Source organism: Macaca nemestrina, chromosome Y (genome assembly GCF_043159975.1).
Source record: "Macaca nemestrina isolate mMacNem1 chromosome Y, mMacNem.hap1, whole genome shotgun sequence".
NCBI classification, from domain to species: Eukaryota; Metazoa; Chordata; class Mammalia; order Primates; family Cercopithecidae; genus Macaca; species Macaca nemestrina.
In genome coordinates this window covers 2690873-3138790 of record NC_092146.1, presented here as the reverse complement: position 1 = coordinate 3138790, position 447918 = coordinate 2690873, and the positions used below count along the sequence as shown (strand labels likewise).

At 39.9% G+C, this 447918-nt stretch overlaps 1 protein-coding gene, 1 long non-coding RNA gene and 2 pseudogenes across 3 annotated transcripts; 2 read left to right on the top strand and 2 right to left on the bottom strand.

Moving 5' to 3' along the window:
* Nucleotides 1-11715: 11715 nt before the first annotated feature.
* LOC139360908 (ATP synthase-coupling factor 6, mitochondrial-like) lies at nt 11716-13192 on the bottom strand (annotated as a pseudogene).
* Nucleotides 13193-58346: 45154 nt separating this feature from the next.
* On the bottom strand, nt 58347-324939 carry LOC139360955 (uncharacterized). The gene is made up of 7 exons (XR_011618515.1): nt 324509-324939; nt 241943-242089; nt 151645-151735; nt 136750-136798; nt 122425-122543; nt 78817-78968; nt 58347-58818 (listed from the first exon to the last, which is right to left on the bottom strand). It is a non-coding gene; the product is annotated as an uncharacterized lncRNA (long non-coding RNA).
* Nucleotides 248617-257315, top strand: LOC139360925 (amelogenin, X isoform-like). 2 transcript variants are annotated; one of them, XM_071089418.1, is made up of 7 exons: nt 248663-248716; nt 250151-250216; nt 253197-253244; nt 254329-254370; nt 254462-254506; nt 254767-255192; nt 257157-257315. In XM_071089418.1, the coding sequence occupies exons 2-7, from the start codon at nt 250163-250165 to the stop codon at nt 257160-257162; spliced, it is 621 nt and encodes a 206-aa protein (XP_070945519.1). In that variant the 5' UTR covers nt 248663-248716; nt 250151-250162; the 3' UTR covers nt 257163-257315. The 2 variants fall into 2 exon arrangements, with proteins under 2 accessions (XP_070945520.1, XP_070945519.1); XM_071089419.1 differs by lacking the exon at nt 254329-254370 and having other exon boundaries at nt 248617-248716.
* LOC105495842 (cytochrome c pseudogene) lies at nt 308524-309532 on the top strand (annotated as a pseudogene).
* Nucleotides 324940-447918: the final 122979 nt, after the last annotated feature.

Here is a 447918-nt window from a genome sequence, read left to right as displayed (position 1 = left end):
CGTGCACTCAAGTCTCCAGCGCTCCTTCTTCCCCTCGCGGCCTTAATTCAGTTAAACAGATTTCCACTCCTCCTCCCCACCACCTCTGGGGCCTGCTGTGTTGAATATTTTTGAACAAGTTTTCCCCTCCCTTTAATATATAATGAGCTTCGTGCTGAGATCCCAGTACACTCAGCAATTTATAACCTCACTGTCTTCTCGCGCACTAGACTATCTGTTGCTCAAGCTGTGGGGGAACGGGAACCCGAGATGACTTTTTAAGGTTCGATCCTCCAACCAAAAAAGCAGACCTAAAAACTACCCTGCGAAATAGTGCTGTAAAACCTCAATGATATAAAACCACGGTTGCTACACCATCGTTAGAGCACATCGGTAAGAAAATACATACACAGTCTCCATAATTGTGAATCAGCAGAATAGTGCCTTATTATGTCTTATTATCAGCTGCCATTCAGAGGTCTCCAGAAAGACTTGGGGCCTTCCATTGAGCCTGCCCTTCGTTGCTCCCAGGCTACTTGGGCTTGTGTAGACTGATGCTGAGGTATTGCATGCAATGGAAAAACTAAGGGTGCAATAGAAAACCCAACGGAGCTCATGATGCAACCCTACCCTGGGTACACGTGTTTCCCTTCCCCCACCGCCTTCTGGTGGAAGCACTGTGTTTTTTCCGCCTGTAGGGTCACTTTGCGTTTAATTGAATCTTCTTTCGCCTTGCTCATTCAGTTTCAGAAAGTAAAGGAGGAGTGTTCATCTTTAATGCTCTGGACTGACAGAGACTCAGCCCTCGGCTACCGCACGCCCTCAAGTAGCTGCGCAGCCAAACCGTCCTCCTAGCCTGCCACCCCGGCTTAGCACTTGGAAATTCCACACTGAACTTGATTAAAAGGCCTCTTTATATGTTCTAATTACTTGGCAGATGTCAATCTTTTAAAGTAGGAGAAAGTGATGGAAATCCTCACGCTCAGACGGGAGCACAGGGTAGCCAAGTTTTACAGCTGATCTTCTGTAGCTAGCTGCAAGACAGCTCAGAATCCATCCTGCCTGTATTGTAATATCCCAATCATCCAACCGGGTTTATTGCCCGTGAATAGTCAATAGCTTTTATCATAGGCTTATAGAACACCAAAGGACACTGTAACAACTAAGTTAGGAGAGAGACCTCCTCTTTTTGTCATGCAATCACCAAAATTCCTCTTTCTGAAGTGCTAGATGGGCGGTAGATAAGTGATAGACTGTGTTATTTTGTTTCGAATTTTTCAAATGTGCAGTCCTATCAGGTGGGAAAAAACAAGAAAACAAGGTTGGAAGGAGCTAGTGCATTCTGACAAAGCTAGCCACAATAATTTCCACAGATAACTACTGCACTAGAGATGTGTGTGTGTGTGTTCCAGTTATTTTCAGTCACTAATTGGAGGCAGGGGAAAAACTAATCTGTTTGCAAGAAATGTCACCAACGGTAGCTGGAATTTTCTTTTTTTTTTTTTTTTTTTTTTTTTTTTTTTTTTGGAAACCAACTCTTCTTTTGTCTCCCAGGCAGCAGTGCAGTGGCACTATCTCAGCTCACTACAACCTCCATCTCCCTGGTTCAAGTGATTCTCCTGCCTCAGCCTCCCGGGTAGCTGAGGTTACAGGCATGCAGCACCACACCTGGCTAATTTTTGTATTTTTAGTAGAGATGGGGTTTCACCATGTTGGCCAGGCTAGTCTCCAACTACGGACCTCAAGTGACCCGCCCTCCTTGGCCTTCTAAAGTGCTGGGATTACAGGCATGAACAACCATGCAGGCCAAGTATCCAAAATTAAAATTAAAAGCCAGTAGGGGCTGGGTGCAGTGGCTCATGCTTGTAATCCCAGCATTTTGGGAGGCCAACGTGGGTGGATCACCTGAGGTCAGGAGTTGGAAACCAGCCTAATCAATATGGTGAAACCCCGTCCCTACTTAAAATACAAAAATTAGTCGGGTGTGGTGGCTTGCACCTGTAATCCCAGCTAGCTACTCAGGGGGCTGAGACAGAAGAATAGCTTGAACCCAGGAGGCGGAGATTGCAGTGAGCAGAGATCCGTTCACAAGCCTGGGCTACAGAGCAAGACAACATCTTAAAAAAAACAAAAACAAAAAAAAAAAAGGCAGTAGGAACCCACGCAAAGGCTGGAATGCAGTGGTGTGGTCTTGGCTCACTAGAGCCTCCGACCTCAGTCTCCCAGGTAGCTGGGTCTACAGGCGAGCACCACCATGCCTAATTGTTTTGCATTTTTTGTAGAGTCGAGATCTCACCATGTTACCCCAGACTGGTGTCAAACTGTCTGCCTCACATTCCCAAATTGCTGCAATTAGAGCGTGAGCCATAGCATTCCACCTCAACTAATCTTTGAGCAAGGAGCAAAGGCAGTTCATTCTTTTTAACTCACAGTGCTGGAACAACTGGACATCATATGCAAAAAAAAAAAAAACAAAACAAAAAACTCCAGACATAGACTTTATACCTTTCACAAAAAAGTAAAATAGACAATAGCCCTAAATGTAAAAGGCAAAACTATGAAAACTCCCAGTAGATAACATAGGAGAAAACCTAGACAACCTTGGGTTTGGCAATTACTTTTTTTTTTCTTTTCTTTCTTTTTTTTTTTTTTTTTTTTTTGAGACCGAGTCTCTCACTTTGTTGCCCAGGCTGGAGTGCAGCGGTGCCATCTCGGCTAACTGCAACCTCTGCTGATTCAAGCAATTCTGCCTTAGCCTCCCAGGTAGCTGGGATTACAGGCACCTGCCACCACAGCCAGCTAATTGTTTTTGTTTGTTTTATTTTCTTTTTTTAGTAGAGATGGGGTTTCAACATGTTGGTCACGCTGGTTTTGAACTCCTGACCCTAACTGATCGGCCCACCTCAGCCTCCCAAACTGGTAGAGTTATAGACGTGAGCCACCACATGCAGCCTGCGATGACTTATTAGATAGAATAGCAAAAACATGCATGAAAGAAAAAATAAACGATGTTGGCCAGGTTCAGCCTCCCACCACTTTGAGAGCTTGAAGCAGGCGGATCATGAGGTCAGGAGTTCAAGATGAGGCAACATGGTGAAACCCTATGTCTACTAAAAATACAAAAATGAATTTAGCAGGCGTGATGGTGCATGCCTGTAATCCCAGCTACTGGGGAAGCTGAGGGAGGAGAATTGCTTGAACCCCAGAGGTGGAGATTGCAGTGAGTCCATACAGCACCACTACACTCTAGCCTGGGCGACAGAACAAGACTCTATCTGGGACAGAAAAAAAAGAAATGATGTTACACATCACTAAAACTTTAGAAGTATACAAAAGACATTTAATACAGTGAAAGAACACATCACATAGTGGAAGCAAATATTTGTGAAATCCATATCAGATGAAGGCTTTTACTTAAAATGTGTAGGCCAGCATGGTGTCTCACACGATAATCCCAGTGCTTTGGGAAGCTGTTTAGGTAGGACTGCTTGGGCCAAGGAGTTTGAGGCTGCAGAGAGCTGTGATAAGAACCACTGCCCTGGCCGGGCGTGGTGGCTCAAGCCTGTAATCCCAGCACTTTGGGAGGCCGAGACGGGCGGATCACGAGGTCAGGAGATCGAGACCATCCTGGCTAACACAGTGAAACCCCGTCTCTACTAAAAAATACAAAAAACTAGCCGGGCGAGGTGGTGGGCGCCTGTAGTCCCAGCTACTCGGGAGGCTGAGGCAGGAGAATGGCGTAGACCCGGGAGGCGGAGCTTGCAGTGAGCTGAGATCTGGCCACTGCACTCCAGCCTGGGCAACAGAGCGAGACTCCGTCTCCAAAAAAAAAAAAAAGAACCACTGCCCTCCTGCCTAGGCAACAGCTAGGTCCTGTCTAAATTTTTAAGTATATATGTGTGTATGTATTATGTATATATGTATGTGTATGAATATATTTATATGTGTATTATGTGTGTATATGTATGTATTTATATATTTCTATGTGTATGTATGTGCATATGTGTATGTGTATCACATGGATGTACATACACCTATTGTATGTGCATACAGTATATATAAAGATTATTCTATATATATGCACATTGTATTAGTCCATTTTGACACTACTGATAAAGACATACCCAAGACTGGGCAATTTACGAAAGAAAGAGGTTTAATTGGACTTAACAGTTCCATGAGGCTGGGGAAGCCTAACAGTCATGATGGAAAGTAAGGAGGAGCAACTCATCTCTTACATTAATGGCGGCAGGCAAAAAGAGAGAGCTTGTGTAGGGAAACTCCCATTTTTGAAAACCATCAGATCTCGTGAAACTCATTCACTATCATAAGAACAGCGCAGGAAAGACGTGCCCCTATAATTCAGTCACCTTCCAGTAGACTCCTCCCACAACATGTGGGAATTGTGGGAGTTCCAATTCAAGATGACATTTGGGTGCAAACCATATCACATATAAACATGAATACAGGCCAGGCCCAGTGGCTCACGCCTATAATCCCAGCACTTTGGGAGACCAAGGCGGGTGGATCACGAGGTCCAGAGATTGAGGCCATCCTGGTTAACACAGTGAAATCCCGTCTCTACTAAAAATACAAAAAATTAGCTGGGCATGGTGGGGGCGCCTGTAGTCCCAGCTACTCGGGAGGCTGAGGCAGGAGAATGGGCTGAACCCGGCAGGCACAGCTTGCAGCAAGCTGAGATCCGGCCACTGCACTCCAGCCTGGGTGACAGAGCAAGACTCCATCTCAAAATTTAAAAAAAAAAAAAAAATTTCACCATGACAATGTAAATTGATAGTTTATCTTAGTTTATCTTTACTGGTGTAGTCACAGCCAGCCCACAAGAGACAAATGCATATCAGGTTTTTCCTCTGCCCAATTTTGTCAATGTTATCTTATATTTAAAAAGTGCAGATTCAGCCAGCATGGTGGCTCAGGCCTGTAATGCCAGCACTTTGGGAAGTTTAGGTGGGTGGATCACCTGAAGTCAGGCGTTAGATACCAGGCTGGCCAACATGGTGAAAGCCTGTCTCTACAAGAAGTATCAAAATTAGCCAGGCGTAGGGGTGCATACCTGTAATCCCAGCTACTCAGGAGGCTGAGTCAGGAGAATCACTTGAACCCAGGAGGCAGAAGTTGCAGTGAGCTGAGATCATGCTATTGAACTCCAGCCTGGGCAACAAGAGCGAAACTCCATCTTAAAATAAAAATAAAACAGTTTCACTGAGGTAGACAAAGACGTGAATGACTATTTTTTTCCTACGCACCTCTTACATGAAAACTATGTGCTTCTCAATATCCCACCCTTTGCCCCGTTAAATTTGGAGACTTCAAAATTATCCTCAGCGAAATGCATATACCAATGTGGTGGTTAATACTGAGCGTCAACTTGATTGGCTTAAAGAATACAAGTATTTATCATGGGTATGTCTGTGAGGGTGTTGCCAAAGGAGATTAACATTTAAGTCAGTGGGCTTGGAAAGGCAGACCCATCCTCAGTCTGGGTGAGTACAATCTAATTAGGCAAGAAAATGTTGATTCTCCTCAGGAGGCACCGCCAACACCCCTATTTGTTTCTAGACCAACAACTAGTGAATTTTCTAATTTATATTAACAGAAAATTGGAAAACAGGCATGGGAATGGATATTAAGGGCGTGATACCAGTGGAAGGAATGTATAGTTGGATCAGGGTGAATTTATTGATTTGGGCCCGTTATTAGAGACTCTGCATTTAATACTGCACCTCGTGGAGTTAAAAAAGGTTCTGACCGTTTATTTGCTTAGTTAGTTGAAATATGGATTAAAAGATGGCCCACTGTGAGCAAGTGGGAAATGCCTGATCTCCCTTGGTTTAATATAGAGGACGGGATCCAAAGACTTAGGGAGATTGGGATGGTGGGGTGGATTAGTCACTTTAGACCTACTCATCCTAGCTGGGAAGGCCCAGAAGATATACCCCTGACCAATGCCAGGGCAGCACCTGCATCTTTGAAGAGGCTTGTTACTGCTTTTCTCTGTATGTCAGATCTAACAGTGGAAACCACAGTCACTCAACTACAAAATTTAAATACGATGGGAACAATTGGATTCCAAGGTGGTGGGGGCCAAGTGGTGGCACTCGACCATCAAAGGCAAAGTAGGCATAGCTACCATAATGGACAGCATAGGCAAACAGGCAATCAGAATAATCTGACTCATGTAGAGCCCTGGCATTGGCTAATCAATCACAGTATTCCTAGAAGAGAAATTGATAGGAGCCCTACTGCATTCCTATTCGATTTATACAAGCTGAAAACCTAGGTTGAATGGACAAAAGACTAGCTTGAATTATAAAAACTGAGAATCACAGCCCCTCAATCAATTACCAGATCTGAGCCAGTTTACAGACCCAGAACTGTTGAATGAAGGGGAGGCTGGGTCCCTTTGAGGAAGGACCCCACTACACTACCGACAATTTATGCAGTGAATCTTTCTCCCATCTTTCCTTCCCCAAGAAGATTTCTGGCCTTTTACCAGGGTAACTGTGCACTGGGGAAAGGAAATTATCAGATATTTTGGGGAGTACTGGACACTGGCTCTGAGCTGATGTTGATTCCAGGGGATCCAAAATGTCACTGTGGTTCTCCAGTTAAAGTAGCATCTTATGGAGGTCAGGTAATTAATGGAGTTTTAGTTTGTTTTAGTTCCAATTTACAGTGGGTCCTGTGGGTCCCTGGACTCATCCTGTGGTCATTTCCCTGGTGCCAGAATGCATAACTGGCATAGACATACTTAGCAACTGAAAGAACCCCACACTGGCTCCCTGATTAGTAGGGTGAGGGCTATTATAGTGAGAAAGGCCCAATGGAAGCCATTAGAGCTGCTTCTACCTAGAAAAATAGTAAATCAAAAACAATATTGCATCTCTGGAGGGACTGTGGAGATTATAGCCACCATTCAAGGATTTGAAATACACAGGGTTGACGATTCCCACCACTTCACCATTCAACTCTTCCATTTGACCTTTGCAGAAGACAGGTGGATCTTGTATAATTACAGTGGGTTATCCAATTGTAGCTGCTGCACTGGATGTAGTTGAATTGCTTGAACAAATTAACACATTTCCTGGTACCTGGTATGCAGCCATTGACTTGGCAAATGACTTTTTCTCTATTCCTGTACATAAGGCCCACCAAAGGCAATTTGCCTTCAACTGGCAAGGCCAGCAATATACCTTTACTGTCTTACCTCAGGGGTATATCAATTCTCCAACCTTGTGTCATAATCTTATTTGGAAAGACCTTGATTACTTTCACTTCTGCAAGATATAATGCTGGTCCATTCCATTGTTGACATTATGCTGATTGGGTCCAGTGAGCAAGAAGTAGCACATGAGGCTGGGCGCAGTGGCTCACACCTATAATTCCAGCACTCTGGGAGGCCAAGGTGGGCAGATCACAAGGTCAGGAGATTGAGACCATCCTGGTTAACATGGTGAAACCCCATCTCTACTGAAAAATACAAAAAATTAGCCAGGCGTGGTGGTGAGCGCCTATAGTCCCAGCTACACAGGAGGCTGAGACAGGAGAATGGCATGAACCCAGGAGGTGGAGCTTGCGGTGAGCCGAGATCACGCCACTGCACTCCAGCCTGGGCGACAGAGCAAGACTCCATCTCGAAAAGAAACAAGAAAAAGTAGCAAATGCATTGGACTTATTAGTGAGACATTTGTATCCCAGAGCATGGGAAATAAATCTGACTAAAATTCAGGGACTTTCTACCTCAGTAAAATTCGTAGGGGTCCAATGGTGTGGGACCTGTCAATATATTCCTTTTAAGGTGAAAGATAAGTTGCTGCATTTGGCCCCTACTACAGACAAGAAAGAGGTACAATGCATAGTGGACCTATTTGGATTTTGGAGGCAACACATTCCTCATTTGGGTGTGTTACTCCAGCCCATTAATCAAGTGACCCAAAAGGCTGCCAGTTTTGAATGGGGTCCACAAATGGAGAAGGCTCTGCAATAGGTCCAGACTGCTGTGCAACCTCGTCTGCCATTTGGGCCATATGACCCAGTAGACCCAATGGTGCTTAAGGTGTCAGTGGCAGATAGAGACGCTGTTTGGAGGCTTTGCAGGCCTCCATAGGTGAATCAGAGCGGAGGCCTCTAGGATTTTTGAGCAAGTCCCTACCATCTTCTGTACGTAACTACTGTCCATTTGAGAGATAGCTCTTGGCTTGTTACTGGGCTTTGTTGGAAACTGAGCATTCGACTACGGATCATCAAGTCACCATGCAACCTGAACTGCCTGTCATGAAGTGGATGCTTTCTGACCCATCTAGACATAACGTGGGTCATGGACAGCAGCATTCCATCATCAAATGGAGGTGGTACATATGTGATCAGGCTGTAGTAGGTCATGAAGGTACAAGTAAGTTACATGAGGAGGTGGCTTAAATGCCCAAAGGCTCCACCTCTGCCACCCTGCCTTCTCACCCCCAGCCTGCACTGATATCCTTATGGGGCATTCCCTAAGATCAGTTGACAGAGGAAGAGAAGAGTATGGCCTGGTTTGCAGATGATTCTGCACAATATACAGGCAACACCCAAAAGTGGATAGCTGCAGCACTACGGTCCCTTTCCTAGAACTTTGAGCCTGGTTGTGCACCTCGTTGTGCACTGTGCATAAAACAACAAATGGCCAGATGTGCCATTATTTGCTGATTCATGAGCTGTAGCAAATGGTTTAGCTATATGGTCAGAGACTTGGAAGAAGCATGATTGGGATATTGGTTAAAAAAAAAAAATTGGGCAAGAGGTACATGGATGGACCTCTCTGAGTGGTCAAAAACTGTGAAGATATTTGTATCCTATGCGAGTGCCCACCAAAGGGTAAGCTCAACAGAGGAGGATTTTAATAATCAATGGGATGGAATGAACCGTTCTGTGGACACCACTCAACCTCTTTCCCTAACCACCTCTGTCATCACCCAATGGGCCCATGAACAAAGTGGCCATGGTGGCAGGGATAGAAGTTATGCAGAGGCTCAGCAACGTGGACTTCCACTCACCAATGCTGACCTGGCTACAGCCACTGCTGAGTGCCCAATTTGCCAGCAGCAGAGACCTTCACTGAGCCCTTAATATGGAACCATTGCTGCCTTGAGGTAATCAGCCAACTACAGATGGGAGTTTGATTATATTAGACCTCTTCCATCATGAAAAGAGCAGAGGTTTGTCCTCACTGGAATAGACACTTACTCTGGATATGGGTTTGCCTGTCCTGCATGCAGTGCTTCTGCCAAGACTACCATCTGTGGACTCACAGAATGCCTTTTTCACCGTCATGGTATTCCACACAGTATTGTCTCTGACTCACTTTATGGCTAAAGAAGTGTGGCATCGGGCTCATGCTCATGGAATTCACTGGTCTTACCATGTTCCCTGTCATCCTGAAACATCTGGATTGATAGAACAGTGGCATGGCCTTTTGAAGTCACAATTACAATACCAACTAGGTGACAATACTTTGCAGGGCTGGGGCAAAGTTCTCCAGAAGGCCATGTATTCTCTGAATCAGCACCTAATATATGGTACTGTTTCTCCCATAGCCAGGATTCATGGGTCCAGGAATTAAGGGATGAAAATGGAAGTGGCACCACTCATCATCACCGCTAGTGACCCACTACCAAAATATTTGCTTCCTATTCCCACAACATTACATTCTGCTGGCCTAAAGGTTTTAGTTCCAGAGGGAGGAATGCTGCCATGTAGTTCCAGAGGGAGGAATGCTGCCATGAGTAGACACAACAATGATTCCATTAAACTGGAAGTTAAGACTACCACCTGGACACTTTGGGCTCCTCCTCCCTTTAAGTCAACAGACTAAAATGGGAGTTACAGTGTTGTCTGGGGTTGGCTGACCCAGATTATCAAGATGAAATGAGTCTACTATTCCACAACAGAGGTAAGGAAGGGTAGGTATGGAATACTGGAGATCCACCTGAGGTCAGGAGTTTAAGACCAGCCTAGACAACATGACAAAACTCTGTCTCCACTAAAAGTATGAAAGTTAGCTAGGCACACAGCCGGGCACAGTGGCTCATGCCTGTAATCCCAGCACTTTGGGAGGCTCATGCCTGTAATCCCAGCACTTTGGGAGGCCAAGGCAGGCAGATCACCTGAGAACAGGAGTTCAAGACCAGCCTGGCCAACATGGTGAAACCCCATCTCTACTAAAAATACAAAAACTGGCCAGGTATGGTGGCAGGCACCTGTAATCTCAGCTACTCAGGAAGCTGATGCGGGAGAATCGCTTGAACCTGGGAGGCAGAGGTTGCACTGAGCTGAGATTGCACCATTTGTACTCCAGCCTGGGGCACAAGAGCAAGATTTCGTCTCAAAAAAAAAAAAAAAAAAAAAAAAATTAGCCAGGCACAGTGGCATGTTCCTGTAATCCCAGCTTGTAGGAATGTTGAGGCAGGAGAATCGCTTGAACCCAGGAGGCAGAGGTTGAAATGAGCCAAGATCGTGTCACTGCACTCCAGCCTGGGCAACAGATTGAGACTCTGTTTAAAAAAAAAAAAAAAAAAAAAGGAATACAGGAGATCTATTAATCTCTTCATAAAACTGTGCCCTATGATTAAGGTCAATAGAAAACTACAACAGCCCAATCCAAGCAGGACTACAAATGACCCAGACCCTTCAGGAATGAAGGTTTGGGTCACTCCACCAGGAAAAAATCCACAACCTGCTAAAGTGCTTGCTGAAGGCAAAGGGAATATGGAATGGGAAGTAGAAGGTAGTCATCAACACCAGCCACAACCACGCGACCAGCTGCAGAAACAACCATGGTAATTGTCACGAGTACTTTCTCCTTCTTTTGTTAAAAACATGTTAGTGCATGTATACACCTGCACTAAGAAAATATCTTCATTTTATTTTCTTTCTCCTTTATCATGTGACATAAGATATATTGACTTCATGTCAGCATTTAAGTATTATTAACCGTATGTATTAGTATTTGTGTTAGGGATTGGTGCATTTCCTGTCATATAAAGGATAATTGTATTATGTTAGGCATAATTATGGCCTAACGTAATCTCAGGAGATGTGTATGGGTTCACGGTGACAAGGTGTGGACTTGTGATGGTTAATACTGAGTGTCAACTTGATTGGATTGAGGGATATAAATTATTGATCCTGGGTGTGTCTGTGAGGATGTTGCCAAAGGAGATTAACATTGAGGGAAAGGCACTAGTAATCAGCGGCCAGCGCAGTTATAATATAAGCAGGCAGAAAGGAGAGACTGGCCTAGCCTGTGACCCTACATCTTTCTCCCATGATGGATGTTTCCTGCCCTCAAACTTGGGACTCCAAGTTCTTTAGGTTTGGAACTTGGACTGGCCGTCCTTGCTCCTCATCCTGCAAATGGCTTCTTGTGGGACCTTGTGATCATGAGAGTTAATACTTAATAAACTCCCCTTTGTATATGCATATATATATATATATATTCCATTAGTTCTATCAGTGTAGAGAGATCCCTGACTAATACAACCCATCTCCCAGGTGTGTGTCCTTAACTTTGGCAGGTAAATATAAGGTGGGACACTAGGGTGAAACAAGTTTAAGGGGGTGCCAAAAATGCAGTCATCAAGATACATAATATTATAATGCCATATTTTATTTATTTTTAACAGTTATGAAATATATGTTTATTCTGAAACTTCTAACCAGTTGTACAACTAACCCATGACAAATTACCAGATTAATTTTACTTTATTTCTTCAAGCCTGGGGTTTTTCAATGACTTCAAATTTGGGATCTTCAAATTTGAAGTTGGAGAACCTATTCATGTCTACTTTACCGTGCATTTGCTTGAACTTAAAAGCTCCCTCTCCAGCTCTTGCTGATACTGTGGAGCAGTATCAACAGGTCCTCCAGATATCTGTCACTTAGATTTGTATTCTCTAATCTTGTCCATAAAGAGTTTCTGTACAGGATCAAGTTCCTTATTAAATGCCACTGCAGTTAACACCAATGTTCCTCTGCAAGTAGACTGAGACTGCTGACTGAATGACAAAGGAGAACCTGAAGAGCCTCTGAAGAATCATGCTGATTTTTTTTTTTTTTTTTTTTTTTTTTTTTTTTGAAAGAGAGTGTTGCTCTGTGGCCCCGGCTGGAATGCAGGGGCATGATCTTGGCTCACTGCAACCTCTGCCTCCCATTGAGGCAGCACTGCTTTCACCAGGGCACTAGCTGCGGGGAGTCTGTCCCTTACAGACCCCTGACCCAGCAACAGATGGATAAAATACACTGACACATAGATATTCTGCTTTGCCAATCCAGCTGAGGGTCCAAGGCCACTGACAGACTCCAAGCAGAGTCTTGTAAAGAATGGCAGCAGTGGCCCTGAGCAGTTTGCATTCCAGGCATTTATTTAGTATAGAATTAACAACAGGAGCTTTGAGTAAACACACTTGTGGGTAATTAACAAGGTTAAGAGAGTATTCTACGAATGATTAAAGCTCAGATACCAAGGTCTAAAGCAAATACCATTAGTGGCAATTTTCCTGGTCGAGGTCCCTGCCCCCCTGCCCGCAGCAGGTCATCTGGCTCAACGGTTAGTTAATGGAAGTAGGGTAAACAGACTTAACTGTGGAAGCCTCTGTTGACCCTAGTATTCCCTATAACCTAATGCTCTAAGGTAAGAAATGGCCACCTTCAGCCTGTTCAGTTGTTACAAGCTATATAACCTTTCAGCCTTCCAAAAAGGTTTGTGACTATTCCCTATAACTTTCCCTAGTATTTCCCTTTAACATTTCTGCCACAATCCTGAGTGATTACCCTAATATTTCCCTTTAATGTTTCTGCCACCATCCTGAGAGAATCCCAACACCCGGGTTCAAGCGATTCTCCTGCCTCGGCCTCCCAAGTGGCTGGGATAACAGGTGAGCAGTATCATGCCCAGCTAATTTTTTGTATTTTAGTAAAGACAGGGTTTCAGCATATTGGCCAGGCTGATCTTGAACTCCTGACTACAGGAGATCTGCCTGCCTTGGCCTCCCAAATTGCTGAGATTACAGGCATGAGCCACCGTGCCAGGTGGAATCATGCTGATTTTATGTTAGGTGGACTCAGTACTCGGCTACCAAAGCTGTGGCATTGGCCACACCATTCTACTTCCGGCCCTGGCTCCGTCCCTCACATGCCTACTGCCATTGCAGTGCATTCTGGGCAGCTGTTATAGTCACTCAAGGCTCGCTGGACAGGAAACTCTCTTCCTGTTGCTTGGATGGTCCTTTAATGCCATATTTTAAAAGGCAAAAATGATGCAAATATTCCATTGTGAACAAAATACCAAAATATTAAATAAAGCTTATTGTATTTGGTGATGATGATAGATTCTAAAAAGCAGAAATGGCCAGTGTCTCAGGCCCAGCCACCCATTCAGAAAAGGTGAAGGTCACTGGAAAGACTTGGCCAAATCAAATGTACCCTGAGAGGAGCAGAAACTGGTCAGCAAAGGAAGAACTGAGTAGGTAGGAAAAGTACTGGATCAAAAGGGGCAGCAGATTTTGTTTTGGATCTGGCAAGGCTTTTATCGTTTCAAAATATATTCAAACATTCTGTCACTGATTGTCATAGTAACATATGAAGTGGTTGGGGAAATATCATGATCATATTCCTTTTACAAGGGAGAAAAGTTGACTTTCAGGTTAGTGACTGGGTTAGTTTCCTGTCACTGCTGTAACGAATTACCACAAACTTAGTGCACATGTATTATCTGATGGTTCTGGAGGTCAAAAATCCCAAATGGGTGTCACTGGGGGTGATGCTTAATTCTACATGTCAACTTGGCTGGGCCTCAGGATGTCCACATAACTGCTTCAACATTTTTTCTGGATGTCTCTTTCAAGGTGTTTCCAGATGAGAGTTAGCATTTAAATCGCTAAATTGGCCAAAGTAGATCACCTTCCTTGATGTTGTGGGCACCCTCCAACCCACTGAGGGCCTGAGCAAAGCACATAGGATGAGGATAGCTGGATTTGCCCTTCCTCTGACTGACTGCTTGAGCTGGGACATTGATATGTTCTCTGGGCTCGGGGTGCTCAGGCCTTCAGACCTAATTTGGAGTCTACACCATTGACTCTCTAGCTCTCAGGTTTTGAACTATTCCACTAGCCTTGCAGCTTGCAGACAGCAGATCATGGGCTTCTCAGCCTCCACAATCTCATGAGTCAATACCTTAAAATTGAATGCCTTTATATGTATCATATTGGTTCTGTGTTTTTCTGAAGAACCCTAACACATTGGGTAATATCAAGGTGTCAGCAAAATTGTGCTCCATGGCCAGGTGCCATGGCTCTTGCCTGCAAGCCCAGCACTTTGGTAGGCTGATGCAGGAGGATCACCTGAGTGATCACATGGTTGACATAGAGAGACCCCATTGCTTAAAAAATGAAAAATAGGGCTGGGCACAGTGGCTCATACCTGTTAATCCCAGCACTTTGGGAGGCCGAGGTGGGCAGATCACCTGAGGTCAGGAGCTCAAGACCAGCCTGACCAACATGGAGAAGCCCCCTCTCTACTAAAAATACAAAAATTAGCTGGACTTGGTGGCTCATGCCTATAATCCCAATTACTCAGGAGACTGAGGCGGGAGAATTGCTTGAACCAGGGAGGCGGAGGTTGTAGTGAGCCGAGATCACAGCACTGCACTGCTGCCTTGGTAACAGAGTGAGACTTCATCTTAGAAAGAAAAACAAAAAAAAAAATGAAAAAATATTAGCCAGGTGGCATGTACTCCCAGCTACTTGGGAGGCTGAGGTGAAAGAGGATTGCTTGAGCCCCAAGAGTGAAGGCTGCTGTGAGTTATGATCATGACACTGCACTCTAGCCTGAGTAACAGAGAGAGACCCTATCTTTAAAAAAAGAAAAGGGCCAGTGTGGTGACTCATGCCTGTAATTCCAGCACTTTAGGAAGCTGAGGCAGGCTTCTTGAGTCACTTGAGGTCAGGAGTTTGATGGCCATCAAGGACACTGAGAGTCTGTAGTCTCACTGAGAAGCCATGCAGCTCTGCACACAGGTGGGTCACTAAAAGTGGTCACCATTTCCACAGTTGAGAACAATCTGGCTGAAGCTAATGCATACTTTAGTCTGTTTATAGAAACAGGCAGCATATAGGGTATGTTTTGAGGCACACACTTTAGTCCCTGGGAGCCCCAAAGAGCTAAGTGTTCCCCAACGAAATGTAACAAGTGTCCTGAATCATGCCTAGCAGCAGGCCATCATTCTTCTGTGCGTCATGTTGCTGTCTTCTTTTCCTCTGTAGAAGGCGTGAGACTGCCTTAGAGGCTTTCGGCTATATCTGTGGACTGTCAGTGATGATCTGGCCCAGATCATACACTTGACCCAACAAGGAAACTCCGTCTCCATTACTGAATTTCCAACTTTTGTCAGATAGATAACCTTCTCCCAGTTTCCGAGACTTTAGCCTTGAAACTTTCTGTGCCTGCTTCTCCTCTATACCAATCAACAAATCCCCACAAGCTGCCCATCCAGCCCCTTTTGCCTTTGCCACCCATCATCACTTGCCCTTTTCTTCCAGCCCCACTGCCCCTACTTGGGACCTCTTTCCCCACAACTGGACTGTTCCAGCATTCTCCGAATTATCTCTGCCTTTACACAGCTTTAACCGTAATGTGTCTCTGTTCTCTTGGGTTGCTCTGGCATCTGTAACGACTTCCTGCTCCTCCCCACCTACTTCAATCCTCCTACCTCAGGCTCCTAAGTAGCTGGAACTACGTGTGCCACAATGCCCTGCTAATTTTTAAATTTTTTGTAGAGATGGGGGTCTCACTATGTTGCTCAGGCTGATCTTGAACTCCTGGGCTCAAGCAATCCTCCCACCTTGGCCTCCTAAAGTTCTGAGATGAAAGGTGTGAGCCACCATGCCCAGACCAGTTTGCATATCTTTGTCTAACACTGAAGGATGGAATTAGAAAACACTAAGAGGAAAACATGAATAGCCTTATATTAATTTTATATTAAGCACTTGAAATACTACATCTTTCTGCCAACGCTGGTTGGCAGAAAAAAAACAATAGAGTAACATGCAGCAGAAATAACTCATGGAAGACAAAGGTATGGTGGGGTGTGGAAGAAAAGGAAGAAAAGAATATTCCCCCTGATGGGTCTACTTAATGGTTCTTTTCCACTTTCAGTCACTCATTTCATATTCGGTTGCAGTGTCTACTGCACCAGCTTTGGGCTAGATTACATTTTGGTCTGTAATACCAATGCAGAAATAATCAGTCTGTCTTACCTATGAATATACCTGCTTATCACCCACATCAAGACATGGAACATTCTGCATGGTTCCCTCATCCCCCTTTTTGGTTGATATTCCCACAGAAGTATGCTAAGATTTCTGATTTCTCTCACTGTACATTAGCCCTACTTGTTCTAGTTCTGATTTTAGTGAGGGCTTTTAGTTTCATGTGACTACGTTGTGTCTGGGGTCAAATGTTTATCCTAGCTATGTCTGGAAGAATTACAAATGTATTTTCTGATCGTCTTATAGAATCATTTTGCTCTCTTCCAAACACATCTTTTTAATTTTTATTTATTTATTTATTTATTTTTTTGAGACACAGTTCACTCTGCTGCCCCAGGCTGCAGTGCAGTGGTGCCATCTCAGCTCACTGCAAGCTCTGCCTCCCGGGTTTACGCCATTCTCCTGCCTCAGCCTCCCGAGTAGTGGGGACTACAGGCGACCACCACCACACCCGGCTAATTTTTTGTATTTTTAGTAGAAACGGGGTTTCACCGTGGTCTTGATTTCCTGACCTCACGATCCGCCCGACTCAGCCTCCCAAAGTGCTGGGATTATAGGCCTGAGCCACCATGCCCAGCCCTTTCTCATTAAACCACTTGAAAATTCATGCTTAGTGTTTGTAAAATAAACAGATGCAAAAAGAACTTGTAGCTTGAAAAGTATAAAGCAGGAGTAGTGAACAGAATCTATGGGCACATTTTCCCTACAGTGAATTCTTTTGTCTTCACCCTCCTGCATTCCCTGCTTCAACAGCTCCAGATCAGTAGAAAAAAATCCAACTGATATGTGCCCTTTATTCCTCTCTCAATAACTTTATGTAAATGTAAAAACATCAACTCTGAAAAACATAATGCATTCATTCCCACCAAAAAATAGTGCAGAGAGGTTTGTTAATGTTTGAGAACTTCAAGTAATGGAAAAATTGAGCCATATAAGAAGAGATGCATAATAAGTCGCTCTGCGTTTAGCTCCATTTTATTATTAAGAATCTAGCACTACCAGTGACAAGTCAGTCAGGCATGTTGATTTTGCTTAACTTTCTTCTAAAAGTTCAGGTGAAAACAAAAGTTCCCTAAGCAGATGTTAACAGCTGCAAAAGGAAATACAATATGTTGCTATGAATTACTTCAGAGGCTTTTGAAGATATTAAATGTTTTAAACAGAAGAATAGTTAAAAACGAAGAGCAAGTGTAAATAATCTGGGATTTTTTTTCCTTCAAAGTTATTTTGGGGCTGAAAATTGCAAGTGGAAGAAAATGACTAAGTGATACTTAAACCAGTCTTTCTCTTGATCTTGTTTCATGGTCTTCACCTAAAGCTCTAGAGAAACAGTGAGTGCTCCAGGTTGTTGAGATGAAAGGTCTAGAAAGATGGCTTTGAGAATTGGTGAGTGAATGTGGGCCAACTTGTGAAGGAGCAAAATTTCCCCCATGCTGCTGACTTTTCAACTATTCCTTCTCTCATTTCTCCCAACTCCAAGGTATATGGAACAGGCTTTGTGGATTGGGCAGAGGTCTTCATGATCCTTGTCCTTTTGTGGGATTCTAGCCTCTTAATTGTGTGTAGGTCCTATGTTTTGCTTCTCACCGGGAGAATATGGCAGAGTAGATGGGATACCACTCCTGTGATGAGGTTCCTTTAGACATGCTCTTGAAGAAGCAAGCAGCTATGTGGCAAGGAACCAAAGGCAGCCCCACGAACCCCTCAACCAGCAGTTAGCAAGACACCAGGGCCCTGAGTCCTGCAGCCAACAGGAAAGGAACTCTTCTACAACTGAGGGATTTTTTTTTTTTTTTTTTTTTTTTGAGTCAGGTAGTGCTCTGTTGCCCAGGCCAGCGTGCAATTGTGCTATTAAAGTTCACTGCAGCCTCAATCTCCCATGCTCAGGGCATGTTCCCACCTCAGTGTACTGTGCAGCTGGGACTATAGGCATGTACCACCATTCCCCGATCACCATGACTCACTCATTTGGCCAAATGATAACTCCAAAAAAAATTTTTTTTTTTTGAGACGGAGTCTCTGTTGCCCAGGCTGGAGTGCAGTGGCATGATCTTGGCTCACTGCAACCTCCACCTCCCAGGTTCAAGTAATTCTCCTGCCTCAGCCTCCTGAGTGGCTGGGATTACAGGTGCATGCCACCACACCCAGTTAATTTTTGTATTTTTAGTAGAAATGGGGTTTCACCATGTTGGGCAGTCATGATCTGCCTGCCTCAGCCTCCCAAAGTACTGGGATAACAGGCATGAGCCACTGCACCCAGCCCCCAAATTTTTTTAAACAGAAAAATCTTTACTCTGATAAAGGACTTAACTTTCCAAACAACAATACCCAATGAAGATAGCATGAGGCCAACTGATTCTCTTTCTTTTCTCTCCTCCTTTTTTTCCCTGCCATTTACCCAAAGGGACAAACACCTTTTATTATGTTTCAGTATTACATAAAAATCTTTTTCAAAAGAGAAAACTAAATTTCATGTTTTTGTTAGTGTATCTTTGATGTTAAAGTTAGTTTTTTAAAATAGAATTTTATTTTATTTATTTTATTTTTGAGACAGAGTCTTGCTCTGTCACCCAGGCTGGAGTGCAGTGGTGCAATCTCAGTTCGCTGCAACCTCCACCTCCTGGATTCAAGCGATTCTCTTGCCTCAGCCTCCTGAATATCTGGGATTATAGGTGCCCACCACCATGCCCAGCTAACTTTTGCATTTTTAGTAGAGACAGGGTTTCGCCATGTTGGCCAGGCTGGTGTCAAACCTCTGACCTCATGATCCACCCATCTCAGCCTCCCAAAGTGCTGGGATTACAGATGTGAGCCACTGTCGTCCAGGTCCTTTTTTTTTTTTTTAATTTTTTTTAATTTTTTTTTTGAGACAGCCGCACTCTGTCACCCAGAGTGGAATGCAGGGGCACTAGCTCAGCTCACTGCAAACTTCACCTCGTGGGTTCAAATGATTCTCCTGCCCCAGCCTCTGGAGTAGCTGGGACTATAGGTGCATACCAGCTAATTTTTGTATTTTGTAGAGACAGGTTTTCACCATGTTACCCAGGCTAGTCTTGAACTGACCTCAGGCGTTCCACCTACCTCAGTCTCCCAAAGTGCTAGGATTACAGGCATGAGCCACTGCACTTGGCCTTAAAATAAAATTTTAGATTTCTATCGAGTTTTAATTAGTTTGACCATAAGGTAAGATTTTCATAAATTTTTGAGAACCCTTTGCAATTTTCCATCCAACAGCAGATCAATTTCCTAAGAAAACCCTGTTATTCAGACATAGGGGTCCAGATTCTGGCCCCACATTAGTATGATTTTAATGTTTTAACCTACAGAAAAAGGCTAAATAATTTCTTTCAAATCTTAGCCAACTTGTTTGTACCCACAGAATTTCATTTATAAGGCCAACCTTTCACAAATCCCTTTTCATTTTGCTTAAACCTTGTTTGTTCTGTTGCTGTTTTGGATTAGGACAATCTTTAAAACCCTCTGAACTACACAAAATTACTTTCCCTTGAACAAAATCTATATTTCCATGCCTTCTTATAATCCTTTACCAAAAAGCATGTTAAGACCTTGTATGTAAAACTGTTTCTCCAGTAATCTCAATTACACATGACAATGTTAACACTTAGCAACTTTTTGTTTTGTTTTGTTTTGAGACAGAGTCTTGCTCCATACCCCAGGCTTTCTACCCTTAACTGGGTAGAAAGAAGTCTTCCTGATCATAAGGCAGATTTTTAGAAACCAGCAACATTTGGACATTTTTAAGAATCTCCTGGATGGATGTCACTTTCCCTCTCAGTGCATCATCCCCTGACCTTCCTGTGGGGGGGCAAAGACAACATACAGACAGAAAGCAAAAATTTCTCTTGGTCCTTAGAACACTTGCAATTATCTAGTGAGACAAAAGGCTAAGCTTTGAACATCTCAGGAGGGCCTTGACAGCATGTGGCTATAATTTAACCCATAGAGTAAAGTGCAGGGTGAGGGAAATGAGTGTAAACTTTGTTAGTTTTTATGTATGAAATGGTTTCCCTCCCCCTACCCAATTTCTGAGATGAGGTGATGGGGATGCTTTTCCTTTTGCAGTTTCCATGAGCAGGTGACCACATGCTTTTGCAACTTTTGAAACCCTGAATGCTTTCTGGAGTCAGGCAGCAATGTTGATGTTTGAGGAAGCTCTATTAATAGTGATAAAGAAAAGGAATGTGGGCCCTGTTGGGAACAAGTAAGTGTAGGAGCAAATGACACTTGCGGGGTCTAGAGCAAAACGAAAGAATGGAGCCCCACTTTTCAAAAATTAGGAATTTAAAGATGGCCAGAGCAGAGCATTGAACTGAGTAAGGAACATGTCTGTTTTTGGTATTTTCTAAAATGTCAGATAAGTCAAAGTATACATCATGGGGCTTTTCTGTCTGGTTTCTTTCATTTAACATAATGCATTTGAGTTGCCTGTGTCAGTCATTTCTTCCTTGCCATCCCTTCGGAGTAGAATTGTTTGGTCATAGGGTTAGTGTGTGTTTAACTTTATAAGGACTATTTTGCATTCCCACCAGGAGTATATGTGAATTTCACTTGCTCTGTATTTTCATCAATACTTGTTATTGTCAGTCTTTTCAACTTTATCAATTCTATTAAAGGCATTTTACTTTGGATTTTCCTGATAACTAATAGTTTTCAGCATCTTTTTAAAGTATATTGGTTATTGATGTCTTCTCTTTTGAGGTGATTGTTCTGATCTTTTACTCATTTGAAAAAAGTTGGGATGGAATACTTAAGTCCAGGAGTCCTAGATCAGCCAGGCCAACATAGTTAGACCCGATCTCTATAAAAAATAAAATAAAAATTAGGCCGGGCGCAGTGGCTCACACCTGTAATCCCAGCAGTTTGGGAGGCCAAGGAGAGTGAATCATCTGAGGTTAGGAATTTGAGACCAATCTGGCCAACATGGTGAAACCCCATTTCTGCTAAAAATACAAAAATAAAATAATAATAATTACCCAAGCATAGTGGTGCTCGCCTATAATCCTAGCTACTTGGGAGGCTGAGGCAGGAGAATTATTGGAATATGGGAGGCGGATGTTGTAGTGAACCATTGCACTCCAGCCTGGGCAACAAGAGTGAAACTCCATCATAACAACAACAACAACAACAAATTAGCTGACTGTAGTGGTATATGCTTGTAGTCCTAGCTACTTGGGAGGCTGAAGCAGGAGAATCACTTGAACCTAGAAGTTCAAGGCTGCAGGGAGCTATGATTGTGTCACTGTGCTCTACTGTGTGTGTGACAGGCATATTATTAGGAGAGGGCCCAGGAATGGGATGACCCATGCTAAGAACTGGTCTCTAAAATAAAAAATAAAAAATAAACAAAGTTATTTTTTTTTCTTATTATTATTGAGTATAAGACTTACCTATGTATTCTGGATACATGCCTTCTGTCAGATATGTTTTGTAAAATTTCCCCACACTGTGGATTTCCTCAAATTTTTCGTTTATTTGTCAGACAGCAAAGGTTTTTAATTTTAATAATTTCTATTTTGTCTATTTAAAAAAATATTTGTGCCTTTTGTGTCCTGACATAGAAATCCTTTATCTGATTTCTCATAGATTTTTCTCCTAGATTCACCGATAGTAATTTAAGAGCTTTAGCTCTTTTATATTTGATGCATTTTGAGTTAGCCTGGGGGTTTGGTGTGAAGTAAGGATCGAGATTCATTTACTTTCCTGGTGCAAATATCTATTTTGTTCTGGCACCAGCTATTTGCAAAGTTTGAATTTTAATTTGGAAAAATCCAGAGTTAGTGCCATGCTGATTTGATACTTTTGCCATCATGTTATGCTCTTTATACACAGTTTTTGATTTCTCCTTGATTTGAATCACTTGAGCTTACAGTAGACTCAGGTTTGCTCCACTTGAATTAGGGACTGTAATTCACCAATGCCATGAGCAAAGAGAAGCTAACTGTAAGAGTTAAAGAAACGGGAAAGAAACCCAAAAAGCAGCTTAACAGTCAGACAGGGTTTCTGGCTGCTTTGGGTCTGAAGCATTCTCTCTTATAGACTAAGAGTATTTAAGGGTTCAGGATGAGAGAGCTTATCACAAGCTTGGAATGTTTCTGTGTAAGAGAGAAGTTTATGGCAGGGTTGGAATTTTGGGGCGGACACCTCTGTAACCAGGGGCTGGAGGTAGGAGGTTATCTCAGGGCTGGCATGTCTCTGGTTGGGGATGGGTTTATCTTATGGTTGGAATGTTTCTGGTCAGAGATGTCATTTGTGGTTTATAGTCATGCTGACCTTTGGACATTATGCTGAAGCCCTTTGGATTTAGGTGGTTTTTGATCAAGGGGGAGTTTAAAATGCTCATGCTTGTCCAAGATGGGGATGCTACTGCTGTTACTAAGAACTCTCTAAAAGTGCATAAGAAAAGTTCCATGTGATACACTATTTTTGTGTGTGGTCTCCCTCAGTGACTTTGGATAAGTAATCTGAAGAGTTTAGCAACCAGTCTCCTGATTAATGCAGGCTATTTTCCATGTTTGTTGTGGACAGATAATACGCCTGCTCTCTGCTCCAAGGTGTCCATGCTCTAACTCCTGAGTCCTGGAAGGAGCCAGTTCTGTCCACATGTTGATTGTAGGAATTCTGAGTTCCACAAGTGTAAAATAATACATTTGTGTTGTTTTAAGCCTCTAAATTTGTGTTAATTTGTTGCAGAGGCAACAGGAAACACACAAAGTATTGCGTTAGATTTATATTTTAGTTTCAGAGTATTTGTAGGTAGATACCTTTGCCCCTACACTTTACACTACTGAAATGGGAAGGAAACATGCTACTTAAATTCAAGCATAGACTTGCACAAATTAGCATAAACTAGCCTAGGGGCTGACAGCATTGTAGCTAAAAATAAACAAAGGAATTATAGGTCAACTTCCATCCCCAGTTCCAACATCTTCCACTGAGGGACTATATAAAGTGTTTATGAGGAAGGGTGCTGTGAGACCTCTGCCTTTAATGGAAAATTTCATCTTGTAATTTGATGCAAAGGGGGGGTAATTACAGGAATTGTATAGGTTCATTGTGGTTTTGCTGTTATTGTTAGCATTTTTCTTCAGATCAGTGAAAATTTACAATCCACCCTATCTAAAATGAGGAATATCAGGAATTTTCTGCTCAGTCTCCCACTCCTTACACTTTTTTTCAGGTGAGCTAGCCTTCCCAAATATTTTAGTATTTTCTATTTGGGGAAAAAGATCAATCATGCAACTAAAATGTGTCCTTTAAAAAAATCACACGGAATTATTTCCCCAGCATGGATTATAGTCGGCTTGCTACAAAGGGTTGTAAAAATAGATAACGTGTTCAAATGAATAGAAATATATATTTTTAAAAATTTATATATTTTAAAATATATTTATATATATCCTACATATACTTACATAGCTAATTCCAGGTTGATATATAAATTAACATAAATACTTATATGTAAATGTATATATAACCTATTAATACTTATACATAAATATGAATACATGATATATATTGAAATTATAACGTAAGATAGGTGACATTTACATATGTATATGATGTGATTAATATATATTATGTAGTATATGTTATTTTAAATAATTACATAAGTAATTATGTAGTTACTTAATGTTATATTTTCATAACATTATATGATATATAATTAATGCTTATATAATTATTTACCATTACAAATAAATAAAAACAATTACATAAATGTAATAATTACATAAACATATTTTTATGTTGATATTTAAATGTTACATATTTATACTTTATAAGTTTATATGTATAAAATTGTACATATCAATAAATATATGTGTGTGCATATTTATGTGTGTGTGTGTAGTCAAAACAAATCAAAATCAGGTTCCCTCTGGGATGTAAGAGGGAGGTGAATCACCTTAGGCCTGGGTAGGCTCTAGGTGTGAGTGGCAACTGCTGTCTGAAGAGGCAGGCTGATGCTTGTGCTGGCTGGGGATGGAAGCAGGGTGGGTGAGCAGCACCTCTCCTGGGCCCAGGCTGCTCATGGTAGCTCTGTGCAAGTTGGGTGTTGGCCCCTGCCCCTTGGTTCCTGGGTAGGGAAGGGCCCCAGGGCTGCCAGGCACATTAGGATTTCTTTGTTACAACTGAATTCATAGGTGAACCCAGCCCTAGGACCCCTGAGTCAGTCTTTCCAGATTCCTCTTCCTCACTTGCTCATTGATGTGGAAAGTTCTGGAAGCTCTGCCTTTCCCCTTTGACACAGGATTGTGATCATTTTCGGTGTTGACATAGGAGAGATAGCACAGTTTTCCAGAGGAGTTTTGTGGGTTTTTTAAAGTATGAATTTGTTTTTTCTTTTTGGTAAGATGGAGTCTCCCTCTTTAGTCCAGGCTGGAGTGCAGTGGCACAATCTCAGTTCACTGCAACTTCTTCCTCCTGGGTTCAAGCATTCCTCCTGCCTCACCTCCCAAGTAGCTGGGATTACAAGTGTATGCCAACACACTCAGCTAATTTTTATATCTTTATTAGCGATGAGTTTTGCCATGTTGGCCAGGCTGGTCTCGAGCTCCTGACCTCAAGTGATCTGCCTGCCTCAGCCTCTGAAAGTTCTGGGATTACAGGTGTAAGCCACTGTGCCTGGCCTAAAGGTATGATTTCTAGTATATTTCCTTCTACAATGGAAAGAACTTTAGACAAATATTTAGGAACAGTAAATATTTAGACATGTTTGGCACACCTTTTCCTAATTGATGTAATCCCAGCATGGATTATAGTCGGCTTGCTACAAAGGGTCGTACAAATAGATAATGTGTTGAAACGAATAGAAATATATATATTTTAAAATTTATATATTTTAAAATATATTTATATATATCCCACATATATAGCTAATTTCCAAGTTGACATATAAATTAATATAAATACTTACATGTAAATGTATATATAACCTATAAATACTTATACAGAAACATGAATACATGATCTGTATTGAAATTATAACATAAGATAGGTGACATTTACACATGTATATGATGTGATTAATAATATAATTATGTAGTATATAACTGTTATTTTAAATAATTATGTAAGTAATTATGTAGTTACTTAATGTTATATTTTCATAACATAGTATGATACATAATTAGAGTTTATATAAGTATTTACTATTACAAATAAATAAAAACAATTAATTATTACATAAATGTAAATAAAACTCAGTGTATTCCTTTGTATTTGACTCCTAAGTACATTTTATATAATGTAGCCGTGTAGCCAATGTAGGCATGTTGGGTGGTCCAATTTCACGTAATTCATAGAGAGTAAGGAATTAAAGGAAAGAAAGTGTCCCAGTGTTTGCTTCCTTTTGAATGTGCTTTCAGGGCAAGGGTCTTAGGCTTGGACCTGTGTTGACTGCGTAAATTGGCTCTTTCCGTTCTCCCCAAGCCCTGGTCCAGTGTGGGCAGGCATGCTCTGCACATCAGAGCCCAGTTCCATTTTCAGCTTAACTGCTATTTCTAAAAATGCATAATGCTTGGTCATGAGACAATAGTCTTTCAGGCTATAGACTTTGAAATGTTTCAAACTCATGCCATAAAGGTGAACATCTAAATGGATTTATAGCCTCCAGACCCTGAGAGTAGGAGGAGCAGCCAAGAAACTACCCAACCAAACAGGGAGAAGTGGATCAACTCAGTTAGGTTAGTCAGCACACACCAATATTTCAAGGTATTTTTACACCAAGTTGGTCAAGGATTTTACAGTTATAACAATTTGGGGTGGCCCAATTGCTGATAGTTCAGAAACTGAGAAAGAAGAAAGCACTCCAGTCATTTTATTCTTTGATCAAGCTGTGATCAACACACCAAGAATGAGTGGGAGGGACATAAACTTGTGCCTTGATACTTTTCAAAGGAAGCTCCCTCTGATCATTTATCCCTAGAAGTGAAATTTGAATTCTGAATTCTCTATTCTCTCTGCTTGGTATGCTTATATTCCTCCAATGACTCCCTTTTCTAGGTGTGGTCCAGTGTAGCTTGTGGACAGCAGAGAGGGCAGCCTGTTGGAACTCACAGACAATGCAGACCTGCAGAGGGAGAATGTGCATTTTTAGGGATACTGCCCCATGCCCCACCACCAGGGATTGGTGAGGGCATGAAGATACGGTCTTGTTCTGCTGAGCACAATAGGGCATCTGTGAGAGAGTATTGCTAACACTTAGGACAGATTATTGTGTCCAGCATGGATTTGGTTATTGTTTTTTACCTAAAATAGTGTTCCCTGCTTTATTTTTGGTTGTCTATAAAACACTGGAGTAGGCCAGTTTTCATACAATGTGGTTTTCGACTCCTCTTAGGACATGAGGAAGGGAGACAAATCTGTCCCCTCATCCCAGGAGGACATTTGGCAATTTCTAGAGTCATTGTTGGTTGTTGTACCTGGTAGTGCTAGTGACATCTAGCAAGCAGAGGCCAGGGATGCTGCTAAACATCCTATAGTGCATGGAGTAGCTTTCTCATGCCCCTAAAGGATTATCTAGAAACACATGACAATAGTGCCAAGGTTAAGAAATCTTGTCTTACACAATGTTTTCCATTCTGGATCTTTCTGATTGCTTATAATTCAAAATCAACATTCCTTGGTAAGAATACCTGCAAGGTGAAAAGTATTTCTTAATAAATCATACATATGGAGGCCCCTGGTATAAGTAGTCCAACTGTTGACAATGTTACATTTGATCATTGATTAAAGGCTGAATGCCAGATGCTTGACTTCTAGAATGGCAACACATGTCCACCCTATCATAGTGGATAAACTTTGTAGTCAGAATCTTAGCTTATTCTGGTATGCATATGCATACATACAAACCCTGGAAAAATATATATATATACACACACACACTGTGAATATACAACCATCTTTGCAGTGGTTTTATCTTTGCAGTGGTTGTATATTCAAGACAGTTAAGTTGCTTCCAATAAGAATTGTGGTTCTTGTTTTTTGAAAAGATATTGGAGGATAATCATTGCTAACATTTCTCTATAGCTAATATGCACTTTCTGCTACACAGGGGATCCTATTTTAATTGAAAGATGGCATTTTGAAGCTGAATTGAGCCCGAATACTACCCGTAGCAATTCAGTGAGAGCAAGTCTTTCAAAAGCATTAAAGATAGCAAATGCTTTCCACAAAGCTCACATGCCATCTTGTTTATACTCTTTCCCTGTTCAGTCTCTGGACAAAAGGGATACGATGACTTCACTGCCACCCAAACGATCAGATTCGTGTTTGTGCATTTCTTAACCCTTTGAAGCTCAGTGTTTTAGATATATTTATCCTTCCTAGCAAATGTGGGTTATAAGAAATATTACTCTTTTTTTTATTAAATTTTTTAAAATTTCGATAGATTTTTGGGGGAACAAGTGGTGTTTGCTTATATGAATACATTCTTTAGTGGTGATTTCTGGGATTTTGGTGCACCCATCACCTGAAGAGTGTACACTGTACCCAATGTGTGGTCTTTTATCCCTCATCACCACCCCCCCTTTCCCCCGAAGTCCAAGTTATCATTTTTATGCCTTTTCATCCTGATAGGTTAGCTTCCACTTAGTAATGAGAACATACAATGTTTTTCATTCCTGAGTTACTTCACTTAGAATAATAGTCTCCAATTCCATCCAGGTTGCTGTGAATGCCATTATTTTCTTACTTTTTATGACTGAATAGTATTCCTTTGATATATAGGTACCACATCTTATTTATCCACCCATTGATTGATGGGCATTTGGGCTAGTTCCTTGTTTTTGCAATTGCAAATTGTGCTGTGAATGCATGTGCAGGTAGTTTTTTCCTATAATGACTTCTTTTCCTCTCTATAGATGCCTAGCAGTGGAAATGCTGGATCAAATGGTAGATCTATTTTTCGTTCCTCAAGGTACCACATTGTTTTTGATGGTGGTTGTACTGGTTACACTCCCACCAACAGTATAAAAGTGGTCCCTTTTCAGTGCATCAATGCCAATATCTATTATTTTTTATTTTTTGATCATAGTCATTCTTGAAGGAGTGAAGTGGTATTACATTGTGATTTCAATTTTCATTTCCCTGATCACTGTTGATGTTGAGCATTTTCCCACACACACTTGTTGGCCATTTGTATATCCTGTTTTGAGAATTGTCTATTCATGTCCTCAGCCCACTTTTTGACAGGATTTTTTTTTTTTTCTTATTGATTTGTTTGAATTCTTTATAGATTCTGGTTATTAGTTTCTTGACAGATGTATACATAGTGAAGATTTTCTCTCACTCTGTGGTTTGTCTGTTAGTTCTGCTGATTATTTAGTTTGCTGTGCAGAAGCTTTTTAGTTTAATTAAGTACCATCTATTTATCTTTGTTTTTGTTGTATTTGCTTTTGTGTTCTTGGTCATGAAGTCTTTGCCTAAGCCAATGTCTAGAAGGGCTTTTCTGATGTTTTCTTCTAGAATCTTTATGGTTTTATGTCTTAGAATTAAGTCTTCGACTCGAGTTGATCTTTTTTAATAAGATGAGAGATGAGGAACCAGTTTTATTCTCCTGCATGTGGTTTGCCAATTGTCCCAGCACCATTTTTTAAAAATACGGTGTCTTTTCATCACTTTATGTTTTTGTTTTGTCAAAGATCAATTGGCTGTAAGTATTTGGGTTTATTTCTGGGTTTTCTATTCTGTTCCACTAGTATATGTGCCTATTTTTATACCAGTACCATGTTGTTTTGGTGACTATTGCCTTATAGTATAATTTGAAATCAGGTAATGTGATGCCTCCAGATTTTTTGTTGTTGGTTAGTCTTGCTCTGGCTATATGGGTTCTTTTTGGTTCTATATGAATTTTAGGATTGTTTTTTCTAGTTATGTGAAGAATGTTGGTGGTATTTTGATGGGTGTATAGTTCCAAGAGCTTTTTGAATGAGTCTTTAGGGTTTTCTAGGGGTACAATTATGTCATCAGCAAAGAGTGACAGTTTGACTTCCTCTTTACTGATTTGAATGCCATTTCTTTCTTTCTCTTGTCTCATTGCTCTGGCTAGGACCTCCATTACTATATTAAATAGACATGAAAATGGGTATCCTTGTCTTGTTCCACTTCTCACTAGAAATACCTCAATTTTTCCTTGTTCAGTATAATATTTGCTGTGCATTTGTCATAGATAGTTTTTATTACTACCTTAAGGTATGTGTCTTCTATGATGATATTGCTGAGGGTTTTAATCATAATGGGATGCTGGATTTGGTCAGGTGCTTTTTTAGCATCTATTGAGATGATCATGTGATTTTTGTTTTTAATTCTGTTTGTGTGGTATACCACATTTATTGACTTGTGTATGTTAAACCATCCCTGCATCCCTGGTATAAACCCACTTGATAATGATGGATTATCTTTTTGATATGCTGTTGGATTCAGCTACCTAGTATTTTGTTAAGGATTTTTGCACTTATGTTCATTAGGGATATTGGTCTGTAGTTTTCTTTTTTGTTATGTCCTTCCCTGGTTTTGATATTAGGGTGATACTGGCTTCATAGAATGATTTGGGTAGGATCCTTGCTTTACCTTTTGGAATAATGTCGATAGGATTCGTACCAATTCTTCTTTGAATGCGTGATAGAACTCGGCTGTGAATCCATCTAGTCCTGGACTTTTTTTTGGTTGGCAATTTTTAAAATTACCGTTTCAATCTTGTTGCTTGGTATTGGTCTGTTCACAGATTCTGTATCTTTCTAGCTTAAACTAGGAGGGTTGTACATTTCCAGGAATTTATCCACCTCCTTTTCTAGTTTATGTGCATAAAGGTGTTCATAGCAACTTTGAGTATTCTTTTCCTTTTCTGAGGTATTAGTTAAGTTGTAATAGCTCCTGTTTCATTTATAATTAAATTTATTGGGATCTTCTCTCCTCTTTTCTTGGTTAATCTTGCCAATGGTCTATCAATTTTCTTTGTCTTTTCACAGAAACAGTTATTTATTTCATTTATTTATTGTATTTTTTTTTGTTTCAATTTCATTTAGTTCTCTGATCTCCATTGTTTCTTTTCTTCTGCTGGGTTTGGGTTTGGATTGTTTTTATTTCTCCAGTTCCACAAGATATGGCCTTAGATTGTCTGTTTGTGCTCTTTCAGAGTTTTTGATGTAGGCATTTATTGCTATGAACTTAGCTCTTAGCACCACCTTTGCTGTGTCCCAGAGGTTTTGATAGATTGTGTCACTATTATAGTTCAGTTCAAAGAATTTTAAAATTTCTTTATTGATTTCAGTGTTGACCCGTCAATCATTCAGGGGCAGGTTATTTAATTTCCATGTATTTGCATAGGTTTAGAGGTTTCTTCTGAAGTTGATTTCCAATTTTGTTCCACTGTGGTCTGAGAGAGTCCTTAAGATAATTTTGAGTCTCTTAAATTTACTGAGACTTGTTTTGTGACCTATCACATGATCTGTCCTGGAGAATGTTCCATGTACTAATAAATAGAATGTATATTCTGCAGTTTTTGGGTAGGGTAGAATGTTCTGTAAATATCTGTTAACTCCACTAGTTCTAAGATGTAGTTTAAGTTCATTGTTTCTTTGTTGACTTTCTGTCTTGATGACCTGTCTAGTGCTATCAGTGGAGTACTGAAATCCCCCACTGTTACTGTGTTGCCATCTATCTCATTTCTTAGGTCTGGTAGTAATTGTTTTATGAATTTTGCAGCTCCACTGTTAGATGAGTATATATCTAGAATTCTGATATTTTCCTGTCGCGATAGTCCTTTTATCATTCTATAATGTCTTGCTTTGTCTTTTTTAGCTGCTGTTTCTTTAGAGTTTGTTTTGTCAGATATAAGAATAGCTACTCCTGCTTGCTTTTGGTGTCCATTTACATGGAATATCTTTTTCCGTCCCTTTATTTTAAGTTTATCTGAGTCCTTATGTGTTAGGTGAATCTTCTGAAGACAACAGAAAGTTGATTGGGGAATTCTTATCCATTCTGCCATTCTGTGTCAGTGGAGCATTTATGTCATTTACATTCAATGTTAGTATTGATGTGTGAGGTACTATGATATTCATCATACTATTTTCTGACCAAATACCTTTTTTTCATTGTGGTTATTGTTATATAGGTCCTGTGAGATTTATGCTCTAAGGAGGCTCTATTTTAGTATATTTCAAGGCTTTTAATCAAGATTTAGGGCTCCTTTTAGTAGTTCTTATAGTGCTGGACTCATAGTGACAAATTCTCTCAGCATTTGTTTGTTTGGAAAAGGCCATATCTTTCCTTCATTTGTGAAGCTTAGTTTCACTGAATACAAAATTCTTGGCTGTTTATCGTTTTGCTTAAGGAGGCTAAACATGGGACTCCAAATTCTTCAAGCTGATAGGGTTTCTGCTGATAAATCTATTGTTAATCTGATAAGTTTTGCCTTATAGGTTACCTTATACTTTTGTCCCACAGCTCTTAAGATGCTTTCCTTTGTCTTGACTATAGATAAATTGATGACTATATGCCCAGGTGATGATCTTTCTGCAATTAATTTTCCAGGTTTTCTTTGAGCTTCTTGCATTTTAGTATCCAGATCTCTAGCAAGACCAGGGAAGTTTTCCTCTATTATTCCCTCAAATATATTTTCCAAACTTTTAGATTTCTCTTCTTCTTCAGAATACCAATTATTCTTAGGTTTGGGCATTTAACATAGTCTCAAGCATCTTGGAGAAGTTGTTCATTCTTTGACTTTGATGGATTGAGTTAATTTGAAAGCCTTGTCTTCAAGCTTTGAAATACTTTCTTCTGCTTGTTTGATTCTATTGCTAAGATTTTCCAGTGCATTTTGCATTTCTCTAAGTGTGTCCTTGACTTCCAGAAGTTGTGATGATTTTTAATTTTGCTATCTATTTTACTGAAAAGTTTTTCTTTTATATCTTGTATCGTGTTTTTTATTTCTTTAAGTTGGACTTCACCTTTTCTGATGCCTCTATGATTAGCTTAATAAGAGACCTTCTGAATTCTTTTTCTGGCAATTCAGAAATTTCATCTTGATTCAGATTGTTCTTGAGCTGGTATGCTCTTTTGTGGTCACTAAATAACAGTTTTAAAAAATATATTACCAGAATTGTTTTTCTGGTTCCTTCTCATTTAGATAGACTATGTCAGAGAGAAGATCTGGGGTTCAAGGGCTGCTGTTTAGGTCCTTTTGTCCCACAGGGTCTCTCTTAATGTGGTGCTCCCCTCCTTTCCCTAGAGATGAGTATTTATGAGAACCAAACTGCAGTGATTGTAATTGCTCTTCTGGGTCTAACCACCCAGAGTAGCCACTGGGTTCCTGGCTGGTACTGGGGAGTCTGCAAAGAGTTCTGTTATGTGATCATCTTCAGGTCTGTCAGCCATAAATACTAGCACCTGCTCTGGTGGAGGTAGCAGGAAAATAAAGTGGACTCTGAGGGTCCTTGGTTGTGTTTTTGTTTAGTGTGCTGGTTGGCCTCCAGCCAGGAGGTGATGCTTTCAAAAGTGCATCAGGTGCAGTCCTTTAGGGAGGATGCAAACTTTCCCTAGGGACACATGGTTAACTATTCAGGTTTCTCAGGTAGTGGACAAGTTTATAGAGCTCCCAAGAGATTGCGACCTTTGTCTTCAGCTACCGGGGTTGGTAGAGAAAGACCACCAGGGGGTGGGCAGGGATAGGCCTGTCTGAACTCAGCCTCTTTCTGGGTAGGGCATGCTATGGCTGTTTTTGGGGAGGGGTTGGGGGTAGAGTGGGGTGTGGTTCCCAGTCCAGTGGAGTTATGTTTCCAAGAGATATTGGCTGCCTCTGCTGAGTCATACAGGTTGCTAGGAAAGTTGGGGAAACCCAGCAATCACATGCCTACTCATGCAGCAAACAGCCTCAAAGGCTGGTCTCACTTCTGCTATGTTCCTCTAATAGCACTGAGTTTACTTCCAGGCAGCTGGTGACCAAAGCTGAGAACTTGCCCCAGACCATTCACCTCCCCATTGATAAACTAATCAGACTACAGTTTTTTAGTGTCTCAGGGAGCCTGCAGTGGTCATTCAGTTTCTTCAAAGGGTCTGTGGATTCTTTTGGCTTTCCTTGTATGTTCCTGTGGTTGTTCTTGGACCAAAAGTTTATGATATAAATCTCCATATGATGGTCTATCTGTACAAGCAGGAGCTGCAAGCTGGTCCTGCCTCCTAACCGTCATCTTAATCCAGGAATATTACTCTTATTAGACAATTTGGAAAACTGATACAAAAGCCGTTGGGCCAGGTGCACAATAGTGGCAGACTTATCTACACAGGATTCAGCAATCAGCTCAGAAGGCTCGTTACAGTGTACCATATTGCTGATGGGACTAATAAGAAGTGAAAGAAAGCCTTTATTTTGATAGTATTGTACTCTACTTGTGAAGGGTGATACTGAAATATCTGCCTTAAAGAAAATGTTTAATCAAAGACCATTGATGGACATGGATTTTACAATGCCTAAAAGAATTTTGAAAAGAAGCCTGATGATTGGCATTGTGGGATCTTAAAACGATTATAAACAAACACAACTCTCTCTTTTCCATGCACTCATGTTCTAACTCACCACTGGTTGAGTTTCTAGTGTTTTACTAGTGCGCATTGTAGGGAAGGCAGCGATCTTGAAAGAAAGTCAGGATTCATATTTCCAAGGAGATGACCACGGCATCCATCTGAGGCTTGTGTGGTGGCCTGAGGTTTGGGTGACTGCAGACTTGATTGTGCCAACACCCAGCTTAGATGGTTCATGGTCCCTGTTTCCACATGATGGTAAATGCAGGCATCAAGTGTTATCTGTTTGTGTAGTTAGTTACATTATTAATAAGCTTTGCATTGTGAAACAGATTTCAGATTTACAACAAATGTGTAGAAGCACATTTTTCACAGCTAAGAAACCAACAAGGGTCCAGTACTATGAACTAAACTCCAGACTTTATTTGAATTTAATTAGTTTTCCCACTAACGTGCCTTCCTGTCTCCATCTACTACCCCATGTCACATTTAGTCATCATGTTTCCTCAGTTTCCTTTTGGCTGAGACTGTTTTTCAGGCTTTCCTTGTTTTTGATGACCTTGACAGTTTTGAGCAGGACTGCTGATGTGTGTTATATAATGTAATTAGATTTGTGTTTTTCTGAGATATTTCTCATGGTCAGCCTGGATTTAAGGGTTTGGGAAGAAGAAGGTGCCCTTCTTCTCACATGACTTCAAGGGCATGTGTTATTCATATGACTTATCACTACTGGTCTTCATCTTGATTGCTTACTTAGAGTGGTATTTGCTAGGTTTCTCCACTGTGACATTATTTGTTGTTTTCTCTTTCCATATCCATTCTTTGGACTTGTTTCACTGAGTGACCATTGATTTTAAGTACCTTTTTTTTTTTTTTTTTTTTTTGCTGCCAAAGGCAGTCCAGATTTGCCCTGATATATTATAATGCAGTTACAAAGTCCTTGAATTTACACCTACTACTTTTAACTATGAAACAGGGTTCATAAAAGCAAAGAGGCATTTAAGATAGTAAAACAGAGGTTTCTGTAACAGTTTCAGATAGTATTGAGATTTGCTTTGAGCTGGAATTAAATTCATGTATATGTTCTGTAAGTTGTTAAACAACAAGGAAAAATGTGACTGTGTACATATGTTGAGCTTGTGAGGCAGGTCCCTATGATTATGGCTTAATCCATATTATAAGTTATTGTGCCATTTTGCAGATGAGAAAACCAAGGTTCCTAAAAGCTAAGTAATTTGTATCACACTGCTGGTGAACAAAGCAAGAGGGCTCTTTAACTAGGGCACTCAGCTCTAAAGCCTCAATTTTTTTCCATTTTACAATGCAATCTTCATGGATTGGAGAAGGGTAAATAGGAGAGGTTTTAAAATAAATTTTATTTCCTTTAAATGCTTTTAACATCTGAGTTAATGCGTGGTATTCAAGGCAAATCAAGTTTGAAAGGATTCCTCTATTCCTGCCCTCCAGCTTTTGCACATACTGGTTCCCCAGGGACCTTTTATTTATTTGCCGGGATAACTCTTTTTCTTCTGCAAAACACTACTCAAGAATCCTCTGTAATCTAATGTTCTTAGACAAGCCCTATCTGACCCCAAACCCAGGCCAGTCTCTCTCACAACTGCCAAAGCTGTATTGGGTCTATGGAGCTGGGCACTTGCCACACATAGACATGTGCCCACATCAGCAAGTCTGTACAATATGGCAGCTGGCAGTTGCAGAAAGCATGCAGTAGAAAAATGGTGGTAATACAGTTGGGGCCACATGAATTTCACCCAAATGAATGCAATTTTATTCTGCAGGTAATGAGTGTCCATTGCTGGTTCCTGAGAAGAATTCTGAGGTGCATTTTAAAAGGCCTCCTTGGTAGTGATGTGATATAATGAATGAAAAGGATGGAGAGGAAGTAGAATGTCGTTTTGTGGTGCATGTTTTTATGTATTTTATTTGTACTTCTTTTCCTCCATTTTATGATGCAATTCCTGAGGTCAGGCATTGTGCTTCCCTTTCGTCTGCCCGCAGCACCCACTGCTACTGTTCAGAGGACATTTTCTGCTGCCCCTGTAGAGAATGAACATTCAGTACCTATTGTGGGTCTAATAGTTGTCAGAGACTAGGACCACAAAGCTTCATAAGTTGTACAGACAACCTAAAACGACTCCATGAACCATCCAAAGTGCCACAGAATAGTTTTGCCAGGTGGCTTTCTTGGCTTGCATGCTGAGTACCACATTGTAATGACACCCATCCCTTTCCCCGTCAAATGATTGTCTTCAGGTTGTCTCTGGCAGTGTTAGTCTTTGGGGCAGGACAACTCCATACACACCACCCACAGCTCCAGGAACACCTGAAACAGCTTTTTTTTTTTTTTTTTTTCAGACGAGTTTTGCTCTTGTTGCCCAGGCTGAAGTGCAATGGCGCCATCTCGGCTCATCACAACCTCTGCCTCCTGGCTTCAAGCAATTCTCCTGCCTCAGCTTCCCAAGTAGCTGGGATTATAGGCATACGTTACCAGGCCCAGCTAATTTTTTGTAGTTTTAGTAGAGATGGGGTTTCTCCATGTTGGTCAGGCTGATCTTGAACTCCCAACCTCATGTGATCTGCCTGCCTTGTCCTCCCAGCGTGCTGGGATTACAGGCATGAGCCACCACGCCTGGCCCAAAATAGCTTTTTAAACTCCACTGGTATTATATCTATGAAAAGGTTTCATTTCAACCTGACCTTCTAACACCTAAGAGAGAGAAAGAAACCTACCTCCTCTACAGACCTGACTAATTCCATCTCTGCAACATGGAAATCAATGATATATTAAGAAGTAAAGCAGCATTCATGTAGCTGAACAAGTGTATCCTCAGCTTCCGTAGAAGTTGCCACAGCAACACAAGTCAGAGAGCTTCACCTACTTCCTAGCCTTCCTTAAAATCTGCTTCAACAAATTGCCCTAGAAAAAGACTGAGTAGAAAAATGGTATCTTTCACCAGCTGAAAATGTCATATTCAGTGTTAAGTGTAGTCCCCATAAGATATGCAAAAAGAATTGTTTTTAAGAAATCATGTAGGAAGAATAAAAAATGATCAAAATGGAGTTTTTATCCAGCCGAACAGGACTCTGAATCCCAAAATAAAGCCTCTTACATGGAAATGAAGCTGAGCCCTGGCTGACCCTGAGAATGTATTCACTAGAGGCCAAGCCAAGTGTTGTTGAGCACCATGCTTGTTTCCTCTACATTTGGCTCTGACATAAAACAAAGTGAGAACATTGATCTTTTGGTGCTATTTATGCAGAACGTGTGCATCTCACTAAGCGAAGCTATTTCCAAGGAAGTTAAAAGAAGTTATGTGGGATGCTTGACTGCACACAAAGATGAATATCCAAGGAACAGTCAAGGAGTCACCCTATTACATTGGGATGCACTGATGAATGGAAAGTGTCAGAATTCCAGTATTGGAAAACCACTTGAGAAGTTTGAAGCTACGTCTCTATTCCAAGAAAGATGCGCTCAACACAATGTTGAGTGAATTGAATTGAATTTTATGTTCACCTTTTGTGGGGTGAATTTTGAGTATTCAGTAAGTAGAACTGAATTGAGTTGGATTTTGGATCCAATCTTACCTACTCTTTCCCATTCAGATGGAAATATAGGCTATGTGGTAAAGACTTAGAATCTCAGAATTGGAGAGGACCATAAAATTTGTAATGTCTGAGTCCTTCGTTTTACTGATAACAAAATGAACCCAAGAGAAATTGACCATTTGGCAATGTCAGTGAATGTAGTAGATGCAAAAAAATATGTATGTTCTGGCCTTTGGCAGGTTTATTCACGTCTTGGTTTTGATATTGTACCCTAGTTATTTAAAATGACATCACTGGCAACAAGTGGCTGAACTCCCAACCTCAGGCGATCTGCCTGCCTTATACACAAGATGTAAACAAGACTCTATGAACTATTTCACAACTACTTGTGATTATATGATTATGTCAAAATACAAAGTTAAAAAAAGCATGAGCCAACTAGTACTTGAGACTGATCTAGAATGATATTGAAAGCCATGGCAGAAACAAAGGGTAAGCATATAGGTAAAATGGGAAAAATTATCCATAATGACAGCCCCTGCTTTGGGGACTATTAGAAAGACACAACACAGAGAAGAGTAAAGGTCTTTGCATTTGGCAGGTAGGGGACAAGTGTCTCAGAGAGTAATAGTTAAATGATTTTTTCCAGTGTTATCAGTCAGCTAGTGCTACAGTAATGCTGTGCAACAAGTTTTGTCAAAACTGTGGTGCTTAGAACAATGGGCTTTTATTCTCACACTTATGAGTCTAAGGCCAGCTGCAATCTTGCGGACTAAACTGGATCACAAACTCTGGGGTCAAGCTTCTAGGCCACAAATTGGGTTAAGCTGTGTCACACATGTCTTATTTGGGGCCCAGACAAGAGGAAAATATTTTTCTCCTCATAGAAGTTCATAGTTTCCAAAAGGGCCATATGATACCCTGTAAGTCCAACGCTCAGAATTATTTGTACACTGTTATCTCTGTCCTTTCGCGTTGCTCAAAGAAAAGTCACATAGCTATGCGCTGGGGAAGTATACTTCACCATAAAGGTTTGAGTGGTGGGCTATAGTGAGGGAGGTAGGAAGGAGAATAAATATTTTTGAATAATGATAGAATCAACTACTCTTGATTAATACACTTGTGGTATAGGAGACTTTTCAGTTAAAATAACATTTAAGAATTGTTACAAATTTTTTAAGTTTATTTTAAGCCAGGTATCATGTTATGTAATTTGGAAACACAATCTTATTTAGTTTTCCTAGTCATTCAACCTGATGACGTTATCATCACTCCACTTTCAAAGTCCAAAACCCTGAAGCTCAGAGAAATCTTGACCAAAGTCATAGAGTAAGCTAGTAAGTGGTAGAGTCCTGGTTTAGATCAAGACTGGGGCTTATTTTCAACCAGCAACACAAAACAACAAAACCTTTCATATTTATTAAATTACTTGGTACCAGGATTTTTATTTTCTTTTTTTTTAGTATCTTACATGTGTAAATTACCTGAATGCTTATACCAGGGAGTACAGTTTTGAACTTACGTCTACTTAGACTTCATCAAAATATCTATTGAAAGAAATGTTTTTAGGGAAAATTGGATAAAGGGCATGCCGTCTCTCTGTTCTTTCAAATATTCTGAAATCAGTGAGGCCAAACCAGACAGAAAGAGCTAGGCAGAAGATTTGATTTTCCTGGCTCTTCCAAGAATTGCTCATGTCATAGTGAACTTTAACGGATGCCACTGGTTTACACTGAGGTTTGTTCTAGCAAGTGGTCTGCAGAAATTCATTGTAGTGTTTACTGTGAAGCTGTTCTGGAAGATGCTGTTGCTTCCATTACCAATGCGCTGCCAGGGAGAATTTCCTATAAAGTCCTAGTAGTAAAAACAGTGCTTTTCCATACTGTTTTCTTCTATTGCACTAACAGTACAATTGAATTTGTTGTTAGCCTACTGACATTGTGAACTTTGCTGTGGAGTAAGTACTGTTGAATAACCTCCCTAAGGTTATATAGGCTTAAAAGAGGCAGAGCTTGTATTTAAACTCAGGCAGGCTAGCTCTGGAGTCTATATTCTTTGATGCTGGGCCATGAAAGTAAATATGTAGGTTATTTTATATGCTCAAACCATGGTGGACAGAGTTCTAAGATGGTCCTCAGTGATTCCCACCTCCTGATAATATTTATGCCCTTTTATCAACCTTCAATATGGGTTGACTTAGTGACTTGTTTCTTCCTAATAGAATATAGAAATGGTAAGATGTCACTTTGGTGATTAGGTTACAAAATATTATAACATTTATCTTGCTAGCACACTCTGTCATTATGTGCCTTTTGAGACTCAGTCTTACTGGCTTGAGTCCTGTTGACTCAGAAGCAGGTCATTACTCAGTCAAGAGATGAGATCACAGATTCTGGGCTGACACTTAGATTATCAGTATGTGTTGTTTTAAGTTGCTAACTTTTGGGGTAATTTGTTATACAGCAACAGTAACACACCCAACTTTAGTCTCAGTTCTACTTTCACTTGTTGGTCCTAATGGTGTTTTTCTCACTAACTTTTGTTTCAGTCCTCACTCAGTCACCACTTTTGGGAATGTGGTAACTTTAAATAAGCAAACAAGAAACAGATCTTGTTTTAGGATTCAGGACTCTCTGACTACCAAGTCCATGTTAGTTTTATAGAAACTAGTTGTGAAAAAAATGACTAATTCTTGAAACCATTTCTGCACTACATTGCATCATGTAGAGATGGTAAGAATTAACGGTAGCCTCCAAATTATAAAAAATAAATATAAGTTTGGACTAACTTTATTAGAATTCTGGGAATGTGGTTAAGTGTAAATAAGCAAACAAGAAATGAATCTTGAATTAGGATTCAGGACTCCTTTACCTTTAAGTCCATGTTAGTTTTATAGAGGTTAGTTGTGAAAAAAAGTGACTAATTCTTGAAATCATATCAATACTGCATGGCAGTATGCATACATGGTGAGAATTAAGGTAGGCTCTAAGTTATAAAAAATGAATAAAAGTTTGGACTTAATGTATTAGATTTCTGGGAATGTGGTAAGTATAAATAGAAAAACAAGAAATAGGCCTTGAATTAGGATTCAGGATTTTCTGACTCGCAAATCCATGTTAGTTTTGTAGAGGCTGGTTGAGAAAAAAATGACTGACTCTTGAAACTATATCTGTGCTACATTGTAGCATGTACAGATGGTGACAATTAAGGTAGGCTCCAGATTATAAAAAATGAATGGAAGTTTAGACTTTTTGTTTTAGAACACCGAGATTTCTGATGAGTTTTAATGCAGTGGGTAAGAGACACATTTCAGGAAGATCCTAATGAGAGTGAAGAGAACACTTCTATTAGTTGTGTGCTACTGTGCAAAAAATCATCCCAAAGCTAGTGGTTTAATGCTACAAATTTCTCAAGATTTCTGTTGGTTTTGAATTCAGTAGCAGGTCAGTGTGACAATTCTGGCTTGGGCTTGCTCATAAGATGTCATCTGGAGATGCAGTCATGTGGAGGCTTCACTGGGGCTGAAGAATTCATTACTAAGATGGCACCCTCACAACTTAGTGTTGTCAACTTGGTTCCTTTCTATGTGGGCTCTTCTCATGAATGCTTGTGTTTCCTTATGACTTGGTTGCTGGTTACCATCACAGCAAGCTTTGGAACCCCTTAGAGCAAGCTTCAGAATCTCTGTAAGAGATTTTTATGACTCCTATTAGATGAATACATGTGTTAAATTGGCCATATTTATCGAGAATATAAATTCTAGTTTAAAATTTTTATTTTATTTTTTTGAGATGGAATCTCACTCTGTCACCCAGGCTGAAGTGCAGTGGCGTGATCTCGTCTGACTGCAACATGTGCTTCCCAGGTTCAAGCAATTGTCCTACCTCAGCCTCTTAAGTAAGTGGGATGACAGGTATGTACCATTATGTCATGGCTAATTTTTAAATTATTTTTAGTAGAGGTAGGGTTTTGCCATAATGGCCAGGCTGGTCTCGAACTCCTGACCTCAAGTGATCTTCCCACCTTGGCCTTCCAAAGTGTTGGGATTACAGGTCTGAACCACGATGCCTGGCCTAAAATTTAGATTTTAAAAATCTCAGATTGAGTCCACACAGTAGAGACATTTTATTTAATCACTGAAGAAATTTGTTGAAACACATTATATTATTGGTGCAAGGTAGATAACATAATTTAAAATGTGGTTTTTCATTGTATATCTATTATCTGCTAGAGATATTCAATATACTTTTAACAATTAAATACATTTTTTAATTGCTAGCTAGAGGAACTAGGGATGCCACAACTGAAAAAAATGATTTAAAAAGCATTTTCAAAATTCAGTAATTTTTGACCTCAGGAAATAAATATCTGCAACATGACAACCCATGGCCTAGTGATTTCATTGGAAAAAAAAATTGAAGTGATTTCCCACTTATTATACTGGAACTTTTGGCTGGACACCTATTTAACCATGCATTGGGAAGGCTTAAGCTTCTTGGAACAGTGGGCTAAATAAAAGAGAAATCTTTCTGTTTAAAGCAGATCTCACCAGGGTCTGGATTTCCACCGACTGAGACTGGAACAGAATCAAGCATTTCCCCTAGAGCTTTCAAGCAGTGTTCTTCCTGCATGGACTTCTACAATGTGAGACTTTCAGAGAGCAACAGAAAGGAAGTGATTTATATTATTCCAGAAAATTAGCGATTATGTTATTCCAGAAAATTGGAACCTAATTTTAGAGTGGCTTTCTTGTTTTTGAAACCTGCACTGGTTTTGTCCAAAGCATTGAAATTATCAGTGGCTTTGAAATGGACAGCAAAACACAACTACCTCCCATTTGAGACTCTCTCTTGAGTGGCTGTATTTCAGCTGGATTGCAGTAGTGGGAGCAGCACCATGTGCGTAATGGGATATCTGGATTCCACTTCTGCCCTGGCCTCAGTCTGCTTTCCTGTAAAGGTAAGTGTAGCAGGAACTATTCAGCTTCATTCTCTGTGATTTTCTGGGGAAAAAACATTCAGCATTGAAAAAATGGAGACCATATGACTCATGAACACTGACAAATCACTACCTTTTCTCCATAATAGTGGTTGCTCTTGCCTTGCAAAGGTCAGCAAAGTGTTTCTCTAAGGGGCAGGTACTAAATATTTTAGGCTCTGTGGGCCACATCAGCAGTCCCCAATCTTTTTGGAACCAGGTTTGGTGGAAGAGTTTTTCCACAACTGAGATGGGGGTTGGAAAGATGGTTTGGGGATGATTAAAGCACATTACATGTGTTGTGCACTTTATTTTTACTGTTGCATTGTAATATATAATGAAATAATTATATGACTGGGAGACATTAGATATCGGTTTCTCATAAGAAGCACACAACCTAGATCCCTTGTATGTACAATAGGATTCACCATCCTATGAGAATCTAATGCTGACCCTGATCTGACAGGAGGTGGAGCAGGTAGTAGTGCGAGTGATGGGGAGTGGCTATAAATACAGATAAAGCTTTGCTCACTCACTTACTACTCACATACTGCTGTGCATCATGGTTACTGACAGATCATATGGATGACTAATAGGTCACCGGTCCATGGCTCAGGTGATAGGAACCTCTGGGTTACATGTTCTCTGTTGTGGTGACTTAACTGTAAAAGCAGTAAATGAAGGGGTGGTTTTAAATACAACTTTCTTTCCTTTTTTTTTTTTTAAAACAAAAGTAGCTGACGGCAGATTGGCCTACGAGTTTGACTTCATTGTCCCCTGCTACATTGGTTCCTTTCAGAGGACCTGGGATTATATAAAATTAAGGAACATAGACCTAAAGAGATAGTCTGGCACTCTTTGAAGTGTGATGTGACAAATGGTGAGCTGTATTAATAGGTGCTATTGTTTCTTCATGTGTGACCTTGGGTCATTTGTGTGTATCACTGATGTTAATCCCTCAAAACAGCACAAAGAAAAGTGACTTTTCCAGAGAACTTGCCATTGGAAGTCTTTACCACTTAACTTAGTACTACTATAATGCCACAAGAAAGCCATGGAGCTATTTTGCTGCCCACAAGAATCCTCTGGGGAGATTAACTTCCCAGTATCCTGGCCACATCACCTTTCTGATTCTATTGCGTCAGAATTCCCATCCTGATGCATGATTATGGAAGGATGACTTTCCAAGCTCCCTCGGGTTATGGGTAGAATGTACTTCCTTGAAGCTGTAATCCTCATAGCAGCTGGCTTCCACAAGGCCAGCAAGAGACTACCACTGTAGTGACACATCCGCACTTTTAGGAAAGCTGTGACCTACTTCAGACGGCTTACCTGGTTAGGTCAGGTTCACTCACAATTACCTCCCTCCCTACCTTTTTAAAGAAATAGAGATTTTTCACATGTCCCTTACCCCTATATAGATGCAGACTTCCCCACTATCTACATTTTGCACCTGTATTACAGTCTGAATGTTATGTTTTTCCAAAATTCATGTCTAATCTTAACTCCCAATGTGATGGTATTAGGAGGTGAGGCCTTGGAGAAGTGATTAGATTATGAGGGCTCTGCCCTGATGAATAGCATTAGTGCCCCTAGGAAGAGCTTGAAGGGAGTGATCTAGTTTCTTTCTTCTGGGTGAGGATGCACCAGAAAGATACCCTGAGTGGAGCAGAGAACAGTGTGGCCCATGATACTAAAAATATTTACTATGTCTTCCTTTACAGAAAAAGTTTGCTGACCCATTGTGTATGTTATAAATAAAGTTTTGGTGCCACAAAAGAAATAGCACTTGAATGTAAAATTTTCTTTTTAATTCTCAGCAAGGCAAGTTCCTTCTATAGAAGGATGTGCCCTTACAGATGGAGCAATGGTGAGTGCACACTTGGACAAGGGAGAGGAAGTGGTTCTTATCCCTGATGCACCGTGGCCCTTGCTGCTGTGTCCTTCCCCTATTGGCTAGGGTTAGACCACACAGGCTAAACTAATTCTGATTGGCTAATTTAAAGAGAATGACGGGTGAGTGGTTTGGCAGGAAAAATGGTTATGGCAGAGCAGGTAATCGGAATGAGTCAGGTTGGAGCAGGTAATCAAAAAAGATTGCTTTATGATGAAGTTAACTTTAAAAGTAGAAGGCAAAGAATTGAACATACTGACATTAAATCTTTGAAGAGAAACTTAAAACTCATATCTAATAATTCCTTCCTCTTGCATTTTTCTTAGAGTTCTTTGTCTTCAGACTTCTTTAACATGTCTTGGCTTAGTTGTTCTGCTTGATTTTCCAAAAGAAGAAGCATCTCTGGATAAGGTGGAGGATAGTTAAGGGAGGTTTTAGTAAGTGCTGTTTGTATGAGCCTCTGCACCAATCCATGGATGCATGGTATGACACAAGACCTGGCAAGAATAAGTACACCCATTATGGCTGCCAGGGAAGTAAGAATTGAGGCTATTACTCCTTTCCATTTACTGAACCACTTTTCTAGTCATTCCATAAAGGAGTCCTTTACCCCTGAGTTGCCGGCTAACTTATGGGACAGAGCAGTCAGACTTTGTAATGCCTTTGTCATACTTCCATCAGGGTGATGTTGTTTGGGATGAAGATACAACATTGAGTTTTAATTATGAAGCAAACTCCTCTCTTTTTGCTAATGTCATGTCTAAGGCTATTCTATTTTCCCAAGTCATCTGGATAGTAGCCCCTAATTGCTCAACTATTCTTTAATAGCATCTCTAGTTTAGTTAATAAATTGCTGTTGGTTTTAATAGATGTAGTTTATCCAATCTACATTTTTATTAATTGTCACTCACCAAAATATTGACTGAAATCCTGCAGCTATTTGATTTTGGGTTTTAAATTGAAAACAGCTACCATGAAGCCCACACCCAGTTGACTGGAGGACCACCCTAGTGGAAAGGGGACAATCTGGGCCTCTGGCCTGCCGCACACACAAGCATAACATTTCCTTTTTTTAATGTGCAAATGGAATATTTGATCCATTCCAACCAGGCATTTGCATCTTGGTATCCTGTCTCAATTGCCAAAGTTTGTTTCAAGTCTTTAACTTCAACGACAGCTATCTTGGTCTTGTGGTTAAATGGAGGAGGAACAATTGTTCCATTGTGAGAGATCTGGAAGAAGGCTTAGACAAAGATAGAGGTGGTGGGGGATCAAAGAGACAGGAGAATGGCGTGAACCCGGGAGGCGGAGCTTGCAGTGAGCTGAGATCTGGCCACTGCACTCCAGCCTGGGCGACAGAGCGAGACTCCATCTCAAAAACAAACAAAAAAAAAGAAACACATTTCAAATAATCCAATAGGGTTTGTCCTTGAAACCTCAGCCCCCATACCATAAAACCAGCTTAAAGAAGAGAACTGGCTTAGAAAAGAGGAAGAACTTTGAGCGTTTGAGATAAAAATCTGTATAGAATTAAACTGGTTTAGCTGACAGTTAGCAGGGAGGGCTGTCCCTCTAGTAAAATGAATGTATGGTTTTTAGGAAATTTCAAAAACCTGTTGGGGTGGTCCATTCTTGCTATTGGTCCACAGAACACGGGACCAGTTACAGCATACAAGCTCTATACTGGGGAGCAAGACTTCTGGTTTAACACTGGAGTCTTTATCGAAATCTCCCTGGATTAAATGGCCCCAATTCTCTAATGCCCAGTCTGATGAGAGCTAGGAGGGACAGATACTTTTCTAAAGTGGAGAGCTGTCTTTGACTTGGCAAGTCCCCACAGGGTCTAACAAGGCAAGCATCAAATGCAATAGTTTGAGGCAAAATGGACTTGGTTATGTTAATAACTAAATGGTCAGTAATTGAGCAAGGAAAGAAGAAAGAGTAATAGAATACACGAAAGACAGTTAAATTCTTCTTAGTTATAGTTTGGTAGGGTTTTTCCCTGGGACTATGGCCCACGACTCTGGAGAGGACAGTGCTTTCTTGACTCGGGTGTGGTAAGTCCATCCTCTCTTTGCTGTCCAGGTTGTGTTTTCAGTAGTTAGGAGCACTAAATAAGGATCTTCCAGGTTGGCTCAAGCTTCTCTCCTTCCACCTTTTGATGAGGATGTGATCCTCAGGCTAATGTTGATGCACCGGGAACTCCAAGGGCAGCACCTGTGCTAATAGACCTTTAGTTTTAAGAGAAGATAAAGTAGAAGATAGACCAAGTATAAAGTTTTGAAGAAACTGATCTTTTGTTTGAAAGGTAGGAATATCAGCAGCAGAGCATAAATAAGGTACTCCAAAGAGCATCTCTTGAGGAGAAAGACCAATGAAGGTAATCCATAGAGCATCTCATAAGGAGAAAGACCAGTGTCTTTCTATGGTGCAGTTCAAATTCTCAGCAGGGTGATACGAAGAAATTTGGTCCATGGCAATCAAGTTTCTAAGACTAATTTGGTTAAGTGGTTCTTTAGAGTCCGATTCATTCTTTCTACTCTCCCTGATGAGGGTGGGTGCCAGGGAGCAGGGTGTTCCCATTTAATGTCTATTGTTTGGGATAGCCTTTTAATAATGTGTGTGGTGAAATGAGTTCCATCATCTGAGTCAATATTTTCTATTAGTCCAAACCTGGGTACTATATTTTCAATTAGGGCCTGAACTGCATTATTGGCTGTTATGTTTGGAAAGGGGATAGCTTGAACTCAGTAAGTGAGGTGGTCTACTACCACTAGCAAATATTTTAGACAACCTATTGGAGGCATTTCTGTGTAATCAACTTAGATACTTCAGAATGGCCTTAAGCCTGGACTCCTTCCCCCAAGTGGTAATCTTTTTATAGTTTATTAGTTGTTTTGTTTAATATACTAAGCAACTATCTGTAACCTGTTTGGCCAAGGCATAAACTCCTATGCCCCCATAAACTCTGAGAATTGCATCACACATGACCTGGGGCCACAATGGGTCCCTTGATGTAGGTGTGACAAGATTTCCCTCATATGGGGTTTAGACAACATTTCTCTCTGGTCTAGCAATACCCATTTTCCTTCTGAATTCTCTTTAGGACCTATGTTTATTAATTTTTCTTTTTCAGTGGAAGAGAAAATGGGGATTATGGTAGGAGGTGGAAGATAGGGGTGAATTGGAAAATAGGCATTTTTGAGAAAAGGGCAGCCTGTTTGGCTATCTGATCTGCTAGGTTATTTCCTTGACTTTCAAAAGAAAGGCTTTTCTGGTGTCTAGGAACATGGACAACAGCTATTTCTTCTGCTGACTGAAGGTTATTCAATGCTTGGGTGACTAGCTCCTTGTGAACAAGGTCTTGACATTTACTATCAATAAGACCTCATTCAGGGCAAATTTTTCCAAATGTATGAACCACTCGAAGGCATAATTATAATCCATATAGATGGCTCCTTCCTGGTTCTTAAGTACTTTAAGGCTTGGCTGAGTGCAAACAGCTCACACAATGAGCAGACCTACTGTTGGATAATTTTCCTGATTCTATTTCTACAAGAGTTTCTCTATCAATTATTGAATACTCCTTGTGTCTTTTCCCCTCAATCACCTGGAAGAAACTATCTAGGAATAAGTGTCATCCAGTCCTGAAGGGAGTTTCTCCTAGGTCTGGTTGAACCTTTGTATGATAATCAATTAAATCCAACATGTGTGTTCCCTCCTTAGATTTAGATTCCCTGTTAAAAAACATGCTGGGTTGAATGAATTATCAGTGGTCAGTGTTAAATCATCTTTTCTAACAGAATGACCTCATACTTTAAGATTCTTGGGTCAGTAAGCCATCTTCCTGCTCTCTGGTTTAAGATAGTTCTAACTGGATGAGGCATGCAGTTAGGCATGCAGTTAGGCATACTGCTAATTTATCTCCAAAGGTTAACTTTCGGCTTTTCTCGACTAATATTGCTGTAGCCATGAGGGACTAGATGCATTAAGGCCAGCCACAAGTGACTGGGTCTAAGATCTTTGATGGGAAGGCCACGGACTGCCAGCAGCTTCCTTGTTCTTGAGTCAGTACTCCTAAAGCTACTCCACTGTCCACATTAACAAAAAGGTGGAATGGCTTTTCTAGGGAGGGTAAGGCTAAAACAGGGGCAGTTATGAGCCTTTCCTTTAGCTCCTCAACTTGATTAACTTCCTCAAAAGTCCGCATGAGACGGTGAGGCTTTTCCTGGGCAAGTTTTCAATGTAACAGTTTACTCTGCAGTGCGTATGAGTCAATCTGTAAGTGGCAGTATTCAACTAACCCTAAAAATTTCCTGAGTTTTGGTTTAGTTTGAGGCAAGGGTAGGGACACAATTCCCTCTATTCATTCAGGCCCTATTCTGCACTTGTCTGCACTTACTAAGTGGCCTAAGTATTTAACTTCAGGCTCTATATACTGAAGCTTTCTTTTTGAGACTCATAGCCCCTCAAACTGCAGATGGTTAAGAATATGTGTAGAGAAGTCGGTTACGTTCTCTATATCTTCACCAGATATAAGAAGGTCATCCACATGCTGCAGAAGGCATATTTGTTCTGGGACGACAAGTTATTCTATTACTTGTTCTAAAATTTGGCCAAAAAGATTAGGGGAGTCTGTGAACCCCTGGAGCAAGACTGTCCATCGATATTGTTGTTTCCACCCTGAGTAGGGATCATCCCACTCAAAAGCAAATATATGTGAGCTATATTCAGCCAGGGGACATGCCCAAAAAGCATGCTTCAAATCTATTACAGTAAACCATTGATGACTACATGGAATCTTGCTGAGAATGGTGTAAGGATTGGGGACAACGGGGTGAGTAGTCTGGACTATTTGGCTGAGAGCGCTAAGGTCCTGTACTAGCTGGTATGTCCCATCTGTTTTCTTGGCTGGCAGTATTGGGGGGTTATAAGGGGACATACAGGGCTCGAGAAGCCCATCTGTAATAAGGCCTTTGATTAGAGGCTTCAACCCTATCCTACCTTCTAGGGGAATAGGGTATTGCTTCCTTCTTACTACTTCTCCAGGGGTTTTTAACTTCATGTGGATCACAGGGACTCTGAGTTCCCCTAAGTTCCCTTCTTTGGACCAGACATTAGATTAATATATTTTTCATCTGCAGTGGTGAGTAGGTTTAATGAGGTGAGGGATCCTCTTGGGCTGACTTTTAGACCTATGCCCAGCTTTAACATTAAATTCCTCCCCATTAAATTAGTTACTGCTTCAAGGATTAACAAGAACTGAAAATGGGCTGAGAGATCCTGGTATGTAACTTCTGTGCTTTCTAAAATTTTTGCTCTAAATCCTTCCCCTTTTACCCCGGAGACTAAAAGTTCCTCTGAGGAGGAGACAACGTTAGATGAGGGGGAAACAAACAGAGCAGCAAGCAGCCCCTGAATAGACTAAAAAGGTGATAAGCTCATGTTGAGGTCCCACCTCTAAATTTACGAAGGGTTCCTGGTGGGACTAAAGATAAAAGAGACAGAACCCCTGACTCCCCTATTCTTCCTTGAAAGTCATGAGTGGAAGGACTTCTTTATCCTTTCTTAGTTCAGGACATCCTCTCTTGAAGTGGCCTGTTCTTCCACATCTATAACACCTGTCTTGTCCTTCCTCCTCCTTTGTTCTGGGCATCTTTAACCCTGCTCCCCCATACTCTTTAGGGTGCCTGGTAGATGAGAGCCTTGGTCCTCTGGATGGAGGCTGGGGTCCTTTAAAGGAGAATTCAGACCCTTTATTTCTGGCTCCCTGGGAACTCCGCTAGAAGTATATGGGTTTGGAGTCATCTGTTGGAAGGTGGATAACGTAAGTTTTGTCTTTTGTTCCTGTTTTTCCTTTGTCCCTTCTCCCATATACTTTCTGAGAAGCTCACTTAGAGGACAGTCTTCCCAATTGTCTATCTTTTGTAACTTTTTTGAAATGTCTGGCCAACTTTTAGTGACAAAATGGAGTTTCAACATTCCTTGCCCAAGTGGATCATCCAAATTGAGGCCTGCATATTGCCTCATTTACTCCCTCACTCTGTCCAGGAATCTCATAGGCCCTTCATCCTTTTCCTGTTGTATATCAAATGCTTCAGAAAGATTTTGGGGTACTGATTTCCAAATTCCTTTTATTTTCATCTCCCTTATGTCCTGCATATTTTTATTATCTGCATTGTTATTTTCCCACTGGGGTTCTTGTGCGGAGTCTTTCTTGTCCACTGTGGGAAAGTTTTCACCAGAAGGGTGAGTGGGAGGTCACTCATGATTTGGCTTTCTGTCTGTTCTTGGTGTATAGGAATGCTTGTGATTTTTGTACATTGATTTCGTTTCCTGAGACTTTGCTGAAGTTGCTTATCAGTTTAAGGAGATTTTGGGCTAAGAGGTTGGGGTTCTAAATGTGTTATACAATCATGTCATCTGCAAACAGAAAATTTGACTTCTTCTTTTCCTATTTGAATACCTTTTATTTCTTTTCTTGCCTGATTGCCCTGGCCAGAATTTCCAATGCTATGTTGAATAGGAGTGGTGAGAGAGGGCATCCCTGTCCTCTGCCAGTTTTCAAAGGGAATGCTTCCAGTTTTTGTCCATTCAGTGTGATATTGGCTATGGTTTGTCATAAATTGTTCTTACTATTTTGAGATCCGTTCCATCAATACCTAGTTTATTGAGAGTTTTTATCATGAAAGACTGTTTAATTTTGTCAAAGACCTTTTCTGTGTCTGTTGAGATAATCATGCGGCTTTTCTTGCTGCTTCTGTTTATATGCTGGATTACGTTTATTGATTTGCGTATGTTGAACCAGCCTTGCATCCCAGGGATTAAGCCAACTTCATCATGGTGGATAAGTTTTTTGATGTGCTGCTGGATCCAGTTTGCCAGTATTTTATTGAAGATTTTCACATCGATGTTCGTCAGGGATATTGGTCTAAAATTCTCTTTTTTTATTGAGTCTCCGATGGGCTTTGATGTCAGGATAATGCTGGCCTCATAAAATGAGTTAGAAAGGATTCCCTCTTTTTCTATTGATTGGAATGGTTTCAGAAAGAATGGTCCCAGCTCCTCTTTGTACCTCTGGTAGAATTCGGCTGTGAATCCGTCTGGTCCTGGACTTTTTTTGGTTTGTAGGCTTTTAATTATTGCCTCAATTTCAGAACTTGTTATTGGTCTATTCAGAAATTCAACTTCTTCCCGGTTTAGTTTTGGGAGGGTGTGTGTGTCCAGGAATTTATTCATTTCTTCTAGATTTTCTAGTTTATTTGTATAGAGGTGTTTATGGTATTCTCTGATGGTAGTTTGTATTTCTGTAGGATTGGTGGCGATATCCTTTTTATCATTTTTTATTATGTCAATTTGATTCTTCTCTCTTTTTGTCTTTATTAGTCTTGTTATCAGTCTGTCTACATTGTTGATCTTTTCAAAAAACCAGCTTCTGGATTCATTAGTTTTTTGAAGGGTTTTTTGTGTCTCTATCTCCTTCAGTTCTGCTCTGATCTTTGTTATTTCTTGCCTTCTGCTAGCCTTTGAATTTGTTTGCTCTTGCTTCTCTAGTTCTTTTAATTGTGACATCAGTGTCTTCATTCTCATTGGTTTCAAAGAACATTTTTATTTCTGCCTTCATTTCGTTATGTACCCAGTAGTCATTCAGGAGCAGTTTGTTCAGTTTCCATGTAGTTGTGCAATTTTGAGTGAGTTTCTTAATACTGAGTCCTAATTTGATTGCACTGTGGTCGGAGAGACAGTTTGTTGTGATTTTGTTCTTTTACATTTGCTGAGAAGTGCTTTACTTCCAATTATGTGGTCAATTTTGGAATAAGTGCAATGTGGTACTGAGAAGAATATATATTCAATTGATGTGGGGTGGAGAGTTCTATAGATGTCTATTAGGTCTGCTTGGTCCAGAGCCGAGTTCAAATCCTAAATATCCCTGTCAAATTTCTGTCTCATTGATCTGTCTAATAGTAACAGCGGGGTGTTAAAGTCTCCCATTATTATTGTGTGGGAGTCTAAGTCTCTCTGTAGGTCTCCAAGGGCTGGCTTTATGAATCTGGCTGCTCCTGTATTAGGTGCATATATACTTTGGATAGTTAGTTCTTCTTGTTGAATTGATCCCTTTAACCATTATGTAATGGCCTTCTTTGTCTCTTTTGATCTTTGTTGGTTTAGTCTGTTTCATCAGAGACTAGGATTGCAACCCCTGCTTTTTTTTTTTTGCTTTCCATTTTCTTGGTAGATCTTCCTCCGTCCCTTTATTTTGAGCCTACTTGTGTGTTTGCATGTGAGATGAGTCTCCTGAATACAGCAAACTGATGGGTCTTGACTCTTTATCCAATTTGCCAGTCTGTTTTTTTTAATGGGAGCATTGAGTCCACTTATATTTAAAGTTAATATTGTTATGTGTGAATTTGATTCTGTCATTATGATGCTTACTGATTATTTTGCTCATTAATTGATGCAGTTTCTTCCTAGCATTGATGGTCTTTACATTTTGGCATGTTTTTGCAGTGGCTGGTGCCGGTTGTTCCTTTCCATGTTTAGTGCTTCCTTCAGGAGCTCTTGTAAGACAGGCCTGGTGGTGACAAAATCTCTCAGTATTTGCTGGTCTCTAAAGGATTTTTTTTCTTCTTCACTTATGAAGCTTAGTTTGGCTGGATATGAAATTCTAGGTTGAAAATTCTTTCATTTAAGAATGTTGAATGTTGACCCCCACTGTCTTCTGGCTTGTAGGGTTTCTGCTGAAAGATCTGCTGTTAGTGTGATGGGGTTCCCGTTGTGGGTAACCTGACCTTTCTCTCTGGCTGCCCTTAAGATTTTTTCCTTCACTTCAACCTTGGTGAATCTGACAATTATACGTCTTGGGGTTGCTCTTTTGGTGTTCTCTGTATTTCCTGAATTTGAATGTTGTCCCGCCTTGCTAGTTTGGGAAGGTTCTCTTGGATAATATCCTGAAGAGTGTTTTCCAATTTGTTTTCATTCTCCCAATTACTTTCAGGTACACCAATCAAACGTAGATTTGATCTTTTCATATAGTCCCATATTTCTTAGAGGCTTTGTTTCTTTTCACTCTTTTTTCTCTAATCAAGTCTTCTCACTTTATTTCATTAATTTGATTTTCAATCACTGATATCCTTTCTTCCTCTTAATTGAATTGGCTACTGAAGCTTGTGTATGCTTCACGAATTTCTCTTACTGTGCTTTTCAGCTCCATCAGGTCATTTAAGTTCTTCTCTACACTATTTATTCTAGTGAGCCATTCATCTAACCTTTTTTCAAGGTTTTTAGCTTCCTTGTGATGGATTAGAACATTCCAAGCTCCTTTAGCTTGGAAAAGTTTGTTATTACTGATCTTCTGAATCCTACTTCTGTCAACTCGTCAAACTCATTCTCTGTCCAGTTTTGTTCTTATGCTGGTGAGGAGTTATGTTCCTTTGGAGGAAAAGGGGCTTTCTTGTTTCTGGAATTTTCAGCCTTTCTGCTCTATTTTCTCCCCATCTTTGTGATTTTATCTACCTTTGGTCTTTGATGTTGATGACCTACTGATTGGGTTTTGGTGTGGATGTCCTTTTTGTTGATGTTGATGCTGTTCCTTTCTGTTTGTTAGTTTTCCTTCTAAGAGTCAGGCTTCTCAGCTGCAGGTCTTCTGGAGTTTGCTAGAGGTCCACTGCAGACCCTGTTTGCCTGGGTATCATCAGCAGAGGCTGTAGAACAGCAAATATTGCTGCTGTATCCTTCCTCTGGAACCTTCCTCCTAGAGGTGCATCCACTTGTATGAGGTGTCTGTTGGCCCCTACTGGGAAGTGTCTCCCAGACAGGCTACCTGGGGGTCTGGGACCCACTTGACGAGGTAGTCTGTCTATTATCGGAGCTAAAATGCCATGCTGGGAGAACCACTGCTCTCCTCAGAGCTGTCAGACAGGGATGTTTAAGTCTGCAGAAGCTCTCTGCTGCCTTTTGTTCAGATATGCCCTGCCCCCAGAGGTGTAATCTAGAGAGGCAGTAGGCCTTGCTGAGCTGTGGTGGGCTCCACTCAGTTTGAGCTTCCCTGCCACTATGTTTACACTGTGAGCATAGAACTGCCTACTGAAGCCTCAGCAATGGCGGATGCCCCTCCCCCAGTCAAGCTCCAGCGTCCCAGGTCATCTCAGACTCCTGTGTTAGCAGTGAGCAAGGCTCCATGTCCATGGGACCTGCTGAGCCAGGCACAGGAGATATTCTCCCAGTTTGCTGGTTGCAAAGATAGTGGGAAAAGCTCAGTATTTGTGCAGCAGTGTACCATTCCACCAGGTATAGTCACTCCTGGCTTCCTTTGGCTAGGAGAGGTAAATCCCCCAACCACTTGCACTTCCCAGGAGGGGCCATACTCTGCTCTGTTTTAGTTTGTCCTCTGTGGGCTGCACCCACTGTCAAACCAGTCCCAGTGAGATGAACCAGGTACCTTAGCTGGAAAAGCAGAAATCATCTGTCTTACAGGTCTTATAAAATAATTACACAAATGAAGAAGAGAGGACTCAAATAGCAAAACAACACATCTCCAATGAACCACAAAGACAAATAGACTGAAAAAAAAATGAAGGATTTAGAAAACAATGACATGACAGGGACAAAATATCAAATATCAATATTAACTTTGAATGTAAATGGATTAAATATGTCACTCAAAAAATACAGTTTGGAGAAATAAATTTTTTAATAAAACACTAATACAACTATATATTGCTTAAAAGAAATTTACTTTGCTCTTAAAGACACGTATAGATTATAGATTGAAAATCAAGGGTCAGCAAAATGTATTTCATGCACATAGAAACCAAAAGCAAGCAGAGGTAATTATAGCTATTCAGATAAAATAGATTTTAAGTCAAAACTTGTATGAAGAAAATTAGAAAACAAAGAATGTCACTATATATAACGATGAAGGAATCAATTTAACAAGATGATACAACAGTTCTAAATACATATGAACCTAGCATCAAAGTACTGAGATTCATAGAGCAAATATTACTAGACTCAGGGAAGAGAAAACCATACAACAGTGGAGGGCTTCAACATCCCACTTACAACTAGTCAGATCATTAAGACAGAAAGAAAATGAGTAATGGAAGACTGGATTTTGACTTTGGACCACATAGACCTAACAGACATTTACAGATCATTCTAACCAAGTGCATAATGTAAATGTTTCTCATCAGTACATGAAACATTCTACAAGACAAACAATATATTAGGCTACAATACAAGTCTCAATATATTTTTAATAATTGAAATCATATCAAGTGTTTTCTCAGACCACAGAAAACTAAAACTAGAAATCAATACCAAGAGGAACTCTCAAAACTATGAAAAAGTATATGGAAATTAAACAACTTGCTTCTGAACAACCACTAGGTCAATGATGATAGAAAGGTAGAAATTAAACATTTTTTTCAAACAAAAGAAAATGGAAACATAACATACAAAACCTCTGGGATAAAACAAAATCTGTGCTGAGAGAACATTTGTACAGTTAAATGCCTAAATCAAAAAAATTAGAAAGATCACATGTCATGCATGGTGGCTTACACCTGTAATCCCAACACTTTGGTAGGCCAAAACAGGGGGAACACTTGAGCTTAGATGTTTCAGAGGAACCTGGATAACATAGTGACAGCCTATCTTTACAAAAATTTTAAAAATTAGCCAGGCATAGTGTCACATGGTTGTAGTCTCAGCTACTGAGGAAACTAAGGACTTCTAGAACCTAGGAAGTTGAGGATGCAGTGAGCTATAACCACTCCACTCCACTGAGCAGGATGACAGAATGAGACCGTGTCTGAAAAACAAAAAACAAACAACAAAAAACCCCAACAAATTAACAACTTACTATCACAGTTCAGGGAGCTAGAAAAACAACAAACCAAACCCAATGCTAGCAAATGAAAAGAAATAACAAAGATCAGAGGATAACTAAATAAAATAAACAGCAAGAAATTTATGAATAATCAATAAAATTAAATATCATTTCTTTGAAAAGACAAAATTTGTAAGCTGCTACCTAGACTAACAAAATGAGAGAAGATCCAAATAAACATAATCATAAATGAAAAAGGAAACATTACAACTGACACTACAAAAATTTTTTTAAAAAGATCATTAGAGACAACTATGAGCAACCATATATTCACAAACTAGAAAACCTAGAGAAAATGAACAAATTTCTGGAAACATACAAACTCCCAAGATTGAACCAGGAAGAAATATAAATCCCGAAAAGGGCAATAATGAAAAGTTAGATTGTTTGACTAATAAAAGTGTTTCCAACCAATAAAAACCCAGAACAGATGGATTCAGAGCTGAATTCTACAAAACATGCAAAGAAGAACAGGAACGAATCTTTGTGAAACTGTTCCAAAAATTGACAGGGAGAAAATTCTCCTTAATTCATTCAATGAAAGTCAATATCACTGTGATGCCAAAGCCAGATAAGGATACCAAAAAGAAAGAAAGAAAGACAAAAGAAAACTGCAGACTAATATCCCTGATAAACAAATATATAAAAATCATCAACAAAATATTGGCAAACCAAATCCAACAGCACAGCCATAGTATAATAAACCACAACCAAGTGAATTTTATTCCAGAGATGTAACCATGGTTCAACACACAAAAATTAATAAAAGTGATTCATTATATAAACAGAATAAAGGACAAAAAGCCTATGATCATCTCAGTAGAGGCATGAAAGCATTTGATAATATTCATCTTCCCTTTATAACAACTCTCAACAAACTGGACATAGAAAGAACATACCTCAGAATAGTAAAGGACATGTATGACAAACCCAAAGCCAACATTATACTCAATGGGGAAGAGTTGAAAGCACATTTCCCAAGAAGTGAAACAAGACAAGAATGCTGATTCTCACCACTTGTATTCAACACAGTACCTAAAGTCCTAACTAGAGCAATCAGGTAAGAGAAAGAAATAAAAGGCATTCAAATTTGAAAGCAAAAGTCAAATTATTTCTGTTTACTGATGATAAAACCTTACAGCTAGAAAGTCTCAAATACAACACCAAAAAATTTATATTTGATTTTAAAATTCAGTAAAAGTTTTAGATACACAATCAATATAAAAAATTAAAACATTTCCAGACACTAATTATGACCAAGCTGAGAACCAAACTATGTTTTATATAGTATATATATTATTGGAATAGTATTTAGCAATACCAAAGAATGAAAGCGTATCTTTTTTAACAACATGGATGAAACTGGTGACCACTATCTTAAGTAAAACAACTCAGAAATTGTAAAAAAAAAAAAAAAAAAAAAAAAGGCACTCTCACTTATGTGGAATAAAGTGTGGAATAACAGACACCAGAGACTTCCAAAGGTGAAGGACTAGGAGGTGGTGAGAAATGATAAATTATTTAATGGGTACAATGTATGTTTGGGTGATGGTTATGCTAAAAGCCCAGACTTCATATGCAATATATCTATGTAACAAACTACACTTGTAATCCTCTCTTTTTTTTCAGTCAAGGAAAGGTGGTTTTCTATTAGGAAATCCACCAATATAATCATATTTTAGAAATAACGAGAAAAATATGATTATCCCAAAAACTGAAGAAAAAATTTGAAAAAAAATTCATTCCTGATATAGCCACTTAATAAAACAGGAACTGAGGAGTGTTTCCTTTAACAACATAAACATATGTGCAAGTGTGTGATTCAACCACTCACCCAGGATGTGATTTAATGTAGCATTTTCACCAAAGTCAGAAAATGCTAAAATAGCTTCATGTGTATATGGTATATATGAATTTTACGTTTGTTTCTATATATATAGTATATAAATATGGAAATGCATACACATTTACATGTATCTAAAGATAGACAATAAAATATAAATTTCTTTTTAATAAGGTCTTAATTCTACCTAATATAACAAAGCTATCCTGCCTACAATAAGAACGCACTAACTTCTTATACAGAAGAGGAGGTTAAGTATATTAGTGATGTTCACTCTTCTTGATATCTTGTAATGTAAATACAACAACATAAAATTAATAATATGTACATACTATGATATAAAGTTAATACATCTTACTTGTTATATGACAATGAAATAAGACCGGGAAGAAAACAGAGATATTACATTAACATGTATTTTTAACTTTTATTTGTGTTTCCATGTCATTTTGTTTCATGATGAAAAAATATGTGAAACATAGTGAGGAGGCAGTCCATCTGCAAGTCAGGAAGAAAGGCCTCACTAGAAACAGATCTTGTTTGACCTTTATTTAATATTTTCTCCAAAACTGAGACACAAATTTTCACCATTTCCTGTTTAAGCCACCATAAATGGTATTTTATCATGACAACACAAGACAGCAGAAGACTATGTGATATTTTAACTTAGCTTTTCCTCATTTCTCTTTCCAGTTTTGTGATTGTCTTGTATGCAATGCTAGTAAGAGTTCCTGGTTCCAAAGAGGGTAGAGCACACCTGTTGGCAAGGAGTTATGTTTGCCTATTTTGACATCCCTTCAGCTTCCTGAAAGAAAATAAAAAGGGCTTTGTTTTATTACACAAGATCAATAAAGTCATAAGCTGGTTTCTTAAAAATATCTACAAAATCAACAAATGTTAAACTGACCAAAAATGGAAAGACACCCATATTCATGGATAAAATCATGTTTTAAAGATGGCAATACCCCACAGAAAAACCTAGAATTCAATGTAATCAGTAGCAGTATCCCAATAGCCTTTTTGGTAATAATGGGAAAGCTGATCCAAAAATTGATATGGAACTACAAGAGGCCCTAACATCCAAACACTTTTGAAAAAGAAGAACAGCACTGAACAAGTCACATTTACTGATTTCAAAACTTGCTTACAAAGTTACAATCATTGAAATAGTGGTTCTGGAATAAGAATGGTCACATAGAGTAGCATAGTAGAGCGGAAAGCAAGAAACAAACCCTTAATATACCAACTGGCTTTCAACACGTTTCCAAGATCATTCAAGGGCGAAAAACAAAAAGAATGAAGCCACACTCCTACCACGTTATATGAAGAAACTAACTCAAAGTACTTCAGCATTGAAATAAGTAAACCATGAAACTCACAGAAGAAAACAAAGGGATAAACTTCACGACCCTGCATTTAGAAACTGTATTTTGGATAAGTCACCAAAAGTACAAGGCACAAACAGAAAAACAGATACTTAAGATTTTTTTTTTTTTAAACTGTTCTTTAAAAACAGGTTAAGAGATGTGAAAAGGCAACCAACAGAAGGGGAGAAAATATTTGCATAACTTATATCCAATAAAGGTCTAGTATCTAAAATAATTTTTTTTTTAATTCAACAACATAAAACCTAAATAACACATGGGCAAAAGATGTGAATAGACATTCCTCCAAAAAAGACATACAAATGACCAACATGTTATGGACATAAAAAGATATCCAACATTATTACTCATTAAGGAAATGCAAATCAAAACAACTGGATAGCATATCACATCTACTAGGATTGCTATATTTTTTTGAACTGGTAATAGTGGGGAACTGAAGAAATTGGAACTGTTTCATAGTTTTGGTGGGAATAGAAAATGGTGTAGCCTCTGTAGAAAAGTTTGGTAGATCCTCAATATATTAAATATGAAAAAGGCATAAAACCCATAATTACTTTCATGAATAAACATCAAAGAACTCAAAAGAGGAATTGAAATATATAATCATACATGAATATTTGCAGCAGCATTTTTCAAATAGCCCCAGTGTGGAAACATCCAAACATTCACCTTGATGAATGGATAAACAAAATGTGTTATATCCCTACTATGGAATGGTATCAAATTATAAAAAGCAGTGAAATACTAATAAATGCTATAGCTCTGAAAAAACTATGCCAAATGAACCAGGCATAGTGCATCATGCCTGTAATTCCAGCGACTCAGCAGGCTAAGATGGTAAGAAGGAAGGGCACATTCAATGGGCTCTCTGTGGCTCTCTCTGCCCACATAGCTGGTAGATCTCCTTACAGGCTTTCCTCAGCTCATGATGGTAGTCACTTTTGGTATGTCATGTCTGGAACAACAACGTTGGATCTACAGGGCTGTCTTATTGCCTTTTTTTTTTTCTTTTTTATTATACTTTAAGTTCTAGGGTACATGTGCACAACGTGCTGGTTTGTTACATATGTATACACATGCCATGTTGGTGTGCTGCACCCATTAACTCGTCATTTACATTAGGTGTATCTCCTAATGCTATCCCTCCCCCCTTTCCCACCCCACAACAGGCCCTGGTGTGTGATGTTCCCCTTCCTGTGTCCAAGTGATCTCATTGTTCAATTCCCACCTATGAGTGAGAACATACAGTGTTTGGTTTTCTGCTCTTGCGATAGTTTGCTGAGAATGATGGTTTCCAGTTGCATCCACATCCCTACAAAGGACATGAACTCATCATTTTTTATGGCTGCATAGTATTGCATGGTGTATATGTGCCACATTTTCTTAATCCAGTCTGTCACTGATGGACATTTGGGTTGGTTCCAAATCTCTGTTCTTGCAAATAGTGCTGCAATAAACATACATGTGCATGTGTCTTTATGGCAGCATGATTTATAATCCTTTGGGTACATACCCAGTAATGGGATGGCTGCGTCAAATGGTATTTCTAGTTCTAGATCCTTGAGGAATCGCCACACTGTCTTCCACAATGGTTGAACTAGTTTGCAGTCCCACCAACAGTGTAAAAGTGTTCCTATTTCTCCACATCCTCTCCAGCACCTGTTGTTTCCTGACTTTTTAATGATTGCCATTCTAACTGGTGGGAGATGGTATCTCATTGTGGTTTTGATTTACATTTCTCTGATGGCTAGTGATGATGAGCATTTTTTCATGTGTCTGTTGACTGCATAAATGTCTTCTTTTGAGAAGTGTCTGTTCATATCCTTTGCCCACTTTTTGATGGGGTTGTTTTTTTTCTGGTAAATTTGTTTGAGTTCTTTGTAGGTTCTGGATAGTAGCCCTTTGTCAGATGAGTGGATTGCAAAAATTTGTTTCCCATTCTGTAGGTTGCCTGTTCACTCTGATGGTAGTTTATTTTGCTGTGCAGAAGCTCTTTAGTTTAATTAGAACCCATTTGTCAATTTTGGCTTTTGTTGCCATTGCTTATGGTGTTTTAGACATGAAGTCCTTGCCCATGCCTATGGCCTGAAGGGTATTGCCTAGGTTTTCTTCTAGGGTTTTCATGGTTTTAGGTCTAATATTTAAGTCTTTAATCCATCTTGAATTAATTTTTGTATAAGGTGTAAGGAAGGGATCCAGTTTCAGCTTTCTACATATGATTAGCCAGTTTTCCCAGCACCATTTATTAAATAGGGAATCCTTTCCACATTTCTTGTTTTTGTCAGGTTTGTCAAAGATCAGATGGCTATAGATGTGTAGTATTATTTCTGAGGGCTCTGTTCTGTTCCATTGGTCTATATCTCTGTTTTGGTACCAGTACCATGCTGTTTTGATTACTGTAGCCTTGTAGTATAGTTTGAAGTCAGGTAGCATGATACCTCCAGCTTTGTTCCTTTGGCTTAGGACTGTCTTGGCAATGTGGGCTGAATAGGTTCATGGCCAGCCCTGGAGCCCAGAAGAACCAGTCACAGTCAGTAGGTGATGACCCAGAGGGGAGAAAGGCCTGTGCCAGCCACACTCCCAAGAAATTCTTCCCAGGAGACAGATGCCGGGGTTGTCTGGAGTCAGGCCTGACAACCGGGGACCCAGACTGTTCCCCCCATAAAGTGGGGAGGGCCGACAACATCTCTAGCGCCTGCAGCCTCCCGGTGCAGGTAGGAGTCACAAAGATGCCACCCTCGCAACCCACAGAGGGAGAAGGAGCTCCAAGAGCCCAGCGATGGAGCAGTTGAGTGATCACATCCACATCTAGGAGCCTCCCCTCAGAACCAGAGCTCCCTTCAGAGCCTGGAGCAGGGGGCCGATAAGGCGTGGGCGGGAGCTGGCCACAGGGGAGCCTACCTCCCCCTGGGCCTGGTGCAGCAGGCTGCAGAGCTGCTGGTCCTGAAGCACCCCACTGGGCATCCTCCAACCTCTGCCGCATGTCGCATAGGCACAGGGCACCTCGTTTCAGCTGCCTCTGCCCCATAGGTATTTTCTCTAAGCATGTCCCAAGGATAAAAAACATAGCTGTGGGTAAACAGAAATGTAAATCTCCAGTTCAATATAAGGATTAGGAACAGCAAATTGTTTTTTTCTTTGATTATGACTACACATTTTTGAAGAATGTAGAGTATCTATATGAGACTGGTAGAATTTAAAATATGTATGATGTTTCTGAAGTGTTATTGACAGCATATATTAAATGCGTAAGAATGTACATTTTCTTTGCTTTTGAAATTTAATCTTTAACCTGCATCTGAAAGACACTGTAGTTGTGCAAATAACATAATATAATTAATTCAAACAAGGCCAACCCATAAAATGTAGCCACTGTAAAAACTTGGGAAAAATACATTGACATGGAAACATCGTAATTATTAACTGAACAAAGAAAAAAATGTTAAAACCTTAAATGCCTTTAAAAAAAGTATATACTCATCCTCAGAGTTTCAAAAACTTTGTTCCTGGCCAGCCACAGTGGCTCACACCTATAATGCCAGCATTTTGGGAGGCCAAGGTTGGTGGATAAGTGAGGTCAAGAGTTCTAGACCAACCTGGCCAACTCCATATTTACTAAAAATACAAAAATTAGCCAGATGGGGTGGTACATTCCTGTAATCCCTGCTACTTGGGAGGCTGAGGCAGGAGAATCACTTGAACTAAGGAACTGGAGTTTGCAGTGAGCTGACATTGTGCCACTGCACTTCACCATGAGCCACAGAGTGAGATTAGACCCAGTCTCAAACAAACAAACAAACAAACAAACAAACCAAAAAGTTCTGTAGCAGATTTTTGTATTATAATTATCACTTAGTGGCCACTTTAAGTACAACTATCACATGGAAAAGTAGTGTATTTTCTCCTCCACCAAAAGGAATACTTGCTTAAGAAAGTCAGAAACCACTATCATCATATTCTGTTTTTAAGAATTAGCCTTTCTGCTAAAATTTCTTTACAACCCCAAAATCATTACTGAGGGCACTTTTGTGGTCATTTATGGTTGTATGCAGGGCTGTGAAAAATGTACGTCATCCCAAGGGCATATGTGTTGGAACAAGGCAACACTCTACCTCCTGTTTCAACATTCATAGTGAATGCTATTCATTCAGTACGAATGAACTAATATAAACAAGATAATAAACTGTTATAAACAAGATAACCTTTTACAGTCTATTTAAAACCACATTTTCTTTGCATTTTCGTGAGTTTGTTGTTGCTGTTGGTGGTAGTGATTCTGTTATCTGAGGTGGCCTCCAAGTGTCATGCTTTAGTGTTATCTAGCATTTCTAATCTTTATTTTTTTATTTTATATTTTTAACCTATATTTTATTTTTTTTTAAGAAGGAGGGAACGGAGAGAAATGGAGAGAGAAATTTGTAGGAAGAAAAGCGTTAATATCAGTAAGGCTATGATTTGCTTTATGGATAAAATACATGCGTCAGATAAGTTTCATTCTAAACATAAGTTACAGTGTTGCTGGCTGTGAATTCAATGATAATGAATCAACAATATCTATTGAATAAAATGTCTTTAAACATAAAGTTATATACTAATTGGCTGATGAAAATATTGAGACCAGGGGGCTTGCAGAAACCCAACCCTGTATTTCCCCAAAGAGTAATAATGAAGTATTTGGTAATTCACTGTTTAAAATTAGTTTATAGAACCAAGTACTGTCAATAAAGAGTATGAACTAGAACCAAGTACTATGACTGTATCAACTGTAGTTATATTGGTAACATTATGACATTAGATATGTTTTTCAAAAGTTACATTGAAGTAAACCAGGAGAAAAAAATCTTGCCTTTGAACAAATATTACCTTGAAAATTACTTAAAATACTATCTTTTAAGGTTTGTAGAAATAATTCCCAGAGCAAATGTAGACACTGTATTAGTTTACAGGTCACAGACCTATTTACAGTGAAGTGTTCAAAGTGTTCATCTTTCCGAAGTGTTTCGAATAAAAGGAGACAGGGACAGTGTTGAACTGTTATTGTCACCATGATAAAGCTCCAGGCAAAATGAATGACATTCACAAATACTTTCTGAAAAATTCAGTATTCATTTTGTCTGTGTACTCTGAGTTGAATTATTCTAGAATTATTCTATTTTTCCTCACAATCACTCAAATGCGTAAAACTTTGTGCTTTTTTTTTTTTTTTTTTTTTTTTTTTTTGAGACGGAGTCTCGCTCTGTCGCCCAGGCTGGAGTGCAGTGGCCGGATCTCAGCTCACTGCAAGCTCCACCTCCTGGGTTTACGCCATTCTCCTGCCTCAGCCTCCTGAGTAGCTGGGACTACAGGCGCCCGCCACCGCGCCCGGCTAGTTTTTTGTATTTTTTTAGTAGAGACGGGGTTTCACCGTGGTCTCGATCTCCTGACCTTGTGATCCGCCCTCCTCGGCCTCCCAAAGTGCTGGGATTACAGGCGTGAGCCACCGCGCCCGGCAACTTTGTGCTTTTTAATGTGTCTCTAGGTTTCAGTTAAAACAAAAACTCTATAGGAGTTAATTCAATTTAAAAAAGAAACAGAGAAGAAAAGAAAGGAAGAAAAGAGAAACAAAACAACTATCTTGGCTTTCATGTTCAATCATTTGAAGTTTCTACAATGATAGTGATGATACAATTTCTGTTCCATAAATGTAAACTGTAACCAGCACTCATGAAAACCAGCACAACCCTCAGCATGTTTCACTTTTTATCAGTGATTCTCACATGCTGTGGTTGTGGCTTTGGTAACAGCTGGGGAAAATAGCTTTTCAAATAAGAGACTCACTCCTAGTAGTAGGAAAAACCAATATTGTCAATTCCAGTATCTATATCTATCAGGGGACAACGTCCATTTTTAAACAGGAAAGTAAAGAATGCCTTCTTTATGGGAGCCCAGCCTTTACAGCTTTCATTTGGTGGTGGAGTCTCAACTCAGGATCAGTATGATTCTGTGTGAAATTCAGCATCCCTGCCTGCATGACCTTATTTTCTAAGCCAGTAAACCTACTCAGGAAATGGTGTGACCTGGCAGCACAGATGCATGGCATACATATACACAGAGCAGCCAAGCCTCCAGAAGTATTGCCAGTAAATGCAGCTGTTATGCAGGGCACATAGACCTTTTCTTCTGGGTAGACAAAGTGCTGCCTGCTTGCCCCCTCCCATCCTCAATAAGCAACCCCCAGCCAGCATGTTGGTGGCTGTCATACTTAAAAGCCCATTCTGTGCAAGTCTGTGATAATGCTGCAACTATCAGCAGACCTCCAAAATACTGTCCTATTTTCACTGATCACACCAGCTTGGGTCTCCCCAACTTGGGGTTCTCAACTTTGCATTACATGATTAGAAGGTTTTCCAGAAGTTCTGATGCTCAGGTCTCACCTGTGACCAATGGCAAATCTCTGGGATGAGACTTGGGCACCCGTATCTATTGAATTCCCTGATGTGATCTGACTTCAGGATGCCACTATGACTAAGAATCACTGAGCATCTCCAACGTTCACCTACAGGTTGGAACTTCACATGTGGGTGAGTGAGAACACACTGTCTTTACATGAAGAGACTCCAGGGCTGCCGCCCAGCCTCTGGCCCAGTGACTTGGCTACCCCACAGGGCTCCAAAACACTCAGACACCTTACTTCATCACCTCAACCCATTCAAGAGAGGCCTTGGTTCTACTTGTACCTTAGGCTGAGGTAGAAATGCTTCCTGCCAATGAGTTGGTGCATATGCAACACTGAAAATCTGGGGGAGAAATGAATTAGAATTCCTGAAGAAATCCCAGAATTAAATATGCATGGGAAAATGACCATTGGAGGATGACTGTACAACACTGATGTCATTACCACACACCTATGAAGTTCATGGATTGGTATTATTTGTGAGAGTAGGTGACAAAGGAATTCCAACTCACTCTGCAAACATGCTGGCTTCGTGCACCAGGCAAAAAGGTCTGGGAAGAGGCAATTGTGCTGCTCCGAACAAAAGGTGACTCTTGTGTCCAGTGGCTGGGCCATGTCTGCAGAAGTTTCAATGCTTCTTACTTAGAGTCCAATACAAATATAACTACTCTTTCTAAAAATCTAATCTGATATTGCATTGAAAGCTGCTCCTCTTCCAAATATCTCCACTTTCCATTAGCTCATATGAAAGAAACACATCCTGGAGCCATCCATATCCTTCTTTTCATACCCCATATCTGGTCCAAGAGAAATCCTGGAACCTTGATTTTCAAAATTAGGTGGATTTTTGACCATTTGTCACTTATTCTTCATCTGAGTCACCAGTGTCCTTTGTGCAAAAGCTTTTTCGTTCATCTCCCTGATTTCACATCTACCTTCCTCTTCGATTTGTTCTCAAAAATGTGACCAGGAAGATCCTGATAGAAGTTAAGTCAGATCATTTCACTCCTGGGGTCAAAATCATTCACAAGCTTCTTATGGCTCTCAGTACAAAGTCAGAGTCCTGGGTGTACCGAACATAATCTGGCCTATTTCTTTCTCTTCTCTCTCTCTTCTATTTCTCATTCTCTGATTACAAACCCCCTCCTCCCATCCACACTGGACTCCTTGCTATTCTCTCACCACATCAACTACCCCTCCTTACTTGTTCAGTGCCCCAGCACTTGCTGTTTGCTATGCCTGAATTTTCTTCCCCAGGCATGCTTCCTTTCGTAAGTCCTCTTAGAGTTCACTATCTTAGTAAGACTTTCGAATGTGAAGATCGCTTTTAAAAATCTAAACTCTGTTGACCTACAGTATATTTTCATGTGTCCATTAGTGATCTAATCTTTAAGTAAAAATGAAGATTAAAGTAAGATCAGCAAAACTTAAACAGTGACATATAAAAATATAGACTGGCTTTATTTTCCTATTAAATTAGTACTTCCAAATGAGAGAAACACCTGAAGCCTAGCCAAATTGTTAAGGAGATGAAAATCCAAGCCATTATTTTTACACTTTTTTCAGGGTTTTCTGTTTTTCCACATTGTCATGGTGTTATGAATTTCATAGTTATTCAGGTTTATTTTTCATAAAGAAAAATTGAAAATTTTTGTGTTACTTCAGAATTAGTTGCTGTCTGTTTTTAAAAAGTGAAAGAATCTTTATGTTTCGAGACATAGAATGGACCACAGAGACCTTTGATGACTTCACTCTTCAAGGTGATACATTAGTTTTATGGTGGCAAATGTTTTACAATGTATATCAAAACATCAGATGGTACACCTTAAGTATACTTACTTCTTATTTGTCAATTATGCCTCATAAAGATAGAAAAATTTATTTTTAAATTTACATGCCCTAAAATCTGCTTTTGATGGTACACAATTCTTTGGGTTTGCAAAATTCATAGATTCATGTATCCAACACCACAATAATAACACGGAGAATTTCCAACATCTCCTAAAATTTTCTTCTGCTCCTACTTTTTATTCAACCTCTGTTTTTGTCCCAGTCCTTAGCAACCTCTAGTCTGTTTTCCATTCCTCCAATTCTGCATTTTCCCAGAACCTTTCCCAGAAAGACATGGATCTTTTCCCAGATTCGTATACATGGAATCATGCACTATTGAGATTTCTGAGACTGATTGCTTTCACTTAGCATTATGCCTTTGAGATCCACTCAGTTTGATGTGTGTGTCAATTGTTTGTTCCTTTTTATAGCTGCATAATGTTTGATTGTATGGATGCATAATATGCATTGCATGGATGTTCTGTACTTAAAGAACATTTGGGTTGCTTCTAGCTTTTGGAGACTAAGAGTAAACCTAGTATAAATGTTTATGTACCAGTTTTCGTGTAAATGTAAGTTTTTATTTCTCTTGGATAAATGCCCAGGAGTGGTATTGCTGGTTTACAAGGTATTGGTTAAATCTATGTTTAACTTTATGAGAAACTGCCAAACTATTTTGTAAAGTGGTTGAACAATTTTGCATTTTGTTTACCAGCAATATGTTAGAGTTCTAGTTGCTACATATTCTTTCCAAGTTGATACTGTTAGGTTTTTAAATTAAAGTTTTAGCCATTCTAATAGCTGCACAGTGCTATCTCACTGTGGTTTTAGGAATTGCATACCCCTGCATTTTGTTGTTAATTTTGAGTTTTGAGATTTTAAAAAATATGCTCTGGATCATAAGTCCTTTGTCAGTTATGTGCTTTGCAATTATTTTCTCCCCATCTCTGTCGCTTGTTTTTTCTTAATGGCAGCACTCCCATCTTATCTAAGAATAAATTGATACATGAACAGCTTTTGTTGGCTCTGCTGTAAATTGATTGCATGTGAGATTGGTTAAGTCACTTAATTTATTCTGTGAATCTGTTTCTATTCCATAAAACAAGTGTTTAATGAGAACATTTCTGAGATTCTTTGCAGCTAGAATAATCAATGAGTCCAAAAGACTGGCCAAAGTTCACCCAGTTAATTAATAGCAGAGTTGGGCTGGAACTTAGCCTGCCTCTCACCTTGCTGTTTTGTTTGCAGTAGAATTATTCCCACTTTCTTAAATCTAATTTTTACAATTAGGTATTCCATTTATATGGCTCAAGATTTTAAAAATATCAAAGGATGAGCTGTTAAAAAAACCTCCCTGTGACCTAAACAAGCAGTGTATGTTTTGGAGCTTTTAAAAATATCTATGAACAAATTTTTATATGTGTTGTATATATGTGTGTTTTCTTCCTTTCCTTTTAAAAGTAAATTATACACTTTAAATTGCTGGAGGTTGGAGAGATGTTATAGCTTTCTTTTTATTTTTTATTTTTTGAGAGTCTAGCTCTGTCGCCCAGACCAGTGTGCAGTGGCGCAGTGGCAGGATCTCGGCTCACTTCAAGGTCTGCCTTCGGGGTTCACACCATTCTCCTGACTCAGCCTCCTGAGTAGCTGGGACTACAGGCGCCCACCACCAGGCCTGGCTTATTCTTTGTATTTTTAGTAGAGATGGGGTTTCACCATGTTAGCCAGAATGATCTTAATTTCCTGACCTCGTGATCCACCCGCCTGCACCTCCCAAAATGCTGGGATTACAGGAGTGAGCCACTGTGCCAGGCTGCTTTCTATTTTTAAACTTCTAATAGAAATTCGAAATAAATCTACACAGGGTTCTGTATTTTTCATTATTATGTTTATCACTAAGGATATTTGCATGGGACTAAAAAACATTTGTCTTTTCATTCCTATGAATTCTCTGTGTTGTTTTCAATCCTTTTTTCTCTATTGGATTGCTGACATTATAGCTATGAGTACTTATTTATTAGAAAAATTAACTTTATGATATTTCACAATTTTTTCCCAGTTTGCCATCTGCCTTTTGAGTTTGCTTAACGTGGTTTTGCTTGAAGAGTTCTCACATTTGCATGGTTGAATTCATCAGTCTGTTATCCTGCCTGGCATTTGGGTCACAGTGGAAAGAACTTTCCCTCCCAACTCTTTTTTTTTTTTGGAGACAGACTTTCGCTCCTGTTGCCCAGTTTGGAGTGCAGTTGCAGCAGTCTCAGCTCACTGCTACCTCTGCCTCCCGGGTTCAAGTGATTCTCCTGCCTCATTTCCCAAGTAGCTGGGATTACAGGCACCCACCATCACACCCAGCTAATTTTTTAAAATTTGGTAGAGACAAGGTTTCACCATGTTAGGCTGGCCTTGAACTCCCGACCTCAGTTGGTCCACCCACCTCAGTGTCCCAAAGTGCTGGGATCATAGGCATGCGCTGCCATGCCCAACCCCCTTCCTTCCTACTTTTAACAGAAGACTTATGCCATGGTTTCTTTCATTTATCACTTCATTGTACATATTATGTATTTAAATATCTGATCTATTTGGAAGTTATCTTGGCATAAGGTGTGAGGCATAGAAATGTTGATGGCTGTTGTGATACCTGGATTCTTGTCTTCTTTGTTTAAAATAATGTAAACAAGAGACATACAGCAAAATGCAGCATAGAGTAATTCATTGTAAAATTAAAAGAATATTTGAAAGTTAACTGCAGAATAGACAGTACCTCTGAGAGAGTAGATTCAGGGCGGGCAGCTCATTGGGGTGAGACAGCATTGATTATTGCTGGAGAAACTCCCTGTATAGGAGCCTTCCATGATTATTCATAAGGTGGTGGGAGAGGTGTTGCTAGTAAGTATGTTCTGGGTGGTCCTTTGGGTGTACATGTGCAGTAGCTGTACATGCTTGTTCATATGTCACATGTCTCATTAGCAACTTAAATCTCCACCTATGGGGGGTTATTTTACTGTTAAAGTGAGCAGAGTATCAGTTTGAGGACTTTCAGGATAGGTAATATCAAAATGTGCATGCTCTCTAGGAGGGAACATTCCTATGAAGACAGATCTGCTTAAATGAGCTCTATTGCAATGCAAAAACTAAGGCTTATTGTGTTGGCTGCATGGTCACCACGTTGCTGCATCCTGAGAACATAGCCATTTCCTTGACTATCTATCCTGTCTCAATCTCCATTAGGATATTTGAGGGCTGGTAATCATATGGGAGATTAAGGAGTCAGGTCATTTATTTTGTAGCTGCTACCTGCTGAGTGGGGCCTTTTCCCTGCCTATCTGCCTTAAGTCTCTTTCTGCCTGATCTAATGGGGGTACAAATCATGTTGTTCATGGAACCAGTAGGTTCTGTAAAAGGGGCTTTTCTATTTTTTGGCCTATAAGCAAAAGGTTTTGTGCAGCTAAGTTCACAGCAGTTCTTGAGTCCACTAATAGATGGTAAAATTGGATGATAATGTAAAATTATTTAACTAAAGTCTCTCTTTTAGGGCCCGAACACAAGGTACAGTTATCTTTTGATTGGGTGTGTTGATGGTCCCCAGAGGATGTATTCAGATAAGGTGTATAAAGGTTTCCTGTGTGAGGACAGCCCCTGCAAATGTTAGAGGTTCTAGTTTTGTTGAAAAGAAATAGAGGCTTAGCTGGGCAGGGGGCATGATAGAACAGGCAATTGGCTGCATGGATGAGCTGTCCATTTATTAGCTTACTTCCTGCAGAGGTGTTGACTAAGACAGGAGACCCAGTGACAAAAGTTCAGCTATACTGACTCTCTTGGAGTTCCCCTATAAAATTGATAGAACTGGCATGATTGCTGAAAAGACCGAAGGGGAATCACTCTGGCTAAAACATAATGTATGAGAGTGTTTTTCTATTTGTGACATTTGAATTACTGTTGCTACCTAAGAGAGAGAACTTAAAGACTTATGACATGATCCAATATCATCCTTGTATGGGCTGTTGGGCTTGATACTGCCATCCCGTGTACCAGTGAGTTTGTCCTTGGACATGTGCTGGGATGCTAGGGCTAGTCTTCTAAGGGCTCTGGTCTGGCATACTCCCAACTTTTAGTGGTTATACAAAGCCAACAAGGTTAAGTTTAATAGACTGGCAGTATGGTTAATTACTTTCCTGCCAGAAAGGCCAACATCTGTAAAAGCCATTAGAGGTTGACAGGCAAGTTTCAAGAAAATTAGGATGTTACTTATCTTCCAGAGTGGCTCCATTTAGGGTTGATTTCTAGAATAGAAGCTTTAGATTCTTTGTGTACTTGCAGGTGTAATCAGCAGTTTCCTGTGGTGTTTTCTTTTTGTTGTTGTTGTTGTTGTTGTTTTAGATGGAGTTTCCCTCTGTTACCCAGTCTGGAGTACAGTGGTGTGATCTCAGCTCACTGTAAGCTCTGTCTCCCGGGTTCATGCCATTCTCCCACCTCAGCCTCCCGAGTAGCTGGGACTACAGGTGCCCGCTGCCACACCTGGCTAATTTTTTGTATTTTTAGTAGAGACGGGGTTTCACCGTGTTAGCCAGGATGGTCTCGATCTCCTGACCTCATGATCCGCCCTTCTCGGCCTCCCAAAGTGGTGGGATTACAGGCTTGAGCCACTGCACGCCTGTGGTTTTATAAAGATACATTGCAGTTTAATTCTGGTTATGTGGACCTAACTAGCTGTTACTTGAAGCTTTACATCTGTTGGGCTGGCTAGTAGTGCTTGGTAAGGTCCTACCATTTAGGAAGAAGTTGATCTGCGGGGGTGACTTCCTTCCAAGTTTTTATAGGACCCAGTTTCGAGACAGGATTTTGGGATCACCCTTCATTTACCCATGTGAGAGCAACATTATATTGTCATATTCCTGAATGGCCTGGCTTAGATTTTGAACATATCTTCTAATAGAGTGAGTTTCTGTTTAAATTAACAGGTTAACTAGGTTTTGTCTTCCCTTTGGGTGCTGCTCATATTCTCCTCAAGGCTATAAGCAACAGAGTGTACCAACTCAGAAATTTCCTGACACAATTTTGCCAGAGTCTGTTTTAAAGTTTCACTGGTTCTTTCAACCTTGGTGGAGCATTGCGGCCTGCACGAGGAGTGGAGATGATATTTAATTCCCAAAGCTCAAGCTACCTATTGGGTTATAGTTGCAACAATAGTAGGGCCATCATCACTCTGTAAGAAGTAGGAAGGCCAAAATGATAATACGTGAAAGTCACTTCTGTAGCGTTCTCAGTTCTGGTGGGGAAAGCTTGCACCGTTTCAGTAAAGGTGTCTACAAAAACTAAAAGGTGTTTGAATTCCTAAAAGGAGGACATTTAGGTATGGACAATCTGCTAGTCCTCACCAGGATAGGTTTCTTGCCTCTGGATTGGGGTCAATAAAGGAGGGGTCATCTGTCTGTTTACCCTCAAGGTTATTTGAAGTCACAATAAAAAAACCCACTTTTTACTGTGGTTTCCAGGTCTTTACCTGTAAAAAGATGATCTATCCAGGTGGTCATGGCATCCCATCCCATATTGAAGGAAGTTTTTTGTTGTTGTTGTTTTATGATTTTCCACTGATCAGATTGAGAAAGCAAGAGCTTTTGACCTGTGAGCCACCTCTTCTCAGATATTAAGGTCCCCTGATTTTATTTTGCCCCTGCTTATTCTTCTATTGTATAGGATGGGTTTACATCAAGAGAATGGGCAGAGGGAAACAAAGCAAGTTCACCTGTGGTTTCTGTAGCTGCACTTCTGGCTTCCCTGTCAGCCCTTGCATTTCTCAATGCAACTGGAATGTCCTTTTCAGAAAGGGGTGTCTAAACATCTTTAATAGTGAATTGCTGCCACTTGCTTCTTACACACAGCCTCTAGAAGCTGCAGTACTTCTTTTCCATGTTTAATGAGGGAATTTCTTGCATTTAGGAGGTCCCATTCTTCCAAATAGCTGCATGTGTATGAAGGTCAAGGAAGGTATACAGGGTTTCAGTGTACATGTTAAGTGCCTTTCCCTGACCGAGAGCCAAGGGCCTGGGCAAATAGCTCTGCTTTTGTGCTCAGGTATCAGGTGGCAGTGCCTGGACTTCTGTTGTTTGGTGTAGACTAACCACAGTGTATCCTGCCCTTCTTTTTCCATTTTCCACAAAACTACTTCCATCAGTGACCCATTCAGCAGCAGGATTCTCAAGAGATGTATCTTTGAGATCTATGTGAATAAATCTAGTCTATGGTTTCAATACCGCAATGAGTTAGGGTCTCCAAGGAATTAACTGGCATGGGAGAAGCTGGATTAAGGGTGCTAAAAGTTTTTACAGTAACCTCAAGGGAGTCCAGCAGGAGCACCTGATATTGAAAGGAGTTAGCCAGCTTGCTTTAGAAGAACAGTAAGGGAAGGGTCCTGTGGAGAACCTCCAACCTGCCCCACAAGTGTTTACATCAGGTGTTTAGGGCTCATGTAAACAGTGGAGGGCTATTTTGAAAGCACTGGGGCAACAAATGAAAAATGAAAAAAAAAAGAAAAGAAAAAAGAAAAAGAAAGCCCTGGGGCAGCAGCATTCAGGCATGTATCTAAATGGTTTACATAAAATGGTTTAGACCTTAACCATTGTCAATATCCTGGAATTTGGGTTAACAAGGTATAAGGGTTAGCTGCTAAAGGATGAAGAGGAATTACTGTCTCATTCATGATTCTCAGGTCTTATACAAGTTGATATTCTCCAGTTGGCTTTATAACTGGTAGAATAGGAATATTACAAGATGATTGGCAGGGCACCAGTAAACAATGCTGCAAGAATTTAGAAATCAAGGACTCTAATCCTTTTCTTGCTTGTAATTTTAGGGGATATTGTTTTTTATTGGGTTACTTATTTGGATCCCATACTTTAATGAGCACAGGTTGAGCCTGAAGGGTTCTTCTAGGTACTCTGCCATACAGATGGCAGTAATGATTTGCTCTGAGATTGACTTAGGGAGGTGATCTGTGGGCCCATCAGTGAGCACCATTTGGGAAGGCCTGGTTCCTTTGAGTGATATGATGGCACCCATGATATTTAACAAATCTCTGCCTTAGAGCATGGTAGGACACTCAGGAATATGCAAAAATGAGTGTGACATTAACTGATCTGTATACTGACATGTGTATAAGGGAGTCAAATAGTAACAATGGGGTTGCCTATTGTTCCTATATATAGTACAATCTTTGGAGGCCAGTGATCCAGCATCAGAAAGTAAGAGACCCAGGTAAAGATGAAAAAATTAGTATTCTTGCTGGCCACACAAAAGTCACCTGGAGTTAGAGACTGGTGACTTCGTGATGTCCTTCTTAGTGCGGGGCATCTGGATCCCCAGGCCTTCCTTTTGAGTTAGCACCATCTTGAGGGAGCATGTCTCCTTTTCCCTTTCAGGATTGAGGACAATTCATTCCCCAGTGGCCATCCTATTTACACACTGGGCATGGCCCTGGGGTGGCTGGGTGCACTCTGGTTCCGTGCTATGACCGTTTATAATTTAAAGCAAGCAATAGCTATCATTTTAGCCTGGTCCTTATCTCACCTGTTCTCATGCTGAGCTTGGCTTTTCTTCTTAGCTAGATCACTGTTATTAAATACTTTAAAAGTCACTTCTATTAGTTGAGGCATAGGTGTTTCTTGCCCTAATTGTAATTTCTTAAGTTTTCTCCTGATATCTGAGGAATATTGGATAATGAAGTGTTGTCACAGTAAAACTTGGCCTTCAGCAGATGTAGGGTCTATGTTGGGCCTTTCAGAAGGCCTCCATCTCTGAAAGAGGGCCAGGTTTTAATTTTTACCCTGTGTGACTTCTTTGGCTTTCTCAAAATTAATGGGTTTTAAAATACATTGTCTCATCCCGGCCAGGAGCTATAAAACCATGTAGTACCTACTTTTTATTCTTCCAGACCTGTTATAATCCCATTGTGGGTCCTGGGAGGGACCAGCAATAGCTCTCACTTTGTGAGTGGAAGGGTGGTCAGTTGCCCTGGTACAGCAAGTAAAAGGACAATTTGTATCTCTTTCAAGTTTAAATCAAAGGAGAAGTTAGAGTCTGTGGGCTAAAACCCAGGAAGCCAAAAAGCCCCCAGAAGACCCTCTTTTATTAAGGGGAAAGGAATACAGACCCCATGGCCTAATACCAGGTCCAGATAGGGGTCTCAGGGGCCCACACTGTTCCTAGACCAAACTGAGGGTTGGGCTGCCATTTCTCACATCCCAATAAGGAGATGCAGATGAAGTGAGAAAGAAGAGAGTAAATGCAATGGGGTCCTCTGAGAACCATCTGAGTTTTTGATTGAATTGGATTGATCATTTATTGACAATGGAATATGTGCTCTATGGTCCCCTCTCCATTTGGGACCTGCTGTAAGGGGAGCAATTTTTCTGGCCCTGGATGGTATGAAGTCACACTGTAAGTAACTCCAGCTGGGCTACTCCCTATTGTACCTGGTGTAATGGTTAATAGTGAGTGTCAACCTGATTGGATTGAGGGATACAAAGTATTGGTCCTAGGTGTGTCTGAGAGGGTGTTGCCAAAGGAGATTAACGTTTGAGTCAGTGGGCTGGGAAAGCAGACCCACCCTCAATCTGGGTAGGCACCATCTAATCTGCTGCCAGCATAGTTAGAGTAAAAGTCAGGCAGAAAAAATGTGAAAAAAGAGATGGGCCTAGCCTCCCAACCTACATCTTTCACCTGTGTTGGACACTTCCTGTCCTCAAACATGGGACTCGGTTTACAGTTTTGGAACTCGGATTAGCTGTCCTTGCTCATCAGCCTATAGATGGCCTATTGTGGGATCTTGTGATAATGTGAATTAATAATAAACTCATCTTTATTTTTATATATATATATCTATTCTACTAGTTCTGTCCCTCTAGAGAACCCTGACTAATACAGCTGGTGAAAGAGGGAAGAGAAGAGAATAAGGAGGAGGTAAAACAGAATTAGATTCCACAAAAGACTCTGATAATACAGAGGATGTTGGAAACTCTAAAGGAGGTGTTGTGGCAGGGCAGGTCTCATTAATGCAGGCCTCCATAACAGCTGTTTCATTACTGACCAAGTGGTTAACTTAAACATTAAGAGCAAGTACCCTTATACAAAGTCTGGTTTGTAACAAAAAGCCCAGCAAGAGTTTTGCCTAGGCTTTTCCTGGGCCTTGAAACATGACAAGATAATGAAGGAATTCTTAACAGGACCCTTTTTAGGATTAAACAAGTTTTATTTAGGGTCTGAAGAAACCCCTGAGGCCTCCACAGACAAGTTTATTGGGGTCTAAAGGAACTCCCCAAACCTTTATGATTTAGCAGGAGATAAGATAAGGGTAATTACCCCAGCACTTGGACCCATTTGAATTAAGTAAATTTACTGAAATTCCAGAAGAAGGTCGTGAGGACTTAGATCTTAGTTATACATTTAAAAAGTTAACCACTTATATCCTTAGATGAATGCACACTTAATCTAGATATATAGTTATAAGGTATATAAGCTCTGGAAAAATTTGTTATTTAGAGTTGGCCCGGTGATAATTTCCAGGACTTCTCCCTGTAACTGGTTACAGAAATAAAAACTCTCTTCTTCCCCACTTCATCTGCATCTCCTTATTGGGATGTGAGAAATGGCAGCCCAACCCTCAGTTTGGTCTAGGAACAGTGTGGGCCCCTGAGACACCTATCTGGACCTGGTATTAGGCCATGGGGTCTGTATTCCTTTCCCCTTAATAAAAGAGGATCTTCTTATGGCTCTGGGGGCTTTTTGGCTTACTGGGTTTTAGCCCACAGATGCTGCACAGAGGTAAGTTTTGTTGTAAGGCCATAGAGCTCTGCACGTAGGGTAAGTCAGACCACTTTCCCTATGAAAAAGATCTAGCTGTAGCATAGTTTTGAAATTCATACTCCTATTCTCTGGTCATTGTTCATTGTTTGCTAACTTGTACCTAGACCAAACAGTGATACAAAAGAATTTAAGTTTTTGTTTTTTCTTTCTTTAGCTCATCTAACTGAAAAGTGTTCCTTTATTTATTTATTTATTTATTTATTTATTTTGGAGACAAAGTATCATTCTGTCACTCAGGCTAGAGCGTTGCAACTTCAGCTCACTGAACCTCTGCCTCCTGGGTTCAAGAGATTCTCCTGACTCAATCCTCCAAGTAGCTGGGATTACAGGTGCCTGCCACTATACCTAGCTAATTTTTGTGTTTTTAGTAGAGACAGGGTTTCACCATGTTGGGCAACCTGGTGTCAAACTCCTGACCTCAAGTGATTTGTCCACCTCAGCCTCCCAAAGTTCTGTGATTGCAGGCATGAGCCACCAGGCCTGGCCCCAATTTTTAAATACACATTCTAGGGATGTTTCAGTGAGAGTGGAAGAAGTGGTTTCTAGGGGGCCAGAGAAAATCCTGCAATGACAGAACATATACTGAAGTCTAGGAGGCCATGGCATTCCATGAGTCAAGTTAAGCCATGAACGGGTTCAGGGCATCCAGTTGAGTGCCTATTAAACTGAGTCTGTAGGAGGTCTTGGCCATCTGTGCTGCACTATTTTAGTCTTACCGGTACTGGGCGTCTCCATGCCCAACCAAGATGACTCCTGCTGCTAGATGGGGTTGCCCAGATGTCTTGCCAATGAGCTATTCCCTATCTTACTGACTTGCCATTTGTGATGCCTAATTATAATACCTGCAATGCCTGGATACAATCTCTGCAACTTGCTTTTACATGACTGAAGGCGTGGGTTACTCTTAATGTGCCCCTGAAAACAAAGAAAATTTTATAAACAGAAAACTTAATTGGAAAATAAATCATAACAGCCAGTAGGTGGTGGTTAAGTATTGGGGCAGTCAGGGGAGACAACAAACTAGACAACAAACTTGATTAGCTGAGTTTTAAGTGTGGCCAGAAAGATGTGAAATTAAATAACAAAGTAGCCCAAATATTGACTTGAGAGCAACCTATGTGGTTGGAATAATTGTCAATAGTACAGAAGCAGCAGCCAAAAACAGGGCAGCATATCTACATAAAGAATATAGGAGATTTATAAACTGTTTTCCCAGAACTTCACAATGATAAGAACTTCACAGAGGAAAACAGTGATAGTCAACCAGGTAGTCTGGTACAGTGACAATACTCACCACAGGTAAGGAAAATTGAAGTCAAGGAAGTGGACAAACATCTATCCAAGTAACAGCACCAGAAATGTTGACATCTCAGTTCTTGTCTTCTTAGTTTAAAATAATTTAAACAAGGACTACTCAGTAAAGGAGATGTAGCATGGAGTAACTTACTGCAAAAGAAAAAGAATATGTTAAAATTTAGGTGCAGAATGGACAGGACACCCTAAGAGAGAGGGGTCATGGTGGGCTGGGGGTAAGAATGAGACAGTAAAGACTGGCACTACTAGGGAGACTCCATGTACGGGAGTCTTACATGATTATTCATAAGGTGGTGAGAGAGGTGTTTCTAGTAAGCATGTTCTGGGTGGTCCTCTGGGTGCACTTGTGGTGGTAGCTGTACATGCTTTTTCATATGTCACGTATCTCATTAGCATCTTATGTCTCCACCCAGAATTTGCTTTTTACTATCAAAGTCAGCAAAGGGTAAGTCTGAGAACAGGTAAAATCAAAGGTTGTATTCTCCCTACAGGGGAAGGTCGCAACTTAGGATACGTTCGCTTGAATGAGCTCAATGACAATGTGAATGCTGAGCTGATTGTACAGACTGTACAGTCACCATGGTTGTTGTGTGCAGAGAACATAGTCATTTCCTTGACTACCTGTGCTGCCTCAGAACCAAATACATTCTTCCAGAAGGCAGCTCATTTCTCTCAAAGCTATTAAATAATCCCTTTCTTCTCTTCTAACCTGCATTGACATTGATAAATATATTAAATTGCGATATTTTGGTGGTGTTCTATTTTGGAATTTTCTCCTATGTTCCATTGATCTTTCTTTCTACTTAAGCTAAATATTAGGAGTTCGTTTACATTTCAGAATGCTAAATACAGGGCTAGTAATCCTTCATTACTATTTTAGTTTCTTCAAACTTTCTCCAATATTTTATTATATAAATTGTTAAGCATATAGAAATGTTGAAAGAATTTTACGGTGAACGCCCATTACATGTCACCTAGATTCTACTATTAACAGTTTACTAACCTTCCTTTAACATTCATCTATTTGGCCTTCTATACCCTAATCTATCTTAGTTTCTGATGCATTTCAAAATAAATTGGAGATATCAGTGTCCATCTGGCTAAATACTTCAGCACGCACATCATGAACTAGAGTTTGATATTTTTAGTATTTTTTATTTTCAGCTAAAAAGCTTATTTTTATTTTCAGCTAAAAAGGTTATTTCTGGGTATTTAATCTGTATTATTGCTTTTTTGTTGCTGTCATTTTTAGACAGAATTTCACTCTGTCTCCCAGGCTGGAGTATACTGGCACAATCTTGGCTCAGTGCAATCTCCACCTCCCAGGCTTAAGCAATTATTGTGCCTCAGCCTCTTGAGTAGCGGGGCCTACCAGTGTGCACCACCATGCCAAGCTATTTTTAAAAAATATATTTTTAGTAGAGATGAGGTTTCTTCACTATATTGACCAGGCTGGTCTTGAACTCCTGGCCTGAAGTGATCTGCCTGCCTCAGCCTCTCAAACTGCTGGGATTACAGGCATGAGGTATAGCACCTGGTCTATTATTGCTATTTTAAATGGTGTTTTTCAATGATGTCTTCTAACTTACTTGTTTATGTATAAAAAAAACTATTGGTTTATGTTATTTATATGTGTATATATACATATATAATTTATGTTTTATTTCTAATTTTTTTGTGTGAGGGGAAAAAGGCACAATTGTATACTAAGAGATCTGACTTTTTTCGTTGACTCAGGGTTTTATGTGTAAGTTTATTTAGCTTTAATTTCTGAGCCAACAGAGACTAATTTTTCAAATTTCCTTTTTAATAATGTAAATTTCTCCTTTTCTCAGTGCCATACAAACAGGACAATGCTTGCAAATATAATGTGTCTATGTGAGTCTTCATTTAATTCACTTTTTCTGCTTCTGGAACCTATAGTTAGGTGTAGGAAGTTCTTGCTGCAGCTAGTTCACCATAACCTCTATTCTTGCAAACACAAGATTTATGTTGTGTGCATGTGGCTGTGGCCCCTGTATTTGGGAAGCATGCTTCTGCTGCTCTTTGAGAAATCTCCAGCTGCTATAGGATCCCCGTGGGGTTTGTTTACCTCTGTCTCCTCTACAACACACCGTGATCAATCTCCACTGACATTTTGTCGTTTTGATACTTTGAGGTCTGGGGTTTTAGCTTTCTTCTTGTTTTACTAAAATGAATTAAGGAAAAATTTTTCCTTCTTTTCGTTTATTGCTTCTGAATTTCCATGAAGAAAATGGTAGAAAGTCTGAATTTACCTTTCATGTGAAAACTTGAGTCCTACTTGGAAATGCTGGATTGTCAGAAAGTGACTAACGACACTGAGAAACCAAGTTATATTGTCTGATTATCTGAGATTTTAATCAGTCTTTTTTCCCCAAGAAAAATACACGTCTTACTACGCTCATCATAACTATTAATATATTTGCTGGGAGGGGTGTTCCAAGATGTCCGAATAGGAACATCTCCAGTCTGCAGCTCTCATCATGATCGATGTAGAATGTGGGTGATTTCTGCATTTCCAACTGAGGTTCATCTCACTGGGACTATTTGGACAGTGGGTGCAGTCCATGGAGGGCGAGGTGAAGCAGGGCAGGGCGTCGCCTCAACTGGGAAGTGCAAGGGGTGAGGGGATTTCCCTTTCCTAGCCAAGGGAAGCTGTGATAACCTGGAAAAATGGGGCACTCCCAACCAAATACTGTGCTTTTTCCAAGGTCTTAGCAACCAGCAGACAAGGTGATTCTCTCCTGTGCCAGGCACGGAGCCTTGCTCAGTGCTAGCATGGCAGTCTGAGATCCATCTGTGAGACAGCAGCCTGGCTGGGGGAGGGGTGTCCACCATTGGTGACGCTTGAGTAGGTAAACAAAACAGTAGGAAGCTCGAACTGGGTGGAGCCCACTGCAGCTCAACAAGGCCTACTGCCTCTAGACTTCACCTCTGTGGGCAGGGCACAGCTGAACAAAAAGGCAGCAGACAACTTCTGCAGACTTGTTCCCTGTCTGACAGCTCTGAAGACAGGAATTGTTCTCCCAGCACGATTATGAGCTCTGAGAACAGATAGACGCTTTCTCAAGTAGGTCCCTGACGCTTGTATAGCCTAACTGGGAGACACCTCCCAGTAAGGACCAACAGACACCTCATATAGGTAGCTTCCTCTCTGGGATGAAGCTTCCAGAGAAAAGATCAGGCAGCAATATTTGCTGTTCTGCAATATTTGCTGCTCTGCAGCCTCTGCTAGTGACACCCAGGCAAACAGGGTCTGGTAGTGGACCTCCAGGAAACTCCAACAGACCTGCAGCTGAAGGTCCTGTTAGATGGAAAACTTACAAACAGAAAGGAACAGCATCAACATCAACAAAAAGGTCACCTACACCAAAACCCCATCTGTAGGTCACCAACATTAAAGACCAAAGGTAGATAAAATCACAAAGATGGGGAGAAACTAGAGCAGAAAAGCTGAAAATTCTAAAAATCAGAGCACCTCTTCTCCAAAGGATCGCAGCTCCTCACCAGCAATGGAACAAAGTTGGACAAAGAATGACTTTGATGAGCTGACAGAAGTAGGCTTCAGAAGGTCAGTAATAACAAACTTCTCTCAGCTAAAGGAGGATGTTCAAACTCATTGCAAGGAAACTAAAAACCTTGAAAAAACATTAGATGAATAACTAGAATAAACAGTGTAGACATGACCTTAAATGGCCTGATGGAGCTGAAAACCGTGGCACGAGAACTTCGTGACCCATGCATAAGCTTCAATAGCTGATTCAATCCAGTGGAAGAAAGGGTATCAGTGATTGAAGGTCAAATTAATAAAGAGAAAGTTAGAGGAAAAAAGAGTAAAAATAAATGAACAAAGCCTCCAAGAAACATGGGACTATGTAAAAAGACCAAATCTACATTTGATTGGTGTACCTGAAAGTGATGGGGAGAATTGAACCAAGTTGGAAAACACTCTTCAGGATATCATCCAGGAGAACTTTCCCAAACTAGCAAGGCAGGCCAACATTCAAATTCAGGAAATACAGAGAACACCACAAAGATACTCCTCGAGAAGAGCAATCCCAAGACACAAAATTATCAGATTCACCAAGGTTGAAATGAAGGAAAAAGTGTTAAGGGCAGCCAGAGAAAAAGGTCGAGTTACCCACAAAGGAAAGCCCATCAGATTAACAGCGGATCTCTTGGAATAAGCCACAAGAGAGTGGCGGCCGATATTCAACATTCTTAAAGAAAAGAATTTTCAACCCAGCATTTCATATCCAGCCAAACTAAGCTTCATAAGTGAAAGAGAAATAAAATTCTTTACAAATAAGCAAATACTGAGAGATTTTGTCACCACCAGGCCTGCCTTACAAGAGCTCCTGAAGGAAGCACTAAACATGTAAAGGAAAAACCGGTACCAGCCACTGCAAAAACATGCCAAATTGTAAAGACCATCGATGCTAGGAAGAAACCGCATCAATTAATGGGGAAAATAACCAGTGAACTTCATAAAGACAGGATCAAATTCATACATAACAATATTAACCTTCAATGTAAATGGGCTAAATGCCCCAATTAAAAGACACAGACTGGCAAATTGGATAAAGAGTCAAGACCAATCAGTGTCCTGTATTCAGGAGATCTATCTCACATGCAAAGATGCATATGGCTCAAAATAAAGGGATGGAGGAAGATCTACAAAAAAGACAAAAAATGGAAAGCTAAAAAAAGCAGGGGTTGCAATCCTAGTCTCTGATGAAACAGACTTTAAACCAACAGGAGACAAAGAAGGCCATTACATAATGGTAAAAAGATCAATTCAACAAGAAGAGCTAACTATCCTAAATATATATGCACCCAATACAGGAGCACCCAGATTCATAAAGCAAGTCCTTAGAGACCTACAAAGAGACTTAGACTCCCAAACAATAATCATGGGAGACTTTAACACCCCATTGTCAATATTAGACAGATCAACAAGACAGAAGATAACAAGAGTATTCAGGACTTGAACTCAGCTCTGCAACAAGCGGACCTAATAGACATCTACAGAACTCTCCAACCCAAATCAACAGAATATACATTTTTCTCAGCACCTCATTGCACTTATTCTAATATTGATCACATAATTGGAAGTAAAGCACTCCTCAGCAAATGTAAAAGAATAGAAATTACAACTAACTGTCTCTCAGACCACAGTGCAATCAAATTAGAACTCAGTATGAAGAAACTCACTCAAAAGCACACAACAACATGGAAACTGAACAACTGGCTCCTGAATGACTACTGGGTAAATAACATAAAAAAGGTAGGAATAAAGATGTTCTTTGAAACAAATGAGAACAAAGACACAACGTACCAGCATCTCTGGGACACATTTAAAGCAATGTGTAGAGGGAAATTTATAGCACGAAATGCCCACAAGAGAAAGCCGGAAATATCTAAAATTGACACCCTAACATCACAATTAAAAGAACTAGAGATGCAAGAGCAAACAAAGTCAAAAGCTAGCAGAAGTCAAGAAATAACTAAGATCAGAGCAGAACTGAAAGAGATAGAGACACAAAAACCCTTCAAATAATCAATGAATCCAAGAGCTGGTTTTTTGAAAAGATCAACAAAATTGATAGACTGCTAGAAAAACTAATAAAGAAGAAAAGAGAGAAGAATCAACTAGACACAATAAAAAATGATGAAGGGGATATCACCACCGATACCACAGAAATACAAGCTACCATCAGAGAATACTATAAACAACTCTACATAATAAGCTAGAAAATCTAGAAGAAATGGATAAATTCCTGGACACATACACTCTCCCAAGACTAAACCAGGAAGAAATGGGTCTCTGAATAGATCAATAACAGGCTCTGAAATTGAGGCAATAATTAATAGCTTACTAACCAAAAAAAGTCCAGGACTAGATGAATTCACAGCCGAATTCTACCAAGGTACAAAGAGAAGCTGGTACCATTCCTTCTGAAACTATTCTAATCAACAGATAAAGAGGGAATCCTTCCTAACTCATTTTATGAGGCCAACATCATCCTGATACCAAAGCCTGGCAGAGACACAACAACAAAAAAAAGAATTTTAGACCAATATCCCTGAGGAACATCGATGCAAAAATCCTCAACAAAATACTGGCAAACCGGATCCAGCAGCACATCAAAATCTTATCCACCACGATCAAGTAGGCTTCATCTCTGGGATGCAAGGCTGATTCAATTTACACAAATCTATAAACGTAATCCATCACATAAACAGAACCAATGACAAAAACCACGTGATTATCTTAACAGATGCAGAAACGACCTTTGACAAAATTCAACAGCCCTTCATGCTAAAAACTCTCAATGAATTAGGTATTGATGGAACATATCTCAAAATAATAAGAGCTGTTTATGACAAATCCACAGCCAATATCGTATTGAGTGGGCAAAAACTCGATGCATTCCCTTTGAAAACAAGCACAAGACAAGGATGTCCACTCTCACCACTACTATTCAACATAGTGTTGAATAAAGGCAGTATTCAATTAGGAAAAGAGGAAGTCAAATTTTCCCCCTTCGTAGATGAGATGGTTGTATGTTTAAAAAACCCCATCATCTCAGTCCAAAATCTCCTTAAGCTCATAAGCAACTTTAGCAAAGTCTCAGGATACAAAATCGATCTGCAAAAATCACAAGCATTCCTATACACCAAGAACAGACAAACAGAGAGCCAAATCATGACTGAACTCCCATTCACAATTGCTATAAAGAGAATAAAATACCTAGAAATCCAACTTACAAGGGCTATGAAGGACCTCTTCAAGGAGAACTACAAATCACTACTCAATCAAATAAAAGAAGACACCAACAAATGGAAGAATATTCCATGCTCATTGAGAGGAAAAATCAATATTGTGAAAATGGCCATACTGCCCAAAGTAATTTACAGATTCAGTGCCATTCCCTCAAGCTACCATGACTTTCTTCCCAGAATTTGAAAAAACTACTTTAAATTTTATACAGAATGAGAAAAGTGCCTGCAATTGCCAAGACAATTCTAAGCAAAAAGAACAAAGCTGGAGGTATCATGCTACCTGACTTCAAACTACACTACAAGGCTACAGTAACCAAAACAGCATGGTACTGGTACCAAAACAGAGATATAGACCAATGGAACAGAACAGAGGCCTCACAAGTAACACCACACATCTACAACCATCTGGTCTTTGACACACCTGACAAAAACAAGAAATGGGGAAAGGATTCCCTGTTTAATAAATGGCGCTGGGAAAACTGGCTAGTCATATGTAGAAAGCTGAAACTGGATCCTTTAGTTACACTTGACACAACAATTAACTCAAGATGGATTAAAGACTTAAATGTTAGACCTAAACCATAAACACCCTAGAAGAAAACCTAGGCAATACCATTCAGGACATAGGCATGGGCAAGGACTTCATGATTAAAACATCAAAAGCAATGTCAACAAAAGCCAAAATAGACAAATGGGATCTAATTAAACTAAAGAGCTTCTGCATGGCAAAATAATCTACCATCAGAGTGAACAGGCAACCTGCAGAATGGGAAACAAATTTTTGCAATCTACCCTTCTGACAAAGGGCTAATATCCAGAATCTACAAATAACTCAAACAAATTTACAAGAAAAAAACAAAGAACCCATCAAAAAGTGGGCAAAGGATATGAACAGACACTTTTCAAAAGAAGACATCTATGCAGCCAATACACACATGAAAAAATGCTCATCATCACTGGTCGTCAGAGAAATGCAAATCAAAACTACAATGAGATACTATCTCACACCAGTTAAAAGGGCAATCATTAAAAAGGAAACAACAGATGCTGGAGAGGATGTGGAGAAATAGAAATGCTTTTACACAGTTAGTGGGAGTGTAAATTAGTTCAACCATTGTGGAACACAGTGTGGCGATTCCTCAAGGATCTAGAACTAGAATTACCATTTGACCCAGCGATCCCATTACTGAGTATATACCCAAAGGATTATAAATTATGCTGCTATAAAGACATGTGCACATGTATGTTTATTGCAGCACTATTCACAATAGCAAAAACTTGTAACCAACCCAAATGTCCATCAATGATAGACTGGATTGAGAAACTGTGGCACATATACACCATGGAATACTATGCAGCCATAAAAAATATGAGTTCATGTCCTTTGCAGGGACATGGATGAAGCTGGGAACCATCATTCTTAGCAAACTATTACAAGGACAGAAAACCAAACACTTCATGTTCTCACCTATAGATGGAAATTGAACAATGAGATTACTTGGACACAGGGTGGGGCACATCACACACCAGGGCCTGTCCAGTCGTGTGGGTCTAGGTGGGGGTAGAATTAGGAGAAATGCCTAATGTAAATGATGAGTTGATGGGTGCAGCAAACCACCATGGCACAAGTATAAACCTGCACATGTATCAAACCTGCACATTGTGCACATGTATCCTAGAAGGTAAAGTATGTATATAAAAAAAGAGATGAGGTCTTTGGGAAGTGATTTAAACATGATATTGTTGTCATCCTGAATGGGATTATTGTCCTTAAAAAATGGCCCAAAGGAGCATGTCTGTCTTTCCATCATGTGAGGACACAAGGAGAAGTTATCAATTATGAGGTAGAAAGCCCTCACCAGGCACTTAATTGGCTAATGCCTTGATTTTAAATGTCTCAGCCTTCAGAGCTGGAAAGTCCAAATTCTGAGTAATTTAGAAACAACAGAAATTTATAAATTATCCAGCCTAAGGCATTTTATTATAGTAACCTGCACAGACTAAGATGGAAACCTATAGTCAGGATGAAAACTAAAGTTTAGTCAAGGTGAAGGGACAACAGAATATTTCTGCTCAGTGTTTATGCCCTTGTGTAATCCCTTCTTCTTAAGTATTCATGAAACCTTAGCAACCTGCTTCTAGCAAATAGAATATGACAAAAGTGATGGGATGATACTTCAAGATTAGGGATTACAAGGCTATAATTTTCATTCCTACATTCTCCTTTTTAGTTTGACTCTTTATGCTAATGAAACTGCCTTTACAAAAATTATAGTAGTAAGGGAAATTTAATTAATCCCCTCTTCCATCTGCCAGGCTAAGTTGCCTTCGCTTATTTTTGTGTGGAGGCCATGATGTGCCTTTCTTTAAGCCAATCCCCTTCTTGTTCTGAGTAAAACTGCATTTGTAAAGACAAATACAAGGTTGAAATGTTAGAATTATGGTAGGGGCCTGAACTTTGCTTAAGAATAGGCCTGGTTATACAATAACCATCTATTACCTCCTTAGTTTGTTTTTACTGCTGCAGAGTCAGTCACATAGCAGTTATAAGATTTGTAACTTCCCAAATTCCTCCTACAAATAACATCACTATTGTGATGTATTTTTTCAGATATACCATTTTGCAGGCCAAGGGATGCCACCTGCACCTGTAATCAATACCAAGGAATGGACTCAATTGGTCCTTTGACCTCTGGCTGGGAACTGACTCAGCTGCAGCTTTGATATCCCTGTGATGTCTCTACAGCCAATATTTTTTTTTCAGTTCCTCAGCCCCTGCCTGCCAAAGTACCCTTAAAAACTCTAACTTCTGGGCCGGGCGCGGTGGCTCAAGCCTGTAATCCCAGCACTTTGGGAGGCCAAGACGGGCGGATCACGAGGCCAGGAGATCGAGAGACGATCCCGGCTAACACGGTGAAACCCCGTCTCTACTAAAAAATACAAAAAAACTAGCCTGGCGAGGTGGCGGGCGCCTGTAGTGCCAGCTACTCGGGAGGCTGAGGCAGGAGAATGGCGTAAACCCGGGAGGCGGAGCTTGCAGTGAGCTGAGATCCGGCCACTGCACTCCAGCCTGGGTGACAGAGCAAGACTCCGTCTCAAAACAAACAAACAAACAAACAAACAAACAAACAAAAAAAACTCTAACTTCTGAATTCCTGGGCAGACATATTTGAAAGTTGTCTCCATCCTCCTTGCTTGGCTGGCTCTACGATTGTTAAGTTCTTTCTGTACTGTAACACCTGCTGTTCTCATTGTATTGGCATTCTGAGGGGAGTGGGCAAGAACTCATTGGGCTGTAATACTAGCTTGCTCAGAGGGAGCAAGTTGTCACGTTATGAGCAGACCTGTGGAAAGCCCCAAAAGGCATATACACACAAGAAAAAGATATCCCTAGGATGATAGCTAGTGAGAAGCTGGATCCCGTCAACAACTATGTTAGTGAGCTTAGCTGATTGACTCACCTTCAGTTTATTACAGCCCATGCAGACACTTTTGACTGCATCCTTGTGAGAGATCCACAACTGGGAGATCCAGCTAAGCAATTCCTGATGCAGAGAAACTCTGAGGTAATATTTGCTGCCTTGATAACTAAGTTTCATAGTATTTGTTATGTGTTTAACAGATGATTAACATATATACATGCAATGCATATAGACACATGCATACACATCTACATAGCAAATCATACAAATACCAAATGATATATACATTAAATACTTCATGTTAATCTATGTACATGTGAGAGAGACATATAAGCAAAAAGCTACATTCCCTAGTGGAAGTTGTAATATCTTTTCTTGTTTAGCCTCTATCCTGCCTCCTACCAGCAGGCTCAAATCATGCTCACCTTTTCTTTAGTTTAGAAATGGTGGTTCCTTGCTTTCTTTACACATCTGACTCTTCATTGACTCTGCAACTCTGTCACAGCTGTTTTCTCTGTTGGCATGGATATTTTTTACCCTGAGGCCCAATTCATGTAATTCATCTTTTAGGAGCTGTTCATATGTGAAAATATATTCACTTGTTTATCCCTATTTGCTAATACATTCTTTTATTCAATAATTCAATATTTACTGAAGTAGAGAGAAAAATAAGAAGCAGGTCAATAGGAAGTGTCTTATTACATGGCTTATGTGGAGACTGGATTTGGATAGGGAAGAAGGAGAGAAGAAAGAGTCAGGGAATCATTGAGATCATTCCAAGTAAGAAAGAGAGAGACTTGGAAGAGTGTTGCTGCGGTTACAGTTTGCAGAGAAAAGTGAACGATCTTGTGATATATTTTAGAGGTTGGTTGTATGCAAATTCTAGATGGATTGAACATGAATATGAGAAGATTTACTCTGCTAATAAAGACATACCTGAGACTGGGTAATTTGTAAAGGAAAGAGGTTTAATGGACTCACAGTTCCACATGACTGGGGAGGCCTCACAATCGAAGTGGAAGATGAAGGAAGAGCAAAAGGACATCTTATATGGTGGCAGGCAAGAGGACATGTATAGGGCAACTCCTCTTTATAAAGTCATCAGATCTCATGAGACTTATGCACTTTCATGAAAACAGCATGGGAAAAATCTGCCCCCTGCCACCAGTCCCTCTCCTGACATGTGGGAATTTTGAGAGCTACAATTCAAGATGAGATTTGGGTGGGGACACAGCAAACTATATTATTCCACCCTTGGCCCCTCCCAAATCTCATGTGCTCACATCTGAAAACCAATCATGCCTTTCCAACAGTCTCCCCCAGTCTTAACTCTTTTCAGCATTAACTCAAAAGTCCACAGCCGAAAGTCTCATCTGAGACAAGGCAAATCCCTTCCATCTATGAGCTTATTAAGTCAAAAGCAAACATTAGTTACTTCCTAGATACAATGAGGATACAGACATTGGGTAAATACACCCATTCCAAATAGGACAAATTGGACAAAACAAAGGGACTACAGGCTCCATACAAGTCCAAAATCCAACAGGGCAGTCAAATCTTAAAGCTCCAAAATGATCTCCTTTGACTCCATGTCTCATGTCCAGATCATGCTGATGCAAGAGATGGGTTCTCATGGTCCTAGGCAGCTCCACCCCTGTGGCTTTGCAGGGTATAGCCCCACTGCTGGCTGCTTCCACAGGCTGGCACTGAGTGTCTGTGGTTTTTTCCCAGGTGCGTGGTGCAAGCTGTCAGTGGATCTACCATTCTGGGGAAGATGGTGACCCTCTTCTCACAGCTCCACTAGGCATTGCCCCAGTGGGGCCTCTGAATAGGGGCTCTGACCCCACATTTCCCTTCTCTACTGCTCTAGCAGAGGTTCTCCATAAGGGCTCCACCCCTCTAGCCAATTTTTGCCTGGACATCCAGGCATTTCCATACATCCTCTGAAACCTAGGCAGAGGTTACCAAACCTCTATTCTTGACTTCTGTGCATGTATAGGCTCTACACCACATGGAAGTGGCCAAGGCTTAGGGCTTGCACCCTCCAAAGCCACAGTGTAAACTGTACCTTCGCCCCTTTTAGCCATGGCTGGAGTGGCTGGGATGCAGGGCCCCAAGTCCCTAGACTGCACGCAGCAGGAGGGCCCCAGTCCCAGCATAGGAAACTATTTTTCCCTCCTAGGCCTCTGGGCTTGTGATGGGAGGGGCTGCCACAGAAGACATCTAACATGCCCTGGAAACATTTTCCCCATTGTCTTAGTGATTAACATTGAGCTCCTTGTTACTTATGGAAATTTCTGCAGCAGGCTTGAATTTCTCCCCAGAAAATGGGGTTTTTCTTTTCTATGACATCATCAGGCTGCAAAGTTTCCAAACTTTTAAGATCTGTTTCCTCTTGAATGCTTGCCACTTAGAAATTTCTTCTGCCAGATACCCTAAATTATCTCTCTCAAGTTCAAAGTTGCACAGATCTCCAGGGAAAAGGCAAAATGCCACCAGACTCTTTGCATAGGAAGAGTCACCTTTACTGCAGTTGCCAACAAGGTCCCCCTCTCCATCTGAGACCAACTCATCCTGAACTTTATTGTCCATATCACTACCAGTATTTTGTTCAAAGCCATTCAATAAGTCTATAGGAAGCATTCCAAACATTCCAACATCTTCCTGTTTTCTGAGCCATTCAGGCATCTAAGAAGTTCCAAACTTTCCCACATCTTCCTGTCTTCTGAGCCCTCCAAGTCTCTAGGAGATTCCAAACTTTCCCACATTTTTCTGTCTTCTTCTGAACCCTCTAAATGGTTCCAATTTCTGCCTATTACCCAGTTCCAAAGTCACACCTACATTTTTGGGGATCTTTACACCAGTGACCCACTCCCTTTGCCAATTCACTGTATTAGTGTGTTCTCAAGCCACTAATAAAGACATATCCAACACTGAGTAATTAGTGTTGGGTATGAAAAAATAGTAAAAGAAAATAAAGTGAAGAAACCACCTATGCAACCAGAGGAGTATCAGGAGGATGTAGACTATCCAGAAAAATATGAAAAAAGAACATATAGGAGTGGTTCTTTTATAACTTAAAATCAAGATGTATAGTGAAGTTCTATAATAAATCATTGAATGATGGTCCAGAAGCTGATCTACAAATATATGCCCTTTCATATATTTGACTTCAGTAAAAAAATAGATTTCTATCGCATAGAATAGATGGAGACAGATTAAGACCTGAAGATGAAAGAACTTTGAACATATTTGTATAAAAATGGCTAAGGTTTTATAATTTCAGGGTAAGAAGTAAATTTTTAAAGTTATATAAAAACTCATAAATGTGTCAAAATGTAAATATTTTTATATCACGACTCACCAAAAGTTAAAAAGTTAAAGGTATATAGCAGAGTAGATGAAGATATATGCTATATGCTATCTGTCTATCTACCTATCTATCTACTATTTCTGTCATCTAATCATCATCTCTTTATTAGACCAAGATATTATTGTTTAGAATATGAAAATCTAACAAAATCTAACAAAATTTACCAACTTGTAAATTATTACTAACAATAATTACATGGAATACCAACAATAATTTGAATTTGGAAAAATACATACATGTGGGAAAATGCTAATTGAAATAAAAATAAGATAAAATTTTATATTCATCCCCTGATTGGCAAAATTTCTGAATATGACCATATTGTGTTGGCAAGGACAGTATGTGTGAGCAATTTGCAAATAATTGGATAAAGTGGCAAATGGACCTTCTCTATTTTCCAGCAGTTTGATGCCTAAGATATGCCCTAGAGAAGCTGTCACATGTAAAGATTCATCTAGGAGGGAGTATCTCAGAAGTAGTTGCCATTTCAAAGTAGGTGGAGTCCATAATCTTTGCCCTCATCAAGCCTGGGTTATGCATTCAGTAAAGAATTTGTCACATTCTGCAATTACTTGCTGATATGTGTAACAAGAGGGTCACCTTGATGTTTGTATCAAAATTCATGGGGGACAGATGTCAGACACCAAAGTCAGGAGTGAAACACAAGGGCACATTTTCAAAGTAGATGATCTTTCAAAAATTTTGAAATCCTTCCTTAATATCAAGGTAACATGAAAGTTTTGTGAGTTCAAGTTTTAAAAATCTTTGTTTTTGTAAAATAGCATTTAAAATAAAACTTCTGTAGTAAAAGGACTTCCTCACTAATAAATTATATGGTTATCCCTTAGAAATTAACAACAAACAACACTTGCTAACCTTTACTACTTTCTTTTTGTCAAATACTGTTGCTAAGCAATTAACTCATTTAATCTTTCATAATCTTATTATGAGAACCTTTACAGATTAACAGTGTGAGACTTAGACACATAAAATAACTTGTTCAAAGTCGCAGTTCTATGATGTATGTATGAGGAATACAAGTTTGCTACATGGTAAAGAATATGTACTTCATACTATTTGCCAAGTAACTGTTGTGTCTATTTATTTCAGTTGAGTCATTCCATTCCATCTGAGCCATCTTTTGGCAGTACAGTGCTTGTGCAATCAGATTATGCCCCATAGCCAACACTGTCAGTGCATGGCTCATATCACTGGAACCTTAACCATTTCATTGCGCCAACAGCTTTCAGAACCACTGAAGTCTTATTTGCCTGTGAGCCTGGGGCCCAAAAGTGCTGGGGAACTTTTTTAAACAGTAATTTTTTAAACAGATGCTATTGTTTTCAAGTTTCCTTTAGGATTCCCATAAATATCTCTGAATACAAATATTTTAAATAAATTTGATATATTTATATATTGAAATATGTTAATATATTATTAATAAAATAATACGAATATCCCAAATAAATTTAAATATGCCTAGAAATGCACCATAGTCTTGGATCCCTAGTGAGTACAATATAGACCTATAGCTGGAATCAGAAGACATCTTTAATTACGAAGACATCTTACAAGCATATGCCTGATTTAATTCCCCAGCACTGAATTCAGGAATGTGTACGGACCAGGTTGTGCATGCTGAGATAATCCAAGGGTAATAAATACAGGCTTTGTGCATGCTGGAGAAGCATGTATTCCTATACCCTACCCTGGGATCAGGTTATATATCAGTTAATTCCAGGACTGATAAAGTGTTGTTAGCTGGGTGAGATGCTATAAAATGTCTGTATTCAGACTGGCTGACATGCAGAACTTCTTCAGCTTCATGCACATGAAGAGGGCTCAGGGCATCCTTCCTCACTCAATACCATCATGCACAGCTATGCCCTGGGCAGATCACCCATGCCTTGCCCATCCTTTCCCTCCCTAAGGATTTGGAAGCACATTATCTGTGCTGATCACTCCTGCTGGATATTCTGGCTGCAATGACATCTCTCCTTTCTCTTAAAATAGTAACTCCAGTTGTATTCACTTGAATTTATTTGAGTTGAGATATTCCATTCCGTATGAGCCATCTTTTGTCATCTTTTGTGCAATCAGATTATGCCCCATAGCCAACACTGTCGGTGCATGGCTCATATCACTGGAACATCAACCATTTCATTGCGCCAACAACTTTCAGAACCATTGAAGTCTTATTTGCCTGTAAGCCTGGGGCCTCAAAGTGCTGGGAACTAATACCTGCTGTGCAGAGTTTTCTGTGGTTGAGTGCTGCAGGTTGGTATACAATACCCCAGCTTCCTTGCTACTTCCATGAGATAATTCCAGAACTTGCATCTTGCATCATTCTCTACATTTTTCCTGTCAGATCCGGCACTAGTTACTTCCCATGGCAGCTGGTTTAATAGGACTGCTTTCCTGTCTCAATTTCCCACTTCCCCACCAGAGGGCCTGCACCTGCAAATATACCACTGAGGTTGAATCCTTGCTTCAGGATCTCTTTCTATGAAAGCCCTGCTTAAACAGGTTCATCTCTGAAATTCCCTCCTGAAAATCTGTTTATTTCCCTAGTAATACCTAGCTCCATATGATAGTGTAGTTATTGTATATTTCACATCTATCTTATTTGCCATGTGGTAGGTGCCCTGGATGAAGCACCTTGTGCCCTGTCTAGTTCACATCATGCTTGGCAAATATAGATGCACAATAAATATTTATTGTAAAGATTGATCAATGAATTTAGTGAAAGCCATGCTCACTAAATCCCAGTAGGCACAACTTATTGACTCAAAGACCTAATAGGCTCTGAGAAAGCAAATCATAAACATAAGGTATCAAACCAAGATATTAATATTTTCCATTCTTGGGGGAGGGAGAATATCACCAAAGAAAGTCTCTAGAATAGAGGCTTCAGAAGGAAAGAACAAATGAGAACCATCCAGCTCCCTGATTCTGAGTAGCATTATTGCATCCATTTTGCTGACTCTCACCTGAATATTTCCCCGTGAATCAAAGGAAGAGTGTACCAAAACTCAAAGAAAACCCATAGCTCGAAAAAGTGCTGCAGGGGTGACTATTTTCTGGATACTTGCCTGGTCACTGGGTGAACCATATTTGCTCAGTGGTATCTTCATTTTCTGTGTTTAGGTTGTTTCTAATTTTTGCTATTGTTAGTAATATTCTTAGATGAGTCTCTGTGCGTAATAGTTTTTACTTTTGGATTTTTTCTTAAGTAAAGATACTAAAAAAGAATTGCTCCTTATTAACACGACTTTCACACCAATTCTTATCTAAATGTCAAGACCCAGTCTGACCTTCCAAAGCCATGATCTTCTAGAGAAGCCCCATTGCAATTGGATGATATTCAGGTGAAGATTCCTTCAACAAGCACATTCTGTGCTATTCCCCAGCTTGGAAGGCTTGGGAATCTTCACCTAGTATTTATGCATGCTTTCAAATCCATGCCCTCATTTCACTTTACATTCAGTAAATGGATCCAGGTTCCAACACCTGTCTACCTTTTGCCTTGATTTTAGCTCATGTACAAGGGTTATGTTTTTGAACCAAGCCTTCAGCCTGACCTCCTCTGGTGTCCTTACAGTGTCCTTATTGCAGTTGCATCTCCATATTGACAGCTCAGCTCTACACCTGGATACTGGGCTCAGGTCCAACACCATGACCTTTTCCTTTCCTCAAAGGCCCAAATATGAGGTTATACAAGTATCCTCAAGAGAAGAAAGATTGTTTCCAGAGTACTTAGGAAAATAAATTTTGAGGAAACACTTTTACACCGCTGGTGGGAATGTAAGTTAGTACAACCACTATGGAAAACAGTATGGAGGTCTCTGAAAGAACTAAAAGTACAGCTACCTTTGATCTAGCAATCTATTACTACTAAACCAACTACTGGGTATTTACCAAAAGGAAAAGAAGTTATTACATGAAAAGACATATGCATGTTTATAGTAGCACAATTGCAAAGATGTGGAACCACTCATCAACAATTGAGTGAATGAAGAAAAGCAGTATGTATACACTGTGGAATACTACTCAGTCATAAAAGGGAACAAAATAATATCTTTTGTAGCCACTTGGATAGATCTGGAGGCCATTACTCTAAGTGAAGTAACTCAGTGCTGAAAAACTAAATATTGTATGTTCTCACTTGTAAGTGAGAGCTAAACTATGAGGATGCAAAGGTGTAAGAATATAATGGACTCTGGGGATGCAAAGGTATAAGAATATAATGGACTTTGGGGATCCGGGAGAGAAGGTTGGGAGGGTGTGAGGGATAAAAGACTATATATCAGGGGGCCAGGCATGTTGGCTTGTGCCTGTAATCTCAGCACTTTGGGAGGCGGAGGCAGGTGGATCACAAGATTCGGAGGTCGAGACCATCCTGGGTAGCACGGTGAAACCCTGTCTCTACTAAAAATACAAAAAATTAGCCGGGTGTGTTGGCAGGCATCTGTAGTCCCTACTTGGGAGGCTGAGGCAGGAGAATGGTATGAATCTGGGAGGCAGAGCTTGCAGTGAGCTGAGATAGCGCCATTGCACTCCAGCCTGGGTGACAAAGCAAGACTCTGCCTCAAAAACAAAAACAAAAACAAAAACAAAAGACTACATATCAGGTACAGTGTACACTGCTTGGGTAATGGGCACACTAAAATGTCAGAAATCACCACTAAAGAACTTATCCATGTAACGAAACACCAACTGTACTCCAAAAACTATTGAATTAAAATAAAAATTCAAAACAACAATAAAAATAAATAACAGAAAATAAATTTTTCATAACTGAATTTCAATTTTTTAAAAATTAAAGTGTCTTAGGTTGTTGGTGCTGCTGTACCAAAGCACCTGAGGCTCAATAATTTGTAAAGAAGAAAAATGTATTTCCTTACAGTTCTGGAGGCTGGTCAGTCCAAGATAAAGGCACCAATAGATTCAGTTGTCTGATGATGGATACTCTGTCCTTTCAAGACGGTGCCTTGTCATGGCATCCTGCAGAGGGCATAAATGCTATGTCCTTATGTGGTTGCAGGTGGAGGGGAAAAAGGAACTAATGCTAATTCCCTCCAATCGTTTTATAAAGTTGTCTTATGAGACTCCACCCTCATGGCTGAATCACATCCTAAAGGCCCTGTTCTTAACAATATGACATTAACAGTGAATTTTGAAGGCTACATTCAGGTCATAATAGCTTTCCAGTATTTAAAACATAAATTAAATGTCCCATCTAACTTTATGGGAATGAATTGGGGAACACAGGTTAATAAAGTAGTCAGTGTATATAGTATATGTGGTATTTGAGGGTCCACATGATCAATTCTAATTACATAAGCAAAATAAGCACAGAGTAATAATTTTATACCAGGTCCTAGATATGTGAATTATTTATATTTTCTGGAATTTAAAATAGACATTAGCTTGAACATTATTCTAAGTCTATTTACTCTGACAATAGAGGGTATAAGGTAAACATGTAGCCACAGATTGTATTTCATAAAGTGGTAGTAACATTAATTATCTTTTATATATATGCTCAGAAAATTTGAAATTTGCTTTTGAAGTGAACAGAGAATAAGCATGACAGATCATTGTGAAATCATTTAATAAGCCATGATTATTCTACAACTCTTTGTTGAGGTACTGTGTAAACACAGGCAGTGTGTCATGACAGCTGGTTGCCATGGCTACTTGATTTTTAATATGACTTAAAATGACTTATAGTACAATATTCTTGGAAAGTTAAACAAGGGACACTTTTCAGACTTAATGAATGTCGTGACTAATTACAGTTTGCTGACAGAACTGGGACTAAATGGGCGTATGTCGTGCTTTAAAATAAATGTTTCATGTCTGTGAAAACAAGGCAGTATTTGCTAACGAAGCATTTAGGTGTATAAACACCATGTAGACCAAGACACTTATTCTGTCTTTCTTCACCATCACTTTATGTAGTCAGAGGAACCCTGTAACAATGCTCAACACTTGTCCCAGGGAGAAAAAGGAACACAGGAAATGCTCTGTATTGTTTTTTCGATGTATACCTATCTGTGTCTATATCTATTTCTAGATCTATTTCTAAAACTTTATTTTTCCTTGTCTGTGACTGTGACTATAACTTCTATTATACTTATATTTACACCTAATCTATACTGTCTTAGTTTGTTCATGTTTTTATAACAAAATACTTGTAAACAACACACATTTATTGCTTACAGTTCTTGAGTCCAAGATCAAGACACCAGTAGATTCAGTGTCTGGTGAGGCCCACTTCCTGGTTCATAGATGACACTTTCTCCCTGTGTCCTTATGTGGTGGAAGGGACGAGGGAACTCTCTGGAGTCCCTATTATAAAGATGTTCATTCAATTCATGGGGCAGCACTCTCTCGACCTCATCACCTCCTAAAGGCCACCGCACCTCCTAATACCATAACCTTAGGGGTTAGGACTGCAAGACAATTGTTTTTTGTGGGGGTTCACAAACCTTCAGGCTGTAGCATACACCTATACCTACATTTAACAATATATTTGTAACTATATCTATGTTTACATCTATATCTATACATGCACCGAAACCTAAGGCTATGTCTATGTCCACAGGTACAATTGTAACTATTAATACATCTCCATCTGCAAACCTATTTATAACTATATGTGCACCTTCACCTGAACATACATTGTGTACATCTAAGTTTATATCTCAGAATCCTCATCCATGTTCTAGATGAAATTGTCCTGAGGGAATTATAAACAATGCATATGTCATGTGTCATAAACTAAGGCTCCCCAAATCCATCTGCTCTTCTCTTCTCCCTCCAACTCCCTGACCTGCCACCATTTTCCAGGGTCCCATTTCATGCCACCAGTGGGAATTCAGGATCCTTTTTCCAGTCTACCCTAGAGAGAGCAGAGAATTCTCCCCTCTCTTCTCTCAGCCTCATAGTAGCCTCTCCAGAGCCATACCTTGGCCCACAGTGGCTAAAATTATCCATGTCAATATGCAAAGTTGCTCAACCTCTTGTTATTTTGAATTTCTCCATTTGAAGATAGCATTTATCCTTTCCCTTTACACATCTAAATGGCCCATTCAGATAGTTTGTTTCCATGATATGAAAACTCTATACTTCTTCAAAAATGAGGTTTGCCTCTCCTGATGGAATAAACAAAAATGCCAAACACTGTTTACTTCTAATAATCAAACTTCCAGGAATATTGGGGTCTTGCCTTAGAAAGAAATATGTAATATTTTTCCATTGCTCCAAGTAAAACATGTCATCAAAGTGTTCTCTAATTTAAATGCATTATCGGGATGCATCCTGGATGCAGTCAGGCAGGGCTTTCAGATGTGGAATCATGGGCTTGGCTCAGTGGCTCATGTCTGTAATCCCAGCACTTTGGGAGGCCAAGGTGGGTGGATCTCTTGACACCAGGAGTATGAGACCAGCCTGAGCAATGTAGTGAAACTCTCATCTTTACAAAAATTAGCTAGGTGTGGTGGTGTATGCCTGTATTCCCAGCACTGTGGGAGGCTGAGGCTGGAGGATCGTGGAGCCCAGGAGTCCAAGGCTGCAGTGAGCTAGAATTTCACCACTGCACTCCAGCAGCAGAGCAAGACACCATCACTCTAAAAAAAATGAAATAATGGAGCCAGGATGAATTGGAAAAGACAAAGCACCTGCTGCAACCCTACCCACAGCTTCCTCTGGCTGTATCTGTGGAGCTGATGAGTTGAATCACTGGCCCTGCTGGGGTCAGTGGCCCATCCTCAACCCTTGCCCTCCCAGACCCTCCACCTACTCACTTTCCCTGACCTTGGCTGAACCTCCTGTCATTAATCTTTTGATTTCTTTTCTTGCCTGCTGCTCTGCACTAGTCTCATCCCTGTGGACATGACCTCAGTTTAGGCCCTGGTCCCAATTCTTTTTTTGTTTTTTTTGAGATGGAGTCTCGCTCTGTCACCCAGGCTGGAGTGCAGTGGCGTGATTTTGGCTCACTGCAAGCTCCGCCTGCCGGGTTCAGCCATTCTCCTGCCTCAGCCTGCGGAGTAGCAGGGACTACAGGCACCCGCCACAACGCCCGGCTAATTTTTTGTATTTTTTAGTAGAGATGGGGTTTCACCATGTTAGCCAGGATGGTCGTCTCCATCTCCTGACCTCGTGATCCGCCCACCTCAGCCTCCCAAAGTGCTGGGATTACAGGTGTGAGCCACCGCCACCGGCCTTGGCCCCAATTCTGACTGCTGCCAAAAGCAATGTCTCCATCCCATCTTTTCCTGATTTCATTTCCTGAATGAAGTCTTCCAACCAATTCCTCTTATTCACAAACAGATTCTGAACTCTCATGGGACCAGTTTTTGCTCCCTGTCCTCTTAACATTTAACACACAGCCTGTATAACAGGGATTGTCAGATGAAATTACACAGAATTGATCTGGTGCCCAAGTGAACTAACCAGTTTCCAACTCCCTGGGGCTCCCAGGCTAGGAACCTCCTTCACACACCCTGCAGCCAGCTGACAGGTCTGCAGGCTGTGTCCAAGACAGATCCTGCACACAGCCAGCCTCTGTGTTGTCAAGTATGAACTTTGCTGGAGCTGGAATTGTCTCCTTTCAGAATCTCTTAAGGTTCCTCTGCAATATCGTGATGCCATGATGCCCTGTCACACTTCCAATGTCTCACAATCCCCAGGTGTGAGGGATTCTCCCTGTTCTCCCTGCCTGGAACTGCCTACTTGTACTCTCCAACAGCACTTGAATACATTACATTGTGTTTTTGATCACTGGGCTTGCATTTTGCCTCTCTCATTAGACAAGCAGCACCAATATCTCCGGGGAGCCTCTTGGAAATGGAGATTCTCAGCCACACCTCAGACCTAATGTATTAGTCTGTTTTCACACTGCTGATGAAGACATACCCAAGACTAGGTAATTTATAAAGAAAAAGAGGTTTAGGTTTAGTGGACTCACCGTTCCACATGACTGGGGAGGCCTCACAATCATGGCAGAGGTGAAAGGTCTTACATGGCAGCAGGCAAGATAGAATGAGAACCAAGTGAAAGAGGGTTCCCCTTATAAAATCATTAGCTCTCATGAGACTTACTCACTACCATGAGAACAGTATGAGGCAGATGGCCTCCTTGATTTAATTATATCCTACTGGGTTCCTCACAACACATGGGAATTATGGGAACTAAAAGATGAGATTTGGGTGGGGACACAGCCAAACCATATCACCTATTGAATCCCAAACTCTGGGAGTACAGCCTGATAGATAAACTGTGCCTTTAACAAGCTCTCTCTGTGATTCTGATGCTGAACTCAAATTTTCAAAGTGCTGACCTCAGCTACAAGCTCTTTAAGGACAAAGGCTTTAGTTTACTCCCGACACAGCAATAACATATGGCAGGTGGTAGTTTTGTAAAAGGAACTATACTATAGAAACATTGTATTTTTTTTTCCTCTTTCATTTCGCTTTTCATTTTTGAGCAGTGTTTCCTGTAGCTCCTTCGGGGGATCCTCTGTCTGCATAGGGATAAAGGTGTGGGTGAAGGTTCATTCTCTTATAGAAGAAAGGTAACAAGTGGTATTATGGTAATGTTAAGTTTTAGGGGTTCACAACTAGAAAGTAACTTTGTGACCCAGACAATCAAAACTGCTAGTTTCTTATTTGCATATTTAGCATTTCAAGAGCTGTGTTTGGTGAACCAGATCATAGAACTTTATGCAAGGAAGAAATATCTAAAGAGGAGGAAAAGAAGGAGGAGGCTCGTAGTATTTTAGAAAGTGGCAAAATGAGGGAGATTGAGAAAAACCACTGTCTTGAATTCCTATTGCTGTTATAATGAATTCTCTCATTTGGTGGCTTAAAATAGCACAAATGTATTATCTTACAGTTCTGCAGCTCAGAAGTCTGGAATGGGTCTTATTGGGCTACAGTAAAGGTCTGTGTTCCTTTTGGACATTTAGGGGACATATTCCATTCGCTTGCCTTTTCTCATTTCTAGGGGTTGCCTGCATGCCTTAGTTCTTGACTCTCTTGTTCCATTTTCAAAGTCAGTAGCATGGCGTCTTTCCATTTTTCTGTTTCTCCCTGGTCTGTGCTTTCATCTGCACATCTTCATCTCTCATTCTCACTCTTCTGCCTCCGTCTACAAGGACCTTTGGGATGACATTGGGCTCACCTGCACAACCCAGGGTCATCTTCCCATTGTAAGAGCCTTCACTTAATTACAATTACATCTGCAAAGTCCCTTTGCTCTGTAAGGTAACATAATCATAGGTTTTGAGGATTAGGATATGCATATCTTCATTGGGGAACATTATTCAGCTTACCCTAGCACCCCTGCTGCATTCAGCTGTGAGATGTCTGGTGTAGAAGATGTGACCTTAGAGCAAAGGTGCCTGGGTCCTCAGTGATATGCACTCCTTGAGTTTCAGTAGCATGTCCTCAGATATGCTGCTGATTTTAGAGAGAAAGGACTATGCCTATCTGATAGTTTCCTGCTTTATTATGCATGGCATAACTGCACTATAATTGTCTCTGGATGTTTGTAACACAGTCCTCTCAATTGCTTCTTAATTTTTCAGTTTGAGAAGAAGGCACACCTAGAGCACAGTGTCACTCAAAACTATAATGATAATACAAAACTATGCAGCCATCATTAATCCACATTCGTTCTTCACCAATGTTTCCTAATCAAAGCCCCAGCTATTGATAAAAGAAATTTCTTTCTCAGTTACAGGGAAGACCAGACTACTATGTTACCTTTTGTTGTGGAGGTGTGATATTTGGTAAGGGATGTCATTCCAAATGTACCTGCCTGACGTGGTTGGACAGCTCAGCCCACTCTGCAGCTGTTGGATCTCCCACTGGTGCATGGAAACAGAAGAGTTAAACTGTGCTGCTGCAGAGTGGTAGGCTGATGACTTTTAACTTATCTCCTCTAACCCTGTGAACATTGAAAAGTGGGAGATTGGTAATGGCTCTAGAGGAAATTGCGTCTGAGTATCTTGGGAGCATCCTTCAAAAATGCTAATCTCAAAAATGTCTTTTCCAGCCCAGAGACAATAGATTACATAAACTCCCTTCCACCATGGTGCCAACAAAGCATTTTCAGAAGACATTATGTAGCTGAGTTCACAGGCCAAAATAGAACATTTTAGAATACGTTTTTCAGAATTATCAGACTTTCTTCTGTTCCTAAATTTGCTGTAATTAGCTGGAGGTGTTTGAGGGAGAGACCAATTTCTGGTTGATGTCATGTTGATGAAACTTGTGTAACTGGGGTAGAACTATGAGAGTCTGTAAGCAGCGTGAGCAACTAGGTCTTTCAAGGAGCATGTCAACCAGTAGCAAAAGTCATTTAGAGTCAGATGGAATACAGGCAAATCAGAGAATGCAACAGAACCAGTACAGGAGGCTAGGCCAAGCTGGTCATCCTTACATTTGCATAGCCTGCCAGATGCACCTTCACCCTTCTCCATTCTGTCTGTTTGCTCAGACAGTGACCCCAGTGGACTGTATCTGTGGGCCTTGGCTAGCTGACTTCCTGTTGGCTTCTAGGAGGAGATTGGCAGGAGGCAGAAGGCTGCCTTTGGGACACAGGTGCTGTTTGGCCCTGGTAACCACTTCTATCGATGGCCACTTCACCTCTGGACTTGGAACTGTTTACCACAGGTCCTAGCCCCAGGGAACTTCAACATCCCTCTCCACTATCTTTGCACATAGTCAGTGCATTAGACTCTCCTTGGCATTATTTTCTTCTGATGGATTTTTTTTTACATTATTTTATGTTCTTCTCTTATCTGCTTTATAAAATCTGTAGGAACCATACTATAGTGTGGACTCTATTCTTTTCTACTTACTATTTTCTGAAACAAACCCTTCAGATGAAGGAACTTTCAGATGTGTTGGGGTTCAGTCAGGCTGGTGGGAACATTAAAGATAGTTATACAGATAGACAGAAATCTCCTTGGAAGGCCGAAAAGTTTGCATAACTTGGGTAATAGATCTGTTGAAGGCAGCTGGTCCCTTTACCTTTAGTTAAACAAATGAAAGTGGTAATAAAGGAAGGCAGAGTAATTTATCTAGCTAGCAGTAATCTTACTGCTAATCTTTGATGTACTGTAGGTGCTTAAGTGCTTTTTACTTCTGAAATCCACAATGTCAATTGCAATCTAATGGTGTTGACTCAAGTCTTTGTTAATTAATCTTACTGAATAAATGCAAGTCTCACTAGCTGACTCAGGCTGTTGCAACTGTTTATGGGACTCAGCAGGAGCCTGTAAATGGCTTGGATATACTCAACTGGACTGGCAAAACAGAATATCTGTGTGTCAGTGTACTTTATTCATTTGTTTCTGGGTCAGGGTCTGCAGACAGACCCCCGCAGCTGGTGCCCCCATGTGAGGGGTGCTGCTGCACAGATGAAAGATGACAGCTGTGTTGCTGAAGCAGAGTGATCCTCAGGTACTCCTAGTTAGTAGTCAGGTAAATGGATCCCAAGAATAATGGTCCTGGAGCAAGACATAATTCCTGAGTGAAAACCACCTAACTGCTACCCTCGACACAGGAGTGTGGGTGAAATGTCCCATTTCCTGTGGCAGAAAGAACTGTTTTCAAAACTTTTCCGACTTCCTTGCCTGTGCAAAATTGAGTAAGTATGAGAAGAGAGTTCTTTGTCTATAAAATGGAGATAAAAATTCATACCTCATAGGGCAGTTGTGAAGATCAAAGATTAGAGGTGCCGTAATAGTTCTTCTGCTTCTCTTTCTCACTCTCCTTTCTCCCCTACTTTCCTCTTCCTCTCCTCCTCCTTATCTCCTCTGCCTCTTCTCCTTCTTACTCTTCTTTTCCACCACCACCTCCTCATTCTCCTCCTCCTCTCCTAATACTCTCATAAAACACTTTGCTGATATGCTTGTCATTGGAGAAAAAAATCATATAACCTTATTTTGAATCCTATTTTATATTCCAATCAAAACAATGCCTGTGGAATCAGTGTTATTGCTTGTATTATATACTATAGGATTGTTACCTTAGATTAATACATCTGATTGTTCCTTTGCTTTTTTCCCAGAAAAGTTAACCCTCTGATCTAATACAAGAACATCTACTTTGCCAGGATGGCACCATATTTAACATATTAAAGTGCCTGAAAATGTTTTACAGTATACCTTTTATAAATTGTTGAAGTCATTCCATTTCTGTATGACTCTTGTTAACAAGTTGGGTATGGCCCATATGTAGAAAGCTGAAACTGGATCCTTTCCTTACACTGTATACAAAAATTAACTCAAGATGGATTAAAGACTTAAATGTAAGACCTAAAACCATAAAAACCGTAGAAGAAAACCTAGGCAATACCATTCAAGACATAGGCATTGTCAAAGACTTCATGACTAAAACACCTAAAGCAATGGCAACAAAAGCCCAAATAGACAAATGGGTGCTAATTAAACTAAAGAGGTTTTGCACAGCAAAAGAAACTACCATCAGAGTGAACAGTCAACCTACAGAATGGGAGAAAATCTTTGCAATCTACCCATCTGACAAAGGGCTAATATCTAGAATCTACAAAGAACTTAAACAAATTTGCGAGAAACAACCCATCAAAAAGTGGGCAAAGGATATGAACAGACACTTCTCAAAAGAAGACATTTATGAAGCCAACAGACATATGAAAAAATGCTCATCATCACTGGTCATCAGAGAAATGCAAATCAAAACCACAATGAGATATCGTCTCATGTCAGTTAGAATGGTGGTCATTAAGAAGTCAGGAAACAACAGATGCTGGAGACGATGTGGAGAAATAGGAACACTTTTACACTGTTGGTGGGAATGTAAATTAGTTCAACCGTTGTGGAAGACAGTGTGGTGATTCCTCAAGGATCTAGAACAGGAAATACTATTTGACCCAGCAATCCCATTACTTGGTGTGTGCCCAGAGGATTAAATCATGCTACTACAAAGACACATGCACCCATATGTTTATTGCAGTACTATTCACAATAGCAAAGACTGGGAACCAATCCAAATGTCCATCAATGATAGACCAGATTAAGAAAATGTGTCACATATATACCAGGGAATACTAGGCAGCCATAACAAAAGGATGAGTTCAAGTCCTCTGCAAGGACATGATGAAGCTGGAAACTATCATTCTAAGCAAACTATCACAAGGACAGAAAACTAAACACTCCCTATTCTCACTCATAGGTGCGAGTGGAACAATGAGAACACAAGGACACAAGGAGGGGAGTATCACACACCGGGGCCTGTCAGGGGAGGAATAGCATTAGGAAAAATACCTAATGTAAATGATGAGTTGATGGGTGCAGCAAACCAACATGGCACATGTATACATATGTAACAAGCCTGCATATTGTGCACGTGTACCCTAGAACTTAAGGTATAATAATAATAATAATAATAATAAACACTTTGGGCACGGCCAAATTGTTCTGCTTCTGGAGAGCATCCTGGAAAACACTTTTTATTCTGAGTGCTTCTAGCACCTCAAGCCTATAGTTTTGGTAGAATTTAAAAAGTCTAATAAGCTGAGTAACACTGTCTTGTGCTTGGCTGTTAAGCTTAAAAACTCAGAGTTCAGACTGTGTGTGAAGAGGTGTTCTCAAATGGGGGTAATCGGTTGTGATAATACAAGCACGCCAATCTCTGTGGTGTCCATAGTTAGCAGGCTGACAAACTCCTCCTGGTTTTAAAACCTCAATCAGATGCAAACTGGAGTCGTTGACCATCCTTCCTATTGAAAACACCCTGAGCGCATTTCTGACTTCAAGGTTTATGATGCAACTAAAACAGAAGGCAAGAAAAAGCAAAGTAGTTGAGGTGGTAGTCCTTACTCTACTCCAAGCTTCATCATCTTCAAGGGAGGACATTAGTTTTTAAGCTTCAAGGGAATGGTGTATTTTTGCAACATTTCAAAATAGAGTATATGTCACATCGTTAATTTCATAAGTAAGCTATTTGCATTTCCCAAATTCTCAGTTTGTATCAGGTTGACACGTATGCAAATGGGAAAAAAACAGAAAAACATGTTTTAATTTGTTGGTAAGTCTTCTTAGCATTACACTAGGTAGACTAATGGTAAGTCATGTACAGGAAATAAGTGTCTCTGTGCTGAATGGCAGCCAGTTGAGCAGAATGCTTGCATGTATTTCAGGTGCTGCCGTGTTAGGGATCTTTTGTGATTTAAAAAAGTTTCCATTTCTCTATGAATAGTTTCCTTAGGGTACTCATATTAATAATGAGCTGCACAGCAACATCTAGTGCAGGAACTGGTGAAAAAAAATTACAGAGACAGCACATAGGTTAGTCACCATCTCATGTAATTTCCTAAAGAACGTAATGAATAATACTGAGAAACAACTCTCCCTTTGCTGAACTACCATCCTCTTTCTTTCCTTAATTAGCTCTAATGAACAACCTCATGGATATATGCTCAGTTAGAATATCTAGTCATAGTAGGGGTTGGCCACGGGAGGTGGGGGCAGTGGGGACAGTCTCCATTGATGCTATAAGGTCTAAATCTATCTTGTGGCTGAGGCATTTTCCATCCTGGAGTTCTCTTTTAAAGAAGAAATGTCTGGTGGGGAACAGAGAGGGAAGATTGTCGTATGAACTCACATGTCTATGGTGTTCCTGGTCACCACAGACAGTAGTGATTCACAGTTAAGTGTGTCAGATAGGAGTGTATTAATCTTTGGAGGATGCCTCCATCTTTATATTGCTGGCAGACATGAGAAGCACAGCAGGAAACACAGGAAAATCTTGCAAGGCATGGTGCGCAGGGAAATGGGGAGCAGAAAGCACAGGAGAGGGGTTGCCAACACAAACTTTGTTCACTTCATCATTTTGATCTAGGCCAGTATAACCCAGCCTTGTTTAGCATGAGTCATATCCAGTTGTGGTATTATTTTGGTGCACATAACACACCAAAACCGTGTAATAAGTACCTAACTTACATGCAGCCTTGCAAATGCAAGCTAATATCCTGTTTTTGAGTTACCAAGTTAATGAGCAACAACCTATTTTTTATAGCTCTTCTGTCTGACCTCTGCACTCTGACCCATCACCCCTTATTCTGCTGCTCAGACATAGCAACACATTCCCACCACAGGACCTTTACACTTGCTGCTCCTGTTGCATGGGGTGCTGGCCCTCCTGGGTTTTATGCCTGCACTCAAGTCACCAATCTGGTTTTTGCTCACACTATGCTTCAGAAAAGGCAGCGTGATCAGCACTTGAGGTACAGCACCCATCCCCTTCCCAGGAGCATGCATTGTTTATTTTTAAACATTTTACTGAAATACTCTGTGTCTCCTCACTAAAAATACTATTGATACCATAGTCATTGAAATGCCTCCTTTCTTGCAAAGTGAAAATACTGTTGAAAGTATCTCTTAGTTCATTTCAACTAAGCATGATAAAAGAGTCAACATAGAGAAGAAACCAGACACTTTCTAAGCAGTATTTTACTTATTATTTATTTTTATTTTTTTGAGACAGAGTTTCGCTGTTGTTGTCCAGGCTGGAGTGCAATGGTGCGATCTCGGCTCACCACAACCTCTGCCTCCTGGGTTCAAGCAATTCTCCTACCTTAGCCTCCCAAGTAGCTAAGATTACAGGCATGTGCCACTGTGTCCGGAATTGGTGGGTTATTGGTCTCACTGACTTCAAGAATGAAGCTGCGAACCCTCACAATGAGTGTTAAAATTCTTAAAGATGGTATGTCTGGAGATTGTTCCTTCAGACATTCAGATGTGTCTGGAGCTTCTTCCTTTTGGTGGGTTCGTGGTCTCGCTGTCAGGAGATAAGCTGCAGACCTTTGTGGTGAGTGTTACAGCTCTTAAAGGCAGCACGTCTAGAGTTCCTTCTTCCCGGTGGGTTCGTGGTCTTGCTGGCACCAGGAGTGGAGCTGCAGACAGCTTCAGGAGTGGAGCAGCAGGCCTTTGCCCTATTACAGCTCATCATGGCAGCGTGGACTCAAAGAGCAACAGCAGCATTTATTGCAAAGAGCAAAAAAAAAACACGCCTCCAAAGGCAGAAGGGCACCCCAACAGGTTGTTGTGGGTTGGTGCTGCAGCCTGCTTTTATTCCCTTATCTGGCCCCACCCACATCCTGCTGATTAGTCCATTTTACAGAGAGCTAATTGGTCCATTTTACAGAGAATTGATTGGTTTTGACAGAGTGCTGATGGGTGCATTTACAATCCTTGAACTAGACACAGATTCACAGAGTGCTAGTTAGCTAGATACAGAGTACCAATTGGTGTATTTACAAACCCTGAGCTAGACAGAGTGCTGATTGGTGCATTTACAATCCTTGAGCTAGACACAGAGTCACAGAGTGCTACTCCTCCAAGTCTCCACTAGGTTAGCTAGATACAGAGTGCTGATTGGTGCACATAAGCTCCTCTGGCTAGATATAAAAGTTCTCCAAGTCCCCATCCAGTTCAGGAGCCCAGCTAGCTTCACCCAGTGGATCCTGCACAGGGGCTGCAGGCCTAACTGCCTGCCGGTTCCAAGTTGCGCCTGCACTCCTCACCCTTCCCTATGGGTGCCACAGGGCACCATGGAGCAGGGGGCGCCACCTCTTGGGGAGGCTCAGGCCCTTGGGGAACCCCAGGCCCCGCGGGAGCCCACGGCAGGGGGAGGAGCTCAGACATGGTGGGCTGCAGGTCCCAAGCCCTGCCCCACAGGGAGGCAGCTACAGCCCGGCCAGACTTTCAGTGGGGCGCCTTCCGGCCGGCACTGCTGGGGTAAGTGGCACAACCTCCTCAGCTGCCTGCCCAGGTGCTAAGCCCCTCACTGCCCTGGGCCACTGTTGCCAGCCGGCCACTCCATGTGAGGGGCCCGCCGAGCCCGGACCGGCGGGAACTCACATAGGCCCAGGAGAGCAGCACGCAGCCACGGTTCCCGCTGATGTCTCTCCTTCCACACCTCAGGACAAGCAGAGGGAGGGGAGCTGCGGCCTCAGCCAGCCCAGAGAGGGGCTCCCACGGTGTGGTGGCAGGCTGAAGGGCTCCTCAAGCGCCCCCAGAGTGGAAGCTAAGGCCGGAGGCCGAGGAGGCGCTGAGAGTGAGGGCTGCTAGCACTCTGTCACCTCTCACCACCATGCCCGGCTAATTTTGTATTTTTTTTTTTTTTTTCAATAGAGACAGGTTTCTCCATGTTGGTCAGGCTGATCGCAAACTCCTGACCTCAGGTGATCTACCCGCCTCAGTCTCCCAAAGTGCTGGGATTACAGGCATGAGCCACTGCACCCAGCCTAAGCAGAATTTTAAAAGACAATATAACGACCAGGCTTCAGTGGAAAATAAATCTGTTTTTATCTCCAGTGACATATCTTAAATGTTTGTCCTCCAAACCTCATGTTGAAATTTGATTCCAGTGTTATTGTTATGGCCTGTTGGGAGGAGTTTGGGTCATGGAGTAGATCTGTCCTGAATAGGTTAGTGCCCTCAGGGGTTTGGGGGTGGGTGAGTTCTCACTCTAATAGTTCCCATGAGAGCTGATTCTTAGAAAAAGTCTGACACTTCCCACCTCTCTCTCTTGCTTCCTCTCTTGCTGTGTGATCTCTGCACATGAGTAGAAGCATCCTGAGGCCCTCACCAGATGCCCAAGGATACAGCCAGCAAAATCATGAGCCAAGTAAACCTCTTTTCTTTAGAAATTACCCAGCCCCGGGTATTATTTTATAGCAACACAAAAGAAACTAAGGTGTCCAGCTACTTTGACTACTAATGTAGCAGGATGAGCCTCGGACAAAACCCCTCAGACACCGAGATAGTGAAGGGAGTGGCTTTAATCAGTTGGGAGCATTGGCAGGCAGGCGTCTTAAAATCCGAGCTAGTCAGGTGCTCAGCTTCTGTCCCTTTTAAGGGCTCACAACTCTAAGGGGGTCTGCATGAGAGGGTCGTGATCGATTGAGCAAGCCAGGGGGTACGTGACAGGGGCTGCAAGCACTCACGGTCAGAGTGAAACAGAACAAAATGGGAGGTTTTACAATGTCCTTCCATACAATGTCTGGAATCTATAGATAACATCAGTTACTAGGTCAGAGGTCGAATTTTAACTACCAGGCTTAGGTCAGGCTTAGGTCAGGCAGGCCCAGGCCTGGTTTCAAGTCTGATTCCTAGGCGCTGGGCTACCTGCCTTTAGTTTCATTTATCTTTCCTTTTCTGAGTATAAAACAATATGAGAAGGTCTCTCTCTTCTCTCACGAACAGTTTGTAAAAACAAACAAGGTGGCCTGGCAATAAAAATAAAATCAAGACTGTGTTTCTCTGAAAGTTTGCTAAAATGACTAAAGATTTAATGGGCTGTAGAGTAAATGATGCTTTCTGCTAAAGAAAAGAATTTCTAGAATCTTACAAACATCACTATTAACAATTTTACTCTCACAAACATTTGCAGTTAAGAGTCTTGGTGCACAAACACCAAAGTTCCTTTTTTGGGGTAGGATACCTGGTAGAGGGTGAGGTGGGGCTGGAGTGGAATGTCTGGAATAGCTACACTGCATGCACAAATTCAATTTGCTGGATAATATCAAATCGATTTCCAAATCATTTTCATCCCTACCAACAGAGTATGGGAGTTTCCATGGCTTTACATCCTCACCCATGTATGATGCTGATAGACTTTTTAACTTTTTATAATCTGTTGGATATAAAATGATGTTGCTTTGTGAGTTTAAACTGCATTTTGTTTTTCTGATTACTAATCAAACTCTACACTTTTTCTTTGGTTTATAGGCCATTCAAGTTTTCATTTTGTGAACTACCTTGCCATGCATTCCACTAATTAGGATTTTGCTTATTGATGTCTGTATATGTGTATATGCAAAATTTATGTGTATTTATTATTCTAATCACACTTTGAGCCCTGGCCATGCTGCTCCTGTGAAGAAAAGAAGAAAAAGGAAAAGGAAAATAAGAAGTAAACATCTATATAAGTTTTTAAGCAGTATGTCATGCATGACTTAATGAAAAATGTCAAGATTTTTATTGCAATTACATAGAATCTATAGACCGATCTGGTGAGAATTAACAGATCTATGATACTGAGTTTTCTAATGAAGGACATGTTACTTCATTTTAAAATTTTCTTCAGTGTGTCTATTATTTTCTAGATAAGGAATATATAGGGTTTGTTCATAAATCTGTTAATGGAGTAAATTAGATTAGCTGACATTCTGACTGAAGCAGTCTTGATGTTACCTTTCATTATATATTGCTGATAAGTCTTAAAATGTTGTATTTAGGATTTCTGTTTGTGAGTGATTTTGGATAACACTTTTTAAAGCAGCTTTCTTGATGTATAACCAAAATACCAAATTATACATGCATTTAAAGTGTACAAGGTGGCTGGGTACAGTGGCTTGCACCTTTAATGCTACTGCTTTGGGAGCCAACGTGGTAGGATTCCTTGAGGCCAGGAGTTCAAAGGTACAGTGAGCTATGATCCTAGTATTCCAACCTGGGAAACAAAGCAAGACCCTGTCCCTAAAAAGGAATAATATTAAATAATAAATTTTAAAAACTAAGTGTATAAATGCAACAGTTCTTACAGTATTCACAGCTTTTCAAGCCTTAGTGTGACCAATTTTAGAGCATTTTCATCATCCCTTAAAGAAACCTTATATCCATTAGCAGTTACTCTATCTCCTCTCAAGGCCTGGCAACCAGTATTTTCCTTTTGATTTCTATGAATTTTTCTATTCTGGATATTTCATATAAATAGACTCATAGAGGCTATTTTTAAAATTCTTTCCATATTTTTGTTTGCTTTAGGTACAAAGGTCATCTTAGCCTTATTTAGTTTTTTTGTGGGTTATCCTTATTTTTTACTAAAAGGTATTCTGTAAAATTGAAATATCTGTTCTTTAGATAGGTAAAGTTATCTATATGATTATTGTGCTTACTGTTTCTCTGTGGGAAGATTTTTAACCACAAAGGGTTATGGGATAATACTTATTCAAGTTAAGAATATCCATTTCATCCACTTCATTAATAGACTTATGGAAGAAACCCTATATATATCCATCAGTCAATGGAGAAAAATTAATAATGTTAATCTGTGATCTTAAAAAAGTCCTTTAAGAAACTAGGAATAGAATAGAGTATCCTTAAGCTGACAAATATTTTTTAAAATGCTAAAGCAAAAGTCATGCTTGAAGAAGTTTTCTTCAAATTATGAGGAGAAAAAAAAGAAGCCTGCTACCATATCTACCATACTATGATATCCATCATAATCAGCAGAAAAATAAAGAGAGAAAAGTCTAAAAGAAACAACTGTCACTCAAAGACAGGGATATGTTCTAAGAAATGCATTGCTAGATGGTGATTTGATCACTGTGGGAACATCTAAGGGTGACTTACAGAAACCTAGACAGTATAACCTATGTTAGATGATAGAGCCTATTGCTATTAGGCTACAAACCTGGACAGCATATGACTATACTGAATATTGCTGACAACTGTAACACAATGGTAAGTGTGCATGTAAACATGTCTAAAACATAGATAAGTTATAGCAAATATACAATTTTTAAATCTCATGAAACAATCATTTTCTATGTGGCCCATTGTTGACTGAAATGTCATTATGTACTGCATGACTATATTTGCAAATGATAAATTATATATACAGGAAAAATATTTGCAAATGATAAATTATCTATACAGGAAAATGATATGCAAGAATTTTCCACCCAAACTTTTGTAAGACAAGTAGAGAATTAGAAACACAGGACACTCTTAATTAAAATGTTGGCCTAAACTTTTTAAGGCATTGACAATGATGTGTCTTTAAATCTGAAAGTGTATAAAAAAGAACTTAAGGTTTAAGAATTTTGGGAGACTATTTCCTGCTTTCCCTCACTCCACTAAAGCTAGGTCAGACAAACACACTTATCACCCTCTTCCACGTGTTTTCCTCCCTGAGGTTCCTATCCTTAGAGGCTCAGGTTTTAGACAGAAGTCTCAAAACTGATTTTCCTCCCAGCTTGGTCGCAACTTTGCCATTATATTCTAGGTGCTGAGAACACTGGCTTAAGGCCAGCAGGACATAGCATCTGTTCTCAGTGACCCCAGCTCCAGCCTGACTTATACCTCCCTGGTGATGCTCTCTTGTTCCTGGCCTGCAGTGGTCCCCTTACTTTATTCTCAGTGCAGTATTTATTGTAAGGATATTAAAAATATATTTATCTAGAATACATAGGTGATTTTTTACCAAAAGTGCTCTCTGGAAATAGTAGTACCTTTTTAGGTTTATGTTATACAAATTTGCTTTCTTTATTTGACAAGTGAAAATGTCTTTTTTTTTTTTTTTGACAGAGTCTCAGTCTGTCACTCACTCAAGCTTGAATGACAGGCTGATAGGCAGAGTCACATAGCCTTCTTGCCTTTCCCTGAGGAGTTGACTTCAGTTGTCCTGCACATTCCTTCTCTATGGTATAGAAGCCATAGGTCTCAGTAGTAATGGCCTGGGATCCACCATTTTATCTTGCAGCTGCCTAAAACATGACTTCTGTTCAAAAGACCCTATTAACTGTTTGTTTCAGATAAACTAGATATGTTAGCATCTTTCTTCCATCTCTTAACTCCACCAGATTTGAGGGTAGGTTTTCATGTTCTGCTCACTGTGGCACAAGGACAAAGACATTCAGTCTGCTGCAACCAATAATGATGTCTGGATAGTTATATCACATTAGCCATATGTATACCTTGGCAACATGATATCCATAAAAGCCTGCTTGACTCTAGTTTTAGTGAATAAGGCTCACCTGGGTCAGTGGTCATACTAGAGACTCTTAAGATGGCCCTAGAAATCCCACTCCTGGTGCTCACACTCTGTGGAATTCTTTCCCCAGGAGTGTGGGTGGTACCTGTGACTTGTTTCTAATGAATAGAATAGGGCAAAGTTGTGATAGAGACAGGAGACAGCCAAATGTAGTCTAGGTCATTGGGTACAGGGGGCTTGCATAAACTATGCCCACAATGAAAAATTCTGTTCCTAAACACATGCACAGTAAGGGAAATAAATCAATATGGAATGGCTCAGACTAAGGGCCTGTGCACTGGGAAAATGGGGTGGACATACTGGAAGTTCACTTTTTATGGGGTAGGGAGGAGCCTGGCCTCTTCAACTCCTGTGTGGTGACCTAGTATTCAATCTGTCAGGTGGAAGCCTGCTGGCAGAACCCATGTTTGTTTGTCTGTTTATTTGTTTCTGAGAGCTTTCTTTTAATAAATTCCACTTTGGTCACCTTTCACTGTGTCCAGGTGCCTAATTTTTTTTTTGTTGTGTGATGAGAACCTGGATTTTAGCTGAACTAAAAACTGCCTGCATCATTTGATGGGTGTCATTGCTATGGCATAAGTACACTGAATTGTGACCTCCACTTTGGGAAGAGATTCTCTCACCTACTGCCTTTGATGTAGTGAGTAGCCATGTAGGGAGTTAGTGGGACAAGGAACTACAGGCAGCCTATAGGAGTAGAGAGTGGTTTCTGGCCAACAGCTGATAAGAATTGGAACCCCTGAGTCCTATACCCATAAGGAACTGAATTCTGTCAATCACCATGTGATCTTAAAAGCAGATCCTTCCCCACTCAAACCTCAGATGAAGTTCAAACCACAGGGAACCACAGAGGTAGCTCTGATTGACTCCTTAATTTCTGCCTCCTGAAAAATCCTGAAAAGAGGACCCAGGTAACTGTGCCAGACTTATGACCTACAGAAACTGTGAGGTATGCAGTGTGTTGTTTTAAGCTGCTAAATTTGTGGTTATATAGATATATAGGAAACGAATGGATTACAAAGAGTGTTGAAACAAAATTTTTTACTGAAAGTGAGGATAGTTTGGGGATACTACCAAGACCACCTCGGTCATGGAGACTCCAACCCAGCGGCCCTAGAGGAATTGAAGACACAGACACAGAACTAAAGTGCAAAGTAGGATGACGGGCTAACAGCCTTCAGAGCTGAGAGCCATGAACAGAGTTTGACCCGTATTTTTATTGACAGTAAGCCAGTGGTAAGCATTGTTTTTATAGGCTATGGATTAGCTAAAAGCATTTCTTATGGGAAATAAAGCATTCTTACCTGAGGAGTAGAGAAACAGGCTCTTGCTGATTATCTGCAGCAAAAGCATGTTGTTAAGGCACAGGCTGCTCCTGCTATTGTTTGTGGTTTGAGCAGTTTTCTGCTCCAGGTGGGCCAGGTGTTCCTTGCCCTGCTCCAGTAAACCAACAGCTTCTAACAGTGTGCATCATAGCCATAATGAGCATGTCACATTGCTGCAGAAATCCTGTTTATGGCCAGTTTCTTTAAGGCCTGTTTATGACAGGCTTATGGTTTACTCCCAGCAGCAAACAATGTTTGCATAATTGAACATAGATTGCAGTACTTTTGGGTGACACCTAACACTAGCAGTTCTACATGAGGTAAAGCTCCTGACCAAGGTAACAGCACAGAAACTCCCACCACAGAAATGTTTATTAGCAGTCCATAGAATCATGGGTCTTGAAAGATTTCCCCAAAGTTAATCTGTCTTATATGCAGATTTAAGCCAGATTAACATCTAAGCTATTACTGTTTATCACTCCCTTCATGGCTTATCAGTAATGTCCGATAATGAGTTTCAATCCTTGCAAGGCTAGCAAGGGAAATTAATGGAGGCAATTAGAAAGGGTTGATCAGGAAGGTGAGTTAATCTGGTTAAGACCAAATAGTCAACGTGAAATCAGAAAATCACTCCAGTTTTCTTCCCTTCTGTTCTTCTCTTTTCCCTCCTTCTCTCATATGATAAATGCTTACGGAGGTCCCTCAGTGTGTGAGGCATTCAGCACTGAATTAGAAAAAGACCTAGGTCCTACATGTTTTATTTAATAAATTATACACAGATTTTATTGCTTTATTGACTCATGTCCTGAAAGATCTTATTTCCAAGTCAGGGATGGAGGCAGACACATAATTGTTACAATCAGATAAGTCCCGATAAAATCATGGACAAAGCACTAGAGGTGGCCAGAATTAGACTGAATGTTTCTCCCTGTTTTTCTTCCTTTCTTTCATCTCAAGATACTGTGGAAGACAGTATAGAGGAAATATCCACAAATACTTCAGTTAGAAAATTTTAATGCATGGTGTGGAATTGTATCTCCCAAAAAGCAATAGTCAGGTCCTAACCCCAGTACCTGTGATGTAATCTTATTTAAGAGGGTCTTTGTAGACACAGTCATCCTATTATGGACACAGTCATCCTATTATGAGGTCATTAGAGTGCATGGTAATGCAATGACTGGTGTATGTAACTGATGAGGGATATTTAGCCACAGAAACACAAAGGGAGAATACCATGAGACAGTGGAGGTAGAGTGTGAAGTGAAGCAGCTTCAAGCTAAGGGATGGCAAGGATTGAGGATCATTTCCAGGAACCAGAATAGTCTTCCCTGTGGAGCCTTCAGAGGGAATGTGGTCCCATCACCTTAATTTTGGACTCCTAGCCTCCAGAACTGCAAGACAATACATTTCTGTTGTTTGAAGCCAGCCAATGTATGGTGTTTTGTTATGGTAGCCCTAAGAACCTTATCCACATGGTCAAGTCACACTGACTTGGCCCAGGGTAAAGGACTAACTGAGGACATCTTCTATAAAAAAGCAAAACACTTGGAACACAGGGAATGCAGTTGTGTGCTGTTTTCATTCCAAGGCAACAGAAATTCTAGAGTCTGTTGGGGCATTGCTTACGTTCAGTTGGGAGCATTTGCGAAGCACTGGCTGCTGTCACGGAACACAGTTGGAAGCATATCTTCCACACGGCCTCTATTTTGAACTTGATAATTGTGTAAGCCAAGGGCAGCATAGCTTCTCAGAGAGAGGCACAGGCTAAGTGCTATCAGCAAACTGAACACACTTCCCAAAAGCAGAAAATGAATGATAAAGATTTACTATGTATCTTAATTTGTGTTTGAAACACACACACATGCCTGTGCATGTGTGCACACACACACACCCCTCAAAAGTAAATGAAGCTCTTTCTGTATTTTTGACGCCTTTGTGATTCTGAAAAGATTGCTTTAACTCCACAACAATGAATACTTGACTCACCAGAGCCAGCTTGATTCTGCAACTGTCAGCTTCTGTGAGCACTCATCTCTGCTCTCTTGAGAATGCCAATGGCTCTTCTCACAGTGAGTGGTGCCTCTACATCACAGTTCACACCAGATACCTGGCAGCATCTGTGGTGAACATCTTTCTCATTACTTGCATTCCTTCTCCATGCCCAACCAACATTACCTTCTGAGTATTTCTCACACACTCTTTCATCTGTGCTCTGATCTCTCTAGGACAACATGCAGTTCCTTCCTGCCTGGACAATGGGCAGAAACTATGAAAACGTTTGGTCCTCAAGCCCCCGTACCCACAGAGCTAGAAAGATCAATTTCAAAATCCCAAAAGTCATGTTCCAGGTGAGTCATATTCTTCCTCCACTTCCCCAATCTCTCCTTGATATTCTTACCATTGATTCCTATTGCTCTGGGATACAGACCAGCTCCCTGGCATTAACTCTAAGGTCCAGCTCTAAGCACCTCTGCTGTCTGGCCTTACAAGACTCTCCCCCTTCCTTTCCATCAGACAGATTCCCTCACACTAATGTAGATTTGCTACTATTCTGTGTGGGGACTCTATGTTCCTTCTTTAGATACCACCACAAATGACACTTCCTCCCAGGGTGACACCAGATTACTTGGTCAAATGCCTTTGCAGTGCTGTGGAATTTTTGGGGGGATAACTTGTAAACAGTTCTTTATTTTTGAATTTCCTTGATTGATGTCATTCCTCTGCATGAGATGTCCTCTTGAGAAGGGCAGGATCCATGTTTGTTTTACTTCATTTTTTTATCTTTAATATCAAGAAATGTTTTTGTTGAAAAAAATAAGAGAACAAATACAATTTTAAAATAAATGCCTTTAAAAAGCATTTCTCGTACATATTTTGAAGGTTATTCAAAATACAATTAGGTTCTCGATTCACGGACTTGTTTACTTTCTGGCATGATGGGGTTCTTATTTCCTTTGTGGTTTTGTATTCTGCTTTTTTATCTTTCTCACAGTGAGCCTTAGGATGAAATGATCTTTATTCCTTATTCTAGAGATGCAGTGAATTAAGCAACAGGCAATGCATAGTAAAATCTGAATCTTCAAGTTCCAAGAAGAGAAGGATACTAGAAAACTCAGAGTAAAACACATCAACACAATATCAAAAGTGTGCAATTCATTAAAATAATGTTAAATTATGAAAACCTATACCATGATGTGATCATGTCTCCTATTTGGAATTTCCCTGCAATGACTATTTTGTCAACAAAAGCAAGATTGATTCTAATTACCTCTTGTATTAATCCCTTCTCACATTGCTATAAAGAACTACCTGAGACTGGGTAATTTACAAAGAAAAGAAGTTTAATTGGCTCACAGTTCTGCTGGCTCTACTGGAAGAATTGTTTGTAGGCCTCAGAAAACTTTCATAGGGGGAAGCAAGCATATCCTACATGGCTGCAGCAGTGGGAAGAGAGAACAAAGGGAGAAGTGCTGTAGACTCCCAAACAACCAGATTTCATGAGAACTCTATTACTAGAATAGCAAGAGGGAAGTCCACACCCATGATTCAGTCACCTCCCAAAAGGCCCCTCCTCCAATACTGGGAAATACAATTTGATATAAGACTTGGTTGGTGACACAGAGCTAAACTATATCACCTCTCATATTTTGTCATGCTATTTCATTATCTGTAATAATTTATTTTATTGATCACCATTAATATTTATTGAACTTTTATAATACTTAAAGTTGTATATATGCTTAGGTGATAATACATTACCGCATGTGTAAATTCAGTAAAATGTAATGTACAGAGCATATGAAAGTAAAATAATGTGAAGAGGAGCCTGCACAGGAAAACAGGGCTGTGTTGTCCAATTTGGTAGCCACTCCTGTAGCTGTAGAAATTTAAATATAAATTAATTATTATTAAGATAAATACAAAATGCAATCTCTAAGATGCATCATCCACATTTCAAGTGCTTCATAGCCACATGTTGCTAGTGGCTACCATATTGCACAGTGCAGGTAGATGATTTTCTATTATCACAGAAATTTCTGTTAAGACAATGTGTAAACTGCATCCTCAGTGGAAGTCAACATTATGCTTCATTGTTTAAAAAAGAAAGTTAACCGGCATTACCAGGTTGGTAGGCAGAGAACTCATGATTTCTACTTTAAAGATTAGTTAGAGCCTCCTTACTATAAAGGTTGAAACTGAACTGGAGTAAAGATCTGACAGGTGCTTGTGGAGAAGATTTTAAACCCAACAGAGATGGATGGTAGAATCTCCCAGGTAGACCTTTCTGGTTTCATGACCCCATTAATGACTGTAATAAAAACTGCTTTCCAAGAAGGATGAACTTCTACTGATAGTTTACTGAAGGTGCCTAACAAATTCCTGAACTATGCATCTCAACTCTCACTCCAAGAATCCTTCCAATGTCAAATTCTATGAAATAAAAATATTTTTGATCATCTAACATCCATATCTAAAAAGAATTTGGTACAACTCAATTATTAGTTTATTGTTACAGGGTACAAAATTTTGACACACATATAACTAATGTGCAAATTCCTTGAAACATTGTTTTCTCCTAGGAATGTTAAAACCAAAGATGGCATGGACAGTATTGTATTCTGAAAAAGCTTATTTTCATGGATAGTTTTATGGTAAACTCAAGATAAAATGATAAGTTCCGGAGGCATGAAATATACATGAAATAATGTCCACATTTGTACAGGTGTTTCCTTGCATTGTGGCCTTTACCTGCAGTACTTGTTTAGGGTTATCCTAATGACTGACTTCATAAATCCTTTATGTCCTTTAAATACTTTATCTCTTTCTACTCACATGCTCAAAAGGGTATTATGTTGAATAATAATTTCTTTTTCTTTTATTAAAAAATGGTCTTTCTGTTTTAGACTTATGAAATTCCAAGTCAGATACTAAGAAAATGCACAGATGAAAAATGTCTTAGTACTGTTATGGGTATTTATATCCAAATCATATCAGATAATCAGAAATCATAATAATACCGTTATGTTGAACAATTATATGTTTCAATGGTAACTTATATGTCTACTATAATTATGCCATTTGACTAGTTACAACAATGATGCCAATTAGTTGCTGAATTTTCAGCTTTGAATTCCATTGATTTGGTGGAGTTTCTCCATAATTCTTGTGCCTTGAATTTGGTGAATGTAGAATTAGAATTGTGTGTTTCTAGCTCAAAAAAAATTCCAGTGATGATTTTAAGGTTTGGGGATAAATATGTTTTCACATTTTCTGTTTATCAAAATGTCTAACAGAGGGCAAGTTGCTCTTTTTCTACCGTGGGCCTGGGCTATTAGATATTTATGTTATTTCTATCATGGGCCTGGGCTATTAGATATAGATGGTATTTAGGTTAAACTGTCAACTTGCTGAAAAGAGAAGTTATTTGGTTACATAACAAAAATAATCAGTTATATTTTTCATCCTTGATCTCTTGCTAAATTAAATGGATGAAATAGACAAATTTTCTTTGTTAGCATTGTACAGCTAAGAGTCCACAGGAGGACATTCAACAATCATCAACATATGCTGAATATAGAGGTCTAACTATGAAAATTAGTTCACATATCTTGTATATCAAATGCCTATTTCATGCATGGCACTATATTACCCTCTGAGAAAGGAACAAAACCATTTCAGACATAAGTCTCATATTCACCCAGCATAACGTATCAAATAGTCTCATGTTTGTGAGGCTAGGAAAAGTTTAGCCTTCCAAATAAAAATCACATAAAACACATCTTAAATTTCCTGATCAACTTGAGTGTTATTCTCCATGCTTACCTCTGAGAAGGAAGCTAAGAGACTATTTAGGTGACGTCAGATCTTCAAATCCTTTTATTGGGTAACAGTTTCAGCAGGATGGAGGGAACTGGACGTTGCTAGTGTTCTCATGCTTGAACCTGCAATTTGAAAGCTGTTAGCATTTGGAAAACCCACTGAATGTCTCAATTTTCTTATCTCTAATAAGGGAATTAAAGATAGCTACTCTGTAAGACATTTGTGAAGTTTAAGGGAGAATACTGACACTTTTTTTTTTTTTTTTAGAATTTTTTTTTTTTTTGAGAGGGAGTCTCGCTCTGTCGCCCAGGCTGGAGTGCAGTGGCCGGATCTCAGCTCACTGCAAGCTCCACCTCCCGGGTTCACACCATTCTCCCACCTCAGCCTCCCGAGTAGCTGGGACTACAGGTGCCCGCCACCTCGCCTGGCTATTTTTTTGTATTTTTCAGTAGAGAGGGGGTTTCACCGTGTCAGCCAGGATGGTCTTGATCTCCTGACCTCGTGATCCGCCCGTCTCGGCCTCCCAAAGTGCTGGGATTACAGGCTTGAGCTACCGCGCCCAGCCAACACTTTTTTTTTTTGAGTGAGGGTCTCACTCTGTCGCCTAAGCTGGAGTACAGTGGCGCGATATCGGTTCACTGCAACCTCCACCTCCCGGGTTCAAGTTACTCTGCTGCCTCAGCCTCCCAAGTAGCTGGGATTATAGGTGCGCACCCATGCCCAGCTTGGAGTTTCACCATGTTGGTGAGAATGGTCTCAATCTCTTAATCTGCCCACCTCTGCCTCCCAAAGATTACAGGCATGAGCCACCAAAACCACAACCAACACTTTTTATAAACAGTGTATCCAAATATGCAGAACTTTTACCCTCTGGGTTTCAAGAGGAAATACTTACTTAAGAAGAAATTCACATTCTTCTGGGAATCAAAGACTTTAGATGTGATGCAATTGTTTGCAGGGAAGTGAATATGTACACTTCTAGAGAATTTCCTTGTAGATTAATATATTGGAATCAGCAAAAGCTTTGACATTAATGGCTCTGAATCTTGCTTTGTGCATGTGTAGCCCAAGTTAAACACCAGTTACAGCAGTCAGTTCCTGGAATATATCTTGATACAGGAGGAGGGCAGGAAAATGCTAGGAAGAGATGGGCATGGTCTCTGACTAGGCTTCCACTCCTGGACCTGGGACCATGGACTGAGGTGAGGGCACTCATTTCTGTTTTCCTGCCCAAATGTTTCTTTTACCAAGACCACCCTGACCCACCATTCCCCTATCCTGTGCCCATAAAAACCTTGAGACCCATGTCAAGAGGAATACATGCCAAAATAAGACACAGTAGCTGGATGTTGAGAGAAATGCATCAGCAGAAAAAGACAAGCAGCTGGATGTTGAGAACAATGCATCAGCATAAGAGCACACTGGCAGGTATTGGCAGGTGCCAGGCCATCATCTGGTGAAATGACAAGGAGTTTGGCCAGGGCAATTAGAGGAGCCTGACGACTCAGTGGCCCAACTCCAGGGGAAAATTGCCTTCCCATTCCATCTCACTGGTGGTTCCCCCATCTGCTGAGAGCTATTTCTACTCACTAAAACCTTGAACTCATTCTCCAAGCCCACATGTAATCTGATTCTTCAAGTACACTAAGGCAAGAAACCCCAGGATACAAAAAACCCGCTGTCCTTGTGATAAGGCAGGGAGTCTAACTGAGCCAACTAACAAGCTGCACATGAATGGCAAAACTAAAAGAGCACCCTGGGCTGGGGGTGGTGGCTTACACCTCTAATCCCAGCATTTTGGGAGGCTGAGGTGGGTTGATCATGAGGTCAGGAGATTGAGACCATCCTGGCCAACATGGTGAAACCCCATCTCTACTAAAAATACAAAAAAAAAAAAAAAAAAAAAAAAAAAAAAATTAGCTAAGCGTGGGGCACACAGTTGTAATCCTAGCAATTTAGGAGGCTGAGGCAGGAGAATCACTTGAACCTGGGAGGCACAGGTTTCATTGAGCTGAGATGGCACCACTGCACTCCAGTCTGAGCGACAGAGTGAGATTCCATCTCAAAAAAAAAAAAAAAAAGCACCCTGTAACACATCCACTGGGGCCTCAGGAGCTGTAAACATTCACCGCTAGACACTGCCATGGTGTTGGAGCCTTGCAACCTGCCCATTTGCATGCTCTCTTTAGGAGTCTGAGCAGTGGAACTGAAGAAGTGAGCCACATCCTACAAGGAAGATAAGGGAACATTTCCCATTTCAACTGGGGGCTCATCTAAGATCCTAGAAGATGAGTGTGAGCAAATGCAAAACCAATGGGTCTGCCTCTCTTCCAAAAACCCTACCACCTCTCTGTCTTTCCTACGGGTAAGAGAATCTGTTTCTCTCCAGGGAGTTTTAAAAACTCTGCCCTATCCAGGTCAGTGAAAATCCCCAGACTTTATTTCTTTCTTTCTCTCACACAGTTTGAAATGACTCTTATTTCTTCCTTCATAATGTTAAGAGTTTTGCTACTGGCTGTGGCAATGTTACTAAGTAAAATGAGTGTTTGGCTCAGCTGCCAAAGGTGCAAATCAGACCAGTTGTTCCCAGATGTACCACCTCTGCCTCTATCCTGACAGCTGCAGGCAGGCATGGCTCAGGGCCCCTCTGGTTACCCTTTCCCTTCCAAGCTTGAGTGCCTAGGCATGTCCACAGCAGGCAAAGGCCAAACCCAACAGCCACAAGGCAAGGCGGGGAAAATCAGTGGTAGCTAGGACCTCTCAGAGCACTTCTTTCCCATCATGCCAATGAAACATTTCCCCCATTGACAAGGAATTCATCCCAGTCTGAACTGGGGAAAAGATTAGATGGGTCCACTTGCACCAAGAAAGAGCTTCCCTCAGGATCTCCCTGTTTTTCCCCTTAAACTGTTTTTCTCTTTTTTCCTTTTCTAAGTGAGAGAAACTCCCCCTCCCAAAACTGTTTCTGGTAAGAAAGTTAATGGAGGAATGACCCCTGCTGGCTGATAACTGCAAACTCAGCAGGGCATATTTGAGACACTTTAAATAGATATGAAAAGCCTCCAAAATACCTTTTCAGTCCCAATCCTGATTCCAAGCTTTAGGCTGAGACCTTAGAAAGACCAGGTTGGAGGAATCCAAAGCCAGCAACAGGCACAACGTAAATGGGCAGGATCAGTTCCTGTAGGCTAAACCCTCAATCCATGGAAGCACAACATACTCCATGGCATAAACAGACCGAGGGAGCTCAAAGTTTGCTAACAGCAGTAAGAAAGGCAGGCAGAGGTGAGGGTGATTAATTCCTATTCTCCAGATTTTCCCTGCTTCATGGGAACACACCACATTGGTACCTGTGGCCAGCACCTGCAAAGGTCCCTGAGACTCAGGGATAAAAGGTGGAAGGTAAATGGAGGATGCTAACTTTCTTTCTACATCACACCCTGAGTTTTTGCTGAAAGAAGGAAGGGAAATGAGGGATGCCTCTATTCCCTGTCTTTCAGAATGGGCAGCCAGCAATGTTCACCATCCCCAGATTCTACTCCTCTGGAGTGTATCCTGAACTATTGGGACTGGTTTAACCCTCAGAACCTGGAGGAAAAACACCTCATAACCATCTGCTAAAAGAAGGAAGGGAAATGAGGGATGCCGCTATTCCCTGACTTTCAGAATCAGGAACCAGCTCTCTTCACTGCCTCCAGATTCTACCCCTCTGGAGTGTATCCTGAATCATTGGGACTGCTTTGACCCTCAGAATCTGAAGAAAAAAACACCTCGTAGTCATCTACACAAAGGTTTGGCCAAATTATGATTCACAGCAAGGCATGAGTTGACCTTAGGAAGGAACAGTTGGAACTTTTCTGTAGACATGAGGACAGATGGTCTGAGGCTCCATATGTGCAGGCTTTGTATACCTTGCAAGGCAATCCAAACATTTGCTGACAGTGTAGGAATGATCCAGCCCTCCTGTTTGTCATCTCAGGGAAGGCTACAAGGGGAAAGCCCAGGGAATTAAAGATTCAAGTCACCCCTGGCAGTGGAGCCAGCTCCCTCCAGTCCTGCTTCTCCAGGTCCACCCCAACCACCCTCTCCAGCTTCAGCTTCTCACTTGCCCCCTCCTGGAAATCCTTCCCCTAAACAAGCCCCAGTCTCACTCTTGTCCCTCCAACAGATGACCAGTGAATTTGTCCCCAGTAAGGTCCAGGTCCCTTCTCCCTGCAGGACTTCAAGCAAATTAAGGGGGATCTTGGCAAGTTTTCAGATGATTATAATAAATATATAGAGGATTTCCAGAATTTCACCTAAATATTTGAACTTTCCTGAAGAGATGTTATGTTACTTTTGAATCAGACCCTGATGAACATTGAGAAGCAGTCTGCTCTGCAGGCAGCAGAGATATCTGGGGCAGAGCTTTGTACCACATATAGCATCAGAGAAGGGGGCAAACATTATCTAACAAGAGGAGAAGTAGTATCAGCAAACAACCTTAAATGGAATCCCAATGACGAGTTGGAAGACTGGGAAAGGAGACATGTTCAGATGTGCATAATGGAGGGCTTATGTAGGACTAAGACCAAGCCTCTCAATTTTACTAGGTTGTCCATGATTGACCAGGGATTTGATGAAAATCCCACTGCCTTCCTGAAAAGGCTGAGAGGACTTGGTAAACCACACCTCTCTATCTCCTGATTTAGTTGAGGGACAGCTAATCCTAAATGATAAATTTATTACTAAGAAGGTTCTGACATCAGGATGAAGTTGGAGAAATGGGCACTGGAACCAGATAGCACATTTGAAGACCTCTTGAAAGTGGCCACCTTGGTCTCTTATGATAGGGGCAGGGAGGCTCAGGAAAGAGAGAGGAAATACAGGAAAGAGAAAGACGTTTTAATGGCTAACCAGAAAGCCCACAAATGCCAGAATTTTTAGGGTGCGCTTGTTAACTGTTAAGGACATGGCAAGAACAGTTATTTCTCTTCTAAAGTTTAACTGCTCCCATAAAAACTTTAACTTATTTCGCCAAGGTGAAATAGCTTGGGGTACAACGCTGTTGTTAGTATATTTCACTTCTTTTCCCTGTTGGCACTAGATTATTTCCTTGTATAACACATGTTTAACTGATGCATACTTAACCTTATAAAACTTGTTTTTTTCTCTCTTACTTTGAAGTCGTAATTCCAAAGGGTCAGGCAACCAGAGCCTCAGACAATGACTTCCCTTTGATAGGAACCTCTAGATAGACCTCTGGGAGGAATCTGACCGCTGTTTATCCCAAAACAACACCCTCTGTCAGCAGGAAGCTACTAAGACTGCTCATCATCCATATTCTAATGCAGTTAGATGTATCTCTTCAGAGGTGGGAAATGATACAGGAAGGGAGCAAGAAAGTGCTGGGTAAAGGAGGGTGTGGTTCCTGGCTAGTGCTCTACCTCCAGGTCTGTGTCCTCATGCACCTAGGTGAGGACAGGCGTTTCCATCTTGCAGCCCAATTGTTGCATTTTGCAAGACCACCCTGACCTGCCATGCCCCCATTCTGTGCCTGTAAAAACCCCAAGACCCTAGTGGGCAGGCACACAAGCTACTAGACATCAAGAGGAACACACTGGTAGAAGAAGACACAAACAGCTGGACATTGAGAGGAATGAATTGGTTTAAGAGCACATTGATAGGCATTGGCAGATGCCAGGCCAGAAGGCCATCAACATAAGGAATGATGTGGAGTTTAGCTGGGGTGGTTGCAGCCTGGCTGCTGGGTGGCCAACTCTAGCGGAAAACCACCTTCCCACTCTATCTCCCTTCTGGCTCCCCCATCTGCTGAGAGCTACTTTCAAACAATAAAACCTTGCACTAATTCTCCAAGCCCACATATAATCTGATTCTTCTGGCACACCAAGACCAAAACCCCAGGATACAGACAGCCCTCTGTCCTTGCAGTAAGGCAGGGGGCCTAACTGAGCTGATTAACACAAGCTCCCCACGGACAGCTAAACTAAAAGAGCACATGGTAACATATGCTCACTGGGATTTCAAGAACTGTAAATATTCATCCCTCGACACTTCCATGGGATCAGAGCCCCACAACTTGCACATCTGCATGCTCCCCCCAGGGGTTTGAGCAGCAGGGCACTGAAGAAGTGAGCTATACACCTATCACATGCCCTGTAACTTTTAACAACAGAACTTTCCCTGTTTTAATATCCCCTGCCACTTCCTGGGTGGTTTTCTCCTCTTCAGGTGATCAGCATTTGCCTGCACACTTCCCTTGAACAGTTACCCAAGATGTGTCCAGCTGGTTGCCTTATAAGTGTGAAGATTTAAGAATGTCCTTGAAAATGGCTCCTATGAGACCATCCTGGCCAACATGGTGAAATCCCATCTGTACTAAAAATACAAAAAATTAGCCGGGTGTGTTGGCAGGCACCTGTGGTCCCAGCTGCTCAGGAGGCTGAGGCAGGAGAATGGCTTAAGTAAACCCAGGAGGCGGAGCTTGAAGTGAGCCTGGATTGCACTACGGTACTTTAGCCTGGGCGAGAGCAAGACTCTGTCTCAAAAAAAAAAAAAAAAAAAAAAAGGCTCCTAGACTGGACCTTATTCTAGAAGTGACTTGTCAGGTGTAGAATGCCATTACCTTTCCTTCAAGCAAACAATGCATTCCTGTTAGTAACGCCTGAAAATGCATGGTTTTGCTCACCATGTTATTGTCTTCTAGGGTGTCTGAAATCATCCCTATAATAAAAGGTAGTGGACCTTTTATTGTTTTGCAAAAAGTGACATGTTTGTATACCTACATCACTCATCATTACTTTGCTTAGTACACAATGAGCATCAATCATACTGATTTACAAAGTTGGATTTTTTTTTTCTTTCAGTAAAATTTTTATTGTTTGTTCTTTCATTAGGGGCACGGAATATCAGGTATTAAGTTTAGTCACTCTAGAGTTTGATTTCTGGTTTATTTGTTAAGTAGCTAACTATGGGCAATTTATAGGCTTCCCAGGCTCCCTACATCTTTTTCCTCAAAAAAAAAAAAAATAGTTTATGTTTCAAAGGATTGTTGCAATGAGTAAATTGATGATGAATGTAAAGTACTTACTCCAATACCTAGGGCACAATAGTTACATAATAAAAGCTGTAATTGCTTCTTTTTCAATTATTCTGATGGCTTATAGAGAAAATTAATTTCTTTACACTCAATCTCTGTACCTATCTTGTGTTTCTCATGTACTTTGTTCTTTTTCTTTCAATCCTTAGAGTATCTAATTTTCTATTTAATTGATTCAGCTTTTTCTCTATGCCAGTTTAGATCTTTTGCTATCCAGGGCAGGTTTTAATTCTGGTTCTTGTAATTTTGGTTTCCTTGAAACTGACGTGGTCCACGTCTGAGTTTACGTTTTCATCTCTTGTGGTATCTGTATCTAATTCTGTTATGTTTTCCATTTTTGCTTGCTCTCTCTGCCTCTTGTCCTTGAAGCCTCCCTTCTTGATTCTAGTAGCAGATGCAATTTTTAAACTTTTTGTCTAGTTTCTATAGTAAACACTATTGCTACTAGAAGTTATTTTTTCTTAAGATTTTAAAATATCCATGCTAATTTTCTGACTTCTTATTTTTGAAGAAGCAATCAATCCACCTTTGGTGTTAGTCAACAGAATGAAAGAAGGAAGTCACTTAGGCTTCACTGCCCTGCTATGCAAAGGCCTGCACCAGGAACTGGAAAGCTTTTTCTGTAAAGGGTCGGAGGGGAAATATTTTAGGTTTTGCTGTTGTTGTCGACACTGAGCTGGGTCCGGCTGTGTTTTCTTGCAGCCCAATAATGAGATGCAGACAAACTAGGAAAGAAAAAAATGTATTGCTGTAACCAGATGCAGGGAGAAGGTTGGAGATAATTCCAGTAGACCAAAACAAAGTGTTAAAATTTTTTGGTCCTCATATAGGTTGGAGTTATGTGCCTATAGGAAGTGTAGCATTCACCTAAGTCTATAGGTAAGTAATTTTGTTTCAACTAGGAGTGCAGAGGCCAAAAAGATGCTTTCTAAGTCTGATCAAGCTGTGAGGACCCCAGTACCTTCAAGGCCTGTCTCCTAAATTCTGATTAACGAGGTCTGTCATGCCAGAGTGATTATTTCTGTCTTATCTCATTTACAGCTGGTCCGGAGAGCTGCATTACACTATGTATTCAATAAATCTATCCAATATCTGTCTACCCAATAAATCTGTCACCTTGACTCTTCTCATATTTCATTGACCCAACAGGTCTTGCCTCTAGGAATGCATAGCTGTCTCCATTATTTTGGCTTTCTCCAGCAAGGCAGAATCCCATGCAAGTCTCTTACTGACCATATGTTTCATCTATCTTTGATGTCTGGGCACCCATTTCCCTAGGTTTAATTATTTGCTAAATAGTAACGCAGCTGTGATGGTTAGTACTGGGTGTCAACTTGATTGGATTGAGGGATACAAAGTATTAATCCTGGGTGTGTCTGTAAGGTGTTGCCAAAAGAGATTAACATTTGAGTCAGTGGGCTGGGGAAGGCAGACCCACCCTTAATCTCGTGGGCACAATCTAATCAGCTTCCATTAAATATAAAGCAGGCAGAAAAATGTGAAAAGGAAATACAGACATAGCCTCCCACCCTTCATCTTTCTCCCATGCTGGATGCTTCCTACCTTCAAACATCAGACTCCCAAGTTCTTCAGTTTTGGAACTTGGACTGACTCTCTTTGTTCCTCAGCTTGCAGACACCCTACTGTGGGACACTGTGATCATGTAAGTTAATCTTAATAAACTCCTCTTTATATCTATCTATATCTAATCTATATCTAATCTTTTTATATCTATCTATAGCTAATCTACATCTATCTCTATTATCTCTCTCTCTCTCTCTCTCTCTCTCTATCTAATCTATCTTGGCTCTATCCCTTTAAGAGAACCCTGACTAATACAGCAGCACTGTGAAAATTTGCCTGTATAACTGGAGTATTATGCAGGTCTGTCAGTGTGACTGTCATGCAGGTCTGTCTGTGTAGTTCTCAGGGAGAATTGACCTGCCACATTGTGACTATTGAACTCTACTGATGTAGCAGAAAAAGCAGGTACAGCATGTAAATGAGTGGCCATGGCCCAATCCAGATAAAACTTTATTTGCAAAAACAAGCAGCAAGCCAGACCTGGCCCCTATTTATAGTTCACTGACCCTGGCCTTGGCTGTCAACTCCCTGAAGGCAAGGAGCTTTACTGTTTCATTCACTTCTGTGTCCACAGTACCCAGGACAGTGTCTGGCTTACCTTAGACCTCAGTAAATACTGACTGAGCAGCTAAATTATTTATTTTATGATGAGTAGCTGAAAGAGAGAATGTGCACTTCCCTGGCCCTATTTCCATCATCTGACATTCCATCACCATGTGCACATCTGCTGAAATATCTCAAAATAGGGTCTGTCTTTCCCCTTGTGACTTTAGTTGTATTGCAATGGGTAGTTTCATGTGTCAACTGGGCTTGACTATGATGACCAGCTGTTTGGCCAAACACTGGTCTAGATGTTGCTGTGAAGGTGTTTTTTAGACATTACTTTTAAAGCATTCGACTTTATAAGTGAATCAGATCACCCTCTATTATGTAGGTAGACCTTATTCATTCAGCTGAAGGCCTTAGAGCAAAAACTGAGGTCTCTCAAAGAAGAAAGAATTCTGTGGCAACATGGAAATTCTGCTGAGTTTCTATTCTTCAAACTCAAGAATGCAACATCTGATCTTACTTGAATCTTTAACTGGCAACTTCCCCTAAAGATTTCCCACTTATTTTCCCCTCAAACTGGATGGGTCAATTCTTCAAAATCAGTCATCATATCTGTATCTATCTTTATCTATCATCTAGGTATCTATCATCTATTTGTCATTTATCTATCGATCAATTTGTCCTATCTATTTGTTATCTATCTACCTATCAACTACCTATCTACTTATTATTGGTTCTGTTTCTCTGGATAACTTTTATACATATATTGATATAATACACAACATGACCCCGTCTTACACTATGAAGGGCCTTCTTTTGTCTCTGACACCCCTCTCCTCACTTCCACCACCAAGGCCCACACCAGATGCAGGTCCATACTAGATGTGTATGATCTGTCAGGATTGTCCCTGCCCCACTCATTGCCTTCCTAAAGTTGTAGTTTCCAGTGAATGTAGACACAGAGTGGTGTATGACAGATGGGGCAGGGGAGAGGAAGGGAACCCTACTGCAGAACGGGGCCACATATGCCATGGACAAGGTTACTCTGTTTTATCTTTTCTTCCAATTCTCTTTTTCTTTCTTCATGGTTCCATACAAGAGCCAAGTTTTTCTCTATTCCTTGTTCCCAGAAAGAGGAGCAGAAGGGCCTCCTAGAGAAGTGCCCAGAGCTGGGCTTGGAGGAGCATCCTAGTCAACCCCAGAGCTTCCTCTTCCAGCATCTCCAGTGTGCTTGACTGGGCTCCTCAGGTTAGTGGTGCCTGATGGTCCAACTCTTAATCAACAAAGGAGAATAGGCTGGGGACCACACTTGGGCAATGATCCGAGGCCATGTCTCAAATCCAGCTTTTGCCAGAGAAGCATGAATTCTAGAGATTATTAAGCACTGACTTGGCCACAAAGAAAAAATATACACTTTTAAACTCCTCTTTAAATATCAGTTCTTTTAAGGAATTCTAAAGAGAAGGAGGACCTTCTAACACTTAAGCCTTCTACAATGTTCTCAGACAGGGCAATTTATCTCTGATCTGGAATCTTCTAATTATCCTGCTTGCTTTTCTGTAATAATAATGACCACAACTTTTGCACACATATCCTAACTAGAAGGCTCTGTGTGAGAGAAAAATGTCAAAGCATCCTCTTTTATTTACCATCATCCAATAGGTGCCTATCATAGCCCTTGTACTTACAGTACTTACATACTATCTAAGTAATTTATGAACAAATAGATGGATGTTTGGCTACGTGGATGGCTCTATTAGGATCTTTCTCTCAGGTAGCACAGTAATTAAGGAGATAATGGTAGATTTCCTTTATTTATTTAATATGTAACTAGGAATTAGTGTGATGCAAAAAGGTATGTAATTTATTGAACATAAGTTTCTTCCTCCCATTTTAGAAAACTAGGGTGTTTTCCTGAGTGCAGAGTTTTTACTCCTTTATATCTCTCTCAGGTTTTCTTTCTTTCTTCAGTATTTTCTGTAGTGATGGGGCCCTACCATGTTGGCCAGGCTGGTGTTTAACTCTTGGGCACAAGCGATCCTCTGGCCTCATCCTCCCAAAGTGTTGGGATTACGAACATAACCCACCATGCCTGGGGTTCCTCCAGTTTTGTGAGGGTGTGTCTATGCTCATGTCTTTAAATCTTCCTTATATGCTGCAAAACACTCAGTCTGAGCATGGGCATAATTTCTTTGAAGCTATCTAATAGTCCTTTATGCTCACTCCTAGTGAACTTTAGTTTTCTCTGACTCATATTTTCCTTCAAATCCATTCTGATTATTCACCTACACATTCAACATACAATAACAGAGAACTATAAAGCTTTCTTTATGCTTCATGTAACACTATTTCATCAGCCCCCAGCACTGAATCTATCTCTATCTTTTTGCTCCACTTTTTCTGCTTCAAGTGTAGCTTTCAAAATAGTTTTGCTCATAGGATTTTTACCAAATCTGTCAAATGTTTCCTGGGATTTATCATCCGGTGTATGCTTTGGAATGAGAAGAAGAAAAAAAGACCATTGTAGGAAATACACAATAGGATTACAATTTAGGAGGATAATGCAAAATTTCCATTAGTGTATTCATCATTTCCAGTGAGGCATAATCCCTTTGACAGGTTTATATTTTGGAAAGAAGCACACCATTAGTTATAGAAACAGCAAAAGGAAAGAAAGACCTTGCTCTGTGAAAGTTCTCCCAAAAGCAACTTAAACAGGTGCCATTACTAACTTCAAACAGACTTTACATTGGTGTAATTTGCTAGAAGTATGGTAAGGCAATTTTATCTAGAAACCAGTTACTCTTTAAATCATGGTGAGAAAGGGGAAAATATTTAGAACTTCACATGTGAATAAGATTGGTTTCATTAGCATTTCATAGACATGCCTCCTCTTAGCATGTCTAATGAGGGAGACTTTCCAGATGCACTGGACATTCTGCTCTCTTCATTTACAGTCTTGAGTGAGCAGACCTCTTAATATATTGCCTTCAAATTCCTCTCCTTCTTTGACTCTTGCTCTCAAAATGTCATACTCCAGGGAGTTTGCTGTTGAGGGAGCAAGGTGCCTTTGCTATGGGGGAAATTTATGCTTTTCTCTTGCAGGAAGCTTCAGAGGCAGCGTTGCATTGAGCTCAATACTTCATGCAAGACATGGGTTGTCCAGTTGATTGTGCCCCAGACAGCTAACAAAGGTATGACTTCCTTGTGCCCTTATAGGCTGCTAAATAACCTGAATGTTGGAGATGGCATTTTCATGGTGCAGGTAAATTATATCGTGTCATAAACTATCACTGGTGCCATGCTTCTGGAACAAGTGCATAAACATCTATTGAGCACTTACTAGTTGAAAGGCTATGTGTCAACTATTTTTGGATGAGCTGAATCATATGAGCTTCACAAAGCCCTTCAAGTATTATGACTTTCATTGTATTTGATGCAGAGAGAGTAAACAACTTGCCACAAAAGGTGCAAACAGTAGAGTATACAAGGATAGAAACCAAGTCTTCTCATTCCATACATACAGTGACTTACAAACACACCTTGAGGAGATGGAACCTACACTTCACAAAGGGCAAATGCTTACATGAGGCCATGATTGTGCACAAGGTCCAGTGAGTGACAAAGACCCCCAAGGTCATGGAAATGACAGGATTTGGAAGCCAGCTTGAACAGCAGTAATCTAGAAAGTATGGCATATCTCCTTGCTACCTGAGGTGGCCTAGCATTCCAAGTAAGCAAGGAGGAATTATTGAAGGGGATTGGAAGGGAAAGTTACTTTGAAGGGAAGTATCTCTTCCAAGCACCCATTCTGCTCAGACTACAACTTCTTTTCATTTTAGAAAAGCATTTATCTTGTTCTGTAGAACATGTATGGTTATAAACTATTAATAATATAGTTTAAATTAATTTTGTGCATTGGTGATAGCAAACTGAAGAATTATTTTTGCAAGATGGTGTATTATTTGCAATTGCTGCATGACAAATGACCACCAACTTAGTGGCTTACAGCAACACCAGTTGCTATCTCAGTTTCTATGAGTTAGGCATCTGGAAATGGTTAGCTGGGTTCCCTGTTCAGTTCCCACCAGGTTGAAACCAAGGTTTCAGCTGGGCTGTGTTTTTTTTCATAATCAAGCTCACGGTCTCCTTCTCAGCTCACAAGGTTGTTGGCAGAATACATTTTCCTCTACTTGTGTGTTTGAGGTTTCTGCTTTCCTTCTGGTCACTTCCGAAGACAATGTTCAGCTAGTAGCTGCCTGAAGTTTCTTGCCACATGGTCCCCACAGGGAGTTCACAACATGGCTATTTGCTTTCTTTGTTGAATATAACAGGTTCTGCTGCTACTTGTCCATTTTAATGGCTCTGCTGGCTTCATCAGTCCCATGCAGATGATCTTCCTTTTGGTAAACTCAATGTAAACTGATTAAGGATGGAATCACGGGAGTGGCATCCATCATATTTACTGGTTCTGCCTATCCTCAAGGGGAGGGGAATACATACAGCATATATACCAGGGGCTGGGAATCTTAGGGTGCATCTTAGAATTCTGCCTGCCTCAGGTAACAAAAAGGGAAGAAAACAAGATACAGGTCCAATGGGGAAAGCTGACAGGTTTCATCCTGAAAGCCTGGATATGGCTGCCTGGAGAAGGATCATGAGATTATACGATGAGCTAGAAGGGAAAGAGTAGCAGGGACTGATGGGTGTTATTATCTGGCCCACACTTGTCTGTTTTGGTCAATGGTGTCAACCTATGTAGCATGCCTCTAGAGGTGAGGCAGTTATTGCAAAAGGATTTGCATGCATATAGGCTTTAAAGCAGTGTTTATAGATTGAATAAATAGTAGATTTTACACACTTGCATAATTTCACAGGTATCCCATGGTATATTTGTTTCCTACTGGTGCAGTAGCAAATTACCACATGCTTAGTGGTTCAAAACAATACAAATGTATTAACCTATAATTCTGGAGTAAGAAGTCTGAAATGGGTCTCAGTGAGCTGAAATCAAACTGTTGGCAGGGCTGTTTTTCCTTAAGGCTCCAAGAGAGAATCTGTTTTCATGCCTTTCCACCATGAACACAGCACACTACCTGTATTCTTTGCCTGGTGGCTCCTTCCTCCATCATCAAAGGTGTCAACCTGAAATAATCAAAGGGATCAGAATATAATTTTAAAAAGCTTTTCAACAGCAAAGTTTGAATTTGTCCTCTTTGGAAGTAAAAACTTCAAAGGAATGCAGTCAGAGCTCAGAGGTGAAAAGGTTAAGGCTTCACACTCATTTAAGCAAATAAAGCGTTTACCATGATTATAACACTTTCAAGTAAGAGTGGGTTTTGAGTTGCAGCAATTTGATTTGTTGCAGATTATTCCTTTTAAGGAAAGGTATATTTAACAGCCAATATTAAGACAGCCATGGTGGCTTGTACCTGTCGTTGCATCTCTTCAAGAGGCTGAAGTAGGAGGACTGCTCGAACCCAGGAGTGCAAGGTTGCAATGAGCTATGATCACATCCCTGCACTGGACTACTGAGTGAGGCCCTGTCTCTAGAAAATAATTTTTATTTTATTTGAAGAAATTATTATCTTAAGCAATTTAATAGCCATGGGATCTTTTGCACCATCTGGTCTGAATTGGGTGAAAGCAAAGAAAGAAGGCAGTTAATCTATAATAAAAGGTCAGTAATTAACAGTGAAGGAGTCATCTCTCTGGTGCTATTTAGTTTCTCCGAACATTTTACAAACAAGAAAAAGTTAGAAAGAGGGTTAATTTATCATCGGTGAAGCAAAGGTTATGGCTCCTGGCTGCATGACTCAGATCACAATTACATTTCTCCAAGCCTCAAAATAATTTAACATTCAAACAGCTTCAATTTGATAAATTTATTTTCACAAAGGACATCACTTCAACTACTACCCTCATCATCATATCTTCTCTTTCTGATTCTTTCATTATATCTTCACTTGCCTCCCTTGATGAGGACTCCTGTAATTACACTGGTCCACGTCAATAGTCCTGGATCACCTACCTTACTTAATGTTAGCTGATTACAGACTTTAACCACAGCTACAAAACACCATTTGCTATACCAAAATTTCCAAAATAGCAATACCCAGATTAGTGTTGGATTGGATAACTAACTGGGAACCGAGTTTGTATATCTAAAACTGATAAACACAGATGTGATGAACAAATATATAAACTTATTTCAAGGTATTGCAGGATTTTAAAGAACATTATGTACTTTATCAGCCATGACTCTTGTATCTGTGGCCATGGAGAGGTGGTCCTGAATTCTTCTGATGCTATTCAGTGGTATGCATGCTGTAACAGAATGAATGGGGACACTGATTAATGAGGGAAGAAGAGAATTTCTGGGAAAGGTGGAAGCTCCTGACACCCTTGAATTCACCATCAAAGCAACAAAGACTCATTCACACACTCCTGAATGGGTGAGAGAAAGGGAAAAAGAGAGATGAGAAGGAGTTGAAGACAAACTTCACCCAACTTGCCATTTTGTAAAGGTTTGTTCCCCCTTCTATTGCCTTACCCTACTTTACCTTGAATTTTATTGATTTTGGTCTTAGCTGAAAATGAAACACAAGGCTGTTATCAGAAATTTTGTGCATTAGCATTCAACATTTTCAAACTTTACTGACTGAAAAATCACAGGGAAATTGAAGAGAACAATGACTTTCCCTTCCCTCTAATGAGCAATTAAATGGGATGAATATGTCATACACAATGGTGAATGTTGGAATTCATAAGCTGAAATGTTGATGCATGACTATTTGTATACTTGACATCTCATAATTACATCATTTATCATAAAAAACTTGGCAATCTTAAATAAAGCACATTAATAATTAATTTTCTTCCCCGGGAACGTCCAACTAATTTCACAGTCAAAAAGTCCGTGTTAATTTCTTTTCTATCAGCCACAGGCCACAGATTAATGTATTAAAATCAGAAAATTTACACTAATAGACTAATTGAATTATTTCCTCTGCGGTAGCAGGAAAAGGCATGGTTCTTATGCTAATAATCAGTCACCACAATAAACACCATTTAATTCTCATTGAAAGTCAAGTTCTTTTTAATGGCAATTTTAAACTGTCAAGTGGGTTGAGAAATTCAGTTTATTTGAGTAATACAGAATATACACTTTTGCATATCATTATTGTTAATATTCTTTAAGCAATGCTAATAGGAAACTCATTCAAAGAATATTTGCCAGTAAATGAGTTTCAGTCATCAACAGATGGATAAAACAGGGAAAAAATTATCTCAATCTATACAATAATGAGTGCAGATTTTGAAATGTTTGGGCCGACAGACTTTCTCTGGCAAATATGATTTAGTAAATATGGTACATATTTCAAAATAGAAACACCAGGCATGACAGCTTTCCACTTGAGAGCAAGATCTGGATCACCAGAAGCAAGAGAAGAAATGTTAGGATACTCATTCCGAGTGTTAAAAAATATGGCAAAAGAAAGCACATTGTTTGGAATAGTGTTCTGAAACCATAAGCAAGAAAAAATATGACAAGATGGTCTCTATGGATCAAAGATTTTTAGATGTGTTCTAAAACCATAAGAAAAGAATAAGTGTGTCAAGAGGTGGATTTTGTGCATAACATGACAAGAATGAGAATAACATAATGCCACAAATCTATCTCAGGTCCCCCCAAAGGAAAGAAAATACATATTTAATATTTTATATATTAAATATATATCATTTAAATATATAAATATATATTTAATATTTTAATATATCATATATTACATATATTTTTATATATTTAATATTTTATACATTATATATTATTTAAATATATTAATGTTTTATATATTAATATTTATATATAAATATATTCTCAAATATATTTATTTATAAATATATTTTAAATACATACTTATATATAAATATATATTTAATATTTAATAGTTCTTGCATACTTTGGTGGTTCTGGGTTAAGGTCCAAAAACTTTCAGGATATCTCCTCAATGTCTAATAGAAAGGAGATTGAAGGATAATTTTGAGGCTACACGAAAAACATTTTCTTCATACAAGACATAAAAGGCTTATTAGAGAAGATGGCTTTCTTGATACAGCCAGCACTTAGCAAATTACCTTGCATATAACAAGGGTTCCCTATATACTGGTGGCACAAGTGTAATTCCTTCCATGATTCATTATTAGTCAATTTCATATGGTAAGTCAGCCAATTTTCCATATGATATACCCTTTATTTTGCAACACCTTGGCAATGTTGGCATCATTGTTAAAACGTTACAGATGGAGAGGCTGAGGTTTAGAAATGTTCAGGACGGTCAAACAGGCTGGCACTTGGCAAAGACGGATCTCAATCCAACCACTTTCCTCCACCTCCAGAGTCAACACTTCCCAGTTGCCTGCTATGTGTGACAAATGCAGTCATGCGGGAGATCCTACACTTAAGGAATTTCTCTACAGGCTGCCACGCAGCTAAGTTTCTCTTAAAGGCTATGGAAAATATTTGCATGTATCTACAGTAAAAAGAGGAGGAGAAGGAGCAGTAATAGGAAGAGGCAGAGAAGTTGAAGAGAAAATATTAGAAAAAATTTGAATTACAAGAAGACAGATGATGAAGAAAAATTAGAAAAAAAGAAAAAAGTAGAAAAATTGGAACGAGTACAGAAAAAGGAAACGGAGAAAGAGGGAAGAGAAGGAAGAGAAAGGGGAGACAGAGGAGGGGAAGAGGGTAGAGGAGAAATAACAGTAACTTGTGGCAAGAGAGACACAATTAAAACTAAGAAACTATTTCATTTTGAGTGATAGTAAAAAAGAATGCCTTAAGGCAGGTATACAATTTTTAGTTCCTTTAAAATTTTCAACAAGACAGAGGTATTTCATACTTCCTGCATACTTCTTATATGCTGATAACTTTACTGAAGTATCTAATTTAATCCTCTTATGCTATTTAGGTCAACTATTCTTCTTTGCATCTTACAGATAAAACAATTTTCATTCTTAGAAGGTAAAGCCACCAATTTACCAGTAGACAGAGTAAAGCTTTGAGACAGTGAAGACACAGATAGCAGAACTCCAAAGGAATGGCTAGGGCACCAATTGGGAGTTACTGGAATTGAGGCATTAACTGTGCTGCTGTGTCTCTATACAGTTGCTGGGGTCATGGATGGGGAGCACACCCTATTCCGTTGCAAGGAATGACTGTCAGTAGCAGTCTTTAGAGGACAATGCTAGGTCTCTCACAGGAGCCCTCAATACTCCCCTCTTGCCAGTGTGACTGCTAAAACCTTGTGCCTGGGCTTCTTCCCCAAAAACACTGCGATGCCTTGGGATTCTGTTTCTCTCCACCCCAGGAAGGCCCCTTGACCAGTGACTTATATCTGCAGCAAGTTCAGAGGGATGGATGGAATCTGGATCTTTTGATTTGGGTAAGGTAAACTCTGAAGCCCACCTCACACTCCAAAGCCACTAGCAGAGTCAACCTCTGCAGGACTTTTTCTGAAATCACACCCTTACTTGACTTCCCTCACCTGCCTCACTCATTGCTTTATCTGCATACTTCTTTGGATTCTTTTTTCTTTTATTTTTTGAGATGCAATCTCGCTTTGTTATCCAGGCTGTGCAGTGGCATGATCTCAATTCACTGCAACCTCTGCCTCCCCAGTTCAAGTGCTTCTCCTACCTCAACCTTTTCAGTAGCTAGGATTACAGGTTTGTTTCTGGCTAATTTTTGTATTTTCAATAGAGATGGGGTTTCACTATGTTGGCCAGGTTGGTCTTGAACTCTTGACTGCAAGTGATCCTTCTGCCTCAGCCTCCCAAAGTGCTGGGGTTACAGGTGTGAGCCACCATGCTCAGCCAGCATATTTCTTTATTAAATAACTTACAGACCAATTCTTATCTCAAGGTTAGCTTCTGAGAATCTGAGCTTGGACATATTCACATACTACGTTAATTTTTTTTTTTTTTTTTTTTTGAGATGGAGTCTCGCTCTGCCGCCCAGGCTGGAGTGCAGTGGCCGGATCTCAGCTCACTACAAGCTCCGCCTCCCGGGTTCACGCCATTCTCCTGCCTCAGCCTCCCCAGTAGCTGGGACTACAGGCGCCTGCCACCTCGCCCGGCTAGTTTTTTGTATTTTTTAGTAGAGACGGGGTTTCACTGTGTCAGCCAGGATGGTCTCGATCTCCTGACCTCGTGATCCGCCCGCCTCGGCCTCCCAAAGTGCTGGGATTACAGGCTTGAGCCACCGCGCCTGGCCTAATTTTTTAAAAATAAAATCCACTTGCACAAAGATTATCTTCATCTCAATTTTGAGATTATTATTCATTTTAATTTTATAGTTTCCTTTTTGTATTTTGGAGGCAACACTGTGTTTGTATGTGTTTGAAAATCTTGTATAGACACTGGGCATTTTGCTCATCATAACAGAGAAAACAAGCTTTTCAGGGTTTTCTACAGATAGTTGAAATTCTGGATGTCCAATGTGTGAACTACCACAGTGACCCTGTGGTAATACAACGTACCATTTGTAATCTCCCATTAACTCAGAGCTGCCATTATGGGTGGGCCACACAGATGGTTCTAGGTTAAAATCTGAAACTGTGGTGTCAGAATATTACTGAACTATGACTTTTAGAGATTCCTTTCTTCAGGGATCTTAATCTTAAAGAAGACAGGTAAAAGAGCATATATTGTAATGAGGCTGGTCTCTTAGAGCTAGGACTACCAAGACTGAAAAAAAAGAAGAGATTTTTAAAAGATAGTAGGTCAAACATAAACCACCTAATGTTTCTCTAGGAAGTCTAACTAGACCCATCAGCAGTGAGAGCAAAAACATTCTTAAATTCTACCACTGGCACTGTTCCACACTTTATTACATCACCCAGATTCCACTATTTAATGTAAATGAGGTGGCTTCAGATTGAGCAGACTTCTGAAACCGACAGAAAAGAATATATATCCCTCTTCTCATTTCTTGAAGAAAAAAGAGGTCATATTGAAGCAGCATATGAACTGACATTATTCAGTAGGGGACCTTGAAAATATCTTCTTGAAATCATGTTGCAAAATCTTAAACCCAACTCAGTTAAAACTTTACTGGCAAGAGAGAGTAAAGCCCTTCCCCCATTTTCTTCATATTTTCCACGATGCAACTTTTACAATTTCTTGCAAGGAATACACACTAAACAACTACACACAATGCAACCACACACACTCACATGCACCAGATTAAAATCAATCATTACCAGATTATGGTAAGTGTTGACACTTCAAACTCCAATTATAGAGGGTTTGACTTTGAGGAAAAAATTGTTCCAGTAACTCTTGCTAAAATGACTAGATGAACTGTCTATTTCATTTATATGCTAGAGACAGAACCAATGCATTTGTACAATATCAACTCTTGTGCTAGTCTGACACTATTACAAGTTATAATTTTGAGAATTACTACTAATCAGAAGAGGCCCATTCCTTTTAATAATCTTGAATTCTTTTTTTTTTAATTATTATACTTTAAGTTCTAGGGTACATGTGCATAACGTGCAGGTTTGTTACATATGTATACTTGTGCCATGTTGGTGTGCTGCACCCATCAACTCGTCAGCACCCATCAACTCATCATTTACATCAGGTATAACTCCCAATGCAATCCCTCCCCCCTCCCCCCGCCCCCCTCCCCATGATAGGCCCCAGTGTGTGATGTTCCCCTTCCCGAGTCCAAGTGATCTCATTGTTCAGTTCCCACCTATGAGTGAGAACATGCGGTGTTTGGTTTTCTGTTCTTGTGATAGTTTGCTAAGAATGATAGTTTCCAGCTGCATCCATGTCCCTACAAAGGACATGAACTCATCCTTTTTTATGGCTGCATAGTATTCCATGGTGTATATGTGCCACATTTTCTTAATCCAGTCTGTCACTGATGGACATTTGGGTTGATTCCAAGTCTTTGCTATTGTGAATAGTGCCGCAATAAACATACGTGTGCATGTGTCTTTATAGCAGCATGATTTATAATCCTTTGGGTATATACCCAGCAATGGGATGGCTGGGTCATATGGTACATCTAGTTCTAGATCCTTGAGGAATTGCCATACTGTTTTCCATAATGGCTGAACTAGTTTACAATCCCACCAACAGTGTAAAAGTGTTCCTATTTCTCCACATCCTCTCCAGCACCTGTTGTTTCCTGACTTTTTAATGATCGCCATTCTAACTGGTGTGAGATGGTATCTCACTGTGGTTTTGATTTGCATTTCTCTGATGGCCAGTGATGATGAGCATTTTTTCATGTGTCTGTTGGCTGTATGAATGTCTTCTTTTGAGAAATGTCTGTTCATATCCTTTGCCCACTTTTTGATGGGGCTGTTTGTTTTTTTCTTGTAAATTTGTTTGAGTTCTTTGTAGGTTCTGGATATTAGCCCTTTGTCAGATGAGTAGGTTGCAAAAATTTTCTCCCATTCTGTAGGTTGCCTGTTCACTCTGATGGTAGTTTCTTTTGCTGTGCAGAAGCTCTTTAGTTTAATTAGATCCCATTGTCAATTTTGGCTTTTGCTGCCATTGCTTTTGGTGTTTTAGACATGAAGTCTTTGCCCATGCCTATGTCCTGAATGGTGCTACCTAGCTTTTCCTCTAGGGTTTTTATGGTATTAGGTCTAACATTTAAGTCTCTAATCCATCTTGAATTAATTTTCGTATAAGGAGTAAGGAAAGGATCCAGTTTCAGCTTTCTACTTATGGCTAGCCAATTTTCCCAGCACCATTTATTAAATAGGGAATCCTTTCCCCATTTCTTGTTTCTCTCAGGTTTGTGAAAGATTAGATGGCTGTAGATGTGCGGTATTATTTCTGAGGACTCTGTTCTGTTCCATTGGTCTATATCTCTGTTTTGGTAGCAGTACCATGCTGTTTTGGTTACTGTAGCCTTGTAGTATAGTTTGAAGTCAGGTAGCGTGATGCCTCCAGCTTTGTTCTTTTGACTTAGGATTGTCTTGGAGATGTGGGCTCTTTTTTGGTTCCATATGAACTGTAAAGCAGTTTTTTCCAATTCTGTGAAGAAACTCATTGGTAGCTTGATGGGGATGGCATTGAATCTATAAATAACCTTGGGCAGTATGGCCCTTTTCACGATATTGATTCCTCCTATCCATGAGCATGGTATGTTCTTCCATTTGTTTGTGTCCTCTTTGATTTCACTGAGCAGTGGTTTGTAGTTCTCCTTGAAGAGGTCCTTTACATCCCTTGTAAGTTGGATTCCTAGGTATTTTATTCTCTTTGAAGCAATTGTGAATGGAAGTTCATTCATGATTTGGCTCTCTGTTTGTCTGTTACTGGTGTATACGAATGCTTGTGATTTTTGCACATTAATTTTGTATCCTGAGACTTTGCCGAAGTTGCTTATCAGCTTAAGGAGATTTTGGGCTGAGGCAATGGGATTTTCTAAATAGACAATCATGTCGTCTGCAAAGAGGGACAATTTGACTTCTTCTTTTCCTAACTGAATACCCTTGATTTCTTTCTCTTGCCTGATTGCCCTAGCCAGAACTTCCAACACTATGTTGAATAGGAGTGGTGAGAGAGGGCATCTCTGTCTTGTGCTAGTTTTCAAAGGGAATTTTTCCAGTTTTTGCCCATTCAGTATGATATTGGCTGTGGGTTTGTCATAAATAGCTCTTATTATTTTGAGGTACGTTCCATCAATACCGAATTTATTGAGCGTTTTTAGCATGAAGGGCTGTTGAATTTTGTCAAAAGCCTTTTCTGCATCTATTGAGATAATCATGTGGTTCTTGTCTTTGGTTCTGTTTATATGCTGGATTGTTTATTGATTTGCGAATGTTGAACCAGCCTTGCATCCTAGGGATGAAGCCCACTTGATCATGGTGGATAAGCTTTTTGATGTGCTGCTGAATCCGGTTTGCCAGTATTTTATTGAGGATTTTTGCATCGATGTTCATCAGGGATATTGGTCTAAAATTCTCTTTTATTGTTGTGTCTCTGCCAGGCTTTGGTATCAGGAGATGTTGGCCTCATAAAATGAGTCAGGGAGGATTCCCTCTTTTTCTGTTGATTGGAATAGTTTCAGAAGGAATGGTACCAGCTCCTCCTTGTATCTCTGGTAGAATTCAGCTGTGAATCCATCTGGTCCTGGACTTTTTTTGGTTGGTAGGCTATTAATTATTGCCTCAATTTCAGAGCCTGCTATTGGTCTATTCAGGGATTCAACTTCTTCCTGGTTTAGTCTTGGAAGAGTGTAAGTGTCCAGGAAATTATCCATTTCTTCTAGATTTTCTAGTTTATTTGCATAGAGGTGTTTATAGTATTCTCTGATGGTAGTTTGTATTTCTGTGGGGTCGGTGGTGATATCCCCTTTATCATATTTTATTGCATCTATTTGATTCTTCTCTCTTTTCTTCTTTATTAGTCTTGCTAGTGGTCTGTCAATTTTGTTGATGTTTTCAAAAAACCAACTCCTGGATTCACTGATTTTTTGGAGGATTTTTTGTGTCTCTATCTCCTTCAGTTCTGCTCTGATCTTAGTTATTTCTTGCCTTCTGCTAGCTTTTGAATGCATTTGCTCTTGCTTCTCTAGTTCTTTTAATTGTGATGTTAGAGTGTCAATTTTAGATTTTTCCTGCTTTCTCTTGTGGGCTTTTAGTGCTATAAATTTCCCTCTACACACTGCTTTAAATGTGTCCCAGAGATTCTGGTATGTTGTATCTTTGTTCTCATTGGTTTCAAAGAACATCTTTATTTCTGCCTTCGTTTCTTTATGTACCCAGTAGTCATTCAGGAGCAGGTTGTTCAGTTTCCATGTAGTCGAGCGGTTTTGATTGAGTTTCTTAGTCCTGAGTTCTAGTTTGATTGCACTGTGGTCTGAGAGACAGTTTGTTATAATTTCTGTTCTTGTACATTTGCTGAGGAGTGCTTTACTTCCAATTATGTGGTCAATTTTGGAATAAGTGCGATGTGGTGCTGAGAAGAATGTATATTCTGTTGATTTGGGGTGGAGAGTTCTATAGATGTCTATTAGGTTTGCTTGCTGCAGAGATGAGTTCAATTCCTGGATATCCTTGTTGACTTTCTGTCTCGTTGATCTGTCTAATGTTGACAGTGGAGTGTTGAAGTCTCCCATTATTATTGTATGGGAGTCTAAGTCTCTTTGTAAGTCTCTAAGGATTTGCTTTATGAATCTGGGTGCTCCTGTATTGGGTGCATATATATTTAGGATAGTTAGCTCTTCCTGATGAATTGATCCTTTTACCATTATGTAATGGCCTTCTTTGTCTCTTTTGACCTTTGATGGTTTAAAGTCTGTTTTATCAGAGACTAGTATTGCAACCCCTGCTTTTTTTTGTTCTCCATTTGCTTGGTAAATCTTCCTCCATCCCTTTATTTTGAGCCTATGTATGTCTCTGCGTGTGAGATGGGTCTCCTGAATACAGTAGACTGATGGGTCTTGACTCTTTATCCAGTTTGCCAGTCTGTGTCTTTTAATTGGAGCATTTAGTCCATTTACATTTAAGGTTAATATTGTTATGTGTGAACTTGATCCTGCCATTATGATATTAACCGGTTATTTTGCTCGTTAGTTGATGCAGTTTCTTCCTAGCCTAAATGGTCTTTACATTTTGGCATGTTTTTGCAATGGCTGGTACCGGTTGTTCCTTTCCATGTTTAGTGCTTCCTTCAGGGTATCTTGTAAGGCAGGACTAGTGGTGACAAAATCTCTAAGCATTTGCTTATCTGTAAAGGATTTTATTTCTCCTTCACTTATGAAACTTAGTTTGGCTGGATATGAAATTCTGGGTTTAAAATTCTTTTCTTTAAGAATGTTGAGGCCGGGCGCGGTGGCTCAAGCCTGTAATCCCAGCACTTTGGGAGGCCAAGGCGGGCGGATCACAATGTCAGGAGATCGGGACCACAGTGAAACCCCGTCTCTACTAAAAATACAAAAAATTAGCCGGGCGCGGTGGCGGGCGCCTGTAGTCCCAGCTACTCAGGAGGCTGAGGCAGGAGAATGGCGGGAACCCGGGAGGCGGAGCTTGCAGTGAGCCGAGATGGCGCCACTGCACTCCAGCCTGGGCAACAGCGTGAGACTCCGTCTCAAAAAAAAAAAAAAAAAAAAAAAAAAAGAATGTTGAATATTGGCCCCCACTCTCTTCTGGCCTGTAGAGTTTCTGCTGAGAGATCTGCTGTTAGTCTGATGGGCTTCCCTTTGTGGGTAACCCGACCTTTCTCTCTGGCTGCCCTTAAGATTTTTTCCTTCATTTCAACTTTAGTGAATCTGGCAATTATGTGTCTTGGAGTTGCTCTTCTCTAGGAGTATCTTTGTGGCGTTCTCTGTATTTCCTGGATTTGAATGCTGGCCTGCCCTACTAGGTTGGGGAAGTTCTCCTGGATGATATCCTGAAGAGTGTTTTCCAACTTGGTTCCATTTTCCCCCTCACTTTCAGGCACCCCAATCAGACGTAGATTCGGTCTTTTTACATATTCCCATACTTCTTGCAGGCTTTGTTCATTTCTTTTTCTTCTTTTTTCTTTTGGTTTCTCTTCTCGCTTCATTTCGTTCATTTGATCCTCAATCGCTGATACTCTTTCTTCCAGTTGATCGAGTCGGTTACTGAAGCTTGTGCATTTGTCACGTATTTCTCGTGTCATGGTTTTCCTCTCTTTCATTTTGTTTATGACCTTCTCTGCATTAATTATTCTAGCCATCAATTCTTCCACTTTTTTTTCAAGATTTTTAGTTTCTTTGCGCTGGGTACGTAATTCCTCCTTTAGCTCTGAGAAGTTTGATGGACTGAAGCCTTCTTCTCTCATCTCGTCAAAGTCATTCTCTGTCAAGCTTTGATCCATTGCTGGCGATGAGCTGCGCTCCTTTGCCAGGGGAGATGTGCTCTTATTTTTTGAATTTCCAGCTTTTCTGCCCTGCTTTTTCCCCATCTTTGTGGTTTCATCTGCCTCTGGTCTTTGATGATGATGGTGACGTACTGATGGGGTTTTGGTGTAGGTGTCCTTCCTGTTTGATAGTTTTCCTTCTAACAGTCAGGACCCTCAGCTGTAGGTCTGTTGGAGATTGCTTGAGGTCCACTCCAGACCCTGTTTGCCTGGGTGTCAGCAGCAGAGGCTGCAGAAGATAGAATATTGCTGAACAGCGAGTGTACCTGTCTGATTTTTGCTTTGGAGTCTTCCTCTCAGGGGTGTAGTCCACCCTGTGAGGTGTGGGGTGTCAGACTGCCCCTAGTGGGGGATGTCTCCCAGTTAGGCTACTCAAGTGTCAGGGACCCACTTGAGCAGGGAGTCTGTCCCTTCTCAGATCTCAACCTCCGTGTTGGGAGATCCACTGCTCTCTTCAAAGCTGTCAGACAGAGTCGTTTGCATCTGCAGAAGTTTCTGCTGCTTTTGTTGTTTACTGTGCCCTGTCCCCAGAGGTGAAGTCTATAGAGACAGGCAGGTTTCCTTGAGCTGCTGTGAGCTCCACCGAGTTCGAGCTTCCCAGCAGCTTTGTTTACCTACTTAAGCCTCAGCAATGGCGGGCGCCCCTCCCCCAGCCTCGCTGCTGCCTTGCCGCGAGATCGCAGACTGCTGTGCTAGCAATGAGGGAGGCTCCGTGGGCGTGGGACCCTCCCGGCCAGGTGTGGGATATAATCTCCTGGTGTGCCTGTTTGCTTAAAGCACAGTATTGGGGTGGGAGTTACCCGATTTTCCAGGTGTTTTGTGTCTAGTTCCCCTGGCTAGGAAAAGGGATTCCCTTTCCCCTTGTGCTTCCCAGGTGAGGCAATGCCTCACCCTGCTTCAGCTTTTGCTGGTCCGGCTGAAGCAGCTGACCAGCACGGATTGTCCGGCACTCCCTAGTGAGATGAACCCAGTACCTCAGTTGAAAATATAGAAATCACCAGTCTTCTGTGTCGGTCGCGCTGGGAGTTGGAGACTGGAGCTGTTCCTATTTGGCCATCTTGCTCCGCCCCCCCCTTGAAATTCTTATAATTGTGTTATATGTTTTCAGACACCAGAGTGCTTCCTGGGTGTAAGGAATGTATTAGGGAATGAACCGAGCAGTAATAGGTTTCATTGTGCTTTGAACATTTTTTTATTTTGCCCAAATTCCTGTCTAAGGGGTCTGGAGCATCATGGCCTACAAACCATAAATTCTCATCAGATTGGTTTTATTTAACCCTATATATTGTGACTTACTTTTCAATCTTGGCCCTGCAAAACTGTCATTTGTGGGGGAAAATTTTTCATCTGTAAAGAATCTCTATTAACATAGCTAGATATTTTTCTTCCAGGCCCTTATAATCCTAAAGAGATAAACTAGACCTTTTAAAGGTCTGAATAGGAAATGTTTATCACATGTTACATCTAGGGGCGGCCACTATAAAACTTCATAACAACTTGGTCTCCACAATTTTTTTTTTTTTTTTTTTGAGATGGAGTCTCAATCTGTTGCCAGGCTGGAGTTCAGTGGTGTGATCTCAACTCACTGCAATCTCCACCTCCCAGGTTCAAGTGATTTCCCTGCCTCAGCCTCCTGAGTAGCTGGGACTACAGGCATACACCACTGCAACTGGATAATTTTTTGTTTTTTAGTAGAGATGGGGTTTCACCATGTTGGCCAGGATGGTCTTGATCTCCTGACCTTGTAATCTGCCCGCCTCGGCCTCCCAGACTACTGGGATTACAGGCTTGAGCCACCGTGCCTGGCCCACGGTCTTTTATCTTAACTGGAATAATTTCCTTTCCATTGATCCCAGGTCTTTAGACAAACTCAACTAATTGCCAACTAATGTTTAATTTCACCTATAGCTTAGAAGCCCTTTGCATTGAATTGTCCAGCTTTTCTGGACAAAACCTATGTATTTCCTCCTTCTCCTTTTCCTTCTCCTTCTTCTTCTTCTTCTGGTTCCGGTTCTGAGATACGTGTCCAGAATGTGCAGGTTTGTTACATAGGTATACACGTGACGTGGTGGTTCACTGTACCCATCAGCCAGTCAGCTACATTAGGTATTTATCCTAATGCCCTCCCTCCACTAGCCCCCCACCCTCCAACAGTCCTCAGTGTGTGATGTTCCCCTCCCTGTCCTTATATATAGGTGGCTGCTGTTTTTTCTGACATTTAAGTCGTCCAGTCTTTAGTTCACAGAGCTTTAAGCAAGCACAGCTTAGGCTTCAGTGATTCCCAGTTAGGAATGGGGAAAAAGGAAAAGAAAAAGGAAAAAATTAAAAACATTATTTTGGAGACTTGCAGCCAGAAAGACTAAAATTTAATCCAAACTCAAAAAATAGTAAAAATTGAAAAACATCAGGCAAGACTAGAACTTAACAACAGGTGTACTATAGTTTTTGAAACATATTTTTTCTTCCTCCAGTTTCTCATTTGTGTTAAAAGACAAATCATGGTAGGATTGGTTTGCTTTATTATAGTTGGCCTAATTATTTGTTTACAGTGCAGCAAGACTAATTATTTTTCACATAGGACTTTTAAAGTGGCTTTGATGGAACTTTGTGCTCTAGAAGGAACCTTTTTTTTTTTTTTTTTTTTTTTTTTGAGACATAGTCTTGCTCTGTCACCCAGGCTGGAGTGCAATGGTGTGATCTCAGTTCACTGCAACCTCTGCCTCCTGAGTTCAAGCAATTCTCCCTGCCTCAGCCTCCTGAGTAGCTGGGATTACAGGCACCTGCCACCATGCCCAGCTAATTTTTGTATTTTCAGTAGAGATGGGATTTTGCCACGTTGGCCCAGCTGGTCTCAAACTCCTGACCTCAGGTGATCTGCATTCTTGGCTTCTCAAAGTGCTGGGATTATAGGTGTGAGCCAAAATGCCTGGGCAAGAGAGGACCTTTTTAAAGCCCAGCCCAGTCATGGATTTGTAGCATCAAATATGTATGAGTTGGGATGAATTCCTCCCCTCTTGAGGTTCCAAGATAACCTGGGGTTCTTGGCCTATCAGAAAGTGACATTCTTTACTTACCACAGATTAGAAACCATGTACAGGAACTGTGTACCCAAAATATGAGGCCAGTTTTTTCAAAGACTTTATTGGTTCCATAAGTCCTTTGGTTCTGTAAAAGACAGCATACAATTCCAGTCAAAGCCTTGGTAAAATAACAAGTTTTTCCAATTATGTCCTGTTACAAAAGAAAATGATTCTTATTATACTTATGCAAATAACTATATTGCCATAAATTAAGAATACTCACAAGTAGGTTCCAAATTCTGGAGAAAGCAGGTAGAAAGAAACAAATATGCTCCAAATTTTTTTCATAGGAGTATACTTTACTTAATTGCTAAAAATGGTTAGGAGCTTAATAGAAAAGTTTCCTTGACTCTGAAAAGCAAAATAAAATATTAGCAACATTTGAAGTCAAAAGTCAACAAGATAATGTCAGTCTCCTATTAGTTCACTTCATGCAGTTAATTCCTGTCCTGCTTGATATAAATGAAAATTTTAGCCCTTGAAGAGTCTTGAAGGTTTTTCCTCTATTATGTCACAATCTCCAACGTTATCAGAAATCTGCATTCAAGAGCACCTGTTAGATCTTTTTAGCTGATTATAAACCACCTTCTAAAGAGGACCAAAATAAGACAACAATCATTTATGGATGACACAAAGCTTTAAAAGACACAATTGACAAGGAAATCTGTTATCTCTGTGGCAGACAATAATTGAACATAACAATTATAATTATTAATGATAACATACACTAAGATATATCAGAATTATGGGAACTTCACATGATTTTGGAACACATATGAATAACATACTTAAAATATAGCCCAAAGAAAGCCAAATCCATTTTATATGTGGCAATGCTTCCAGTATGATTTTTGGTACAAAATAAGCCACATTTCCCCTTCACATAATGTAATATTAATGTTAAACCCAATTCTTAACAAAACGATCTAGACATATTTACTCAGTTTTAATGTTTGACCACAGGGTAAGATTTTTATAGACCTTTTATAATCTTTTACAATTTTTATTAAAGAGCAGGTTAGTGCCCTAAGAGAAACCTATTGTGCTTTTATTTTAATGCTCAATTTACAGAAAAATTGGATGATACTCCTTTAACTTAAGCTGGTATGTTTACACACAGAATTTCCTTTACAATTAACCTTCCACACCTTGCTTAAACCTTCATTTTTGTTTTATTCAACTTAAAACAATCATTTAACCTTTTAATCTAGGCAAAAATCCACATTCTCATGTCTTTTTATAATCTTTTTACCAAAAGTACATTTTACTTTCCTTACACACCTCGCAAGTAGACTGTTTCTTCAATAGTTTTAAATACATGTTACACTTTTAACCGTGAGCAACCTTTAATTTTGGTGAAAACCTTGGTAAGTTTGGGATTTTAATTATGTACAGGGCATGGAGTAGGACTTAGACAGAAGTGCAGATAAGGTCTGACTTATTCCAGCATCTAACTCCAGGTTTCCCTTAATCTAGCTGTAAAGCAGGCAAGTTGTATAGCTAAGAGTCACAGTGGCATTTTATAAAGCATTTAGGAGGCCTAATCACCTTTAACTTGTATAACATTTCTTGCACAAATTCCCCTTCCTAAATTCTTTCACAACTTACACAGACAAGGTATGACATGCCTTGACTTTCTGATTTTTCATAAACATCCCTCTTTTTAAACAACCAGTTACTTTACTTTAGGACAAGATTTTAAAACAGAAGATTCTTTCTTATATAAAATCTCTTTCTTTAATGCCTTTTTGCATAGGTAGGGGCAGGCTAATTTCACATGCCCTGAAGCCTTATCTGGAATTTAACACTCCAAAATAAATTGCACAGTTTTTAAGTCAAAAGAAGCAGCTTATGACCTAAAACATTCAGAAAACCTAATATTTGACCTGTATAATTTAGACCAAATGTTTACATTTTGAAGATATTTTTATTTTTGTCAATAATCTTTAAAGCCCTTTTTACTTTTATAACTTTCTTTGTATCTCCCTTATTTCCTGATTTCTTTTGCCTTGTTTTATATATAACCTTTAAATAAGCTCTTAATTAGACAAAGTTAGCTACCTTTTAAAAAGGGCAAAGTTTTAGAGTGTTTTCCTACAATATATTTTTATTGGAAAATACCCAAATAAGAAAATATCTGTTGTTTAATTTAACTTTAGATCCTAAATTATGCCAAGTTTGTATATGAATATTTATCTCATTACATTTATCTATTTATTTTAATCATTTAACTAGATTATTTACAAAAACTGTGATAGACATAATTTAAAGGTGTGAAACTGCCATTGCAAAATTGTAACTGAGACAGTGAAAATGAACTGACCTAACTGACTCCATCTTGCTTCTAAACTCCAAGCTACTTTTGTTCATTAACTTAGTTTATAGTTTAACTTTGAAACAAAGGTGGTAATAGTCCTTTCCCAGAGCAAACTTTCTTCATTTCTGTGGACTAGATCGCCTAAGGTGACAAGATTAGAGGTAAGGGTATTCTGCTAAACAATTCAACATGTAGCTATCTTTACTATACCAATATTAAAGTTTTATTTATTAAAAATCATATAAGCACAGATCATTCTGTTTTGGTCTGAGTTACAGTTTTGTAGCCTCTATGTCAAATGTTGCCACCTTTTAGTATTTGGCAGAGATAAGTATGAAATTGCTTGGTCAACAAATGCAAACAAAAATGTATGCTGTCAATTTAAGACATTTCTAATATTGCTTCACCAATGATTTTGAAGCTAATTTATTTATTAAAGACTGTATTTAAGTCACATACAACTGAAAAAGCATTTGACTAGTCTTTCCTTTTTTTCTGTTGAAGTATTTAAGTGTTTTATTTTTCTTTGAGCTAATTAATTAGAATCTTTTATATATGTTTGGCAGTAAAACAGTAAATACATAGATGTATTACTCATGCCAATAGAAGTACATTTTATATATTTATAAGATGTCCTTTTTTCCTGTCTTAGACTTGCAAACTCTTGATAACCAGGTTTATTACCCTGGCAGTTGTCAGCTAATTAGTCTAAATCAGCTGGGTGTAGTAGCACATGCCTGTAACTCCAGCACTTTGGAAGGCCAAGGCTGGCAGATCGCCTGAGGCCAAGAGTTCAAGGCTTGCCTGGCCAACATGGCAAAATCCTACTTCTATTTAAAATCCAAAAACATTATCTGGGTGTGGTGGCAGGCACCTGTAATCCCAGCTACTTGGAAGGCTGAGGCAGGAGAGCTGCTTGAACCCAGGAGGTGAAGGTAGCAGTGAGCTGAGATCACACTTTTGCACTCCAGCCTGGACAACAGAGTAAGACTCCATCTCAAAAAAACCACAAAAATAAAAAATAAACAAATAGGCCTAAATCTGCATACTGGAGGAAACAACTCTTTGGTGAAAAATCAGATGGCAAGATTTATATGTCAAAGTATGGAGAGAAAAAGTCTGGTGGTGCTAGAGGGAGATTAAAGATGGATGCCAGATCAAACATAAAATCATAGAAATCTATCACAGGTCTGTATAAGGAGACTAAGTTTATTTAGATATTGATTACTGATATTTTAGCTGGACCTTTGAGCTCTGGGCAGAGCCCACACTGAATCCTGGGTTTTCAAAAATGGAGAATTATTATGGGGGTAGACCATGTGATGCTTTTACAGTGTCATTGAAATTTTTTTCCCAAACAAAGACATTTCTAAGTATCTAAATTATACTGTTTCTTAAACAAACAAACAAACAAAAAAAACCAGAATAACTTCTGTTGTAACAGCTATTAATGAAGAAAATAGGGCTTGGCAACACCCAAAACACATGACACATGCCAAGTAGCTGTGACATCTGTCCTGAGAGTGAGAAACAAGAAGAGTTGCATCGTGGAAAGGGGCAGGCTGAAAAGGTGTTCCAGGTAGAAGGAATGGACAGGCAAGCATGCACACAATGTTTTCTGGGAATGGCAGCCATTATGGTGCTTAATAATTGTGGAGTGGAGGTGGAGCAGAACATAATAAGGAGAAAGCTGTAGGGTGGATCCTGAATGACATTGTAGGTCATGTGTAAGAACTAGGTCTTTATCCTTAGAGCAAGGGGAAGTCACTAAAAGGTTTGTTTCAGGCGGAAGAAAAAACATGGTTAAGATCACTATTTAAAGAGAATGCTTGTGCTGCTCTGAGAAGAGGGGATAAAAATGGACAACAAATGGGGAGCATTTCCAGGGATGCCAGGTGGATGGCCTGGATCAGAGTCCTGCAGAACTGGTGATTCAAAATGGTCACAACTTCTGTGCTTTGGGATGTGGGACAGAGAGACACACATGAAGAAGGCTACTGATTTCTGGAAGCAGCTAGGAGATTCTAAACCAGGAGCCAGCAAACTTTTCCTACAAAAGGTCCAATAGAAAATCTTTCAGCCTGTGTGGGCTGTATGGTCTCTGTTACAACTACTGCTGAGCTCTACCGTGGCAGCCCAAAAGCAGCCACAGAAATATTTCAGTGCAAGGGCAGAGGATGGTGGTATTCCGAAAATACTGACTTACAAAAACAGGTGGTGGTCCAGATTTGGCCAATTGGTTGCGGATTGACAAACTCTTTCATAAACCATACCTCAAACACATGGATAGATCTCTGAGGAATATGAGTACTTGCAAACATGCTCCTGAGAGGTCACAGTAAAAGAATCTCCTGGTACATTGCTTTAAATACAGAGATTTGCAGCTCCCACATCTGCTTCAGTGTAGGAGAACACACAGATCAGCTTGAATTTAGGTAACGAACATGAGTAGAAAGGAAAATTGGAGAGGGGCCTTCCTGGAAGCCAGGTTGAAGAGGATCAGCTGTATCTAGCACTGCTAAGCAGTCAAGTACGATATGGATGACACCATGCCCACTGGCTGTAGCAAGAAGAAAGTTTGGGTTGAGTGGTCAGTACAGAGATAGACCTACAGTGGGTTATGCAGCACAGGGGAAACAAAGATGGAAAACGGTGACTATAAACCTCTTTTAAATAAGGGGAAAGGAAAGATGGTTTTTAATTGGAAGAGAAGGAGAGCCAGGAATTTTTGTTTAAGATAGGAGAGACACTGTCATATTTAAATGCTCATGACCAGAATGCAGTAGAAGCTAGTTGCAATGGTGCACACCTGTAATTCCAATGCTTTGGGAAGCTGAAGTGGGAGGATTTCTTAAGGCCAGGAATTTGAGACCAGCCTGGGCAACAGAGCAAGAGCCTGTCTCTACAAAATAAATTTTTTAGCCAGGCCCGCATGGTGCTTCACACCTATAATCCCAGCACTTTAGGAAGCCAAGGTGGGCAGATGACCTGAGATCAGGAGTTTGAGACCAGCCTGGCAACATGGTAAAACCCATCTCTACTAAAAATACAAAAATTAGATGAGTGTGGTGGTGCACACCTGTAGTCCCAGCTACTTGGAACACTGATGCAGGAGAATCACTTGGATCTGGGAGGAAGAAGTTTCACTGAGACAATTGTACCACTGCATTCCAGTCTGATAGAGAGAAAAATAAAATAAAATTACCAGACTAGGTGGTGCACATCTATAGTCCCAACTACATGAGAGGCTGAGGTGGAAGGATGGCTTGAGTTCAGGAGTTTGAGGCTGCCATGAATTGTGATTGTGCAACTGAACACCAGCCTGGCTGACAGAGGGAGACCCTGTCTTTAAAAAAAAAAAAAAAAGTTGGTAGACAGCAGACTTGAGCAATGCAGGACAGACTGATAAGCTCACAGTTTGTGTTTTACAGGAAGAAGCGTATTTATAAAAAGAGAATAAAAGTAAAGTATTCAGATGCTGGTAAATTTAGATGCAAGAAGATAAAGTCTTTCCAACTGATGACTTCTGTTGTTTTCATAAGCAGGACTCCTTTTAATCTGTTGACAGTGAGTGGGGTGGGTCCCGGGCTCACAGCCCCCAAAAGAATGTGGAGGTTTTGCTGCAGACCGTGGGAGAATAGAGCAGGATAGAAAGAGTAAGGGTTTGTGGGCAGGACTCCACCCCCACACTCAAGTCTAAGGCCTCAGATGAGCCTTTTATTAACCTCTCCTGGGTGGTTTTCACTTTCATTCATTCATTGTAAAAATATGTGTGATGTGTGTGATGGATGCTCTTGTAGGAGCTAAAAGCTGCCCTATTTTCATCCGTTCTACTTTAACAGCAGCCTTTTCCCTGCTGGCTGGTAGAAATAGTGCCATGTACTTGCAGCCCTGTGAACCTGAAGATACAGGTTTTTTTCTTATTCTCTTGGATAAGAGGCAGGGATTTCTGATGGGCCTGGTTGGGTTTATATACCACCCCTGAGCTACTGACTGTGGCTAGTGTGATGTGCTCCAGGAATGGCCAGATCCTACAGTGAAATGGGACATACACCCTGTGTGTATGCTACAGTCCTTCCCATGTACAGTTAAGAAGGAATACCAAAAGAATATATATATTCTAATATAATTAGAAGGAAGTGGGCTGAACAAATAATTTAGTGTAAACACAATGAGAAAATTGGAAATTTGTACAGAAAATAAAATTAAAAAGTGGCAAGAATAATATATACAGTCAAGGATTTGCAGCAAAAGCAGATAACACTGAAGGAGAAAATGTAAAATTCGTGGGATGGTGGGGGAATTGTCATTCACTGTCCTCCATGACCATACCCACCACCAGGTAAACGACTAGTGGTGGCCATGAATACAACAGAGAGCAGAGTATCCCTGTTAACTTCCCCACTCCCAAACCTGCTCTTCGTAAGGGCTCTCCCAACCCCTCAGATACACATTAGAATAGGGAAGGCTTTATCTCTCTGCCTCACTGTTATAGCCACCATGCCTAGATCAGTATCCAGCAGGCAACTGGGGTTCCATTCATTATTGTTTTTAATTTTTGTGGGTATATAGTACGTGTATATATTTATGGGGTATGTAACATTCTGATACAAGCATGTAATGCATAATCATCAAATCAGGATAAATAGGGTATCCATCATCTTAAGCATTTATCCTTTCTTTGCACAACATATAATCCAATTATATTCTGAGTTATTTTTAAGTATACAATAAATTACTGTTGACTGTAGTCACCTTTTTGTGCTATTAATAGGGTGACTACAGTCAACAGTAATTTATTTATTGTTTATTCTAACTAGTATGTATTATTTATTCTAACTATTCTTTATGTACTCATTAACTATCCCCACCTCCCCACTCCACTACCTTTCTTAGCCTCTGGTAATCATCCCTCTACTCTCTATCTCCGTCAGTTCAATTGTTTTAATTTTCAGGTACCACAAATTAGTGAGAACATGAGAAGTTTGTCTTTCTATGCTGGCTTATTATTTCACATACTATAATAACCTTCAGTTTCATCCATATTGTTGCAAAGGACAGGATCTCATTGTTCTTAATGGCCGAACACTACTCCATTGTGTTCATGTACTGCGTTTTCTTTATCCATTTAGCTGCTGATAGACACATAGGGTGCTTTCAAATACTGCCTGTTTTCCATGGTGCATGTATTAATTTGCCACTCCAACAGTCTAGGGGGATTTCCTTTTCTCCACATTCTCATCAGCATTCATTATTACACATAAATCTTTATAAATGTTGTTAAGCAATGTGTTAAGAATTCAGACGTCTCACGGCCATGTGCCATTGATTAAGATTTGTTGATTATGGAAAATTTCTTTACTCTCTCTTCTTCTTGGTAATTAAAATTCAGAAAGAAATATCAATTTCTAAACCAAATTTAGCCTTTATTCCTTCTCACCTCTGCAGTCCAGGAGAGTTTGTGATTCTTCTATCTGGCATAACACATTACGGAAGACTTTGCAAACTAAAACTGAGCACATCAGTCGAAATTCCAGCCATGGATGGTCCTTTCTGAAGCCTCCCTCACAGGAAAAACTGGGTGGTGATGTTAGAATGACCTCTTTGGGGTCTTCCTAGCCCTGTGGAGCCACCATGCTTTTAGAAGCCTCAGAATGTCACCTGGAAAGCAGGGCATATTTTAATATCAAGTGCCAAGTGGTTTAAATACAGAATCACGGATTCTCAGAACATCCCTGAACATTGAGGTATCAGCTCCATTTTCAATCAGTGGTCACACCCTAAGTAAATGGTTGTCCTGGATCACCTAGCCAAAGGGAAAGAATACCTATACCAGATAAAGTCAGATTTCACCAATAAGGACACAGTGTGCCATGCAACAATTTGCAGGAAAGACGCTGCCCTGACAATGCAGCCTGAGAGTGCAGTGCCTGTGATAAAGGTGACTTACTTTACCCTAATGGTCTACAGCACACATAGTCACAAAACTATTTTTGTGAATTTTTCTATGTCCCATTTTGATAGTAAAATATTCACATACAAATAGGTCCAATGAAAGAAAACATCAAACACTGAATGCATCCGCAGCTCAACCATCATTATTTTCACGTGGATAGGAGTCTCCTTCCATTATGACTGGTGGCAGCAACATTTAAAAAAATATTATCATGAAGTATTTATAACAGAAAAAAAAATGTGATTTTCAGTGACATTAATAAGATTCACACTTCTGGGCAAATATAACCGCTGTTTCTAAAGCTCTTTCATCATCCCAAACAGGAAACTCTGTACCCATTAAGCAATAATTCCCATCCTCCACTTGCCCAGGCCCTGGTAACCTCTCATCTCCTTTCTATCTCTACGAATAGCAATAGTCATTTTTGATATGGCTTATGTGAGACAAGTGAAGGTTCACATTAACGTCCTTGGATGAAGATGCACAAATAAGAGTCTTTTTGTTCCCTTCTCTGTCACCATAGACATGTTGACAAATAACTGAATTTCTATGTCATGAAACATTAACATTTCCAGAGGAGAACTCAACACATTTTCTCATCTTAAGGGGTTGTATTTATTTCCCCAGTACATTACTCTGTCAATTGATGTATGTGTGCTTGTGAGTTTGTGTGTGTGTGTGTATGTGTGTGGTATACATGGTAGAGTGAATTACCTTCTATCAGAGTGTTTGGTATATAAAGATACATTAATAGCAATATCACTTCTTTGCTAACATCTAACTTTAAAGATATTTATGGATAATAAGACACCCACCAAGTCATCAGTACTAAGCTATATATAAGCAGTGTTCATTCCAGAGCAAGACTGCAGCTGGTAAACCCAATTATCCTCATTTGGTGCAACAACAGGGGCAGGCACCACTTTGTTATCTCCAGCTTTTCCTGTCTTAACAAACTGTAAGACATCTCACAGAAAAGCGGAGATAAGAATCTTTTTAAATATTCACTTCTTGAAAGCCCATAATCCATTTTTAGTATATAAAGGTGCAAAAGTTTAACTTTGTACCTAAAATGGAGTCCTGCTGTCAGATGCAAAAGCTAAAGGTAATAATCTCATGACAAGGGAGGATGGCTTCATCAAAGCCAATCTTGCTCTGCTTTCAAGATTTTATCCTTTGGATAGTTTATGTTGCATATTAATGATGTCATTTTGTATTTCCCGTTTTCCTCTAGTGTCTGACTATATATTTTTATTGCAGATTTTGTAATGGTAGAATTGGATCATGCTGACTTGCCCCAGGCAGCAAGGATATTAATCTATAAAAAAACAGTGAAGTAGGATTGATTCCCTGATATTATCAGAAATTTTCTCCATGATTTCTTCCTCTCATTGCTATCATCATTATTTTTATCTTTTTATTAACATACTCATATAAAAACCACTCTTTTGTGTAAAATAAGCTATCAACATCTTGTAATCAGCCAGTTTAAATAGAAAAATGTCTTATAGAATTCCAAGGCTCTTTTCACACTCTTGTACAGTGGGTACAACTTTATTTGGTTGCAATTGATTGTGATGTTATTCCATCAATTTTCAATAATAACTTTGAATCTAAGTGTTATTGTTTTTCCTCTTCCCCTCAGCCCCCACCTTTTTTCCTAACACTGCCTCAGGGTCATCTGGAATGGGTAACTTAATTTTCTGAGTTTAGTATCTAATCAAGCAAGTTAATGTGAATTGAATTCAGGCCTCTGGAGAGAGTTTATTCACTCTTTCCAAATACCATTTCTTTTTAAGTACAAAAGGAGTATTCAAATATATTTTGTCCTTCCTGGTAGTGTTTCCTATTTGGGATTATATATCCCTATACTCACATTCTACTGTAATTGGGTAGCAGGTGAGTGTGGGGATACATAATCCCCAAATAGGAAACCTTCAATTACAGAAGTGAACGTGTGGCTGTTTTATGGCCTTAAAATGATTATCTTATGGTGTCTATACTCTTTATGCTTTCAGAACATGTGCTGATTTCTAAATATGCCTTAAAATGTTCATGAAGACAGCTGTACCATAATGGGAGGTGTTCTTGGGGAGTACAGTACTTGTACAGTACTGTTGTCCAATAGTGAAGCATTGTTTTGAGGACCAATTCTTTAGTGAAAATGTCTCTTATTAGCACTAACAGCTGGAATTGACCTGGTTTGGAAAAAATAGTATCCCCTGTAATGAAAGTGCTATTTGTCAATTCAGTAAGAAAGGCAAAAAAGGGATGGTTAGAGTCATTGTCAAACAGGGTTTGTGAAACAATGAATATATGACCCTTTCATAAAGGAAAGTGCTTCCCAAAGGGCATCGTCTTTGACAACCTCAAATTTCAGAGCTCAGTGATGTCATAGGCACCATATGGATGAAACTCTTGTTTATGCTCTTCCAATTGACTGATATTGATCTTAAGACCTGATGAGAATTAAAAAGGGGGCTCTGGGTGGGGCATGCCAACTTCTTAGAGACCCCCAGATGTTGGGCACCCTCATTCCAGCTCCATACGATAAAGGAGAAGTTTCCAAGCTCCATTAGAGGCTCAATTGGGCTGCAATCAGTAGAACTAAATGAGTATCCACTTCACAAAACTGGACCCAATATGTACTCACAAATGAAGAGTAAGTTGGAATAGGCTGTCTGTAGTCATTCCAGTTACCCAATAGGCCATTATGCAAACACGGCATAAATAAATGTTAATGACTGTACATATTTATTGACCACTGAGTCATTGGACTGGAAGTTCCTTAAAATGAAGGAATGTGACTTGTTCACCATTGCATCTCAAATATCTTGCATCAGTGCACCCTAATACATTCATTATGGGGCTTTGGGCTGAGTTAATAACATGCTTTTTTAATGTATCAGACACTAAAGCAAACGAATAGATGCTATTCTTAAGGCATTCACACTGTCAGGTATAACTGGCCTCATGAACAGCTTAGCATTATACCTGTGCTTTATAAATTACAAACACAGAAATAGAGAAGAGAAAGCCATGAATTCTACCTTGAGGCTTGAGGCAGTCCATGATGCCAAATCAGGACTGACTTGGAAGGGTGGATATAAGTTCATCAATGCCTGGACACCTGAGTGCGAATGGCTTCATCAGAGAAGAATCAAGTGCCTCTCTTGGCTTAAACCCAAGATTTGAAAATGAAGGTGGCTCTACATGAAATGAAATTAAGGATACAATCCAAATTTAAGTGTTCTTGAGGCTATGCTTTTAGTTTTATTTAATGGGAAGCCATTACATCCTAAGTGAGAAGAGCCCAGGTTTAGCAAACCAAAGAGATTATACACATATAATTCAGAAAAGATACCATTTATGTCTATGTAGTGTATGGCAACAATTTTGAGGACAAACAAATTTCATGGATCAACATTTTGGAAATAAAATTGAGTTGACCATGTAACCCATGACTGATGGTGTAAAATATAGGGAGAGGCTGAAGTTGACAGAAATTTATCTCTTACTCTAGAATATTATTGCTCTTGCCTTGCCTCTGTATCTGTACTACCCCCACCCCCTGAAACTCAGGTTAAGTAAGGTGAATAGCCCAAGAGATTGGGTCAGCAACAACCAATTGTTGCTCAAAGTTTTTCTGAGAATTTCTGCTCAAAGTTTGCTGAGAAAGTACTGTTTATAATCATGCCAAAATCTTAGCCCAATGCAATTATGTTCCATGAATGAATAGAACATTTTTGAAGGAAGTGAAGAAATCTTGCATAAAATGCAGCAATAAATAATTCAAAATTTGAAATTTCTGTAGCTTATATAATCCTTCACATCCAGAACATCTTTTCACCTCACAGATGGATATACTTTTGCTGCAGCTTAGGACACACCATTCAGAATTTCCATAACAATACAGTTTCTTTGAAAAAATATATTAGTACATTTTGATAATGGCCTGCACTTGTTTCTGAATTCTAAGAGTGTGTTTTCTGAATTATGTTATCCTCCAGTGATGAAGGGAAGAGTAGGAATCAAATGAGAGTCAAAATGAGAAGGAATCTCCAGGAATTTGTGGGAATGACACAGACTGCAGTTTGTGTTATGGTGAGAAATTCTGGCAAAGATGTATTAAATGAAAAAATGTCTGTCTAGTTGCACTGTATATGTTCAAACCCACTAGGTACACAATGCCAAAGATTTGTTTAAAGACTAGACAATGGCAAAATCAGGAAAGAATTTTATTTACAGAGAACATTGTTTGATCTGAGACTTGGTATAGGCTCACGCTGGAATCACAGGACTGATATGCCTATAACAGCATCTTTCTCCAAAGAGTACTACCAATAACAAATTAATTCTGTGCTGCTAAAACTGAAATATGCAGCAAGCAGACATTTTCTAAGGCACTGAACAGGAATGTTCCAACTGAAATGGCAGTTTAATGGCACAATTTGGAAGGGAAACAGAGACCCCTGTTATGTAATCTAATATTTGGCAAGGCTTAGACAAATGTTTGGGCAACTTTCAGGTTAATGTTTGACAAGGGCTTTACTCTCTCATTGTATGTAATTTGACACTGTATTGATTTTGATAAAGCCTTTAAATGTACTTAAATAAAGAGAATGTGAAGTGGCCAAGGGAAAATAGCAAAGGTGCCTGAAAGCCACAGAAGTCAAACAGTAAGGTGAAGGAAGTCTGGAGGCGATACCCATTGCCTGCTGTCCAGGGCCAGAGCTTCCTTGGCCCTACTTCCAGAGACCCTAATTCTGGGTCTAGGTTCTCCACTCAACCTTGCAAGCAGTTCTTGAAAGTTCTCAATAGCAGAAGCAGAAGGGACTGGATGGGCCCTCTGGTCTCTGCAGAGCAATCGCAGAACTCAGTCATTCTAGGCTGTGTGTACTCACGAGCATATGCTCTCTATGGGCTCATCCAAAAATTCATACCCTGACTAGGACACCAAATCTATCCTGGGTGCAGGAAACCACAAAACATTACTTAGAATCTATGTCAGGTGAAAAAACCTCAAAACATTACAGTATGCAGCAGCAGAGGGGAGTCATTGACTTTTTATCTGAAATTCCCAACAATACCTGGGAAAAGAAGGGCTGGTATTCCAGGTCATTGATCAGAAGCAGCCCATATGGCTTTATTTTGCTGACTATAGACTCCTGAAAGTCAGCTGAATGGAATAGATTATGATCCTTTGTCCATAATTGCATTTGGGTGACTGCAGCTGGGATTTGGCTTCTGGGAGCTCTCCAGTGAAGAGTCTGTGTTTAATAGAAAATGCCATGTATTCCAAAGGCCAGAGGAGCGGGCTCTGCCTGCTGAAAGCTAGTTTGAGGTTTATATATCTATAGCGCATCACCATGAGAGGCTAGGACATGCATGCTCCTTGGAGTTGGTGTAAGGAATTTGGAAGAAACTTACAAGGGGGGAACAACCTGATATCCTGCCATTGCTGCTGGTGCTGCAGATGGTGGTGGTGATGATGATTAAGGTGATAATGGTGATGTTGATGATAATGATAACCGTGATGGTGATGACAATGATGTTGATGATAATGGTAATAATTATGGTTATGATCATGATGGTGCTGTGGTAATGACAGGATAATGATGGTGGTGGTGGTGGTGATTATACTGGTGCTGGTGATGATAGTCATGAGAAGGGTTCCAAGATGGCTGAATGGGAATAGCTTGTCTACAGCTTCCAGTATGAGTGATGCAGAAGATAGGTGATTTCTGCATTTCCAACTGAAGTACAGGGTTCATCTCAATGGGGCTTGTTGGACAGTGGGTACAGCCCACAAAGTGTGAACCCAAGCAGGGTGGGGCATCGCATCACCTAGGAAGCACAAGGGGTTGGGGAATTCCCTTTCCTAGCCAAGGGATGCCGTGACAGATGGTACTGGAAAATCGGGACACTCCCACCCTAATACTGCACTTTTCCAACAGTCTTAGCAAATGGCACACCAGGAGATAATATCCCACGCCTGGCTGGGAGGGTCCCATGCCCACAGAGCCTCACTCACTGCTAGCAGAGCAGTCTGAGATTGAACTGCAAGGGAGCAGTAAGGCTAGGGGAGGGGATCTGCCATTACTGAGGCTTGAGTAGGTAAACAAAGTGGCCTGGAAGCTTGAACTGGGTGGAACCCACCACAGCTCAAGGAGGCCGGCCTGCCTCTGTAGACTCCCCCACTGGGGGCAGGGCATAGCTGAACAAAAGACAGCAGAAACTTCTGCAGACTTAAACATCCCTGTCTGACAGCTTTAAAGAGAGTAGTGCTTCTCCCAGCACGGAGTTTGAGATCTGAGAAAGGACAGACTGCCTCCTCAAGTGGTCCCTGACCTCCAAGTAGCCTAATTGGGAGACACCTCCCAGAAGGGGCCAACTGAAACCTCATACAGCCTGGTGCCTCTCTCAGACAAAGCTTCCAGAGGAAGGATCAGGCAGGAACATTTGCCATTCTACAATATTTGCTGATCTGCAGCCTCAGCTAGTGATACCCAGGCAAACAGGGTCTGGAGTGGACCTCCAGCAACAGACCTGAAGCTGCGGGTCCTGACTGTTAGAAGGAAAACTAACAAACAGAAAGGACATGCACATGAAAACCCCATCTGTACAGGGGCAGAAAAGCCAAAAATACTAAAAATCAGAGTGCCTCTTCTTCAAATGAACGCAGCTCCTTATTAGTAATGGAACAAAGCTGGATGGAGAATGACTTTGATGAGTTGAAAGAAGAAGGTTTCAGATGATCAGTAATAAAAAACTTCTCAGAGCTAAAGGAGGATGTTTGAACCCAGTGCAAAGAAGCTAAAAACCTTGAAAAAAGCTTAGAAGAACGGCTAACTAGAATAAACAGTTTAGAGAAAACCTTAAATGACCTGATGGAGCTGAAAACCATGGCACGAGAACTACATGACACATTCACAAGCTTCAGTAGCCGATTTGATCAAGTAGAAGAAAGGATATCAGTGATTGAAAATCAGATGAATGAAATGAATCGAGAAGAGAAGTTTAGAGAAAAAAGAGTGAAAGAAAAGAACAAAGCCTCCAAGAAATGTTCGACTATGTGAAAAGACCAAATCTACCTCTGACTGGTGTACCTGAAAGTTATGGGGAGAATGGAACCAACTGGAAAACACTCTTCAGGATATTATCCAGGAGAACTTCCCCAACCTAGCAAGGCAGGCCAACATTCAAATTCAGGTAATACAGCAAACGCCACAAAGATACTCCTCAAAAAGAGCAATTCCAAGATACATAATTGTCAGATTCACCAAACTTGAAATTTAGGAAAAAATATTAAGGGCAGTCAGAGAGAAAGGTCGGGTTACCCAGAAAGGGAAGCCCATCAGATTAACAGCAGATCTTTTGGATCTTTTGGCAGAAACACTACAAGACAAATAAGAAGGGGGAACAATATTCAACATTATTAAAGAAAACAATTTTCACCCAAACTTTCATACCAGCCAAACAAGCTTCATAAGTGAAGGAGAAATAAAATCCTTCACAAACAAATGCTGAGAGATTTTGTCATCACCAGGCCTGCCTTACAAGAGCTCTTGAAGGAAGCACTAAACATGGAAAGAAACAACTGGTACCAGTCACTGCAAAAACATGCCAAATTGTAAAGACCATTGATGGCAGAAAGAAACTGCATTAACTTATGAGCAAAATAACCAGCTAACATCATAATGACAGGATCAAATTCACACATAACAATATTAACCTTAAATGTAAATGGGCTAAATGCTCCAATTAAAAGACACAGACTGGCAAATTGGATAAAGAGTGAAGACCCATCAGTGTACTGTATTTAGGAGACCCAAATCACATGCAGAAACACACATAGGCTCAAAATAAAGAGACGGAGGAAGATCTACCAAGCAAGTAGAAACAAACAAACAAAAAAGCAGGGGTTGCAATCCTAATCTCTGATAAAATAGACTTTAAACTAGTGAAGGTCAGAAGATACAAAGAAGGCCATTACATAATGGTGAAGGGATCAATTCAACAAGAAAAGCTAACTATCCTAAATACAAATGCACCCAATACAGGAGAACCCAGATTTAAAAGCAAGTCCTTAGAGACCTAGGAAGAGACAGATTCCTACACAATAATAATGTGAGACTTTAATAACCCACTGTCAACATTAGACAGATCAACGGGACAGAAAGTTAAAAAGGATATCCAGTAATTGAACTCAGCTATGCACCAAGTGGACCTAATAGACATCTACAGAACTCTACACCCCAAATCAACAGAATATACACTTTTCTCAGCACCACATCGCACTTATTCCAAAATTGACCACATAGTTGGAAGTAAAGCACTCCTCAGCAAATGTAAAAGAATAGAAATTATAACAAATTGTCTCTCAGACCACAGTGCAATCAAACTAGAACTTAGGATTAAGAAACTCACTCAAAACCACTCAACTACATGGAAACTGAACAACCTGCTCCTGAATGACTACTGGGTAAATAATGAAATGAAGGCAGACATACAGATGTTCTTTGAAACCAATGAGAACAAAGACACAACATACCAGAATCTCTGTGAAACATTTAAATCAGTGCATAGAGGGAAACTGATAGCACTAAATGCCCACAAGAGAAAGCAGGAAAGATCTAACATTGACACCATAACATCACAATTAAAAGAACTAGAGAAGCAAGAGCAAACAAATTCAAAAGCTAGCAGAAGGCAAGAAATAACTAAGATCAGAGCAGAACTGAAAGAGATAGAGACACAAAAAACTCTTCAAAAAATCACTGAATCCAGGAGCTGGATTTTGAAAAGATCAACAAAAATGATAGACTGCTAGCAAGACTAATAAAGAAGAAAAGAGAGAAGAATAAAATAGATGCAATAAAAAATGATAAAGAGGATATCACCACTGATCCCAAAGAAATACAAACTACCATCAAAGAATACTATAAACAGCTCTACACAAATAAACTAGGAAATCTAGAAAAAATAGATAAATTCCTGGACACATACACCCTCCCAAGACTAAACCAGGAAGAAGATAAATCTCTGAATAGACCAATAACTGGTTCTGAAATTGAGGCAATAATTAATAGCATACCAACCAAAAAAAAGTCCAGGACCAGACGGATTCTCAGCCGAATTCTACCAGAGGTGCAAAGAGGAGCTGGTACCATTCTTTCTGAAACTATTCCAATCAATAGAAAAAGAGGGAATCCTTCCTAATTCGTTTTATGAGGCCAGCATCATCCTAACACCAAAGCCTGGTAGAGACACCACAAAAAAAGAGAATTTTAGGCCCATGTCCCTGATGAACATCAATGCAAAAATCCTCAACAAAAATACTGGCAAACCAAATCCAGCAGCACATCAAAAAGCTTATCTACCATGACCAAGTCGGCTTAATCCCTGGGATGCAATGCTGGTTCGACATATGTAAATCAATAAATGTAATCCATCATATAAACAGAACCAAAGACAAAAACGATACGATTATCTCAACAGATGCAGAAAAGGCCTTTGACAAAATTCAGCAGCCCTCCATGCGAAAAACTCTCAATAAATTAGGTATTGATGGGACGTATCTCAAAATAATAAGTGCTATTTATGACAAACTCACAGCCAATATCATACTGAATGGGCAAAACTGGAAGCATTCCCTTTGAAAACTGGCACAAGACAGTAATACCCTCTCTCAGCACTCCTATTCAACATACTGTTGTAAGTTCTGTCAAGGGCAATCAGGCAGGAGAAAGAAATAAAGGGTATTCAATTAGGAAAAGAGGAAGTCAAATTGTCCTTGTTGGCAGATGACATGATTGTATATTTAGGAAATCCTATCGTCTCAGCCCAAAATCTCCTTAACCTAATAAGCAACTTCAGCAAAGTCTCAGGATACAAAATCAATGTGCAAAAATCACAAGCATTACTATACACCAATAACAAACAGAGAGCCAAATCATGAGTGAAGTCCCATTCACAATTGCTTCGAAGAGAATAAAATACCTAAGAATCCAACTTACAAGGGACATGAAGGACCTCTTCAAAGAGAACTACAAACCACTGCTCAACAAAATAAAAGAGGACAGAAGTAAATGGAAGAACATTCCATGCTCATGGATAGGAGGAATCAATATTGTGAAAATGGACATACTGCTCAAAGTAATTTATAGATTCAGTGCCATCCCTAGCAAGCTACCAATGACTTTCTTAACAGAATTGGGAAAAACTACTTTAAAGTTAATATGGAACCAAAAAAGAGCCCACATTGCCAAGACAATCCTAAGCCAAAAAAGCAAAGCTGGAGGCATCACACTATCTGACTTCAAACTATACTACAAGGCTACAGTAACCAAAACAGCATGGTACTGGTACCAAAACAAAGATATAGAGCAATGGAACAGAACAGAGCCCTCAGAAATAATACCACGTATCTACAACTATCTGATCTTTGATAAACCTGACAAAAACAAGAAATGGTGAAAGGGTTCCCTGTTTAATAAATGATAACAGGGTTTCCATTTTCCATTATTTCCTACACTAGCCATTTAGGAAAACTGGCTAGTCATATGTAGAAAGCTGAAACTGAACCCCTTCCTTACACCTTATACAAAAATTAATTCAAGATGGATTAAATACTTAAATGTTAGACTTAAAACCATAAAAACCATACAAGAAAACCTAGGCAATATCATTCAGGCCATAGGCATGGGCAAGGACCTCACGACTAAAACACCAAAAGCAATGGAAATAAAAGCCAGAATTGACAAATGGAATCTAATTAAACTAAAGAGCTTCCACACAGCAAAAGAAACTACCATCTGAGTGAACAGGCAACCTACAGAATGGGAGAAAATTTTTACAATCTAGCCATCTGACACAAGGCTAATATCCAGAATCTACGAAGAACTTCAACAAATTTACAAGAAAAAATCAAACAACCCCATCAAAAAGTGGGGGAAGGATATGAACAGATGCTTCTCAAAAGAAGACATTTATGCAGCAACAGACACATGAAAAAATGCTCATCATCACTGGCCATCAGAGAAATGCAAATCAAAACCACAATGAGATACCATCTCCCACCAGTTAGAATGGCAATCATTAAAAAGTCAGAAAACAACAGGTGCTGGAAAGGATATGGAGAAATAGGAACACTTTTACATTGTTGTTGGGACTGTAAAGTAGTTCAACCATTGTGGAAGACAGAGTGGCAATTCCTCAAGGATCTAGAACTAGAAATACCATGTGACCCAGACATTCCATTACTGGGTATATACCCAAAGATTATAAATCATGCTGCTCTAAAGATACATGCACACATATGTTCATTGCGGCACTAGTCACAATAGCAAAGACTTGGAACCAACCCAAATGTCCATCAATGATAGACTGGATTAAAAAAATGTGGCACATATACATCATGGAATACTATGCAGCCATAAAAAAGGATGAGTTCATGTCCTTTGTAGGGACATGGAGGAAGCTGGAAACCAACATTCTGAGCAAATTATCGCAAGGACAGAAAACCAAACACCGCATGTTCTCACTCATAGGTGGGAATTAAACATGAGAACATTTGGACACAGGGTGAGAACATCACACACCAGGGGCCTGTCGTGGTGTGGGGGGAGAGGGGCAGGCTATACCTAATGTAAATGATGAGTTAATGGGTATAGGGGTGCAGCACACCAACATGGCACATGTATATATATGTAACTAACCTGCACATTGTGCACGTGTACACTAGAACTTAAAGCATAATTTAAAAAATTAAAAAAAGAAATAAAACAAAGTACTCAACCATATCAGAGTTCCTTTCTGTGAAAACAGTCAGGCTTAATAATAGTTCAGTTCAAATAAATGAGTTATTATGTGTTTCAAAGAACATCATAATTCCCACGGAGAAATAAATAACAATACACATTTTTGTAAGACTGATAACCACAAGCAGTCAAGAGCTAATAGACTGAATCTGTTCATTTTTATTATAGGTTATACAAACAATAATAAATCCATATGTTCTTACTCATTTAATTGGCAGTAATGTAGTGTGATGTAGAGAATTACAAGTTCTTAATAAGCAAGGAATATGATAAATGGCATAATATTTTGATAAATATGCGTGTTGATATTAGGATAAGGGGAATAGTTAATGAAGGATCATCTACAAAAATTTAGATTTAACTCCCCCCATTCCGTTAGATGTCATGATCTTACTTTTCCTCTTTATTTCATAAAAAGAAAGAACACAAAACTGAAAGTTAATCAGCCAGCAGCCGATGTGTAATTCATGTGCCATTAATAGGAGATATAGCAGTAAATATTTTATAAGTTGACATAATTTTGGATTGACGATGAATTAAGTGTATATAGTATTATCTGTTTTGGTAAAATAGGTCTCCATTGTTACTGAGCACCATGTGAAATTCAAAAGAAGTCCCATTTTTTTTTCTGCAGGTTGTACTCCAAAGTAAGGTGAAGATTTATCAGATTCATACATCATCAGTTGAATTTGATAAAGTCAGGAGTATCAACCCATACTAGTTCAGTGCTTGAAGGTATTTTGTTTTTATTATTATACAACTAACAGGGTTTTTCTTCTCAATAAATGACATCATCGTACTGCATGTTGAGATTCTCTAAAAAGGACTGTTTACATCACAACCTATGGGAGAAATGACTTTTCTCATTTAACATTTTAAAATAATGCTCTTTTTGCTTTGTTACTAGACTCTGGTGATATAGTTGAGGATGACTGAAAAGGTGACATTGAGATTGGTGCAGAAAAATCGCCATCAGGCTCACCACTCATTTTCTGTAGTGTATCTTAATTCAAAAAATGTTTGTTGTGGCTCACGCCTGTAATCCCAGCACTTTAGGAGGCCAAGGCGTGTGGATCACAAGGTCAGGAGATTGAGACCATCCTGGCCAACATGGTGAAACCCCGTCTCTACTAAAAAATACAAAAAAATTAGGCAGGTGCGGTGGTGGGCGCCCATGGTCCCAACTACTTGGGAGGTTGAGGCAGGAGAAATGGTGTGAACCTGGGAGGCAGAGGTTGCAGTGAGCTGAGCTCGTGCCACTGCACTCCAGCCTGGGTGAGAGAGAAAGACTCCGTCTCAAAAAAAAAAAAAAAATTTGGCCAAGGCCAAATTTCCTCACTTTTAACTGTGATTTGTCCTCCCCCAAAACAGGACAAATCCTGTGTAGACAGCCTGGATTTTAATTATATTTACTGTTCAAATTATTTAGTGGTTTTTAATGCACTTCCCAGTTTCCCAAATTTGTGGAAGTTTCCTCTGTTCCTATATTTTTCCCCATTGTGTTTGTAGTGTACAATGCATTAATACATTGATTTAATGTCATTATTGTGAGCTTTCAAAAGGAAGAAGAGATCATATATGAGGTTAGTTCATGACATAAAAAACTTTCTCTTTTTGGCCCTCAAAATTTAGATGTCATTTAACAAGCAAGTTGATTTCGTTCAAACTACTTCCCCTTAACTGCTCTTATAAGAGAGAGCTTAAATTTTATAATCTCACCCACCAACTGAAGTCGTTTCTTTTTTTTTTTTTTTATGCTTTAAGTTCTGGGGTACATGTGCAGAACATGCAGGTTTTACATAGGTATACATGTGCCATAGTGGTTTGCTGCACCCATCAACCTGTCATCTACATTAGGTATTTCTCCTAATGCTATCCTTCCTCTAGCCCCCACACCCTGAACAGGTCCTGGGTGTGATGTTCCCCTCCTTGTGTCCATGTGTTCTCATTGTTCAACTCCTCTTATGAGTGAGAACATGCAGTGTTTGGTTTCATGTTCTTGTGGTAGTTTGCTGAGAATGATGGTTTACAGCATCATCCATGTCCCTGCAAAGGACATGAACTCATCTTTTTTATGGCTGCATAGTATTCCGTGGTGTATATGTGCCACATTTGCTTTATCAAGTCCATCATTGATGGCATTTGGGTTGGTTCCAAGTTTTTGCTATTGTGAACAGTACCACAATAAACATACATGAGCATGTGTCTTTATAGAAGAATGATTTATAATCCTTTGGGAATACGCCCAGTAAAGATTGCTGGGTCAAATGGTATTTCTAGTTCTAGATCCTTGAGGAATCGCCACACTGTCTTCCACAATGGTTGTACTAATTTACACTCCCACCAACAGTGTAAAAGCATTTCTATTTCTCCACATCCTCTCCAGCATCTGTTGTTTCCTCACTTTTTAATGATCACCATTCTAACTGGCATGAGATGGTATCTCATTGTGGTTTTGATTTGCATTTCTCTAATGACCAGTGATGATGAGCTTTCTTTCATGCTTGTTGGCTGCATAAATATCTTCCCTTGAGAAGTGTCTGTTCATATCCTTTGCCCACTTTTTGATAGGGTTGTTTGATTTTTTTCTTTTTAATCCGTTTAATTCTTTGTAGATTCTGGATATTAGCCCTTTGTCAGATGGATAGATTACAAAATTTTTCTCCCATTCTGTAGGTTGCCTCTTCACTCTGATGATAGTTTCTTTTGCTGTGCAGAAGCTCCTTAGTTTAATCAGATCCCATTTGTCAGTTTTGGCTTTTGTTACCACAGCTTTTGGTGTTTTAGTCGTGAACCCTTAGCCCATGCTTATGTCCTGAATGGTATTGCCTAGGTTTTCTTCCAGGGTTTTTGTGGTTTTAGGTCTTACATTTAAGTCTTTAATCCATCTTGAGTTAATTTTTGTATATGGTGTAAGGAAGGGATTCAGTTTCAGCTTTCAGCATACGGCTAGCCAGTTTCCCCAGCACTATTTATTAAATAGGGAATCTTTTTCCCATTACTTGTTTTTGTCAGGTTTGTAAAAGATCAGACAGTTGTAGATGCGTGGTGTGATTTGTGAGGCCTCTATTCTGTTCCATTGATCTATATCTCTGTTTTAGCACCAGCACCATGCTGTTTTTGTTACTGCAGCCTTGTAGCATAGTTTGAAGTCAGGTAGTGTGATGCCTCCACCTTTGTTCGTTTTGCTTAGGATTATCTCGGCTATGCAAACTCATTTTTGATTTTATATAAAATTTAAAGTAGTTTTTTCCAATTTCATAAAAAAGGTCAACAGTATCTTGATCAGGATAACACTGAATCTATAAATTACTTTGGGCAGTATGGCCATTTACACAATATTGATTCTTCCTATCCATGAGCATGGAATATTTTCCCATTTGTTTGTGTCTTCTCTTATTTCTTTGAGCAGTAGTTTTTAGTCCTCCTTGAAGAGGTCCTTCAAATCCTTGTAAGCTGTATTCCCAGGTATTTTATTCTCTGAAGCAATTGTGAATGGGAGTTCACTCATTATTTGGCTCTCTGTCTATTGACGGTGTATAGGAATGCTTGTGATTTTTACACATTGATTTCGTATCCTGAGACTGCTGAAGTTGCTTATCAGCTTAAAGAGATTTTGGGCTGAAATGATGGGGTTTTCTAAATATACAATCATGTCATTTGCAAAAAGGGACAATTTGACTTCCTCATTTCCTAACTGAATATGCTTTATTTCTCTTGCCTGACTGCTCTGGTCAGAACTTCCAATAGTATGTTGAATAGGAGTGGTTAGAGAGGGCTTCCTTGTCTTGTGACAGTTTTCCAAGGAAATGTTTCCAGTTTTTGCCCATTCAGTATGATATTGGCTGTGGGTTTGTCATAAATAGCTCTATTATGCTGAGATATGTTCTATCAATGCCAAGTTTATTGAGAGTTTTTAGCATGAAGTGCTGTTGAATTTTGTTGAAGGCCTTTTCTGCATCTATTGAGATAATCATGTTTTTATTGGTTCTGTTTATGTGATGGGTTATGGTTTTTTTTTTTTTTTTTTTTTTTTTTTTTTTTTGAGATGGAGTCTCACGCTGTTGCCCAGGCTGGAGTGCAGTGGCGCGATCTCGGCTCACTGCAAGCTCCGCCTCCCGGGTTCCCGCCATTCTCCTGCCTTAGCCTCCTGAGTAGCTGGGACTACAGGCGCCCGCCACCGCGCCCGGCTAATTTTTTGTATTTTTAGTAGAGACGGGGTTTCACTGTGGTCTCGATCTCCTGACCTTGTGATCCGCCCGCCTCGGCCTCCCAAAGTGCTGAGATTACAGGCGTGAGCCACCGCGCCCGGCCTGGGTTATGTTTTTTTATTTGCATATGTTGAACCAGCCTTGCATCCCAGGGATGAAGCCAACTTGATTGTGCTGGACAAGATTTTCAATGTGCTGGTGGATTTGGTTTGCCATTATTTTGTTGAAGATTTTTGCATCAATGTTCATCAGGGTTATTGGCCTGAAATTCTCTTTTTTTGTTGTGTCTCTGCCAGGTTTTGATGTCAGGATGATGCTGGCCTCATAATATGAGTTGTGGAGGAGTCCTTCTTTTTCTATTGTTTGGAATAGCTTCAGAAGGAATGGTACAACTTCCTCTTTGTACCTCTGGTAGAATTAGCTTGTGAATCTGTTTGGTCCTGTACAGATTTTTGGTTGGTAGGCTATTAATTATTACCTCAATTTCAGAGCCTGTTATTGGTCTCTTTAGAGATTCAATTTCTTCCTTGTTTAGTCTTGGGAGGGTGTACGTATACAGGAATTTATCCATTTCTTCTAGATTTTCTAGTTTATTTGCATAGAGGTGTTTACAGTATTCTCTGATAGTTTATTTTCTGTGGGAGTGGTGGTGATAACCCCTTTATCATTTTTTATTGAATGTATTTGATTCTTCTCTCTTTTCTTCTTTATTAATCTGGCTAGTGGTCCATTTATTTTGTTGATCTTTTCAAAACACCACCTCCTAGATTCTTTGATTTTTTGAAGGGTTTTCATGTCTCCATCTCCTTCAGTTCTGCGCTGACCTTAGTTATTTCTTGTCTTCTGCTAGCTTTTGAATTTGTTTGCTCTTGCATCTCTAGTTCTTTTAATTGTGATGTTAGGGTGTCAACTTTACATCTTTTCTTCTTCTCTTGTGGGCATTTAGTGCTATAAATTTCCCTCTACACACTGCTTTAAATGTGTCCCAGATATTTCGGTATGTAGCATCTATGTTCTCACTGGTTTCAAAGAACATCTGTATGTCTACCTTCATTTCGTTATTTACCTAGCAGTTAATCAGGAGCAGGTTGTTCACTTTCCATGTAGTGATGCAGTTCTGAGTGAGTTTCTTAATTCTGAGTTCTAGTTTGATTGCGTTGTGGTCTGAGAGACTCTTTGTTATGGTTTGCATTCTTTTGCATTTGTTGAGGAGTGTTTTACTTCCAATTATGTAGTCCACTTTAGAATAAGTGCAATTTGATGCTGAGAAGAATGTATATTCTGTTGATTTGGGGTGGAGAGATCTGTAGAGGTCTATTAGGTCCATTTGGTCCAGAGCTGAGTTCAAGACCTGGATATCCTTTCTGTCTTGCTGATCTGTCTAATATTGACAGTGGGGTGCTCAATTCTCCCACTATTATTGTGTGGGAGTCTAAGTCTCTTTGTAGTTCTCTAAGAAACTGCTTTTTGAATCTGAGTGCTCCTGTACTGGGTGTGTGTATATTTAGAATAGTTAGATCTTCTTGTTGCATTGATCCCTTTATCAGTATATAATGCCCTTCTCTGCCTCTTTTGTTCTTTGTTGGTGTAAAGTCTGTTTTATCAGAGACTAGGATTGCAAACCCTCCTCCCCTTTTTCTCTTTCCATTTGCTTGGTAAATAATCCTTCATCCCATTATTTTGAGTCTATGTGTGTCATTGCACGTGAGATGAGACTACTGAATACAGCACACCGATGGCTCTTGACTCTATCCAATTTGCCAGTCTGTGTCTTTTAATTGGGGCAGTTAGCCTTTTTGCATTTCAGGTTAACATCGTTTTGTGTGAATTTGATCTTGTCATTATGATGCTAGTTGGTTATTTCACCTATTAGTTGATGCAGTTTCTTCATAGCATCGATGATCTTTACAATTTGGTATGTTTTTGCAGTGGCTGGTACCAGTTGTTCCTTTCTATGTTTAGTGTTTCCTTTAGCAACTCTTGTAGGGCAGGCCTGATGGTGACAAAATCTCTCAACATTTTCTTGTCTGTAAAGGATTTTCTCCTTTGCTTAAGAAGCTTAATTTGGCTGGATAAGAAATTCTAGTTCAAAAATTCTTTTCTTTAAGAATATTGAATATTGGCCCTCCCACACTCTTTTCTGGCTTGCAGTTTTCTGCTGAGAGATCCACTGTTAGTCTGATGGGCTTCCCTTTGTGGGTAACCCAACTTTTCTCTCTGGCTGCCCTTAACATTTTTTCCTTCATTTCAACCTTTGGGGAACCTGACAATTATGTGTCTTGGAGTTGCTCTTCTCGAGGAGTTTCTTTGTGATGTTCCCTGTATTTCCTGAATTTGAATGTTGGCTTGCCTTGCTAGGTTGGGGAAGCTGTCCTGGATAATATCCTGAAGAGTGGTTTCCAACTTGGTTCCATTCTCCCCATCACTTTCAGGTACAGCAATCAGACACAGATTTGGTCTTTTCCCATAGTCCCATATTTCTTGGTGGCTTTGTTAATTTTCTTACACTCTTTTTTCTGTAATACTGTTTTCTTACTTTATTTCATTGAGTTGATCTTCAGTATCTAATATCCTTTCTTCTGCTTCATTGATTTGGCTATTGATAGTTGTATATGTTTCATGAAGTTCTCATGCTGTTTTTCAGCTCCAGTTTATTTATATTCTCTAAACTGGTTTTTCTAGTTAGCAATTTGTCTAACCTTTTTTCAATATTCTTAGCTTCCTTGAATTGGGTTAGAACATCCTCCTTTAGCTCAGAGGAGTCTGTTATTATGCACATTCTGTCAATCCATAAAACTCATTCTCCATCCAGTTTTGTTCCCTTCCTGGGGAGGAGTTGTGACCCTCTGGAGGAGAAGAGAACTTCTGGGTTTGGGAATTTTCATTCTTTTTGCTCTGGTTTCTCCCCATATTTGTGGATTTATCTACCTTTGGTGTTTGAAGTTGGTGACTTCAGATGGGTTCTCTGAGTGGACGTCCTTTTTGTTGATGTTGATACTATTACTGTTAGTTTTTCTTCTAACAGTCAGGACCCTCTGCTGCAGGTCTGCTGGAGTTTGCTGGAGGTCTGCTTTGTATTCTGTGTGCCTGGGTATCAGGGTGGAGGCTGCAGACCAGCAAAGATGGCTGCCTGTTTCTTCCTCCGGAAGCTTTGTCCTAGAAGGGCACCTGCTAGATGACAGCCAGAGCTCTCCTGTATGAGATGTCTGTTGGCCCTTACTGGGAGCTGTCGCCCAGTCAGGAGGCACTAGGTCCAGGGACTTACTTGAGGAGGCAGTCTATCCCTTATCAGAGCTCAAATGCTGCACTGGTAGATCTGCTGCTCTCCTCAGAGCTGCCAGGTAGGGTCATTTAAGTCTGCTGAAGCTGTGTCCACAGCTACCTCTTCCCCCAAGTGCTCTGTCCCATGGAGGTGGGGGTATTATCTATAAGTCCCTGACTGGGGCTGCTGCTTTATTTTCAGAGATGCCCTGCTGAGAGAAGAGGCAGTCTGGCTTTAGCGGCCTTGCTGAGCTGGGGTGGGCTCCACCCAGTTTGAACTTCCTGGTGGCTTTGTTTACACTGTGAGGGTGAAACTGCCTACTCAAGCCTCAGCAATGGTGGATGCTCCTCCCCTAACCAAGCTCAAGCATCCCATGTCAAGCTTAGATTGCTATGCTAGCTGGCAGCCAGAATTTCAAGCCAGTGGATCTTCGCTTGCTGCGCTCCATGGAGGTGGAACCCGCCAAGCCAGACTACTTGACTCCCTGGCTTCAGCCCCCTTTCCAGGGGAGTGAATGGTTCTGCCTCACTGATGTTCGAGATGCCACTAGGGTATGATAAAAACTCCTGCGGCTAGCTCAGTATCTGCCCAAATGTCCACCCAGTTTTGTGCTGGAAACCCAGGGCCCTGGTGGTGTTGGCACAGGAAGGAATCTTCTGGTTTTTGGATTGTGAACATCACAGGAAAAGGGCAGTATCTGGGCCACAGTGCAGGGTACAGTCCCTAATCACTTCCCTAGGCTGGGAGAGGGAGTTCCCCAACCCCTTGCTTCCCTGGTGAGGCGATGCCCCACCCTGCTTCAACTTGTCCTCCTTGGGCTGCACCCACTGTCCAACCATTCCCAGTGAGATGAACTGTGTACCTCAGTTGCAAATGCACAAATCTCCTGCCTTCTGCATGGATCTTGCTGTGAGCTGCAGACTAGAGCTGTTCCTATTCAGCCACCTCACCAGTCACCCTAATCACCTCTTAAAAGCATTATCCCTGAAGTCTTTTCAGTTTCCTAGATATTCTATGGCAATAGATTGAGAGTATCTAATAGTTTTTACAATTATTATTTCTTCCTTTGTATGACAGTCTGCAATAACATAGAAAAGATGGTTGCTCTTGGCATAAGTTATGCAATAGGAAGAAGGCAAGGAAATCCTGCACCCATCAAAATACTTGATAATACTTCAATAAATACTTGATAAAACTTTAAAAAACTGATATTTATTCATAGAAATAAAAGAACTCCATTCTCAACATTTTAAAAGTTTTACATTGCAACGTACTAGCATGAACTTCTGTATTTGTAACTTATAGAATGCAAATCGAGAATTTATAATATTTGGCACAAATTAGAGAGGTCACAGACAAATTATAATTTTCTCATTGATTATCAAGATTGCTTCACTTGGCTTCAACTTGCATGCTTATTTTTATAATCCTGCACCACTGTACTACTATGCAAACATGTACCTCCATCTGTGTGTGTGTGTGTGTGTATGTGTGTCTGTGTGTGTCTAGCCTAGCCCACAGGAAATTCTCAGCAAATATTGCCTGGTTTTCTTAGCTACTAAGGGTAAAGTTGCCTAGAGGTCAGTTAGCAGAGAAGTTGACTGAATTTCTGATCACCTGGCAGGAGCTGGTGGACTTTCCTGAATTGTAGCAGTATTTAATACATGAGAATTTCTGTTCACATGAAACTCCTTTGTTTGAAAGAGCTTCAGCATACAAATCACAGACCCTGGGCGTAAGCATATCCAACCATCTTTAGAAAGGCTTCAGAAGTGGCTCATTTAAGGCTCTCAAAATCTATACGCAGTGATGAGGTACTGCTCCCATAAGCCTAAATCTATCCACAGGGCCCTGCTGTGATAAATTACATTTCTGGGTGCATTTCTTCCCATTTACAGTTCTTCTCAGAGGATGGATAGTTATGTTTAGAATACCAAAAATTATAGATGTTTAAACAAATATGATATTCAAAAGTTTATAAGAAGAGTTCACTGAGTGAATGTGTGAACATAATACATAAACTTTCTCAAAAGAGAGTAAAAGTGGGAGGCCAGACTCTGGAAACAGACACATGGTTTCAAATCTACTCCTTTACTGAAAACAAGATCAACCCTGCTATCTCACTGTGCCTCCACTGCCTAATCTGTAAAATAAGGATAATAGCAGTACCTACCTAGTAGGCCTGCGATGAGGGTTTAATGAACTAACTCATTAAATGTGGCTAGTAATCTATATCTTTTTTTCCTCGATAGAATGCAAATTAAAAAATTACCTTCTACTAATTGCATTTTGACTATGCTTTCATGACAATGTGCATTCTTGGTTATCTATTTTGCATCAATTTGAAAGAAAAGGAAGGAAAAGAAAGAAAAAGGGTGTTACAGATTAATCAGGTTCAATTCCTTCCCTCGGCTGGCCTGTCAGACACTGACACAGGTGGAAAGACATCTAAACTTTCATTAGGTTCTCAGTATGGTCTACAACATTGAAGATTACTCTATTTTTATTACATATGCATCTCTATACCAATGCCAACTCCTTCCTTCTCTTATTTAGAGCCTCTCCTCTACACACTCAAACTTTTTTGTTTGACTCAAGTCTTTCAGCCTACAGTCATGCTTAGTCCAAATCTCCTTTATCTATAAAATATTTTCCTTTTAACAAGCACACCACTTTCCCTCTGTTCCTTCTGTCTATCCTTCCACAAAGTGTAAGTACTTTCTGCAAATTGTGGTCTGTTTTTCACTCCAGCAAGTCTTTCATGATGATCAGTGTCTAATGCAGTTAGACACTGCAATTCCCTAACCTGTTAGGAACTGGGCCACATAGCAGGAAACGAACCGTGGCTGACTGAACATTACCACCTGAGCTCATCTCCTGATGGATCAGCAGTAGCAAACCCTATTGTGAAGTGTGCATTGGAGGGATCCAGGTTATGTATTCTTTATGAGAATCTAATGCCTGATAATCTGTCACTGTCTCCCATCACCGGCAGATGGAACCATCTAGTTGTAGAAAAACAAACTTAAGGCTCCTATTTAGTCTACTTTAGGGTGAGTAGTATAATCATTTCATTACATGTTACAATGTAACAATAACATAAAGTGCACAATGATGTAATGTGCTTGAATTATCCTAAAGCCATCCCCCACACTCCAGGTCATCGAAAAATTGTCTTTTGTGAAGCTGGCCATTGGTGCCAGAAAGGTTGGGACTTACCTTCCATTTTTCTACTGGAAATGGATTCCGTCTAAATCTTCCATTTTGTGGCTAAATCCTTCTCACATTTAATTGGTAGAAAATTTCCCTTTGATTTGACATTGCAGTTTTCTCTCACATCTCCACCTCCATAGGCACTGCTATCATTTAGATCTCCACTGTTTCCATGTGTAAGTGAGCGTGGATCTATATGGTCTCATAGCTTCTAGTCTCATCCTGTTTCATCTGACACTCCATGGCAGCTGCAAAAGCACCTTCCTAGAAAGTACCTCTTTACTTCTCTACATACGTAAAGTCTTTCAGTTACTCTTCTTTATCTAGAGCAAGGTTGTTCACTCCAGCACTGTTGACATTTGGGGAAGAGTCTTTGCTGTGGAGAATGTCCTGTACATTTTGTGATGCTTAGCAGCAACCCTGGTCTCCATCTAGCAGATGCCAGTAGCTTGCCCTACTCCATAGTAGTAGCAACCTAAAATATCTCCAGACACTGCCAAATATCCTTGCAAGGCAGCACAAAATTGCCCCCAATTTAAAACCACTGGCTTGTAAAAATAAATCCTATATTCTCTCTTGGCTTTTCAGATAATGTAAGATACTGTTCCCAGATACCTTCAACTTTATCTCCTGAACCTGTAACACAGAGTCTCCAAAATATAGTTTTATGAAACATTAACTGTTTCTAGGTACACTCTAGCTTTTATGACTCCCAGACTACAGTGCCCTACTTTTCTATTTCCCCCCCATTTTCTACTGGAATAACTTTTTGTGCTTATCCTTCTAAGTAATCTCCAATAGTTTCTCCTGTTGTAAAGTCTTCCCTGTCTACACTAGGAATTTGTACTTCTTTCTTATGGATCCTACATCATTTACTATGTATTATAGCACTTGTCATTGCAATTTCTTTCTTTAACAAATGTGTTTTATTATGACCGCTACTACCACATAGTTAACACTTTGAGTTTAGAAAAGAGTTGTTGTATACTTAGTATGTAGCACAATGCCCAAAACACAGTAGGAGTTTTGACAACGATTAGATTGATGAATAAGGGAATGACTGAATGAATAAATGACGTTACATCCTTCTCTCCCAGGCATGAAAATATGTTGCATGTTCTGTACAACGAGTGAGTTGCTGGCTGCATGTCAAGGGGGAATCCCCCTTTAAGAAGAGGATCTGAGCTGCTGTTCCTGAAGCTTTCTGAAATCCCACCTGTTCCTGAAACTTACTCTACTGAGACTGGAGTTTCAAGCTGATGTAAAAGAAAGTTGTTAAAATTTATTTTAGTTAGTATTCATTAATGATTGCATCTGTAATGTTCCATTCAGAAAAATAATTTTGTATTCAATAAATCCCATCTGGAAATAGTTTGCACAGGGCCCTGCTTAGCATCTTGATGTGAAATTTCTATTTTGGCAAACATCAAATTAAACTTGCAAGTATAAAGGAAATGAGTGTCCTTGACCTCCCAAGTCTTACATGATCAGCAATTTTTAAATGATATTCCTTGAAAGCAAACTTTGATTTGTAAGCAGTGGGCATGAGGCTGTAATCAAAGGCACTCATGATATTTAGGTAATTCAGAAGAGCACAAGCTGATCTGCCATCATTCAGCTTGCAGGATACATTTATCTTCCATAAGCAGTATGAAACACCTTTGTTTTTATATTGATTCTATTACTTTAGAAAATCATAGGTTTGTGTCTTGTTATATTACCTACACAGTCAAAAGAAATGATTATGGATATTTACAATTATAGGAAGCACCTCATTAAAGGGGGTTGGGTTGGTTTTATTGAGGTTCTGCTTTATTTACGCTGGAATAATTTTATGCATGCAACTACATATCAAATATGATGCACCAAAGGATGATTTTAGGAACTTAGTTGAAAAGCCCTCACAGGGTTTTGCATACATTTTAAATAATATTCAGGTAAACACATAGTCACATTTCTCATATGTTTTCACAGACCTCATGTGGTTAGAAATGCCTGCCAGATTTCTCTATTTTTATACACAGAAAGACATATTTTAAACAGTGCTGAAAAATGTTTTCTTTCTCCACTTTATACTTAGTTGAGTTAATGAAGTCCTATTTTAGATAATGAAGTGGCACGTTGCCTATCTCTGCTCTGGTTTTCTACCTCAAATTCTCTCCGGAGAGACATCACCTCTGCCAGCTTCTCAAGGATTTAAGAGTATTAAGCTAAAAGGGTAGGTAGTAGCAAGTGTTCTTTGATCTCAGTGGACTGGTTGGTATTGATTTTTAAAAAGGGATTTGTAGGATTGGAAAATGGCAGAAAGGGGGCAGGACTAACTTGCAGCTCCCACTCAGATGGACAGGACAGTGTGTGGAGACTCACATCGTGAACTTCTGCTCCAAGAACTACCACAGGAGCATACCAGGAAATCTGAGAGAATCCACAAACCCTTTGAGGAGGTGGATTGCCACTTCAGGCTCTGTGGACCAACTGAGAAACCAAGTTGTCTTGCTTTCTCAGTAGGGAGGCTTGTAGTCTGGGGCAAGTTCTCAGCCCTGTTCACAGGCTGCCCAAAAATAAACTTTTAAACCTTTTGGAAAAAATAAAACAAAACTTTGTGAAATTTTACCTATAAAATGCAATATTACATTTTAAATGTAATATTTAATTACATTAATAAATTAATAAAATAATAAAATAAATAAATTTTACCTGTAAAATAATATTACATTTTAAATGTAACGATATTTAAAAGCTGAAGAGTGATAATCTCCACAACAATGGTTTCATTTTCAATTTGACCCATCTTCGGTTTGTGGAACTTGTCTGAAATTGCACAGCAGTTTTTATTTATAGTTTGACTGGGGAATTTCACTTGTCAAAGATCCTGTGACAAAAGAAATCCTGTGTCCATTGCATTTGGTGGCATGGTTGACACGTAAGCCAACAAATGTGAAGAAATTCCATTAAAATCCTTTCCGCTGCAATAAGCCTGAATGATTATGGTGTTCAAGTTCTTTCGTTTTGAAAGACTATTATAGAAGTTCACATGCAAAAGAATTCCATTAATTTCTGTACCATGCGTTGGACCTCAATACTAACAGCTTTCAGCAGTAGTAACAGGGGATGAATGTATTACAGTGATGCATGGACTGCAGTAAACTGACAGGCAGTGAAGAGGTATTCTTCAGGAGTGTCACAAAAGTGGTGACCAATTTGCAGAGAACAGAGCCACCTATTTATTTGCCTGCCTCTGCTTAATGCGTATTGCTCATACAGCTTCTATCAAAATACTGCCCCAAACACAAAACTATACTATTGGACTGCCCTTCCTTTATAACTTTCAGAGACAGCCATGGCTACTCACTAATTGCCAAGCTCTCTCACAAAATACATCTTCAATTTATTTTCCTGCATGCCAGTGTGTGATGTACACAGAAATGTTTCCCAGATGGTTTCCCAGAAATGATGACTAAAAGGTACTGATTGAGAGTCTCTTGCCATTTATTTCTTCAAAAAAAAAGTCAACTGACTTCCTTCTAGTCTTTTGCACTTAAGTTGGCCATAGAAATCCCAGAAATGACCCTCAGGTTGCTGAAGGCCTCTCTTCTTGTTGCTGTAAGGTTGACCTGCTGATAATAACAGATATACTCCACTCATGGTAATTTCAGGATCATGTAGATCCATTAGTCATGGAGTGATGGTCTTTTCAGGTAAGGCTCTTTTGAGAGGAAATGAAGTATTCATGTACTTTTATTTTTCCTTTGTGATTCTTTGGTTTAAAACACAATTCATAATTATTTTTGACACGAATAATAATCTTTCACATTACAAATCAAACAAAAATTATCATAAAGATAAGTTAAAAATGGCTATAGGCAGAACAATCTATCTGGCTATTAATTTTCATTGACTTTCAAAATATTTTCCTGCATAACATATTCAGATATTTTGAATTCAGCAATGCAGTCAAATGTTTCATTCTAAAACAAGTAAGTGTTTTTCTGTAGTGATTATCTGAGTTATTTCTTTTTTCTTTTATTCTACCTTGGTATTTTTTGCTTGTTTTAAAGAGTTGCATGTTCATCATAAAGGCTCCCTTTTGTACATAGTTGGTTTTTTCTTCTTACAAAGTACTCAACATTTACAAAAATTCTCCAATCTACACAATCAACATTCTTCCTTTTGATTTAAGCTAAATTATTAACATCTCCCCAACAGTATTATAATGTTTTAGGAGCAGGAAAATGGAACCAAATGATGCTGAATTCTCCCAGCAGTGACATGAGGAAAGATGCATAGATAATTGCCACCCAGGGAGCACCCCCTGGCCTGGCATCCAGAGTGGTTATTGGGGCATGTAGGCATGGCAGACTATCTGCATGACTAAACTTCCAGCTGCCTCCAGAGGTTAAGACTGACATAGGTGACCCAACTATAAATCACATAGCTAGTGTAAACTATCTGGCATGACTCAAAGTTCCACGTAAACAAAATAAAAAAGCAGGATATACAAGGACTTAGAGGTTATCTCTTGGAAATCTATCAAACAATAGACTTTTCTTTGGGAAGTGCAGGGCTTGGATAACACAGACCTGCTGAGCTAACCTATTACTGCACGGTCATTCAGCTCTTATTCTGAGTTCTCTCTCTTGCTTCCTAAAATGTGCAGGTCCTTATGGATGGATGGGAAAATCTGGGAAACAAAGAACTCACTGTAAACATACCATTCCTAGAATTCAGCCCCTCTTCAACCACCCAGGCTTTTAAAATGGGTCAAAGTCACTATGCCAGGATAACGTTTACCTTAGAATGAATTCTTCCCATGTGTCTCCTCCTCCCTATCCAGGTAACAAGGCTTTTGGATGAGGAATGGCATCCACAGGCACATCAGATTCTGAATCACAGTGTATTCTGGGGATTGCCCTTGGCCACATCTTCTCAATTCTAGATATCCTGATACCACAATATTTCTTATCCTTGTGCCTTAATGAGAGCGTAAATGGAAGTAGAGATATTCCTCAACACTCTGCAACAACACATTCTTCTTTCAGTTATTCAGTACTTAATTGGAAATCAAAGCCCTTTTCTAATGTAGTGATAACATCGATAATTGTGTAGTTGTACTTAATCTACACCATGCTAATTCCTAACATGGGCTATGGAGGAAGCTGAGCTGCAGGTGACAACATATGCATTTCTCAACCCCTCTGCTCAAAGCTCTTGGTAACTATCAAATGAACAGAGGAATGTATTAATACTGTACAACCTAATTATTTCCTTACTTTTTTCTTTTTTGAAACAGGATCTTGCTCCATCCCCAGGCTGAAGTGCAGTGGCACCATCCTGGCTCACTACAACCTCTGTCTCCCTGGTTCAAGAGATTTTTCTGCCTCAGCTTCCCGAGTAGCTGGGATTACAGGCACATGCCACCATGTCCAGCTAATTTTTGTAGTTTTAGCGGAGATGGGGTTTCACCACGTTGACCAGGATGGTCTTGATCTCCTGACCTCATGATCTGCCTGCCTCAGCCTCCCAAAGAGCTGGTATTACAGGTGTGAGCCACCACACCTTGCCTATTTCCTTACTTTTTGCATATCTTTGTATATAACCCAAACCTTAGAGTAGACAGAGCAAACCTTAAAGGTGAGGAAGGTTAATAGGTGAAAAGCTAAGCAAAACAAAAGCAGCCCTTTTCTCAAAGATGGGGATTTTTACTTGAATTAAATTTCCTTGGTATATAAATAGCCAGATGCAATTACCCATGATAGAGTCAGTGTAGAAAATATTTCGGCCCAATATATATAATAAAATCTAAAGGGGCTAGTAATTGTTCTGCTCCATTTGTTTCAGTCATTCTGTTGAAATTTCTATTAATTTTTCAACTAATGGTAAGTATATGGAATGACATGAAGTGAGATAACCTATTTACAGCACACCAAGTTTCATGAACAAGTAACAAATAATTTTACCTTCTTAATTTTTTTGGTGTTTTTACTGTTTTTCTCTGCTTTTATGTTAAAGATTTTGTTTTATTTCAATAGTTTTTGGGGGAAATAGTTGATGTTTGGTCACATGAGTAAGTTCTTGAGTAGCGATTTGTGAGATTTTGGTGAATCCATCATTGGAGCAGTGTACACTGCACCCAATGTGCTGTCTTTTATCCCTCACCCTCTCCCACCCTTTCCCTGAGTCCCCAAAGTCCACTGTATCATTGTTATGCCTTTGCATTCGCATATGTTAACTCCCACATATAAGTGAGGACATATGATGTTTGGTTTTCTGTTCCTGAGCTACTTCACTTAGAATAATGTTTTCCAACTCCATCCAGGTTGTTGTGAATGGCATTGTTTCATTCCTTTTTCATGGTTGGGTAGAATCACACATGCACACACACACGCATGCACACACACACACCATGGAAAAAATACACACAGACACACACATGGGATATACCAAGGGGTGTGTGTGTGTGTATATATATAAATACACACCAAATTTTCTTTATCCACTCATTGATTGATGGGCATTTGGGGTGGATCCACAGTTCACAATTGCAAATTGTGCTGCTATAATCGTGTGTGCAAGCATCTTTTTTGCATAATAACATTTTCTTCTGGGTAGATACCTAGTAGTGGGATTGCTGGATCAAATGGTAATTCTACTTTTAGTTCTTCAAAGAATCTCTACACTGTTTTCCATAGTGATTGTACTAGTTTACATTCCCACTAGCAGTGTAGAAGTGCTTCCTTTCACCACATCCATACCAACATCTTTTTTTTAATGACCATTCTTACAGGACTAAAGTTGTCTTGCACTGTGGTTTTGATTTGCATTTCCCTGATCATTAGTTATGTTGAGTATTTTTTCATATATTTGTTGGTCATTTGTACATCTTCTGAGAATTGTCTATTCATGTCTTTAGCCCATTTTTGATGGGATTGTTGTTTTTTTCTTGCTGATTTCTTTGTGTTCCTTGTAGACCCTGGATATTAGTCCTTTGTCAAATGTATAGATTGTGAAGATATTCTCCCACTCTACGGGTTGTCTGTCAACTCTGCTTATTATTTCTTTTGCTGTGTAGAAACTTTTTAGTTTAATTAAGTTCTATCTATTTATTTTTGTTTCTGTTGCATTTGCTTTCAGGTTATTGATAATGAAGTCTTTGCCTAAGCCAATAGTCTAGAAGGAGTTCTTTTTAATGTTATCTTCTAGAGTCTTTATGGTTTCAGGTTTTATTTTATTTTTTTGTTTTTATTTATTTGTTTTTGAGACGGAGTCTTGCTCTGTCGCCCAGGCTGGAGTGCAGTGGCTGGATCTCAGCTCACTACAAGCTCCGCCTCCCGGGTTCACGTCATTCTCCTGCCTCAGCCTCCTGAGTAGCTGGCACTACAGGCGCCCGCCACCTCACCCAGCTAGTTTTTTGTATTTTTTAGTAGAGACGGGGTTTCACCGTGTTAGCCAGGATGGTTTCGATCTCCTGACCTCGTGATCCACCCGTCTCGGCCTCCCAAAGTGCTGGGATTACAGGCTTGAGCCACCACGCCCGGCCGGTTTCAGGTTTTAGATTTAACTTTGATCCATCTTGTGTTGATTTTTATATAGAACAGGAGATGAAGATCCAGTTTCATTCTTCTACATGTGGCAGCCAATTATCCCAGCACCATTTGTTGAATAATGTGTCCTTTCTCCACTTTATGTCTGTTTGCTTTGTCAATGATCAGTTCACTGTAAGTATTTGGCCTTATTTCTGGGTTCCCAATTCTGTTCCATTGGTCTATATGTCTGTTTTTATACCAGCACAATGTTGTTGTGGTGATGATGGCATTATAGTATAGTTTGCAGTCATGTAATATGATGCTTCCAGATTTGTTCTTTTTGCTTAGTTTTGCTTTGGTTATAAAGGCTCTTTTTTGGTTCCATATACATTTTAGGATTTTTTTTTTCTAGTTCTGTGAAGAACAATGGTAGTATTTTTATGAGAATTGCATTGATTTTGTAGATTGCTTTTGACAGTATGGTCACTTTCACAATTTTAATTCTACCCATTCATGAGCATGCTATGTGTTTTCATGTTTGTGTTGTCTACACTTTCTTTCTTCAATCAGTGTCTTGTAGTTTTCCTTGTAGAGCTCTTTCATTTTTTTGGATAGGTATATTCCTAAGTATTTTAATTTAAAAAAATATATTGTAAAAGGGGTTGAGTTCTTGATTTGATTCTCAGCCTGGTCATTGTTTGTTTATAGAACAGTTGTTCATTTGTGTACATTAATTTTGTATTCTGAAACTCCGCTGAATTCATTTGTCAGTTTTAGGAGCTTTCTGGAGGAATCTTTAGGTTTTCTAGGTAAACAATCCTATCATCTGCAAACAGCGACAGTCTGATGAGTTCCTTTTCACTAATTTGGGTGTCCTTTATTTCTTTCTCTTGTCTGATTGTTTTGGCTAGAACTTCCAGTACTAAGTTGAATAGAAGTGGAGAAAGTGGGTATTCTTGTGTTGCATTTCTTATAGGGAATACTTTCACCTTTTCCTGATTCAGTATTTTGTGGTTGTGGGTGTGTCACAGGTGGCTTTTATTGCCTGAAGATATATCTGATCTCTATTGATTTTGCTGGAGGCTTTGATCATAAAGTGATGCTGAATTTTGTCAAATGCTTTTCTGCATCTATTGAGATTATCATGTGATTTTTGGTTTTAATTGTTTATGTCATATATCACATTTATTGACTTGCATGTGTTAAACCACCCTTGCCTTCGCCGTATGAAACCCATTTGATCATGGTGGATTATCTTTTTGATATGCTATTGGATTCAGTTAGCTAGTATTTTGCTGAGGATTTCTGCATCCGTGTTCATCAGAAATATTGGTCTGTAATTTTCTTTTTTGTTATATCCTTTCTTGGTTTTGGCATTAATGTGATACTGGCTTTATAGAATAATTTAGGGATATTCCCTTTTTCTCTGTCTTTTGGAAATACACGATTGGTACCAATTCTTCTTTGAATGTCTGATGAAATTCAGCTGTGAAACCACCTGGTCCTGGACTTTCTTTTTTGCTGGCAATTTTTTAATGACCATTTTGATCTCACTGTTTGTTATTGGTCTGTTCAGAGTTTTTATTTCTTCCTGGTTTAATCTAGGAGGGTTATATATTTACAGAAATTTATCCATATCCTCTAGGTTTTCTAGTTTATGTGTGTAAAGTTGATCTTTTGTATTTTGGCAGTATCAGTTGTGGTATCTCTCATTTTGTTTCTAAGTGAGCTTATTTGGATCTTCTCTCTTCTTTCCTTGATTCATCTCACTAATTGTCTATCAATTTTATTTATCTTTTCAAAGAACCAACTTTTTGTTTCATTTATATTTTGTATTTTTTTGTTTCAATTTAATTTAATTTTGCTCTGAACTTGGTTATTTTGTTTCTTCTGGTATATTTGGGTTTTGTTTGTCCTTATTTCTCTACTTACTTGAGGTGTGATTGTAGACTGTCCGATTGTGCTCTTTCAGACTTTCCAATGTATGCATTTAAGGCTATGAACTTTCTGGTTAGCATCATATTTGCTGTATCCCAGAGGTTTTGATAGGTTGTGTCACTATTATCATTCACTTTGAAGAGTTTTTAAATTTCTATCTTGATTTCATTGTTGGCTCAATGATCTTTCAGGAGTAGGTTATTTAATTTTCATGCATTTGCATGGTTTTTAGGGTTCCTTTTAAAGTTGACTTCCAGTTTTCTTCCACTGTGGTCTGAGAGTACTGGATATAATATCAGTTTTTAAAAATGTATTGACATTTGGCCTATGATATGGTCTATCTTGAAGAAAGAGCAGCTGGGTTGTGGGCCCACTTCTACCTTCAGCCTGGCAGACCCAGAGAGGCCATGGGGGTCAATTGCTTTCTTACTGAGTTTAAGGGTTTTTCATGTGTTCACGATACACTACCTTTATCCAACATGTGAATTTTTAGCTTTTTTCAGTTTGTGCTGTAGTTTTCACCATCTTAACATGGTGACTCAGAGATGTTCTAAAATTTGATCAGTGACACTGACTAGTTTGTTGTTTTTACAGCTGTGCTTTTGGTGTCATATCTAAGAAGTCATTCTGTAATCCAAAGTCACAGAGATTTTCCTTTGCAATTTTTGTTGTTTTACATTTTGGTCTGGAATCTGCTTGAGTAATCCTTCCTGTAGGGTGTGAAGCTCAGATTGAGGTTCACCTTGTTGCATTCAAGTATCCAGCCTCACCTTTGGAAAGCCACTGGATTGCCTAGGAATCTTTTTTGAAAGTGTGCTGTGTGCATGGTCTGTTCCTGAACCTTCTTCTGTTCCTCTGGTGCACAAATCTGTCCATTCCCACTACAGAGTTGACTGCTGTGAGAAGCCTTCAACTTTGGTGTCATGTAAAACTGTCTGGGCTCTTCTGGTTTTTTTGTTGCCTGTGTGAATTTTAGACTCAGACCCTCTGTGCTCTGCATCTTGCAGGAATATGTGTTGGACTGCAGCATGGTTGGTGAGTGCTAGACTCATGACCATGTAGACTCTGTTCCTCATTAGCCTCCCATGGTGCACGCTGGAGCTATGTGGTCACTTTTGTGGTGTCTTGGGCTGAGCTTCTCAATATTTTTTCTGTTCTGCACTATGTTGGATTTTCTGGTTTCTTTTCCTTTGTTTAAAAATAATAAAAATAAGCTTCTTCTGCAAAAAAGTCTACTGAAACTTTGAGTGATATCTCACCGAGTGAAAGGATCCATGTAGTCACAGCTGCTGTCTTCATAGCTGTGGGTGGCCCAGTTCTGTTTATTCCTAGTTTGTGGAGGCTTTGCCATGAATGGGGGGATGAATTTTTCAGTTGCTTTTGTTCAGTGATTCCTCCCTGTTGTCAGTCCATACTGTGAGTTACACTGAGTCACTTTCAACCAGCCTCTCATTCCCAGGATAAACTCTACTGGCTCATGATATGTTATCCTTCTTACATATTATTGGATTCTATTTGCAATGATTATCTGTTGTGTCTTTTTCGTTGAGATACAATTTTGTCCTGTTGCACAGGCTAGAGTGCAGTGGCATGCTCATAGGTCACTGGAGCCTTGAACTCCTGGGTTCAAGCGATGATCCTCTTGCCTCAGCCTCCTGAGCTCCTGGGACTACAGGCATGTGTCACCATTCCCAGTTAGTTTTTGTATTAGTTTGGAAGACACAGTGTTTTGCTATGTTGCCCAAGGTCATCTCAAACCCCAGGGACTCAAGCAATCCACCTGCCGCAAACTCCAAAAGTGCTGGGATTACAGATGTGAAACACTGTGCCCAGTCAGCTTCTTTTCTTCTGATGTCTTGACTTGGCTTTGGTATCTGGGTAATGCTCACAGAACAGATGGGCAATATTGCCTCCCTTTGTTTTCTGTAAGTTTGTATAGAGAACATGTTATTTCTCCCGTAAATATCTGGTAGAATTTACCAGTGATGCTATCTAGGCCTGGTTTTTTACCTACTTTATTGCAGTATAATTAACATAGAGTGAACCACATGTTTCAAGTGTGCTACTTGGTGAGCTTTGACATATATTTATATACACAAAGCCATTTTCACCACCAAGATAATGCACACCTCCATCTCCTCCTACCCTTCTTCCCCTCCCCAGAACTATAGTTAGGTGACATTTTCTTGAATTTCATGTACATATTTGGTGGAATTGGCCAGGGAAGCCATCTGGAACTGGAACTTGCTTTGTGAGAGGTTCACTAAAATTCAGTGACTGTATCAGAAACTGGCTGAGGTGATCTCCTTGTTCTTGAGTGAGCTTTGGTGACTTGTGTCTTTCAGTAATTTGTCTATTTACCTAAGTTATTTAGTTATTGTTCATAAGATTCTGATTATGATTTTAATATCACAATCCATAGTGATGTCACCTTTCACATTACTGGTACTGATTTTTTTTTAATCAGTGAGGCTAGGGGATAATCAATTTTAATGATCTTCTCAAGGAACCACAAGTGTCATTGATTTTTCTCTATTGTATTTTTTCCATTGTTTTCTTTCTCACGTTTTTTGAGTTTCTTCAAGTAGCAGCTTGATTGGAGACCTTTCTTTTCTTCTCAGCCATACTTCTTTGTGAGCACAGCCGAGTAGGTATTCTCATTTTGGTGCATATCAAAATACTTTCTGGTTACCCTTTGGTTCCGGACCCATGGGCTCTGTGAAGGTGCATTTGAACCCCTGTTCCCTTCAACCTCATTCTGGATACTCACTCACACCAACCTCTCTGTCTTATTCCTGAGCAGCATTGGCTCTTTTCTCTAAGAATCAAAGTAAATATCAAACTAAATGTAAGGGAATAAAATAAAACAAGCAAAAAATAGCAAGATATTATAGTTTAATAAAAGTTTTCTCATATCCTTTAAAATTTATCTTCAAGATTATGTAGGTTAATGATGCACTGACTTTAAAGCATACATTGGAAAGAAAATGCTATGTGTGCTTTACTGATAAGAAATCAAGGTCTCCTTTAACTACCTTTTCTCTCCTCTTTCTTATCAGTTTATAATGATAGGGTTAAGTAGCAAGGTGTTATCAGAACTAAAATGAGCTACCAAGCCTCTTAAGGCATTGGATCAGCTGACTTTCATGTGGCAATTCATAAAAACACCCCTCTATCAAATAGACTGCATAACAAAAACAAGCTTTGTTTCTTGAACTGGATTTTACATTTTGATCCTCAGCTTTTCTACAGTCTTATTCTGCATTCTCTACCTGACCATGTCAAGCCAAATGAAAAATAATTAGTTTACTCTGTCCTCTCACATTTTTCAATGTTAGCTTAAATTTCTCTTTTTCCTGTAGTTGTCTCTAACTTTGCTCACCCATCATATTTCTGCAAACTCTGCAGTATTTATGAATTACACCACCTAATTGTGTAATTTGCCTGCATTTTTACCTGCTGTGCTTCTGACTCCTATATGCCATATAATTCCAAAATCAGAAATCAGAAAATCTCTAAACAATAATCATTACTTCAGTGGAAATCAGGTTAGATACTCAGGACACCTTTAAGAACAAAGGACAATTTTAGATAAAAACATTTGTAATGTAAACTGCTGCCTTAATACTACCACTCTTTAAAAATCCTCCCAACTTACTATGTGACTTACTAACTACCCCATCTCTAACCAATGTACATTAGGTATTACACTTGGAATTTATTGCTTAAAAGAATCAACACTTACCCCTCACAGGCATTATGAACAATATCCAATTTCCTTTGAACTTCTTGTATTGTCTTACTTATAGCTTTTACTCCAAGCCTTTACTTGTAGCCAGTACTACTCTAGTGTGTAAGGGCTACTGACCTTTCTATAATTTTTTAATAACCATTTTATGTAAGTAGTGGTTTCCTTATATTCACCTGCTGTTTTAGTATTTGATTATTAGCTTTTCACTTTGATGAGAAATTTAGGTATAGGGTCTTCAGTTTAAACTGTTCTTCATTTGTACAATTTCACTAACAGGATGTTTTCATGTTCCTTAGGTCACTAGTATTCTCAATCACAGTGCATTGTCAGTTTAAGTATTTTTACTTCCAAAATTCTAATTAAAAATGTAGGTTCAGGAAGTTAAATAGATTTGGCCAAGAATACATGACTATTGAGTTTAAAAGCTATCAAGCATTTTCAAGTTCAGTGTGGTTTTGTTCAAATAAGACTGTTTCTGGATATGTGCGGTAACATTTTTGTCAAGCTGGGTGTTGCCACTTCCATCTAGTAGGCTGGGGTGAGGGATGCTGCTACACATCCTACAGTGCTGAGTACAGAACCCGAAATAGAACTATCTTGCCCCACATGTCAGTAGTAACGAGGCTGCAAAACCTGAGCTAGACCTTCGACATATTATTTACACACACACACTATACATAGTGTGTAAGTGTATGTATATACACATATACATATATTCAGACATATGCACACAAACACACGCGCACATAAAGTAATTGTTTCCAAACTTTTTTGAGTTTGAAGAATTATCTAGTTACTGAACCTAGTAACTAGTCAGCACAATGCTGTACACTGGTTAGAGATGGGGGTAGTTAGTAAGTTACATAGTAAGGAGGCTTTTTAAAGAGTGGTAGTATTAAGGCAGCAGTTTATATTACAAAAGTTTTTATATAAAAACACTAGTAGGACTTTTTGTAAATAATTTTGACTACTAGTGTTTCAGTCTCACCAATGCACTACAATGTAGCAATTTCTCATCATGGGGTATCACCCAGAATTCTTGGTCTCATGACCAGAAGTATTAAGAAGCATAGATAGAAAGGTTGAAGTTGAAGCAAAAGTATAATAAGTAAAAGAAGAGAGTTCTCCACATGAAAGAGGGAGTCCAAATGGGTTGCCCACTATGAGGAAGGGAAGAAATGTGCTGACTGGTCTTGGAGAAAGTGTTACGCAGCTTGGCTCAGGACCTTGGCCCAGGACCAATCAGAAGTTGAAGTGAAAGCCCGGCCTAGGACCTTGCTCCCGGACCAATCATGGTCTGAAATGATGATTTATAGAGACTCGGCTCACAGTGCAAAACATGTTCAAAAAGGAGAGAAAAGTGGCCACCAGAACCCACCAAATCCCACCCACATGTCCACAAAATGAGAACAGACTATTTTCTGGAAGTTTGTTCACTTTAAGTTATTTGTTTGCCAAACAATGACTCAAAAATTTGAAAAATGAAAGACCTTCTATTATCCTTTACTATTACATAAAAATCCTGTTCAAAAGAGAGAAAGCCAAATTTCAGCCTTGTATTAGTCTACCATTAATATTAACCCCAATTTATAATGAAACATTGTATACAATTCTGTCCAATCTTAACTAGTTTGATCGTAAGGTAATATTTTTACAAACCTCTTATAATCCTCTATACATTTTGCTAAAGAGCAGTTAGCATCTTGAGAAAATCTTATTGTGCTTTTATTTCAATGCTCGATTTATAAAAAAACATGTAATACACTTTTGGGTTCAGTCAATATGTTCGCACACAGAGTTTCCTTTGCAAGATTAACTTTTACAATCTCCACAACTTGCTTAAACCTTCATCTTTATTTTATCTAATTTAAGCATTCCTTTATCCCTAGGCAAAATTACATTTTCATGTGTTCTTATAATCTTTTACTAAATATATATTTTACTCTTTTTATACACCTTGCATGTAAATCTATTTTAATAGTCTTGATTACATGTATAATGGTAACTAGCAATTTTTAACTTTAATGTAAAAGCTGGCAAGTTGTTTCAAGTACGTACTAGACACAGATAAAATCTGCCATCTTCCAGCATTCTCAGTCTTATGTTTACTTCCAGATGACCCCAGGTCTTACCAGTTGTGAAGCAGAGAAGTCAAACAGTTCTCCAAGGCCAAAGGAGCAGTTTACAACCTTAAAAAATTTAGCAAGCCTAGAATCTGACCTGCATAATTTAAACCAACTATTTATATTGTGAGGACATTTGTATTTTACCAATAATCCCCAAGACTTCTTTTAATTTTTAAATATTAAAGTCACACAAACTAAGAGGTATTACAGCTTTTACTTTTTCTTCAAAACATTTGATCTATGTGCTTATTTTTCTTTAGGCCAATTAGAACTTAAAAAAAAAATCACACACATACCACCTATATGACTACACTAGACAGAAGATCATCCAACAGTTCCAAGATTTCCTGCTTGTCCATTTTATAATTGTTTTATTGGCCTCAGGGTAGAGCCCTTTAAGAACAGGACTAAAAAGGCATGTAGTTTCTAAGGCCTAACAAAAAGGTATAGCTGGAAGACAAAAACACATTTTGAGAGGTATTTACCCACTCTTAATTCCTGGGGCTCTATGAGGGAAAAGGAAAGTTCTCCCAAAGTTGAAACTGAGTTGCCTTGTCTGTTTTTCCCAAGGAGCCTCAGGTCACCATAAGTCATCTGAGGCCCCTTTATGCATGCAGCAAGAGTTTCCAGATAGAGTGGAGGAAAGTAATTCAGTTGACTAAGAAAAAAACTATTCCAGAAAAACAAGATGTAAGAAGAGAAGAACATAAAGACCTTTCAAATATACCTATAGCTTGGATATCCTCTTTAACTAAGCTGAGTACTCTTTAATGAAATACTTTTTAATTAAGCAAAACTTTACAGAGAATATAAACAGTGATCATTATCATTGTACCAGTTTGTATCACTACCTTTCCACAATTATGTTCAGGTTCTCCAGTTTTCTCTGGGAGAAAGTGGCTGTGTTCAGGCAATGGTAGGATTTTAACTGGGCTGCAGGTCCCTCCAACAGCAGAGCGTGATATTTAAGGATGCAATTATGTCAGACTTTCCTTAGAGGACAGTAGTCTTGCCACATTATGTAGACCATATACAATTAAGTTATTCTCCAGGGTTAACCTGGTGTCCACTGGAACCAGCAAAGCCATCACTGCAACTGTTCAGAGGCAGGCTGGCCATCCTTTAGCCACCAACCTACATTCCTTACTTAGGTAACCCATTGGCTGTTGAGCTGGACCTTGAGCCTGAGTCAAAACTCCCAGGATTTTAAACTTTAAACTTCCTTTCTGATACATAGAGATTAAATGCCTTCCACATACAATGAATGAGGGCTAGTGTTTTAAGTAAGGCTTGCTTTAGCTGGTTAAAGGCTTTTGAGCCTCAAGTTCCCAAGTCAGGTAGTGAATTTCAACTCCTTGAGTTTCTTTTATGGGGTGCTATAAAGGGTGAGCTAATTTACCGTATCTGGGTATCCACAACCTGCAAAAACCTGTAAGGTCCCCAAATCCTCTTAGCTTTTAGAGAGTTTTGGGAAGTGGAAAAAAGAAGATGGGCTTAATCCTCTACTCACCTGGTGTTCAAGCCTTTCTAGTAAGACTCAACCTACATACTTCACTGAAGTCTGACAGAGGTGAGTTTTAGATCTTGAGACCCAATATCCCCTTTCAGGTAAGAAATTGAGGAGAGCCACAGTACCTTCCTGAGACTTCCTCAGTTGAGGCACAGAGGAGAGTATTCTTTACATACTGCGAAGTTTCAACTTGAGGGTGAGAAAAATCTAAGAGATCTTTGGACAGCGCTTGTTTCAGCAACTTCCTTCCACTATCAGGGGCTGCCTGAGTAATAAACCTGTTCCTTATTGAACTGGAAGACAAGGAGGTGTGTTTCACAAAAGGTTCTGTCAGTCTTTCCAAAAAGGCTGAGGAATTTTCATCTGATTTTTGATCTATAATGGATAGCTTACAGGAATTAAGAGGTTTGGCCCTGATCCTTCATAAGCCTTCCAGCATGCACATTAGAAAGTATTTTCTTTTCACTCATCTGTGGAATTACTACAACTCCAATTACGGTTTTCAAGGGGCACAGCCTCTCTCCCTATTGGGAATGGAGATTCTATTATTAGTTCACCTTCACTTTCTCTTTAGCCTTCCCTTTTTCTAGATGTGTTCCCTTCCAGACTTTTAGACTGGCTATTATAGATATATTGTTCATTCCCAAATGTTTCTGCTGCTGATAGGGGCACCTGTTTTTCTGCACCACTTTGGTTTAGAAGTAGCATAGCATCACTCCACATTAAATCAAACACTTGGGTTATATTTTGGAAAGCCTCTATGTATCCACTGAGGTCATCAGTTAACTTGCCTAGGTCCCCCTTTATTTGTGTAAGGTCCTACAATGAGAAAAAAAACCCTCAAAAACCACATTTTGGGCATTTCCTGCAGGGGCAATAGCAAAGTTGAGGGTTTCTTGGGTGGCATAGCAAGAAGAGCTGATGATATGGCTATTGGGTAGTGCATTTGAAGGTTCCCCCAAGGGTTTATTTCTCTGACCTTGGAAAGTTACCATTTGTAGTCTTGCCTGACTTCACTGCCAACAGGACAGAGTCAATTTTGTTTTTTTTCTTTTGAGATGGAGTCTCGGTCTGTCGCCCAGGCTGGAAGTGCAGTGGCACGATCTCAGCTTACAGCAAGCTGCATCTCCTGGGTTCATGCCTTTCTCCTGCCTCAGCCTTCTCAGGAGCTGGGACTACAGGTGCTCACCACCATGGCCAGCTAATTTTATTTTATTTTATTTTATTTTATTTTATTTTTTGTGTTTTTAGTAGATAAGGGGTTTTATCGTGTAGCCAGGATAGTCTTGATCTCCTGACCTCATGATCCTCCCACCTCAGTCTCCCAAAGTGCTGGGATTACAGGCATGAGCCACTGCACCTGGCCAGGAGACAGTCAATTTTACAATGCTTACAAGGGTCTGGGTTGTTTCCCAAGGCAAAGAAAGGTTTTACATCAGCAACCTTGGACCAGTTGCCTTCCCATCTGCAGAAAATGTTTAGTTGTTGGACAGTAAAAATTAACACTTCTCTCAGAAGAGCAGGCCTGTCCATCCTAGAGTTGGTAAGATAATCATGGGTTTGTGCAGGAGAATATAAACTGTTTTTTCTTTTTTGTTGTTGTTTTTAGAGTCTCAGGGTTAAAATAGTCCCAATGTTTCAGCATATACTTGAGAAAAGTGCAGGCTGAAGATGGCTTGTTACTCATCTAAAAATGGGGAAGAAAAGACATCCCTTAGTCTCCTTCCTCTTTTAAGAGTGGCCCAGGGCAGACAGAAAGGGAATTTTCCATGTTTTCTTTCCTCCCCCCAACTTTTCAGGGTCTGGTGACCATGACGGGTGCCACCCATGAATCTAAGCATGATTTTGACTCATAGTTCCGAAGGAGATATTTGGCAGAATTAGTAATATTTACTTGAACACAGTGCTAGCTCTTTGCTGGTGATTTTTTTTTTTTTTTTTTTTTTTTTTTTTTTGCTTCCTAAGTCCACTCAACCCAAAAGGCTCCCAAGGTACCACAGGGGCCTGGGAGAGAGTATGTAGTGTTTGGATTTGGGCAAGACCTTTTAATGGAAAAGCGTTAACACTATCCCTGGCTTCCCTTGCCATGGTCCTAGTACAACATTGAAATCCAAGAGAATGAAACAAATTGACTTCCAACCATAAAATCTCACTTTTGTTCAAATGCCAATACAACTGGATGCAGAAGAGGTGCCTCAAAAGAACATAAGGATTAAATTTCTCTTCTTCATTTGATGGACAGTACTGAGGCTAGAATTTGTCAAGAGGAAGCTGCCCTTGACAAAAAAACAGAGGATTGACAAATTCCTCTGCAGTGATTGTCCCCTGAGGCTTGTAAGGCTGGCAGCCATGCTATCTATCCACTTTTAACTGGCTGACAGGGGCCTAGCATTTTGTCTAATCTTGAGTGATAAAAGTAAAACTGAGAACAAGAAGCCTCAAAAATGAAAGTAAGAGTTTGAAGGTCCACTCCCACTCACATTTCTGATGAGTCACTTCTGGCCAATGCACCAAACAATATGTTACAGTCCCCTTGTAAGGTATCACCTGCAGTTGTTTGTCTCACAGCCAAGAAAATTAAAGAATATGGACATAAAGAGTGAGATTGGAGGAAAAATTTAGTAAGTGGAAGAAGAAACCTCTCCACTGCAGGTTGGGGATGTCCAAGTGGGTTGCCCACCGTGAGGCTAATTCCTGAGTTTTTATGGACTGAGAAGGGAAGGACCGTGCTAACTGGTCTTGAGGCAAATGTTACTCAATTTGGTGGGAGACCTTGGTCCAGGACTAATCAGGAACTGAAGTAAAAGCTTGACCCAGGACCTTGGACCTGGACAAATCAGGGACTGAAGTGATGATTCATGGAAGCTCAGCTCAGAGTCCAAAGCACATCCAATAAAGGGGGAAAAAAGTGCCTACCAAAACCCTCCAGAGCCAATTATGAGCAAGACCATAAAAGGAGAGGCATAGATAAAATACAAAGATTTTTGGTTTTTAATACTGGTTATATAAAACACAAAGACATTTCTATGTTGGGTCTTGTTTTCTTATCAATGTAGCTGTGGGCCTTTCTTAGGCACAAAGAGCAAAGGAGTTTTTATGTTGGACCCTGTTCCTTTACCTGATTGGGCTGGAGGTTTGTGCAAATTTCCTTATCTCTGCCAGCAGCCTGAAAAATCAGGCTGTTTAAAGGAGTTTTTCCAAGGACCCACCCTAACTACATAATTTTTCTCTCTAACTTGTCCTAATGGTCCTACTATTAGGACTTTGTGTGAATTTAAACAAGGAGATATTTTATCAAGGCATTTTCTACCATTTGCTAAGATACTGTATTAATAATTATATATCTCAGTGACTATGGGGCATGACATCCCCCATGGTTGTGACATGCACAAATGCACCATTTGCACACCCATAAGTAGAGGCTTTCTGTGGGACATTAAGTAGGTTTCTTAGCCCCTCTGGTCTTCAGTTCCTACTTCTAAAACAGTAGGATGATGATGTCTCTCTTGCTCGTTATAGAGATAAATGGCTAAATCAGGAGAGTTCCATTCTCACACCCATAGCTAGGAGGCTGAGAAGAAATCCAGAATTGGTTTTCTGGATTAGAGTAAAAAAGTTATATACACTGTACTTTTTGGTAAAGAAATTTGACAAGCACTAAACTGAAGCCACAGTGGAGCTGAGTTTCGTTTAACACAGATTTACAAAAAAGCTCCCATGGCTAAAAGTAAGTTTGGAATGCCTCTGGCCCCTTCATGTTGATTTACAGTGCATGTTACTGTATTCAAGTGTCTGAAACCTCCTAAAGAATCCAAGGTCAGGGAGAGGTGTAACTGCATCGTATCAAAGAGAGAAAGTGTTCTCTCACTAGGGTGAATATTAAATAGATCACCATCTAATAAGCCACCTAAAATTAAAGCCAGCATCTCCTTTGTCCAAGGGTGAAACTAAACAATATCTTGAAGATTATGAGTGAAACCAAAAAGAAATAGAGATGAAGACTTTAGATTGGGGGATTTATATTGGCTGGGAAACAGGTCTAACAAGAAGATCCCTAAAGAGTCTGCAAAACCATGTTCAACCTGCTTTCAGCAATTGATGCCATGTTATATCAAGATGCAATGACAATGGTCAGAAGATCAGACCTCTAGTTTCCTCTACACCTGGTTTGGAAGCAGAATTAACCCTCCTTTATACTGGGCAAGTCCATTTTTTGGCAGAAGGGTTTGAGAAGACAAAATGAAACTAGCTCAATTGTCCTATACAACCTACGTTTATGGTTTCTTTTCAATAAACATACAAATTGACCCTCTCACTCTTAAAATTTGGGAAAATTACACTGTCTTGATTGAGTTCCTTTCTCAGGAAACCAACAATCATTTTTTTCCAGGTAGTGGCAAGGAACTGGAGCTAAGCAGATTACTGCCCGTGGACAATAAGATGCCAGACCCCTCATCTATGATAATTACCTAACAAACACCTGTTTCCTGTTGACAAACTCTTCTTTCTTACCCCTCCCAAATCCCTGTTTTCCAACATTTGGTTGTATTTCCTACTTGCTATATAAACCCTTAATTTTATTCAGTTGAGGAGATGGATTTGAGACTGATGCCCCAACTCCTTAGCTGCAGTACCCAAATAAAGAATTATTTCCTGGGAACACTCATTGTCTTGGAGACTGGCTTTCCTAGAGCAGGGACCCAGACTGAAGCCTGGTGTTTTGGTAAAACATCCTCTGTCTTTTATTTAGACAATTTAATCCATTTATATTTGAAGTAAATTTAAGACAATTTTGCTGCCATTTGATGTTTGTTTTTGATAACTTTTATATTTTTTTCTTCCATTTATTCATTATGCTTCTTTCGTAATTCATTGATATTTTTCTACAATATTATATTGATTCCTTTCCTATTTCTCTTCTTGTGTTTTTGTTGTTTTGCTTTGTTTTGAGACAGGATCATACTCTGCCACTCAGACTGGAGTACAGTGGCAAAATCATAACTCACTACAGCCTTGACCTCCCAGGTTTGGTTGATTCTCCTGCCTCAGACCCCACAGTAGCTGGGATTAAAGGCAGATGCCACCACATCATCCATTTGCATTTTTTGTAGAGATGGGGTTTGGCCATGTTGCCCACATGGTCTTGTTTTTGTATTTTTTAAATATTAATTGCCTTAGTTGCTACCTAGGGATCACAATTAAAAACTTAATTCTTAAAAATTATGAATAAAGTAATATTAGGTCAAATGTGGTGGCTCATTGTACTTCAGAAACCAAGGCTGGGAAATCACTGAGGCCAGACTGAGACCAACATAGTTTTAACTTGCAAGATTTCATCTCTACAAAATTTAGGGCATGGTGACACCTACCTGTAGTCTGAGCTACTCAGAAAGCTAGGGCAAGAAGATCACTCAAGCCCATGAGTTTGAAGTTGTGATGAGCTATAATCACACCAGTGACCTCCAGCCTGCACGGCAAAGTGAGAAAAGAAAGGGATGTGGGCCAAGATGGCCAATTAGAAGCAGTGGCAAGCAGAGTCTCTCATCGAAAAGAACCATAAGAGCATGCAAATCCCACATCAACAACCGAGGTATCCAGGTTCTCTCATCAGAACTGACTAGGCAGCTGATGTGTTCAAAATAGAGGAAGGAAGAGCAGCGTGGTGCAGCAGTCCACCTGAGACTCATACAAGGCAATGGAGTGGTGACTGAGCATGCTACCCAACCAAATGAGATCATGAGTGAGCATGCATCCTGCCTGGGAAACTGCTTTTTTCCATGGAACTCTGCAACCCATGGATTGGAAGTCTCCATTCATGAATCAACACCAGTGGGGCTAGGGTCTCAATCATGGAAGCACACAGATTCTCAACAGCCTTTCAGCTAGAATCTGCTTAAGTCTGCTGAATTCCCAGAGGGGCGGGTGACCAGCACCACAGCTTTGACTGCCTGCTATCTAAGCCATTTGGGCTCCTTGTGGGAGGGGCAGCAGCCAAAACTGGGACTGATAGCTGCCTAACACACTAAGCTCCCAGGGCAGGGGAAGGGTGGCATCCATCTCTGTAGCTCCAATTTGTGCTTTTCTTCTGCTGGAGCCAGGGAATCTGGACAGCTTTGACCCAAGACTTGTCTGCCACAGTGCAACACAGTGGCTGTGGCAGACTGTGGACAGAGTGCCTCTTCAGGCCTGGCCCTTACTCATCCCTCCTCACTGGGTACGGCCTCCCTTCAGGAACTCCAACAACTCCAGCCAGGGGCTCTGATATTCCTGGGCTTGAGCCCCTAGGGGAAGTGGGTAGTCATGGTCTCTGGGGACCAGGAAACTTAGTCTTTCTTCCTGTTGGTTCTCAAGAATCTGCACAGCCCGGATGACTGGTTTTTACCCTCTGCAAAGCAAATGCCCTCCAGCAGGGGGCAGTAAAAGTGCTTCATTAAAGGGGTCCTGCTCCCAGGCCATTCAACTAGGTAGACCCTCCAACAGGGATTGTCAGACACCCTAAATGGGAGCAGTTTTACTGGCATGAGATTGGTGCCCCTCCAGGACAAACATTCCAGAGGAAGGAGCCAGCACCCATCTTTGCTGTTCTCCAGCTTTCTTGAATGACATCTCCAGGTACAGGAGAAAACCACATAAAGAGGGCCTGAAGTAAACCCCCAGCAAACTGCAGCACCCCTACGGAAGGACCTGATCATTGAAATAGAAACAAACAAACAGGCAAGCAAGCAAGCAAGCAGAAAGCAACAACAACAGCATCAACAACAATGAAGAGTCCTCACAAAAACCAGCCTCAAACACTGACACTAAACAAACTCACAAGATGAGAATCAGTGAAAAAACGCTGAAAACCCAAAAGGCCACAGTGCCTCTTCTCCTTCAAATGACTGCAGTGCCTCTCCAGCAAGGATGAAGAACTAAGCAGAGAATGGGATGGATGAGTTGACAAAAGTAGGCTTCAGAATGTGGGTAATAAAAAACTCTTCTGAGCTAAAGGAACATGTTCTAAGCCAATATAAAGAAGCTAGGAATGTTGATTAAAAGTTAGGAGGAGCTGGCTGGGCGCAGTGGCTCACGCCTGTAATCCCAGCACTTTGGGAGGCTGAGGTGGGCAATCATGAGGTCAGGAGATTGAGACCATTCTGGCTAACAGTGAAACCGCATCTCTACTAAAAATACAAAAACTTAGCAGGGATGTGGTGACGGGTGCCTGTAGTCCCAACTACTTGAGAGGCTGAGGCAGGAGAATGGCATGAACCTGGGAGGCAGAGCTTGCAGTGAGATGAGATCATGCCACTGTACTCCAGCCTGGGCAACAGAATGAGACTCCATCTCAAAAAAAGAAAAAAAAGAAAAAAAAAAGTTACAGGAGGCACTACCTAGAATAACCTGTTTATAGAGAAACATAAATGACTTGATGGAGCAGAAAAACACAGCATGAGAACTTCATGAAGGACACACAAGTATAAATAACCAAACTGACCAAGCAGAAGAAAGGATATCGAAGTTTGAAGACCATGTTGCTAAAATAAGGTATGCAGAAATATTAGAGAAAAAGGAATGAAAAGGAACAAAGAAAACCTCCAAGAAATATGGGATGATGTAGACATTAATTGGAATACCTGAAGGACACAGAGAGAATGCAACCAAGCCAGAAAACACACTTCAGGATACTATCTGGAAGAAATTCCCCAACCTAGTAAGACAAGCAAACATTCCAATTCAGGAAATACAGAGAACACCATTAAGATACTCCATGAGAAGATTAACTCCAGGACACATAATCATCAGATTCTTTGAGATGAAAATGAAAAAAAAAAATGTTTAAAAAATGTTAAGGACAGAGAGAGAAAGGTCAGGTCACCTACACAGGGAACCCCATCAGATTAAAAGCAGACCTCTCAGCAGAAACTTTACAACCAGAAGAGATTGGGGGACAATATTCAACATTCTTAAACAAATTTTCAACCCAGAATTTCATATCCAGTCAAACTAAGTTTCACAAGTGAGGAAAAATAAAATCCTTTCCAGACAAGCAAATGCTGAGCGATTTGTCCTCACCAGGTCTGCCTTGCAAGAGCTCCTGAAAAAGCACTAAATATGAAAAAAGCATTAAATATGGAAAGGGAAAACAAGTACCAGCCACTGCAAAAACACACCAAAATATAAAGGCCAGTGACACTATGAAGAAACTGCATCAACTAGTGTGCAAAATCACCATATAGCATTATAATGATAGGATTAAATTCACACATAATGATATTAACCTTAAGTGTAAATGGGCTAACTGCCCCAATTAAAAACACAGATTGACAAAGTGGATAAAGAATCAAGACCCATCAGTGTGCTTTATTCAGGAGACCCATCTCATGTGCAAAGACAGACATAGGCTCAAAATAAAGGGATGGAGGAATATTTACCAAGAAAATAAAAAGCAAGTAAAAAAAGGCAGGGTTTGCAATTCTAGTCTCTGACAAGACAGACTTTAAACCAATGCAGATCAAGAAAGATGAAGAAGGGCATTACATAATGGTAAAGTAATCAAGTGAACAGTAAGCACTAACTATCCTAAATATACATGCACCCTATACAGGAGCACCCAGACTCATAAAACAAGTCATTACAGACCTAGAAAGAGACAGACTTCCAACCAATAATAGTGGGAGACTTTAACACCACAGTGTCCATATTAGACAGATCAACAGGACAGAAAAGTAACAAGAATATTCAGGACTTGAATTCGGCTCTGGATCAAGTGAACCTAGTAGACAACTACAAAATGCTCCACATCAAATCAACAGAAAATACATTCTTCTCAGTGCAATGTGACACATTTTCTGAAATCAACCACAAAATTGAAAGGAAAGTAATCCAAAGCAAGCGGAAAAGAACAGAAGTTACAACAAACCATCTCTCAGACCACATTATGTTCAAATTAGAACTTAGAGTTAAGAAACTCACTGAAAAACCACAAATGTTCATAGAAATTGAACAACCTGCTTGTGAATGACTCCTGGGTAAATAATAAAACTATGGCAGAAATAAAGAAGTTCTTTGAAACCAATGAGAACAAAGAGACAATGCATCAGAATCTCTGGGACCTAACTAAAGCACTGTTAATGGGGAAATTTACCGCCCTAAATCCCCAGAAAGGAAAGTTAGAAATATTTCAAATCAACACCCTAAACACAATTAAAAGAACCAGAGCTAGGCATGGTGGCTCACATCTGTAATTCCAGGATTTTTGATTGGCAGATCACTTGAGGCCAGGAGTTTGAGACCAGCCTGGCCAACATGGTGAAACTCCCTCTCTACAAATAAAAAAATTAGCCAGGCATTGTCATATGTGCCCATAATCCCAGCTACTCAGGAGGCTGAGGTAGGAAAATCGCTTAAACCTGGGAGGCAGAGGTTGCAGTGAGCTGAGACCACGCCACTGCACTCTATCCTGGGAGACAGAATGAGACTCCACTTCCAAAAAAAAAAAACTAGAGAAGCAAGAGAGAACAATCTGAAAGCTAGCAAAAGACAAGAAATCACTATGAAAAGAGTAAAACTGAAGGAGAGAGAGACATGGAAAACATTCCAAAAAAAAAATCAATGAATCCAGGAGCTGTTTTCTTGAAAAAATTAACAAAATACACAGTCCACATGCTAGCTAGACAAATACAGAAGAAAAGAGAGAAGAATCAAATAGACACAATAAAAAACAATAAAGGGGATATCACCACTGATCCCACAGAAATACAAACTACCATCAGAGAATACTATAAACATCTTTATGCAAACAAACTAGAAAATCTAGAAGAAACTGATCAATTCCTGAACGCAAACACACTACAAAGACTAAACCAAGAAGAAGTCAAATCCAAATTCAAAATTGAGGCAGTAACTAATAGCCTATTAACACAACAAAACAATGAAAGTAAATAAGTAAATTTCAAAAAGCCCACGACCAGATTAATTCACAGCTGAATTCCATCAAAGATACAAAGAGGAGGTGATACCATTTCGCCAGAAACTATTACAAACAACTGAAAAATAGGGACTCCTCCCTAACTCATGTTATGAGGGCAGCATCAGGGCAATTAGGCAAGAAAAAAATACAAAGTGTATTCAAATAGGAAAAGAGGAAGTCAAATCATCTCTGATTCCAGATGACACAATTCTATATATGGAAAACACCATCATCTCAGCCTAATGACTCTGTAAGCTGACAAGCAACTTTAGTAAAGTCTCAGGATACAAAATCAATGTGCTAAAACCACAAGCATTGCTATAGACCAAGACAAGCAGGGAGCAAAATCATGAATGAACTCCAATTCACAATTACCATAAAGAGAACAAAGTACCTAGAAATACAGCTAACAAGGAACATGAAGGCTCTTCAAGGAGAACTACGAAACACTACTGAAGGAAATATGAGAGGAAACAAACAAAAGGAAAAACATTCCATGCTCATGGATAGGAAGAATCAATACCATGAAAATGGTCATACTACCCAAGGTACTTTGTAGATTCAATGATACTCCCATCAAACTACCATTGACATTCTTCACAGAATTAGAAAAAATTTCATATAGATCCAAAGGAGAACCCATATAGTATAGCCAAGACAATCAGAAGCAAAAAGAACAAAGCTGGAGGCATCATACTACCTTACTTCAAACAATACAACAAGGCTACACTAACCAAAACAGCATGGTACTGGTACCAAAACAGACATATAGATCAATGGAGCAGAACAGAGACCTCAGAAATACCACCACACATCTAAAACCATCTAATCAGAACTGACAAAGACAAGCAGTGGGGAAAGGATCTCCTATTTAGTAAATAGTGCTGGGAAAACTGGCTGGTCATATGAGAAAACAAACTGAATCCCTTCCTTACACCTTGCACAAAAATTAACTCAAGATAGATTACATACTTAAATGTAAAACCCCAAACCATAAAAACCTTAGAAGAAAACACAGGACATGTCATTCAAGACATAGGCATAGGTACCTATGCAAATACTTTATGACAAAAACACCAAAGGCAACTGCAATAAAAGCTAAAATTGACAAATGGAATCTAAAGAGTTTCTGCAAAGAAAAAGAAACTATCATCACAGTGAACAGGCAACCTACAGAATGAGAGAAAATGTTTACAATCTACCCTTCTGACAAATGTCTAATGTCCAGAATGTACAAGGAATTTAAACAAATTTACAAGAAAAAAATAACCCCATCAAAAAGTGGGCAAACCATATGAACTGGCATTTCTCAAAAGAAGATATTTACGCAGCCAACAGACATATGAAAAAAGCTCAACAACATTGATCATTAGAGAAATGCAAATAAAAACCACAATGAGATACCGTCTCACACCAGTCAGAATGGTTATTATTAAATGTCAAGATCAAAAGATCCCGGTGAGGCTGTGGAGAAATGAGAAGGCTTTTACATTATTGGAGGGAATGTAAATTAGTTCAGCCACTGTAGAAGACAGTGTAGTGATTCCTCAAGGATCTACAACCAGAAATACCATATGATCCAGCAATTCCATTATTGGTATATATCCAAAGGAATAAAAATTATTCTACTATAAAGACATATGCACACGTATATTTATTGAAGCACTATTTACAACAGCAAAGACATGGAAGCAACCCAAATGTCCATCAATGATAGACTGGACAAAGAAAATGTGGCACATATATACCATGAAATACTATACAGCCATAAAAAGGAATTGGCTCATGTTATTTGCAGGAACATGGATGAAGCTGGAAGTCATCATTCTCAGCAAACTAACACAGTAACAGAAAACCAAACACTGCATATTCTCACTCATAAGTTGGAGCTGAATGATGAGAACACATGGACACAGGGAGGGGAAGATACACACTGGGGCCAGTCTGGAGCAAATGGAGAGACAGCATTAGGATAAAGAGCTAAGGCACACAGGGTTTAAAACCTAGATAATGGGTTGATAGGTGTAGCAAACCACCAGGGCACATGTGTAGTTGTATAACCAACCTATATGTTCTGCACATGTATCCAAGAATTTAAAGTAAAAGAAAAAAGAAAAAAAAAAAAGAATAATACTCACAAAACAAAAAATGCTACTGCTAGCTTACTTTCAATAGCAGAAAACAAAATCCTTTATAGCACAGCACACCGTAATGTTGCTATTACCACAAATTTACATCTTAAAACATTTGACATTGTATGTTCATCAGTATAAATTTGAAATTATTGTTTGAATCATTTGCCTTTTAATATAAAAAATAAATTAATAGCCAAAAATGCAATATTATGTTTTGGCAGTTACTCATGGAGATTTTTTTCCTTCATTTTTATTTATTTATTCATGTGGCTTTGAGTTGTTTTCTAGTATATTTTCTCATTAGCATTTATACTATGGTAAGTCGACAGTGACAAACTCATTTTTCTTTTAATCTGTAATGTCTTTGTTTTTCTTTCATATTTGAAGAACTATTTTGTGAAATATTAAATTCTCCATTGATGTTAACAATTTGTTTTAGTATTTTAAATATGTTCTGCCAATGATTTCTGACATCTGTGGTTTATGAAGTGAATTGAATTGAGGATTTTTGTGTGTGTGCGATGAGTCACTTCGATGCTTTCAAGACTCTTCTTAATTGACTTTTGATAGCTTGAGTATAATGTTTCTTTGTATGTATGTCTTTAGTATCTTCTTTTCTGTGATTCATTGAACTTGTGTTTGTAGATTTATGAATTTCATGAAAGCTGAAGAGTTTTTAGCTTTGGATTGTTGAATATTTTCTGGCTATTTATTTTGTTATGTTCCTTCTGTTGCTCTTATTATGTGAGTACTTGTACTCTTAATGGTATTACAAATGTCTCAGCCTTTGCTCATATTTCTTCATTCCATACTGTTGTTGTTGTTGTTGTTTTTCATTTTTAAGGGATGAGTATCAGACTGTCATCCAAGCTGGTATGCAGTTGTGCAATTATAGTTCACTGTAACCGTCAACCGTAGGCTTGAGTGATCCTCCAGTCTCAGCCTTTCTAGGAGCTAGAACTATAGATGTGTACCACAATGCTTGGCTAATTTTTATATTTCTTGTAGCGATAGGGTTTGCTATGTTGCCCAGGCTTGTCTACAACTTCTGGGCTCAAATGCACCTCTAACCATAATTTCTCAAAGTGTTCAGATTTCAGGTATGAATAAATGCACCCAGCTATCCAGTTTTCCTTCTGCTCTTCAAAATGAACAATATCAAACACTATCCTCATGCTTAATGATGACTTCTTTGATCTGTTAAAAGGCATTGAATCATTCTGGTGAAGTTTTTATTTCAACTCTTGAATTTTGTTTGTTTTCATTAATTTCATTCCTTTACTGAGATACTCTGTATTTGGTAAGACATTGTTTTGGTTTCAATCAGTATTTTTCTTTATGATTTTCTTTAGGCCTCTGGGTATATTTTAGATAGATGATTTTAAGTCTTTGTCTAGTAAGTTCAATGTCAGGGCATTCTATGAAGCATCCTATTAATCAATTTCCCCCTTTGAATGCGTTTTGTTTCTACTTAATCTTCAACTTTCATTTTATTTTCAGAGTAGATGTGCAGGTCTGTTATACAGGTGAACCGCAAGTCACTGGGGTTTCATATACCAATGATTTCACCACCCAGGTAATGAGCATAGTACCTGATAGGTGGTTTTGTTTATTCTCACTCACATGCCACCTTCCAACATCAAGTAAGCCCCAATGTCTATTGTTCACCTGTCTGAGTTCATGTGTACTAAACATGTAGCTATCATTGGTAAGTGAGAACATATGATATTTGGTTTTCGGTTCCTGCATTAATTTCCTTAGGATGACAGCCTTCTGCTTCATTTCTGTTACTGCAAAGAATAATTTCATTTTTTTGACTGCATAGTATTTCATGGGTATATATGCACCACATATTCTTTATCCAATCTGCAATCAGTGGACATGTAGGTAGATTTCATGTGTTTGATATTATGTATAGTACTCTGATAAATATATGTGCTATGTGTCATATATAGCAGAACAATTTATATTCATTTGGGTAGATGGCTAGTAATAAGATTGTGGGGACAAAGAATATTTCTGTTTTAAATTCTTTTGAGACAGACTGTCACCCAGGCTAGAGTGCAGTGGTACAATCTTGGCTCACTGCAAGCTCTGCCTGCCGGGTTCATGCCATTCTCCTGCCTCAGTCTCCCAAGTAGTTGGGACTAAAGGCGCCTGCCAGCACGCCCAGCTAATTTTTTGTATTTTTAGTAGAGATGCGGTTTCACTGTGTTAGCCAGCATGGGCTCAATCTCCTAACCTTGTGATCCGCCCGCCTCGGCCTCCCAAAGTCCTGGGATTACAGGCGTTGAGTCACTGCACCTGGCCTGTTTTAAATTCTTTAAGGAATCTCCAAACTGGTTCTGCATGGCTGAACTAACTTACATTCCCAACAGCAGTGTATAAGCATTCCCCTTTCTCTGTGACCATGCCAACATCTGTTATTTTTTGACTTTTTATTGATAGGCATTCTGACAGATATGAGAATGCTATCTTACTGTTGCTTCTATTTGCATTTCACCAATGTTAGTAATGTTGAGCTTTTTATTTCATATGTCTGTTGACCTCATGTATATCTTCTTTTGAGAAATGTCTGTTCATGTCTTTTGCCCATTTTTAATATGGTTGCTTGTTTTTTTACAGGTTTAAGTTCCTTACAGATTCTAAATATCAGACCACTGTCAGATGATTTATAAATCTGGGTGCCTGAGTTTAGGTGCATATATATTTAGAATTGTTTAGCTCATTTACATTCAAAGTCAATATTGACATGTGAGATTTTATTTCTATTTATTATGTATTTATTTTATTTATATTATACTTGTGGATTACATAGGCAGAACGTGCAGTTTTGTTACATAGGTATATACATGCCATGGTGGTTTGCTGCACCCCTCGACCTGCCAACTAAGGTATTTCTCCTAATGTTATCCCTCCCCTAGGCCCCCAACCCCTGACAGGCCCCAGTGTGTGATGCTTCCCTCCCTGGGTCCATTTATTCCAATTGTTCAACTCCCACTTATGAATGAGAACATGTGGTGTTTGGTTTTCTGATCTTGCGATAGTTTGCAGACAATGATGGTTTCCAGCTTCATCCATCTACAGAAACCCATCCTTTTTTATGGCTGCATAGTATTCCATGATGTATATCTGCCACATTTTCTTAATCCAGTCTATCACTGATAAAGATTTTTTTGGATGGTTCAACCATTATCGCAATAATTCATAGTAGTGAATCTCCATAATGCATTGAATAATTTCTATCAAGAAAAAACAAATCTAAAAGAGCCATCAGTGTTTCTCCTTAAAAAAAAAAAAAAACTCCCTCACTGCATCAGCTTTTCTTTTTTTATTATTATTATACTTTAAGTTCTGGGGTATATGTGCAGAATGTGCAGGTTTGCTACAAAGGTATACATGTGTCATGACGGTTTGCTGCACCCATCAACTCATCACCTACATTAGATATTCTCCTAATGCTATCCCTCCCCTAGACTCCACCCTGACAGGCCCCAATGTGTGATGTTCCCCTCCCTGTGACCATGTGTTTTCATTGTTCAACTCCCACTTATGAGAACATACGACGTTTGGTTTTCTCTTCTTGTGTCAGTTTGCTGAGAATGATGGTTTCCAGCATCATCATGTCCCTGCAAAGGACATGAACTCACCCTTTTTTTAATGGCTGCACACTATTCCATGGCATATATGTGCAACATTTTCTTTATCAAGTCTATCATTGATGGGCATTTGGGTTGGTTCCAAGTCTTTGCTACTTTGCACAGTGCCTCATTAAACATATGTGAGCATATGTCTTTATAGCAGAATGATTTGTAATCCTTTGGGTATATCCCTGGTAGTGGGATTGCTGGGTCAAATGGTATTTCTAGTTCTAGATCCTTGAGAAATCACCACACAGTCTTCCACAATGTATGAACTAATTTACATTCCCACCAACAGTGTATAAAAGCCTTTGTATTTCTCCACATCCTCTCCAGCATCAGTTGTTTCCTGACCTTTTAATGATCACCATTCTAACTGGAGTGAGATGGTATTTCATTGTGGTTTTGATTTGCATTTATCTAATGACCTGTGATGATGAGATTTTTTTCCTATGTTTGTTGGCTGCATAAACGTCTTCCATTGAGAAGTGTCTGTTCTCTATCTCCTTCAGTTCTGCTCTCTTAGTTATTTCCTATCTTCTTCTAGCTTTTGAATTTGTTTGCTGTTGCTTCTCTAGTTCCTTTGTTTCTCGAGTTCCTTTAATTGTGTTGTTAAGGCATTGATTTTAAATCTTTCCTGCTTTTCTTTGTGAGTATTTAGTGCTATAAATTTCCCTCTACACACTGCTTTGAATATGTTCCAGAGATTCTGGTACACTGAGTCTTTGTTCTCATTGGTTTCAAAGAACATCTTTATTTCACTGCGATGCAAGGCCAGTTCAACATATGCAAATTATATGTTGCCCACTTCTCATGGGATTGTTTTTTTATTCCTGTAAATTTCTTTAAGTTCATTGTAGATTCTAGATATTAGCCATTTATCAAATGTATAAACTGCAAAAATTGTCTCCCATTCTGTAGGTTTGTCTGTTCACTCGGATGGTAGTTTCTTTTGCTGTGCAGAAACTCTTTAGTTTCATTAGATCCCATTTGTCAATTTCAGCTTTTGTTGCCTTTGCTTTTGGTGCTTTAGTAGTGAAGCATTTGCCCATGCCTATGTCCTGAATGGTATTACCTAGATTTTCTTCTAGGGTTTCTATGGTTTTAGGTCTTACATTTAAGTCTTTAATCCATCTTGAGTTAATTTTTGTATAAGGTGTAAGTAAAGAATCCAGTTTCCACTTTCTGCATATGGCTACCCAGTTTTTCCAATACTCTTTATAAAATAGGAAATATTTTCCCTATTGTTGGTTTTTGTAAGGTTTGTCAAAGATCAGATGGTTATAGATGTGTGGTGTTGTTTCTCAGGTCTCTGTTCTGCTCCATTGGCTTATATATCTGTTCCGTTACCAGTACCATGCTGTTTTTGTTACTGTAGCCTTGCAGTATAGTTTGAAGTCAGGTAGCGTGATCCTTCCAGCATTGTTCTTTTTGCTTACAATTGTCTTAGCTATGTGCACTGTTTTTTGGTTCCATAAGAAATTTAAAGTAGTTTTTTCCAATTCTGTGAAGAAAGTCATGGGTAGTTTGATGGGGATAGATAGCATTGAATCCATAAATAAATTTGGGCAGTATGGTCAATTTCACGATTTTGATTATTCCTCTCCATTAGTATGAAATGTTTTCCCATTTGTTTGTGTCCTCTCTTATTTTCTTGAGCCATGGTTTGTAGTTCTCCTTGAAGAGGTCCTTTACATCCTTTGTAAGTTGTATTCCTAGGTATTTTATTCTTTTTTTAGCAATTGTGAATGGGAGTTCACTCATGATTTGGCTCTTTGTTTCTCTATTATTGGTATATAAGAATGCTTGTGATTTTTGCATAATGATTTTGTATCCTGAAGTTGCTTATCAGTTTAAGGAGATTTTGGGCTGAGACAATGGGGTTTTCTAAATATACGATGTCATCTGCAAACACAGACAATTTGACTTCCTCTTTTCCTAATTGAATAAGCTTTATGTATTTCTCTTGCCTGATAGCCCTGGCCAGAACTTCCAATAATATGTTGAACAGGAGTGGTGAGAGAGGGCTTCCTTGTCTTGTGCCAGTTTTCAAAGGGAATGCTTCCAGTTTTTGCCCATTCAGTATGATACTGGCTGTGGGTTTGTCATAAATAGCTCTTATTGTTTTGAGATATATTCCATTAATGCCTAGCTTATTGAGAGATTTTAGCATGAAGGCTGTTGAATTTTGTTGAAGGCCTTTTCTGCATCTATTGAGATAATCATGTGGTCTTTGTCACTGGTTCTCTTTACATGATGGAATATATTTTTTGATTTGCATATGTTGAACCAGCCTTGCATCCCAGTGAAATAAAGATGTTCTTTGAAACCAATGAGAACAAAGACTCAATGTACCAGAATCTCTGGGACATATTTAAAGCAGTGTGTAGAGGGAAATTTATAGCACTAAATACTCATAAAGAAAAGCAGGAAAGATCTAAAATCAATGCCTTAACAACACAATTAAAGGAACTAGAGAAGCAACAGCAAACAAATTCAAAAGCTAGAAGAAGATAGGAAATAACTAAGATAAGAGCAGAACTGAAGGAGATAGAGACACAAAAAACTTTTCAAAAAAATCAAGGCCGGGCACGGTGGCTCACACCTCTAATCCCAGTACTTTGGCAGGCTGATGCGGGCAGATCATGTGGTCGGGAGATGGAGACCATCCTAGCTAACATGGTGAAACCCTGTCTCTACTAAAAATACAAAAAATTAGCTGGGCATGGTGGTGGACGCCTGTAGTCCCAGCTACTCGGGAGGCTGAGGCAGGAGAATGGCGTGAACCCAGGAGGCGGAGCTTGCAGTGAGCTGAGATCACACCACTGCACTCCAGCCTGTGCGACAAAGCAAGACGCTGTCTCAAAAAAAAAAAAAAAAAAAAAAAAAAAAAAAAAAAAAAAAAAAAAAAAAAATTCAATGAATCCAGAAGCTGTTTTTTTTTTTAAATCAACAAAATAGACTGACCACTAGCCAGACTAATAAAGAATAATCAAATACATGCAATAAAAAATGATAAAGGTGATGTCCAATGATCCCACAAAAACATTCATCACCACAAGATAATACTATAAACACCTCTATGCAAAAAAAACTAGAAAATCTAGAAGAAATGGATGAATTCCTGGACACATACACCCTTCCAAGACTAAACCAGGAAAAAGTCAAATCCCTGTATAGACCAACAACAAATTCTGAAATTAAGGCAGCAGTTAGTAGCCTACCAATCAAAAAAAAGTCCAGGATCAGACGGATTCACAACCTAGTTCTATTAGAGGTACAAAGAGGAGCTGGTACCATTCCTTCTGAAACTATTCCAAGTAATAGAAAAAGAGTGAATCCTCCCTAACTCATTTTATGAGGCCAACATCATCCTGATACCAAAACCTGGCAGAAGCATAACAAAAACGAAAATTTCAGACCAATATCCCTGATGAACATCAATGAGAAAATCCTCAGGTAAATGCTGGCACACCAAATCCAGCATGGCATGTGAGATTTAATCCTGTCGTTTGTTCGCTTGTAGTTATGTAGACTTGATAGTATAGTTGCTTTTTAATGTAATGTGATTAAGTGTGTTTTTGTGGTAGTTTTATTTTCATGTTTAACACTCCCTTACAGACTTCTCATAAGGCAGATCTAGTGGTAATAATTTCTGTCAGTATTTGCTTATTTGAAAAAGACCATAATTCTCCTTCATTTATAGTTTAGATTGTTGGAATACAAATTTTTGGGTTGGATTTTTTTTTAAGTACAATAAATTTAGGCCCCCAGCCTTTTCTGGCTTGTTATCTTTTTACCAAAAGGTCTACTGTTAAACTGTTAAATATCCCTTTGTATGTGACCTTCCCCATCTCTCTAGTTACCTTTAACACATTTTCTTCACACTGGCCTTGGAGAATCTGATACGAGCCTTGAAGATAGTCATGTTGTATAGTATCTTGCTGGTTTCTCTGAATTTCCTGGATTTGCATGTTGACCTCTCTAACCAGGTTAAAGAAATATTCATGAACAATATTTGAAATATGTTTTTTCAAGTGGCTTTGTTTCTTTTCCTGTCTTCTTGGATGCCAGTGAGTCACAGGTTTGGTCTCTACATAATCTCATATTTCTTGGCATCTCTGTTGATTTTTAAAATTCTTCCTTTTATTCGTTTTCACCTGCATGTTGATTTGAGGAACCAGTGTTCAAGCTCTGAGCTTCTTTCATCAACTTGGTCTCTTCTGCTGCTGATACTTGCAATTGCATTATGAAGTTTTTGAAGTGATTTCTAGCTCTGGCACAAGTCTGATTCTTTATTAAAATGGCTATTTTGTGCTGGAAGTGAGGGCTCATGCCTGTATTCCCAGCACTTTGGGCGGCCAAGGCAGGCAGATCACAAGGTCAGGTGTTCAAGACCAGCCTGGCCAATATGGTGAAACCCTATCTCTACTAAAAATTGCAAAAATTAGTCAGGCGTCATGGTGCAGACCTGTAGTCCCAGCTACATGGGAGGCTGAGACAGGAGAATTGCTGAAACCCGGGAGGCGGAAGTTGCAGTGAGCTGAGATTGCCCCACTGCACTCCAGCCCGGGTGACAGAGCAAGATGTCGTCTCAGAAAAAAAAAAAAAGAAAAAAAAAAAAGGCTAATTTGTCTCTCAGCTCTTGTATTATTTTATTGGAGTCCTTAGATTCCTTAGACTGGGCTTCAACTTTGTACTAAATCCAGATAATCTTCATTGCCATCCAGTTGCTAAATTTCATATCTGTCATTTCAACCATTTCAGCCTGAAGAACCATTGAGCTGGTGCAGTTTGGAGTTAAGATGACACTTTGGCTTTTAGAGTTACCAGAGTTTTTGTGCTCATACTTTGTTATCCATGTGGACTGATGTTCCTTCAATGTTTGAGGTTGCTCTCCTTTGGATGGAAGTTTTTGCTTTTATGTAATTTGATGTCTTTGAGGGTTTAACCATGGCATAAATTGGGTTGATTGGCTTTTCCTCTGGATGACTTTAGGAAGCTAAGGCTCACCTCAGCCTGGGCTGTGTGCTCTGATCCTGGGGGCCTGGGACTAAACTTGTTACTTTTTTCTCTGACTCTCAAAGTTAAGCAGCTACTGGGCTGGAGGGGCTGAGGTGTTTCCAGTCAATTGACTATAACAATCCAATGGATGTGCCAGCAAAAGTGCTTTAGGGTGGCTTTGACAATGGGGTTAACTTTGGGGGACAAATTGGGGGGGCACTGTCTCTGCACAGATGCATATGGCAGCACTGAGCAGCAGTGGGTCCTGTGCACATTCATGTCCTAAACCATTGTACATTCGCGGGGCAGGTTTTTTTTTTTCCTTTACTTTTTTTTTACTTTTTTGAGATGGAGTCTTGCTCTGTCACCTAGACTGTAGTGCAGTAGCACACTCTCAGCTCACTGCAACCTCTGCCTCCCAGGTTCAAGTGATTCTCCTGCCTCAGCCTGTGGAACAGCTGGATTACAGGCACGGGCCACCATACCCAGCTAATTTTTGTATTTTTTAGTAGAGATGGGGTTTCACCATGTTGGCCAGGATGGTCTCAAACCCCTGATCTCAAGAGATCCACCAGCCTCAACCTCTCAAAGTGCTGGGATTACGGTTGTGAGTAATTGCACCTGGGCAGCATGGCAGTTTTTTAATATATATTTTAATGCCACTTTTTTTGTTGTTGAAAAGTTGGCAAACACTACAATGACGCTCTTCTGGAAATCTGAAGCTACTCTAACTTCGGAGTTGTTGCAGCTACTTCTTGTGAACTTTTTTTTCTCATCTTGTGACGTTTCTAAGCTATTTTTGTGAAGTCTTTTTCTTTGTCATGTGGGACCACTAGAGTCTCTTTTACATTAGCTTAGTGTTCTAGTGATTGGACAGTATTACCTTAAACACCTGAAGCTGAAAATAAAAAGAGAAAAAATAAAAGTGAAAAAGTGAGTAAACATCTGTTTTTGCAGATTAATTTCATATTGTTACATTTAGCCCAGCCATTTATAACTCTATTTTTTCACTCCTGCATGAGTAGTGCTTGAAAGTGAGCCAGATGTGAAAGCTCACAGAAGTTTTTATCAATTTTTCTAACCTCCTCCCTTCTAGGCTTTTCAGTCTTTATAATGCTCATCTTCACTTGCTTTGGGAAATGTGGCGAATATTAATTATTTTAATGCTTTCTGCTGAAGATGCCAAAAAAACTGTGCCATTCCTCAGACTATGCCAGGTTGAGTGAGGCAAGGGGAAGCCCTTCCCTCAGTCATTCACATTGTAGCCAGAGAGGTCACAATCCAAAGCAATAAAATTGTTTGTGAATGAGGTACATAATGCTTCCTCTGGTACTAGCAGCTTGTCCTCATGGATGTCACTGAACTTGGATATGGAGATCATGGATAGATGATTTAAATTTCAAAGTCCTCTGTTATCAAAAAGTAGCTGCTTTTTATTATTCCTCTGCCTCTGGGTGTTACAAATTTTGGGATATATTCCAAACTGAAAAAGTTTCTCCTGATAGTGTTTGTCAACGTTTTGGAATGAACAGAGCTGTAAGGGTTCCTACATGATATTTTCAGTGACACTGTACCTCATTATTTTATTTTACTTTTAATTTATTGAGATAAATTACATAATATAAAATGAAGCATTTTAAAGTGAATAGTTTCATGGCACTTAGTTCATTCACAATGTTCTGCAACCATCATAACTACTGAGTTCCACAAATTTCCATCCCCAGAAGGTAAAACATTATACTCAATAAGAAGTTTTTCCTTATTTATTCCTTTTATCCAGTCCCTGGCCAATGTACATTTTGTATCTACACGTACACATATTTTGGATATTATATGTAATTACATACATCTTTATGTCTGGCTTCTTTTGCTAAGTATATTTTACAAATTCATCCATGTTGTCATATATATAAATTCTTTATTCTTTTCTGTGATTCACATCTATTCCACTTTACAAATAATCCACAATTTGGTTATTTATCCCATGATAAATGGTCAGAGTGGGTTTCCTTATCTTTTTCCCAGTCTTAGAAGAAAGACTTCCAGCTTTTCACAGTTTGTCAACTGTAAAAGTGTCATACATGGTTTGATAATATTGCAGTACATTCTTTTTATACTAATAAATATTTTCTTGAAAATCTGTTGAATTTTTACCATTCTATTTCCTTTGAGATGTATCTGTGTAATTAACCCTTCATTCAATAAATGTGGTTTGTCACATTTACTGATTTCTGTATACAGAACTATTCTCTATTTTTGCATCTCAAAAAATAAATTCCACTTGATCATGGTGTTGATCCATTTAACGCACTGTGGAATTTGATTTGCTAGTGTCAGGATTTTTGCATTCATGTTTATAGAAATGTTAGCCTATAATTTTATTTTGTGGTAGTGTCCTTGTCTTTGATGCTAGGGTAATCAGTGTCTCATAAAATACATTTGGCTTTATTCTCTCCTCTTGAATTTTTTGAAGACTTCTAAATAATATTTGGTATTAATTCTTCGTAAGTATTTGGTTAAATTACCCATTGAAGCCATTAGATTCTTGATTTTTCTTTCTTGGGTCACTTTTTGATTCCTTATTTTCTATTGGTGTTAAAGTTATTATCTACCTCAGTATCCAAGGTTGACCAGTTGTATGTTTCCAGGAATGTATCCATTTCTTCTAGACTATCCAATTTGCTGGTGTATGGCTGCTAATAGCAACCTCTTACAAGCCTTTGTATTTCTGAGGCATCATTTGTAATGTCTCCTCTCCCATCTGTAATTTTATCTGAGTGCTTTCTTTTTCTCATGGACTGCTAAAGCTTTTTAAATTTTGTTTTTCTTTTAAAAAACTAATTTTTAATTCTATTAATCTTTCCCATTTTTCTTTAGATAAACAATTTCATTTGTTTCTGCTCTAATCTTTTATTACTTTTTTTCCTTCTGCAGACTTTGTGCATATTTTTATTCAGTCTTCCTAGTTCTAGACATAAAAAGTTAGGTTTTAATTTGAGATATTATTTTTGAATGGATATGTTTATTAGTATATATTTCCCTAGAAACACTTTTGCTAAATTTTATGAGCTTTGGTATATTGTGCATCTATTTGTATTGCAATTAAAGAATACCAGAGACTGCATAATTCATAAAAATAGAGGTTTATTTGGCTCACAGTTCTGAAGACTGTACAAGAAGAGTAACATTAGCACCTGCTTCTGGTGAGAGTCTCAGGGTTGCTGCCATTCATGACAGTAGGTGAAGGGGAGCCAACATTAGAACATGGCAAGAGAAAGCAAGAGCTGCAGAAGAGGGGCCAGAGTCTCCTTAACAATAAGTTATCAGAAGAACAAACAGAGTAAAACTCATTCATTACTGCAAGGATGGCACAAAGACATTCCTTAAGTATCTGCTGCATGACACAAATATCTCTCACCAGGCCCAAACTTCAACACTGGGAGTCAAATTTCAACAGGAAATTTGGGACAAATATCCACACTATATCACTGTGTTCCACTTTTGCTTGTCTCAATAAATTTTCTTTTTTTGACCTAATGTCTGGCAGAGTATGTTGTTTACTACATATTTTAAATTTTTCTAACTTTCTTTTCATTTTCTGTATCTGATTTCACAATACTGTGGTTGGAAGAGAATCTTGATATAATTTTAATCTTCTAATCTCTTAAGATTTATTTTATTGTCCAACTTAAGATCTACTTTGGACAATGTTCTGTGTGTTCTTGAAAATATATTGTCTTCAGCTGCTGTAAATAGAATGCACATATCTGTTAGGTTTATTTGATGTATAGTGATAAGTCTACTGTTTACTTGCTACTGTCTGGACAATATATCTTTCTTTTTGCTTGTAATTAGGTATTTATGGCTTTTTATGTTTTAATTCACTTCACCTATTTAGTTCTTTTTAAAAGTTTATTTTAGGTTTCAGGGGTACATGTTCAGGTTTGTAATATAGGTAAATTGTGTGTCATGGGTGTTTTGTGTACTGATCGCTTCATCACAAAGGTAACAAGTATGCTACTCAATAGGTAGCATTTAAATTCTCTCTTTCCACCCTCCACCCTCAAGTAGGCTCTTGTGTCTGTTGTTCCCCCTACCCGCTTTTTGTGGAAACAGAATCTTGCTCTGTTGCCCAGGTTGGAATGGAACGGCACAATCTCAGCTCACTGGAACCTCCACCAACTGGGATCAAGTGATCTTCTAACCTCACCCTCTAAGCAGCTGGAACTACAGGCATTCACCTGCATGCCTACCTGGCTAATTTATTTTTTATTTTTTGTAGGGATGAGGTTTTGCTATGTTGCCCAGGCTGATCCCAAACTGCTAGGCTCAAGTGACCCACCTGCCTCATCCTCCCAAAATGCTTTAATTACATGTTGTGAGCCACTGTGCCCAACCTGTTGTTCCCTTGTGCCCACATATACTCAAAATGTAGTCCCCCCTTATAGGTTAGAACACATTATCTTTGGTTTTCTGGCTTCTTGTTAGTATGCTAAGGATAATGGCCACTAGCTCTTTTCAGGTTGCTGCAAAGGGTATGATCTTGTTCTTCCTTTTATGGCTGTATAGAATGCAATGGTATATATATAATACTATATTTTCTTTATCCAGCCTACTATCGCTGGGCATTTAGACAGATTATCCATGTCTTTGCTATTGTGAATAGTGCTGTGATTAATGTATTTGTGCATCTGTCTTTATAGTATAACGATATTTGGGGAGTTATACATCCAACAATGGGACTGCTGAATTTAATGATAATTCTGCTTTGAGTTCTTTGAAAAATAACCAAACTTTTTTCCATAGTGGATGAACTGCTTTACATTCCCAGAAACAGTGTGTATTCATTCTCTTTTCTCCACTACCTCACCAGCATCTGTTATTTTTTGACTTTTTAAATAGTAGCCATTCTGATTGGTGAGATGGTATCTGATTGTTGTTGTGATTTGCATTTCTCTAACAACTAGTGATACGGAGCATTTTTACACGTACTGGTTGTCTGCATGGATGTCTTCGTTTAGAAGGAATTGTTTATGTACTCTGACCACTTTTTAAAGGAGTAAGTTTTGTTTTGTTTTGTTTTTTCTGGGACTTTTTTTAAAGTTACTTAGGGAATCTGAATATTTAATTCATCCAGAGTTGAGTTTTTGTATATGGTGAAAGGAAAGAATAATCCAGCTTCAATCATTTGCATATGGCTATTAAGTTTTCCTGGCACCATTTATCAAATAGAAAGGCTTTTTCTCGTTGCTTGTTTTTGTCAACTTTGTCAGAGATCAGATGGCCATAGTACTGCAGCATTGTTCTGGGTGCTCTATTCTGTTCCATTGGTCTATGTGTCTTTGTACCACCATCATGGTATTTTGGTTACTATAGCTTAATAACATTGTTTGAAATCAGATAATGTGAGGACTTCAACTTTGTTCTTTTTTGTTTGGGGTTGAAATTGCCTTTTTGTATGAATTTTAGAATAGTTTCTTTCTCTAATTCTGTGAAGAATGTCATTGGTAGATTTATAGAAATAGCATTGAATCTGTAGATGGCTTTGAGCATTATGGCCACTTTAACAATACTAATTCTTCTTATGCATGAACATGGAATATTTTTTCTATTTTTTTCATTTCCAACTTCTTTGAGCAGTGTTTTGTACTTCTTGTTATAACAATTTTTCATCTCTCTGGTTAGCTGTATTGCTAGGTATTTTATTTTTGTGGCAATCGTGAATGAGATTGCAATCTTGATGTGTCTCTCAGCTTGGATATTGTTGGTATATGGGAATGCTACCAATTTTTGTACATTGAATTTGTATGATGATACTGCTGAAGTTATTTGTCAAATCAAGGAGCTTTCAGGCAGATATTATGGGGTTTTCTTGCTATAGAAATATATTGGCTCCAAGGAGACATAGTTTGACTTCCCCTCTTTCTATTTGGATGCCTGTTATTTCTTTCTCTTTCATGAGTGCTCTGATGAAGACTTTCAGTACTAAGGTTAGGAAGAGTGGTGAGAGAGAGAGAGCATCCTTGTTTTGCTCCTGGTTTGAAGGGAATTGATTCCAGCTTTTGCTCATTCAACATGATGTTGGCTATTGGTTGTTCACAGAGAGCTCTTTCATTAAAAAAAATTTACTGAGGATTGTTTTATGTCCTATTTGTAGTTGATTTTATTTGTTTCGTGCAGATGAGGAACTATATTTATTTGTTATGTGCAGATGAGAAACTATATACTCTGTTGTCTTTAGGTCAAGTGTTCTGGTGATATCTATCTTGACTATTTGGTCAAGTGTTGGGTTCAAATCCTGAATATCTTTGTTAATCTTCTGCCTCAACTGTCAGTGGAGTGTTGATGTCTCTCAGTATTATTGTGTGCTGATCTAAGTCACTCTATAGTTCTCTACAAAAACTGCCTATGAATCTGGGTGTTTCTGTGTTGGGTGCATATATATTTAGGTTAGCTCTTATTGTTGAATTGAGATGTTTTCCATCATGTAATGCCCTTTCTTTTCTGATTGTTATTGGTTTAAAGTCTGTTTTGTCTGAAACGAGAATAGCATCCTCTGCTTTCTCCTGTTTTCCACTTATTTGGTATATTTTTCTCCATTCTTTTATTCTGAGCACATATATGGGTGTCATTACATTTGAGATGGGTCTATTGAAGACCACGTACTATTGGGTCTTGCACCTATTCACCATGCCACTCTGTTCATTTTAGTCAGAGCGCTTATTCCACTTACATTCTAGCTTAGAATATGTGTGGATCTGTTCCTGTCATCATGTTGTTAGCTGGTTATTATTTGAACTTGTGTGGTTGCTTTACAATTTCAATGGTTATGTACTTGTGTGTTTTTGTAGTGGTTGGCAATGGTCTTTCCTTTCCATGTTTAGTACTGTCTTCAGAACACTTGTAAACTTGGTTGGGTGGTAACAAAGCTCCTTAGTATTTCAGAAAAAAGATCTTATTTCCTGTCCACTTATGAAAGAAACTTAGTTTGGGTTTTTGAAAGAAAGAATTTTGAAAGAAACAAAATTCTTGGTTGGGTATCATTTTCTTTAAGAAAGTTGAATGGGGTCCTCATACTCTTCTGGTTTTTAGGATTTATGCTGAAAGATCCACTGATAGTCCAATAAGGTTCCCTGCTCCTTCTCTCTAGCTGCCTTTAACATTTTTCCTTTCATTCAACCTTCAAGAATTTGATAACTATGTGTCTTGGGAGTTGTTGTCTCATCGTTTAGTATTTCACAGGTGTTTCTGAATTTGAAGTTTGGCCTCTCTAGTGAGGTTGGGAAAATTTTTAGGGATGACATTTTAAAGCATGTTTACCACGTTGCTTTCTTTCTCTTCCTGTCTTTCAGATTTCCTCTTTATATAATCCCATATTTTTATGGGTTTTTTTTCATTCTTTATTTTTACATTTTTGTCTGAGGTATTCAGAGAGCAGATTTTGAAGCTCTGAATTTCTTTCCTCAACCTGGTCTGTTCTGCTGTTAATACTTACATTCTGAAACTCTCGAAGGGAGTTTTTCAGTTCTATCATCTTAGCGTGGTTCTAGAGTCGTCATTTTGATTTTCATCTCCTGTACAGCTTTAGTATATTCCTTAAAATCACTGGATTGGATTTTGACTATTTCCTCGGTTGAGGAACTTCGTTTCTATCCATATTCTAATTCTATTTCCATCATTTCAGTCTGGTTAATACCATTTGTTGGAGAACTGATGCAATTGTTTGTAGGTAAGAAAATGCTGTGGCTTCTTGAGTTGCTAGAGTTCTTGTGCTGGTTCTTTCTCGCCTGTGTAGGTTCTTTTTCATCTGTGATGTTCATTCTGTCTTTTAAGTTGTCCTTTGAATGAGGTGTTTTGTTTTGTGTTTGCATTTACCTTTTGCTTTTACCTTTCTTGATATTCTCGTGGGTTTAACTAAGGTGGGCCCCATCATCTGGCTTAGATTCTAGTCTGCTTCTTGGCCAAGGAAGATTCTAATCTGCTCCTACATTTGTGGATTAGCCCTCTCCTAATTATTGTTTCTGTTCCTGGGTTTCTTTTGTTGGGCATTCTGTTCTCCCAGGCAGGGGCTGGAGTTGGTGAGAAGTCTTGATTTTGCCCAGTCAACCCTGATTTGCTGTCTGTGTGCTTCCCAGGGAAACATGGGGCTGCACCTGCTCACAAAGTTCAGGTAGAAGCAGGATTGCTGAGTTGGAAGCTGTATTGGGTGTGGCCTGTCTGGCTAAGGGAGTCAGGGAGTGGGTGAAATTGCCCATCCTTCTGTCTGGGTATTTTCAGGGTCACAAAAAGCTGTCCCCGTTGGTATATTGAGGCAGAAGTGGGGCTGCTTTGCTAGAAGTTCTAGTAGGTGTGGCTCATCTGGCTATCAGTGGTGAGGGTGTGTGAAAATGCTCATCCTGCCATCTAGGTGCTTCCTAGGACATCAGAAGGTTGCACCTGGCAGCTGAGTTCCCACAGAAGCAGGGCCTCTGGGCTGGAAGATTTAGCAAGTGTTGCCTCCTTGGCTATCAGCAGTGGGGTTGGATAATGTTGCATGCCCTGCTATCTAGGTGTCAAAAATAACAGAAGGCTGAACCCTCCAGCTAAGTTTACACTGAAGTAGAACTTCAGAGCCAGAAGCTCTAGTATGCCTTGCCTGCCTGGCTACCAATGGTGGTCAATGGGGTCACATGCTCTGCCATCTGGGTATTTTCCAAGACTGCAGGAAGCTGCATCCTCTGGCTTAGTTTACACAGTAGTGGGGCCGCTGGGCTAGAAGTTCTAGCAAGTGTTTCCTGCCTGGCTACCAGCGGAGGGAATGGGTGGAGTGGTCAGCTGAGTTCAGGGCAAAGTGAGATCACAGGGTTATAAGCCATGAGTTCCAACTAGCAAGTGAGAGTGGAGCAATCTTATCACCCCCAGACACTGCAACTGTGGCCTTTACTGAGGCTATGGCATTGTTGCTGGTCTGATCCAGGGTCCAAGGCTTGTACAGATCCCCTTGGATTTGAGAGTTGCACCTGCAAAACATCTGAGGTGCTCTTGGCCTTAGTCTAGTGGCAGACTGGGGGAGGGGTGGGGTACTTTCCCCATCCCTATTCTTGCACAGATCCCTGTGGAGAGCATGGATACCACTGGGCTGCCATGCACTCATCCTTTCTTGTGTTGGAGAGATTCTCCTGGCTCCATGCTGAACCCTTACAGGCTGGTGCCCAGCTTCACTCCTCCTCACTCTCTATGTCCTTCTGCTACCTTGATGGATCATGATGTGGCTTCTCAGATGCTCAGCCTACAGGGTTGGTGCTCATTAAACTCCAGAACCTCAAAATAGTTACATCTGAGAGATTCTGCCTGTGCGACCATTGTCTAAATGGGGAAACAAATTTGTTGCTTCCTGCTTTTCTGTCCGAGAATTCCTTTCCTTTCATTTCATGTAAGCAGAAATTTAACTATTGTACAGTCATAAGTCATTTAACATTGGGGATACATTCTAAAAATTTCATTGTTAGGCGACTTTATAATTGTGTGAACATCATAGAGTATCTGCACACCTAGGCTGTATGGCACAGCGTATTGCCCTTAGGGTATGTATCTGTATACTATTCTTCTTTGCTAGATACTTTAGGGAACTATGACACAATGACATTTGTATATCTAAACATAACTACACATAGGATGGGTACAGTATAAATATAGTATTATAATCTTACAGTGTCACTGTCATATATGTTGTCTTATCATTGACAGAAAAAACATCATTATCTGGTGCATGATTTTGCCAGAAGCTCCATTAAAACTCAGGTCTAACGATCTATATTAACTGCATAAACTTGAATAAGTCTGCATCATCATCTAAAAAATGGGAATTTCAGAAGATTGTTTTGAGAATTAAATAAAATGATATGTATTAAATGTTTAATAAAGAGCCTGACACATGCTCATAAATTCATATCTACTTTCTTTTTAGAGACGGGATAGGATCCCACAGCATGGCTGTAACATGATTAATTTCTCATTCCTGCACTGTTGGACATTTGAATTGTTTCCAGTTTTTCATTGTAATAAGCAAGACATAAATATTTTTAGCATCAGGTACTTGTGACAAAGGTACTGATATGCCTGGCAGTCAACTACCTAAATAATAAAGATATGACTTTTATTAGTGAACAGTACAACTCAATCCTGGAATACCATTATAAAATACCATAATTCATTATTGTTAAAATACATCTGCCAATTTCATATGCCCGAGGAACAAATTATAAATTTACAGGGTAGTCAACTATGAGATCCATAGGCCAGGCTGTAGGAATTTGTGTTGAAAAGGGGTATTAAGAACAGCTTTTCCAGAAGAAATACCGGAAAATTTTATTTGTAAAGAAAAAAAAGTCAGCCCAATAAAATTTAAAGGCAAGATTCTGATATGAGACAAAGAGTAACCACTGTGAAACTGAGATGAACATTCCTAGGATCTTCATGGGGCTATAAATATTATTAACTTCTCTGAAGTTTTAGAAGCAAAAAAAAAAAAAAAAAAAGAAAAGAAAAAAATCACAATATATTCAATATGCACTTAATTCTACTCCCTTTTATTTTTAATTTGTGCAATGCCATTTTTGTTAATATACACCTAAGTATATTTTATAGTTTTAAAAACATAATGAAGATACAACTGCAGGTTTTTTTATGTGAGTTTAATAGGTAAGAGTGAGGTTTGAAGTACAGACAGTCCCATCAACCAGTCAGCATAGTACCCAACAGATACTTTTTCAGCCCATGCTCCCCTCTCCCTCTCTCTGCCCTCTAGTGGTCCCCAGGATCTATTGTTTTCATTTTCTTGTCCCTGTATGTCCTATGTTCAACTTTCACTTACAAGGGACAACATGTATTTGGTTTTCTGTCTCTTTGTTAATTCACTTAAGATAATGGCCTCTAGCTGCATCCATGTTGTTGCGAAGGACATGATTTTATTCTTTTAATGGCTAAGTATTATTCCATGATACATGTTTACCATATTCTCTTTATCCAATCTACCATTTATTGGCATCTAGTGTGATTCCATGTCTTTCTTCTGTGAATAGTGCTGTTATGAACATGAGTGCATGTGTCTTTTTGGCAGGAGGATTTCTTTTCCTTCAGATATATAGTAATGGGATTGCTGGGTCTAATGATAGCTCTGTTTTGAGTTCTTTGAGAAAGCTCAAAACTACTTTCCACATGGCTGAACTAATTTACATTCACAAGAACAGTGTATAAGCATTCTTTTTTTCTTGGCAGTCTCACTGGGATCTGTTATATTTGATTTTATAAATAACTACCATTCTGACTGGTGTGAATGGCATTTTGTTGAGGTTTTTATTTCATTTCATTTTCATTTCTCTGATGACTGGTGAAATTAAGCATTTTTTATGTTTTTTTGGCTGTATGTGTATCTTCTTTTGAAAAGTGTCTGTTCACATCTTTTGCCCATTTTTTTTTATTTCCTCCAAAAAGATGGGATACATATGCAGAATGTGCAGGTTTGCTACACAGGTATACATGTGCCATGGTGGCTTGCTGCATCTATAAACCCATCCTCTAAGTTCCCTCCCCTCACCTCATAACCACCAAAAGGCCCTGGTGTGTGTTATTCCCCTCTCTGTGTTCATGTGTTCTCATTGTTAAACTCCTTCTTACAAGTAAGAATATGTGGTATTTGGTTTTATATTTCTATGTTAGTTTGCTGAGGATGATGGCTCCAGCTTCATCCATGTCCCAGTAAAAGAATATGATCTCATTTCTTTTTAAGGCAGCAGAGAATTCCATATTGCATATGTACCACATTTTCTTTATCCAGTCTGTCTATGATGAGCATTTCGGTTGGTTCCATGTCTTTGCTATTGTAAATAGTGCTGCAATAAATATAGGTGTGCATGTGTCTTTATAGTAGAATCATTTATATTCCTTTTGGTATATACCCAGTAATGGATTTGCTGGATCAAATGGTATTTCCAGTTCTAGATACCTGAGGAATCACCACTGTCTTCCACAATAGTTGAACTAATGTACATTGCCTCCAACAATGTAAAAGCATTCCTATTTCTCCACAGACTCAACCAGCATCTGTTGTTATTTTATTTTTTGAGATGGAGTCTGCTCTGTCACCAGGCTGGAGTGCAATGGCATGATCTCAGCTCACTGCAATCTCCGGCTCCTGGGTTCAAGTGATTCTCCTGTCTCTGCCTCCTAAGTAGCTGGGAATACAGGCATGTGTCACCATACCCAGCTAATTTTTGTATTTTTAGTAGAGACAGGTTTCACCATGTTGGCCAGAATGGTCTCAATCTCCTGACTGCATGATCTGTCCTGCTCAGCCTCCCAAAGTTCTGGGATTACAGGCGTGAGCCACTGCACCAGGCCTGTGTCTTGACTTTTTAATTATCACCATTCTAAGTGGCATTAGATGGTATCTCATGTGGTTTTGATTTGCATTACTCTAATAATCAGTAATGTTGAGCTTTTCTTTTCATATGTATCAGCCACATAAATGTCTTTTTTGACAAGTGTCTGTTCATGTCCTTTGCCCACTTTTTGGTTGTTTCTTGTAAATTTAAGTTCCTTGTAGATTCTGGATATTAAAAGTTTGTCAGATGAGCAGCTTGCAAATATTTTCTCCCATTCTGTAGGTTGCCTGGTCACTCTGATGGTAGTTTCTTTTGCTGTGCAGAAGCTCTTTAATTAGATCCCATTTGTCAATTTTGACTTTTGTTGCAGTTGTTTTTGTCATGAAGTTTTTGCCCATACGTATGTCCTGAATGGTATTGCTTAGGTTCTCTTCTCATGGTTTTTATAGTTTTAAGTTTTACATTTAAATCCTTAATCCATCTTGAGTTATTTTTTTTGTATAAGGTATAAGGAAGGGGTCCAGTTTCTGTTTTCTACATATGGATGGCCAGTTTTCCCAACACCGTTTTTTAAATAGAAGATCCTTTCTCCATAGCTTGTTTTTGTCAGATCTGTCAAAGATCAGATGGTTGTAACGTGTGGTTTTATTTCTGAGGTCTTTGTTCTACCCCATTGCTCTACATGTCTGTATTGGTACCAGTACCATGCTGTTATGGTTACTGTGACCTTGTGGTATAGTTTGAAGTCAGGTAATGTGATGCTTCCAGCTTTGTTATTTTGCTTAGGATTGTCTTGGGTGTACCAGGTCTTCTTTGATTCCATATGAAATTTAAAGTAGTTTTTTAAACCTATGTTAAAAATACCAACGGTAATTTGATGGGAATAGCATTGAATCTCAAAATTGCTTTGGGCAGTATGGCCATTTTCATGATATTTATTCTTCCTATTCTTGAGAATGAAATTATTTTCCCATTTGTTTGTGTCCTCTCTTATTTCCTTGCACTGTGGTTTGTAGTTCTCCTTGAAGAGGTCCTTCAAATCCCTTGTGAACTGTATTCCTAGGTATTTTCTTCCCTTTGTAGCAACTGTGAATGGAAGTTCATTCATGATTTGGCTCTCCACTTGTCTATTGCTGATGTAAACTAATACTTGTGACTTTGACACATTAATTTTGTACCATGAGACTTTGCTGAAGTTGCTTATCAGTTTAAGGAGTTTTGGGGCTGAGATGATGGGGTTTTCTAAATACTAAATCATGTCATCTGGGAACACTTGACTTCCTCTTTTCGTATTTGAATATCCTTTGCTTCTTTCTCTTGTCTGATTGCCTTGGCCAGAACTTCCAATACTACGTTTTATAGGAGTCGTGAGAAAAAAAAATTCTTGCCTTGTTCTGGGTTTCAAAGGGAATGCTTTCAGCTTTTTTCCATTTAATGAGATATTATTTCTTGTCTTCTGCTAGCTTATGGATTAGTTTGTTCTTGCCTCTCTTTTTTAATTACGATGCTAGCGTATCAATTTGAGATCTTTCAAGCTTTCTGATATGGGCATTTAGTGCTATAAATCTCCCTCTAACATTGCTTTAGCTGTTTCTCAGAGATTCTAATACATTGTCTCTTTGTTCTCACTGGTTTCAAAAAATTTTCTGATTTCTTCATTAAGTTCATTATTTACCCAGGAGTCACTCACGAGCTGGTTCTTTAATTTCCATGAAATCGTGTGGTTTTGAGTAAATTTCTTAATCCTGAATTCTAATTTGATTGCACTATGGTCTGAGAAACAGTTATTATTTAAGTTCTTTTGCATTTGCTGGAGTGTTTTACTTTCAGTTATGTAGTCGATTTCAGAATAAGTGCCATGTGGCACTGAGAAGAATATATATTCTGTTGATTCGGGGTAAAGAGTTCTGTGGACGTCTACTATCTCCACTTGATGCAAAGCTGAGTACAAGTCCTGAATATCCTTGTTAATTTTCTTTCTCATAGATCTAATACTTACAGTGGGGTTTTAAAATCTCCCACTATTATTGTATAGGAATCTAAGTCTCTTTGTAGGTCTGCAGAACTTGTTTTATGAATCTGGGTGATCCTGTATTGTGTATGTATGTATTTAAAATAGCTCTTCTTGTTGAATTGTTCCCTTTACCATTATGTAGTGCCCTTCTCTTTTCTGTTGGTTTACAATCTGTTTTGTCAGAGAATGGAATTGTAACCCCTCCTTTTTTTGTTTTCCATTTTCTTGGTAAATTTTCCTACATTCCTTTATTTTAAGCTTATGCATGTCTTTGAACGTGAGATGAGTTGCCTGAATACAGTACAAGAATGGGTCTTGACTCATTATCCAATTTGCCAATCCATATCTTTTAATTGGGGCATTTAGACCATTTACATTTAGAGTTAGATTGTTATGTGTGAATTTGATCTTGTCATCATGATGCTAACTGCTTATTTTGCACACTAGTTGATGCAGTTTCTTTACTGTGTCATTGGTATTTATATTTTGTTTTTCAAGTGGCTGGTACTAACTTTTCCTTTCCATATTTAGTGCTTCTTTTAGGACCTCTTGCAAAGCAGGCCTGGTGGTAATAAAATCCCTCTGCATTTGCTTGCCTGGAAAGAATTTTATTTCTTCTTCGCTTATGAAGTTTAGTTTAGCTGGATACAAAATTCTGGCTTGAAAATTCTTTTCCTTAAGACTGTTGAATATTGGTCCCCAGTGTGTTTTGGCTTGAAACTTTTCTGCTGAGAGGTCTGCTTTTAGTCTGACGGACTTACCTTTGTAGGTGACCTGGTCTTTTTCTTTGTCTGCCCTTAACAGTTTTTCCTTCATTTCAACCTTGGAGAATCTGATGATTATGTGCCTTGGAGTTCATCTTCTCATGGGGTATCATAATGGTTTTCTCTGTATTTCCTGAATTTGCATGTTGCCCTGCCTTGCTAGATTGGGGAAATTCTCCTAGATAATATCCTGAAGTGTGTTTTCCAGCCTATTTCCATTCTCCCCGTCTCCTGCTGGTACTCCAGTCAATTGCAGGTTCAGCCTTTTTACGAAGTTCCATATGTCTTGGAGTCTTTGTTTATTCCTTTTCGTTCTTATTTCTCTTGTGTTGTCTGCGTGTCTTATTTCACCAAGGTGATCTTCACACTCTGATATCCATTCTTCCATTTGGTCTATTTATCTACTGATATTTGTGTGTGCTTCATGAAGTTCTTGTTCTGTGTTTGTCAGTTCCATTAGGTTGTTCATGTTCCTCTCTATACTGGTTATTCTATTTAGCAATTCCTCTAACATTCTGTTAAGGTTCTTAGCTTCTTTACATTGGGTTAGAACATGCTCCTTTACCTCAGCATAGTTTTTTATTATCCATTTTCTGCCTGTTTCTGTCAATTCATCTATCTGATCCTCCATCCAGTTCTGTGCCCTCGAGGCACTGTGGTCATTTGGAGTAGAAGAGGCACTCTGGCCTTTGGGGTTTTCAGGATGTTTTCATTGATTTTTTTTCATCTTCATGAGTTTGTGTAGTTTTGGTGTTGGAGGCTGTTGACCCTTGGATGAGGTTTTCTAAGTACAGAATTACATCATCAACAAAGAAACAGTTTGACTTATTTTTTTTATTTGAATGCCTTTTATTTCTTTCTCTTGCATGCTTTCTCTGGCTAGGAATTCCAGTACTATCTTTAGGAGGAACAGTGAGAGTGGGCACCCTTGTCCTGTTCCAGTTCTCAAGGAGAATATTTTCTGCTGTTGCTGATTCAGATGGCTTTCATTATTTTGAGGTATGTTCCTTTAGACAGATACTTAGTCTATTGAGGGGTTTTATTATAAAGGAATGTTGGGTTTTATCCAAAGCTTTTTCAGGACCTATCAAATGTTAATTTTTTACTATTTAATTTTATGGATACATAATAGGTATATATAATTATGAAGTACATGGATATTTGTAGGCAGATATACAATGCATAGTAATCACATCATGGATAATAAGGTATCTATCCTCTAAAGCATTTATCTTTTGTGTTACAAACAACCCAATTACACTAGTTTAGTTACTTTTAAATGTACAGTTACATTATTTTGAGTATAGTCACTCTGCTGTAATGTCAAATACTAGGTTTTATTCATTCTTTTATGTGATTTTTTTTGTACCGATTAATCATCCCCACCTCCTCCCCACTCTGTTAACACCTTTCCCAGCCTCTGGTAACCATTCTACTCTCTATCTTCATGTATTCACTTGTTTTGGTTTTTACATTCCACAAAAAATGTGAGAGCATGTGATGTTTGTCTTTCTGTGCCTGGCTTATTTCACGTAACATAATGAGCTCCAGTTCCATTCACACTGTTGCAAATAACGAGATCTCATTTTTCATGGCTAAATAGTGCCCCATGGTGTGTAAGTAACACACTTCATCTATTGAACACCTAGGTTGCTTCTAAATTTTGGCTTTTAAACAGTGCTGCAACAAACATAAGAGTGCATGTATCTTTTTCATATACTAATTTTGCATTTTGGAAGTATATATAACAATGAGGTTGTGGGATCATATGTAGTAGCTCTATTCTTAGTTTTTTGGTAAACTTCCAAACTGTTCTGTATAGTGATGGTGCTAACTTACATTTCTATCAGCAGTGTGCAAGGGTTCCCTGTTCTTCATATCCTTACCAGCATTTATTATTGTCCATCTTTTGGATGAAACATAGGCAATAACAAATGATGATATATCATTGTAATTTTGATTGAATTAATCTGATGTCAGCTAACACCCCTAGTACAATGTTAATATCAGTGGTGACAGTAAGAATCCTTGTCATGTTCTAGATCTCAGTTAAAAGGCTTTCAGCTTTTCCCCATTCAGTATGATACAAGATGTGGGTCTGTCAAATATGGCTTTTTGTTTGTTTATTTTTTGTTTTTGAGACAACAACTTGCTCTGTCACCCAGGCTGGAGTGCAGTTGTGTGATCTTAGCTCACTGCCACCTCCCGCATTCCAGCAATTCTCCTACATCAGCCTCTCAAGTAGATGGTACTGCAGGCACCCACCACCATGCCCAGCTACTTTTCATATTTTTAGAAGTGACGAAGTTTCACCATGTTGACCAGGCTCGTCTCAAACTTCCGACCTCAAGTGATTCGCCTGTTTCAACCTCCCAAAGAGCTGTAATTAAAGGTGTAAGCTGCCACACCTGGCCATATATGGCTTTTTTAAATTATACGATTTTTGTTTTTGATAATGTTTATGCAGTGAATTATACTTATTGATGTGGGTATGCTGAACCAACTCTGTACGTGAGGAATAAAGTTTATTTGATCATGATGAATTAACTTCTTGATGTAATGCAGGTTTGGTTTGCTACTATTTGGTTGAGGGTTTTTATGTTTATATTCAGCAGGAATATAAAACTAAAAAGTTCATTTTTCTTGTATCTTTGCTAATTTTTGGTATAAGGATGATGCTGGCTTCACAGAGTGAGTTAGGAAGGAGCCACTCTTCCTCAATTTTTGGAATAGTTTCAGTCGAATTGTTACTTTTTTTTTTTGGAGATAGAGTCACTCTGTTGCCCAGGCTGAAATGCAGTGGCATGATCTCTCCTCATGTTCTGAACCTCCATCTCCCAGGTTTAAGTGATTCTCATGGCTCAGCCTCCTGAGTAGCTGGGATTACAGGCACCCACCAGCACACCCGGCTAATTTTTGTATTTTTAGTAGAAATGGGTTTTCACTATGTTGGCTAGGCTGGTCTCTAACCCTGGCTAAGAGATCTGCCCACCCTGGCCTCCTAAAGTGCTGGATTACAGGCGTGAGATACCGTGCCCGGTCTTTAAAAAAAGAAAAGAAAAGAAAAAATTACCCCTGATAGACAGACTTTGGCTTCAAATACATCTGGTCCAGGGAATTTGCTTTGCCTGGTAGGTCTTTTATTACTGATTTAAATTTTTAACTTTTGACTGATATATTCAAGTTTTTACTTATTTCCTGGAAGTGTGTGTTTCCAGAAAGTTATCAATTTTCTCTAGATTTTCTAAATTGCTTGCATGGAGGTATTTCTAACAGTTTTTGAAGAGTTTTGGTTTTCTATAGAATTAGTTGTAATGACATCTTTGTCACTTATGATTATACTTATTTGGAACCTTTTTGTTGTTGCTAATCTAGCTGGTGGTAAATCAAACATTTTTATTACTTGGAAATAACAACCCAGCTTCATTAATCTTTTGTATGGGCTTTTCATTTTAATTTCATTCAGTTCGTCCCTGATTTCAGTTATTTCTTTTCTTCTGCTATATTTGGGATTGGTTTATTCTTTCTCCCCACTTCTTCTAGGTGTGATATATCCTTAATTTCAGATCTTTCTAACTTCTAGATGAAGGTATTTGGCACTATACAGTTTCTTGCCAATACTGCTTTCACTGTATCCCAAAACTGAAGTAATTTTTTGTCTCTTTTTATTAACTTTAAAGGACGTTTTCATTCCTGCTATAATTTCATTGTTCTCCCAAGAGTTATTAAGGAGTAAGTTATTTAATTTTCATATTTTCACATAGTTTTGAGAGATCTTCATGGTATTGATTTCGATTTTACTTTTTGATAGGGAAGAAGAGCAGAGAAGTGCTGGTTAGAAAAGGACAGGTCACAGAAGGGCGCAGTGGCTCACGTCTGTAATCCCAGCACTTTGGGAGGCCAGGGCGGGCAGATCACCAGGTCAGGAGATAAAGACCATTCTGGCTAAAACAGTGAAATCCTGTCTCTACTAAAAATACAAAAAAAATTAGCCAGGCATGGTGGCGGGTGCCGGTAGTCCCAGGTACTCAGGAAGGCTGAGGCAGGAGAATGGTGTGAACCCAGAAGGCCAAGCTTGCAGTGAGCCAAGATCGCGCCACTGCACTCCAGCTTGGGTGACTGAGCAAGACTCTGTCTCAAAAAAATAAATAAATAAAAAGAAAAAGAAAAAAAAAAGAAAGGAAGAAAGAAAAGGGCAGGGTCAGCATTCAGGGTTCCACTCTTGGGCCTATACACATGGATCTAAGTGAGGATAGGCACTCCTGTTTTCACACTCAAATGATGCTTTTCCAAAACCAGTCTGCCGCAGGTCCCATCCTGTGTCCATAAAAACCCCTCCAACGGCTGGGCATGGTGGTTCACGCTTGTAATCCCAGCACTTTGGGAGGCCAAGGCAGGCAGATCACGATGTCAGGAGTTCAAGATCAACCTGGCCAACATGGTGAAACCCTGTCCCTACCGAAGATACAAAAAAAATTACCTGGGCTGGGCACCCTGGCTCACGCCTGTAATCCCAGCACTTTGGGAGGCCGAGGCGGGCAGATCACAAGGTCAGGAAATCAAGACCATCCTGGCTAACATGGTGAAACTCCATCTCTACTAAAAACACAAAAAATCAGCCGGGCGTGAGTGGCAAGTGCCTGTAGTCCCAGCTACTCAGGAGGCTGAGGCAGGAGAATGGGAGGTGGAGCGTGCAGTGAGCTGAGATCATGCCACTGCACTCCAGCCTGGGTGACAGAGCCAGACTCCCTCTCAAGAAAAAAAAAAATTACCTGGGCATGGTGGTGTACGCCTGTAATCCCAGCTACTCAGGAGGCTGAGGCAGGAGAATCACTTGAACCCAAGAAGGTTGCAGTGAGCCGAGATCTAGTCTGGGCCACAGGGCGAGTCTCCATCTAAAAAAATACAAACAAATAAACAAAAAACCCTAGACTCTAACAAACAAGCAGCTGGGTATTGGGAAAAGCAGAGGAGTAGAAGAGCACACTGACAGGCACCAGCAGATGCCAGCAGGCTATCAATGGCAGGAAGGCATGAATTTGGTTGTGGGTTGTGGGAGAAAAGTCTGATCGCTGGACCACCCAACTCCAGAGGAAGGCCATCTTTCCACGCCATCCTCCTTCTGGCCTCCCCATCACCTCACTGAGAGCTAGTTCCACTCAATAAAGCCTTGCACACATCCTCCAACCCATGTGATCCGATTTTTCCGGTACACTAGGGCAAGAATCCAGGATATAGAAAGCTCTCTGTCCTTGTGATAAGGCAGAGGGTCTAATTAAGCTGATTAACACAGTTGCCACACACGCCCACTTGGGTTTCAGGAGCTGTAAACACTCAACACTACCTGTTGCCATGAGGTCAGAATGCAAAAATGCTTCCCACAAACTGCCTGCCTCCCTGCTCCCTCTAGGGATTTGACCAGGGGAGCAATAAAGAAGCAAGCCACTCCCCAGTTTCATGCTCTGTGAGGGGAACAAGGGAACTCTTTCTGTTTCACTTGTGTAGTATCAGATACTAATATTTTGTTTCCATGTTTAACATTCCCTTAAATACCTCTTGTAAGTGTAGTCTGGTGTTAAAAAATGTCCTTACTGTTTCCTCATTTCATAAGGATTTTATTTCTTCTTCACTTATGAAGCTCAGTTTGGCAGGATATGAAATTTTTTGATTTTTTTTTTTTTTTGAGGATGCTGAGAAACAGGCCCCCATCTGTTTGAGATTGTAAGATTTCTGCTAACAGTTGTTCTGGTAGTCTAATAGGGTTTCTTTAATAAGTGACTTGATCTTTCTTTTCACCTGTCTTTACAATTTTTTTTGTATTGACGTTATTGAATCTAATGACTGCGTGCCTTGGGGATAGTCATCTTGTATAGTATCTTTCAGGGGTTCTTTGTATTTCTTGAATTAGCATGCCCATTGAGGCAGTAAGATTGGGGAAGTTTTTATGGACTGTATCCTCAAATATGTTTTCTAAATTGCTTACTCTCCTTTTCTGTCAGGAATGCCAATGAGTCATAGATTTGGTCTCATTCATAATCTCATGTTTTTTATAGGTTTCGTTCATTAAAAAATATTTTTTCTTCATTTTTGTCTGAATTGACTCAAAGTCCCTGTCTCTGAGCTCTGAAATTCTTTCTTCAGCTGGTTGTACTCTACTATTTCTTTGGGGAGAGTGTTCTTCGGCACTGGGGGCAGAGTGTTCTCCAGAGAAGGGTTAGTCACCCAGTTGAAAGTTCTCCCATACCATGTCCCACTTATGCTTGATAAGTCTTTAACAAATAAATGTAAAGTCAACAAAGGAAATCCTAAGACAGGTCAGTTCCAGGTCATTGTAAAGTTCTTCAGTGTCACTGAACTGAACAAACTGCTTAGAACAAACCCAACAGTTAGTTTTGTATAAATGGGCCATGGCAGATACTGTAGGGGCTAAAAGGTGTGACATATTACTAAGTCTGATAAAAAGTCCCAACAGACTTAGTGATAGTAAAACACTCATGTTTACTTCCTGTTAGTAACCATCATTCCTGCTATGAGAATAATCATTAACCAAAATGCTAGAGTAATTGAGATGCTCTGTCTGATATTCCACACTGGTGCTTCTGTATATATATAGTTCTACAGCAAATAGTAGAGTGAGTATAGCAATTCCTGCAAGGGTGGCATAGTAAATAATTTCCATCAAAAAGAAATTCTACTATTTGGCTTAAAGGAAGATGTAGAAACAACAAAAAGTATTTGGAGAAGAAGGGGCAAGACTGAGTAAAATGAGTAGCTCTCACTCAGTTACTTACCTTTTGTGATTTTCAGCTTAAGCTCTCTTACTTCTTCACATTGATATTCAGGACATTGCTCTGAACTGTCAGGGGTTGCTCCCACAGCTCTCCAGGCTTTGACTTGTATGTGATGTATCCAGGAGCCAGTTCCTGTAACTTTTATTGCTGAGGGGGTTGAAAGAAGAACAGTATAAGGCCCTTCGTACCGATACTAAATCTTCTGGGTGAAATAGAGGTGGCCCTATTTTCTGGGGTTGGGCTTTTGTCAATTGCGCTAATTCCTGTTGGAAGTGAGTCAGAGAAGTTACATGCCTAACTACCGCTGAGGTTTCCTGATCTGATAGAAAATCATTGGTTAATGGAAGGCTGTCCATACAGAATCTCAAAAGGACTCAGACCTAATTTTGAAAGGGTATTTCTTATTCTTATGGGAAGAAGAGTGACCCAAGAAAAGTGAGTTTTTAGGACAATTTCCTGAGATGTTTCTTGATAATATCAGTGTTCTCTACCCTTCCTGAGGATTGGGATAACCAAGCACAATACAGATGATATTGTGTAGACTTAGTATTTTTTAAGAGCCCTTGTGTGACAGCGGCCTTTAATGAGCGCCCATTGTCAGTTTGAAGATACTTAGGTAGACAAAGCAGGGAGTTATTTAATTAACGAACACTTTTATTACCTCAGAGACTTTTTCATTATAGTATGGAAATACCTCTACCAAGTTAACAAAGGTATCTACCCATACTAGCAGGTATGCCCTTTGTCTCTGGTATGTGGGTGAAGTCTATTTGAGAGTCTTCCCCTATTCTTTGGGTTTGAGGCAGAAGGAGTCACCTGTTCAGGGTATTATTTTTAAGACAGACTTCTCAAGCATTAACAACTTGCTTGACTGATTTTAGTAAATTCTCTCTTGAAAACAATCTCTGGCCACATTGATAAGTTTTATTTTTTCCCAGGTGAAAAGCTTGGTGAAGGACTTTAAAGGAGGCTGGCAAGTGGAGTTTGCCTTCCTGACTGTAGCCATCCTGAGGGCTAAAATATATACCCTTGAAAAGTGACCCATTCTATTTCTGTAGGGGAGTACTGAGGTTTAATTTCTCTTATGGAGCCTTCCCAGATTAGAGGGATTTGAAGAGTGTTGATATCTTGAGGCATCCTTTCCTCTGATTTAGCTCCTTGATCAGCTAATCTGTTTCCTTCACCTACCTCATCTGTTCCCTTTTGATGTCATCTACAATGCATCATTGCCATTTCTCATGGAAGGAAAACTGAGGATAATAACATGTTAATTTGCTGGTGATATTTTATAGAACATCCATTGGCAGTTAAAAAAAAAAAAGACTTTATTTCCAAATGGAAGCTTAAGCATGAAGAACCAGGAAAATCACGTTCCTTCTATGCCTAAATTGCTAATTTTTTAATAATAGAAGAACACTGAATTTTTAAAAAAAATTTTCTGCATTGAGACGATTATATGTTTATTTGTTCTTCATTCGGCTGATGTAACTTACTACATTTATTGCTTTGCATATTTCAAAAATCCTCACATTGCGCTAATAAATTCCAACTGATCATGGCATATTATATATCTTGATATCTTGTTGGATTTGTATTGCCTAGTCAATAATTTGTTTTCCTTTGGGTAGATGTCAGATAGTGGGATTGCCGAATCAAGTGGTACTATTTTTAGTTCTTTGAGAAATCTTTACAGGTTGTACTAAAGTAAGAAAAAGAACATGTGTTTTCAGAAAGTGGGCTTAAACTTTTCAGAACTGTAGTTTTGCTTTATTTGTCTTTTCGTGGTTCTGGTCATTGCCTTGGTGATTAGTCACCTGTTGTATCACTGGCAGAAATGTCATTTTGCATTAAAGTGAGATTATGATGAGGCTTGAGGTCTTTTTGAAGTTACTTGCTCAGCTATCTTGGTTTTAACTAGACTCACCTGGTCTAGCTACAAAGGGAATTTATCACATTCCCTTAATTTTCCCAGCACCATTTATTGAAGAGAATTTTTGTTTCTCAGCATATGTTACCTAGTGAAATACTTTTAATGTCAGTCCTTTCATTAGAGAAATAATATATTTTAACTCTAGGTGCCAGAAATCAGCTTCAGAGAAGGTAATGTATTATTGTTGTGGGGTCATAAGCAGGCAGACAAAGGGTTATAGAGCTGTTACGGAAAGGACACCCTGAGCTAAGTATGGCAGGAATGCTCACCCAAAATGAGGGTTGTGCATGGGAAACCTGGCACCATGTCATGATCTTATCCTCAGTAAAAGGTCCCTGTGGAAATCCCTGAGAGGGGGAAAGAGGACTTGTTGCTAGATAATTATTGGGGTCCTTTGGTGATGTCATATTTTCTTACTTTTTCTTGTTTCGGTGTCCCTGTGTTAGGATCTGCACATCTCCCATAACAGTTGCTTCTTACAAGTTTTTGAAATTGCTCTGATAGGTGAGAACTTTTTCCTGAAGGTACACACACATGCGTGCACACACACATACATGCACATTTGAGACATTTGGCTTTGATTTTGGGTACCTGCAGTTGTGTAATCTCTGTATGACTTCTTTAGCACTAAACAAGTTCAGTGGTATCTCTGATTTGCTCAGTGGCTTAGGGTATGGTTATTAGTTGAAGTTATGGTGAAGTTTTTCTGGGGAATATGATACCAGATGAGTTAATGCTCCCAGTGGCATTGGTACATCCAAAGCGTCCCTGTTTGTAGGCATCAATGCAGCTTAAACAGGCACCAATGTTACTGTGTCCTGGAAAGTCAATTCTTGGACCACCAGATGGCTTACTGGTAGTAAGATAAGTGGTTCAGGTGACTAGGTGGATTCTTGGGCCCCTGTCCAGCTGGTGTATGGGTGACAGCAGTAGCAGTGGTGGAGGAACACATTGGGACCCAGAAGCCCATGTTGGTGTTGCTGGTAGCTGTGATGGATTGGGTAGTACAGTTCTTTGGCTTGCTGGTGGTATGAATGGATGGGTGTTCTCTATGGCAATATCAGTAGGTTGGGTCAGTCTGATTTCAGACCCTGGCCTTCAGACCCTTCAGATCCCTGAAGGGATCAGATGCCATTGGTGATGGGCTGGGTCAGGATATTTCTCGGCTCCTGGATAACATACTAGAGCCCTGGCTCTGGTGCTTCTCCTCAGGGTCCTGGTAGTGTCTTCACACACTGGCTGTGACAGACAGAGGCATTACTAGAGGAATGCTCTACTGTGAGATGATATGGTTGGTGCATTATGAGCCAAACACCAGGAAGCGGGGGCCTCTCAGGTGGAACGGCATGGGTAAGAAGCTAAAGAAGCTGTGGAGACTTAAGACTCTTCATGCCCTAGTCTCACAGTAGCCCACAGCAGAGTGGTGGGAATTGTCTTATGTTTGTCTAACAGTCTGGTCTCACCTGTCCTTTCCTGGTCATATGGTAGCTACAGCCATGTCTGTTTGGACTCAGCCCCAGTGTGGAGCACAGCCCAACCCTAAATTCTCAAGATGGTGCCAAGAACCCACGACCAGAAAGGGCAGGGTTTCTCTCTGGTGAGTTTCATGAGTAAGAAGTTGTGAGGACTGCTAACTTATCACACCCTGGTCCTACAGCATGCTGTAGCAATATGGTAAGGATTGTCCTAGTGGTCCCTTTTCTCTTCTTCCTTTTTGGCCCAGTGGCAGTAGCCATTTCAGTCTGCCCTCTGGGCAGGAGTAGATCCTAGCATGAAGGTTCTTAGAATGGTGCCACGCTATAGCTGCTCTGGGCTCATGTCTGTGGGATTCTAGGTGTGTTCCTTTCTGGAGCAATGTCTCTGTGCAATGCCTAGGTCCCTCCCTGTGTTAATCCTGAGGCACACACGGATCAAGGGTATTTCCAATAGTCAATATCACAAAACCCTGTTGCAGAAGGGTGGAACCCTGGGGGTTTGTCTTTTACTCTTTTTCCATATTTAGGAGATTCTCTTAGTTCCCGGCTGGGCAAGCTACCTTAAGCCCTTTTTTAAGCGCTTTCAGTTATTCTTATCACTTGTCTGTTCAACCCCAGGATTCTCTCTTAGACAATGTGTTGAAAGTGTGAGTATCACTTGCTATTTGGGTTTCTCTCTATGGAAGTGGTACATGTTAGCAACATCTAATCAGCTATTTTGATCCTCTCCCTCAGGAAGTAGTCAATACAATAAATTATATATTTTTTAATTCAACTTATTCATAAATGAAATTTTTGTTTATATAAAAAAGTTTCTACTGAAATGTTGTTCTCTCTTCCAAAACAGCTGATAATTTTTAAATGTTTAACGGAGACCTAAATGGAGAGATTTCAAGCAGAGTTATCCATATGTTAAGATTGTATGAATTAGAATATTCTGTTGGGAGAAATAGAAGGAATCACATCGTTTTTGAGATACAGGTCATCAAACTCTGGACAATTCTCCACAGTGAATTAGAAGTAAGCATTCTGTTGTTTACATTGAACAAATATATAACTTCTTATTCAAAAATATGAAACAACATAATAAAATACATTGTTAAGGCCACAAGATCTCTACTTTTTGTTTTCAATCATTTCTTTTTTTTTTTTTTTTTTTTTTTTTTTTTTTTTTTTTTTTTTGAGACGGAGTCTCACGCTGTTGCCCAGGCTGGAGTGCAGTGGCGCGATCTCGGCTCACTGCAAGCTCCGCCTCCCGGGTTCCCGCCATTCTCCTGCCTCAGCCTCCTGAGTAGCTGGGACTACAGGCGCCCGCCACCGCGCCCGGCTAATTTTTTGTATTTTTAGTAGAGACGGGGTTTCACTGTGGTCTCGATCTCCTGACCTTGTGATCCGCCCGCCTCGGCCTCCCAAAGTGCTGGGATTACAGGCTTGAGCCACCGCGCCCGGCCTCAATCATTTCTTTAGAAGAGATCACCCATAATTTTGTAGAAAAATTTCTTAAATCCTCTTAAGAACTTCAATAAACATAAATAAAATAAAATAAAATAAAATAAAATAAAATAAATTGAAGGAGAACATGGGTTATACTTCCCTTCTCTCTCCTTTTACTCCCTCTCTTACCCCTTGTCTACAAATAAGCTAAAGCCTGTTTTCTTAAAACTTACTTTTACAATTTCCTTCAACGAGTATTCTTCTTACCTTCAATACACAATTCACTAATAAATATATTCATAAATACATATACACCCTGGGCACAGCTGGCATTTAGAACTATATTCTGAGTTCACTTTAACTCATCTATGTTGCCCTTTATAATCTTCTACATCTTTCTGTATAGGAAGAAGTAGAAGGTGATAGGTTTATCTTTCTTCCTTTTAGCTTGATTTACCTTTCTTCATAAAAATTATCCATTTCTTACTAATATCCCTACTTCATCCTAGAATCTTATTTTCATCTTTAAAAAATTTCTAAGTGCCATATGGTGAATTAGGACAGGTAATAAATAACGTTCCACTTACTAACGATGTCCCTCTCTAATTTTCATGCTAATTCTATTAAAAGAGTTTTGTTACTGTTCCCAGTTTATATATGAAGAAAGTTGGCTCAGACAAGCTAAGTAACTTAAAGGTTGTCCCCTGATGAAACTTGGGTAAGGTAAACCCACACACATTTATATCATAGCATTAACTATTATACGCATGCTTTTCATACATATTTTGTCCTTGAATTTAATTCTTCAAATTTTGCTCGTCTGTACTGTACAATATTCATATGCAAAAAGTTTATAAATATTAGCTAATTATTCAAAGAGACTGAGCTATAATATTAGTTGTATCTGGGTATTACTATTTCCTTTATTAATTTAATATTGATAGACTCACTAATTATCTCGATGCTAGTTAAAAATTTATTTTTAATTGATCAGATATAAAATAATAAATTTATGTGGTTCACTAAGATGAAAGGGTTATAAAAAAGCATGCTTTTGATAGACAGATCACAGTTCTCAGAGAGGAAAATATTTTTGTTGTTGTTGCTTAGGCAAAGTAGAGCTTACTAAAAATAAGAAAACAATTCAATTAAAGAGACACTAAAGAAAAAGAAAATCTGGTTCATGCATGAAAGAAAGCAAAAATGTGCTAGAAGTACATGGGCAAAAAAGAGCCATCATACTTAGAAAGGTTGATATGCTATGTAGGATGAAGTAGCCAGGGCAATATGCCTTATGATAGGTGTTCCTAAGTATTTAAATATATTTTTATGTGTGCTGTCTAATGTGTAAAATCCTTCGGGTCTTGCTTTTTAGATCATGCATAAAAGTTTTGCTACTAGGATAACCTTGAATTTGTTTAGATAATAAATAGTTGCAGATCACACCAGAGAGACTTTTGGCCCTTTTTTGAACAACAGAGTGGTGATAAAGGAGTAGCTAGAGGGAACAAAGGACATACCTTTAAGGAAAGCAAAACATAGAGCTGTAGTGATTTAAAAATTTTAAACGATCACAGGCAATGACATAAGACCCTCTTAAACATAAGTCTGAATGTTTTGGCATGTGCAAGCTACAAATTTGCTGACTTAAAAACAGTGCAATGAAGCTCCTTTTGCCTGTTAAACATATTATTGACTATAATGAAGGACTATATGGACTAATCACAATATACTACCTTATATTTAGCCATGGTTGCAAAAAAATTATGATGATACAGGAATTTTTAGTCACATTCAACATATTTTTTCTTCACAAATGTGATTGGTTGTTGTAGATACCTTGAAGGATATAAATTGAGCCCATACTTAAAGAAAATCTATAGGACCAAGCCTCCCTGTGTTGCACAAAGAAAGTTTCTCTGAATATATTTAAAGGTATGTGGATTTTACACATTATTTTGTATTCTTTTTATTCTGCTTAATTCTTTTCTGTAATTCATATTTAATAGATGCTAATAAATTCCATGTTTCTAATACTTTATGCTGTTAAGAATCAGTTACTTCTATTGGATTATGATTAAATTTGACTCTCATTACGTAATCTTTTTTTACTTTATAATGCGTCAAAGTATTTGTCTACACGTGTATTTAAATTTTAATTTTAGAACTCAAAAGGAGTTCCTGGAAGTCAAACTCACAACAAATATTTATCTTAATTACTTGTAAACTAAATTGAAATAATACGTCAAGGCTGTCTTTATTATTTGAACAGATTTTTTTGTTATATACATCAAATAATACCTTATTTCATACTAAAACTATCATCTAAAACTTTATCTCTTTTAAAAATTATTTTAAGTTTAATAACACACATTTAGGATAGAACATCAATGTAGTACTCATATCAGCATTACTAAATATTATATTCACTGTCTTAACCAAAATTAATGTCTTTTTACTTAAAGATTTTTAAAGTTAGTCAATAATTTGAGCCATGAAGCATTGTGCAGATGTCTAAGTGGACAAGTTTTAATTCATATCTCACATCTCTAATTTGTAGAGTAATTAAATTAGAACATATATTAAAGGGAAGATACCATGAAATAAAAATAGAATCTTTGAGATATAAATTATCCAAAACTTACTGAAGAATCAATAAATACACAGATCATTGTTTTCTTTGCCTTTCTGTTTAACCTTATCTTTTGCTATGCAGACCCCCTGAGCTCAGACATTTCACTTGCCTGAAGTTCTACAAGGCTGGAAATCCCTGTCATTTCTTAATCTATTTTGGCAAATAACTTACATTTTTTCCCTCAAATCATCAGTCTTTGTTTTTAACAGTATCAATACCTAGATGGGTAATACAAGAAATATTTCTCAGCTGCTCATTTTAAAGTGATAAAATGCTGTGTAGTAATGGGTAAATACCTACCCTGATGGGCTCTTGAACCCTAAAAGCCAACTTTGTTCCTTTAATTATTAATTACAAATTATACCTAGCTTGTATGGCTTTAGGGGACCATACAGACAACAGGAATATGGCATTCCAAATTACATAATGACATGATTTATTTTCCTAAACTTGTTCAGTTTCCAACCTAAATGAAAAATGATTTTATGCTAACTACTGTGACTCCAAAATAATAAAATGGACTGAGAACTTGAAATCAAACATGAACAAATTAACCTGGCAAAGAATATCCTACTTGCTACCCATGGACAAATGCAGATTATGTTTTTTAAGATAGCTTTATGATGTACATGTCTGAGAAGAGATGAGAAAAGCAGATTATGTTTTTTAAGATAGCTTTATGATGTACATGTCTGAGAAGAGATGAGAAAAGCAGTTGTTGACTTTCATTTCAGAACCATCAAGAAATGGGGAGGTGGATTTTGTTTGCCTGCCTTGTGGGAGCAGCTTTTGCCATGCCTGTGAGTAAAAGATTCTTAGCATAAGTCGTGTCCAATTTACAAATGTGGAAATAAGAATCTGTCCCCTAGCTGGGAAACTTTAGGGTTTAAAACAGTTTAAGCTGAGAGGCCCCAAAACATTTGTGTTGAAGAAACACTTTGAGGAGTGAAAACAGATTATCTCTTCCTAGCTTATTTTGCTTAGCAGAATGTCTTTCATGCTCTTTCACATCTTTGTAAATGACAGGATTTTCTTCCTTTTTAAGGCTATAGTGTTCCATTGATTAGCCTCACTTAATCTTTCCACATTGTAAATATGTATCTAAACATCATATTGTACACTATGAATATATATAACTATGATGTACACACAAAAATTTAAAAATAAATCAAGTAATTAAATAAAATAGCTTCTGAGATACCTCCACTAGAGGTTCTGATTTGGTACAACTAGGGTTTGGCCTAGAAGTCTGTATTTTTACACGCATCCCAAGAGCTTCAGTTGACACTATTCGCTTGTAAATATCACCACCGTTTCTAGATGGAGGAAGTTTTTGGTTTTTTTTGTTTTTATCCTTGTTGTTGTTATTGAGACGGAGTCTCGTTCTGTCCGGCAGCCTGGACTGCAGTGGCACGATCTCAGCTCACTGCAACCTCTACCTCTCATGTTCAAGTGATTCTCCTGCCTCAGCCTCCTGAGTAGCTGGGACTATAGGCATGTGCCAGCACACCACACTAATTTTTTGTATTTTTAGTAGAGACAAGGTTTCACCATGTTGATCAGGCTGGTCTTGACTGTTCTGTTTTTTTATTACTATTATTAATAACGCAAAGACTAAATATCAATAAAGGCCAAAACGAGCGAAGAAAGTGGCAGCCTTTTTATCTGCAAATATGCACGCACTCTCCCGCGAGGTTCACTGGTCCACAGGAAAAGCGGCCAGGGCAGTCCCCCTGGCCTTTCCGGTGAGGTTCTCCGGTCCATGAATGCAGGCGCCAAAGAAGTCACGTGGACTCCCTGCCTGAGGCGGACTTTTATGCATTGGCACTGGAAGAGGGTGGAGGGGGGGGGGGTGCGGTGGGAGGGGGTGCAGTGGGCGGGATAGGGGCGGGATAGGGGCGTCTCAGTAGGCGTGGCTGGGTAAGTTTCCATTTCTCTGGATTGACCTCACCTGGTGCATGTTCAGTTGATCTGCATTTTCCTTGGGGCGGGCTGCACTTTCCCTAGCCGGCAAGTTGTTGATGAAGAACCCGGAAGCAACAGGGACTGTGCCTTCTTGTTAACCTTCCTCCATCTTGTCCCTTCCCCCTCACCCAAACATCATCTCCTGACCTTATGATCTACCTGCCTCGGCCTCCCACAGGGCTGGGATGACAGGCGTAAGCCACAATGCTGGCCTGGAGGAAACTTTTGAAAAGGACTCTTGAAAGGTCTCCAGAGAAAGTGCTTAATCAGCCTTATAAAAATATTACCAAAATGCCCGTTTGGTCTAAAACCCAGCTCCTCTCAAGTCTCCAGATCTCTTCTTCCCTTCCACAGATTACAGTTGTTATCCGTCAAAGGGTAAGATTTCTGTGTTAGGAATCCACTTCTAGAACCATCTTAACTAATCTCAGAAGTCCTACCCCTTTGGGTGCATCTGATAAGTATGTGGCTTTCTTGTGGTTGCCCAGGATCCCGCCTACACTCAATATACAGTGATATATTTTATATTCAAATGTATTAAACACCTGATGTCAGACCCACTCTATCTAGATACAGGTGCATAAAGGTAAAGAACTTAGAACACATGCATGCCAAGCAGCCTGCATTTACTTTTTGGTGGCATAAAGAGCAGCTGATACAACCAGAAGCCAGCAAGCTTCCACACCTACCTCCTCTCTTCCTCTCTCGTGCACAAAGCCAAGATTCTGTGCTCTGCCTTCCTGAAATCCTGCACTGTGGCAATCCCTAGTCTTCTCAAGAGTGCCAGCATTACAAATTCAGCCCTTTTCCTGCTCTCGATCAAGAGGGTATAGGACCTGAATAAAACCATTCACATTCAGATAAGAGTGAATAAACCCTCCTATGGAATGTGAGAATTTTTAAATAATATAATATAGCCAGTCCTAAATGAGGTGAATGTCTGAGGGAGACTTTCTTCATGATTGTCTCTCTTTTCCTTCATGTGGACCCCAGGCACAACTAGAGTTCCACAATGCAGGCACCAAACACTTGGCGCGCACCTTAGAGAGGATAGACAGTCCTGATTCAGATAATCACTCAGGTAGCCTTTTATTTTTAACTTAAAATTTTTCTGCCATAAAAACACGGGGAGAATGATGAAAAAGACTGGCCTAAATAAACTCTTTCATTTTTCCATGGGATTTATAAAGTTTCTACTTTCTGCACCCATCTTGTTCTGGCATTCATTAATTTCCATCTTGTGGTTTCTTTTGTTGTTTGGATGTGTTGTTTACTTTGCACGTCAATTATGACAAATCCCTTTGATACTTAAAGTATTTGACCACCTCCTGATCTACAAGGGAATATTTGTGAGACAATTCTCTGCTTGTTGATATTTCTTTACTGTGTAAAAGAAACACACTTCACTCCCCAACATGGGGTGAGTTTTATCAGCAAGTAAACTGTTAGACAGGGTAAGGTAGAATTCATTGACAACACTGGGGTGGGAGAAGGATGTTGTTTGATCACTGGAGAATAAATGTGTCCTGGTTTCTGCTTCCAGGTCTCCAACTTTAAGACTATAACCCTAGGAACAATCATTTAGCTATTCTAGACCTCTTTAAAATAAGAGGTCTCCCCTCCTACATAGCACATTTATTTTAACAAAAAACAGACTTTAAATATAGTCTATATTATACAGATTTTTTAAAAGTAATTTTAGTCTCTCTTAATGTGAACAATTGCATATTGACTTAATCTCTTACTCTCTCTTCCCTTCCTTCACACTCTCCCTTCCTCTCTCTTTCTATTCTTCTCGCCTCCTCCCTATAAAAGCTACCACCTCATCCTGGGCACCCTGGTTATATCAACTTCAGCTATGAGGTAATTTTTCTCTTTACTAATTTTGATCACTGTTTGCATTAACAGTCCCCTGGGTTCTGTGAAGAATAGTGGGTTGACTCTTCATCCCAAATGAAGTGCTTTCTCAAGTGGTCCCAATTTTACTGTTCCTACCATCAGCTTCCCAGTTTAAGCTCTGATGGTTGGTCTCAAGCCTGTGTTGTTCCAGCCACCCTCCTGCCTGATTACTCGGATTGACTCTCTCCTCCTAAATATGGCTGTAAGCTTATTCATCATGAACCACTGCTTAGGAAGATTCCATGAAAGGGCAAAAAGTCAACTCTGACTGACCAGCTTGGTTCTACCCCATCTGGTGAAATGTAAAGATTAGGTAAAATTACTGACTTTGGGGAAATAATTTCCTCTCTTTGGAACCCCAGTTTCCTCATTTGGATGAGGGAAATTACTGTAATATTCACATTTCAAAATGTTGGACAGTAATATAGTTAACAGTTACAAAACTGCTTTGTCAGGTATAATATGAGCAAGGTAATTAATTTTTTATTGATTAAATGCTGTATTACTAGAAAAAGAATCCCCAAACCTAAGGTTAACCAATATATACTGTTCAGAAAGGAATAAAATTCTTACTTCTCTCACAGGTTCAGGTAATAATCTTTGAGTTTATTTACTTACACAAGCTGCTGACAAATGTTAGTAAGAATCTGATGCAAGGTGTTCTGTTACACCTAAAAGACTGACAAATTTGATCAGTAAATCTGTGTTTTTAGGATGAGGGACAGTGTTTGCACCTTTTTTTTCCCATTGTGACATCAAAGGAAAGATGAAATTAACATTATGTCACATTATTATGGCATAATTTTATGTTTGCTTTGCTCTTACAATGAAGAGCAGGAGCTATGAAAATAAATAGATTTACTCCCTTTATAACTTCAGTCAAGTTAATGAATCTCTTTAACTTCCCATGACCTCATCTAACAAGTGAGAGTAATAATACTTGTCTCCTAGCATATGAGAAAAGATGAAGAATGCGTGTGATGGATATAAACACAGTGCCTGACACACAGGAAGCACCCGACAAATGTTTACCTTCTTTCTTTTGTAGAACTCACGTTCTCAGGCTATCAGTGTTGACAGGACTGCTTTAGTGAGTCTATATTTCATACTGCATCAGTGAATTTCTACATTGGATAAAAGTAAATTAAATCAAATGGACTCTAATGCATCTTTCTCTTAAGGTGCTCACCCCTTTGAAGTGGTACCAGAGCATGGTAAGACCACCAGTACGTAGACATTTTGTTCTTCTCTGAAATTATTAGGCATGCATTTAAATTCCCATTTTCAGAAAACACTATGTGTACTCCACATACAGACACTAATGGGAAATTTAGTTTGTAAAAAATCATATCTTGTACACAGTTACAAATTTTTGCAGAGGAAAAATAAAATATTCCTGGGGCCATAATGGCAAAGAAAACACTGCTGCTTCTCTGGTTGGAGTCACCTGAGCCAATGGTAAACCTGCCTCTCTGTTTCTCACTAGTACTCTTCCTATGGTTACGAGCCCATGGGTGGATGGCTGCACCACCAAATCATCCCCGTGCTGTCCCAACAGCACCCCCCGACTCACACCCTGCAGCCTCATCACTACATCCCAGTGGTGCCAGCTCAGCAGCCCGTGCTCCCCCAACAACCAATGATGCCCGTTCCTGGCCAACACTCCATGACTCCAACCCAACACCACCAGCCAAACCTCCCTCCGCCCGCCCAGCAGCCCTACCAGCCCCAGCCTGTTCAGCCACAGCCTCACCAGCCCATGCAGCCCCAGCCACCTGTGCACCCCATGCAGCCCCTGCTGCCACAGCCACCTCTGCCTCCGATGTTCCCCATGCAGCCCCTGCCCCCCATACTTCCTGATCTGACTCTGGAAGCTTGGCCAGCAACAGACAAGACCAAGCAGGAGGAAGTGGTGAGTATACCTTGAAGCCACTACAATGCAAATCCTGTTAAAATGGTGTAGCAAAGTTGGCCCCAGAGTTCTAAGGGGTCCAACAACTCAGGGTCTAGAGTTGTCGTAGTTACAGGTCTATGATTCTATTAGTCCAAGCAATATGTTGTGTCTTTACACTATAAACAAATGTATCTAAGTGGCTTGGTAATTAAGACCACAGTTTTCATGGTGGCTTTAAATTTTATTATTATTGAATTTCTACCAGAGTATAAATTATGAAAACCCATTACTAGAAAAATATATTATTAAACCCTCTTAATTTTAAGGGCAACAGCATAAGGGAATATCAGTTCTTTCATTTCAAAGATTTGACTAGCAAGAAAAGGCTATAATTGCCTTGAAGGCTTAAGATAAGATGGGGTGAGTAATTTTTAGAGTGCAAATATTTGAACAAGCTACAAAAGGTAGATGGGAAATCTCTTTAAAAACCTATAGGAAGGTTTCCTGTTTTCAGTAGTTTTCAATCTAACTTGGAGAAAGCTAAACTAAACATGCTGTTAGAATCCTTTTTAGTGCTAAGATTCCAAAGATACTAAGCTTTTAACAAGAAGTTACCTCAATTTAGCACTGAATCTTCCATTATGAGAAGCACTTACAAATGAATGGGAATAATCAATAAAACAAACTTTATCCACATCCATAAAGTCTTATTTCTATGTATATGAGATTATGTGACTCTATCACTTATATGTATCCAACTGTAATTCCAATTTATACAAGCTATTGATGATTTACTACTGAGAAGAATAGAAAAGTGAGGTGGAAATGACCAGGATAGAAAGCCAGGACAGCTACGTTCAAGTTCTGGCTTTGCCCTCAAAAAGGAGGCACTATTGTAAAAGTTACTTCAAATATCTGAGTATTTTCTTTTCTTTTAAATGGGGGAAAATGATAAAATCATATCATTTTGAAGCATCTGTCCAGGTATAAATGTGATAACTTCTGAATTAAAAAGTCATACTATATGTCATAAATGGCTTCATAACTGTGAGCATGTTTACAGAGAATATGGGGCAGAATTTTTGAAAATTGATTGAGGCTGGGTCAGGTGGCTCACACTTGTAATCTCAGCACTTTGAGAAGCCCAGGCAAGTGGATCACCTGAGGTCAGGAGTTTGGGACCAGCCTGGTCAACATGGTGAAACCACATCTCTTCTAAATATATGAAGAGGGGAAAAAAAAAAGTTGGGCGTGGAGGCAGATGCCTGTAATTCCGATTACTAGGGAGGCTGAGGCAGGAGAATTGTTTAACCCAGGGAGTGGAGGTTGCAGTGAGCCAAGATTGCACCATTGCACTACAGCCTGGGTAACAAGAGTGAAACTCTGCCTCAAAAAAAAAAAAAAAAAAAAAAAAAGAAACGAGATTTATTTAATCCTAGGTAATCTGATGTCTATCATTGGCTATTCTACTCTAAAGCACATGTTCTCTCTGTGCATAGAAAATGCATTTATTTATCTCCTTATTACGAATTAACACCATGGACTTTATAATGTGCTAACACCTTGACAAAGCTATTTATGGAAAGGTGACTTTGGGCAGATAGTTTGAACTCTTTAAAACTCAGTTTCTTTTTCTGTAAAATTTCAGTATAAATACTGACAGTTTCTTAGAGTTGTTTTATGAAAAATAAAATAGCATTATGAGCTTGGAACCTGGCATGCAAGAAGTACTCAAAGAAAGGTAACAATTGTTATTTTGTTATAAAATAATAGGCTTTAAGTGTTCTGAAGGTAGAAGATGGCTTCATGGACACCTGGCATCTAATGACAATGAAAGAACAAAGAAACTTTGGAAATTACAGAGTTCAACTTAAATGGTTGTACATTGTTTTGACAAAAGTGAAGGCATACATGTATTGTAAATGGTACTCACTAGAAACATTTGTAAATTATTTAATTGTTCCTTTTGCTATTTTTTTCAGGATTAAAAGATCAGAATATCAGAGGAGAACTGAAGTAAACACTTCAGTTGCTTTCAGGGATGACACAAGCACACAATGATTTTTGCTTAAAATCACTTAACTTAGCAAATTCTGTAACTAAAACTGTACCAATAGTAGACAATAAAATGTTTTAAAAATTATTCATGTCTTTGTGTTGAATGAAACTTAAATTTTCCTATCAATCATTTGAGACAATATATTATGAATGAGTATTCTTGAATAAGGTAGGAACTGCTCATTTACTCATACAAATTGGCAAGTAAATAGGGATTATATTTCCTTTTACAGAAAATTGAAATTATAGTATGCCAAATCTTTTTTTAAAATGAAATTTACACATCAGTTAAAATCGTTGATGAAATAAAAATTTATGAACATGTACAATCACTGAAACCCAAACCAAATAAAGGGAATTTTATATGAAAATTTCTTTACATTAAAAAAGATAAATTTTTGAAGACTATATTAACAAACAAATTAGGATGTGTAACACTAGTTGTATACTTCACACCACATCGGCAATCAAAATCTGGTTTATCTCACTCTACATAAAATGATTTTTAAATAAAATTATGTGATATGCATAATAATGTACTGAATTGAAAATTATCTAAGTAGTTTGTTTTCTGAAGAGAAATGTTATTAATGGAACTTCAAATAGAGAATTGCAGTGATGTTATATACAAGCCATTTATTTCACTTCCTAATCTTTAAGATGATAAATTTTAAAAATTGAAGACTGCACAGTCTTCAAAATGTTAACAGATGCGTAAAATGGACTCAAAACAAATTTTCTGTGCCACTCATATTTATATTTGAATCTTTTTTTTCTTCCTACAACCGCACAGAATTGTAAACAGTCTTTTCGGGGTTTATATTACATGTACCCATGGTAACTTTATTTCAGTACCTTTATGATTAAGACCCCTTAATCATTTTCTGGAATGGATAAACATAACTTTACTGGAAGGGTGTCAATATTCAAGCAAATAACTTCATTTTAAAGAATTTAGATTCAATTTTTAAAGGTAGAAATTTTTTAAAGGTAGAAAAATTTTTAATCAATTGGCCTGGACCAATTCTAGTCAATTGAGTCTCTATAAGCACGGTCTAGGGCAGGGCAGTACTCTATGTGCTGTTAAAAATAGGTCCACATCCTTAAGGAATCTAGAAATTACCAAAGGGATAAAAGAAGCCCACAAATAACAACTAAAAAGGCCAAATGGTATTAATACTATGACAGAAGTACAGTCAAAATGCTCTGGTGAATATGGGAAATATCCTTGGCTAGCTGTCCAACAGCTTTTCTCAGCACTCCTTCCTTGTTGGCAAAGCTGGAATCAATCCCAGCATTCAGTCTTCCACGAGCTCAGGAGTTATGAGTTCCCTTGTTGCCCCAGGGGAGCCCCCACCCCACAGCCAAGGCAGGTGGAGAGTGAGCTTGATACCCAGCCTGAGAAACCATGTGCCACAGAACTGTGCCATCCATAAATTGAAAAGTGCCACCCATGAACCCATGCCACTGGGGTCTAGGGTCCCAATTCTGGAGCTGTGAAGATTCTCAACAGCCTCTCAGCTAGAATCTGCTTAAGCCTCTTGAGTTCCTGGCAGGAGGGCTGACCAGCACCACAGCTATAGCTGCCTACTGCCTAAGCAGTTTGTACTCCTTGAGGGAGGGGCAGCAGCAAGCACTGAGACTGATGGCTGCGTAACACGCTAAGCTCCCCAAATGGGGAAGGGTGGCATCCATCTCTATGCTCTGGGCTGTGCTTTTCCCCTGCTGGAGCCAGGGAGCCTAGACAGCTTGGTCCCAAGACATGTCCCAACCACAGCTGTGGTAGACTGCAGACAGAGCACCTCTTCAGCCCTGGTTGACCCATCCTTCCTCAATGAGTGAGTCTCCCTGGAGGAATCCAACAACTCCAGCTAGAGGCTCAGTTGTTGGAGGTACCAGAACCCTCCTCTCCCTGACCCTGAGCCCCCAGAGAGGTGATCAGTCTCTGGGGACAAGCAGACTTAGCCTTTCCTCCTGGCAGATCTGAAGAATCCGGGCAGCCCAGATGAGTGATTTTCCCTTCAGCAAAGCCTACCCCCTACACCAAGAGACAGTCAAAGTGCTTCATTAGATGGGTCCTATTCCCCAGGCTACTCGACTGGATGAGATCCACCAACAGGGGTTGTCAAATCCCTATAGAAGAGCTATCCTACTGGCATCAGGTTGGTGCCCCAAGAGGCCAGAGATCCCAGAAGAAGCAGCAAGCACCCATCTTTGCTGTTTCCCTGCCTCTTTGAGGAACATCTCCACACATGGGAGCATACCAGATGAATAGGGCCTGAAGTGAACCCCCAACAAAATCACAGCAGCCCTACAGAAGAGGGATCTAACCATTGTAGAAAAACATACAAATAGAAAGCAATAACAGCATCAACAGCAATAAAAAGTCCCCACAAAAAACCCATTCAGGGTCAGCAGCCTCAAAGTGTGAAACTAGACAAACCCATAAACGTACGACAAAGACTCAATGAAAAAATGTTGAAAACCCAGCAGGCCAGAGTGCCTCTTTTCCTCCAAATGATCACAATGCTTCTCCAGCAAGGACAGAGAACTGGATGGAGGATTAGATGGATGAAATGATAGAAGTAGGTTTCAGAAGGTTGGTAATAAGAAAGCCCACTGAGCTAAAGGAGCATGTTCTAACCCAGTGCAAAGAAGTTAAGAGCCTTGATAAAGGTTTAGAGGAGCTGCTAACTAGAGCATCTAGTTTAGAGAGGAATGTAAGTGACATGACAGAGCTGAAAAACACAGCATGAGAGCTTTGTGAAGAGTACATAAGTATCATAGCCAAATCAACCACGCAGAAGAAAGGATATGAGTTTGCTCAAATAAGGTGTGCAGACAAGATTAGAGAAAGAAGAATGAAAAGGAACAAGCCAAGCCTTCAAGAAACATGGAGTTATGTAAAGAGACTGAACCTACGATTGATTTGAGTACCTGAAGGAAATGTGGAGAATGGAACCAACTGGAAAACTCACTTCACACATTATCCAGCAGAAATCTCCCAACCTAGCAAGACAGGCCAACATGCATATTAAGGAAATATAAAGAACAACACTAAGATACTCCACAAGAAGATCAAACTCAAAACAAATAATCATCAGATTCTCCAAGGTTGAAATGAAGGAAAAAATGTTAAGGGAAGTCAGAGAAAGAGAAGGGCCAGGTCACCTAAAAAAGGAAAGCCCATAAGACTAACAGTAGACATATCAGCAGAAACCCTGTAGAGCAGAAGAGATTAGGGGCCAATATTCAACATTCTTAAAGAAAAAGTTTTCAACCAAGAATTTCATATCCAGGCAAACTAAGCTTCATAAGTGAAGAAGAAATAAAATCATTTCCAGAGAAGCAAATACTGAGGCATTTCATCACCACCAGGCCTGCCTTTGCAAGAGCTCCTGAAAGAAGCACTAAATATGGAAAGGAAAACCAGAACACTAACTGCAAAAGCACACTGAAATATAAACACCAATGACACTATGAAGAAACTGCATCAACTAGTGTGCAAAATAACCAGTTAGCATCATGATTACACGACTGAATTCACACATAACATTATTAACTTTAAATGTAAATAAGCTTTATATCCCAATTAAAAGACAGACTGGCAAATTGGATAAAGACTCAAGACCCATCAGTGTGCTTTGTTTAGGAGACCATCTCATATGCAAAGATACACATAGGCTCAAAATAAAGGAATGGAAGAAAATCTACCAAATGAACAAATGGAAACCAAAAAAAGAGCGGGGGTTGCAATCCTAGCCGAAAATACACACATGTTTACAAATTTGTGCAGCTGGATGCAATAATAAATTCAGGCTCTGCAGGTAAACAATCCCATTTTCTCCCTGTGATTAGAAACCTGAAATCAATTTTGTTTCCACAAATGATTTTTCTTAATCTGGAAGTAGGTACACAAATCAGTTTCAAAATCTATTTATTTTAAAAGACAGTTGTCAATTTTTAAAGTACTTACTAAACATTGCTGAAGTGTGCAGTTCTTTTTTTTTTAATATATATATTTTTATTATTATTATACTTTAAGTTCTAGGGTACATGTGCATAACATGCAGGTTTGTTACATACGTATACTTGTGCCATGTTGCTGTGCTGCACCCATCAACTCGTCAGCACCCATCAACTCGTCATTTACATCAGGTATAACTCCCAATTCTTCTTATCAGCAGAATTTACAAAGACACTGGGAAAGCAAAGGGATTTATTGTTTTTGTGGCTTTTGTTCCACATTCACACTGGGAAAAAATGTTCCCAGTGAACAGTAATAGGTATCCAAAAATCTGCAATTACCACATTAGTTGAATTGATAGTTGCTATTACTGTAAATAATCAGAATCACAATAAAAAGTGCCTACAAAATGGAATCACTCAAAGAACTGGAAATAATTATAATCTAAGAATATCAAATTTTCTTCAAAATGAACTTGGCTTTTAATAAATTAAATAATGTATGTATATTTTAATTACTTTACACCTATTGTAACGTGTACAAGATAGAGGAAAAAATCTGCAAGTGAATTGAAGATTTATACCTTATCACATTGTTTAAGGTAATAAATCACCAATCAGTAGAAAAGCTCGTGATTTCACTTTCTTGGTGTTAAACAACAATTCACCAAATAAACCAATCTTACTTTAGGAAGGATTCAAAGCAGATTTTACTTGTAGTGATAAAAGATACCAGTGATATATCAGCAAGTATCTTATTATGCTCTTTAAACAATTTGGTAACACTCAAAATTAATAATATGAAATGATGAGTTTTGAGGTTATTTCTATGAAATACTTTTTAAAAAAAAAACTGGAATCATTAAAAAAGTACAGTTTGCACCAAAGACTGCCTTTATTGTATGCAAACAACAAAACCAAAGTTTTCTAAACCAGTCATCTGTCTTTGCTGCATGGAGTAGCCACAGGACAAAGTTGGATCCCATTTTGTGGTTCCACATCAGTACCCTAATTGCTTACAGTTGTCGTAGAATCTTGATCTCTCATTATATTAAGGAAAAAGGCAACCTATGCCCTTGTCATCAATTGTCAGTCATTATATAGTACCCAATGATCAAGACCCAAAGAGAGGCTCCATAGCAAGGAAGTTTCAGCTCAGTTCTGTCCTGGATTAGCCTGGTGAACCTGCCAATGTCTGATCTACTGTGAACCTCAGTTTCCTCACCTCTAGCAGGAAAACACTGGACAGGAATATCACTAAGACCCATGCAGCAGTACCATTATAAGTTAATGTGCATGTTAAAGTCAAATTCCATTGATTTTCAAATTCTGAGAAAATAGCCAAAAGGAATGGTGTACAAGAAATGGTGGGTCCTTACTATAATTTGTTCTGAGCTTTCAATAAATATTTAAATCTCTTGGCATATGTAATATTCCCATGAGCCAGGTTTGAAGATTCAATTTTCTCCTAAATCAACAGGCAGACACAGTGGGACTGTAATTTGAACCACCTGAACTTTGAGGTTAAAAGAGACTCAAGTGCCAGAGCACACTGAGCAAATCCCTCCAATGCTATTGCTTCTCTCCTTCTTTCTTGCTTATGCTCACCTTTTCCAGATGTTGCTCTGGAATTATTGCCCCATGGAATCTTTCATGTCTTTCTGACTTGGGTCCTACTTTGCTTCTAGCAGTAGGCACAAAACACAGAGCATGAAACACACATACCCTATTTTCTTACCTCTCCAGGGTTCTTACACCTCAGCAATAGCAGCAGTTCCAGGCAGTAGCAAGCCCCCATGCTCCCCATACAGAGGCCCTGTGCAGTGTGGAAACAGAGAGGGAGACAGGAGGCAGGGAGGGACACTGCTCAAAGTGCTAGAGGAGCTGGCCGGGCAGGCTTCCTGTCTGGAATGCACAACTAAAGGCCTTGGGATGGAGAGAGCCTTGGGTCACTGTGACTCTCTGAGTCAGACACCTTAGGGGTCTCTCAGTTCTGAAATTTATCCCTAGGTACAGAAGACTGAGAGCCCCCAAGCACTCACTAGGGAGAAAAGTATAAAATTTAGAAAGTTGAAGTAAAAGAGACAAGACATATGCCAGTTTATAGTAGATGGCAGAAATGCAGTATGAATGCTGGAGGGAACAAATAAATCATTTGAATAAAATGCTCACTCATGAATCTGATGAGAGACTTCTATCCAGAATATAAAGAACTCTTACAATTTAACAGTAAAAGATAAAATAATTAAAATAATTAAAAACAAGAAAAAAATCTGAAGATGGCCAAACAGGAACAGCTCCACTCTGCAGCTCCCAGAGAGACCAATGCAGAAGGGGGGTGATTTCTTCATTTCCAACTGAGATCCCCAGTTCATTTCATTGGGACTAGTTAAACAGTGAGTGCTGCCCACGGAGAGCAAGCAGGAGCAGGGTGGGACGTTACCTCACCCAGAAAGTGCAAGTGGCTGGGGACCTCTCTCCCCTAGCCAAGGGTAGCCTTGAGGGACTAAGCTGTCCAGCCCAGATACTATGTTTTTCCCAAGATTTTGACAACTCGCAGACCAAGAGATTCCCATTTGTGCCTACACAACCAGGACCCTGGGTTTCAAGCACAAAACTGGGACACTGAGTTATCTACGGCAGTTTTTTTTCATACCCCAGTGACACTTGGAACCACAATGAGACAGAACTGCTCACTCCCCTGGAAAGGGGGCTAAAGCCAGGGAGCCAAGAGGTCTTGCTCAGTGGGTACCACTCCTATAGAGCCCAGCAAGCTAAGCACCACTGGCTTAAAATGCTGATTACCAGTACTGCAGTCTGAAGTCAAACTGGGACAATCGAGCTTGGGGTGGGGAGGGGCGTCCACCATTACTGAGGCTTGCGTAGGTAGTTTTCTCCTCACAGGAGCTTCCTAAGGAAGCCTATCTGGATTCCTCCTCACTGGGCAGAGCATCTCTGAAAGAAAGGTACCAGTCACCGTCAGGGGCTTACAGATAAAACTCCCATCTCCCTAGGACGGGGCACCTGGGGCGAGGGTCAGCTGTGGGCACAGCTTAAGCAAATTTAAATGTTCCTGCTGTCATCTGGCTCTGAAGACAGCAGAGCTCCCAGAAAAGTACTTGAGCTCTGCTAAGGGACAGACTGCCTCCTCAAGTGGGTCCCTGTCCCCCGTGTCTGCTGACTGGGAGATACCTCCCACCAGGGGTCCACAGACATCTCATACAACAGAGCTCTAGTTGGCATCAGGCTGGTGTCCCTCTGGGATGAAGCTTCCAGAGGAAGGAGCAGGCAGCAATGTTCGCTGTTCTACAGCCTGTGCTGGTAATACCGAGGCAAACAAGTTCTGGAGTGGACCTCCACCAAATTCCAGCAGACCTGCAGATGAGGGGCCAGACTGTTAGAAGGAAAACTAACAAACAAAAAGCAATAATATCAACATCAACAAGAAGGACACCCCACACAAAAACCCCATCCAAAGGTCATCAGCATCAAAGATCAAAGGTAGATAAATCCAGGAAGATGAGAAAAAGCACAAAAATGCTAAAAATTCCAAAAACAAGAATGCTTACTTCTCCTGCAAATGACTGCAACTCCTCTCCAGCAAGGACAAAAAACTGGATGGAGAATGAGTTTGACAAACTGGTAGAAGTATGGTTCAGAGGTGGGTAGTAACAAGCTCCTGTGGGCTAAAGCACCATGTTCTAACCCAATCCAAGGAAGATAACAACCTTGAAAAAAAAGTTACAGTAACTGTTAACTAGAATATTCTCTTAGAGAGGAACATAAATGACCTGATGGAGCTGAAAATCACAGTACGACAACTACATGAAGCATACATAAATAACAACAGCTGAATTGATCAGGTAGAAGAAAGGATATCAGAGATTGAAGATCAACTTAATGAAATAAAGTGTGAAGACAAAATCAGAGACAAAAGAATGAAAAGGAATTAACAAAGCCCCCAAGATACATGGGATTATGTGAAAAGACCAAACCTATGATTGACAGGTATACCTGAAAATGAGGGGGAGAATTGAACCAGGAAAATTTCCCCAACCTAGGAAGACAGGCCAACATTCAAATTCAGAAAATACAGAGAACACCACAAAGATACTCACTGAAAACAGCAACCCCAAGACATATAATCATCAGATTCTCCAAGGGTGAAATGAAGGAAAAAATGTTAAGGGCAGCCACAGAGATAGGGGAGGTGACCTACAAAGGGAAGCCCATCAAAGTAACAGTGGATCTTTCTGCAGCAACCCTACAAGTCAAAAGGGAGTGGGGGCCAATATACAACATTCTTAAAGACTGAATTTTCAACCCAGAATTTCATATCCAGCCAAACTAAGCTTCATAAGTGAAGGAGAAATAAAATCCTTTTCAGAGAAGCAAATGCTGAGAGATTCTGTCACCACCAGGCCTGCCTTACAAGAGCTCCTAAAGGAAACACTAAATATGAAACGGAAAAACCAGTATCAGCCATTGCAAAAACATTCCAAAATGTAAAGACCAAGGACATTATGAGGAAACTGTATCAACTAATGTGCAAAATGATCAGCTAGCATCAGGATGACAAGATCAAATTCACACATAACAATATTAAACTTAAATGTAAATGGGCTAAATGCCCCAGTTAAAAGACGCAGACTGGCAAACTGGATAAAGAGTCAAGACCCAATAGTGTGCTATATTCAGGAAACTCATCTCATGTGCAAAGACACACATCGGCTCAAAATAAAGGGATGGAGGAAAATGTACAAAGCAAATGGAAAGAAAAAAAAAGCAGGGGTTACAATCCTAGACTGACAAAACAGCCTTTAAAACAACAAAGATAAAAGAAAAAAAAAGACAAAAAAGAGTATTACATAATGGTAAATGAATTATTTCAATGAGAAGAGCTAATTTTCATAAATATATATATGTACCCAATACAGGAGCACCCAGATTCATAAAACAAGTTCTTAAGAGTCCTACAATGAAACTGAGACTCCCACACAATAATAGTGGGAGAATGTAACACTCCACTGTCAATATTACACAGATCAAAGAGACAGAAAAGTAACAAGGACATATTCAGGACTTGAACTCAGTGCTGGACCAAGTGGACCTAATGGATATCTCCAAAACTCTCCAACCCAAATGAACAGGATACACATTCTTCTCAGCATCACATCTAAAACTGACCACATAATTAGAAGTAAAACACTCCTCAGCAAATTCAAGGAAAGAGAAATCATGACAAAGAGTCATTCAGAACACAGTGCAATCAAATTAGAACTCAGGATTAAGAAATTCACTCAAACCGCTCAACTACATGGAAATTGAAAAACCTGTGCTCCTGAATGACTACTGGGTAACTTACTAAGTTTAACGCAGATAAACTTTGAAAGTTTTTTGAAACCAGTGAGAACAAAGAGATGACATACCAGAATTTCTGGGACACAGCTAAAGTACTATTAAGAAGGAAATTTACACACTAAATGCCCACATGAGAACGTGGAAAAGGTCCAAAATCAACACCCTAACATCACAATTAAAGAATAAGGAAGCAATAGCAAACAAATTAAAAAGCTAGTAGAACACAGTAAATAACTAAGATGAGAGCTGAACTAAAAGAGATAGAGATGTGAAAAATCCTTCAAAAAATCAGTGAATCCAGGAGCTGGTTTTTAGAAAAGATAAACAAAATAGATGGGCCGCTAGCCGGACTAATAAGGAAGAAAAGAGAGAAGAATCATATAGACACACTAATAAATGATAAGGGGGATATCACCACCGAAATACAAACTACCATCAGAGAATACTATAAACACCTCTGCGCAAATAAACTAGAAAATCTAGAAAAAATGGATAAACTCCTGGACACATGTACCCTCCCAAGACTAAACCAGGAAGAAGTCCAATTCCTAAACAGAAAAATAAAAAGTTCTGAAATTGAGAAAGTAATTGATAGCCTACCAACCAAAACATGCCCAAGACCTGACAGATTCACAGTGGAATTTTTCATACCAGATGTACAAAAAGCAGTTGGTACCCTTCCTTCTGAAACTATTCCGAACATTAGAAAAAGAAGGACTTCTCCCTAACTCATTTTACGAGACCAGCAACATCCTGATCCAAAGCCTGGCAAAGACACAATAAAGGAAAATAAATCGTCAGGCCAATATCCCTGATGAACATTTACATGAAAATCCTCAATGAAATACTGGCAAAACAAGTCCAGCAATGCATTAAAAAGTTTATCCATCATGATCAAGTTGGCTTCATTCTTGGGATACAAGCCTGGTTCAACATACAGAAATCAATAAATGGAATCCATCACATAAACAGAACAAATGACAAAAACCACGTGATTATCTCAGTACATACAGAAAAGACCTTCAATAAAATTCAACATGAATTCATTCTAAAAACTCTCAATAAACTAGTTATTGATGGAATGTATCTCCGAATATTAAGAGCTATTTATGACAAACCCACAGCCAACATCATACTGAATGGGCAAAAGCTGGAAGCATTTCCTTTGAAAACTGGCACAAGATAAGGATGCCTTCTCTCACCATTCTACTTCAACACAGGATTGTAGGTTCTGGCCAGGGCAATCAGGAAAGATCAAGAAATAAATCATAGTCAAATAGGAAGAGAGGAAGTCAAACTGCCCCCGTTTGCAGATAACATGACTGTATATTTAGAAAACCCCACTGTCTCAGCCCAAGATCCCCTTAAGCTGATAAGCAACTTCAGCAGTCTCGGAGAACCAAGTTTCATGTGGAACCAAAAAAGAGCCTGCATAGCCAAGACAATTGTAAGCAAAAAGAACAAAGCTGGAGGCATCATGCTACCTGACTTCAAACTATACTACAAGGCTGCAGTAACCAAAACAGCATGGTAGTGGTACCAACACAGATACGTAGACAACTGGAACAGAACAGAGGCCTCAGAAATAATACCACACATCTACAACCATCTGATCTTTGACGAATCTGACAAAAACAAGAAAATGGGGAAAGGATTCCCTTTTCAATAAATGGTGTTGGAAAAACTGGCTAGCCATATGCAGAAAACTAAAACCGGACCCCTTCCTTATACCTTATACAAAAATTAACTCAAGATGGATTAAAGACTTAAATGTAAGAACTAAAACCATAAAAACCCTAGAAGAAAACCTAGGCAATACCATTCAGGACATAGGCAACGTCAATTGCAACAACAGCCAAAATTGACAAATGGGATCTAAACTAAAGAGCTTCTGCACATCAAAAGAAACTCTCAACAGGCAACGTACAGAATGGGAGAAAATTTTTACAATCTACTCATCTGACAAAGGGCTAATATCCAGAATCTACAAAGAACTCTAACGAATTTATAAGAAACAAACAAACAAATTTACAAGACAAAAACAATCCCATCAAAAAGTGGGTGAAAGATATGAACAGACATTTCTCAAAAAAAGACATTTATGCAGCCAACAGACACATGAAAAAATGCTCATCATCACTGGCCATCAGAGAAATGCAAATCAAAATCATAATGAGAAACCATCTCATGCCAGTTAGGAATGACAACCATTAAAAAGTCAGAAAACAACACGTGCTGGAGAGGATGTGGAGAAATAGGAACACTTTTACACTGTTGATGGGACTGTAAACTAGTTCAATCATTGTGGAAGACAGTATGGCGATTCCTCAAGGATCTGGAACTAGAAATACCATTTGACCCAGCCATCCCATTACTGGGTATATACCCAAAGGATTATAAATCATGCTGCTATAAAGACACATGCACACATATGTTTATTGTGGCACTATTCACAATAGCAAAGACTTGGAACCAACCCAAATGTCCATCAATGATAGACTGTATTAAGAAAATGTGGCATATATACACCATGGAATACTATGCAGTCATAAAAAAGGATGAGTTCATGTCCTTTGTAGGGACATGGAGGAAGCTGGAAACCATCATTCTGAGCAAACTACTGCAAGGACAGAAAACCAAACACTGTGTGTTCTCACTCATAGGTGGGAATTAACATGATCAGACCCTCAGAGACAGCAGTCCTGCAAGGATGACTAAAGGCCAGATTAATTGCACGCTGTAACATTTATGGGAAATTGAGTCCTCTTTGAGAGTGATGGGAAGACAGTACTGTGGCATCACAAGGCCATGTTAATTACCCACAAGTGTGTTGATTGAAGGCTTTTGTCATTAAATAAATGCCTGCAGCCCCAGCTTGTTGGGGTCGCCGCTGCTACAACACTTTACAACAGGCAATTCCATCAGAGGTCTGCTGGACCCACAATGCAGATGAAACTGCCTACTATTAATACCAGGTTAACTTCCCACTTAGAGGCAACTGAAGCCCTAACAGTGCTGTCAGCTCTGTTATGGCTAAACTGATTTGTGAGTAGTCCTGGGAGCCTGCCAATGAGAATATCCTGTCTGTGGGAAAATTACTACTGAGGCCCAAACAACTCACTGTCAATCAGAGTTGTAAACCACAAGTTGTGAGAGCCTTCAACATTGACCAATAATTTCTCACCTTTACCTTCTGGAAATGCTTGAATCATCATTAGAGTAACTCTTGCACAACTCTTATGTTTCATAAGGTAAGTCCAACACTCAGCACATAACCTGTTCCATGGCAAGTAATTAGTGTATTTTATTGTTATCATTAATAAAATGACTATAAAAATAAATTATACCACAGTAGCACCATGTTCAAATCACATAATTATCACACAATGTCCTCTTGAATAAGTGGAACTTAGGTGCAGAAAGGATACTGGTCTCATTGAGCAAAGAAGTAGTTTCATGTAAGTTGATGAAATACAAGATCAAATAGTTTACACACACACACAAAGACAGTTAACAATGCAACAGAGATGTGGAGCTATTACATTAGCAGATTGTAATCTGCTAGGAGATGAAGGATATTCACTGCCTGACAGCCTCAAGTACACACTGTTAACCGGTCCAAATAAAGGAACGGTCATGCTGAAGCAAGTACAAGTACCAACTTAAGAGTAGTGACTTGTCCTCTATCTAGGGGGTCAGAAGAGAGATTCTGGCACATCTGAATAATCCTCCTCAATTCTCCACTACTGAGTCACTAATGATAATTTAGCTTCGGTGCTGTACCTTTCTTACTTAGTCATCCCCAAGAATAAAATATTCCAGAACTCATGGGGAATCTGAAATGAGGTAAGAGCAGATTTGGGTTGGTTTCTTACATGCCTGAGAATGATATTTTAGGTGGCATATAATATATAGATACACACACATATGTAGACTATATATTATGCCTATATACTATGTTTACCCAGATTGATGTATATATACTATATATAATATAGTACATATAAATAGTATACTATGTATAGAATATATATTATATATGCATATGCACACATATATAATCTTTCCTTTTTATACAACAGATGTCAACTGACCTTTAAAAATGCCTTCAGGCTACCGGTACAGTGGCTCACACCTATAATCCCAGCAGTGTGGGAGGCCGAGGTGGGGGATCACCTGAGGTCAGGAGTTCGAGACCAGCCTGGCCAACATGGTAAAACCCTGTCTCTACTAAAAATACAAAATTAACCAGGCATGTTGGCAGGCACCTGTAATCCCAGCCACTTGGGAGGCTGAGGCAGGAAAATCACTTGAACCCAGGAGGCAAAGGTTGCAGTGAGCCAAGAGCCATGGCACTCCAGCCTAGGGTAAAACAGCAAGACTTCATCTCCAAAAAAAACAAACAACAACAACAACAAAAAACGCCTTCAAAGTGTATTATTAAGTTCAAGCATACTTAGTACTATATCCATCTGTGGGTAGCTAATTAGAAATTCATGCCTAACATGTTTCCAGACTGAAAGTAAATTGTAAGCATGCACATCTGTGTTGGTTGTGGAAAACATCACCCTTTGCACTACTGAAGAAATCTCAACACCAATGTATCCTCCAGAGAAGCTTCAGATCCTTGGAAATTTTTCAGTTTGATTAACAAAGGTAAGCCCCAGCAAAAGTTCTCTGGAGGTCTTTGGAAAAAAGGCAACAAAGAATTTCCCTCTTTAAGTTAGGCTGACTAGTGTGGTGCAGTGGAGACGGAAGGCAATTTTAATTCCATATAGTGCTCTCTCTTAGACAAAATAATTTTAAAACAACAATAACAAAGCCCTAATTTCAAGTCACCCTGAGAACTAAACAACTTCCTTTCAGGCAATTTACCTATCTTGGCCAGTGCTTAGGAGTCTTTAGTGTTGCCATATTTGCTAGGGTGTCCTTCTTTAATTGGAAACAGCCTGTCTCAGGCATCAGAATCGTGTGTGTGTGTGTGTGTGTGTGTGTGTGTGTGTGTGTGTGTGTGTGTGTGTGTGTGAATCTGAGCTAATTTGTCCCAACGGCCACACCTACCTCTTGATAGTTGAACAAACTCATTTTAGGATAAGGAGTTTGAAATTGGAAATGTGCAAGCAGCCCAAGTGAATTTTTGTCTCACCCCTCACTTCTATTTTAATTCCCTTTTCCCTAATTGTTCTGCCTCCTCTCTGTACTTTCTCACCATTCTCCTTGATTCCATCATTGGAAAGGGTGTACCCATAGAGTGGGTGAAGCCATATTTTAGAAAAGTCACTGCCTAGGATTTTTAATGAGCCAGCAATCATTTGTGAGTGTTTCAGGCAAATTTTTCATTCTAAGAAGTGCTCAGAAATCCTGAAAAAGCAGAAACTGATTATCTCCAAGCTACCAAAACAGATTGGATTTTTGGTGCCTGCTAGCTATTAAATAGTTATCTATATAGAAGAATTTAGTTTTTCATACAACTTGGTAGTGACATGGTAGTACAGTAGTTAACTTTTACCACTGGTCACTTCTTTAGTGTTTCCAAGATCTGACCAAAGAGAACCTATCAGTTGTGAACATGTAATTGGACTACTTTAACTAGGATATATGACCCTAACCTAATTTGAAGTATCAAGGTGATATAACATTTTTGCTGTTTTTTTGAGAAAATATTATAGTAGTATGTCAATGTAGATTTTTCTTAAATCTCTTAATTTTTAAAATTTGTCTTTTAAAAATATACTTTTTATGTCTGAGAAGACATTAATAAATACTGTTAGATTGTGCTTCAACACTATAGTGATTTAATATAATTTGCAAAATATAAAATATATAGCATACATTATGTTTTAATATATGTACCTTTATATCTAACAAACCTTTCCAGAAAAATTACATCCATTTATGTTTTAAATTACACAAACCAAATAGAGAATTTATTACATATTTAAATAACACAAAATATTCATATTTCCTAGACTCAGAGAAAAGGAAAATGATGCTACAGTGTTAAATCAAGTTTAGAACATTATTGTAGACCATAATTGATGGATGGAGTATATTTTCAAATATCCTCTTTACATCCTTGTTGCTACACACATAGTTGGCTACAAACATAGTACTAACCCTGTGCTTCTAATTAATTCATTTTCACTACTTCTTGCTGGGAAATTTCATCACAGCCATATCACCTGCCAGTAGGTTCAGGTCAATCTAGAATGCCATGGCTTTTGTTCCCTCAGTCTGAGTATTTCACTGTGGATTTTAATTATAACGATATTGTGCTTATGGACCCATCCCAAGCTATATTGAGTTAGGAAGTCATTTTATCTACCTTTTATAATCAATTTCAAAATGACAGGCATACATATAAAGCATCATTCTTTACAGACACTGTTCATCATTGAACTTAATCACTTCCAAAGCAATGGGGATGTATAAAATCTAAAGTGCCCTAATTCATGGTGATTCCTGGCTTTTCTCCTACTCTGTTGATGGGAAATGTATTCTCTTTTTAAGTTAGATGAGGGATAGGGTTAGGGAAACTCACCACCTACACTCATGATTTGGCTCATATCTTTATTCTCCAAATTTTATGTGTTTTCATCAGTTAATCAGACTCCTAATTCTATCCATTGCACTCAAATAGTTGTATGTAGTATTTTTTTCTCCTTTCTTTCTGTAAAGTTGTAGTACTTTTGGATATCGGATCTCTGGCCAGCTGCAAAAATTCTGCCTGTGTGACAGATGCAAAAGCATCTCCCTTTTGTTAATAAGTCTTTTAAAACCCAGAAATTATCTCAGGTTAAAAAGTCATAAATAGTAGTGCACTAAGGATGCAGCAATTTATTTAATAAATATCTGCTGTGTGGACAACAAAGCTGGAAAAACAACCAGGTCTGCTTTTTTCTGAAACTTGAGTCTTAATTGTATCTTCCTTTAAAACTGAAATATAATTCACATGATATGAAATTCACCACTTTAAAGTATATAATCCAGTGAGTTTTAGCACAAAGAGTCATACAACCATTACCAAAATTTTAGAATATTTCATCACCCTAAAAAGAAATCCATACCAATTAACAGTTACTCCTCACATCCCTCTCTCTGAGACGCTGACAACCATGAATTCACTTTCTGTCTCTAAGGATTTGCCTATTCTGGACATTTCATATGTCAACTATACAATATATAGTCTTTTGGGTCTGGATTCTTAGCATAACATGTTAAAGGTTTGTCTGTGTTGTCAAATGAACCTTCTCTTTTATGGCTAAATATATTCTTTTGTATTGATAGATCACATTTGTTTACCCATTAATCTGTTGATGGACATTTGGATTGTTTTCACCTCTTAGCCATTATAAATAACACTGCTCTGAACATTGATGTACATGTTTCCATGTAGATATGTATATTCATTTCTCTTAGGTAGATACCTGCCAGGTCTGACCCGCAGACACTGGCTGAATGACAAATGAAAAAATGTACACAGACACAGGTTTTTTGTCTGGCTGCGTGACTCGGGGACCAGGTCGCCCACAGACATGGAGGAAGGTGTCCTGTTGTAAAGTGTTGTAGCAGCGGCGACCCCAACAAGTTGGCGCTGCAGGCATTTATTTAGTATGAATTTCATGACAAAAGCCTTCAATCAACACACTTGTGGGTAATTAACATGGTCAGATCCCCAGAGACAGCAGTCCTGCAAGGATGTTTAAAGACCAGATTCCAAGGCCTAAGTAAACTAACTTATCTAAATCAATTTCTTTACATCCCCTTGTTAACCTTTGCTTATCTGGATAAGTTCTGCTTATCTAATCTTTGCTTATCCAGATAAGATTTGATCTATATTTAGACAGACCCCAGAAGGAACCCCAGCTACTGTCCCCAACTCGATGCCCCTTTTCAACCAATCTATCTAGTGGTACCTAATCCCTATATATTGTTAATTCAAATACCTGAGACAGCTAAATGGTTTACCACTCTAGATTTAAAGGATGCCTTTCTGTATATCATTACATCCTGATTCTCAAAATTTGTTTACCCTCAAAGATCCCTCTGGCCATACCACCCAATTATCATGGACGTTGCTGCCTCAGGGATTTCAAGATAGTCCGCATCTGTTTGGACAGGCACTGTCAAAAGACCTGTCCATGTTTTCTCATCCTCACGTCAGGGTCTTGCAGAACATTTATGATATTCTGCTCTGTGTCCCAACTGAGGAAGCCTTACAGGAAGGCACTGAAGCTCTTCTTAACTTCTTAGAGGATATAAGGTTTACAAATCCAAGGCCCAGCATTGCAAAACTTCAGTGAAGTACCTGGGTTTAGTGCTATCTGAGGGAATCAGAGCATTAGGGGAAGAAAGGATTAAACCTATTTTCTCTTTCCTAGTCTGTAAAATCCTCAGCAACTAAGAGGAGTTGGGAGCATTACATGATATAGACTGTGAAACCTGGGTATGGTGAAATAGCCCATCTGTTATATAACCTCATAAAAGAAACTCAGGCAGCTAAAACTCATCTTTTAACCTAGGAAATTGAAGCTCTAAAGGCCTTTAATCAACTACAACAAGCCTTGTTTAAGGTATCAGCTCTCAGCCTTCCTTTAGGGAGCAACTTCACTCTGTATGAATCAAAAAGAAAAGGAATAATCCCAGGAGTGTAAATGCAAGCCTGAGGACCAGCTCAACAGCTGGTGGGTTACCTGAGTAAGGAACATAATTTGGTGGCTGAAGGGTGGCCAGCATACCTCAGAGCCATTTCCTCAATGGCTCTGCTGGTCCCAGAATCCTCCAAGTTAACCCTGGGAAACAACTTAACTGTTTACACCTCACATAATGTAGCAGGATTATTGTCCTCTAGGGGGAACCTTTGGCTAACAGAGAGCTGACTCCTTAAATAATCAAATTCCACTATGAGAGAGTTCCAACAGTCAGAGTTCCAACTCCAACAGAGTTCCAACAGTCAACAGTCAAGAACGAGTTAAAAACTCGTTCTTGCCTAAATCCAGCCACTTTCTTTCCCAAGGAAATTGGGGACCCTGAGCATGACTGTTATTGGGAGAAAAGCTGAGTGTTGGGAGAGAAGCTGAGGCAGGGCTTGCATGTCTGCTAGACTTGCTGGCTCCTTGCTTCTAGCTCTCCCATTCTCTCAAGCAGCCACGTTTCTCATTCACTTGATAAACTGTTTCCTTTCAACCCCCACATCCTCACCACCTGTTTGTTTGTTTGAGCACCAATAAATACTGTAGGCTCCCAGAACCCGCGGCCTTTGCAGCCTCCACACTCGTGATGACCCCCTGTCCCACTTTCTCTCTCAAACTTTTTCTCATTCCTTTGACTCGCAGGACTTCGTCGCCCCCATGACCTCGTTTTGGGTCTGATCACCCCAACAACTGTCAACAAGTTATCATACAGAACTGTGCAGCCAGTGAAAATCTCAGGGAAACTCTTCTGAAAAATCTAGAAGGTACTCTTCACAGATGGGAGCTCTTTTGTAGAATAAGGAATCCATAAGGCAAAATATGCAGTTGCCATGCTAAATGACTACTCTGTCTCCAGGCATGTCTCTTTCCAGGCACAAGTGCTCAATTAGCTGGACTGATAGCTCTTACAAGAGCATCTGCATTAAGCAAGGGAAAGGTAGATAACATTTATACTAACTCCCAAGTATGCTTTCTTGGTTCTCATGCTCATGCTGTCATTTGGAAGGAAAGATATTTTCTTACCACTAATAAATCTTCTGTAAAATATCACCAGGAAATTAACAGGTTATTATCTTCAGTTTTCCTTCCTTGAGAAATAGCAATAATGCATTACAGGGAAAGTCAAAAGAGAACAGATAAAGTAACTGAAGGAAACGGATTACCTGACCAGGCAGCTAAGCCAGTGGCAAGGAAGCTTCAAGGAATCAACACACTTCAAGCCATTCTAATCTAGGAAGGCTCCAAAAGAGAAATTAAACCTCAATACTCCCCGGCAGAAATAAAAATAGGCCACCCTGAGGATGGCAGAGTCCACTTGCAAGCCTCTAGTCAGTGGAAAGTCCTTGAAATCCTTCAGCAAGCTTTTCATCTGGGAAAAGATAAAACTTAGCAATGTGTCCAGAGACTGTTTTCAGAAGAGAACTTAAAAAACAGTCAAACATGTTGTTAATGCTCGTGGAGTCTGTTTTAAAGCTAATCCTTTAAATAAGCAGCTTCTTTCTTCTTTCTCCTCAAACTCAAAGAGTAGGATGATATGCAGGGGAGGACTGGAAGACAGACTTCTCTCACATGCTAGAGATAAAAGGCATTCATTACTTCCCTGGATGGGTAGATACTTTCACTAACTGCGTAGAAACATTTCCATACACAAAGAATGGCCTCTGAGATAATAACAGTGTTAGTGAAATAACTCCCTGCTTTGGTCTACCTAAGTACCTTAAAAGTGACAATGATCCCTTATTCAAGGCACCTGTCACACAGGGGGTCTTAAAGACAGTAGCCATACAGTATCATCTCCATTGTGTTTGGGGACTCCAGTCCTCAGGAAAGGTAGAAAAAACAAATGATATTATTAGAAAACTATCCCAACAAAGTCACCTCTCTTGAGTCACTCTCTTCTTCCCATGGCTTTACTATGGGTAAGAAATACTCCTTCAAAATTAGTTCTGAGCCCTTATGAGATGCTGTGTGAATGGTCTTTTCCTACCAGTGATTTTCATTATCAGGAAACCTCTAAGTTAGTTAAGCAGGCAGCTTCTCTGGCTCACTTCCAACAAGAATTAACATAACTAGCAAAAGCCCAACCCCAGGAAATAAGAACACCTCCATTTAACCTAGGAGATTTAGCATCGGTAAAGGCTCTCCCTTTTCTCTCTCTGTCCCTGAGCCCAAGCTACAAAGGGCCTTATGCTGTTCTTCTTTAAACCCCCTCAGCAATAAAAGTTACAGGAATTGGCTCTTGGATATATCACACTCACGTTGAAGCCTGGAGAGCTACAGGAGCAACCCCTGACAGCCCAGAGAAACATCCTGAATATCAATGTGAAGAAATAGGAAAGGTTAAGCTGAGAATCATAAAAGGTAAGTAACAGGGTGAGAGTTACTCATCTTACTCAGTCCCACCTCTACCTCACCAAATACTTTTTCATCATTTCTACCTCTCAAGATTCGCCACCAAATATGAAGACTTCTTTTTGATGGATATTTGCAAGGAAAATTTTTAATTATGCATGGAATTATATTTGTAACTTCATAGTCTCCCAGAAAGCAATTCTATATATTGGAGAATAACAATTTTAGATGGAAGTTACTACACCACCCTGGCTGGAACTGTCATACTTACTCTACTATTTGCAGCAGAACTATATACTATAATAACCCTAGGATGGAATATCAAATAGAGTCTCAATTAGTGTAAATTTTGGTTAATTATTGTATTAGTCCATTTTCACACTGGTGATAGAGATATACCTGAGACTGGGCAATTTACAAAGAAAGAAGTTTACTGAACTTACAATTCCATGTGGCTAGGAAGGCCTCACAACCACGGCAGAATTAGAAAGGTCCATCTCACATAGCAGCAGATGAGAAGAGAGCTTGTGCATTTCCAAAAGCACATTTCTAAAAACTTCAGATTGTGTGAGATTCACTATTATGAGAACAACACATTATTATTTCATAATACCCACCCACATTATGAGTGGGTATTATGAAAAACCCACTCTCGTGGTTCAATCATTTCCCACTGGGTCCCTCCCACAACACAAGGGAATTATGGGAACTATAAGATGAGATTTGGGTGGGAACACAGAGCCAAACCATGTCAATTATTATCCTTATAGTAGGGATAACAGTCACTGACAGGAAGTAAATATCATCGTTTTGCTATCACTAAGTCTGCTGGGACTTTTTATTGAATTTGGTAATATGTCACACCCTTTAGCTCCCACAGTATCAGCCATTGCCCATATGTACAATAAAAAGTAATTTCTGGGTCTGTCCTGGGAAGTTTGCTCAGTTCAATAACACTAAGGAATCTCTCAATGACCCAGAACTTACCATCTTACAATTCCCTCTGTTAGCTTTACCTTTAACCATTAAAGCCTTGTCTGGCACAAATGAGACATAGTAAGGGAGCACTTTCAACTGGGTAGCTAATTCCTCCCAGGAAACCACTTCCCCCACACCCCCCTGCCAGGAAACATTCCCCTGGAAGATAAGCTTTGCATCCTCAGGCTGAGGAAAGTTGGCCCAGGTAATAGCTAATGGAAAAAGTAGTTATACCTTGGAGATCTCAAATATTTTAGCACCACACTTGTAATCACTGAAAGCTTAGAGATTTGGTGAAAAAGGCACATAGGGATGATACAAGAAAGTCCAAAGTCCTATGGGGAGGCTTTCAAAATCTGGCCTCTCCTCCTGGTTGGAACTCCCAATGGGAAGGACAGGCTCCAGGTAGCCCCTTTGACACATGGTGCTATAAAGTAAAAAATAACACATGGGCCTTTCCAAACATGCCTCCTCTGGAATTCCAGATGCCCATATGAGGCCCACCCATAGTGGTGGCCTACAAATTTCTGGATATACATATTTCTAAGATATTGGCCAGGATATATTGTTCCCCTAATCTTTTGAAGTGCCATTTGTCAAGTAGACCCTTCTCACTTTGCATGTAAAATTCCAAATGGCATCATAAATGATTGTCCTGAATATGAATATCCATATCCTGAGGATGCTCTCATTATATGTTAAGGAGGCAAACTTCTAAGATATGAGAAAAATCTGCCAGTGTCTCAGAAGTCACAAATTAGAACCATCTCTTCAAGGAACAGGGTTATAAATTTTTTGTGGCTCCTGGCTACACTTAATCCTCCCAAGGCATTGGAGGGGAACCTGTACTATAGTAGCAACAGTTCCTGACTTATCATTTTAAATTCTACTGAGATGGCAGTATCTGGTGGCATCCCTAACTTACGCTTTTTACTAGAAACTGCATTACCTTGAATACACTGAACAAACAGATCTATTATTTCCATGCCCTCATATGGAGATTTAACTGAAAGGGCAGACTAGGGAGGGCAGGTACATGACAATCCCATCTTACAAAAACCATGGATGGGAGATTCTATAGTCAGAGGTCTATTTTGGTTTGTGAGCATCCCTCTCCTTGAAAGATCAATACTTAAAATTTCTATTATGATGCAACAAGGATGGAAGGCAAAAGTAGAAGCCACAAAAGCACGACTACAATCTTTAGCCTCAGTGGTAACACAAAATAGACATGCCTTAGATGTCCTTACAGCTGAAGTAGGGAGTACCTGTGCACTTTTAAATGAAACAAGCTGCTTCTGGATTAAAATCTCTATTCAGGTAGAGGAAAACCTACAGGTAGTTAATGATCAAATTAAAATCATTGACAGGATAAGAGAAAATGCTGGCATCAGCCCCAGTTGACTACAGTCCCACTTCAATGAATTGTAGTCTTCTTTAGTCTTCTTTATGGAATTGTTTAGCTCCATTATTAAGCCTCCTCTTGCTTATATGCCTTATATAAAGTTTGGACCTTGTATACTCAATACTATAACTTGCACTGTTTCCTCTCAGCCAGATGCAATCAAACTTCAAATGGTGCTGCAAACAGAACCACACATGGACACACCATTCTTCTGAGGACTCTTAGACTGACCCCAGAAGGAACCCCAGCTACTGTCCCCAACTCGATGTCCCTTTGCAATAAGAAGTATCCAGAGTGAGTTACCGTTCAAAACCCCCAAAATCAGTTAGGTTTACATCTCCTGAGGAGTTAATAATATAGGAGTTACTAATAAATTTTTTAGGCATTTGGCAAGGGTAGGAGTCCTTGGTAAGGCTTTCTCTTCCAAAAAAAAAAAAAAAAAAAAAAGCAGCCCCGAAACCATTTCTTTTCTTTTCTTTTCTTTTCTTTTTTTTTTTGAGATGGAGATTTTCTGTCACCCAGACTGGAGTACACTGACACAATCTGGCTCACTGAAACCTCTACCTCCTGAGTTCAAGTGATTCTCCTGCCTCAGCCTCCCAAGTAGCTGGGATTTTAGGCACCTGCCACCCCACCCAGCTAATTTTTGTGTTTTTAGTAGAGATAGTGTTTCACCATTTTGGTCAGGCTGATCTCGAACTCCTGACCTCAGGTGATCCAGTCACATTTTCCTCCCCAAAGTACTGGGATTAAAGGCATGAACCACCATACCTGGCTAATCCATTTCTTTTTTTTAACAAAAAGCAGCCTGAAAAGTCAAGCTGCAGGCATAGAGAGTAAATGCAAGAAGCTGTACTTTTTAGTACAAGTCCACCCAATATGGCACTTACTGCTACCGTTCCTTTGTCACCACGTGTGCATGTGTCATGGCACCAGTCAGGTAGAAGCTATGTCTGCATAATAAAAGATTAAGGTGGGAGGGCTAGTTTCTTCACAGCCTATATGGCACACCTCGTCAAACTAATCCCCGGGCCCTATATAAATCAGATACCACCTCCTCAATCTTCCCAGTATAACCTACTGCTTTCATAAGCAGGGTTTTTATATTGGAGCCCTCCTCCCTTTGTATGGGGGAGCTGTTCTCTTCTTTCCTGACTATTAAACTTTCCTCTCCTTAAACCACTCCACGTGTGTTTGTGTCATTAACCCTCTCACACCAGACAATGAACCTTTGGTATTTCTGGTATTTCCCCAAACAACAAAGCCACATCACCATCATGGGAGCCCCACTCTCATAACCTTAGCTAAACCACTTCCCAAATGCCCCATCTCCAAACAGCATCACACTGATTGCAGGGCTGGGCTTCAAGGTAACAATCTTGGGGAGGACATAAACATTGAGTCCATCTCTTTTTAAGAGTGTGTGAAAGTTGAAAAAAATATGTAAATGGCATAATGGCAGTTATATAGCAGTTACTCAACAACTGGCAATGATGACATCAGAGGCAGCCTGCAAGGATACAAAGTGAACAGATCTGATTCGATATTTCATTCATTTATACATACATACATTCATATTCCACCTAGTTCCAGAAGGCATTGAAAGCAGCTGGAAAACAAATAAAAAATTATGACAATCTTTTAAGTTATAGAATAAATGGTATCTATATCAAGGAACTATGGGTAAAGAGAGAGCAGAAACCAAGAGACAGCAGGTGACAGAAAGGAGGGAAAACCATAAGGCAAAGAGAAGAAAAGTCAAAAAATGGTATTTGAGAGTAGACTGGACAGAAGTAAATGATGGAGGTGGGGAGAAAGACAGAAACCTAGGTAGACGGTAAAGAAGTCAAGTCTACAGCCTGGTAAACATTTAATGTTGCTAAAGAGTCATACTTTGCGCAGAGATGAGTTCCCTTTGAGTCTTGCATGGGCTGATGTTCCAGCTCTTGCAGGGGCTAAGATTTTTCCCCCCTCTTAAGTTCTTTCATGTGTAACTTTAGAATAGATTTCTCCTACCTGAAATAACCAAGCATGCTCCTTGCAACATGGAAGAACATAAAACAAAGTGATAGCCTAAGCCACAGAACAGGTGAAAGGAATGTGTCTACAGTGAGTGGAGAAGAAGCCTAAGATGGAAATGTGTTTAAAGAGCAGAGGAGGAATAAGATGCATGCAAAGGAGACCAAGAGATATAAATCCAAGAGGTAGGATGAGAATAAAGGAGTTATAGAAAGGGAAGAAAAGGGGTTGTCAGGAAAACACAGCTTGATTGAAAGGCTGCAGAGGTAACATGCAATAAGGACTCACTCTGCTGAATTTGCAAGAATGTCTCCTACAACCTTGTAAAAAGGTCTCAAAAGAATGATGGGTGAAAGCCAGATGGCAGAGTTCAGGAGAAGATAGATAAGTATGTGAACTAGCTTTCAGTGTAAACTATTCTTACGAGAGATTTAGGCGTAAAAGAGAGATGGCTTTTGGAAGACGTTTGCTCAAGGAAGGCTTCTGACATGACGAGATGACTTAGTGTGTAGAAGCTGAAGCTGGGGGGAAAGTAAGATGATACAATCTGGTGCAACCCTCACGAAGCAGAACTGCATGGGATTTGGACAAGAAGACAGATGCCTCTGCCTCTGAGATGGGAGAAAATGGGGCCTATGCTGCCCACACTTGAATTTCATTTGTGATTAATTTTGACTACAAGGAAAAATTGACCCAATACTTTCATATAGAACTAGCTATAACAAAGGAATATTTGAAGTTTTAAGTGAGCTTGTTTTAATCTCACAAAGTATTATGTATAAATAGTATGGCAATCTAAAATTTGTCAAATATTGTTATTTGTTCTGGATCTTAAACTCATATGACAAGAACACTGATGAAGCTGAGTTTCTGGAAGTGGCAGATCTTGTACTTGTGGCTGGCTAATAAATCATCCAGGAAGTTTGAGAGACCAGAATGTTACCTCCAGATTGTGGGGCTTCCAGTCTTCCATCCTGTCAGGTAGGCATACCTGCTTCTCCAGAAGCAAATCCAGAATAGAAGACTCAGCAAAGCCACAAAGTCCATCCTTGCCCCTCTCCTTCCTAGTTTCTTGCACTGACCTGGGACTATCTACAAAAGAACTTCAACCAATTCTGCATTCTGAAAAAAAAAAAAAAATAAAGCAGAGAGGACTACAGTGTTCTCCTCTTTCAGCACCCCTGAAATGCCTGCCATCTGACTTCTTTACTAAACCCACAAGTTTTAACTAATCTGTACTATGCACTACACACTCTGTCCTAAGCACTGGAGAAAGTATGGTGGTCATAAAATACTTTTCCTACATAGCATAGATTACCATGGGTTTTGCATGAGAGCTAATTGTTAATAAGGATTCTTGCTGTTTATCTAAATGGATGCATCTGTAAATCTTGTGAGAGCATATTGTACTACTATTCACAAAAGGGCAAGGTTGCTGTTTATTATTCAGTATGGAAGATGCACATCTTGTACTTTTCATTTACAAGGTATAGCTCAGGGTGAACAAAGCCTTAGGATAAATACTCCTTTCTAAAATTCACAAAGGATGATAAAGTCAAAAGCTTATATGTGTTCCAATTTTCATTATGGTCCATTTGGTTTTGTATCTGTCAGAAGACTCAGGTGATGTATTAGGGAAAGCAAGCTTTTTGGCTATCATCTAAAATAGAATTCTCATCCCTCCTCCAATTCTAACTTCTCAATCTGCCTTAATTGTCACATTTGGATACATCTTCCATGAATTAAAATATTAGATTATATCACTTCTTAAGACAGAGGACAGAAATAGAACCAGGATGCTTGCTTCTTATGACTTCCATGAGGTTAACTCTCGTGTTTCCTAATGTTGTTGCTGTCAAGCTTAAAGGGTATTACTTAGTCCTATTAACTTCTATTGTGTCTTGTCCATCCCTTACCTCTGTAGCTTATAAAGTTCCTGACAAACAAGGAAAGAGCTTGATAAATAGTTGTAGAATAAAATAACTTAATAATTGTCACCCTTTTAAACTCATAGACTTTCTGTCTCTCTGCTTTCATGTTTTGCAGTCTAAAGAATCCTGATATTTTGGTAGATTCTCACCAAATAAAACTTAGGCACCATAACTGAGGTGACCATATGTCCCATTCTGGTTACTGCAGTTCTAGTTCATGCCAAATGTCCCAGGGTAATTATTCCTAGTCGTCTTTTCCTTTTCAGAAGTAACCCAGTTTGAATGACCCTCTAATCACTATTCAGGCTCCCTTGAGCCCCTCTCTAAAACTGTACATGTGCACTTAAGAAGCTGGAAAAAGCTTTCTTGTATATAGGACATTGTGGTAGTTTCTGTTTGTTTTGTTGCCTACTCCCCTTCCTGATGATAAAGTGTCACTACGGACCTTCAGACTACAGAACAGGTGTTACATGGGAAAAGTCTAGGATCATGCTTTTCAAATTTTAATGTGCTTTAGTATATCATTGGGGGCTTCTGTGAAAATGAAGATTCTATTCAGCAGGTCTGAAAGGGGATGACTGATAGTGCTGGGCTGAGGACAGCACTTTGAGTAACAAGGGTCTCCAAGTTTTCCTAGTTAGCCATGACTTACAGCCCAGCTATTATGACATAACATTGCTGAGCACTCAACAGTATACTATTTGGAAGCCACAGAGTTGAAGTCAACCTTACCCTCATCACTTCACCTGTGTGACCTTACACAAGGTATTGATTTATTTGATGCCCAGTTTTCTTATACATGAGATACAAAAAATAATCTCAGAGGAATGATGTGAGGATTAAATGAAATAAGCAATATAAAAAGTACTATGTTCCCTCACTGTAAATGTTCAAAACTGGTAATAAAGGAAATTTGACTTCCTCCTCCATCCACTCTCCAGCTCTTCCCTGCCATTTGCCCCATTTTAATCAAAGCTTAATGTCAGAAGGTACTTGTTAAGATAAACCTCAGAGGGTAATGAGTAGAGCCATAATTTGGACAATGCCTTAAAAACAGACATTTATCAGACAAGTTGTCAGTACATGCAGGAATTACAATCAACAGAAAAAGTCATTGTAAAACTATATCTTAGGTTTAAAGTGATAATGTGCTATAGGTTCACCTCCTACAATTCAAAGCTCTCTATAGATTACAATCTTCCTATTGATTAACTCATTGATTTATTCATTGTACACTTGCTCAGACTACAGTACCTATGGCATGAAGAACATAATAAAATGTCTCTCCCTACTGAGAACTCATAGAACTACCAGAGCATGCTTCCCGAGGCCCACCCTGCTCTACAGCTTGGTTCCATCCTGAGTTAACTATTCTTGACACTTAGATCGCAGGTCATTTTCAAAGTATGCCTACAATTAAAACAAACAAAAAGACTGGTCTAAGTATCACAATGACTGGGAAAGAGGGCCAACTTATAGACACAGAAGGTATAATTAATTTATATTTTCTACCAGGGTTGCACTGGGCACACTGACAGATCTCACTCATGGATAAAGCCCAAATTCCTTAAGAAGAGTTCCATGCAGACAGGGAGAGAAATCATCAGCATAGTTCATTATCCAACTGGAGGGATGGAGGTTTCCTAGAGGACAGCAGCCAGGATTAATTAATTAATTAATATGGTCCATTAAGTGTTTCTCACACCAGATTGGTGCTACAAGTAAGTGCACAGCTATTTATCCTCTAACAGGGGTCAGCAAACTAAAATCCATGGACCAAATCCTACATCATCTGTTATTGTCAATAAAGTTTTATTGAAACCAGTCATGCTTATTCATTTATGTATTGTCTATGACTTCTTTTGTACTCAAATGGCAGAGTTGTGACAGTGACCATATCATCAGCAAAGCCTAAAATATTTACTATCTGGTCTTAACTAACTAAAATACGTTGTTACTTTATAACAACAACAACATTAAGCTTGCCTTCACATTTCAGAAGTTTAGTCTGAAGAATTCATAGACATTTTCAATTATTTAAAATTACTATAATCCTTAATAAAAATAATTACAAGCTACATGAAGAGGTTTGGAATAGAAATTCCTAAACAAACATCCCTTTGCTACATGGTTAATCACTAACAAATTGGTCAAATATTATTTATGAGAAAGGTAATTCCTAGTTTTATATATTGGAATCTAAATTAAAAAGAGAGACAACAAGTAAATACAGTCATTCAATATATCTGATTTCTGCCAATATCATAAAGTAAACACTAGTACTTGAGCTTATGCTCATATCCTAAGTATCTACATAATAATTTGGAATAGATGAGTTGATTCAAGACTTTGCTGTGATACTATAGAAAATGAATCTGTAAAAGTATATAATCATCTAAATGTAGATTTAGTATATCTCATTACATGCTTTTAACAACATATATATATAATTATTTGAGAATTTAAAGCCAAAATAAAAAATACATATATTTAAACGGAGAAGGTTATTCTTCTTTACTGCTTTACTTTTAAGACATAAATACCTACATTTGATAAAACAAAAGGGGAAACAAACCCATCTACAGAAATAATTTTGCAATTTACAACCAAGCTACTTTCCAAATATAGAACCTCATTTCTCCTTTCAAAGACCCGTAAGTATTTCCTATAGTTTTATTATTAAAATATGTAGATGTGTCATTATAATCAGATGGGAAATTCAACAGAATTATGTTTCCCTAGTAAATGAAATATATACTGACTATATGTTTATATATTATCAATTCTTTCCACATGAAACCAGTATATAAAACTAAACATTTTTCTCACTGAAATACTTTTTGATTAATGAGTCAGTGATTAAATATACAGCAAGTGGGCACATGTTCTGTAGGGGACGCTTTGTGGATGAAATTTAAGCAAAGGCCACACCTCAAGCTCAACCAGCCTTTTTCACTTGGGCTGCAATGGAATGGAATAATCCAATAAGTGTGAACTCCTAGGCAGGGTAGGCACAGGTGGAGTAACTGTGTAAATTTGATTTTTTTGGTAAGGTTAGTGAGATAAATTTATTTCCTTTAGAGTGGGATTCTAGGTGCTGAAAAATAAAACCTGGTGTTTGCAGCCACATTTCTTTCCTGCATTTTCAAAATTTATCCAAATGAGATTAAGTTAATTGGTACTCTAAGGAGATAGCAGCCACCTAACATTTTGATTAATATTTCAAAGAGGAGGCAATGTCTTATTATTAACAGAGACACAGCAATTATCAGCATTTTGACAATGTAACTAAAATATAATAATCAAGACCAACATCCCATGGAAATTCTCTAAAGATACAAACACAAGCATGAGGAGACATCCCTGTAGCTAAGGCTCTTGAGGTAAAGGACTGGAGTTTGAAGAGGATCTTCCTCCTTCACAAGGCACTATGGCCTAGCTACCCTCTCCATGGTAGCAGTATGGAGTGGGCCCAAGAGAGAGCAGCTTTAAAATTTGAAACCAGATCCTGGAGGACTGTTATTTACTTTGCCAAGTACTTAGGAGCCACAGTTTTGCTTTTGAAGAGACCTTGTGTAGTCAAATCCATCTCATGTAGGCTCTAGGGTGGAGATTCATTCTTTATGGTTCTTGGGACATCTCAAAAGACAAAGACAAGGAGGCTACAAAGAACACCTCTGAGGAAGACTGTTCACTGGGACAAGGCAGCTATTAAATATTTCCAGCATCACAAAAATTTCTGTTGGATAATGCTGTATATTAGGGTGTTACAAAATTTAAGATGTTAACTTTTTAAATTTATCTGCAATCATTTCTTCTCTTAATTCCTCAGAAGTGTGCAATCTAATACTACCTTTGGAGCTACTCTTTCAATGAATAATCATATATTTGCTTAGTCAAATTGAAAAACCAAATACATCTGAAACAGTATGTTGTCTTCGGAACGTGCTAATTTTTACTTACCGCTATACATAAGAATTTAAACTATAATCTGTTTTTCACATTAACGGACAGAAAGAGTGTGAGAGGAAATTAAATTTTGAGACCACAAACTTATTTAGTCAAAGGGAAAAGTCAAACTAGCAACTGGATCATGCAAACCTGCTTCCCCCTTTTCGTTCCTAAATAAGATCGTTACAATATGAAATGCTATTCTCCTCACCAATATTTTGCCTACAGGAAAATTCTTGGTGAGCTGTTAAAACTTCACCATGGCAATGCAAACTGATAGTTTGTCTTTACAGGTGCAGTCACTCCCAGCCCTCCAGACACAAATCATATCTGATTGTTTCCCTACCCCATTTTGTCTTTGTTATCTTACATAAAATATTCCTTAAACTTTTCATCTGCCCCTTTTTATTGACATGAAAACTGTGGCTTCTCACTATCCCACCCTTTCCCCTTTAATTTAGAGCCCTCAAAATCAACTGCAGAGAAAAGCATATATCTGTCTCCTGGGCACGTCCTTAACTTTAGCAAAAAAATCTCCTCTCCTCAAATGATTGAGACTTGCCTCATCATTGTCTTCGATGGACAAGGGCTTTCTCCAGACTATGCAAATAGACTTCCTACACAGGAACCTAAGTGATAGCAAGCTGTTAACAATGATTAACTCATCCTTTAAATACCAGGTCTCCTTTAATGTCATATCTGTAATTAAATGTCACCTTTTGAGAGAGCCGTAATCATCCTACTGACTCTTTTCCATCTTTCTATACCCTTATCTTCTGAATTACCACCTGGCATATTACATGCTTATTGTCTTGTCAGTCTCCCCGTTCTACAGCATAATCTCTTGAAAAGAAAGTACTGTATTTTATTCACTGATTTATCCCTAATGCCTAAAGCAGTATCTCTGTTTTTTTCACTTTATATATGCTTAGTATATACTTAGAGAATGAATTTATGAATGGAACCTCCAGAAAATGGAAGCAAAATTTTGTTCATGTACATTCCTCTGGACAGCAATGTACAACTCAGATCTTACTCTGAACAGATTACTTCCAGTGCTTAAAAAGACTAAAAACCTGTGTTACACACACATAATGCCATTTTATTATCAGCAACATCATTCTCTGCAATGTCCACACATGAAAGTTCTGCAACTGATCAAATGCTTACTTTATTAGAATCATACAAAATCAACGTAAGTTGAAAAAGAAATAACATGAAATGTTTACATTTTAAAGGCTGTTGTTGTTGCTGTAATTGTGAGAAACACCAAAACAAACCTCATCTATCCTAGGTAATTTAGACCACTCCAAATTCTATTCTGACCTTTGCTATCACACATACCTACATATTTACACATGTGTAATCAGTAATCATGTATCTTTTGTTTTTGAGATTTCACTAAGAGGTTTTAGCAGGGGCTCCAGTAGGTTCAAGTTTGGCTGCAAAACTTGGGGCATAGTTTTGCAGATCTTGGTTGTGATTCTCAGTACCAGTGGCTTCTTGCTATGTTTGCTTTCCCACCTCCTATTTGCTGAAATATAAACCACACAGTCAGGGCTAAAGGAGCCACAAAAGTTAAACAATCTGTGTGCATGAACATAAGAATTCTGCATGACAGCAAGGGTTAGAAGCAGAAGCTAAGAAGGAGAGAAAAAGGGACTGAGTCAATGTTACGTAAAGATAGAGACCAAGAGGGCTCAAAAGAAGGCGATAAGAAAATTAGAGAGAAAAACCAGGAAGATAAAGCAAATTCAAAACATTCATAGATAGCCAAATGAATAAGAAACACAAAGAAAATACTAAGAAGGAGGAAAGAATAGGAAGAATAAAGGGAAAAAAGAAATGTGTAGCAAGGGAAAAACAGATAGTAAAAACGTATAAACAGTGTCACAACCTGGAAATGGAAAACTAAAAAAAGGCTATAATACAGAAAAGAGAAAATAGAAAGATGATCATATGCACACACAAACACAGTGAGATGCAATGAGAAGAAAAAACAACAGAAACTCATCTATTGGCAGCAAGATGGCCTCCCAAAGATGTCCACACAACAGTCCCTGGAACCCATAAATATTTTGCCTGACATGGTAAAAGAAACATTGCAGATATAATTAAGGGTATAGTCCTTGAGAAGGAGATGTCAGATGAGTTCTAAATCTCTCTTCAAAGAATCGATGTCAGCATGTTCAATTATTTGTCTTCACTTTTAAACGTAACTTCCTCCTAAAGCAATCTTTTTCGATCACCTGCTCAAACCTGACTCATTCCGATTACCTGCTCCGCCCTGGCTCATTTTCCACCCTGACTCTTCTGATTTCCTCCTCTGCCATAATCATTTTTCCCACCAAACCACTCACCCCCATCATTCTCTTTAGCCAATCAGAACTAGTTCAGCCTGTGCACAATAACTACTAAAAACAGAAGATACATGATTACTGATTACACATATGTAAATATATAGGTATGTGTGATAGCAAAGGTCAGAATAGAATTTGGAGTGGTCTAAATTACCTAGGATAGATGAGGTTTGTTTTGGTGTTAATTTTCTCACAGTAAGGGGAATGAATGACACGTGCATTGGAAATAAGAACCCCTTCCCCTCCCTTGTCCAGGTGTGCACTCACCATTGCTCCATCTGTAAGGGCATACCCTTCTATAGAAGTAAACTGCCTTGCTGAGAAGAATAAAAAGAAAATTTTACAGTCGAATGCTATTTCTTTTGTGGCACCAAAACTTTTACAATCTGGGGGCTCACCATGATTACATTCCCCTCTAGGGCAGTATCAGGTTCTCTTTCATGAGGAGGCGCACCCCACCCCCTTGTGGCAGCCTCAGGGATGAGAAATCAGGATCCACCCAATGCAAGGAATAACCCGAGTTCTCAGCAATGCTGAAAGAAACTGGCAGGCAACTTAGGATAAAGGATCCTTACAAACTGCAGCGACAACTCTATGCACAGACCAAGGAAGGAGAGGCCGCGGGAGCCACGTAAAGTACTTCCTTGGTCGTCAAATTCTGGAGGGCTAAATGTGTGTGTGTGAATGATCACAAACAACTCTACTTGCGGTGTTATTCATGTGGATACTGACCAGTCCTACTGCTGGATGGAGTGAGTGGGTCCTCCCTGCAGTTCCGTAACTACCTCACATGGCCTAGGGCAGATCCTGCCATGAGATTTATACTGGGCACGTGAACACTAAGAGGGGCCTAATTCTCCCTTGGGGAACAACCAAAGAGGACAACACGAGTGAGAAGTGTGCAAGGGAACTTCAGAGGGGGAAAGGGAGGAAACAGATCAACCTTCTGGGACTGGCAAGGTGAGATATCCCTGGTTTGAGGGGTTGAGCCTTCTGAGGCAGGCAAGGCAAGACATCCATGGTTTGAGGTGTTGAGTCAGCTGGGGCAGGCAAAGCGAGACACCCCTGGTTTGAGGGGTTGAGCCTTCACAAATTTCAGGAGTTGAACCTCACACACACCTCCGGTAGTAAGAAAAATATTTAGAATTCCACTTCCACTGATCCCTACCCTAGGGGAAGGGGAAGGAGAGGGGAAAACAGCATTATAAGTGGCTGGCAGAGGCAGGGAAAGACCAGCAGAGAGGAAAGAGAAATGGGAGAGGAAGTCAGAGACAGAGAAAGAGAAAGACAGAGAGTCAGAAAGAGAGAGAGAAAGAGAAAAAAGTAGTAAAGAGAAAACAGTGTACCCTAATCCTTTAAAAGCCAGGGTAAATTTAAAACCTATAATCAATAATTGAATGTCTTCTCTGTGATACTCCAATACTGCCTGTAAAGAACCCAGACAAGTCACACCAGTTTAGTGCAAGACCTTACAGCTATTAATCAAATAGTCCAAACTACCCACCCTGTTATTACGGTAATAGATTTAAAAGATGGCTACTGGGTTTGTCTGTTCGCAGAAGACAGCTGACAGTTATTTGCCTTTGAGAGATTAGACCCTTACTCAAGTCAAAAAATAGTAATACTGGTAGACAGTCTTACCCCAAGGGTTTATGGAGTCTCCAAATTTATTTAGTCAAATATTCGAACAAGTCATTTAACTGGCAAAGGTAAATGTTAAATTGAGCTTGAACAGATTGAAGCCATCATATTCTTGCCTCTGCTGGAGACTAAACAAGAGCTTAGAAAATTTGGGGATTAGTTGGATGGATACTGTAGCCTATGGGTAGGGTCTTATGCCCTAAAAACAAACTCCTTATGAATAGGAGTCTCTGTCGACTGCTAACGACTGAGACTCTTCCTGTTCATACAGCAGAAAGGGATGGACACACTACACCCAAATAAAGCAAGCACCATTATCATCAGAATCATGGATCATTGTTCCTGGATCAAGCCCTACCAAATTAAAGCTAAGGAAAGCTTAGTCTACCTATCTTTTCCTTTCCTTTCCTTACCCAGTGCTGATATCCAATACTTACTATTGGATAGGAATAGTAGGAATAGTATTGGATATCTGCACTGGGTAAGGAGCAGAGGTCACTGGAAAGGATCCTATAGGCTTAAGGTATGCTTTGTTCTGTCTCCTCCGCCTCCTACAGCTGCCCCTTTCCCAAAACTATGAAATCAAACTATGACTCACATCATGCCAAATGACAAAAGCAAGCTCCCAGTATTAGAAATAGGAGACCTAGGGCAAACCATAGCCATTAAAACAGGGTATAAAGATGTAAATGCCTGGTTAAAATGGATTAAATATTCAGTCTGCACATTAAAGGCAATTGTTATGCTTGTGTGCACGGCAGGCCAGAGACCCATATTGCCCCCTTTCCACTAGGATGGTCCTCCAGTCGACCAGGTGAGAACTGAATGGTAGCTCTTTTTCTGGATTCTCCAGCCTGAGGTGACAAGTCATGCGAAGTTCTCTCTGCTGTATCCAGAAGTTCAACATCCTGCAGGTCAGCCCCTGAGGAACATTCAGCCTCCATCTCCCAACACCAAGTTCACTTCATGTCTCTCATGACAGGGAGAAAACTTAGCTTTACTTGGATGCCTGAAGGGATGCAGTGAGCTTAAGAATTTTCAAGAGCTTCTCAATCAGTCAGCCTTTGTTCATCTCTGAGTGAATGTGTGGTGGTATTGTGGTGGTCTTTTACTGGACACTCTGGTGAATAACTGGAGTGGCACTTGTGCTTTAGTCCAATTAGCTGTCCCTTTCACCCTGGCATTTTATCAACCAGAGGAAGGAAAAATAAGACATTGTAAAGTGAGAGAAGCCCCTTATGGGTCTTCCGACTCACCTCTATTTAGACACAATTAAAGTCCCACAGGGAATACCAAATCAACTGAAAGCCCGAAATCAAATAGCTGCTGGATTTGAGTCAATATTTTGGTGGGTGACAATTAATAAAATGTAAATTGGATAAACAATATCTATTACAACCAACAGTGATCTATTAACTACACTAGAGATGCTGTTAAAGGAATAGCTGAGCAACTAGGGGCTACTAGCCAGATGGCTTGGGAAAAATAGGATAGCCTTAGATATAGTATTAGCAGAAAAAGGAGTTTGCATCATAATTAATAATGTTGTACCTTCATACCTGCTCCACCCTTATTCTCCATCCTGACTCATTCTGATTACCTGCTCCAACCTGCCTTATTCCGATTACCTGCTCCACCCTGACTCAGTCTGATTATGTACTCCACCCTAACCCATTCTGATTACCTACTCCACCCTGACTCATTCTGATTACCTCCTCTGCCGTAACCATTTTTCCCACCTAACCACTTACCCCATCACTGTCTTTAAATTAGCCAATTGGAATTAGTTTAGTCTGTGTGGTCTAATCCTAGCCAATAGGGGAACAACACAGCAGCAGGGGCCAGGGGCGTCAGAAATAAGAACGTTTCCCCTCTCTTCTCCAGGTGTGTGCTCACCATTGCTCCATCTGTGAGGGCACACCCTTCTATAGAAGTACCTTGCCTTGCTGAGAAGAAAAAAAAGAAAATTTATATTTGAGTGTTATTTATTTTGTGACACCGAAACTTTATAACAGAGAGATTATCCTGAATTATCCAGGTAAAATCAATCTAATCCCATGAGTCTGTAAAAGTGAGACTTTTTCCCACTTGGATTCTGTCAAAGGGAGATGGAAGAAAAGCACAAAGGCACAGACAGATGCAACATGTTGACTTTCAAGATGGAGGAAGAGACCAAGAGCCAATGAATCAGGGCAAATTTTATTAACAGAAGCCCAAAAGGCAAGGACCCTTCCCTGGAGCCTCCTGAAGGAATCTTGCTGACACCCTGACTTTAGCCCAGTGAGATCTGGGTCAGAATTCTAATCTACAGAACTGGAAGACAATACATTTGTAGTATTTTAATACACTAAGCTTGTGGTAATTTATTATGGCATTAGTAGAAAACTAATATATATGACATCACAAATTATTACAACAAAATGCTGATTCTCTGCAGCACAATTGTTAAAATCATGTTTAGTTGTCACTGTGCAACATGCAAAGCCCTTTCCCATTTAGTGTCCAGTCTGATCCTTCTAAGACCTGTGGAATATAAGCAAAGGCCATCAATTCTATGTCTTCTGATGAGACAAGGGGACCCAGAGAGGTACCATGGCATGTCCAAAGTCTTAGTACTAACATGTTAGAGTTAAGGACAGAATGAGCTCTCCAAGATGCCAGTTTGCTTCTGCAGTAAAACCGTGATTACCAGCAAGACATTCACATCTAAGAAACTCAAGAGCACAATCAAAATAATTTGCTACGTTCAATACTGTGGTACTTCCATGACCTGCAGAGGAAAATTCTTCCAGTGTGAGTCCCATGCCTCATGCTTTAACTCGCACAGTCCAAATGATCAACCCTTTTCTAAATGGGATGGGATCCATTAGTTTCTTGTTATTCTACTCTCCCAGAAAGGTAAGCTCTTTTTCTAACTAGTGCCCTGTACAGTGCTTGGCACAAAATGAATGTCAAAGTTTTGTCTTAATTTAATTGAATCAAGAACACAGAAACATGATGCTAAGTGAAAGATGCCAGGCATAAGGGACCACATCTTTTAGGGTTTCATTTCTATGAAGTGCTTAGAATAGGCAAATCTATAGAGGCAGAAAGCAGATTACTGTTTGCAGGGGCTGGAGAGTGATGGGGAAAATAGGGTGTGACTACTAATGGGTAGAGAGTTTCTTTTGGGGTGATGAAAATGTATTAAAATTGATTTTGGTAACAGAAGCACAACTAGGAGAATGCACTGAAAGCCACTGAGTTGTATACTTTAAATCAGTTAATTGTATGGTACGTGAATCATACCTCAATAATGTTATTAAAATATATTTTTAAAAGAAACATATCAATTTCCTCATTTGCTCCACATCATGCTTAAAATCCAGAAGATTCATCTCAATGTCATCTTTGATTCTCCCCTTGTGAGCAGGTTTTCAGCAGCAGCATTTGCTATCACTCATTTGTTGCTAAGATTCAAAAGAGGCTGGAGATTTATGACAGTAAGAGATATCAGTCCAGGAGAGAAAAAGTAAAAAGGATGGCAAATAGAAGAGAGGGTTGAGAAGAGGAGCCAAGGGATTGATCCCTTGGCCCAGACCCCGGACATACATCTCAGATCTAGGAAAATAGGATTTCTGGTCAAGATGAAAAGGACTGTTTTCATGATGGACACATGCAGTACATCATTGTTACTCAATGACAGGGCCAGCATGGGGAACAAGAGCTCTTCCCTGTATCTGCATGGAGTACCATTGGCTTGGGAACAGAGGAGGCTCTATATTGTGGAGCACATGTGAGCACTCCAATGGTTCACTGTGTATAGTTTCATCAGAGAAAGAAGGAGCGGATGCCACATAAACTTGGCAGGATGAGTTTGGGTGTTCAAATAAAAACAGCTCTCTTGGGACTACAGAACACAACTGGTAAGGATATTCATTGTTTGTTTAAATTCTTTATTGAGATATCTTTTACCTAACACAGAATTCACCAATTTCAAGCATGCAATTCAATGACTTTTAGTAAACTTACCAAGTGGTGCTACCATCACCATAAACCAGTTTTAGAACATTTTCTTCATCCCAATAAGATACTTCATGGGCATGGTTACTTTTAATGAGAACTTACTAAATACCAGGTGTGACTATGAGACAAACATGGGTTTCATCGATAGACACCATGAATATTTTTTCTTTCTCCAAAATTCTTCCATAACCACCCTTTCTATTCCCCAAGACTATCCTCTGCTCCACAGCTTCATGATCCCAGTCCCATAATACTACAGAAGTCTCACAGGACAGCCAAACCATTCCTTCTAACTTATGGTTGTATTTACCTTCTTAAAATCCCTGTTCCATCATTCCATTATCTCTTGCACATTGCATCACATACAAACACTTAAGACTTGGTTCCCAGGATTGTTTGGCTGCTCACTCACTCTGTCTTAGACCTGGCACAAGATTATTTCCAGGGTACTTTCACATAATACTATGATTCTTCTGGGTGGCCTTAATCTTTTCTATAATTTGAGTCAGCACTCTCTATCCAGTTTTTTGTTTGTTTGTTTTTTTCTAATTTTTCTCAATAAGCATATTCTACTTCACTCAAGTCAACTTTCTCATAATCCAACATGTTGATGGACCTTTCTCTTCATGGTTTCATCAATACTATCATCTCTACTTAGAAAATTCTTTTTTTCTCTACTCATGTGTATCAGTCAGCTATTGCTGTGTAATAGCCTACCCAGAAGCCATACAGTAGCTGATCCTGAATGGGCTAGCACATGCATCTATGGGGGACTGTGCTCTAGGTCAGGCTGGAATGATGTCATTTAGCTATACAGCTCTACTCTACATGTCTCTCATCTCTCTCCAGCATTCTAGCTCAGACATGTCCTTCTCATGATCATGACAGAACCACATGTGGGCAAGAGGGAACGAGTAAGACCTCTTGACCTAGGTCTAGGATAACAATAGGTACGCCATCTTTTCTTCATGTCCCTACTGGTGAAAGCCAGTCAAAAGGCTGACTCCAGAGTCAGAGTTAGAGGGCACTGCTATGTTACCTAAAGAGCATGTAATACAAGGATAAGTGGAATACTGGGTCCATCAATACATGCTACCGCACCATCCAAATCCTTCAGAGGGATTTTTGGTCCCTGTTGTATTTGGCATAGGAAAATAAACTATTCTAGAAACTGAAGTTGTAGGAAACACAAAGATGACAATGAGGAACCTGCAAACAAATTAGGTTTTTGAAGAGCTAGAATCCTCTGAACTCACATTAAATAAATAAATAAACAAACAATATATATTCATATATTATATATATAGGCTATCAGGTTTAACAGACAAAATCATTTATTGACGAACAGCAATATTTATGTCTTCAGGCCCTAAAAAGTACGACAGAAATGTCTATACTGATTCATATGTCTGTTGTTTAGGGCTTGAACTATCCAGAACATAATCTTTAACCCAAAAGTAACCCCAAAGCTTTCTCATGAACTTTCTTCTCAAGATAGGGAAGCTCTAAGATCACCCTCTGGCCAGAGTTGCTGGGCTTCATATTCAGTTTATAACTCAAGTTACTTAGTAAGTTTGGTTATCTGATTTCCTGTGTCACCCTTCAATTCCGCCCTTAGTTATAGGCTAGCGGTAGGAATCTGTGAGATGGAATGGAGGACAGTGATGAATGAAGGGAAGGAAGAAAACCAATTAGAGTACCTGGACTGTCTAGAGCCATTCAGAAGTCAGCAAACATACCTGCACACCTCGAGGCTCTCTGGAGTTCTCCTGGTCACAGCAGAATTTGCTAACTAACATCTACAGTGGAGACTCAGCTGCACTGCAAAAAGAAGCACTATCTTCCAAGTTCGGAAGGTAGAGAAGCCTGTTGAGCCTCCTTGATCTTTGCATCACTCAGGGCAAACTCTGTTTTGCAATCTGCTAGCCTATGATGTATAGCTCATAGGTCAGTCTCATCCCCAGAGCATGGGTCTCTCAAAGGCTAGAAATGTGTGGCTTATCCCTGGCTGTACCCAGCTCAGGACACAGGATGGAAGTGAAATTCATACTTCTTAAATTGACCTTTTACACACTTTCATATTCTCATGCTAATCGTTTTGAGGAAAATGGGAGGCAATACTTAAAGGGTAAAAACTTCAATTATCTGGAAAACACATGCATACATTTCCCAGCCTTCTTCAGCAGTGCCTAATCAACAGAGGATCATTCTAAATTAAATAATTTACCAGTGGTGCTTTCGTGCCCAAATTCTCAGCCTGTAAGGTGGTTTGGCCCTTTTTATTTTTTCACTTAGCAGAGTCATAGCAACCATGCAGAGGTGATACAAATGGCTCCATGAATCCATTGTTTAAATTCTTGCTAAATTTCTACACATTTTAGCCTGTGGGTGCATTAACTTCTGATCACTTAACAGAGTAAAACATTTTCAGCATTCTGCCATCAAAATAATGAAACTATAAGATGCATCAGTTTGATTCCTTCACATTAAGAAATTCAGATTGATGCTTATGACTAAACTTGGATGTTTTCTAAAATATGGTTTCCTTTCCAAGTGTCCCAACTACTGAATTTGAATCCTAGTAGAAAGAGATCAAGCAATTTGTCTACACCCAGATGATTTTAATGCAGCTGAGCCTGTGTGGAATAATCTGAAAGAATACTCATCTTTTTTCTAACTAAAATATGGATGGTAAAGAAAAGATATTTAAATTAGAAAACTTTAGGTTTTACAAAAAGCTTAACCTTTTGAAGTCAAAGGAGTCAATTAATATATAATGACTGTAAATTGGATATTTTTTTCCAAGTTTTCAAAATATTTTTTTAAGTGCTTTAGCAGCGTTGTTTAAGAAATGAGTTATGTTCCCCTCCCTGTGTCCATGGAGGGGAACATCACACAATGGGGCCTGTCATGGGGTGGGACACTAAGGGAGGGATAGTATTAGGAGAAATACTTAAATGTACATGATGGGTTGATGGGTGCAGCAAACCACCATGGCACATGTATACCTATGTAACAAACTATACGTTCTGCAAATGTACCCCAGAACTTAAAGTAGAATTAAAAAAAAAAAAGATTTCCAACAAACTTTGAAAAAAACAAAAAGTGAGTTAGAGAATGGAGTGGCATTAAAGTACGAACTACCTGAACCAAAGATGTTCTGGACATTTTTTATTCTTTACAATGCACCCTTGCCTATAATGTATGCCTCACAAAAAATACATAAAATACCAAGTGATAAATAATTATTGAAGAGAGAGGCATACAAAAATAATTATTTCATTGGCTCTCAGAACATAATTTGTGATTAGAAAAATGCACAAATAGAGAACATGATTTATTTGGGGGCTGCCAGTAAATCCAAAAGCAACGTAATTTGCAATTTAGCATAAGTGTGGTTCTCCAAAAGGGGTTTTACTTCATTTAATTTTAAGTTTAATTTTAAATAATCAAACCCCAAACCAACCTTGTGTACATGTTGACATCTTTTGAACCTGGACAAAGTCTCCAAGACTTCCCTCCTTAAGCAGAGAAAAGAAGAGAAAAAGAACCTTCCTAGATTTTCAGCTAGGCGTGATTCCTGGAATTGTAATAGCACTGATTTCCTCATAAGTCACATTAGTTCCTAGTATACACCAGACTTTTCCCTTTTAGATGCCTGAGGAGATACTTGTATGTGACAGCTTAACATTGAAAGTGGTGGGGAAAACACATAATGTGTCCAGCTCAATAGACACAGGATGATCTGGTGTTTTACAGCAGAGCTTTTCTGCTTTCAATGTGCAAGAAGAACCTGGGGGCTTGTAGAAACACAAATTTTTGGCCTCCACCCATAGAGTCTTTGGTTCAGTGGGTTTGGGACGGGGCTTATGATTCTGATTTCTAACAATCTCCCATGTGTTGCAGATGCTGCTGTTGTGTAGAATACGTTTTTAATAGCACTGGGTTAGACAGGGTTTCTGAACCTTGGCACTACTGACATGTGAAGCCAGGTAATTCTCTGTTGTGGGGGCTGCACTGTGCCTTACAAGATGTTGAGGAGCATCCTTAGCCTCTATTAACTAGTAGCACCTTCCCAGGTGACAACCCAAAACATTTCCAGACATTGCCAAGTCTCATCTTGGAGTCAGATACCCCCATTGAGAACTACTGGTACTGGCTTAAAGGATGGGTTCTTAATGAAAGAGACCTGAGCTGAAATCTGTCCTAACCAAGTGATTCAGGGGAGCAGTGATTTAGGAAACAGTGTAATCAATACATGCATCTATGTTTCAGAGTCAGACATGCAGATCTTATTTATTCTGGGTATATTTGGAGGGTTGCACTTTTTGTTTGTTATAAGATGACAAAGCTGAATTATTTTATATATAGCATGCATTCATTATTTTTAAAAGTTGCAACAATAGACAAAATTATAAAGAGTGGGTTATAATAAGAAAACATTCTGAGTACATGATAGGATCCATATAGTATGTGTATTATTGCCTTATCTTATCAGGATACCAATGAAAATAGGTCAATACTTTATCACATGAAGCGAGAGTGAGCAGTGTTTGCTTGGCTTAAGTATGGGTATGAGTACACCTCCTTCATAAAGTTGTTGTAAGGACAGGTTAAACAAGAATGTATTTAATTGAGTGGCATGGGACCTGGCCCCAAAGCAGCAGTCTATAGGGTTTCCTGGTATTGTTATCAAAAAATATTTCTATGAGGCAATATTCTCCAAATTCTGTTTATCATAGAAAGGTAACTTTCTACTAATTTCAAGTGTGTGCATTACAGTTAGAATTCTAGAGTCTTTTCTCAGTTCAGAGGAAATAACAATAAAATAAAGCCGACATCTCTATGACCATGAGGCTTAAAATCTAGTTCCATGAGTAATATCCTGAACATGCTGTTATGATCCTGAAATTATCTTGATTGGAAACATAGGTGCATTTTTCAAGTTATTTTTGAAGCAAAATGCTTTGTCACTTTGTTAAATCTCTTTCATCCCAATGACCACAGAAGACAAAAACAAGTTGTTGTCCAAAGAACAAAAGTAACCAAGGGGCTGAGATAAAAACTGCAGGCGAAACTGGTAAGAAGGGTAAAGCTGTATCATCATATCTCATATCCTATCAATACCCTCCCATAAGGAGCGCTAGTGTTAGTTTTTCCTTTCGCCACCAGGGAGAGAACCGAACTTTCTCACAAACACACATTTGTTAGACGTGCATTATGGAGGCCTGCACACAAGGGTTGAATAAATCTTTTAGTTACTTCCTACCAGAATAAAAATACCTGCTGGCAGGAATTCACTAGAGAAGGCTGTACAAACCACTTCTGTATATATGGTCTTTTTAACCTTTTCTATTCCACACACTGCAGCAACAGCTATTTTTGATCCTGGGAGTCAAGAGATAACAAAGTTCACTATCTCTAGATGTTCCTGCTTTCTTTACATTTAAGATGAGGAAAAAGACAAGTAAAAATTAATGTTGCATAAGAGAAAGTTCTGCAATTCAGAGACAAGAAAAAGGCAAGGCCAGTGATCAATAGATTGATTGATTTCACTGATGTCCTGATAAAATAAGGCAATAACACACATACTATATGGATCCTACCATGCACTCAGAATGTTTTCTTATTATAACCCACTCTTTATAATTTTGTCTATTATTGCAACTTTTTAAAATAATGAATGCATGCTATATATAAAATAATTCAGCTTTGTCATCTTAGAACAAACAAAAAGTGCAGCCCCCCAAATATACCCAGAATAAATAGGATCTGCATGTCTGACTCTGAAACATGGGTGCATGTATTAAACTGTTTCCTAAATCACTACAGAGTCACTGAGTTTTCACCCAAACAAATCAAAGTACCAAGAAAACCAACAACAACAACAAAAATACAAGTGAAAATTCATCTGTAATGAAAGTCAGAAACAATGAGATCAAAGCAGCTTATACTGACATCAAGTTTTACTTAGATTTGTCTGTTAGAAATTTACCTCAATGGATAAGTGGATGTGGCATCTCTAGTAATATTGTTTAGGATGATTTATTATTTGGTGAATGCATATATAAACACCACATTATTTATTAGACAGTCTATTTCTTCCTGGCTAAAATCAATTTGGGGCTTAAGGCAAAGCCTTCCCTATATAAATGACCTTAGTCAGACAGGCATTTACCAGAACGTCCCAAATTCAATAAGAAATGAATTTTTAAAAGCCTTTTTTGCTATCCTTAGATCAGCAAATAAAGGAGTCCTGAAGAACCAGGACTGGGAGTTCCATAAATAAACAGCATGTTTCACAGTCCCTTCTGGAGAAAAATCTGAAAACTCTCTAGGTGATTTTTATTGCTGATCTAAAGTGACTTGATGAAACTCAGGATCCCCAATGAAGGAAATATTTGATAGTAACAGTTTGCATAATATCTTCTCAGAGTGAATTCTAAAATTAAGAGGTGGGTCTAAGATCAAGTCAAAATTACTGCAAAAGGAACTACCTTTTTAAGATATGTCCCCTTCTCTCTCCCATCGCTTTCCCTGCAAAACAACCCAGTATGAGGGCAAAACTCACTAAAATAATATCTACATGGATTTTATTTTTGACCCTTGGTTTGGGGTCCCTGCCATTAGTGTCTGCACTGTTCTGATCTCAATTTCTTCCCCAAATCCTAAATCTGTCATCTCAGATACAAATTGTCAGCCCATATGAGGACTGAGAAGATGGTTTGCTCATACATTTCCACTTCTCTTCAAATGGCAACAAAATAGCTACTTCCTCTCATTCCAGTGGAAAATCCACTTTCCACTATGTATATAAAATAAATGTATACATGTATATAAAATAAATGTATACATAAATTTACTATGAAGAGATAAGATAAGGAGTGATGACTCTTCAGAAAATATGAGTACTGAAGAAGTACTAAATTATCAAACTATAAAGGAAATGGAGGCCAGGCACAGTGGCCCACGCCTGTAATCCCAGCACTTAGGGAGGCCGAGACAGATGGCAGATCACAAGGTCAGGAGATTGAGACCATCCTGGCTAACACGGTGAAACTCCGTCTCTACTAAAAATACAAAGAAAAGAAAAAAATCAGCCGGGCGCGGTGGTGGGTGCCTGTAGTCCCAGGTACTCAGGAGGCTGACGCAGGAGAATAGCGTGAATCCATGCAGCAGAGCTTGCAGTGACTGAGATTGTACCACTGCACTCCAGCCTGGGCAACAGAGCAAGACTCTGTCTCAAAAAAAGAAAAAACGAAATAGAGTTTGAACCTGGAAGACAGAACAGGTGTGCCTTGCCTCTGAGCACAAAATAGAAAATAAGTGAAGTCTATTCACACTGTTTTCCTGATGCACAGTTGAAATTAGAAAGGAGAGTAAATAAAGAGGTAACGGAATTTTGATGCTTTAAAAAGCACAAACATCATACTGGTTTGTAGAAAAAAGAATAAAGATAAACATGGATCTGTAGAATGGACAATGGGATGCCAAAAAAAAAATGTGAGAGAATTAAGAATTTCAGTTTTATGCAAGATAATGGGTCCAAGGTCTACATACTACTAATACTCTTGTGAAACAACCTGATGTGCCCCAGGTAGCCAAGATTTTGGTTTCTGAAAACTTTCACCAGTATGAAGACACAAGGATCCTTAGAAAGTAGTTGATTCCATGTCTTGTGGCAGGAAAAGCCAAAAAGAATCTGGAATACTTTGTTGTCATCAAGAAGCTTGAATACCTTCAAGGATGGTGCTAACTGGACAAATAGGTCAGCATAAAACACTTCTCATTGTTGAAAGCTTGACAATTTAAGCAATGACAAAAAATTCCGTGAAAATTCATGGAAACACAATACACTAAAAAATAACAAATAACATGATTTGCTCGAGAAAGATGTGTATGACTTCTCCCTGAAATATTTACTGGAAATAGTTCACATTGATGAACCCAAACACATGCTTGTCAAATTAAAGTTTTGCTAAATTCCAGTAGGTCAAAGCAGACAATAAAATGTTGCATAGGGTGTGTCAAATTGGGTAGAGAATGCAGAACGATGGTTCTCAACCTTGGTTACACATGAAATCACTTGGGAACATTTCAAAAATATCCATGACTAGGCCTTATCCATAGACTAATTAAATCAGAATCTCTGGAAGTGGGGCTTGGGTCTGCTATATTTGAAAAGTTCCCTAGACCATTCTAGTGAAAGTGGAGAACTACTGGCGTAGAATCTAGGATAACCAGCCATCCTGGAGACTTTCCTTGTTTTAGTGCTGAAAAGTCCCATGTCCCAGCAAACCCTTCATTCCTGGACAAACAAAGGTGATTGGTCACCCTCTCTAATCAGGCAATAAAAAGTTGTCACAGAAGTTTTCAAAGAAATTACGTAAGAAAACACTGTAAGAAGATCAACCATAAGTGATTGTGATTCACTATACTGCCAGAAAAGGTCAAAGCTTAGAAATTCTTACTGCTGTATAAATGACTATAGCACAAAAAAGTCCCCATAAGGTTAAGGGATCAGAATGGCAAAACCTAGTTCTTGGTGTCTTGGTCCAAAAATGTCTAACTGAAAACCCCAAATTTATAAATTTCAAGCGACATTCTCAACCACTAACTCTTTATTCGTAATCCGTTTTCTTTCTGAGGGGTTGCTAACCTTGCAACTCTGAGAAGTATACAAATACTAATCTAATTCTAAGATTAATGTTAATTCTATGCTAATATTACGGGTGCTCATGCTGGTGCTGGTGCTGGTGCTGGTGCTGGCGCTAATAATAATGGTAGTCTAGCATTAATACTATTATGAATACTAATGAAATGCTGCTACCAGTATTAATACTAATCAGTTACTAGTAGTAATACTGATAAAATACATGGAGCAAATAAAGTATTCAAACTTTGGTGTTAACACTATTGACCTGGTTGTAATAATAACTTCTGCAGTCAACATGTTAGGATATGCAAGTTTTATTTGTTCTTTGAGGTGTTTGATTTTTGGAGAATCTGACGTACTGAACTACTTCTGATTTAAACTAAAATACTTGGGATTTAATTATTTAAGGTTATAACCTCTGTTTAAATATTTAAGGAAATCTGATGAGTTAAATCTAAAGTTTAAATATTGTAAGGAATATTTAGATGCTCACTAAAAATTTAAGTGTTAGATTTGAAAGTGTCACTGCTGGTATTTAAAGGATCAAAAGAAAGGTGTTGTGTTTTGTCTTTAAACATTAATGCAAAAATAACAAATTCACAAATGAGATGTATAAATTGAGTTTAAAGGCTTAAAAAAGATTTTTTTAAAAGACTAACTTGATATACTGAATATTACACAAAGCAAGAGTCAATGTTAATATTCTTGTACAAGTGAACCCATGAACAAAAGCTAAGGCTTTTAAAAAACAGAAGTATTGTGATGCTTCTGGAATAGGTGTGGAAGTGTCATCTCAAGAGAACACAAGAAGACAGCAAAGACAATTCCAGGAAAATTAGAAGAAGAAAAAAGATAGAGCAGTCAGAGCGAATCCAGTCTCAAGTGTCAATGAAAAGGTCCAATACATTGCTGTGTTGTGTGAGAAGCTCCCCTGCCAAATTTCTGGAAGGAAACTGAGATGCCTTTTTGCAGTGACTCAGATATACAATTGAAAGAATGTGATGTAAGTTTTAGCAATCAGGCAATTGATGATTTGTTTTGGAAGAACTATCTGAAGCCAGGCACAGTGGCTCAAGCCTGTAATCTCAGCACTTTGGGAGGCCGAGGTGGGTGAATCACCTGAGGTCAGGAGTTCAAGACCAGCTTGACCAACATGGTGAAACCCCATCTCTAATAAAAATACAAAACTAGCCGGGAGTGGTGGTGTATGCCTGTAATCCCAGCTACTTGTGAGGCTGAGTCAGGAGAATCGCTTGAACCTGGGAGGCGGAGGTTGCAGTGAGCCAAGATTGCGCCATTGCACTCTAGCCTCGGCAACAAGATCGAAACTCCAACAACAACAACAACAACAAAACTATCTGAAGAAACAAAATGGAAGTCACTGGTGGGGCTTAGCAGAAATACTCTCAAGCAAGCCAACAATAAAGATCTTTGCAATATTACTTGGGAGTCCAAAGGTTGCTAGAGACCACGGAGTTCTTTGAACATTGTCAAAACATAAAAGACTATGAGTCAGAGTTTTACTAAAATTTAAGAAAGACTTTATATAGCAGATGAATTAACAAAGTAGAAGATTGCTCACCCTATTTCACAAGGTAAAATACATTGCAACAACCTGGGCTTTACCATACGGAGATCACCTCCCTTCTAGGATGGCTTTGTCCACAACTATTCTTGTATAGAGAAGGCTAAAAATCACTGGCTCTCTCTCCATGAGCTCCAAAATGCTGCCCTGGCAACATCAAGCCATGCTTGTAATTTAACAAATCTGTAAGAGGAAAGAAAAAGAAACCTTCTGCTTAAATACCAAATCTAAAATTTTCACACAAGAGTGATGTTTGACATATCTATTTCATTTTTGCCTGCCACTGCCCTTTCTTCCCAGAGTCCTGTTACATAAAGCATTAGGTGTTCTGAGGAATAAATGAGTGTCAATTGTGGCAGGGTATAGGAGGACGACTAGGTTATCTCCATTATCATACACTCTATTTACCAGATGGGCAATTCCTATTTATAAAACCCCAGATGAAAATATGCCCAAGCAATATGGAAGGGGGATCACAAAACAAATAGGTAATTTCTCTTGAACTCCTTATGCTAAGCACAAATATGATTACTGCCTTCATCTTTTTAGAAAGGAACAGGTATTGAAAACAACAGTCTGCATTGGCTGCTCGGTATGGGAAAGCCAGTGGGTTGAAATCCAAAGCTGAGGAGAATACAGGCAAAGAATAGTAACTGAATTTTACCATACTGGGTGCTAAGGGGTGGGTGTAGGTATGAAGGAGAATTAGACATAGCTGATGGAAAACTTTCCCAGTAGGGAACTGAATCAAATCTGTCATCTTTTGGTTCGTAATTCAGTTCTCTAAAGCCATAGTGTCAAATACGATAGCCGCTAGCCACAAATGAATAGTGAGTACTGGAAATGTGGCTAGTCAAAATTAAAATGTGCCATAAGTGCAAAATACAAATCATATTTCAAAGACTCGGCATGAAAAAATGTATATAACTTGTTAGTAACTTTTCTATTGTTTCCATATAAATGATAATATTTCAGATGTATCAGGTAGATAAAATGTATAATTGTTTCTTTATATTTTTAAAATTTATCTTAATGTGGCTATTAGAAAATTTAAAATTACATATGTGGTTTGAATTTCATTTCTACTAGACAATGCTAATCAGGCTGAAAGTTACTTTAAGACATCATTTATGTTGAGCTCAAAGGAAGGCACTTCCATAGGAAAGTGTTGTTAGAATGAGCTTGGCTCCCTATCACAAAATGTTAACTTCAAACATACTTCAAAAGTGAAATTTCATTCACTGCCTTCTTGGCAAAACGGTTAGATAAACAAATCTTGTACTCTTTGAGATATGAAAAAGGATGGTTAACAACGTCACTAAATTTTCTTCCTCTATCAGCCTGACCAACATGGAGAAGCCCCATCGACAGTAAAAACACAAAATTAGTCAGGTGCGGTGGAGCATGACTGTAATCCCAGCTATGAGGGAGGCTGAGGCAGGAGAACTGCTTGAACCTGGGAAGCGGAGACAGCGGTGAGCCAAGATCGCGGCACTGTACTCCAGCCTGGGCAACGAGAGCAAAACTAAATTAAAAAAATAGGTAAGGCATGATGGCTCATACCTGTAATCCCAGCACTTTTGGGAGGCCGAGGCAGGTGGATCACAACGTCAGGAGTTCGAGATCAGCCTGGTTAACATGGTGAAACCCTGTCTCTACTAAAAATACAAAAATTAGCTGGGCATGATGATGCAACACTTGTAATCCCAGCACTTGTGAGGCTAAAGCAGGAGAATTGCTTGAACCCAGGAGGCAGAGACTGCAGTGAGCCAAGATGGCACCATTGCACTCCAGCCTGGGTGACAAAAGTGAAACTTTGTCTCAAAAAAGTAATTAATTAATTTTAAAAAATTATTCCTTTGCAGACATACTTAAACCATGTTAAAGCAGAAATAAAAACAAGGTCTAATGTTGAAATGGGCTCAATATTCAGTGTTAATGTTGAATATCCTCTAATGTTTCCAAAAGATGCACAGATGGAGAAAGGGCAGGCCTGTAAGAGGCAGGAGAGAATAACGTTGCATTCATGCATTGCAAGTATGTTACAGATATCCAAGTTTCATCAGTCTATGCCTTCCTGATACTTCTTGCCTTTTGGCATCTCCTCTTCATTTTCACTTCCACCACCTAACTGATTCACACCTGAGTCAAAGTCAAAGCCATCTTCCTCGTACCTCTAACAAGCCTCTCCACTCTTTGCATCTTCTATTGCTAATCTGTCTTGTCCCACTGCAAATCATCTCAACTTTTCATTCAAGAACCTACCAGGGTAACAAGCAGCCCAGAATCCAGGTCATCCTTGTATCAAAGCCTTAAAATCCGATTCTACATAACAGCCAAGCAAGAGATTCCAAAGACAAGCATAAGAATCATCAATAATGGAGAGAGTGGGGACGTCCTGCTTTGGAGCGGGAATCTTCGTTGCGCCAGTGACTAAAAAGAGAATTAAATATGGGTGATGTTGAGAAAGGCAAGAAGATTTTTATTATGAAGTGTTCCCAGTGCCACACCGTTGAAAAGGGAGGCAAGCACAAGACTGGGCCAAATCTCCATGGTCTCTTCGGGCGGAAGACAGGTCAGGCCCCTGGATACTCTTACACAGCTGCCAATAAGAACAAAGGCATCACCTGGGGAGAGGATACACTGATGGAGTATTTGGAGAATCCCAAGAAGTACATCCCTGGAACAAAAATGATCTTTGTCGGCATTAAGAAGAAGGAAGAAAGGGCAGACTTGATAGCTTATCTCAAAAAAGCTACTAATGACTAATAGTTGGCCACTGCCTTATTTATTACAAAACAAATGTCTCATGACTTTTTTATGTGTACCATACTTTAATAGATCTCATACACCAGAATTCAGATCATGAATGACTGACAGAATATTTTGTTGGGCAGTCCTGATTTAAAACTAAGACTGGCTTGTGGTTAAATGAATATGTTCAGTTTTTGAATTTTAATAGTAATTCCAATTCAGTAAATGCTATCACTGTTTACCCCTTCTAAAGATATGATTAGACTTTGTTAGTAATGTTCAACTTTTCTCAAAGATGGTGAGTGCCATCTTAAAACTTACTGGAGATTGGTTTTATATTTAGATTTATATAGCTGGTTATGTGAATATATTTAAATACTGGGGAAATTCCTTCACTGTCTCAGAACTAAGCAAGATTCACCTGTATTTTGTGTTCATTTGCCTCTTAAAGGCAAGGGTTGAAGATAAATAAGGTAGCAATGTCTAGAGTTTTGGCCTTAACGATGCCAATCTAATTATAATTCCCTGTATTTAAAAGGGTTCCTTTTACTTATTGAAAAGCATTTTAGTATGGTTTATGTGTAATATTAAAGATTATTCAACACTTCTCACATCTTACAAATCTATAAGGTCACATGCTTTTAAAATAGTAGCAAGTTAAACTTCACTCTTGAATTCTTTACAATCTAAGTCAAACTAAGTTATAATTTAGGATTGTCTTTAAACAGCCATTCAGAAACATAAAACTGTAGAACTGTGTATTTGGGATTGGGAATGGTGCTTTTGCCAACTTAAAAGGATTAAAGTAGTGGAGATATACACAAATTTTAAAATGTGTGATCGCAAGACTAAAGATAATTAAAAGGAAAACCACAGGAAAAAAAAAAAAAAAAAGAATCATCAATAATGAAGCAGTCTTCCAATCTATTCAAATCAATCTTCAGTCTTTGTTACATAACATTTCAGTGAAAACATAAAAATAATCCCTTTGGTTAGTATTTGTTTAATTAATCTAAAAATTATTTCATGTAATTAGAACGCAAAGAAAGCATCACTGTCTGCCAACAGAAACCATTTTTTTTTCAGTTCACAGGTCTTTTAGCTCCAGAAACCTCATCTTAAGAATTTTTGTGTTTGTGAGTGGTTATAGATGTTTTCTTTTTTTAATCTTCATAGATCAATTAATTGAGAATTAGAAATATTAAGAATAGAAGATTTATGCATTTCTTAGTTAACGTAACAGTTTAGCTAAATATAAACTTTGCACTAAAGTTTTGCAGTGACACAATACCAACAAAGGATACAGAAATATTTTTAAACTATAGAAAAATTCAAATGGAAAATAATCTTGATTCAGTTTTATTATACATTAACATATAAAAAGTCTCATTTTATGAGACATCTAAAGGAATTAAAACCACCTCTTCAGGTATGTCTTAAACTCCAAATCTGAAAACAATTTATTATACTTTGACTTTACAATATTCTATATTAAAACAAAGAAAATTCCAAATACATATGGCGTGACTCATTCAAGATGGCAGAGCTCAACCAGTTGCCTGGCCCAGTTGGATTAACATCCAAAGGACTGAGCCCTGAACAAAGAGCTACTTTTAAGCATTTCCTGGGGTGGGGGAGATCTGTGCAGCGGGAAGCATATTACAGAAGTGAGAAACAAAGACAGTTATTCAATTAATTGAGGCATGCATTACATCATTTCTTACTTTTCAAGGAAAAACATGTTTTGGGACTTGAGTGTATCTGTCTAGCGACCTTGCAGCTGCACAGCTAGAGAACCAGGGTCTTCACCATGCCTGGGAAAGGAGGAAAGATAAGGCTCACTAGCCACAGAAAAACAGGCAGTTACTTTTTAAAGGGCTCCAGCTCTTTCTCTTCCTTAGGGGAAACTGGGTTTTCTTACATACAACTGAGTTTTTGCTTACTCTCTTTAATTTCTTTTAATTCCCATTCCAATCTAACATGTGGTTGTAGATGTTTCCCTAATCTAGACGTAAAAAAAAAAAAAAAATGTGGTCAAAAGATATCCTTCCTAGGTAACCTCAAGAAAGAAAAATATCTTAAAAATAAAAGAGTAGATCATAGCTCTTAAAGCCCAGTAAGATAAATCTTCAGTCACCCTGGATCATGTAGGAATGAGTAAGCAGACATCCTGGATAGCCCAGAGTTAAGATTATAACCATCTTATTGTAAGGGTTTTTATTTCTCTAATGAAGACATTTCATGTATTTTAAAACCATTCAACAGTCTTTCTTATAAGCATAATTATAGGCAAAAATACAGATCAAATAAAGACCTGAATGAATCTGTTGTGATATTGTGGAAAATAAAATAAAATAATGTAAGTAATATTAAAGTTTAAGATAATGAACAAAGCATAGATAATAGATAATAGTTAACATTAAGTACAGGTTTTTTAAAAATTACACATAGGCTAAACAAAATTTAAGCAGCCCCTCCCAGTATTGCTAACAAGTTGCAGCTGTGAGCTTATCTCAACTTGCCAAGGTATCGCCTGCCTTCAGACCCCCGCATGTTTCTGTTTTCCCTTACCCCAGCTCTGTCCAGCTCCAAGGTTGACTGGTGGAGACAGCTAAATTGTAAGTTTTATCAGAATTATCACGGGTTACACAACTTACTGGCTTCGTCTAAAACCTGTATCCTGTCTTGCTTTTCCCGCCTCAAACGGCATATAAGCAAGCCTGCATTCTTTGTATGGGTTGGCAACCATTCTGGGCATGAACCTGCTGTCCGCCTGTGTGCCCGAATTAAAGTTCTCTTTGGTCTCCAAAGCTCTCTTTGTGTTTCTTGGCTGGAGTTTTACTGCAACAATATTACCACATGAAATAAATGTCTCCGGACATCCACACTGACAATCCACTATGACAACATATTATGACTGTTTTATTTTTCAGTATGGCACCCAGTGTCCCAACAGGCCTAGTATGAGGGGCTGTTGGCAACCCCTCCAGCAAAGATTAGAGCAGTTCCTCACTCTACCTCTTCATTGCTGCTATCCTTTCCAGTGTCAACAAGAAGAGCAAACTGCTATCCCTCTGCTGATTCTCACTTCCACCACTACGTGGCCTCAGGTGCCCACCCTGAGGTTCCATGTCACCCCAGTGCTGCTGCCACTGTGATTTCTACCACTCTGCTCCTCTTTGCTGCTTCACACTTAGTTCTCAAAATGAGCTTCTCATGCACCTATCATCATTGGGGTGGCATGTCTTTTAAGACAAATCCATGAAGCAAGACAGTGCTGGGTAAAAACACCGCTGGATCCTAACTATATTTTAAAGAGAATTTCTTTTTTCTTTCTTTTTTAAAAAGAGACTGGTCATTCCTGCAGGTTGGTATCCTAAAAATCAAGGGTTTACTGTATGATTATGATATATCTGTAAGAAAATAAATGATAATTTAAAATGTTAATGTCAAGCTGTAGGATAGAAATTGGAAATCGTTGGTACTTAGTGTTAACAATAAATTTCTGTGTAATAAATTTCTAGTCAAATAATCAAATAATCAATTTCTGCTTTAGTTTTATAATGATTATAATTAAGTCAGTAGCAAAAGAGTAAAACATGTCATTTCTCCTTGGGAAGATCTAAAACAGCTTAACTTAAAGGAGCCTGAATGTGGTCTTTGCAATCAGCAGACTTGAGTTTACAACACAAGTTTACCACTTATCTTTCTGACTTTGGAAAAGTTAGCCTCTGCAAGCCCCACTTTCCTCATCTATAAAATGGTATAAAGAAACCCCCATTAGAGAGTTGGAATGACTTTTTTTTTCTTCAGACAGGATTTTTTTTTCAGACAGGATCTCACTCTGTTGCCCAGGCTGGAGTGCAGTGATAATGATCATGGCTCATTGCAGCCACAGCTTCGCTGGCTCCAGCAATCCTCCCACCTCAGCCTCCTGAGTAACTGCAAGTATTGGCATGCCACCACGCCCAGCTAATATTTTATTTTTTTGTAGAGACAGGGTCTTGTCATTTTGCCTAGGCTAGTCTCTAGCTCCTGGTCTCAAGTGATCCGCCAGCATTTGCCTCTCAAAGTTCTGGAATTATGAGTGTAAGCAACCACACTCAGCTGAGAGTTGTAAGGATTATGATGTACTCATGTAAATCATCAAGGAAAATGTTGAGACACAGTGGGTACTGGGGTAGGGGTTGGGATCTTACCCATTGTTGATCCTCTGGCAACAGACTAAAGGTGGCTAAACTTGACCTTCAGCTGGGAAAAGCAATCTTCAAATAATTGACAGCACATAAGAATACATTTTCAAAGATAATGATCTTTTTTTCCTTTTAGTTTCATAGTACTGTTTGGCTTACAGCATTCTGACAGATCTTGCTGTGAACTACACAGATACACACACACACACACACACACACTGTAAACATACACATGTAAACCACTGCCACCACAGCTGTCAACCAGTTAAATAGATTGTGATACATTTGCCAAACAAATGTCCATATAAAATGCATCCTAGTTTCCTATGGTTGGCTGTTGTGGTTGGGCCCAGCATTTTGGCCCTTATTAATGTATGTGGTATATGTGAGTTGGGGGTATTGAAATATACCGTATCTTAGTCTCCAGTTAAAGGCCAGACGCTGTTCACATAAACGGTCCAGGGACATTCTGTTTCAGTTTCCCACAACATAAAATAATCTGTCACCTACAAATTATAAGTAGACTGAGAAGATTAAATATATATCAAAGCAACATCTAAATAGATAACTGGGGAATTTTTGATTTATAAGTAAATGTGCCTAGATACACTACTACTTTACAGTGGAATAGAACATTTAAGTATAATATTGGTGGGCTTTCTCACTTTTTTATAACTACATTATTGAGATATAATTCACACACTTTAAAACTCATGCATTTAAGATGTTTGATTCAATGGTTTTTAGTATATTTGCAGAGTTGTGGAACCATTACCACAACCAATTTTAGAATTTTTATCACCTCGAAATGAAACACTATACCTATTAGCAGTTGCTCTGTATATCCCATCCCCAGCCCTGGGGAACCACCAATCTACATTTTCTCACCATGGATTTTCCTGTTCTACATATTTCACATAAGTGGAATCATAGAATATGTGATCTCTTGTATCTGGCTCAAGACAGACTTAGCACCATGTTTTCAAGCTTCATACCTGTTGTAGCATGTGTCAGTACCTCATTCTTTTTCTTACTGAATAATATTCTCTTGTATGATTGATGATATTTTGTTTATCTGTTAATCAGTTGATGGATGCTTGGGGTGTTTCTACTTTTTTGCTCTTACAAATAATGCACATACATCATGTGTAAGTTTTTGTGTACATGTTTCATTTCTATTGTGTAGTTACCTAGGAACGGAATTGCTCAGTGAAGATAAAGATATTTTCTATGCTTAACTTTTTGAGGAATTGACAGGCCATTTTTCAATGTGGTTGCAGCATTTTACATTCATACATCCTAATTTCTCCATATCCTCACCAACAACATATTCTCTGCATTGTTTATCATTACTCTCCTGGTGGGTATAGAGTTGTATTTTGTTGTGGTTTTGATATTTGCATATCCCTGATTGCTAAAGGTTTTTAGCATGTTCTCATGTTCTTATTGGCTAATTGTATGTATGTTTCATATAATCACTGGCCATTTGGAGGTGAATGGGGAGGAGGTGTGGAATAAAATTGAACAGAATTATGCCGCAATTGGACAGGAATGATATGCTAGAGTCCAGTACTTTTTTATTTCTGCTGGTACAATGAATGTTCTAAGGAATTTATGAGTAGCTTGACTCTTGAGACTGGAATTTGTGAGCTAACTGTAAATCATTTAACCAAAGCATGATGAAAACAAAATGCTGAAGGAAGCGGTAAGATTAATAATTAAACACAACAATGATTTTAACACCATGAATTAAAAAAAAAAACAATAAAATAGAACTATACTTCTTCTGTCCATTGGTCAAAAGTGTTATCATTGGCTCCTGGATCACAGATTAAGACCTTAGTCTGACTGGTCTGTCTAGCAGAGTTTACTGAAGTGTATATGTGTGTAGAAGTGAAGGGAAGCGGAATGAAATAATTACAAAAATCACAACCAGGTTCTCAATGCATACAGTATGGCAAGTGCTGTATAAGCCTCAGGGATGAACTACAGTATCAGTTATCCTTGCCACAACTTCGCCCAAGTTTTTTAAGTTATTACTGTCAGTGATGGTTTGCTGGTCTGTAACAGAGAAGGACAACAAAGTTCCTTCCATTCCCACAGTTGTCTCTTGCTCTGGTTAGTAGCCATAAGCAACTCATAAGCATAAAACTCTATCCAGATACAACAGAAGTACCCTTAGCCATACCTATAATAGGCCCAGGGAGGTGACTGATGCAGCAGTCACCCAATCAATAGGGTCTATGAGGAGAAATGATGGCAGAATTTTCCCAGCATTAATGCTGCTGTCCAAATTCAGAGTTGTAGAAATTGCTGTTCAGTGAGTGCAAGGAACAGACAGAAGCAGATTTAAAGATTTAAACAGACAGAAGCAGGACCACAAGGTAGTCATCCATGAATTCTTCCTACCAGAGTGTTCAAGATCTCTGAGGCTGTTGATGCTATGGGTGTCCTGGCAATAAACGACCTCCTAATCTGAGTGTCCCAAAGGCTGTAACACAATTTCATCATATCTATTTTATAATTGAGGAAACTGATCATCATTACAGATGCACACACACCCTCCAACCCTCACACTGCTTATTTCTATACCTCCCCCTTACTCCAGTATCCTTACTCTGTGCCTGTAAGTTCCAGACATTTTTCACCCCACCCATCTCTCCAAAGTTCTGTTCTGCTACTCTGCCCCTCACTCCTTCACTCTCTCTGCTACTTTCTTCACTCATTTGCTTGGACCTGCCATGCCCCATTGTTCCTCAGCATCTTTGCACAAACTATTGCTTTTTTTCTGGAGTGCTTTCCCTATGTTCATCCATCTAATGGTCTTCAGCATGCAGGTCTTGACCTAGGCTTCATTTCTCAAGCATAATAGACATAATAACTAGAGCTACAGCCAGGTTGATCCACAGCCTGCAGGGAAGGGGGTGGGCAGTTCTCTGGATTGCACTCCATGATTCACTGGGTATTTATGTCAAGGGTTCACTCAGGAGCACAAGCAGGGGCCTGTGGTCACACATCCTCTAGCCTCTCTGACTCTTCCTCCAAGGTGAATTTTAAAAGGAGGACCACAGAAAATAGTGTTGTGAAACAAAGGATCACCATCTAATGTCCCTTTTGTTTATTACACAAATAAAACTTATAACTAAAACAAAACACTTCACACTGACTAGGAGGGCTTTTATCAAATAAACTAGCTAGATGTGGTGGCACATACCCATAGACCTAGTTGCTCAAAAGGTTGAGGTGAAAGGATTCCTCGAACCCAGGAGTTCAAGACCAGCCTGGGCAACATAGCAAGACCCTGTCTCTAAATACTACTACCAATAAGAATACCAACAAGTACTAGTGAGGATGTGGAGAAACTGGAACCCTCAAACACCATTGTGGGAATGTAAAATGATGCAGACGCTTTGTAAAACACTCTGACAGCTCCTCAAATAGTTAAACATAGAATTTCCATAATGACCCAGCAATTCCACTCCTAGGTATATACTCATGAGAAGTGAAAGCATACATCCACACAAAACATATACACACAAGTCCATAGCAGCATTATTCATAAAAGCAGAAAAAGTGAAAACACCACAGATGTCCATCACCTGATGTATGGGTAAACAAACTATTATGTTTTCATACAATTAAACATTATATAGCATTAAAAAGGAATTAAATACTAATATATTCTATAACATGGATGAACCTTAACAACATACTCAGTGAAAGGAGACAGTCACAAAGGACCATGTATTGTATGATTCCATTTATATAAAATGTCAAGAACAGGCAAATTCAGAGACAAAAGGCAAATTAATGGTTATCAGAGGATCAGAGTAGCATTGGGAGAGGAGATTTTAAAAAGAGAGTGACTGCTAGTGGCATGGAGTTTGTTTTGGGCCAACAAAAATATTCTAAAATTAGCTAGTTGTGAAGGTTGTACAACTCTGTGGATATACTAAAAGCCACTGAATTGTAAACTTTAAACGTGTGAATTGTAACATATGTGAATTATATATTTCAATAGAGCCTTTCAACAAATGATGTTATATTTTGGGTTTGCAGAGCAAGATGTTCCTACATAGCTTTGTGGGTCCATGGTTGACCATTTAGTAGGAAGGCCTCTCAAGTTAATGAACACATTTCTGGCTTTCACAAGACAGCCTTACTGACTGGTATGAGATTAAAAATTCACATGAACAGAACCATAGTGTCTGGATGATTATGATGAGCAAGAGAATTATAAACAGAAGTTAGAAAATTTTCAAAAAAAAAAAAAAAAGGAAATGAAGTTAAAATGAGAATAAGGTGTTAGCACCATGACAGAAAAAAAGCAAAGAGAAACAAAGCAAAACAATGGATGAAAAGCTGAGCCTCTTTAAACAAAGGGAATGCTTTCAGCAGTCCCAAGCAAATTTCAGTGTCACATAGTCAAGGCCAAAATATCACAAAAATTCTAAAATAAGAGGAGGAAGATAAGGTTACAGCCCTGTTGCTGTGAGTTCCCTATGTGGGACATAGGTATCGGGCCTGGGTCATTCAACATATAAACATATTATATATCTTATATATTATAAAATTTATATATTAAGTAATAATACATAAACATATAACTATGTTTATATATACTTATCTAAGTATATACAATCATAAACATATATTTATGTTTATATGATTATGTATTTATGTGTATATATGCATATATAATAAACATATAAGTAATGATATATGTATAGAAAGATAACTTCATTGTAGTATAATTTATACAGCATAAAATTTACCAATTGTATGTGTATAATTCAATGATATTTTAGTAAATGTACCACATTGTGTAGCCATCATTAATTGAGTTTTGCAATACTTTTACCAAATTATATAAACAATCCTGGTAGCTGCTCAGATGTGTTTTTGCTTTTGATTTTAGAAAGCTGAGTTTCTTAAAAGTCTGGTTTCTAGTTCAGTAGGATGTTTCTGTGTTAACTACAAATGGGTATGTGGTCAGATACCTGAATCCTGAATCACTCATTTTTTAAAAATGGTGTTTCCCCTCATTTATTACATTTTGAATTTTTTAAGAGGTGGCCTAGAAAAAAATACATCATTACTAATATTTTCAAGTTTGAGTATGTAAGATTAATTTTAATTCTTCATTTGCAAATAAGTTTTGATCCTCTTATTAATGCATACTTTAAAACAACTTCATTGGGATGTAATTTACATTCTATAAACTTCACCTGTAAATTTACTGAGTTGGGTAACAATCATCATAATCCAGTTGGAGAACATTTTGTCACTTCAGTAACATCTATGGGGTTCACTGACAGTCACTCCCCTTTCCCAACTATAGCCCCAATAAACCACTAATCTATTTTCTGTTTCTATGGATTTCTGCAAGGCACAGTACTTTCACAAACAGATACAAAAGACATATCAAAAATATATCTCTCCTTTAACAAAATCCTATCTCTATGCCAGAATTTCAGTTATATAATCCTATCTCTATACCAGAATTTCAGTATCTGTAATGTTTACAATTTTTAAGTAATAAAAGTTACCACAAAACCTCTGTAAAACAGTCCCCAAAACAGCAACTTTCTCCATCATAATATACTATTTTAAAGCTTGCAATAACCAACCCATAAACATCATGTAACATTTTCCTGATTAAAGTCAAAAGCTACCAATTCTACCTTGCTCCACCACTAACCACACTCCCACCAAAAGAAAACACTTCAGAGCACATGCTGTTTATTTTATTTGCAGACAAAACTCCTGGTCTCCCTCAAATTTGGATCATAAGCTGAATCAAGCAAAGGCAACTTCCCAAAATGACATTCTATTCCACCGCTTTTTAGAACTACAGAAATGTTTCTAGACATTAAGTTCTCTTTACATATAATCTGGAATTATATTAGACTAGTTAAAAAACCACCAGTTTTCTTAGCAACATGATAATATTGTGGCCATTTCCAAGTTAATTATAGATTTGTCATTTGTCATTTTAATCATTAAGAGCTTTTCATTTAATTAAAGAGGGGATATTACACAGCTGCAACAAAATAACCCTTTCCCCTTGACCACCAATGGAGAGAATTCTTACCATGCTAATTTGGAAACTGCTTCCATCATGTTACATATACTATAGTTCTCAAGAAAATACTGTTCCCAAATTGTCTTTTTCTACTAAAGAAATAACCACTGGTGAACATGACAAATATATGATGTTGAGTCATTTCCACATAATTCTCCAGCCGAGCACATCTGTGAAATTAGATAAACCCTGTTTCAATTTGGGTGTGCCATAAAACACAATAGCCTTTTTCAGGCCAGTCCATTGACTTCTGATAGCAGCCTTCAAAGGCCACAGGTTGCTAGTTTCCGAGTATAGGATGCTGTGGCTCTCACAAGTGTGGTGACCCAGTTTCTATTTTCAACTGGAATTTCTTCTTCAGGAGTCATTCCATCCCCACCGTCAGAAACATTTTCCTGGTTCTCTATTCAGTGTCCTGACCTAGCCCCTTGCTTCAAAACCAAAGAAAATGTCAGACTCATCCTCCTGCACAGTTCAGCGAGACAAAGACTAATGGACATTATGCTTTCAATTCAGTGGGAGCCATGGTTTTGTAAGCCTCTGTGAGACCCTCTTAGAAGACACCAAGGTGACATTTACTCAGGAAGCTGTTGAGATCTAAGACAAGACCTGCAGGAAATAATAACAGGAGGCCATGGTGTAGAGCTAAAGCTGTCAAGACGTCTTCATTCAAAGAGTCACAAGAATGTGGAAGAGTCAGTTAAAAGAAACATCATAAAGTGTAAGACAGGGCTACATTCTTGGGCACAACACGGGCTGCATTGGCAGGATCCAGAGCTCGCTCACCCCCAGTTCTTATGGCTAAGCGCTCAGTGAGCTACACAGAGTTTAAAGAACAGGAGACAGGTGTTTTTAGAGTCATTCCTGGAGGACCTTTACATTCTTTACTCTGAAGGAGCTCTGCATACAGTAATGTAAAAATCTCAAATACATCCACAAGAACTGGTATTTTAAACCAATGAGTAAATTATATTTTTCTGAGTTTAAGATTCCCCTTTGCACTGGTAAGAACAGCAACGTTTATGAAAATTATTCTGCCTAGAATAATTGTAAAATAAACCATGAAATTGATGCTTTTTTTTTTTTTTTTTTGAGACGGAGTCTGGCTCTGTCGCCCAGGCTGGAGTGCAGTGGCGCGATCTCGGCTCACTGCAAGCTCCTCCTCCGGGGTTCCCGCCATTCTCCTGCCTCAGTCTCCGGAGTAGCTGGGACTGCAGGCGCCTGCAACCGCGCCCGGCTAATTTTTTGTATTTTTAGTAGAGACGGGGTTTCACCGTGGTCTCGATCTCCTGACCTTGTGATCCGCCCGCCTCGGCCTCCCAAAGTGCTGCGATTACAGGCGTGAGCCACCGCGCCCGGCCTGATGCTATTTTTAACTTAACATGTTTAAAGCATTTTCCAGTGATATACAGAATAGATAAGTCAAATAGGTTTCAGACAGTATACTTGCAGATGCATCTTGTTATTCAAGAGGAAGCCTTCGAGTAAAAATTGGATGCAATGCTTTTGAAAATTTTTTCCCTAGTGCTACACACATACCCAGTTCTCCACATATACTGGTGAATCAATGAATACTCTCACTGATATTTTGTCCTTATCTAAAGTATACCCAGGAATCTCCTCCATACCAAAAATATGTGTCCTTTTTTTTTTTTTTTTTTTTTTTTTTTTTTTTTTGCCTTCATGCTGATTTAACAATAGACCTGTCCACATTGTCTGTGGTAATTTGAAATATAGCTTCAGACTGGAGATAGGAAAATTTTTTCTGTCAAGGGCCATAGTAAACATTTCAGGCTTGCAAGTCATGCAGTCCATTGCAACCAGCCATTCAGCTCTGCTATTGTAGCGTGTAAGAAGCCAAAGCCAATATGTCAGTGAATGCACATGCCTATGTTCAATAAAACTTTATTTATGAACACTAAAATCTTCATTTCATATAATCACATGGTATGAAATATTCTTCTTTTGGTATTTTTTCAACCATCTAAAAATGTAAAACTGATTCTTAGTTCATGGGAAACACAGGCAGTGGATTAGGCCTGTAGGCCATAGTTTTCTGAACCCTAATTTAAGACCTGAGCTACTGTAATATAGCAGACAGTCTACCACATATGCTCACATACACAGCAAACTGAAAAAAAAGAAAACAGAACTTGGCAACTGTCCAATCAACTGAAAGTGTTCAAACTTTAAAAAGGAGATTTTGTGTGTGTACATTAAGTACATTGCTTTTAATATAGCTTATTTACTTACACGTCAAATTGATCAAATTAATCTAATTGCCAAATGTTGCCTCTAGTGGATTAACATATTACTCTTCCATTTGTAAATCACATTGCCTTTAATTTCTTCTAGGTTTTCAAACAGTAGCTAAATTCAGAAAATTTTTTAAAGTGATGCTAGTAAACAGAAGCAGATAAAAAAATCTCCAGGAAAATGCTGATCAAGGATACAAAATTTCAGTTAGACAGCAGGAATAAATTCATATTCCTTGTTCAATGTGGTGACTATAGATAATAACAATGTACTGTATACTTGAAAACTGCTAAGACAATAGATTTTAAGTGTTCTCACCACAAAAAATAAGTATGTTAAGTAATGCATGTTGATTAACTCAATTCAGCCATTCCACAATGAATACAAATTTCAAAACATCACATTGTACATCATAAATATGTTTAACATTTAATTGTCAATTTAAAAGTAAATTTAAAAACTCTAAAGAGAGGTGATTCTGGATGATTTCATTTTGATAGTTTGAAGAACCAAGGCTGCCAAACAGAAGGAAACAGGTGACGACTGTGACAATTCTGTTTAAATGCTAATATCATGCAGTCTATTTCTATATTCCCTTTATGTCTATTCAGCCTGCATCCAATCACTGAGGATTCATGGGAACTGATACCAGTGAGAGAACCTCAAAACCCTGCCTCTATCATTTAATTGGATCATGATGAAATAGATATCAACATCCATAACAGAAAGAATTCACTAACCAAATAGAAAAAGAAAATCAGGATAGCTTTGTACCTTCTTAAAAATATCGGTATTCTCAGGAGAATTTGATTAAACACCGAGGTAAAGTGAATCAATTCCCCATCTCTTCATTCCGTATTGCTTCACATCCTTACCACACAGCCCCATCATGGAAGGAGTGCATTTCCGCACACACTGAAGTTAGGCTTTGACATGTGACTTGCTGTGGCCAGTGGCAGGTGGGTGGAGACAACAGTGTGTAAATTCCTGCCTATGTCTCAAGAGTCTTCAGTTGATTCCACTTGCCATCTTGTGCCTTTGCCATTGCTTAACTTCCCCGGTTAGATGCAGCCAGTCTGGGCCCCAGAATAGATACACATGGAACAGAACTAACAGAAGAGCCATGACACCTTGATCTCTGGTCAAACAGCTAAGCTCTATCTAGGTAAGCCAACTCTAGCTGACTCACAGATCCACTAGGATCTGTGATGGCTTTTTTATGCCACTGAATGCCAAGAGTAGTTTGTCACACAGCATTAGCATGGCAATAGCTAACTGATACAAACACACTTCTACATTTTAGACAACACAGCTATAAAATTATAGCACTATTTTGTGTGTCTATGTGCTTATGTATATGCATGCTAGGAGTTCTATATTTCATTCCTTTCCAATGATACCTTACATTAAAATGTGCTGCCACCAGGGCCTTCATTCTTAAGTTAGTTCTTCCTTGAGGCTCCTGTGCACCCACTTTCATAATATTCATTCTGCTTGTTTGGAGACCATATTCACAACAGAATCAGAAAATCCAAAAGGGTAGAGGCCAGAATTAGGGAATATATTGTATGTGACTCTAAATGCTTGGTCACTTAAAGCATTTGCCTGATGCTTATTATGCACTTCAGTGTTTAGTCAGTGATTTAAAGCTCTCAGAAATGTTTAGTCTGACTTAGGGTAATAATAATAGCCAATATTTATTGAATACTTTCTATGAGCCCTTCTTATTCTACATATATTATCTCACACCTAATCCTTAAAACAACCCAGTGAGAGAGATCTTATTATCATACCCATTTAAAAGATGCAGAAACCAAAGCACTGACTTTATGTCTGTTTCAGGGCCACACAGCTAGTATGTAGGGAGGCTGGGACTCAGATCCTTGTCTCTTAATTTGCTTGCCATGTCTGAATGCTTGAGCCACTGTGCAATGGCCGACTGTTGAAATGCCATTGGTTTGAGATACCTTTGAGATAATACATTTTAAAGCTTTTCATTTTGTAATAATTAGAGACTTAAAATAACTTGCAAATGATTATTGTTAACTTTCTGTCTGCTTTTCTCCGATTTTTAAAGTTGGCAGAATGTCCAATTTCAACAGTTCAAATCAAGGAAAACTCAGTAAATTAGCAGATGACAGAACAACTGCAATGTCTCCTCTCAAAAACGACACATCTTACAAGTGGAATCAACATCTGAAGACTGGAGTAAGGTAAACCTTCTCCAGGTCCCCCTTCCTGGAGGGGGCACTCAAAAACTTCAGAAGTAGCACTCATTCCTCAGAAGCAACTTTCCTTTTTTCCTTTGTCTTCTATCTCTCAAAAAATATACTCAATCTGGTATCTGGATTTGGTTGGTCGTTAACCTTGAAATCTTGACTCCTTCAAAGAGCGCAAATCCCATGAGCTTTGGGTCTGCTGTGTTTCCTGCAATGCAGTATCTGCAGTACCTAGCACAGCCTCTGGCACACAATAGGTTTTTAGTAAATCTTTGTGTCAACAGAAGCCACCATAAGGGAAGGGGAAGGTGTGATGGAAGAGCCCTGGTATTTTCTTGTATTAATGTGCAGTGTTAATTATAACGTGCAACATTATATCCCATCACAAAGTAAGAGGGAAATGCACTCCCTTTCCAAGGAGGGAAGCGGCTGCACCCTAACGCTCCCTGCACCATTTCTCTAGCAATCTCAGCACCACACACTGAGATCTTGACCAGTCTTATTTCCGCCCTTTCAACACATCTCACTGAAGACTGAATGAGCAACCTAAGCCCAACCCCAGGAACCCCATTTATCAGTCCTTGTTAGCGAGGAGGCAGCGCGGAGTCCAGCGCCGGTCCCGGACACAGTGACCACGGAGCTAGGGCAAAGAAACACGACTCCGGGGTTGGAGGTCCCCGTACCTACCAAAGGATTTCGAGAAGCGCCACAGAGTTACTGAGCAGGTAGCACTTCAGGGTGACGTACCCGGCCACTCGCCACCCCCTCTGCTGCGGACCCGTAGGGAACCTCAACTCCCATCGTCCCCCGCCGTCACCTCATGGAACGTGGCGTCCGCTTTGGCCTCTGCGCGTCGGGATACTCACCGCGTGGTGCAGCTGGGGCTTCCCCACGAAGTATAGTGGGTACCCTGTGTCGCCCCGGGAGGAGTGGAGCGCCTTGGGCGCAACCTGGGGTCTCAGTGTGTATCTGAGTACCCCCTACTTCACTGCCACATCGGGGCACCCCGGGGCGCGAGCCCTGCTCGGTGCGTGCCTAGTGCTGTGCAAAGCGCCCCTGGTACAGCTTCTCCCGTGGAGCCCGTGGGGACCTGCAGAAAGCCGCAGCGCGAAGCTGGAGATGTGGGAGGAGGAGGGCGGGGAAGCAGCCAGGTCTGGAGAAGGCGGTAGGGGAGGATGAGGAGAAGGGGGTCGCCTGGCGCGGCCGGGTCTGCTGCAGTTCCGCCGCGGATCCAGTGGGGACCTGAAGGCGGCGGCAGCGTGAAGGAAGAAGGAGATGAAGGGGAAGAAGAAGAGGAAGGGGAGGTGGGGGAGGAAGGGGAGGTGGGGGAGGAAGGGGAGGAGGGGGCAGCAGGAGAGGCAGGAGGGGAGGCGAGGTGGGGGCGTAGGGGAGGAGGAGCAGCCAAGTCGGCTGCGTTTGCCCGCGGAGGTGGTAAGGGCGTGGAGAAGGCTACAGCGTGAAGTGGTAAGGTAGGAGAGGGAGGAGGGGGGAAGAGGGGGGAGGAAAGGGGAAGAAGGGGGAGGTGGGTGAGGAGGTGCCAGAAGGGGGAGGGGGGGCAAAAGGAGAGGGAGTAGAGGGAGGACAGGCCTAGTTGGCTGAGTTCTGCCGCGGATCCGGTGGGAACTTGGAAAAGGCGGCAGCGTGAAAAAAAAAGAGGCAGCGTGAAGGAGGGAAGGGGGGGAGGGGGAAGGGGAGGAGGGGGAAGGGGAGGAGGGGGAAGGGGGGAGGGGGAAGGGGAGGAGGGGGAAGGGGAGGAGGAGGAAGGGGAGGAGGGGGCGGCGGGCAGGAGGGGGCGGCGGGCAGGAGCGGGAGGAGGAGAGGCCGAGTCTGCTCGGTCAACGGAGCTGCTGGGGACCCGGAGAAGCAGGCAGCGCGAAGGGGAAAGAGGAGGAAAAAGAGGGTAGAGAAGAGGGAGGGGAGAGGGGGAGGAGGGGGCAGGAGGAGGCGAACGAGGCCGGGAAGGCGGAGGGGGAGTCAGAGAAGGGGAGGAATCGGCCCCTTCTGATGCGATGGGCTGTCGTTTAATTCCTTCCTCTCCTGGCTGGTCCATGCGGTGGCTGCCGCTGAGAGTTGCGGAGGCCGGAGGCGCGCCCACCACAGGTGCCCCGCCAGGCGGTGCTCCTGCCTTCTGTCATCCTACCCGGACCCGTGAGACCCCGGCTGCTGAGGCGGGGACTGTCAAAGCCTTCAATGCCAGCGAGAAGGAGAACTTGGGTTTCCAAGAAAGAGACTTTCACTACCTTTTAGGGAGGTGTGGGCCCGACACTGGAAGGAAATTCAGCCTTCTACCGGGAGGGCAGAGTTTCGCTTTCTAGAAAGCCGCCTTCTGTAAGAGTCTCAAATGCGGGGACCCTTGGAGAGGGCAGTACTAGAGGAACTAAATCATGCTGCTCAGGGTAAAAGCTGAGAGGACAAGGCTGCGCGGGATGCTGGTCACTGTAGGTTCACAATAACCCTTAAACTGGCCTCTACTCTGAAAACCCCTCATGGAAACCTGCATTTTGAAACACCTTGCAGAAGATGACCCAGTTCTCTCCATAGTTGTAATTTATGTCCAGTTTCCCAAAGGCAGGGCCTGGGACCACAGTGGAGACTCCATACCCATGAACTATGCAAGCCACAGAAAAGTGGCTACAAAGTGGAAGATGCGTTTGCAGGTAGCTTGTGCCAGTTTCTTAGGGTCCCACTATACTGAACTGGCTGACTGACTCTCCACCTGCTCTGTGTAAGTGAAAGGGGCAGAAAAATGGGATGTGGTATCTGAGTTTAAACCCTTAAAATTAGTTAAATAAACTGTCCACTGGCACGTAATATTTTAAAACAACTAGCAGTGTAATTGTAATTAGCAGTGGGAATGTGAAGCAAGTGTCCCCAGGAATCTACCATTAGATAGTCCCATGACGGTTTATCCACTGGGAAAACTGTATGGTTATATCTGATAAAGTCAATCATAGACCTACCCTCTGATCCAGCAAATTCCACTCCTAGATATACAGAGCACAATAGTCTCATCATATTCAAGAATGTTCATACTGTCTTGAGGCATAATTGCCCCCAAATAAAAGCAATGGAAATATACATCCACTGGTGTATGACAAACCAATTGTAGTCTGTACACATAATGGAATACTACTCAGCAATAAACAGGAAAATGCTACTGATGCGCAAAACGAATGGATTAATCTCGCAAACATGTTAAGTGAAAGAAATCAAACGCAAGAGTACAAACTATAAGATTTCACTTATTCTGCAACTGAAATTGAAATGCTTAAGTGCAATAAGCAAGTGGAACCCATGGTGATAGATGCCATAAAATGGTTACCAAAGTGGGAAGGTGGTATTGACTAGGAAGGTGATACAAGGGAATCTTCTAGGGTATTGGAAATAGCCTGTATCTTGATCTGAATGGCAGCTACTCGAGTACACTCATATGTAAATATTCACTAAGCAGTGCAGTTCAGACTGGTGGGTTTTTTTTTTCTTTTTTTCTTTTTTTTTTTTTTTGAGACGGAGTCTTGCTCTGTCGCCCAGGCTGGAGTGCAGTGGCCGAATCTCAGCTCACTGCAAGCTCCGCCTCCCGGGTTTAAGCCATTCTCCGGCCTCAGCCTCCCCAGTAGCTGGGACTACAGGCGCCTGCCACCTCACCCGGCTAGTTTTTTGTATTTTTTAGTAGAGACAGGGTTTCACCGTGTTAGCCAGGATGGTCTCGATCTCCTGACCTTGTGATCCGCCCGTATGGGCCTCCCAAAGTGCTGGGATTACAGGCTTGAGCCACCACGCCCGGCCCAGACTGGTGTGTTTTATACCCTTCACTATGTGTATTTTATACTGCAATAAAAAATAAAAATAAATTTAAAATCAACCCCCTTCCCAAAGCAAGAACTTCCAGAGTGTTGCCTGTCTTACAAGAAAGTCAACTGAACTATTCTCCCTGCAGCCTGACCTACCCAAAAATCTCCTTTCTTCTGCAATGTCGGAGAAAAGAGCGTGCCCTTTCACCTTGGAGGCCTTCCAAGCTCTGTAACATGTCCAGGCAGAGCTGGAAAAATGACACACCAAAGTTCCCTTTTTACTTTCACTTTGTTCTGCTGCTAAAAGCAACCATTCATGGGAAGTCATCAAAGACCCTTGAAATGAGACAGGAGCAACTTGAGCTTCACCATCTCGCATCTTTCAAAGAATTGCAGTCAGGGCAGCTTGTGGGAGGCGGGGGGATGGCCTGTGTATACAGATGCAATTCAGTGGCCAGACAAGCTCCAGTTTAGGGACTTTTACTTCACTGTGGTCTGTTCCCAAAGATGAACACCCCAGCCTTAGAACTATTTTTTCTATCATGTTTGCTGTTAAGCCCTTGAAGCTAAAAATCCCTTTCCCTAAAAATACCATTTAATTATTAATGTATTTAAATGACATAAGGTGGGTTCCTGGGTCTTTAAAATCTTAACCATAGCCTTTTGATCATTACCCTTGAGTAAATCACCTCTTAAAACTGTCATCTACTGACTATATACCTAAAAAAGTATAAATCCTTCTACTATAAAGACATGCAAGCATATATTTATTGCAGCATTACTTACAATAGCAAAGACCTGACACCAACCCAAATGCCCATCGATGAGACTGGATAAAGAAAATGGGGCACGTATATACCACAGAATACTATGCAGACATGAAAATGAATTCATGTCCTTTAAAGGAAGTTGGATGAAGCTGGAAACCATCATTTTCAGGAAACTAACACAGGAACAAAAAACCAAACACCGCATATTCTCAACTGTAAGTGGAATTGAACAATGAAAACATATGGACTTACAGAGGGGAACACCATATACCAGGGCCTGTCAGGGTAGGAGGCAAGGGTAGGGATACCATTAGGAGACATAACCTTAATCCATCTCGAGTCAATTTTTGCATAAGGTATAAGGAAGGGATCCAGTTTCAGTTTTCTGCATATGGCTACCCAGTTTTCCCAGCAACATTTATTAAATAGGGAATCCTTTCCCCATTTCTTGTTTTTGTCAGGTTTGTCAAAGATCAGATGGTTGTAGACATGTAGTGTTATTCACAAGGCCTCTGTTCTGTTCCATTGGTCTCTCTCTCTCTTTTGGTACCAGTACCATGCTGTTTTTGTTACTGTAGCCTTGTAGTATAGTTTGAAGTCAGGTAGCATGATGACTCTAGCTTTGTTCTTTTTGCTTAGAATTGCCTTCGCTACACAGACTCTTTTTTGGTTCCATATTTTCACTTGTGAAGAGACCACCAAACAGGCTTTGTGTGAGCAACAAGGCTGTTTATTTCACCTGGGTACAGGCAGGTTGAGTCCACAAAGAAAGTCAGCAAAGGGAGATACGGGTGGGGCCATTTTATAAGATTTGCGTAGGTAAAGGAAAATTATAGTTAAAGGGGGTTGTTCTCTGGCAGGCAGGGGTGAGGGTCACAAAGTGCTCAGTGGGGGAACTTTTGAGCCAAGGTGAGCCAAGAGAAGGATTTTCACAAGGTAATGTCATCAGTTAAGGCAGGAACAGGCCATTTTCACTTCTTTTGTGATTCTTCAGTTACTTCCGGCCATCTAGATGTATACATGCAGGTGACAGAGGATATGATGGCTTAGCTTGAGCTCAGAGGCCTGACAAATAGGACATTTAAAGTTTTTTTTTCTAATTCTGTGAAGAAAGTCAATGATAGCTTAATGGGAATAGCATTAAATCTATAAATTAATTTGGGCAGTATGGCCATTTTTAGCTTCCCATCCATGAGCGTGGAATTTTTTCCATTTGTTTGTGTCCTCTCTTATTTCCTTGAGCAGTAGTTTGTAGTTTTCCTTGGAGAGGTCCTTCCCATCCCTTGTAAGTTGGATTCCTAGGTATTTTATTCTCTTTGTAGCTATTGTGAATGGGAGTTCACTCATGATTTGGCTCTCTGCTTGTCTATTACTGGTGTATAGGAATGCTTGTGATTTTTGCACACTGATTTTATATCCTGAGACTTTGCTGAAGTTGCTTATCAGCTTAATGAGTTTTGGGGCTGAGATGATGGTGTTTTCTAAATATAAAATTATGTCATCAGCAAACAGAGACAACTTGACTTTCTCTCTTCCTATTTGAAAACGCTTTATTTCTTTTACTTGCCTGGTTGCCCTGGCCAGACCTCCCAATAATATGGTGGATAGGAGTGGTGAGAGAGTGCATCCTTGTCTTGTGCCAGTTTTCAAAGGGAATGCTTCCAGTTTTGACCATTCAGTATAATATTTGTTATGGGTGTGTCATAAATAGCTCTTACTTTTATTGAGAGTTTTTAGCATCAGTGGTGTTGAATTTCATTGAAGGCCTTTTCTGCATCTATTGAGATAATAATTGTTCTGTTTATGTGATGGATTACATTTTCTGATTTGTGTATGTTGAACCAGCATTGAATTCCTGGGATAAGACCAGCTTGAACATAGTGGATGAGCTTTTTTATGTGCCACTGCATTCAGTTTGTCACTATTTTTTGAGGATTTTCCCATCAATGTTCATCCGGGTTATTAGCCTGAAATTTTCTTTTTTTGTTGTCTCTGCAAGGTTTTGGTATCAGGATAATGCTGGCCTCATAAAATGAGTTAGGGAGGAGACCCTCTTTTTCTATTCTTTCAAATAGTTTCAAAAGGAATGGTACTAGCTCCTCTTTGTACCTCTGGTAGAATTCAACTGTGAGTCCATCTGGTCCTGGGCTTTTTCTGGTTGGTAAGCTGTTAATTAATGCCTCAATTTCACAACATGTTTTTGGTCTATTCAGGGATTTGACTTCTTCCTGGTTTAGTCATGGGAGGGTGTATGTGTTCAGGAATTTATCCATTTTTTTCTAGATTTTCTAGTTTATTTGCGTAGACATCTTTATAGTATTCTGTCATGGTAGTTTGTATTTCTGTGGGATCAGTGATGATATCCCTTGTATCATTTTTATTGTGACTATTTGATTCTTCTCTATTTTCTTCTTTATTAGTCTTGCTAGCGGTCTATTTTGTTAATCTTTTCAAAATCCAGCTCCTGGATTCATTGATTTTTTTATAGGGTTTTTCGTGTCTCTATCTTCTTCAGTTCTGCTCTAATCTTACTTATTGTTTGTCCTCTACTAGCTTTTGAATATGTTTTTTCTTGCTACTCTAGTTCTTTTGTGATGTTAGGGTGTCAATTTTAGATCTTTCCCACTTTCTGATGTGGGCATTTAGTGCTATAAATTTCCCTCTTAACACTGCTTTAAATGTGTCCCAGAGATTCTGATACATTGTCTTTTTGTTCTCACTGGTTTTAAGGGAGGAGACCACCCCTCATATCATCTTATGCCCAATTTCTGCCTCCAAAGAAAGAAGAAGTAAAAACTAAAAGGCAGAAATGATATCCACAGGCAGACAGCCTGGAGCTGCACCCTGGGCCTGGTAGTTAAAGATCGACCCCTGATCTAATTGGTTATGTTATCTATGGATTACAGACATTGTATAGAAATGCACTGTGAAAATCCCTATTTTGTTTTGTTCCAGTCTAATTACTGGTGCATGCAGCCCCCAGTCACGTACCCCCTTGTTTGCTCAATCAATCAGGACCCTCTCTTAGACCCTCTCACGCATACCCACCTAGAGTTGTGAGCCCTTAAAAGGGACAGGAATTGCTCACTCAGGGAGCTCGGCTCTTGAGACAGAAGTCTTGCCAATGCCCCTGGCTGAATAAACCCCTTCCTTTTTTAACTGGGTGTCTGAGGAGTTTTGTCTGACGCTTGTCCTGCTACATTTCTTGGTTCCCTGACCGGGAAGTGAGGTGAATGGTGGATGGTCAAAGCAGCTCCTTAGGCGGCTTAAGCCTGCCCTGTGGAACATCCCTGCTGGGGACTCCGACCAGCCTGAGCGACAGGGATCCTGAGAGCACTCCCGGATGGGCATTTGCCCTGGTGGGACACCTTGCCAGAGCAGTGTGTGGCAGGCCGCCGTGGAGGATCAGCGCAGTGGGTGAACACCAGGAAGGAATGGACACTTGGAGTCTGGACATCTAAAACTTGGTAAGACTAGTTTTTGAAACTTGCCCACTCCATTTGAGTGGGAGTGTGGCCTGATCACCCATGGCGTGCCTTTATCGGCACTTTGGTTTTGGTTTTGATTTGGTTTGAATTGCTTGACAGGACCAGTCTTGGGATCTTGTCCACTCCATTTGAGTGGAAGCGTGGCCTGAACACCCACGGTGTGCTTTTATCGGCACTTTGGTTTGGTTTTGGTTTTGACTTGAATTGCTTGACAGGATTGGTCTTGGGAACTTGCCCACTCCATTTGAGTGGAAGCGTGGCCTGATCCCCTATGGTGTCCCTCTAGCAGCACTTTGGTTTTTGTTTTTGACTTCACTTGGATTGCTTGATATTTTGGTTTTGGTTTTGACCTGGCTTGGATTTCTGGACACTCTAATTTTGGTTTTGATTTTGGTTTGGTATAAACTACAAAAGTGTGTGTGTGCCCTTTCTACCTGTTCTTTGTTTTGTGGTGTACGTCTGGTGTGAGCATGGTGTTTTGTCTAGAGGAAACAGGTGAGGCACAAATTGAGCCCACCCCACTAGGAACTATGTTGAAAATTTAAAAAAAAAAAAAAAAAAAAAAAGGATTTAAGGGAGATTATGGAGTACTATGACACCAGGAAAACTTAAAACTTTGTCTAAGATAGACTGGCCAGGATTAGAGGTAGGTTGGCCATTAGAAGGAAGGTCCCTTGTTTCAAAGATATAGCACAAGGTAACATGTAAGCCAGGGAACCCAGACCAGTTCCTGTACATAGACACTTGGTTACAACTGGTTTTAGACCCCCCCACCCCCAACACACAGTGGTTGAGAGAACAGCAGCATAAGCAGCTGGCAGAGGCAAGGGAAGACCAGCAGAGAGGGAGAAAGGAAAGAGACAGGAAAAGAGGCAAAGAGAGAGAGGAAGAGACAGAGAGGAAGAAACAAAGAGGGAGTCAAGGAAAGAGAGAGAGAGAGACAAAGACAGAGGCAGAGACAGAGAGGAGAGACAGAGGCAAAAGAAAAGTCAAAGAGAGAGAGACAAAGTCAAAGAGAGAAAGAAAGAGAGAAATATACAAGTAGTTAAAAAAAAAAGTGTACCCTATTTAAAAGCCATCATACCAATTCTAATTTGGACAAAACAAGCTCTTATTAATAGCAAAGGATAATTAAAATCCCAAACTTACAAGGTTTCAACAAAAGTAAAGTTTGCTAAAAGTTAACAGTGTAACGTGTGTTATAGTTGTCAGGCCTCTGAGCCCAAGCCAACCCATCGCATCCCCTGTGACTTGCACTATATGCCCAGATGGCCTGAAGTAACTGAAGAATCACAAAAGAAGTGCAAATGCCCTGCCTGCCTTAACTGATGACATTCCACCACAAAAGAAGTGAAAATGGCCAGTCCTTGCCTTAAGCGATGATATTGTCTTGTGAAACTCCTTTTCCTGGCTCATCCTGGCTCAAAAAGCTCCCCCACTGAGCACTTTGTGATCCCCACTCCAGCCTGCCAGAGAACAACCCCCCTTTGACTGTAATTTTCCTTTACCTACCCAAATCCTATAAAACAGCCCCACCCTTATCTCCCTTTGCTGACTCCTTTTTTGGATTCAGCCCGCCTGCACCCAGGTGAAATAATCAGCCATGTTGCTCACACAAAGCCTGTTTGGTGGTCTCTTCACACGGATGCGCATGACAGTAGTAACTTCTATTCTTGTGGCCTTAGACAGTCAGGTCCACAGACATAAAAAAAAAAAGGTTCGCTCTGGAAAAGAATGGTTATCTTCCAAAAAAAAAGGGGGGAGGGAATTTATATAAAAAGAGTATTATATGGTAAATTCTTGTCCTGAAATAAATTAACTGGTTGTTTAAAGAGAGAAATGTTTGTAATAAGTCAGAAAGTTAAGGCATGTCAAAAAATTGCCTATAAAAGTTGTGGAAAAAAGGTTATAAGAAAAGTGTGTTAAAAAAGGAATTTATGCAAAAAATGTTGTATACTGAATGTAAAACTGTATATGAATGTAACTGTATATGAATATAACTGTATATGAATGTATATGAATGTAAAACTGAATGTAAAACTGTTGGAAAAAAAAGTTTATGTGCAAGGTATATAAGAAAAGCAAAATATACCTTTGGTAAAAGGATTATAAGGAGGCATAAGACTGTACATTTTTACCTACATTAAAAAGTTGTTTAAAAATTATTGTTTTGAAGGTTTCAGCAAGTTTTAAAACGTTAATTGTAAACAACATTCTGTGTGTAAACATATTAGCTAAAGTTAAAGAAGTATCATCTAGTTTTTCTGTGAACTGGACATTAAAGTAAAAGCATAACAGGTTTTTCTTAAGGCACCAACCTGCTCTTTAGCAAATATTATAAAAGGTTAAAAAGAGTCTATAAAATCTTACCTTATGGTCAAACATTAAAAATTAAACAAATATGTCTACAAGGTTTTATTAAAATTAGGTTTAACATTAATAACACACTAACATAAAGATAACATTTAGCTTATCTGGTATAAAAATCATATAAGAAGCATTGTTAAATGTAAAATGGTATTTGGCTTTCTTTGGTTTAAAAACTAATGAAAATAGGTGCTAAATGAAATTTCTCAGTAAAAGGCACTAAGGATGATAAAGTCCACTGCCAAGGTCCCACATTTAAAACAAAAGGTCAATTTCTTAAAAATTATATACTTGGTTTATCTTCTACTTTCCTTTCTTGCAAAAGAAAAAAAGAAATAAAAATCTTTTAGCACATGTACCACCCCTAGAATTTCCAGTAAACCAGCACCAGCTTGAAGATCATGTTCTTACCGAAAGGTGGAAAGAAGAAAAACTTGAGCCAGCCTGGGAAGGACCCTACCTCGTACTGCTAACCACCAAGACTGCTGTTAGTACAGCAAAAAAAGGGATGGACTCATCACACCTGAGTCAAGAAAACGCCACCCCCTCCAGAGTCATGGGCCATAGTCCCAGGCGAAAACCCTACCAAACTAAAGCTAAGAAAAATTTAACTCTTTTCATCTATTCTATTACTCTTTCTTCTTTCCTTGTTCTGTTGCTGACCATCTAGTTATTAATATAACCAAGCCAATTTCACCTCAAACTATTGCATTTAATGCTTGCCTTGTTATACCGTGTGAGGACTTGCCAAGTCAAAGACAGCTTTCTACTTCAGAAAAGTACTTCTGTCGCTCCTGACTCTCCTCAGACTAGGCATTAGTGAACTAGGACCATTTAATCCGGGGCGATTTTGATAAAGACCCCAGTGCCCAGCAGGAGTGTTGCCCCCCGATGTAGAGCTTTCATGCCATAGTTGGTCCAACATTCTATGGACCACTACAGAGCAAGGATAGACGGCCCCAACTGGTTTTGTAATTTCCCTAAAACCATACATTCATTTTACTAGAGGATCATAGAAGTTAAAGACTTAAAACAAACTTTAGCAATTAAGACACGCTACCAAGATGCAAATGCCTGGTTAAAATGGATCAACTATTCCATCTGCATGTTAAACAAAAGCAATTGTTATGCTTGTGCACATGGCAGGCCAGAGGCCCACATTTTCCCCCTTCTACTAAGGTGGTCCTCCAGTTGACCAGACATAGGCTGCATGGTAGCTCTTTTCCAGGATTCTATAGCCTGGGGTAATAAGTCATGCCAAGCTCTCTCTCTGCTATATCCCAAAGTCCGGCACCCTGTGGTTCAGCCCCTGAGGGCCATCCAGCTTCCATCTCCCAACACTAAGTTCACTTCGTGTCTCTCACAACAAGGAGGAAACTTAGCATTCCTTGGTGACCTGAAAGAATGCAGTGAGCTTAAGAATTTTCAAGAGCTTATCAATCAGTCAGCCCTTGTTCATCCCTGAGCGGATGTGTGGTGGTATTGTGGTGGACCTTTACTGGGCACTCTGCTGAATAACTGGAGTGGCACTTGTACTTTAGTCCAATTGGCTATCCGTTTCACCCTGGCATTTCATCTACCAGAAGGAAAAATAATAATGAGACATCATAAAGTGAAGGAAGGCCCTTATGGGTCTTTCGACTCTGTTGTCTATTTAGACGCAATTGGAGTCCCACCAGGAATACCAGATCAATTTAAAGCTGGAAATCAAATAGCTGCAGGATTTGAATCAATATTTTAGTAGGTGACAGTTAATAAAAACAACGATTAGATAAACTACATCTATTTACAGCCAACAGCAATGACTTTTCATGAGTTAAAAGAAAAACTAATGTCGGCCCCAGCCCTGAGACTACCTGACCTGACAAAACTCTTTACACTCTATGTGTCAGAAAGAGAAAAAATGGCAGTTGGAGTTTTAACCCAGACTGTGGGGCCTGGCCAAGGCCAATGGCCTATCTCTCAAAAGAACCAGACAGAGTTTCCAAAGGCTGGCCCCCAGGTCTAAGGACCCTGGCAGCAACAGCCCTGTTAGCACAAGAAGCAAATAAGCTAACTCTTAGGAAAAACCTGAATATAAAGCCCCCCCATGCTGTGGTACTTTAATAAATACCAAAGGACATCATTGGTTAACAAATGCTAGATTAACCAAGTACCAAAGCTTGCTATGTGAAAATCCCCACATACCCACTGAAGTTTGCAACATGCTACACCTCACCACCTTGCTCCCAGTATCAGAGAGCCCAGTTGAACATAACTGTGTAGAGGTATTGTACTCAGTTTATTCTAGCAGGCCCAACCTCCGAGACCATCCTTAAACATCAGCAGACTGTAAGCGGTATGTGAATGGGAGCAGCTTCGCCAACCCCTGCAGAGTGACTCTGAAGAAGACAACATGCCCTTCTCCAGGCACACCCGGAAGCTGGCTGGTCCACACATGGCTGAAGCATGAGGAAACTGATCACGGGACTCATTTTCCTTAAAATTTGGACTTGTGCCGTAAGGACTTCAACTGACCTTCCTCAGACTGAGGGCTGTTCCCAGTGTATACGTCAAGTCACTGAGGTAGGATGAAAGGTTGCTACAGTCCTATTATTTTACGATTATTATAAATGTACTGGAACTCTAAAAAGAACTTTTTGTATAATGTTATTCTATATGAGGTATGTAGCCCAAGAAATGACCAATAACACACAATGATGTGTGTTATGACCCATCTGAGCCTCCCATGACCACAGTTTTTAAAATAAGATTAAGGACTGAGGACTGGTGGGGGCTCATAAACGATACGAGTAAAGTGTTAGCCAAAACAGAACAAAAAGGGGTGCCCAAACAAGTCACCTTAAAATTTGATGGCTGTGCTGTCATTAATAGTAATAAGTTAGAAATAAGTTGTAGTTCTCTTAATTAGAAAAGAGGCTATATGGCAGAAAATAAGTACATCTGTCATAAATTAGGACTGTGTGGAAATAAATGTAAATACTGGTCTTGTATCATTTAGGCCACTTGGATTTAAAAAAAAAAAAAAAAAAAAAAAAAAGGAAAGGATCCAGTCCGCCTTCAGAAAGGAAAAAAATGGCCCTTCTTGTACTAAGGGACAGTGTAACCCCTTAGAGCTAGTAATAACCAATCCCCTTGATCCTCGCTGGAAAAAAGAGCAGCGTGTGACCTTAGGATGGGGCCAGACTGGATCCTCGAGTAAATATCTTGGTTCGAGGAGAAGTTTACAAATGCACTCCTGAGCCAGTGTTTCAAATTTTCTATGATGAACTAAATGTGCCAGTACCAGAAATTCCAGGAAAAACAAGAAATTTGTTTTTGCAATGAGCCAAGCATGTAGCACAGTCTCTCAATGTCACTTCCTGTTATGTATGTGGAGGAACTGTAATGGGAGATCAATGGCCATGGGAAGCCCGAGAATTAGTACCTACAGATCCAGTCCCTGATGAATTCCCAGCTCAAAAGAATCCCCTGATAATTTCTGGGTCCTAAAAGACTCAATTATAGGACAATATTGCATAGCTGGAGAAGAAAAAGAATTCACTCACCCTGTAGGATGACTTAGTTGTCAGAGACAGAAACTGTATAATGGCACCACAAAAACAGTCACTTGGTGGAGTTCAAATCACACAGAGAGGAATCCATTTAGTAAATTCCCAAAGTTGAAAACCATGTGGACCCACCTGGAGTCCCACCAGGACTGGACAGCCCCCACTGGATTATACTGGATATGTGGGCATAGAGCTTATGCCAAATTACCTGACCAGTGGGCAGGTCGTTGTGTTATTGGCACTGTTAAACCATCTTTCTTCCCACTGCCCATAAAAACAGGTGAACTCCTGGGCTTCCCTGTCTATGCTTCCCATGCAAAGAGAAGCATAGCTATAGGAAATTGGAAAGATGATGAATGGCCTGAGAGAATCATACAATATTATGGGCCTGCTACTTGGGCACAAGATGGCTCATGGGGATACTGGACCCCCATTTACATGATCAATCGAATCATATGGTTACAAGCTGTCTTAGAAATAATCACTAGTAAAACCAGCAGAGCCTTGACTATTCTGGCCCAGGAAGAAAGTCAGATGAGAAATTCTATCTATCAAAATAGATTAGCTCTTGACTACTTGCTAGCAGCTGAGGAAGAGGTCTGTAGGAAATTTAACCTTACTAATAGCTGCCTACATGTAGATAATCAAGGGCAAGTAGTTGAAGACATGGTTACAGATACAACAAAACTGGCATATGTGCCCATGCAAGTGTGGCATGGATTTGATCCTAGGGCTATGTTTGGAAAATGGCTCCCAGCGCTAGGAGGATTTAAAACTCTTATAATAAGAGTTACAATGGTAATAGGAACCTACTTACTGCTCCCTTGTTTGCTACCTGTACTTCTTCGAATGATAAAAAGCTTCATCCCTACCTTAGTTAACCATAATGCGCAAGTGTACTATATGAATCACTATCAATCTATCTTGCAAAAAGACATGAGTGAGAGCCTCAAAAGCGGGGAGTAAGGGAGAAGACCACCCCACATATAGTCTTATGCCCAATTTCTGCCTCCAGATAAAGAAGAAGTAAAAACTAAAAGGCAGAAATGAAATCCACAAGCAGACAGTCCAGCGCCGCACCCTGGGCCTGGTAGTTAAAGATCGACCCCTGACCTAATCCGTTGTTGTCTGTAGATTATAGACATTGTATAGGAATGCACTGTGAAAATCCCTATCCTGTTTTGTTCCAATCTAATTTCCGGTGCATGCAGCCCCCAGTCACATAGCTCCTGCTTGCTCAATCACAACCCTCTCACACGCACCCCCTTAGAGTTGCGAGCCCTTAAAAGGGACAGGAATTGCTCACTCCAGGAGCTTGACTCTTGAGACAGGAGTGTTGCTGATGCCCCCGGCCGAATAAATCCCTTCCTTCTTTAACTCCGTGTCTGAGGAGTTTTGTCTGACCCTCTTCCTGCTATAGTTTCAAAGAACTTCTTGATTTCTGCCTTAATTTTGATATTTACCCCATAATCATTCAGGAACAAGTTGTTCAGTTTCCATGTATTTGTGTGGTTTTGAGTGAGTTTCTTAATCCTGAGTTCCAGTGTGATTGCACTGTGGACTGAGAGACTGTTTGTTATGATTTTCATTTTTTCTTTTGCTGAGGAGTGTTTTACTTCCAATTAAGTGGTCATTTTAGAATAAATACTATGTGATGCTGAGAAGAATGTATATTCTGTTGATTTGGGGTGGAGAGTTCTGTAGATGTCTATTAGGTCCACTTCGTCCAGAGCTGAGTTTATGTCCCTAATGTCCTTGTTAAATTTCTGTCTCACTGATCCATCTAATATTGACAGTGTGGTGTCAAAATCTCCTACTATTATTGTGTGGGAGTCTAAGTCTCTTTGTAGGTCTCTAAGAACTTGGTTTATGAATCTGGGTGCTCCTGTATTGGGTGCATTTATGTTTAGGATAGTTAGCTCTTCTTGTTGAATTGATCCCTGTACCATTAGGTAATGCTCTTCTTGTCTTTTTTTTTTTTTTTTTTTTAAATCTTTGTTGGTTTAGAGTCTGTTTTATCAGAGATTAGGGTTCTGATCCCTGGTGTGTTTTTTTTTTTGTTTTTTGGTTTTTGGGTTTTTTTTTTTTTTTTTTTTTTGCTTTCCATTTGCTTGATAAATATTCCTCCATGACTTTATTTTGAGCCGACGTGTGTTTTTGCACATGAGATGAGTCTCCTGAATACGGCACACCAATGTGTCTTGACTCTTTATCCAATTTGCCAGTCTGTGTGTTTTAACTGGGGCATTTAGCTCATTTACATTTAAGGTTAATGTTCTTATGTATGAATTTGATCCTGTCATCATGATGCTAGCTGGTTATTTTGCACATTAGCTGACGAGGTTTATTTATAGTGTCATTGGTTTTTATATTATAGTGTGTTTTTATAGTAGCTGGTACCAGTTTTTGCTTTCCAGATTTATTGCTTCCTTCAAGAGTTCTTGTAAGAAATGGTAACAAAATCCCTCAGCATTTGCTTGTCTGGAAAGGATTGTTTTTCTCCTTCATCTATGAAGCTAGTTTCACTAGATATGAAATTCTGGGTTGAAAATTCTTTTATTTAAGAATGTTGAATATTGGTCCCCATTGCCTTATGGCTTGTAGGGTTTCTGCAGAGAGATCCATTGTTAGTCTGATAGGTCACCTGACCTTTATAGGTCACCTGACCTTTCTTTCTCAGTGACCTTAACATTTTTTGCTTCATTTCAGCCTTGGTGAATCTGATGATTATTTGTCTTTTGGTTGCTCTTCTCGAGCAGTATTGTAGTGGTATTCTATTTCCTTCATTTAAATGTTGGCCTGTTTGGGGGGATTTCTCCTGGATAATATTCTGAAGTGTGTTTTCCAACTTGGTTCCATTCTCCGCATCACTTTCAGGGACCCTAATCAACTGTAGGCTTTGTCTTTTCACTTTGTCCCTTATTTCTTAGAAGCTTTGTTCATTTCTTTTCACTCTTTTTCTCTAATCTTGTCTTCACGCCTTATTTCAGTAAGGTGATCTTCAATCCCTGATATCCTTTCTTCTGCTTGATCAATTTGGCTATTGATAGTTGTATATCTTCACAAAGTTCTTGTGCTGTGTTTTTCAGCTCCATCAGGTCATTTATGTTCTTCTTTAAACTGGTTATTCTAGTTAGCAGTTTCTGTAACCTTTTGTCAAGGTTCTTAGCTTCATTATCCTGGGTTAGAAGATGCTCCTTTAGCTCAGAGGAGCGTGTCATTACCTGCCTTCTGAAGCCTACTTCTGTCTAATTTATCAAACTCATTCTCTGTCCAGTTTTGTGCCCTTGCTAGAGAGGAGTTGCAATCATTTGGAGGAGAAGAGGCCTTCTGGTTTTTGGAATTTCCAGCATTTTTGCACTGTTTTTTTCTCATCTTCATGGATTTGTCTACCTTTGATCTTTGAGGCTGTTGACCTTTGGATGGGGTTTTGTGTGGGGTGCTTTTTGTTAATGTTGATGTTCTTGCATTCTGTTTGTTAGTTTTTCTTCTAACGGTCAGGTCTCTCTTCTGCAGGTCTGCCACAGTTTGCTAGAGGTCCACTCTGATCCTGTTTCCCCGGGCTGTGGAACAGCAAAGATTGCTGCCTGCTCCTCCCTCTGGAAACTTTGTCTCAAAAGGACACCAGCCTGATGCCAGCTGGAGCTCTCTTACATGAGGTGTCTGTCAACCCCTGTTGGGAGGTCTCTCCCAGTCAGAAGGCATAGGGGTCAGGTACCCACTTTAGAAGGAAGTCTGTGCCCTTAGCAGAGGTCAAGCACTGTGCTGGGAGAACCCTCCTTGTTAGGATCCAGTACTCTCTTCAGTGGCAGCAGGCAGGAATATTTAAGTCTTCTGAAGCTGTACCCACAACTGCCCCTTTCCCCAGGTGCTCTGTCCCAGGGAGATAGGAGTTTTATCTATAAACCCCTGACTGGGGCTGCTTCCTTTCTTTCAGAGATGCCCTGCCCAGTGAAGAGGAATCTAGAGAGGTAGTCCAGCCACAGCTTCTTTGCCACAGATGCGTTCTGCCCAGTCTGAACCTCCAGGCCTCCTTAACACAATTGGGAAAACCACCTACTCAAGCCTCAGAATGACAGATGCCATTCCCCCCACCAAGCTTCATTGCTCCAGGTTGACTTCAGACTGCTGCTCTGGCAGTGAAAATTTCAAGCTAGTGGTTCTTAGCTTGCTGGGCTCCATGGGAGTGGGACTTGCTGAGCAAGACCACTTGGCCCCATGGCTTCAGCCTCCTTCCAGGGGAGTGAATGGTTCTGTCTTTCTGGGGTTCCAGGTGCCACAGGGGTATGGAAAAGAAAAAAAAATTCCTGCAGGTAGATCAGTGTCTGCCCAAACAGCCACCCAGCTTTGTGCTTAAAACCCAGGGCCCTGGTGGTGTAGGTGCACAAGGCAATCTCCTGGTCTGCAGATTGCAAAAACCATGAGAAAAGTGTTGTATCTATGCTGGATAGCACAGTTTCTTATGGCTTCCCTGACTGGGAAAGGGAGGCCCCCCATTCTTTGCACTTCCTAGGTGAGGCAATGCCCCACTCTGCTTCTACTCACTCTCCATGGGCTGCACCCACTGCCTAAACAATCCCAATGGGTAAACAGTGTGCCTCAGTTCGAAATGCAGAAATCACCTGCCTTCTGTGTTGTTCTCACTGGGAGCTGCAGACCGGAGCTGTTCTTATTTGACCATCTTGCCAGATCCCCCCTCAATATTCTGTTTCTAAGGGTCATCCATATTGCTGTATGTAGATGTTGTTTGTTCATTCCCATTGCTGTCTAGTATTCCATTGCATGTGTTTACTACTATTTATTTTTTTAACTGTTGATGGACATTTATGTCCTTATCAATTTTGGACCACTGGAAACCACACTACTTTAACGTCATTATATGTATCATCTTGTGCACATGTGCACAAATTTTTATAACCAGGATTATAATTGCTCATAGGCATGCATATCTTCAAGTTTGCTGGACAATTCTCAACAGTTTTCTCAAACTACATACATAGTTTACAGTCTTCTCTTTTAGGTTTTTTCTTGGGACTACACAAATAAAATTAAGGAAATCAAACTTCAGGATCAGAAAGGAGAACTGGAGTAGTAGCTTAAGGCTTTCTTTGTCTGAAATCATGTGTCCTCTATAATTGAAGAACCTCCCAGCTCTGCTGAGTCCCTGGCATTGGCAATGCCAAGGCTGACTTCACCCACACATACAGACAGGAGCAATGGATACAGCAAATACGCTTTTGAAGGAGGACATCTAACTAGGCAAAAGTTCAGCATACTGGGGGTAAAATCTCAGCATGACAACTGTCATTTGCTCTACAGTCATAATTTTTTCCCACCCTCTTAACCTTTCCAGTGAGAAAGGGGAAATCTAACAAATAATGAAGGGCATCGTTCCTTTTTCCAGGTAAGTTTAGGGTGATGACCCCCAGTCTGAAGACAGCTGGGCTTAAGACCAGTGAAGGAGGAATTCATGGTGGTTCCAAAAATGGTGCCTGGAGTTGCGTCACATAGGAGAGACAGGGAAGAGAGAGGAGAACACCCTGGCACAGCCAGTACCATTGTCCTTGCCCTCAAATCCTAGTACAAAAAAAAATCATAAAGTTATGCATCAACTGGAGTTGAGAATATGATGATCTTAGAATTCAGGGAAGGAAAACCAGCGAGGAAGTGTGAGGAAAAAATGACCATTAAAGTAAGTTCTACTTGGTATCATTGGTATACTTTGTTCTTGTCATTTTGATATTTTCACTGAAGAATTATTACTTAGTGCCAGGGAGCCAGGGAGAATATCCTTTAAAGGTACCCAAAGAGAGACATTTCTAAAATAAATATTCTATTCAAGGACTGGTCATTAGGTGAAAAGGGGAGGCCACAATCCCTCCAGCTGTGACTTTCCAAATAACAGCTTGGGAATCAATAAATGATTTTTCATTTATATCCATTATCTAGTGTTAGTCTATTGCCTTCACCCCTCTGATCATAATCTCCTTTCTTCTGCACAGTGTTTCAGTTGCCTAAAGCCTGCAGAATTCCCATGGCAACACCAACACTGCAGGTGCTAGAATTATTGTTTGAAATGATAACAATCCACTATTCATTAAGCACCAATGTCACAGGCTCAACTAGATGCTTTGCAAACATCTGGATCCCCAGAACAAGGCAGGGAAAGTATGATTATCTTCATTTTATTTATGAGGGTAATTAACTTGTTTTGTACACCTAGTAGATAATGGAGTTGAGATGTAAATGGTAGTTGGACCCCAATCTCTTTGCAGGCCATTCCAGTATGTTTGAAAGTGGAGACTCTTTTTGACAAGTCAGACCCTTTCATTACATCATTAGATTACTGGTGTCCTATCCATATCTCCTAGGCCAGTGATTCCCAACACAGGAAGTTTTGTCACTGAGGAGAAACTTGGCAATATCTGAAGCTATCTTTGCCTGCCACAACTGCAGGGGAAGGGTGTCACTTGCCTCCAGTGGGTGGAGACCAGAGATGCTGCTAAACATCCTGTGCTGCACAGGACAGCCTTCACAACAAAGAATGTTCTGGTCCCAAATGTCTAGAGAGCCACAGTGGAGAAACCTTTCATAGACATAAGGAATTCATCCTTTAATAATTTCCACTTAGTGCCTCTTACACCAACAACACATTTTCATTCAGTAAAGTAGGTCTTGCACCACCCAAGCAAACAAAGAAAAAGTTCCCCACAGCAGAAGAGTAGAACTAAGCTCTGGGTCTCCACCCATCGTGGGAGATTCATACACACCTGGGTCTCCACACAACATGGCATATTGTTAAAAGGCTAACAGACTGGGTAAATATTGGCCATTTGTGTGATCAGAACTGACCACCATGGAGTCCTATAGAGTACTTGACTAGTTACCCAAAGAAACCACTTTTGTAACCACAAGAAACCCCTAGCTTCAGAGGCTCAAGAATAGTACAAATGATGACACCCAGCATTACTCTAGTGCTTTCAGGTTTCAAAGCAATTTCACATATATTGGTTCACCTGCCCACCTAATTAATCTGTCTTGTAATTATGATATGGGGCAGAACATACAAGGCAAACATTAAAAATTTGTTATGAGGAGTGTAGTAAAATCAGAAGAATAAAACAGAATGTCCATTTCCTGCCAAGTTACTTAACCTCTCTGTTTTCTATTTATCCAGAAAATAGAGAGGATGAGCCAGGTTGTTCCAGATCCCCAAGGAATGCTTGGTACAACAAGGTCAAGCACCAACAGTTTAGCAGGGCCTCCTTTGCCTTGCTGTGCAGTAAGAACCAAGCAAAGAAAACTGCTGTAAGCCTAATTCTTTTCCTTGGGATTCTTGATTCTTTTCCTTGGGACTATACTTTATGAAGGCACATTTGGCAGTATCTGAAGGTATTTCTGATTGTTTTAAGCAGGAAGGATGGGAGGAGCTGCTATTGGTATTTAGTAGGGAGAAGCCAGATATGCTGCTCAACTTTCTACATTGCACATGAGAGCCCCTACCCCACTACCCCCAAACAGAAGACAAAGAATGACCTAGGCACAAATATCAATAGTGCCAAGGTTGAGAAGCCCTGCTTTATGGTTAAAATTTTTCTGGTCAAAATATTTCTAATAAATCAGAATCTAAGCATCAGCCTGGGACTTTTTTCATTATTTCAACTTTGGTTGTCTTCCTTTCTTCATGTCCTTGCACACAGCACAAGTGAAAAGATATTGCCTGGAAAGATGGTAAGATTTCTTCTGCCTTTCAGTGGAATGTAGAACAAGTGGAAAAAGGACCAGAAAAAAGTGGCTAGTCAGTATTTCTGAAGGTATGGTCTTCATGACTGTGGGTATCAGCATCACTTGGGTGGGTTTTTAAAAATAGACTGTGAGGACCTCCCCAAACCCTACTTGTAGAATCCCTTGCAGTGTCTCAAGATTGACATTTTTAGCAAGATCCCTTGGCCGTTATCCTGTGCAACACAGTATGAGAGCCACTGATGACGTGGTAGTACGATGCAGAAACTGACAGTCAGAAAGGCTGGGTGACTTGTCCACATCATGCAGATAGCATGAGACAATGCCAGAAGCCATCCTGAGCTCTGGATTTACTGTTAAAAAAAATGGTGGAAAATATTCCTAAGTGTTTGACTAACAAGCAAGGATCAGATCCATTCATAGCCAAAGAAGAAAAAATGAACATCATATTTGGCCCAGTTCAGCACAACCCAGAGCCTGCTAAGTAACTTGCTACATTTTCCTGTGGTTTTGTCAAGTTTTCTTCCCATTGTCTTCATGACTAAGAATAAAAGGAATGCTGCATGTGACTTCTTTTGAAGTTCTTAAGATAATTGATTTCCATCAAATTTTACTTTTCAGAAGCACAGAATTCTTTCTTCTCACATTAACATGTGAAGAAATGACAAATCTATATATAAACTACACAAATCATTAGTCCTCTTGATTTTCCAAAGGAAAAACTCCTGCAGAATCTATTGAAAAGTCTTCTTACCCATAAAATAATTTGTTGTCTCTCATCTTGGCAAAATAAACTCAGCCACTTGTTCCCTGATGTTGATGGGAAAGTCTGAGATTTCAAACGAAAGCTGTTTTGTACATTATAACAGATAAAGTGACAGCTTTGAAGGTATCAGTCTGCATTTCTCTAAGTCCCATTTTAGCCATACAATGACTGAAAACCAGAAGATATTCAGTCTTTGAAAGTTGAAGGAGGACATGAAGATCATGAATAATTTGAGGAGATGTCATGCATAAGAAGGTCTTATCCGTATTTCTACAGAAAGCTGGACAACAACCAAGTGTGAAAGTTATGAAGGCTCGATTTTGGCTGAATATAAGAAATTCTACTAGCCATTCTAGCAATTCTACTTCTAAGCAATAACTAACATAAATGAAAACAGATGTCCACAAAAACTTGTAGACAAATATTTCTGGTAGAATTATTCATAATGGCGGCCGGGCGCGGTGGCTCAAGCCTGTAATCCCAGCACTTTGGGAGGCCGAGACAGGTGGATCACGAGGTCAGGAGATCGAGACCATCCTGGCTAACACGGTGAAACCCCGTTTCTACTAAGAAATACAAAAAACTAGCCGGGCGAGGTGGCGGGCGCCTGTAGTCCCAGCTACTCAGGAGGCTGAGGCAGGAGAATGGCATAAACCCAGGAGGCGGAGCTTGCAGTGAGCTGAGATCTGGCCACTGCACTCCAGCCTGGGCGACAGAGCGAGACTCCGTCTCAAAAAAAAAAAAAAAAAAAAAGATTTATTCATAATGGCCAAAAGGTAGAAACAAACCAAATTTCCATCAACTGATAAATTGATAAACAAAATGTGATTTATACATACAATAAAAGATTATTTGGCCATCAAAAGGAATGAAATACCAATATGTGATTCACATGAATGAAACTTGAAAATTGAATGCTAATTGGAAGAAGTCACAAAAGACCACATATTATATTATTTCATTTATATGAAATGTCAAGAGTAAACAAATCCGCAGAGCAGACATAGGGGTTCCTAGGACTGCAGAGACTGGTGATTGAGTAGTTCAGAACATGACAGCTAAAGAGCAGCGTGAGGAAAATGTTCTGAAAGTTATTGTAATAGTAGTTGCCCAACTTTGAATATGTTAAAGATCATGGAATTTTTCACTTGAAGTGAATGAATTTTATGGCATGTGAATTCTGCCTCTATCAAACAGAAGGACGGAGGGAAGAAAGGAAGAAAGGGATGGTGAGGGAGGGAGAAAGGAAGAAGGAAGGAAGGAAGGAAGGAGGGAGGGAAGGAAGGAGGGAGGGAAAGAAGGAAGAAAGGAAGGAAGGAAGAAAGGAAGGAAAGAAAGGAAAGGAAAGGAATGGAAAGAAAAGAAAAGAGGGACCTGACTTACAACAAGTCTAGAAGAAAGGCAACTTTCCCAGGAGGTGGTGATATCTCCTTCCCTGGCCTGGCCATATATATGCTAAACCCAGATTACCATCAGCCAGAAAGGCTGCACTATGTGGGCAGTCTCACTATATGACCTTCAAACTAAAATGTAACAGTCACTGTTTCAATGTTTTACCCTTTTCCTGTTTCCCTAATTACAACATGAGTAGTGCAAGGCTAAGGAGTGGCTTCTGGCCAGCACAGTGGCTCACACCTATAATCCCAGCACTATGGGAGACCAAGGCAGATCACGAGGCCAGGAGTTTGAGACCAGCTTGGCCAACATAGTGAAAACCTGTCTCTACTAAAAATACAAAAAATTAGCCAAGGGTGGTGGTGGGCAACTGTAGTCCCAGCTACTCAGGGAGGCTGAAGCAGGAGAATCACTTGAACCCAGGAGGCGGAGGTTGCAGTGAGCCGAGATTGTACCATTGCACTCCAGCCTGGGCAACAGAGCAAGGCTCTATCTCAAGAAAAAAAAAAAAAGAAGTGGCTTCTATCAATTCTTTCAGTCCATTCTTTCATTCAATCTTAAATTGCTAATTTAAGGCAAAGCCTTGCAGTACTTCTCTCACTTAATAATATATGTGTTCGTTGCTTTACAGTTCCCAAGAAGCAGATACTAAGATAACGACTGATGTGCAAGTGATTTATTAAGAACCTATTCCCAGGAGAAACTGGTAAGGAGTGAACATAACAGGGTAGGATAGGGAATAAATCCAAGTAACAGTGTGATTCCTAGCAAAGTCCCAGTCTCACTCTGGTCATGAGGGGACCTCTGGAGTATCAATTACATCTAAAGTTTGTCCCACGTTCGCCAAAGAATTTGGGTTTTAATATTTTTGTAAGTGCAGGTCATGGACTATGGGATGCCCCCAGGGTGATGTAAACTCCCAGGCACTTCCTGCTCTTTGTGAGTATAAGGCAACTACTCCGGAACCCCACAGGACATTCACAGATGTTGGTCATTAGAAGCAAACTACACTTAATATGTTGGTAAAATAGGACAGGCACACAGAACTGGTAAAACAGCTGAGATATTCCAGGCAGAGCACCAACAGAGCCCACTACACTTTTTGATTGAGTACATGTTAAACTCTAAAAGCTATTTATGATTTTATTCCTATGTCCAGAGGTCCTGAACAAGCTTGCAACCCCCAGATTTCCACTGGGATGAGATATGAGTCAATCTTTTCATTGTCCTCCTTACTGATACATACTTTGGCTAGCATCTTTGCCTACATTCAGCATGTTTTATTTCGTACACTAAAAATCTTCCGAAATGGGTAATCTGCCCACAAGCACCACAGGGAATTCCTTAGAAGGTTTAGTATTCATAATGGCACCCCAAAATAAAATTGCAGTTCTGCTTCTTACTTTAAGGTTGGGCAGATGCCAAAAGCTGCAAACCCGTGGAACTACTATCTGTGACTGGGTACACTTAACAGATTTATTTCGTTCTCTTAAATTAACACAAATAGGCCTATGATGCTAATTCGGGAGACACACACTTCAAGTTTCTCTGATTCATCAATCATTTCATGAGCTCATTAGTTGATTGATGACAGAGTTTTTTGTTAGTGATTAAATTAGTGCCTATGCACACACATATGATTGTGTAATCACTTAAAACACAGCGAGACACATAGAAGCTCTACATCGGTGTTTGCTATTATTACACAGATACAGAACTTCTTTCAGGTGGTATGATGGTGTCTTTGTCCTCAAAATCATTCTTCCTGCCAAAGGGCTTACAACAGTTTTTCTGATCTATTCCAATTTTTAAAAATTCTTTCTATATTTCTTTCACTTCTGCTACTTCTTGATAGCACTTTCTTCTTTCAGGTCCTCTGAGATTATCACATGAGATAGGGTTCCTGGCAAAATTCCTCAACACCTCAAAGAAAAACAGCAAATATTCCCTATACTGAAAAATGAGGAATTCTTTTTTGAAAGAGCAGAAACTAAAAGAGCTCCCAGAACCTTTTGATGCATATTTGGACGCTGAAGAGAGATCCAGGGTGCTTTGCTTCAGAATATGTATCTCTCTTGTTTGTGTCTCTGAAAGTGCACAAGTTGAAATTCCATAAATAGTGGAGCATCTATACCTCTTTCTCTTTCTCTTGTTAAATAATTTCTTTTTCTCCAGTCTGTCCCCAGCATTTCACTTTATGGTGAGCACTTAATAAATGCATGACAACAATTGATGTCAGAAAGCCTTACAAGAACAGAGAACATTCTAGAAAAGCCTAGGAAATACCAATGGGGGAAAACATCATCATATAATAAATTTATAAAAACTTTACAATGGTCTGGGCATGGTGGCTCACACCTGTAATCCCAGAGCTTTGGGGGGCCAAGGCAGGCAGATCACCTGAGGTCAGGTGTTTGAGACCAGCCTGGCCAACATGGAGAAACTGCATCTCTACTGAAAATACAAAAATTGGCCAGGTGTGGTGGTGGGCACCTGCAATCCCAGCTACTCAGGAGGCTGAGGCAGAAGAACTGTTTGAACCTGGCAGGCGAAGACTGCAGTGAGCTGAGATGGTGCAACTGCACTCCAGCCTGGGCAACAAGAGTGAAACATTGTCTCAAAAACAAACAAACACGAACTTTACAATGAAAGCATGTCACTTTTCAGCCAAGGAGTTTCTAACAGAACTAACTTGTCGGGAGATAATTGTCTCAGATCTAGTACAAGGTGGGTAAAATTGGTTTTTATATTTTTAAATGGTTGGGAAAAATTAAAAGAATAATATTTTGTGGTGTGAAAGTTACATGAAATACAAATTTCATCATCTGTAAATAAAGTCTTCTTGGAACATAGTCACACCCATTCATTTACATCCTTGTGTATGGCTGCTTTCCTACTACAACAGCAGTTGCCAGAGACCAACTGCATGCTCACTAAACCTAAAATATCTGGCCTTTTACAGAAAATGTTCAGTGGTCTTGGATTTTTTGTTTGTTTGTTTGTTTGTTTGTTTTTTGCTTTTGGCTTTCATCATTTCCCTCCTGGAGTTTTATGAGTCCAAAAGAAAAAAAATTACCTTCTATGTATTCCTCTCTATTAGCTCCATTATTTTGTTCCATTTATAGTGAAGAGAAAGCAGACTGCTTTGGTCAAGACAAATTTTAAATTGGATTCTACTACTCTATATATCTGAACTTTTAAGGACACATTTGTATTATTTCTAGAAGCCTTAGGTAAATGTATTGGGAATTCATTTTGTCTGTAGAAAGCACCTGCAGGTCCACTTCTTCTAGAATAACATAACCATAACCAAAAACAACGTTTCTTTGTTACATTTGTATTTTTACTGTTCTCAAACCATTTGACAAACTATTTCTCTCTCACTAATTCGGTTTTTTGTTTTGGTTTTTGTTTGTTTGTTTGTTTGAGATGGAGTCTGGCTCTGTCCCCAGGCTGGAGTGCAGTGGTGTGATCTCAGCTCACTGCAAGTTCTGCCTCCCGGGTTCACGCAATTCTCCTGCCTCAGCCTCCCGAGTAGCTGGGACTACAGGCGCCTGCCACCACAGCCTGGCTAATATATATATATTTTGTATTGTTAGTAGAGACGGGTTTCACCATGTTAGCCAGGATGGTCTCGATCTCCTTACCTCATGATCTGCCCACCTCAGCCTCCCAAAGTGCTGGGATTACAGGCTTGAGCCACCGCGCCCGGTCACGAATTAGTATTTTCTAAGTGACATTGAAAGCAGCTGGCTTGCCTTGCAAGTTTAATCTTACTTTTGGACACATGCTTGTTAACTGGTTTCCCTCACTCCAAAGTTGAATGGGGCTTGCACCCATCTGCCCTGGATTCCATTACACTAAATGCCACATGCTCTGATATCAGAAAAGCAGAGGATTCTAAAACATCTATGTTTACATTTGTCTTTTGACATCCTGTAATTCTGTCTTGTCTTAAAAACCCTGGGCATCAGAAGAAGTAAATTCAAATTAGGATTTATTTTTATGGCGTAAACTTTTCAACAGCCTGTGACTTCTAGGTCATGTCTCGCTGTGTAGGTAAAAATGTTTGTATATAAAATCTTCAGACTAATCAACATTTAGGGAGGTTTTCCCAGTACTTTGGGAGGCCGAGGCAGGTGAATCATGAGATCAGGAGATCGAGACCATCTGGCTAACACAGTGTATTTTAGTTTCTATTAAAAATACAAAAAAAAAATTAGCCAGGCATAGTGGCGCACACCTGTAGTCCCAGCTACTTGGGAGGCTGAGGCAGGAGAATGGCGTGAACCCAGGAGGTGGAGCTTGAAGTGAGCCGAGATCGCACCACTGCACTCCAGCCTGGGCAACAGAGGGAGACTCTGTCTCAAAAACAAAAACAGAAGATTTAGAGAGGTTTTCAAAAATTCAAGCCACTTTTTGCACTTAATATAGTACACATAGCCTCCCCTCCACACTTTGAGCATTGCAAAAGGCAACCATCCGTCTTCTCAACTTTTTGCCAGAGGAGATGCTTATAGAAATTCTAGATCACACATTAAATATGATTCCTTTGTTTTCACGGGGAAATTTCCCTCCACCTATAACACCCTCTGTTCTCTGTCACCTCCCTTTCATTTATCCTTTGCCTGTATAACTCCCATTGAAGTGGCATTGTCTGGGGTAAATACCCAGGGTTCATTGTCTCCCACCAAGATTAAGGATACAGAAATACATGAACAGTGAGTTTAGAAGTGGAGGGTTTACGGGGAAAAGAAGAAGGAGAGCAGCTCTCTCTCTGGTGAGACTGGTTTGATCAGATGTTACATGTGTGGAAAAGAGAGATCAGACTGTTACTGTGTCTACGTAGAAAGCAGTAGACATGAGAGACTCTACTTTGTTCTGTACTAAGAGAAATTCTTCTGCCTTGAGATGCTATTAGTCTGTAACCCTAGCCCCAACCCTGTGCTTGCAGAGACATGTGCTTTGTTGACTCAAGGTTTAATGGATTTAGGGCTATGCAAGATGTGCTTTAAGCAAGTGCTTGAAGGCAGTACGCTTGTTAAAAGTCATCGCCATTCTCTTAATCTCAAGTACCCGGGGACACAATACACTGTGGAAGTCCGCAGGGACCTCTGCCCAGGAAAGCCAGATATTGTCCAAGGTTTCTCCCCTTGTGATAGCCTGAGATATGGCCTTGTGGGAAGGGAAAGTCCTACCCATCCCCCAGCCCAATACCCATAAATTGTCTGTGCTGGGGAGGATTAGTTAAAGAGGGAGGCATCTTTGCAGTTGAGATAAGAGGAAGGCATCTGTCTCCTACTCCTTCCTGAGAATACAATGTTGGGGTATAAAACCCAATTGTATCTTCTATTTACTGAGATAGGAAAAAATGACTTTAGGGCTGGAGATGAGACATGCTAATGGCAATACTGCTGTTTATTGCACTGAGATGTTTGTGTGCATGCATATCAAGGCACAGAACCTTTCCTTAAACTTATTTATGACACAGAGATCTTTGTTCACATGTTTTCCTGCTGACCCTCTCCCCACTATTACCCTATTATCCTGCCACATCTCCCTCTCCGAGATGGTAGGCCAGGCCTGGTGGCTCAAGCCTGTAATCCCAGTTCTTTGGGAGGCCAAGATGGGCGGATCGCAAGGTCAGGAGATTGAGATCATCCTGGCTAACATGATGAAACCCCGTCTCTACTAAAAATACAAAAAAAATAGCCAGGGCGTTGTGGTAGGCACCTGTGGTCCCAGCTACTCCAGAGGCTGAGGCAGGAGAATGGGAGGCGGAGCTTGCTGTGAGCCAAGATTGCGTCACTGCACTCCAGCCTGAGCAACAGAGCGAAACTCCATCACAAAAAAAAAAAAAAAAAGAGAAAGAGAAAAAAACAAGAGAGATAGTAATCAATAAATACTGAGGAAACTCAGAGACCAGTGCCAGCACGGGTCCTCCATATGCTGAGCCCCTGTTCCCTTGGCCCACTTTCTGTATACTTTGTCTCTGTCTCTTATTTCTTTTCTCAGTCTGTCATCCCACCTGACAAGAAACACCCACAGGTGTAAAGGGGCTGGCCCCCTTCATTACCTAGAGGGTGGAGAAGGCCGATTGCCCCACCCTAATTTTATTATGCAAATGGGGTTTCTGCCTGGCTGGTGCCTTCCCTTTAGCAAAGGAAAGGGAAGATGTACCCCTCATTTTGAACATGCCTAGTCCCAATGAGAGGTGAAGCCAGATGGGCTTCTGGGTCAGTTGGGGACTTGGAGAACTTTTGTATCTAGCTAACGGATTATAAATGCACCAATCAGCACTCTGTGTCTTGCTAAAGGATTGTAAACACACCAACCAGCACTCTGTAAAATGGACCAATCAGCAGGATGTGGGTGGGGCCAAATAAGGGAATAAAAGCTGGCCACCAGAGCGGACAGCAGCAACCTGCTTGGTGCCGTTCCATGCTGTGGAAGGTTTGTTCTTTCTCTTTTCATAATAAATCTTGCTACTGTTCACTCTTTGGGTCCCCACTACCTCTATGAGCTGTAACACTCACTGCAAGGCTCTGCGGTTTCATTCCTGGAGTCAGCAAGGCCACTGAGAGTAAGGAACAATGCCAGACGTGCCACCTTTAAGAGCTGTAACAATCACTGGGAGGTCTGCAACTTCATTCCGGGAGTCAGCAAGACCAGGAACCCACTGAAAGGAGCAAACTCCAGACGCACCACCTTTAAGGGCTGTAACACTCACCGTGAGGTCCCACTGGAAGGAACCAATTCTGGACACACCAGGTTGCCTTTTCCTACTGGCACAATTGCTGGCATTCCACCATGCAAACTTCTAGCTTGCTTGTCTTCTGTCTGAAGCTCAACTTTACAGACTGCTCTTAGAAAAGATAGTGACTTTGGGGCTGGTTTTCATTAAAAGGAAAACCTTACTGAGGACTTCCATACCCTCACTATCTGCCTAAGAAATTTTTTCTTAACTCCAGTATTATCATTAGCCTCTCTGGATTTCCAGGAGGAACATTCCCTTACTCACCTCAACACTCTCCAATAGGAGCTCTAGTTTCCTGTTCATACCTCAGTTAGGATCTTCATCTTGCCTGCTTCCTCCGAAAAACTCATCTCCTCAAAATCAGGACTGTCATATTCATTTTTTTACCCAGAACCTGGTCCTCCAATAACCACTTGAGAAATATTTGTTGAACGTTGTTAGTAAATAACAATTTCAAGAGGTGAGAACAATCAGCATCAGTGATTAGAGCACCAGCAAATCAAGAATCAGTCTCAACAGGAATCAATTACAACTTCCATGACAGCTGCCTGGAGGAACCTGACTTATACAACAAAATCACTTATTGGGCCCAAAATTGACTGCCATATCCAAATGTTGAAAGTTGCAGATGGCTCATCTTTAGGAGTCTGTGATGTAGTATTTCAAAAGCAAAACCTTTCAAAATTATAATCTGGCCCTTAGGAAAGAATGAACCATAGACCCAGAAAAGGACACTGTCCAATCTCGGGGCTGCCATTTTTGGTTTTAGAATAAACATATTAAAGCCCTTCTACAGAGGAATTCAGTATGATGAAGAGGTAAATGCAGCTCCCAAAACAGGAGTGCTTCCCAACATATTAATCTATGTAGAGTTTAGGAGGCAGGGCTCTCTAATTTGGTTTCTCACCAAAAGAAGTCCAGTCCACTCAAAACCCTTTGAATGCTGGGCACAGTGGCTCATGCCTGTAATCACAGCACTTTGGGAGACTGAGGTGGTGGATCATGAGGTCAGGAGATTGAGACCATCCTGGCTAACACATGTGAAACCCCTTCTCTACTAAGAATAAGAAATAAAAATAAAAAATTAGCTGGGCATGGAGGCTGAGGCAGGAGAATGGCATGAACCTGGGAGGCGGAGCTGGTAGTGAGCCAAGATCTCACCACTGCACTCCAGCCTAGGCGACAGAGCGAGACTTCTTCTAAAACACAAAACAAAACAAAACAAAAAAACCTTGAAAAGGCTATGCTCTCATAATTGTGTCCTGTCTTTGCATACTTGCAGCTGATCAACTCTGTTATCATTGAGACCTATCTCTTTGATGTTTCCACACTGAAGGGCCATCAAGGGGCAGAATAATTTCCTTCTTCTAAGACAAGACTCTGTAAATGTTTTGGTTCACAAAGTGAGAAGCCCACTTAGCTGTTAACTACAGAAGCTGGGCAAGGGCACCCTTGTTCCAATGCCCACAGTTCCCCAACTCAAGTGTCTTTCCAAATGCCCACAGTCCCCCATCTCAACTGTCCTTCTGAAACTGCTAAGTAAAATAAAGAAGGAACAGGTAAGTTATTTCCCTGAGAAGCCCCTTGGGAATCAGCAGTAACCCAAGCATATCACTTTGCCTTCTACTACAAGATTTTAATTTTCACAGAAATGTGAATCATAAGATTTGTGGTGTTTTCTCCTAAACTAATATTTGGATTTCTTTTTAAAAAATGATCCTTTTAGGTGCTACAACATAGTAGAGCAGGAGCACCATCATCTCGGACAAACACTGCCACTTTAAGTTCCAGCTCTCTTTCTAGCCTCATGCATTTCAAGGAAATCACTTCTAGCTACAAGCAACTACAAGCAACCAGACAGTAAAACACAGATAAGACAGCTTGGGCACAGAGGGAGGCAGGGGGTGAGGGGAGTCTCTTGGGTAACTGCCAAACTTCACCCTCACACAATGGGCCCCAGTAAAACAGGGGGCCTTAATAAGCACATTCCTTTCCCTTCAGGTACACTAAGACAGGGAAGCTAAAAGCAGACTCGGGGGTGGCGGGGGGCGGAGGGGTATGCCTGCAGCTGCAGGAAGATGTATGGGACAAAACACACAACTCTCCCTTCCATGTAAGCACAACAAAGATACCCAAAAGCAGTACAAGCCTCTGATAAACTCTCCCACCTTGAATCCCTAAAAACTCTTAAGTCTGTAAGGGAGTGTGGCTTCTGACCTTACTTGGTCAAAGTCCCTCCCAGGTTTGAAATAAGCCTGTTGACTCTTCAGCCACCCTTTGTGTTTCTTTTTTCTTTAATTCTTAAACATCGGACCTAGGAGACTGCATCAAGATCACCTAAATCTTATGAGGTTCTTATAAACAGCTCCACTTCCTTCTCTCACTTGCAAGGTTTTTTTATTTCCCCCTTTGAAGGGTGGTAATTTAAAAAAATCTGCTGAATGTCTACACATATGTATTTAAATACAAACACACAAGTAACATATACACATATAGTTTCAGATATATAAAATAATAATTTTTAATGAAAGATTTTGGATGTTTATGAAACAAAAACTAGTGTGTCTTATGTATATACCAGAAAACTATTTGATTGAATATCTAGATTTAGTTACAGATATTTAAATTTCACTTATAGCAGAGTCTTTTTGGAAAAAAATTCATTACCAGTTGTCCTAGTACTTGGATTATTAAATCCCTCTTATTCATTTTTAGTATCTAATATTTTTCATTCCTTTATAACTCCCTACCTGTATCCATGAGAAGGGACAAATTTAACTCAGTATGTCAGCCAAAACTTTGGGTGATTCTTTAAGAAGACCTGGCTATTTCTCCTGACCCGCTTCTTTAAAACAAACAAACAAAAAACAACAAACGGCCTCAATTCCTCCATTGGGAGTAATAATATTCGAATCCTTTTGTAAAATGTAACATTGATTTTTCTGAGAGGTGTACATATTTTATTTGGCCTCCCTCATAAGATTGGGTCAGCAGCCAGCCAACAAAATTCAAGAACACAACTGAGGCAGACAGCACTTTGCATAAAAACAGCTTAGTCTCCATACCTCTTTACAATTTCACCAAGACTAAAGAGAAATGGGATAAAAATCCTTCAAAATTGCCTTCTTAGGATCCATAAATTCCACATTCAGCTTCCTTGCAGCCTTTGCTCTCTCCTTTGGCAAAAACGTTCAGGGGCATGCAATCTGTTCAGTGGGTTAATCCACAGGAGTTCAGATACAATCCATTGATTCTTGCTACAGGGTATGTGGAGCTGAGATTGCCTAGTCAGCCACACTGTCAGGATGGATGTAATCAAATGCAAAAATGCTGGAAGCAGAAAATTTATCTCATTTGTGAATAAGACTAGAATTCAAACAGAGTATCAAACAAAGGGCCATGGCTGCTGTGTAGCCTCATGTGGTTGTTTTGTGAGGGACGTGTCAGAGGCATCATTTTTAATAGAAAACTGACTGACAGCAATGCTGATACATTTGTATCATTAAAAAGATGTGCATTATTTTCTTTCATTTTTCTGCTTTTGAAACTCTTTATTGAAATATAATATATAAGCAGAAAAATTCTGAACTCATAATTGCAGAACTCAATGCATTTTGCCAAAGTGCATCCCCTGTATAATGACCACCGAAATCATGAAGAGTCCTCTTCTGATCTGTATCCCTATAAAGAACCATACTTTCAACACTGTTAATTTGTTTACCTGTTTCTGAACTTTAAGGCACAGAATCATTCTTTTATGTGTTGCTTCTTTTGTCAGCATTACATGTTGTAGCAAGCAGTGGGACTCTATCTTCATCACTGAAACATATTCCATTGTGTGAATAAAACACAATTTTTCCCCTTTTCCATTATTGATAGACATTTGGGTTGTTACCAGCTTTTAGTTATTAATAAATAATGCCAGTATGAACATTCTGGTCCGTGCCTTTTGGTTAATATATGCAGATATTTCTGTTGGGTATGTTCCTGGGAGTGGGACTGCTCCATCACAGGGAGGACATATGGTCTGCTTTAGTAGACACTACCCAGTAGCTTCCCAAAGTCTTTGTACCAAGCTACAGTGCCTCCAGCGATGTTCCAGTTGTTTCATATTTCCAGTTCCAGTTCTATATTTATGCGCTACTTGATATTGTCAGTTCTTTGTTTCTTAATTATAGCCATTCTGATGGGAAAGGAGTGTTATTGCACTGTGGTTTAAACTAACATTTCCTGGTGACTAATGAGTTGGAATACCTGTTCATGTGCATATTGGTCTTTGAATATCCTTTTTGTAAAGTGTCTGTTCAGGTCTTCTGATCATTTTTCCATTGAGATGTCTGTCTATAACAGGAGTTGTCACCATTTTTCTGTAAAATGCCAGAAAGACCATATTTTAGACTTTAGAGGCTATATATACTCTCTGTCACAACTACTCTGCGTGACAGCACAAAAGCCACAGACCATATGTAAATGAAGGGGTGTGGCTGTGTCCCAGTGGAAGTTTATTTACCAAAACAGTCAGTGGACTGATTGTGGTCTGCAGACAGTGACTATCCACCACTGGTTTAGAAATATCTGTTTAGTTTTTGACTTTTAAATATTAACAAAAGTTGGGCTGTATATACCACAGCTTGCTAACTGTCTACCCAATATCCACTCTTCTGTTATTTATCGGTAAGATAATACTGGGGGAGGTAGTGAAAATACCTGGCTGAAAAAATTATAGATATTGCAGGCAAGGTGTTAGTTAGGTGGAGGACTTTAGTAATTTTGAGAAGCTGTCTCAGCAAGGACGCCCCTGCAAGACTCAATGCAAAGTTGAGATCAAACATGCAGAGAGAAGCCTAAGGCAGCAGTTTGCAGATGTAGCCAATGCTTTTTAGAATAACAGTTAAAAGATATCAAACCTGGAGCTTCGCAATCTTATTAGGCAGTGGTTTTAACCAGGGTGATTCTGCCTCCCAGAGAACATTGGGCAATGTGTGGGGGCATTTTGGTTGTCCTGATGAGGGTAAGAGGCTGGGCACTACTGACATCTAGTGAGTAGATGCCAAAGGTGCTGTTAAACATCCTACAGTGCACAAGTCGGCCTCCCACAAGTGGCCCAATATCAATAGTACTGAGGTTGAGAAACTCTGAATTAAAACCAGCAGAAACTAGAGCAATAGATAGGATGGGCCTTGCACATTCCAAAGCACATCAGCATGAGCCTTATGCTCCGTGGATGGTTTAGAAGAAAGATCCAGTCTCACAGGTTGAGTAAAGGTAACTTCCCATCACACCGCAGTGAGGGTTCCCCAGTGGCTTCAAGCAGAGGGTACAGAAGTTAGTGTCAGACTGTTGTTATTATATATGTTCAAATTACATCTCTCAATAAACTAACTTATTTAAAAGTAATTTATTACATCTGAGAGGTTAACTATTGTTAATGATTTGTTTGGACTTCTGTTCTAAAACCTGAATTGAAGGATCTCTTCAGGTATTATTCCTTGAAACCACCTCAGCTGACCACTATGATGAGAATTTCCATGTCCAGAGTGAAAAAAGCAGATCATGACTTCTGGTATCTGTTTTTCAGAATGCAACCTGAATAAGTTCTATCTGGGCATGTTCCAAGTGAAAAATTCAGTAATTAAACTTTAGAAAGAAAAGAAATTGATAACCAGAAATGATACCCAGTATTCATTTTCCAACATGGAACAACACGGATGTAAGGAGCTGTGTTTTTTCCCCTTAATTGCTTTTCACTCCTTCTTCTGATGCCCTGCTCAGATAAATTATCCATGTGACTCATATTGAAAAGAAAAAAAAATGAGAAATTATCTTGCAGCCAGAAGAGTTGTAGGCAAAAGCTGACATTTCATTTCTTTTCTGTCCTACCAATGTACACACAGTTAACTCCAAAGAATTATGAAGAGAAAAAACAAACAAACAAAACACATCTCTGGGCCCTGATTGAAACACCAAACAACTACAGAGGGTAGCAACCTTAATAGTAAATATTTCATAGGCGTTAGTTGTAAATGTGTAAATGCTTTACAGGGATAGTGAAACCATATAACTCTGATTGACATTTTAAGGAGTATCTATTTTATTTGTGGGGAAGCATCTCTCACATCAGTCTCTTCTAAATCATAAGAACAATATTGAGTCTCGACATCTTGTCTAAGATTTTTTTTTTTTTTTTGGTCAGGCTATATTTTACTATTTTAAAAAAGGTGCTTATTAATAAGGAATCTCTAAAAGCTAGCAACAGATTTTCCATCTAATGTCAGCTTTCCCAAAAGACACTGAATTTCTATATGGAAATAGTTTAGAATGCCGTCATTCATCTAGTCAACATTGAATCACACTGTTTCACTTGTGCTTATGGATTACATGGTTGAAGGAAATGACACTGTAGTGTCAGACACACATTTTCTCCAAGATAAGGGAGGAAGTACTTGAGTATTCAAGGGAGTAAGTTGACATGCCTGATGGCTGGGCACAGTGGCTCACGCCTGTAATCCCAGCACTTTGGGAGGCTGAGGTGGGTGGATCACGAGGTCAGGAGATTGAGACCATCCTGGTTGACATGGTGAAACCCCGTTTCTACTAAAAATACAAAATAAATAAATAAATAAATTAGCTGGGCATGGTGGCAGGTGCCTGTAGTCCCAGCTACTCAGGAGGTTGAGGCAGGAGAATGGCATGAACCCGGGAGGTGGAGCTTGCAGTGAGCTGAGTCGAGCCGCTGGACTCCACACTGGGCAACAGAGTGAGACTCTGTCTCAAAAAATAAATAAATAAATAAAAATAAAATAAAAAGATGACAAGCCTGATGACTGTCTACATCAGAATCTAATGACCTATTAGTTTTCCACAAACCCATCTGTAGTTATAACCTTCCAAGTGTCATCATTTACAAGTTACTTCATTTCTATAGCACCATAACAAACTATGATTTAAATGGCTTTTTAATGCCAAAACTGAAAAGTCAAATCAATTAAAATATGAACTTGGAAATCTTCCCACAAAAGTACACAATCCACTAGAGTCTTTTATTATCTTACATCAGGCGTCAAAAAACTACAGCTCTCAGACCAAATCTAGCCCACTGCCTATTCTTGTAAACAAAGTTTTATTGGAACACAGCTACAACTCATTCATGTATTGTCTATTCGGTTTCAGGGTACAAAGACAGAGCTGAGCAGTTGTGACAGAGATTGTCTAGTCTGCAAAGCTGAAAATATTTACTCTCTGGCCCTTTACAAAACAGTTTCCTGACGCCTACGTTCGATTCCTGGGTCTCTTCCAAGCAGATACTTTCACACAGGTGTATTTGTATGCATAATTAATAGTCTTCAAGAAAGTATATTATCTACAGACAGCAATAAAATGGGCAAACAATCACAAAGCAAGAATGCATGGTTCTAGCAAGAAAGATGTTTCTAAGAGATGCTGGTTCTGCAGACTTTTCGCTTGAAACATTGAAATTTCCATCAATAATTGGCAATAAATAGAAAAAATTTGGCTGATGTATTTATTGATGCAAGGGTGAGGGGTTTTGATGTTTTCTTGTGGGTGTTTTAAAATAACAGATATAGTAACCCCACTCTATAGAATACAGTTGTGCTAAAACACTTTCAATCACTATAAGACAGGCTTTACTTTAAGGAAATTGGGAATAACCAAGGCAGACTTCCAGAAGAAACAAGTACATAAAGACTGAACATGTTTCTCCACACTTCTGCTTTCCACCTCAGTTGGAACAGCTTTTGCTTCCAAGCATGTTCAGTCACTCTGTCATGCATCTGCTATAATTGTACCACTAGAAAAACAACTTCAAATATTCCAGTCCTTCCTCCTTTCTTGATTTTCTTCTGGATCATCAGCCCCCTCTTCACTTTCATGCCTTCCCTATCCAGCCTAGATTCTAAAGTCAGCTGCAGAAACTCTTCTTGCCCTTCTGTTGTCTCCTGGTTGTGACTCAGCAAACTCTACTCTCAATCAACATCAAACCATACCACCATACCTCCTGTCCTCAAATCAGATGTTAAGTACACTGGTGCAAAAAATTGCACAAATAAGCAGACTGGACACAGATTCACAGTTTTTATCCCAGAGGGGCTCAGGGCACTGGTTGGCCATTAGTTTATTGCATACCTCCCACTCTCAGGACTTGCAGCTCTTTTTTTTTTTTTTTTTTTTTTTTGAGACAGAGTGTTGCTCTGTCGCCCAGGCTGGAGTGCAGTGGCGGGAGTGGCTGGGACTACAGGTGCCTGCCACCTCACCCAACTAGTTTTTTGTAGTTTTTAGTAGAGACGGGATTTCACCGGGTTAGCCAGGATGGTCTCCATCTCCTGACCTCGTGATCCGCCCATCTCGGCCTCCCAAAGTGCTGGGATTACAGGCTTGAGCCACCGCGCCCAGTCGACTTGCAGTTCTTACCTGTACTTGCTCCACCTCTTTTCTGAACCACCTACCTGAACTGGCGCCACTTAAAGTTATCTCCTCTTTCACTGAGAAACCAATATGATTTCTGGAAATTATTCCTCCATCTCTTAAATATGCTGCTGTGTAGCTCTGATATTATTAGTCTGGGGGTGGACCTGGACATCTGAAAGGCTCCACAGATGATGCTCTCAGGGCTGGGAACCACTGACCTAGACCTTAATTCCTCGCAAATGAGCACATTCATCCTAGCTGTTTCTCTGAGTTCCTACCAAATTGCTTCCTAGACACCCCTGCATGGACATTCCACAGGCAACTCAAATTTATTATGTGAAATACCAAACATTATCCATACTTCTCTCCTACCATAAAGTGTGTTTCATTGAAATGCCTCACCTTCATCCAGTTTTCTAAGCCACCGGCCAGTGATGCCTCCAGGGGTTTATATGCAGCAATATAGTTTGGTGTGGGAGTCTGGGACTAAGTTATGTTGACTTGGTTTCTATGCTTATCTGGCATGACTGGGAACAAGATGTTTGTAAAAATAATGACAAGCTGTATTTTCCACTAGCCCTTGGTCACTGCCAGCTGAGACACCACCCCTGACCCCTAATCCAACAAGCCATCAAGGCCAGTAGACCCCATATCAGAATTCTCCCTTGAACCCATATATTTTATTTCCTTTGTGTCCTCACCACCAGTAGTTTATTCATTGTTCTCCCTGGCTTTGGCATCCCGGTCTCACCTTCCCAAGCTGCAATGTATACATCCTAACTCTCCACTGCAAAAACTGTCTTCCTCAAATGCCAGTTCAATCAATAACATCTGATTAGCAACAGAATTCTGACATCCAGACAGCCATTGTGTGTTGCTTGGGAACCCCTGTAAGACCCCATGTTGGTTTGTGCTTCCATCATGCATCCCAGCTTTTCTTTCCTGCATGGGCATATTCTTGCTAGGCTTCTAGGCTTGAGCTCTGAAGTCACACCTCCTCTGGTAGAGCCTCACCTCACACTAACAGGCCAATGCATCCCTTCTTCTTTGGGCTACCTTGCCCTTCTACATGACTTCTCTTAGATTAAAAGTCATCATTTATTTTCCACATGTGCCTTCTTTCCCTTACCAGGTTTCCCTGAAAGCATGAGTCACAGCTTCCTGATTTTTAGATCTGCATCCTTCAGCACAGGGACTGGCACACTGTTGGAGATGTGCTAACAAAGTTTTAGTAAATGGATAGGTGAAGGTCCAGGAATTTGCAAGGATTCAAGGATGACTTGTATCTGACTAGCATCAGCGATCACAAATGCCTTGGGGAGATGTGAGAGTAAACACATGTGGATAAACATGTCAGAAATATCATGGCTAGGAAGAAAAATTTCAGGCTATGAAGTTCAACAGTGCTGCTGGGGAACACTCTAAGACACTTACACAAGTGTGGTATCATTTCCTTGTGACAGGTGAGGTATTCATTCTGACAGCAATGGCTAATGAGTGGGCACATTCCACAGCTATGTACTCACAATTGTCAACAGAACAGCCCCAAGACACCAACAACAAGGCATTTTTTTCTTACTCCTTTAAGCGGGAGCTGCCCAGAAAAATAAGAAGTAAGCTGACATATACTTGATATTTGCATAGAGCTTGATAAGCCATTTATGCTTGAAATTCCCTTTCTAGAACAAAGCACGTGTGTGTGTGTGTGTGCGCGCGCGCGTTATGTGTTATTTTGCTTTCTATGGTGTGTTTGATCCAAAGATGATGAAAAGTAGGATAGGTGAAATCCTATTAACAAAACAGCTTGTTGGGCTTGCAGCCCTGTCAACATAAGGTATTGAAACGAAATACAACAAACATGTCATTTTAATGTGCTCAGCTGTCTACCTGAGATTCTAAACAAATAATACAGTGTGAGGCAAAGAAAAATATTTTTCTGGAACTGAGCACCTGAGCCTGTTGGTCTTCTGCCTCATGCTAGCCTGAGATAAGTCTTTATCTGCAAGGCTCTGGAGAGCCTTTCCTTTGTAATGCACATTCTTCCAAGCCCTAACATCTCTGACATCCCCTAAGAAGTCACAGAAAACTCACTCTGGAGAAATCAATTTTACAGCATCAGATTCATACACTGGCTCTGTTAGTATTTCCTGAATGCCAGCCATTCCAAAATATGAAAATCATGGTTCAAATTAGGGTTTCTAAACTTCAGCACTATGGAGAGCTGTGGCCGGATAACTCCATGTTGTGCAGGCTGTCCTGTGCATTGAAGGGCATTTAGCAGTACCCTGGGCCTCCATCCACTAAATGCCATTCACACACCTCCCTCTACTGTAGTGACATCCAAAAAGTCTCCAGGCATTATCAAATGTCACCTGGGTCACAAAATCATCCCCTACCTCCTCACTCTACCTCTAAATGCTGTTGCAAACCACTGTCAAACCACTGTCAAAAGGATGGCATCTGTCAAAAGGACTCATAGAATTATATATGAGTCCAGGTGAGAGACTCCAACATTCCAATTTATGGATCTACCTGTGCAGCGTAGCTTGCCCAGCGATGCTTAGACTGCCTATACTCTGCACACATTGAAAGTGTTCTTAAAGTCAATGTCACATGGAGCCTCAGGAAAAAGATATCACAATAACTGCCCCTTCCAAGAGTTCATTCAGACTCCCTTAACAGTTGCAGGAATATAATTCACCTGTTAGATGAAGGGGCAAACACCAAGTTAGGGCATTTATTTCTTTCTCTTTTATTTTTCATAATCACTCAAAGAGAAAATGTTATCACTATGGCCTATACTGGAAACAAAAAGCAGGAGAACCACTTGTACCAAAGCTACAAAGCTTTCTGGTGCCATCTTACTTGAGTTTTTAACTGCTTTCACAGAACAATCAGTCCATTCAAGCATTACAATTCCAGAAATAAAATCTTAGTTACAACTGATGATGAACATTCAAACATGTGGTTCATAAAGCTGAAAGATGGCTTTATATGAGTCAAATCTAGCAATGCAATTAAAAGTTCTGAAGAACAAAATTCTGGAGACCCACAATCCCATTCATCTATACTTTCAGCTTTGCTTTTGCTGCTCCCTCTGTTTACAGTACCTTCCACACCCTGCACAGGTGTCACTCCCCTGCTTTCCCAAGCTAAGACAATGCCCTTTCTCCATGATGCATAGTACCTTAGTAACAATATGCCCCATTGTAGTGTCATTCCTTTACATATTTAAAATTACTGCTAGACTGGTGAGAAATCTGGCTTTTGTTGATGATATGCATAACGTTGTTTTACAAACATGTCCATTTGGAATGACACCTCTGAAAAACTGTATTCATCTCAAGAAGCAAATAATTGAATTTTCCAACCTTCAAAACAGTTAATGAATTTTACTGTATGGAGATTTTGTCATAGAAGCAGGCATTTGCACACAAGAATCTCTCTCTGTGATTGGTGTTTTGAGCTTTGTCCAAGGGCAGAAAGTTCAGTTATTAAGATAAATAGCAAAAGGAAGCCAAGCGGAAGTTAAGTAAATTCTACAATTGTTCTCAGCCTTGCAAAATTGTCAAAATCAAGTTTTCCAAATCTACTCCTCACTAGTATATGCTTAAAGGTTCACTTACAGGCATTCTTACATAGGCATTTTAAAAATCCCCTATTCAAAATAAGGTAACACTAGTGTGGATTTGGAAAACCCAGAAATAATTAGCTATACTTTGTCAGCTCGGAACTTAGAAGTGGTCAAGCTAAATTTTCACTTGGGGCTTATTAAATGTATTTTCTGCGATTTTATGAGGAATTGGCTACATTTTCTATACAAATTCTTAAGCATGTAACTAGATAATTTCTTCTCCATAATGTTTAAGATCTTCTGACTTGTCCAGCTTCTATAGCTTCATATGGACCACCCTGCCCTCCAAGGGAGACTCAATCTTGAAAAACTGGTTTTTGAGATTTTTGAATACTTGAAAAAGGCACAAATCTGTTTATAATGCTTGAGGATGGTCAATCGGAGAGGAAAAAAACACATTGTAAGCAGTATTTCTAGGCATTAAATATTTGGTTCTTTCCAAAAAGTTCAAGTAAATGACTTGAGTTGTTTTAAAATCACCTCTGGCTGTACAAAACTTATTCTCCTGACTCTTCTAAAACTAAGCCACATATGAGTTATACGATATGTCCCCAGCCCTCTGAAGGTATATTATTGCTCAGCAAGGCTCATAAAAAACCCTATCAATCCACTTGTTTTTGTTTTGTTTAGTATTTCCAAAAGAAGAGTAAGCAAAGCATGTAGGGCACTCATGTCAACTCTCGGGTTTAATAATGATTACACTTTAAGATGCATTAATAATGTTTCTTCCTGAACAACCTCCTGTGGTTTTGCACTTCAGCTGTTTTTCTGTTGTTTTTCTTTGGCTTTGTCTTATGCTGCTCCAGAAACCTGAAGACTGGTTTTTTTAAAAGGGTCATTTCAAATATTAGTGGGATTGCATGCAACCTGCCATGATTAAGCTCCTTTTCCATAAAATCACACTGTAAAATATAAGCTCTAAAATACTTTCCTTGAAGCATTCCGAGTAAAGAAAAAGAGAAAGGACACCAAATTTTAAGCCCCTGAAATAAAACTAAGAGTATCTTTGTTAAAGAAAATAATTACCTGAATAAAAAGATTTCTTTTTTCTCTTTCTCTTTTCCTTTCCTTCTTTTTTCTTTACTTTTTCCTTTCCTTTTTTCCTCCCTTCCTTCCCTCCTTCCTTCTTTCCTTCCTTCTTTTGTTTTTGTTTTTGTTTTCACAAAACACAGGAAGCTTTATTCATCAGCTGCTGCTCTAAAGAGAGGGTGGCAGGGTCACTCTAATACGCTGTCATCTTCTACCAAGTCTCTGGCAATCCTGCTGAGTTTCAGTTCAGTTCACTTCTACTCTGCTGTTATCCTCCTCTCCTCTTCCACACGAGGTTTTAGGTAACTGTAGCGCGTGGCTCAGTAGGCCATAGGGAGGAACAGGGCGGAGTAGCGGCCCAGTTTGATGAGCGAAGAGGTGGCATCATCTTGTCCCTGACCTTTGCACCCTCTTTTTTCTTAATGAAGGTTTCCAACAATCAGGAACTTGAATTCACTGGAGCATTATGTATACTAAGTTTCCACACTCAGATGTACTAGAAAGAATTGAGAAGTATGGTTTTCAGGTCTTGAGGTTGATTAGGTTTATATCATTTTATTTACTGATTGGACAGCCAGTCTAACTCTGCTTCATGTGAGTGGCAACTAGAAGCCCTATTTGAAAATCTGTAATTTCTACTTCTATATGAAACAAATGGTTCAACCACAGAACTAAAGAAGCTCTTGGTCTGCCCTGTGCACTTTAGATAACACTTGGCATGAGATGTACCTCATGACACAACAACATGTACTGTGTAAAGTATTTGTTATTCAGTACATACACTTCAATCCAGTTTGGTCTCATAATTGGAATCACTGCAGGCTATGAACCGATATCAAATTACCTGGGAATAGGAGGTGTTTGACTTTATAATAAAACACATTTTTTTCTAGTACAACTCAGGGAGATGCCAGATCTTCATTATAAACACGCAAACCAACACAATCTCTGGTGAGTTTTCCTGGACTCTATTTCCTTATTATCCAATGAGTAAAATTCCAACATATCTATTGGAGAGAAAACATATTCTCCCAGGCAGTGGAAGAAATTCTTATATTTACTAAATGGAAATTCTTCCATTTGGTTTCCAGTCCTCTTTTGAAAATAACCTCAGGAAGAAATGGGATATACTATTATTGAATCCAAACTCTAAAATACTTTTGCAGGCTTTGCAGAGTGAAAACAAAAGAAGAAATTGTGACCTTATATTTGAAATATTGGTTAGGATGACATAAACATGGCTAGACTCTTTGGTGACACCTTTGTCAATCTACAAAGCATTATGAGAGGTAGAATAGAACTGACACCAGTTCCTACCACTTATGAGGCAACCATCAGAAACTGCACTAGCTGGATCTTGCAACAGTTGTGTAATTGCAGCTAAGGACTTTGTTACTTCAGTAGCATTTGGACAAAACTGAAATATTAACTTTTATAAACATAACAACAATATTAAACCTTGCAAACTGGAAAAAAACAAAAAGGGCTGGGCATGGTGGCTCACACCTGTAATCCCAGCACTCTGGGAGGCCAAGGTGCGTGGATCACGAGGTCAGGAGATCGAGACCATCTTGGCTAACACAGTGAAACCCCATCTCTACTGAAAACTACAAAACATTAGCCTGGCGTAGTGGCAGGCGCCTGTAGTCCCAGCTACCGGGGAGCCTGAGGCAGGAGAACGGCATGAACCCAGGAGGCGGAGCTTGCAGTGAGCCAAGATCATGCCACTGTACTCCAGCACTCCAGCCTCGGTGACAGAATGAGACTCTGTCTCAAAAGAAAAAAAAAAGTGTCTGTAAGTCCCTATGGTCAATAAATCAAGACATGGTCAACTAATAATATGATGTTCGCATAGTAACTAAAATTTTTTTCATCTTTTTCATCTACCTCTACTATCCGTGGCTTCTTTCTCATTGTAACTTTTACCTCCTTTTCAAGGTGAGTGATTTTAAAAGGCACAGTGTAGTATTCAAATAAGAGGACCTGAGATTAGATTCTTCCACTTTGATCACTTGGTACCTGTTACCTATGGCAGGTCACTTAAAATCTTTTGATCTGTTTCTCACTTCTAGAATGGAGATGATAATACTTGCATGGGTACACAGGTACACACTTTCTAGGGCACTTAGGGGTGACTGCATCCCCAGAGGAGGTGTGCGCTCCAGGCCTACGCTTGCACAAGGGGTAGAGCTGCAGTCCCTCTCTAGCTGAAGCAGCAGTTTTCCTGCACATAATAATAAGTATCTGTCTGATTTGAATAGTCAGAACACTGGAACAGGAGCATACCTGAGAAATAGACTGCTTTCCTTGGATTTGGTCTGGAAGGTTAGCTGAAATGACTCCCTTCTTTCCACCTGAAAATACTTTACTGCATTTCACTAAGACCTTCTCCAGCTACCCGGGTCAAGACTGGAACCTTTTACCACCATTGGGTATTTCATTTACCCACCTACTTTAGTCGCAGCTGGTTTTCACCCATGAGTACATCCTACTGGCCTAAAGGCTGCACTGTTCAACAAAGTGAATACAATCCTAAAAAATTAGAAGTGCAAACCACTAAGAAATGAAATACGTTTCATGGCACCCCTGCCACTCCAGCCACACAGGAGAGGGTAAACTTGCTCACACACCTAGCACATTGATAAAACCAGCATCTGAGAAAGCTATGACACAAAGATTCTCTAAAGCACAAAATACATACAGAATCTTTGCCATTGAAAGCCCCCCAAAATCAAAGACAGGTGACCACAAAGTATAAGCCACAAAGTAACACTCTAAAGAGAGAAAAAGGCCGGGTGCGGTGGCTCAAGCCTGTAATCCCAGCACTTTGGGAAGCCGAGATGGGCGGATCATGAGGTCAGGATATCGAGACCATCCTGGCTAACATGGTGAAACCCCGTCTCTATTAAAAAATACAAAAAACTAGCCGGGCGAGGTGGCGGGCGCCTGTAGTCCCAGCTACTCGGGAGGCTGAGGCAGGAGAATGGTGTGAACCTGGGAGGCGGAGCTTGCAGTGAGCTGAGATCTGGCCACTGCACTCCAGCCTGGGCGACACAGTGAGACTCCGTCTCAAAAAAAAATTATAATAATAATAAAAATAAAGAGAGAAAAAATTAAAATCAGTCATAAAAAATAAATTCAAAAATAATAAGAAATAATCTACCCATATGAAAAGTAACCACAAAAATAATTCTGGCAATATAAAAAGCCAAGGTTCAATAACACCTCCAAAACCTATCAGTAACTCTCCAGCAGTGGATCCAAACCAAAATGAAATGTTTAAGATACCAGATTAAGAATTCAAAATATTGATTGTTATTTCTCAAGATGGAAGAGAAAGTTGAAAACCAACGTAAATAAATTTCAAAAACAATTCAAGATATAAATAATTTTTTTCCCTAAAAAGACAGATATTTCAAAGAACCATCTATCAGATCTTCTGAAAATGAAAGATACATTTGAAAATTACAACATGCAGTGAAAACTTTTAACAATACTCTAGACCAAGTCATAAAAGAATTTCAGGGGTTGAAGACACGGTTTTCAAATTAACCCAATCAGACAAAAATAAATAAAAAAAGAAATGAACCAAGTCTCCAAGCATTATTGGATTATGTAAAGTGTTCAAATATAAGCATCATAGATGTTCCTGAGGGTGAAGAAAAAGCAAAAAGTTGGAAATCTATCTGAAGGAATAATAGAGCAAAACTTTTTTTCCTTTGCTAGAGATTTAGACATCAAAATACAAGAAACTGAAAGAACTGGGAGATTTATTGCAAATGGGGTATTGTCAAGGCATAGTTGTCAGGATATGTAACACTGATGTGAAAGAAATAATTCTAAAAGCAGTGAGACAAAGCATCAGATAATTTATACAAAAAAATGTATCAGCTGGGCTTAGTGGCTCAGGCTTGTAATCCAAGCACTTTAGGAGGCCGAGGCAGATCACCTGAGGTTGGGAGTTCGAGACCAGCCTGACCAACACAGAGAAACCCCATCTCTACTAAAAATACAAAATTAGCCTGGCTTGGTGGCAGGCCCCTGTAATCCCAGCCACTCGGGAGGCTGAGGCAGGAGAATCACTTGAACCCAGGAGGCGGAGGTTGTGGTGCACTAAGATTGTGCCACTGCACTCCAGCCTAGGCAACAGGAGCGAAACTCCATCTCAAAAAAAAAAAAAAAAAAACCCGGAAAACTGTATCAAGCTAACATCAGACTTCTCAGCAGAAACATTACAATTAAAACATTACAATTAGGAAGGGATTAGAGACCTATATTTAGTTTCCTCAAACAGAATAAATGTCAGTCAAGAATTTTTTATCCAGCAAAACTAGATTCTATAAAATAAGGAAAAACAAAAAATAAAAATTTAAAAATTGATTAAAAAATAAAAAAATTGTAAAAAAGTATTTCACAGACTACCAAGTTCTGGAGGAATTTGTTACCATTAGAAAAACCCTAAAAGAAATGCTAAAAGGAGTTCTAAATTAAAAAAAAAAAAAGAAAAAAGCTAATACCAGAATAGAAATTCGTGAATGCACAAAACTTACAGGTGTATATAACACGCATGAAGAAAAAGATAGAGAAGGTAACAACTTGATGACTGGAACATAACCTCACATTTCAACGTTAATGTTAAATGTAAATGGTCTAAATGGTTCACTTAAAAGATATAGACTGACAGAATGGATTTTAAAAATCACAAAGCAGATATATGTTGTTTTGAAGAAAGCCACCTACTGTGTAGCCTTCTAGACTCAAACTAAAAGTGTGGGGAAAATGTTCCATGCAAGTGGAAACTAAAAGTGAGCAGGAGTAACTATTATTAATAATATATCAGATAAAAGAGACTTTAAGGGAACAATAGTTAAAAAAAGAAAAAGAAGGTCATTATATAATGATAAAATGAACAATTCAAGAAGACACTAAAACAATGCTAAATATATATTCTTCTGGCTCTGAAGTGCCAATATTTATAAAAACAATTACCATAAGACCTAAAAGGAGTAGATATCCACACAGTAATAATGTAAAATTTTAACACTCCTCTGACAGTACTAGACAGGTTGTCAAGGCAGAAAGTCAACAAATAAACACTGAATTTGCCCTATACTCTACAACAAATGGACCTAAGAGATATGTACAGAACGATCTCCCCAAGAACTGCAAAATAAACATTATTCTTATCAACACTTGGAACATTTTCCAAGATGTATTACACAATAGGTTACAAAACAAGTTTCAATAATTTTTAGAAATTAAGAATATATTAAGTATCTTCTCAGAATACAGCAGGATATAACTAAAAATCATTTTTAAAAGGAATCCTAAAAACTATACAAATATGTGAAAATTAATCAATATGTTCCTAAATAATTTTGGGTTAATAATAAAATCAAAATAGACAACTTAAAAATTTTTCAAAATGAATAACATGACACAGTTATTGATACTTCTGAGATACAGCAAAGTCAATCATAAGAGGAAAACATAGCACTGAATATCTACAACAAAAGTCAGAAAGATAGCCTATCAAATACCTATTGCATGCCTGAAGTAACTAGAGAATGGAACACAAATCAAACCCAATGCTAGCAAAAGAAAAAAATGTAAAGATGAGAGCAGAACTAAGGAAAATTAAAACAAAAAGTAAAGTTAGTTATATAAAAACATTTAAAAAATTGGCAGACCAACAGATATATTAGCAAAAGACAGCCAGCTCATGTGCAAAGACACACATGAATACAGCTCAAAATACAGGGATAGAAGGGGAAAAAAAAAAAAAAAAAGCAAAGGTTGCTATCTTAGTCTCTGACAAAACAGACTTTAAACCAACAAAGAAAAAAAAAAGAAAAAGAAGGGTATTATATTATGGTAAAGAAAACAATTCACAAAAAGAGCTAACTATCCTAAATATATATTCACCCAATACAGAAGCAAGCACATTCATAAAACAAGTTCTTAGAGACTTCCAAAGAGACTTAGACTCCCACACAATAATAGTTGGATACTTTAACTGTCAGTATTAGACAGATCAACAAGACAGAAAATTAACAAGGATATGCAGGACTTGAATTCAGCTCTGGATCAAGTGGACCTAGTGGATACCTACAGAACTCTATGCCCAAAATCAACAGAATATGTATTCTTCTTAGTGACATATGGCACTTATTCTAAAATCAGTCACATAATTGAAGGTAAAACACTCCTCAGCAAATGCAAAAGAAGTGAAATTATAACAGTTTCTCAGACCACAGTACAGTCAAGTTAGAACTCAGGATTAAGAAACTCACTCAAAACCACACAATGTCACAGAAATTGAACAACCTGCTCTGGAATGACTCCTGGGTAAATAATGAAACTTAGGCAGAAATCAAGAACTTCTCTGAAACCAATGAGAACAAAGAGACAATGTACCAGAATCTCTGGGACACAGCTAAAGCAGCGTTAAGATAGACATTTGTAGCACTAAGTGCACATATAAGGAAGCTAGAAAGATGGGGACCTGGAGAGCTTTTCCATCTTACAAGAGTGTTATAAAATGCAACAATGAGCACTCTGTAGCTAGGATTGTAAAACACACCAATCAGTGCTCTGTGGCTAACTACAGGTTTGTAAAATGCACCAATCAGCACTCTGTAAAAACACACCAATCAGCTCTCTGTGGCTAGCTAGAGGTCTGGAAAGTGGACCAATCAGCACAATGTAAAATGGATCAATCATAAGGACATGGGTGGGGACAAATAAGGGAATAAAAGCTGGCCACCCCAGCCAGCGGCGGCAACCTGCTCAAGTCCCCTTCCATGCTGGGAAGCTTTGTTCTTTCACTCTTCACAATAAATCTTACTGCTGCTCACTCTGCTCAAGTCCATGCCATCTTTAAAAGCTGTAACTCACCGCGAAGGTCTGTGGCTCCATTCTTGAAGTCAGCGAGACAATGAACCCACTGGAAGAAACCAACTCCGGACACATTTTGACAACCATGAAGGGACTATCACGAAGCAGTGAGTACCACTGGACCCCTTCCACTTGCTATTCTGTTCCATTTTTTCTTGCAAATTGGGGGCTAAACACCAGGCACCTGTCAGCCAGTTAAAAGTGACTAGTGTGTCCGCCAGAGTAAAGACTGGCGGTCACATGGGTGTCAGCCTTTCTGGGAAAGGGCTCTCTAACAACACCTAACTATTCAAAATTGGGAGCGTTGGTTTGCCTGGAACCAGCTTCCACTTTTCCTGTACCTCTAGGCTGAGCCGAAGGTTGACAGAGAGGAGAGCCATTCAGCTCTGGGGTCCCGACAACAAATTGGTTGACCCTGTAGCCATGAGTAGAACTCTCAAAGTCATGTCACCTAAGTGAGACTCGCCCATTTATCCTGACCCTTGCCTCCTGGGTCTTAGGCCTGTCAGACAAACTTCTTTCCACTTCTGTTCTCCGAGGCTAGTTCTGCTTCTAAAAACCACACCCTGTCTCTGATGCTTTTCTAGTTTCTCCTATAAGAATTATTTCTAGTATAAATTTCGGGACTCTGTTCCCTTCTCTAGACATCCAGGCTCACCAATCAGAAAGACAATTTTTGTCCAAAGCCCTGTTGGTGGAGGGGAGACTATCTAGAATTTTAGGATCCTTCTTCAGACTAGTAGGCCTAACAAAGGCTATTCCTGAAGCTAGGATATGGGAAGCCTCAGAAATTATAGGTGCCACAAATAGGGGGGTATCCTTCCTATTCATGTGATAAGAATCTGAGGACAAAAGCCATCACTCCTTGTGGTTTAAGAGGAAAGGCAAGGGTTCAGGTTTTCAAAAATGCATCAGTAAGGGCAACTAAAATCCGACCTTCCTTGGTGCTCCTTGTGGTCTAGGAGGAAAAGTGGTGTTTCTGCTGCTGCATGGGTGAGTTCAACTATTCTGATTAGCAGGGTCCAGGGACCTGTGTAGGTTCTTGGGTGGTGGTGGTGAGGAAACAAACAAACCAAAACTGCGAGTGCTTTTTTCTTTCAGATGGGAAACCCTCAGGTATGAACAGGCTCACCCTTGAAATTAATCCTAAGCCATTGGGACCAGTTTGACCCACAAACCCTGAAAAAGAAGTGGCTCATTTTTTTCTGCACTACAGTCTGGCCCCAATATTCTCTCTTGGATAGCAAAAAATAGCCACCTGAGGGAAGTATGAATTATAATACCATGCTGCAGCTTGACCTTTTCTATAAGAGGGAAGGTAAATGGAGTGAAATACCTTATGTCCAAGCTTTCTTTCCATCGAAGGAGCATCCACAACTATACAAAGCTTGCAATTTACATCCTGCAAGAGGACCTCAGTTTACCGCCATATCCTAGCCTCCCCACAGCTTCCTTTCCTATTAGTGATAAACCTTCTCTAATTTCCCATGCCTGGAAGGAAACAAACAAAGAACTCTCCAAAGGACCACAAAACCCCCTGGGTCATTGGTTATGTCCCCTTCAAGCTGTAAGGGGAGGGGAATTTGGCCCAACCTGGGTACATGTCCCCTTCCCCCTCTCTGATTTAAAGCAGATAAAGGTAGACCTGGGGAAGTTTTCAGGTGATCTTGATAGGTATATAGATGTTCTACAGGGTCTAGAGCAAACCTTGGCTTCACTTGGAGAGATGTCATGCTATTGTTAGATCAAATCCTGGCCTTTAATGAAAAGAATGTGGCTTTAGCTACAGCCTGAGAGTTTGGAGATACCTGGTATCTTAGTCAAGTAAATAATAGGAGGACAGCCTATTATAAAGAGACAAATTCCCTACTGGTCAGCAAGATGACCCCAGTATGGAAACCCACTGGGACCTGGACTCAGATCATGGAGACTGGAATCATAAACATTTGCTGACCTGTATTCTACAAGGACCAAGGAGAATTAGGAAAAAGTCCATGAATTATTCAATGATGTCCACCATAACTCAGGGAAAGGAAGAAAATCCTTCTGCCTTCCTCAAGTGGCTATGGGAGGCCTTAACAAAATATACTCCCCTGTCACCCGGCTTACTCGAGGGTCAATTGATCCTAAAAGATATGTTTATTACCCAATCAGCCACAGATGTCAGGAGAAAGCTCCAAAAGAAAACCCTGATCCATGAACAAAATCTGGAGGCATTATTAAACCCAGCAAACTCAGCGTTCTATAATAGGGACCAAGAAGAACAGGCTGAAAAAGAAAAGTGAGATCAGAGAAAGGTTACAGCCTTAATCATGGCCCTGAGACAAACAAACCTTGGTGGTTCAGAAAGTACAGAAAATGGAGCAGGCAAACCACCTAGCGGGCTTGTTATCAGTGTGGTTTGCAAGGACACTTTAAAAAAGATTGTCCAACGAGACGTAAGCTGTCCCTCACCCATGTTCACTATGCTAAGGGAATCACTGGAAGGCAAACTGCCCCAGAGGACAAAGTCTCTCTGGGCCAGAAGGCCCCAAACAGATGATCCAGCAACAGGAATGACGGTGCCCAGGGCAAGCTCTAGCTCATGACATCACCTTCACTGAGCCCCAGGTATGTTTAATCATTGATGGACAGGAAATTGACTTCCTCCTGGACACTGGTGAAGTTTTCTTAGTGTTAACCTCCTATCCCGGACAGTTGTCCTCAAGGTCCATTACCATCTGAGAACTCCTGGGACAGCCTGTAATCAGCTATTTCTCCCTCTTCCTCAGTTGTAATTGGGAGACTTTGCTCTTTTCACATGCTTTCTTGTTATGCCTGAAAGTCCCACCCCACACCCTTATTAGGGAGCAACATATTAGCCAAAGCTGGAGCTATTATCTACATGAATATGGGGAACAAGTTAAGACCCCACCTCTTTTCCTTGTCAAAGGCAATATCCCTTAAAGCCTGAAGCTCATAAAGGATTACAGGATATTGTTAGACATGTGAAAGCTCAAGGCTTAGTAAGAAAATGCAGCAGTCCCTGCAACACCCCAATTCTAGGAGTACAAAAACCGAAGGGTCAGTGGAGATTACTGCAAGATCTTAGACTCATCAATGATGCAGTAATTCCTCTATATCCAGTTGTACCAAACCCCTATACCCTACTATCTCAAATACCAGAGGAAGCAGAATGGTTCATGGTTCTGGACCTCAAGGATGACTTCTTCTGGATTCCCTAGCACCCTGACTCCCAGTTTCTCTTTGCCTTTGAGGATCGCACAGACCACACCTCCCTACTTACATGGATAGTCTTGCCCCAAGAGTTTAGGGATAGCCCTCATTTGTTTGGTCAGGCACTCACCCAAGATCTAGGCCACTTCTCAAGTCCAGGCACTCTGGTCCTTCAGTATGTGTATAACTTACTTTTGGCTACCAGTTCAGAAGCCTTATGCCAATAGGCTATTCTAGATCTCTTAAACTTTCTAGCTAATCAAGGGTACAACATGTCTAAATCAAAGGTCCAACTCTCCCTACAACAAGTCAAATATCTAGGCCTAATCTTAGCCAGAGGAAACAGGGCCCTCAGCAAGGAACAAATACAGCCTATAGTGACTTATCCTCACCCTAAGTCATTAAAACTGTTGCAGGGGGTTCCTTGGAATTGCTGGCTTTTGCCAACTGTGGCTCACCAGATACAGTGAGATAGCCAGGCCCCTCTCTACTATAATCAAGGAGACCCAGAGGGAAAATACTCATCTAGTAGAATGGAAACCAGAGGCAGAAACAGCTTTCAAAACCTTAAAGCAGGCCCTAGTACCTGCTCCAGCCTTAAGCCTTCCCACAGGACAAAATTTCTCTTTATTTGTCACAGGGAGAGCAGGAATAGTCCTTGAAGTCCTTACTCAGACTAGTGGGACAACCCCACAACCACTGGCATACCTAAGTAAGGAAATTGATAGAGTAACAAAAGGCTGTCCTCACTGTTTATGGGTAGTTGTGGCAGTGGCCATCTCAGGATCACAGACTATCAAAATAATACAAGGAAAGGATCTCACTGTCTGGACTACTTATGATGTAAATGACATCCTAGGTACCAAAGAAGTTTATGGCTATCAGACAATCGCCTGCTTAGATACTAGGAGTAGGACAGGCACTACTCCTTGAGGGACTGCTGCTTCAAATATGCATGTGTGTGGCCCTCAACCCTGCCACTTTTCTCTGAGAGGATGGGGAACCAATCAGGCATGACTGCCAACAAATTATAGTCCAGAGTTATGCCACCTGAGATGATCTCTTAGAAGTCCCATTAGCTAATCCTGACAGTAACCTGTAAACTGATGGAGGTTCATTTGTGGAGAATGGGATATGAAGGCCAGGTTATGCCATAGTTAGTGATGTAGCCATACTTGAAAGTAAGCCTCTTCCCCCAGGGACCAGTGCCCTGTTAGCAGAACTAGTGGTACTCACCCAAGCCTTAGAACTGGGAGGGGGAAAAAGAATAAATGTATATACAGATAGCAAGTATGCTTATCTAATCCTACATGACCATACTGCAATATGGAAAGAAAGGGAGTTCCTAATCTCTGCGGGAACCCCCACTAAATACCACAAGGAAATTGTGGAGTTATTGCATGGAGTACAAAAACTCAAGGAGGTGTCAATCTTATATGCCAAAGGAATCAGAAAGGTGAAGGAGAAAAGGCAGAAGGAATCCATCGGGCAGATGCTGAGGCCAAAATTGCTGCCTGGAGGAATCTCACATTAGAAATAGCTATGGAAACACCCTTGGTATGGAACAACCCTCTCCAAGAGATTAAGCCCCAGTATTTCCCAACCAAAACAGAATGGGGGCTTTCACAGTGGCAGTTTTCTCCCCTTGGGGTGGTTAATGACAAAAGAGGGAAAGATACTCATACCTGAAGCCAGCCAGTGGAAAATACTTAAAACCGTCCACCAAAGTTTTCATATGGGTATTAAGAACACTCATCCAATGGCCAAATCCCTATTTACAGGGCCAAATCTCCTCTGGATCATCCGACAAGTAATCAAAGCCTGTGAGGTGTGCCAAAGGAATAATCCTTTAGTCCATCATAAGGCTCCCCTGGGAAACAAAGAATAGGGCACTACCCTAGAGAGGACTGGCAGTTAGACTTCACCCATATGTCTAAGTCAAGGGGATTTCAATACTTGTTGGTCTGTGCTGATACCTTTACAAATTGGATAGAAGCCTTCCCCTGCAAGTCAGAGAAGGCTCAGGAAGTGGTTAAAGTCCTAATTGATGAAATAATTCCTAGATTTGGGCTTCCCCAAAGCTTACAAATCAACAATAGTTAGGCTTTTACAGTCACAGTAACTCAAGGAATTTCCAGGGTGCTAGGGATACAATATCACCTTCACTGCACCTGGAGGCCACAATCCTCAGGGAAGGTCTAAAAGGCAAATGATACACTCAAGAGGAACTTAAGGAAACTAACACAGGAAACTCATCTCCATGGCCTACTCTCTTGCCCATGGCCCTGTTGAGAATCCGAAATTCTCATCACAAAATGGGGATCAGTCCATATAAAATGCTGTATGGATGACCTTTTCTCACAAATGACATCCTACTTGTCAGAAAATGGCCAAGTTGGTCAAATATATAACTTCTTTGGCAAAATATCAACAAAACCTTAAAAACCTACCTGAAGGGTGTAACAGAGACAAAGGAACAGAGTTGTTCCAACCAAGAGATCTACTGTTGGTCAAGTCCCTCCACTCTACCTCTCCATCTGTGGATTCGTTGTGGGAAGGATCATACTCGGTAATCCTCTCTGCCCCCACTGTGGTTAAGGTGGCAGGAGTGGAATCTTGGATTCACCACACCTGAGTTAAACTTTGGACACCCTCTGAGGGACCTGTGGGACCTACAGCTCAGGGCCGCCAAGATTCGCCAGACCAACCTTGATACACCTCTGAGCCATTAGAGCACTTGCATCTCTATTTTGGAAGGAAACATCCCAGACTAAACAGGCTACTGCCACTAATCCTGAGGAAAAACCCCTTCCTCCTTAAAAAAGATAAGTGAAAACCTACATAATCTTTAACACCTCTCCTTGCCCCTTTAATGGAATCCTTTTACTGTTTCATCATATTATTACCAGCATACTAACCATATTCTTTGCCATAGGACTATATACTATAGCTCCTGCCGGGATGAAAATCCTAATCACATCCACCTTCTTTCTATCTTCCTTCCTTTTCACAGTAATTTACTCCTACCTTTAACTCAGACTGGATAAAACGATCCCATCTTCCAGGGCACCCTCTTTATCTTTCTACTTACTCTTTGCTTATCTATCCCTCCTGCTTCCTTGAATACCCCAGAGAGTCACCCCTCCCCTTCCACTAGTTCCTAATTACCTCTACAAGACTCTCAACTTAACCCACTCTCTGTTAAACCAGTTCAATCTTTTGCTGGTAAATGACTGTTGGGTTTGTGTGTCTCTATTGGCTACTGCTTATGTGGTCATTCCTGTTCCCGCAAGAAACTAGGTCTTTGCTAACTTAACATATCACCCTTGTTATTAAGGAAAAGACCCTTTCCAACTTCTAAATATCCAATCATTAGCCAACTTCCCCATCTCTGATAGGACCAAGAATACCCTAACAGAGGCACAATCCAACTTTTACATTCTTACATTTCCAACCTCACCTATTACACAAGCAATGAAAAGCCCATACATGGCCCTGTAACCAAGAATACCATCTTAACTTTCCAAGTCCCTTTATGTATCCAGTGCAACCTGTTATCAGGCCTGCCCCTGGGGCACCTACTATCCCATCACTGTAATTACACTCTACAACTTCAAGCCCCTACTAATCATAGTAACTTCCAAGTCACCCAAACAGCTCCATTCAGATGGCTTGTCTGCTTCTCAGGGCCTCCAAAAATCATCACCTTCTCCCTGCTTAACAAATAGACTGGGTTTTGTAATGGCAAACATACTACTCCCTGCATGACCATTCACCCCTGGACCCACTGTAGCAGTGCCCCCACCAGTAGTGAATGCCTTCTCATCCCCTCTTTCAATCATTCCCTTGAATGGTTCCTAGTAGATACAAAATAGTTTTTTTTTTTTTCTCCAATGGAAAATAGAACACAGGGAGCCACTCAGTTTGCTTCCAACACCACTTTCCAGACATTCACAGAAGCTACCTTGGCAAGTATACTGGGAGTATGAGAAAGTGAAAACAACAAACTCATACACAACCAGTTCTGTCTACCTAGCCAAGCTATATTTTTCTTATGTGGAACTTAAACCTATATTTGCCTCCCCACCAAATGGACAGGCACCTGCACCTTAGTCTTCCTAAGTCCCAACACTGACATTGCCCCAGGAAATCAGACCCTATCAGTGCCCCTCAAAGCTCAAGTCTGTCAGTGCAGGGCCATACCACTAATACCCCTACTTATAGGCTTAGGAATGGGCACTGCTACAGGAACCGGAATAGCCAGTTTATCTACTTTACTATCCCACTACCACATACTCTCAAAAGATTTCTCAGACAGTTTACAAGAAATGTCAAAATCTATCCTTACTCTCCAATCCCAAATAGATTCTTTGGCAGCAGTGACTCTCCAAAGCCACCAAGGCCTAGACCTCCTCACTGCTGAGAAAGGAGGACTCTGCACCTTCTCACGGGAAGAGTGTTGTTTTTACACTAACCAGTTAGGGATAGTATGAGATGCCACCTGGCATTTAGAGGAAAAGGCATCTGAAATCAGACACAATGCCTTTCAAACTCCTATACCAACATTTGGAGTTGGGCGAAATGGCTTCTCCCCTTTCTAGGTCCTGTGACAGCCATCTTGCTATTACTCACCTTCAGACACTGTATTTTTAACCTCCTTGTCAAATTTGTTTCTGCCAGGATCAAGGCCATGAAGCTACAGATGGTCTTACAAAAGGAACCCCAAATGAGCTCAACTCATGACTTCTACTGAGGACCCCTGGACTGACTCACTGACCCTTTGGCTGGCCTAGAGAGCACCCCTCTGGTGGACACTACCATTGCAGGGCCCTTTCTTCACCCCATCCAGCAGGAAGTAGCTAGAGCAGTTATCGCCCAATTCCCAACAGCAGTTGGGGTGTCCTGTTTAGAGGGGAGATTGAGCAGTGAAGCCAGCTGGACTTCTGGGTCAGGTGGGGACTTGGAGAACTTTTCCATCTTACAAGAGGATTGCAACAATCAGCACTCTGTAGCTAGGATTGTAAAACATACCAATCAGTGCTCTCTGGCTAGCTAGAGGTTCGTAAAATACAACAATTAGCACTCTGTAAAAATGCACCAGTCAGCTCTCTGTGGCTAGCTAGAAGTTTGTAAAATGGACCAATCAGACTCTGTAAAATGGACCAATCAGCAGGAGATGGGCAGGGACAAATAAGGGAATAAAAGCTGGCCACCCCCGCCAGCAGTGGCAACTCACTACTGGGGTCCCCTTCCATGCTGTGGAAACTTGTTCTTTCGCTCTTCACAGGAAATCTTGCTGCTGCTTACTCTTTAAGTCTGTGCCATCTTTAAGAGCTGTAACTTTCACTGCAAAGGTCCGCAACTCCATTCTTGAAGTCAGTGAGACCACAAACCCACCAGAAGGAACCAACTCTGGACACACTAACATAACAATAAAAAGAGCTAGAGCGGCAAGAGCAAACTAACCCAAAGCTAGCAGAAGACAAGAAGCAGCTGCGATCAGAGACGAATTGAATAAAATAGAGACATGAAAAACCCTCCAAGAAAAAATCAGTGAATCCAGGGGCTGGCTTTTTGAAAAAACTAACAAAATAGATAAACTGCTAGCTAGAATAATAAAGAAGAAGAGAAAGGTGAGTCAAGTAGGCACAATAAAAAATGAAAGAGATATCACCACTGACAGCACAGAAATACAGACTATCATTCGGAGAATACTATAAACATTCAGAGAATAATATAAACTATAAATACTATAATATAAACACCTCTATGCAAATAAACTACAAAACCTAGAAGAAATGGATACATTCTATACACATACACCCATCAAAACTAAACCAGGAAAAAGTTGAATCCCTGAATAGCCCAAGCACAAGCTCTGAAATTGAGGCAATACTTATTAGCCTACCAAGAGAAAAAGCCCAGGACCAGACAGATTCACAGCTAAATTCTACCAGAAATACAAAGACAAGCTGGTACCATTCTTTCTGAACAAATTCCAAACAAGTTAAAAAAAGGACTCCTCCCTAACTCATTTTGTGAGGCCAGCATCATCCTGATACCAAACCCAGAAAGAGACACAACAACAAAAAAGAAAACTTCAGGCCTATCCCTGATGAACATCGATGTGAAAATTCACAATAAAATACTTCCAAACCGAATCCAGCAGCACATCAAAAAAACGTATCCAACACGACCAAGTCAGCTTCATGGCTGGGATGCAAGGTTAGTTCAACATATGCAAACCAATAAATGAAAGTCATCACATAAACAGGACCATGACAAAAACCACACGATTATCTCAATAGATGAAGAAAAGACCTTTTAAAAATTCAACACCCCTTCATGTTAAAAATTCTCAATTTTATTGGAATTTTTATTGATGGAACATATCTCCAAGTAATAAGATTTATGACAATCCTACAGCCGATATCATAGTGAATGGGCAAAAGCTGGAAGCATTCCCTCTGAAAATCATTGCAAGGCAAAAATGCCCTCTCTCACCACTCCTATTCAACATAGGAGTGGAGGTTCTGGCTAGAATAATCAGTCAAGAGAAAGAAATTAAAGGTATTCAAATAGGGAGAGAGGAAGTCAAGTTGTCTCTGTTTGCAGATGACATTACTTTATATTTAGAAAACCCTATCATTTCAGCCCAAATACTTTTTGCATTGATAAGCAGCTTCAGCAAAGTCTCAGAATACAAAATCAATGTGCAAAAATCGCAAGCATGCTTTTACAAAAACAATAAGCAAGCAAGAGCCAAATCATGAATGAATGAATTCCCATTCAGAATCACAATGAAGATAATAAAACACCTAGGAATACAGCTAATGTGGGACATAAAAGACATCTTCAAGGAGAACTATAAACCTCTGCTCAAGGAAATAAGACAGGAAAAATACAAATGGAAAAACATTTCATCCTAATGGATAAGAAAAACAAATATCATGAAAATGGCCATACTGCCCAAAGTAATTTATAGATTCAGTGCTATTCCCATCAAACTACCATTGACATTCTTCACAGAAATAGAAAAAATTACTTTATGTTTCATATGGAACCAAAAAATAGCCCTCATAGCATAGCCAAGGCAATCCTAAGCAAAAAGAACCAATCTGGAGGCATCACACTGCCTAACGAATCTGACAGAAACAAGCAATGGGGAAAGGATTTCCTATTTATAAATAGTGTTGAGAAAACTGACTAGTCATATGTGGAAAGCTGAAACTGGACCCATTTCTTACATCTTATATGAAAATTAACTCAAGATAGATTAAGGACTTACATGTAAGACCTAAAACCATAAAAACCCTAGAAGAAAACCTAGGCAATACCATTCAGGACGTAGGTATGGGCAAAGACTTCATGAATAAAGCACCAAAAGTAATTTTGACAGAAGTCAAAATTGACTAACGGGATCTAATTAAACTAAGGAGCTTCTGCACAACAAACGAAACTATAATCAGAGTGAAGACACAACTTACAGAATGGGAGAACATTTTTGCATTCTACCCATCTAACAAAGAGCTAATATCCAGAATCTACATAAAACTTAAAGAAAATTACAAGAAAAAAACAACGCCATGAAAAACGTGTAAAAGCTATGAACAGACAACAGACATTTCTCAAAAGAAGACATTTATGTGGCCAGAAAGCATAATAAAAGCTCATGATCACTGGTCACTACATAAATGCAAATCAAAACCACAATGAGATACCATCTCACACTAGGTAGAATGGCAATCATTAAAAAGTAAGGAAACAACAGATACTGGAGAGGATGTGGAGAAATAGGAATGCTTTTACACTGTTGGCAGAGTGTAAATTAATTCATCCACTGTGTAAGACAGTGTGGCAATTCCTCAAGGATCTAGAACCAGAAATACCATTTGACCCAGCAATCCCATTACTGGGTATAAACCCAAAGGATTATAAATCATTTCACTAAAAACAAACATGCACATGTATTTTTATTTCAGCACAGCGCTATTCACAATAACAAAAATGTGTAGCTAACCTAAATGCCCTTTATGATACACTGGATAAAGAAACTGTGGCACATATACACCATGGAATACTAAGCAGCCATAAAAAAGGATGAGTTCATGTCCTTTGCAGGGACATGGATGAAGCTGGAAACCATCCTTCTCAGCAAACTCACACAGGAACAGAAAACCAAACACTGCATGTTCTCACTCATAAGTGGGAGTTGGACAATGAGAACACATGGACACAGGCAGGGGAACATCACACACTGGGGCCTGTCAGAGGTTGCAGGGCTAGGGGAGATATAGCATTAGGAGAAATACCTAATGTAGGTGATGGGTTGATGGGTGCAGCAAACCACCATGGCATGTGTATACCTACGTAACAAGCCTGCACGTTCTGCCTATGTATCCCAGAAATTAAAGTATAATGAAATAATATTTAGGAGGCCGAGGCAGGCGGATCACAAGGTCAGGAGTTTGAGACCAGCCTGGCCAACTTGGTGAAACCCCCTCTCTACTAAAACTACAAAAATCAGCCGGGCATGGTGGCAGGCACCTGTAATCCCAGCTACTCAGGAGGCTGAGGCAGGAGAATCACTTGAAACTGGAAGGGGGAGTTTCCAGTGAGCTGAGATCACAGCACTGCACTCCAGCCTAGGCCACAAGAGTGAAACTCCATCTCAAAAGAAAAATAAATAAATAAAATAATATAATTTTTAAAATTCTAAACAAATTAGATATCAAACATGCCACAAAATAATGGAAGTTATGTATGGCGAACACACAGCTAACAGAGAAATGTTGAATGCATTTCCCTTAAGAATAAAAACAAGACAGAGATATCCACTTTCACCACTATTATTTAACACAGTAGTGGAATTCCTAGTGAGAGCAATCTAGCCAGACAAAGAAATAAAGGTCATACAAATTGGAAAACAGGAAGTCAAATTCTTCCTTTTTGCCCATCATATAATTTTATCTACCCATCTGACAAAAATCCTAAAGACTCTTCCAGAAGACTCCTACCATTAATAAGACAATAAAAGTGAGAGGAGTTAGTTAGCTTGCTTTAGATAGACAGCAATGAAAGCATTCTCAGAGAGCCCCCAACTCACATGTCAGTGCTTCATTTCCACATGACATAAAAAGCATCCTGGGGGGAAAAAAATCAAGCTGCTGGTACTGAAAATGGAAGCAAGCAGAGAGGGTTGTACCTGTAGACATGCCGGTGGCTCCACAGATAAGAACCTCCAACCTATTTAGATAAAAACTTGCACAAACCTCTGGCTCACTCAAATAAGGGAACAAGGCCTGACATACAAATGCATTTCTGACTGGTCCCAGGCCAGGGTCCCAGTCCCATAATTTCTCTGAATCACATGTTTTCCAAGATAGTCCACAGACTAAACACATCCCTTTTTCTTCCCAGTTCATAAAAACACTGGACCCCAATTTCAGAGGGGGAAAATCATTTTGGCTCCCTTCTCAGGTAGTGGAGAACTGTCTTTTTTCACTTATTAAACTTTTGCTCCAACATCACCATGTGTCCATGTTCCTTAATCATCTTGGATGTAGGACAAAAAACTGGGTATTATCTCAGACAATGATAGACTGTTACATCTTGGTGCACTGTTAAAACTGTAACACATTTTGATGTGCTGACCAAAAAAAAGGAATTCATCAGAAGAGTGAGTAAGGTGTGGACTCTTAACCCTTTACTTTCACTTCACGGCTTCTTGTCCTGAGTTGTTTTTCTCCCCCCAGGAGCAACCTTGGGAATGTTGGCTGTGTTCTAATCCAGTTTCCTTTCACAGAAGAACTGTCATCACATGGGATTGGAAGGAGGTCTTAGGGCAACTGAAGGTTTCTGGCTGAAGCAACACCTCAGTATTACCTAAAGGTCCTTGGACTAACTCCAGTCCCCAACAGCCTGCTGGATGTCAGCAACAGAACCTTCAGACTTTTCTATTGCATTTTGTTTCTTTTCCCAGCAATCATGTCTGCTATCCCTTCTTTGTAAGTAATATTGTGGGTGCTTTTCCAGCCTGGGGATGTAGACTTGTTGGGTAAAGTCAGCTAGTACCTTAGTAATCAGGAATGTAAAAGAATTGCTGTTCATGTGATTTCCTTGAGACAGGGGAACTTCAGGATTTCAGTCTAAACTTTCCAGTAAGTGCTTTTTCTCCCCCATGATAGACATTCATGGCAATTCTTTTCTTTTTATGTTCCTCTATCAGTGATCAGGCCCCATGTCCTATCAGTAGACAGAGAAACTCCACTTTCAACAGGTGTGAGAAAACCATCCTGATAAAACAGATCTTAGCTTTGATACAGTCCCTATCAAAGCAGGGGTAGCCATTCAATTCTTACACTCTTTTGAGATACCTGTTTAACATTTAATTACATCAGAATTTTTTTAAAATGAATTTTATGTTTGGAAGTTAATCAGTTCCATTCTATAAAATTCCAACTTTTCACTGGGTCCATAGCAAGGGAAGTCAGAGATGGTATTTGAACACTCCCCCCGTTAAAGAGTCTTGCCCAGATTTAACTACTATATAATTTCTCCATGACCTCTGGAGTACCTGGGGAGCCTTTCAGCCTGAATGGATCTAGGAATCCAGCAGGGAAGAAGCCTAGGGTTTTGAGCAGGTAAGCACAAACAAATCATGCCAACTAGCTTCTCCATTCACACTTGTATACATGGGGGGTAATACATACAACAGCCACCAGGACTCAGAGAAGAAAAGGAAGGAAGAGAATGGGGGAATGCCCTTTGTCTCTTTCCCTCAACCACGGGACACAAAAGGAAGGAAGACAACTAAGGGGCACCTTGTCTTCCCTTCTTTTTTCTAGCTGGGTAACAACCCATATACAATCTGCACTCTCACTGAGTGCATTCTGAATCACAGGAACTCTTTCACCCTGAGACTCTGAAAAGAAAATGGCTTAGATTCTATCGCACAAGGGCATGGGCATTTTGTCGACAGGAGGCCTGGCCTCCTCAGGGAAGCATGAATTACAACATTATCCAACAACTAGATCTTTCTTTGCCCTTCAAGACAGCCCACATCTTTTTAAGCATTGTAAAATTAGCTCTGCCCTCATGGAAGCCATATCAGGCAAGCCTACAAAAGATAGTTCCCCAAAGGCAAATAGACAAATCCCAAATGCGACTTCTTAGTGCCCTACCTGCCCCACTTATTTGAGACACCTAACAGCCAAATCATTAGCTCCTCTGGTTGTGCCACTCAAAAAATTCCCAACTTCACTGTTGCCTACAAGAAATGTCCAATGGACATGGTGCTGCTAGAGTCTTGTAAAAGAAAAACTTCAGCCAAATTAAATTTAAAAGAGTTTAATTGAGCAATTAATGATTTACCAATCAGGGAGCCCCCACAACCACAGGAGATTCAGAGACTCCAGGGGTATCTCATGGTCAGTAAAAAATTGATAGACAAAAAGGTAACTGGTGTACAGGAATTGGAAGTGAGGTACAGAAATAACAAGATTGGGTACAGCTTGGTGTTTGCCTTATTTGAATACAGTTTGAACATTTGGAAGTCTATGAGTGGTTGAAGTATGGTGACTGGGACTGGATAACTCTCAGCTATTCTTACAGGTGCATATTATTAAGTTAGGTTTTCAATTTTGTCTGACTGTTAAGCTAGGTTACAGTTCATCCACAAAGACTCAAATATAGAAGTACAGAGTCTTTCTCAGGCCACATTTGTTTGCTTTAACAATTACCCCTTTTGGCCATTTTCTCAATTTTGAGAGATTGACCAAACCCTTAGTCATTGATGTTACCATCACAATTGTAAATGTACTTACATGGTTTTGAAACCCACTGGGAAACAGTAGGGCAGTGAGTTTTGCAAGGAGAGAATGAGGTCTTAGTAGAGGGTACCTCCTTATGCTGGAACATCCTGTTTACAGAAGAAAAACAAACATGGTCTATTCTAGGATCTGTGTTTTATTAAATCGTTGGTCTGATTATGTCACAGTTAGCATGTGTCACTCCATTTTAGTTTGGTTTGGTTTGGTTTGCTGGGACCTAGTGCATGAGCTCGGTTCCAAAATTATGGCCTCCCATAATTTCATTTAAAATAATTCCCCTTTTTTGGTCTGGTTTTCATTTAGATGAGAGTGTGACCAAAACTTAGGGCCTCAGTGCCACTCTCAGTTACCATCACTTTGGGTTTCCAATCTCAGCATGTCATTCGTAGGTTACAGTGCACTCATGGTCACACATTTCTTTCAGCTTTTGTCATTCCAGTTGAAGGGAGACATTTAATGATCTAGAGATGGCTGCCTGCAAACACTTAAAACCTCTGAGAGAATATACACACCAGGAAGACTATGATGACTGTTGGAAGGATAAAACCAAGAGGTTGCAGTATGCTCCTTACCCAGAGTCCCCATAAACCAAACCACTTGAATTTAAACAGATTAAAGAATGAGCTAGATGAAGAGTCTACTCACTTGACTAAGTGGTCTTTTTCATTAGCCCCCAACAACTGAATTTTGTAATCTACATTTCATGTATTTCTCCATAGACCACAAGTGTCAGCAGCTGCAGAGGTACTTTTCTGTTTAGCCAACACTATTATTTAGCCTATCTCTCACAAAATAATTTAAAGCTTTTGTGCAATGATAGCCTTTAAAGTAGAATTTTTTGGGCTGCTGGCAAGATGGTTGAATTGGAAGAGCTCTGGTCTGCAGCTCCCAGTAAGATCAACGCAGAAGGCAGGTGATTTCAGCATTTCCAACTGAGGTACCTGGTTCATCTCACTGGGACTGCTTGGACAGTGAGTGCAGCCCAAGGAGGGTGAGCCAAAGCAGGCTGAGGCATTACCGCATCTGGAATGCACAAGGGGTCAGGGAACTCCCTCTCCTAGCCAAGGGAAGCCAGTAGGGACTCTACCATACACTCCAGCCCAGATACTGCACTTTTCCCATGGTCCTTGCAACCTGCAGACCAGGAGATTCCTGCCGGAACCCACGCCACCAGGGCCCTGGGTTTCCAGCACAAAATTGGGCGGTTATTTGGGCAGACACTGAGCTAGCCACAGGAAATTTTTTTTCCATACCCCAGTGGCACCTGGAATGCTAGTGAGACAGAACTGTTCACTCCCCTGGAAAGGGGGCTGAAGCCAGGAAGCTGAGTGGTCTGGCTCGGTCATGGAGCCCAGCAAGCTAAGATCCACTGGCTTGAAAGTCTCACTGCTAACACAGTAGTCTGACTTCAACCTGGGACACTCAAGCTTGGTGGGGGGTGAGGGGCTTCTGCCATTGATGAGGCTTGAATAGGTGCTTTTACCCTCACAGTGTAAACAAAGCCTGGGAAGTTTGAACTGGGCAGAGCTCACCACAGCTCAGCAAGGCCACTGTGGCCAGACATCTCTCTTACAGTCCCTCCTCTCTGGGCATCTATGGAAAACAGGCAGCAGCCCCAGTCAGGGACTTACAGATAAAACCCCCAACTCCATGGGACAGAGCGCATGGGGGAAGTGGCAGTTGTGAGTGCAGTTTCAGCAGACTTAAAAATCCCTGCCTGACAACTCTCCCAGCACACCATCCAAGCTCTGATAAGGGACAGTAGCCCTCCTCAAGTGGGTCTGTGACCCTTGGGTATCCTAACTGGCAGACACCTCCCAGTAGGGACCAACAGACAGTTCCTACAGGAAAACTCTGGCTGGCATCTGGCAGGTGCCTCTCTGTGACGAAGCCTCCAGAGGAAGGAACAGGCAACAATTTTTGCTGTTCTGCAGCCTCTGCCAGTGATACCCAGGCAAACAGGGTCTGGAGCGGACCTCCAGCAAACTCCAGCAGACCTGCAGCAGAGGGGCCAGACTGTTAGAAGGAAAACTAACAGACAGAGAGGAGTAATATTAACATCAACAAAAAAGACAACCACTCACAGACCCCAGCTGAAGGTTAGTGACTTCAAAGACCAAAGGTAGATAAATACATGAAAATGAAAAGAAACCAGTGCAGAAAAGGCAGAAATTTCCAAAAACCAGAATGCCTCTTCTCCTCCAAATGATCACAACTCCTCACCAGCAAGGGAGCAAAACTGGATGAAGAATGAGTTTGATGAATTGACAAAAGTAGGCTCCAAAAGGTGTGTAATAACAAACTCTTTTGAGCTAAAGGAGCATGTTCTAACCCAATGAAGGAAGCTAAGAACCTTGAAAAGGTTAGACAAATTTATAAATAGAACAAGTAGTTTAGAGAAGAATATAAACGACCAGATGGAGCTGAAAAACACAGCACGAGAACTTCATAAAGCATACACAATTATCAATAGCTGAATCAGTCAAGTGGAAGAAAGGATATCAGAGATTGAAGATCAACTTAATGAAATAAAGCAAGAAGGCAAGATTAGAAAAAACGAGTGAAAAGAAATGAACAAAGCCTCCAAGAAATATGGGAGTATGTGAAAAGACCAAATCTAACTCTGATTGGTGTACCTGAAACAGACAAAGAGAATGGAACCAAGTTGCAAAACACTCTGCAGGTTATTTTCCAGGAGAACTTGCCTAATGTAGCAAGGCAGGCCAACATCCAAATTCAGGAAATACAGAGAACACCACAAAGATGATCCTCGAGAAGAGCAACTCCAAGACACATAATTGCCAGATTCACCAAGGTTGAAGTGAAGGAAAAAATGTTAAGGGCAGCCAGAGAGAAAGGATGGGTTACTCACAAAGGGAAGCCCATCAGACTAACAGTGGATCTCTCAAGAGAAACCCTACAAGCTGCAACAGAGTTGGGGCCAATATTCAACATTCTTCAAGAAAAGAATTTTCAATCCAGAATTTCATATCCAGCCAAACTAAGTTTCAGAGTTGAAGGAGAAATTAAATCCTTTACAGCAAATGCTGAGAGATGCTGTCACCACCAGGCCTGCCTTACAAGAGCTCCTGAAGGAAGCACTAACCATGGAATGGAACAACTGGTACCAGCCACTGCAAAAACATACAAAACTGTAAAGACCATTGATGTGATGAAAAAACTGCATCAACTAACAGGCGAAATAATCAGCTAGCATCATAATGGCAGGATCAAATTCACACATAACAATATTAACCTTAAATGTAAATGGGGTAAATGCCCCCATTAAAAGATACAGACTGGTAAATTGGATAGTCAGTGTGCTGTACTCAGGAGACCCATCCCACGTGCAAAGACACACATAGGGCTCAAAATAAAGAGATAGAGGAATATTTGCCAAGTAAATGGACAGCAAAAAAAAAAAAAAGCAGAGGCTGCAATCCTAGTCTCTGATAAAACAGACTTTAAACCAACAAAGATCAAAAGAGACAAAGAAGGCCATTATGTAATGGTAAATGGATCAATGCAACAAAAAATCTAATTATCCTACATATATCTGCACCCAATACAGGAGCACCCAGATTCATAAAGCAATTTCTTAGAGACCTACGAAGAGATTTAGACTCCCACACAATAATAGTGGGAGACTTTAGCACCCCACAGTCAATATTAGAACAAGACAGAAAATTAATAAGAATATCCAGGACTTGAACTCACTCTGCACCAAGCAGACTTAACAGATATCTACAGAACTCTCCACTCCAAATCAACACAATATACATTTTTCTCAGCACCACATTGCACTTATTCTAAAATTGACCACATAGTTGGAAGTAAAACACCCCTCAGCAAATGCAAAAGAACAGAAACCGTAACAAAGAGTCTCTCAGACCACAGCGCATCCAAATTAAAACTCAGGATTAAGAAATGCACTCAAAACCGCACAACTACATGGAAATTGAACAACCTGCTCCTGAATGACTACTGTAAACAAAATGAAAGCAGACACACAAATGTTCTTTGAAACCAATGAGAACACAGACACAACATACCAGAATCTTTGGAACACATTTAAAGCAGTGTTAAGAGGGAAATTTATAGCACTTAATGCCCATAAGAGAAAACAGGAAGGATCTAAAATTGGCACCCTAACATCACAATTAAAAGAACTAGAGAACCAAGAGCAAACAAATTCAAAAGCTAGTCGAAGACAAGAAATAACTAAGATCAGAGCAGAACTGAAGGCGATATAGACACAAGAAACTCTTCAAAAGACCAATGAATCCAGGAGTTGGTTTTTGAAAAGATCAACAAAATAGATAGACCACTAGCCAGACTAATAAATAAAATGGAGAATAATCAAATAGATGCAATAAAAAATGATAAAGGGATATCTCCACGGTTCCCACAGAAACGCGAGCTACCATCAGAGAATACTATAACCACCTCTATGCAAATAAACTTGAAAATCTAGAAGAAATGCATAAATTCCTGGATACATACATCTTCCCAAGACTAAAGCAGGAAGAAGTCATATCCCTAAATAGATCAGTAACAAGTTTTGAAATTTAGGCAGTAATTAATAGCCTACCAACCAACAAAAGTTCAGGACCAGATGAATTCACAACTGAATTCTCCCCAGAGGTACAAAGAGAAACTGGTACCATTCCTTCTGAAACTATTGCAAACAATAGAAAAAGAGGGAATTCTCCCTAATTCATTTTATGACGCCAGTATCATCATAATCCCAAGACCTGGCAGAGACACAACAAAAAAAGGAAATTTCAAGCCAATAAACCCTGATGAATATTGATGCAAAAATTGTCAATAAAATACTGACAAACCAAATCCAGAAGCACATCAAAAAGCTTATCCACCAGGATGAAGACGGTTTCATTCTGGGGATGCAAGATTCAACATACACAAATCAATAAATGTAATCCAACACATGAACAGAACCAACAACAGAAACCACATGATTACCTCAATAGATGCAGAAAAGGCCTTCAACAAAACTCAACCGTGCTTCATGCTAAAAACTCTCAATAAACTAGGTATTGATGGGACGTATCTTAAAATAACAAGAGCTATTTATGACAAACCCACAGCCAGTATCATACTGAATGGGCAAAAACTGGAAGCAATACCTTTGAAAACTGGCTCAAGACAAGGATGCCCTCTTACCACTCCTGTTCAACATATTATTGGAAGTTCTGGCCAGGGCAATCAGGCAAGAGAAAGAAATAAACGGTATTCAATTAAGAAAAGAGGAAGCCAAATTATCTCTGTTTGCAGATAACATGATTCTACATTTAGAAAACCCCATCATCTCAGCCCAAAAATCTCCTTAAGCTAATAAGCAACTTCAGCAAAGCCTCGGGATACAAAATCAATGTGCAAAAATCACAAACATTCCTATACACCAATAACAGACAAACAGAGAGCCAAATCATGAGTGAACTTCCATTCATAATTGCTACTAAAAGAATAAAATACCTAGGAATGCCGGGCGCGGTGGCTCAAGCCTGTAATCCCAGCACTTTGGGAGGCCCAGACGGGCAGATCAGGAGGTCAGGAGATGAGACCATTCTGGCTAACTCGATGAAACCCCGTCTCTACTAAAAAAATACAAAAAACTAGCCGGGCGAGGTGATGGGCGCCTGTGGTCCCAGCTACTGGGGAGGCTGAGGCAGGAGGGTTGCTTGAACCCAGGAGGCGGAGCTTGCAGTGAGCCAAGATCCGGCCACTGCACTCCAGCCTGAGTGACAGAGCCAGACTCCCTCTCAAAAAACAAACAAACAAACAAACAAAACCAAAAAAACCCCTAGGATCCGGCTTATAAGGGATGTGAAGGACCTCTTCAAGGAGAACTACAAACCACTGCTCCACAAAATAAGAGAGGACACAAACAATGGAAACACTTTCCATGCTTATGGTTAGGATGAATCAATATTGTGAAAATGGCCATACTGCCCAACGTAATTTACAGATTCAAGCTATCATCTAGCTACCATTGACTTTCTTCACAGAATTGGACCAAACTGCTTTAAATTTCATACTGAACCAAAAAAAAGCCTGCATAGCCAAGATAATCCTAAACAAAAAGAACAATGCTGGAAGCATCAAGCTACCTGACTTCAGAGTATAATACAAAGAAAGGTACAGTAACAAAAACAACATGGTACTTATACCAAAATAGATATAAGACCAATGGAACAGAACAGAGGCCTCAGAAATAATGCATACATCTACAACCATATGATCTTTGACAAACCTGACAAAAAAAGAGCAATGGAAAAAGGATTCCCTGTTTAATAAATGGTGTTGGGAAAACAGGCTAGTCATATGCAGAAAGCTGAAACTGGATCCTTTCCTTACAGCTTATATGAAAATTAACTCAAGATGAATTAAAGACTTTAATGTAAGACCTAAAGCCATAAAAACTCTAGAAGAAAACCTAGGCAATACCATTGAGGACATAGGCATGAACAGTCTTCATGACTAAAATGCCAAAAGCAGTAAAAACAAAGCCAAAATTGACAAATGAAATCTAATTAAACTAAACAGCTTCCACACAGCAAAAGAAACTATAATCAGAGTGAACAAGCAACCTACAGAATGGGAGAAAATTTTGTTTTGTTTTGTTTTGTTTTGTTTTGTTTTCTTTTGTTTTTTGTTCTGAGATGGAGTCTGGCTCTGTGACCCAGGCTGGAGTCCAGTGGCGCGATCTGGGCTCACTGCAAGCTCTGCCTCCCGGGTTCACACCATTCTCCTGCCTCCGCGTCCCAAGTAGCTGGGACTACAGGCGCCCGCCACCTCGCCTGGCTAGTTTTTTGTATTTTTTAGTAGAGATGGGGTTTCACCATGTTAGCCAGGATGGTCTCCATCTCCTGACCTCGTGATCCGCCAGTCTTGGCCTCCCAAAGTGCCGGGATTACAGGCGTGAGCCACCACACCCGGCTGGGAGAAAATTTTTGTATTCTGTCCATCCGACAAAGGGCTAATATCCAGAGTCTACAAAGAACTTAAACATATTTACAAGAGAAAAAAAAAAAACATCAAAAAGTGGGCAAAGACTATGAACAGAGACTTCTCAAAAGAAAACATTTATGCAGCCAACAAACATTTGAGAAAGCTCATCATCACCAGTCATTAGATAAATGCAAATCAAAACCACAAAGTGATACCATCACAAGCCAGTTAGAGTGGCAATCATTAAAAAGTCAGGAAACAAATAGATGCTGGAGAGGAGGAGGAGAAATAGGAATGCTTTTATATTGTTGGTGGGAGTGTAAATTAGTTCAACCAGTGTGGAAGACAGTGTAACGATTACTCATGGATCTAGAACCAGAAATACCATTTGACTCAACAATGTCATTACAGCTTATATGAAAATTAACTGGGTATATACCCAGTAAAATAACTGGGTTATAAATTATTCTACTATAAAGAAACATGCACATGTATGTTTACTGCAGCACTGTTCACAATAGCAAAGACTTGAAACCAACCCAAATGCCCATCAATGATAGACTGGATTAAGAAAATGTGGCACATGTACATCACGGAATACTATGCATCCATAAAGACGATGAGTTTATGTCCTTTGCAGGGACGTGGATGAAGCTGGAAACCGTCATTCTCAGCAAACTAACCCAAGAAAAGAAAACCAAACACTGCATGTTCTCAGTCATAAGTGGGAGCTGAACAATGAGTTCACATGGCCACAGGGAGGGGAACATCATACACTGGGGCCTGTCAGTAGGCTGGTGGCTATAGGAGGGATGGCCTTAGGTGAAATACCTAATGTAGATGATGGGTTAGTGGGTGCAGCAAACCACCATGGCATGTGTATACTTATGTAACAAACCTGCACATTCTGCACATGTACCCCAGAATTTAAAGTATAATAAAAAGAAAATACATACTAATAAAAATAAATAAAGAAAGTAGAATTTGCTGTATAGCCTATAGTGGGAGAGACATTTCTAGTTATTGACCTTTTATTCTAAACTATGGAAAAAGGACCTACAAAATGAAGTTCTTCTGGAAGAATGAAGGTCTCCTGGCAATATTCTCTTTAATCCACCATGTAGGTTTAGGAATTTTGACTGATTATGAGGCAATGTGTGTACCACTAAATTTTCTCACCTACATTGGGCCTTCATCTTTTATCTATTAAAGTATAAGGTTATTCATGTCTAAGGCTGGCTGCAAAATCTTTCCCAAATAAAAGTATACCCTAGAAGTGCACATAATAAATCATTTCTTTCATTTCTATTGTTCATAGAGGCATATATAAGGAAAAATATTCAAAGATAAGAGTCTCATGATGGTAGAAGTCTTGGTCCATGTTCTTGTAAAAAGCTGTTTACATCAAGGATGCCATCTTCTAAGGAGAAACTTTCCTGGTTAGTTTTGCCTTAAGGTTTCAAATGGGCGTGCAGTTCCAGGAACGTGGAGGGACCCTTCTCAGTTGTGAGATTATGAACCCAAGGTTCAAGGCTCCAAAGTTTTGCTGTAATGTGTATGACATGGACAGTTTTTGTCAGATGTTCTCAGAATACCCAATCTTTGGGTTCTAGATTGTGAAAGGATTATCCTCATTGAACCATAAAAGGCTTTCTTTACCTGGTGAAAATACACTGTAGCATAATAATCTGTTATAACATCAGCCCTTTTGCATGAGAAAACTTTTATACAATCAGAAAACAAGCATTGAAAATGACAATTGAATGAAATGCCTTTATAAATATTTCAGTGGTCCCTCAGGTAGCCAAATGTAACTGAAAATTTGATTATCTTTCCAGAAGTATGGAACAAAACATTTGTTTTAAACAATTTCCACAATTTATAAGTTACCATATCAGTATATTCAATCTATTATTTTATCTTTTTCATGACAAATATTGGAATGCAGAACCTTTAATAACAAAACTTTAAGGGCTCAGGAAGGACACAGCAACTGTCCTGGTTCCTCATGAGTCCATGCTTAACATTAGACTTATATCCTCTTGCATACAGTTGTTACAGAGAACTGATAGCTATTTAAGTACATACCACTGATAGCTAATAGGTTATCATAGGTAATTTGACTTAGACCTTGGAGTTCATTCAAATTGTATGTTTAAACAACTTTCGTATTAGCTGATTTAGCATGATAATGTAGAGTTTGATTTTGAAAGATTTGTAAAATATCAAAGGTTTAAAACATTGTATATTACAAAATGGAATCTTAGGTTACTGTAAGTTATTCATCAAGCCACAATGATAATGCAAAAACTTTTAAAAGGAAAAAACCATTATTCTGATAGAGAGGGGACTCAGCTTTCCAAACAAGACCCAATGAAGATAGTATGAGGCCAACCGCCTTTGTCTCCTTTCTCCCCTACCCCCTTTCATTTTATAGCTACTTAAAAGGTAAATGAAAACCTTTAATCACCTTTTAACATTACATAAAAATCCTTCTTAAAAAACGAAACAAAATTTTTTATTTCCATTAGTGTATTTTTAATGTTAAAGCTAGTTTTTAGTGACATTTTATACATCTATTTAGTTTTCTTTAGTTTAACCATAAGGTAAGATTTTCATAAACCTTTTATAACCCTTTATAATTTTTTTCCTCAGAGGAGAACAATGTTCTAAGAAAACTCTGTTGTGCTTTTATTCCAATGTCGAATTTATGGGAAAAATATGAATAATGCCATTTTATCTTTAGCCAATAGTTTCACACATAGAATCTCCTACAATAAATTTTTATAAACCTTACACAAACTTTAGCTTTGTTCAAACTTTAGCTTTATTTAATTTAAAACAGCCTTTTAACCCCTTAACCTTGGCAAATAATTACATTCCCATACTTTCTTATAACCTCTTACGAAAAAACACATTTCATTATCCTTACATACCTTGCATGTAAACCTATTTTTGCAGTTGTTTCAATTACATATTACAGAGTTAACTCTTAACAACTTTTACTTTTGGTGAAAACCTTGTTAAGGGATTTTAACTATGTACTAGGTGTGGAACCTATGATTCAAACAGAAATGCATATAAAGTCTGATTCTTTCCAGGCTCCAACTCCAAATGACTTAGGCCTTACTTAACTGTAAAGCAGGCAGGCTGAACATTTATTAACCTTGGTGTTTGCTCCAGATAGTGAGGCTGTTTTAATAACCTGATAGTCATATAAAAGCTTTCAAAAATCTAATCCAAGTGTTTAATCCTGCAGGCAGAGATGCTATGCTACTTTTAAGTCAAATCCTAACTGTTACAGAAAAATAGGCAGCAAAAATATTCAGAGATGAACAGCATGTCTACAATAGCCAATCAAAAGAGAAACCTAGTTAGAAAGGAAAAGAGAGTGAAAAAAATCCCTATTCTCAATAAAAAGAAAAAAAAATGTCTCTTAACCCAATTGAAGTCCTAGTGATCCCAAAAAATGAGTGGGGGGAAAAACACTTTCTGATGTGCATTTTAAAAGGCTTGCAAACAACCAAAATCAAACCTCTGAATTACTCTAAACTGTTCTTGTTGAATAAGAAACGAGATGAAAATCCCCCTGCTTTTTTGGAAAGGCTGAGAGAACTTTACCAAAACACACCTCCCTGTCTCCCAACTCAATAAAAAACAGGTTCATTACTCAGGCAATCCCTGACATTGCAAGGAAGTTGCTAAAACAGGCCCTGTTTAAAGGTCTTTCTAGTTTTTCTCACTTTCAAGTTAAAGCACTCTCCTCTGTGTGTCTCAACCAAGGTGATTCTTCAAGAAGGCACTGAGGCTTGTCTTAATTTTCTAGCAGGTAGATGATATAAAATTTCCAAATCTAAAGTTCAGTTTTGTCTAGGTCTAGTCTTGTCAAAGGGACCGGAGCATTAGATGAGGAAAGGATTAAGCCTATTTTTTGCTTTCCCCTTCCCATAACCATCAAACAGCTAAAAGGATTTGGGGGCATAACAGGTTTTTGTAGATTGTGGATAACTGAGTACAATGAAATAGCTCATCCTTTATACTACCTCATGAAAGAAACTCAAGCAGCTAGAACTCACTCCCCAACCTGGGAACCTAAAAGAAAAAATCTTTAACCAGCTAAAGCAAGCCTTACTTAAAGCACCAGGCCTCAGTCTTCCCACAGAGAAGGTATTTAGTTTGTAGGTATCAGAAAGGAAGGAAATAGCCCTGGGAATTTTGGCTGAGGCTTGAAGTCCAGGTCAGCAGCCAATGGGTTAAATGTGGGGAATAATTTAACTGTTTGCACTCCAGACAGTATAGCAGGACTGCTGTGCTCTAAAGCAAGTCTCTGGCTAACAGAAAAGTGCCTCTTGAAATATCAAATTTTACTGCTAGAGGGATCTACAGCCCAGTAAAACCTCCTGTCTTTGCCTGAATCCAGACATTTTCTCCCAGAGGAAACTGGGGAACCTGAACTTGATTGTGAACAAGTAGTGATGTAAACTGGGAATAAATGTCAAGAATCACTGTTTATATTCCCTGTAAAGTTTTGATTAATTTAAAAGGATTTTCTTAAAGAGCGAGCACTGAGCTTAATTAAAAATGGATATCCAAGGTATGAGTGTATTCAAACGGCCTTTAGGTTTTTTGCATCATAAATCTTGTTTTTCTGAAAGAGGGATTTTTAAAAATCAGTTGACTGAATTACTTTTCCCCACTCTGTCTTGCTACGCTTGGTGCAGGCATGAAAGCCCCTAGAATAACTGCTGGTGGCCTGGGATTACTTGGGAAAACAGATAAGGTGCCACAGATCCCATTTTTGGAAAAAATTCTGAAACCCCTGGAAACTGCCTTCCTAGCCCTGTTCTTAAAAGTCCTCGCCTGGAGGCCAATAATCCGATTTGGAAATGGGCAAATGAAAGATCTTATAACTACTGGATCTTCTCCTGTTTCTCTACGTGGTTATGTAAGCTTATGTATGTGTCATGTCTGTGTTATCTATTTTAAAAAGAGGTCCAATTAATTGACTAAAAGAAACATAAGGGCTTGGATCAAATGTTTTTTAAAGAAAAAATAAGACTGTGGTACCTTTTAGTTTATGTGACTTTAATCTTTGAGGAACAAGAACAGCTTTGCAGATTATTGTAGAAGTTCAGATGTCTTCAGGATGTAAATAGGTAGCCTAAATTATGTAGGTCAGACACTAAGTTTGCTAAATGTTTTAAGGTTGTAAACTGCTTCTTTGGTATTTAAGAACTGTTCAACTTGCCTACTTGACAATGGGTAAGGCCTGGGGACATATGGAAGCATCCATGCCTGTAACTATGCTAGAAGGAATAAAACTTTATCTGCACCTATCACATAATTAAAACAACTTACCTGGTTTTACATTCAAGTTAAGAACTGCTAAAAATTATCATTATGCTATGTAATTAAAACTATTGAAAATAGATTTACATGCAAAGTATGCAAAAATAGTAAAACACATTTTTAGTAAAAGCTTGTAAGAAGGCATGGAAATGTTCATTTTTCCTAGAGATAAAGTATTGTCTTAAATTAGATAAAATAAAGCAGAAAGTTTAAGCAAATTGTGAAAAGATTGTAAAGGCTAATGTTGCAAAAGAAATTCTGTGTGTGAATTATAATCATTAACTTGCAAAATAAATTATTTGTGTGAACATATAACTAAATTTAAAGTATATTAGATAATTTTATAAATTAAGCATTAAAATACAAACACATCAAGGTTTTCTTAAAACACTAATCTACTCTGGCAAAATTTGTAAGGGATTATAAAAGATGTATGAAAATCTCACCTCATGGTTAACCTGGTTAAAATTAAATAAAATTTCCTAAAAGGTTTCATTAAAATTGGGGTTAACGTTAACAGTAAACTAATGCAAGGGTGAAATTTGGCTTTCTGTCTTTTAAACAGGATTTTCATGTAATAATAAGGGCTAATAAAACTTTTCTGCTTTTTCAAATTTTTAGGTCATTTTGGCAAAACAAATGACGTACGGTAATCTAAAATTCTATTTCACGAAATTAAGTGTTTTAAACCTCTAGCACATTCAAAGGACTTTCCAAATCAAATTTCAGTTTCAAGGTTGTGTTTCCTAATGCCTAGCTTTTGGGTGCTGCAGAGGGCCCCTGGGCATGCAGAGGTAAGGTAAATGGGATTATTTAACATGTTTAGGTATGCATAATCCAGTGAAATGCTATCTAATTTTCTTCAGGTTATATTTCAGTAAATAATATTAACATACTATTCAGTAGTAGCACATATTCTGAATGTCTGAATGTCTGAATATGTGCTACTAATCACAATTAAGATTGTTATGTTGGGTTATTGTAGATCACAAAAATAACCAAATTTCTTTGTCAATTCTATTTCTAACTGTAACCACCCTGGACATTTTATCGTTTATAGAAAATTGTTGTCTTGTTTTAATTCTCTTGAAAAGATGGTTTAGAGTCTAGGTGGTGGCTCATGCCTGTAATCCTAGCAGTTTGGGAGGCCATGGCTGGTGGGTCACTTGAGGTCAGGAGTTCAAGACTGGCCTGGAAAACATGTTGAAACCCTATCTCTACTAAAAATACAAGAATTAGCTGGGCACAGTTGTGCGTGCCTGTAATCCCAGCTACTCAAGAGACTAAGGCACAAGAATCACTTGAACCTGGGAGGTGGGAATTGAAGTGAGTGGAGATCATGCCACTATGCTCCAGCCTAGGTAACAAAGGGAAACTCCTTCTCAAAACCAAACCAAAACAAAAAGTTTATAATCAAACTGTGGGACTTTAACAGGTTCTCTCAAATGCAGGTTTCTTACAAAAGAAAAGAGTACAAAACTCATAAGAAGATAAAATGTTTACAAATGTCTGTAGAACAAGAGTTAACTAAATAGACTAATAAAAAATGGAAGTAATATTTTTGACTTTTGCTTGGAACATTTGCTGATCTTTATTTTATTTTTCAGAGTAAAAAAAATCTTTCCCAATAGCTTTTAACAGCTGAGCAAGGTGTACTCTTGTCAACCAAATTTCGAACCTCCCTGGCCTTGCCAGAGACCTAGACATCCACATACAAATATTTGTTTCTCTCTGCCTAGTGTTTCTAAAATTTGGAAACTAGTTATAAGTATTCCTGAATTACAACAATATAGTTGTTTGCACCAGTGCAAAAGAAATCTATTTTCTTTTCCAACAGGACACAATTGAAAAACTCATTGTTTTACCAAGGCTTTGAGTGGAAGAACGTGTTTCCCTTTAAGAAGCCAAGAAGCTTTTAACTTGCAAAGCTAATAAAAGCCCCTCATGGTTTGTCTGGCCTCACAGTTTTTCTGCACAGTCCCCATGCCTGAAAGACCTCCTTGCTTTCTCAGCTGGTAGGCTGGTTGCCTGGGGCAAATTCTTAGGCCTGCTTACCCACTGCCTGGAAATAAACAGTACTGCTAGAGGTGGGTGTACAGTTGAGTGAGACTGTCCTTTTGGGCTGCATGCAGTCTTTGTGAATCTTGTGACTGCCAGCTTTTCTTCACTTTCCTGACAACCTGCATGACAGTAAAGGCAACCATGATATTCCTGGGGACATAATCCACTGGCTTCAGAACAAAACTCCATCTCCCACAGCGGCCACAGCAAACCTTGCCTAAGGAGAGTCTGAGGTCAGAAACACCTAACCCTGTCCTCTGGATGGTCTTTCTTTAGCCACCCTGGTAGCTGAAGACCCACCCTGGCAGTGGAAGACACAATGTCTTACAAGCTTTATGGCCCCACCTACCACCTGATCCTCCCTATACTACTATAGCTAATGCTCTCTTGAAAGTGCCATCTCAGGCTGGTGCAGTGGCTCAAGCCTGTAATCCCAGCACTTTGGGAGGCCGAGGCAGGCAGATCACGAGGTCAGGAGATCGAGACCATCCTGGCTAACACGGTGAAACCCCGTCTCTACTAAAAAATACAAAAAACTAGCCAGGTGAGGTGGTGGGTGCCTGTAGTCCCAGCTACTCGGGAGGCTGAGGCAGGAGAATGGTATAAACCTGGGAGGCAGCGCTTGCAGTGAGCTGAGATCCAGCCACTGCAATCCAGCCTGGGCGACAGAGCGAGACTCCATCTGAAAAAAAAAAAAAAAAAAAGAAAGAAAGTGCCATCTCCTGCTGGGAGACCAACCAACACAAACCTAGCCCAACAAACATAACTATAACCAAGGACCCACACAAAATCCAGTTCACTCCCCTGCCAATTCCACCAGAGCAGGTGCTGGTATCCACAGCTGAGAGAACTGAAGACAGTTCACATCACAGGACTCTGTGAAGACACTCCCAGTACCAACCCAGACTCTGGTAGCTTCATAGGGTGGTTAGACAATTGAAAAGAAATAACAATCACTGAAGGCTTTCAGAAAGCCACATCCCTAGGGGAAAAGGAAGAGCACAACATCAAGGGATCACCCTGTGGGACAAAAGAATCTGAACAAAAGCATTTAAGACCCAATTTTTCCCTCTGACGTAGTTTACCCAAATGAGAAGAAAAAAAAACTATTCTGGTAATATGACAAAACAAAGATTTTTGACAGCACCCATAGCTCACCAGCAATGAATCCAAACCAAGAAGAAATCTCTGAATTGCCAGAAAAAGAATTCAGAAGGTCAATTATTAAGCTAATCAAGGAGGCACCAGAGAAAGGTGAAGTTCAACTTAATGAAATCAAAAAAGATGCAATATGTGAAGGGAAAAAGCTTCAGTGAAATACATAGCATAAATATAAAATAATCACAACTTCTGGAAAGAAGGACACATTTAAGAAACTGCAAAATGCACTGGAAAGTCTCAGCAACAGAATCAAATAAGTAGAAGAAAGAACTTAGGTTGCATGCAAGGCTTCCAAATTAACCCATCCTGACAAAATCAAAGATAAAAAGAATTTAAAAAAAAAATAAGCAAAGACTCCAACAAAGACAAAGAAAAAAGAATAAGAAAATATAAACAAAGCCTCCAAGAAGTCTGGGATTATGTCAAGTGACCAAATGTAAGAATAATCAGTGTTCCTGAGGAAGAAGAGAAATCTAAAAGTTTGGAAAACATATTCAGGGGAATAATTGAGGAAAACCTCCCTGGCCTTGCCAGAGACCTAGACATCCACATACAAATAGCTAAAAGAACACTTGGGAAATTAATTGCATAAAGGATCATCATTTAGGCACATAGTCACCAGCCTATTTAAAGTAAAAAAAACACACACACACACACACACAAAATGACTAGAGCATTAGATGAAGAAAGCTGTGTGGCAAAAGCATCAGGTAACCTATAAGAGTAAAAGCAAATTTCTCACCAGAAACCCTATAACCTAGAAGGGATTAGGGACCAATCTTCAGCCTCCTTAAACAAAATAATTACCAGCCAAGAATTTTGTAGCCAGTAAAACTAAGCTTCATAAATAAAGGAAAGACACAGTCTTTTTCAGACAAACAAGTGCTGAGAGAATTCACCACTACCAAGCCAGCACTATAAGAACTGCTGAAAAGAATGATAAATCTTGAAACAAATCCTTGAAATACACCAAAATAGAATATCCTTAAAGGATAAATCTCACAGAGCCTATAAAACAATAACACAATAAAACAACAACAACAACAAAAGGTATTTGGGCAACAAACAGCACAATCAATAGAATAATATTTCCCATCTCAATGCTAATGTTGAATGTAAATGGCCTAAATGCTACAATTAAAATACACAGAATGACAGAATAAAAGAAATTCACCAACCAAACATGTGACTGCTGTCTTCAAGAGACTCACCTAACACATAAGGATTCACATAAACTTAAGGGAATGTGATGGAAAAAGGTATTTCATGTAAATAGACACCAGAGCAAGAATGAGTATCTATTCTTAAATCAGACAAAACAAACTTTAAAGCAATAGAAGTTTAAAAAGACAAAGGGAGACATTATATAAAGATAAAAGAACTTGTCCAATAGAAAAATGTTACAATCCTAAATGTATGTGCACCTAACACTGGAGTTCTCATATTTATAAAACAATTACCAGCAGACCGAGGTAATGAGATTGATGGCAACACAATCATAGTAAGAAATGTTAATACTTCACTGACAGCACTGGACAGGTCATAAATACAGAAAAGTCAATAAAGAAACAATGAATTTAAACTATACCCTAGAACAAATGGACTTAACAGATATTTACAGAACACTCTACCCAATAACTGCAGAATATACATTCCATCGATCAGCACATGGAACATTCTCCAAGACAGACCATATGATAGGCTGCAATATAAGTCTCAATACATTTAAGAAAATTGAAATTATATCAAGTACTCTCTCAGACCACAGTGGAATAAAATTGGAAATCACATCCAAAGGGCAAAAACTATGCAAATACATGGAAATTAAATAATCTGCTCATAAGTGATCCTTGGGTCAAGCATGAAATGGAAATACACATTTAAAAATTATTTTAACTGAATGATAATAGTGACACAAGCTCTCAAAATCTCTGAATACAGCAAAAGCAGAGCTAAGAGAAAACTTAATAGTCCTAAATGATTCCATTAAGAAGTCTGAAAGAGCACAAATAGACAGTCTAAGATCAAACCTCAAAGAACTAGAGGAACAGGTTCTAGAGAAAAAAAAGAACCGAAACCCAGCAGAATAAAGGAAATAACAAAGATCAGAGCAGATTAAATAAAATTGAAACAAAGAAGCAAACAAAATGCAAAACATAAAACAAAAAGTTGGTTATTTGAAAACACAAAAAAAATTGACAGACTACTAGTGAGATTACCCAAGAAGATATAAGATCCAAATAAGTTCAATTAAAAACAAAGTGGAAGATATTACAACCAATACAGAAATACATAAGATCATTTTTAATTTCTTTTTTTTTGAGACAGAGTCTCACTCTCTTACCCAGGCTGGAGTACAATGGTGTGATCTTGGCTCACTGCAAGCTCTGCCTCCCAGGTTCACACCATTATCCTGCCTCAGCCTCCAGAGTAGCTGAGACTACAGGTGCCCTCCACCATGCCCAGCTAATTTTTTGTATTTTTGGTAGAAATGGGGTTTCACCATGTTAGCCAGGATGGTCTCAATCTCCTGACCTCATGATCCACCCGTCTCGGCTTCCCAAAGTGCTGGGATTACAGGCATAAGTCACTGCACCCGGCCCATAAGATCATTTAATGCTTTTATGTACACCTTTACATATACAAACTGAAAAACCTAGAGAAGATGGATAAATCCCTGGAAATATATAATTCTCCAAGATTAAACCATAGAGATTCTTAACAGACTAATAAGAAGTGTGAGATTGAAACAGTAATTTTAAAATTGCCAACAAAAAACAGTCCAGGTCCAGTTGGATTCACAGCTGAATTATATTAGACATTCAAAAAACGCTGACGCCAACCTTAGTGAAACTATTCCAAAAGATAGAGAAAGAGAGAACCCTCCATAGATTATTCTATGAAGCCAATATTATCCTAATGCCAAAACCAGGAAAGGATATATCCAAAAAAAGAAATCTACATGCCAATATCCCTGATAAACAAAATACAAAAATCATCAATAAAATAGTAGCCAGCCAAATCTAGCAGCATATGAAAAAGATAGTACACCATGATCAAGTGGGTTTTATACCAAGGATACAGTGTGTGTTTAACATACAAAAGTCAGTAAATGTGCCACAACACATAAACAAGATTAAAACAAAAATCACATTATCATATCAATAGACATAGAAAAGGAATTTGACATAATACAACATCCCTTTATGATTAAAACCCTCAGCAAAATAGGCATTTAAGGGATGTACCTTAAGGTAATAAAAGCCATCTATAACAAACCCATAGCCAACATTGTACCGAATGGGGAAAAGGCAAACACATTTTCCCTGAGAATTTTAACAAGACAAGGATGCCCCACTTTTGCCACTCCTCTTCAACATAGTCCTAACCAGAACAATCAGACAACAGAAAGAAATAAAGGACATCCAAATCAGTAAAGAGGAAGTCAGACTGTCACTGTTCATCAGTGACATAATTGTATACCTAGAAAACCCTAAAGACTCATCCAAAAGATCTAATAAATTAATTCAGTGAAGTTTCAGATATAATGTCATTGTAAACAAACCAGTAGCACTGTTATGCACCAACAACGATGAGCTGATAAATCAAGAACTCAACCCCTTTTAGAACAGCTGCAAAAAAAATTAAAATACTTAGGAATATACCTGACCAAAGAGGTAAAAAAATCTTTACAAGGAAAACTATGAAACACTACTGAAACAAATCACAGACAACACAAACAAATGGAAATACATCCCATACTCATGGATGAATAGAATCAATATTGTGAAAATGACCATATTGCCAAAAGCAATCTAGAAATTCAATGTAATTCCCATCAAAATGCCATCATCATTCTTCCCAGAACTAGAAAAAAAAATCCTAAAATTCATATGGAACAAAGAAAGAACCCTCATAGCCAAAGCAAGACTAAGCACAAATGACAAATCTGGAGGCATCACATTATCCAATTTTAAACAATACTACAAGGCTATAGTTACCAAAACAGTATGGTATTGATATAAAAACAAGCAAGCAGGCCAATGAGACAGAATGGAGAACTCAGAAATAAAGCCAAACACTTAGGGCTAACTGGTCATCAACAAAGCAAACAAAAACATAAAATGGGATAAGTACAGTCTATTCAACAAGTGGTGCTGAAATAATTGGCAAGCCACATGTAGAAGAAAGAAACTGAATCCTCATTTCTCTCCTTACACAAAAATCAACTCAAGATGAATCAAATACTTAAATCTGAGACCTGAAATTCAAAAAATTCTAGAAGACAACATTGGAAAAACCCTTCTAGATATTGGCTTAGGCAAAGAGTTTATGACTGAGAACCCAAAAGCAAATGGAACAAAAACAATGATAAATAGATAGGACTTAGTTAAACTAAAAAGCTTATTTACAGAAAAGAAATAATCAGCAGAGTAAACAGACAACCCACAGAGTGGGAGAAAATATTTGCAAATCCAAGAAAGGACTAATATCCAAAATCTACATGGAACACAAATAAATTGCAAGAAAAAAAATTTCATCCAAAAGTGGGCTAAGGACATGAATAGACAATTCTCAAAAGAAGAAATACAAATGAACAACATACATATGAAAAAATGCTCAACATCACTAATTATTAGGGTAATGCAAAGCAAAACCATAATGCCATACCACCTTACTTCTGCAAGAATTCCCATAATTTCAAAATAAAAAAAAAAGAGATGCGGCATGCATGTGGTGAGAAGGGAACAGTTTTACAATGCTGGTGGGAATGTAAAATAGTGCAATCACTGTGGAAAACAGTATGGAGATTCCTTAAAGAACTAATTGGAGAACTACATTTGATTCATCAATCCCAGTACTTGGTATCTACCCAGAGGGAAAAAGGTTATTATATGGAAAAGGCACTTGCACATGCATGTTTATAGCACCACAATTCACAACCACAGAAATATGGAACAAGCCTAAGTGCCATTAACCAATGAGTGACTAAAGAATATATGGTGTGTGTATATATATATATATTTACCATGGAATACTACTCAGTCATAAAAATTAATGAAATAATGACATTTGTAGCAAACTGGATGGAGTTAGAAAACATTACTCTAAGTGAAGTAAGTCAGGAATGCAAAACCAAACATCCACTTTTAAGTGGGAGATAAAATATAAGGACACAAAAACTTAAGAATGATGCAATGGACTCTGGGGACTTGGCAGGAATGGCAGGGAAAGGGGTGAGGTATAAAAGATGACACATTCGGTGCAGTGTACACGGCTCACATGATGGGTACATTGAAATCTCAGAAACCACATCTGAAGAACTTATACATGTAACCAAACACCATCTGTTTCCCAAAAATTATTGAAATAATGACAATAATTTTAAAACGGTGTTAACACCATCAGCTTGCCCTTGAATTACTTCCTGGGTGAAGTCAAGAACTATCCTAGGCTAAGCCTCAATTTGGGAGCTCACCTGACCTGCATCAGAAGGAGAAAATATAAGGGTGATTACCAGGAGATGTAAGGAGAAGTGGGAATTGGGGACTGTTCCTCAAATGGAACAAAGTTTCAGTTAAATAGGAAGAATAAGAGATTCTTTGCACCTTATGGTAACTGTAGATAACAACAACGTATTATATATTTGAAAATTGCTGAGAAAGTAAACTTAAGCGTTCTGTCCCCCTGAAAATGATAAGCACGTGAAGTGATGCAAATGTCATGAGCCTGACTTAACCATTCCAAAATATGTACATACATGAAAATATCACATTGTGCATTATAAATATATATAATTTTAATACATTTTAAAAGTAACATTGCATGCATTTGCATTTTGTCTTTTAAAATCAAAAGGAATTGTTACTAGGATAGCATTATATATATGTATGTATGTTATATATATATGTATATATATTAGTGATGTATCACTAAAAAAGCTTGCAATCTCAAGAGAAGGCACAGTGGGTAAGTTCAGTCTACACTAGTGAAACATCCTTAGGTGTTCTTGGTAAGATGAAATGGCTGAAGGGTGAGTAATAAGCAAATATTAGACTGTCCCTACATTTAAAACACTCTGTCACATTTTCTACCTAAAGGACTAGACCACCATAGACCCCACTAGAAAGTCTAACTTAAATAAAGCCACTTAAATTGGACTGTATCTAGTACAAAACAAAGGCCTTCACTCTATTTAGTTTAGTCCTCTGTTTTCTTTCTTTTTCTTTTTTTTTTTTGGCACAAAATTTTCTTTTACTTTTTTAAAAAAATTATACTTTAAGTGCTGGGATACATGTTCAGAACGTGCAGGTTTATTACATAGGTATACAAGTGCCATGGTGGTTTGCTGCACCCATCAACCCATCATCTACATTAGGTATTTCTCCTAATGGATTCCTCCCCTACCCCCTCAACCTCCGACAGGCCTCCATGTCAGATGCTCCCCTCCCTGTTTCCATGTATTCTCATTGTTCAACTCCCATTTATGAGTGAGAACATGCAGTGTTTGGTTTTCTGTTCCTGTGTGAGTTTGCTGATAATGGTTTCCAGCTGCATCCATGTCCTTATAAAGGACATGAACTCATCCTTTTTTAAGACTGCATAGTATTCCATGGTGTATATGTACTACAATTTCTTTAACCATTCTATCATAAAGGGCATTTGGGTTAGTTACAAGTCTTTGTTATTGTGAATAGTGCTGCAATAAACACACATGCGCATGTTTGTTTATAGTAGAATGATTTACAATTCTTTGGGAATATACCCAGTAATGGGATTGCTGGTAAAATGGTATTTCCGATTCTAGATCCTTGAGGAATTGCCACGTTGTCTTCCACAATGGCTGAACTAATTTACACTTCCCTAACAGTGCCAAAGCATTCCTATTTCTCCACATCCTCTCCAGCATCTGTTGTTTCCTGACTTTTTAATGATCGCCATTCTAACCGGCATGAGATGCTATCTCATTGTGGTTTTATTTGCATTTCTCTAATGGCCAGTGATGATGAGCTTTTTTTATATGTATGTTTCTTGGCCACATTATATATCTTCTTTTGAGAAGTGTCTGTTCAAATCCTTTGGCCAGTTTTTGATGCTTTTAAAAATATATATACTTTAAGTTCTAGTGCACAACGTGCAGGTTTGTTACATAGGTATATATGTGCCATGCTGGTTTGCTGCACCCATCAACTCATCATTTACATTAGGTATTTCACCTAATGCTGTCCCTCTACCAGTCCCTACCCCTGGACAGACCCCAGTGTGTGATGTTCTCTGCCCTGTGTCCAAGTGTCCTTATTGTTCAATTCCCACTTATGAGTGAGAACATGCAGTGTTTGGTTTTCTGTCCTTGTGATAGTTCACTGAGAATGATGGTTTGCAGCTTCATCCATGTCCCTGAAAAGGACATGAACTCATCCTTTTTTATGGCTGCATAGTATTCCATGGTGTTTATGTCCCACATTTTCTTAACCAAGTCTATCATTGGTGGACATTTGGGTTGGTTCCAAGTCTTTGCTATTGTGAATAGTGCCGCAACAAATATACATGTGCACTTGTCTTTATAGTAGCATAATATATAATCCTTTGCATATATACCCAGTAATGGGATCACTGGGCCAAATGGTATTTCTAGTTTTAGATCCTTGAGGAATCACCACACTATCTTCCACAATGGTTGAACTAATTTGAGTCCCTCCAAAGTGAAAAACTGTTCCTATTTCTCCACATCCTCTCCAGTATCTGTTGTTTCCTGACTTTTTAATGATCACCAGTCTAACTGGCGTGAGATCATATCTCATTGTGATTTTGATTTGCATTTATCTGATGACCAGTGATGATGAGCATTTTTTCATGTGTCTGTTTGCTGCATAAATGTATTCTTTTGAAAGTGTCTGTTCATATCCTTTGCCTATTTTTTTGATGGGGTTTATTTGTTTTTTTCTTGTAAATATGTTTAAGTTGTTTGTAGATTATGGATATTAGCCCTTTGTCTGATGGGTATATTGCAAAAATTATCTCCCATTCTGTAGGTTTCCTGATCACTGTGATGGTAGCTTCTTTTGCCACACAGAGCTCTTTAGTTTAATCAGATCCCATTTGTCAATTGTAGCTTTTGTTGTCATTGCTTTTGGTGTTTTAGTCATGAAGTTCTTGCCCAAGCCTTTGTCCTGAATGGTATTGCCTGTTTTCTTCTAGGCTTTTTATGGTTTTAGGTCTAATAGTCTTTAATCCATCTTGAATTAATTTTTGTGTAAGGTGTAAGGAAGGAATCCAGTTTCAGCTTTCTACATATACTTAGCCAGTTTTCCCAGCACCATTTATTAAATAGGGAATCCTTTCCCATTTCTTCTTTTTGTCAGGTTTGTCAAAGATCAGAGGGTTGTAGATGTATGGTGTTATTTGTGAGGCCTCTGTTCTGTTCCATTTGATCTACATGTCTGGTTTGGTACCAGTACCATGCTGTTTGGTGTAGTTTGTAGCCTTTTAGTATAGTTTGAAGTCAGGTAGCATGATGCCCCCAGCTTTGTTCTTTTTGCTTAGGATTGTGTTGGCTATCTGGGGTCTTTTTTGATACCAGATGGACCTTAAAGTAGTTTTTTTCCAATTCTGTGAAGAAAGTCATTGGTAGCTTGATGGGGATGGCATTGAACCTATAAATTACCTTGGGCAGTATAACCATTTTCACAATATTGATTCTTCCTATCTATGAGCATGGAATGTTCTTCCATTTGTTTGTGTCCTCTTTTATTTCGTTGACCAGTGGTTTGTAGTTCTCCTTGAAGAGGTCCTTCACATCCTTGTAAGTTGGATTCCTAGGTATTTTATTCTCCTTGAAGCAACTGTGATTGGGGGTTCACTCATGATTTGGCTCTCTGTTTATCTGTTATTGGTGTATAGGAATACTTTTGAGTTTTGCACATTAATTTTGTATCCTGAGACTTTGCTGAAGTTGTTTATCAGCTTAAGGAGAGTTTGGATTGAGATGATGGGATTTTCTAAATATACAATCATATCATCTACAAAGAGGGAAAATTTTTACTTCCTCTTTTGCTAATTGAATACCGTTTATTTTTTTCTCCTGCCTGATAGCCCTGGCCAGAACTTCCAACCCTATGTTGAATAGGAGTGGTGAGAGAGGGCTTCCCTGTCTTGTGCCAGTTTTCAAAGGGAATGTTTCCAGTTTTTGCCCATTCAGTATGATATTGACTATGGGTTTGTCATAAATAGCTCTTATTATTTCAAGATACATTCCATAAATACCTAGTTTATTGAGAGTTTTTAGCATGAAGTACTGTTGAATTTTGTCGAAGGCCTTTTCTGCATCTATTGAGATGATCATATGGTTTTTGTTGTTGGTTCTTTTTATGTGTTGGATTATGTTTATTGATCTGTGTATGTTGAACCAGCCTTGCATCCCAGGGATGAAGCCAACTTAGTCATGGTGGATAAGCTTTTTAATGTGCTGCTGGATTTGGTTTGCCAGCATTTTATTGAGTATTTTCAAATGGATGTTCATCAGGGATATTAGTCTAAAATTCTCTTTTTTTGTTGTTGTGTCTCTGCCAGGCTTTGGTATCAGGATGATGATGGCCTCATAAAATGAGTTAGGGATAATTCCTTCTTTTTCTGTTGACTGGAATAATTTCAGAAAGAATGGTAGCAGTTCCTCTTTGTACCGCTCTTAGAATTCGGCTGCGAATCCATCTGGTCCTGGACTTTTTTGGTGGGTAGGGTATTAATTATTGCCTCAATTTCAGAGCCTGTTATTTGTCTATACAGAGATTCAATGTCTTCCTGGTTTAGTCTTGGGAGGGTGTATGTGTCCAAAAATTTATTCGTTTCTTCTAGATATTCTAGTTTATTTGCGTAGAGGTGTTTATAGTATTCTCTGATGGTAGTTTGTATTTCTGTGGGAGCAGTGGTGATATGCCCTTTATCATTTATTATTGTGTCTGTTTGATTCTTCTCTCTTTTCTTTTTTATTGGTCTTGCTAGTGGTCTAACAATTTCGTTTATCTTTTCAAAAAACCAAAATACCAGCTCATAGATTCATTGATTATTTGAAGGGTTCTTTGCGTCTCTATCTTCTTCAGTTCTGCTCTGATTTTAGTTATATCTTGTCTTGGGCTACCTTTTGAATTTATTTACTCATGTTTCTTCAGTTCTTTTAATTGTGGTATTGTGGTGTCAATTTTAGATCTTTTCTGCTTTCTCTTGTGGGCACTTAATGCTATAAATTTCCCTCTACACAATGCTTTAAATGTGTCCCAGAGATTCTGGTACCTTGTGTCTTTGTTTTCGTTGGTTTCAAAGATCATCTTTATTTCTGCCTTCATTTTGTTATTTACCCAGCAGTCACTCAGGAACAGGTTGGTTGTTTCCATGTAGTTGTGCAGTTTTGAGTGAGTTTCTTAATCCTGAGTTCTAATTTGATTGCACTGTGGTCTGAGAGACAGTGTGTTGTGATTTCTGTTCTTTTACATTTGCTGAGGAGTGTTTTACTTCCAATTATGTGGTCAATTTTAGAATAAGTGCGATGTGGTGCTGAGAAAAATGTATACTGTGTTGATTTAGGGTGGAGAGTTCTGTAGATGTCTATTAGGTCCAGTTGGTGCAGAGCTGAGTTCAAGTTCTGGATATCCTTGTTAACTTTCTGTCTTGTTGATCCGTCTAATATTTACAGAGCGGTGTGAAAGTCTCCCACTATTATTGTGTGGGAGTCTAAGTCTCTTTGTAAGTCTCTAAGGACTTGTTTTATGAATCTGGGTGCCCCTATATTGGGTGCATATATATTTAGGATAGTTAGCTCTTCTTGTTGAATTGATCCCTTTACCATTATATAATAGCCTTCTTTGTCTCTTTTAATCTTTGTTGGCTTAAAGTCTGTTTTATCAGAAACTAGGATTGCATCCCTTGCTTTTTTGTTGTTGTTGTTGTTGTTGTTAGATTTTTCTTCTATGCCTTTATTTTGAGCCTTTGTATGTCTCTGCATGTGAGATGGGTCTCCTGAATACAGCCCACTGATGGGTCTTACTCTTTATCCAATTGGCCATTGGGGCATTTAGCCCATTTACATTTAAGGTTAATTTATTATGTGTGAATTTGATCATGTCATTAGTATGTTAGCTGGTAATTTTTCCCATTAATTGTTGCAAATTTTTCATAGCATTGATGGTCTTTACAATTTGGCATGTTTTTGCAGTGGCTGGTACCAGTTGTTCCTTTCCATGTTTAGTGCTTCCTTCAGGGGCTCTTGTAAGGCAGGCCTGGTGGGCACAAAATCTCTCAGCATTTACTTGTCTGTAAAGGATTTTATAGCTTCTTCGCTTATGAGCTTAGTTTGACTGAATATGAAACTCTGGGTTGAAAATTCTTTTCTTTAAGAATGTTGAATATTGGCCCCAATTGTGTTCTGGCTTGTAGGGTTTCTGCGAAGAGATCCGCTATTAGTCTGATGCGCTTCCCTTTGTGGGTAACCTGACCTTTCTCTCTTGCTGCCCTTGACATTTTTTCCTTCATTTCAACCTTGGTGAATCTGACAATTATGTGTCTTGGTGTTGCTCTTCTCGAGGAGAATCTTTGTGTTGTCCTCTGTATTTCCTGAATTTGAATGTTGGCCTGCCTCGCTACATTAGGCAAGTTCTCCTGGATAATATCCTGAAGGGTGTTTTCCAAGTTGGTTCCATTCTCTTTGTCTGTTTCAGGTACACCAATCAGACGTAGATTTGGTCTTTTCACATAGTCTCATATTTCTTGGAGGCTTTGTTCACTTCTTTTTAACTCTTTGTCTGTTTCAGGTACACCAATCAGACGTAGATTTGGTCTTTTCACATAGTCTCATATTTCTTGGAGGCTTTGTTCACTTCTTTTTAACTCTGTTTTTCTGTAAACTGTCTTCTTGCTTTATTTCATTAATTTGATCTTCAATCACTAATACCCTTTCTTCCACTTGATTGAATTCATTATTGAAGCTTGTGCATGTGTCATGAAGTTCTCATGCCGCAGTTTTCAGCTCCATCAGGTCACTTAAGGTCCTCTCTACACTGTTTATTCTCGTTAGCAATTCATCTAACTTTTTTTCAAGGTTTTTAGCTTCCTTTTAATGGGTTAGAACATGCTCCTTTAGCTCAGAGAGGTTGTTATTACCAACCTTCTGAATCCTACTTCTGTCAACTTGTCAAAGTCATTCTCTGTTTAGCTTTGTTCCCTTGCTGACAAGGAGTCATATTCCTTTGGAGGAAAAGAGGCACTCTGGTTTTTAGAATTTTCAGCCTTTCTTCTCTGCTTTCTTCCCATCTATGTGGTTTTACTTACCTTTGGTCTTTGATGTTGGTGACCAACAGATGGGATTTTGGTGTATATGTCTTTTTCATTGATGTTGATGCTATTCCTTTCTGTTTGTTAGTTTTTCTTTTAACAGTCAGGTCCCTCAGCTGCAGGTCTGTTGGAGCTTGCTAGAGATCCACTCCAGACCCTGTTTGCCTGGGTATCACCATCAGAGGCTGCAGAACAGCAAATATTGCTGCCTGATTTTTCCTCTGGAAGCTTCATCCCAGAGGAGCACCCAACTGTATGAGGTGTCTGTCAGCCCCTACTGGGAGGTGTCTCCCAGTTAGGCTACACGAGTTTCAGGTACTTACTTGAGGAGGCAGTCTCTTTGTTCTCAGAGCTCAAACACCATGCTGGGAGAATTGCTTCTCTCTTCAGAGCTGTCAGAGAGGGATGTTTAAGTTGGCAGAAGTTTCTGCTGCCTTTTGTTCAGCTATGCCCTGCCCACAGAAGTGAAATCTATAGAGTCCGTAGGCCTTGCTGAGCTGTGGAGTGCTCCACTCAGTTTGAGCTTCCTGGCCACTTTGTTTACCTACTCAAGACTCAGCATTGGCAGATACCCCTCTCCCAGCCAGGCTGGAACCTTGCAGGTCAATCTCAGACTGCTGCACTAGCAGAGAGCAAGGCTCCATGGGTGTGGGACCTACTGAGCCAGGCATGGGAGAGAATCTCCTGGTCTGCCAGTTGCTGAAACCATTGAAAAGCGCAGTATTTGGGCGGAGCATCCCATTTTTTCAGGTACAGTCTGTCATGGCTTGCCTTGGCTAGGAAAGGGAAATCCCTCAACCCCTGTGCTTCCCAGGTGAAGTGATGCCTGCACTACTTTGGCTGTCACTCCATGGGCTGTAACCACTGTCCAACCAGTTCCAGTGAGATGGACCAGGTACCTCAGTTGGAAATACCAAAATCACCCATCTTCTGCATCGATCATGCTAGGAGCTCTTCCTATTCAGCCATCTTAGAACAGACCACTGTTGAGTCCCTTTTTAACCTTCTCTAGTCAGATTGCAAATGTTTCTACAGGGATTAATCTACTGTAACATCATCTTTACCCTTTACCCCCAGCCAGAAAAATCTTTCTGTTTTTGCTTTCTTATTTTTACCTGGGAGACAGTCTCACAAGATAAGGTAACTGCCTAAAATAGCCCTGATACCTTTCTGTTAGAAGTTTTGTAGCTACACATCTATAAATTAAACTGGTTAAGGTCACACTGTGGGAATGCAAATTTAGAAGTTGCCTTCCATATGTTTGTATATTATGCCCTGGGTTGTAATAAGAATTTTGTATAATAATTATGATTTTCATAATAATTGTGATTTTCATAATAATTGTGATAGCAATTATAACAAAAGTCTTCTGAACATCAACCCAGAAGGAGTCAACATCTCATCTGGCAGGGTTCTAGCAATGCAAACTGAACAAAATAATTTTTTTAATAAAGTGTCTGAACTTGCAGCCCCTTTGAGTAGCAATTTATGGGAGTCCAGTGAATTATAAATCCAAGCAGCTGGGCCCTCCTGCAAAAGCTATCCTGTGCAGACCCTTATTAGGGGGCACCTGGCAGGGCTTGGGGAAAATCTGATGCCATCTCCCTTACCCACCTTTCCTTTCACCTGTGAACAGAAACTGCATAGGGAAAATCTCACCCAAATTCATTATTAGCCACTGGAGACATCCTAGGTTGCAGCATTCTGGTTGCTCCTCCAGTTTCCTGATGGCCTTGAACTCCAGACCTGAAAAATGCTGCAGGTGATCCAGGCCAATGAGCGGAGCTCGGGCTCTTGGCCATCCTGAGCAGGGAAGGTGCATGACTAGCAAGCACATGAATCATGAGAGCTGGCCAGAGATGCATCTGCCCTGGCAGGAAGCCAAAGGAGACGAAAGGCTCCACAGACAAGGATCCCTTGCCAGAACTAATGCAGCAGCATCTGTATTTGTTTTAAAGATGTAGATCAAGAAAGAGTGTGTGATTTCACTTCTTGAAGAACATTTGGAGCCAATTTCAGCACCCAGATCTTCACAGGGAGACCTCATGGGATCTCTGTGATGTCTGAGTGGGTGTTAAGGGCAGAACTGCTTTATTTGAAGGGGAAATGTTCCAGTCTAACCTTTTAAGTATAAAAGAGAGAGCGTTTAAAGCTGAAGAACTCTCCGTTGTTTGGTTATCAACAGAACCTGAGCCCCTTCTTCCTGCCAAGAACATGTAAGCATTAACTGGAAATTTCAGTGAAAACTGATACTGCCTTACTATTTTAAAGGAAAGGGGAAACAGCTATACACTTTAGAAAGCAGGGATTTATGCCAACTCCTCAAGACTGAAGCATAAATTGACTTCAGTGTTCCCAAGCCAGCAACAGTGGGAGCTTGTTACAAATGCACATTTTTGGGTCACATCCCATACTTCAGGGATCAGTAGCTCTGCATTAGGCCCCAGAAAATGGTTTAACCTAGAAGTTTAATCCTCTGGGAGATTCTGATGCATGCTGAAGTGTGAGAAACCACCAAGTTCCTTTAAACCTAAACAGTAGAAATGAAATGTAGCCTCAAACACAGAAACACATTTATTTGTTCCCTATTGATTGCACCTCCCATGTTCGAGATACCCCTTTACCTGAAGTCAGAGTTTAGAACACTGATCCTGATACTTAGGAGTTCTAATGGTGTATTTGCAAATTTAACCCCTGCAGTGCCCTGTTCCTCTGTTACCAGGAGGACATAAATAAAGCAGAATAAATAGAACTGCTCATTTGATTATTTATGAACATCCAACACAGGGCTTATTATTTTCAGCATTATTGACATTAGGGACAAGATAATTATCTGTTGTAGGGACCACTCTGTGAACTGCAGGATGTTCAGCAGCATCCTGGGCCTCTATCCACTAGATGTCAGTAGCACCACATTCCATCGTGACATCAAAAACTGCCTCCAGACATTGCCTAGTGTCACCTCATTAGAGAACCACTGGGTTAAATTAGAATCTGCTGGCCCTGCAAATGAAAACTACATTAGAGAATTAAGCCTCTGGATTCAACAAAGGCCTAAACTATATTGAGTGACAATGTCCACAAACAAACTCACCTCCCATGCCCAGGATATGAAGGAAGAAATAGGCAGACAATATTGGTTCCAAGCTACCCTGACTGAGCTAACCCTTCCTTCCATGTGATCTTCAGACATGCCTCCAAATCAAAACAAATAGTATGTATATTTGTAACACTATGTTAGAGACTTTGGCTCTACTGTGTATTCTTTGTATTTTTAGTTTCCTGATTCACAATAAAACAAAGCAAAAATATATTGCTGTGCTATAGACTGAATGTTTTTTTCCCCTGTTGTTCAAAAGCCACCCAGTCTGTAATATTTTGTTATAGTCTTGGAAACAGACTTTGACACTTTGTTGGAGATAATGGTATGGAGTCATCACATCTCTGTCAGAGGCATCCTAACCAGAGTGACTCCATCTTGAATAAAGGCTAGATAAAGCTAAACCTATTTACATTCTATGGGCTCTCTGGGTAATAAGATATTTCTGGTTAATGATGCTAAGTAACTAAATAAAGACCCCAAGCTTTTGGAAATGTCCTAATATTTTAATAACAACAGAAAGCATTCTTAGTTTAAGAATAAGTTTTACTTGAAAGTCTGGCAAGATAGGCCAGACCAAGAGAGCCCCTTTGGGGACATTCACTGCTTCTCTGCTAGACTCTAGACACATTAAGCAGCCCAGGGCCCTCCATTCTGGTTTTCTTATGTTCCTTTACTTCATCATGGGCTAGAGGTTGACATGACAAGAAATTCACTTAGCTGCCCGATGACTTTAATAAATTGTTTTTATTTTTACACAGTAACTTGTAACAGCCCATATGGCATTATGAATCTTGAGAGGAACAAGAAATTAATATGATGAGCCCAGGCAAACGGCATAGAAATGCAGCTCAATCTCAAATATGACAATTGGAACCAATGAAGTAGGCCTAGAAAAGGTGGATTTTCTCCTCCTTAGACTCTGTGAACTTCTCAAGGAAAGTACCATTGTTATATGTTACAGTGACAACTAGCCTATTTCTGTCTCCAGAGGAAAACTGATACAAAGAGGGTTAGCACAAACTCATTAGAAATACAGCTCAATCCAGTGCTAGAAACTCAGATTACTTTAAGTCACATATAAAATAAATTAGTCAGGTTCAAGATATTTTTCCAAATTAGATTCCTTATGTTGGAATTTTAATCTTTTGGTTCAGGGGAACAGATAGCCTGCTGGGCAAATACCTGCACATTATGTAGGTCAGTTAAATTTTATCATATCCAATGAGGTGTGATTCAACTATAAACAGAAGGCAACATGTTTTCAAAGTTAGATCCTGCATGGTATACACCATGTATGTGGTTCTTAAATGTAGATGGTTTAAAGATTAAACTTTAAGGTAAGGTAAGAAGACATGGCAGATCAGAGGAGACAGTCAACATATACTTTAGGCTCATTTTCATAGACTCACTGACTCTAAAATTCACATGTGACAGGAACTCTGTTTCAACAACCATAATAAATGTCAAGCTTGGATGAAGCTACAAACCCCGAAATGGAACTGATTACTCAAATTAATTTAAACCTTTATACAAGCAAATACAACTTAGTGAACCCTTTGTCCTGTTGCTACAATAAAAAATTAGGTTATATTTCTTCTAAACCTACTGCTAACAGCTACTAGCTCAATGAACTGTTTCTTGCTTACCAGTACACTCCCACTGCTGGACAATGACAAGCATACAGTAGACATAAAACAGATATTTGCCAAATACACACATGAATGAAAGAATGAGTAGTTTTAGTAAATGTCAGTGTATCAGGTTGTGTCTGCCACTTACCTGGGGTCAGAACTGGAGATCTGAGCTGTAACGCTTGCTACTCCAAAAGGGAAAGTATTGTTCTTCTCAGAAGAGGAAACCTCCATCTGCAAGTATATGTTTTAATATCAAAATACGTGGCCAGTTTGAAACTCTGTAATAAAGATTTAATATAAATGCTTCGTACTTTGTATAACAAAGTTTAGAAACAGGCCAAAGGCTGGTGGATGAAAGAACCAGCAAGAAAGCTTATACGCCTCTCTACAAAATGAATCTACTGCCTGCTTGGAACAGAAGTCTTAATTGGTTACAAAAATGACTACAATGAGACAACAGACTGTAGGTTTACAAAGTTTATGAAGAAGAGATGGCAAACTGTCGTCCCTGAACTCCAGCCCTGAAGACACTATCGACACATAGTAGATTTCTAGTATGAAATATAAACCTGCTCTTCACAAATGGAATGTTCCAATGCCATAAGATAATAGACTCACTGTCCCTAAGAATGCTTGGGGGCTGCATTGAAAAAAGAAACCAGAAATATAACCTGAGAAGTGTATTTTTTAAGTCTTAAAAGGAGGGAAAAAATGCACTAAACATTAACCATGGCCTTTTTGGGGGTTGAGAATGCAGGTGACATTTTATAATTTTTTCTTTTTCTTCTAATTTCCCCAATATTCTAAGACTATGCATTACTACTTTTAATTTTCCAAAAGTAACAAACTTCATTGTTAGAAGTTTTAAAGTTCAGGCAAAGGTTTTAAAAGCTGTCTTCAATGTAGGAGCTTTTTTGTATATTCTACCAGCATGAGTTTCAGCAACAGCTCCTGAAAAGGTGAAGTATTAATACATTTCATGAGAGCTTTGCTAAAGTTATTCAATTTGACATATAACCTTATAGTAGCAATATGTTCACAATGTCAGACATAGATGAGTAATTAGGAAAATGTTAAGGCAAAAAGGTTAAAAATATTTAGAAATAATCACATCTAATAAGCTATCAAATGGTTTTAAAGCAATGCTTCTCAACTAGAAACAATTTTTGCCCCATTTTCATGAGATGATGCATGGATGCATTTTTGGGAGGAGGAAGGCTACTGGCATTTAGTATGTAGAGACCAGGGTAACTGCTAAACATCCCGTAGTGCATGAAACAGTTCCCCACAATACAGAATTACCTGGCTGAAAATTTCAGTAGTACCAAGATTGACAACTCCTACATTAATTATGTTTTTAGGGAGCTAATAGTCTATTATTCTGTTAAATATACTTCTAAAAACAGATATAATCAAAGAGAAAGTTTACAAAAGAAAACTGGAAGAAACACAGTGATGATCAGTACAAACATAATATGATTTTAAAAAGTAAAGATTATATAGGGGCGAAAGCAGAATTTATAACAAGTTATTTTCCACTAAGGCATGGAAACATCCATCTGCATGTAGATGTCTTAATATCACTAGCAAAATAAAAAAGATGATACCAATATTCTCTATGGTTTCACTCACTGTTCTCAATAATAAATAGCCCTCCTTTTCAACTATCCACTGTTCTCAGTAATTAACAGTCCTTTCTCTTTATCCCTAAACAATTCATCCAACAGATCTGACACTTTTCTTCATCTTGACTTATGATAAAGATTGATTTACATAAGTCAGCATCTTCCACATGCTAGAAGATATAGCAGTAGAAAAAATAAACCATTTGTTTTCTTTTCTTTTTTGAGATAGGTTCTTGCTCTGTTTCTCAGGCTGCCGTGCAGTGTCATGATCATGGCTCAATGCTGCCTTAACTTCCTCCCACCTCAGCACTCTAAGTAGCAGGGACCATAGGCATAGCCACTATGGCTAGTTAATTTTTTAATTTTTATTTTTAGTAGAGACAAGGTCTTATTGTGATGCCCAGGCAAAGTCGCACTGTGCTGCCCAGGCTAGCCTGGAACTCCTGGACTCGAGTAATCCTCCAGCCTTGGGCTGTCAAAGTGCTAGAATTATATGTGTGAGCCACCATGGCTGGCAACCTTTCAACTCATTACTTTTCATGCTTTTATCATCTTTGAGGATTCCAAATGGGTCTTTTCTGAATCTTTATTTTGATAAAACATTTGTTAAAGATATTTACAAAAATAATTATTTTAAGGTATTTAGAAACGTTAGAAAAAGGCTTTATAAATGCCATGGAATAGTGTTAGAAATGGAAAGAGGAAGAATAAGCAATTCTCTGGTTATGGTGGTTTACCTATGGGGCATTCTGGAATTATGCTGAGAAAAGTTCCATAAAAAAAAAAACTGCATAAATACTCTGGAGGATGAAATGTATGGTAAAATTTTAAAGGGCATACATAACTGCTGTCATAAGCCCTGATCTACCATCAGATGTTGTGCAGGTCACAGAGCAAGGACACTTAGCAGGATGGCATGTACATTTGTCATGTGTCTGTAGACGTGCTATGCTGGTCCTGGCCCCTATCATCTTGAGGTTTGGCAGGATTCCACATCTCTGAGGTTCACTGCTCTTCCTTGTCTGGAGTTCTAGCAACTCACAGCCAGACCTACAGCCCTCAGCCTGACCCTTGGCCTGGTGTTTCTTAGGAATCTTTCTCCATCCTTCTACCCTTGTGATGCAGCCCTTCCTAGGCTGTTGGGGCCAACAAGCTTGCTCTAAGCCACCTGTCTTTGGGACCCTGTACCTTGGCATAACCTGTAGTGATATAGCTTCAATAATTGGAGGAACACCAGGGTCCTTTGTCGTGCACTGGTTTCAATAAAATGATATGGACACACGTTAAGTGGTTTTAAGAAGTGGAGAATTTAATAGGCAAGAAAGAAGGAAGAGGCTCCCTTCATATACAAACACAGAGACGGGGGCTCCAAGCCAGGAGAGGGAATTTCCATTGTGGTGGAAAACAACCAGTTATGAGTAGGCTGGAGGAGGTGGTGTCTAATTTGTATAGAGCCCAAGGGATTGGTTTGACCAAGTGTGTCATTCATGTAGCCTGGGAAAAAACTGGCCCTCCCACCCTAGCTTTTTAATGTGCAAATGCAGGGCACCACTTATCACATACATGGTGATATGTGGACACAGCCATATTGCCAGGCACATGTGAGGACAAGAAGACAAGAAATCACCAAGTTTGCAAAGACCCAGTTTCTAATGGCCAGCATTTGCATAACAAAGCTTGCTGGCCTGGCCCTAAGAGCAAGGCTTTTCTGCTAGACCAGAAACATTTCTGGAACTGCTTTAAAAGAAAAAGAAACAAAAAGCTTCCCAAGTACCCCTTTTCCTGTCTGTCTGCCTAAAGTAATTTCATTGTAACATTCCCTGCTAAGGAAATGTCACCCTAAATGCTGTTAGGGGGTTTTGGTGAGTGACTCTTTCTAGCTACTTCCTGCTGAAAAGGGATATTGAGTGGGAAGCAATCTCTGGGCACATTGATAAGTTTTATCCTTTCCCAGGTGAAATGCTTGATGACATACTTTAACAACTTTCCAGTGGCCGAAGGCTGGCAAGTGGAGTGTGCCATCCTCTGACTCTAGCCATCCAGGGGCTAAAATATACACCCTTGAGAAGTGGCCCACTCTACTACTTCTTCTTCTTTTTTTTTTTTCAGATGGAGTCTCCCTCTGTCCCCTAGGCTGGAGTGCAGTGGCATGATCTTGGCTTACTGCAACCTCGGCCTCCCGGGTTCAAGTGATTCTGCTGTCTCGGTCTCCCGAGTAGCTCGGACTAAAGGCACTCGCTATCACATCCAGCTAATTTTTGTATTTTTAGTAGAGACAGTTTCACCATGTTGGCCAGGATGATCTCAATCTCTTCACCTCATGTTCCACTGGCCTTGGTCTCCCAAAATGCTGAGATTACAGTTGTGAGCCATGGCGCCCAGTTGGCCCATTCTACTTTGAAGGGGTGGCCTGCCCCTCCACCCCTGTGGGCGTTTCTCATCAGGTGGAAGTAGAGACTTAAGAAAAGAAATGAGACACAGAGACAAAGTATAGAGAAAGAAAAAGTTGGCCCAGGGGCCTGGGGCTTAGCATACAGAGGACTCGTGCCAGTACCAGTCTCTGAGTTCCCTCAGTATTTATTGATAATTATCTTTACCATCTTAAAGAAAAAAGGGAAGTGGCAGGACAATAGGGTCATAGCAGGGAGAAGGTCAGCAAAAAGACATGTGAATAAAGATCTCTGTGACATGAATAAGTTTAAGGAAAAGTGCTGTGCCTTGATGTGCATATGCAAATATCTCCATAAACATTTTCAGTGCATAAAGAGCAGCATTGCTGCTAGCACCTCCCACCTCCAGCCCTAAGCTGGTTTTCTCCTATCTCAGTAAATAGAACATACAATTGGGTTTTACACCTAGACGTTCCATTGCCCAGGGACAGGCAGGAGACAGATGCCTTTCTCTATCTCAACTGCCAAGAGGCCTTCTTTCCTTTTTTACTAGTCCTGCTCAGCACAGACCCTTCACGGGTGTCGGGCTGGGGGTGATCAGGTCTTTCCCTTCCCACGAGGCCGTATTTCAGACTATCACATGGAGAGAAACCTTGGATAATACCTAGCTTTCCTAGGCAGAGGTCCCTGAGACCTTCAGCAGTTTGTCCCTGGATACTTGAGATTAAGAGAATGGTGATGACTTTTCACAAGCATACTGCCTTCAGGCACTTGTTTAACAAAGCACATCCTGCACAGCCCAAAATCCGTTAAACCTTGAGTCACCACAGCACATGTCTCTTGCAAGCAGAGGGTTGGGGCTAGGGTTACAGATTAACAGCGTGTCAAGGCAGAAGAATTTTTCTTAGTACAGAACAAAATGGAGCCTCTTATGTCTACTTCTTTCTATGTAGACACAGTAACAGTTTGATATCTCTTTCTTTTCCCCACATACTTCTATAGGGGAGTACTGAGGTTTAATTTCTCTTATGGAGCCTTCCCAGATTAGTTTGAAGTGTATTGATATTTCCAGGCTTCCTTGCTGCTGACTTAGCTGCCCGATCAGCTAATCTGTTTCCTTAAGGTAGATCACCTGTTCCCTTTTGATGTCACCTAAAATGCATCACTGCTATTTCTCATGGAAAGAAAACTGAGGAGAGTAACCTGTTAATGTGCTGGCAACATTTTATAGATTCATTGGTGGTAAAAAAAAAAAAAAAAAAAAAAAAAAAAAAAAAAAAAAAAAGATGACTTTCCTTCCAAATGGAAGCATGATCATGGAGAACCAGGAAAGTATACTTGGAATCAGTGTAAATATTGGCTACCTTTCCTTTGCTTAATTGCTCTTGTAAGAGCTGTTAGCTCAGCTAATTGAGCGCTTTTGCTTGAAGGCAGAGAGGCAATCTGAATGAAAAATCCTTCCTTATTTCTTTTGCTCTACAAAAGAGCTCACATCTGTGAAGAGGGTCCGGTCTGGGTTCTCTAGAAGGGTTTTCCTGAGATTCTCCCTTACTGCATAGGTCTATACTATGACTTGTTCACAGTCATTCTCAGGATCCCCAGTTTTCTTGGGGAGGAAGCTGTGTAAGGTCAGCCGAGAGAGAAAGGGGGGAGAGAGAGAGAGAGAGAGAGAGAGAGAAAGAGAGAGAGAGAGAGAGAGAGAGAGGGAGAGAGAGAGAGAGAGAGAGAGAGAGAGACCCAAATTCAGGCAAGCCTTTATTCAACCTGCTGGCTGCCCCCTTAACAGTTAAGGAAAGCAGCCCCAAGCTTATAGAATGAGGGGTTGATATTGCAGAGGGAATTTGAGGGAGTTCTTTGGTATGGCTGCATCCTAGGGTTGTTTGCTGGTTAATTTTGCTACATATCACCTTGTGACGTTTTTGGTTCCAGAGAATGTAGGTAAAATTTGTTTATGCTTCCCGTGACTTTCTGCTGTGTGGTCCAGATGGTTTGTAATTGGGGTCTACTTGTTGCAGTGAAAGGACACAAAGATACAAAAATGCGTACCGTCCCTTCCCCCCCCCCCCCCCGATGTTGCCAAACTCTTTGTTCTGCTTTCTAATCTCTGCACGTACCAGAGGTTTCGTAAGTTCTGTAAGTACATGTTTTTCTTTCTGAGGCCAGGTCATAAGGAATGTTTAAGTAAGATAGCCAGGTCACAAGGTGTGTTTAAGCAAGATAGCCATAAACTGGTCGTGCAACCTGATGCAATATAATTAACTGCCTCTGTGTAAAACTGCTCTTCCGCCTCAAGGGTTGTACTGAAATATCAGAAATGGCGGGAACCAATCATAGTTTGCCAAATCGCTTTGTTCAAACTCCAGCCAATCATACCTCTAATTTGTATAATGATTCTATGCCTACTTTCCTTAGACTATATAACATTGTTCGGAGCTCAGTGGGGGAGCTCTCCTGCCTGTCTCGTTTCACGAGCAAGTGAGAGCTCCAGGTTCGAACCTGTAGTAAAGATCCTTGCTGCTTAGCTTTGACTCTGGACTCTGGTGGTCTTCTTCGGGGAATAAACGGTCTAGGCATAACAAATGGGGGCTCGTCCGGGATTTCCCCCAAGCCCACCAGACCCCCAAGTCAACGGATCTTAATCTGTAGGTAAGCCGGCTTTGTCACTCTCACTCCTTGTTACCAATTTTAAGGATGTGAAGGCTCGGGGGCGTAACTTAAGTGTAGAACTAAAGAAGGGAAAGCTAGTTACTTTCTGCCGTTCGGAGTGGCCCTCTTTCGGCGTAGGGTGGCCCTCCGAAGGAACTTTCTGTCTCTCTATTATTACTAAGGTAAAAACTAAGATTTTCCTGCCAGGGCAGTCAGGACATCCTGATCAAATTCCTTATATTCTAGTGTGGCAAAATCTTGTGGAAGACCCACCGCCCTGGATAACTCCATTCATCCTTGAGCCTTGCAAGGTCCTAGTAACGTGACCTACAAGACAAAGGACTCCCTCTGCTCCCTCGGCCCCTGTGCTGCCGGACAGCCAGGACCCCCTAACGTTAGAACCCACATTTCCCCCACCATATCCGCACCTTATCCCGCAGGACCCAGTCCCCCAGGGTGGTGCTTCCGTAGAGGGAAATCGAGAAGCAGAAGCAGCCGAGAGCGAAAGTAACCTGGGGGGCTGGCCGGCCGAACACGAGGCCGCGTACAGCGGGACCAAGCTTCCCGACTCCCTGACTCCACTGTAGCCCTGCCTCTCAGAGAAATAGGATCGCTCGACGATACCAGGCTCTCCCGTCTCATGTATTGGCCTTTTTCCACCAGTGATTTATACAATTGGAAGTCCCAAAATGCTCGGTTCTCAGATAATCCCAAAGATCTAACCTCGTTGTTAGACAGTGTCATGTTTACTCACCAGCCGACCTGGGATGACTGTCAACAGCTCCTCCGAATCCTGTTCACAACGGAGGAGCGGGAAAGAATCCAAGTTGAGGCCAGAAAACTGGTTCCAGGAGATGACGGCCAGCCAACTGCAAATCCTGACCTCATTAATGCGGCTTTCCCTTTGACCCGGCCCAGATGGGACTACAACACGGCAGAAGGTAGGGGACGACTGCTCATTTATCGCCAGACTCTAATGGCGGGTCTCCGGGCTGCAGCTCGCAAGCCCACCAATTTGGCTAAAGTATATTCTGTGTTACAAGGTAAGACAGAAAGCCCCGCTGTGTATTTAGAGAGATTAATGGAAGCCTTCAGACAGTTTACCCCTATGGACCCGGAAGCACCGGAAAATCAGGCAGCAGTAGTAATGTCCTTTGTAAACCAGGCAACACCAGATATTAAAAGAAAACTCCAGAAATTAGAAGGTTTAGAGGGAAAGCAGATTCAGGACCTCCTTCAGATGGCCCAACGAGTTTATAATAATAGGGATACTCCAGAAGAAAAACAGTTCAAGGCAACCAAAGAAATGACCAAAGTCTTAGTAGCAGCTTTCCCCCAGGCAGGAAATGGCCAAAACAGAAAGCAGAAAAAGCAAGGCCCTAGGCAAGAATTAGAAAAAGATCAGTGTGCTTATTGCAAGGAACGTGGCCACTGGATTAAAGACTGCCCAAAGAAATGAAGACCAGCTAACCCTACCTCCGTACTCGTTACCCAGGACTCTGACTAGGGAGGACGGGGTTCGGACCCCCTCCCCAAACCCAGGGTAACTTTGCAAGTGGAGGGGTCCCCAGTTCGCTTCTTGGTCGATACTGGGGCGGAACGCTCAGTCCTAACCAAACCAATTGGAAAAATATCTAAGAAAACATCCTGGGTGCACGGGGCCACAGGCATCAAAAAATACCCCCGGACAACCCAGAGGACTGTAGACTTAGGAACGGGAAAAGTCTCCCATTCCTTCCTAGTCATCCCAGAGAGCCCCTGCCCTCTACTAGGGAGGGACTTGCTGACAAAGATGGGGGCCCAAATCCACTATAAGCCAGAAGGGCCCAAGATAACTGATTCCCAAAACAGGCCAATATCTATCCTGACTGTCACCTTAGAAAATGAGTACCGACTCCATCAAGAGCAAAAGTCCCCCGATCAAAGAATTAACTCTTGGCTCCAGCGTTTCCCTGAAGCATGGGCAGAAACTGGGGGCTTGGGGCTAGCTAAACATCAACCTGCCATATTTGTGGAAGTTAAGCCAGGGATGGACCCGGTTCAGGTTCGGCAATATCCTATGCCCCTGGAGGCAAGAGAAGGAATTACGCCCCATATCTGCCGACTCCTAGACCAGGGAGTCCTACGGGCTTGCCACTCATCCTGGAATACTCCACTGTTACCTGTTCGTAAACCCAACAGTACAGACTACAGGCCAGTACAGGATTTAAGAGAAGTTAATAAAAGGGTCATGGACATACATCCCACTGTGCCCAATCCATACACCCTTCTGAGTGCCTTACATCCCAAAAAAACAGTGGTATACCGTTCTTGATCTAAAAGACGCTTTCTTCAGCCTTCCTCTGGCTCCCAAAAGTCAAGAACTCTTTGCATTTCAATGGACGGATCCTGAGAGGGGCATCAACGGTCAGCTAACATGGACCAGACTGCCACAAGGGTTCAAGAACTCGCCAACCCTGTTCGATGAAGCCCTTCATGAAGATCTGGGTGAGTACCAGCGGCAACACCCTGAAATAACTCTTTTGCAATATGTTGATGATCTCTTAATAGCGGCCAGGTCCCCGGAAACTTGTGTTCAAAGGACTGAGGACCTCCTGAAGACTCTGGGGGAGCTAGGCTACCGAGCCTCAGCAACAAAGTCTCAGATCTGCAAGTTGGAGGTAACTTATCTGGGGTACCTATTAAAAGGGGGGCAAAGCTGGCTAACCAAAGCCCGAAAGGAAACAGTCCTACGCATCCCTAGACCCCAGTCAACACGGCAAGTGAGAGAATTCCTGGGGTCGGCAGGGTTCTGTAGGTTATGGATACCCGGATTTGCTGAGTTAGCCAAGCCCCTATACCAGGCAACAAAGGAACGGCAGCCCTTCAATTGGACAGAAGAGGCTGAGCTGGCCTTTCAGCAAATCAAAACTGCCTTGTTATCAGCCCCCGCGCTGGGGCTCCCTGATGTCTCCAAGCCCTTCCACTTATACGTGGATGAAAGTAAGGGTGTTGCAAAAGCCGTGTTAACACAGTACCTAGGCCCCTGGCAGAGGCCAGTTGCCTATTTGTCAAAAAAATTAGATTCAGTGGCTGCTGGCTGGCCACCCTGCCTCTGGATAATCGCGGCGACCGCCCTAATGGTCCGAGACGCTGATAAACTTATCATGGGGCAAGAGTTGCACGTTATAACCCCACATGCCATTGAAGGCGTCCTCCGGCAGCCGCCGGACCGATGGATGAGTAACGCCCGGCTCACCCACTATCAAGGACTGCTGTTAAACCCCCTCAGAATAACTTTTCTGCCCCCAACCTCTTTAAACCCTGCTTCACTGCTGCCAAATCCAGACTTGGACGCCCCGTCCCATGAGTGCACTGAGATACTGGCTCAGGTGCATGGGGTGCAGGAGGACCTGCAAGATCGTCCGCTCCCCGACACAGAACTCACCCGGTTCACTGATGGCAGCAGCTACGTCCACCAAGGCCAGCGGTATGCAGGAGCGGCTGTAACGTCAGAGACTGAGGTAATCTAGGCGGAACCCTTGCCTCCAGGGACATCGGCCCAAAGAGCCGAACTGATAGCCCTTACACAGGCCCTCACCCTAGGGGCAGAGAAAAAACTAACAGTATACACGGATAGCCGCTATGCTTTCGCTACTGCGCACATACATGGGGCCATCTACAGAGAAAGGGGACTATTAACAGCCGAAGGCAAAGAAATAAAAAACAAGCAAGAGATCCTAGCTCTATTAACTGCTTTGTGGAAACCAAAGAAATTGGCTATCGTACATTGCCCTGGGCATCAGAAACCAACTACGCCAATTGCTCGAGGCAACTTCTTAGCCAACCAAACCGCAAGGAGCATAGCAAAAGCTCCCAGTCAGCTCCTCGCGCTCCAGCTCCCCGATCCTGGCCCGCGAAATTTGCCATGTTTTCCCAACTATACCGAACAGGATCGCGAATGGATGAACACGCTTCCCCTAAAACAGGTTAAAAATGGGTGGTGGACTGATATAAATGACCAAACCATCCTACCAGAAAAATTAGGACGGCAGGTGTTGGAACACATCCACCGGACAACCCACCTGGGTGCCCGGCGAATGATGGACTTAATCAGGCACGCCAAGTTTAGAATCAGGCGCATAGCTGAACTGGCCAGCGATGTCACAACAAATTGCAAAGCCTGCCAACTAAACAACGCTTGCCCCCAAACCCAGACCACCGCAGGAATTAAGTGTAGAGGAACTAGGCCTGGTATCTATTGGGAAATAGACTTTACTGAGATAAAGCCTGGAAAATATAGGTATCAGTACTTACTTGTCTTTGTAGATACTTTTTCAGGATGGACAGAAGCGTTCCCAACTAAGAGAGAAACTGCTCAGGTTGTAGCAAAGAAAATTTTGGAAGAAATCCTCCCCAGGTATGGCTTTCCCGTCCAAATAGGGTCAGACAATGGACCAGCCTTCGTTGCTAAGGTAAGTCAGGATTTGGCTTCCATTCTGGGGACAAATTGGAAATTACATTGTGCTTATAGGCCCCAAAGCTCAGGACAGGTAGAAAAGATGAATCGGACTCTGAAGGAGACCTTAACTAAATTGACCATGGAGACTGGCGCTAATTGGGTAGTACTTCTCCCCTACGCTCTGTTCCGGGCCCGAAATACCCCTTACAGACTAGGCCTCACACCATATGAAATCATGTATGGCAGACCCCCACCCCTGGTCCCCAGTCTAAAAGATGACTTACTCAAACCTGAAACTGAAAATGTCTCTGAGCTCCTGTTCTCCTTACAAGCCTTACAGAAAATTCACCAGGAAATTTGGCCCAGACTATGAGAACTGTACGAGGCAGGACCTCCGCCGACGCCTCATCCGTTCCAGCCGGGAGACTGGGTCCTAGTCAAGCGCCACCGGCAAGAAACTCTTCAACCCAGGTGGAAAGGACCACTGCAAGTACTCCTGACTACTCCCACCGCTCTCAAGGTAGAAGGCATCGCTTCGTGGATCCACTACACACACGTCAAACCAGTGGACCCAGCATCCGACCTTCTCGGGCCGTCTGGAGCACCGGTTACATGGACTGTAGACAAAGCTAAGAACAATCCCTTAAAGCTAACCCTGCGCCGTCATCCCCATAGCCGTAACCATGTCTAGCTCACCTATGCTTTTATGCCTTATGCATCTGACTCTCCTCACTGCTGCACCGTCTAATCCCTATGTCTGGAGGTTCTGGCTCTCTAAGAACAAAACTCACCCCGGGGAAACCCCCCAAGCGGGTAAACTGCTAGCTAGCGCAGACTGCCCCCCTCAGGGTGTAATACTATAGTTTACCTCAATTTCACTAGGTTCCAGATTGCCCAACCAGCAATACCCATGATCTGTTTTGAATATGATCAAACTGAATATAATTGTAAAAATTATTGGTGGCACCAGAGTGCAGGTTGCCCATATAGCTACTGTAAGACGCACTCTGTCCGATACTGGAGAGAACGACAAGGGTGGTATTTTTACAAAACTGAGTCTCCCGTCACTTACACTTGGATAATTAGAGACCCATGGGACTCTCGGTGGACAACCCCACAACATGGGGGAGTATATTACTCATCAACTAGTACCTGGCCCAGTAGCCATTTATATCTGTGGAGAAGTCTAGTCCAGATTCAACCCTTAATCCACACACAAATCCACAGGCAAGAAACCAAGCTATCACAAGACTTGCAGCCCTTCTCCTGGCTAACTCTATTACAGGAAGGGCTAGCATTTGCCAACCTCACTGGTTTAGGCGACCTGTCCTCTTGCTTTATGTGTGCAACCCTAGGAAGACCACCATTAACGGCTGTTCCTCTATCCTCCCCTCCCACAAACTATACAGGTTTTAACTCATCGATAGTCACGATACCCGATGTGGCCCTGTACCGTGACCCATACCAAGAGAAATACCCCTATTGTTATTCGGCATTTAGCAACAGCCTCTGTAATCAATCGGCTACATACCCTAATAGTCCCATATATGCTCCCCCTGGTGTGTTCTTCTGGTGTAATATGACTCTGTTAAAAACTCTGTCCAAAAGCATCTCTGACGGACAGTTGTGTATCCCTGTTACCCTAGTTCCCCGACTGACACTGCTAACCCCGGCAGAGTTCATAGGCTGGGCAGGGACCGCCCCAACTAAAACTGCGCGACATAGACGAGCAGTTTTTCTACCACTAATTGCCGGAATATCCTTAACCACCTCTGTCGTCGCAGCGAGGTTAGCAGGAGGGGCCCTACAACACTCCATGATAGAAAACGACAAGCTGTTACAACAATTCTCTGTTGCTATGGAAGACTCCGCCTATTCCCTAGCCTCCCTTCAGCGGCAGCTCACCTCCCTAGCACAGGTCACCCTTCAAAACCGCAGAGCCTTAGACTTACTCACGGCTGAGAAAGGAGGTACCTGTATGTTCCTCAAAGAAGAATGCTGTTTCTATATAAATGAGTCAGGGTTAGTTAAGGAAAGGGTCCAACACCTACACAAACTAAGCTTAGAAATGAAAAAGCAACAATTCACTACAGCCGCTAACAATTGGTGGAGCTCTTCAATGTTTTCCCTTCTGGCACCCCTTTTAGGCCCCCTAATGTCTTTACTACTTCTATTCACTATAGGCCCCTGTGTGGTAAATAAAATTTTACAATTTGTCAGAGAAAGGTTTGATACCATCCAACTAATGGTCCTCCGTAGCCATCACCAGCCTCTCCTGCACCCAGAAAGTGAGGCTACATTATAAGACTCTTGAAATCCAAGATTGGACATCCAGTTACTTATGGGAGGGGGAAATGAAAGGACACAAAGATACAAAAATGCGTACCGTCCCATCCCCCCCCCCGATGTTGCCAAACTCTTTGTTCTGCTTTCTAATCTCTGCACGTACCAGAGGTTTCGTAAGTTCTGTAAGTACATGTTTTTCTTTCTGAGGCCAGGTCATAAGGAATGTTTAAGTAAGATAGCCAGGTCACAAGGTGTGTTTAAGCAAGATAGCCATAAACTGGTCGTGCAACCTGATGCAATATAATTAACTGCCTTTGTATAAAACTGCTCTTCCGCCTCAAGGGTTGTACTGAAATATCAGAAATGGCGGGAACCAATCATAGTTTGCCAAATCGCTTTGTTCAAACTCCAGCCAATCATACCTCTAATTTGTATAATGATTCTATGCCTACTTTCCTTAGACTATATAACATTGTTCGGAGCTCAGTGGGGGAGCTCTCCTGCCTGTCTCGTTTCACGAGCAAGTGAGAGCTCCAGGTTCGAACCTGTAGTAAAGATCCTTGCTGCTTAGCTTTGACTCTGGACTCTGGTGGTCTTCTTCGGGGAATAAACGGTCTAGGCATAACAGCAGCCAGGTTTGATAAGTGAAGTCTACTGGCTCCACTGTTGTGCCCAGGTAACGGCTTAGAAATGTAGCCAGACTACCTGAATAAGGAACTTGATTTGGTGGCTAAAGGATGGCCAACATGTTTCTGAGCCATTGTCTCAGTGGTTCTGCTGGTCCCAGAGGCCTACCTAAATAAGGCTGACTGTTGAGCTGGTCCTCAGGCCTGTGTTAAAACTCCCAGGGCCATTCCCTTCCTTTCTGATACATATAGATTGAAAACCTTCCCTACAGGAAGGCTGAGAGCTGCTGCCTTGAGCAATGCTTGCTTCCACTATTTGAAGGCCTTTTGAGCTTCAGGTACACAGGTTAAAAGATGATTTTCTGCTCCCTGAGTTTCTTTTATGAGGTTATATAATGGATGGGCTATTTTGCCATACCCAGGTATCCACAGTCTATAAAATTCTGTAATGCCCCCAAATTCTCTTAGTTGCTTGAGATTTTAGGGAGGCAGAAGGAGGAAATGGGTTTAATCTTTTCTAGCGCTAATGCTCTGGTCCCCTCAGACAGCACTAAGCCTTGGTACTTCACTGAGGTTTTGCAGAGCTGAGTTTTGGGTTTTAAAACCTTGTATCTTCTGTTAGCTAAGACGTTGGGAGGAGCTTCATTGCTTTCCTGAGATGCTTCCTCCATTGGGGCACGAAGGGATCTTAGAAAGCAAAGAGATATTGAGAATCAGGATGTAACAGTATGCAGAAAGAGGCATCCTTTAAACCATTTAGAACTGTAAACATTTTAGTTCCCTCAGGAGTTTGAATTAACCTGGTGTAAGGATTAGATACCACTGGATGGATTGAAACTACAACTTTATTAATGAGGCAAAGGTCTTGAACTAGCCTCCATTCCCCATTAGGTTTGTGCACTGCTAATAGTGGGGTGTTGCAGGGACTATTACAGGATATGAGGAAGCCCTTCATCTTCAGGCTATTGACAATGGCTCTGGCCCTTTCCTAGCCTCTAGCCTTAGGTAATGCTGCCTCTGGTTAGGAAAAGAAGTGGGATCCTTAAGATAGATCTGGACTGGTCTAGTAGTTATAGCTCAATTTACTCTTTCTTGAGTTATCCACATTTCTGGATTAATGTTAGCTTCCATCAGGGGCAGAGAGAGTTTCTTCTAGGGCTATAACGATGCTGGCCCCCATAAGACCTAGAATATGTCTACCTAATAAAGGAGTGGGACTTTCAGACATGACTAGAAAGGCATATGTAAATAGTAAGTCCTCCTATCTTCAGCTAAGGGGTTGAGAAAAATATCAGATTACATATTTTTCTGGAGATACCCCTTAGAGTTGTGCTATGGGAAGAGGAAAGGCCCGGATTAGAGAGGAGGAGAGAGAGACTGGCTCCAGTATTCAAAGCAAATCTACCTTCCTTCCTTCAATTTTTAGAATCATTTGGGGCTCCTATGCTGCATTGCAGACTGAGTCACTGGAGCAGGAGGTTTGAGCCCTGGGACCCATCAGTCCTGTTGGACCATCTGTGAGACTGGTTCTGAACCTCTGCCTCTAGGTGCAGGTCATCTCCAGTGGTCTTTGCCACAGGATGGATAGGATCAAGGTGGCTTTGTCGTGCTGCCTGGGCATTCCTTCTTAAAATGTCCTGACTTGCCACATTGATAACAGGTAGTGGATGCACCTCAGGGATCCAGGACTCTATAGGGTTATAATGCTGCTACTAGAGACTCTGTTTTTCTCTTGTATTTTCTCTCCTTTTCTCAGGCCTCCTGCTGATCCCTTTTGTAAAAGACAGAAGTGGCTATTCTCAGGAGATTCTCTAGGATGCTATCTGTTCCTATCACTTGCTTCTGTAGCTTTCTTCTAACATCAGGAACTGCCTGTATAATCTGTATAATAAACTTGTCCATCAGGATGAGCTGTCCCTCAACTGAACTGGGGGATAGAGAGGTGTGCTTTATTAGTGTCCCCATCAGTCTTTCCATAAAAGCTGTAGGATTGTCATCTGGTCTTTAGTCTATCATGAACAGTTAGAGTAATTGAGAGTTTTGGCTCTGGTCTTCCACAGGCCTTCTAATATGCACCTTAAAAAGTGTTTCCAGACTGGGTGCAGTAGCTCACACCTGTAATGCCAGCATATTGGGAGGCCAAGGCATGTGGATCACAATGTCAGGAGTTTGAGACCAGCATGACCAACATGGTGAAACCCCATCTCACCTAAAAATACAAAAATTAGCTGGGCGTAGTGGCATGTGCCTGTAATCCCAGATACTCGGGTGGCTGAGGCAGGAGAATTGCTTGAACCTGGGAGACAGAGGTTGCAGTGAGCTGAAATTGAGCCACTGTACTCCAGCTTGGCAATAAGGCAAGACTCCAACTCAAAAAAAAAAGGGGGGGGGCTTCCTTTTTTATTCATTCCTCAGTTTGGGGTTCCAATCAAGGTTGCCTACCAGAACTGCTTCCCTTCCCAGTGGAAATGGAATTTTCACCTCTTCTTCGCCTTCCCTCTCTCCTCTTTCTCTTCTTGGTCTGCTATAGGAGACATGTTGCTCATCTCTGTATTTTTCTGCTGCCCGAAGAACGGACTGTTTTTCAGCTGCAGTGAGGGTTTGACTAACAGCCACATAATATCTCTGGGTGTGAGGTCAAACGTCTGAGTGAAACTGGAAACTTTCTATATACCTGTCAGGGTCATGAGAAAATTGGCTTAAATCACCCTTTATTTGCTTAAAGTCCTGTAATGAGAGCCATCATTACATGTAACCCTCATTACATTTGCTTAAGGTCCTGTAATGACAACCCTCATAGCACCATCTCTATCAGGCATTTTCTGTGGGGTAGGAGTGAAGAGGGAGAGTAGGATATACTGGAGACAGTGGAGCTGGAGGAGCTGACGATACAACTGGAGGGGAAGTAGAAGGACCAGGACATTCCGTAGATTTGCTCCTCTGGAACCTGCCTTAGCTCTGGGGAACTACTCCCTGTGGTCCTGACTGTCATGGCTGCTAAAAGTACTGGGTCAATTGTACAGAGTTTGTAAAGGTCTGTGTTGTCTCACAGGGCAAAGAAAGCCTGTTCATAGGGGACCTCAGTCCATTTGCCCTTCTGTTTGCAGAAAAGGTCTAACTGTTGGATAATATGATAAATCAAGGCTCCCCCAAGCAGGCCAGGTTTGCTTGTCCCCAGGATGGTAAGAAGGCTGTGCCCTTGTGCAATAGAAGACGAGACACCTTTTCTTCAAAGTCTCAGGGTCAAAGGAGTCCCAGTGCTTTAAACCACACTCCAGGAGAGTCATGCTGAAGATGATATGTCACCTATCTAGAAAGAGGAGTGACCCAGGCTGGAGAAGAAAATAATAAGGTTATTCTCCAACTATTTTCTCTTCCAATTCCTGGAGGATGCATCTATCCATGTTAGGACGGCACCCAATTAAATGTGCTGCCCATAACTGTAGGTGTGACCCTCCAAGCTATGGTACCAGAGGAACTAGATATTTGGGCCCAGTCATGCTTCCCCAAGCAGCCCTAGTTCTGTGCCTGTTATTTCCATTTGACCCCCTAGACTTGTGTGACCTCTGTGCCTCCCTAAAAAAATGGATCTCCAGACCAACTATATACTGTAGCTGTAGAAAAGTGTAAAAAGGAAAACGTGTAGCCACAATGTACTGCAGAGAACCAGCAATATGGCTTATAAAGAGGATCTCTATTTCCACCAGGTGACACTGTTGGCTTAGAAATATTACTTGCTTGGCCGGGCGCGGTGGCTCAAGCCTGTAATCCCAGCACTTTGGGAGGCCGAGACGGGCGGATCATGAGGTCAGGAGATCAAGACCATCCTGGCTGACACGGTGAAACCCCGTCTCTACTAAAAAAAATACAAAAAAAAACTAGCCGGGCGAGGTGGCAGGCGCCTGTAGTCCCAGATATTCGGGAGGCTGAGGCAGGAGAATGGCGTGAACCCGGGATGTGGAGCTTGCAGTGAGCCGAGATCTGGCCACTGCACTCCAGCCTGGGTGGCAGAGCTAGACTCCGTCTCAAAAAAAAAAAAAAAAAAAAAAAAAAAAAAGAAATATTATTTGCTTGCCAGTGAGGCAGTAGTGAGTAACCTCACCATGGGAAAGGGAGAACTCTGTTCCTAGAAGATTGCAACAGCATTTTCCTGAGCTATGGCCCATCACATTTCACATACAGCGACAGTAAGAAACTGTGGATATTAAAAGAAGGAAAGTTTTGCAACAGGATAGCTGAGCATTCTCTGCCAACACCGATATGGGCTCTCAGAGGCTAGGTCCAGTCCAGAGGCCTTTGAATCACTCCATGATGTGCCCTGGCCAGAAATTCTTAGTTGCCTCAGAACTTCTCCCAGCCTTGAAAGATGGCAAGGTCTCCCCCTGAAAAGAAGCTGATTTAAAACATCGCCAACATTCCCAATGATCCGTGGGTATTTGGGGGTTCTCCATGTTCTCACCGGCAAGCCTCACATCCAAGTATTTAGAACAGCAGCCAATGATAAGCATAGGTAACTGGCTGATGGAAGCATACTGATTTGTTTTATTTTATTTTGAAATATATGTCAAGAGCACTTCCAAATGTTAGAACAGATTGAAAACTCACTCCTATATTTACTGCTCTGATTAATGTTGTACCTTGGATTCCCAACCAATGCACCAAAATGATATGGCTCCAATGATTAGAGGGTCCTTTCTCTCATTCTGGTTTAAATAAAAGAATACAGACACATGTGGAATGGTTTTAAGGAATGGAGAATTTAATATGCAAGAAAGAAGGAGGAAGCTCCCCCATACAGAGACATAGGGAAGGGGGCTCCAAGCCAAAAGAAGGAACCCTGAGTGTGGTAGTAAACAGCTAGTTATATGAGGAGGTTAGAGGAGGTGGTGTGAGATTTGCATAAGGCCCACAGGATTGGTTTGACCAAGGATGTCATTTATGTAGCCCATGAAAAAACTAGCCCTCCCACCCTAGCCTTTTAATATGCAAATGCAGGGTGCCATGATGTTCAACACACTTGGGGATATGTGGGGGCAGCCATGTTGCCAGGCAAATGTGGGGACAAGAACAAGACAGCAGGAATCACCATGCTTGCATGGACTCAGTTTCTCGTGGCCGGCATTTGCATAACAAAGTTTGCTGGCCTGCCCTAAGAGCCGGGCTTTTCTATTAGACAAGAAATTTTTCTGGAGCTGCTTTCAAAGGGAGAGAGAGAGGAAAAAAAATAACAACACCTTCCCAAGGACTTCTTTTCCTATCTGTCTAAAATAATTTCTTAATAACTCCTATGACAATCCTCTCCTCCCCAGCCTCAACAACTTCCCACTCAGGGCAGCTGACTGTTTTTCAAACACAGAAGGAAAACAATTCCATGCAATTGGTTCCAGTGATATCTTTGCATATTTACCCCCAACGGCGTCTAACTGTAGAACTGGACATCATGTCATAAAGTGAAGTAAAAGACTTGCGTGTTGGCAAGGGAAATCTCCGGAGCTGAGAAGTCACAGTCTCAGCTGGTTGGTTGGTCTGCCTGAAAGTCTCTGAGACAACTCAGCCCAGGCCGCTCCAGGCTGTTTCCTCTCTTCCTTCTAGGCTTTAGCTAACAATTGCTGAAAGGCAGGAGTATCAGCATGCCTCCTAGCAGGAGCAGGTTTGGGGGGCTTCTTACAAACATGCAGTCACTATCCAACTAAGAATATCTACCCAAGACTTGGGTTTAAAGCCTTATTCCTCACAGTGTGATGTGGGGACCAGCAACATTGGCATTAACAGGGAGCTTGTGATGGATGTAGTTTCAGGTCCCACTCAAGACCTGTTCAATCAGAATCTGCTTTTTAGCCAGGCCCCCGAGTAACTCAGAGACACATGAAAGTTTGAGAGCCCCAGCTTAATGCACATCACCTAAAAAATCTTGGATAAAATGTTAGGGGTACAAAGGCTGCCATTCACCTATTAGTAATAAAATGTGAGCTTCTCTCCTTTATTCACTTATGGTGAGAATCAGTTCCCTCCTCTGGGAAAATCCAATGAGGCTCTCAGAGTCTCCAGAGACCACCATGCGAAAGCCACTGTAGTTGGTCTCCTTGATGAGCATCTCCACTTCCTCAATGATCATGCTATCCTGGGTGAGCACTGACGGCTTTGTGTCTCCCCACTGGGGCCATATGACATCAATGGCCAGAGTGCAGTAGGTGAACTCGTCCCTCACATCAAGGAAAGGATACCCATTTAAGTGGATGTGTGCCTCGTAGATTCCTTCTTTCCCAAACACATTGGTCTCCCACTTGCTGGTCATGACTGCCGCCATCAGGGGCACAGTGTACTCCAGATGCCCATTAATTCAAACATGATGACCACCAATGACACTGTCATCTTGGTAACTTTGTCTGCAATAGAGGGGAGGAGTAATATTCCAAAGTACAACCCGGACAGCTCATGGGGGCATGATTTGGGGAAAATAACAGACAGGCTGTAGATTCCCCTAGCACCTGTTCCAAGCAGACACTCCCACATGCTTCCTGCACTGGGCCTCTGGAATGCAGGTCAGGCCCTGCCAAATGTGGCTTTGCACTGGTGAGCTGGAAGTCGCACCTCAACAGGGACTGTGCTTCAGTGAGGGATACTGGGTTGTCTATTTACCTTGGCCCAAGACAGCCAAATTTTAGGTGAGTGGATCCTATCTGAGCTCTGTAAACTTCTACCAAATAAGCATGGAGCTCTTCCAGAGATCCATAAACTGGGCTTTTATTAAGATTTTTAGAGGATATAAAAAGCAGATGCATCTAGGCATATTAGTAAGGTAATTATGTCTCTTGATATTCAAAAGAAAAATCAATACAAACTCCTAATCTTCCAAAGAGATTAAACTTAGGCTTCTCATCATGACACCACAGACATTTAATGCTAGATAACTCTCTGTGGTGAACAGATGGTCTTGAGTTTGAGGTGAGTTTAGCAGCATCACTAGCCTCTCCTTCCCAGATGACTGAAGCACCCCCAAGTCACCTCCATTTGTGACAATCAAAAATGTCTCCAGGCCCCAAATGGTAGAGATTCCATCAGCCTGGGTCTTTGAGTAAAAACAAAAATTATACACACACACATAGACATGTGCGCACACACACACATATATATACACACACATACACACATATGTACATACATACATATGTACATACACACATATACATACACAAATATATACAACTACATAAACATATACATATACATTGTATCAAGGCAGACCACAGCTCCTACCATTGTGTGAAGCCCTGAAATGACACAGTTGGCTCCCGGTTTGCACTAGTTCCTAAAAGTGATGTAGTCATGGTGATTTTAGGCTAGCTGCTCCATGCTGATTCCCACCATCCTGTCGTGCTGGGGATGAAGAGGCCTGATGGAATCTCATGAGGATCCACAGATAAAAGCAGCAAGTACACACCTTCTTATATCTCCTTTCTTTTGCAGTTTAGACACAACTGACAAGCATTTATATATTTGTGTATATATACATATATATATATATATAAATTTTTTTTTAGACGGGTGTCACTCTATCACCGGGCTAGAGTGCAGTGGCACCAGTTTTGGCTCACTGCAATCTCTGCCTCCCAGATTCAAGCGATTCTCCTGCCTCAGCCTCCTGAGTAGCTGTGATTACAGGCACCTGCCAACACGCCCAGGTAATTTTTGTATTTTTAATAGAGATGAGGTTTCACCATGTTGGCCTAGATGGTCTTGAACTGCTTACTTCATGATTTACCTACCTTGGCCTCTCAAAGTGCTGCGATTACAGGTGTGAGCCACCACACCTGGCCAGCATTAATGTTAAAACAGAGATTATGTGATTGGCAGAACAGACTCTTAATGGCAATAAGATACTAAATTATACACAAGACTGAAGGCCCTGCCAGACAGGGATTATACTTATACTTACATCCTTACACTTAAAGAAAAACTACGTTATAACTACCACAAGGTTTTGTTTTCCTCTAGCAGCTAAACAACCACTGGCCTTGACATAAGCAATAATAAAACATTTACACCTCATCCAGCTCATTACAATTCATCTAGTCACAGACAGTGACTAATCCACTGTTCCACCAGTGATAACTACAGTTTTGATTGCACAAAGGACTCATTTCAGTAACTTTCTCCTGATAAGACTACCAACATGGACTGATTCTGGTTTACAGTGGTTACCTACTTGATTGCCTTCATGTCCTAAAAAGACTCTTTTCTGCATAAAGCCTAATTGTAATATATTTAAATGTTAAGTCTTCACCCCATGATGATGAACATAGGTGATATGTAACATGCATGTTTGTTCAATATGCATGCATCAGGAGCACCTTCATGGATATTCACAGCTCCTCTTGTAATTTAATGAATATGTATGTTCAGCCAATCTGTTCAGCATAAAGCTCCTACTCCAACACCTCCTCTTTTAAAGCACATGATCTAGGCTTCTTTTTGAGATGATGGATTAGAAACAGTCAGTTATTAGATAAACTCCATGGATCCTTGTTCTTAAGGCACTAATTCAGGGTTTTACCACTACAGACTCAGGTACACTGCTTCTTGGTCTTTTATAAAGAGACAATTCAGCTGGGCGCGGTGGCTTATGCCTGTAATCCCAGCACTTTGGGAGGCCGAGGCGGGCAGATCACAAGGTCAGGAGATCAAGATCATCCTGGCTAACACGATGAAACACCGTCTCTACTAAAAATACAAAAAAAAAATAGCCAGGCATGGTGGCGTGCACCTGTAATCCCAGCTACTTAGGAAGCTGAGGCAGGAGAATCGCTTGAACCTGGGAGGCTGAGGTTACAGTGAGCTGAGATTGCACCACTGCACTCTAGCCTGGGCGACAGAATGAGACTCAGTCTTGAAATAAAATAATAAAATAAAATGAGACAATTTGTGAAAATACCACATAGAAAGCAATAAGAACAGAACATGTAGCACTGAAGAGTAGTATTCTGCTTTTGGTCCTGTGTGCTGGTTACATAAGCATCTGTGTTTTGTGAATATGCATCAAGTTGTACATGTTTCTGTATAAATGTTATGCTCTAATAGAAGTTTTTATTAAAAAAAAAACTACCATAGCAATATTATTCACAGTAGCCAAAAGATAGAAACCACTCAAACATCCATGAACAGATGTATAGATGAGTAAAATGTGGTATATTTTTATAATGATATAACTTGGAAATAAAAAGAATAGGCACCTACTGCAATGGGGTTAAACTTTTAAATATTTTGCTAACTGAAATAAATCCATCATAAATGACCATATATTGGATAATCTCATGCATGAGAGAGGGCCAAAATAGAGAAATTCATACCCACAAAGAGTAGACTAATGGTTACAAGAGTTTGGGGTAAGAAAGAGAAGGGGGTAACCACTGATGTGTACTGTCTTTCTTTGGGAGTTTAAAACTGTTCAGAAACTAAATAAAGATGATGAATATATTAGTCTGTTCTTATACTGCTATATGGAAATAGTTGAGACTGGGTAATTTATAAAGAAAAGAGAATTCATTGGCTCACAGTTACATAAGCTGTACAAAAAGCATGAAGCTGGCATCTGCTTCACTTCTGTGGTGACCCCAGGAAACTTAAAACCATGATGGAGGTTGAAGAGGCATCTAGCACTTCACATTGTTGGAGCAGAAGGAATGGGGTGAGAGAGTACTACATGCTTTTAAACAATGAGATGCCATCAGAACTCACTCACTATCATGACGACAAGGAAAATGGTGTTAAACCGTTCAGAAGAAACCACCCTCATGAGCCAATTGCACTAGGCCCCACCTCCAACATTAGGGCTTACTATTCCACATTCAACTATCATGACCTTCTTATATTGCCAAAGGCAATCATTCCTTCCAAATAGTCCCCCAAGGTCTTAACTTATTATAGCATTAACTGTCCAGGGCACAAAGTCTTATAGTCTAGTTGCATCTGCGTAGGAGCATGTAAAATCAAAATCAAGTTAGTTACTCTGAGGATACAATAAAGGTACAGAAATTGGGTAAAGGGTCCCATTTCAAAATGGAGAAACTGGGCAAAAGAAAGGGGCTAAAGACCTCATGCAAATTCAAAACTCAGTAGGGCAGTCACTAAACCTTGAAGCTCCAAAAAATAGTCTTCTTTAACTGCATGTCCCAGGACATACTGGACATCCAGGACACGCTGATGCAAGGTGTTGGCCCCCAAGGCTTTGGGCAGCTCTGTCCCTGTGGCTTTGCCTACACAGCTGCTCTCAAGGGTTAGTGTTGAGTGCTTGTGCCGTTTCCAGATGCAGGGTTCAGGCTGATGGTGGATCTATGATTCTGGGCTCTGGAAGATGGTAGTTCCCTTCTCAGAGCTCCACTAGACAGTGCCCCAGTGGGGACTCTGTGTGGGGGATCCAACTCCCCATCTCCCCCTCTGCATGTACCTGGTAGAGGTTCTCCATGAGAGTTCTGCCTCTGCAGAAGTCTTCTGCCTGGACATCCAGGCTTTTTCATAAAGCCTCTGAAGTCTAGGTGGAGGCTCCCAAGACTCAACTTTTGCACTCTGCACTCACAGGCTTAACATCACATGGAAGCCACTAAGGTTTTTGGTTTGCACCCTGTGAAGCAGTGGCCTAAGCAGTACCTGACCTCCTTTGAGTCATAGCTAGAGCTGGAGCAACTGGGATTCAAGGGGAATTGTCACAAGCTGTGAAAGACATCAGGAGCCCTGGTGTGGCCTATGAAGTGATTCTGTCCTCTAGGAATCCAGGCCAAAGATGGGAGGGGTGCCACAAAATTCTCTGAAATGCCTTTCAGGCCTTTTCACCATTATCTTGGTCATCAGCACTTGCTTTCCTTTTAGATATGCAAGTTTTTGCCCCTGGCTTGAATTGCTCCCTTAAAAATCGGCTTTTCATTTCTATGACATTGAAAGTTTTACACTGTGCTTCCCTTTAAAATATTGTATTAGTTTTAGTTTCAGGTCATTTCCTTGTTCACACATGTTAGGATAGGCAGTTAGACCACATCTTGAATGCTTTGCTGCTTAGGAATTTCTCCCACTAGATTCCAAATCATTACTGTCAAGTTCAAAATTCCATAGATCCCTAGGACAGGTAACAAAGCAGACCAGGAGTTAGAAAACCACAGCTCAAAAAATTATTCTGAATGGCCTATAAGGTAAGGATAGCTTCTACATTTTTAAATGATTGAAAGAAAGAATACTTGTAAAAAATAAAAATTACATAAATTTCAAATTTCACTGTCCACAAATAGATTTTCATAGGAAAACATCCATGTCCACAAATATTGTCTGTAGCTGCTTTTACACTAAAATGGCAGGATTGAGTACTTGAACAAAGATATATGGTTCACAAAACCTAAAATGTTTACTTTCTGGCCTTTGCAGAAAACAAAATTGCTAAATTAAGTTGGTTGTAAGAAAAAGAAAATGTACTATAAATTAAAAAAAAAAACTATTGGCAATATTTAAAACAATACTTGAAAACACAAATTTAATGAAGGAAATTGTGACTCCTTAATGGCAGTAATTTTATCCAATACTTCTTTAACTCTAATCCTTGAAGTTCAAGAGATGAAGACTTACTACTATGGCAGTCCTGTAGCTACACCTTGCTCCCCAAAACCACTAACTCTCCCTGCTTCCCATTCTCATCTATTCTAGGCTGAAAGCATGCCTCTGATTGGTGCACCAGAGGCAATGGAGACTCCAACAGCTGCTGCAGCTGAAAGAACCTGTAAGGCAAACAGTTCTATGGAAGTTGCAAGGTGTTCCATAAAAACAAACATGCGCAAATGTGCTGGTAAGACAGCAGCAGGGGGTTTCAAGAAGAAAGCTGCACCACCAATGGAAGCTGAGTAGGTTCACCTCCTGCCTCTTGCCCTCATTCTTGCTGTACTTGGAGTAAAGGCTATTGAAGAAATTGCCACAGCAACAAGCCACATGCAAATGCAGCCCATTCTTCCCAAGGCTCTGGC

What these genes read in the sequence shown, in the direction of transcription:
- LOC139360925 (XM_071089418.1), top strand. Translation starts at nt 250,163, where the DNA reads ATGGGGAGGTGGATTTTGTTTGCCTGCCTTGTGGGAGCAGCTTTTGCC. An exon ending in ATATCAACTTCAGCTATGAG is followed by an intron (nt 253,245 to 254,328) that starts GTAATTTTTCTC and finishes TTTCTTTTGTAG; the next exon opens with AACTCACGTTCTCAGGCTAT. An exon ending in AGAGCATGGTAAGACCACCA is followed by an intron (nt 254,507 to 254,766) that starts GTACGTAGACAT and finishes GTTTCTCACTAG; the next exon opens with TACTCTTCCTATGGTTACGA.